Source organism: Aphelocoma coerulescens, chromosome 27, assembly GCF_041296385.1.
Source record: "Aphelocoma coerulescens isolate FSJ_1873_10779 chromosome 27, UR_Acoe_1.0, whole genome shotgun sequence".
Classification (NCBI taxonomy): Eukaryota; Metazoa; Chordata; class Aves; order Passeriformes; family Corvidae; genus Aphelocoma; species Aphelocoma coerulescens.
This window is the reverse complement of record NC_091040.1, coordinates 1,200,879-1,744,717: the sequence shown is the minus strand read 5'-3', so window position 1 is coordinate 1,744,717 and position 543,839 is coordinate 1,200,879. Positions and strand designations below refer to the sequence as shown.

Below are 543,839 nucleotides of genomic sequence, written 5' to 3'. Positions count from 1 at the left end.
GTGCCTCAGTTTCCCCTCTGCATCGCGGATCTGCTGCACAGGACATCACACTTGGGGAGTGGGCTTCAGGTCCTGCTCGTGCCCACCCCCAGCCCGCACCCACCACCCCCAGCCCCACAGGGGCACCCCGCGTGGATGCCACCCCCCCCATTCCCACCCCATGGCCCAGGGGGGGCTGGGCACTGCGGGATTGGGGGACGCCGCGGGCGCGCTGTTCCCCCCGGCCGCCGAGGGGCCGCGGGGAGGGGGATACGGGCAGGAAAATTCCCGTTCCCGTTGCCATGGCTTCCCATCAGGATGCGCTTGCATCACGGCCAGCCCGAGGGGCCGGGGCGCGGGGGTCCCCTCGGGGCTCGGTGCGGGATCCCCTCGGCGCTCAGGCCGGGGGGCTCCGGGCAGCGCTGCCGCCCGAGCGGGAGCGCGGGGGCGGGCGGGGGGGCTCCGGGCAGCGCCAGCCGCTGAACACCGTTTGGAGCCGGTGACGTCTGCTCCGGCATCGCCGAGGGAGGAGAACGGGCGGCAGAGCGCGGGGCCGGCTCCGGGCAGCTCGGGGTCCCTGCCCGCCATGAGCCCCCCGGGCCGGTCGGGGGGGCCGCCGGGGGCCGGGGGGCTCCGCTGAGCCCCAGCCATGGGGCCGTGCCGGTGGCCGCTGCTCTGGGGCTTCCACGCGGTGCTGGCGCACGTCGCCGTGCTCACGGCGGGGCAGCGCCCGCAGGAGAGACCCCCGCGGCCGGCGGGATGGTCCCCGGCCCCCTCATCCTCCTGGGCGCCCACCCTGGAGCCGGGAGCGCCGGGGGACGGCGAGGGCTCGGCGGCAGCGCTGGCGTTCCTGCGCACGGGCGATGCTCAGCGCCTGGCCCGGGCCAACTGCAGCGGGGCTGTCGCGGCGGCGGCCCCCGGGCCCGGGCCCCCCCCGCCGCTGCGGGCAGCCCTGCGAGCCGCCCCCGAGGCGCTGGCCCACGCCGCCAACTTCCTCAACATGCTCTTCCAGACCAACGATATCCGCGAGGCCAGCGTGGCCGAGGACGTGGAGTGGTACCAGGCGCTGGTCCGCAGCCTGGCCGAGGGGCACCCGTGGGTGCGCAGGGCGGTGCTGGCCCTCGACGCCCACCCGCTGGCCCCCAAGCCCCGGCTGATGCTGCAGGCCACCAAGGGGGACGGCCAGATCCTGCTGCAGGACGTCTCCAACGCCGCTCCCAGCCTGGGCAACCTCAGCTGGGATAACGAGTGGTTCAACGCCCTCAAGTCGCAGCGGGTCCCGGCGCTCCGCAAGCGGGTGCTCAGCAATGACCTGCGCAGCCTGGAGACCCCCAAGTGGCAGCGGGGGGACAGCTACGTGGGGGACCCGGGCCACGTGCGATGGTCGCCGCCGTTCCTGGAGTGCCGGGAGGGCCGGTTCCTGCCCTCCTGGGCGGTCACTCTCTCCTCCGCCTTCTACGGGCTCAAGCCGGACCTCAGCCCCGAGTTCAAGTAAGTGGAGCCCGGAGGGGGTTTGGGGTTGGGGAGGGGGTGTCAAGAGGGCTGGGGGGTGTCTGGTGTGTGCTGGGGGTGCAGCTGGAGGTGTCACCCACGCCGGGGTGTGACAGCGCCCTGCCCGTGTCCGTGTGCGTGCACGTGTGTGGGCACGGGGGTGACCCCCTGTCCCCCCTCGGTGTTCCTTGTGCTGCCCACCCTGCACTGCCACCCCCCTGTCACGGCTGCGTCGGGGGTGGGTGAGCCGGGCTGGGACCCCTCCTGGGAGCTGGGGGTGACCCCGGGTTTGGGGGGGGGAGGGTCCCTGCTGCACCCCACTGTGCCAGGAGACACAGAGGGAGGCGGTGGGGAGGGAAGGGGTCAGCTGGGATCCGTCCCAGAGCGGGGACACGGCCCCATTTCCAAGGGGAAAGCCGAGTCCCCCTCGGAGAACCCAGGGAAGAGCGCTGGTCCCGCGGGGCACGCGGGGGCCACCCCAGCCACCCCTATTTCCCCATCGGTCGCATTAAAACCCCTCTGGAGGGGCAGAACTCACACCCAGGAGCTGTTGCCCCTGCCCCAGCTCCAGCCTCCCCAGACACGGCTCCGACACACCTCTGTCCGGGGGTCTGGGGACACCGCTGACCGCTGCCACTGCCCCCCCGATCCACGCACCAGCCCCACCGCTACTGCCCCAGAGGCAGCGCTGGGGCTCGGCCACTCTGGGTGGGGGGCACGGGGTGGGCACGGGGATGCCCCACGCCACCCCCTGGGCTGACCCTTTCCCTGGGCGCAGAGGGGTCGTGCGGGTGGACGTGGAGCTGCGGGACGTGGCCATCGACCAGTGCTCCAGCGGGCCGGGCTGGTTCTCGGACACGCATCGCTGTGACCTCAACAGCACCCAGGTACCGCCCCCCGCGCCCCATCCCCTCCTCCGGCAGCACCGGGGTACCCCGCACCCAACCACCCGCGTACCCCCGGCCCGGCTGCCCGTGCCCCGCGTCCCTCCCTCCGGGCTGAGCTTTATCCTCTCTCCCGGCCGATCCATCTGCTTCGCTCAGCTGCTCTCGCACCGCGGCGAGGGGTTTATTGTGCAAATCTTCCCTCCCACCGCCAGCCCGGCGTGTGACCCCGCTGCTCCCTGCCCGGGCACCGCAGAGACGGCCATGGCCACCCAGCAGCTCGCCAAGCCCCTCCAGCAGTGCCCACCCAGGCGGGACAGCGGTGCCCGAGCGTTTCAGGGCTTCAGCAGCACCCCCAGCCAGGGCAAGCCCCGCAGCCCCCCAGCCTTGGGGCAGTCCCCAAGCGGGAAAGGCGTCGCCAGCTCCTGTTTCCTACCAGCGATGCCTTCCAGAGGGCCGGGCTCTGCGCTGGGCACCTCTCCAGAAAACAACAATGCCCAGCAGAGCCGCCGGCGCGGCCTGTTCGGAGCAGGATGAGGCCAGGGGGGATTAGGGAGCAGTGCCCAGCCCGAGGCTGCCGTCACGGCTGGGCAGGATTAGGGCGCTCGGCTGCATTAGGTGTCCATTTAGGTTTTAGGGAGGGATTTGGGGCCAAGCTTTGGCTTTTAATTCTGAAATGTTTAACCACTGATTCCTCTGATTCCACGGATGGAGTGGGGTCAGGTACCGTGAGCTGGGGGGCCGCTGGAGCTCCTGGGGCAGGGGGATTTGGGGACTGGGGGGGACACAGGGACGTGTCTCAGGCTGTGTCCTTCAGTGTGTCCCCCAGGAGAGCCGCGGCTTCGTCCTCGGGAGGTACCTGTGCAGGTGCAAGCCGGGCTTTTACGGGGCCAGCGGAGTGGCCAGCGGTGCCTGGGCAGGTGGGTGCCGTGCCCGGCCCCGGGGTCCCTGTCCTCCCCTGTGGCACACGGGTGCAGCAGTGGGGGCCGGGGGGCTTTGGGGACACAGAACACGTGCCCTGGCGTGGGAGGTGTCACCAGCCCCTGGGATGCGGTGATCCCACGTGGGTGCCGTGATCCCACCCGGCTGTCACTCTGTCCCCAGGTGTGGCGGGGACGGACGGGGGGTCCCGGCTGGGGTGCCGGCCGTGCCGCCCGGGCTGTGCCACCTGCGAGGACGACACGCCCTGCCTGATCCAGGAGGACCCGGTGCTGCGGGCAGCGGTGCTGTCGTGCCAGGCCTGCTGCATGCTGGCCATCTTCCTCAGCATGCTCGTGTCCTACCACTTCCGACGGAGCAAGGCAAGGTGTCCCCGTGTCCCCCCCCTGCCCTGGGGGGATCCCCCTGCCCCGGCCCCTCTGAGGCTGCACCCTCACACTGCTGTCCCCACAGAGGATCCGGACATCAGGGATCATCCTGCTGGAGACCATCCTCTTCGGATCCCTCCTCCTCTACTTCCCCGTGAGTATCCAGCTGTCCCCAGGGCTGGAAAGCTCTGGGATGGGGTTTCCAGGATGGAGCTGCCCCAAGCAGGGCACGGCTCCACCTAATTGTTAATTTTGCTGGCACAGTCCCTGGGGGCTGCCCTATGAAACTTCTCAGAAAACCAAATCCCTTTTCTCCCGCTGGCTGTGGGAATTAATCCCTGCCCAAATCCCCTCTCCCATCCCGCACGAGCTGCAGCGGGTGCTGTAGGGTCAAGGGGGAGGGTGGCACAGGGCTGGCCTGGAAAGCAGATGGTTCCCGAGGCTCTGGCAGGTGGGATCCAGGTGGTTCCTGAGCTCCGGCGGGTGGGATCCAGGTGGTTCCTGAGCTCCGGCAGGTGGGATCCAGGTGGTTCCCGAGTCTCTGGCAGGTGGGATCCAGGTGGTTCCTGAGCTCCAGCGGGTGGGATCCAGGTGGTTCCTGAGCTCCAGAGGGTGGGATCCAGGTGGTTCCTGAGCTCCGGCAGGTGGGATCCAGGTGGTTCCTGAGTACTGGCAGGTGGGATCCAGGTGGTTCCCGAGGCTCCGGTGGGTGGGATCCAGGTGGTTCCTGAGTACTGGCAGGTGGGATCCAGGTGGTTCCTGAGCTCCAGCAGGTGGGATCCAGGTGGTTCCCGAGGCTCTGGCAGGTGGGATCCAGGTGGTTCCTGAGCTCCAGCGGGTGGGATCCAGGTGGGTCCTGAGCTCCAGAGGGTGGGATCCAGGTGGTTCCCGAGGCTCCGGCAGGTGGGATCCAGGTGGTTCCCGAGTCTCTGGCAGGTGGGATCCAGGTGGTTCCTGAGCTCCAGAGGGTGGGATCCAGGTGGTTCCTGAGCTCTGGTGGGTGGGATCCAGGTGGTTCCTAAGCTCCGGCAGGTGGGATCCAGGTGGTTCCCGAGGCTCTGGTGGGTGGGATCCAGGTGGTTCCTGAGCTCCAGAGGGTGGGATCCAGGTGGGTCCCGAGGCTCCGGCAGGTGGGATCCAGGTGGTTCCTGAGTACTGGCAGGTGGGATCCAGGTGGTTCCTGAGCTCCAGAGGGTGGGATCCAGGTGGTTCCTGAGTACTGGCAGGTGGGATCCAGGTGGTTCCTGAGCTCCAGCGGGTGGGATCCAGGTGGTTCCCGAGGCTCCAGCGGGTGGGATCCAGGTGGTTCCTGAGCTCCAGCGGGTGGGATCCAGGTGGTTCCCGAGGCTCCAGCGGGTGGGATCCAGGTGGTTCCCGAGGCTCCGGCAGGTGGGATCCAGGTGGTTCCTGAGTACTGGCAGGTGGGATCCAGGTGGTTCCTGAGCTCCAGAGGGTGGGATCCAGGTGGTTCCTGAGCTCCGGCGGGTGGGATCCAGCCCGCAATCCCCCTCTCCTGCCGCTCCAGGTGTTCATCCTGTACTTCAAGCCAAGCATCTTCCGCTGCATCGTCCTGCGCTGGGTGCGGATGCTCGGCTTCGCCATCGTCTACGGCACCATCACCCTCAAGCTCTACAGGTGGCTGGGACGGGGGGCTGGGGGCTCGGGACCCCCTCAGTGGGAAGCGTTTGAGTGTCAAGACCCCCAGAGTGGGAAGCAGCTGGGAGGGGGGGGTTTGGACACCCGTGGTGGGGAGGGTTGTGGGTTTGGGGAGGGCTGGGGGTTCAGGACCCCTGCACTGGGATGGGCTTGGGACTCAGGACCCCCAAAGTGGGAAAGGTTTGGGTGCTCTGGACCCCCAAAGTGAGGGCTGCTGGGGGTCCCTGTGGGGGGGAGGGGCGGGGCTCTGGACTCCTGCTGTGGGATGGGATGGGATGGGGTGGGATGGGATGGGATGGGATGGGATGGGATGGGATGGGATGGGATGGGATGGGGATTTGGGACCCCCACAGTGGGGAGGGCTGGGGGCTCTGGAACCCCGCACTGGGATGGGCTGGGGGCTCTGGAACCCCACACTGGGACGGGCTGGGGTCCCAGTGGGACAGGCCGGGGTCTCACCCCTCTGTGCCCCGCAGGGTGCTGAAGGTGTTCCTGTCCCGCACGGCCCAGCGCGCGCCCTACGTGTCGAGCGGGCGGGTGCTGAAGATGCTGGCGCCCATCCTGCTCCTGGTGCTGTGGTTCCTGGCAGCCTGGACCATCGGGATGCTGGAGAACACCCACAAGAACATCCCACTGGTCATCCGTGCCCAGACCGCCCGCGGCCTCCACTTCTCCATCTGCGGCCACGACTGCTGGGATTACATGATGGTCATCGGTGAGACCGGCCCCTGATGTGTCCTCGGGGTCCTCACGGTTCCAGGACCCCATCCCATAATTGTGGGGCTTTCATTCCCTTGTCTGTTTAATCCTCCTGGAAGCTGCAAGGACCTGGGATCCCCACAGCCCCGGGACCCCATCCCATAAATGTGGCGCTCTCATTCCCTTGTCCTTTTAATCCTGCCGGAGGTCTCAAGGAAGGTTGGGCCGCCCCAGCTGCCTCCCACCCTCCCCTCTGAGCATCCCCTGGCACGGGCATTGATTCTTTGGGAAGGCTGTGCTGGGGAATGCTCCAGACCCGCCTCCGACACCGCACATCCCCACAGCATCCGGGGTGACTGCGGTGGGCAGCAGCTGAACCCCCCAAAAGTTGCCGGGTGCCGGCTGTGGGTGCTCAGGGTCTCTCCCCGCTCTCCCCCGCAGCCGAGATGCTGTTCCTGCTGTGGGGCAGCTTCCTGTGCTACGCCACGCGCGCCGTGCCCTCGGCCTTCCACGAGCCCCGCTACATGGGCATCGCCCTCCACAACGAGCTCGTGATCTCCGCCGCCTTCCACGTGGTCAGGTAGGGCCAGGAGTCAAGGCTCCCACCCCTGGGGATGCTCAGGAACCGCCCCAAGGTGGGAAGGAGTCGGTTGCTCTGGATCTCCAGAGGAAAGGGGGTTTGGGTGGTCAGGACCCCCGCAGTGGGGAGGGTTTGGGTGCCCGGGCAGGGGGGAGGCTGTGGGGTGTGGAGGTGGGGAGGGGGCTGTGGTGGGAGCTGGCGCTGCCCTCCTGGTCCCTTCCAGGTTCTTGATTGTCCCCTCGCTGCATCCGGACTGGACTCTGCTGCTCTTCTTCGCTCACACCCACGGCACCGTCACCATGACCCTGGCCCTGCTCTTCATTCCCAAGGTGCCGTGTCCAGGGAATGGAGCTGGGAAGGGGCTGGAGAATTCCTGAGGGAGCTGGGAAAGGGGCTCAGCCTGGAGCAAAGGAGGCTCAGGGGGGACCTTGTGGCTCTGCACAAGTCCCTGACAGGAGGGGGCAGCCGGGGGGGTCGGGCTCTGCTCACAGGGAACAGGGACAGGAGGAGAGGGAACGGCCTCAGGCTGGGCCAGGGGAGGCTCAGGGTTGGATAATCGGGGAAATTTCTCATGGGAAGGGTGATCAGGCATCGGAACAAGGGGAGTCCCCATCCCTGGAGGTGTTTGGGAGCACGTGGATGCAGCACTTGGGGTCGCGGGTTGGCGGTGGCTTTGTCAGCGCTGCGGGAACAGCTGGACTCGCTGACCTCGGAGAGCTTTTCCAGCTTGAACAATTCCATGATTCCATCACTAACACTCATCCCGGGGACTTGGGGAGCTGGGACAGCGACCCCTGAGTGACTCCCCGCCTCTCCCTGCCCAGTTCCTGCACACGGGCTCGCCGCTGCGGGAGGAGATCACGGCCGAGGTGTACGAGGACGAGCTGGACATGAGGCGCTCGGGCTCCTGCATGAACAGCAGCATCGCGTCCGCCTGGAGCGAGCACAGTCTCGACCCCGATGACATTCGGGTGGGTGGCACACTCAGGACCTTCTTTTGACGCTAGCTGTGCAGAGTAAGAGGTGCCTTTCGCAATCTTTTCCTGATGCAAAGCAGAGGGAGGGGACGAGGGGCTGGCAGGGTGACCCCACCCGGGTGGGCAAACCCGCTGCGTCCTCCGGGCAGCGCGGGGGGGGGGGATTTTGGGGACAACGCGGGGACAACGCGGGGCTCGGCGGGGAGGTCCCGGCCGCATCCCCCGCTGTACGCGCTCTCCTCTCTCCCTTTTCTCTGCCGCGTCCCCCCCCACCCGCGGCGCAGGAGGAGCTGAAGAAGCTTTACCGGCAGCTGGAGGTGCACAAGACGTGGCGGATGGCGGCCAACAACCCGCACCTGCCCAAGAAGCGCAGCTCCCGCCGCAGCCTCGCCCGCTCCATCCTGCGCCGCAGCGGTGCCGAGCCGGCCGAGAGCGCGTCCCGCCGCAGCAGCGCCGGGGACCGGCCGGGGACCCTGTCCCGCCGCAGCTCCTCGGCCAAGCGGCTCGTGGATGCCGGCGGGACCAGCCTGAGGATGCGGGACGAAAGCTCCCGGCGCCGCTCCTCAGCCCTGCGCAAGTCCCGCAGCTCCGAGGGCCCCCCCCGGGACCCCCGCCGTGGGTCGCCCACCCCCAGCCCGCCCGAGGAGCCTCCGCCGGTGGTGACGGACTTGGAGCAATCCGACAGCGACTCGCTGGATGCCGCCCCGCTCCTGTGCAAATCCGCCAGCGCCCAAAACCTGGCGGGGCCCTGGCAGCGACCCCCGGGCCGCGCCCCGGCCTTGCAGAAGTCCCACAGCGTTGTCGCCGGGCCGCGGGAAGCGGCGCTGCTGGCCGCCCGCACGGCCGCCCGCGACGAGTGGCACGGCGGCCGCCAGCTCTCCGCGCCCGCCCCGGGGGTCTCCAAGGGCACCGCGACGCTCCGGGGACCCGCCGAGAGGGGCTGCCGGGGGGACGCGGCCCCGCTGGGCGATGCCAAGGGGCACAAACACGTCACCTACGCGCCCGTCAAGAGCGTCAGCGTGGACAGCGCTCACCCGCCCAGGAGGGTGCGGGTGACCGTGAAGAAAACGCCCCCTCCGCCCCCCGTCCGCTACCAGAGCCTGCAGCGCTCGGGGACGCTCGGGGACGGCCCGGAGCCACCCCCGGACCCTCCGGCACCGGCGGGAGAGGAGGAGGGGACAGCGGGGGAGGAACCGGAGCGCGCGTTGCCCCCGGTAGGGAAGGGCAGGCTGCTGACCCCGACCGCCCCCCCGGCGCAGATCTGTCCCTGGGAGCTGGTCCAGGACGAGATCCTGAGCAGGAAACAAAAAGCAGCCGAAGCAGCAGGCTCAGGGACCCCCGGTGACACAGCGGCCACCACCCCTGGCACCAAGCCGGCCCCCCAGAAAAGTTTCCGGAGCCTGGGACTCGCCATCAAAGCCCTTAATCGGTCCAGGGGGAAGAGCATCCTGAAAGGGAACAGGGAGAGGGAAGGGAGCCTCTGGAAGAGAGGGAGCAGCAGGAGGGACAAGTCCGGCCTGGCAGAGGCCTCGGCCGGGTCCCTCGGGCTGGTCAGCCCAGACCCCGCTGCCAAAAGCCCCGAGGGGAGCGGGCAGAGCCTCGAGCCCCCCGCCCTCCAGCACAACAACAACGCCGCCACTCCCGGGGAAGCCACGGCCTGGGGGGACAGCGGGACAGGAGGACAATGGGACAGCCTGGCCCCGGGGACAGGCGACGGGGACAAAGCGGCAGAGGAGCCCAGCGCTGCCCGGAGGGGTCTGGAGCCACCCGGCGCTGGCCACCAAGGAGCTGAATGTCCCCCGGAGGTGACACAGGCACAGCCCCAGGAAGGGGACGAGGCTCCTGCCCTGGATCTGGGAGAGGACGTTCCTGCGGTCGCAGCGGAGGAAGGGACACTTGAACGGCTCGAGGGGACCAGCAGGTCCTTCCAGCCCCGGGAGCACCCGGAGGAGGAGCAGCCGCCTGCAAAGCCCTCCCCGAGCAGCCCCCGGCCCTCCCCCGGCAGCGTGCGGGGAGCGGCGGGGCCGAAGCCGCGGGCTGAGCTTTGTCCGCCGGGATCGCTCGGAATCCCGGCAGGAAGGGGAGCCTTGCTGCTGCGCCAGGAGGCGATTGCTCCCCGGGAGGACGGCGGGATCCCAGAGAGCCAGGACAAGGAGCTGGAAAAGGGGAGCAGCCAGCCCGAGCCCGAGGGGGGCCCTGGAAGGAGCTGGAGCGGCGCCGGGAGCGCGGCGGGCGGGCAGGGAGAGCTCCGTCCTGGGGGAACGCGGGGAGATTCCAGCTCCAAACCAGGAATCTACCCTGGCAAGGGCGGCAGTGAGGGGGATTCTCAGCGCTCTCTGGGCATGGAAAAACCACCAGAGCCGCCGAAAGAAGCACCGGAGCAGGCGGAGGGCAGGAGGGCTGAGGTGTGCCCAGGGGAGAGCCGGGAACAGGGAAGGAGTGTCCGAGCAGAAATCTGCCCCTGGGACACGGAGCAGGAGGGGTGGGGATCCCCCAAATCCGGAGAAGGTGTGGAGCAGCCTGGGGTGGGGCTCGCAGGAAAACCCCCAGCTCTGCCCAAACCCTCGGGAACCATGGAGAGCAGAAAGGCCAACATCTGTCCCTGGGAGGTGGGGGATGAGCCGCGCCCAAAACCAGAGATCTGCCCGTGGGAAGAGGCTGCAGCTCCGTCAGGGAAAGAGAAATCCAGTCTGGACACGCGTGGCACTTCTAAAGGGGAAGAAAAAGTGGGATCCAAAGCACTGGAAAAAGGAAAGCAGCCCCTGGCCAAAGCCCCCCCTGGGAGCTCAGCACTGCCCAAAGCAGCTTCAGGGAAATCCCAGAGTGCTGAGAGCCTGAAGGCCGAGATCTGTCCCTGGGAGTCTCAGGATCTCCAATCCAGTGATAAATCCAAGATCTGTCCCTGGGAGTCTCAGGATCTCCAATCCACTGACAAAGCTGAAATCTGTCCTTGGGAAGTGGCTGCACCTCAGATGGAGAAAGGAGCAGCCCCAGGTAAGGAGAGACTCCCACCAAGAGAAGCCTCCAAAGCTGTGGAGAAGGGCAGCAGAGAGCGAGAGTCCATCTGTCCTTGGGAGAGCCTGGACACGGAGCAGCCCCCGGCCAAAGCCCCCACTGGGAGCTCAGCACTGCCCAAAGCAGCTTCAGGGAAATCCCAGAGCTCAGAGAGCCTGAAGGCCGAAATCTGTCCCTGGGAGTCTCAGGATCTCCAATCCAGTGATAAATCCGAGATCTGTCCCTGGGAAGTGGCTGAACCCCAGCTGGAAAAAGGAGCAGCCCCAGGTAAGGAGAGACTCCCAGGAAAAGGAGCCACCAAAGCTGTGGAGAAGGGCAGCAGAGAGCGAGAGTCCATCTGTCCTTGGGAGAGCCTGGACACAGAGCAGCCCCTGGCCAAAGCCCCCCCTGGGAGCTCAGCACTGCCCAAAGCAGCTTCAGGGAAATCCCAGAGCTCAGAGAGCCTGAAGGCCGAGATCTGTCCTTGGGAGTCCCAGGATCTCCAATCCACTGACAAAGCTGAAATCTGTCCCTGGGAAGTGGCTGCACCTCCCTCGGGTAAAGAGAAACCCAACCAGGACAAAGAGGGTCCATCCAGGGTGAGCAAGAGCCCTTCCACAACTCAAGGTCTCCTGAAGGAAGTGAGAGATGGCACCTCTGGGATGAAGGACCGAGAGTCCATCTGTCCTTGGGAGAGCCTGGACACGGAGCAGCCCCTGGCCAAAACCCCCACTGGGAGCTCAGCACTGCCCAAAGCAGCTTCGGGGAAATCCGAGAGCTCAGAGAGCCTGAAGGCCGAGATCTGTCCCTGGGAGTCCCAGGATCTCCAATCCAGTGATAAATCCGAGATCTGTCCCTGGGAAGTGGCTGAACCCCAGCTGGAGAAAGGAGCAGCCCCAGGTAAGGAGAGACTCCCAGGAAAAGGAGCCACCAAAGCTGTGGAGAAGGGCAGCAGAGAGCGAGAGTCCATCTGTCCTTGGGAGAGCCCGGACACGGAGCAGCCCCTGGCCAAAGCCCCCCCTGGGAGCTCAGCACTGCCCAAAGCAGCTTCAGGGAAATCCCAGAGTGCTGAGAGCCTGAAGGCCGAGATCTGTCCCTGGGAAGTGGCTGAGCCTCCCTCCCGGCAGCCAAAGGCCGAGCAGGTCCCTGGTGGGGGCTCCAGGGGCGACAAGCGCATCACGCGCCAGGCAGCGCTGGCCAGCCCGGAGAGACCCCCGGAGAGCAGAGAGCGAGAGTCCATCTGTCCTTGGGAGAGCCTGGACACGGAGCAGCCCCCGGCCAAAGCCTCCACTGGGAGCTCAGCACTGCCCAAAGCAGCTTCAGGGAAATCCCAGAGCTCAGAGAGCCTGAAGGCCGAGATCTGTCCCTGGGAGTCTCAGGATCTCCAATCCAGTGATAAATCCGAGATCTGTCCCTGGGAAGTGGCTGCACCTCAGATGGAAAAAGGAGCAGCCCCAGGTAAGGTGAGACTCCCAGGAAAAGGAGCCTCTGAACTTCTGGACAAGGGCAGCAGAGAGCGAGAGTCCATCTGTCCTTGGGAGAGCCTGGACACAGAGCAGCCCCTGGCCAAAGCCCCCCCTGGGAGCTCAGCACTGCCCAAAGCAGCTTCGGGGAAATCCCAGAGCTCAGAGAGCCTGAAGGCCGAGATCTGTCCCTGGGAGTCTCAGGATCTCCAATCCACTGACAAAGCTGAAATCTGTCCCTGGGAAGTGGCTGCACCTCCCTCGGGTGAAGGGAAACCCAACCAGGACAAAGAGGGTCCATCCAGGGTGAGCAAGAGCCCTTCCACAACCCAAGGTCCTCTGAAGGCAGTGAGAGATGGCACCTCTGAGATGAAGGACCGAGAGTCCATCTGTCCTTGGGAGAGCCCGGACACGGAGCAGCCCCCGGCCAAAGCCCCCACTGGGAGCTCAGCACGGCCCAAAGCAGCTTCAGGGAAATCCCAGAGCTCAGAGAGCCTGAAGGCCGAAATCTGTCCCTGGGAGTCCCAGGATCTCCAATCCAGTGATAAATCCGAGATCTGTCCCTGGGAAGTGGCTGCACCTCCCTCGGGTAAAGAGAAACCCAACCAGGACAAAGAGGGTCCATCCAGGGTGAGCAAGAGCCCTTCCACAACTCAAGGTCCTCTGAAGGCAGTGAGAGATGGCACCTCTGGGATGAAGGACCGAGAGTCCATCTGTCCTTGGGAGAGCCTGGACACGGAGCAGCCCCCGGCCAAAGCCCCCACTGGGAGCTCAGCACTGCCCAAAGCAGCTTCAGGGAAATCCCAGAGCTCAGAGAGCCTGAAGGCCGAAATCTGTCCCTGGGAGTCTCAGGATCTCCAATCCAGTGATAAATCCGAGATCTGTCCCTGGGAAGTGGCTGCACCTCAGCTGGAGAAAGGAGCAGCCCCAGGTAAGGTGAGACTCCCAGGAAAAGGAGCCACCAAAGCTGTGGAGAAGGGCAGCAGAGAGCGAGAGTCCATCTGTCCTTGGGAGAGCCTGGACATGGGGGAGCTCTCCCTGAAAGCTGCAGTGGGGAAGGAGCCGTCCAAGAAATCCGACAGCACGGAGAGCAGGAAATCTGAAATTTGCCCCTGGGAAGCAGCAGAACCCTTGGGGTCGGAGGAGGGGAGCTCCCAGCCAGGAGTGCAGCCACAGGGAGCCCACAGAGCTTCCTCCACAGGGATGGGAAAACCGGGAGCCAGCGCTGTGGCTCCAACGGTTCTGGAAAAATCCAGGGGCAGATCCCACGGGGAAGCCGAGCACAAGCTCCTGTGCCGGCTCCTGCCCGGCACCCGGCACCCAGGGGTGGGCAGCAGCTCCAGCCCTGGCACGAGCCTGGCTGAGGTTGGTCCTTGGGAAGCTGGAGAGGCTCCATCAGCGTCTGCCAAGCCCAGCTGGGACACGAGGAAAAGCTCCGAGGTGTGTCCATGGGAGGAGGAGAGCACAGATCCCACCTGAACCTGCCCTGGGACCAGGGGGAGCCCCCAGGATGGAGGTGGGGTGTGAGGGAGTCCCATCCATCCTTCCAGCCCTCCATCCCTGCCAGGAGGGAAAGGCTGGATCTGGAAGCTGCTCCTGCTCCTCTGGCCCAGCCCCAGTGTCGGATTGGGGGGTCTGGGGGTGTGGGGGTGAAGGTCCCGGGTGTGTAATTTTGTGTAAATACAGGAAATAAATGGAATTATCTACGGAGTGAGCTCGGAGAGGCTCGTTGTGGGGTGGGGAAGAGCTGGGATATCCCCAGGGAAAGGGCTGGAGAGGAAATCCAGCAGTGGAGGGGGGTTTGGTGGCCGAGGTTGGAGGGAAAGGCCATCCTCCCCTAAAATGCCACATTCCACCCCAAAATCCCTTTTTGTTCAGAGCCAGGGCTGGAGAACCTCCCAGAATCCCAGCTTTGGAGGGAAGGGACCTTAAATCCCATCCAGGGATACCTTTCCTTATCCCAGGCTGCTCCAACCTGGCCTGCAACACTTCCAGGGGATCCAGGGGAAACCACAGCTGCTCTGGGAATTCCATCCCAGCCCCTCCTCACCCCTCACAGGGAATTCCTTCCCATTATCCCCCCTATCCCTGCCCTCTGGCAGTGGGAATCCACTCCCCTCGTCCCCTCATTCCTTGTAAAACTCCCTCCGTGCCTCCTGTAGCTCCTTCAGGGACTGGAATCTGCAATGAGGTCACCCCAAAAATCCCCTTTTCCAGCCTGAACAATCCCAATTCTCTCCTCCCTCCGAGTTAAGGAAAAAAAAAGTCAGGGGAAAAAGTTTAAGGAAAAAAGGAAAAGTTAAGGAAAACATTTTAAGGAAAAAAGGAAAAGTTAAGGAAAAAATTTTAAGGAAAAAAGGGGGATCAGATGGAGGCAGGAGAAGGGAATGGGATGAGAAGCCTTGAACTACACTGGAATTCTCCCCTCCTTCTTCTCCAAGATCGATTTTTAATAACACAAGGAGCCAGAGACACTTTTCCAGATCAGGCACAGGTTAAAAATCATCCCCCAAATTATCCCACACCTCCAAATCCCACCCCAAAATGACCTTTAGCCTCCCATTCCAGGCCCTCAGCCTCCCAATCCCAGCTGCCAGGTAAGGAATTCCATCCCCTCCTGCCCTGAGCTCCACCAGACACAACCACAGAGGGATCTGAGCTCCCACACTCGGCCCCAGGCACCTCCTCAGCTCCTGAGCGAGGCACAGGCTCAGTGGAAAGAGGTTTTTTTGTTGGTTTTTCCCCAGGAACAGAGGGATTGTGACACCTCCTGACTTCCCAAAGGACATGGCAGGGATTCCACTGCTGGCTCCTCTCCCAGCACAGCACAAAGAGCAGCTCCTGCCCTCCCCAAAAGCAACGCTGAAAAGCAAAAGGAGCCACAACTCCTTTTTCTTTTTTTTTGCTCTGCAAAATCGCTCTCAAGGAAGAAATCAAAATTCCCTGAACTCTCCCACGCTCTGGAAGCAGCTGAGTTAAAAAGCAGGACAAGAAGGAGAAAAAAAGGGGGTTGGTTGGTTGGTTTTGGGGGTTTTTTTGGGGGTGACCAGGGAGGATTTTGCTCAGAGAGTGAGGGGAATTGATTGAGCAGAGCAGGAATAGAGAAGGAGCCTCACAGGTTTATTCCCAACCATGGAAAAAGCAGTGTTTTCCCAAGGCAGCCATCCTGGAAAAGCAGGGCCAGCTGCAGATGTCCCCGTGTCCACAGGATGGTGCCAGTCCCTCAGTGACAGCACCACCACCACCAAGCCAGCCCTTGAAAAACTGCCTTGAGAAGAGCCAAAAACGGAATTAAATCCAATTATCAGCGGGGCTGCGGCTCCTCTGGGCAACTCTAACAGCAGCACCCCCCTCCCACAGGACTCGGTTTAAAGTTTTTCCTGGTTTCTGTTCAAAAAAGCCAAGAGTTTGGGAATCAGCAGAGAGAGGATGGGAAAAGGTTGTGCCAACACTTGATTGTGCCAAAACTGCCACTGGTGGAAGTTTTAATGACTGACCAGCAGGTCTGGGACACCTCCCGTGGAGGGGACAAACATCCCAACGTCGGGACAGGCTCCCAAGGGCTCTCCCAAGGGAATTCCAGGACAGAGGGTGGCCTGTGGATGCTCCTGAGGCTCCTCATCCTCACGGAAACACAGCGAGGGGGAAGCTGGCAGCACCCAGAGCCTGCTGGGATGGAGCCCAGCTCTTCCCAGAGCTCACCCAGATCCCCCTCCCAAGCCCCTCTGGCTCCTTGAGGGATAAATTTGGAAGGACTGGAGCCCATTCCTGAAGCCACTTTGCTGGCAGGGAAGGCACAGCCACATCCAAGAGATATTCCCAGTCCTCCCTGCTGGCCTGTTTGCTGTCCCTGCCCACCATTCCAGAACTTCCTACTTCACTTCTTCGTGCTCCTGGGAGGGATCCGGGGCTGGGCCAGGAATCAGCACGGTCTGGAAAAGAGAGGGATAAAAATCAGCAGGAGGGAGAGCAGCTGTGGGGATGATCCCTGTCACAGAGCAGGAAAAAGGGGGAGCAGAGGGCTCTGGAAAGGGGAAAAAAGGGGGATCAGATGGAGGCAGGAGAAGGGAATGGGAAGAGAAGCCTTGAACTACACTGGAATTCTCCCCTCCTCCTTCTTCTCCAAGATCGATTTTTAGTAACACAAGGAGCCAGAGACACTTTTCCAGATCAGGCACAGGTTAAAAATCATCCCCCAAATCATCCCACACCTCCAAATCCCACCCCAAAATGATCCTTAGCCTCTCATTCCAGGCCCTCAGCCTCCCAATCCCAGCTCCCAGGTAAGGAATTCCATGGACATTCCAAACAGCTCTGCCCGTGGATGAACCCCCCACCCCCTCCACCTTCCCCTCAGCTTTATCCAGGGATTTTTCCAGCCTTTTCCCACCTTCAGGATGGGATCCTTGGGCGGGGCCCACTCTGGGATGATCTTCCCGTGCATCCTCCACGTCCCGTGGGGGTTCACCAGGTACCTCTCAAACACGACGTATTCCAGAACATCCTTGGGAATCTCCTCCCCGCCGTACATGAGCCGCCCAAAGCGGTCGTAGATGGCCAAAATCTGTCAAAACATCCACAAAAAACCAGGATGGATGGGGTTTGGAGCGACCTGGGATAGTGGGAGGTGTCCAAGGATGGGATTTCAGGTCTTTCCAACCCCAAAAATGTTGGGATTCTCGGTGCTGGGCTGGCAGCAGTTTGGGGTTGGTGGCACCGAGGTGAGGGATGGATTATCCAACAAGGAAAGGCTGGGAAAATTGGGATTGAGCAGCCTGGAGAAGGCTCCAAGGTGACCTAAGTGTGACCTAAAGGAGCAGCCAGGAAACACAAAGAGGAACTATTGGTAAGGACGAGGAGAAATGACTCCAAACTGAAATTTAGATGGGATATTGGGAAGAAATTCCTCCCTGTGAGGGCGGAGAGGGGCTGGGATGGATTTCCCATCCCTGCAAGCATCCCAGGCCAGGCTGGAGCACCCTGGGCTAGTGGGAGGTGTCCCAGGATGGGATTTAAGGTCTTTCCAACCCCAAAAAAAGCTGGGATTCTCCGTGCTGGGCTGGCAGCAGTTTGGGGTTGATGGCACCGAGGTGAGAGATGGATTATCCAATGAGGAAAGGCTGGGAAAATTGGGATTGAGCAGCCTGGAGAAGAGAAGGCTCCAAGGTGACCTAAGTGTGACCTGAAGGAGCAGCCAGGAAACACAAAGAGGAACAACTGGCCAGGACAAGGAGAAATGACTCCAAACTAAAATTTAGATGGGATATGGGGAAGAAATTCCTCCCTGTGAGGGCTGGGGTGGATTTCCCATCCCTGCAAGCATCCCAGGCCAGGCTGGAGCACCCTGGGCTAGTGGGAGGTGCCCAAGGATGGGATTTCAGGTCTTTCCAACCCCAAACATGTTGGGATTCTCTGTGCTGGGCTGGCAGCAGTTTAGGGTTGGTGGCACTGAGGTGAGGGATGGATTATCCAATGAGGAAAGGCTGGGAAAATTGGGATTGAGCAGCCTGGAGAAGGCTCCAAGGTGACCTAAGTGTGACCTGAAGGAGCAGCCAGGAAACACAAAGAGGAACAACTGGCCAGGACAAGGAGAAATGACTCCAAACTAAAATTTAGATGGGATATGGGGAAGAAATTCCTCCCTGTGAGGGCTGGGAGGGGCTGGGATGGATTTCCCATCCCTGCAAGCATCCCAGGCCAGGCTGGAGCACCCTGGGCTAGTGGGAGGTGCCCAAGGATGGGATTTCAGGTCTTTCCAACCCCCAAAAAAAGCTGGGATTCTCCGTGCTGGGCTGGCAGCAGTTTAGGGTTGGTGGCACCGAGGTCAGAGATGGATTATCCAACAAGGAAAGGCTGGGAAAATTGGGATTGACCAGCCTGGAGAAGGCTCCAAGGTGACCTAAGTGTGACCTAAAGGAGCAGCCAGGAAACACAAAGAGGAACTATTGGTAAGGACAAGGAGAAATGACTCCAAACTGAAATTTAGATGGGATATTGGGAAGAAATTCCTCCCTGTGAGGGCTGGGATGGATTTCCCACCCCTGCAAGCATCCCAGGCCAGGCTGGAGCACCCTGGGCTAGTGGGAGGTGCCCAAAGGATGGGATTTCAGGTCTTTCCAACCCCAATAAAGCTGGAATTCTCTGTGCTGGGCTGGCAGCAGTTTGGGGTTGGTGGCACCGAGGTGAGAGATGGATCATCCAGAGGAAAGGCTGGGAAAATTGGGATTGAGCAGCCTGGAGAAGAGAAGGCTCCAAGGTGACCTAAGTGTGACCTGAAGGAGCAGCCAGGAAACACAAAGAGGAACTACTGGCAAGGACAAACAGAAATGACTCCAAACTAAAATTTAGATGGGATATTGGGAAGAAATTCCTCCCTGTGAGGGCTGGGGTGGATTTCCCATCCCTGCAAGCATCCCAGGCCAGGCTGGAGCACCCTGGGCTAGTGGGAGGTGCCCAAGGATGGGATTTCAGGTCTTTCGAACCCCAAACATGTTGGGATTCTCTGTGCTGGGCTGGCAGCAGTTTAGGGTTGGTGGCACCGAGGTGAGGGATGGATTATCCAACAAGGAAAGGCTGGGAAAATTGGGATTGACCAGCCTGGAGAAGAGAAGGCTCCAGGGTGACCTAAGTGTGACCTGAAGGAGCAGCCAGGAAACACAAAGAGGAACAACTGGCCAGGACAAGGAGAAATGACTCCAAACTGAAATTTAGATGGGATATTGGGAAGAAATTCCTCCCTGTGAGGGCTGGGATGGATTTCCCACCCCTGCAAGCATCCCAGGCCAGGCTGGAGCACCCTGGGCTAGTGGGAGGTGTCCCAGGTGGGATCTGAGCTCCCTTGTCCAGAGCCATTCCCTGCCCCCATCCCGGGAAGGGCTCACCTGGCGGCTGTGCATCCTCACGGTCACCTGAGCGTAGAGGTTGCCCCGGTTCATGATGCTGTCACAGCGCACCTGCACCACCCTGGGCGGCTCCAGGGACTCCAGAAACCTCCAGCGGATGGTTTTGTACCTGTTCCCACGGACCATGTCCTGCCAGGAGAAATCAGCTGCTAATTAATCATTGTAATTAATGATTGGCTCGTTCCGGTGAGTAGCAATCAGCTCCGGCTCGGTTTGGGATGCGAACAGGACAGAGAGAACACCATAAATGGTTTGGGTTTGTTGGTTACTTTTGGGGTTTCCCTCCCAGCTCTTTGCTGTAGCCAGAAGGGAAAAAAAAAAAATAAATGAGGCATCTCCAGGTTTAGAGAGCCTTAAAAAAAAAAAAAAAGTGGGGAAAATCCATTAAAAATGAGGCAAATGATCGAATTGAGAGAGTTTTAAACACCATGGAAGTCATCCAGGCACTGATGGGGAGCAGGGACGTGACCCAGGGAACAGCTGGAGCTGTGCCAGGAGAGGGTTAGGTTGGATTTTAGGGAAAAGTTCTTCATCCAGAGGGATTTCGGGCACTGGAGCAGCTCCCCAGGGAACGGCCACCACCCCAAACCTGGGAGGGGTTTGGACAAGGCTCCCAGGGATGCACAGGGTGGGGCTGTTGGGATGGTCCTGGGCAGGGCCAGGGGTTGGAGCTGATGCTCCCAGTGGGGCCCTTCCAGCTGGGGATACCCCAAAATTCCAGGCACTTACGGGGTAGCAGCGCTCGGTCACCAGGGAGTGAAGTTTCTGCTTGTTGAAGCTGCAAAGGGAACAGCCCCGGTCACTGCAGCTCGGGAGAAGAGGTTCCACCCCAAATTCCTGCTTTTCCCCCCAAATTCCTGCTTTTCCACCCCAAATTTCTGCTTTTCCCCCCAAATACCTGCTTTTCCATCTCAAATTCCTGCTTTTCCACCCCAAAATCCTGCTTTTCCCCCCCAAATTTCTCCTTTCCCCCCCCAAATTCCTGCTTTTCCCCCTCAAATTCCTGCTTTTCCACCCCAAAATCCTGCTTTTCCACCCCAAAATCCTGCTTTTCCCCCCCAAATTTCTCCTTTCCCCCCCCAAATTCCTGCTTTTCCCCCTCAAATTCCTGCCTTTCCACCCCAAATTCCTGCTTTTCCACCCCAAATTCCTGCTTTTCCACCCCAAAATCCTGCTTTCCCCCCCAAATTCCTGCTTTTCCACCCCAAATTCCTGCTTTTCCACCCCAAATTCCTGCTTCTCCATCTCAAATTCCTGCTTTCCCCCTCAAATTCCTGCTTTTCCATCTCAAATTCCTGCTTTTCCCCCCCAAATTCCTCCTTCCCCCCCCCCCAAATTCCTCCTTTCCCCCTCCCCAAATTCCTGCTTTCCTCCCCAAATTCCTCCTTTTCCCCCTCAAATTTCTGCTTTTCCCTGCCAAAATTCCTCTTTTCCCCCAAAATTCCTGTTTTCCCTCCCCCAAATTCTTGCTTCCCTCCCCAAATTCCTGCTTTCCCCCATCACCACAGGGGTCAGGGAAGGGCTTTACTTTGCCAGGGAATTGTGAGCTTCAATAAATATCTCCTGGGCTTTCTCTGGGAAGGTTTTGGTGCTGAAATCTGGGTCGTGATCCTTGATCTTCCTCAGGCTGGGAAGGAAAAAACCCAAATAAATGAAGGAGAGAAGGAATTGGAGCTGTCCTGGATGTTTGGGATGATGGCAGCGACCCCACAGGATTCAATCCCAGCTTTCAGCAGCTGAGAACTGGAGATTCCCACCAAAAAACCAAAACCTTCAGGTGGTCAGGAAACAGCCAGACCCAAAGGATCCTAAAAAATCAGTGACACTGAACTGTGCCATAAATCAAATCCCTCCTGATGGGAGAGAATTTGCTGGAAGTCCTGGCAAGGAGTTTCAGAGATAAACCCAGACTTTTCCTGCAGTTTCAATGCTGCCAGAGAGTTGTTTATTAAGTTTTATCAGAGGAACAGAGCCACCAGCGTGACCCAGGTACAGCACAGAGCACAGAAAGCAGGAGTGAGGCCTCTCTATCAAGATTTACCCGGCCTTTTAAAGATAATTTCACCAATAGTTACTAAAAACGCACATTATTTTCACTTTCCTGCCAATTATTCAGTAACACGGGCAGGAACTGGGGAATTCTCTGTCCAATCATTCCAAACTACTTTTATTGCAGAACATGGAGTGGTAGAAGAAGGAGAAGAAGGTTTGGAGGACAACAAGAATTCTTCATTTTGGTATTTTTTTACTCTTACCTATTTACCACAAAGAGAAGCCCAAAACCTCTACATTTTTCACCCTGTGCCAATCTCACCTCGTCGTCCATCACCTCACTCCCACCACTGCATTTTCTTGTTTGATCTTTGGTAATTTTTTCCAAGGTTTGAAGCTAAACCAGGTGTTGTTCAGGGGGGGTAAGAACCCCTAAAAACAGGCAGAGAAATCCTCTCAGCACTCTGGGCTCCTCGGAGTGCCCAGCGTGGCCATTCCCAGCAGGACAGGAGGGAACATTCCCACCCCTGGGACTCCTGGCCAAGGGCAACCACAGCAAAGGGAAAAGCAAGGAGGAAACAACCCCCAAATCCCAAAAAATCTCCCGGAAATCCCACAAGCCCGGGAATATCCGAGAGAGACAGACGCAGGACAGGCCGAGCAGAGCTGCTGCAGCAGCAGGTAATCAAGCTAATTAACTAATGAGGGGTACGTACGCCAGCTGGGAGGCCGCTGTTTGCCTCAGCTTCTGCATCTGCTGCTTCAGCCCATCCCTGGACAGCGAGGTCAGGCGGGCATCGCCCTCGGGAGGGACGTAGGGATCCATGATTTCAGCTGGGAACGATGGAAAAGCAGCTCAGGAGGAGCCTCAGAGCCCCTCGAAGGAAGGGGAGGAGGAGGAGGAGAAATCAGAGCACGCAGAGAATCCCCGGGCTAAGCTTGCTGCTCGCTGCTCTTCCCTCACAGCCCAGGGAAAAGGGGAGAAAAGGCTTGGAAGTGAAGTTTAGATGGGATATTTTGGGAAGGGATTCATCCCTGGGAGGGTGGGGAGGGGCTGGGATGGAATTCCCAGAGCAGCTGGGGTTGGCCCTGGATCCATGGCAGTGCCCAAGGCCGGGCTTGGAGCAGCCTGGGGTTGGGGAAGGTGGCCCTGCCCATGGCACGGGAGGGGCTTTCCCAAGCCGAACCAGGCTGGGATTTCAGGAGTCAAGGCACAAAGGCACCAACAGCCTCGGAGATGAGGCAGGGAAGCCTCTCTGCCCCGGGCAGAAGGAAAAGTGGGGAGTTCAGCCTCACTACGTCTGCTTCTCACATCTCCCGGCCCAAGCTGAGCCCACGTTTTGCCCTACCCGTGCAGGCCAAGTAGAAGGTGCGCTCTATGCGCTCATCGGGGAAGATGGGCGCCGCGGATCTGAGCCTCCTCTCCTTCTCCTCAGGGCTCAGCTCTCGGGCCCATTCGGGCACCCGCGGACACCTCCTCCTGCTCCTCACCGGGACAACCACACAGGCCAGGGCCGCTCCGGGACGGAGCAGGGACTCCGCAGCCTGAGGCGAGGCAAGAACAGAGCCCGGAGTGAGCCCAACACCACCAGCGCCTTCATTTATTTCCCCTCACGCCTCGCACGCGCTACCCGTGCCAGGGCCTTCCGCGCTCTACCCTCCCCCGCCAGCGCCCACACCGCTCATCCCGCGGCCCCACAGCCGCTCCCCGCGCCCTCCCGCAGCTCCTCGGTGCCCCTCATCCCCCTCCTCCCGGCTCCACCTTCCAGCAGAGCCGCGGGGCCTTGCGGCCCAGCCCCGCCGCCATGGCGGCCGCCATCTTTCCCCCTCCGCGGGGGATGGCGGGAAGGCGGGCGGGGCCGAGCGCGCGGGGATGTGGGCGGGGCCGCGCGGGGCGCGCGCGCGCGCGCGCGGGGGGAAGGGGCGTGGCCGGCGGGAGCCCGCGCCGCGCCCGCGAGTGGAAAATTCCATCGGCTGCGGAGCCCGGGGGGGCGGGGCCAGGGCAGGAGGCTCCGCCCACCCCCCACCCCCCCATCCCCCCACCCCTAGAGCGCGGAAGGGGGACCCCCGTACGTGGTGCAGTGCGGGGGGCGGGGAGGGGGGGGGATCCCGAGCACCGGGAAACGGAGGGATGTTCCCCCCTCCTCCCGTCCCCCCCCCCCCCACGGGTCACGTGCGACAGGCGCGGGACCCCCACCCTGCCCCGGGCGGGGGATGCTGTGGGTGCCGGAGCCCCCCAGACCTGCAGAGACCCATCCCAAACCCGCAGGGCCCTCCCAGGCCTTCAGAGCCCCCCCCCCCGGACCTGTAGAGCCCCCCAGAATCCGCAGAGCCCCCTGCAGGCCTGCAGAGACCCCCCCCCACCCCCCACTCCGGACCTCCAGATTTGTCCCCCCAGACCCGCAGGGCCCCTCCGCCTACGCGGAGCACCCGCGGACCTGCAGGGACCCCCCCTCGGACCCGCAGAGCCCTCCCCGGACTTGCAGAGCCCCCCCGGACCTGCACAGCCCCTCTCGGACACGCAGACCCCCCGCCCGCCCCCCGCCAGGTTCCTGCACCCCCCCAGAAGCTCAGAGGGTTTTGTCCGATGCTTTTGGGATTTGGCATCGCAGCAGCCCCTGGCGCTGGTGGTGGACGAGGGGTCGCGGGCAGGGGTCCCTCCGGATGAGCCCAGGACAGGCTGGCACACCGGGATGCTGCGGGCGGGGGGGGGATGGAGGGGTCGCGGGCAGGGATCCCTCCGGATGATCCCAGGACAGGCTGGCACACCGGGATGCTGCGGGCAGGGGGGGGATGGAGGGCAGGGATCCCTCCGGATGATCCCCAGGACAGCCCAGGATGCGGCACCCCCGGGATGCTGCGGGCAGAGCGGGGAGGGGTGGGTGGGGAAGGCTCGGGGGGGGTCCCTCCAAATATCCCGGGGACAATCCGGGATGCAGCACGCCCGCCCTAACACGAAGCATCTCGTCCCAAACCCTCTTCCCTCGAAACCCCATCCCTGGGAGAGCAGCAGGGACACCCTGGGGATGCTCATCACCCGCCCACGCCCGCAGGGCGAGGCCCCGGCCCGGCCCGCGGAGCCAAAGGCGAGCCCAGCCCGGGGGTGCGAAGCCCGGGGGGGAGCGGGGGGCTCGCGGGAGGCTCCGGCCGCGCTCGCTGCGCCTGGCCCCGCTCCCAGTTTGCTTTGGGGACTGTTGATCTTGGCTCCGAGGACGCGTTGCTCCATCGGACAGCTGGTTAATGTGTAGTGACGGCTCCGCTGTGCCCGAGACCGTTGATCCCGGCCCGCGCTCTTATCTGAGCCGGCGGCAGCGGGGACGAGCCGGGAGCGGCCGTGCGGGGCCGTGCCGGGGGGCGCGGGGGGAGCCGGGTCCCCCCTGGGTGGGGGGGGGGATCGGGTCTGCAGCCCCCCAGCACCTCCCAAAATTTGGCGTGATGCTCACTGGGGTGGGGGGGAATAGGAGAGAGTGGGAAAACTGGAGCCCTCTGGAAAACAGGGATGAAGCCCCGGGGCTGTGGAGCCGCTCCTGGAGCAGCCGGGGCTGAGTCACCGCCCCCAGAGCCCCACGGCCCCGGCGCTTTCCCACGGCTCCGGACTCGTGGGGCTGGATTTTCCCAGCCCAGCTGGCTCTCCCGGCTGCCCTGGGATGCCATCCCGGCCGGTTTCACCTCCGTGGGCAGCATGGCAGGGCTCTGGAACCCCTCTGGAGCCACGTCCTTGCCCGTGGGGGGCTCCTGGGGGGCTCGGACCAGGAGCATCCCTGCGGCAGTTTGGGGTGGGGCCGTGGAGATGATGTCCTCATCCCACCTGTGCCCTTCCCCTTGCAAAACCACCACGCGGGGATTTGTCCCGCGGGAGAGCGGGATCAGGGCTGGGATCAGGGCTCAGCACCCGCCCTAAAGTGTCCCCGCCAGCTCCAGGCAGGGGCTTGGCCACATTTGCTTCCATCCTTGTGCAACTTGTCCCAGGTGCCCGGCGGCGAGGCGGGAGGGGACGGGCAGAGCCGCACGCACACACGGAGAGAGGAAAAGCCAGGGAAAAACGCCTCCCAACCCCCCGGGAATGACCCGCGGAGCGAGAGGCCCCAAGAGCTTCGAGCGCTGTTGTCCCCGTGCTCCCGAATACCAGAGATTCCAGCCCTAAGCCGGCGGCCCAGACCTGCGAGGCAGGATTAGCCGGTGCCCTCCGGCTGCTCCCGCTCCCGGCAGGAACGGCGAAAACTCCGGCGAGAGAGAGAGAGAGAAGAAAAGAAAAGAAAAGCCTCCTCGCTTGGGAATTTTCTTTTTTCCTTTCTTCCCCTTTTTCCCCCCCTCCTTGTTTTTTCCTAATTAGAAGGGAGCACTGACAGCGGTTGGTGGCTGCAGAGGCTCTGGGCTAATTACAGCTCCTGGCTTCCACCCCGTCCGTTTGTCCGCGGGCCCTCCCCAGTCTGGCACTGCAGGAGAACCCGGTTTGGTCGGGACACGGCGGAGGAGGCGGCTTCTCCCCGGCTTTCTCCGTGGAGCCTCGCTCTTTCTTTCTTCCTTCTTTTTCTTTTTTTTTTTCCCCCTGGATTCTTGCTGACAGCAGCATCTGTCACCTCACAGCATCTCCCGTGCGGAGCAGCACCCGTGGAAAGCGCCCCAGAGCCCTTTGCAAAGCACAAGCCCCGTGGCCACCGCGGCCACCGAGACCCCTCCCGCCCCCCTCGCGTGGCTGGAGGGCACCCAGTGACCCCGCGGCCATCGGGGATGGGAATTAAAGCTCAGAGGAGACAATCCCCTCCGCTTCCCTCCCGCGGAGCCGAGCAGCTCTGCTCCAGGAATAGTTTTATCCTGCCCCTGACCTTCCCGTGGCTCTGCCAGCGACAGTCACCCGTGGCCACACGCGGTGCCAGCACCGAGGCCAGGCGGGACGAGACGGGATTTTTGCCCTGGCAAAGTCCCCCCGGCACGGCTGTGGCACAGCTGGCCTTCATCTGCTGCCCGGTGGCCTCGGGGTGTCCCCAGCGTGGCACGGCCGGGCTGAGTCCAATTCCATCCATCCCGGCTGCAAATCCCGCAGGGAGCCTCCTCGCCAAACCACGGCGTCCAGCCCTCCCCTGGCTGAAGGGCCAGACGGGACTTTCCGCCCAGCACCCCGCCAGGATTCCCTAAAACCTCGAAACATTCCCTGGGCCGGGTCCTGGCCCCGCTGTCCCCACACCCCGCAGCCTGCCCGGTGTCCATCCCCGTGTCCATCCCCGTGTCCATCCCCGTGTCCCGCGGGGCTCCGCACCCCGCCGAGGCGCCGGGAGCCGGCAGGACGGAGCAGGGCGGCAGCTGCCTGAACCCCCCGCGCGGCTCCAGCTGTTTCCAGCTGTTTCCTTGTCTCCCTTTCCCTCCCCGGGGCTCTGCAGCACAATGCGGCCCCGCGGCAGCCCCGGATGAACCCGGGCTCGGCAGCGCTGGGTTTTTGTAACCATGTGCTGAGAGAGCTGTCTGTACTTTCTCCCTGCCCCAGTTCGTGCCGCCGGCTCCTCCAGCTCTCAGCGAATCCCTGCTCCCTCCCTGAATCCTTCTTCCCTCTCGAATCCTATTCCCCTCCTCAAATCCCATCTCCCTCCCTCAAATCTCTACTCCCCTCCTCAAATCCCATCTCCCTCCCTCAAATCTCTACTCCCCTCCTCAAATCCCATCTCCCTCCCTCAAATCTCTACTCCCCTCCTCAAATCCCATCTCCCTCCCTCAAATCTCTACTCCCCTCCTCAAATCCCATCTCCCTCCCTCAAATCTCTACTCCCCTCCTCAAATCCCCATTCCTGCCCTGAATCCCTGGCTCGGCACTGACTACTCTTTTTGAAACAGCAAAGTTTACCACTTTTACACAAAAACAAATCTCGTTGGGGAAGGAATGGGATAAAACAATAAGGATCAATCCCAGTTTCCAGTGGTGGAAGGCTGATTCCCAGCTTCTGACAGTTGTGCTTCCTCCTTAAAACGAGGGAGGTTGTGGCACCCCCAAGCCCTTCAGAGCACTTTTGTGGGCTGAGATTAATTAAATCCATATTTAACGCCTCATGGAGGCAGCGGATGAGTTCCTGGATCCAAACTCCAGAGCAGGGCTGGGGCTGCCACCCCAGAAGCGACAGGAATTTTTCACCCTTCCTTTTATTTTTTTCCCCATATATAAGCCTTTATTGTGGATTTTTAAGCTTCCTGCTGGTGTTTGTCACACTCCCAACCAGCCATCCCGCAGTATTTCCCTGGAATACTGCTCTCTGCACCGTGTGCATGGCTTTTCCAGCTGTATTCCTCATGGAGCATCTTCCAGGAGACCCTGGAACGTGCTGGGGGAGCCCCGAAGGGCTGCAGGAGACCTTGGGGGTCTTCCTGCGCAAGAAATTCCGATTTTATTGATTTATTATATTTTATTTTATTTTATTTTATTTTATTTGTAGGATGTGAGCCTGGCCACAAAGGGTCTTCCTGGGAGGGTTATCCTGGAAGTCCTGCAATACCCAGGATTCACCTGGATGCTGCACTTCAAGCATGAGGAAGAAGAGGAGGAGGAAGAGAGTGGCTGTTGGTTTAGGGTGGGGAGAAAACCAACCCCACGTTGCTGCCCAGACAAGCCCGGTGGACAGGACACCTCCCTGCTCCACACATCCCATTTTTGTGGCGAAATCCAAGAGGTTTTTATCTGATTTCACCATTTTTCAGCACTGGAGGTTGGCAATAGCTGCACCCTGAGCTCTGCTGCCTTATCTGGGTTTGGGGGGCACAGAAGTGGCTGAATCCCTGGAGAAAGGGACCTGTGTCCTCCACATAAAAGTGACAGGAGCCGAGGAGTTCTCAGAGGGCTGGGCAGGATAATGGGAACCCTGGAGAAATCCCATGCACTGCTGGTTTGGGATCTGCTGGAAAAAGTGATCAATAAAATTAAAACATAGAGGAGAACAAAGGTGGCTCAGTAACGGGGGCACCCTTCCAGCTCTGCCCCCCCATCTGAGTGCACCGGGAGACCCTGGAGCCATCATCCCCCTGAACTGGGAATACTGGGAGGCTCCACTAATGGGGTGCCCCATGTCACTGTCACCCCAAACTGTGTGACCTGGGAGCCTCCTGCTAACGAGGTGCACCGTGCTATTTACCCCACCCAGACCGGGTGCACCAGGATCCCCCATTACCGGGATCCCCCATTACCAGGATCCCCCATTACCAGGATCCCCAATTACCGGGATCCCCCATTACCGGGGTGCGCTCTGCCAGCCCCCCATTACCGGGGCCCACCGGGATCCCCCATTACCGGGATCCCCCATTACCGAGGTGCACTCATTACCGGGGTGCACTCTGCCAGCCCCGCCATGACTGGGGCCCATCAGGATCCCCCATGACCGGGATCCCCAATTACCGGGATCCCCCGTTACCGGGGCCCACCAGGATCCCCCATTACCGGGATCCCCCGTTACCGGGATCCCCATTCCCGGGATCCCCAATTACCGAGATCCCCCATTACCGGGATCCCCTGTTACCGGGATCCCCCATTCCCAGGATCCCCCATTACCGGGATCCCCATTACCGGGATCCCCAATTACCGGGATCCCCCATTCCCGGGATCCCCCATTCCCAGGATCCCCATTCCCAGGATCCCCCATTCCCAGGATCCCCGTTACCGGGATCCCCATTACCGGGATCCCCAATTACCGGGATCCCCATTCCCGGGATCCCCATTCCCAGGATCCCCCATTCCCGGGATCCCCCATTCCCGGGATCCCCAATTACCAGGATCCCCCATTCCCGGGATCCCCCATTCCCGGGATCCCCATTACCGGGATCCCCATTCCCAGGATCCCCCATTCCCAGGATCCCCGTTCCCAGGATCCCCTATTCCCAGGATCCCCCATTCCCAGGATCCCCCATTCTCGGGATCCCCCATTCTCGGGATCCCCCGTTCCCGGGATCCCTGTTCCCAGGATCCCCCATTCCCAGGATCCCCCATTCCCAGGATCCCCCATTCCCGGGATCCCCCATTACCGGGATATCCCCCATTCCCGGGATCCCCCATTCTCGGGACCCCCCATTCCCAGGATCCCCGTTCCCGGGATCCCCCATTCCCAGGATCCCCATTCCCAGGATCCCCCATTCCCAGGATCCCCCATTCCCAGGATCCCCATTCCCAGGATCCCCATTCCCAGGATCCCCCATTCCCAGGATCCCCCATTCCCAGGATCCCCGTTCCCGGGATCCCCCATTCCCAGGATCCCCATTCCCAGGATCCCCCATTCCCAGGATCCCCCGTTCCCAGGATCCCCGTTCCCGGGCTCCCCCATTCCCGCAGCCCCGGGGGAGGGGCGTGGCCAGCCGCCGCGCGCAGGGTGGGCGTGGCCCAGCGAGGGGGGCGCGGCCGCTCGGGGCGTGGCTTCGCGCACGCGCAGTTCCCGCCACCGCTTACGCAACTCCTCCCGTCGCCTTCCCCCCCCCCCCCCCCCCCGCCTCTCCCGCTCCCCGGCCCCCCGCGCGCGCTACGTGCGCGGCCGCGTGGCGCCGCCGCGCGCACGCGCACGCGCCGTCCGCGTGCCTCCCTCCCTCCCTCCCTCCCTCCCTCCCTCACCACCGCCACCACCACCCCCCCCACCCCTCCCTCCCTCTCCGCTCTCCTCTCCCCGCACTCCCCCACCGGGGCCGCCTCGAGTCGGGAGCGCGCGCGCGCGCCCCCGCCCCTCCCTCCTCCTCCTCCTCCTCCTCCTCCTCCTCCTCCTCCTCATCTTCCTCCTCCTCATCCTCCGCTCCCGCCGCTCCTCCCGCCGCTGCTCCCTCTCGGTGTGTCCGTGCGGAGCCGCCGCGTCGCCCTTCCCGCGCCCCCCCCGCCGCCCCCCGCCCCCCCCCGCCGCCGCCGCCGCCCCGCCGGGGGGGGCGCAGCCCCGCACCCCCCGCGCTCCCGCCATGCCGGAGAAGCGGCCGTTCGAGCGGCTGCCCGCCGACGTGTCCCCCCTCAACTATGGGCTCTGCCTCAAGCCGGACCTCATCGACTTCACCTTCGAGGGCAAGCTGGAGGCCGCCGTGCAGGTAGGGCCCCCCCCCCCCCTTCCTCCTCATCCTCCCGCCCCGCCCCCAAGGGGTCCCGCCAGCCCGCGCCCTCTCGAGGGGACCCCTCGGTTCCCCCTCCCCCCCCAGGGGACCCCCCAATCCCCTCCCCGTCCCTCTGGGGGGTCCCCCCCCCCCCGCCCTCAGGGACTCTTTTTCCCCCCCTCAGGGGACCCTTCTCCCCCCCCTTTCCCAGCCGTGCCCTCAGGGACCCCTCAGCTCCGATCCCCCCTTTCCTCTGCGCTCAGCCCCAGGGCCCGGCCGGGCAGGTGCAAGGAGGCCCCTCGGGGCTCCCCCCCGCGTCTTCTCCCTCTCTTTCCATTCAGAATGGATGCACAAACCCTCTCCAAACGCCCCAAAACCCCGCCGCGACCCCCTAAACCCGGCCCGGCTCGGGGGGGGGGCCCCGCCCAGCCCCGCTGCGGCCCCCGCGGGTCCCCCCGGGCGGCTCCTCCCGGGCCAGAGCTGGCCTGGGCCGGGATGTGGGATAAGCCCGGAGCTGTCGGCAGCACCGGGATGTGCTCGGCCGGGATCCCCGGGAACCCCCAGACCCTCGGGGAGCCCCCCCCCGTGCTGCCCTGCCCGGCCTCCAGCGCGCTGCCGGGCGCTCCATGCAGGCGTGGGGATGGATCGGGATTTTGCTGGAAAAGCCAAATAAGCGATGAAAGGAGAAGTGCCCCCCCGGTGTGGCTCGGTAAGGGTAGGCCTCGGTGTCATGGAGAGCTGGGAGGAAGAGAGGCTGGGATAAGCGCCGGGAAAAAGGTTTGCGGACCCAAAACGCCGCGTTTTCTGCAAGGCAGGAAAAATCCTCCTCGCCGTGCTCGTGCTTCAGAGCCAGAACCAGTTTGGTGAAATCCTTCAAGTCTCCCAGTCATTCTCATTGGCTGCTCTGCCAAGATTTCCCGAATTTGCTTTCACGTCTTTTTTTTTTTTTTTTTTTCCCCTTGTGATTTGAGGATAGGTACAGAATTATAAAGGGATAACTGGGTTTTGGTTTGGCTTTTTCCCCCCCCCCCCCCCCTGAAAATTAGCTAGTCGCACAGAGAGAGCTTAAAAATATTTGAGGGAGATTTTAAATCTCGAGATGTGAGCGGATTTAAGCCTTGCTCTGATGAAGGGGGTGGTTAAACCTTGTTTTAAAGCGAGGTAATAAATGCAAGAAAGCAATAAACCTTTGCAGGATGTGAGGCACAGGTAGCGAGGAGGGCGAGTTCTTCCCTGGGGAGTGTCTGTGGGAACTGGGGAGGGCCCAGGGCTGGGGATGATGGGGAATCTTGTGACTTTGGGGACCTGGAGGAACCCAACCAGAGATGAGTAACTTTGTGTCATGTGACAGAAATATCGAAAACCTAAATCTCCTCGCGGATTTGGTCCTGGCTCAGGGGTTTGGTCCCAGCCTCGGGGCTGCTGCTGCCTTTGGGATGTTTCAGTTTGAAAAAGGCCGGCTGGAGAAATTCCCGATCTCTTCCACCTTAATCCCGGCCACCTATTCCTGTCCTCGCACCCAGGGTGCTGCTCCTCGGCTCTGTTCCAGCTGTGGGGCTGTAAATGGGATCACTGAAATCACCCAGGTTAAAAATAACACTCGGGGGGAGGGGAGCAGTGGCTTTTTAAGCCACTGCTGAGGAGAGGAGTGGTGAACAGCAGCTTTGGGACCTTCTCTTGGATGCAGGAATACCCAGAGGTTTCTCCCGGCTGGGGTGGTTGGTTTGCAGGTTGTACCCCTCCTGTTGGAGGGGTTTTGAATGTTGTTTGCTGCGTCCAGGTGAATTCCTGGAGCAGCGGATCCCACCTGGAGGTGTGGAATCCTGCGCTTCCCCACCACCGAGGGCATGGGCTGGGGAAAAGCAGTGACCCCACAGGTTCCAGGCTGGAAAAAAAAAACCAAACCCCCTTGTGTTCACATCCTGGAGAGCTGCTCTGGTGTTCTCACCGGCGAGAGGAGGGGAGAGGGGGGGAAAAGCGAAGCAAATCCGAAGCCAGAGGGCGAGGTTTTCAAAACAGATCTAAGAATGTATCTTTATTTTGGATAACTTTTAACACCGGGAACCAAGGTGGCTCCCTCCCAGCTGCCGGGCAGGGAAGTGGATCAGGGGTGAGTTCACCTGCTTGTGTAGGGTTGGGAACCTGGAGAGGTTTCCTGGGGCGGCCAGTGCACAAAACACAAGGAAATCCCAGGAAATTAGAGGGGAACTGTTCTGCACCTTGATGGGGAGAGGGACAACCAGCTCACTCACAGGATGCTTTTTGTACAAGGCTTGATGAACAAAAAATAACAACTATTGGCTTATTTTTATCAAGCTGGTCTAGAAAAATAAGACATTTGAGTTCTTTTGGGGTCAAATTACTTTAATTGAGGACCTGCTGGCCCTTTCTACCTGTACCTTGTCCTGTGGTGGGATGGAGCTCACCGGGGATTTCTGTTTCCAGCATCACCTGGGAGCTTTGGAATTGCTGTAAACTCATCGAGGCAAGGGTGGGTTTGTGCTGAAACACAACATTTTTGATTTTTGGGTGGGGAAAGTACCAGGTGCTGCCTCCTCTTGAGGATCCAGCTGTTGTTTTTTTAATATCTATCAATAATAATTGCCAGCTCCTCTGCTGCAGCCCGGCTGGATAATGTGATCCACATCAGGTGCTTCCACCGGTGATGCTTTCTGGGGTGAGTTCTGAGGTTTTGACACCAAAAAAAAACCCCAAAAAATACCCCAAAAAGCCAGGAAAAGTTTCCAGAGCCTCCAAAGTGCTTTGTTTGCTTTGTTATTTGGCATCTTTAAGAGCAGAGTGGAATTAGTGCGGGCCGCGATGTTTAGTCAAGGTATTACAAGTAAACACTTGATCATTCTTACTCACTCCAGTAATAGGATTTGCAGCCTTCTGGGGAGAATTTTGGGCTTTCAAGCCCTTAAAAAAAAGTCCCACCCTCGACTTTGGGGCAGGACTCTTGTGTTGGCTTTAAGACCTATAAATAACCTGCAACACTTTGTGCCACCATAAATAAATGTGGCACTCGCATGGCAACTCCAGATAATCTTCAGAGGATAAAACCTCTGGTGATGCAAAAGATAAAGAGTGGCAGCAGGGACCAGGCTGATTCCAACACCTGGGAAAAGGAGTGGGACCTGCTTGGGGTTTGTTGTGGCACTTGCTGTGTTCAGCTCAGGGAATTGTCCCCCCCCTGGATAAAGGAATGATCCTGAAATCTGTCTCCTGCTAAGTTTAATTCCACAGCCCTTTCGGAGCTGTGCTTCTGAAGGCTCTGGTAACCCATATATTCAAATTTTGACCGGTTATTCCAGATTTTTAAATGATATAATTTGTGGCCACACGAATACTTTTGAAGTCCGTGCAGTTGTGTAACAATTACATAAACTGACAGTACATCATTCCCATTTATCACAGCTGAAAACCCCAAAAAATCCTTAAATGAACTATTTCACAAGGAACCCTTGGTCCCAGCTGGGACAAAAGCGTGGCTGTGGGAGAGTCAGAGCTGGAACAGAGTCTCCTGCTCACACTCCTGTGATTGTTCTGCCACTTATGTCATCTTCCAGCATTTAAACTTGATTTGTTGAGGGCGTGGGGATGCCTCTCAATGAGCACAATTAAGATTGTGGGGTGGAAATGGTTCATTTACATGATTCCTCTGTTAGTTTGAGGTTTAATTACCCCAGCCCTGGCTCTCAGGGCCTGGTTATCAGTGCAGGGCACTCGCATTACTCAGCGTCTGGGTCAAACTTTTTATTTGTTTGCTTTTTCCCCCACTCTGCTTTTGGCTCCTGGGAGGGCTGGAACAAAGAGGGGATGGGTGGCCTTGGTGTTGGCCAGCAGGAGTGACCAGCAGCAGAAACAAATGGCTGCCTCCAGCTTTAGGCTTTCAAATCCAACTTCTTAACGCTCCAAGGGATCTCCTGTGTGACACCAACGATGGCCAGCGTTGTCTCCCAGCTTCCTGGTGTTTCCCTGTCCGTAAATTCCCTTCCTTGGAGAGTCTCCTGGCGTGATTCACATCCCTGACTGGAAACTCCACCGAGGTGTTCCTTGGTCACAGAGCAGCTTTATCTGGGAAGAATTTACAACCTGGGCTCCTTCAAATACCTTCTGCAGCGCCTTTAATGGATCTCAGGGGTCCCCTGGTGTATTTAGCAATATTTAACTGGTTGCCTGCTGCTTTTTATGGGGTAATTATGCAATATCTGCTGGCCTAAGGAATGTATAGAGTGACCCTGCTGCACGCTGGTTAAAGGTTCATGGTGACGCTCTGGTGTGTGATCCTGGGGAAATGGAGCTCGCTGGGTGTAGTGTTTGTGCTCCTGGGGAGTGGGGAACTCGTCCAGGATAAATACCTGTGCTATCCACAATTGCAACTTGAGTTTCCAGCACGTGAAAATTAAACCTGGAGTGGGGGGTTGAAGGGTTGAAGGCAACACCTCAGGGCTCTTCTTCTGTCAGCAGCTCAAAAATAGGGTTTTTTTACCCTTCTCCCCGCAAAAAGGGCTCCTTCAGCCCCATAATTCCTAAGGCTGAGGTGCTTGCAGTGATCACAAAAGAGGTTTTTACTCATCCCTGTGAATCCAACACCTCTGGGGCTGGATGTGCTTTGGAACGAGGGGAATTCTTCCAGTGGCGTTGTTAATTTTACTCCTTGGCCGCCAGAATTTGCTGGAGATGCAGGTTAATAAATCTCCTTATTCCTCTCCTCATTGAAGGTTTGAATTCCTACAAAAAGACACACCCTGCAACACAACCGGGAGTAAATTTAGTTGGCTATTTTTAGAGAGCAAATTGCTAAAAACACACATGGTTGTTGTAGTGCTGCTTTTAGAGAAAGGGCTCTGGAGCCATGTGACAAGATTTGAATTATCTGGGCTCTGGAGAATTAGTTTTGACTCCAGGAGATCCCTTTGGATGCACCTCATCCTGTATTTCAGGTAGGCTGGTGTTCAAATCCCTGCTCCTGAGATCTTAAAAAGGTTTTTCCATCAAATCCTTTCCTGCTTTGACCACCGGTGAAAACCAAAAGCTTTACAGCACTTTTGGGTCTTGTTTGGCAGAGCCAAATAATCAACATTTTTAGCTCTTCTTCCATCAAATGGAAAACTTTTTTTGGGGGGAATTTCAGCTGTTTGCTCCTGCTGGATGAGCTTTCCCTTCCCTGCTCGTGGTGCCTGAGTCTGGCTGATCTCAAAGCAGGTGTTTGAATTCTGATTAATTTAGTATTCAATTTAACTCACCAAAAGCCAGAAGTTTCCAATCTCGAAGCATTCCTTCCCTCCAGATACTCCTCTTGGTCCACCCAATTTCTGAGCTGTGCAGAACTGCTCTTCTCTCAATTAACCTTTTCTTGCTGAAAAGGAAACTTATTATATTTATTATATTTATTATATTCATTATATTCCAGAGCAAGGTGAAGCAGGGTGACAGCCCCCACGTGTCCCCCCTTGCTATCTGCTTATACTTCCCGCAGAAATCTGCTTTTTTTTTGGCCTTTAACACATAAAAATCGCTGCTGGAACAGAATCTCTGCCTTCTAGAACGTGGCATTACAGGAAGAAAAAAAGCATTTTGGAGGGATAAAAGCCAGCAATTCGTTTTCAGGCTGTCCCTGGTGACATCAGGGGGTTGTAAGTGAACTAAGCTGGGGCAGGTTCTGGCCCTGCTTTGCTTTTGTTCTCACAGGTGTGTCTGCCCTTCAGTGCCTCTCAGGGAGGAGATCTCCTGCTGGAGCCTGGGTGGCAGCAGGAAAAATTTATTTTCCCCTCTGAACTAAATCCTGAGAGTCTCAGAAGGTGCCAGGTTCTGCAGGCAGAATTCCTGCCTGCACAGTGAGTTTTGTCCCTTTTTTGGGAGATCTAGAGGCAGAGTTCCTGCCTGCACAGTGAGTTTTGTCCCTTTTTGGGAGATCTACAGGCAGAATTCCTGCCTGCACAGTGAGTTTTGTCCCTTTAGAGGCAGAATTCCTGCCTGTACAGGGAATTTTGTCCCTTTTTTTGGGAGGGGAGATCTAGAGGCAGAATTCCTGCCTGCACAGTGAGTTTTGTCCCTTTAGAGGCAGAATCCCTGCCTGCACAGTGAATTTCACCCTTTTTTTGGGGGGGAGATCTAGATACAGAATTCCTGCCTGTACAGTGAATTTTGTCCCTTTTTTGGGAGATCTACAGGCAGAGTTCCTGCCTGCACAGTGAATTTTGGGAGAGCTAGATACAGAATTCCTGCCTGCACAGTGAATTTTGTCCCTTTTTTGGGAGATCTAGATACAGAATTCCTGCCTGCACAGTGAATTTTGTCCCTTTAGAGGCAGAATCCCTGCCTGTACAGGGAATTTCACCCTTTTTTTGGGGGGGAGAGCTAGATACAGAATTCCTGCCTGCACAGTGAATTTTGTCCCTTTAGAGGCAGAATCCCTGCCTGTACAGGGAATTTCACCTGTTTTTTGGGGGGAGATCTAGATACAGAATCCCTGGCTGTACAGTGAATTTCACCCTTTTTTGGGGGGGGAGATCTAGAGGAGGAATTCCTGCCTGCACAGTGAATTTTGTCCCTTTTTTTGGGAGATCTAGAATCAGAATTCCTGCCTGCACAGTGAATTTTGTCCCTTTTTTTGGGAGATCTAGAATCAGAATTCCTGCCTGCACAGTGAATTTTGTCCCTTTAGAGGCAGAATTCCTGCCTGCACAGTGAATTTTGTCCTTTTTTTGGGAGATCTACAGGCAGAATTCCTGCCTGCACAGTGAGTTTTGTCCCTTTTTTGGGAGATCTAGAGGCAGAGTTCCTGCCTGCACAGTGAATTTTGTCCCTTTAGAGGCAGAATCCCTGCCTGTACAGGGAATTTCACCTGTTTTTTGGGGGGAGATCTAGATACAGAATCCCTGGCTGTACAGTGAATTTCACCCTTTTTTTGGGGGGAGATCTAGAGGAGGAATTCCTGCCTGCACAGTGAATTTTGTCCCTTTTTTTGGGAGATCTAGAATCAGAATTCCTGCCTGCACAGTGAATTTTGGGAGAGCTAGATACAGAATCCCTGCTTGTACAGTGACTTTTGTCCCTTTTTTGGTGGGGGAAGAGGTGGAGAAAGAACTTTTTTAGCCTCCTGGCTCATTTATCCCTTTAGATATTTCCTAGTACGCTGCACTCTCCTAAAACTGGCTTGATACAGGTAGGAAGTGAGGAAAAAAAATGATCTAAAAATAGGTAATTGCCTGTTTAAGGAGCCTCTGGATTGTCTCTGCTTAAACCTAAACTTTCTTACTTTGCAGGCTCAGTGCTCCACTGAAAGTTTTGTCCTCGAAGAGGTTTTTTTTTTTAAGATCAAGCCCATTGTTAAGCTCACATTGTCTGCAATTTGGACAGCTCTTAACGCAGCTTCAGCCCCGAATCCAGAGAGATTTGGATTCATAGATTGAATAAAGGTCTCTAGACATTTATAAAAGCTTTTCTCATTCTGATTTTGCTGCGCTTTAGAAAACCTTGAGAAACCCCAAGCTCTGGTATTGTGGTGAAAACACAATTTGCTTTTTGGGTTTGGGGGAGCTTTGCAAGTTTTCAGTTTCATGCACTCAGAATTGAAAGAGAAAAATAAAAAAAGTAGATTTCAGGTTGTAAATCTTTCCTGGAAGCATCAGATCTACCCTGTGTTAGACTGTTAGACTTGCTCTCAGTGCTTTGCAAACATGTTTTTACAGTCAGGTTGGGTTTATTAATTAGAATTAATTTGATTTTAATTCCTATCAAGAGGCAAGGTGGTGAAAACGACGGTGCTGCACCTCTCGGTGTGACACTGCTGCAGGGGAGCAGGGCTTGGGAAGAGGCACCAGCAGTTACTCTGCTCAGAAAGTGTAAACCTTTACATAATATTTATTTAAAAACCCATTCCATAACTGGGAACGAGACAGATTTGTTGGGTTAGAGAGGTCAGGAAGAAACTCCTGGCCGGGTTGGGGGTGTGTGGGTCAGGCTGTGGGGTTGGCTCTCCTTGGATGAGGGGGTGGCTCATGGATGGAGCATTCTTAGGGATGTGGGGACACCTATCAAACCACACATTTAAATTCCTTAATCCTCCCTTATCAATTTTCTCCAATTTTCTGCCCCAGGTGACTGAGGAGCCACTCCTGGCTCTGCACTGATTATTTATTCCCGGCTCCTCCTCTCGCTCACATCCCGGGCCCTGATGGCACAGGGAGACAAGTGGGGGACCTGAACCTTTTATTGTGGCTTTATCAACAAAATAAAACCATAAACCCTGTGTTTCCTGTGCTGCCTGGGAGGTGAGCTGGCCTGAGCACGCACAGGGGCGGAGCAGATCCAGCTCCCGGTGTGCAGAGGCTTGGAATGGTGGAATTTGGGTTGGAAGGGAGCTTAAATCCCATCCATTCCCACCCCAGCCTTGAGCAGGGACTCTTTCCACTGTCCCAGGCTGCTTCAATGGGCACTTCCAGGGATGGGGCAGCCACAGCTTCTCTGGGAAATCCGTTCCAGCCTCTCCCCACCCTCACAGGGAGGAATTCCATCCCAATATCTCATCCAGCCCCACCCTCTGGCAGTTTAAACCCATTCCCCCTTGTCCTGACCCTTGCAATAGTTCTTCATCTTTCTTCCAGGCTCCTGTCAGGTACTGGGAGACCCAAACCTTCTCCAGGCCGAGCCATCCCACTTTTCCCAGCCTTTCCTCACAGCAGAGCTGCTCCATCCCTCTCCATCCACCTCTGTGACCTCCTCTGGACTCTGTGTCCTTCCTGTGCTGAGATCCCAGAGCTGGAGGCAGCTCCAGGGGGTTCCTGGTTCAGACATGGATACCTGGAATGATGTGTCCAGGTGTTAACAGGGCATTTTAAAGGGAAAAAAAAGAAAGGGATAGAGGTCTTTAGACTTCAAGGAACTGACTCTGGGCTAGGAAGCAGTTTCTTCATGCCTGTGTTTAATCTGGTTGGCTGTTACAGAAGTTTTTGCTCCTTTACTGAAAGAACTGGTGGTGTCTCCTGCTAGAAACCAAATCCTGGGCAAGCAGAATTCCCAGCTTGATCCAGTGTGATCATTCTGGTGGTTTCAGCCATAAATTGCTGAATAACTCCCCGTTTAACTCCCAAATATTTTACCCCTTTGTAATTAATTTCTATTTCATTTGAATTCCTCTGTATTCAGGCTCTCGCATTCAAACAGGGAACTGGCACAGCCCCACGGTTTATTCCTACGCTGGGAGCTGGCACTTGGTAAATAAAGCAAAGTGTGTGGAGCCAAGAGCTGGCAGAAGGGAAGCTCCAAGGAAAATGGGAAGGAGAATCTCCTGGCAGATGTTTTGAAGCTGAGGAGTTGTGACAGCGGGGAGCACATACAGGGGTTGTGTTTGCGGTCGTCTCCCAAAGATCCGCGTTTGCGCTCCGACGGTTTTGCTCTGCTCTCCCTTAGGCCGTGCCCAGAGGAGGCTGATGGGCTCAGTGTCCATTTTTATTGGGTTTGGATTTCCCCAGGCCTGCACAAGGGCCCCATTGTGAAGTTTTCAGCCCCGTTTTTTACCCTGTGGTTCGCTCCCTTCAGTGATTCAGTGGAGATGAGTGGCTGAGCACCGTTCACACCCCGGAGCAGCGCTGGAGTGCCTCGTTCTTCTTCACCATCCCAAGCACCCAATTCTCCTTCAAACAGCTGATGCTGGAGGGGCTTTTTAGATGGATGGGAGGTGGGAATTCCCATTTCTTCCTGATGCTGATGGAGTTTCTCTTCCAGGTGAAAAATGCAACCAACCAAATCGTGATGAACTGCGCTGACATCGACATCATCACCGCGTCCTACGCCCCGGAAGGAGATGAAGGTAGGAGCCATGGTTGGTTTCGTTTGTGCCTCTGGGAGCTGCTGCCAACGGCCCAAGAGCTCTGATTACAAAGTGATGTCATGGTTTGATAAGCTCAGCCCCGCCCCCGGAAGCACAGAATTCCTTATCTCGCTTCCATGTTCGCTTTCATCTCTGCCAGTTGTGTTATGGTGAATAAATTCCTTCACCTTCTCCTCCATCGTGCCTGAGGGATGTAGGCAGAGGATGCTGGGCTGGTTTGATTTTTTTTTTTTTAATCTGGATATCATATAAACTTCTAAGAACATCACCTGTACCTGTGGATTTGGGAATATCGACAAAATCCATGCCAGGGCTCAGATGAGGAATGCATCAATAACGGCCTGCAGTAGGAAATACTCACGGGGGAGGGTTTGGAGAGCACAGAAAACACTTAATTGGCCTTTAGCAGGGTGTTCTGAGTGTTGGACAGCGTGGAGAAAGGTGATAGTGTGGAGGAGACCGGGGTGGGGTCTGGCTCCGTGAAGGGCTGGAAGTTGCTGGAGGAATGGAAGTTACTGGAGAAATTCGTAACACTCAGCTGCAGTCGTTGACTTCCCCAATTATATTTGGAGGGGATTAGCAAAGACAAAAAGGGCTTTAGCAGCTGAAGCATGAAATGAAGGAGGTGTGGAAAACAAGCTCCGTGGAGCAGCCGTGGTCTCACAGTGGGCAGAGCCTTCCTGGGGTTCTCAGGGAGCCTCTGCTCTTTCAAGCCCAGCAGTTCTTTGGTCCAACTGCTGCTGAAGCCCTTCAGAGAACAAAAAGCTTCTGCAGGGCTTCCCTTTCCACAAGGGAAATGTCCCTTTCCATGAGGAAAACACCACGGTGATGCCATGAAACGCTTCGTTAAATGCGTGGTCAGGGATTAATGGAATGATTTTGGTGATGGGTGGGAGGAAGGTGTTCTTTGGGTAGCTTTAAACTTTGCTATTTATGCAGCAGCTGGATAAAGGTGGAAGAAAGGGCTGTGTTTGGACACTTGAAGAAGAAAAGAAATGTGGATTTCTGGAGTGGGTTTTGTAGGGATCATTTCGGTTCTGTTGCCAGTGGTGTTATCGTACAGATTCGTGCAGGGAAGTGGCCAGGGCTGGGAGCACCCTGGGATGGTGGGAGGTGTCCCTGCCCATGGCAGGGGTGGCACTGGATGGGCTTTAAGGTCCCTTCCCACCCAAACCATTCCATGATGCCACTTTACAGATCCCTGTAACGTTACTCCACTTTTACAGATGGAGAAATGGACTCGGGAGGGGATTTGGGGGGAAAAGTTCCTCCCTGTGAGGATGGTGAGACCCTGGCACAGAGAAGCTGAGGCTGCCCCTGGATCCCTGGCAGTGTCCAAGGCCAGGCTGGATTGAGGCTTGGAGCAATCCAGGATGGTGGAAAGTGTCCCTGCCCATGGCAGGAGCTGGCAATGGGTGGGATTTAAGGTCCTTTCCACCCCAAAGCTCTCTGGAATTCCATGATTCCAAGCAGAATATCTGCACCGAGTCTTTGCATTTAAACGGGTTTGATTTTTTTTTTTTTTTTAAATTATTTTTAAGCACCCAGAGGATTTTTTTGGGGGGGGGGGGAGTGCAGCTGAGGTGAGGAGCTGTGTCCTGAGGAAGCAGCTTTGGGAAGAGGGCGTGTGTGGAAAAGCAGAGCTCAGCTCAGGAAGTGCCGGCAGGGAAGGGAACGACCAAGGACCCTGGAGTGAGGCCAACCCCGTTTGATAGGGAAAGAATGGAAAACTGTCCCCTGGCACCTCGGGGCTGTCCCCTGGCACCTCGGGGCTGTCCCCTGGCACCTCGGGGCTGTCCCCTGGCTCCTCGGGGCTTGACCCCTGGCTCCTCGGGGCTGTCCCCTGGCTCCTCGGGGCTGTCCCCTGGCACCTCGGGGCTGTCCCCTGGCACCTCGGGGCTGTCCCCTGGCTCCTCGGGGCTGTCCCCTGGCTCCTCGGGGCTGTCCCCTGGCACCTCGGGGCTGTCCCCTGGCACCTCGGGGCTTGACCCCTGGCACCTCAGAGCTGTCCCCTGGCACCTCGGGGCTGTCCCCTGGCTCCTCGGGGCTGTCCCCTGGCACCTCGGGGCTGACCCCTGGCTCCTCGGGGCTGTCCCCTGGCACCTCGGGGCTTGACCCCATGCTCCTCGGGGCTGACCCCTGGCACCTCGGGGCTGTCCCCTGGCACCTCGGGGCTGACCCCTGGCTCCTCGGGGCTGGCCCCTGGCTCCTCGGGGCTGGCCCCTGGCTCCTCGGGGCTGTCCCCTGGCACCTCGGGGCTGTCCCCTGGCACCTCGGGGCTTGACCCCTGGCACCTCAGAGCTGTCCCCTGGCTCCTCGGGGCTGTCCCCTGGCACCTCGGGGCTGTCCCCTGGCACCTCGGGGCTTGACCCCATGCTCTTCGGGGCTGTCCCCTGGCACCTCGGGGCTTGACCCCGTGCTCCTCGGGGCTGACCCCTGGCACCTCGGGGCTGACCCCTGGCACCTCGGGGCTGTCCCCTGGCACCTCGGGGCTGGCCCCTGGCTCCTCGGGGCTGGCCCCTGGCACCTCGGGGCTGTCCCCTGGCACCTCGGGGCTGTCCCCTGGCTCCTCGGGGCTGGCCCCTGGCACCTCGGGGCTGGCCCCTGGCTCCTCGGAGCTGTCCCCTGGCACCTCGGGGCTGTCCCCTGGCACCTCGGGGCTTGACCCCTGGCTCCTCGGGGCTGTCCCCTGGCACCTCGGGGCTTGACCCCATGCTCCTCGGGGCTGTCCCCTGGCACCTCGGGGCTGTCCCCTGGCACCTCGGGGCTGACCCCTGGCACCTCGGGGCTGGCCCCTGGCTCCTCGGGGCTGTCCCCTGGCACCTCGGGGCTGTCCCCTGGCACCTCGGGGCTTGACCCCATGCTCTTCGGGGCTGTCCCCTGGCACCTCGGGGCTTGACCCCATGCTCCTCGGGGCTGACCCCTGGCACCTCGGGGCTGACCCCTGGCACCTCGGGGCTGTCCCCTGGCACCTCGGGGCTGGCCCCTGGCTCCTCGGGGCTGGCCCCTGGCTCCTCGGAGCTGTCCCCTGGCACCTCGGGGCTGTCCCCTGGCACCTCGGGGCTGTCCCCTGGCACCTCGGGGCTGTCCCCTGGCTCCTCGGGGCTTGACCCCTGGCTCCTCGGGGCTTGACCCCTGGCACCTCGGGGCTTGACCCCTGGCACCTCGGGGCTGTCCCCTGGCACCTCGGGGCTGTCCCCTGGCTCCTCGGGGCTGTCCCCTGGCTCCTCGGGGCTGTCCCCTGGCACCTCGGGGCTTGACCCCTGGCACCTCGGGGCTGTCCCCTGGCACCTCGGGGCTGTCCCCGGGCACCTCGGGGCTGACCCCTGGCACCTCGGGGCTTGACCCCTGGCACCTCGGGGCTGTCCCCTGGCACCTCGGGGCTGTCCCCGGGCACCTCGGGGCTGTCCCCTGGCTCCTCGGGGCTTGACCCCTGGCACCTCGGGGCTGTCCCCTGGCTCCTCGGGGCTGTCCCCTGGCACCTCGGGGCTGTCCCCTGGCACCTCGGGGCTGTCCCCTGGCTCCTCGGGGCTGTCCCCTGGCACCTCAGAGCTGTCCCCTGGCACCTCGGGGCTGTCCCCTGGCACCTCGGGGCTGTCCCCTGGCTCCTCGGGGCTGTCCCCTGGCTCCTCAGGGCTGTCCCCTGGCACCTCAGGGCTGACCCCTGGCACCTCGGGGCTGTCCCCTGGCTCCTCGGGGCTGTCCCCTGGCTCCTCGGGGCTGTCCCCTGGCTCCTCGGGGCTGTCCCCTGGCACCTCGGGGCTTGACCCCTGGCACCTCGGGGCTGTCCCCTGGCACCTCGGGGCTTGACCCCTGGCACCTCAGAGCTGTCCCCTGGCACCTCGGGGCTGTCCCCTGGCACCTCGGGGCTTGACCCCTGGCACCTCGGGGCTGTCCCCTGGCACCTCGGGGCTGTCCCCTGGCTCCTCGGGGCTGTCCCCCGGCTCCTCGGGGCTGGCCCCTGGCACCTCGGGGCTGTCCCCTGGCTCCTCGGGGCTGTCCCCTGGCACCTCGGGGCTGACTCCTGGCACCTCGGGGCTGACTCCTGGCACCTCGGGGCTGTCCCCTGGCACCTCGGGGCTGTCCCCTGGCACCGAGTGCCCGCTGCCATCGGGAGCTGGGTGGTTGCTAAGCGCTCCTGGAGTTATTTCTCCTCCTGAGTCATGAGGAGATAAGGAGTGGTGGCAAGAGCAGAGAGCGTCTGTTCCACCCACTGCCCTGCCACGGGCACAGCCTCCCGGGAATCCCACATTTTGTCACGGGAATCCCACATTTTGTCACGGGAATCCCACATTTTGTCACGGGAATCCCACATTTTGTCACGGAGGAAAGGAAAAGAAAGGGAAGAAGCACCTGGGAGTGACGTTTTCTAGCACTCAAATCAAAACTCAGACCCAAAATAAAGAGGGACTGCTGTAGCTGCGAAGTGTTAAGAGTTGAGTTTAGTGGAGATTTAAACCCAAATATACTGAAAATGAGTTTTGTGGCTTAAATTCACACTGATTTTTGGGGTATCCTTGGATGTGGCACTCTGGACACACAGGAATACGAGTGCAGCACTCTGGCACTCACAAACCAGAAATTAAAAAAAATATTTCTTATATTAATTACAACAAAACCCCACCTCGAGTGTTTAGGATACATAAACATGATCATGATACATAAACACCCGAGGTGTAGCTTTGTTGCAATTAATACAAAAATATTTTAAGAATTTAAAATATATATATATTTTTTAAAAAAGTTTAAAAATTTAAAAAAAATATAAAAATAATTCATCACCATAATCACTCCCAGGCTCCACGGGGTTAAAAACCTATCTCGGAGTTTTGGGAATGTGCCAAGGAGCGTAATGGCTTTGGAAGGAAAATGGCATGGAATTGGCAGGGCGTTTGCTGGCACCTGTTGATAGAGATCGAGTCAGGCTCTGGCTAATGCTTCTATTGTGCACAGCTTGGGGATGGTAATTGTATAACTGCTCTCCAAAACTGAGCGTGAAATACAGCCCAGGCAACCCACGGGAACATCGGCCAGGTCGCTGGGATTTCATTCCTGGATGCCTGAAAAAAAGAGGGAGAAGTCAGTGGTGGTTTTGAAGGAATTGTTACCCCTTAGCTCTGTCGGGAAGAATTTGTCTCACCCTCGTCTAAAGATAAAAGATAATTGGTCGTTTATCCCCTTTCAAGCCTGAAAAGCAGCTGTGGAAAGAAATCTTGTTTTAACAGATCCCTGTCCTTTGTTTAAGGAACTGATCTGGTGACTTTTGTGCAGAATAATTGGGTTTTCCACCCCAAAATCCCTGTTAGTCCTGAGTGCTCCCTGTCCTGTGGCTGACCAGCAGATGGAGGCTGGAGCTCCTTGTCCCCCTGCACTCCCCTTTCTCCTGGTGGGTACAGCAGAGGGTAGGACTTGGCCTTTGGAATTTTAATGCAGATTTGCAGGGAAATCAGATTATTGCCCAATATTTGACAGGAAGCTGAGGGAGGATCCCTGTAACTTTAAAGTCAGAGTGAAGAATTTTGCTGTGTAATCCACAGCAGTAAGGAATGAGTAACGAAACCAGCAGAGATTAATTACTGGGGAGCAGAAAATTCCTCAGTTTCCTCACAAAACCAGTGCAGAGATCGTCAGGGAGGGCTGTGGATTCGCTCTGTGTGTGCCAGGAATGCTGTAATGGAACAAAGCTGCTCAAAACACAAGAGTTTTCCGTGGCTGAAGTTAAAACTGGCTCCTCCCACCGATCAGAACAAATCATTGGGATAGGGTTTTTTTTTTTTTTCCCCCTCCTGAGCTAGTTTTTTTTTTTAACATTGACAGTGGAATTTTAGCACTGAGGTGTGCACGTGTCCACAGGGATGCCTTGGCTCAGCCCAAAGGGAAGAGCTGCAAAGACGTTCTCGAGACAAGTTGGTTCCATTTTTTAAGGGATGGAGTTTCATCCTCGGGGAGTGCGAAGGAGTTGGAGCTTCCTGTGAATCTCCCTCTCTCCCAAGCAGCTGTGAAATCGGGATGGAATCAGTGAATTTGGTTCTTCAGCTTGGAATCTCCTCAGATCCTGGGCGGGGGTCTAAAGGAGTTTCTTAAATCCAGGGATTCTTGGAGGGGAACAGTTGGCAGCTTCCCATGGGAAATCCCAGCAGCTGTGGTGATGATTGTGTAGCAGGACGAAGGAACTTTGGGTTGTACTTCCAACACTGAAGAGGATTTTAAGGCCAGAATTCATTATTTGGGTCTTTTCCTTCCCACTGTGGTGGGGCCGTGCCTGGATGTTACACCAGAGCTTCAGCTGGGGTTTAAAATAAGAAACAAACCAAAATAAACCCAAAAAACCGAAAAAACAAAAAACCAAACCAACCAAAAAAACCCCAAAACCCAAACCAAATCAACCAAACAACCCCCCAGAAATATCAATATACTTCTGGAGTATCTGAGCTGTGTTTCCCCAGGCCTGGGAGCACCCCCATGTCACGACAGTGGTGACATTCTGCTCTGTGGGCAGGGACAGCAGTGCCTGTCCCCGCTCTCACCCCTCTCCTGGCATTGCTGCTCGCACTGTTGAGCAGCCAAGTGGATCAGGAAGCTGCCTCTAAAGGGGAAAATTTAAAAAAAAAAAAGGCATTTTTTGAGACAAATCCTCTTCCTGCTCATGGTGGTTCCACAGGAATGCCAGTGGAAGGAAGGGAATGGGAACAGGAATTCCCACCTGGGGCCAGGTGGGAAAAACAACCACTGCCTGTGGAGCTCTGGGGTTGTTTCAGCCCCTTTGTGAACTTTTTCTTAGTTGTGGAAAAGCTCAACTCCATCCTTTTTGAGGACTCAAAGGGACAGAGTTTTAATGCAGGGCTTTAAGGAGGGCTGGGCTGGGTTATTCCCTTATTCCCAGCTGGGAATCTCTGGTAGGTGAGGTACTTCTGATTCCTGTAGGATTTTACAGTGGAACTCATGGAAAGGCTCAGCAACTTCAGCATTCCCAGGAATGGGGTGGGCTGGGTCAGCACAGGGATGGTTTAAGGAATGTGTTTCATTTCCAGAGAAGCCAAGGGGGCACAGCTCCCTTGGGAATGCAGGGTCATTAAGCCACCATGCCTTAATTGCCTGTGACTTCTCCGTGACACAGAATGAGGGTTCCTTGAAAAAATTCCATGGTTTGCTCTCAGCTTTGTCTTGGCTTGGGATCCAGGCACTGCTTAAAGCCCCTGGCTGGGAGCCACCTCTGTGAGGGTGGAACAGAACTTGGGATCATTCATGGATCATTCATGGATGGATCCCTCTGGTCACTGGGCCCTTGCAGGAAATGCCCTGTGCAGGGGCTGTGATTTATTCCAAATGCTGTTGTAGGATTTCAGGTGCTCCCACTTCTCACATCCCTTTTTTTTTTTTTCTTTCTCCCAAACTCATGGGAGCCACCAGCAGCTTTTTCTTTCCTCCTTCGACTCAGCCCAGGCTGTGCACTAATGTGCAAGTGATTAACTTGCAACCTTGCAGTGCCAAACTCTCCAAAGTTTGTAGGCTGCCAAAACCGGGCTGTTCTCTTCAGGAGCTTTTGTATTCCAGCGTTAGGAATTCAGACAGCCTTTTGCTGCAATCACATCTTTGTTAGAAGCAGCTCCCTTCAACTCCAACAAAAAGCATTGTTGATGGTTTTCCATGGTTCTTTTGCTCTGGATTAAATTATTGGCGCTGAGTGAGGAGTTTAAACAAAACAAAAAAAGTAACTTGGAATCTTTGGTTTCTGTCCTGTTGTTTTGGGGTTTGATATGTGAGGAGCTGCTCTGAGCTTTAGAAAACCCTGAAGGTTTCGGGGTTTCATCTTCCAGGCCTGGTGATGTTCACCTCTGAGTTAAAACTTCCAAAAGGAACAGATCCACAAATTCAAACACGTTTAGAGAACCTCACATTTGGGAGAGGAGGAGGGAGAAACTTGATATCCGTTGTCAACCTTTGGCAGAAGCTCCACATAAGGCACATTCCTGTGTATTCCTCGGTTTCAGGAGGCTGGAACTCTGATCCTCAGGTCCTGCCCTGTTGTTTGTCTCCAGGATCAGATCGTTGCCATCAGAAGCTGTAAAAAGATAAAAATGTTTTGTGGCTTTTTTGAAGATCCGTGGGGGGAGCGTTGCTGCATTCCTGGGCTGATCCTTATCGGCCTCTCTCAGGTGTTCAGTTACCCTCTGACCACAGGCTCAGCATGGTTTATTCCTCCTGGATAAATAAATTCCCAACAGGTGTCCAGCCCCTCTCTGACCAGGATCACCCACATTGCTTTGTTGGACTCTGGAAATAGTCGGGGTCAAAATCCATGGGATCTGCTGGAGTCAGCACTCAGCTCCTCCCTGCTGGAAGCCCAGTTCTAGATTGGTGCCTTTCCTTCAGGATTTCTTGTTAAAACCTTCCTCTCCTGTCTCATTTTCTGCCTCAGTATCCCCAGGGTGATAGGAAGAGAAGCCCAACCCTTATTTTTGGCGCTGGTTGCCCGGTGTTTGGTGGCAGCTGCGTGTCCTTGGCATGGATTCTGCTTCACTGCTCTCGCTCATCCCCGCTACAGTTGATTTTTAAAGTCTTGGAACTCCTCAGCACCGATCAGGAGAGCCTAAAATTGATCCTGGAGAGATTTTTTTTTAAAAGAAAATGATTTCTGCATTGTGTTTTTTGCTGTTTCATTCGAGCCTCTCTGCGTTCCGCAGCCCACCACGGTGGTTAACTCAGATTAAACAGCGAGCAGAGCTCTGTGAAACCTGTAGTTAAACCTAATTCATTCCTGCAGCTCTTGCATTGAGCAGAGGTTGGAATTAACTCAGGCTTAAGGCTCAAATCACACCACTCCAGAATAAACAGCACTTGAAATTTCACCACAATAAAATCACATTTGTCACGTGTGGAGCAGCTCAGCCGAGCACCCTGGAGCGTGCTGGGGCTGAAACCGAACACTTGGAATGATACCTGAGCGTGGAAAACGAGTCCTTTTGTGACTAAAATTGTTGTTTCAGACCAGCTTTTGTCATTCGAGGGGTTGGTTGAGTGGCACGTTTTTGTTTCAGGATGAAAAGTGCATCGTTTGTGTCCGGGCTTGCCGAGTTTGGCAGTGGAAGATGGTGATGTCTTGTTTTGGAGCAGATTTCAAGCTCTTAAATGATAGTTTCTTAAAGGTTGCAGCAGTGGTTGAGCGTGGAGGAAGCAGAACTTGCAAAGTGAGGTCTTGTGGGGTTATTCCAGATTTTTTTTTGGCTGAAGGACAAAAAAATCTGCATCCCCTTGGAGGCAGCAAGCAGGATTTGATGGGTTAGGAAGGGAGAAGCAGCACCAGGTGCTCCCTCCTGGCTCTGCCAAAGCTGCAGGACAATTTAATCCCTGTGCAGATTCCCAGCCCTGTCTCTCCAGCCTGGCCTCATAGTTTGGATGTTTGCATCCACAAATAGTTCCTGTGCTATGTAAATACCAAACTGCCTCATTTTCGGGTGGCTTTAGGATCCTCAGGCTGAGCAGGGCAGGAACCCCGAGGTAGGGCCCTGCTTCTGAAGGCATTTCTGAAATAAAATCGACACTGTTGGTTTTATTTTGTGGTTAAATCCAAGTAAACCCCCACCCGTGCTGTGGGGATTAATGAGCTTTTCAAAGCGAGAGCCACAGATCAGGTGAATAAATCCTAAGCATCCTGATTGGGATAATTAACAGGAATCCTGCTGCACCAATGGAAGTGTTCTGTAGTGATGAGGAGAAGTTTGGGGCTGCATTTCACCGTTTGTCAGGAAGTGCAGCAGCTGCTCCCAACATTCCTGGGGCGCAGCTCCCGTTCTTCCTGCAGGATTTCTCAGCTCAGCTTTCATTCCTGGGTGCTGCAGGAGCTTTCCCTGCCCTGGAATTCCCACCACCAGGGTGTTCCTCTGGTTCCTCGTGTTTAATCACTCAGAATTGATTCTGCACGTTGAGTTCAGCTGCTTTGGGGTTCAATTTGAGGAGTTCCCGAGCACAAACCCCTCTCCAGGGATGGTTCTGACCCCGGTGCTGTGTTTCCCATTCCAGAGGTTCACGCCACAGGGTTCAACTATCAAAATGAGGATGAAAAGGTCACTCTGTCCTTTCCCAGCACCCTGCAGAAAGGTAAGAGCCATTCCCCTGCTTCCTGCTGCCTGTGTTTGAGGGGTTTGCACTTGGAAAGGCTGGAGTGGGACAGCAGTTTCTTCCCTGGAATTGCCCACAGTGGATGTGGGAGTCTGTCCACTCCGGGTCACTTTGGGAGCCTCTGGAATTGCAGATGTTGTCTGATTGATGGTGATGTTTGCCTCCAACCCCTGAGCAATGATTTCCCTGCTGGTGGGAGGCAGGAGCTATTCCTGTGACCCCTCTGGGCAGGGGGAGCTCCTGGAATTACCTGGAATTACCTCAGGGTTTTCCTCACCGTCCACCTTCGGATTCTTCCGAAGCTGCTCCAGCTCTGAGGAACCCCCTCGGTCAAAACTCAGCTTTTCACTTTGGATAAAACTTTTATTTCATCTTGGATTTTCTTTTTTTTTTTTTTTTTTAAATTTCATCTGGATAAACACCAGTTAGAGATTGTGGGATGATGATGGAGCTGGAATCCTGTAGGATCTTGGCCGCCAAGCTCAGGTTTCCCTTTTTGCACTGAGACATCGAGGGCAGAATTAATCCTGAGCCTGATTAAGGGCTTTGAGCATGGCCAGAGCTCCATCTTGGCTTTGAGCATTCCATAGGATGCCATTATTCCTTATATCCCATGAATTTTGCAAACTTTGCTCCAAGGTAAGGATTGGAGGATGGAAGTTTTAAGGTGGCTCATTGCTCTGTGTTTAAAAGAACCCTAAAACCCTATGGGGAACCTGCCAACGTCCTGGGATTTGCTGAAATCCACCCCAAATCCAGGATTTTTTTTGCTCACCTACCAATCCCAGGGACCTGTGTGTTTGTGTTGCAGGGACAGGGACACTAAAGATAGACTTTGTAGGGGAGCTGAACGACAAAATGAAAGGATTTTACCGGAGTAAATACACCACCCCCACCGGAGACACGCGCTACGCTGCCGTCACTCAGTTCGAGGTACTCTGCTTTTATTTTCATTTTTAGCTTTATTTCTAAATAAGATTTTATGCTTGCAAGAGGCAAAGACACAGCTTCCTTCCTTTATCTGGACCCTCTGTTTAAATTTTAAAAAATCCACGTGGTTTTTTTCACTCCTTGCCCCGAGTGTGGGGAGCGCTGGAATGTCTGGAGGTGAACGAGCTCAGGGCTGCTCTTGGTGCTGCCCTGGATCTGCCTCTGCTCTACTCACTCACCCAAATCCATGGGTTTGGGGGGTTTTCCCTTGTTTTTTGGGTTTTTTTCCTTGTTTTTGGGGGTTTTTCCTTGATTTTTGGTGTTTATTTCTTTTTTCTGGGGGGCTTTCCCTTGTTTTTTGGTGTTTTTCCTTGGTTTCTGGGGGTTTTTCCTTGGTTTTTGGTTTTTTTTCCTTGTTTTTGGGGGGCTTTTCCTTGTTTCTTGGGTATTTTTCCTTGGTTTTGGGGGGTTTTTCCTTGGTTTTGGGGGGTTTTTCCTTGGTTTTGGGGGGTTTTTCCTTGTTTTTTTCCTTGTTTTTTTGGGTTTTTTTCCTTGGTTTTTTCCTTAGTTTTTTTTGTTTTTTTTCCTTGTTTTTTGGTTTTTTTTCCTTGTTTTTTGGTGTTTATTCCTTGTTTTTGGGGGGGTTTTTTCCTTGTTTTTTGGGTTTCATTCCTCATTTTTTCAGTTTTTCCCCTCATTTCCTTATTGCCCTTCACCTCACAGCTCCAAGCTCAGTAAACCCTTGGATCTGGCAACTTCCTCACGCTGCTGTGGCCTTCATCCTCTTACCTCCAGCAGCTGAAATATCCTAGAACACCTCTTTATTTAACCACCTCTGGAAAACTCCCTTTATAAAGTGCATCCACTGCCCATTTAATGGGGACCCTGAGCCTTTCTCTCAGCCTTTAAGGCCATCCCTGAGCAGGTTTTTGGGGTGCTCTCTGCTGCTGGCTGACAAATCTGGGGTGCTGTGTGCACGCCCTGGGTGCCCCCGGTGCTTCCACGTGGCTGAGCTTTGCTCCTGTCGTGACTCTGCTAAATTTGGGCAATTCCAGCCCGGCACTGAGGCTTTTCCAGCTGCTTTTTTTTCCTTAAATGAGGAGTGAAATAAGAGTAAAAAGCTCTAATGCAGAGGGCAGGAGTGTCAGCGAGGAGGCTGAACCACGACTCACCCATTTCTTGCTGTAAATAAGCTGAATTTCTGTGTTTGCTCGCCACAATCTCCTGTGATTTATTTATTTAATGCTCTTTATTTCAGGCTACTGATGCTCGCAGAGCTTTCCCTTGCTGGGATGAGCCTGCTATTAAAGCAACATTTGATATTTCTTTGGTGGTTCCCAAAGACAGAGTAGCTTTGTCAAATATGGTAAGTCCTTTACGTGCCAATAAATGCTTTAATTAAAGCGTTGATAATTAATGATGTGCCTTGGTGCCAGAGCTGGGAATACAAACTGCAATAAAACCACAAAATTTGATGTCAGGTGCCAGCACAAAACCTGAACAGGTTGGACAAGCCTGGTGGTTTTAAATAAATAAAATAATCATTAATCTTGGCTTATGTGCTGCTTGATTAAGAGGGGAAAAGTCCTTTGTGAGTTTTCCTCTCGGGATTTCTGTCCAGACCTGGGATAAAATGTGGCAGCAGAGGTGCCTCTGTCACAAATAAACCCAAAGGAGCATTTTTAGTTTGCTGCCTGTGGGTGTTTTTAGGTGATGTTGCTGGCAAAGAGTCAGTTTAAAAATAGGCTTTATTTATTTATAAATAAATAAAGTCTGGCCTGGCCCTGACCCACGAGGTTTTTGTGTCAGGGTTTGAGGCGGTGCCTTGCTGGGATGGGATTGATGCTCTTTAGCTCCTGATGGGATATAACTTAAATATCATAAAAATATTCCCATAAAAACACGCCTCCAGCTGGGATGGGGCACTTGAGCCACGAGGGGAACTGCTTGAAAACCCTAAATCCCTTTGATTTTAACCACAAGGAGGGAAGAGTTACTCCAGCTCCTGCTTTGGAGCAGGCACGATCTTCCTGAGGGGTTTTATCCCAAATCCTTCCAGTCCTGGAGCTGAAAAGTTGCTCAGAGCAGTAACTTGTGAGTTATTTTGGGTAAATCAGGAGCAACTGCCTGAATGGTTTGAGATTTAACTCATTTTAGTGGGGATAAAAGCATCTGTGAGGAGTGAAATCCATGAAGAAATTCCATTTAGTGCTAAAAACCTGGATTTTCAGAGCTTCTGGTAACAAATGATTTCAGCTTTCTCTGGGAGTTAGACCTGACCTTGCTTTTCCCAAAGGAAAAAGGTGCTTGAATCCAAATATTCCACAGGCTCTGAAGTTCCTTCTGTTGTAGGAAATCAACTTTTGGGCAGAAAATTCAGGTTTTTGGAGCCCCAGAGCTGCTCTGGCCTGGCTTTTGGGGCTGTTCAGATGTTTCCCTCCCACTTTGGCTAAATGGAAGTTTTGATTTGAAATTGAGATTTGAAGTTCTCCCGGAGTTCTGATCAGAAGTTTGGATGTGGAATTCTGTGAGGCAGCAGGAGTGAAATCCATAAAGAAATCCCTTCTCGTGATAAAAACCTGAATTTTCAGAGCTTCTGCTGGAAACAAACGGCTTCAAGTTTTTCTGGGAATTATAGACCTGAGCTTCCTCTTCCCAAATCCCTGCAAAGAGATGCTTGAATCCAAATACCCCACGGTTTCTGAAGTTCTCTGTGTTGTACAAACCAGCATTTGGGTGAGAAAATTCACGTTTTGGAGCCCCAAAGCTGCGAAATCCAGAAAGAAATTCCATTTAGTGCTAAAAAACCCTGGATTTCCCAAGTTTCTGGGGGGAACAAACGCCTTCACCTTTCTCTGGGAATTACACCTGGATGCTGCTGCTTCAATCCAAGTATTCCTCAGCCTCCAAAGTTCCTTTTGTTGTAAGCAACCAACACTTGGGCAAGAAAAAAAACCCAAACCCCCCTCATCTTTTGGCTCCTCAGAGCTGGCTCGATGTTTCAACCCCTGTGGGAGACAGAGGAGAAGAAACTCCTGCAAATTAAAGGAGGCTTTGATTTCCAACCCTGGAAGAGACTAAGTCTGGCTTAACTGACAAGAGATTTATAGACTTTAAGCAAAAGGATTACAAACTTATAGGAACACAAGTAAAAATTGTACACTGGGTGTTCTGGTGGAGGGTTTTAAAATAGAATAGTGTGGTTTTATATAGTTTTAAGTTAAGGATGTGGATGGTTTAAGAGAGATAGCTGTGTGTACGTGACATGAGAAGTTTTGGTCAAGACATAGCTGAATTGTAGTGAGAAGTGCCACAGGTGATAGGTTATTAATCCAAAATGAAGTGTCATTTTAAATGCCTGTTGGATTAAAAAGTTATAAATTACAAGGTAACCCTAAATCTTGTGACTATCCCCCATTACCCAAAGACCTTGCAAAATCTCACACCTCACCCGCTGCATTCCTTACTTCAACCAACAAATTCCCATCCCCAAAAACATCTCCTCCAACGCATCAAAAGAAACAAACCCCATTTTCCTCCCTCCCCCCCTTTTTACTTTCCCCTCAAATCCCACAGAACGTGGTGGACAGGAAGCCCTACCCGGACGACGAGAGCCTGGTGGAGGTGAAGTTTGCACGGACGCCGGTGATGTCCACGTACCTGGTGGCCTTCGTGGTGGGCGAGTACGACTTCGTGGAGGCGCGGTCGCAGGACGGGGTCCTGGTGCGAGTCTACACCCCCGTGGGCAAGGCCGAGCAAGGGAAGTTTGCCCTGGAGGTAAATCAGCCCCGGCGCCGCTCGCTCGCCCAAAGGGCCACGGGGTGCTGCTGTTAAAGGGGGGGTTGGGGTTTGGGTTTTGGGGGGGGGTTTTGGGGTTTGGGGTGCTGTGACTGGGTTTTGTTCTTTGGGTTTGGGGTTCTGTGACTGGGTTTTGTTCCTTGGGTTTGGGGTTCTGTGACTGGGTTTTGTTCCTTGGTTTTGGGTTTTATTCCTGGGTTTTGTTCCTTGGTTTTTGGGGTTCTGTGACAGGGTTTTGTTCTTTGGGTTTGGGTTTTATTCCTGGGTTTTATTCATTGGTTTTTGGGTTCTGTTCCTGGGTTTTGTTCTTTGGGTTTGGGGTTCTGTGACTGGGTTTTGTTCCTTGGGTTTGGGGTTCTGTTCCTGGGGGAGTTTGTTTTGGGTTTTGGGGGGTTGTTGGTGTTTGGGGTGCTGCTGCTAAAGGGGGGGTTGGGGTTTGGGTTTTGGGGGGGTTGTTGGTGTTTGGGGTGCTGTGACTGGGGGGGTTGGTGTTTGGGTTTTGGGGGGTTGTTTGGTGTTTGGGGTGCTGCTGCTAAAGGGGGGGTTGGTTAGGGTTTTGGGGGATTTTTGGTGTTTGGGTTTGGGGTGCTGTGACTGGGTTTTGTTCCTTGGGTTTGGGGTTCTGTGACTGGGTTTTGTTCCTTGGGTTTGGGGTTCTGTGACTGGGTTTTGTTCCTTGGTTTTGGGTTTTATTCCTGGCTTTTGTTCCTTGGTTTTTGGGGTTCTGTGACTGCGTTTTGTTCCTTGGTTTTGGGTTTTATTCCTGGGTTTTATTCATTGGTTTTTGGGTTCTGTTCCTGGGTTTTGTTCCTTGGGTTTGGGGTTCTGTTCCTGGGGGAGTTTGTTTTGGGTTTTGGGGGGTTGTTGGTGTTTGGGGTGCTGTGACTGGGTTTTGTTCTTTGGGTTTGGGGTTCTGTGACTGGGGGGTTTGGTTTGGGTTTTGGGGGGTTGTTGGTGTTTGGGTTTGGGGTGCTGTGACTGGGAGGGTTTGGTTTGGGTTTTGGGGGGTTGTTGGTGTTTGGGGTGCTGCTGCTAAAGGGGGGGTTGGGGTTTGGGTTTTGGGGGGGGTTTTGGGGTTTTTAGTGTTGTGACTGAGGGGGTTTGGTTTGGGTTTTGGGGGGTTTTTGGTGTTTGGGGTGCTGCTGATAAAGGGGGGGTTGGGGTTTGGGTTTTGGGGGGGTTGTTGGTGTTTGGGGTGCTGTGACTGGGGGGGTTGGTGTTTGGGTTTTGGGGGGTTGTTTGGTGTTTGGGGTGCTGCTGCTAAAGGGGGGGTTGGTTAGGGTTTTGGGGGATTTTTGGTGTTTGGGTTTGGGGTGCTGTGACTGGGTTTTGTTCCTTGGGTTTGGGGTGCTGTGACTGGGTTTTGTTCCTTGGTTTTGGGGTTCTGTGACTGGGTTTTGTTCCTTGGTTTTGGGTTTTATTCCTGGGTTTTGTTCCTTGGTTTTTGGGGTTCTGTGACTGGGTTTTGTTCCTTGGTTTTGGGTTTTATTCCTGGGTTTTATTCATTGGTTTTTGGGGTTCTGTGACTGGGTTTTGTTCCTTGGTTTTGGGTTTTATTCCTGGGTTTTGTTCCTTGGTTTTTGGGGTTCTGTGACTGGGTTTTGTTCCTTGGTTTTGGGTTTTATTCCTGGGTTTTATTCATTGGTTTTTGGGTTCTGTTCCTGGGTTTTGTTCTTTGGGTTTGGGGTTCTGTGACTGGGTTTTGTTCCTTGGGTTTGGGGTTCTGTTCCTGGGGGAGTTTGTTTTGGGTTTTGGGGGGTTGTTGGTGTTTGGGGTGCTGCTGCTAAAGGGGGGGTTGGGGTTTGGGTTTTGGGGGGGGTTTGGTGTTTGGGGTGCTGCTGCTAAAGGGGGGGTTGGGGTTTGGGTTTTGGGGGGGGGTTGGGGTTTGGGGTGCTGCTGCTAAAGGGGGGGTTGGGGTTTGGGTTTTGGGGGGGGTTTGGGGTTTGGGGTGCTGCTGCTAAAGGGGGGGTTGGGGTTTGGGTTTTGGGGGGGGTTTGGGGTGCTGCTGCTAAAGGGGGGGTTGGGGTTTGGGTTTTGGGGGGGGTTTTGGGGTTTGGGGTGCTGTGACTGGGTTTTGTTCTTTGGGTTTGGGGTGCTGTGACTGGGGGGCTTTGTTTTGGGTTTTGGGGGGGGGTTGTTGGTGTTTGGGGTGCTGCTGCTAAAGGGGGGGTTGGTGTTTGGGTTTTGGGGGGGTTGTTGGTGTTTGGGGTGCTGCTGCTAAAGGGGGGGTTGGGGTTTGGGTTTTGGGGGGGGTTTGGGGTTTGGGGTGCTGCTGCTAAAGGGGGGGTTGGGGTTTGGGTTTTGGGGGGGGTTTGGGGTTTGGGGTGCTGCTGCTAAAGGGGGGGTTGGGGTTTGGGTTTTGGGGGGGGGTTGGGGTTTGGGGTGCTGCTGCTAAAGGGGGGGTTGGGGTTTGGGTTTTGGGGGGGGTTTGGGGTGCTGCTGCTAAAGGGGGGGTTGGGGTTTGGGTTTTGGGGGGGGTTTGGGGTTTGGGGTGCTGCTGCTAAAGGGGGGGTTGGGGTTTGGGTTTTGGGGGGGGTTTTGGGGTTTGGGGTGCTGTGACTGGGTTTTGTTCTTTGGGTTTGGGGTGCTGTGACTGGGTTTTGTTCCTTGGTTTTGGGGTTCTGTGACTGCGTTTTGTTCCTTGGTTTTGGGTTTTATTCCTGGCTTTTGTTCCTTGGTTTTTGGGGTTCTGTGACAGGGTTTTGTTCTTTGGGTTTGGGTTTTATTCCTGGGTTTTATTCATTGGTTTTTGGGTTCTGTTCCTGGGTTTTGTTCTTTGGGTTTGGGGTTCTGTGACTGGGTTTTGTTCCTTGGGTTTGGGGTTCTGTGACTGGGGGAGTTTGTTTTGGGTTTTGGGGGGTTGTTGGTGTTTGGGGTGCTGCTGCTAAAGGGGGGGTTGGGGTTTGGGTTTTGGGGGGGGTTTGGTGTTTGGGGTGCTGCTGCTAAAGGGGGGGTTGGGGTTTGGGTTTTGGGGGGGGGTTTGGGGTTTGGGGTGCTGCTGCTAAAGGGGGGGTTGGGGTTTGGGTTTTGGGGGGGGGTTGGGGTTTGGGGTGCTGCTGCTAAAGGGGGGGTTGGGGTTTGGGTTTTGGGGGGGGGTTGGGGTTTGGGGTGCTGCTGCTAAAGGGGGGGTTGGGGTTTGGGTTTTGGGGGGGGTTTGGGGTGCTGCTGCTAAAGGGGGGGTTGGGGTTTGGGTTTTGGGGGGAGGTTGGGGTTTGGGGTGCTGCTGCTAAAGGGGGGGTTGGGGTTTGGGTTTTGGGGGGGGGTTTTGGGGTTTGGGGTGCTGTGACTGGGTTTTGTTCTTTGGGTTTGGGGTGCTGTGACTGGGGGGCTTTGTTTTGGGTTTTGGGGGGGGGTTGTTGGTGTTTGGGGTGCTGCTGCTAAAGGGGGGGTTGGTGTTTGGGTTTTGGGGGGGTTGTTGGTGTTTGGGTTTGGGCTGCTGCTAAAGGGGGGGTTGGTTTGGGTTTTGGGGGGTTGTTGGTGTTTGGGGTGCTGTGAGTGGGAGGGCTTTGTTTTGGGTTTTGGGGGGTTGTTGGTGTTTGGGGTGCTGCTGCTAAAGGGGGGGTTGGTGTTTGGGTTTTGGGGGGGTTGTTGGTGTTTGGGTTTGGGCTGCTGCTAAAGGGGGGGTTGGTTTGGGTTTTGGGGGGTTTTTGGTGTTTGGGGTGCTGTGAGTGGGAGGGTTTGGTTTGGGTTTTGGGGGGTTGTTGGTGTTTGGGGTGCTGCTGTTAAAGGGGGGGTTGGGGTTTGGGTTTTGGGGGGGGGTTTTGGGGTTTGGGGTGCTGTGAGTGGGAGGGTTTGGTTTGGGTTTTGGGGGGTTTTTAGGGTTTGGGGTGCTGTGAGTGGGAGGGTTTGGTTTGGGTTTTGGGGGGTTGTTGGTGTTTGGGGTGCTGCTGATAAAGGGGGGGTTGGGGTTTGGGTTTTGGGGGGGTTGTTGGTGTTTGGGGTGCTGTGACTGGGGGGGTTGGTGTTTGGGTTTTGGGGGGTTGTTTGGTGTTTGGGGTGCTGCTGCTAAAGGGGGGGTTGGTTAGGGTTTTGGGGGATTTTTGGTGTTTGGGTTTGGGGTGCTGTGACTGGGTTTTGTTCCTGGGTTTTGGGGTTCTGTGACTGGGTTTTGTTCCTTGGTTTTGGGGTTCTGTGACTGGGTTTTGTTCCTTGGTTTTGGGGTTCTGTGACTGGATTTTGTTCCTTGGTTTTCGGGTTCTGTTGACTGGATTTTGTTCCTTGGTTTTGGGTTTTATTCCTGGGTTTTGTTCCTTGGTTTTTGGGGTTCTGTGACTGGGTTTTGTTCTTTGGGTTTGGGTTTTATTCCTGGGTTTTATTCATTGGTTTTTGGGTTCTGTTCCTGGGTTTTGTTCTTTGGGTTTGGGGTTCTGTGACTGGGTTTTGTTCCTTGGGTTTGGGGTTCTGTTCCTGGGGGAGTTTGTTTTGGGTTTTGGGGGGTTGTTGGTGTTTGGGGTGCTGCTGATAAAGGGGGGGTTGGGGTTTGGGTTTTGGGGGGGTTGTTGGTGTTTGGGGTGCTGTGACTGGGGGGGGTTGGTGTTTGGGTTTTGGGGGGTTGTTTGGTGTTTGGGGTGCTGCTGCTAAAGGGGGGGTTGGTTAGGGTTTTGGGGGATTTTTGGTGTTTGGGTTTGGGGTGCTGTGACTGGGTTTTGTTCCTTGGGTTTGGGGTTCTGTGACTGGGTTTTGTTCCTTGGTTTTCGGGTTCTGTGACTGGGTTTTGTTCCTTGGATTTGGGGTTCTGTGACTGGGTTTTGTTCCTTGGTTTTGGGGTTCTGTGACAGGGTTTTGTTCCTTGGTTTTGGGTTTTATTCCTGGGTTTTGTTCCTTGGGTTTGGGGTTCTGTTCCTGGGGGAGTTTGTTTTGGGTTTTGGGGGGTTGTTGGTGTTTGGGGTGCTGTGACTGGGTTTTGTTCTTTGGGTTTGGGGTTCTGTGACTGGGGGGTTTGGTTTGGGTTTTGGGGGGTTGTTGGTGTTTGGGTTTGGGGTGCTGTGAGTGGGAGGGTTTGGTTTGGGTTTTGGGGGGTTTTTGGTGTTTGGGGTGCTGCTGATAAAGGGGGGGTTGGGGTTTGGGTTTTGGGGGGGGGTTTTGGGGTTTGGGGTGCTGTGAGTGGGAGGGTTTGGTTTGGGTTTTGGGGGGTTTTTAGGGTTTGGGGTGCTGTGAGTGGGAGGGTTTGGTTTGGGTTTTGGGGGGTTGTTGGTGTTTGGGGTGCTGCTGATAAAGGGGGGGTTGGGGTTTGGGTTTTGGGGGGGTTGTTGGTGTTTGGGGTGCTGTGACTGGGGGGGTTGGTGTTTGGGTTTTGGGGGGTTGTTTGGTGTTTGGGGTGCTGCTGCTAAAGGGGGGGTTGGTTAGGGTTTTGGGGGATTTTTGGTGTTTGGGTTTGGGGTGCTGTGACTGGGTTTTGTTCCTGGGTTTTGGGGTTCTGTGACTGGGTTTTGTTCCTTGGTTTTGGGGTTCTGTGACTGGGTTTTGTTCCTTGGTTTTGGGGTTCTGTTGACTGGATTTTGTTCCTTGGTTTTGGGTTTTATTCCTGGCTTTTGTTCCTTGGTTTTTGGGGTTCTGTGACTGGGTTTTGTTCCTTGGTTTTGGGTTTTATTCCTGGGTTTTATTCATTGGTTTTTGGGTTCTGTTCCTGGGTTTTGTTCTTTGGGTTTGGGGTTCTGTGACTGGGTTTTGTTCCTTGGGTTTGGGGTTCTGTTCCTGGGGGAGTTTGTTTTGGGTTTTGGGGGGTTGTTGGTGTTTGGGGTGCTGCTGCTAAGGGGGGTTTGGTTTGGGTTTTGGGGGGTTGTTGGTGTTTGGGGTGCTGTGACTGGGGGGGTTTGGTTTGGGTTTTGGGGGGTTGTTTGGTGTTTGGGGTGCTGCTGCTAAAGGGGGGGTTGGTTAGGGTTTTGGGGGATTTTTGGTGTTTGGGTTTGGGGTGCTGTGACTGGGTTTTGTTCCTTGGGTTTGGGGTGCTGTGACTGGGTTTTGTTCCTTGGTTTTGGGGTTCTGTGACTGCGTTTTGTTCCTTGGTTTTGGGTTTTATTCCTGGGTTTTGTTCCTTGGTTTTTGGGGTTCTGTGACTGGGTTTTGTTCCTTGGTTTTGGGTTTTATTCCTGGGTTTTATTCATTGGTTTTTGGGTTCTGTTCCTGGGTTTTGTTCCTTGGGTTTGGGGTTCTGTTCCTGGGGGAGTTTGTTTTGGGTTTTGGGGGGTTGTTGGTGTTTGGGGTGCTGTGACTGGGTTTTGTTCTTTGGGTTTGGGGTTCTGTGACTGGGGGGTTTGGTTTGGGTTTTGGGGGGTTGTTGGTGTTTGGGTTTGGGGTGCTGTGACTGGGAGGGTTTGGTTTGGGTTTTGGGGGGTTGTTGGTGTTTGGGGTGCTGTGACTGGGGGGGGTTGTTTTGGGTTTTGGGGGGTTTTTAGTGTTGTGACTGAGGGGGTTTGGTTTGGGTTTTGGGGGGTTGTTGGTGTTTGGGGTGCTGTGACTGGGGGGGTTTGGTTTGGGTTTTGGGGGGTTGTTTGGTGTTTGGGGTGCTGCTGTTAAAGGGGGGGTTGGTTTGGGTTTTGGGGGGTTTTTGGTGTTTGGGGTGCTGCTGCTAAAGGGGGGGTTGGGGTTTGGGGTTTGGGGGGGTTTTGGGGTTTGGGGTGCTGTGACTGGGTTTTGTTCTTTGGGTTTGGGGTGCTGTGACTGGGGGGCTTTGTTCTGGGTTTTGGGGGATTTTTGATGTCTGGGTTTGGGGTGCTGTGACTGGGTTTTGTTCCTTGGGTTTGGGGTTCTGTTCCTGGGGGAGTTTGTTTTGGGTTTTGGGGGGTTGTTGGTTTTTGGGTTTGGGGTGCTGCTGCTAAAGGAGGGGTTGGTTTGGGTTTTGGGGGGTTGTTGGTGTTTGGGGTGCTGTGACTGGGGGGGTTTGGGTTTTGGGGGGTTGTTGGTGTTTGGGTTTGGGGTGCTGTGACTGGGTTTTGTTCCTTGGTTTTGGGTTCTGTGACTGCGTTTTGTTCCTGGGTTTGGGGTTCTGTGACTGCGTTTTGTTCCTTGGTTTTGGGTTTTATTCCTGGGTTTTTTTCCTTGGTTTTGGGGTTCTGTTCCTCAGTTTTATTCATTGGTTTTTGGGTTCTGTGACTGGGTTTTGTTCCTTGGTTTTGGGGTTCTGTGACTGGGTTTTGTTCCTGGGTTTGGGGTTCTGTGACTGGGTTTTGTTCCTTGGTTTTGGGTTTTATTCCTGGGTTTTTTTCCTTGGTTTTGGGGTTCTGTTCCTCAGTTTTATTCATTGGTTTTTGGGTTCTGTGACTGGGTTTTGTTCCTTGGTTTTCGGGTTCTGTGACTGGGTTTTATTCATTGGGTTTTGGGTTCTGTTCCTGGGGGAGTTTGTTTTGGGTTTTGGGGGGTTGTTGGTGTTTGGGTTTGGGGTTCTGTGACTGGGGGGGTTGGTTTGGGTTTTGGGGGGTTTTTGGTGTTTGGGGTGCTGCTGCTAAAGGGGGGGTTGGTTTGGGTTTTGGGGGGTTTGTTGGTGTTTGGGGTGCTGTGACTGGGTTTTGTTCTTTGGGTTTGGGGTTCTGTGACTGGGTTTTGTTCCTTGGTTTTGGGGTTCTGTGACTGGGTTTTGTTCCTTGGTTTTTGGGTGCTGTTCCTGGGAGGGCTTGTTCTGGGTTTTGGGGGGTTTTTGGTCTTTGGGTTTGGGGTGCTGTGACTGCGTTTTGTTCCTTGGGTTTGGGGTTCTGTGACTGGGGGGGTTTGGTTTGGGTTTTGGGGGATTTTTGGTGTTTGGGTTTTGGGGTGCTGTGACTGGGTTTTGTTGTTTGGGTTTGGGGTTCTGTGACTGGGGGGGTTTGGTTTGGGTTTTGGGGGATTTTTGGTGTTTGGGTTTTGGGGTGCTGTGACTGGGTCTTATTCATTGGTTTTTGGGTTCTGTGACTGGGTTTTGTTCCTTGGGTTTGGGGTTCTGTTCCTGGGAGGGCTTGTTCTGGGTTTTGGGGGGTTTTTGGTGTTTGGGTTTGGGGTGCTGTGACTGGGTTTTGTTCCTTGGTTTTGGGTTCTTTTCCTCGGTTTTATTCATTGGTTTTGGGGTTCTGTTCCTGGGTTTTATTCATTGGTTCTTGGGTTCTATTGCTGGTTTTCTGTCCTTCTTTTTGGGTTCTGTTCCTGGGTTTGGGGTTTTTTTGTTTTTCTCCTTGGTTTTGTTTGAGATTTTTTCATTGTTTTTCGGGATTTTTTCCCTTTTTTGGTTTTTTGGTGACATTTTTCTGGGTTTTTTCCCCCCTGTTGTTTGTTTTCCCTTGTTTTGTTTTTCCCTTGTTTTTTGGCTTTTTTTCCTTGTTTTGGAGGTTTTTTCCCCCTTGTTTTTTGGGTTTTTTTCCTTGTCTTGTGGTTTCTTCCTTGTTTTTGTGGTTTCTTCCTTGTTTTTTGGGTTTTTTCCTTTGTTTAGGGCAGGTTTTTTCCTTGGTTTTTGGGTTTTTCCTTTTTGGATTCTTTTCCTGTTTTTTGGGGGGGCTTTTTCCTTGATTTAGTCAGAGAGGCTGAGCTCAATATTAAAAGGGATTTCAGCTGCCATGACCAAAACAATTAACCCTGATTGGAAATGCTGATGTGAAGCTCTCCTGCAGTTCTGATTTGCTCATTCTCTGAAGTTCTCATTTGAGCTTTTTGAGTTGAAGTTCGAGTTTGGATTCGAAGTCCTGAGTTCAACTTCTGATGGGAAGTTCTCATTTCAAGTTTTGATTTGAGAAAATCCAGTCTCGATTCAAAATTCAGAGTTCAGATTTCTGCTGAAATTCCCCTTCAGCTTGAGCCCAACGAGGGGGAGAAGCACTGGGAGCAGGCAGGGATGGGATCCTTCCCAACCATTGTGCTCTGGGAGAAACCTTTCTTCATTTCAGCCATAATTTTCTTCATTTCAGCCATAATTTTCTTCATTTTAGCCATAATTTTCTTCATTTTAGCCATAATTTCTTCATTTCAGTCAAGTTTTGCCCAGTTCTGAGTTAACAGAACGTTTCTCCTCTCGTTTCTTACAGGTTGCTGCTAAAACTCTGCCTTTTTATAAGGACTACTTCAATGTTCCTTACCCTCTTCCTAAAATTGATCTCATAGCTATTGCAGACTTTGCTGCTGGTAAAGTAACTCACTTTATTGATGAAATTGTATTTTATTTGAATTTTTAAAATTAAAAAAAAAGTACCTTTAGGAAGAAGTGTGCATCAATATCAATAAACCTTTGTATTTATTTTATAAAGGTGCCATGGAGAACTGGGGCCTTGTTACTTATAGGTATGCTGTTAAAATCCTGTCTTTCCCCTCTTTGTTCACTAATTCTTGGAATTAATTGGATTCGTTTGAGGCAGCTCTAATTGCTGGGTGTCATCCCAAATCAGACAGAACCAATCCTTGTAATTTTTAGTCTGGTTTGGATGCTTTTGGTGGTGTTGTTACAGCTCAGGAAGGCACAAATCAGCCCCTGGGCCCAGGGTTTGAGGGTTTTAAAGTTGGCAAAACTTCCTTGGCCCCTTTTTTTCCCCCCGCCCCTCCCATAAAATTTCCTGACACAGCTGGGAGAGGTTCTTATTTCACCTCACAGGTGAATTTAGCAGCCCCAGAGTAACGGTGTGGAGATGAGGAAATCAAAAATATTAACTTGCCTTCCTTTTCAGTTTGATTTTTTTTTTTTCCTTCTTCTGAGCAAGCTTTTGCACTTTTGCTTGATGTGAATACATTTTCTGTGCTGGTGGTCAGGAGGATTTCCCTGCCTTTTGAACAACTTGCAAGCTTTGGGCTTTAACTCCTAAAATAATTGGGATTTCTTCTGCTCAGCTTTGAATTTGGCCTTAAAAAATCGAAACAAATTTTTCCCAGGTTTCAAATTTTCCCCTGCTTCTTGCAATTCTGATGAAATCTGACATTTTACTCCTTTTGGGGGAAAAAAAAAATATATATATATTTATCCTGGATGAGGAGGATTTTTGGAATGGAGCTGTGAATTTTTGCCCCTTTTTGCTGAGTTTGCTCTGCCCCTTTAGGGGACAGGAGCTCGTGGCCTGCAGGCACCATCCTTGGGGAGGTTTTTCCCTGGAATTGCAGCATTCCAGAGGTTCCTGGCAGCCCCTCCCTGCCCTGCTCATAGTGGGAGGTGCCACAGGGGAGGAATGGATGTTACCACCTCTTGGAAGAGCCAGGATTCCTTTGGGAATGTGGGATGAGCGCCCATCCCAGAGCTCAGAGGGACTCGAGGTTCCCAGAATTTATGCAGGGGGGAGCATTTTAATAAATAAAAGATCAATTTTCCTCCTCCTGCTTGGGTTTTTTTTTTTTTGTCTTTTTGCACTTCTTGCATGCCAGAAAGGAATTCCTGCTCCAAAGCTTTCCAGCAGCTGTGGAACTCACCCCGGGAATTTCACCAGCACTGAATTTCACACACTTGGGTTGGTTTTTTTGGAGGTTTTTGGGTTGGTTTTTATTTTTTTTTTTTAGTGGGGGTGGTGTTGTTTTTCCTCACTTTTTAGCTTGCTTAGGTAATTCCACCTCCTTTGGGTTGTGGTTTGGATTCCCCTGGGGATGTCCCACCTTGCTGAGTTGTGGCTCTCTCTCTCCAACGCAGGGAGACCGCGTTGCTCATCGACCCCAAAAATTCCTGCTCCTCGTCCCGTCAGTGGGTGGCTCTGGTGGTGGGACACGAACTGGCTCACCAGTGGTTTGGAAACCTCGTCACCATGGTACCCAACCCTTCCAAATCCCATTCTTTTTATTTCCATCTGCTTCACACCCTGCCCGAAATGCAGTGTTTGGGTGCCCCTACGTAGCAGCGCGCTGTGTTAGAATAATTCGTGTTTAAATGGTGTTTCATTAGTAATTTCTTCTTTAGCAGTGCTTTTTCTTCATGAGTATTTTCTATATGAAGTCGTTTGGAGTGGTTTGAGGGAGGTGCTAGCTAGAAATTAGCAATAATTATTAAAAATCCAGTGTGTTCCTGCAAAAGTCCTGGAGCTGAAAAGTTGCTCGGAGCAGTAACTTGTGAGTTATTTTGGGTAAATCAGGAGCAACTGCCTGAATGATTTGAGATTTAACTCATTTTAGTGGGGATAAAAGCATCTGTGAGGCAGCAGGAGTGAAATCCATAAAGAAATTCCACTTAGTGCTAAAAACCTGGATTTTCAGAGCTTCTGGTAACAAATGATTTCAGCTTTCTCTGGGAATTAGACCTGACCTTGCTTTTCCCAAAGGAAAAAGGTGCTTGAATCCAAATGTTCCACAAGCTCTGGAGTTTCTTGTGTTGTAAAAACCAGGACTGGGTGAGAAAATTCAGGTTTTTGGAACCCCAAAACTACCTTGGCCTTGCTTTTGAACTGTTTAAACTGGGAGTGAGCGCAGAAAACCAAAATCAAATACTCATTTTAACCCAAACAATCACATTTATATAATTATACCAAAACAACATTATTCTGATCTGCACCAAACAAAGCTTCAAACTCACCCCTGACTGGAGAAATCCCTCAGAATTTTGTCCTTTATCCCTCTTTTTCCCATCCCTGCAGGAATGGTGGACCCACCTGTGGCTGAACGAGGGCTTCGCCTCGTGGATCGAGTACCTGTGTGTGGATCACTGCTTCCCTGAGTACGACATCTGGACCCAGTTCGTGTCTGCTGACTACACACGAGCCCAGGAGCTCGATGCCTTAGACAACAGCCACCCCATCGAGGTGAATCCTGCTTTTCCACCCTTTTTTCCCCCCCTTTTTCTGGAAGTTTCTCCCTGTGATTTCGCGGTCGCTGCTGACCGAAGCGGAATCCGGAGTCTCTGTGGGTTCTGCTCTCCCTGAGGGGCTGTGTCCCCCCAAAAAACTCCTTTGGATTGCATAGAGATCTAATTCCAATGTTTTAAGGAATGTTTGGTGGAATAATTTTTGGGAAATGACCTTGTCCACCGGGTCATTTAGAGTGATTTACTCCCTGAGCGTGTCTTGCTCGCTGTCCCTGGATTAAACAATTCCTGCTGGGCTTCACTGCTTTTGGGAACCAAAGGATTGAAGGAAGAACCCCAAAGGATTGAAGGAAGAACCCCCAAAGGATTGAAGGAAGAACCCCCAAAGGATTGAAGGAAGAACCCCAAATCTGTTTGATCCAGCACCCAAACATAACTTAAACCATGCTTAACTTCCAAACCAGCCCTGACCCAGCCATATCCGAGGAATTTTCGTTGTCTGGGGGCAGAGATTCCACTCAGGCAATCTCGTGTCTGCTGACTACACATGAGCCCAGGAGCTCGATGCCTTAGACAACAGCCACCCCATCGAGGTGAATCCTGCTTTTCCACCCTTTTTTCCCCCCTTTTTCTGGAAGTTTCTCCCTGTGATTTTGCGGTCGCTGCTGACCGAAGCGGAATCCGGAGTCGCGGTTGAGCTCTGTGGGTTCTGCTCTCCCTGAGGGGCTGTGTCCCCCCAAAAATCTCCTTTGGAATGCATAGAGATCTAATTCCTGGAGATTCCAATGTTTTAAGGAATGTTTGGTGGAATAATTTTTGGGAAATGACCTTGTCCACTTGGTCATTTAGAGTGATTTACTCCCTGAGCGTGTCTTGCTCGCTGTCCCCTGGATTAAACAATTCCTGCTGGGTTTCACTGCTTTTGGGAACCAAAGGATTGAAGGAAGAACCCCCAAAGGATTGAAGAAAGAACCCCAAAGGATTGAAGGAAGAACCCCAAATCTGTTTGATCCAGCACCCAAACATAACTTAAACCATGCTTAACTTCCAAACCAGCCCTGACCCAGCCATATCCGAGGAATTTTCGTTGTCTGGGGGCAGAGATTCCACTCAGGCAATCTCGTGTCTGCTGACTACACACGAGCCCAGGAGCTCGATGCCTTAGACAACAGCCACCCCATCGAGGTGAATCCTGCTTTTCCACCCTTTTTTCCCCCCTTTTTCTGGAAGTTTCTCCCTGTGATTTCGCGGTCGCTGCTGACCGAAGCGGAATCCGGAGTCGCGGTTGAGCTCTGTGGGTTCTGCTCTCCCTGAGTGGCTGTGCCCCCCCAAAAAACTCCCTTGGAATGCATAGAGATCTAATTCCAATGTTTTAAGGAATGTTTGGTGGAATAATTTTTGGGAAATGACCTTGTCCACTTGGTCATTTAGAGTGATTTACTCCCTGAGCGTGTCTTGCTCGCTGTCCCTGGATTAAACAATTCCTGCTGGGCTTCACTGCTTTTGGGAACCAAAGGATTGAAGGAAGAACCCCCAAAGGATTGAAGGAAGAACCCCCAAAGGATTGAAGGAAGAACCCCAAAGGATTGAAGGAAGAACCCCAAATCTATTTGATCCAGCACCCAAACATAACTTAAACCATGCTTAACTTCCAAACCAGCCCTGACTCAGCCATATCCGAGGAATTTTCGTTGTCTGGGGGCAGAGATTCCACTCAGGCAATCTCGTGTCTGCTGACTACACACGAGCCCAGGAGCTCGATGCCTTAGACAACAGCCACCCCATCGAGGTGAATCCTGCTTTTCCACCCTTTTTCCCCCCTTTTTCTGGAAGCTTCTCCCTGTGATTTACAAAGGGAATTTCGTGGTCACTGCTGACCGAAGCGGAATCCGGAGTCGCGGTTGAGCTCTGTGGGTTCTGCTCTCCCTGAGGGGCTGTGTCCCCCCAAAAATCTCCTTTGGATTGCATAGAGATCTAATTCCTGGAGATGCCAATGTTTTAAGGAATGTTTGGTGGAATAATTTTTGGGAAATGACCTTGTCCACTTGGTCATTTAGAGTGATTTACTCCCTGAGCGTGTCTTGCTCGCTGTCCCTGGATTAAACAATTCCTGCTGGGTTTCACTGCTTTTGGGAACCAAAGGATTGAAGGAAGAACCCCAAATCTACTTGATCCAGCACCCAAACATAACTTAAACCATGCTTAACTTCCAAACCAGCCCTGACCCAGCCATATCTGAGGAATTTTCGTTGTCTGGGGGCAGAGATTCCACTCAGGCAATCCAGAGATGGATTCTTAGAGAGAAAGAATCCTTCAGATTTCCAGCTCTAAAATGTTACCATGAGCAAAATCCAATCTTTTGGCAGCCTGAATCCTTCTCACTGGGTTTTTTTTTTGTTTCTCACAGGTCAGTGTGGGCCATCCCTCCGAGGTGGATGAAATATTTGATGCCATTTCCTACAGCAAGGGAGCCTCTGTGATCCGGATGCTGCACGACTACATTGGGGATGAGGTAAAGGGATGGGGCTGGAAAAGCCAGCTGGGGATTTTCAGGGCATTTTTTTATAGCTAAAATTACTTGGATTAAAAAAAAAAAAATGAAGTGGGATTAAAAGAAAAAAAAAGTTTTTTCAGTGTTTTGAAAATGTCTCCACTTTGAGCTCTGAACTTACTTGGGAAAAACAAGATAATGGGAAATACAGATGGAATTACTGATTTTAAAGATTCCTTGCCTGATTCCTGGGGATAAATGCAGAGCAGAGAGAGGATAGGAAAGCCCTCTGACATCTCCACTTGTGTGTTCCCAGGATTTCCGGAAAGGAATGAACCTGTACCTGACCAAGTTCCAGCAGAGGAATGCTGCCACAGGTGACTGGGTCACTGGGATGGGCACAGAAGTCATTTCTGCACTCAGAAGTGTTGGTGTCCCACCTGAGATAGCTGAAATGCCAGGAAATAATTGAAATTCCAGGAAATTTCTGCCTTGTTCCCAGTTTCATGCCCTGCACAGCCAGGATTCAGCATCCTTGGAGGTTTTGTGTCCCGGGAATGTGTGGCTTGAGGGGATCTGGAGGGGCTGAGTTATCACTGACCACATCTATAATTTAGAAATATTTGCTTTGCCAAGAGAGCCTTTTGCAGTATTGATCCTGTGATTAAACAGGTTGAAGTCTGATACTCCACAGCACTTTTTTTTTTTTTTAAACCTTTTTAATTTTTTTTTTGTTGTGTATCAGGCACAAATGTGGGAGTGGGGACATCAAAGCTCAATCAGCCAAATCCAATCCGTGGTGTTTGGTCAGTCTTTTTTGACATAATACATAAAAAAACTAAAGGGGAAAGGTTGTCCTCTTTGAATATTTAATGTTAATTTTTATGGGTTTGTAGCACAATGAGTATTGATTGGGTTTTTTAGTAGTAAAGAAGCTGCTGCTCCCCTCTCTCCTCCCTGAGGAGGTTTAAACTATTTCCATTTTTTTTCCTTTTTTGCCTGTCTGTTAAATTTCAATAAAAACACAAAAGCATTAAAAAGTAGAGGAAGAACCCAACCCTCCCCTATGCTATCCTTAATAAAACCTGGCACATCAAGACTCTGCCAGTCCTGAGTCAGATCCTTTTCTCCCACAGAGGATCTCTGGGAAAGCCTGGAAAAAGCCAGTGGCAAACCCATTGCTGCTGTGATGAACACGTGGACCAAACAAATGGGATTTCCACTCATTTATGTGGAGGCTGAACAGGTAAAAATGGAATTTTGCCTTAACTTCAGGTTAAATTGAACAATATTCCGTGATTTCGAGCATTCCCTTGGATCAGGGGTTGGCTCAGCGTGGGCACAGCTCTGGTTCTGAAGGGGAGGGAGGTGCAAATCCCTGTGGATTCATCCCAGAAACTCCCTGGATTTGCTGACTTTGCTCAGTGTGGGAAATATTTGTGGGGGGAGGGAGGTTCCATTCCAATTTTGCTTGTTCCACAAGATTGCAGGATGAGGGAGGATCAGGGGCGGCAAATCCAGGCCATGAGTGTTCAAACAGGGACAAGGCCTTTGTGCTCTGGGATAATTCCTGAGGCAGGGCCTTTTTCTGAGGGAAAAAATCCAACTTATTCCATGAAACAGAGTGCAGTGACACGCAGAGACTGAAATTAAACGTGCTAATCATCGCCTTTTCTCTTTTTTTTTTTGCTTTCTTTTCTTTATTTTAAATTTTTTTCCCCTCAGCAAGAAGATGACAAAGTGTTGAAGTTGGTCCAGAAGAAATTCTGTGCCAGTGGACCATATACTGGTAAGAGGAGAGCTGGGAGCAGGGATGGGGTGGGCACAGAACCTCAGAATATCCCAGTTTTGAAGGGATATTGGGATATTTTTTTGTTGCTTTTCATGCAAAAGCAGCAATTCTGGGAGCTGAAACATTCCCGGGCCTGTGCTCTGCCTGGATCCAAGTGGGAAAACCTGAGGAAATCCAAGGTTTCCACATCCTGGCGTGGAAAACAGCGTTTCTTGGCTCCAGAATTCCTTCAGAAATGTCCATTTTAGGGCCAGGGCCTTCTGAGGAGCTGGGAAGCAGCTGGTTTGTGGTGAGGCTAAAATAAATGAAATAAAAACACCTCAGGTGGGAGCCACCTCTGATTCCAGCGCTGATTCCACTCACCTTCCGTGTTTATCTAAATTAAAATGTTTGGCTTGGAGAGTGATTTAAAAATTTTGGGGGTTTAAACTCTAAAACTGACAATTTCCCTCAGATTTTTACCTCTAAAACGACAGTTTTCCCTCAGTTTTACCTCTAAAACTGCAGATTTCCCTCAGATTTTTACCTCTAAAACTGCAGATTTCCCTCAGAGTTTCAACTCTAAAACTGACATTTTCCTTCAGATTAAAACTGTCATTTTCCCTCAAATTTTAAGGATGATTTAAAGAATTTTGGAGTTTTACCTCTAGAACTGTCATTTCCCTTCAGATTTTTACCTCTAAAACTGCAGATTTCCTTCAGATTTTTACCTCTAAAACTGCAGATTTCCCTCATATTTTTACCTCTAAAACTGCAGTTTTCCCTCAGAGTTTTACCTCTAAAACTGCAGTTTTCCTTCAGATTAAAACTGTCATTTTCCCTCAGATTCTAAGGATGATTAAAGATTTTTGGGGTTTTAACTCTAAAACTGTCATTTCCCTTCAGATTTTTACTTCTAAAACTGCAGATTTCCTTCAGTTTTACCTCTAAAACTGCAGTTTTCCCTTCAGATTTTTACCTCTAAAACTGACGTTTTCCTTCAGATTAAAACTGTCATTTTCCCTCAGATTTTAAGGATGATTAAAGATTTTTGGGGTTTTAACTCTAAAACTGTCATTTCCTTTCAGATTTTTACCTCTAAAACTGCAGTTTTCCCTTAGATTTTTACTTCTAAAACTGCAGTTTTCCCTCAGAGTTTCAACTCTAAAACTGACGTTTTCCTTCAGATTTTTACCTCTAAAACTGCAGATTTCCCTCAGTTTTACCTCTAAAACTGCAGTTTTCCCTCAGAGTTTTACCTCTAAAACTGCAGTTTTCCTTCAGATTAAAACTGTTATTTTCCCTCATATTTTAAGGATGATTAAAGATTTTTGTGGTTTTAACTCTAAAACTGCAGTTTTCCCTTAGATTTTTACCTCTAAAACTGTGGATTTCCCTCAGAGTTTTACCTCTAAAACTGCAGTTTTCCTTCAGATTTTTACCTCTAAAACTGCAGTTTTCCCTTCAGATTTTTACCTCTAAAACTGCAGATTTCCTTCAGTTTTACCTCTAAAACTGCAGTTTTCCTTCAGATTAAAACTGTCATTTTCCCTCAGATTCTAAGGATGATTAAAGATTTTTGGGGTTTTAACTCTAAAACTGTCATTTCCCTTCAGATTTTTACCTCTAAAACTGATATTTCCCTTCAGAAAATGCCTCTTTTTTTTTCAGTTTTTTCCCCAATTTCATTTGCAACGCCCAACCTCCATTTTGAGCACATCTCTCTCGGTGTTTTCCACACACTTTTTCCTCCTGATTCCTTGTTTTTCCCTCTTTTCCAGGGGAGGATTTCCCCATGTGGATGGTGCCCATCAGTATTTGCACGAGTGAGGACCCCAGCTGTGCCAAAATGCAGATTTTGATGGACAAAGCAGAGCTCACCGTGGTGTTGAAGGACACCAAACCTGAGCAGTGGGTTAAGGTGAGTCCTGAAAATTTCATTTTCCTCTTCCCTTTTTTGTTTCCTTTTCCCCTTGGAATTCTGAGTTTCCTCTGAACGGGTTTTGGCTCCTGCTCTTCCCCCTTCCATCCCGTTTTCCTGCAGTGTCAATCGGAATTTTTTGGGAATTCAAGCCTGGAAAAAATTGAAATTAAAGGCAGGATTTGAGTTGAGATGTGGTGGCTTTTTTAGTCATTGTTATCGTTATTATTGTCATTATTGTTATCATGGTTATTGCTATTATTTTATTTAATATCATTATAATTATTATAATTATTACATACTTCATAATATTATATTATTATTTTATATAATTATAATTATTATCATTGGCACACATTTAATAATATTTCATTATTTTATATCATTATCATTACATATTTTTATAATTATATTATTATTTTATGTATTACATATATATTATCTCATAATATATTTATATTCAAATTCTTGCATATATATTGTTACATGTCAATAGTTAGCTTATTTTTATTTTACCTAAATAAATACTACATATTTATACAAATTTATAATTTATTTAAATTATATTCTTATATGTTGTATATTTATATAAGATATGTTAATATATAATTTAATATATGGTTTTTCTATATATAGTTTTTCTACATATGCTTTCTATATATAAAATACATATAGAGAGATATATTTTAGATAAATAACTAAATACAAATACATATTTTAGATAAAGATGTATAAATATAAAGGTATATTTCAGATAAATACGAGGATGTATTTTAGATAAATATGTATCAATATAAAGATATCTCCTAGATAAATATGTATAAAAACAAAGATAAATTTTAGGTAAATATGCATAAATATAAATATATATTTTAGATAAACATGAAGATGTATTTGATCTAAATATGTATAAAAACAAATCCATATTTTAGATAAATTTGTATAAATACAAAGACATATTTTAGGTACATACATTTTATTTAAATATACACATCATTCACATTTTATTTAAATACACACATAATTCACATTTTATTTAAATACATAACTAATCAAATAAATTCCATTTAAATACACATCAATACAGACCATATTTTAGATAAAAATACATACAAAACCTTCGATTCTTTGCTCCTAACTTAACATTTCCTGCTGGTTTTGGTGCCTGGCAGCTGAACCTGGGCACGGTGGGGTTTTACCGCACCCAGTACAGCCCGGCCATGCTCGAGAGCCTCATCCCGGCCATCAAGGACCTGTCCCTGCCCCCCGTGGACAGGCTGGGGCTGCAGAACGACCTCTTCTCCCTGGTGAGCCCTGCGATTGGGGCAGAATCCTTTGGGATCGGGCCAGGGCACAAACCTACAAACCCCCCCGGGCACCTCTGGGGGCTCTGAGTACCCAGGATTGGGGCAAAACCCTTTGGGATCAGGGTACAAACCTCTGGGCACCTCTGGGGGCTCTGAGCACCTGGGATTGGGGCAAAATCCTTTGGGATCAGGGTACAAACCCCAGGAACCTCTGGGGGCTCTGAGCACCTGGGATTGGGGGAAAATCCTTTGGGATCAGGGTACAAACCCCTGGGCACCTCTAGGGGCTCTGAGTACCCAGGATTGGGGCAAAACCCTTTGGGATCAGGGTACAAACCTCTGGGCACCTCTGGGGGCTCTGAGCACCTGGGATTGGGGCAAAATCCTTTGGGATCAGGGTACAAACCCCAGGAACCTCTGGGGGCTCTGAGCACCTGGGATTGGGGGAAAATCCTTTGGGATCAGGGTACAAACCCCTGGGCACCTCTAGGGGCTCTGAGTACCTGGGATTGGGGCAAAACCCTTTGGGATCAGGGTACAAACCCCAGGAACATCTGGGGGCTCTGAGCACCTGGGATTGGGGGAAAATCCTTTGGGATCGGGGTACAAACCCCGAGCACCTCTGGGGGCTCTGAGCACCCGGGATTGGGGGAAAATCCTTTGGGATCAGGGCACAATCCTTTGGGATCAGGGTACAAACCCCCCCGAGCACCTCTGGGGGCTCTGAGTACCTGGGATCGGGGCACAATCCTTTGGGATCAGGGCACAATCCTTTGGGATCAGGGCACAAACCCCAGGCACCTCTGGGGGCTCTGAGCACCCAGGATTGGGGCACAATCCTTTGGGATCAGGGCACAATCCTTTGGGATCAGGGCACAAACCCCAGGCACCTCTAGGGGCTCTGAGCACCCGGGATTGGGGCAAAATCCTTTGGGATCAGGATACAAACCCCAGGAACCTCTGGGGGCTCTGAGCACCTGGGATTGGGGCAAAATCCTTTGGGATCAGGGTACAAACCCCGAGCACCTCTGGGGGCTCTTGAGTACCTGGGATTGGGGCAAAACCCTTTGGGATCAGGGCACAATCCTTTGGGATCAGGGCACAATCCTTTGGGATCAGGGTACAAACCCCCCCGGGCACCTCTGGGGGCTCTGAGCACCTGGGATTGGGGCAAAATCCTTTGGGATCAGGGTACAAACCCCGAGCACCTCTAGGGGCTCTGAGCACCTGGGATTGGGGGAAAATCCTTTGGGATCAGGGTACAAACCCCCCCGGGCACCTCTGGGGCCTCTGAGTACCTGGGATTGGGGCAAAATCCTTTGGGATCAGGGCACAATCCTTTGGGATCAGGGTACAAACCCCCCGGGCACCTCTGGGGGCTCTGAGCACCTGGGATTGGGGCAAAATCCTTTGGGATCAGGGTACAAACCCCGGGCACCTCTGGGGACTCTCAGCACCAGGGATGGGGGCTGGATTTGGGTTTAGGGACAAAATTGTTTGGGGCCAAAATCCTTCTGCAATTTTGCAAAGAGCCAAAGTGATCTCTCCTAAATCTTTCCAGCTTTTAGGAAAAGTCAGGTTTTTGTGGGTGTAACCTGAGGATAACTCAGGGGGGTTTGCTTTTCCTTGCCAGAATTGCTGCAGTTTTGTGAAGTCACTTAATTTCCTCGTGGGGTCTTTTTTTTCTGGGGTTTTTTTTGGGATGGTTTTTGGTTTTGGGTGGGTGTTTCGTTTTGTTGGGTCTTTTTGGTGGTGGTGTTGTGGGGTTTTTTGGTTGGTTTGTTTGTTGGTTTTGGTTTTTTGAGGGTTTTTTTTTGGGGGGGGGGATGGTTTGTGTGTTTGTGGTTTTTTTTGGAAAATGTTTTGTTTGGGAAATTTTTGTTTGCAAATTGTGGTTTGATCGTTGGGAGCAGAGCTCAAGGCATGAAAACCCCACAGCAGAGAAAACAGAATTTATAGCTCAGGATAAACCAGACAGGGAGGGAATAATCAATAAAATCAATTCAAGAGCTATTAAAAAATGGGATGAATCCTTGCATTTCCCTCTTCCTCAGGCCCGAGCTGGAATCATCAGCACCGTGGAGGTCCTAAAAGTCATGGAAGCTTTTGTGAACGAGCCCAACTACACCGTGTGGAGCGACCTGAGCTGCAACCTGGGCATCCTGTCCACCCTCCTGTCCCACACGGATTTCTACGAGGACATCCAGGTGTTCGTCAGAGACGTCTTCTCCCCCATCGGGGAGAGGCTGGGATGGGACCCCAAACCTGGAGAGGGTAGGAAAGTTCTGCTGGGAAAGCCTGCCAGGGGGGTTGGGAATCTGGGTGTGGCAATAAATCATCAGGGGTTTGGGAAAGTGGGGAGAGAAGGGAGGAAAATGAGGTTGAAAGAGGCATTCAGGAGTATTTTTGTGCTTAAAACTTCCACTGGGAAATCCAGGCGTGGATTTGGGAATGGTGAGTGCTGATAAATCATCAGGGGTTTGGGGGAAAACTTCTGCTGGGAAATTTTGGGTGCCAATGAGCTGCCAAGAATTTGGGAAAGTGGGGAGAGAAGGGAAGAAAATGAGGTTGAAAGAGGCATTCAGGAGTATTTTTGTGCTTAAAACTTCCACTGGGAAATCCAGGCGTGGATTTGGGAATGGTGAGTGTTGATAAATCATCAGGGGTTTGGGGGAAAACTTCTGCTGGGAAACTTTGGGTGCCAATGAGCTGCCAAGAATTCGGGAAAGTGGGGAGAGAAGGGAGGAAAATGAGGCTGAAAAAGGCATTCAGGGGTGGTTTTGTACTTCAAAACAGGCAAACAATCCTCAAAACAGCCAGTTAGGAGTTAAAATAGTAACATTTTTCCCTGCCTTGTCACTGATAAAAATTCCCTGCTGAATTTTCTGTCTGCTGGAGGGCAGGAAAATTCTTGGATTACAAGGCTGGAAATCCATGTTGTGTGTGTGTTTGCCTGTCCTGGTCAGTCCAAATGGTTAAAATTACTGATTCAGCTCAGGTTTCAGCCCTGCCTGTTGTGTTTGAGGCTGGAATCCTCTTGTCCTGACCCTCTTGCTATGAAAAAAATTCAATGTATTCCCTAAAAAAAAGAGGGACAAAAGGCCTGGACTCCTTGGATATCCTCAGGGATTGTCCCACAGCTGAAATAAAGCTTCAGTGCTGAGCTTTGTCTCCCAAATTAATCCCATTTTTCCATTCCTGCTCCCTCCTAGGCCACCTAGATGCCCTCCTGAGGGGTCTGGTCTTGGGAAAACTGGGAAAAGCCGGGCACAAGGCGACGCTGGAAGAGGCCCGGCGCCGGTTCAAGGACCACGTGGAAGGAAAGCACATCCTGTCAGCTGACCTGAGGAGTCCTGTAGGTCCTGGGAGGGCATTTTGGGGTCCCCAGAATCTATCCCCACCCCCTTGGCAGGTGTATTCCAAAGGGTAGGGAATGAGGGTGGGAGATGAGCTGGGTTTGGAAGTGGTGGGAGATGGGACCGGGTGAGGATGGGGATCCCTCTTTTTGTCATCCTGGTGTTTTTCCACTCTTGGAATTGCCAAAATTACCCTGAAATTGAGGAAAACATCAAGGAAGTTGAAGCATCTCTACACTCCAGAGTTAAAACTCCCAGGAGGGAGCAGTGCTGGTGCTTCCAGATGTCAGAATTCCGACCCAATTCCGTACAAATTGGTGCATTTCCAAAAAATGTGGTGGGTTTTTTTTTTTTTTTCTTTCTTTTTTTTTTTTTTGGAAGTCATTCCTTGTTTTCTCCTAGGTCTACGTGACTGTGCTGAAGCACGGGGACAGCTCCACTCTGGACACCATGCTGAAGGTGGGTGCTCACTGCCAGCTCCCCAAAAATCCCACATTTCCCCCTTCAAATCCCTCCAGGCTGGGATTTATCCACCACCCCAGCCCCGATCCCGGCTCGTGGTGGGAAATTGCCACCTAGTGGAGCATCCCAGCTCTCCCTCTGGAATTCCTCCCTCCCACAGGCCCCGTCCTGCTTGACCTTTCTATGAACTGGTGAAAATCACTTTATTAAATCACTTTATTCCTGGTGCCACTCCTTGGGATGAGCCCTCGGTGTGGGGATTAACGGAGTCACCAGCGAGCCCTGATTGCGTTTGATGAGTAATTAGCAGCTGTGGCATTCACAGAGGGCTCATTAGGTGAGGAGCCAGCCTTTATTAATTGATACCTTCCCGTCCTCCCCTCTGCAGCTGCACAAGCAGGCGGACATGCAGGAGGAGAAGAACCGGATCGAGCGCGTCCTCGGAGCCATCTCCCAGCCAGAGCTGATCCAAAAAGTTCTCACCTTTGCACTTTCAGTGAGTTCTGGGGAAAAAAATCCCCTTTTTGGCAGGATATTCCCTCAGGAATAACCCTGTGAGAGAGCTGGGGTTGAGTGGGATGGGCTAAAAGTGGAGGAATTCTCTTTGTGGGTCGCTCTTGGAGTTGTGTCTTCAGGGTTTTTTTTTTTGGGGGGGGGGGAAATTCCAAATTCAGAAAAATCTGAGTGAGGTGGATCCAAATGAAGAAAAATCTTAAAAATGAGCTGGTTCCAAGTTCAGAGAAATCTGAGGGAGCTGGATCCAGATTAACAAAAATCTGAGGGAGCTGGATCCAGATTAACAAAAATCTTAGATGAGTTGGTTCCAGATTGAAATCTGAGAGAATTGGTTCAAAATTCACAAAAATCTGAGAGAATTGGTTCAAAATTCACAAAAATCTGAGAGAATTGGTTCAAAATTCACAAAAATCTGAGAGAATTGGTTCCAAATTCACTGAAATCTGGTTCAGAGTAACAAAAATTTGAGTGATCTGGATCCAAATTGAGAAAAATCTGAGGGAGCTGGATCCAGATTAACAAAAATTTTAGATGAGTTGGTTCCAGATTGAAGTCTGAGAGAATTGGTTCCAAATTCAGAAAAATCTGAGAGAATTGGTTCCAAATTCAGAAAAATCTGAGAGAATTGGTTCCAAATTCAGAAAAATCTGAGAGAATTGGTTCCAAATTCAGAAAAATCTGAGAGAATTGGTTCCAAATTCACTGAAATCTGAGAGAATTGGTTCCAAATTCACTGAAATCTGAGAGAATTGGTTCCAAATTCACTGAAATCTGAGAGAATTGGTTCCAAATTCACTAAAACCTGAGAGAATTGGTTCAAAAGTCACTAAAATCTGAGAGAATTGGTTCAAAAGTCACTAAAATCTGGTTCAAAGTAACAAAAATTTGAGTGATCTGGATCCAAATTGAGAAAAATCTGAGGGAGCTGGATCCAGATTAACAAAAATCTTAGATGAGTTAGTTCCAGATTGAAATCTGAGAGAATTGGTTCCAAATTCAGAAAAATCTGAGAGAATTGGTTCCAAATGAACAAAAATCTGAGAGAGTTGGTTCCAGAGTAACAAAAATTTGAGTGATCTGGATCTAGATGAAGAAAAATCTTAAATGAGTTGGTTCCAAATGAAGAAAAATCCCAGTGAGGTGGTTCCAAATGAAGAATTTGGCCAATGCTTGATCTGGTTGGAGGCACCTGCTGCAGGGATTTTCTGTATTCACAGCAGTTATTTCCTGGTGCTGTGGAAGTTCAGCCCAAGTTTTCCTGGCAGTGCTGTGCTTCCAGCACCCATTCCCAGGAAACCAAAATACACTTCGACCTCTCCATTTTCCAAAGAGCCAAAATGATCTCTCTAAATCTTGCCAGTCTTTAGTAAAATCAGATTTTCATGGGTGTAACCTGAGAATAACTCAGAGGGATTTGCTTTTCCTTCAATTTTTGAGTCATACATTAAATTTTTGGGGCGAAAAAAGCACTTTAATGGACAGATTTGATGCAGAAATGCCTAAAACCTGCAAGCCAAGGTGCTGGAATTGCTGGGAAAATGTGGAATATTGATGCCTTTTCCCTCCCCAGGAAGAGGTACGTCCCCAGGACACGGTGTCAGTGATTGGAGGAGTGGCTGGAGGCAGCAAGCAGGGCAGGAAAGCTGCTTGGAAATTCGTAAGGGACAACTGGGAGGAGCTTTATAATCGATACCAAGGTGGATTCTTAATATCCAGACTAATAAAGGTACGTGGGGGCCCTGGGGGAAGAGCCCTTCCCACACACACCCGGTGGAAATGTTGAATTTCGCCTTTAATTTTGGTTTCTTGTTCCCCTTCAGCTCACAGTGGATGGATTTGCAAATGATAAAATGGCTGCAGAAGTGAAGGTAAGAAGCCTTAATTAACAAATTCTTTAATTTGTCGCTGATAAAACTTGGGCTGCTCTGCCTGGAAGAGCCAAATCCTTGTGGATTTTGTTGTTGGGTCCATTCTGTCCCCAAACTGCCCCGCTTTAGGTTGGGTAAGACATTATTGAAATGCTTTAAATCAGCATTTTTGAAGTAATCTGGAATTTCCAGCGATTTCTGCTTCATTCATTTAAACTTTGGTAAAATCCAGCAGAGTTTTGAGCCTCCCCAAAAAAGAAAACTTCAAAATATTCAGAATTATTCCAGCTTCCATCATTGAGAGAGCTCTGACAGTGGGTGTGGACTTCATTATTTATTCTTTCCCCACATTTTTTCCAAAAACATCTCCTTGGAAGTAGAAACTTTAAATTTTGGGCATTAATTATCATTTTCCTGTTAGGAAAACACTCAGAAGGAATTTTTATTCCAAAGGTCAGCTGAGCCCTGAGCTGCCTGTGTCCTTTTGATCACCCAGTGACTTTTCTCAGAAAAGATTTAAGGGCAGAAATGATTTTACAGAGAAATGTTGCATTAGAACTAAAATTTTGGTTTTGCTTAAAAAACGCTTCTGCAAAACACAGAGCAGGAAAACCACCCCAGATTTAAATCCCAGCTCATTCCCAAGAGAATTCCCAAGCTTTTAGTGGAGAATTCCCCATGTCTGAGCCTCTGGGTCACCCTGTAGAATGGGAGTGGCAGCCAAATCCTGGGAAAAGCTGCTTGGAGGGAGGCAGGGAGAGCTCCTGGCTGTGCCAGCTCCCTGTGCCCTGGAAAATGCCAAGTCACAGCAGCCCCTGGGAAGCTCCTCCAGGAGGAAATGTGAGACTGTCTGGCCAAACTGGGGCCTGGAGGTCACTGTGCAGCCAAACTGGGGCCTGGAGGTCACTGTGCAGCCAAACTGGGGCCTGGAGGTCGCTGTCTGGCCAAACTGGGGCCTGGAGGTCACTGTCCGGCCAAACTGGGGCCTGGTGCAGCCAAACTGGGGCCTGGTGCAGCCAGACTGGGGCCTGGAGGTCGCTGTCTGGCCAAACTGGGGCCTGGAGGTCACTGTCCAGTCAAACTGGGGCCTGGAGGTCACTGTTTGGCCAAACTGGGGCCTGGAGGTCACTGTCCAGTCAAACTGGGACCTGGAGGTCACTGTCTGGCCAAACTGGGGCCTGGTGCAGCCAAACTGGGGCCTGGTGCAGCCAAACTGGGGCCTGGTGCAGCCAAACTGGGGCCTGGAGGTCACTGTGCAGTCAAACTGGGGCCTGGAGGTCACTGTCCGGCCAAACTGGGGCCTGGAGGTCACTGTCCGGCCAAACTGGGGCCTGGTGCAGCCAAACTGGGGCCTGGAGGTCACTGTTTGGCCAAACTGGGGCCTGGAGGTCGCTGTCCAGTCAAACTGGGGCCTGGTGCAGCCAAACTGGGGCCTGGAGGTCACTGTGCAGCCAAACTGGGGCCTGGACGTCACTGTCTGGCCAAACTGGGGCCTGGAGGTCACTGTCTGGCCAAAGTGGGGCCTGGTGCAGCCAAACTGGGGCCTGGAGGTCACTGTCCGGCCAAACTGGGGCCTGGAGGTCACTGTGCAGCCAAACTGGGGCCTGGAGGTCACTGTCCGGCCAAACTGGGGCCTGGAGGTCACTGTCCGGCCAAACTGGGGCCTGGAGGTCACTGTCTGGCCAAACTGGGGCCTGGAGGTCGCTGTCTGGCCAAACTGGGGCCTGGAGGTCACTGTCTGGCCAAACTGGGGCCTGGTGCAGCCAAACTGGGGCCTGGAGGTCACTGTGCAGCCAGACTGGGGCCTGGAGGTCACTGTGCAGCCAAACTGGGGCCTGGAGGTCACTGTTTGGCCAAACTGGGGCCTGGAGGTCACTGTTTGGCCAAACTGGGGCCTGGAGGTCACTGTCCAGCCTGGGAAGAAACCTGGGAGCAGGACCAGGGCCGTGCCAAAGGGCCTGGAGGCTTCCCCGGGATCTTTCTGTTCCAAATATCCTGAAATACCCCCGGGAGCTGCTGCTTGTGGGGCTGGCTCAGCTCCTGGGGCTGTCCCTGGCAGCGAGGACAGGAGGCAGCTCCATGGAAAAGCCCCTGTGGCTCCTCTGGAGCCGGGAAAAGGAGGGATTTTGCCATTCCCACCCATCCTGGAAACTTGGGAACGTCCTGGCAGGGCAGGGAGCTGCTGCTTGGAAAAGCCTCTGTGTCCCAGAGCTCCAGGAGCATTTGGACAACACCCTCAGGGACAGGCTGGGATTTGGGGTGTCCTGAGCAGGGCCAGGGGTGGGGTTGATGATCCCTGTGGGCTCCAGAGCTCCAGGAGCATTCGGACAATGCTCTCAGGGATGCACAGGGTGGGACTGTCGGGATCATCCAGTGCGAGGCCGGGAGCTGGACTGGATACCCCGTCCCTGGAAGCATTTCCCCCATCCCTGGAAGCGTTTTCCCGTGCCTGGAAGCGTTTCCCCCATCCCTGGAAGCGTTTCCCCCATCCCTGGAAGCGTTTCCCCATCCCTGGAAGCGTTTTCCCGTGCCTGGAAGCGTTTCCCCCATCCCTGGAAGCGTTTCCCCGTCCCTGGAAGCGTTTCCCCGTCCCTGGAAGCGTTTCCCCCATCCCTGGAAGCGTTTCCCCCATCCCTGGAAGCGTTTCCCCCATCCCTGGAAGCGTTTCCCCCATCCCTGGAAGCGTTTCCCCATCCCTAGAAGCGTTTCCCCGTCCCTGGAAGCGTTTCCCCATCCCTGGAAGCGTTTCCCCCATCCCTAGAAGCGTTTCCTGGTCCCTGGAAGCGTTTCCCCGTTTCCCGGTCCCTGGAAGCGCCCAGGGCCGGAGCTGCCCGATGGCTCCGACGGAGCTTTGGGTGATCTCTTTTTGTTTCCAGCTCCCTCAGCCCCAAACCCCGCTGCGATTTCAGGTTCCCTTTCCCCCCCCCCCCCTCCCTCTCCGTGGGCGATTCCCCATCTCCAAACTCGCGCGCGTACCCACAGGGGGTGGGGTGGGGGGGCCGGTCCCGTTCCAAACCCTCCTCCCACAGCTCTCTCCCTTTTGTCCCGCCCTCTCCCCTTTCAGGCTTTCTTCGAGAGCCACCCGGCGCCGTCGGCCGAGCGCACGGTGCAGCAGTGCTGCGAGAACATCCTGCTCAACGCGGCGTGGCTGCGGCGCGACGCCGACAGCATCCAGCACTTCCTGCAGCAGCGCCGGGCCCCGCCGGCCCCCGTGTGAGCCCCCAGCGCCAGCACCGGCCCCCAGCGCTAGCCCAGGGGACCAGGGAGGAGCCCCCCCCACCGCTGATCCACATGCCAAGAAGTTGGGAGTCTTTTATTTCCATCCCCTCCTTTATTTGTTTTTGTTTTTGTTTTGTTTATTTCCTCTTTCCTCCTCCTCCTCCTCCTCGAGCCCGTGGGGATTGGACCGTGAATGTAGAGTTTAACCGGTTCCTGCTCACACTCCAAGGATTTGGGAAAATTGTGTTTGGAAAAAAAAAAAAAAAAAAAAAAAAAAAAAAAAAAAAAAAGAAAACAACAGCAGCGACAAAACAAAACAAATTTATCAGCGATTCTGCAGAAAAGAGAGAGAGAGAGAGAGAGAGAAAAGTACAAAAATATTAAAAAAAAAATCAAAAAAAAAGTGAGAGAAAAATCTGTAAATATGATAGTAATAAAATAGAGCATAACAAAACTGTGAAACTTCCTCAAGCCTTGTCAGTGGTTAAAATATTTAACACCCCCCCTCTCCCCTTTCCTGACACTCTTATTGACAGATGTTCTGTTTTTTACACCCTCCCTCCCTTCCCCCTCCAATAAAAAAAGAGGAAACCAGGGGGTTTTAGGTCAGTGGAGAGTCTGGGGCAGGAGTGGGGCCTCAGCCTTGTGTGGAACAGGTCACGGGGCCAGGCAGCTGTGGATTCACAGAGTCTGTGCAAGGTTTTGGGGAGATGTCCCTGCAACCCCCCCACCCCAAGGATAGTAGGGTTCCCCCTTTCCCTTTTTGTGTTACCTCTCAGCAAAAAAAAAAATCCCACAAAAAACCAGAAAAAAACCCCAAAACCCCCCCAAACCCCCCCCGTTCTGTTGCTCTTGGGTTCCCCCCTCCCCCTCTCGGTCCCACTCGCTGATGTCCTTCGTGGAGAGATCGGGATTGTAAAGGAAACGCCTCTCACAGCCACATTAAAGAGAGAAAGGTTCGTGCCGTTTGATTTCTTTCTCATTTCCTCCAGCCCTCCCCCCTCCTCTCCCCGTGTGCGCAGCGAGGGCACCCCGGGGTGCCCTGGCCTCCCTTCCCCCCGGTTCCAGCTGCTCCCAGCTCCTCCTGCCCGGAGCTTCTCCCCTTCCTTCCCCTGCTCTTGGTGGGAAATTTGATTCAGAAGCCTTAAATGAGTGGTGGTGATGATGATGATGATGATGATGATGATGAAGTCCAAGCTGTGCCATCATCCCTCCCCCCAAAGCAGCGTGGCCCTACTAACCAGCCACCCTCTAGCAGACAAAGGTTGGAGTTCCAGCTTTTTTGTTGTTGGTTTTTTGGGGGTTTTTTTTGTTGTTTTTTTTTCCCTTTTCCCCTTTTTCTTATTTCCTTAAACGGGAATTCGTATTTGGTGTGGCTTAACTGTTGATTTTTTTCGGAAGGTCATCAGATTTAACTTGTCAGACTGCTTCCCTGAGACATTTTTGTGCTATTGTTTAAAAAAAAAGAGAAGACTTCAAAAAAAACCAAAAAAAACAAAAAACCCAACAAAAAATTTAAAAAAAACAAAAACCCAACAAAAATACTACAAAGCAACAACAACAAAAAGATTTAAAACAGTTGGCGTTAATAAAAATGTCAATGTGAAATTCACGTCCTCACCTTGTGTTCTGTTTGGAGCCTGAAAGGACCCAAAGCTGGGTTTAGTTGGTGCCTTAAAGGACCCAACGCTGGGTTCATTTGAAAGCTGAAAAGACCCAAAACCCCAATTTATTTGGTGCCTTAAAGGACCCAAAGCTGGGTTTACTTGGAGCCTTAAAGGACCCAAAGCTGGGCTTACTTGGAGCCTGAGAGGACCCAAAGCTGGGTTTATTTAGTGCCTTAAAGGACCCAAAGCTGGGTTTAGTTGGAGCCTTAAAGGACCCAAAGCTGGGTTTAGTTGGAGCCTTAAAGGACCCAAACTTGGGTTTATTTAGTGCCTTAAAGGACCCAAAGCTGGGTTTAGTTGGAGCCTTAAAGGACCCAAATCTGGGTTTATTTGGAGCCTGAAAGGACCCAAACTTGGGTTTATTTAGTGCCTTAAAGGACCCAAAGCTGGGCTTACTTGGAGCCTGAGAGGACCCAAAGCTGGGTTTAGTTGGAGCCTTAAAGGACCCAAAGCTGGGTTTATTTAGTGCCTTAAAGGACCCAAAGCTGGGTTTAGTTGGAGCCTTAAAGGACCCAAAGCTGGGTTTATTTGGAGCCTGAGAGGACCCAAAGCTGTGAGGGGACAGCAGAGGCCAAGGTGTCATTTACAGGACCCCTCCTGTGCCACCAGGGGTAGGGCTTAGCCCAGACCATAAGCAGAGCCTGTGTAATCTCAAACCACCCTCAGGTGCTCCAGAACTGCCCAGGACAGGATTTAACAGAGACAGGAAAGAGAAATAAAAAAAAAAATTAATTGTGACCCCAAAAATTTGTCTTAAACACCTCAAAGTCGAGGCAACAACGTTGTGGAAGCGCTTCCAGGGCAGGGAAACACCCCAAAACCGGGAATTTTGAGGCACAGAGCTCTTGCCCGGCTGCGTCCCCGAGGCTGGAGCTGGGAAAAAGCCTGGCTTTAGGAACTTTGCGTGCCCTGAGCGGGGCTGAGCGGCGTTTCCCTGCTGTCAGCACCCAGCCCTGGCCCCAGACTAAGCCGCTTTCCCTTCTGCTCCCTGCACACCAACAAACAAAAATAACCCCGGAGCGCCCCGGGCTCGGGGGATCCCGCTCGGGCCTCGCACAAAGCCCGGGAGAGGCACAGAAACAACAGCAAAGATGAGCCTGGCTGGGCCTGGCTGGGCCTGGCCTCTTGTGCAGGCCCTGAGAGCAGTTTAATTCCCAGTTAAAGGAATTTGGGGATTTCTCCTTTCCATAGGAGATCTTTAGAGGCAAAGTGATGCCGGGGAAAAGGGCGGGACAAGGACAGAGGAGTTTTTGGGGGTGAGGAAAGGGCTGGGCCCGGCTGCTCGAGCAGGCCCCAAGAGGAGTTTAATTCCCAATGGGGAAGGAGTTTTGGGATTGGCTGTTCCATAGGAAATCTTTCTTTTTATCGCTGGAGGCAAAGTGATGCTGGAGAGAGGGGCAGGACAAGGACAGAGGAGTTTTTGGGGGTGAGGAAAGGGCTGAGATGGGGCTCAGGGGGCGATTGATTAACGAGGGGATTGTGATTAACGAGGGGATTGTGGAGCACCCTGGGACACTGCGACCTGTCCCTGCCTATGGGTGAGCTTTAAGCTCCTTCCCACCCAAACCATTCCACGATTCCGTGATTTTGCCCACAGGATTTGGAAGCGTTCCCTGGGGCTGAGAGTCCCCAGCAGGGACACCTGAGGGATCCAACGAGGGATCCACCGCATCCATCCACGTCTGAAGAGCCCCTGCTCTGTCCCTCCTCCCCTTCCAGGCAGTTTCTGTGTCAAATCTCGGCTAAAAATCCCAAATCCGTGGTTCCAGTGGGGTCCCTCACTCCTGCTCCGGGTTTATTCTGGAAATGGGAGCCATCCCAGCTTTCCCAGCAGCACCGGGAGGGTTCATGTCCCTCCTGTCACTGGGGACCGATGCCAGAATCCCGACTCCTGCTCCCAAAACTGAGCTGAAAATCCCCTTTGGAACAGGATTCAGCTTCCTGCAGGCATTTTTTTGGGAGCATCTCCCTGCCCAGGAGGCAGCAGAGTTGTTCCAAACCAAACTCTGTGTGGTGCTGTCACCTTCCCCTTCCTCCCGTTCCTCACATTTTTCAGATAAACTCACGGAAAAACGGATCAAAGCCACATCCACCACTGGGTTTGGAGCAGAGGATGCTCAGAGATCCATGAGGGATTCTTTTAAGGGTTAATTCATATTTTTTAATCATTTCTGGGGGGGAAAATTCCTTCTGTCAGCAGTCAAAACAATGAAAGTGGCTGAAATCTGATGGGCTGTGACTGGGAGCTGAGACAAAACCAGTTTGACACCGAGCCAGCCTGGAAGGGTTCAGGCACCTGCTCCAAACAAGCTGGAAATTGAAGTGTTTGGACTCTTTTTGGGACCTCTCCATTCCTAAATCCCTGTGTGAGCTCTCCAAAGAAGCTGGGAAAAGGCGAGGTTTGTCAAAAATACATCATAAAAATGCACCTTTCTGTACGAAATCATTGATTTTTGCAAGGCTCTCACACGGGGGGTGGGATATTGTTCAGTCTGCCAGGGGAAAAGCTGCCAGGTGGATGTGGAAGCAGCTGGGAAGAAAAAAGAAGAAGTTTGGGAATTTGGTTTTTGCTTGGAACTGCGTTAATCCCTCCTGCTCCTCATCCAGGAACCTCCAGGAAGAAGCAGGTCCGGATTTGTCCCCATTTTAAAATACGAGGCTCCAGGCACAAAATGAGAATTCTGGGATTGTCCCGCAGGCCCCTGGCAAAGGGTGGGGCTGGAATCTTGGAATTTGGGTCTCCGGAGCCCCAGCGCTCCAGGCTGTCCCTGTAACCTGGATTTTTGGGGGGAATGACAGATATCCCCTGTAACCTAGATTTTTGGGGGAAATTATGGATATCCCCTGAAACCTGGATTTTTTCAGGGAATGACGGATATCCCTTCTAACCTGGATTTTCGGGGGGAATGATGGATATTCCCACGTGGGCGAACCCCTTTCCCCAGCAAGGAGTAAAACCAGCCCTCAGGGCCGGCACGAGCTCTGCTCCACGGGATTTCCCCAGGGAACGGCTGGAGCTCGTGGGGAATCGCTGGTGGTTTGGGATGGGGAGCCCTGCAGGCACCGCGGACCTGTCGGGCTGCTTTGCCTCATTTCCAGCTGCATCGGGGAGGGAACTCTCCTGGATTTGGCCCCACGGGAGGAAACTCTGGAAGCTGCTCCTCCTCTGCGTGCCCTGGGCTTGGGAAGCACCTGGAGCCCGGGAGCTGCCTCGCAGCCCGTGGATAAAGGCAGCTGTTTGCAGCTGGAATGGGAATGTTGGGGTCAGCTGCTGCCAGGGGTTTCTTGCTCAAGGGGTTTTCCCCTGCTGAGGATCAGATCACGGAATCCTGGAATGGTTCGGGTGGGAAGGGACCTCAAATCCCACCCAGTGCCACCCCTGCCATGGGCAGGGACACCTCCCACCGTCCCAGGCTGCTCCAAGCTCATCCAACCCGGCCTTGGACACGGCCGGGGATCCAGGGGCAGCCGCAGCTTCTCCGGGAATTCCATCCCAGCCCCTCCCCACTCTCCCAGGAAGGAATTCCCTCCCCAAATCCCGTCTAACCCTTCCCTCCGGCAGCGGGGCTCCCCCTTCTCCTCCTTCCCCCCCGCCTCCCCCCGCCCGCATTCCATCGGATCCCGTTTCTGGAGCGCATCCCTTTCCCAGGAAACCGGAATCCTTAGGGAGCGAGGGATGATTGAAGCGCGTGCGGGTGCCGGGAAGGGCCGAGCGCGGCGCTCCCCGGCCCCGGGCGGTGCTCGCCTCTCCCAGCGCTCATCCCGGCGCTTCCCGGTGCCTCCACCCGCGGGAGGGGCCGGGGCTGTGTCCCGGTAATTGTGGCTTTGTCCCCGGGATGTGTCACTAATTGCGGCTCCCCGAGGCCACCGCCGGCCCGTTAATTGGTCACCCACACGTTGTGCCGCCGCTCTTCCCGCTCTCCCCTTTTCCCTCTTTCCCTTCCCATTCCCGCCTCCCGCGGATGCGGCTCCGGCCCTCGGCTGTGCCCGGTGGCACCGCGGTTTTGGGACACAGCGGAATGCGGAGGGGCCTCGCTCTCCCGTCCCGAGCCCCCCCCGTGCGGGGGCACTCCGGGGACACCGGAGCCGGAGCAGGGCGGGTTTCGGCGGCGTTGTCTCCTCGGGGAGCGCTTCAATCCCGGTCCCGGTGCCCGCTGCTGCCCGGGCCGGCCCCGCCCGGTTACCGGCACCGCTCAGCGGGACACGGCGCCGCTTCCTGCGGGATGCCCGTCCCGGAGCGGCTCTGCAGGGCCGGGCAGGACACACGGACACACCCGGACACACCCCCAGCCCCGGGAAACCCGCGCCCGCTCCGCTTCCCGGTGCGCGCCGAGCACGTGGCTCTTCCCGCGCCGGTTCCGGTGCCGGTGCCCGGCGCTGCTGCCGCGGCTTCCCGCGCCCGTCGCGGGCGCAGCTGCCCCGGGCGTGGCCGAGAGGCGCCGGCAGTGCCGGTGACCCCGCTCGCCATCCCGGTGGTCCCGGTGCCGCCCCCGCCCGCGGACCCACGTGGTCGCGCCCCCCCATCCCCCCCCCGACGGCAATGGTCCCTTCCCGGCCCCGCCCAATCCCCGCGCGCGCCGCCGGAAGCCCCGCCCCTTCTCTGTCCTCCCCCGCTCCCCCCTCCGGGGCCCCCCCCGCCGCCAATGGCCTCGCGCCGCCAGCCCGACCAATGGGGAGGCGCGCGGGCCGCCCCGGGGGGGCCCCGCTGGCCAATCAGAGCGGCGGGCGCGGGGCGCGCGCGCGGGGCCGCCTGGCGTATCCCTCCGCCGCCCGGTGCGCGCGCGCGCCGCCGCCTCCCCGCTCGCGCGGCCCCTTCTTTTTTTTTTTTTTTTTTTCCCTTTTTTTTTTTTTTTCTTTCCCTTTTTTTTTTTTTTTTTTTTTTTTTTCTTTTTAATCTCCCGCCACCGCCCCGCAGCCGCACCGGGAGTCGCCACCGCCTCCGCCCCGGCCTCCGCCCGCCGCCTCCGCGGGGCAGGCCCCGGCTTTCCGCCCTTCCCCTCCCTCCCCTCCTCCGGCCCGCCCCGCTTCCCCCCCCCCCCTCCCCTTCCCCTCCTCCTCCTCCTCCTCCTCCCGCCGGCGCCGGAGCCGCCACGCCGCCGCCATGGAGCTCATCACCATCCTAGAGAAGACGGTCTCGCCGGGTAGGGCGCGGGCTGAGGGCTGAGGGCGGCGGGGCGGGCAGGCCCGGCGGGGCCGGGCGGGGCGGGGGCCGCGCAACCCGCGGGGCGGCCGAGGCGGCGCCCGCAGCCCCGGGGAGGGCGTGGGCGGCGGGGGAGGCCGCGGGGCGGGCGGGAACCGTGGCGGCGGGGAGGCTCCCGGGCACGGTGAGGAGCGCGCTCGGAGCCTGAGGGCCCGGGCGGTTGGGCCGCGGCTGACGCCGGTTTCCCCTCCGCAGACTGCTCGGAGCTCGAGGCGGCGCAGAAGTTCCTGGAGCAGGCGGCCATCGAGAACCTGGTGAGCGCTCGGGGCTGCCCCGGGGGTGGCGGGGCCGGCGGCGGTGGCGGGGCCGGCTCTGCCCCGAGCGCTCCCCGGCCCCCCCCCCCCCTCCGCCCCGCCCGGCTCGGCCCGGCCCGGCCGCCATGGCCGCTGCCGCCCCTGCCCGCGCCCGGCGGCCGCGCGGGCCAATCACAGCGCGCCCTGCGGGCCCGGCAGCCAATCAGCGCGCGGCGCCGGGCCGGGGGGCGGGGTCGGTGCGGGAGCGGCCGCGGGCCATGTGCGGCCACCGCGGCCATCGCGGCCCCGGGCGCCGCCCGGTCCTAAAGCCCGGCCGCCCGCGGGGACCCCCGGCCGGCCCCACCGGCCGCTTCCGGCGCCTGCGGGACCCCTGTTCGGCCCTAGTGCCCGCCGCAGCCCCGCCCAGTCCTACTGCCCGGTTCTAGTGTCTGGTCCTACTGCCCGTGGGATCCCCGCCCAGTCCTGCTGTCCGGTTCTAGTGCCCTCGGGACCCCTGCCCCGTCCTACTGCCCGGCCCACCGGGACCGCAGCATCCCCTCGAGACCCCCGACCGGGCGGGATCGGAGCTTCGGGAGTCTGGGGAGGAGCTCAGGGGCGTTTGGTGAGGGAGGGAGGCTCGGCTGGGCACCCCCGGTGACCTTAAATTTGAGGAGAAGAAGAAATCTGAAAAAAAGAAAAGAAAGGGGGGAAAAAAAATCCCGAACTGCCGGGTGCAATCGCTGTGCTGGAGCGGGGGATTTGAGGCTGGTGATGCTTGAGAAGGGTTTTTGCTTAGTCAAGGTGTGGGGCTGCAGCTGTGGCCGGTCCTTGCAGGGGATGGGGAGCGCTGGGGGGTGCTGGGTGCCGGTGTCTCGGTGCTGTCCTTGTCGCACGCCCCTGATCACCCCCAAAACTGTCACCTGTCACCCTGCAAGCAGTTCCCTACCCTGGCCTGCTGTAGGCTGGGAAAGCCACAGAGGTTCTGTGTTTCTTGTGCTGTTGGAAGGAGTGTGAGGCCTCCTTGGAATCAGCATTGATGCCGCCTCAGTTTTGAGGGAAAATCCTCTGGATTGGTGCTGGTGGGGTCTCAGGACCCCCCAGTTCAGCCAGGAGCTCCTGGGCTGTGTGATGTGAGGGATTTTCGGGGTGATGGGCAGGAGCTGCTCGTGGTCCTGATTTTCAGGTGTTGGAAAGAGCTGGGGGAGATGTGGATTTTTCCAAGGTTTCCTTTCTACTCTCTGCCTCGTGGGATTACTCCAAGCTTTCGTTTTTGCTTTGCTTTGTGAGAGCCAGGACCGGCTGAGAGCAGAAGACGCTGAGCTTGTGCTGGGACCGAGGATTTGTGTGGGACAGGGGATGTGGAGTGGGCCAGGCTGGGAAGGGGCTGAGTCCTGGAGGAGGATGAGGGTGAGGATGAAGCAGGAGAGGATGAGGATGTGGAATTCAGGCCTGTCCCCACCACAGGACGTGGTTGATAGGTGGGAAGAGCCTTCCCCAGGAGAGGGAAGGGGCAGGAGAGCCCCAGGGGGTTGGGAGCATCCCCCAGTTCCCTGATGGAGCCTCTTGCTCTTCCTCATCCCCCTTCCTCCTCCTTCCCACCCCTAATTTAGCCCCTTTTAGCTAATTTAGGCCCTTCTAATTAATTTTGCTGCTTTTACCTAATCAATCCCCTTTCCTGAGCTCTTCACTGACACCTCTGCAGGTGGGAGCCAGGTCAGGCACATCTGCCTTCACTTTCTCTCTCAAGTCCAGGAGGTTTCATGTGAACCTTCTCGTTTTTAGCTGAAATTAGCCCAAAAACCTCATGAAAAGACGAATTTCCCCCATTTTTTGACCCCAAATTCTGCAGTTTTAATGTTGAAGAGTTTGGGATGGAACAACTAAAATTAATTTTAACTCAAGAGCCAGGCTTGGGCGTTGAAAATGTGAAGTCCAAGACGCTGGAGTTGTTTGTTGAACTTTTGAATGTTGGGTTAGTTTTAAAAACAGATGTTTGGGACCCCAAAATCTTTGTATTTTAGGATTGTTTAAGGGTTTGGGTTTTTTAAGATGTATTTTAAGATTTCTTAAGAGATTTTAGAAATGGGTTTATTGTAAATAAGTTGAAGGTTTTCAGGAAAATCACATTTCTGCTTGGTGTAAAAAGGGTTGGGAAAGCGATGCAGCTGCTCCCACCATTTCCTAGGAAGGGTTTTCGGAGCAGGCAAGAAGCTTCTGAGGAAAAATATTCAGGAAAAATAAAACTTCTCTGCTGAGACCTGACTTCAGAGAAGCCTCTGAAACGTGGAGAAATTAAGAAAAGGTTTCAAATAAGAAAAAGTTTAAAAGGGAAATGTTTTAGCCAAGGAAGTGGCGCCAGTTTTAGGGGGGGTTGTGTGCACTCACGTGGTTTTTAGGGGGGGTTAGGTGTCATTTTGGGGGGTTCATCATCATTTTGATCTGCAGAGAGTTTGGAACGTCACAAATCTCAGAGCAGCACCTGATTCCACATTTTCCCACTCCCAATTCGGGTGTGGAATCAACGAAACAACGAGCAGGGAATTCCTCCTTCCCACGCTGAATTCCCATCCAGAAAATCCCTGGTTTTGACCCATGGATCCATTTATTGAAGGGAATTTCAGGGCAGGCAGGAGCAGGGAAGGTAACTGGGCTCCGGTGTCAGCTCTAAAAAAATCCCATCCCGGCAGAGCCACCGGAGCTTCCGGCGCTTCCCGGCGCTCCTCGTGAGGAGCTTAACGCCCGTAATCTCGGGATAGAGCCGGGCTGGGGGTGGCTTTAGGGGGTTCTGGGAGCTTTGTGGGGCTCCCCAGTGTAGCTGGGGGGCTGACCCCATTGTCTCCCCAGCCGACCTTCCTGGTGGAACTGTCCAAAGTGCTGGCAAACCCCGGGAACAGCCAGGTCGCGCGCGTGGCCGCCGGGCTGCAGATCAAGAACTCGCTGACCTCCAAGGATCCCGACATCAAGGCCCAGTACCAGCAGAGATGGCTCGCCATCGACGCCAACGCCCGCAGGGAGGTCAAGAACTTCGTAAGTCCTCGGGTTTTTCCTCGTTTTCCCGTTGTTTCCATGTTGGGAGGGGTCAGTGAGGAACGTCGTCGACGCTTTTCTGCCTAAAAAGTCTCCCCGTGGCTGCTTCCCCTCACTGGAGCAGCAGCTGCTGCTCGGTTCTGGGAGTTGATTTCACCTGGATGAGTTTTGGGGTGGAATTTGGACAAAGCTCTTCCCCCCCCACAGGGTGGTTGAGCACTGGGATAGCTCCCCGTGGAGTAGTCGTGATCCCGAACTTCTCGGCGCTCCAGGAGTTTTGGGTTGAATTTTGAGTTGGATTTTGGGGTTTTCCCCCCAAAGAATGGTCGGGCACTGGGACAGCTCCCCATGGAATGGTCGTGATCCCAAACGTGCCAGAACTCCAGGAGCGTTTGGACAACACTCCCAGGGGTGCCCAGGGTGGGATTTTGGGATGTCCTGCAGTGTCAGGAGTTGGGCTGGATGATCCTTGTGGGGCCTTTCCAGCTCCGGATGTTCCCTGATTTATGGAATGTTGTGGGAGGATGGTTTTAAACTGGAAAAGGGTTGATTTAGATGAGATAAAAGGAAGAAGTTTTTACACTGAGGCTCTAAAAAGGTTTCCCAGAGCAGCTGTGGCTGCCCCTGGATCCCTGGAAGTGTCCAAGGTCGAGTTGGATGGACTTGGAGCACCCTGGGATGGTGGGAGGTGTCCCTGCCTGTGGCACTGGGTGGGATTTGAGGTCCCTTCCCACCCAAACCCTTCCAGGGTTCCGTGGCTTCCCCTGCAGCTGGGCTGGGGGGTTGATTTTTCTGAAGGAAATGCTTTTTGTGGAAGATTTCTCTTCCTCTGCTGAGGAGGAGCTTCCCCAAGTGTTCTCCAATCCCCATCAACACCTTTAAAACACTCCGAGTCTGAACAACGTTCACATGAGCCCCAGGAAATTTGAAGGTAGAGTAAGGTAAAAAATTGCAATTTTTGGATAGAAAATCAACTCTTAAATGTTGGAACGTTGGGTATTTTCCCGAGGATCCTTTTTGCCCTGTGACAGTCGGAGTTCAGGGCCTGCAGGGACAGAAGTGGTGGCTCAGTGGTTTTTTGTTTTGTTTTGTTTTGTTTTTTTATTTTGGCTGATGGGAGCAAAAAAATGGTGCTGGGATTTGTGCAGTGCTCTGTGATTGATTCAGCTCGGCCGTGAGCTTTATAGATATTTTTTTTTTTGTGTTAATAGAATCTATAATCCCAGAATTATTTGGGTTGGGAGAACCTTAAATCCCATCCATTCCCACCCCTGCCATGGGCAGGGACACCTTCCACTATCCCAGGCTGCTCCAAACTCAATCCAGGCTGGCCTGGGACACTTCCAGGGGCAGCCACATCAGAGGGATAAAAGTGGGTTGGAGATGATGGAGAACCTTTGATCCTTTATTTCCATGGAATTCAGCTGGGATCAGGAGCTGTCCTTGTGCACTGAAATTGAACAATTTATTGCTGTTTTCTGTCAAATAACGTCAAAAATACAACATTGAGGTGGAAACTTGGCAAATGAAGGTGTGTAACTGGAAATGCTGAAAGAATGAGTCCTCAGCTCCAGTTTTTTAAAAGAAGTTTTGTTGGGGTATAACTGAAAACGTTGGGAAAATGCAAATCCCTGCCTCCATTTTTTATAGGAAATATTATTGGTGTATAACTGGAAAAAACCAAAAGGCATCTCCCTCACTCTGTGTTTTAAAGGAAGTTATTGGTGTATAGCTGGGAAAAGCTGAAAAAATGAATCCCCATCTCTCAATTTTTTGAAGGAAATGTTATTGGTGCATGACTAAAAATGATGGAAAAATGTAAATCCCTCCCTCTGTTTTTTAAAGGAAATTAATTGGTGTATAACCGGAAACGCTGAAAACATCCATTCCCCTCCCTCCATTTTTTTAAAGAAAAGTTCCCAAAAACCACCAATAAAAATCCTCAACGCCCAAGAAAATGACCCAGATGATTTTGGCATAAAGAATTTGCCATTTGGGGTGCATTTAACCCTGAATTGTTTGACTTCTCCCATTTCCCTGCGAGGAATCCCAGCTGGAATCTGCACATCCCCACCACCATTTTTCCAGCGGGAAGCAAAACAAACGGAGAGATTTATGGGGAACGATGAAGGGTGTTGGATTCTTTGGGTTGGGTTTAGGGTTGAGTTTTTTGGGTTGGATTCTTTGGGTTGGATTCGTTGAGTTGGGGTTTGTTGGGTTTTGGGTTGAGTTTTTTGGGTTGGGTTTTGGCGTGGATTCTTCGGGTTGGACTTCTTTGCTTGGATTTTGAGTTGGGGTTTTGGGGTTGGAGTTTTTTGGATTTGTTGGATTTATTTTGGGTTTGTTGAGTTGGATTTGTTGGGTTGGGTTTTGAATTGAACTTTGCTTTTTTCCATGCCCTGACCCTCATTCCCTACCCAAATCCCAGGTGCTGCAGACACTGGGCACGGAGACGTACCGGCCCAGCTCGGCGTCGCAGTGTGTGGCCGGCATCGCCTGCGCCGAGATCCCCATGAACCAGTGGCCGGAGCTGATCCCGCAGCTGGTGGCCAACGTCACCAACCAGCACAGCACCGAGCACATGAAGGAGTCCACGCTCGAGGCCATCGGCTACATCTGCCAGGACATCGTGAGTGCCTCGGAGCTTTGGGGCTGGGGCCGTTCGGGAAGGGCTCCCAAGAGGATTTGGCTCTTGCGGCGCGGCCTGGGATGGGTTGGAGGCCGTGCAGGGGAAGGTTGGGTTGGGGTTAAGGTTGGATTCTTTGGGTTGGGTTTAAGGTTGGGGTTTGTTGGGTTGGGGTTTGTTGGGTTGGATTTGTTGGGTTGGGTTTAAGGTTGCATTCATTGGGTTGGGTTTAAGGTTGGATTCGTTGGGTTGGGTTTAAGGTTGCATTCATTGGGTTGGGTTTAAGGTTGGATTCGTTGGGTTGGGGTTTGTTGGGTTGGGGTTTGTTGGGTTGGGTTTAAGGCTGGATTTGTTGGGTTGCATTTAAGGTTGGATTCTTTGGGTTGGGTTTAGGGTTGGATTCGTTGGGCTGGGGTTTGTTGGGTTGGGTTTGAGGTTGGGTTTGTTGGGTTGGATTTGTTGGGTTGGGTTTAAGGTTGGATTCGCTGGGTTGGGTTTAAGGTTGGATTCGCTGGGTTGGGCTTAGTTGGGTTGGGTTTAAGGTTGGATTCGTTGGGTTGGGCTTAGTTGGGTTGGGTTTGAGGTTGGGTTTGTTGGGTTGGGGTTTGTTGGGTTGGGTTTAAGGTTGGATTCTTTGGGTTGCGTTTAAGGTTGGATTCGCTGGGTTGGGCTTAGTTGGGTTGGGTTTAAGGTTGGATTTGCTGGGTTGGGCTTAGTTGGGTTGGGTTTGAGGTTGGATTTGTTGGGTTGGATTTGATGGGTTGGGTTTGTGGTTGGATTCGTTGGGTTGGGGTTTGTTGGGTTGGGTTTAGTATTGGATTCATTGGGTTGGGTTTAGGGTTGGATTCGTTGGGTTGGATTTGTTGGGTTGGGTTTAAGGTTGGACTCTTGGTTGGATTTGTTGGGTTGGGTTTAGGGTTGGATTCGTTGGGTTGAGTTTTTTGGGTTGGGTTTTGGCTTGGATTCTTTGGGTTGGATTCTTTGGGTTGGGTTTAGGGTTGAGTTTTTTGGGTTGGATTCTTTGGGTTGAATTCGTTGGGTTGGGGTTTGTTGGGTTTTGGGTTGAGTTTTTTGGGTTGGGTTTTGGCGTGGATTCTTCGGGTTGGACTTCTTTGCTTGGATTTTGAGTTGGGGTTTTTGGGTTGGAGTTTTTTGGATTTGTTGGATTTATTTTGGGTTTGTTGAGTTGGATTTGTTGGGTTGGGTTTTGAATTGAGTTCTTTGGGTTGGATTTTTTGGGTTGGACTTAATTGGTTGGATTTTGGGTTGGATTTTTGGGGTTGGAGATTTTGGGATTGGATTTTACCTTGGATTCTTTGCATTGGATTTCCTGTGTTGCATTTTGGGGTTGGAGTTTTTTTGGGGTTGGATTTGTTGGCTTGGATTTTGAGGTTGGGTTTTCTGGGTCGGATTTTGGGGTTCCCCCCAGAGGATGGTCAGGCACTGGAGCAGCTCCCCATGGAATGGTCGTGATCCCAAACCTGCCAGAACTTCTGGAGTGTTTGGACAACACTCCCAAGGGCAGGCTGGGATTTTGGGATGTCCTGCAGTGCCAGGAGTTGGGCTGGGTGATCTCTTCCTGCTCAGGACATTCCATGATTCTCCAGCTTGGTGATCCTGGAGGGTTTTCCTGACCTTCAGGATTCCCTGATTTCCAGGAGCTTTTCATGCTCCTGGAGGGCTCTCCTGACCTCAATCCCTGATATCCAGGTTGGATCCCTCCTTGTGATTCCTGGTTTTCCACCCTGCTGGCAGAACCAGCTCCAGGATGGTTCCTGGAAGGCCTGACCTCCTTTCCCACCACAAATCCAGGTCACCATTCCTAAAGGGAAAGGTTGGAGGAAAACCTCAGCTCAGCATCCACATCCTGCCTAAAACAGGGATCACTCTTGGATTCCTTTCTGGTTTGGAAAAACCTGACTTTGCTCTGGCTAGAGGATCCCTTTTGTGGTTGGTTTAGGAATTTTGGATGCAGGAATGTTTTGCTTTTTGAGGGAATATTTTGCTTTTTGATTGAATATTTTGCTTTTTGAGGGAATATTTTGCTTTTTGAGGGAATATTTTGCTTTTTGATTGAATATTTTGCTTTTTGAGGGAATATTTCACTTCTTGAGGGAATATTTTGCTTTTTGAGGGAATATTTCACTTCTTGAGGGAATATTTTGCTTTTTGAGGGAATATTTTGCTTTTTGATTGAATATTTCGCTTCTTGAGGGAATATTTTGCTTCTTGAGGGAATATTTTGCTTCTTGAGGGAATATTTCGTTTTTTGAGGGAATATTTCGTTTTTTGAGGGAATATTTTGCTTTTTGAGGGAATATTTTGCTTCTTGAGGCAATATTTTGCTTCTTGAGGCAATATTTTGCTTTTTGAGGGCATATTTTGCTTTTTGAGGGAATATTTTGCTTCTTGAGGGAATATTTCACTTTTTGAGGCAATATTTTGCTTTTTGAGGCAATATTTTGCTTTTTGAGGGCATATTTTCCTTTTGAGGCAATATTTCGCTTTTTGAGGGACTATTTCGCTTTTTGATGGAATATTTTGCTTTTTGAGGGCATATTTTGCTTTTTGAGGGAATATTTCACTTCTTGAGGGAATATTTCACTTCTTGAGGGAATATTTTGCTTTTTGAGGGAATATTTCACTTCTTGAGGGAATATTATGCTTTTTGATTGAATATTTTGCTTTTTGATTGAATATTTCGCTTCTTGAGGGAATATTTCGCTTCTTGAGGGAATATTTCACTTCTTGAGGGAATATTTTGCTTCTTGAGGGAATATTTTGCTTTTTGAGGGAATATTTCACTTCTTGAGGGAATATTTTGCTTTTTGAGGCAATATTTTGCTTTTTAAAGCAATATTTCGCTTTTTGAGGGAATATTTCACTTTTTGACGGAATATTTTGCTCTCAAGGTAACTTCCATGACATCTCATTGGGTTTATCAGGGATTTGCAGACTTTGGTGTGAATTTTGTTGGAAAACTCTGGCATGCCCCTGGAAAATGGGATTGGGAGCTGCTTTTTTTGGGTGCAGCTGAATATTCCCTGCTGGAATCTCAGTGCAGGGATGCAGGAAGAGAAATTTTGTGTTTGGGGCTTTTATTTGGATTTTATTTTCAAGGGGTTGGTTTCACTGAGGAGAAAAATGAAATAGAAGAGGAAATCTGGTTGTGACAAATCCCTGGAATTCTGGAGGGTTTATTCCATATTTTTTTGGGTGGAATCCACTCACTTCTGAATTTTTTGGCTGCCTTGCGTTTGCTCATTTAAATATTTATGTTAAAAATCCCCTCTCAAAAGTTTTCCAGTTGTGACAGAGTTTGGGAGTCTAAAATCCATCATCTCCATGAATCCTGATGGGAATTCATCCCATTATTTGTGTCTTAAATTTACCAGGAATTAAAAGGAATCTTTAGTCTGTTCATAGCTTTGTTCTTTAAAGCTTGGGGGGCTTCACATTTATTTAATGTTTAAATATTTAATTATTTAACATTTCCTGGCCTTGCTGCAGGTCCAGGCACTGCAATTTTTATTCTTGTGTCTAAAAAAAGTTTGGGAAATTTACCACTAAAAATCTCACCTGAAGCAGAGCTCTGCTCGATCCATAAATTCCTTGGAAATCAGCATTTTAAAAACTTTTGGGGTGAATTAAGTGAAATCCTGGCGCTTGTTTTGGTTCATGTTTGATCCAGTGGGATTTATTTGCCATTTTTCACTTGGATTTCTGGAGGATTTATGCTCACTTCAGGCTTTTCCTTCCCATCCCAAGAGCTGTAAGAATTCCTTGGATTTCCTGTGCTTTCATGGCTTTAATATCCTAAAACTTTTTCTCTTTAGATTCTGATGCTTGAAAACGTGAGGAGAAAAAAAAAATCTGTTTAAATGATGAATAACTTTATCCAATTTTTTTTTTTTTTTGTACTATTATTTTCTCAGGATCCAGAGCAGCTCCAGGACAAATCCAATGAAATCCTGACTGCCATTATCCAGGGAATGAGAAAGGAGGAGCCCAGCAACAATGTGAAGCTTGCAGCTACCAACGCACTCCTGAACTCTTTGGAATTCACCAAAGCAAACTTTGACAAAGAGGTGAGAGAGGAAGGGGGAGAGAAAAAAAAAAAAACCTTGGGATGGGATTCCAGGGGCTGGATCCACGGTCAGTGATGAGGAATCATGCACCACGCTGAGTTTTGATGGATAAATCCTGTGGAAACTGAGGCTTGGATTCAGCTCTTCGGGCTGGGATGTTCCTGGAATTCAGGAGCGTGGGGAATCTTCAGGGGGAGGGGAAGCAGTGACTTGTTTTCTCCTTTTTTTTTTGTTTTTTCCCCTCTTTTTTTCCCCCCCTTTTTCTCCCCCTTTCCCCCCCCCCTTTTCCCCCCCTTTTTCCCCCCCCTTTTTCCCCCCCCTTTTTCCCCCCCTTTTTCCCCCCCTTTTTCCCCCCCTTTTTCCCCCCCTTTTTCCCCCCCTTTTCCCCCCCCTTCCCCCCCCTTTCCCCCCCCTTTTTCCCCCCGTTTTTTCCCCCCCTTTTCCCCCACTTTTTTTCCCATTTCCCCCCACTTTTTTCCCTTTCCCCCCCCCTTTTTCCCATTTCCCCCCCCTTTTGTCCCCTCCTTTCCCTTCTTTTTCCCCCCTTTCCATTTTCTTTCTCCCCCCTTTTTCCCCCTCCTTTCCCCCCCTTGTTTTTTCTCCCTTTTTCCCACCCTTTCCCCTCCTTTTTGCCTTTAAACCCCCCCTGACCCCGGAGCTGATCCCGTGGGATGCTCCTGATCCCACTCCTGTGGCAGGGACACGATCCCAGCTGGGATCAGCACTTCCCTTTCAGCTGCCCTGGCCCTGATCCAGATTCAAACTTTGCCTCTGAAAATCGGTGGGGGAGGAAAAATGTTCCCAGCAAGAGGCCCCTGGATGAGACAACAGCCAAATCCATGGATATTTTATTTTATTTTATTTTAATTTTTTATTTTATTTTATTTTATTATTTATTTATTTTTAAATTTATTTTTAAATTTTATTTAATTTTTTAATTTTATTTTTTAATCTTATTTTATTTTATTTATTTTATTTTTTATTTAATTTTTATTTAATTTTTATTTATTTAATTTTTGTTTTATTTTGGTTTTATTGTAATTTAATTATATTTTAATTTTATTTATTTTTTAAATTTTTTATTTTATTTTTATTTTATTTGTACTTATTTCCTTTTCTTTTCTTTTTTCTTTTCTTTTCTTTTCTTTTCTCTTCTCTCTTTTCTTTTCTTTTCTTTTCTTTTCTTTTCTTTTCTTTTCTTTTCTTTTCTTTTCTTTTCTTTTCTTTTCTTTTCTTTTCTTTTCTTTTCTTTTCTTTTCTTTTCTTTTCTTTTCTTTTCTTTTCTTTTCTTTTCTTTTCTTTTCTTTTCTTTTCTTTTCTTTTCTTTTCTTTTCTTTTCTTTTCTTTTCTTTTCTTTTCTTTTCTTTTCTTTTCTTTTCTTTTCTTTTCTTTTTCTCCTTCTTGGATTAAGTTTATCCATTGGTTCTCTCACAGGGACAGCGTGGAATTAATGTTGAATTTTCACCTTAGGAGGGTTTTTAAATGAAAAACTCTCCCTAAATCCCTGATGGCATCACCTGAGAATCCCAGCACTGGGAATGGGAGCTGCAGGATCCCTGCTGGATTCAGCCCTGTTCCATAAATCCCTGAGAACAAATCCATCCCTTCTTCCCAAAATACAAATACCCAGGTGCTGCCTTAAAAAAAATCCATGTCCTGACTGGAGTTTTCTTAAAGAAAATATTGAAATAATTCAGGGAAAAGCAGATTTTTTTTTATTTCTGGACTTCTGCTGGGTCTTTATTTTGGACAGCCTTGAAATGGAAGCTTGGGATTCCCATTTAGGGGAAGAAAGGATTCCCATTTTGGGGGAAAAAAAGGACTTAAAATAGAGCAGGGAGTGGTGCTTTGTGCCTGTGCTGGTCCAGCCTCAACCCCACCCTCCCTGGGAAGCCTTTTTAAGGCTCAAATTCTTTTTTCAACCTCTTTAAATATTGTTTTAATTCTCTTTTTTTCTTTTTTTTTTCAGTCTGAAAGGCACTTTATTATGCAAGTAGTCTGTGAAGCAACACAGTGTCCAGACACGAGGGTGAGTGAACTCAGAATTTATCCCTGAATTTCTGGGGGGAGCCTCTGACTGCTGAAAAAAAATATAAAAATCTTAAAAAATGAAGGGAATTGTGTGAAAAGATGAATTTTCCTCTGCCCCAGGTACGAGTGGCTGCCTTACAGAACCTGGTGAAGATAATGTCCCTTTATTATCAATATATGGAGACATACATGGGGCCTGCCCTCTTTGCTGTGAGTGTTTTAAATTGTATTTATAATTCTCATATTTATTTCTCTGCTTTTTGCCCCCCTTTGGGATTTATATTTCCCCTATTTTTGGCTGTTTTCCCTCTCTTTGTATTGATATTTATTTTTTCTGATTTCCCTCTATTAATTGATATTTCTCCCATTTATTTCTCTGATTTTCCTGTGGTTGTATCCATAATTCTCCCATTTATTTCTCTGATTTTTCTTTGTTTGTATCCCATATTTCTCATATTTATTTCTCTGATCTCCCTCTCTTTGTATTATTTACTTTCTCTGGTTCCCCTCTATTTGTATCCATAATTCTCATATTTATTTCTCTGCTTTTTGCCCCTTTTGGATTTATATTTCCCCTATTTTTGGCTGTTTTCCCTCTCTTTGTATTGATATTTATTTTTTCTGATTTCCCTCTATTAATTGATATTTCTCCAGTTTATTTCTCTGATTTTCCTGTGGTTGTACCCATGATTCTCACATTTATTTCTCTGATTTTCCTCTGTTTGTATCCATAATTCTCCCATTTATTTCTGATTTTTTCCCCCCATTTGGATTTATATTTCCCCTATTTTTGGCTGTTTTCCCTCTCTTTGTATTGATATTTATTTTTTCTGGTTCCCCTCTATTTGTATTGATATTTCTCAAGTTTATTTCTCTGATTTTCTCCCATTTGTATTTATATTTCCCCTATTTTTGGCTGATTTCCCTCTCTTTGTATTGGTATTTATATTTTTCATATTTATTTCTCTGTTCTCCTTCTATTTGTATTTCTCACATTTATTTCTCTGATTTTCCCCCCATTTGCATTCTTATTTCTCATTTTTTTCTCTGATCTCCCTCTGTTTATATTGATATTTATTTTTCTGATATTCCTCTATTTGTATTAATATTTTTGAGGTTCATGTCTGATTTTCCTTTGTTTGTATCTATATTTCTCACATTTATTTTTCTGATCTCACTCCATTTGTATTGATATTTATTTCTCTGATTTCCCTTCGTTTGTATTTATATTTCTCATATTTATTAGTCTGATCTCCCTCATATTTATATTTATGTTTATGTTTATATTTATATTTATATTTATATTTATATTTACATTTATATTTACATTTATATTTACATTTGTTTTTATTTATACTTACATTTGTTTTTATTTATATTTACATTTATATTTTTATTTATACTTGCATTTATACTTACATTTATACTTACATTTATACTTACATTTATATTTATATTTATATTTACATTTACATTTATATTTATATTTCTCCTATTTATTTCTCTGATCTCCCTTTATTTATATTTCTATTTCTCACATTTATTTCCCTCATCTCCCTCCATCTGTATTTCTATTTTCCATCTTTATTTATCTGATGGCCCCGTCCTCTTTTGTCCCCACCTCTTTAAAAACTTCCCTTCCATTCCTGATTTTCCTTTATTTCCCTGGGAAATCCCAATCCCGACAAAATCCCTAAAAACAACATCAGATTTTCCAGATTTCAGCTTCCAAATGGGACAAAACAATGCAACCCTCCTGAAAAATTAAAATTAATTTTAAGAATTCCGGGTATTACTCCTGCGGCTTTGCAGTGATAAAACAGGCTAAAATCAAATTATTTGAAATTTCCAAGACCAATAACTTGGCTTTCAGACAACCCCCAATCTCCCAACAACCAAAGATGTATTTCAGGAAGGGGGATAAATTACTGAAATATCCTTTTTTTTTTTTGGATTATTTTGAATCCCGCAGATCACAATTGAAGCGATGAAAAGTGACATAGACGAGGTGGCTCTGCAGGGCATCGAGTTCTGGTCCAACGTGTGCGACGAGGAGATGGACCTGGCCATCGAGGCCTCGGAGGTGGGACCCGGGCAAGGGGCTGCAAATCCTGCCATCAACTTTTTTTGGGAATGTTGAATTCCTGCTTTGCACCAACCTGCGAGCTCCTCCTGCTCCTCCCTCTGGGCTGGTCCGAGGGGATGGGATAAATTCCCGGGTTGGTTTTGGAGGCGGCAGCACAAAATAAAAAACTCTCCCGAAAGAGGTTTTGTTGTAGCTCCTCGTTTGGGGGTTTTTAGGTGCTCGTTTGGGGTTTGTAGCTCCTTGTTTGGGGGTTTTCTCCTCATTTGGGGGTTCGTAGCTCCTTGTTTGGGGGTTTTTAGGTCCTTGTTTGGGGGTTTGTAGCTCCTTATTTAGGAATTTTTAGCTCCTCGTTTGGGGCTTTTCTCCTCATTTGGGGGCTTTCTCCTCATTTGGGGGTTTTTAGGTCCTCGTTTGGGGGTTTGTAGGTCCTCATTTGGGGGTTTTCTCCTCATTTGGGGGTTTTCTCCTCATTTGGGGGCTTTTAGGTCCTTGTTTGGGGGTTTTTAGGTCCTTGTTTGGGGGTTTGTAGCTCCTTGTTTGGGGTTTTTAGCTCCTTGTTTGGGGCTTTGTAACTCCTCGTTTGGGGGTTTTCTCCTCATTTGGGGGTTTTTAGCTCCTTGTTTGGGGGTTTGTAGCTCCTCATTTAGGGGTTTTCTCCTCATTTGGGGGCTTTTAGGTCCTCGTTTGGGGGTTTTAGCTCCTTGTTTGGGGGTTTTCTCCTCATTTGGGGGTTCGTAGCTCCTTGTTTGGGGGTTTTTAGGTCCTTGTTTGGGGGTTTGTAGCTCCTTATTTAGGAATTTTTAGCTCCTCGTTTGGGGCTTTTCTCCTCATTTGGGGGTTTTCTCCTCATTTGGGGGCTTTTAGGTCCTTGTTTGGGGGTTTTTAGGTCCTTGTTTGGGGGTTTGTAGCTCCTTATTTAGGAATTTTTAGCTCCTCGTTTGGGGGTTTCTCCTCATTTGGGGGTTTTCTCTTCATTTGGGGGTTTTTAGGTCCTTGTTTGGGGGTTTTAGCTCCTTGTTTGGGGGGTTTCTCCTCATTTAGGGGCTTTTAGCTCCTGTTTAGGAATTTTTAGCTCCTTGTTTGGGGGTTTGTAGGTCCGTTTGGGGATTTTCTCCTCATCTGGGGGTTTTCTCTTCATTTGGGGGTTTTTAGGTCCTCGTTTGGGGGTCTGTAGCTCCTCGTTTAGGGGTTTTTAGGTCCTTGTTTGGGGGTTTTTAGGTCCTTGTTTGGGGGTTTGTAGCTCCTCATTTGGGGGCTTTTAGCTCCTTGTTTAGGAATTTTTAGCTCCTTGTTTGGGGGTTTGTAGGTCCTCGTTTGGGGGTTTTCTCCTCATTTGGGGGTTTTCTCCTCGTTTGGGGGCTTTTAGGTCCTTCTTTGGGGGTTTTTAGGTCCTTGTTTGGGGGTTTGTAGCTCCTTGTTTGGGGGTTTTTAGGTCCTTGTTTGGGGGTTTGTAGCTCCTTATTTAGGAATTTTTAGCTCCTCGTTTGGGGCTTTTCTCCTCATTTGGGGGTTTTCTCCTCATTTGGGGGTTTTTAGCTCCTTGTTTGGGGGTTTGTAGCTCCTCATTTAGGGGTTTTCTCCTCATTTGGGGGCTTTTAGGTCCTCGTTTGGGGGTTTTAGCTCCTTGTTTGGGGGTTTTCTCCTCATTTGGGGGTTCGTAGCTCCTTGTTTGGGGGTTTTTAGGTCCTTGTTTGGGGGTTTGTAGCTCCTTATTTAGGAATTTTTAGCTCCTCGTTTGGGGCTTTTCTCCTCATTTGGGGGTTTTCTCCTCATTTGGGGGCTTTTAGGTCCTTGTTTGGGGGTTTTTAGGTCCTTGTTTGGGGGTTTGTAGCTCCTTATTTAGGAATTTTTAGCTCCTCGTTTGGGGGTTTCTCCTCATTTGGGGGTTTTCTCTTCATTTGGGGGTTTTTAGGTCCTTGTTTGGGGGTTTTAGCTCCTTGTTTGGGGGGTTTCTCCTCATTTAGGGGCTTTTAGCTCCTGTTTAGGAATTTTTAGCTCCTTGTTTGGGGGTTTGTAGGTCCGTTTGGGGATTTTCTCCTCATCTGGGGGTTTTCTCTTCATTTGGGGGTTTTTAGGTCCTCGTTTGGGGGTCTGTAGCTCCTCGTTTAGGGGTTTTTAGGTCCTTGTTTGGGGGTTTTTAGGTCCTTGTTTGGGGGTTTGTAGCTCCTCATTTGGGGGCTTTTAGCTCCTTGTTTAGGAATTTTTAGCTCCTTGTTTGGGGGTTTGTAGGTCCTCGTTTGGGGGTTTTCTCCTCATTTGGGGGTTTTCTCCTCGTTTGGGGGCTTTTAGGTCCTTCTTTGGGGGTTTTTAGGTCCTTGTTTGGGGGTTTGTAGCTCCTTGTTTGGGGGTTTTTAGGTCCTTGTTTGGGGGTTTGTAGCTCCTTATTTAGGAATTTTTAGCTCCTCGTTTGGGGCTTTTCTCCTCATTTGGGGGCTTTCTCCTCATTTGGGGGTTTTTAGGTCCTCATTTGGGGGTTTGTAGCTCCTCATTTGGGGGTTTTCTCCTCATTTGGGGGCTTTTAGGTCCTTGTTTGGGGGCTTGTAGCTCCTTGTTTGGGGGCTTTTAGCTCCTCGTCTGGGGGGTTTCTCCTCATTTGGGGGTTTTCTCTTCATTTGGGGGTTTTTAGGTCCTTGTTTGGGGGTTTTAGCTCCTTGTTTGGGGGGTTTCTCCTCATTTGGGGGCTTTTAGCTCCTGTTTAGGAATTTTTAGCTCCTTGTTTGGGGGTTTGTAGGTCCTCGTTTGGGGGTTTTCTCCTCATTTGGGGGTTTTCTCCTCATTTGGGGGCTTTTAGGTCCTTCTTTGGGGGTTTTTAGGTCCTCGTTTGGGGGTTTGTAGCTCCTTGTTTGGGGGTTTGTAGGTCCTCATTTGGGGGTTTTCTCTTCATTTGGGGGTTTTTAGGTCCTTGTTTGGGGGTTTTAGCTCCTTGTTTGGGGGTTTGTAGCTCCTTGTTTAGGGGTTTTTAGCTCCTCTTTGGGGGTTTTTAGCTCCTCTTTGGGGGTTTTTAGCTCCTTGTTTGGGGGTTTTTAGCTCCTTGTTTTGGGGGTTTTCTCCTCATTTGGGGGTTTTAGTCCCTTGTTTAGGAATTTTTAGCTCCTCTTTGGGAGTTTTTAGCTCCTTGTTTGGGGGTTTTCTCCTAATTTGGGGGCTTTTAGCTCCTCGTTTGGGGGTTTTAGCTCCTTGTTTGGGGGTTTTAGCTCCTTGTTTAGGAATTTTTAGCTCCTCATTTGGTGCTGTCTCAGGTTCTGCTCCCCAAGGTAATTCTGAGGTTTTTTAGCTGAGCCTGTGTTTGGAATTCCTGTTAATCCCCAAATCCTGGAATGATTTGGGCTGGAAGGACCTTAAATCCCATCTGTTCCCAGCCACCTCCCACCTCTCCCACCATCCCAGGTTGCTCCCAGCCCTGTCCAACCTGGTGGTTTTTTGTTAAAATAACCCAATTTTACCATTCTTATTCCCTATTTCCACCTAAATCCAGGTGCAGCTCCTATCACAGGGCTCTCCCATGTTTTTCCTGGGATATAATCCATGGGATTAATGAAATAATGACCAAAGTTGGGCTGTTTTAATACCACCAAAGGTTTTGATCTTGCCTCCACAGCAGGAGAATTTAATTATGGAATCCTGGAATGATTTGGGTTGGAAGGGACCTTAAATCCCATCCAGGGGACACTGCACCCTGGAGTTTTGGGGTCTGTCACAACCATGAGGGACTTTTTGCCAAAAGATGGCTCACATTCCCTAAAATCCATGATTTCTGAGGCAAATCTGGAATTGTGGATGAAATAAAAGTAATTATCCCACATAATTAAGAGCAAATCTTTAATTTCCTGCTGGTTTTGGGATGACTCTGCACCTTTGAGTTTTGGGGTCTGTCACAACCATGAGGGACTTTTTGCCAAAAGATGGCTCACATTCCCTAAATCCCATGAAATTTGAGGCAAATCTGGAATTGTGGATGAAATAAAAGTAATTATCCCACAGAATTAAGAGCAAATCTTTAACTTCCTGCTGGTTTTGGGACAACTCTGCACCCTTGAGTTTTGGGGTCTGTCACAACCATGAGGGACTTTTTGCCAAAAGATGGCTCACATTCCCTAAAATCCATGAAATTTGGGGCAAATCTGGAATTGTGGATGAAATAAAAGTAATTATCCCGTGGTATGGCTGGGCCTGGAGAGGAATTTGGGGGAATTGTTGTGCATGCAGATGCTGTTAGCAGAAATTAGCTGTGGAGATCAATAAGAGCTGAAACTTTGAAGGGCTCTGCATGAATCACATCCATCTTTTTTTAAAAGCAGCTAAATTTATATTTATGGTTGGATTCCCCAAAAATAATTAAAAGAAAAAAATCAAGGATAAAAGGACAGGCAGCAGCAGTGGGGTTGGCTTTATGTGCTCCAAACCTTTTGCTCCTTCACCTCAGGGTCACTTGGTAATTACACCTGACAGCCAAAATGAGGATAATTGTACCCTGTGAGGAGGGATGGGGAATTCAAGTGGATTTTGGAATATTTAACTCAGTGCAAAGTGCCCTTGAGGCAACACAAAATTCCTGTTGGGAAGGAGGGGGAAGAGGAAAAGGGAATTTGTGCCTTCTAGAGTTGATCATTCAGCCTCTTAATACTGAAAAAAATTTAAATTATATAAAAGTATTTATGAAAATCAACTTTTCACCCCTTTTTTTGCCTCTCCAGGCAGCAGAACAAGGAAGGCCCCCAGAGCACACCAGCAAGTTCTATGCCAAGGGGGCACTGCAATATTTGGTCCCTATTCTAACCCAGACCTTAACAAAACAGGTGAGTGCCACGTTCCCTGATGGAATTGCAGCTCAGGGGCTCTTCCTGCCCCCCCTGGCTCCTGTGGGAATTGGGTTTTGGTGTCCTCTGATCCCAAAAACGCCTCAGGAGGTGGCAGTCCCTGGTCTGTGATGAGCTTTCATGCACCACTCTGAGCCAGTGATGCAGCAATTTTCGGGCTGAGACTGGGACTCGCCTCCATTTTCCTGGATCACATCCCTGGATTTGTGGTTTCTGGAGAGGTTTGGTGATTCCCTGTATTCCTGACAGAATATTTGGGGTGTTAAACCTGATATTCCACAGGCCCTGCCTCATGTGAGATCCAATTCCTGGGATTTTTGAGGCCTTTGTTTGTTTAGTCCCTGTTAAACTCTTCCCAGGGATTTACTGGGGCTGTGCTTCCCAGGCTAATCAAAATTAATGGAATCGCTTGCCTAATTATAAAATAAAACTGTTAATTAACGGGACAGAGTTCATTTGGCTGGGAATATGCTCCAAGTGAATCCAGGGAATTGTTTCCCTGGTTTGTCTTTGGTCTTGGATGAGCAGAGTGGAATTGCAGGAGGTTCCCAGGGGATGAAACAGGGGAGGGAATCACAGGAGGGTTGGGAAAGGAGATTTTTAAATGGTGCAGGGACCCTCTGGAAGGGATGAAAGGGATAAAATACCCAACTGGATGAGAGGGAAAAGCACTTGGGGAGGTGGATGAGGCCACTCCAGGTTGGAAAGGTACTGAACATTTAAGAGCCTCCGTTTAGTTGGAAAAGGAGCTTCTTAATGGTGCAGGAGCCACTCTGGGAGGGATGGAAAGGATTAAATGGATAAAATTCCACCTGGATGAGAAGGAAAAGCACTTTGGGAAGTGGATGAGGCCACTCCAGGTTGGAAAGGCACCAAAGGTTTAAGAGCCTGAGCTTGGTTGGGAAAGGAGATTTTAATGGTGCAGGGAGCACTTTGGGTGGGAGAAGAGGGATTGAGTGGACAAAATCCCACCTGTGAGGGAAAAGTGCTTTGGGAGGTGGATGAGGCCACTCTGGGAGGGATTTCATGGATCAAAGGGATAAAATCCCACCTGGATGAGAAGGAAAAGCGCTTTGGGAGGTGGATGAGGCCACTCTGGAAGGGATTTCATGGATCAAAGGGATAAAATCCCACCTGGATGAGAAGGAAAAGCGCTTTGGGAAGTGGATGAAGCCACTCCAGGTTGGAAAGACACCAAAGGTTTAAGAGCCTGAGCTTGGTTGAGAAAGGAGATTTTAATGGTGCAGGGAGCACTTTGGGTGGGAGAAGAGGGATTGAGTGGACAAAATCCCACCTAGGTGAGGGAAAAGTGCTTTGGGAGGTGGATGAGGCCACTCTGGAAGGGATTTCATGGATCAAAGGGATAAAATCCCACCTGGATGAGAAGGAAAAGCACTTTGGGAGGTGGATGAGGCCACTCTGGAAGGGATTTCATGGATCAAAGGGATAAAATCCCACCTGAGTGAGGGAAAAGCGCTTTGGGAGGTGGATGAGGCCACTCTGGGAGGGATTTCATGGATCAAAGGGATAAAATCCCACCTGGATGAGAAGGAAAAGCACTTTGGGAAGTAGATGAAGCCACTCCACGTTGGAAAGGCACCAAAGCTGTGAGCGATTCCTGTTACTTGGAAACAAGACTTGACTTAAAAACCCAGCAAAGCAGGGACAATTCCATGGAATCCCATAGATCCCTGGGATGGTTTTTTGCAGGATGAGAACGACGACGACGACGACTGGAACCCCTGCAAGGCGGCGGGGGTGTGCCTGATGCTGCTGGCCACGTGCTGCGAGGACGACATCGTCCCCCACGTGCTGCCCTTCATCAAGGAGCACATCAAGAATCCCGACTGGAGGTACCGGGATGCGGCCGTCATGGCCTTCGGATGCATCCTGGAAGGGCCCGAGCCCAACCAGCTCAAACCTTTAGTAATACAGGTGGGTTTTTGAGGGGAGTTTGGGAGGGGTTAGAGGTCAAAATCGCTTGGTTCTTTGGAGGAGGGTGTTTGGTTTGTGCAGGGTTTTTATTTAAATTTAAGGGAAATTGGAAGGGTGGCACCTATCGAAAACGCCGGAGTTATTTGAAGGAAGGGGTGTCAGCTTTGGATGTCCTGTTAGTTTAAGGAAAATCAGAAGGGTATCACCTGTTTTGGAGACTTCTGGAACTGAAAATCTCTTGTTTAGAGGCTTTTAGAGCCCAAAATCCCTCCATTATCTGGAGAAGAATACCTGACTTGCATGTGCTCGTAATTTAAGGAAAATCGAAAGGGTTTCACTTGGTTGTGGAGGCTTTTAGAGCCCAATATCCCTGGGTTATTTGGAGCAAGATACCACTTTGCACATCCTCTTAATTTAAGGAAAATTGAAAGGATATCACCTGTTTTGAAAGCTTTTAGAGCTAAAAATCCCTGGGTTAATTGGAGGGGAATGTCTGATTTGCACGTGCTCTTAACTTAAGGAAAATCAGAAGGATATCACCTGTTTTGGAAGCTTCTGGAGCCTGAGTTTTGTGGGGTTTTTAGAGGCTTTTAGAGCCCAAAATCTCTGGGTTAATTGGGAGAGAATGTCAGCTTTGCATGTGCTCTTAAATTAAGGAAAATTGAAAGGCTATTACCTGGTTAGGAGACTTTTGGAGCTGAAAAACCCATGGTTATTTAGAGTAGGGTGTCTGCTTTGCACGTGCTCTTAATTTAAGGAAAATTGAAAGGATATCACTTGTTTTGGAGCTTTTGGAGCTAAAAATCCCTGGGTTAATTGGAGGAGAATGTTTGATTTGCACGTGCTCTAAATTTAAGGAAAATCAGAAGGACATCACCTGGTTTTGGAGGCTTTTAGAACCCAAAATCCCTGGGTTAATTGGAGGAGAACATCTCAAATCCAAATCCTGGATTTGATCCGTAACCCAGCACTCATGTTAAGTTACCTCAGATCTTCTTTTGTGACTCAGGTAGGAAAGAAAATGGGAAGAAAGGCATTTTGAGGAGAAAAAATGATAATATTTACTGAACATAGAAGCTGCCTTCACTTTGGGAACGCTGAGTAAAACCATCCTTGGTGAAGGTGTTTGGAAAAGGGGTCGCATTAGGGAATAGATCCATGAATACAAAATAAAATACATCCTAAATAAACTACAGGACTGGGACAAATGCAGGATGATTTCTTTTTTTTTTCTTTTTTTTTTCCCCCTCACCTGGTTTTTCCTGGCTCTTTCCCAGGCCATGCCAACATTGATAGAGCTGATGAAGGATCCCAGCGTGGTGGTCAGGGACACAACAGCCTGGACCGTGGGCAGGATCTGCGAGATGCTGCCCGAGGCCGCCATCAACGACATCTACCTGGCCCCGCTGCTGCAGTGCCTGATGGAGGGGCTGAGCGCCGAGCCCAGGGTGGCCACCAACGTCTGCTGGGTGAGGAACCCACCAAACCCTGCCAGGGCTGTTCAGATCCACGGGGAAAAGCAGCTCCTGGTGGGATCTGGAATGGTTTTCCCGTCACCGAGTCCGAGCGTTCCGCCAGCGCCACCGCCAAAATTCTGTGCTCGAGTGCCACGTCCATGAATTTGCTGGAGAATTCCAGGCATTGGGAGTCCAGCCTTGCCCCAGGCAGCTTGTTCAGATGCCTGGGACTCTTTCCATGAAGGAATTGTCCTTGATATCCAGCCTGGGCATCCCTTGAAGTTGTTTAGTCTTGCCTGGCTCCCACCTGGCTCCACCCTCCTGTCAGGGGCTTTTATGAATAGAATTCAAATATATTAATGCAAATTAATACATAAAAATAGGCATTTTTATAAATTATATAAAGATATAAATTTATATCTTTGTATGGTTTTATAAATTTATGTGATTTTCTATGTTTGTATGGTTTTATATATTTATATAATTTTTAAAGTGGTTTTATATATTTATCCACACACACTTGAGTGAATTCCAGAATTAATCCATGGCTTGCTTCCCCAGCAAACACTGGTTGACACTTAAATTATCCCAACTCTATTTTGTGGCTCTTGCAGGGAAAAATAAAGGAAAAAAGTGGAATTTTAGGAGAAAAATGCTGATATTCACTGAGTGTAGAAGTTGCTTCCAGTTTGGGAATGCTGTGGGAGCTTGTCCCTGGTGTCGTGGGGTTGGGAAAAGGGATTTTGGGATTAAGCTTTTTCTTGGATTGCCTTGGGGAAGGGTTGCAACACCTCATTTCCCATCACCCAAACCTGCTCCTGCAGCGATCCCAGAAATAATTTGGGAAGTAGGAGTTGGTTGGGTTTTTTTTCCCTGATGCTTTGTCTGGTCTTTGTGTCCTCACTGCCTTCCAGGAGCTGCTCCCTCAGACTGATCTGGGGAGGAGGATTTTCCTGTCAAAACATTCTAGAAATGACAGAATCCCTCCTTTTTTAGAATCCCAGGGGTTTCAAGACTCATCAGCACAGAGGGGTTTTCCCTGCCCTGTTAATCCTGGCAAAAATCCAGGTGGCTTTTGTCTCCTGAAGATGATTCCTGGGTGTTTTTAGAGTAAAATAAAAACCCAGGAAGCTTTCAGCTCCTCTCACCCACCCATCCCAGCACAGTTAAACTCCTCTGGAGTTGCTCATCCTGCACTTTGTTTTTTTTTTTAGTTTAGGTGGGGGATTTTTTTGGTATTTTAGCAGGAAAATGGATGGAATCTGAGTTTTTGGAGCTGTGAGGGTGGAAAACCAATGGATATTTTGTGTTCCAGGCCTTCTCCAGCCTTGCTGAAGCTGCCTATGAAGCTGCAGATGTGGCTGATGATCAGGAAGAACCAGCAACCTACTGCTTATCCTCCTCCTTTGAGCTGATAGTGCAGAAACTGCTGGAGACTGCAGACAGGTAAAACAACCTCTCAAAAAAGCTTTTTTTTTCATTTATTTCCCACTTCAGGCTCTCGGGCTCTTCCTGGCAGCTGAGATCTGGTGTTGGATTAAAAGGTGGCACTTCTTTTGTATAAAAAAAAAAATAAAGGATGCAAATCCCAGGAAAGCAGCTCTACCCATTGAATAATTTTACAGTATTTTGTCCATATGTGCTTTAAGAAGTCCGGGAGTGTCCCTTCCCTATTTTCTTTTGAATCTCTCCTATTTTACTCTGAATTTCTCTTGTTTTTCCCCAAATCTCCCGTTTTCCTTAGAATCTCTGGTATTTCCCTCACATCTCTCCCATTTTCCTCTGAATTTCTCTTGTTTTTCCCCAAATCTCCCCCTTTTCCCCTCAGATCTCCCCCCTTTTCCCCTCCCTTTTCCCCTCCCATCTCCCCCATTTTCCCCTCACATCTCTCCCCTTTTCCCCTCACGTCTCCCCCCTTTTCCCCTCACATCTCCCCCATTTTCCCCTCACATCTCCCCCATTTTCCCCTCCCATCTCTCCCCTTTTCCCCTCCCATCTCTCCCCTTTTCCCCTCCCATCTCTCCCCCATTTTCCCCTCAGATCTCTCCCCCATTTTCCCCTCAGATCTCTCCCCCATTTTCCCCTCACATCTCCCCCATTTTCTTCTCACATCTCTCCCCTTTCCCCCTCACATCTCTCCCCTTTTCCCCTCCCATCTCTCCCCCATTTTCCCCTCAGATCTCTCCCCCATTTTCCCCTCAGATCTCTCCCCCATTTTCCCCTCACATCTCCCCCATTTTCTTCTCACATCTCCCCCGTTTTCCCCTCACATCTCTCCCCTTTTCCCCTCACGTCTCCCCCACTTTCCCCTCACGTCTCCCCCACTTTCCCCTCAGATCTCTCCCCCATTTTCTTCTCACATCTCCCCCCTTTTCCCCTCACATCTCTCCCCTTTTCCCCTCACATCTCTCCCCTTTTCCCCTCACATCTCTCCCCTTTTCCCCTCCCATCTCTCCCCCATTTTCCCCTCAGATCTCTCCCCCATTTTCCCCTCAGATCTCTCCCCCATTTTCCCCTCACATCTCCCCCATTTTCTTCTCACATCTCCCCCGTTTTCCCCTCACATCTCTCCCCTTTTCCCCTCACGTCTCCCCCACTTTCCCCTCACGTCTCCCCCACTTTCCCCTCACATCTCTCCCCCATTTTCCCCTCACATCTCTCCCCTTTTCCCCTCACGTCTCCCCCACTTTCCCCTCACGTCTCCCCCACTTTCCCCTCACGTCTCCCCCACTTTCCCCTCACGTCTCCCCCCCTTTTCCCTCAGATCTCTCCCCCCTTTTCCCCTCAGATCTCTCCCCCCTTTTCCCTTCACCTCTCTCCCCTTTTCCCCTCACGTCTCCCCCACTTTCCCCTCAAGTCTCCCCTCTTTTCCCCTCACATCTTTCCCCTTTTCCCCTCACATCTCCCCCCTTTTCCCTCACATCTCCGAGTTTAACTCCACAGTTTTAAGACTCTGCCCTTCTTGTGCAGTCACAAGGCTCAGCCCCATTGGCTGCAGGGCCACAGGATAATCAGGAATTGCAGCAGGACATAACCAGGGATCTGTGTTTGTTCCTTCTCCTGATTGTTTTTATGTGGATTCCATCCCTTCCCGTCAGCTCCAGGTGCTCCCAGAAGAGCCAGGGACCTACTTAAGCTCCCATTCCCATCCCAGCTGAAACAGAAAATAGATGAGGCAAAACATTTTCCTCTTAGATGCAGGAAAAAAAAAAGGGCTAAAACTCAAATTTTATGGTGACTTGAAGGTTACATAAATCTGACAGCTCCAGGTTCAATCCCTCGATCAGCTCCGTGGACTGATGGTGCCATTTTGCTGCTGATTCTCCTTAAAAACCTTGTCCCAGTTCAAAATTTAAACTCTTTCCCTGTCTTCGTTTCCATCCAGCCAGGAGTGGAGTGTCTGGCTCAAGGCTCTGGAGCCCACCAATCATCTCAGGTGCCTGAATTTCAGATTTCACACCCTCAGAGGTGTCTGGGGCTCTGAAGTGCTGCTCACCTGACACCAACTCTGAGGCTCCTTCTGTCCCTCTCCTTGTTGCCAGAGATTCTGGAAATCACAAATTCCCTTTAATTCAAGGCTTTTCAATTGCTCCTGCTTGTCACAGCACTCAAATGGAGCTGTTGCTGGTTTACTAAAATTTTTTTTTTTAATTTTTAAAAAAATCTGTTTCCAAGCACTTGGAAATCTTCCTCCTTCTGTTGCAGACCTGATGGACACCAGAATAACTTGAGGAGTTCTGCCTATGAATCCCTGATGGAAATAGTGAAAAACAGTGCCAAGGACTGTTATCCTGCTGTCCAAAAAACCACCCTGGTCATCATGGAGAGGCTCCAGCAAGTGCTGCAGATGGAGGTGGGTAAATCTTGATTTAAAGCTGCGGGGGAAATTGTGGCTGCTCCATCCCTGGGAGTGTCCAAATCCAGGTTGAGATGGTGGGAGATGTCCCTGCCCGTGGGAATGGATGGGATTTAAGGTCCCAAACCACTCAGGGATTCTATATTCAGCTTCTTCACAGCCCCTCTGGTCTGAAATCTGAAAAGAACAAATATTTAAAGTACAATCTGGCTCTCCCTGGAGCTGCCAGGATCCCAGGCAGCCTCTTCACACGCAGGGTTTTGTTCTTGTTTCAGTCTCACATCCAGAGCACCTCTGACAGAATCCAGTTCAATGATCTCCAATCCCTTCTCTGTGCTACTCTCCAGGTAAATTCCTCTCTCCTTTGTCTGTGGTTTTGGGAATAAAGTGATTTTTGAGGCATTTTCATACCCCTGAAGCTCCAACCTCAGCTCCTGGTGCTGAGATTTGAATGAAAAAAGTGGATTTTGTGTCCCAGCTGCCACGTGGGAGGTGATGCAAGGTTCGGAAGTCTCTACTAAGTGACAAAATTTAGGGCAATTTGACTAAAAGAGCACTGTTAGGGATTTTATAAAAGATTGTCTGTGCTGTCAGATTGGTTCTTGGGTTGGCTACAGCCTCAACAACCCCACAGACAAAAAAGAAAACAAACTCCATCATGGCTTTGATTCCTTCATCTGCCTCTCGTGCTCGGTGCTCCTGATCCAAGTGGCACCAATTCAAATGTTCTGAGTGTCCTGGGAATTAAACAGCTGCTAATGAGCAGGAGCCACCAGTGCAGTGCTTACTGCTGCAAACTCCACTCAAAACAGGGGTTTTTTTCCCCAAAAAATCAGCTCAGAGCAACCCAGGTGGTCTCCAGGTCGATTTGAGAAATCCTGAATTTCATCCTCAAAAAGCTTTGTGGTTGTTTGCAACTCTCCAGTTTTAGGGTAATTTTTTCAAATAATGGGAAATGGGAATAACCTGCCCTTTAAAAAGGGTTTTAATGGGGAATTTTCACCCTGGAATCTCACAGGGTGGGCACTGATCTCTGCCAGGCAAGTGTAATCCAGGTGGAATTAAATTGCCAGTTTTAATTTCTAAATATGCCTTTTTTTAATCCCAAAACCTGAACCTGAATTTTTTACCCAATTGCAGCAAATACTTAATACTTTTACATAATTTTTTTTGTTCTTTTTGGTGGAAATACAATTATAAACATCCAGCAGAGGAAAAATATTTGGTAATATTTAAAATTAAATTAGAAAATCCCATCTGTGGAAGGAACAACCTGGGATAGTGGAAGGTGCCCCTGCCCATGGAATTTGGGGATTTTTAGGGTCTCTTCCCACCCAAAGCACCCTGTAATTCCATAAATCCAGTCTTAATTATTTAACCAGCCAAAGTGCATCTTTGTGGAGTGTAAAATTAAACTTAAAATAATTATTTTCCTCTGGAGATTAAAGATTTTTTTTTTCTTTTCCTGGGAAATGTTATATTTTAACCACTTTAACCATTCCTTAACTTGAATTCAGAAGCAAAACTCAGGTTCAACGAGCTCAGCTGCGACAGAGAAAAAAAAAAAAAAAAGGATTTTATTATTTTATTTTTTTTTAATAAGCTAAATTTGGGCTGGTCACATTTAATTCCAGCTTACAAATGGCAAAGCCGGGAGAACAGCCTATGCAGCAGGAAAGGTAAATTCAGCTGGAAAATCTCAGTGCAGCCAAATGAATGGGACTTGGCAGCCACAAAAGCAGATTTTTTTTTTTTTTTTTTGGCAGCAGGGTTCAAACAGCAGCTCCCTTTCATCTTTTTCGCAGCTCCCATGGGTGTGGGAACGCTTTTATCTGTGGGATGAGCGGTGATTTTTGCCCGTTTTCCGTGGTTTTTCCCTCAGAACGTGCTGCGGAAGGTGCAGCACCAGGACGCGCTGCAGATCTCGGACGTGGTGATGGCCTCGCTGCTCAGGATGTTCCAGAGCACGGCCGGCTCCGGGGGGGTGCAGGAGGACGCCCTGATGGCCGTCAGCACCCTGGTGGAAGGTCAGGAATGGGCTGGGAACAGCCAGGGATGGGCTTGGATCCGGGAATTTTGGGCCGTGTGGTGAAAAATGTCGTTGGTGACTGGGTGGTGCGGGGAAGGGGTGGGTGCTGCTTGCCTGGGAGTGTCCGAGGCTGGAGCAACCTGGGGTGGTGGAAGGTGTCACTTCACGGTCCCTTTCAACCCAAGAAACCCTGGGATTCTAAAAACCAAAGCACCTCAGAGCGTGGAATTTTGGTTTCTTATCACTTCCAAGGAAGAGCGTGGATAAGGCAGTAAAGGAGAGCTGGGGGTGTTCACATCCTTGGAAGTGTCCAAGGCCAGGTTGGATCGAGGCTTGGAGCAACCTGGGATGGTGGAAGGTGTCCCTGCCCATCCAGTGGGTCCCTTCCCAGCTGAACAATCCCAGGATTCCAAAATCCAAACCACCTTAGAGCATGGAAGAGTGTGGGATAAATCACTCGGCTGTCGAGCAGAGAATTGGTTTTCACTCGGTTTGGGTGGAATTTGGGGGGGTTTTTTGATTTGTTTTTCATGGAAATTCCACAAATTGGGATTTTCCTTCTCACTGGGATATTTTCCCTGCACAGTCCTGGGTGGAGAGTTCCTGAAGTACATGGATGCCTTCAAACCTTTCCTTGGCATTGGGCTGAAGAACTACGCTGAGTACCAGGTATGGATCAGGCTTCTCCCTTTATCCAGGGAAATTGGGGGCTGCCCCATCCCTGGAATTGTCCAGGGCCAGGTTGGATGAGTTTTGGGATAGTGGGAGATATTCCCTGTGGGATTTTAGGTGGATGAGCTTTAAGGTCCCTTCCAACCCAGCCCATTCTTGATTTTAATTCCCTGAACCCATTCGGACTCAGTTCAATCCAGCAAAATCCTTGAGTGCCTTGACATTCCACGATTTCTGGCCTTGATGAGGAAGGAGGTGCTGCTGGCTGGGATTTCCCCTTGGAATATCAGATCCTGGTGCCTTCCATGGGGTGAAACTGTGGGATTTGGAGGTTTTTTTCCATCCCAAATCCTGGCTGGAATTTCCCTTTGGAATATCAGATCCTGGTACCTTCCATGAGGTGAAACTGTGGGATTTGGAGGTTTTTTCCAGCCCAAATCCTGGCTGGGATTTCCCCTTGGAATATCAGATCCTGGTGCCTTCCATGGGGTGAAACTGTGGAATTTGGAGTTGTTTTTCCATCCCAAATCCTGGCTGGAATTTCCCCTTGGAATATCAGATCCTGGTGCCTTCTGTGGGGTGAAACTGGAATTCAGAGTTGTTTTTCCAGCCCAAATCCTGGCTGGGATTTCCCCTTGGAATATCAGATCCTGGTGCCTTCCATGGGGTGAAACTGTGGGATTTGGAGGTTTTTTTCCATCCCAAATCCTGGCTGGAATTTCCCCTTGGAATATCACATCCTGGTACCTTCCATGGGGTGAAACTGTGGAATTCGGAGTTGTTTTTCCAGCCCAAATCCTGGCTGGGATTTCCCCTTGGAATATCAGATCCTGGTGCCTTCCATGGGGTGAAACTGTGGAATTCGGAGTTGTTTTTCCATCCCAAATCCTGGCTGGAATTTCCCCTTGGAATATCACATCCTGGTACCTTCCATGGGGTGAAACTGTGGAATTCGGAGTTGTTTTTCCAGCCCAAATCCTGGCTGGGATTTCCCCTTGGAATATCAGATCCTGGTGCCTTCCATGAGGTGAAACTGTGGAATTCGGAGTTGTTTTTCCATCCCAAATCCTGGCTGGAATTTCCCCTTGGAATATCACATCCTGGTACCTTCCATGGGGTGAAACTGTGGGATTTGGAGTTGTTTTTCCAGCCCAAATCCTGGCTGGGATTTCCCCTTGGAATATCAGATCCTGGTACCTTCCATGGGGTGAAACTGTGGGATTTGGAGGTTTTTTTCCATCCCAAATCCTGGCTGGAATTTCCCCTTGGAATATCACATCCTGGTACCTTCCATGGGGTGAAACTGTGGAATTCAGAGTTGTTTTTCCAGCCCAAATCCTGGCTGGAATTTCCCCTTGGAATATCAGATCCTGGTGCCTTCCATGGGGTGAAACTGTGGAATTCAGAGTTGTTTTTCCAGCCCAAATCCTGGCTGGGATTTCCCCTTGGAATATCAGATCCTGGTGCCTTCCATGAGGTGAAACTGTGGAATTCGGAGTTGTTTTTCCAGCCCAAATCCTGGCTGGAATTTCCCCTTGGAATATCAGATCCTGGTGCCTTCCATGAGGTGAAACTGTGGGATTTGGAGTTGGTTTCCCAAACAAATCTCTGCCGCTCCCGGATGCGCTGCCCTTATTCCTCATCTCTGCGATGTCAGCCAGCTCGTTATTCCCTGGGGTTTAATTACCCTCCCATGACTCCCGAGTGCCGGAATGATCCCAAATCCTTGGATCTGGATCCCAGTGACTCAGGGGTGGGCGTGTGGCTGGGTTTTTTTTGTTTTGCAGGTCTGCCTGTCCGCCGTGGGGCTGGTGGGGGACCTGTGCCGAGCGCTGCAGTCCAACATCCTCCCCTTCTGCGACGAGGTGATGCAGCTGCTCCTGGAGAACCTGGGGGTGAGCGAGTGATTCCCTGCTCCTTAGTAACAGTTGGATGCACACTCTTCCCAGGGGGAGTGGGAGGTGGGAGAAGCACGCCAGAAGTGTGAGGAATTTGCCGGGAATGGCTGGTGTTGGACGGCTCCGTGCGGTTTGAGCGGCGGCCAGGAGTTGTTGGGGGGCAAAGGGATTATCTCCTCGTTTATCAGCTTCCTGGATTCCCTCCTGAATTCCAAATTCTTTCCTGAGTTCCTTCCAAATTCCCTCCTGAATTCCTTCCAAATTCCCTCCTGAATTCTGAATTCCGAATTCCTTCCCGAATTCCTTCCAAATTCCCTTCTGAATTCCCTCCTGAATTCCTTCCCGAATTCCTTCCAAATTCCCTTCTGAATCCCTCCTGAGTTCCTTCCAAATTCCCTCCTGAATTCTGAATTCCTTCCCAAATTCCTTCCAAATTCCCTTCTGAATTCCGAATTCCTTCCCAAATTCCTTCCAAATTCCCTTCTGAATTCCAAATTCCTTCCCGAATTCCTTCCAAATTCCCTCCTGAATTCCTTCCAAATTCCCTCCTGAATTCCAAATTCCTTCCCAAATTCCCTCCTGAATTCTGAATTCCCTCCTGAATTCCTTCCTTCCGAATTCTTCCTAATCCTTCTGAATTCCTTCTGAATTCCCTCCTGAATTCCTTCCAGATTCCCTCCTGGATTCCGAATTCCCTCTTGAATTCTTTAATTCCTGAATTCCTTCCTTCTGAATTCCTTCCTTCTGAATTCTTCCTAATCCTTCTGAGTTCCTTCTGAGTTTCTCCTGAATTCCCTCCTGAATTCCTTCCAAATTCCCTCCTGAATTCCAAATTCCCTCCTGAATTCTTTAATTCCTGAATTCCTTCCTTCCGAATTCCTTTTGAATTCCTTCCGAATTCCTGAATTCCTTCCTGATTTTCTTCCCAAATTCCCTCCTGAATTCTGAATTCCCTCCTGAATTCCATCCTTCTGAATTCCTTCCGAATTCCTTCCAAATTCCCTCCTGAATTCTTTAATTCCTGAATTCCTTCCTTCCGAATTCCTTCCTTCTGAATTCTTCCTAATCCTTCCGAATTCCTTCCAAATTCCTTCCTGATTTCCTTCCCAAATTCCCTCCTGAATTCCAAATTCCCTCCTGAATTCCTTCCCAAATTCCTTCCTTCCTGAATTCCTTCCAAATTCCTCCCACATTTCTGGCACATTCCCAGCCATGCTGACTACCCCGACTCCTTAAACTCCCAATATTTTACACCCCTCCCGGTGCAGAAACATTCCCAAACATCCCATACAAACCTCCCTTGCCGCACCTCCAGGCCTTTTCCTCTTTCCCTCCCTTCCCACACTGACCTGGAGCCCTTTTGGGATTCCTTTTCCAGAACGAGAACGTCCACAGGTCGGTGAAGCCGCAGATCCTGTCGGTGTTCGGGGACATCGCGCTGGCCATCGGAGGGGAGTTCAAGAAGTACCTGGACGTGGTGCTCAACACCCTCCAGCAGGCATCCCAGGCCCAGGTGGACAAGGTGAGCTGTCCCCAATCCCATGGGAGCACCCAGGGGATGTTCCCAGGGGCTCATCCCATCCCTGTGTCCGTCCCCAGTCCGACTACGACATGGTGGATTACCTGAACGAGCTGAGGGAGGGTTGCCTGGAGGCCTACACCGGGATCATCCAGGGATTGAAGGGAGACCAGGAGAACGTGCACCGTGAGTACCCCCAGGGGTCGGGGTCTTTGTTGGGATCAAGCTTGGAAAGCTTGGGAAAAAAATCCTTAAAATCATCTGCTCGGTGTCACCTCCAGACCGTGTGCCCTCAGTGTCACATCCACGCATTTCTGGGATATTTATAACCCTTCCAGTGGAGAGATATTCCCAAATATCCGACACAAACTTCCCTGAGCCTCCTTGTGGGGTTGTCACATCCCTGCTCCGTCCCTTCCCTTAAAATCATCCAGTCACTGTCACCTCCTCCCCAGTGCCACATCCACCCATTTCTGGGACATTGCCAGGCATTTTCCAAGCCCTGGGTGCTTGTTTTCCAATGTTTTACAGCCCTTCCAGTGGAGAGATAGTCCCAAATAATCCGACACAAACTTCCCTGAGCCTCCTTGTGGGGTTGTCACATCCATGAGCTCATCCCTTCTTTTAAAATCATCCAGTCCCTGTCACCTCCAAACCACATCCCCAGTGCCACATCCACACATTTCTGGGATATTTATAACCCTTCCAGTGGAGAGATATTCCCAAATATCCGACACAAACCTCCCTGAGCCTCCTTGTGGGGTTGTCACATCCCTGCGCTGTCCCTTCCCTTAAAATCATCCAGTCACTGTCACCTCCTCCCCAGTGCCACATCCACCCATTTCTGGGACATTGCCAGGCATTTTCCAAGCCCTGGGTGCTTGTTTTCCAATGTTTTACAGCCCTTCCAGTGGAGAGATATTCCCAAATAATCTGACACAAACCTCCCTGAGCCTCCTTGTGGGGTTGTCACATCCATGAGCTCATCCCTGCTCCATCCCTTCCCTTAAAATCATCCAGTCCCTGTCACCTCCAAACCACATCCCCAGTGCCACATGCACCCATTTCTGGGACATTGCCAGGCATTTTCCAAGCCCTGGGTTCTTGTTTTCCAATGTTTTCCAGCCCTTCCAGTGGAGAGATATTCCCAAATAATCTGACACAAACTTCCCTGAGCCTCCTTGTGGGGTTGTCACGTCCCTGCTCCGTCCCTTCCCTTAAAATCATCCAGTCCCTGTCACCTCCAAACCACATCCCCAGTGCCACATCCACACATTTCTGGGATATTTATAACCCTTCCAGTGGAGAGATATTCCCAAATAATCTGACACAAACCTCCCTGAGCCTCCTTGTGGGGTTGTCACATCCCTGCTCCGTCCCTTCCCTTAAAATCATCCAGTCACTGTCACCTCCTCCCCAGTGCCACATCCACCCATTTCTGGGACATTGCCAGGCATTTTCCAAGCCCTGGGTTCTTGTTTTCCAATGTTTTCCAGCCCTTCCAGTGGAGAGATACTCCCAAATAATCTGACACAAACCTCCCTGAGCCTCCTTGTGGGGTTGTCACATCCATGAGCTCATCCCTGCTCCATCCCTTCTTTTAAAATCATCCAGTCCCTGTCACCTCCAAACCACATCCCCAGTGCCACATCCACCCATTTCTGGGACATTGCCAGGCATTTTCCAAGCCCTGGGTGCTTGTTTTCCAATGTTTTAAAGCCCTTCCAGTAGAAAGATATTCCCAAATAATCCAACACAAACCTCCCTGAGCCTCCTTGTGGGGTTGTCACATCCCTGCTCCATCCCTTCCCTTAAAATCATCCAGTCATTGTCACCTCCTCCCCAGTGCCACATCCACCCATTTCTGGGACATTGCCAGGCATTTTCCAAGCCCTGGGTGCTTGTTTTCCAATGTTTTACAGCCCTTCCAGTGGAGAGATATTCCCAAATAATCTGACACAAACCTCCCTGAGCCTCCTTGTGGGGTTGTCACATCCCTGCTCCATCCCTTCCTTTAAAATCATCCAGTCCCTGTCACCTCCAAACCACATCCCCAGTGCCACATCCACCCATTTTTTGGGCATTTCCAGGGATCCAGGAGTTCCCCCTGAGCCTCCTTTTGGAGTTGTCACATCCATGAGCTCATCCTTGCCCTGTCCCTCCCCGTTGGGAGCGAACACTCACAGCAGGCAAACAGCAGAAATCCACAATAATCCAGGAGCATTTCCCTTTCCCTACCAGAAGAGCTGTTCTGGGTGGGGATCCAGATTGGTTTGGGAACACGGAATGTCCATCCCAAAAATCCCAAGAGGCCTTTGACCAAGCCTTTCCCCTCACAGCTGACGTGATGCTGGTGCAGCCCAGGGTGGAATTTATCCTGTCCTACATCGACCACATCGCCGGGGACGAGGATCACACGGACGGGGTGGTGGCCTGCGCTGCTGGACTCATAGGGTAAGGCCCTCCCCATCCTATTTTTCCCTAGGAAAAATCCTGGAATCTACCCTTTTTTTTTTTTTTTTTTTTTTTTTTTTCTGGCTTCTCTGAAGTTTTTAAGGGTCAGTTTTGGGGTTGGATTTCAGTGGTTCGCTCAAGGTGCGAAGCGATGCCGCAGGTGAGCGGCGAGGTGGGAAAATCGTCACAGAAATCCCAGATTTAGGATTTTTCCAGGAGCTTGGAAACAAAAAACAACCCCTCATCCTTAGGGACCAGAGAAAGCCAGGTTGAGGTGTTTAAATTCTTCCTGCTGATTTTAGGGGAGAATTACAGGAAAATCAACATTTTGAGAGTTTGACCAAATTTTTTTTGAGAGTTTGACCCCGAGAGTTTGACCAAATTTTAATCACAATTTTCCCCAAAAATCCATGACCTCGAGCAGCTTTTTGTGGCACTCACAGCCCTTTTTTTTTTTTTTTTTCCCCTCAATCTTTCTCTGCTTCCAGGGATTTGTGTACAGCTTTTGGGAAGGATGTCCTGAAATTAGTAGAAGCCAGACCCATGATCCATGAATTGCTAACGGAAGGGAGGAGATCCAAGACGAACAAAACGAAAACCCTCGCCACCTGGGCCACGAAAGAGCTGAGGAAACTCAAGAATCAAGCTTGGTAAGGCCTCATCCTGCTTTTTTTTCCCACCTGGAAAAATCAGGGAAATTGGCTCAGCAGAGTCACAATCCCAAAGTTCTGTTTTCCTGGAAGTTGTTGCTCTGGGTTTTTTTGGTGGAAAAAAAAAAGCCCCATTTGTTTTGGGTTTTTTTTTTTTTCATTTATTTCTCTTTTGATCCTACAAAGTCAATTTTTTTTTTCCCCACTTTCGTTTTTTTTCTTCTGGGATTTGGGGTGTGGAGGTGTTTTTTTATTGTGGTTTTTTATGTGTTGGAAAAATTTCCCAAGATGGAACCCAACCCAAGTGCCACATTCCAACATTTTTAAACACTTCCAGGGCTTTTAATTCCCTCAATTCCCTTCTTTACCCTGAATTCCCTTTTCCCCTTAATCCCCTGAATTCCTTGTTTTTCCCCTTAATCCCATAAATCCCATTTTTCCCCTTAATTCCCTGAGTTGCCTTTTTTCCCCTGAATTCCCTTTACCCCCTTATTCCCATGAATCCCCCTTTTTTCCCCTTAATCCCCTGAATCCCTTTTTTCCCTTGAATCCCCTTTTGTCCCCTTATTCCCTTGAATTCCCTTTTTTCCCCTTAATCCCATAAATCCCATTTTTTCACCTTAATTCCCTGAATTCCCTTTTTCTCCCTGAATTCCCTTTTTTCCCCTGAATCCCCTGAATTCTTTTTTTCCCCTGAATCTCCTTTTGTCCCCTTAATTCCCTTTTTTCCCCTTAATTCCCTGAATTCCCTTTTTCCCCTTAATTCCCTTTTTTCCCCTGAATCCCCTTTTGTCCCCTTAATTCCTTGAATTCCCTTTTTTACCCCTTAATCCCATAAATCCCATTTTTTCCCCTTAATTCCCTGAACCCCCTTTTGTCCCCTTAATTCCCTTTTCCCCCCTTAATTCCCTGAATCCCCTTTTCCCCCTTAATCCCCCAAATCCCTTTTTTCCTCCCCTTTAATTCCCTTTTTCCCCTTTTTTTTTCCCCCCTTTCCAGATCTGTTACCATTGGGACGACACCTGAGGACCCCCACTGGAAAAAAAACAAAACCACCACCACCACCAACAAAAAAAATCTCCAATCTTCTAAAAAACCCCCCAAAAAAACCCCCCGGGAGTGAGGAAGTGTGCACGGATGCAGAATGTTTGGGAATGAGAGGATGATGAGGATGAGTGAGTGAGGCTTTGGAACAAATCCCACACCACATTTGTGACCCTGGCACCGGGAAGAGGCATCCAGGAGGGAATTCTGTGCCCCAAAATCCAAGGAAAAAAAAAAAAAAAGGGGAAGGGGGGGGGGAAAAAAAACCCACCAGGAGGGGCTTCTCTCCACGGTGGCCAGCTGAGTTTGGAGGAGGAAAACGAGGCAGAAATGAGGCAAAAATAAAGCAGAAACGAGGCAAAAATGTGGCAGAAACGAGGCAGAAATGAGGCAAAACCAAGGCAGAAATGAGGCAAAAATAAAGCAGAAATGTGGCAAAAACAAGGCAGAAATGAGGCAAAAATAAAGCAGAAATGTGGCAAAAATGTGGCAAAAACGAGGCAGAAATGAGGAAAAATGTGGCAAAAACGAGGCAGAAACAAGGCAAAAATGGGGCAAAAATGTGGCAGAAACGAGGCAAAAATGAGGCAAAAATGGCAGAAATGTGGCAAAAATGAGGTGAAAACGAGGCAAAAATGAGGCAAAAATGTGGCAAAAACGAGGCAAAAAGAGGAAAATTGGGATTCACTGTGGTTCTCTGTGAGGCCTTGGCTGCTGGAGAGAGAGAGATCAAGAGGAAAGGTGGAAATTTGGGAAGAATTTGGGATTTTTGCCTCCAAAAGGAAATCATCCCCCCAGGAGAGAGGGGGGGAAGGAGTTTCAGAGGAGTGAGTGTGTGTGAGTGAGGCGATGTCCACGTTGTTGACTTCAAAAAAAAAACAAACCCAGAATTGCAGTTGCTCTCTTTTTTTTTTTTTTTTTTTTTCCCAAAACCACCACCAAAAAAAAAAAATTTAAAAAAAATTCTCCAGGGAAAAACAAAAATTCCAAAAAAAAAAAAAAATTTCAGGGAAAAAAAAATTTCCAAAAAAAAAAAAAAAATTTCAGGGGAAAAAAAATTCCCCCCCAAAAAAATTTCCCCAAAAACCAAAATTTCGGGAAAAAAGAAATGAAAAAAAAATTCAAAATTGCAGGGAAAAAAATTTTTAAAAAATTCAAAATTGCAGGAAAAAAATTTCAAAAAAAAAAAATTTCCGGAAAAAAAGATTTCAGGAAAAAAATAATTCAGAAAAAAAATTCCAAAAAATAATTTCCCCCCCAAAAAAAAAATCCAGTAAAAAAATTTCAGGAAAAAAAAATTCCAGGGAAAAAAAATTTCAAAAAAAAAAATTCCAGGACAAAAAAAAATTAAAAAAAAACCCTTTAAAAAACCCCAAAAAGCCCAAATTCTCTACAAAAAATTAAAAGTTTTGCTGTTGCATTTCATAACTAACCCGAGGTGGTTCAGTCCTACTGCTGCAGTAAGAGATGGGCACCAAAAAAAAAAGCAGAAAAGAGAAAAAAAAAAAGGAAAAAAAATTAAAATTTAAGGAAAGTTGTTGTTTAGGGCTTTTATTTTAGGGAAATGCTGAATGTTTGGAGCTCCTGGCTTGTCCTGCTCAGCAACAAAAGCGCCTTTCTTTCCTTAAATCTTCAACTGTGAATGTAGAAATGGGGGAAAAAAGATCATTTTTAGTTCCAGGGAATTGAAAAATCCACTTGTCCGGTGAGTTTCAGGCTTCAAAAATTGCAAAAAAAAAAAAAAAAAGGAAAAAAAAAAGAAAAAAAAAGTCAATAAGTTGGAAAAAGAAAAAAAAAAAAAGAAAATTCAATTTTTTTGGTTTTGTTTTGTTTGGTTTTTTTTAAAGTGCTTCGAATTGGGAAAAGAGCTCTCCTGACTTGGGCTGTAACAGCCCAGAACACATCAAAAATTGTGCCAAAGAGTTCCAAAAAAGAGCTGAAAACATCAACAAAAAACCACAACAAAAAGCAAAAAAAAAAAGAGAAATACGAGAAATAAAAAAGATGAAAAATATACACACACAGAGGACAAAAAAAATAATAAAAAACCCCAATTCAGGTGATATTTTGAGAGGAAATTCCATGTGAAAACACACCAAAAAATGGGATTAAATGCCCATAAATGGGATTTATTTGGAAACTCGGCCTTTTTTTTTTTTTTTTTGACCTTTTTTTTATAATTTTCTTTTAAATTCATTTTTTTGGGGTTCTCCATTTGGATCAGGTTCCCGTGTGGTTTTTGGTCTCTTGCTGCACTTGGAAAAAAAAAAAAAAAAAAAAAAAAACAACAGGAGGGGAAAAAAAAAATTAAAAAAACCCAAACCAAAAAAAAAAAAAAATTAAAAAAGAGGAAAAAAAAAGAAAAAAAAAAAGGAAAAAACTGAAAAAAGAAATTTATATAAAAGATATAAATATATGAGTTGAGCTGACCCGACAGCACTTGTAAAAGGTTCTATTTTTCCACTGCAGTTGAAGATGAATAAAATGGTGTCAAACATTCCCCAATATTTTCCTTTTTTTTTTTTTTTTTGGTTGTTTTTTTAATTTTTTGGGGGAGGGGGACATTCTTGGTTCTTTCCCAGGAATAACGAGGAATTTTCTGGGGGTTTTTTTTTTGGTTTTTTTGGGGTGTATTTTGGCTTTTTTTGGGGTGTTTTTGGGGTTTTTTTTTTTGGTTCCTGTAGAATGAGGACAACCCACAAGGAATTGCATCTTTGCTGCTTCCCGAAGTTCTGGCCACGGTGAAGGAATGGGATTTTTCCATTTTTCCTCTGGAAAAAAAAAAATAAAAAAATAAAATAAAATAAAGGGGAGGGTGGGGGAGGGGAAGAAAGAAAAAAAAAAAAAACAAAAAAAATGCTTTTTGTTGGTTTTTTTGGGGGGGTTTTTTTAGGAGGTTCAGGGTTTGGAGATTGGGAATTTTCACTTCATTTGCAGCTCTGTGGAGGCCTCGGGAAAGCTCCTGGGAGGGAGAGCAGGAAAACTCCAGCAGGATTTGCTCTTTGGTTCTTGGAACTTGTTGGTTTTGTTTTTTTGAATTTGTCTTCTCTCTTTTTTTTTGGTTTATTTTTCGATTTTTTCCCTTTTTTTTCTGATTTTTCCCCCATTTTTTCTTTAATTTTTTCCCATTTTTTCCCCATTTTTCTTTAATTTTTCCCCATTTTTTCTTTAATTTTTTCCCATTTTTTCCCCATTTTTTCTTTAATTTTTTCCCATTTTTCCCCATTTTTCTTTAATTTTTCCCCATTTTTTCTTTAATTTTTTCCCATTTTTTCCCCATTTTTTCTTTAATTTTTTCCCATTTTTCCCCATTTTTCCTTAATTTTTCCCCATTTTTTCTTTAATTTTTTCCCATTTTTTCCCCATTTTTTCTTTAATTTTTTCCCATTTTTTCCCCATTTTTCCTTAATTTTTCCCCATTTTTTCTTTAATTTTTTCCCATTTTTCCCCCATTTTTCCTTAATTTTTCCCCATTTTTCTTTGAATTTTTCCCCATTTTTTCCTTAATTTTTCCCATTTTTTCTTTAATTTTTCCCCATTTTTTCTTTTTTTCCCTTTAATTCCCCCATTTTTTCTTTTTTTCCCCATTTTTTCTTTCCCCCCTTTTTTCTTCTCCATTTTTCTTTTTTTTCATTTTTTCTTTGAATTTTCTTCCATTTTTTCCTTTAGTCTTTGATTTTCTTGATCTTTTCCCCTGAATTTTTCCTTTCTTTCTTTCTTTTTCCTTCCTCTTTATTTTCCTTTCCCTTTTTATTTATTTTTCCTTTTCCTTTTTTCTTTTCCCTCTTTTTTCTCTATTTCCCCTTTTTTCTTTATTTTCATTTTTTAATTTTTTCTTTATTTTGCCTTTTTTCTGTATTTTTCCCTCTTTATTTATTTTTTCTTTTTACTTCTCTTTATTTTTTCCTTTTCCCTTTATCTTTCCTCCTTTTCTTTCTTTTTTTCCTCTTTTTATTTCTCCCTTTTCCTTTCCAGTCCTTTTTCTCTTTATTCTCTTTATTCTCTTCTTTTTTGCTATTTCCTCCTTTTTTATCCCCTTTTCCTATTTTTTTTCCTTTTTCCAATTTTTTTCATTTTTCTCTTTTTTCCTTTTTTTTCCCTTTTCTTTTTTTCATCTCAATTCCCCCTTTTTTTCCTTTTTTTTCCCTTTTTTTTCCTTTTTTTTTCCGTTTCCTTTTTCTCATTTCTTCCCCATTTTTCCCCTTTCTCTCCATTCCCCCCACACCAAATTTTTCCAATTTTTTTTTTTTCTCTTTTCAACCTTTCCCCCTTTTTTTTTTATCATTTTCCATTTTTTTGGGGTCCTTTTTTTTTCCCTTTTTGTTTCATTTTTGATTTATTTTTTCCTTTTTTTTGTGGTTTTTTTTATTCCCCCCCTTTTTTTTTCATTTCGATTTTTGTTTTTTCATTTTCCATTTTTTGGGGTCTTTTTGTTTTATTTTTCCCTTTTTTTTTCATTTTTTCTTTTTTTTTCATTTTCCTTTTTTTTGGGGATCTTTTTTTTATTTTCCCCCTTTTTTTTCATTTCTGATTTTTTTTTATTTTCTTTTTTTGGGGCTCTTTTGTTTTATTTTTCCCCCTCTTTTTTCTTCTTTTTTTTTTTAATATTCTTTTTTGGGGGGGATCTTTTTTTTTCATTTTCCCCCCTTTTTTTTCTTTTTTTTTTTTTTTTTTCATTTCCATTTGGGGGGGATTTTTTTTTTATTTTTCCCCCTTTTTTTTTTCCTTTTTTCTTTTTCATTTCCATTTTTTTGGGGGATTTTTTTTTTTTATTTTTTTCCCCCCATTTCTTTTTTTTTATTATTATTTTCCTTCTCCCCTTCCCTCCTCATTTCATTTTCTCTCCCTCCCGGAGCTGCCCCCAGCTCGTACAGGGTATCAGACGTGAATGTGCCTTCAGTGCTCTGCCCCAACGTGCAGAACCAACAGAAATAACCGAAAACAGACAAAAAGAAACAAAAAACAAACCACAAAAACCAAGAAAAAAAAAAAACAAAACAAACCAATTAAAATCCCAGGGGTTGGAGTGGAGCCCGGCCCCGTTTCCAGCAATGCCTTTTTTTTTCTTCTTTTTAGTTTGTGGAGGGGTGGAGGGTGGGATTTCCTAAAAGGTGTTTTTTGGGGTGGGTGGTGGGGTGGGGAGGAAATAAGAAGAAGAAAGAAATAAGAGACATTTTAAAAAAGAATTTAAAAAAAAAGAATTAAAAAAAAAATTTAAAAAGAATTTAAAAAAGAAATAAAAAAAATTTTAAAAAGGAATTTAAAAAAATTTAAAAAAGGAATTAAAAAAAGAATTTAAAAAAAGAATTGAAAAAAGAATTTAAAAAAAGAATTAAAAAAAAGAATTAAAAAAAAGAATTTTAAAAAATTAAAAAAGGAATTTAAAAAAGAATTTAAAAAAAGAATTTAAAAAAAAGAATTAAAAAAAATTAAAAAGGATTAAAAAGAAGAAATAAAAAAATTTTAAAAAGAATTTTAAAAAAGAATTTAAAAAAATTTAAAAAGAATTAAAAAAAAGAATTAAAAAATTTTAAAAGAATTAAAAAAAGAATCAAATTTTTAAAAGGAATTAAAAAATCAAAAAATTTTAAAAAAGAATTCAAAAATAGAATTCAGAAAAAGAATTCAAAAAAAGAATTAAAAAAAGAATTAAAAGAATTAAAAAAGAATTTAAAAAAGAATTAAAGAAAGAATTAAAAAAAAATTTTAAAAAAGAATTAAAAAAAGAATTTAAAAAAAATTTAAAAAAAAGAATTAAAAAAAGAATTTAAAAAAAGAATTAAAAAAAGAATTAAAAAAAGAATTTAAAAAAAGAATTAAAAAAAGAATTTTAAAAAATGTAAAAAAATTTTTAAAAATGTAAAAAAAATTAAAAAAATTTTAAAAAGAATTAAAAAAAAATTTTAAAAAAGAATTTAAAAAAAATTTAAAAAAAGAATTAAAAAAAAAAATTATAAAAAATGTAAAAAACCTCAACAACAACAACAACAACAACAACAACAACAAATCAAACCGAACCCGAACCGCGGAGCCATTGGCGGGCGGGGCGCGGGGAGGAGCGGAGCGTCCCTCGGGGCGGGGCTGGGCCGGGTCCTGTAGCGGCCGCGGAATAAACGCTGAGAGCGGCGCGCGCGGCTGCGGCCTCCTCTGTGGGCTGGGGGGGCGGGGGGGGGCGGGATTTTTGGGGCCTTTTTGGGGTTTTTTTTACTTTTTTTTGGGGGCGTTTGGGGGGGGTTTTTAAAATTATTTTTTAGGCGTTTTTGGTTTTTTTTTTTTTTTTTTTGGGCGTTTTTGGGGTTTTTTTAAATTATTTTTTGGGCGGTTTTGGGTTTTTTTTAATTATTTTTTGGGCGTTTTGGGGTTTTTTTTTAATTATTTTTTGGGTGTTTTGGGGGGTTTTTTTTACTTTTTTTTTGGGGCGTTTTGGGGGGTTTTTTTTAATTATTTTTTGGGCGTTTTGGGGTTTTTTTTTAATTATTTTTTGGGTGTTTTGGGGGGTTTTTTTTACTTTTTTTTGGGGCGTTTTTGGGGTTTTTTTTATTATTTTTTGGGCGTTTTGGGTTTTTTTTTAATTATTTTTAGGGTATTTTTGGGGGGTTTTATTACCTTTTTTTGGGCGTTTTGGGGGTTTTTTTACTTTTTTTTGGGCGTTTTTGGGGGGTTTTTTATTATTTTTTGGGCGTTTTGGGGGGTTTTATTACCTTTTTTTGGGCGTTTTGGGGGTTTTTTTTACTTTTTTTTGGGCGGTTTGGGGGCGTTTTTTTTTTTTTTGGGGCGTTTTTGGGGTTTTTTTTATTATTTTTTGGGCGTTTTGGGGTTTTTTTTAATTATTTTTAGGGTATTTTTTGGGGGTTTTATTACCTTTTTTTGGGCGTTTTGGGGGTTTTTTTACTTTTTTTTGGGCGTTTTTGGGGGGTTTTTTATTATTTTTTGGGCGTTTTGGGGGGGATTTATTACCTTTTTTTGGGCGTTTTGGGGGTTTTTTTACTTTTTTTTGGGCGTTTTTGGGGGGTTTTTTATTATTTTTTGGGCGTTTTGGGGGGTTTTATTACCTTTTTTTGGGCGTTTTGGGGGTTTTTTTACTTTTTTTTGGGCGTTTTTGGGGGGTTTTTTATTATTTTTTGGGCGTTTTGGGGGGGATTTATTACCTTTTTTTGGGCGTTTTTGGGGTTTTTTTTATTATTTTTAGCGTATTTTTGGGGGGTTTTATTACCTTTTTTTTGGGTGTTTTGGGTTTTTTTTTTATTTTTAGGGCGTTTTGGGGGTTTTTTTTATTATTTTTTTGGGCGTTTTTTGGGGGATTTATTACCTTTTTGGGGGGCGTTTTTGGGGTTTTTTTTACTTTTTTTGGGGGGCGTTTAGGGGGGTTTTTTATTATTTTTTTGGGCGTTTTTGGGTTTTTTTTTATTATTTTTGGGCGGTTTGGGGGCGTTTTTTATTTTTTTTGGGGCGTTTTTGGGGGGTTTTTTTTACCTTTTTTTGGGCGTTTTTGGTTTTTTTTATTATTTTTGGGTGTTTTGGGGGGTTTTTTTTACTTTTTTTTTGGGGCGTTTTGGGGGGTTTTTTTACTTTTTTTTGGGGCGTTTTTGGGGGGTTTTTTATTATTTTTTTGGGCGTTTTTGGGTTTTTTTATTATTTTTTGGGGGGTTTTTTAATTATTTTTTGGGCGTTTTGGGGGTTTTTTTTATTTTTAGGGCGTTTTGGGGGTTTTTTTTATTATTTTTTTGGGCGTTTTTTGGGGGATTTATTACCTTTTTGGGGGGCGTTTTTGGGGTTTTTTTTACTTTTTTTGGGGGGGCGTTTAGGGGAGTTTTTTATTATTTTTTTGGGCGTTTTTGGTTTTTTTTTTATTATTTTTGGGCGGTTTGGGGGCGTTTTTTATTTTTTTTGGGGCGTTTTTGGGGGTTTTTTTTTACCTTTTTTTGGGCGTTTTTGGTTTTTTTTTTTTATTATTTTTGGGTGTTTTGGGGGGTTTTTTTTACTTTTTTTGGGGGGCGTTTTGGGGGGTTTTTTTACTTTTTTTTGGGGCGTTTTGGGGGGATTTTTTATTATTTTTTTGGGCGTTTTGGGTTTTTTTTTTATTATTTTTTGGGGGGTTTTTTAATTATTTTTTGGGCGTTTTGGGGTTTTTTTTTACCTTTTTTGGGCTTTTTTTGGGGATTTATTACCTTTTTTTGGGCATTTTGGGGGGTTTTTTTACTTTTTTTTGGGGCGTTTTGGGCGGTTTTTTTACTTTTTTTGGGGGGCGTTTTTGTTTTTTTTTTTTTTTTTTGGGGGGCGTTTTTGGGATTTTTTTTTACTTTTTTTTGGGAGTTTTTGGGGCGTTTTTTATTTTTTTGGGGCGTTTTGGGGTTTTTTTATTATTTTTTGGGGGTTTTGGGGTTTTTTTTTATTATTTTTTGGGCGTTTTTGGGGTTTTTTTAATTATTTTTTGGGCGTTTTTGGGGTTTTTTTTACTTTTTTTTTGGGTGTTTTGGGGTTTTTTTTTACTTTTTTGGGGGCGTTTTGGGGGGTTTTTTTATTATTTTTTTGGGCGTTTTTGGGGGGATTTATTACCTTTTTGGGGGGCGTTTTTGGTTTTTTTTTTACTTTTTTTTGGGCATTTTTGGGGTTTTTTAAATTATTTTTGGGTGTTTTGGGGGGTTTTTTTTACTTTTTTTTGGGGCGTTTTGGGGGGTTTTTTAATTATTTTTTTGGGCGGTTTTGGTTTTTTTTTTACTTTTTTTTGGGCGTTTTGGGGGTTTTTTTTATTATTTTTTGGGCGGTTTTGGGGGGATTTATTACCTTTTTTGGGGCGGTTATGGGGTTTTTTTAAATTATTTTTTAGGGCATTTTGGGGGATTTTTTTATTATTTTTAGGGCATTTTGGGGGTTTTTTATTAATTTTAGGGCATGTTGGATTTTTTTTTTTACTTTTTTTAGGGCATTTTTTGGTTTTTTTTTAAATATTTTTTAGGGAATTTTTGGGGTTGTTTTTTACTTTTTTTGGGCATTTTTGGGGTTTTTTTTACATTTTTTAGGGCACTTTTGGGGTTTTTTTTAATACTTTTTAGGGAATTTTTGGGGTTTTTAATATTTTTTAGGGAATTTTTGGGGTTGTTTTTTACTTTTTTTGGGGCATTTTTTGGTTTTTTTTTACTATTTTTCAGGGCATTTTTCGGGTTTTTTTTACTTTTTTTAGGGCTTTTTTGGTTTTTATTATTTTTAGGGCATTTTTTGGTTTTTTTAAAATTATTTTTAGGGCATTTTTGGGGTTTTTTTACCTTTTTTCAGGGCTTTTTTTTCGGTTTTTTTTTACTTTTTTCCAGGCCTTTTTGGGGATTTTTTTACCTTGTTTCGGGCATTTTTTGGGTTTTTTACTTTTTGGGGGGCTTTTTTTTCATTTTTTTACCTTTTTCGGGCCTTTGGGGTTTTTTTTTACTTTTTTTGAGCATTTTTGGGTTTTTTACCTTTTTTCAGGCATTTTTGGGGGTTTTTTGGGGGGCTTTGGGGTCTTTTGGGGGGGTCTTTTGGGGCTGTTTTTTTGCTTCTTGTGGGGGATGTTTGGGGCCTTTTTTGGGTTTCTTCTGGGGGGATTTCTTTTTTTCTTTTTTGGGTCTTTTGGGAGCATTTTTGGGGTCTTTTTTCTTTTTTTTTTTTACTTTCGGAGGGCCTTTTTTGGCCTTTTTGGGGGAATTGGGCTTTTTTTCCCTTTCTGAGGGTTTTTTTGGGGGCTTTGTTTGGGCCCTTTTTAGGCTGGGGGGGGTTTGGGCTTTTTTGGGGGGGAGATTTGGGATCTCTTGGGGTTTTTTTGGGGCTGTACCACAAGGAATTTCTTCCCCAAATCCGCCTCTCCTCTCTCCCGTCGTTGCCTGGGCGTGGATCAAACACAAATTCCCTCTTGCAGCTCCTTTTTTGGGTCTTCTGGGGGTTTTTTTTGGTGTTTGGGGGGGGTTTTTTTTGGCCTTTTGGGGTTGTTGGGGTTTTTTTTGGGGGGGGGCTGTATCCCTAGGGTACAGGGTGGTGCTGGAGATTGCGAGGTGCTGGGAATTCCATATTCCCAGAGATCCCAAACTCGGGGGGATTCCGAGGTGCTGGGAATTCCGTATTCCCAGAGATCCCAAACTCTGCTGGGAATTCCATATTCCCAGAGATCCCAAACTCCTGGAGATCTGGCGCCGCTGGAGAGTCAAAATTTTGGGGGATTTGGTATTGCTGAAGATTCCAAAGGATTCCATATTCCCAGAGATCCCAAACTCGGGGGGATTCCGAGGTGCTGGGAATTCCATATTCCCAGAGATCCCAAACTCGGGGGGATTCCGAGGTGCTGGGAATTCCATATTCCCAGAGATCCCAAACTCCTGGAGATCTGGCGCCGCTGGAGAGTCAAAATTTTGGGGGGGGATTTGGTGGTGCTGGAGATTCCAAAGGATTCCATATTCCCAGAGATCCCAAACTCTGCTGGGAATTCCATATTCCCAGAGATCCCAAACTCCTGGAGATGTGGCACCGCTGGAGAGTCAAAATTTTGGGGGATTTGGTGGTGCTGGAGATTCCAAAGGATTCCGTATTCCCAGAGATCCCAAACTCTGGGGGATTCCGAGGTGCTGGGAATTCCATATTCCCAGAGATCCCAGACTCCTGGAGATCTGGCACTGCTGGGAATTCCATACTTCCCAGAGATCCCAAACTCCTGGAGATCTGGCGCCGCTGGAGAGTCAAAATTTTGGGGGATTTGGTGGTGCTGGAGATTCCAAAGGATTCCATATTCCCAGAGATCCCAAACTCTGCTGGGAATTCCATATTCCCAGAGATCCCAGACTCCTGGAGATGTGGCACCGCTGGAGAGTCAAAATTTTGGGGGATTTGGTGGTGCTGGAGATTCCAAAGGATTCCGTATTCCCAGAGATCCCAGACTCTGGGGGATTCCGAGGTGCTGGGAATTCCATATTCCCAGAGATCCCAAACTCTGGGGGATTCCAAGGTGCTGGGAATTCCATATTCCCAGAGATCCCAGACTCTGCTGGGAATTCCATATTCCCAGAGATCCCAAACTCTGGGGGATTCTGAGGTGCTGGGAATTCCATATTCCCAGAGATCCCAAACTCCTGGAGATCTGGCACTGCTGGGAATTCCATATTCCCAGAGATCCCAGACTCCTGGAGATGTGGCACCGCTGGAGAGTCAAAATTTTGGGGGATTTGGTGGTGCTGGAGATTCCAAAGGATTCCGTATTCCCAGAGATCCCAAACTCTGGGGGATTCCGAGGTGCTGGGAATTCCATATTCCCAGAGATCCCAAACTCCTGGAGATCTGGCACTGCTGGGAATTCCATACTTCCAGAGATCCCAAACTCGGGGGGATTCCGAGGTGCTGGGAATTCCATATTCCCAGAGATCCCGAACTCCTGGAGATCTGGCACCGCTGGAGATCCCAAATTCCCGGAGATTCAGCTCCGTTTGGTGCCGCCACCAGCGCAAAGCTCCTGCCCTGCCCTGATCCTTTTCCCTCGGGATAAATCCGCCCTCACCCCGCGCCAGCACAACCCTGAAACTGCAACTCCACATCAATCAATCAATCAATCAATCAAATTATCAATTAATCAGCGAAGAAACCACCCTTGGACGCTCCTCCAGCTCCAATCCCTGCTTCCCTCTTTCGCTCCATAAAAACCTTGGGAAAACCAGGATCCCTTCATTCACCTCCCAAATCAGACCCCCCCCCCCCCCAAAAAAAAAAAAAAAAAGAAAAATCGCTTTTATTTTTGTTTTCCTCGTTTTTTTTCTTTTCCTGCTGCTTCATTTCCCGGGAGCCTCTGCCAGGCTCTGCCCCCGCTCGGAGACGCCGTGGGAGGGGAGAGCTCCGGGAGTGCCGAGCTCCCGTTTCCTCTCCGGGGGAGCCGGAGGTGCCAGCGCTGTGTCACCCGCTGCCACCTGTGCCACCACCCCGGCCCGGGGACACCGCGATTATTCCCGGCATCAGCAAGCTCCCGACGTGCATTTATCCAGGGGATAATGTGCTGAGCTCTGCCCTAAAAAAAAAAAGAGGGAAAAGCTGATTTTTTTTTTTTTTTTTTTTCCCCTCGGGAAAAGGTGGGGAAAATAAGCCGCGAGTGGATTTTGGAGCCCCGGAGGTGACATCAGATATCTGTGCCACCGCCCCGGCCCGGGGACACCGGAATTGTTCCTGGGATCAGCAGCTCCCGACGAGGATTTATCCAGGAGCATCTTCCCAGTGCCAGGCTGACGGTCTGAGCTCTCCCGGAGAGGGAGAAAACACCGATTTTTCTTGGGGAAAAAGTGGGGAAAACAAGGCACGAGTGGATTTTGGAGCCCTCGGAGGTGCCGCGGTGGTCTCGGGGCCTCTCCCCAGGCGCTGTCTGGCGCTTTCCCACTCGCCCCTTCCCCAGCCGGAGGGGACGGGGCACCCTGGAGCCGGTGCCACCCTCTGGAATACGATTTTCCAGCTGAGGGAATCCTCATTTTGCCGCTCTTCTCCTGGCGGCCGGGGTGGTTTTGCTCCTTTGTGCCATGGAGCGATGGACGAGGGACGCATTCCCGTCCCGGGGATCATCCCAGGCCACCTCGGCATCGCTCCTGTGCCTTTCCCTGCCCGCTGGAATCCCGGGAATGCGGCTGTGGCGCATCCACCCCACTGCTGCCAGCGCCGGGATGTGCCGGGATCGGGATGGAAGGGATCGGGAATGGGCTCAGCCCCGCTGGATTTTGGGCACAGGGTGAAGCATTCCCGCTCCCATTCCCTGGAATCCTCCTCCCCTTGTTGCTCCATGCTCGGAGCTGCCGGTTCGGGCGAGCCTGGATTGGGATGTGCCGGCCCTGGATGCTGGATCCGAGCTCCAGGCTAGGATCCCTGCAGACTTTTCCCGGGATGTGGAGGGTGGGAACCGCGGTGGTGAGATGGGAGCTTGGATATTCCCAGGAAACCCCGGGAATCCTCGCGCAGGAGGGAGACGAGCTCAGAGCTGGGTTTGTGAACACCCGGGGCTGTTCTTCCCAGTCCAGGGATGTTTTCCCAATCCAGGGATGTTCTCCCAGTCCAGGGATGTTCTCCCAGTCCAGAGATGTTTTCCCAGTCCAGGGATATTCTCCCAATCCCGGGATGTGCTTGCAGGCCCAGGTTGTTGCACAGCAGGGCAGGACCCAGTGGAAAACTATCCCAGGTTTTCCATGCTGAGGGATTCTCCATAAAATCCCCTCTGAGCCCTCTGCGGCTGCTGGTGGGGCAGAAATTCGTGTTCCCACCTTGGAAAGCCTTGGATTGAGGAACCCGACGGGCTCCGGCCCGGGATTGAGGAGGGAACAAACGCGGGGTTGTCACCGAGGATGCCGAAGGCGACGTTTGGGAGCTCCGTTGGTGTTTCCAGAGCATTTCAGGCCTTCCAAGGAAGCCGGGCTTGGATTTGGGAGAGAAGAGATCCCAGCTCTCCCTGCTCTTCCCTGCTCTCCGTCATTCCCTGCCACGGCTCCCTGGGAGCGCAGCGAGGAGCCGAGGCCTCGCTCCCGACGTGGATCGGAGATAAATAATTCACTCCGGGAGTTGGGAGCGCGGGAGGAGGCTGGGAATGAACGCAGGGAACAGCCCCGGGCGCAGGGCAGGGCCGGGAGCGCAGGCACCGTCCCTGGCAGGCGGAGCAGGCTCCTGTGGCACTGCGGGGTTGGAAAATGTGGATTTGGGCGGATTTGGGAGCGGCGGAGAAGGAGATGGAGCCCCCGGGCAGAGGAGGGGGCCGGGTGTCCTTTGCTGCGGGTACGGGAATGATGGATAGGGAAGGATGGTGGGGTGAGGGTGTTCATGGCCCATTCCTGCCCGAATCCCTGTCCTCAGCCCTGCCTGGATCCCGGCTTGAATCCCTCCCCTCATCCTTGTCCGAATCCCTGCCCAAATCCCTGCTTGAATCCCTCCCCTCATCCTTGTCTGAATCCCTGCCCTCATCCTTGTCCTCATCCCTGCCTGGATCCCTGCCTGAATCCCTGCCTGGATCCCTGCATGAATCCCTTCCGTCATTCCTTCCCAAAATCCCTGTCCGAATCCCTGCTGCTGGGAAGGGAGGATTTTGCCTGTTTTCCCAACAATTCCCATGGAATCTGGCTGCAGAGGCAGCTCCGGAGCCGTTCCCGTCGCCCGGGGCATCCTTCAACCCCTGCACCCCAAAGGTCGGGGGGTGCTGCGATCCCCCCCTGGGCACCGGGGGATTTTCCCTTTGCCGATCCCCAGCATTCCAGAGGGTGTCCAAGGGATCCCCACCAGCCCCGGGGAACTTCCCCGAGGCTTCCCTTGGCTTAAAACTTCCCAGAAACTGTTGGGAAGAGGGGAAAAAAGGCTTCGGGGGACAGAAGGGGGCTCCCGGTTCTCCCCTTTTCTCCCCGATGTCCTGGGAGGATGGGGCTCCGTGGAAAACTCTGCCTTGGGAAGAGCAGGGAATCCCATGGAACGCCCAGATTGGATCCAGCACTGTCCAGAGAGGCTGTGGGGACCCCAAATCCCAGGGGAACGGCTTAGCTTGGGGGACAATTCCAGCAGCTTGGATCTGACCTCCTGCCTCGCTCTGTTCCTCCTCTCCGCACCCGACCCTGTGACAGCTCCCGGGATGGCTCCAACGTTTGTCCCCAATGCCCAGGGACCCCCTGTGCCCCTCGGGGAGGTCCCCCTGGGCACGGCGCTGCCTCCATCCCGGGCACTCTGGGATGTTTCCTTTTTTTCCAGATTAACTTCCAACCTGACGGAAATCCCTTCATTTGCACTTCAAAGCGCTTTGCCGCAAATCCTCCCGAGCCGACGCTCGGGATTTTTCCTGGGCCCTGTTCGCGGCACATCCCGTCCCTGCGGGTCCCTCCCGCCCTTCCCACCCAAAGGTGACATTCCAGGTGCCGTTTTCCATCCCTAGGCCACGCACCGAGGGCAACGTGAGGTTCCCCGGAGGAAATTCCAAAGGGAACGGCCACGAAGCGTCGGAGCAGCCCCGTGCCCGCCTGGCACCGGGCCCCCGAAATATTCCAGGCCTCGTGGAGCGTGTTTAGCTCCCACGGGAATCTCCTGGAATCTCGGCATCCCATGGGTGGCACCCCCACAATGCCAGGGGTGTGTCCGTGCCCCCGGCTCCGGGTGCTGGATCCCCTCCAGGCTCTCCAGGTTATCCCAGGCTCCATCCGAGCACTGACCAGAACGCCAGGAAAGGGAATCTGGGATGGGAAGGCCGTGGGTGCTCCCAGCTCGAAGCTTTGCTCCCTTTGGGTCTCCTGGTGGGAGCAGGGGCCGGGGGAAGCCGAGATGGACTTTGTAGTGTTTCCTTTTCCCTCATCCCGACACGAGCCAGGGTCAGGATCAGGATTTGCTCCGTGCTGACATCTCCCAGCTCGGCTTTGCTGCCGGATCCCCCTTCAGTGCCCACCCCTGGGGCTGCTCTTCCCCCTCCCCCCCCCCCATTCCTCCAGAGGCCTTGGCAGGGATGTTTGGGATGTTTGGGATATCGGGGTCCCGCGGATCCCCCTGGCCCCCATCCCTGCTTCCCACTCCCGGCTCCTCCACTGGGGTGGGACGAGGCCTTGGCAGGAATCTCGTGCCACCGGGGCCACGCGGAGCCACGGAAGTGTCCGTGCGTGGGTCTGACCCTGCCGTGGGTCCGTCCGTGGCATTCCAGGGTCTGTCCCCGGGCACCAGGCTGGCAGTGCCCCCCCCCCGGGGGCTGCAGGGGTCTGTCCCCCGGAGCCCCCGGCAGCCGCGGTGAAAGCAGAGCAGCTATTAATAACCCTGCGCACGGGGAAAAGATGTAATTCCATCATGGAAGCGGCTCCGGGAACAATTCAGGGAATAAAATGTTCGGGCCGGGGGGAGGGGGGGGGGAATTGGGGGGCGGGGGCAAGGGGGGGAGCCCAGCCCCCCACCGCGCGGGGCTGCGGCTCCGCGATGCTTCCGGGGATGAAGGGAGAAGCCCCCCCCGGCCCCGCGACCACCCCTGGGGGGATCCGGCGGGCACGGGAGGGGGCCGGGGGTCGGTGGTGCCGCTCGCGGGGCGGGGCACGGGAGGGGTGTCAGGTGTCCGGGGGTCCAGCGGGTGTGTCCCCCCCTCCCTTCCCGAGCATCACCGGGACCGGCCGTGCCCCGGAGGGGGGGTCACAGCCTCTGGGGCGGCCCCGGCGCGTGGCGGGGGAGGGGCTGGCGGCCGCCCGGTGCCCACGTGGTTCGTCGGTGTCTCCGGAGCGGAAGAAACGGCGGCGGGGCCGGGGCTGCGGCGGGCACCGGGAACGGGAGCGGCGGCGGGAGCGGGACCCGGCGGGGCGGGGACGGAGCCGCATCCCGGCGGGCGCCGCCGCAGCGCAGCAGCAGCGCCGGTGAGTGCGGGGCCTGGGCCGGGGGGGCAGAGCGGGCTGCCCCCGCCCCACCGGGCCTGCCGCCTCCCGCCACAGCGAGACCCCATCCCCATCTCCCCCCGCCGCCTTCGCCTCGCGGGTCCATCCCCACTTCATCCTCATCCGCGGCTCCATCCCCATCCCCGGCTCCATTCGCATCTTCAGCCCCATCCTCATCCCCATCCCCGGTTCCGTGCCCATCTCCAGCCCTGCTTCCATCCCGCTTCCATCCCCATCTCCTGCTCCATCCTCATCCCCATCCCCGGCTCCATCCTCATCCTCATCCCGTCCCGGCTCCGCCCCGGACCCCTCCTGCGTTTCCGTCGCCGTCCCCCGCCCGGCGACCCCCGGCGCGGTGCGGCCCCGGGCTGGGCGCGGGGGGGGCGGGCGGCACCGGGCCGGGCCGGGGGCGGTCGGGGACGGTTTCCCGGAGGCTCCGGAGCTGCCGCAGGCCGGACCCCCCCCCCCGCTCACCCTATCGCGACCCCCGTCCGCGCTCACCCGCGCACCGGGCCCGGTTCCCCGGGTCGGGGGCGCGCTCGACCCGTCCCCCCTTTCCCCGCCGGTTCCCCGCCGGTTCCACGCCCGCTGCCCTCGCCCGTGGCCACGGCGGTGGCATCGAGGCCACCCCGGGCCCCCCCGCGGCCCCCCCAGCCCCTCAGAACCGGGACAGCGCCCGGGGGGGTCCCAGCAATGAGGAGGGGGCTTGTCCCGGCCGCGGCTACCGAGGGTCGGGGCGGGGGGTGCGTGGCCGGGGGGGCTGCCCTGGGTCGGGTCCTACCGAGTGCATCCTCCCGACCCCACAAGGGCTGTCCGAAGGGGGGGGGGGGCTGGGCAGTGGCGCTGTCCCTGTCCCCAACCCAGCCGGGTGCCAGCAGCCTGGCAGCACCCACAGCCTGGCACATCCCATCCCCAACCCCATCCCCATCCCTGTCCCCAACCCCATCCCCATCCCCATCTCTGTCCCCATCCCCATCCCATCCCATCCTCATCCCCATTCCCACGGGAGCGCTGAGCCGGCCGAGCCCTCCCGCAGTGTCCCAATCCCGGGGAGCTGCAGCCCCATTTCCCGTTTTGGCTTTTTTTTCCCAAGGCATTTGCAGGCCTCGAGGAGGGGCCGGGAGCGCGGCGGGAGCGGCGGTGCCGTGGGGACCCTGCCTGGAACCCAATGAGAGCAGCTCCAGCTCCCGCTGATCCTCTCGTGGCCGATGTCCGGAGCTCCCACACCTGAGACACGCCTGTGCCACCCCTGTGCCACGCCTGTGACACGCCTGTGACACGCCTGTGACACGCCTGTGACACGCCTGTGCCCGCGCCGCAGCCCTGCCCAGCCCGCGCCGCTTCGCCCCGCGCCTGGGGCCCGCTGCAAGGCAGGTGTCCCAGCGGGGTGGGGAAACTGAGGCACGGCAATCTGGGGAGCAGCAGGGACGGCCCGGGGAGCTCCGGGCCAGGCTGGGGACACACAGCTGCCTCCAGGCCCTGTGTGTTGGGGACAAAGAGGGTCCTGTCCCCATGGTGCCTCCGCTGGCAGGGCCTGGGTCTCAATTTGAGGGGCTCACCAGAGCTCGGGGAATCTCATCTTGGCTTTGGGGGTGCCTCAGTTTCTCCAGGGGGGTGATGGCACTGCCCTCCCTGCCCGAGCAGAGGCGTGTCCCCTCTGTCACCACCCCGGGGGACCCTTGGAGGGCTGGCGGTGCTGAGGGCCCGTCCTTGTTTTACTCTCCGTGTCCCAGCGGAGGCTGCCGCAGCCCCCGAGTGCCCACGGGACCCCCGGCCCGGGGGTGCCAGCAGGGCCGAGCTGTCCCCAGGGGCTCCGCCGGTGGCTCGAGGGGGCCGTGCTGTCCCCCCCTCCGTCACCCTGCAGATCCCTCCTCCCTCTCCCAGCTCCGTGCCATGAATTATTTGTGCGGCGGTGGCTCCCAGATGTCTGCCAAGCCGCCCGGGCTGCGCGTGCCCGGCGGCCGCCCCGCTGCCCGAGGGGTCCCCAACTGGGACAGAGGACACTGCCAGAGAGGGCTGGGCTGGCTTGAGACGCTTTTCCCACCGGGAAACATCCCGGGAGCCACCGGAGGCAGCGGCTCCGGGAGCCTCGGCCACCCCGAAGCCTCGTGCGGGGGCCAGCGCTGCGGCAGAGCGGGACGGGCGGGATGGGGTCCCCCGGGAGGGGTTGGGGACGGTGCCGGGAGCCAGGTGGCTCCCGGGGGGTGAGCGGCAGCGCCGGTATTTAGGGCACGGCTGCGCGAGGCGTGGGAGGCCGGGAAGCAGCTCGCGTGCGGCACGGGGCGGGAGGCAGCGGCACCGGACGCTATTTCTGGTGCTCGTTCCCGGGAGGGGACGTGAGGAAAGTCACCGTGTCCCCCCCGGGGGGCTCTGCCGGGGGTGCTCTCTGCTCCCACCCTCATCCTGACGGAGGCTGGGGGGGCTGCCAGGACCTCTGCCCCCCCTTTCCTCGGTGGGGACAGAGGTGATGCCACGGCCGGTGTCCCCTTGTCACCCCAAGGGACAGCGTGGGGTTGGAGCCGCTGCTGGTGGCAGCTCCTGGGGCCGTCCCTCCTCTGTCATCCATCGCCACTGGGACAGGCTGAGCTCGCTCAGAGCCCACTCTGACCCACTTGGGCTCCCCCTGCCCCGGCCTGGATCCCACCCCAGTGTCCCCAGAGCCCGGCCTGCCCCGGTGTCACCGGTGTGCGTCCGGTGTCCCTCCAGGCTGGACATGGACTCCATGTTCGAGGACGACATCAGCATCCTGACGCAGGAGGCGCTGGGGCCGGACGAGGACTGGCTGGACAGCCCCAACACCGACCTCTCGGGCGAGATGTGCTCGGCCTCACACTTCGCCCTCATCACCGCCTACGACGACATCAAGAACCGGCTCACGGGGCTGGAGAGGGAGAACTCCATGCTCAAGCGCCGGCTCAAGATGTACGAGGTCAAGGTGAGGGGTCAGGGGGGCTCGAGGGGGGCGTGTGGGGCCGGGGGGACCCCGCTGACCGCCTGCCCCGCGGCCGCAGTACCCCCTGATCGGCGAGTTCGGAGAGGAGCACATCTTCTCCCTCTACGAGGCCAAGGAGACGTCGCTGCTCAAGAGCGAGAAGGCGTCGCTGCAGCAGCAGCTCAACCAGTTCCAGCACGAGGTGAGCGGGGACGGGGGGTCTGGGGAGCCGTAGGGGGGGGGTCCCCGAGCTGCCCACCCACCCCCACGCCCCCTCCACCTTCCCCCGGCAGCTGCAGAAGAGCAAAGAGCGGGAGGAGCAGCTGGAGGAGATGATCCAGGCGTACGAGAAGCTGTGCGTGGAGAAGGCCGACCTGGAGACCGAGCTGGGAGAGATGGTGGGTGCCGGCAGCTGGGGAGGGACAGCGCGGTGCCCTTCCGGGCCCACGGTGTCCCCATCCTTGGGGGATGGATCCTTTCCGGGGGGGATTGTCGTTTCGGGCACGTTGGGGTTTGTAGGGATGCAGTGGCTCAGGTTTATCCATCTCCCCGGTCCCGCCCGGCCGAGCGATGCTCCCGGCTCCGAGGTCCTGGTGCCAGGGTCAGCCGGGCATTCCCTTGGCTCACCCTTCCCAGCCAGGCAGCCACTCCTGCCTTGCCTCTGTCACCAGATCGATCCCGCTCCAAAAAGAGACCCCAAAATCCGGGTTAGGGGGCAAGATAACCCCCGGGGAGGGGGTGCAGCGCGGCCCGGGCTCAGCCCTGTCCCCTCCCCGTGCAGCGGGCGCTGGTGGAGACGCATCTGAGCCGCATCCGGAGCCTGGAGCAGCAGCTGCGGCAGCGCGACGGCGGCGCCTTCCCCGGGCTGGGCACCCAGGACGTGCCTTTCATCACCCTGCACCCCAACCCCGGCCTGAGCCACGGTGAGCCGCCCCCTCCCCGCCCCGCCGCGGCCCCCGGGACCCCGCGGCGGTGCCGGGGGCTGAGCCGTGCGGTGCCCGCAGTGCTGGAGCGCGCCGGGGGCTGGCAGAGCCGCGGGCTGGAGGCGCCGGCGCGGCTGGAGGCTGAGCTGGAGGCGGCGCGCCAGGAGAACCAGCGCGCCCAGCACCGCGAGGAGCATCTCAAGGCGGAATGCGAGAGGCTGCAGGCGGAGCTGAAGCACCTGCGGGATACCCGGGAGCAGGTACGGGGCAGGGCCGGCCGTGGGGACCACCCCCGGTCCCGGGTGGGTGGGGTTTGGGTGTCTGGGAGGGGGTAATGGGGCAGGGTCTGACCCCACAGGACCCCCGCTACCCTCGGTGGGTGGGGGTCCGGGTGCTCACGGGGTGTCTGCTGTCCCCAGGAGCAGTCGGAGCGGGACATGGCCTGGGTGAAGAAGGTGGGCGACGACCAGTAAGTGCTGGGAGGGGACTGGGGCGAGAGCTGGGGGAGCCCCGCGCTGGCAGGGCGGGGTGGGGACGCACGGGACCGGCTGTGGGACATCGCACACAGGGTGCCCACGCAGTTGGGCGGGGTCCGGGGGGGGGTTCCCCGCATTGAAGTGCTGCAGTGGGGGGATCCCGCACCCCAAAATCACCCGCTGCACCCCCCCGGGGGTTTGGCGCTGAGCGGGGCTGAGGGCGCGAGGTGCCCGGTGCTGGGTGCCGAGTGTTGTCCGGGTGTCCGGTGCCCGGTGCCCGGTGTCCGGTGCCGTGCGCAGTCCCGGTGCCCGGTGCCGGCTCGGCGCTGCCTCCAGAGGGCACTGACGGCTCGCGGCTGCCGAGGGAGCGGCACCGAGCGGCACCGGGGGTCACCGAGCGTCGCCGTCCGGCCCCAGTCCGCGGCACCCCTGTGGCACCAATCCGTGCCAAACGCGTGGCACCGAACCATCCCAACCGCCGGGCACCGATCCGTCCCGACCACATTCCAGCCTGGGCAGTCCCGGGAGCATTTCCAGGCTCCTTGGAGCCGTTTTTCCCCCGTCTCCCTCCCCGTTCCAACCCCTCACCGGAGCGTTTCGTTTTGCCGTGGCTGCAGGGCCAGTGCTGGGGACAGGTCCCTCCTCTGTCCCTCGCTGTCACTTCCCGGTGTCCCCTCTGAGGCAGCCGCGAGCTCTGGAGACTCCTCGGGCACCCCCGGGCATTGTGGGGTGCTGGGACGGACGCTTTGAGCCCACAGATTTGGGGCTTGGAGTCAAAACCCCCCAAATCTGGGGAGAGCTGAGGGCAAATGGGGTCATCCCCGGACCCCTTAAACCCCCAGGGGCTGACGCTGGCACCGAGGCGGTGCCGGTGTCCCCGCTTTAACTCGGTGCTGGCCTCGTTCCCCCGCTGTCCCCGCCCCGGGAAGCGGCAGCGGGGCTCGGTGCCACCCCCCGGGCCGAGCTGTGGACAGATAAAAGGTGACACGCGGGGCCGGGAAGGTGCCGGGGTGTTGTTGTGGGGGGCTGGATCCATCCCCTCCTTTTCCAGAGGTGTTGGATGCTGCTGCCGTTTCCTGTCGTGCTGGTGCAGATCAGAGCGGGGGGATCCAGGCGGGGGCTGGATCCATCCCTGGGGAGCTCCCGTCTCTCTGCCGGAGTGCCCCTTCCCGCCCTTCCCCTCCTTAATTCCCTTTATTTCCATAAAATCCCGTCTCCCGAGATCACCCCCAGGTTGTGCCCCCTCCCTCTCTCCCCGTTCCCACAACATCCAGGGACGTTAAAACTCCCGAATGTCTCCATCGACATTTCCCAATGGCCAAAATCGTTATTTTCAAGCCCAAATTCACCACGCTGGGATGGGGAAACTGAGGCAGGGCTGGCTCCTCACCCCCTCCCCGGGCACAGCTTTTCCCTCCGCGCTCTTTTCTTGTCGATTCAGCTCTTTTTTGTCACCTGCTTCTCTCCGCCACTGTTTTTTTTTGGGGTGTGAAAAGCGCCTTATCGGCATTTTCCATCTCCGGGTGATTTTCTGGTGCTTCTGCAGCGGCGCGCGTGGGGCGGGGGTCCCCCCGCGTCCCGATCTTCCTCTCTTTTTTTTTTTTGGTTTCTTTTCTGAAGTTTAGACTTTTTTTGGGGGGCTTTCTGAGCTCGAGGTCATTCCCTCTTGCTCTCCCTCCCGCGAAAAAACCAGAAGCCAAATCTTGAAAAAAGCCCTGGAGGGAGCAGGGTGGGGGTTTGGGGGCACCAGACCACCTCTCTCACTTCCCCGCCACGCGTTTTTGGGGGGATTTTGTGGGTTTTAGTGACTCTTGCACCCATGGGTGCCAATGCCGGGCACGTCCCCACCCCTGGCTCCTCCAGCTCTGCAGCAAAGAGGGGTCTGGGGGACGCGAAGGTGACATCCTGTGTGTGTCCCCCTGGTTTTTTGGGGGGCCTGGGGGACAGGACACAGTCGGGGATCCCGAGGGTCCCGCCAGAGTTGTGGAGAATTTGGCGCTGCTCTGTTCTCAAGGCTTATCTGAGGGGTTTTTTTTTATCAAAACCCCACAGTTTGCCCCAAACCGGCTCAGTTTTGGGGGTGAGGGGCACCAAGACCGTCCCTCGTGTCCCTCCCGTGTCACCAACCCTGCCCAGAAGGCTCTTGGGGGCACCCGAAGGGGTCCAGGGGCACTCCCACTCCCCAGGGCCGCAGTTTTGGTGCTTCCGCCCTGACCTCGGTAAGAGTTCAGGAGGAATTGGGGGATCCCAGGATTTGGGGGATCCCAGGATTTAAGGAGCCTCCAGAACCCAGTGGTGGGGCTGGAGGAACGGGGAACCCCTCGGATCCCGCGATGGGCCACAGGGGAAACTGAGGCAGGAGAGCTGGGGGCCGGCAGGGTGGCACTGGGGGGGGGGGGGGGTGTTTCTCTGTCTTCTTTTTTCTTCTCTTTTCTTATTTTATTTTTATTTTATTTCCCTCTCTTTTCTTCTTCTTTTCTCTTTATTTTCTTTTTTCTCCGTATCTTCTTCTTTTTTATGTCTGTGTTGGTTTTCTTCTCTTTCCTTCTTTTCCTTCTTTTTATTCTTCTTTTTTTCCATCTTTCACTCCCTCCTTTTCCTCCTTTTCCTCCTTTTCCTTCTTCTCCTTCTTTTCCTCCTTTCCCTTTTCCTACTTTTCCTTTACTTCTTTGCCTCTCTTTTTTTCTCTTTTTTTCTTTTTCTTTTTCTTTTTCTTTTTTTTTTTTTTCTTTTTCTTTTTCTTTTTCTTTTTCTTTTTCTTTTTCTTTTTCTTTTTCTTTTTCTTTTTCTTTTCTTCTTCTTCTCCTCCTTCTCCTTCTCCTTCTCCTTCTCCTTCTCCTTCTCCTTCTCCTTCTCCTTCTCCTTCTCCTTCTCCTTCTCCTTCTCCTTCTCCTTCTCCTCCTCCTCCTCCTCCTCCTCCTCCTCCTCCTCCTCCTTCTCCTTCTCCTTCTCCTTCTCCTTCTCCTTCTCCTTCTCCTTCTCCTTCTCCTTCTCCTTCTCCTTCTCCTTCTCCTTCTCCTTCTCCTTCTCCTTCTCCTTCTTCTCCTCCTTCTTCTTTTTTCTCTCTCTATTTCTTCCCCCCTTTTTCTCTCTACGCTCTTCCCCTCCTTTCCCATTCTTTTCCTCACTTTCCCCTTCTCCTGCTCCTTTCCCACCTCTCCGCCCTCTCGGCCGCGGGGCTCGGCCCGGCTCGGCGCTGTCAGCTGCGGTTACGGGCGGCGGCTCCGGGTCCCCGCGGTGTCACAACAGCTCAGCGGGACCGCGCCGGGACGAGCCGAGCCCCGGCCCCGCGGGGCTTTTCTCCCTTTGCGTCCCCGCCGAGAGTCCCGGCTCGGAAAGCGACACCAACTTGGGGCAGAATTGATGATTTTGGCAGCGCTTCCAAGAGCCGGGAGCGGGGGGAGCAGCACCCGCCCCCCCTCCTGGATGCTCCCGGCTGCTCCCGGTGCTCGATCCGCGGCCACAACTTTCCTCTTTTGAGTTTAAACCCTGAGTTTAGGTGAATTTTGAGTTGGTTCTGGGGGGACGCCGGGGTTGTGTCCCCCTCAGAGGCACCGCGTCCCCTTTGGGAATTGGCCTCTGGATCTGGTGGTGTCGGCCGGGGTGGAAAGAGGGAACTTCAGACACCCCGAGGTGGCTTTTTTTTTTTACCCTGGGCCATTATTTCCTCAGGAATTTCCTGGAGGAATGCTGGAAGCACCATCCAGGCCGTTGCACTGAACCTTTTTTAGTTACATTTATTAAAAAAAAAACCCAACCCACCAAAACAACCAAAATTCCAGCGGGGAGGTCAAGCCCTACTGAAGGATTTCACCCCCACCGAAGGCCTTAATCCCAGCTGAAGGCTTTAATCCCTGCTCAAGGATTTCTCCCCAGCAAATCCCCTCGACCCCGGGTTTCCTTTGCTCCGCAGGGTGAACCTGGCGCTGGCCTACACGGAGCTGACGGAGGAGCTGTGCCGCCTGCGGAACCTCAGCTCCCTGCAGAGCCAGATCCTGCGGGCGCTGCTGCAGGAAAAGAGCCTCAACGGCGGTGAGGGGGCTTCGGGGGGCTGCCGGCCAGGGAGGGGGGGCACAAACACCGGGAAAAGGGGATGGGCGCCCTCGTCCTTATGGATGGGGATGAGCTGCTGGGGGTATCGGTCCCCAAAGGCATCTTGCCCTGGGAGTGTCCCATCCCAAAAGTATGCACACCTGGGAGTATCCGTCCCAAAAGCGTCCGTAGCTGGGAGTATCCAAACCTGGGAGTATCCAAATCTGAGAGCATCCAAACCTGGGAGCATCCCATCCCAAGACAATCCATTATCCCTGGGAGCATTGGCCCCAGGAGCATCCAGGGATGATCCCACCCCAGGAACCTCCATCCAGGGATGATCCCACCCCAGGAACCTCCATCCCTGGGACCATCCATAGCTTGGATCATCCCAAGGGAGCATCCACACCTCGGACCATCCATTCCTGGGAATATCCATCCCAGGAGAATCCATCCCTGGGCCCATCCATCCCCGGCTGCCTCCCCCGCCAGAACCACCCCTCCCTCCGGGGGTCCCCACAGCCGCATCCCCCCATCCCTCTGGGCTGCCCCTGGATGCCGAGGCACATTTTCCACATCTTCCACATTTTTCCACATTTTTCACATTTTCCACATTTTCCACATTTTCCCACATTTTCCACATTTCCCACATTTTCCCACATTTTCCACATTTTCCCACATTTTCCACATTTTCCACATTTTCCCACATTTTCCCACATTGTCCACATTTTCCAAGCCGCCGAGCTAACGTGGATTATTTTCCTCGTGTCCCCCTTCTCCTGTGCCAGGCCAGCGCCACTCCCCGCTGTCCCAGTGCCACTCGCCAGCCCAGCAGCGCCGCTCGCCCGCCCCGCAGTGCCCCTCGCCCGCTCCGCCGGGACGCTCCCAGTGCCAATCTCCCGCCCTCCAACGCCGCTCGCCGGGACCCCCGAGCCAATCTCCGGCCCAGCAGCGCCGCTCGCCAGCCCCCGGCCCTTGCCAGTCCCCTGCCCAGCAGCGCCGCTCCCCGGTGCCCCCCCCCAGCCAGTCGCCCGCCCAGCAGCGCCGCTCGCCAGCGCCGCCGCCGCCGCCGCCCTGCCCGTCGCCAACCTCGGCGTCCCCGCACCGCCTGCCCGGCGAGAGGATGGAGCTGGGCTACGCCAAACCCTCGAGCCGCCACATCAAAGCCGGCTTCCAGGGCCGCCGCAGCTACTCGGAGGTGACCAACGTGGCCCTGTACCAGCAGAGCCGCTCGCTCTGGCTCCAGCCCGAAGCCTCCACGCTCCCCAAGCACCGGCCCTACGGCGAGGTTTATCTGGGGGGCGCGGGGGCCCCGCTGAGCGCCCACGAGCCTTTCGAGGAGCACGTGCGCTTCGAGAAGCAGTCGTCGGACGAGGAGGAGTGGGCGCTGCCCAGCCCGCCCAGCCCCGAGGCCGGGGCCATCCGCTGCGCCTCCTTCTGCGCCGGCTTCCCCGTGCCCGACGCCGACGCCGTGCATCGGACGGCGGCCGCCTACGCCCGGGCCGAGCACGCCCAGTCCTGGCCTTCCATCAACGTAAGAAGGACGCTCCCCAATCCCCCCGCGGGTGGGTTTAGGGGTGGGAAGCATCGAGGGAACCCCCCCCCCCCAGCGCGGTGGCGCGTGGCTCGGTTGCCCCCGTTTGCCACCCGGCTGGCGGGGGCCAGAGGGAGGGGGCTGGGGAGGGGGGGGTGGCAGGGGGGGCAGTGGCCACCGCAGAGGGATCGGAGCACCCCTCCCGCTTCCCCGCCACGCGTTTTTGGGGGAATTTTGTGCGTTTTAATGACTCTTGCACCCACGGGTGCCAATGCCGGGCACGTCCCCGTCCCTGTGCCCCCGCAGCTGCTGCTGGAGACGGTGGACTCGGAGGTGCGGAGCTGCCCGCTGTGCCAGCTGGCCTTCCCCATCGGGTACCCAGATGATGCCCTGGTCAAACACATCGACTCGCACCTGGAGAACAGCAAGATCTGAGCCTTGCCCCCCTTCTTCCCGACCTTTGGATGCTGCATGGAAACACACCGGGAGCGCCCAGCTCCCGAAATACCTCCAAGTCTTCAGTAGCTACGGAAAGACTGAGCGCCTCCCACCCCTCACCCCAGAGCTCCCCGGAGCCCCCAGCCCCCTCTGAGTGGGTTCATCCTCGCCCGCTTCACCCCGTGCCAGGTTTGGATGCTCCAGTAGGGGTACCAGGATCACGCCATGCCAGGTGGTGGCCGGAGGGGACCCGTCGGTGCCCCCTGGGTGTCCTCTGCACCCTCGAGTGTCGCTGCTTGATCTCAGGGAGGATCCGAGGAGCCGGGTCCCGGATCCGGCCCCCAGGAAGAAGGTGAAGGGAAGGGGCCGCCCCTTCCCCGGCCGCTGGGGTCAGAGTTGGGGTCGGGGTTGGGATGGGGGGGGCAGCTGCTTGTTCTCGGTCCCCTTTGCCTTGTCCCGCCAGTTCAAGCATTTTCCCACTCTTTTACATTAAAAGCACCCCCTTCCCCCCCCAAATTCTCCCCCCTCCCCACAACAACGATGCTGCTGAGAAACCAACCCCGAGGCGCAGCACGGGCCCCCCCCAACCCCCCCAACATTGCACTGGGCTCCGCGGCCCTGGGGCTCCCCCTGACCTCCCCCCCCTCCCCGTGCGGCGTGGGGACAGCGCAGCCCCCCAGCAGCCCCCCCCATCCCCAGCCCCCCACCCCCCTCCAGCCGGGGGCTGCAGGCAGCTGCTCACCCTGAGCCCCCCCACCCCGTCACCCCAGTGCCCCCACGTTCGATCTACCTCAAAGCCGCCGGGCGAGGGGGGGTCCACAGCACTGTCCCCCCTCACCGAGCCGCTCCGCGCTGCATGTCCCCCCCGTGTCACAGCGCACACCCCCACGCACCGCCGGGGGCTCGGCCCCACACCGGGACCCCCGGCAGGAGGGACCCCCCCTCGCTGCGACGCCACCGACTCCAATAAAACCTTTCCAGCGCCCAAAATGCCTTGGAGGGGAGGGAGAAGCCGTCTCCTCTCTTGGGAAGGAAAGGGGGGGTCCGGCTGTAGGTGTTCCCTCTCCCCCCGGGGATGGAGTTGGGGTCGGGAACGAGACTGGGGCTCGACAGAGCCAGCTCGTGTCGCCAGGGTGGGGGTGACAGGGTTTGGGGTGTCCTGCAGCCATGTCCCCGTTCCTGGCCCGTTTCGGGTTTACCGGGCAGGTGGGTGACACAAAACGGGACAATCCGGAGCAAAACAAAAAATCACCAGGCTCGTGATGGCACAAGGGACACGGCCAGACCCCGGCGTGGGGGTGCCCTGGCAGGGTCAGGGGGATCCGGGGGGAGGCGATGGATGGCGGGGTGGGATTCTCCCGGTTTTTCTGAGGGAAGCGTCAGCCCTGGGCAGGGAGAGCTCTGTCCCTCCCTCCCTCCCTCCAGCACCACCGGGCCTCCCTTCTCTGCGTTATCGCCGGTCCTACAGCCCCCCCCTCCCGCCCGCCTGCGGGCCGGGGGTCCGGGCCAGCTCTGTGGGACCCCCGGGTGACTTTTAGCCCTGGCAAACCCCGGCTGCACAGCGAGCACCCACGGGCTGAGCTGTGGCCGTTCTCGGGAGGCTGCGGGGAGGGTCCCGTTCCTGCTCGCCGAGCTCAGCCCGGCCCCGAGCGGGGTGCGAAGGCGGCTCCCGGTGCCGCGGGGCGATGGTGTGAAGGAGATAGGCTCGGTGCCGCAGCCTTATCGCCGCCTTATCTCCGCGTCTGCCGGGGCAGGCGGCAGGAAGAGCAGCCCCTGCTCGCCATCCGGCCCCTCGGGTGGGCACCGGCAGCTCCAGGAGCCCGGAGGGAGGGGACAGAGCCGGGGAGGGGGGGTGGGGGGACGCGGTGACCTCCCCCAGGGGAACGCGAGGCTGCAGGGAAGGGTCCCAAAGGCACCCGCGTGGGGACGACGCCTGAGCTGCGCCCAGGGTGTGGCACCCACTGGGACTGGGCTCCTTCCCAGTCCGGGCTGGGAGGGCGCTGGGATGGAGGCGCGGCGGGGCCTGGCCGCGGTCGGGGGGTGCCCGGCCCCCACCCGCTCCCGCCGCCCGCCTTTTCCCCCGGTTTTTTCTCTCTTTTTTTTTGAAATCACGTGATAAATGCCAAACGGCGGCCGCCCTTACTCATCCCGGCACCCTCCCGGCGCCGCTTTCCCCCGGGGGCGGCTGCCGCTGACTCAGGACCTGCCGGGCTTCCCCCGGGGCCGCGGGGATCCTCCCCGGACCCCCCAAAACCACCGTCCCTTCTCCGGCTGCCTCGCCAGGCGGGAAGAGCTCCGGGACGTGTCACCTGGTGCAGCAGTGTCCCCGCGATGCTCGCGTGAGTCTGGGGGTCCCAGCACCCCAAAGCCGCTGCCTGGGGGCTGCCCCTGCTCCTTGGCGCCGTGCTGGGGGGTCCCGGGATGCTCGTGGTGGGCACGGGGCTCGGTGGCCGTCGCTCGGTGCCATGCTGGGCATTTTGTCACCTGTCGCCAGCAGGGTGAGGGCACAGCACCCTCTCTGTCACCCGTGGGGACGCTCTGAGCCCACCCCACTGCGAGTGGCACCGGCTGCCCCCGCGCCTCAGTTTCCCTTTCCCACCCCGCTGCCACTCCACTGCCCACTGCGGAGGGAAGTGGGGGTGCCCGGGGAGGACGGGGGGGTGGCCCCTTTTCCTGTGACCCCCCCCGGAGCTGTGCCCCGCCGGAGGGAGCTGCCAGCCGCAGCGCTGGGCTGTGGCTTTGGTGACAGCGCTGTCCCACGGGGTGCCCTCCCCACCCTGGGGTGACCGACCGCCTCGGTGCCACCCCCCCCACTGTCCCCAAGGCCACCCTGCAGCCCCCCTCAGCTGCGGGGCAGGGGGCAGGGAGGGTTTTGGGGGCTCTTGGTGAGGTCACGAGTCCGGCTGGAGCCACCAAGTCCCCCGTGTGGCCTGGCTGTGCCAGCTGCGGTGACAAGGGACAAGCCAGTCCTGCCTCAGCCGGGAGAGGGGTGAGCTGCGGGGGCTTCTTGCGGTGGCAGGGGTTGGGGACTGTCACCTCCAGCCTGTCCCGAGGGCGGTGGGAGCATCCCTGGGGGAATTGTCCCCAGTGAACTCGGGGGATGTCGCAGCATCGGCACGGGGCACTGTCCCCAGAGCCGCCCGTGGGTGTGCAGCATCCTCCCACCCCGGGCTGTGCCCCCCACACGTGGTGGGACACACCTGGCTCCGCGTCCCCCCTGTGCCCGTTGTCCCCCGTGTCCCCATGACCTCGCCGTTTCCGAGGTGACAACTTCATTCGATTGTTTTTCCCATCAAAACCCCCTCTTATTTTGGGCACCTTTAAGGTTTCTTTTTCCAGCTTTCAGTTGGGTTGGGTTTGGGGTTTTTTTTCCCCTTTTCTCGGTGTTTTTATCGTTTAGGGGGAAAACGAAACAATTCTCGCTGCTCGGGTCTCGCTTTCCCCTGCAGGGGGGAGGGACGCGGGGACCGAGGATGCTCCTGGTCCTGTGCTGGCAGTTTGGAGCCAGCTCCATGCAGGGACGGGACCGTCCAGGTCCCCCTGGCTGCAGGTGTCGCACAGGCGATTCCCTGGTGTCCCGTAAGGTCGTGCTGGAATCTCGCTCCCGAGCGTTCCTTTGTCCTTCCAAATGGGATCACGAATGGATCCCAACGAAGCAGGGAATCCTCACGGATCCAGGAATGCTCCAGGACACCCCCAGCTCCGCTCAGGGGACCCGGTGGCAGCCCGTGCCCGCGTCCCCTCCGTCGGGGTTTATAGGAAACGGCTCTGCGAGGAAGCGCCCGGCTCTCCTGCCCGAGTGAGCGTTTCTTTCCAGCCGTGGGCGCCCCGAAAGGCCCCTCCGTGCCCGGGATCCGGTGTGAGTCAAAGCCGGAGCCCTGGGGTTTAACCACAACCCCCAGAGCTGCCGTGTCACAGAGGAGCCGTGCCAGAGGCGTTTATAAGAAATGGAGGGGCTGCCTTGAGGGGGGAGGGACCCCAGCTGGCACCGGAGCTGCGCCCACCCCTTGGGGGCAACTCCTTGGGCTCCGTGGCTCGGATCTCAACCCGCGTTTTCTGCAAAGGGCCCGGCGCTGCTTCAGCCTCTCAGCTCAGCCCCTTCCAGGGCTGCCAGGATCACCCCAAAGTGCCCAAATCACCCAAAGGTGCCCATATCGCACTGAGGCGACCCCAGGTACCCGCATTCATCACCCCTGGGTGACTGTGTCCCAGCCGGGTGCCACCATCACCTTGGTGCCTACATCACCCCAGGGTCCTCTCGTCACCCCCGGGGCACCTGCATCCAGCAGGGTCCCTGATCCCTGCGTCATCCCTGCATCCAGCTGGGTGTCCGGTCCCTGCATCATCCCTGCATCCCGCTGCGTTCCAGGTGCCAGCATCACCCCTGGGTACCTGTATCCAGCTGTGTTCCAGGTGCCAGCGTCCCTCCAGGGTGCCCACATGACTCCCAGGCGCCCGAATCCAGTCTCTGCCCCACCCTGGGGTACCCACACCCCGAGCGGGGCTGCTCCTTGCATCCCCCCCGGTTCTCCTGCCCCAGGCCTGTCCCCGCTGTCGCCGTCCCACACGTGTGCCAGCAGCTCCTGACCTCTCACAGATGCTCTTCCTGGACAGACACAAGGTTTCCCCACAGCCTGGGGAGGGAGGACCGCGCTGGTGGCACCCGCAGTGCCCGGTGACCTCCCGCCCTTCACACCCGGCACATCCCGGGGTGGGCGAGGATGCGCCGTGTCCCCTCCCAGCCAAGCCACCCCGGCGTCCCCCATTCCCGTGATGGGATCAGCTCTTTGCATCCTTCTGCCGTGACCCCCTCCCCATCCCCATCCCCAGTCATGGGGTGGGGGGGGGGGCCGCGGCCTCAAATGACAGCGGCGGGCGGCGGGGGGGGGGACACACACAAACCCAGCCCCGGCTGCCATGTGCCCAGCGCCATCACGGCTGCTGCGGAGAGACAAGTGCCACCGGGCCCCTCGGGGACCCGCGGGCCGCCCCGGACCCGCCGCCTCGCTGCGGGGAGGTGACGGAGCCAACGCGCCGTGACACGGGGCTCGCGGACCCCCCCTCGCCACGGCCAGCGCCTCGCCAGCGCCCGCCGGGGGGGACTTCTCGGCTGTCACAACCCATCTGCGTCCGGGGCAGCGTCAGCCGGAGCCGTAAGTGGGGTTAAACTCGGGGTCACCCGGATCGAGCATTCAAAGGATGGGGGGGGGGGCTGGTGGAAAGGAACACCCCCCTCCCCAAATCCCTCCGTGCCCTGGCACCCCCTGCCCCCCGGTTGTCACCAGGGTGAGAGGCGAGGGGTGATGCTCTGGGCAGGCGGCGGAGGGAGGGACAGAAAATGCGGCCCCGGGTCCCTGAGTGGCTCTCGGGGACAGCAGCGGTGGTGGCCAGGCGCGGCGGTGGCCCCGTGGCTGACGTGTCCCCCCAGGGAGCTGCTCCTCGGCTCTTGCTGCGGGTCACCGCGGCCATGGGGACACGTGGGGCCGCGACGGACACGACCCGCGGCTGGCCCCGCTCTGGCCGCTGGCCCAAAATCCAGCACCCGCCGGGCGCCCGAGGGCCACGGACAGCGGCAGCCTGAACTCCCGGTGACCCGCCGGGACCGTGGCTGCGGCCACCGCGGGGCCAGCCCGGCACCGCGCTACCGTCACGGGAAAACTGGGGGTGTCCTAAAGCCCTGCAGGGCTGCTACAGCGGCGTTTTGGGGACCATCTGGCCCCGCCTGGTCGCAGGAGCCGGGTGCCAGGCAGGTGGGATTTGGGGCTGGGGTCCCACGGCCCAGGCACAGGCTCATGGTGTGGGTGGCGTATCCCATTCCCATCACCTCCATCGCCCCCCTCCCTCCTTTTCGTCCCCCCCCCGCCACCTCTCGGACTCTCGCGGTGCCTCCGGACCCACGGGCGGCTCTTTTTAACCCGCGGCTGAAATGAAACCGGCTCCGGCTCCTTCCCCCTGACCTATTTTTAACATTTGATTGGAATTTGGTTGGTTTGGTTTTTTGTTTGGTTTTTTTTTTTTTCTCTCTCTCCTCCTTTCCTCCCTCTTCCCGCGCTCCGGCCCCGGGTGCGACCGCGGTGTCAGCCCCGCGTCACATCAATTAACGCGCGCGGGGCGTCATTTGTCACTTTGCATTTCCCCACGGCCCCCTCGTCGTCGCCGAGGCGGTGGCGGGGGGCTCACGCCGGGCTGGGGGTGACCCCCTCCTTCCCTTCCTCCCTCCCACCCCCCCCCTCTGGTGTGGCGGGGACGAGGATGCTCCTCCTGCCCCGTGGTTTTTGGGGGGTCGGGACCCGGCAGCCTCTGCTGCTGCCGCCCACCTGGGTGGGGTCCCGGTGCCGGGTACGGGGGTCGGCGGCGGGGGCCAGGACACCCGAGTCCGGCCCCCCCCGGCCCCGAGCAGCCGGTGCCGACACCTCCACTTCCGTCGGCAGGGCCCCCACGGGTATTTTTAACTCCCGGCTCTGCCGCTTGGCACGCTCTGAGTGTCCGTGCCCGCCGCTGTCCGGCCTCCAGCTGCCTCCCCCGGCCCTCGCCGCCCCCCGGGGCAGGACCGGACCCTCCCGAGCCGCATCGGATGCTCCGGGAGTGCATGGGACAGGATTGGGACTGATGGGGCAGGATTAGACCCTATTGGGGATGATCAGCGCCCACAGAGCAGGGTGGGACCCCGCAGAGCGGGATGGGGCCGTGCACGACAGGATGGGATCCCATGGGGCAGGATGGGATCCTGTGGGGGATATCAGCCGCCAAAGAGCGGGATGAGACCCTTCAGAGGGAGATGGGATCCCACTCCCCAAGGAGTCAGGGTGAGACTCATCCTGGCAGGACAGGACCCTGCAGCACGGGAGGGGAACCTATGGAGCAGGACTGGACCCTATAGGGCAGGATTGTTTCAAACAGGGCGGGATGGGGAGCTGGAGAGCAGGAATAGGTTCCATGGGGCAGGATCAGACTCTGTGGGGGAAGATGGAACCCTGCAGGGTCGGCCCCTACGGATCCTGCAGGATCTGGATGGGAGGCCGTGGGACAGGACGGGATCTGACAGGCAGGATCGTCCCCTGTGGGGCAGGATTGATCCCAGTGGGGCAGGACCGGTACCTGTGGGGCAGCATCCACATCTCCATCCCTTCCGCCGGGCAGGACCATCCTCATCCCCATCCCACAGGGGTCCAGCCCCGCCACGTCCGCACGTCACCCGTGGGACCGCGGGACCCCTCCCCTGCCCTGATCCCCGACGGGGGGGGGGGGGGGGGACTTTGGGGAGGGCGCTGGCAGCGGGGCGAGTGATCCCGCACACGCGCGTGCCCGCGGGGGCCGCGTGTTGTCAGAAGCTGTAGCCCGTGTCTCGCCCGCCGTCCCCCCGCCCGGGCAGCGCACATCACTCCCCGGCCTTCGCCTCCCGCTGACGAAGAGGAAGGGCCGGGGGCGCCAGCCCGGAGCCCCCCGCGCCTCCGTCACGCTAAGCCGGCCGGACAGGGGCTGCAGCCCCCCGGCGCTCCCCAGGGAGCCGCGGCTCTTCGCCGAGGATCCGGCTCCGGCTGAAGCAAATCGCCTCGTACAGGAGCGGGGCGAGGGGCCGGGGATGGCGGCGGGGGGTGAAACGGACTCCCCCCGGCCCGGCGGGTGCGTGCGGGGGGGGCCCCATGCGCGCACACGGGCACGGGCACAGCTGCGTCCTTGCACACGCGCGACGGTCCCTGGCACACCCGGACACCCACCCGGCCCCCTCGCACACGCGGGGACCCCCTTGCACCCCCTGCCACCCTCTCACACCCACGGCCCCTCGCACACCCGAGCCCCTTCAGCCCCCCCCCAGCCCCTCACACACCTTTGCACACCCACGGACACCCCCCAGCACACCCACGCAGCCATTGATCCCCCACGCGCGGGGGGCACCCCGGGCAGGGTGACACCTGAACGCGGTGTCACCGAGCCAGGGACACACGGTGGGAAGCTGCCCGCGCACGCTGCCACCTCCCACGCAGGCTGCCACGGCCAGGGTGAGGAAGAGGAGGAGGGACCGGAGCCGAACCGCGGATCAGTCTCCGGGGGAGAGGGGACAGGATCGTTGCTGCAGGAGGGACCAGTGACCCGCCACCGCTGAGTCCCGGCAGCGGGGACTACCCCGGCGAGGGGTTTTTGGGGGGATCTCCTGGCAGGACCCCCTGGTGCCACCCAACGCCAGCGCTCCCCGGGGGCGCGGTGACAGCGGCGTTGGTGCAGGGGGACAGGGGACACGGGGGGCACGGGGGGCACGGGGGGCACGGGGGACAGCGGTGCTGGCGGAGCGGGGCTCAGCACCAGGAGGGTTTTGGATGGCAGCGGCTGGAACGATGTTAATGACTTTTCTTCCTGTCGCTCTCCTTTTACACCGAGGGCAGCTCCGTAACCAGAGCCGCTTCCTTCCCCGAGATTAAGGAGCCGTCTGCTCGCCCTCCCCGGGCCGCTGACCGCCCCCCCCACCCCCCCGCGGAGCTGCCACCGAATTGTCACCCCCGGCTGGCCCAGGCCTGGCCCTGGTAGCGCTGGGGAAGGGACGCCCACCCCTGTCACCCTTGGGTGCCCCCTTTCCCGCGGGTGCTGAGCATCCTCCCAGCGCTGCTCAGGAGCTGGGCAGGGGGTTCGAGGGTCCCCAACGGGAAACGGGCTCTCCACGACTCCCCCCCCCCCCCGCTCCCCTCCTTCCCCCTGGCCCCCCCTGGGGCTCCCCCAAAGCGGGGCTGCCCGGGGTGGAGCGCAGCACCCGCCCGCCAGCGCGGGGTGGTTTGGGGCAGGAAGGAGGAGGGTGGCAAAGCCGGGGTGCAGGGTGAGGAGCCGCGGCGTGGGGGGACCCTCCACGGGGGGAGCTGAGCCCCCCCCAAACCCACCGCTGGCGCTGCCTGTTGCCCACTCGTCACTCGTGACTCGATTTCCCCTGCCCGCTGTGACTCAGAGGACGCTGTTGGTGGCGGGGGACCTGGCCAGGTTTTGCGGGGGAGGGGACAAAGCGCTCGGAGTGGCCTGACTGTGGGACGGGAGGGGGCTTTGCAAGGTGGGAGCCCGGTGGGGGGCTCTGGGAGGGCTCCCAGCATCGCTCTGCCCCGGGGTGCGGCGCGGGGGGAACCGAGGATGTGGCTCCGTCCCTCGCAGCCGGCGCTGGCTGCAGGTGGGCGGCGGATGCGGCCCCGGGCCGGGGGTCCCCCGGGTGGGTGGCAGGTGGCCGGCCCGGCCCGGGAGCCCTGCGGTTTGCAATTCATGCCTCCATGAACCGCTCGTCACCGCGCTGCCTTCGAGCAGCAGCGAGATGCAAATTCCTCTGGGGTGGGGGCATTATTTTTGGTTTTCCCTGAGACCAAATTTAGCCCCCGCGGGTGCCCGGTGCCCTCGTGCTCATTTTAATAATGAAAACAGGAACAATGCCATTGAGTAAGAAAATTACCCCCAAGTTTCCCCTCGCTGCCCAGAAGCCAAATTCCTGCCGCGTCCTTCCACGGAAGCCGCGGAACCTCCCTGGGGGCTGGGCTGGGGCGAGGTGTGGGGACAGCGGGGTTTGGGGACACTTTGGGGACTTCAGAATTGCACCGCCGGCTGGTGGCAACCCCCTGCCCAGTCCCTCTGCGGGGTTTTGGCTCTGGGATCAGCGGGATGGTGCCCACGAGCGGGGGGATGCAGGATGGTGACATTTCCCGGAGGTGACAGGGGACAAAGGATGTCTGGGATAATCCCTCCACCAAGGGTCCAGCCCCCATCCCGTGCCGGCGCTGGAGACGCCAGGGATGAGGGGGAGAAACTGAGGAACGGGGCGATGCCAGGGTTGGCTCAAGGATGTTTGGGATCCCGGGAATCCTGCCGGGCAGGGGTGCGGGCTTGGCATGGGATGTGGCCCGTGGTGACAAGTGCGTCCCCAGCCCCGGGGCGTATCCTGCAGCGGAGCCACTTCCTCCTGGCCCCTCTGTGCGGGCGTTGGGCGAGTGCCGGAAGCCACACGGGTGGCCAGGAGGGACCGGGCAGGGCGGCCACACGGTGCTGCCCTCGGCCACCACCGGCCCCTCCCTCCCGGGGACGCTCGGGTGTGCGACGTGCGCGTTGCATCAGCCACCCGCGGAGGGGAAACTGAGGCACGGGGCTGGGAAAGGAGGGAATTTTACCCCGAGGAGGTCCCGGCGCTGCTGCCCTCCAGGAAGGGCCCTGCGGGTGAGGATGCCCGGCTGTGGGGAGGCTTGGACCCCAAATCCTGGTGGCCCCTCGTCGTGGAGGGCCGAGCTCAGGCAGCTTGGACCGTCCCATCCCAAGGGACGCTGTGTCCCAGAGGTGACCGGGGTGTCCCAGAGGTGACCGGGGTGTCCCAGAGCATCCCTGTCACCGGCCAGTGGGACAGTCGGAGGCTGTTCAAGGTGACGGTCAGGACACGGCTCCTGTCCCTCCTGTCCCTCCTGGCCCTGCGCGAGTCCTCCCCGCACGGGGACACTTGTGACAACCATCTCCCCAGGAGTCCTGCCGCGTCTTGCAGTGTCCCTGGTGTCACTTTACCGTGACAGGGGGAGACTCAAGGGCGTGACATCCTGAGGACAGGGCCGCACTCCTCGTCCCGCCCCTCCGGACCCCGCTGTTGGCACCATCCGGCACCGGCACCCCCAGGGCCGGGGGGATGCGGGGTGGCGGTGGCAGGTCCCCAGCTGTGGGCACGGTGGGGACACTGGCGAGCCCGACACCCTCTGGGTGGCCACGCCGGCTGATCCCGCAGCGGGGGGGTGTCCCTGTGAATTTATCCTCGGCGGCGATGGTAAAACGGGAATGAATTAGCACGCGGTGACGTCAGGAGCACTTGTGCCGCAGCGCTCGCTCTCCCCCCCCCGTTAATGAGTCGCTCCCCCCCATCCTTAACCCCCCTCCGGCCTTTCTTTTCCCTCCTAGGAAAAACAAAATTCTGGAAATTTCCTTGTTTTCCTTCTTTTTCTCACTTGGGAACTCGGCGGGGGGGTGCTCGGTGGGTTGGGAGGGGGTGGCAACTCCCTGGCAGTCTGGGGGTGTCCCCTGAGGGTGGGCACAGCTGCGCGGAGGGGCTGCTGTCCCCACTGCGAACCTCAGGGAGACGGAAAAGTGTGGGGAGGAGGGTGGTGGGGGTCAGCAGGGAGGGCTTTGCATAGAGATGGAGGGCCGGGACCCCTCTGAGCGACGGCACCGGTGAAAAGCTGGCCCGAATGGCCACTAAGCTGTGTCTGCTGGGCCAATACACAACCCCCGGGAGACCCCCGAGGCCCCGCGCCTGCCCTGGCCCGACTCCCCGTGGGGACCGGGCCGTCCCGTCCTCCCGTCCATCCACCCCCTACCGCCGCCCTGCGCATCCTTAACTCCCCATTTCCTCCTGGCCCAAAGCTGGGCCGCTCCGTGGGGGAAGCAGGGCTGTCCCCATTCCTCATCCTCATCCCTGTCACTGACCCATCCCGGGCCACATCCTCATCCCTGTCCCCATCTGCAATCCTGTCCCCATTCCTGTCACCATCTCCATTCCCATCCCTATCCCCATCCCAATTCCTATCCCCATTCCCAGCCCCGTCCCCTGTCCCCATCCCCGTTCCTGTCCCCAGCCGCTCCCACTGACCCCTGAGGGTCCTCACCCGTGATCCCGGATCCCAGGGGACTCAGGTGTAGGTTTGGCCCACCCGTCCCCCTTTCCCTCCTGCCCCTCCCCACTCCAGAGGGGTCCCACGGGAAGCAGCCCAGCTGCCAGGAGGGGGGACAGTGGCGGTGCCACTCGTCCTTCCGTGCGGTGTGGGAGCGGCGGGCGCGGGGTGCCACCGAGCCACCCCCACCCTCCCGCGGCGCTGCCCCACTGGGAATGGAAAGTATTGACGGGAGCCGAGCTGGGAATCTGCCAAGGGAAGCGGCCACTCCGGAGCCAAATGCCTCGGTGATGGCTCCAGGGGACACCGGGACTTCCCCAGGCGCAGCGGGGTCAAGGACAGGTGCCGGGAAGGCCTGGCCTCGGGGAGGGCACGGGACAGGGCACGGGGGGGTGGCACGGCTTGGCTGAGCTTCCCGGGGGTCTCACACCACCCCAAAACCAGCAGAAGGGGAGGGGGGACCAGAAGGGGCCGAGCCCTCAGTGCCGGTCCCCAGGCGTGTCACCCCTCCGCTGACTGCAGTGACACCAGAGTAGGGGAGGCCCCGAATTATCCCATCCCTGTGTCCCCCTAGAACCCCAAAACACGGGCAGGACCGTGCCCCCCCCCCCCCTTATCACTCCATCCTCTGTCCCCACAGCGTCCTTGTCCCCTGCCGTGTCCCCACCCCTGTCCCACAGTCCCACGGCTCCTCCCGTGTCCCCCATCCCCTCCCCACGTGTCCCCCGTCCCGTCCCGCTCTCCCCGCGCGTGGCGGTCCCCGCGTGGCCCCCTCCCCGCCCCCGGCCCGCCCCGGTTGGGGGCCGCCCCCGCGGGGGTGGGGAGGGGGGCGGAGGGCGGAGCTCCCGGTGCGGAGCCGCTTCTTTGGATAAGAGGCGCGGGGCCACGGGGATGGGCAGGTGGAGCGTGTGAGGGCACCGGCGGCAGCGGGGCAGGGCACCTCCCCCTCGCCCCCGGCGCTTTTTTGGGGTTTTCCGGGTGTTTTAGGGTATTTTTCGCGGCGTTTGTTGTTTCGCCCCCTTCCCTCTTGGCTGTCCTCGGGGCCGCCGCCGCCGCTCGGGGCCCCCCCGGGACTACCGGGCATGGAGGGGGCGGCGGGAGCCCGGCCAGGCGGGCAGCGCTGACCGGCGCCGCGTCCCGGGGCCGCCGCCGGCGGGGACCCCCATGAGCGGCTGAGCGGGGCCGGTGCCCCCCGCCCGTCCATGGGCGCGCTGGAGCCGGGCACCGGAGCCCCCCGGCCCGCCGCCCCCATGCTCAGCGCCGCCGCCAGCTTCGCCAAGGAGCCGCCGGGCCCCCGGGACATCTCCGCCGCTTTCTTCGCTGATGGGGGGGGACCGGAACCGGGAGCCCCCCCGCTCCCTTACGGCGCTCCCGGCGGCTTCGGCGGCCGGTTCCTGGGGCCCTGCCCGCCGTACCGGGCGCCGCCGCCTCCCGCCCCGCCCGTGGAAGGTTACGGGGGTGCCGAGGGTGGTTTCGGCGGCGGGGGTGGCCCGCTGTGCCCCCCGCTCTGTGCCCTGCCCGGGTACCGGGCGGCCGGGAAGGTGCAGGTGATGCTCAACAATTACCCGCTCTGGGCCAAGTTCCACAAGCACCAGACCGAGATGATCATCACCAAGCAGGGCAGGTGAGCCGGGAGGACCGGGGTGGGGGGCTCTGGGAGAGGACCGGAGAGCCGGGGAGCACCGGGCGAAACCGGGGCTGGGAGGCGGAGGGGCTCTGGGAGGGACTGGAGGGGGTTGGGGTGGACCGGAGCGGCACCGGGGATCAGCGGGGCGCCGGCGGGGACCGGGGTGTGCCGGGACGGGGGAATGTCGGAGGGCTCGTGAGGCACCGGAGGGGACCAGCTGGGGGCACCGAGGGGAATCTGAGAGCACCGGGGGAACGGGGCCCGGGGCACCGCGACAGAGTCCGGCAGTGACACCCGGACCCGCGCAGGCACCGGGGGTGGCCGGGGACCCGCTGTGGGCAAGCGGGGGGGGGTGCGGGGGTGGGGACACCGGCAGTGAGAGGGGTGGGACAGGCCAGGGACCCTGGCACGGTGAGGGGCTGAGGGGTCCTGCCTCGTCTCCCCAAAGGGCTGGAAGTGTGGGAGGTGTTTGTGGGGCTGGGGGTGCAGGAGGGGACCCCCATCCCTGTGGGTTTGGAGAAAAGCCTGGGAGGGGGAGGCTAAACATCGCAGATATCCCCTGGTGTTGTTTCCTGGGGGAGTTGAGGCTTGTGGGAAGGAGAAAAGGCTCTGGGGGTTGTCCCCACCTGTGTCAGGGAGGGACAGGGGGGTCAGGAAGGTGGCAGAGGTGGTGTCGCTGCCAGGGGCCCGCAGGCAGCTTTGATCCAGCCCCAACCCACGGGCCGGATCCGGAGCTCGGCCCTGCAACAAGTGGCGAGGAGCTGCTGCCACCCCGCAGCGCCGTGGGCGGGTGGGTGACACCCACTCCCCTCACTCCTCTGGGGTGGAAAGCCCCCGCTGCTCCGCGGGGCAGGCAAAGCCCGGCTGCCCCACATGTGACCAGGGAAGGGGGAGCATTTTGGCCACCTCCCAGCTGCCAAAAATGCCCTTGGTAACGCCACAGCCGGGGACTCGCTGTCCTCTCCGTGCTGCCTCCGGCCTGGGGTGTGCACCCGCTGCAGGTTCCTGGGGCTGGGAGAGGATTGGGGAGTTTTTGGGGGGGCTGGAATTCTCCCCGCCTCTGCTAACACCCCAATTTGGGGAGTCTGGGTGCCATACAGGCCCTGTGGGGCCGTGGAGTCACCACGACTTGGAGCGAGGGGAGCCCAAAACGCTGAGCCCATCCTTGGGCCGCACACTGGTGTGGTGAGGGTGAGGGGAACCAGACCCTGGGCTGCACTTCGGGGGTCTCAGTGGGATCACGCTGGGAATGGGATCACGGCAGGGCCACCACCAGATCATCCCGAGGGGCTCCCAAAAACCCCGTGCCAAGGGGAAACAGGGCAGCACCCCCCATTCTGCGCGCCCGGCAGCTGGCACAGACCCCCCACCCCAGCCCCTCCTGCCGCGCAGCCCCCCCTGCCCAGCCCCATCCCTGCGCCCAGGGGGTCCCTTTCTGCCCAGCGCCGGGGCTGCCTCGCTCGGCCGAGAGACAGATGGTGTCACTTCGATGCTGAGCCCAACCTGCTTAATGTGTTGGAAGTCTAAACACGTTAGGGCCGCTTGGTTTGCCACGGCCGTGCCCGGCCCCGCTCCCCCCGCTGCGCTCGGGGACGCTCCGAGCGAACCAGCGCCGGCACGGATGGGGTGATGCGGCCCCAGTGCCAGCCGCAGGGGTGGCGGGGGTGGCGGGCACCCCAAATGGTTGGTTGTTGCCCGCCACCCTTCAGGCCTCGCCGGGAATGTGTTGAAATTCAGCTTTTTTTTTTCTCCTTTTCTCCTCTCTCTCCCAGCTGGGTGCTGGGGCAGTGCCCTCCCTGCTGTGTCGGGAGCTGCTGCTGAGGGGCTGGAAATTGGGGTGGCCCCACAGATCCCGTCCCCTCTGCCCTGCTGCACCTCTGCTTTCGGCTGCCAGCCTGAAACCAGGCGATTTTGGGATATTTTTCTCCCAGCTCCATCCCCCAGGATGGCTCTGCAGAGGGGCTGGGGGGCTGAGGGTGCAGGGGGGGCTCACGGCAAGCCCAGCCTGTGGAGAACGTCAAAGCCAGAGCCACAGAACATCCGTTTCCCCCGACCCTGAGCTGCTTTTGCAGCGCTCGGTGCGCAGGGCCGGGCTGCAGCGCGCCTGACACACAGGAAAAACCCCAGCGCGGGGCTCGAGGGGGGACGTGAGCCCCAAACGGGGACCCGAGGGGGACCTGAACCCCAAAGCAGGGACCTGCCAGGCTGGGGGGCTCCGGGGCAGGGCAGGGGACACGTTCCCATCCCGCTGTTGGCTCAGCAGCCCCATCCCGCTGGTCCCTCAGCACTGATGGGGTGCAGCCCCCCGCGGACCCCTGGGGAGGAGTTGAGGCTGGTGGGGAGGGGGACGTGGTGGCACTGGGATGAACCTGGCCAGGCACGGGGATTTACCCTGCTGGCACCTTTCCTGCTGTCCTGAGCCACCCCACACCATCCCACCCCAACCGCTCCGGTGCAGACAATTTCCTGCTGGTTCCCCACGCCGGTCCCCGTCCCCGCTCCGTCCCCCCGCGGCTCTCGGGGTTCGGCAGGGCAGGATTTCTGCGGAAACCCCCAAGGACTCGCCGGCACCCCAGCAGCGATGGGCCTGGGGAATTCCTGCCGTTGGGTTCTGCAGTGGAGTCGGGGCTGGCCCTGCCTTTTGGGGTCACACAGGGGGCTGGGCCTGTGTTTTGGGGTCACACAAGGGGCTGGCTTTGCGTTTCGAGGGGACTCAAGGGGCTGTCCCCATCCTTTGGGGACACCTAAGGGCTGTCCTTGCACTCGGGGGTGACTCAGCGCTGCCTTTGCGGGGTGCAGGGACTCTCTTTGCGTTTGGGGACGCAAGCGATGGCTTTGTCTTCGGAGAGGACGCTGGGGGTGGCTTTGGGGACACAAAAGCTGCATTTCCACCTGGCAAACGCGACGGTGGCTTTGATTTGAGGGGTGGCCGTGCAGGAGGGGGGACACCAGAGCTGGCAGCGCCTTTTGGGGGGACTCGGGAGTGGCTCTCGGGGCTGACAGTGGCTGTCCCCGCGCAGGCTGGGCTGGGGACACGCAGTGCCCGGCTGGCAGCTCGGCGGGGTTGGTGCAGCCGTGTCGTGACTTGTCACCGTGTCCTGCTGCGCTGCGACATTTGGCTGTGCCCTGTCCCCCCCACGCCGGGCAGCGCAGCTGTGCCGTGCAGATGTGCCGTGTCACCGTGCCGTGCGTTGCCGTGCCACCGTGCCATGTCACCGTGCCATGTCCAGCAGCCGTGCCATGTCACCGTGCCATGTCCAGCAGCTGTGCCACTGTGCCATGTCACCGTGCCACCATGCCATGTCACCGTGCCATGTCCAGCAGCCGTGCCACTGTGCCATGTCGCCGTGCCACTGTACCATATCACCGTGCCATGCATTGCCGTGCCACTGTGCCATGTCACCGTGCCATGTCGCCGTGCCATGTCCAGCAGCCGTGCCATGTCGCCGTGCCACACACTGGTGTGTCACCATGCCATGTCACCGTGCCACCATGCCATGTCACCGTGCCATGTCCAGCAGCCGTGCCACTGTGCCATGTCACCGTGCCACCATGCCATGTCACCGTGCCATGTCCAGCAGCCGTGCCATGTCGCCGTGCCACACACTGGTGTGCCACCGTGCCATGTCACCGTGCCACCACGCCATGTCCCCCTGCCCTACACCTGTGCCACGCCGCCGTGCCGCGGGGGCTGGGGCACGTCCCACGCGGCCGTGGTGGCTCCTGCGGTCCCTGCGCTGCCATCGGGGGAGGAGGAGGCTCAGGAAGCCGCAGCCCCGCCGTGCTCTGCCGGGGGCGGGGGGCTGGGGAGGCTCCACTGCCTGGGAGGGTTTGATCTCCTGGACCTCCTTTCCTTCCACCTGGGTCCATCCTGGACGCTCTCCCTGTTCCCTGTGTCCCCACAGTGCCCCCCGTGTCCCCCGGTGTTTCCTCTCGGTGTCCCCATCCCTCCGTGGCCCTCGCGGCGCCCCGAACCGAGGGGTTCACGCAGGGACAAACCCCGAGAGCTCCGAAACAAAACCTTCCAAGGGTGAAACCAGCGGTGCCCACCCGACTTGGTGGGGGGAGCCCTCCGGGGGCACCTCCCAAACCGCAGTGACCAAACCCCGAGTCCTGCCCGAGCCGGAGCTCGAGCGCCTGGGGATTTAAAAATAAAGGCGAGGCGAGAGCGGTTTCGGGTCTTGCCCCCACCCTGCCGTGCCCGGCCGGGCCCGTGCGGTTTCTCCGCGGCAGCAGCAGCAGCGTGTGAGCGCCGAGCCGCGCCGGCTGCTCCGCTGGCAGCGCCGGAGAACTCGCTGTGGGAGCAAAGGGCAAAAAAAAAAAAAAAAAAAAACAACACCCAAAAAAAGCTGTTTTCTTCCTCTCTGCTCCTTGCAGCAGCTCGGGCTGGTGCAGCAGCCGCGCTGAGACCTCGCCCCGGGGGCAGCCGGCACCCCGGCTCAGGGCTCCGGCGGCACCGAGGTGGTTTTTAATGTGGTTGCAATTTTTATCGGCGGCTGGAAGCCCCTTTTTCCTCGGAAAAGCCGCGTCGAGCTCGCTCCAGAGGAGATGCGAGCCCGCGGGGACGGCTCCTTTGGGGACACGAAGGGGAAAACGGGGATCTGCGAGGGGTCGGGGGGACCCCCGGGGGGAGCGGGGATGCTCAGGGCCAGCGTCCGTCCTGGACACGGGGAGCAGGTGCGGCTCCTCGCCACGGCCGCTGCTTTCTCTGCTTCTTTCTCTTTTTAGTTCTCTTTTTATCTTTATCTCTTCTTTATCTTTTATCTTTATCTTCTTTTTATTCTTCTTTTTACTGGTTTTATCTTCTTATTCTTCTTTTTAGTCTTCTTCATCTTCTTCTTCCTCTTCTCCTCCTGATTCTTCTTCATTTTTTCCTCTTCTTTTTTCCTACTTCTTTTTCTTTTTTCTCTCCTTTTTGCTTCCTCCTTCTCTTTTTTATTTTCTTTTTTATCTTCTTTTTTCTTATTTTTTCCTCTTTTCTCTTCTTTTTTTCCTTCTTCTTTTTTCCACTTCTTTTTTCTTTTTCTCCTTTTTTCCTTTTCTTCTCCTTTTTCTTCTTTCTCTTTCTATTTCTCCTTTTTTCTTTTTTTCTTTTCTTTTTTTTCTTTTCTTTTCTTCTCTTTCTTTTTCTATTCCCCACTCTCTCGCAAGGGCAATTTTGAGTCAGCCGGCACCCGCTGACTTTTCTTTCCACTGCTCTTTGCACACCGCTCCCCCTGCGCTGCCCGAGCTCCGCTTCCTGCGGGGGCCACGGCCGATCCCCCGCCCGCTCCCGCCCGGCTCCCGGGGCTCCGTGAGCTCCCGGACCTTCCCTTTTCTTCTCTCATCCCCCCAGCCCCTCTCCCCTCAGGAATTCGGGATTAATCCCCCTTCCTTCCCTGCCTATGGGAGATCTCCCATGTGGGTTCGAGGGGGGTCCGGTGGTGGCTCCCTGGTGGGGGTGGCATTAACGGCGTGCCCGGGCAGCGGGGGGGACGCTGGTGTCCAGCTCCGGCCATCACAGCTCCAGAAGCCGCCAAAATTCCACGGCTGGAGAGCCGAGCCCGGCCGGAGGGAGCTGAACCGGTGCCCGCGGCCACGGCTGGAGGCCGCGCCGCCAACCTGAGCTGGCCACTGGGGCCACTGGGGCTACTGGGGCCACTGGGGCGAGTGGTCAGTGATGGACACGGGGGACAGAGCAGGCAGCAGAGATCTGCCAGCCTCGCACGGCGATTTGAGGGGACAGCCGGGGGGGACGCGGGGTGCAGCCCCGGGGGGGGTGGCAGCTGCAGCCCTGTGGTGCCCCCCGGCCGTGCCATCGTGTCCCCTTCCTGCCCTTGGCGCAGGCTGGCGCCCAGCCCGAAATAGCAGCGGTGTTGGTTTCCGATCCGGAAGGTGCTTGGGGAGGGGGAGGAAGATACCGGGAGGGGGGGGATCGGCCCCGAGAGCATCCCCCAGCTGCCGGGGTCACTCAGCTCCTCACGGGCACCCAGCCGGCCGCGGGGGAGGGGTTGGGGAGGAGGGTGGGCACCGCGCTGCCTCAGTTTCCCCATCACCGCCCCTTCAAGCTGCCCTGCGTGCCAAGGGCCGAGCGGGGAGGGCTGACGGTGTCTGTGCCTCTGTTCCCTCCCCAGGCGCATGTTCCCCTTCCTCAGCTTCAACCTGTCGGGGCTCAACCCCGTGGCCCACTACAACGTCTGCGTGGACGTGGTGCTGGTGGACCAACACCACTGGCGCTACCAGGGCGGAAAATGGGTGCAGTGCGGGAAAGCCGAGGGCAACATGCCAGGTACGGGCTCTCCCATCCCCTTCCTCATCCTCCTGGCGGTGCCGGGATGGGGGTGACGCCGTCCCCGCTGTCCCCCAGGGAACCGCCTCTACCTGCACCCCGACTCGCCCAACACGGGCGCGCACTGGATGCGGCAGGAGGTTTCCTTCGGGAAGCTGAAGCTCACCAACAACAAGGGCGCCTCCAACAACGTCGGGCAGGTGAGGGGAGGGTCCCGCCGCCGTGCCAGGCTGGGCCGGCTCCTCTTGGGACCCTCCCTGACCGCCCGCTGTCCGCTTTCCCCCCTGCCCCAGATGATCGTGCTGCAGTCGCTGCACAAGTACCAGCCGCGGCTGCACGTCACGGAGGTGAAGGAGGGCGAGGGGGAGGACGGGTACCCCTCCCCGCACACCCACACCTTCGCCTTCCCCGAGACCCAGTTCATCGCCGTCACCGCCTACCAGAACGCCGACGTGAGTACGAGATCCCCCTCCCCGTCCCGAGCATGGGTGTAGCCCCCCCCCCCCCCAAAAAAAATCCCCCAACAGCACAGAAACTCCAGGAACGCCCTCCCAGCATCCTCCCAGAAACCAGTAATCATCCCAGTGTCATCACAGCAACCCAATAACCCCCGCAGAGCAGCCCCATTAACTCCCCCCCGGCACCCTCTAAGGTGTCCTCAGCGTCGGCAAAACCCCAATGGCCTCCCCCTGTCTGCAGCATCTCTGCGATCCCAGGTACATCCCCTGCATCCCCTCGGCGTTCCAGGACCTCCCCCTGCATCCCTTCAGCATCCCAGACGCCTCCCAACGCCGCCCGTATCCCCTCAGATTTCCAGAGCCTCGCCCCGAATCCCTTCAGCATCCCACTGTCCCCCCCAGGATTGTCCCACACATCCCAGTACCCCCTCCTGAATCCCTTCAGCACCCCCAGGAGCCCCCTCAGCACCCCCTGCACCGGCAAAGGATGGGATTCTGCTGGGTTGGGGGCTGCTCGGGGGCAAAGGGACAGCGGGGGGACATCCCGGAGGAGGGACAAGCTGCCAGCAGCCCCCCCCCCAATTCCCCGCGCCCCCAGATCACCCAGCTGAAGATCGACCACAACCCCTTCGCCAAAGGATTCCGGGACAACTTTGACTCGTGAGTATCACCCCCCTCCCCGCCCCTCCTCCCGCCTGTCCCTCCCCGGTTCTCCCCCGGCCTCACCTGGCAGGAGACCCCCCCCCCCCAAAACCGCACCCTGTGCCTCCCCAGGATGTACACGGCCTCGGAGAGCGACCGCCTCACCCCATCCCCGCCGGAGGCTCCCGGCTGCCAGCAGCTCCTGCCGGCCCCCCGCTTCCAGCCCTTCCTGCCCGAGCAGTACCCGCTGCCCCCAGGGCGCTTCTTCGGGGGGGAGCGGGGGGCTACGCTGCCCCTGCCCCCCAAAGACCCTCCCCACTGGTACTTCCCCCCGCAGCAGCCCCCCGCCCCCGGCGCGCTGGAGTTCGGCGGCTACGACGGGGGGTACGGGGGGGGCAAAATGGTGCCCTACGGGGTGAAACCCTTCGCCCTGCCGCCCGCCCCGCACCCGCCCCTGCCCTACTACCCCGAGGGGCCGGGGGGCTTCGGGGTCCCGGGGGGCTGGAGCCCCGGGCAGTACGGCCCCAAGGGCGGCGCCGCGGCTCTGGGCTGGTACCGGGAGCCCCGCGAGGAGAAGGGCAAGGAGGCGGAGGGCTGGGCCCCCGAGCCCCCCGCCGCTGTCGCCTCGGGGGACTCGTCGGACTCGGGGTTGTACGAGTGCAAGCGGCGGCGGGTGTCCCCCTACCCCTCCAGCACCGAGAGCTCCCCCCCGCCCCGCAACGGGGACCTCTACGACAAGGAGCCGGTGGCCGACGGGGGCTACTACGGCTTCTACGGCAACTGAGCCACGCCGAGGGGAGCGAGGGAGGGGTCAGAGGCTCCCCGGGCGCCCCAAATCTGGGTGCAAAGGGGTTCTGTGTGCCCGCCCCCCACGCCCCCCCCGCCCCCATATTTAACACCCATATCCTGGGACGACTTGAGCAGAGGGGGGGGCTCAGCCAGACAATCAGCCCCCGGTGCCACCCCGGTGGGGCCGCGGGGGCGAGCGGGGAGGGGTCGGGGTGGGGGAGATGGTGGTGAGGGTTTTTTTTTGTTGTTGTCGGTGGTTTTTAGGGGAGGGGGGTTAATGCTGAAGTATTTATTGAGGCCCCCCCCCGCGCCCGGTGTGGGGCGGGGGGCAGCAGCATATCGCAATAAAGGGGGGACACTGTGGGACACGGCTCTGGTCAATTCTGTCCATGTGGGGAGGGAAACTGAGGCACGGGGAGGGGGTTAAGGGACTCGTGCTGATCGGGGAGGGGGGTCCTGAGCCCCCCGGGGGCGCTGATGCGGGGGGAGGGGGGGGACAAGGAAACTCTCTGCACACCCCAACTCTTCACAGCCTTTATTAGAGCAGCCCCTGTGCACAATTTGGGGGGGTGGGGGGCAGTGGGGTTTTCCCGCCCGCGGGCACCCTGCGACCCCCTTAACCCCCCCCTCATTATCCTGTGCCCCCAGGGCAGGGGGGCACTGCCAGCCCCTGCCCCAAAGCGCCTCAGCTGTCCCCAAGGCTCTGCCCCGGGGCGGGGGGGAGGCATTGCCAGTGCCCCCCGTCCCCCTTCCCATTTTTATATCACAGTTTTATTGAAACAGCGGCAAAATGGCTCAGAGGGGGGTGGGGGGGACCAGCCCCGCTGCTGGGCACTGCTGTGAGGAGCTGGGGGGGCTCAGCACCCCCCGGGTTTGGGGGTCGCTACCAGAGCACCGCGCTGTCCAGGTGGGCGAAGCCGGGGTGCAGGCGCAGCTTCCAGTAGGTGTTGTTGGTGACCCACGACTCCTTGCCACTGGCATCCGTCAGACGCCTGGGGATGGGGTGTGGGGGGGGGGAATGTTTGGGACTTCCAGGGGGGTTTTCCCATTCCCCGAGAGCCCCACGCATCTCCGAGCCATGAGGTCTCCAGAGGGCCTCCCCATTCCCGTAAAACCCCCACATCTCCCTCAACCATGGAATGCCCTCCGGACTCCCGGGGGGGGGTTTCTTGATTCCTTAAGAGCCCCACACACCCCTGAGCCATGGGGTGCCCTCAGGACTCCCAGGGGTCTCCCCCTTCCTTTAAACTCCCTACACCCCCTTTGAGCCATGGGGTGCTCTCAGGACTGCCAGAGGGTCTCCCCAAACCACAAGAGCCCCACATCCCCCTGATCCACGGGTCCCCCGGGCGCCCCCCAGACCTGAAGAACCGGGCCTGGTGGGTGATGTTGTTCTCCTCCATGACACGGCGCCGGTCCCTCTGGAGCTGCTCGATCTGGCGCTTCTGCGCCTCGGCCGCGGGCACGTTCCCCTCCTCCAGGTACCTGGGGGACACAGGACACGGCTGTGACGAGCTGGCCGGCCCCAGCCCGCCCCACCCCGCACCCCCGGCATGCTGCTGACCGCTGGTCCGGCCGCAGGCGCGTGTCCGTGGAGGGCAGGACCCTGCGGAGCTCCGGCGTGAGCTCGTTCAGCTCCAGCGCGAACTGGGTGAAGCCGTAATTCCTCTCGTGGTCGCGGGGCATGGGGTCTGTGTGGGGGTGGGGGGACAGTGAGACACCCCCCAGGGTGGGGTAAGCCCCTCAGGGTGATCCCCCCCAGGTCCTTACTGGCTTTCCAGACGCACTGGCCCGGGGCGGGCCCGCGGTGCAGCCCCTCGTGCCACTTGCCGGCCAGGCGCTCCACGGCCGTCCCGCTGCGGCTCAGCACGGCCCCCTGCACCTCGTTGGCCCCCGCGCCCCAGTACCGAGCCTGCGGCCACCGGGACGTGGGCGAGGTGGCCGGGGTGAAGGGTGGGGTGGGGTCAGTGGGAAAGGGTGGGGCCGCTGGGGAAGGGCGGGGCTATTGGGAGAGGGTGGGGCTACTGGGAAAAGGGTGGGGCCACGAGGAGGAATCTCCTGGAAAGGGTGGAGTAATGGGGAAAGGGCGTGGGCGCCGGGAAAGGGTGGGGCCACTGGGAGAGGGCAGGGCTACTGGAAAGGGAGGGGCCAGGAGTGATGGGTGGAGTCGTCTAGAAAGGGTGGAGTCACTGGGAAAGGGTGTGGCCGCTGGGAAAGGGCGGGGCTGTTATGGGGTGGGGTCAGTGGGAAAGGGTGGGGCACGAAGAGGGGCGGGGCCATTGGAAAGGGGTGGGGCCGTAAGTGAGGGGTGGGGCCAGATAAGGGGCGGGGCAATGAGACAATGTTTAATTAACAAGTCGGTGATGGGGCAGGGCCACACCACGGCTGAAGGGGCGGGGCCAGGCCGTGATAATGCAGAGGGGTGGGGTCAGGGACAGTGGGTGGGCGGAGCCTGGGCACTAAAGGGCGTGGCAGGGCGTGGTGGGGCGTGGCAGGGCGTGGCGGGGCGGGCACACCTTGCAGAAGGTGAGCTTGCAGTGGTAGGAGGCGTCGCGGGTGTTGCGGATCAGCACCTCCCCGTAGTGCTCGATCCAGCGGGGCCCGCTCAGCACGTTGTGGATGCACGTGGTCACCTTGTTCCACTCGTAGTGGTCCCCGGTCCTGCGGGCACCGCGCTCGTGGGTGGGCACACACAAGGGGAGCCCACGGGGGAGGCGACGGCGGGGAGCCCACCCGCGGGGCCGGGGTCTCACCTGGGCAACTGGACATTGACGGTGCCCACGGGGACGATCTCCAGGGACTTGCCCCAGAATTTGTTCTTCCACCTCATGTCTGGGGGTGCAGGAGGAGAAGGAGGAGGAGGAGGAGGAGGAGAAGGAGGAGGAGGTGAGACCCTCCCCAGTCCCCCTGCCCTGGGAGGAACCTCCCGGCGCCCAACGCCCTCCCAGGCGCTCACCTTGCCAGAAGACGAAGTTGTCGGACTCGGCGTGGCAGGCGGAGATGGGAGGGTGGTGGGACACCTGCGAGGCCAAGGAGGGACGTGCCAGTGCCCCGCCCGGCTCCGGGGTGTCCCCGCAGGGTCCCCCCGGTGCCCACCTGCTCGCTGATGAAGCGGAAGCCGCGGTCGGGCCGCACGCACTCGTAGGTCTCGCCCAGCACGGGGTTGAAGGGTTTGCTGCCCGCCCGGTAGTAGGTGGAGGCGTAGGCGGACACGGCGAAGGCGGCCACGTACACCTGTCAGCGCAGCCGGCGCGCCGCTGTCACCACGCCCGCGGCACGCACACGCGTGTCCTCCCCCGTTCCCACAGGTCCCAGGAGACCCACGTGTCCTCAAGCGCCCCTGAGCCCACTAAACCCTCAAATTCTCCCTGTCCCCGCACGTCCTCGGGCTCCGCCAGGTCCCCGAGATCCTCAAACTCCCTAAGTACCCTCATGTCCCCCAAACTTCCAGTGCCCCCCGAGCTCCCCCTACTCCCTTGTCCCCTGAGCTTGCCCGTGTCCCTCAAGACCCCTCAAAGCCCCCAAGTGCCCCCGTGTCCCCCTGGGCTCCCTCCATGTCTCCCAAGCCCCCCACAGCCTCCCAACGCCCACCCTGCCCCCAAATCCTTCATGTCCCCAAGCCACGTCCCCTCACTCCCGAGCCCCCTGTAGCCCCCTGAGCTCCTTCTTCACCCCTCGAGCCCCCCACATCCCCCCTGCCCTTGACCTCCCCTTGTCCTCGAAGTCCCTCGTGTCCCCCTGCCCCCGAGCTCCCCTAACCCCCCTCGTGCCCCCAATCCCCCCATGCCCCCCGAGCCTCCCCCGGTGTCCCCGGTCCCCCCGGCTCTCCCCCCCTCACCAGGCGCTGCCGGGGGTCGCGGGCGCGGCTGGCTCTGTCGAGCAGCGCGCTGTACTCCAGCTCCTCGCAGAGCCGCTGCAGGGTGTTCAGCGGCTCGTTCAGCTGCACGGGCAGCGCCACGCGGGACAGATCCTTGCCCACGCTGCTCCGCAGGAGCCCCCACAGGCTCACGTCCCCCGAGGGCGCGGGGGGCGCGGGCAGGCGGCTCCTCCGCCGCGGGTCCGGCCCCGGCAGCTCCAGCGGCGGCTCCAGAGGCGGCGGCTCCAGAGGCGCTCCCGGGCGCTCCGTTCCTGCCGGGCAGCGGGCGGTGGGATGGAGCCGTGCCCCTCCGCGGTGAAACCCTCCCCGTAGCTGTCGGGCAGCGGAGCTGCCCCTTCCCGCCGCGTTCCCCTCGTCCGGTGTTTTCCGTTCCCGTGTCGGGAGGCAGAGCTGCCCCCGCCTCGGTTCCGCCTTCCCGCACCTGTCAGGGGGCGAAGCCGCCACCTCCACCGGTGCCCACTCCCTCCCCGGTGCCCTCGCCGGTGCTCCCCGTACCTGTCGGGGCGCGGCCCGGCCCCCCCGGCTCGGTGGCCTCCTCGCAGACGCTGGTGGTGACCTCGCTGATGCACGACTCGTCCTCCGAGGGCTGAGAAGGCGCAGGGACCGTCGGCGGCTTCGGGGGTCCCGGGGGAATGGGGGGGATATGGGGGGAACCCCACGGAGGGGGCGGGTGGGGCGCTAGCGGGAAGCGCCCCCCCAAAAGGGTGGGATGAGCCCCGGGATCCTGGGATGGGCTGGGGGTGCCGGGATGGGGAGGGGGGGTGGGTGCGGCGGGGGGGGGCCCAGCAGGACCTGGCCCCCGCCACCGGGCTCAGAGGCTGCGGAGACCCCGAGAGCGGGGAGGGAGGGGGCTGCGGGAGGCTGGGGGGGAAACCGGGAGGGATACAGGGGCTGGGGGGGACACGGGAAGCGGCTCGCGGGCCGGCTAATGAGGTGGGACGGGGGAGAGAGAGGGGAGAGATGAACCCAGAGCAGCGAGGGGTGGCAGGGGGTCCACAGGGCCCCCTCACCAGCAGAGACCCCCACCAGCAGAGCTCCCCCAAGCCCCCTCACCTCGTTCTCAGAGGAGCTGGCGGACAGGAAAACCTCGCAGGCATCGAAGAACTCGGTGTGGGAGTCGGCCAGCGAGACGATGCTGCGGTTGGAGAGCTGCTGCTCCCGACCCTTGGCGGGCAGCGCGTCCGGCTGTGGGGACAGCCACCGCCTCAGCCCCCATCCCAGGGGGGGCCACCGTACCCCCAGCCCACCCCATCCCACCCCCCTGACCTCATCCGGATGCAGCGAGGCAAAGGAGTCCAGGGTGGTGTCGGAGGAGACGGAGAGGGAGTGGAAGCGGCGCAGGGCGGGCTGTGGAAAGGGGGACGCTGAGCCGAGCCCCTCCGGACAGTCCCCTCCAGCCAGGACACGGCTGACAGGGACAGGGGGTCACCCAACACCCGGCTGAGACCCCAAGAGCAGCACCCCGAGGTCCCCTGCGCTCCCTCACCCCGGCGGTGCCGGCGCTGCCAGGGCGAGGGGCTGGGCACTGCCGGTCCAGCGCCTGCCGCATCTCCTCCAGACGGGCCCTCTCGGCCACCAGCGCGGCCACCACGCTGCTGAGCGAGCCGTGCACTGCCGGGGACACGGGCGGGAGTCAGGCTGAGGGTCAGCACCCCAAAACCCACCCCGAGAACCCCATCAAGGCTCAGCCCCCCACCCCCATCCCACCTTTTTGGGCCAGGACCCAGAAGCTGCGCTGCAGCTGGCTGTACTCCGGGGGGAGGCTGAAGGGCAGCTGGCTCTGCGATGACTCCAGGTAGCGGGACAGGTTGGGGACAGAGCCGTGCAGGCGGCCCACCTGGGGGGACACGGGGGTCAGCGGGGTCACCCGGGGGGGCTCCGTGCCCAGGCAGCGGCAGAGCTCGGGGTGGGTTCCAGCTCACCCTCACCCTGCCGATGGTGTCGTCCTTGGCAAAGCTCTGCGTGCACCAGATCTTGGTGGTCCTCCGGCCCTTCTTCGGCCTCTCCGTGGCGGCCGAGGGCTGTGAGGGAGAGGAGGGGGCTGCAGCCGGACCCTCCCCAGGAATGGGAGGCGTGGGACCCCCCTCACCCGGCTGTGCCTCTCACCTGGCTGCCGGAGATGAGCGGGGCCGAGGGGATGCGGTGCAGGGCCTCCAGGTGTTGGAGCATTCCTGTCAGCTCCTGCAGCTTGGCCTGGCACTCGGACAGCTCTGCCGGGGGCACAGAGCGAGCCCGATCAGGGAGGGGGCACAGGGCACCCGCCCGGCCCCACACACCCCCTCAGGCCCCCTCTCACCGGCCGAGCAGCGCTCCAGCCCCTCGCTGTCCTTCAGCCAGGCGTTCACCTTGTCCCGGGAGCTGGCCAGTGTGGACAGGGCAGGGGCACTGCCCGAAGGCAGGATCCGTGTCCACTGGCCCTGCAGCAGGGGACAGAGGGCATCGCTGTCAGGAGCCATCTCCCAGAGCCTGCCTGGCGCTGTGACCCCGAGCTGTCACCCACCTGCACGTTGGTCCCCGTGGGAACCCCTGGGGGACACGGCTCCGGCCGCTCGCCGTGGTGGTGGCTGCAGAGGCTGCTCACCCAGCTGGAGAACAGCTCCGGGGACTTGATCTGGGGGACAGGGGTGAGTTGGGGGGGGGGGGGACACGACCTGACGTCCCCAGCCCTGCCCCACCCCAGCTCCAGCCTCCCCAGTGGCACCTTGAGGTGATAAATGTTGTCCTCCGTGTCCAGGTCCACCCTTTGCGCCTTCTTGTTGACGGACATGACGGACTGCCGGACATCGATGGCACCGTGCAGTTTGCCCTTGAGGACCTGGGGGAGCCCAGGGACGCCTGTCAGGGGGAAGACCCCCCCTTTCTCAGGGGGGCCACGGGGGTGTCCCCAGCCCTGAGCCCCCGGGGAGGCTGCGTGGCCACAGCCTGGGCACACACTCACGTCCTGGCGCGTGGTGGCATATTTCAGGATCCCGTTTTCCAGCACGAAGTACCGCTGGGGATGGAGGGGGAAGGGTTTTTTTCGGGGGGGGGAGGAGCAGAGAGCAGCCCCTGCAGCCAGCCCCCTGCTTCCCAAATCGTGCCAGGACCAGCCGGGATCACGGCTCCTGGTGCCAGCTCTGCCTGTTACCTTGTGCCAGCCCTTCAGGGGCCATTTCCTCTTCTTGAGCAGGTACCCCTCGTGCCGCTGCGGCTCCTGCCCGGGGCTGCCCCTGGCCCGGGGCTCCTCCACCACCTCCCAGCTCTCCGAGCCCTGCAGAGACCGGGGTCAGCGTGGGGGTCCCTGAGCACCAGAGGCACCCACATGGGTAGGTACCCACATGGGGCATCATCCTAAAGAAGGGGGAAGCCCCCAAAGCCTCCCTGCCATCCTAAGGTCCTTCTGAGCCCCCCAAATCCAACCTGCTGGACGCTGCTGTGCTTGGAGGACACGGTGCTGTTGGAGCGGGACAGGGCTCTTTTTGGAGAGGACGGGTCCTTCTCGTGGCTGCCCATGGCCGGCGAGCAGAGGGGGCCAGGGGCACTGAGCCGAGCCCCTCCTCCCGTCCGGGCTGCGGGGCCGGGGGTCCGAGCTCGGCCGTCACGGCGGGAGTCGCTGTGGGGAGGGGACGGCAGGTCAGGGAGCTCGGGGACGGCATCTGCAGCCTGGCAGGGACCGGGGGTGGCAGGGATCCCGCTGTCCCCAGCTCCCGGGGGGCCCTGCATGGCACCGCTGCCAGCACCCAGAAACTTCTGCGTGAGCCGGAGCCTTTGACCCTCCCAGCTTTATCTCGGCTGCACCGCCCGGTCCGGGTCCAGAGTCCGGCCCCGCCGCCCCATGGACCGGGTACCACGGCGCAACCGTGGCACAGGCAGGGGGGTGACACCGGTACAAAGACCGGGACCAGCCCCTGGCCCATCTGGCACCCCCGAGCCGGGACACGACCCCTCCGAACCCCGGCGTGACCGCGCGCCCTCCCGGCAGGGCGTTTGTTCCCTTTGCCCTTCACGATTCCAGAGGGGGAAACTGAGGCACGGGGAAGCTTCTCCTGGCCTTGCCATCCCCCCTTGGAGCTGTCCCTGACGGGGCATCCATGTGTGCCGGCCGCTGCTGTAGGATGGATCCTGGGATAACCCCGAGACGGCGGCCAAGCCCCGGCACCCGTGACCACCGTGCCGGTAACGGCGGCACCGATCACCGCCGTACCGACGGCCACGGCGCCGGTAAGCACGGCACCGGCAGATAACCACGCTGCCATAGATAACCCCGGCACCGGTACCGGCGGCTCCGCGCCCCCAGCACCGAGGGGAGGACACCGGGGATCTCCCGGCTCTCTCCCGCAGCTGCTGCCGGGGATCAGCACCGACCCCTCGCACCGGAGCGGGGCTGCCCCGGTAACCCCGGGGGTCTCCATCCCCCGCCCGGGGCAAAGCCCATCCCCGCGGGGGTGTCACCTCCCGGGGCAGCGGGGGCCGGGGGTCGCGGGGCCGGACCCCCGTCCCGTGCCGGTGGCCGGTGCTCACCTGGGCTGGCGGCGGGAGGGCGGCGGGGGCCGGTCGCATCCTGCCCGGCGGCGGCGGCAGGAAGCGGAACACGGAGGGCGGTCCGGAGCCGCTCGGCTCTGCCCCCTGCTCCGTGGAGGACCGGAGCCAACAGCGCCGGGAGCCCGCCGGGAGCCCGCCGGGAGCCGCCGGGAGCCCGAGCGCCCGCACGGTACCGGGGCAGGCCCGGCCGCGCAGCCCCGGAGCCCACCCGAGAGGAGCCCCCGGGGAAAGGGGTGCGGGGAACCCCCGGGAGGGGCAGCACCGCACGGGGGTCCCGGGGTTGGTCATCCCACGGGGGTTTCGGAGATCACCACCCCACGGGGGTTTTGGAGATCACCACCCCACGGGGGTCTCTGGATCACCATCCCATGGGGGTCTCGGGGACCACCGACCCCAAGGGGTGTCAGGGATCGCTCCTCCAAGCTGGTCCCGGGGCATTCCATCCCCCCGCCTCCCCGGGATTTCCCTCTTCCACCCCCAGCTCTGCTCCATCGGACCCTCAGAGCAGCCCTGGCCTCTCTGCCCACCCTCAGGGGGCAGGAACAGCCCCCACCCACCCCCCAAAATCCCAGACGAGGCCTCGGCATCTCCACACAGAGACTTTAATGGACGCGACGGCGATCCCACGGATGGGATCAGTGTTCCAGTGCACCCCCATTCCGAAGGCACGGGGCTTGGAGTGCCCAAAATCCCCCGCCCTGGAAGGTCCATCCCACGCTCCTCCTCCTCCTTTGGCTGATCCCAGAGATCCCTGATCGCAGCTGGAATGCTGCTGGGATGCTCCCAAGGGAGCACAAGGGAAGGGCCAGGGCTCCCTGCTGGGGCTGGGGGGGCCGCAGGACCCTCAGTGTCAAACCTCCAGTCCCTGGCCCCCCCCTCTCTGGAGCTGGGGATGGAGTTGATTCCATGGGAATTGTGTCCATGATCCCCCAGTCCCTTATCCTGGGGGCTCCCCGTGTGCCACAGCCAGGGAATGAGGCTGCTTCCCGGATTCCAGCGTCAGTGATTCCCAGTGCTCTGGCCCGGGGGAGGCTCCGTGGGCCCCCCCGCATCCCGGAGCCGTCGGATGTGCTCATCCAGGAGCGCCGTGAGGTGAGCGGGACCCCGCTGGAGCAGGGAGGAGGTTTGGGAGGACAGCACGGACAGGGCTGCCACTGTCTGTCCCTGGGACACCTCCAGGGCCGGCAGCCGGGCGAAGTTCTCCACTCCCTGCCGGCTCAGGATCGTGTCGTCGATGCAGGCGCCTGGAAAACGGGAGCCCGGCATGGACGTGGAACACCAGAGCCCTTCGGAGAGGGATTGCTCACTCCTGCAGGCTCCCCACCCCTCGTTTTCATGGATGCAGCTCCGCCAGTGGGGCCCCGTTCCCAGCCCCGGGCCCTCATTCCCAGCCCTGGACGAGCCTCCCAACCTCGGGCCTCTCATTCCCAGCCCTGGATGAGCCTCCTGAGCCCTCATTCCCAGCCTGGGGCCTTCATTCCCAGCCCTGGGCCTCTCATTCCCAGCCCTGGGTCTTCATTCCCAGCCCTGGATGAGCCTCCTGAGCCCTGGGCCCACATTCCCAGTCCTGGGCCCTCATTCCCAGCCCCGGGCCCTCATTCCCAGCCCTAGGTTCTCATTCCCAGCCCCGGGCCCTCATTCCCAGCCCCAGGCCCTCATTCCCAGCCCCGGGCTCTCATTCCCAGCCCCAGGCCCTCATTCCCAGCCCTGGGCTCTCATTCCCAGCCCTGGGCCCACATTCCCAGCCCTGGGCCCTCATTCCCAGCCCTGGGCTCTCATTCCCAGCCCCGGGCCATCATTCCCAGCCCTGGACAAGCCCGGCTCAGGGACGTGGGGAGCAGGGAAGGCTCTCACCCAGCAGGTTGACCTGTGGCACTCCCCTGAGCACCCGCAGCATCTCCCTGGCCCGCGTCTCCGGGCTCACCAGCAGGATGTTCCGGCACACGAAGAGCGGCAGGAGATTCCGGTACTTGGAGTGCGCCAGCACCGGCCGGACAACCTTGGGAGAGGGCTCGGGATGAGGCCCGGAACCAGCGGGATAGCCCGGAACCCTTCCCAGGGATCCGCCACCAACCTCGTTGAGGACGAACTGGACGTGGATGCGGTGCTTGCGCAGGTAGTGCCGCAGCGTCACCAGGTCCTCGTCCGGCATGGAGTTGTACTGGCACACGGCCACCATGCGGCTGCCCCGCAGAGCCTCCTCCACGCGGCGCCGCAGCACCCGCGCGTGGCCGTCCTCCTGCGGGGAGGGAGCGCTGGGATACGGGGAAAGAGGGATGGGGGCAGCCCCGCCGGCACGGCGCGGCTGGAGGTGCTGGCAGGAGATGGCCCCGGGGATTGTGGGGTGGTGCCACGGGCTGTGAGGTGGTGCCATGGATCTCGAGGTGATGCCATGGACCACAAGGTGATCTCATGGATCTCAAGGTGATGCCATGGACCACGAGGTGGTCTCATGGATCTCGAGGTGATGCCATGGACCGTGAGGTGATCTAATGGATCTTGAGGTAATCTCATGGACCATGAGGTGATGCCATGGATCTTGAGGTGGTGCCATGGACTGTGAGGTGATGCCATGGATCTCGAGGTGATGCCATGGACTGTGAGGTGGTGCCATGGATCTCGAGGTGATGCCATGGACCGTGAGGTGATCTAATGGATCTCGAGGTAATCTCATGGACCATGAGGTGATGCCATGGATCTCAAGGTGATGCCATGGACCGTGAGGTGGTGCCATGGATCTTGAGGTGGTGCCATGGATCTTGAGGTGATGCCATGGAACATGAGGTTATCTCATGGATCTCGAGGTGATCTCATGGATCTCAAGGTGATGCCATGGACCACGGGGTGATCTCATGGACCGTGAGGTGATGCCATGGACCACAAGGTGATCTCATGGACCAGGAGGTGATGCCATGGACCGTGAGATGGTGCCATGGACCACGAGGTGATCTCATGGATCTCAAGGTGATGCCATGGACCATGGGGTGATCTCATGGATCTCGAGGTTATCTCATGGACCACGAGGTGATCTCATGGATCTCAAGGTGATGCCATGGACCACGAGGTGATCTCATGGACCAGGAGGTGATCTCATGGATCTCGAGGTGATGCCATGGACCACGAGGTGATCTCATGGATCTCAAGGTGATCTCATGGATCTCGAGGTGTTCCCATGGACAATGAGGTGTTCCCATGGACCATGAGCGGATCTCATGGACCATGAGGTGATGCCATGGATCTCAAGGTGTTCCCATGGATCTCAAGATGATCCCATGGATCTCAAGGTGTTCCCATGGACCATGAGGTGATCCCACGGACAATGAGGTGATCTCATGGATCTCGAGGTGTTCCCATGGATCTCAAGGTGCTCCCATGGATCATGAGGTGATGCCATGGATTTCAAGGCCTTCTCATGGATCATGACATTTTCCCATGGATCATGAAGTGTTCTCATGGATCTCGACGTGATCCCATGGATCGTGAGGTGTTCCCATGCACCATGAGGTGCTCCCATGGATCTTGAAATGACTCCATGGATCTCGAGGTGATCCCACGGATCATGAGGTGCTGCCATGAACCTTGAGATGCTCCCATGGATCACGAAATGCTGTTATGGCTCTCAAGGTCCCACCACGGATCTTGAGGTGTTCCCATGGATCTCAAGGTGTTCCCACGGATCTCAAGGTGCCCACAGACCTCAAGATTCCACAGATGGGGACTCACCTGGTTTCCAGCACCAGGCATCTCCCAGCCACCCACCACACCCTAACCCGTGGGATTACACACCCTGGGAAGGTCTCCCACAGGCTCCAGCCAGGCTCTGTCCCACATCCATATCCCACCCCTCCGGTCCCTGCCGAGCCCCGGCCAGGGCCGTGCCTCACCTCGTGTCCCTGGGGCGAGTGGCGGGGCAAGCAGCGCGGGGGCACGGCCGGCCGCGGGGGCACGTACTCGGTCACGGCCAGCAGCTTCTGCCGCTGCAAGTGCATCGCCTTCCAGTGCCGCGTCACCGCCTTGGAGCCGCGCCGGAGGAGCTGCAGGGCGGGCAGCCAGGCTGCGGGGCAGCGCTCAGCACCGGCACCGGGCCCGCCCCAGGCCTGAGAGAGTCCGGCCTCCGGCCCTGCCTCGGGCCCGGTCCCATTCCCGGCCTCTGCCCCACTGCCGTTCCCTGTCCCAGTCCCGCTCCCTGTCTCGTTCCCGTTCCAGGCCCCTGTCCCAGTCCTGTCCCGTTCCCGTTCCTATTCCAGGCCCCTGTCCCAGTCCCGTTCCCGCTCCCGTTCCCATTCCAACCCCCCGACCCACTCCCGTTCCCTGTCTCATTCCCATTCCAAACCCCTGTCCCACTCCCGTTCCCCAGCTCGTTCCCATTCCAGGCCCCTGTCCCAGTCCTGTCCCGTTCCCGTTCATATTCCAGGCCCCTGTCCCAGTCCCGTTCCTATTCCAGGCCCCTGCCCCACTCCCGTTCCCATTCCAAGCCCCTGTCCCACCCCCGTTCCCGCTCCCGTTCCTATTCCAGGCCTCTGCCCCAGTCCCGTTCCCGCTCCCGTTCCCATTCCAAACCCCTGTCCCAATCCCGTCCCATTCCCATTCCAGGCCCCTGTCCCAGTCCCGTTCCCGCTCCCGTTCCTATTCCAGGCCCCTGCCCCAGTCCCGTTCCCTGTCTCGTTCCCATTCCAACCCCCTGTCCCAGTCCCGTCCCGTTCCCATTCCAAGCCCCGTGTCCCAGTCCCGTTCCCTGTCTCGTTCCTATTCCAGGCCCCTGCCCCAGTCCCGTTCCCGCTCCCGTTCCTATTCCAGGCCCCTGCCCCAGTCCCATTCCCCCGCTCGTTCCCGTTCCAAACCCCTGTCCCAGTCCCGTTCCCTGTCTCGTTCCCATTCCAACCCCCTGTCCCAGTCCCGTCCCGTTCCCGTTCCAAGCCCCGTGTCCCACCCCCGTTCCCGCTCCCGTTCCTATTCCAAGCCCCTGCCCCAGTCCCGTTCCCGCTCCCGTTCCTATTCCAGGCCCCTGCCCCAGTCCCATTCCCCCGCTCTCAGCAGTCCCGTTCCCACTTCAGGCCCTTGTCCCAGGCCGTCTCTCGTTCCCACTCAAGGCCCCTGGCCCGTTCCCGCTGCCGTTCCCACTCCCGGTCCCGCTCCCCGTCCCTCACCCCGCCGCCATCGCGTCCCGCCGCCTCCCAGCGCCGCCATCTTGGCCGCGGCCGCGCAGGGGCTTGTGGGAAGGTGGAGGACTCGTCGCTTCCGGCGCGCCCGTCTCCATAGCAACGGCGCGGCGCGGCCTGAGCGCGGCCTGGGCGCTTCTGAGCCCGGGCCGGGGGTCCCTGAGCCCCCCGCAAAGTGAGGGAGTCTGAGCCTCACATCCGGGAAGCTGGTCCCGGTGAGCCCCTCTGGCCTTTCCGGGGGTTTCCGAGCCCCAAACCTGTGGTTCCCCGTCCCGCTGAGCTCCCGGGGTCCATCTCAGGGGTATCTCAGAGCCCCTCCATCCAAGGGGGCCTGGTCCCCCTGATCACCCCAGCCCCATCCCGGGGGTCTCTGAGATCCCCAGAGCCGGGGTCCTGGTCCCGGTGATCCCCGCAGTTCCAGTGCCATAATCCCCCTGGATACAGAGTCCCTCTGCCCCACCTGGGGGTCCCAACACTGACCCCCCCCATCCCAGCAGTCCTGTCCCCACTGACATGCCCCTCTTTCCCCTCAGACCCTTCCCCTTCCCGCATCCCCCTCAAACCCCCACCCGAGGGTCCGAGGAGGGGACGAGGACCCGCAGGCCACCCCCGCCATGGCTGAGCAAGGGGACACCCTTTGTGGAGGTCAGTGGGACATTGTGGGGGCTCCTCCCAGGCGGGGAGGGGACAGGGGGGCTGCACCCCCAGCCTGGACCCTCACTCTGTATTCCCACAGCCCCTGAGGAGAGGTGCCCAGGAGTGACCCTCAGTGACGGCCTCATGGTCACCCGGATCCGGTGAGGATCCCACGGAGCCTTTGCTGGTGGGAAGGGGAGCTCTGGGCACCCCAAAAACCCCGCTGCGTTCCTCTAGACCCACAGGGCTGCTGCCCACCTCCGCCATCCGCTTGGATCGGGAGAACATCTCGTCCATCGGGAAGCTCCGGAGGCTGGCAGAGATCCACAGCCTGTACCTGCAGCAGGTACGGAGCTGTGGGAGCAGCCCTGCTCCTGGGGGGGCCACAGACACCCCCAGTTCTGCTCCTGTTTGCCCTCCCCGAGATCCAGAAGGGAACAGTTTCCCTCCATCCCCGAGGGTCTTGTCCCAGTGACCTCCCCAGTGCCACCCTGGAGGTTTCTGAGCCCCCTGTTCCCTCCCATCCAATGCCAACGCCGCTGGAATTCCGGTGTTTCCAAACACGAGGACCCTCAGGATCCTCCTGAATTTTGGGGTTCTTCCGTGTCACCCTCCCACCCCATTCCCTCTCCGGAATCTCCTGTGGGAGATCTGTTGCCCCTGGGATCGACTGGAGCAATCCCAGAGCGTTCCCAACGGGTGATTTTTCACGCAGTGGGCAAAAATGTTGAGTTTTTCTATTTAATTTTCCAGAACCAAATTGAGAAGATCGAGAATTTGGACTCTTTTCCCAACCTGAGGTACAGCAGCTGCTGCTCCCGAGGATTTCCCTGGATTCCCTTGGCTGGGGAAAGGGGGGGTGTCAAATTCCAGCCCTTGGGACTTGGTGTCCTCAGGGGGCTGGGACATTCCCTGTGCTCTCCAGGTTCCTCTGCCTGGCTGGAAACCGCATCCAGAGGGTGCAAAACCTGCAGGCCCTGCCCCACCTGAGCGCCCTGGACCTGTCCCACAACCAGATCCGAGTGCTGGACACAGGTGGGAAGCGGGAGCGGCTCCAGAGGGCTGCAGGATGTGTGGAATGCTCATTCCCGCCCTCCCTGCCTCAGTTTCCCTGGATGGGTTGGGGGTTGGGGGGGAAATGCTGCTTCGGGAATTGCCTCAGGAGTGAGGGAAGAGCTGTGGGAGTTTGGGGGAGCGGGAATTTTGGCTGGAGGGGCTCCTCAGCACCTCTGTGCTTCCCTTTATCCCGGCAGAGGAGCTGCCCCGCAGCCTCCAGATCCTCGACCTGACAGGGAACGAGTGCACCCGGCAGGATGGATACAGGTGGGTCAGGAGAGGGAGGAGAGGGAGAACAACCCCCCAGAAATCGGGAGAAGCCTCGGGGTGACCTAACTGTGGCCTTTCAGGACCTCTGAGAGAACTGGGAAAGGGGTTTTGGACGCGGGATGGAGTGACAGGACACGGGGGAATGGATTCACATTGCCAGAGGGGATTTGGGGGAAGGAATTCCTCCCTGGGAGGGTGGGGAGGGGATGGGATGGAGTTCCCAGAGCAGCTGGGGCTGCCCCTGGATCCCTGGGAGTGTCCAAGGCCGGGTTGGATGGGGCTCGGAGCTGCCTGGGACAGTGGGAGGTGTCCCCGGATGGGATTTAAGGTCCCTTCCCACCCAAACCGTTCCATGAAATATCAAACACAGCCTATCCCTCCAAACCCCAGGGATGTGAATTCCTGCTCTCCACCCAGGCCAGGCTCTGGTGAGCTGAGGGAGGATGGGACACCCACTCCCAGTCCCGTGGCTGTGGAAAATTTGGCTTTTCCTTCATTTTTTCCCACAGGGATCTGGTGGTGGCAGCTCTGCCTCGCCTCCTGCAGCTGGATTCCCAGCCCATCCATGGAAACACTGCTGAGGAAGAGGCAGGAGGAGGCTCTTCCAGCAGCGAGGAGGAGGAGGAGGAGGAGGAGCTGCTCCCTGAGCTGAGGACTCCCTTCACTGTGGACAGAGGTGCCCGGGGTGGAGTGGGGGGACAGGACACGTGGCACTCCTGGGCTCAGGGCTGGCAGTGCCACGTCTCCTGTCATTCCCTTCCCTCCCTGGCAGATTTCTTTGTGGATCTGCACCGGGAGCTGGCGGGGCGCGCGCGGCGGAGGCAGAGGAAGACCCTGGAGGAGCACCGGGAGCGGCTGCAGGAGCTATTGGAGCACCGGGCTCTGCTGCTGGGCTCTGCTGCTGGGCCCGGAACGGGAGCGGCTGCAGGAGCTGTTGGAGCACCGGGAGCGGCTGCAGGAGCACCGGGAGCGGCTGCAGGAGCTGTCAGAGCACCGGGAGCAGCTGCAGGAGCACCGGGAGCGGCTGCAGGAGCTGTTGGAGCACCGGGAGTGGCTGCAGGAGCACCGGGAGCAGCTGCAGGAGCTGTCGGAGCACCGGGAGTGGCTGCAGGAGCACCGGGAGCGGCTGCAGGAGCACCGGGAGCAGCTGCAGGAGCACCGGGAGCGGCTGCAGGAGCTGTCGGAGCACCGGGAGCAGCTGCAGGAGCACCGGGAGCGGCTGCAGGAGCTGTTGGAGCACCGGGAGCAGCTGCAGGAGCACCGGGAGCAGCTGCAGGAGCTGTCGGAGCACCGGGCTCTGCTGCCGGGCCCGGAGCGGGATGGAGCCACCGGCACCCCCAGGTGAAACCAGGGACACGGCTGTCACCTCTGCCGGCATCCAGAGGGCCCCAGCGAGCTCCTGGTGGCATCCAGCTCCCAGCCAACGCTCTGGAGAAGGAGACTCGTGCCAAAGGAGCAGGGAACGGGCAGCTATCCCAAATATCCCCTAGCAGCAGCGTGGTGCCGCGCAGCTGGGAATAAAGTCTTTGTTCCCACCCCAATCCAGCTGGATTCTCCCACCCTGCAGCCGTCCCCAGGGGCTGGAAACTGGGGGAAAACACACACAGGGCTGCGGGCAGGAGTGCCAATCCCGTTCCACATCCCCGTCCTTCCCCTCACACCTCGTTCCAGGCCGTGGTCACCTCTCAGTGCTTCCTCCAGGGTAAATTGGAGGCTGAGACCCACAGGAGGGGAGTCAGGAAGAGTCAGGGTCAGACTTTGGGAAGGTTTTGTCATTCCCAATCCATGAAAAATGTCGTGGGGGAAGCCGAGCCCACCCACCTGGGGGGGGTTTATGTGTAAAACTTCATCTCCGCCTCCACGCAGTCGAAGAAGAGGTCGGCCAGTTCCTCCGGGCAGGGGGTCACGGTGCCCTCCAGCAGCTCCTTCATCCCCTCCAGGCCCTGCTTCTCCAGCTCCTGCAGCGTCTCCAGGAGCTTCTGGCCCCGCTCCTGGCGGGATCAGGGTGGGATCAGACAATTCGGGCAGTCTGATCCGATCCAGGGTGGGATCAGAGAGCTCAGGGAGTCTGATCCCATCCCAGGGTGGGGTCTGTGGGGTCTGTGATACCTGGTCCTGCTCCATGAGCTCCAGCGCCGCCTGATGCCGGCGGTAGAGCTCGTGCCGCCGATCCACGGAGCTCTGGAATCTCGGGATCTGCTTGGCGGGATCCTGCAGGAAGGTCGGCGATCTCACCTGCGGCACCGGCTTGATGCCGGCCACGAACACGAAGGGCTTGAAGACAGACCTGGAGGGGAAGCTGGGATGAGAGAGCGGAATTCCTGGGAACTCCACTTCCCTGTCCCCACCACCGGCCTCACCTGGAGGGGTCAGGGGTGGCGGTGAAGAAGTGGACGCAGGGCAGGGCCGGGTCGCGGGGCAGCACGGACACCATGCTGCCGGCCGTGCGGAACCCCTCCGTGTCCACGCAGATGCCGCTCTCCTTGTCCCGCAGGATGGACATCAACGTCTCCGCCGTGATGTGCCCTGGAGGGACGGGCAGAGCCACCTCAGCACTGCCAGCTCGGCCGTGGGGAGTGGGGACGCACTGGGGCGAGGCGTGGGTGGCCATCCCTGGCCCAGCCCTGGCCCCAGGAACTGGGGAGGTGCCAGCACAGAAGGAGCCCTTGGTGAGCCGTGGGTGGCCATCCCTGTCCCCATCACTGTCCTTGTCCTATCCCTGTCCCTGTCCTGTCCTGTCTCTATCCCTGTCCTGTTCCCATCTCCATCCCTGTCCCTGTCCTGTTCCCATCTCCATCCCTGTCCCTGTCCTGTCCCCATCCCTGTCCCTATCCCTGTCCTGTCCCCATCCCTGTCCTGTCCGCATTCCTGATCCTGTCCTCTTCCCATTCCCATCCCTCTCCCTGTCCTGTCCCCATCCCTGTCCTGTCCACATTCCTGATCCTGTCCTCTTCCCATTCCCATCCCTGTCCCTGTCCTGTCCCCATCCCTGTCCTGTTCCCATCTCCATCCCTGTCCTGTCCCCATTCCTGTCCCTGTCCTCTTCCCATTCCCATCCCTGTCCTACCCCCATCCCTGTCCCTATCCCTGTCCTGTCCCCATCGCTGTCCTATCCCCATTCCTGTCCCTGTCCTCTTCCCATTCCCATCCCTGTTCCTGTCCTGTCCCTGTTCCTGTCCCTATCCCTGTCCTGTCCCCATCCCTGTCCTGTTCCCATCTCCATCCCTGTCCCTATCCCTGTCCTGTTCCCATCTCTATCCCTGTCCTGTTCCCATCTCCATCCCTGTCCCCATTCCTGTCCCTATCCCTGTGCTGTCCCCATCCCTGTCCCTGTCCTGTCCCCATCCCTGTCCCTATCCCTGTCCTGTTCCCATCTTCATCCCTGTCCCCATCCCTGTCCCCATCCCTGTCCCCATCCCCGTCCCCATCCCTGTCCCCACCTGCATGCTGCCGCAGCAGCTCCTTCCCGGCCTGGAACCGCGCCTTGGCCGCCTCCATGCGCGGGGGCTGCTTCTCCAGGGAGAAAACCTCGGCAAAGACGAACTCTCCGTCCCCGCTCCACCAGCCGCGGCTCCGCGCCCGCTCCCGCAGCCCCGGGTGCTCCGCCGCGATGTCGCTGCCGATGCTCAGCTGGTTGGAGATGTTGCGGCTGCCCTCTGTGCCAGCCGGGGCGGAGGGGTCACTCGGGGCACACCGGGACACGCGGCTCCCCGCGCTCCCGGTCCGCCCCGTTCCCGCTCACCGCGGATCCGCTGGGCTGCCCAGTAGCGCCCGGCCGTCTCCAGGACCCAGGCCTCGGTGCGGTCGGCCAGCAGGAAGGTGTTGTGGTACACGAAGGGCACCGGCTCCTCCTTGCAGCTCCCGCCTTGGCCGTAGCGCTCCAGCAGCGCCGTGATCACCTCCAAGGCCTCCCGGGCTGAGCCGCCCCGCTCCAAACCCAGCCTGCGCCGGCAGCGCCCGTCAGACAGCGCCGAGGGCCGGGCCAGGGGGGACACGGTGCCATCCTCACCATCCTCACCATCCTCACCATCCTCACCTCACCAGGTCCATGCCCAGCAGCGCCTCGGCCTCGCCCAGGGGCTCGCGGGTCCACACGCCCTCGTTGCCCACGCAGACGCCGCAGTCGTTGGCGCCCATCTCGGCACCCCAGAGCCAGGCGGGGCGGCTCAGCACCACCGCGTGCGTCCGCTCCGCCTGCTCGATTTCCAGGTACGTGCACTGCGGGGACACGGCGGGGACACGGAATGCTCAGTGCTCTCTCTGGTGCCCCTCAGCCTCCCTGGCACACCGATGTGCTCTGGGGGGGACACGGCGGGGACACGGCGGGGACACGGAATGCTCAGTGCTCTCTCTGGTGCCCCGCAGCCACCCTGGCACACCGATGTGCTCTGGGGGGGACACGGCGGGGACACGGAATGCTCAGTGCTCTCTCGGTGCCCCGCAGCCACCCTGGCACACCGATGTGCTCTGGGGGGGACACGGCGGGTGACACCCGGCACACTCAGTGAACGGTCCCCCTGCAGCCACCCTGGGCCAGGGTGGGGACGCACGGGTGGCCTGACACCTGATGCACTGACCCCTACAGCCGCTTTGGCCCCAGCAAGGTCTCACCTGGACTTTGTCCCCAGGACGGTGGGTGGCAGCGGGGACATAGACGATCTCCTGGACCTCGTGGCGGGGACGGTCGGCGTTCTTGCCGAAAATGACGGCGGGGGACGCCGTGTGCGGTGGCAGGGCCACGAAGCAGTCGCAGGACGAGGGCACAGGAGCTTGCCCCGCCATCCTAAACTGGGTCAGGGCGGGCACCGAGTGGGATGTCAACCCCCTGTCCCTGCCCTGGATGTGTCCCCAGGGTCCCTCTGGGGCTGGGCATGGAGGGGCTGTGGGATGACGTGGTCCCTGGAACTGGCAGCACGTCAGGGACCCCATGGAGGGGTGAGTTGGGGGGTACCCCCGCCCCGGGACCCCGCAGCTCCGCACCGACCGGAGCCAACCCCCCGCGCAGCCTCGATAACCGGGATACCCCCGCACCGACCGCGGACGGGACCCCCTCCCGCACAGCGCCGGTAACCGGGACCCCGCGGGACCCTCCACGGACCTGCCGCCGCTCCCGCACCGCCGCCGCCGCCCGGGCCCGCCCCGCTCCGCCCTGTCCAGCCCCGGCCCGCCCTGTCCAGCCCCGGCCGCGCGACGGCGGCGCCCGGTGGCCGGAGGCCGCACGGCGGCAGCGGAGGGGAGACCGGGACCGGCACCGACACCGGCACCGACACCGGCACCCGCGTGGGTCGGGGGCCGTTCCCAAAGGAGCCCAGGGACGGGCGTCCCAATTTTCCTCCCATGGGGAGGGGACGGGGGACCCCGCTGTGAGCCGGGGGGGTGTCCCGTGGGTCAGAGCCCTGCGTGGGCGTCAGCCCCCGTGGGCACCCCCGCACCTCCGTGGGCAGCACCGGCGTGGGTGGTACCCCCGTGAGCACCCCCGCATCCCCGTGGGCAGCAGCGGCGTGGGCAGCACCCCGCCCGGCCCTCGGTATGCGGACCGACCTGCCGGGCAGCGCCCTGCCCGCGGGAGGGGTGCAGGATGTGACCCTCGTGGGGACCTCGGCTGGTCCCAGCCCGTGTCACCCCCACACCCAGCAGCCTCCGGTGTCCCCGTCCTGAGAAGCCTTGGAGAGCCGAGGCCAGGGTGGGGGGCGCGGGGCTGGACCCCTGAGACTATTGGTGGGGCTGATTTGGGGTCGGGATGCCGGATCCCTGAGTCTCTTGGAATGAATGATTTGGGGTCGGGATGCCGGACCCCTGAGTCTCTTGGAATGAATGATTTGGGGTCGGGATGCCGGACCCCTGAGACTTTTGGTGGAGATGATTTGGGGTCGGGATGCTGGACCCTTGGGTCCCTTGGCAGGGCTGATTTGGGGTCGGGATTCTGGACCCCTGAGACTCTTGGAATGAATTATTGGGGGTCGGGATTCCAGACCCCTGAGTCTCTTGGCAGGGATGGTTTGGAGGGTCGGGGTGCCTGAGTCTCTTGACAGGGATAATTTGGGGTCGGTCCCCTGCGTCCCTTAGCAGGGATGTTTTGGGGTCGAGATGCCGGACCCCGGTGTCCTTCAGCAGGGATGGAGCCGGAGAGCCGGAGCGTGGAAAACACGCGGCGTTTATTCCAGTACAAAACCCAAACCCCACAGCCCCGCAGCCTCTTCACAGCACAAACTCTCCCCTCGCCGGCCGGGGGGCACCTCCCGGGCCACCCCGCTCCATCCCCCCCGCAACCGCCCCCAGCCCGGGGCCCCGGCCGGGCCGGTCCCTCCCTGCCCCGGGGAGGCGGCCCGGGGGTGGGTGGGGGACGCGGCGGTTCGGGGCGCGGGGCCGGGATCCCCACGCCGCAGCAGGCTGGACTGGTTTCCCGGCCGCCGTCCCTCCCCACCCGGTTTTACCGCCTTCATTGCCCCATCGCGGCAGGCAGGGCCCCGGGGGTGCGGGGGCAGAGCGCACCTGGGGCCCCCCCCTCGCAGCCCCCCGGCTCTGGGGCAGCTCACCGAGGCTGAACCCCGAGTCCCGGCGTGGCCGTGGGGCTCCCTGCGCGGCCGTTCCCTCCCCAGCCCACCCCCCACAATCTGCGGCCGCAGCAGGGGGTCCCCAAAAGGCCGGAGCTCCCCAGATGCTGCTGGAGCCGGGCTAAAATCCCGCTGGTGCGACACTGTGGGACCTTGGGGAGGGTCCTGAGCCCCCCCTGAGGTCCCATCGGGAGGTGAAATCCCCCCGTTTGGGGGACACCGAGGGGGAATTTTGTGCTGGAAAAGGCAAATGCCGGAGTCGGGGACGTCCTTCGAGAGCTGCGGACAGCCCAGGTCACCCGAGTCCTGCCGAGGGACAGCGCTGGCCGTGCTGGGGTTGCGGACACGTCCTCGCAGACCCCCCCAGCGAGACTTCACCTCGTGCTGGGGGGTCCCAGCCCCACGGCTCGTCCCAGCCCCACGGCGCGGGGGGGCTGCTGCCAGCCCGTCCCGCATCCATGGGGACAGGGACAGGGATGGGGACAGGGATGGGACCCTTTGAGGGGTCCTCCCCCTCCCCATCCGCACAGCCCACGGCCGCAGCTTCGGCCTGGGACATCCGCTCTGCCCGAGCGGCAAAGCCTGGCTTCACCTTAATAAAATAATAATAATTAATAATTAATAATAATAATTAATAATTAATAATTAATAATAATAATAATAATAAAACACTCAAAACCGAAGGCCTCGGGGCGCCCTCTGGGCACGGACCCCACTCGACTTCACCTCTACCCCTTCCCCCTGACCTCGGGGTGCTCCGAGCTCGGGCAGCCCCTGACGCGGCCCCCCCAGAGCCCCCAGGATGGGGCCATACCGGGGGGATCAGCGCCCCCCCCCCCCACCCCAAATCTTCCCCCCTCCCCAGATTCCCAACTGGTTTGAACTGGTGTTGGCTGGGGAGCAGCGCCGGGGGGACCCCCGGGTGCCTTGAGCCGCCAGCGAACCCCACCCCACCCGACCCCAGCGCTGCCCCCCCAAACCCCCCTCCCCCTCCCAGGTCCCGGCTTTAGCGTCTCCTTCTGTGTCCAAGGGGTTCTGCCAAAATCGGGGTGTAAGACCCCAAAAGATCTAAAAACCGAGGTTCACGGACCCCCAGCCAGGGGTGCGGGCCAGATACGGGGTGCCCTGGGGACAGGGGGGCGACCCCAGGGGAGAAAAAAAACTACGGGGTCCCTGGTGGGGGAAACCGCGGGGTGTCCCCCGGAGGTGCAGGGACCTGGGAAGGGACAGCGATGGGGTCCCCGGGGGGACGGGCAGCATGCACGGGGGGCCAGGCAGAATTCCCTGGAATGACGGGATCCCGGGGAGGGACGGCTACGGGGCCACGGGGGGACAGGCAGCATGCACGGAGGGGACCGCGGGGGTCCCTGAGGGGACAGGGGGATGGCTGCGGTCCCCAGTGGGGTCCCCAGAAGGGACAAGGGGGCACGGGCAGCTCGCCCGGGGTGGGGGATGCCCCTCAGGGAGGGGCGGTGCCGGGGGGGCGGGCGGGGGTCTCGGGGCGGGGGGCGGGCAGCGCGGCCGTGCCAGGCCGGAGGAATGCGGCCGTCCCGGCTCTCCCGGGCCCGCGGCCGCCCCGGTGCTTCCCGCCCGGGGCCGCGGCGGTGGGTGTGGGAAAGCTGCAGGTGTGCGCTTGGGCAACCGCCCGCCGCCCGCCGCTCGCCCGCCGCGGCCCCCGCAGCCCCCCGAGCTCCCCACGGCTCACATTCACGCAGGACTTCTTTTTTTTTGGTTTTTCCCCTTTCTTCCCGTTTTCCCCGTTTTAGCCACGATTCAGGCCAAAAAAAAAAAAAACGGGCTTCGCATCCTCAAGCCCCCCCGGCCAAAGCGGGGCTCCAAGGGGTGGGGGACCCCCGCCAGCTCAGCATCCCCAGCTGGGGCAGGGGGATGTCGCCAGCCCCCGACCCCCCGCGTGCCGCCCGTGGGGGACTGTGCCAAAACCTCGCGGGTGACGAGAGAACGGGGCTGGCACGGGCGGGGGGCCGAGCCCCGGGTGCCACAGTTTGGAGGGGACCGTGGGGAGGGGGCCGGGGGGCTGCGGCCGCCCTCTCCGAGCGGAGGCTCCCGGGTTTCTCCTCCTCTCTCCCTTTCTCCTTCTCCTTCCTCCCCTTTGGGCTGGACGTGCCCGGGCAGCGCCTGCTCCTTCGGCTCCCATTGATGTTCCTCCCAAACAGCCCCGCCGCCTGCCAGCAGCCTCCCGAAAAAAAAAAAAAAAAAAAAAAAAAAGATTTGGGAAGCCGGGGGAGGATCGGGGAGCGGGGCGGGGGGGGGGGGGAAGAACCGGGGCGGGAGAGCGGGAGCGGGACAAGTGAAACCGCCGCGGGGCAGCTCCGGCTGCGGCGCTCCCCAACGCCGCAGCGGGGGACGGGGCCGTGCCACCAGCCTTGTCCCCGGCCTCGCCACCGCTCCCGGCACAAGGTGCCAGCCCTGCGCCCACCCCCGCCCTAAATCCCTTCGGAGACCGGCCCCGAAGGGTCCCCCCGGCCACCCCCGCCCCACCTCCATCCGTGTCCCCCCCGGGGCTCAGCGGCTCAGTTTGTGGGGGCGGCCGTGCCCCCCTCCGACTCCCTCTTGCCTCCCTTGGCGGCCGACGGGTCCCCGGCGCCTTTGCCCTCGGGCTCGGCCCCGTCCTTGCCGCCGTCGTGCGTCTTCATGTGCTTGCCCAGGTGGTCGCTGCGCATGAAGACGCGGCCGCAGACGGGGCAGGAGAATTTCTTGGCGCCCGTGTGGGTCTGGAGGTGCCGCTGGAGCTCGTCAGAGCGGGTGAAGCGCTTGCCGCAGAAGAGCCAGTTGCAGACGAAGGGCCGGTCGCCGCTGTGCCAGCGCAGGTGGGCTTTCAGGTGGGAGGTCTTGGCGTACGCCTTCCCGCAGCCGGGAATGTGGCAGTTGTGCAGGTGCTTGCGCTTCACCCCCTCGGGGCACGGGCCCCCCCTCTCCGCCTCCTGGCAGTTGGGGCAGCGGCACGCCGCCTGCCCCCCGCCCCTGGGCACGGCCCGCCGGGCCCCCTTCGGCCGCCCCCCGCCCTCCGCCTCCGGCCCCCGCGGCTCCGGGGGCCCCTCCAGCGCCTTCACCCCCTCCGCCGCCAGGAGATGCTGCGCGGGCGGGGGCAGCAGGTGGGCGGGGGGCGCGCAGAGCTGGTGCTCGCCCCCGCCGTACCCGCCCAGGGCCGCGGGCAGCCCGGGGTGCGCGGGCACCTGCAGCCCCCCGCCTTGCCCGGGGGGCAGCTCCATCCAGCTGGCTCCGGCGTGGAGGTCCCACCAGTTGACACCTCCGCCCTCCTCGCCGGGGGCGCCGGGGTGCGGGGGTCGGAACCAGGGCTCGTAGGGATGCGCCATGTCCGGGGCGGCCGGCAGCAGCTTGGCGTAGGCTCCGGAGGCGGCGGGGCCGTCGGGGGGCAGCTCTAACCTCGGGGGGCCATGGGGCTCGTAGGCGCCGGGGGCGGCGAAGGCGGCGGCGGCGGCGGCGGCGTCGTCGGGGCCCGGCAGCGGCAGCTCCGGCGGCGGCAGCGGCGAGGCGAAGTCGGGGGCCCCCGGCGCGGCGGGGCCGTGGGGCTGGAAGGGCTGGAGCGGCTGCAGGTCCAGGTGGGTCGGGGAGGCGCGGGGCGCGTCCGAGGGCTGGGATCCCAGGGAGCCGCAGACCGCCGTCAGCATTGCGGGGCGGCGGCGCGCACAGACCTGCGGGGCCAAGCGGGGCGGGCGGGGAGGGGGAGAAGAGCTGTGAGAAAAGGGGGGGGGGGCACAGCTCCGCACCCCCCGTCCCTGCGCGCACCGGCACCGCGCGCCCGCGTTTTGGGGTCACTGAGCCCCCCACCGAGGGGGTTGCGCTGCTCTGCGACGCCGCTGTGACACCACGATGGTGGCACCAGTTTGGGGGGACACCCCTTAGACCCGTCCCTGTCCCCTACGGACCCCGTGCCAGCCCCTGGTGCCGGTGGGTCCCGCCTGCAGCCCAAAGGGGTCGGTGCCTAATTCCAAAATCCAAGGAAACCTCCAACATCTGCCTTGTCACCCCCCTGACTCTGTTCCCCAGCACGGCCGGGTCCCCGAGGGGACAGCGGTGGCATCCCCAAGCCCATGCCCCACCCACGGGAGGACACGGCACCCACGGAGGGACACGGCACCCACGGAGGGACACGGCACCCACGAGGCCAGCCTGGCTCTCCCGCATCCCAGCCGGGCTGGGAAACCATCACCCCCACCTTCGCTCCCGCCCCAAGCCCAGGGCCCAGCTGGGAGCCCTCAGGCTCGTTTTTGGGGGGGCTGCACCCCCAGGCCGCTTGGCAGCAGGATGAGGCAGCGAAGCCGCGGGCCGAGCCCCTGGCAGCGCTTTGAAGCCCGGCTCGGGGCTGCCTTTGCCCGCGGCCCCGGGGCCCCGGGGGCACCGGCGGCACCCCCAGACCCCCGGGCACCCGCAGGCTCCCAGCAGGGCGGCCGTGACTCAGCGGGAGCTGTGCAAACCCCACTGGGGACGGGCCCCACCCCGGTGTCGAAATCCACCTGCCGCCACCGGCTCCCGCCCCCCACCTTCCCACCGGCGCCGCGGTGAGGGGCGGCCGGGACCCCCCCCTCCCTGGAAACCCCCCCCCATTGCCCCCTCTCGTCACCAGCTCCTTCTCCCCCACACTGCTCCCCCCGGCTCCTCAGCACCCCCAGCCCGCGTGGGACAGGGACAGGCCTTTAGGGACACATTTGTGGGGTGCTGAAAGATTTGGGGTGGGAGATCCCCTGAACAAAGGGGCCGGAGCCCCAGAGCGCCTGGATCCCAGCACTGTGATTCCAGGGCAGGGAGAGGGTCCCCACAATGCTGAAGACCCCCCAAACTGAGTGAGGACACCGTTTTCCCCTGCCAGGTGTCACCCAGGAAGGCAGGGGGACCCCAAAGATCAGGGTGGGTGTTTTGAGGGGGGATTCCAAAATCTCCCCGACGGGACCCACCTGTACCTGTGCTACCGACACTCGTGGGGGCAGGATGAGCCCCCCGGGGTGGCAGCTGAGCAGGTTTTGGGGTCCTGCTCCCCACTGGGGACTGTCCCTGCCTCCTGGGGACACGAGTGGGGTCGGACAGGGCTGGCACTGAGGGGGTCCCTCGCTCCCACTCGCGGTGGTGCTCAGTGGGGTCCTGACCCCTCCTAGACCCCTGCTCCCCATGAGCTCAAAACTGGGGTCAAACCCACAAAACGCCGCGGTGACAGCCCGTCACGGGGCTTTGGGGCGGCAGCTGGCACCCACAGGGTCCCCCCGCTCTGGGGACTGAGGGGACCTGGCAGGGACATCCCACAGCCCCCCTAACCTCCAAAGGAGTGGAAGGGATCCTCCGTGGGGTCCGGGGGTCGGTCCCACCCCATCAGATCCAGCACGGCCCCATCAGGGCTCTCCTGGCTCACCCCACTCCCAACCATCCCCCTCGGCTCGGGGGTCCCAGCGACCCCCGCAGTGCAGCCCCGCCGTGACCAGCGGCACCATCCCCCCCATCCCAGCTCCAAACCCGGGGAAAAAGGGCCACGACCGGGATGGGGGGAGCGCTGGGAGAACCCCCCCATCCACGGGCCTGCCTCAGCCAGCCATGGAGCCTCCCAGGACATTTTTCCATCCGGGAATGATGACAAAAATCCCCAGGGGCCCCCAGCGTCCTCCCTCCCTCCCTGGCGGGGCTCAGCGACGCGTTGGCCATTTCACCGCAGGGAAACTGAGGCAGCGGCGGGTGAAGCGTCCCGTGAGTCACGGCCCGGGCTGGGCAGAGGCGGCCCGGCCCCGTCTCCCAGCCCCGCCGGTGCCTCGCCCCGCGGTGGGGCCGGGCGGGCGCCGCTGCCCCCAGCACCGGCAGCCCCGACGGGGGGGGGGGGGGGGGCGGCGGTGGGAGCCGGGCCCGCGGGCTCGGGGGATGCCGCGGTTTTGGGGGGATGCCGTGAATCCCGGGGGGGTGCCCCGATGTCGGGGGGACGCTGCGGGGTCGGGGGGTGCGGTGGGTTCGGGATCGTCCCCGCCGCACAGCCCACGGCAGCGCTGCCCGGAGCCGCAGCGGAGCTCCCCGGGGAATTTTGGGGAGGGGAACGGGGCCGCACCGGTGGCGGCGGGGGTGGGTGGGGGGGGGGGGGTCCAGCCTGTGCAGCCCCTCGCGGGACTCGGCACCGGCGCGGGGGGTCGGCACCGCGGGAGGGGTCTCAGCCCCACGGGAAGAGTCCCGGTCCCGCGGGGAGGGGGTCGCGCTGGAAATTGGAGCTGGGGGACGCAGCGCGGTGTCGCGGGAGCCCCGGGGCTCGGTGGCCAGCGGATGCGGCGGGGTGGCGAGCAGGGACTTGCCGGGGCCGGAGCGGGCGGTGGGACAGCCGCGGCCGCGTCCCAGCCGCCGGTCAGGGCAGCCGCGTCCCCGGGACCCTCCCGGGGGTCCCGTCGGGGGTCCCCGCGTCCGGCAGCACCGGGGGTACGTACGGGTCTAGCGGCAGCGAGGTCCCGGCGGGTCCGTCCTCATCGGCGTGGCGCGGGCGCTGCTTCCCGAGGGGACCCCGAGGGACCCGCGCGGCTCCCCAGGGACGGGGCACCCACTGGGCCGGGCGAGCAGGAATGGCCGGGTCCCAGCCCGGCGGCCGGCTCTTCCCTCCGCCCCCCCGCCCAGCTCCACCCCCGGCCCCGGTGATTTTAACCCTTGGAGGCAGAGCCGCAGCCCCACCGCTTGACAGGAGCCGGCTCCGGTCCCAGGATCCGGCGGATGAAAGCGGAGGGAGGGGACGGGAAGTTCGCAGCAGACACCGCAAACAGGGGGGTAATTAAAGAAGAAAGCAACAACCGCCTCCCTCCCTCCCGCGTCCGTGGCCGCCTCCTCCTGCCACCCCCCCCGGCGACCCCCGGGCACCCCTTCTGTCCCCTGGCAGGGCAGCTGTCCCCCCATGGCTGTTGGTGACACGCAGGTGGCTGCCCTCCCCTCCTGCCACCCCCTCCCGGAGACCCCCGGGCCCCCCGCTTGTCCCCGCATCGAGGGGTGACACACAGGGGTGGTGGCCGCTGTCCCCCTGCCGCCCCCGCGGGGACCCCCGGTTTGTGTCGCCACCGCGGGGGTGACACACAGAGGTGGCCACCTGTCCCCGTGAGGGGCTCGGTGCCCCCCGTGGCGCCTCGGGCCTGGGCCGTGGGATAAATGGGACAGGGATGGACACCGGGGACAATTTCGGGGTCAGAGCCGGACCCGCGGCAGGAGGGAGTGGGACGCTGGTGGCAGGACCCACCGTGACCCCGATGGATTTGGGGCAGCCCAAAGAAGCCCGGAAGGTCCTGGCTGAGCCTGTCCCCACCCGGGCGGGGGTGTCCAACCCCCCTGTCTCCCGTGTCCCCCCCCCGAGGCTGCCGGCAGGGCCAAACCCCGGCAGCTGCCGGGTGACAACACCACGGCCAGTGGAGCCACTTAATCACCGGCGCGTCCTGTCCCCATTTCAAACCCCTGCGCCCGGCCGGTGGCCGCCAGAGCCCCGTGGGGACCCCGGTGGGCGCGGTGGGAGCCCAGCCGTCCCCACATCGCACGGGAAAAGGCGCTGGTGGCCCCGCAGAGCCGGGACCGGGCTGGCAGCGCCAGGATCCCGGCTGGCGCGTGGGAGCCCGCATCTCCCGGCGAGCCTGCCAAGCGCCCGGCCGGGCGGAGGGTGCAGGGAGCTCCTCCTTCGCCTTGGGGAAAACTCTCCTGGTTTTCATCATCGCAGCAGGGATGGCTCCACCGCCGCCGCCACCGAAACGCGGCTGCCTCGTGGGCTGAGCGCGGCCCCACGGCCCGGCTCGGCCCGGCTCGGCCCGGCTCCGGGAGGGGCGTCCCGGGGTGGGCGTGGAGGGTGGGGACCCTGGGATGGGGACCCTGGAATGGGGATCCTGGGATGGGGACCCTGGGATGGGGGTCTCGGGATGGGGATCTCGGGATGGGGACCCTGGAATGGGGATCCTGGGATGGGGACCCTGGAATGGGGACCTCGGGATGGGGATCCTCGGATGGGGATGCCGGGATGGGGGACCCCGGGATGGGGACCCTGAGATAAGGACCCTGGGATGGGGACCCTGGAATGGGAACCCTGGAATGGGAACCCTGAGATGGGGATCTCGGGATGGGGATCCTGGAATGGGGACCTCGGGATGGGGACCTCGGGATGGGGATCTCGGGATGGAGACCCCGGGATGGGGATCCTGGGATGGGGACCTCGGGATGGGGACCTCGGGATGGGGATCCTGGAAAGGGGACCCTGAAATGGGGACACTGGGATGGGGATCCTGGAATGAGGACCCCAGGATGGGGATCCTGGGATGGGGACCCCGGGATGGGGATATCCTGCCGTGGGGATGCCGGGGTGGGAAGGGGCAGGACGAGCGGCTGGTGAGGGTTGGTTGTGCAGAAATGGGTTGAACACACGCACGGGGCTCTGTAGGGCACATATGGGGGATTTGGGGGGATCCCCAACTGCAGAGGATGCGTTTCCTCTCCTCTGCTTGCCCAGGAGGATCCAGGGCCGTTCCTGTGGCTGCTCCAGCTTGGGGACCCCCGAGTGTTGTTGGTGGCCTCGGGCTCCCTGGCTGACCCCTGTTGGGGGCTGGATCGTGGCCACCAACAGCTCTCTGGGGCAAACTGGGCGTGTGCAGCTCCGGCCATCCGCATCCCAGTCCCCATCCCAGTCCCCATCCCAGTCCCCATCCCAGTCCCCATCCCCGTCCCTGCCGTGCCACCACAGGGAGCAGGGACCGTGTCTCCCGGTCCCCAGCTGCCCCTCAGCCACCCGTGCACCCTGCACACCTGGCCTGTCCCACGTCCCTTCGCTCCGGGGACTTCTCCCAGTTCTCCCAGTTCTCCCAGTGCAGGAGGGTCCCAGCTGCTCCCATCCCCGCCATTCCCAGCGAGGCCCCGCTCCAGGAAGGGGCTGCGGGGTGGGAGGATGTGGGGAACACCGTGGGGACAGGGATGAGGATGTGGGAAGGCCCTGACCGCCTCATCCCGCCAGCACCGGCCCCCAAAACCCCACTGGGACCCTCCAGACCCATCCCAAAACACAGATCTTGGGCAGGGATCCTGCTGGGATGAGGCTGGAAACGGGATGAGGCAGTGGCACAGGACTGGGGGGACCGGGGGGACCAGGATTTGGGGTCTGGGGAGCCCCCTCAAGCAGAGCCTGGGACCACGCATGGGAAGGGAATCCCGGCGCATTCCAGGGGGGATCTCCTCTCGCCACCGAGTGTCTGAAACCCCGAGCCAGTGCCTTGAAATTACAGCTAATTACAGAGCTCATTTGCATAAATTATAAGGCAAGAGGCAAATGCCTCCAATCCCTCCGAGTGATCAGGGAGCTCCGGCGGGGGACCGAGGAGGGACGGGTGGGTTCGCGGTGGGGACAGGAGGGGTCGGTGCTCCCCAAAACTGCAGCGGGACCTCGGGGCGTCCCCCCCACTGGCCAGAGGTGTCCCCAGAGCTGGGCACAGCCTGGCCCGGAGGGGACACGGCCGTCGCTGTGCCCTGGTGGGTGACAGGGAGGGGGACAAGGGCAGGACCGGGCTGGGGAGGCGCAGCCCTACAGCTCTGGGGCTTGGGGACAGCGCTGGCCCCAGGGGAAATCGGGGTGGGGGATGAAGGGACGGAGCAGGACAGAGGGATGGAGAAGGACAGAGGGATGGAGCAGGACAGAGGGATGGAGCAGGACAGTCACCTCCCGGCCCCCTCAGTACCACGCGGATGGAGGAACAGAGGCACAGCGATGTCGCCTCAGGCCCCAGGACGATGCTGGGGGACAAAGGGACATCCCAAGCCTCCTCCCAGCCCTGTGGCCGAGCACTTCAAACGCTCCTGGCTCCGGAAAGGCCGGCGATTTCCTCCTGGGCCGCACAAGAAATCGGAGAGGGGAGTGGGGCAGGAGCGCGTCCCCGTCGCTGTGCGCGCAGCGGGTGTCACCCCGCGTGTCTGAGCTCATCCCTGGCCCCGAGCACATCCCTGTGCGCCCTCCCACGCGGGTGGGTGCTGATCACGCAGTCGGGGTGCCCCGGAGGGGTCCCCGAGGGGCCTCTGCCGCGGGTGCCGCAGGGCTGCGCCGTCTGGGTCGCCCCGTCCCGGGGGGACACCCCGGGGGTGCCCGCGGGGCCTCAGACGGGGACAGACGGAGCTCCCCGGGGGTTTTGGGGGGCCCCACGCCCAGACGGCCCCGAGGGGTGACGTCGAACCCGCTGAGGGTGCTGGTGGGAGCCCGGGGGGGACCCCGAGACTCTTGGAGGTGGCACGGTGGGGACGATGCCAGGTGAGGAAGGGATGGGGGTGGCCCTGGGTGGTCACAGCCCTGTGGGGTGGTCGCAGTCCTGGGGGGGGGGGGGGGGTGTCACGGTCCCCACGCGGTGGTCACAGCCCCACGGGGGGGTCACAATAAATGGTGGGACACGGCCCCCTGCCTGTGCCCAAGCTGGGCCAGCGCGGGGACAACGACCGAGCCCCGTGCCAGCCATCGTGCCCTGGGGGACAGCTGGCAAGGGGCTGCCCACCTGCTCCCCGAGGACAGGGCCACCTGCCAGCCTGGCAGAGATATCTATCGGGATTATCGCGACGGGATTCCCCTGCCCGCAGCGTGCGCCAGGTCACGGCGTGCCCGGAGGCGGCGTTTCCTCAGCGGGAGCAGGAATTACTGTCGGGACTCGACCTCTGCGACGCGGCGACGGAGCTGGCGGCTCGGTGGAGGGTTAAATGCGATTTTTAATTTGAGTTTTAATTAGTCCCGTGCTAATCTCGCTGCCGTATCTGCGCCCAACCGGCCCGGCTGTCAGTCACGGCCTGGGGAAACCTGCCCGGCACGGGGTGGGGAGCGCCCGGCAGCGCCCGCCCGGCACGGGGCACGTGGAGGCAGCGGGAACGGGGACAGGGACGGGACAGGGACGGGGACGGGGACACTGGGCTGAACTGGGCACGTGGGGACACGGCTGCGCTGGGAATGGGACACGCGGATGTGGTGGGAATGGGACACCTGGATGGGAATTGGGACACGCGGGTGCTGTGGGGACAGGGACACTGCCACGGGGCTGCAGCGGGAATGGGGACATGGGTGCAGAGGGAATTGGGACAGGTGGATGCACTGGGGACAGGGACAGGGACACGGGGCTGGAGCAGGGATGGGACACACGGACGGGGAACGGGGACGCGGGGATGCAGCGGGCACGGGGACAGGGACACGCTGGGGACAGCGGCACCGGGAGAAGGGGACATGGGTGCCCCGGGGATGGGACCCGGCTGCACTGGGGACGGGGACACGGGGCTGGGGACGCTGAGGGACGGGGACGGGGGAGGAGCCGCAGTTCCCGTGACCGAGCGTGGGCTTGGGCGCGTCCCGCTGGCACGGGGCGGGCACGGGGGGCTTGGGGACAGCGGGCAGAGGGACTGCAGGCATGGCGTGTCCTCGCTCCGTGTCACCGCTCCGGCTCCTCTGGGTCCTCCGGGACCTCCCGGTGCAGCCTGAGCGTGCTGTGTGTCCCCGTGTCCCCGTGTCCCCGTGTCCCCGTGTCCCCGTGTCCCCATCCCAGCCTTACTGTACCAACCTGGGCGTCCCTGTCCCCCCCTCCCTGCACAGACCCGGGTCCCCGTGTCCCCATCGCAGCCACGCCGTGCCAACCAGCGCATCCCTCCCTGCGCAGCAGTGTCACCTCCAGGACGGTGGCGATGTCCCTTTCCCAGGCACGGTGACACGGATCGCGTCACTCCCGCCCGGGGGAAACTGAGGCAGGGAGCGACAGGCCGGGACTTGTCCCTTCAGGCGGGGCGGGACCGGCCGGAGCGGAGCCTCCCGCGAGCCGCTGCCCACCCGGGGGGGCTCCGGGGGTCCCACCCTGGCCCCTCCCTCCGTGCCAGCCCCGCTCGGGGTCCCCAGCCGGTGTCCCCTCCCTGGAGGGTGGCAGTGCCACCTGCCATGTCCCCCGGCAGCCTGGGCCGCGCTTGTGGGGTCGTCGCCGGGGCTCCGCAGCCCGGGTGGCGATGCCATTTGGGATGCCCCCCGCCAGCCCGGGCTGATGCCGCCGGGTCCCCAGCGCGGGGTGCCGCCCCTGGGAGGTGACGATGCCATTTGGGATGTCCCCCGCCAGCTCCGGGGTCCCGCTGCGGGGCGCAGGGCCAGCATCGGGGTCCGGGCCGGGTGCCACCGAGCCGCGGCCACGTCCCACACGTGGCTGTCCCCGTGTCCCCGGCACAGAGACCCAACGCCCGCGTCCGCGCTGCTCCCGCGGCTTTTACGAGCTTGGCCGGAGCCGCAGTGTCCCTGGGGATGTCCCCGAGTGTCCCCAAGCCCCGGGGAACCCCTCCGGGCCACCCAACCCCACCCCCGCCCCTTCCACCTGCAGCGCCCCAGGGGCGGGATGGAGCCGGGGGGGTGCCGGGGTGGCTGCGGAGGGCTCCGGCAGCCCGGCGGGACCCCCGGGTGGCTTTTGGGGTGTCGGGGCGGGGGTCGGGGCGCCGGTGCCAGGCGGTGATGAGTAAGCGGAGCGCGGGGAGGGCGGTAATTAAAGGGAGGCTCTCGCCACAGCAGGTTCCCACAAATGGAGGCCCCGCGGCCACAGACACGGCACAACAAAGCACCGAGCAATTATTTGGCTCCAGTGGGAGCTGCTGGTCCCGTGGGGGCTGGAGCCAGCTGGGCACCCCCGGGCTGGCACCGCCGAGGGGCCGCGGGGTGGGGGCGGGACCCCCGGCGGCGGCGGCGACCCCCGAGCCCCGCTGGGACCTCCTGCACCCCAGCACCCCGATCTTGGTGAGGGGTTGGGGGTCCCCGTCCGCTTTGGGCACCCCCCGAGCTCTGCAAAGGGGTTGGGGATCGCTGTCACTTCTGGCAGCTGGAGCGCCCCAAAACCAAGGAGCCTGAGCCCCCCCCTCCCCCCCGAACCTCGGCAAGGGGAGCCTGAGTCCCCCCCCCCATCCTCTCAGAGAACCCCGAGCCCCTCGGAGAAGGGGGCTGGGCACCCCCTGAACCCCCGGAACGCCCCGATCTTTGTGAAGCCGAGCCCTCCTGAGCACCCCAAAATCCGCACGGGGACTGGGCACCCCTAATCCCCCCCCGGCACCCTGAGCACTGCCAGGGGAGTGAGCACCCCAAAACCCCTCCAGAACCCACCCGAGCACCCCAACCTCCGAAAGGGGACCGGGAACCCCTCGGAGCACCCCGAACCCTACAAGAGAACCGGGGACCCCAAACCCTCCGAGCACCCCGAGCTCCCCCAGCACCCCAGCTCTGGGGGGAGGGGAGGGGGGGGGGCTGTGGGGACCCCCAGCCCCCCTGAGCACCCCGAGCTCTGCAGGGGGACGGGAACCCCGCTGTGCCCCCCACGCCGGGGGTGTTGGGGTCCTTCGGGAGCCACTGTTGGGTGACGTCACACCCGGACCCCCCCCCAATGCTCCTCACTGACCACGCCGGGGTGCCCCGAGGAGCCTTTGATGGGTGGGGGGGAGAGGGGGATCCCCGGGACTCCCCACCCGCGGGGGGGGAACACGCAGCTGACGTCATCCGGCTTCAACTGCTCCGACCCCCCTCCGCCAATCACAAGCGCAGCTCGTCCTCCTCGCCCATTCCATTGCTTCATCAATCTGTCAATCGAAATCGGCTGACCAATCAACATCCGTGTTTTGGGCGGATCCCGCCCACGAGGAAGTCCGCCCCCCCGGAGGCCTGTCAATCAAACAGCCGATGGACACAAGCTGGGCTCGCGTCTATTGGCTGCTTGCGTTGTCAATCAAAAACCCACCCTGCTATTGGCTCTCGGCCGCCGTCCGTCACCTCGGAGCTCCGCGCCCATTGGCGCAGCGGTCCCTCCATCACGAGCCCCATTGCTCGGAGCAGCTGCCCATAAACCACCGTCCCGCCGCGGATTGGCCGCCGCTCCACCATCTCGCCGCCCATTGGCCAGCACGCCGGCAAGCCGGCCGGCGATTGGTCGAAAACCCCTCGCGGGGCGGGCGCAGCAGGGCGGTGCCCGGCGGAGGAAGATGGCGCCGTGAGCGGGTCGGAGCCGCCGCCGCCCCCGGCCGGTCAGTGCGGGGGGAGCGGGGCCGGGGCGCGGCCACACCGGAGCCACCGGGGGCGGGGAGCGACCTGCGGCCTCCCCGGCCCGCCCTCCCCCAGCGCCCGGCGGGCGGGCGGCGCTTCCGGCGCCGGGGCCCGGTCGGGGGCGGGCCCGGCCTTTCGGACCCGCCTCTCCCGGGACCGCCCGGAGGGGCCGGGGGTGGGGGGGGGGGGGGCGGCCCGGGGTGTGATGTGAGGGGGGGTCCCCGGGGATTCTCGCCTCATCCCGGTCCGGAGGTGGCGGGGTCAGTTCTGGGGGGGCCTCCCGGGGTGCTCGGGGGGGTCCCGGGGCAGCGGGGGCGGGGTGGGCCCGGCACCCCCCACACGTGGGGTGCGGGTCGGGGTCTGCGGGAGCCGCCCCGGTTTTGGGGTTTTTTTTTTTTTTTTTTGGGGGGGTGGCGGGGCTGGGGATGCGCGGAGGGGGGAGTTGGGGATGGGGATTTTGTGGGGTTTGGAGAGGGATTCGGGCTGGTTCCCGTCGGGGGAGCTGTTGCCGCGGTGGGATTTGGGATGGTCCCCGAATTTCCCTGGTGGGATTCGTTTCCCTGGTGGGATTTGGGATGATTCCCGAATTTCCCTGGTGGGATTTGGGATGATTCCCGAATTTCCCTGGTGGGATTCGTTTCCCTGGTGGAATTTGGGATGGTTCCCGAATTTCCCTGGTGGGATTCATTTCCCTGGTGGGATTTGGGATTGTTCCCGAATTTCCCTGGTGGGATTCGTTTCCCTGGTGGGATTTGGGATGGTTCCCGAATTTCCCTGGTGGGATTCATTTCCTTGGTGAGATTTGGGATGGTTCCCAAATTTCCTTGGTGGGATTCATTTCCCTGGTGGGATTTGGTTTGGTTCCCTTGGAAGGGTTCATTGGCCTGGAGGAATTGGGGCTCTGGGAGGGGGGGATTCGTTTCCCTGGTGGGATTTGGGATGGTTCCCAAATTTCCCTGCTGGGATTCGGGGCTGTTTTCCCTTGGTGGGATTCATTTCCCTGGTGGGATTTGGGATGATTCCCGAATTTCCTTGGTGGGATTCATTTCCCTGGTGGGATTTGGGATGGTTCCCGAATTTCCCTGGTGGGATTCATTTCCCTGATGGGATTTGTGATGGTTCCCAAATTTCCTTGGTGGGATTCGTTTCCCTGGTGGAATTTGGGATGGTTCGCTTGGAAGGGTTCATTTCCCTGGAGGATTTGGGGCTCTGGGAGGGGGGGATTCATTTCCCTGATGGGATTTGGGATGGTCCCCGAATTTCCCTGGTGGGATTTGTTTCCCTGGTGGGATTTGGGATGTTTCCCAAATTTCCCTGCTGGGATTCGGGGCTGTTTTCCCTTGGTGGGATTCATTTCCCTGGTGGGATTTGGGATGGTTCGCTTGGAAGGGTTCATTTCCCTGGAGGATTTGGGGCTCTGGGAGTGGGGGATTCATTTCCCTGGTGGGATTTGGGATTGTTCCCGAATTTCCCTGGTGGGATTCATTTCCCTGGTGAGATTTGGGATGGTTCCCAAATTTCCTTGGTGGGATTCATTTCCCTGATGGGATTTGGGATGGTTCCCTTGGAAGGGTTCATTTCCCTGGAGGATTTGGGGCTCTGGGAGGGAGGGATTCGTTTCCCTGGTGGGATTTGGGATGGTTCCCGAATTTCCCTGCTGGGATTCATTTCCCTGATGGGATTTGGGATGGTTCCCTTGGAAGGGTTCATTTCCCTGGAGGAATTGGGGCTCTGGGAGTGGGGGATTTGTTTCCCTGGTGGGATTTGGGATGGTTCCCAAATTTCCCTGCTGGGATTCGGGGCTGTTTTCCCTTGGTGGGATTCATTTCCCTGGTGGGATTTGGGATGGTCCCCGAATTTCCCTGCTGGGATTCGTTTCCCTGGTGAGATTTGGGATGGTCCCCGAATTTCCCTGCTGGGATTCATTTCCCTGGTGGGATTTGGGACGGTCCCCGAATTTCCCTGGTGGAGTTCGGGGCTGTTTTTCCTGGTGGGATTCCTTTCCCTCGGTGGGATTCCTGGGGTTTGGGCAGTGGCAGGACCCACCCCGGGTTTTGGGGTGCACCAAGGGGACAAACACGCGGCGTTCTCCCCGATTCCTGAGCGTGTCCAGCCCCAGCAGGACGCTGTGATGCTACTGGAAGTTTCCCTCCTCGAGGGTTCCCCAAGATCCACTTCGATTCCCACTCTTTCATCCCGGAGGCTGCTCCTTCCCGTGCTCCCAGCTCCCTGGATTTCAGCTGCTTTTCCTCTTTATTCCCCAAAACACCGGGAATTTAAAAAAAAAAAACAACCCAACAAACCCCAAAGTGGGTTCTGGCGAGCCCCGGAGCAGGTTTGAACCCAATCCCTCTGTAAATCCCGGCCGGGATTATCCCGAGGCTTTGCCCGATTTCCTGCTGTTGATATGGAAATCCGCGGGTGCTTGAGCTCCTTTAGGCTTGGAATGTTCGTTTTCCCTGGAAAAACAAATGGAGCTGCTCCTCTTGGGGGAGGTTTTGTTAATCCCGAGGGGTTTGGTTTTTTTTTTTTTTGGGGAGTTTTCCATGGATTTTTGGGCGTTCTGCTCCACTCGAGCTCCCACCACGGGTGGGAAACACACGGAGAGATCACCCCGGGCTTCCCTTGGTCAAATCCCCATTTATTTTCCCGGGATAATGGGATTTTTCCCGGGATCTGCCTCCTCTCTGGCGGGGCTCAGCCCTGCTCCGATTCGCAGCATCCTCGGCTCTAATTCCCATGGAAGCAGCCGCACAAAATCCCGGGAAGAACATTCCCGTTTATCCCGGGCCAGCCCTGGGCAGATCCCAAGGGAATGGGCGCCCTTTCCCAAGGCACCCGCGACTCCCACCTGCCTCTTCCCAAGGATTTGGAGCTGGATCTGTTCCCACTTTGTGACTTTTCCCGGTTTTCCCAGCTCTCAGTGGCTCTGTTTGAGGAAAAACTCCCCATTCCCTGCAAGGACCCGATATCCCGGGATATCCAAGAGGTCTCACCTGGGGTTTTGCAGGAGATTTTGGCTGCTCCTCCATCTGGAGGAATTCTCTCCCGGTTTAAGGGTCCTGGCAGCTTCAAAACAAAGGAAATTCCTCGTTTTCCCCTTTTTTTCCCACATCCTGGCTGCTCCCAGGAAGGGTCTTTCCGAGGTCGGGGCTGTCCCTGTCACCCTCAGCCAGCCCGTGCTTATCCAGGGAAATCTGATGGAGTGGCCAGGGAAACTTGCCAAAGGAAATTTGTCTCCACATCCAGAAGAAAACACGGAGCAAATCGTGAGGATTTAGGAGTCTTTTTATTTTTTTTTTCCCCCCTGGCTTAAACCCTTAAAAAGAAATTGTTCAAAGCCATGAATCTTGCCCTGAATTCCTTTTAATTCCCAAAGTTGGAAAAACAGGCAGCAGGGCTGGGAATGGGAAGGTTTTGGGGCTGGGAATGAGAAGATTTTGGAGCTGGAATGGGAAGATTTTGGGCTGGAAAGATTTCAGGCTGGAATGGGAATGTTTCGGGCTGGAAATGGGAAAGTTTCAGGCTGGAATGGGAAGATTTTGGGCTGGAAACAGGAAGATTTTGGGCTGGGAATGGGAAGGTTTCAGACTGGGAAGATTTTAGGCTGGAATGGGAAGATTTTGGGCTGGAAACAGGAAGGTTTCAGGCTGGAACTGGGATAATTTCAGGCTGGGAATGGGAAGATTTTGGGCTGGGAATGGGAAGGTTTCAGGCTGGGAATGGGGAGGTTTTGGGCTGGAAACAGGAAGGTTTCGGGCTGGAAAGATTTTGGGCTGGAATGGGAAGATTTTGGGCTGGGAATGGGAAGATTTTGGGCTGGGAATGGGAAGGTTTCAGGCTGGAACTGGGATAATTTCAGGCTGGGAATGGGAAGATTTTGGGCTGGAAACAGGAAGGTTTCGGGCTGGGAATGGGAAAGTTTCAGGCTGGGAATGGGAAAGTTTCAGGCTGGAACTGGGATAATTTCAGGCTAGGAATAGGAAGATTTTGGGCTGGAAACAGGAAGGTTTCGGGCTGGAAAGATTTTGGGCTGGAATGGGAAGGTTTCAGGCTGGAATGGGAAGGTTTAGGGCTGCAAACAGGAAGATTTCGGCTCGCCGGGCGCACCTGCTTCGAGGCTGGGGGGGCTCAGTCAGTTTTGGGGGGCTGCTCCTTCAAGCCAGGGCTGTGCTGGGCTGCAGGAAAACGAGGGAGATCCGGGAGCCCTCGCTGGGATTTCCCTCTGGGAAGCAAACGAAGGCCAAAGCCTGGGGAGAAGGTGACGCGCCGGGGGCGGTTCCGTCGCCCCTCTGAAGGTGTGGGTGAGGTGGGATGATTCCGGGAGATCCCAGGGGAATCCCTTTGGGATCAGAGCCTCGAGCTGGGCTCCCTGAGGAGCTGCTGGGCTGATCCCTGCCCGCTCCCTGTCCCCACAGCTCGAGGAACAGCATGGCTGCCACTGCTGCCGTCAGCCCCAGTGAATACCTGCAGCCGGCCGCCTCCGCCGCCCAGGTGAGTCCAGCCCGTCCTCAGGAGTTTTCCTGGGATGCAGGAGGAGCCAGGACAGCAGGACAGGCCCTGGAGCCACTCTGGGGGCTCATTCCCAGTCCTGATCCCGGTGTTTGTTGCTCCTCCCTGTGTTTTCCCTGAGGGTCTCTCGTGTAGCTCGGGGTGGGTTTGGGATCCGAGCTGTCTGTGATGTTCTAGGGGGTGAATCCCAGGAAGTTTCCAGGATATCCACAGCCTCGTGGTGGTTTTAAGGACGCAGGAATGGGATTTAAAGGTTGTCACCGTCCCGATGTCACCACTGCTAAAAGCAGTGGGGTGCTGGACATGGGCAGGGATTTCATCAGAGGAAAATTTAGGAATGGGTTTGTTTGGGATGGGCTGCCCAGGGGGGTGGTGAGGTCACCTGGAGGAGTTTAAGGACAGGCTGGACGTGGCACCCAGTGACAAAGTGTCACCCAGGTTGGACTGGATGATCTCAAAGATCCTTTCCAACCGCAGCGATCCTGGAATTCTGCGATCCCGTAAAGGCACAGGTGGGGCAATTAAGCAGCTCCCTTAATCAGGGGTGTCTCATTAGCACGGGCTGGTTTCTGCGGGTGCTTGGCACTGATTTCCCTGTCTCCCCAGGACTCCCAGCCCTCTCCCCTGGCCCTGCTGGCAGCCACATGTAGCAAGATCGGTCCCCCCGCCGTGGAAGCCGCCGTGACGCCGCCGGCCCCTCCGCAGCCCACCCCTCGCAAACTGGTGCCCATCAAACCCGCCCCGCTGCCCCTGGGCTCGGCCAAGAACAGCATCGGCATCCTGTCCTCCAAAGGGAACCTCTTCCAGATCCAGGGCTCCCAGGTGGGCACCTCCTACCCCGGCGGGCAGCTGGTTTTCGCCATCCAGAACCCGGCCGTGCTCAACAAAGGCTCGCGCTCCTCGTCCTCGTCCTCGTCCTCCTCCAACATCCAGTACCAGGCGGTGCCACAGCTGCAGCCTGGCACGCCTCAGACCATCCAGGTGCAGCCCAACCAGATCCAGATCATCCCAGGCACCAACCAGGCCATCCTCACGCCTTCCTCTTCCTCGCACAAGCCCGTGCCCATCAAACCGGCCCCGGCGCAGAAAGCGGCGGCGGCGGCATCGGGCACGGGCGGCGGCGTGGTCAAACTGCCCGGGGCCAGCAACGTCACCTTGACCTTGCCCGTCAACAACCTGGTGAGCCCCGAGACGGGCGGCCAGACCCAGCTCCTCACGGACAGCCCTTCCAAACCCAGCAAAAAGCCTCGGAAAAAGGCCATGTCCCCCACCCAGCCGGCCGCCGTGGCCGTGGCCGAGCAGGTGGAGACGGTGCTGATCGAGACCACGGCGGAGAACATCATCCAGGCTGGCAACAACCTGCTGATCGTGCAGAGCCCGGGCTCGGGGCAGCCGGCCGTGGTGCAGCAGGTGCAGGTGGTGCAGCCCAAGCAGGAGTCGCAGGTGGTGCAGATCCCGCAGCAGGCGCTGCGCGTGGTGCAGGCCGCCTCGGCCACGCTGCCCACCGTGCCCCAGAAATCCTCGCAGAACTTCCAGATCCAGGCGGCCGAGCCCACTCCCACCCAGGTATGGCCTGTTTGGGGTAGGGAAGAGGGTCTGTCTCTGCTGGTTCCTCTGAGCGTCACTCCCAGGATTTAGGAGCTGGAAGGGTTTGTGAGGCGTTCCCGGCTTCGGGTCTGGTTTAGGTGTTGCTGGGGGGGTTCTCTGGTGGTTGGGAGCATCAGCTGCTGGAGCCGTTCCCTCTGCAGGGGTTTGGGAGCTCTCCCAGCCTGGCCATTCTGCTCTTATAGGGCCTGGAGGGGCTCTGGTGTCCCTGAAACCTGCCCAGTGCTGGGGTTGGGATGAGCCAGCCTGCTGGGGAGTTCCTGGGAAATGAGGGGTGCTGGGAGAGGGGTTGGTGTCTTTGTGTTGCCTTGAGCAAAAGCCAGGCCCTTTCTCCTTCCTCCAGGAGGACCACAAAGGTCCACATTCACTTCCCCGTGAGGGTGGGGAGGGGCTGGGATGGAATTCCCAGAGAACCTGCGGCCACCCCATCCCTGGAAGTGTCCAAGCCCAGGTTGGAGCCACCTGGGACAACAAAAGATGTCCCTGGAAGTTGAAATGAGCCGATCTTTAAGCTCCATCCCGACCCAAACCATCCCCACAATTCCTGGGCTTGTGCGGCCGGATCCCACCCCTCTTCCTCTCCTCCAGGTCTACTTCAAGACCCCCTCAGGCGAGCTGCAGACCGTGCTGCTCCAGGAGGCCTCCTCCATGGCCGTGGCTCCCTCGTCGGGGACGTCCTGCGGCAGCCCCGTGTCCCGCAGCCCCGGCCCCGGCGGCCGCAAACCGGCCCCGCGCAAGGAGCGGCCGCTGCCCAAAATCGCCCCGGCCGGGGGCATCCTGAGCCTGAACGCAGCACAGCTGGCAGCAGCTGCCCAGGCCATGCAGACCATCAACATCAACGGCGTGCAGGTGCAGGGTGTCCCCGTCACCATCACCAACACCGGAGGTGGGTGGCACCGGGCGGGAGGAGTTGGGGGGACGGGGTGGGTGAGCGGCTCCCCGAGGCTCCTGAGGGTGGGATGGGATCCCTCGTGGGCCCTGACGGGGGGGGGGGAGTGTGGTTGTGCAGGAGGTGTCAGCACTTTCTGTGGTGGCTCCAGGAAGCCGGGAGTGTTTCCCAAAGTGTGCTTTGGGTGATTCCAGGCGTATCCTGGCAGGCTGTGGATAGCAGGGACACAGCTGCAGGAAGCATCTGAGGTTTCCCGGGAGCTCAGCCCAGCTCTGTTGCCTTGTCAGCTCTGTTCCCAAATCCCTGAGGTGGTTTTTTTCCCAGAGAATTGGGACCCAGCTGAGCAGAGGGACACAGCTGTCCCTCCTGCAGCCACCCCTGCCATGGATCCCATTCTAGATCCCCCCATCCCGGGGCTGGAACATCTCCCTGCATCCCCTGGGAACGAGGAACTCTCCCGAGTTCCCAAACCCGGCACAGGCACCTTCACACACACAGCTCCGTTCTTCCAGCTCCATGGCCAGGGATCACCATTCCCAGGCAGCGACCCCCTCACTCCAGGGATCTTCTTTAATCCCAAAACCAGCCAGGCACCACCCTGGTGCTCCCGATCCCGGGAAAGTCACGTCCCTGCAGCCGCCCCGGCCCCCATTCCACCGCTGGCCCTTTCCCGAGGAGCCGAGGGGAGGGAGCCGTGTCTGTGGGGAGTTTTATCTCCCTCCTGATCCAGCCAGACCTGCTGCCTGCCGCGGTTTCTGCTCCAGCAGCTGCCTTTGCCAGTGGCAATCTGCTCCTCCTGTCCCGGCTCCGAGCGGCGTCAGCACAAATCCCATCCCGGCGCGGTTTCCCGCTCCGCCGTTCTCCCGGGATCGGCTTTCCCGGGGAGAGAGGGGGGGGGGGGGGGGCGGGATTTAATTGGAGATTCCAGGGGCAGATGTGGAGGGGACCGGTAGGACCTGCTGCCCACGGGTGTGATGAGCTGGGCCAGGGCTCAGCCAGGACGTTCCCACCTCCTCCGGAGCTGCCGCGTCCCTCGGCTCCGCGCTGCCTTCCCGGCGGATCCCTCGCGCTTCGCCTGCGCTCCCTCCCTGCTGCCTTCGCTCCTCCGCTGCCAAATCCCACTTGTTCTTCTCCTCCTCCTCCTCCTTCTCCTCCTCCTTCTCCTCCTCCTCTTCCCCCTCCCTGCTGCCCCAGGAGCAGCGATCCCATCCCGATCCCATTCCCAATCCCCATCCCGCTTGCTGACGCTGACCCCGTCTTCTTCTTTCCAGCCCCCGTCACGGCTGCCAGGGACGCCCGAGCCTGGAGCGGCCCTTAGGCTGCGGGGTAAGTCCCGTTTTTTTGCTCAATATATTGCACGTTTTTTCAAAGTTTCTTTTTTGTTTCCTCTTTGATCCTTTTTTTCCCCGCCCCCCAAAAGGGTCGAAAACCGAAAACTTTGAAAAACCGCACAGTATATTCAGAAAAAAGGGACTTACCAGGAGCAGCACGGGGCAAAGGGGGCTGTGCTGCATGCGGGGCTGGAGGCAGGGACAAATTTGGGGTCCGCTGGGAGGAGCGTGGATGGATCCTGATCCCACTTTTCCCTCCCCAGGCCAGCAGCAGCTGACGGTGCAGAACGTGTCCGGCAACAACGTGACCATCAGCGGGCTGAGCCCCACCCAGATCCAGCTGCAGATGGAGCAGGCGCTGTCCGGGGACATCCAGCCCGGGGAGAAGAGGAGGAGGATGGCCTGCACCTGCCCCAACTGCAAGGACGGCGAGAAGCGGTGAGTTCGGAGCTGGATCCGCCTCTCCCGGGATAACCCCGCCTTCCCAGGCGGAAAGGGGACCTGGGAGTGCTGGTGGACAACCAACATGAGCCAAAAAGGGCAGTGGCTCCTGCTCTGGATCAGGAATGGAGTGGCCAGCAGGGCCAGGGAGGTCATTCTTGCCCTGTACTGGGCACTGCTGAGGCCGCACCTCGAGCGCCGTGTCCAGTTCTGGGCCCCCCAATTCAGGAAGGACATTGAGGGGCTGGAGCGTGTCCAGAGAAGGACAACAAGGCTGGTGAGGGGTCTGGAGCACAAACCCTGTGAGGAGCAGCTGAGGGAGCTGGGGTTGTTCAACCTGGAGAAGAGGAGGCTCCAGAGTGAGCTGTCACTCTACAGCTCCCTGCCAGGAGCGCGCAGCCAGGCGGGGTTTGGTCTGTTCTCCCGGGGAACGGCGACAGGATGAGAGGACACAGCCTTGGGCTGTGCCAGGGGAAGGTTGGGTCAGACATCAGAAAGGAATTCCTCACTGAAGGAGCGACTGGGCGCCTCAATCTGCCCAGGAACGAGCACAGCCACCATCCCTGGAGGGCTTTAACAAAACCTGCACGCGGCAGGCTGGGCTTGCTGAGAACATCTCCACTCACAGGTTGGACTCGATGACCTTAAACCTCTTCATCCCGATTCATCCCGTGCTTCCCCCTCCTCCCCCCTCCTTGTGCAGGCCGGGCGATCCCGGGAAGAAGAAGCACATCTGCCACATCCCGGAGTGCGGCCGGACGTTCCGCAAGACGTCGCTGCTGCGGGCGCACGTGCGGCTGCACACGGGCGAGCGGCCCTTCGTCTGCAACTGGGTGTTCTGCGGCAAGCGCTTCACGCGCTCCGACGAGCTGCAGCGGCACGCGCGCACCCACACAGGTCTGGGCTGCTCCTGGGGGGGCCTTTTCCTGAGGGATTCACCCCAAATCCCGCCCCAGCCCGCCCCCGTCACTCACACAGGTCTTGGTGCCTCCGGGGGGGCCCTTTTGCTGAGGGATTCACCCCAAATCCCGCCCCAGTCACTCACACAGGTCTGGGTGCCTCTGGAGGGTTCCCTTTTCCAAGCAATTCCCCCCAAATCCCACCCCAAATCCTGCCCCAGTCACTCACACAGGTCTGGGTGCTCCTGTGGGGGTCCTTTTCGTGAGGGATTCACCCCAAATCCTGCCCCAGTCACTCACACAGGTCTGGGCTGCTTCTGGGGGGGCCTTTTCCTGAGGGATTCACCCCAAATCCCACCCCAGCCCGCCCCCGTCACACACACAGGTCCGGGCTGCTCCTGGGGGGGGCCTTTTCCTGAGGGATTCACCCCAAATCCCACCCCAGCCCGCCCCCGTCACTCACACAGGTCCGGGCTGCTCCTGGGGGGGTCCCCTTGTTGAGGAATTCACCCCAAATCCTGCCCCAGATCCTGTCCCGGTCACTCACACAGGTCTGGGCTGCTTCTGGGGGGGCCTTTTCGTGAGGGATTCACCCCAAATCCTGCCCCGGGTATTCACACAGGTCTGGGCTGCTCCTGGGGGGGCCCTTTTGCTGAGGGATTCACCCCAAATCCCGCCCCAGTCACTCACACAGGTCTGGGTGCCTCTGGAGGGTTCCCTTTTCCAAGCAATTCCCCCCAAATCCCACCCCAAATCCTGCCCCAGTCACTCACACAGGTCTGAGTGCTCCTAGGGGGGTCCTTTTCATGAGGGATTCACCCCAAATCCTGCCCCAGTCACTCACACAGGTCTGGGCTGCTCCTGGGGGGGTCCCTTTTCTGAGGAATTCACCCCAAATCCTACCCCGGTCACTCACACAGGTCTCGGTGCCTCTGGGGGGGGCCTTTTCGTGAGGGATTCACCCCAAATCCCGCCCCGGGTACTCACACAGGTCTGGGCAGCTCCTGGGGGGGTCCTTTTCGTGAGGGATTCACCCCAAATCCCACCCCAGCCCGCCCCCGTCACTCAGACAGGTCCGGGGTGCTTCTGGGGGGGCCTTTTCCTGAGGGATTCACCCCAAATCCCGCCCCAGTCACTCACACAGGTCTGGGGTGCTTCTGGGGGGGCCCTTTTGATGAGAAATTCACACCAAATCCCACCCCAGCCTGCCCCACTCACTCACACAGGTCTGGGGTTCCTCTAGAGGGGCCCCTTTTCCAAGGAATTCACCCCAAATCCCACCCCAGTCACTCACACAGCTCTGGGGTTCCTCTGGGGGGTCCCCTTTTCCAAAGAATTCACCCCAAATCCTGCCCCGGAGCGCTGGGAGGGTGGGACACCCCAAGTTGTGTTTGTGGTTGGAGTTTTTTGGGGGGGACTGGAAGATTTTGGGGTCTCTGCTGCTTTTGGGTTGTCCCAGTGATGGGGGTGACAGAGGTGTCACAGGAAGGGGACGGGGGCATTAAAGGGGACCTGTCCTGGGGGTGTCACCACCACCCCAAGAGCCCCAGGGCAGCACTGGGACGATCCTGGACCCCAGATTATCTTGGGGTTTGAGATACTGGGAAGGGACTGCAGGAAGATTTTGGGGCTGTTGGAGGATTTTAGGGAATCTCTGCTGCTTTGGGGTTATCCCGGTGACAGAGGTGTCCTGCCAAGGGGTGGCAGGGATTAACAGGGACCTTTCCTGGGGGTGTCACCACCACCCCAAGAGCCACAGCAGAGCTCTGGGCAGGTTCTCCCCGAATTCCCGGGGTGGGGGGATCATTTAGGAAGATTTTGGGGCTGTCGGAGGATTTTAGGGAATCTCTGCTGCTTTGGGGTTATCCCGGTGACAGAGGTGTCCTGCCCAGGGGTGGCAGGGATTAACAGGGACCTTTCCTGGGGGTGTCACCACCACCCCAAGAGCCACAGCAGAGCTCTGTGGGACAATCCTGGGCAAGTTCTCCCCGAATTCCCAGGGTGGGGGGATCATTTAGGAAGATTTTGGGGCTGTTAGAGGATTTTAGGGAATCTCTGCTGCTTTGGGGTTATCCCAGTGACAGAGGTGTCCTGCCCAGGGGTGGCAGGGATTAACAGGGACCTTTCCTGGGGGTGTCACCACCACCCCAAGAGCCACAGCAGAGCTCTGGGCAGGTTCTCCCCGAATTCCCGGGGTGGGGGGGGATCATTTAGGAAGATTTTGGGGCTGTCGGAGGATTTTAGGGAATCTCTGCTGCTTTGGGGTTATCCCAGTGACAGAGGTGTCCTGCCCAGGGGTGGCAGGGATTAACAGGGACCTTTCCTGGGGGTGTCACCACCACCCCAAGAGCCACAGCAGAGCTCTGGGCAGGTTCTCCCCGAATTCCCGGGGTGGGGGGATCATTTAGGAAGATTTTGGGGCTGTCGGAGGATTTTAGGGAATCTCTGCTGCTTTGGGGTTATCCCGGTGACAGAGGTGTCCTGCCCAGGGGTGGCAGGGATTAACAGGGACCTTTCCTGGGGGTGTCACCACCACCCCAAGAGCCACAGCAGAGCTCTGTGGGACAATCCTGGGCAAGTTCTCCCCGAATTCCCAGGGTGGGGGGATCATTTAGGAAGATTTTGGGGCTGTTAGAGGATTTTAGGGAATCTCTGCTGCTTTGGGGTTATCCCAGTGACAGAGGTGTCCTGCCCAGGGGTGGCAGGGATTAACAGGGACCTTTCCTGGGGGTGTCACCACCACCCCAAGAGCCACAGCAGAGCTCTGGGCAGGTTCTCCCCGAATTCCCGGGGTGGGGGGGGATCATTTAGGAAGATTTTGGGGCTGTCGGAGGATTTTAGGGAATCTCTGCTGCTTTGGGGTTATCCCAGTGACAGAGGTGTCCTGCCCAGGGGTGGCAGGGATTAACAGGGACCTTTCCTGGGGGTGTCACCACCACCCCAAGAGCCACAGCAGAGCTCTGGGCAGGTTCTCCCCGAATTCCCGGGGTGGGGGGATCATTTAGGAAGATTTTGGGGCTGTCGGAGGATTTTAGGGAATCTCTGCTGCTTTGGGGTTATCCCAGTGACAGAGGTGTCCTGCCCAGGGGTGGCAGGGATTAACAGGGACCTTTCCTGGGGGTGTCACCACCACCCCAAGAGCCACAGCAGAGCTCTGTGGGACGATCCTGGGCAAGTTCTCCCCGAATTCCCAGGGTGGGGGGGGATCATTTAGGAAGATTTTGGGGCTGTTAGAGGATTTTAGGGAATCTCTGCTTCTTTGGGGTTATCCCAGTGACAGAGGTGTCCTACCCAGGGGTGGCAGGGATTAACAGGGACCTTTCCTGGGGGTGTCATCACCACCCCAAGAGCCACAGCAGAGCTCTGGGCAGGTTCTCCCCGAATTCCCAGGGTGGGGGGGGGGGATCATTTAGGAACATTTTGGGGGCGTTCCTGCTCGGTTTGGGGTTGTCCCAGCGACAGGAATATCCTACAAAAGGATAGGGGGACACACCCTGGCGTGGGGCTCACACTGGCACTTTGGGACAACACAGGCATGGGGGGGGGGTCCCAAACTGCCCCATCCCCCCCCCGAGTGCCACCCCCTGAGCGTCCCCTCTCCCCACAGGTGACAAACGCTTCGAGTGCGCCCAGTGCCAGAAACGCTTCATGCGCTCCGACCACCTCACCAAGCACTACAAAACCCACCTGGTCACCAAGAACTTGTAGGGGGACAGTGGGGGGGGGGGACCACGATGGGCCTGGAGCTGCCCTTCACCCCCCCCCCACCACCTCCCCACCTCCAATCCCAACACCCCGGATCCCGGATCCACGGCACTCCCGAGCGGGGAGCCCTGGGGATGTCCCCGGCATCCCCCCTGAGCACCCCAAAAATAATAATAATAATAATAAAAAAAAAAAAAAAAAAAAAAAGGGGTGTGGGGTTGACCCTCCCTGCGGCCCTACAGGGGTCAGGGGGTGACCCAGAGCTGTTCCCCCCCTCCCCAGAGCGCCCCAGGATGTGGGGCAGGAGCCACGGGCACGGAGGGGACACCCGGGAGAGGCTCCACAGCACATTCCTACTTTATATATTTAAAGTCTATAAATAGCTATAAATATCTATATTCCCTTTGGGAAATCCCTTTTTTTCTATGGAGATCGTTGCCTTACGCTCCCCCTCTCCCACATCCCCACCCTGTGGATCATGAGTGCTTTTTTAAATCTATTTAATCCCCTGGATTTCCTCCTCCTAAAACTCTTTTTCTTTTCTTTTTTTTTCCCCCTCTCTCTTGGCAAATCCATCCCCTCCCCTCTCCCAATTTTTATTTCCCAGCAACGTCGGCGTTTTCCCCCTTTTTTTTCTTTTTTTTTTCTTCTTTTTTTTCTTCTTTTTTTTTCTTTCTTTTTTTTTCTTTCTTTTTTTTTCTTTCTTTTTTATTCTTTCTTTTTTTTTTTCTTTTTTTTTCTTTCTTTTTTTTCTTTCTTTTTTTTTTCTTTCTTTTTTTTCCTTTCTTTTTCCTTTTTTTTTCTTTTTTTTTCCCCTTTTTTCTGGTGGAATTTTGGGCTTTCATCCCCGTTTTGTTGTTGTTTTTTTTTTTCCCCCCATGTGTGGATCCCTCCCCTTCCTCCTCCCCTTTCCCCGTGTACAGTGTACATTGTATCATAGATTATATTGCTTTGGAGCTTTTAAATTAAACAAATCCACTTTATTTTTGAGTTGTGCCCGCCCCCGAGGGCGTTTCCCTGGATTATGTGATGGATCTGTTCCCAGTTTTCTGAGCTGTACCCGGAGGCAGCCGGGAGCTTTTCCTTGCTAAATAAATTTAGTCACCAGAGGCAAATCCGGGCTCCTTTTCCCTCTCTTTTCCCTCAGCCGAGGGTGGAACGCTGGGATTTGTTGGTGGGAATCCCCAAAACCGCTGGGAATGGGGTTATTTGTGGGAAATTTGCTGCTCTGCCACCGCCATCGGCTCTGTTCCTAATGAGCTGCTGGGTCTGGAGCTTGGGATTGTCCCCAAATCCCTGTCCCTTGTCACAATCCCCCCAAACCTAAATATCCCATCCCTGCCTTCCCTGTGCCCAGTGTCCCCAAATCCCAGTGTCCCCAAATCCCTGTGTCCTCAAATCCCTGTGTCCCCAAATCCCTGTGACCCCAAATCCCAATCCCTTGTCACAATCCCCCCAAACCTAAATATCCCATCCCCACCTTCCCTGTGCTCACTCCCCAAATCCCCGTGTCCCCAAATCCCAGTCCCTTGTCACAGAATCCCTCAGGGCCACATATCCCATCCCTGTCTTCCCTGTGCCCCGTGTCCCCAAATCCCCGTGTCCCCAAATCCCCATCCCTTGTCACAATCCCCCCAAACCTAAATATCCCATCCCTGTCTACCCTGTGCTCACTGTCCCCAAATCCTCGTGTCCCCAAATCCCTGTGTCCCCAAATCCCAGTCCCTTGTCACAATGCCCCCAAACCTAAATATCCCATCCCTGTCTTTCCTGTGCCCCGTGTCCCCAAATCCCCGTGTCCCCAAATCCCCGTGACCCCAAATCCCTCTCCCTTGTCACAATCCCCCCAGGCCCAAATATCCCATCCCCACCTTCCCTGTGCTCACTGTCCCCAAATCCCCGTGTCCCCAAATCCCAGTCCCTTGTCACAGCATCCCTCAGGGCCACATATCCCATCCCTGTCTTCCCTGTGCCCCGTGTCCCCAAATCCCCATGTCCCCAAATCCCCATCCCTTGTCACAATCCCCCCAAACCTAAATATCCCATCCCTGTCCTCCCTGTGCTCACTGTCCCCAAATCCCCGTGTCCCCAAATCCCCATCCCTTGTCACAATGCCCCCAAACCTAAATATCCCATCCCTGTCTTCCCTGTGCCCCGTGTCCCCGAATCCCCGTCCCTTGTCACAATCCCCCCAAACCTAAATATCCCATCCCTGTCTACCCTGTGCTCACTGTCCCCAAATCCTTGTGTCCCCAAATCCCCGTGTCCCCAAATCCCAGTCCCTTGTCACAGAATCCCTCAGGGCCACATATCCCATCCCTGTCTTCCCTGTGCCCCGTGTCCCCAAATCCCTGTGTCCCCAAATCCCCATCCCTTGTCACAATGCCCCCAAACCTAAATATCCCATCCCCACCTTCCCTCTGCTCACTGTCCCCAAATCCCTGTGTCCCCAAATCCCTGTGTCCCCAAATCCCCGTCCCTTGTCACAATGCCCCCAAACCTAAATATCCCATCCCCACCTTCCCTGTGCTCACTGTCCCCAAATCCCCGTGTCCCCAAATCCCAGTCCCTTGTCACAGCATCCCTCAGGGCCACATATCCCATCCCTGTCTTCCCTGTGCCCCGTGTCCCCAAATCCCTGTGTCCCCAAATCCCCGGTCCCTTGTCACAATCCCCCCAGGCCCAAAAATCCCATCCCTGTCTTCCCTGTTCCCACTGTCCCCAAATCCCCATGTCCCCAAATCCCTGTGTCCCCAAATCCCCGTGTCCCCATCTCCCAGTCCCTTGTCACAATCCCCCCAGGCCCAAATGTCCCATCCCCACCTTCCCTGTGCCCATTGTCACCAAGTCCGGCTGTCCCTCTGTGTCCCCAGCGTCCCCTTCTTGTCCCCGATGTCCCCAAGTCCCCGTCTCCCCCTCCCCGAGGTCGCTGCCCCTTTAAGAGCCCCCCCCACCTGTTTGTACCCTCATACCACTTCCGGGTTCCTTCGTCCCGCCCCTTCCGCCTCCTCCAATGAGCTGCCAGCTCTCCCGGAGGCGCGCGCGCTCCGCCGCTTCCTATTGGCTGCCGCGGAGGGGGCGTGGCCGCGTTTAGCCACGCCCCCGGCATGGTGGGGGCTCCGCTCGGCCGCGATGGAGCTGGGGGACCTGCGGAAGAGCTACCGGGGGGACACCGAGGTGGGACGGGGGGACCGGGGGGGTCCTGGCACGGGGGGAGCCCCCAGGCTGTCCCCAGGGTCCGGAGAACCCCCCCTGCCCCCCCCCGTTCCCGAGGATGCCCCCCCCCTCCAGCCAGGGTAACCTCCCACGCGGCCGCTTCCCAGCGTGTCCCCAAAACTCGGGGACCCCTCCCCCAGCCAGGGTGACCCCAAGGCTCGGGGAACCCTCCCGTTCCGTGAGGGTACCCCCGCCACGGTGCTGGGAGTGACCGTAGAACCGGGGTGCCCCCACCCTGAGCTGTCCCCAAGGTCTGGCGTGACCCCCCCGTCCCCCCACCCGGTGCTCGTTGTCTCCTCGGAACTGGGGTGTCCCCCCTTCCAAAACCTACAGGATCTCCTTCCATGTGCTGAGAGTGACCTTGGACCCAGGATGGCTTCCCTTTGTGGTGGTGATGGCGTTGAAACTGGGGTGATCCCCGTCCTAAGCTGTCCCCAAGACGTGGGGTGACCCCAAGACCTGGGGTGACCCCAAGACCTGGGATGGCCCCAAGACGTGGGGTAGTCCCAAGACCTGGGGTGATCCCAAGACCTGGGGTGACCCCAAGACCTGGGATGGCCCCAAGACCTGGGATAGCCCCAAGACCTGGGGTGACCCCAAGACCTGGGATGGCCCCCCCAGCCTGTCCCCAACACCTGGGGTTCCCCCCTCCTTCCACTCGCTGCACCCCCAGTGCTGTGCCCACCCCGTCCCCTGTGCTGGCCGCGCCCCTGAGTGCGATGTGACCCCCTCCAAGTGTCCCCAAAGCCCCGGGTCCCCCCCCTTACAGTGTCCCCCGTGTCCCCCAGGCCTTCGAGGAGCAGCACTTGGCCTCCCTTGACCCCATCGAGCAATTCCGAGCCTGGTTCCAGGAGGCCCTGGACTGCCCGGACATCGGCGAGGTCAACGCCATGTGCTTGGCCACCTGCACCAGGTGACACAGAGGGGTCGCAGGGTGGTCACGGGGGTGCCCTGGGTGCCGTCCTCACCCCGCTGTCCCCGCACAGGGACGGGAAGCCCTCGGCCCGGATGGTGCTGCTGAAAGGGTTCGGGCAGGACGGGTTCCGCTTCTTCACCAACTACGAGAGCAGGAAGGGGAAGGAGCTGGTGAGGGCTGGGGAGGGGGGGGTTTGGGGGGGGCGGATCCCGGATTCCTGAAGCTGGGAGCTTCCTGAAGTTGACAGCTCCCTCCTCTGCCCCCCCCAGGATTCCAACCCCTTCGCTTCCCTCGTCTTCTACTGGGAGCCCCTCTGCCGGCAGGTGAGGAGGGGTCCCCCGGGAGCACGGCCGGATCCTGGGAATGGGGTCGGGCAGGGGCTGCTCCCGCTCCGGGTGGGAATTTGGGGCTGGGGGTCACACTGGGATGGGCCCTGGGTTGAGACAGGGTGGGGGGTGGCTGCGGGTTTTGGGTGGAAAAGGCAGGGATTGGGGTGTTCTGTGTTCGGGAACCCCTTTGGAGCTGCAGGGCAGAGCCCAGGGGATGGTGGTTCCCAGCAGGGATGTGATCCCTGAATTTTGGGTGGAAAAGGCAGGGAATGGGGTGGTTCTGTGCTCGGGAACCCCTTTGGCACCACTGGCGAGATCCTCGAGGATGGTGATCCCCACCAGGGATGTGATCCCTGCGTTTTTGGGTGGAAAAGTCAGGGAATAGGGCACTTCCATACTCGGGAGCCCCTTTGGCACCGCTGACCAGAGCCCAGGGGATGGTGATCGCCACCAGCGATGTGATCCCTGAGTTTTGCGTGGAAAAGTCAGGGAATGGGCGCGGTTCCGTGCTCGGGAGCCCCTTCGGAGCTGTGGGTCCCTGGCCCAGGTGCGGATCGAGGGCTCGGTGAAGCGGCTGCCGGAGGAGGAATCCGAGCGCTACTTCCACTCCCGCCCCAAGGGCAACCAGATCGGGGCCCTGGTCAGCCGGCAGAGCTCCGTCATCCCGGACCGCGAGGTGAGCCCGGCCCTTTCCCTCCGGGAGCAGCCCGTGGGTGCCCCGCTCACCCTCCCCTTCCCCCTTCCCGACCCCGCAGTACCTGAGGAAGAAGAACGCCGAGCTGGAGGAGCGGTACCGGGACACGCCGGTGCCCAAGCCGGACTATTGGTGAGCGCGGGGGCCGAACCCCCCTCCCCAGAACCCCGCCGTGAACACCCCCCCCACCTTGAGCCCCGCGTGTCCCTTGCAGGGGCGCGTACATCGTGGAGCCGGAGGTGGTGGAGTTCTGGCAGGGCCAAAGCAACCGGCTGCACGACCGGATCGTGTTCCGGCGGCTGCGGGACCGCGCGGCGCCGCTCGGGGCCATGACCCACCGGGCACACGGCGACTGGGTCTACGAGCGCTTCTCGCCCTGAGCCCGGCGCTGCTCCCGCTCGGGAATGTCGCCCGTGCCGCCCTCGCCGCCCCCGGCCCGGCCCTCGCGGTGCGCTGGGAGATGGGTTCCGAGCTCCGCCTGTGTCCCCAAATCCATCTGCGACCGCTGCCGGCGCTGCCGGTGGGTAATTAATCGTGTTAATGATTGTGCAGGGTCCGCTTGTGACCCCGGTGACCTCTTCCCCCCCCCCCCCACCCCGTCGCTGTCCTGCTGCTGCCGCCTCTCTTTTTCCGTGTTTCATGTGGAGCTGTGGAATGTGCTCAGTGCCCGGTTCGTTATTGCTGTTATTTAATGAACTTCAGTAACGTGTCGCTCCTGTCGTGGGCCGTGACACCCCAGCCCTCACCCTGTCCCCTCCTCCAGCTGCTTGTCCAAGCCTGGAAGAAAAATAAATCGGGATTTATGTGGAGGCGTGACGGGTTTGGGTTAATACCGGGTTAATATTTACCCAGGCGGGGCCGGGCTCTGCCGGGGCAGCTGTAGCTCGGAGCTGCCGGGAATCCCGGCCCTGGGTGAAACCAATCCCTAAAAACCGCGCCGGTTCCGTGTTTGCCGTCCCGGGACAGGGTCGTGCCAAGGGCTGGCTGTCCCACCCTGGGTGGTGGCAGGGTAGCCCTGGCACGGAGGGCCGGTGGCCACGGGGCTGTGCCATCCTCGGTGCCACTGTCGCAGCCCCCTCAGTGGCTCTGGAGCCTCCCAGCTGTGCCCGTCCCTTGGGAAGAGCCGCCAGGGAGGGACGGGAGGGGACAGGGCAATGCCGCAGGAAGGGGCACAGCCGGGGCTCCCACCCGTGCGGGCACCGGGAGCCCAAATTCCAGGGTGAGGGGGGGCTCATGGACCGAGGGCTTCCTGCTGGGACAGGATCCCGGGATCCCAGCGGGACAAGGAACGGACTGGGAGCAAACAGAGCCGAGGGCGGGGACCGGGGGGGAGGGGGGCCCTGGCACCGGCCCCGTGCCGGGAAACCGGGGCTGGGCTCGGGCTCTTGGCACCCTCCGGCTTTTGTCGGAGCCGGGAAGGGGCTGGAGCTGCGGAGTTCAGGAACAGCCGCACCCCGCGGCGCTGGGAGGGCACCTCGGGCTCCGGCCACCCCCGCGTGTCCCCTTTTCCAGGGGGTCAGGGATTCCCCGGGATGCCCAGGCTCCCAGAGAGATCCCAGAGGGATCCAGAGCTTTCCCACCCTGCCAGGAATTCGGAGAGAAATCCCTGGAGCTGCCCCTGCTTCCAGCCCCGCGTGTTCCCCATCCGCAGGGTCAGGAGCTGGGAGGGCACCGCGGGCTCCGGCCACCCCCGCGTGTCCCCTTTTCCAGGGGGTCAGGGATTCCCCGGGATGCCCAGGCTCCCAGAGAGATCCCAGAAGGATCCAGAGCTTTCCCACCCTTCCTGGCCGGGTTTAGGGATCCGCGGAGCTCTCCCGGAGCCGCCTCCGCTTCCTCGTCCTTCACCGGGTCAGGGATTCCCCGCCATGGCACCGCCCGTACCCGCGTCCCGGAGGGATCCGGAGCCCTCCCACCCTTCCAGGCTGGATCCAGGGATCCGCGGAGCTCTCCCGGAGCTGCCTCAGGCTCGGTTTATTAACCACAGTTAATTAGCAGCGGGCGCGAGGGCTTCCAACATCCCGACCCCCGGCGTCGGCTCCCCGCTTCCAGCAGCAGGGAGCGATTCCCTGGGGAACGCGGCTCCTCCCGGGAGCCCTCCGCGGTCCCCGTGGGGGGATTTATCCCGCAGGGTCGTTCCCTGGGGACAGGGAAGAGTCGCTCGGAGGTGACTCGGCAAGGACGCGGCACCGGCGGCTCCGCAGCCCCTCGGGACTGGGACACGAGCGGCGGCTCGGCCCCGAAGAGTGACGGGAGGAGGGGATCGGGAACGGGATTGGGGCAGAGCCGGGCGGGAGGTGCGGGGAGTGTCCTCATCCTCATCCCAGTACGAACCAGTCAGCGCTGGGGAGCGGGAGGGACGGGCAGCGCCCGGGGGTCAGTCCTGCCGGCTCCTGGATTTTCCCTCGGATAAACTCCATCCCGAGTCCTCTCTGCTCCTGCAGCCCCCCGGACCGGCGTCCCCGGGGGGGGTGACATCGAGCCGGGTCACTTCTCCTCGCGCTCGCCGGCCCCGCACAGGTTGGGATGCTCGGCCAGCGTCGCCCTCACTTTCTTCTTCTCCTTGAAGCGCCCGGAGTGCGAGACCTTGACGTGTTTGCCCTTGGTGCTCTTGTCCACGATCTTCTCCAGGCGGGCGGCGAAGCCGGGTGGCCCCTCCGGGCCGGTCCCCTCCGCGCTGTCCCCTCCTCCCGGGGCCGCGTGCCCGTCGGGGCTCTCGTACAGCACCGTGGGCGCTGCCTGGCGCTTCCGCAGGAACGTCAGCTTCCACCAGCCGTGCCCGTCGGCCATCCTGGAACGGGATTCGGGGATCGTATTCCCTCCTGGAGTTCCCTCGGCCCTCCCCGGGGCTGCCATCCCGGAGCTGGCGGCGATGGATGAAGGATGCGGTGCTTCCTTCCCATCGGGGCGCGATCTCCTGGGGAGCGCCCCGCGGGGACCAGGAGGGGATTTTCCAGGGCTCGGGAATTCCGGAGCGCCGGGAAAAGGCTGCTGGCAGCGCCGGGAGCTGCTGCCCTTATCGGCCACGTGCAGCGGGCACGGAGGGAGGGAGGGAGGGAGCCCGGTGAGCAAACAGGAACAGGAACTGGGGCGCAGGTGGGACCGGGGAGGCGCCGGGAGCGCTGCCGGGGGGTCCCCACCTGCCGCACCCCGGGCTCGGGGCTCGCCTGGCCCCGGTGGGGCCGGGAGGGAGCGCTGGAGGAGCCTGGGAAGGTTCCGGGAAGGCTCCGGAGCCGACCGTGGCTCCAGGGCAGGAACCGAGAGCAGGCGGCTTCCGAGCCGAGCGCTTCCCTGGCCGCGGGCACGGAGAGGATTCCCAGCGCCCTGTCCCGTCCCGGTGCCCAGCCCAGCCCCGTGTTCCCGTCCCGGGCTCCAGCCCAGCCCCGTTTCCCCATCCCGGGCTCCAGCCCAGCCCCGTGTCCCCATCCCGGGCTCCAGCCCAGCTCCGTGTCCCCATCCCGATGCCCAGCCCAGCCCCGTGTCCCCATCCCGGGCTCCAGCCCAGCTCCGTGTCCCCATCCCGATGACCAGCCCAGCCCCGTGTCCCCATCCCGGGCTCCAGCCCAGCCCCGTGTCCCCATCCCGGTGTCCCCATCCCGGGCTCCAGCCCAGCCCCGTGTCCCCATCCCGGTATCCCCATCCCGGGCTCCAGCCCAGCCCCGTGTCCCCGTGGCGCTCCGCCACCAGCGACCCCTCCCCAATGTGGCCTCCTGCACCTCTTTGGGGGGGTTAAACCCCCCTTTTCCCTCTGGGACAGGGGGACAAGGGCACAGAGACTGCGGCCACCACCTCGCTGGTAGCCCCTGTGTCCCCCCACGCCCCCTCCCCCCCCGGAGTGCCAGAGCCAGGCGGGACCATCCCCGGCCGTGTCGCCAGAGTGTCCCCGGGGTTGCCACATCCCATCCCCATCCCGGTACCTGCTCCTGCCGCGCCCGGGGGTCCCGGGGGGGATCCCGGGGGTGTCCCGGGGGGGTCCCGCGGGGCAGCGCGGGCAGGTGCCGCTCACCTGCCGCTGTCCCCGTCAAGGTGAACCCGCTCCCAAACCCCTCCCGCCGGAGCAAACAGCGGGGCCGGGCCAGGCACGGCTGAATATTCATGACGGGGAGCGGTGCCAGCCCTGGGCGGGTGGCCCTGGGTGGCCCTGGGTAGCCCTGGGTGGCCACGGGTGGCCCTGGGTGGCCGTCACCGCCGCGGGCCGGCCGTGGCAGCGCTCGGGGCGCGGCGGCTCCGGGGCACGAGGGTCGGGCACCGGGAGCGGAGGGAATTGCGGCTCCCGGTGGGATCCTCCGAAACCCGCGGCTGCCGGACCGGTTCCTGCTCCCGCTGCTCCCCGCGAGGTCACCGGGATGTGCCCGTGCCGCCACGGGATGTGTCCCCGCGGGGGGATTCCCAGCCCCGCAGGGACACGGGGACACCGCGGGACCCCCGGTGACGCTCCCGGGGGCCGGAGCTGCTCCCCCAGTTAATCCAGCGGGATGATCCCGAGGGATCCTGGTTCTGTCGGGGATTGTCGCTGCCTGAGGGATCTGGGAGCTGCTCCAGGACCCATCCCAGGGGTCCCCAAAGGACCTGGGGTCCCTTTTTGGGGCCGCTGCTGAGGGTCCCAGGGGGATTCCGGCTCTGTCCAGTGGTCCCCGAGGGTCCTTGGATCTGTTCTGGGAGCAGCTGGGGGTCCCAGCGGGATCCTGGCTCTGTGCTGGGGTATCCAGTGGTTCCCAAGGGGTCTGGGATCTGCTCTGGGGGAAACGGGGGATCCCCGCAGGGATCGGGATCTGCTCGGGAGCATCCCGGGGACTCCTGCGGGACCCTGAGGGACGGCTTGAGGGCGATCCCGGGGCATCCCGGCTCGGTGCTGGGGCACCTTGGGACCGGGATTGGGGCCGGGATTGAGACCGGGACCGGGATTGAAACCGGGATTGGGATCAGGATTGGGACCCCCAAACTCCACCGCCAGCTCCGATTGGTCCCTGAAGACCCCGCCCCTTTCCCCTCCAGCCAATCGAAATGCCGGCACGTGGCGCTGCCGCGGCGCTGCCGCCTTCTGATTGGTGGGAAGGCCGTGGTCTTTGGGCGGAGCGCGTTGTGATTGGCTGAGGCGCGGGCGCTGAGGCCGGCGATTGGCTGAGGAGGGGAAGGCGGAAGTGGAGAGGCGGCGACGGGAGAGATGCAGGTGAGGAGCGGGAGCGGGAGCGGGAGCGGGAGCGGGACCGGGACCGGGGAAGGGGAAGGGGAAGGGGAAGGGGATGGGGATGGGGAAGGGGCAGGGTCTGGGTCTGGAAGCGGGACCGAGAGCGGGGAAGGGGCTGGAAGCGGGAGCGGGGAAGGCTCTGGAAGCGGGCCCAGGCCCAGGGGAGCGGGCAAAGCCCGGGCCCGGGCGCTGGAGCGGAAGGTCCCGACCCCCGCCCCACTCCCGGTGCCGGTCCCGGTCCGCATCTCCCGTGTCCTCCCCGCAGGTCGCTCCCCAGGAGTACCAGAATGTGCCCATCGACATCCAGACCAGCAAACTGCTGGGTACGGGAGCTCCTCCCCGTCCTTGGCCTCCCCCGGCTCCCCTCTTCCCTCCAAACCGGGGGTGGGCCGGGAATTCATCCCAGGGTTTGGTTGTCCCCTTGCCCCTCTGGATTTGGGGGAAAAGCCGGGAATTCACCCCAATATTTGGCCCCTCCAACCTCCCCCTTTCCCCTCCAGAACTGGGAATTTATCCCAATATTTGGCCCCTCTTTTCCCCTCCGGATTTGGGGGAAAAGCCGGGAATTCATCCCAATGTTTGATTGTTCCCTTTCCCCTCTGGATTTGGGGGGAAAGCCGGGAATTCATCCCAATGTTTGATTGTTCCCTTTCCCCTCTGGATTTGGGGGGAAAGCCGGGAATTCACCCCAATGTTTGATTGTTCCCTTTCCCCTCTGGATTTGGGGGGAAAGCCGGGAATTCACCCCAATATTTGACCCTTCATTTCCCCTCCGAATTTGGGGGAAAAGCCGGGAATTCACCCCAATATTTGACCCTTCATTTCCCCTCCGAATTTGGGGGAAAAGCCGGGAATTCATCCCAGTATTTGACCCTTCATTTCCCCTCCGAATTTCCGGAAAGACCCGGGAATTCATCCCAATATTCGATCCCCTTCATTTCCCCTCCGGATTTGGGGGAAAAGCCGGGAATTCATCCCAATATTTGGCCCCCTCTTTTCCCCTCTGGATTTGGGGGAAAAGCCGCGAATTCACCCCAATATTTGGCCCCTCCAGCTTCCCCCTTTCCCCTCCAGAACTGGAAATTTATCCCAATATTTGGCCCCTCTTTTCCTCTCCGGATTTGGGGGAAAAGCCGGGAATTCATCCCAATGTTTGATTGTTCCCTTTCCCCTCTGGATTTGGGGGAAAAGCCGGGAATTCACCCCAATATTTGGCCCCTCCAACCTCCCCCTTTCCCCTCCAGAACTGGGAATTCATCCCAATATTTGACCCTTCATTTCCCCTCCGGATCTGGGGGAAAAGCCGAGAATTCACCCCAATATTTGGCCCCTCCAACCTCCCCCTTTCCCCTCCAGAACTGGGAATTCATCCCAATATTTGACCCTTCATTTCCCCTCCGAATTTGGGGGAAAAGCCGGGAATTCATCCCAATATTTGGCCCCCTCTTTTCCCCTCTGGATTTGGGGGAAAAGCCGAGAATTCACCCCAATATTTGGCCCCTCCAACTTCACCCTTTCCCCTCCGATCCCAGGGGTTCCTCCCGGTGTTGGGTCCCCGTGTCCTGGGGGGTGTCCCGGGGGTGTCCCCCATGTCCCGGGGGTGTCCTGGGGGGTGTCCCGGGGGTGTCCCCCATGTCCTGGGGGTGTCCTGGGGGGTGTCCCGGGAGTGTCCCCCATGTCCCGGGGGTGTCCCGGGGGGTGTCCCGGGGGTGTCCCCCTCGCCGTGGCCCCCCCGGTGACCCCGCTGTCCCCATGGCCCCAGACTGGCTCGTGGACCGGCGCCACTGCAGCCGGCGCTGGCGGGACCAGCTGCAGCTGGTCCGGGAGCGGCTCCAGGTGGCCATCCAGGACATGCCGGAGAACCCGGAGATCAAAGAGCTGCTGGAGGGCTCCTGTGAGTGGGGATTTGGGATTCGGGGTGGGGTGTGGGGGGGGGGGGGTCACGCCTGTTCCCAAAGGTTCGGTGGTGGTAGCTCAAAAACTCCCCCAAAACCTCCTGGAGATCCCTCAAAGTCTGCCGGGAACCTCCAAAAACCTCCTGGAGATGCCCTAAAACCTCCTGGGGATCCCTCAAAGTCTGCTGGGAACCTCCAAAAACCTCCAGGAGATGCCCTAAAACCTCCTGGGGATCCCTCAAAACCTCCTGGAGATGCCCTAAAACCTCTTGGGGATCCCTTAAAACTTCCCAGGGATCCAAAACTTCCCAGAGATCCCTCAAAACCTCCCAGGGACCCGCCAGAACTTCCCAGGGATCCCCTAAAACCTCCCGGGAACCCCCAAAAACTTCCTGGGGATCCCACAGAACCTCCAGGAGATGCCCTAGAACCTCCTGGGGATCCCTCAGAACCTCCTGGAGATGCCCTAGAACCTCCTGGGGGTCCCTCAGAACCTCCTGGGGATCCCTCAGAACCTGCTGGTGGTCCCTCAGAACCTGCTGGGGGTCCCTCAGAACCTCCTGGGGATCCCTCAGAACCCCTTGGGAGTCCCTCAGAACCTCCTGGGGGCCCCTCAGAACCTCCTGGGGATCCCTCAGAACCCCTTGGGAGTCCCTCAGAACCTCCTGGGGATCCCTCAGAACCTCCTGGAGATGCCCTAGAACCTCCTGGGGACCCCTCAGAACCTCCTGGGGATCCCTCAGAACCTCCTGGGGATCCCTCAGAACCTCCTGGGGATCCCTCAGAGCCCCCCAGGGCCCCCAGCCCGCCGTGACCCCGTCCCTGCTCCGCCCCAGACCTGCACTACTTCCACTGCCTGCGGATCGTGGAGATCCTCAAGGGCACCGAGGCCTCCACCAAGAACCTCTTCGGGCGCTACTCGTCCCAAAGGATGAAGGTGGGAGCGGCCTCCTCTTCCTCCTCTTCCTCCTCTTCCTCCTCTTCCTCCTCTTCCTCCTCTTCCTCCTCTTCCTCCTCTTCCTCCTCTTCCTCCTCTTCCTCCTCTTCCTCCTCTTCCTCCTCTTCCACCTCATCCTCCTCCTCCATCCCTTTCCTCCCCTTCCTCCCCTTCCTCCTCATCCTCATCCTCCTGTTCCTTCTCTTTCTATTCATCCTTCTCTTCCTCTTCATCCTCCTCTTCCTCCTCTTCCTCCTCATCTCCCTCATCTCCCTCATCCTCCTCCTCCTCCATCCCCCTCTTCCTCTTCTTCCCTTCCTCCTCCCTCCTCCTCTTCCACCTCATTCTCTCCCTCCTCATCCTTCTCTTTTTCTTCATCCTCCTCTTCCTCTCCTCCATCCTCCTCCTTCCTCCTCCTTCCTCCTCCTTCCTCCTCCTTCCTCCTCCTTCCTCCTCCTTCCTCCTCCTTCCTCCTCCTTCCTCCTCCTTCCTCCTCTTCCATCTCCATCCTCCTCCATCCTCCTCCTTCCTCCTCCTTCCTCCTCCTTCCTCCTCCTTCCTCCTCCTTCCTCCTCCTTCCTCCTCTTCCTCTCCTCCATCCTCCTCCTTCCTCCTCCTTCCTCCTCCATCCTCCTCCTCCTCCCATCCCTGCTCACGCTCCCGTCCCTCCCCAGGACTGGCAGGAGGTCGTGTCCCTCTACGAGAAGGAGAACACCTACCTGGGTACGGGATGGGGAGTGGGAATGGGAACGACGAATCCCAGCGGGGTGGGAGCCCCAAGGTGTCCCAGAGAACCCCCCGGGCGGGCGGAATTCAGTCCCTGAACTGGGATGGGAAAGGGGAATTCAACCTCCAAACTGGGATGGGATGGGATGGGATGGGATGGGATGGGATGGGATGGGATGGGATGGGATGGGATGGGATGGGATTTAAGGGGCAGGAAGTGTGGGAATGCCAAATCCCAACGGGATGGGAGCCCTGAGACACCCCGAGGACCCCGTGGATGGATGGAATTCAGTCCCTGAACTGGGATGGGAAAGGGGAATTCAACCTCCAAACTGGGATGGGATGAGACGGGATGGGATGGGATGGGATGGGATGGGATGGATGGGATGGGATGGGACGGGACGGGACGGGATGGATGGGATGGGATGGGATGGGATGGGATGGGATGGGATGGATGGGATGGGATGGGACGGGACGGGACGGGATGGATGGGATGGGATGGGATGGGATGGGATGGGATGGGATGGGATGGGATGGGATGGGATGGGATGGGATGGGATGGGATGGGATGGGATGGGATGGGATGGGATGGATGGGATGGGATGGGATCAGTGGGATGGGATGGGATGGGATGGGATGGGATGGGATGGATGGGATGGGATGGGATGGGACGGGACGGGATGGGATGGGATGGGATCCATGGGATGGGGTCCATGGGATGGGGTCCATGGGATGGGGTCCATGGGATGGGGTGAGGATGGGATGGGATCCATGGGATGGGATCCATGGGATGGGATCCATGGGATGGGATCAGTGGGATTTAAGGGGCAGGAAGTGTGGGAATGCCAAATCCCAGCGGGGATGGGAGCCCTGGGACACGCTGAGGACCCCCCTGGGTGGGCTGGAATCCACTCCCTAAACTGGGCTGGAATCCACCCCCTAAACTGGGCTGGGCCGGGACGGGGAATCCAACCCGCGAGCAGCGACGGCGAAGGACGGGCTTTGCGGGAACGCCGAATCCCAGCGGGACGAGACCCCTGGGGTGCGTGGGGTCCCTCGGGGTGACCCCGCTGTCCCCCCCAGCCGAGCTCTCGAGCCTCCTGGGGCGCAGCATCAGCTACGAGGTGCCGTCGCTGCGGCGGCAGCTGGGGCGCTGCCAGCAGGCGCAGCAGGAGCTGGCGCGGCGCCAGGACGAGTGCCAGCTCGGGGCCGGCGAGCTCCGCGAGCGCTTCCTGGCCTCCTGCCGCCAGTACGGCATCGCCGTGAGTGCCGGGGTGGGCCGGCCCCGAAACGGGCCCGAGAGAACCCCAAAGGGACCTGAGAGAACCCCAGAGGGGCCTGAAAGAACCCCAAACGCACCTTAAATAACCCCAAACGGGCCTGAGAGAACCCCAAAGGGATCTGAAAGAACCCCAAACGGGTGTAAAATAACCCCAAAGGGGCCTGAAAGAACCCCAAATGAGTGTAAAATAACCCCAAACGGGTGTAAAATAACCCCAAAGGGGCCTGAAAGAACCCCAAAGGGACCTGAAAGAACCCCAAAGGGGCCTGAAGGAACCCCAAATGGGTGTAAAATAACCCCAAACGGGTGTAAAATAACCCCAAATGGGCCTGAAAGACCCCCAAACGAGCCTGAAAGAACCCCAAAGGGGCATAAAATAACCCCAAATGGGTGTAAAATAACCCCAAACGGGCCTGAGAGGACCCCAAACAGGTGTAAAATAGCCCCAAACGGGTGTAAAATAACCCCAAAGGGACCTGAAAGACCCCCAAACGAGCCTGAAAGAACCCCAAAGGGGTGTAAAATAACCCCAAAGGGGTGTAAAATAACCCCAAAGGGGCCTGAAAGAACCCCAAAGGGACCTGAAAGAACCCCAAATGGGTGTAAAATAACCCCAAAAGGGCCTGAAATAACCCCAGATGGGCCTGAAATAACCCCAAACAGGCCTGAAATAACCCCAAATGGGCATAAAATAACCCCAAATGGGCATAAAATAACCCCAAATGGGCCTGAAAGAACCCCAAAGGGGCGTAAAATAACCCCAAACGGGTGTAAAATAACCCCAAATGGGCCTGAAATAACCCCAAACGAGCCTGAAAGAACCCCAAATGGGTGTAAAATAACCCCAAATGGGCCTGAAAGAACCCCAAACAGGCCTGAAATAACCCCAAAGGGGCATAAAATAACCTCAAATGGGTGTAAAATAACCCCAGATGGGCCTGAAATAACCCCAAATGGGTGTAAAATAACCCCAAATGGGCCTGAAAGAACCCCAAATGGGCCTGAAATAACCCCAAACGGGCCTGAAAGAACCCCATAGCAGACCCTAAAACAGCCCTAAAATAACCCCAAAGGAGACCCCAAAATAAGCCCTGCGCAGACCCTAAAACAGCTTTAAATAACCCCAAAGCAGACCCTAAACCAGGCCTAAAATAACCCCAAACAGACCCCAAATAACCCCAGGAGAGCTCCCCAAAACTGACCCTAAAGCAGCCCCCCCCAGCTGCCCAGAGGGGTCACACTGGGACCGGGGTGTCCCCAGGGTGTCCCAGGATGTCCCCAGGGTGTCCCTGTAGTGTCCCCGATGTCCCCAGGGTGTCCCAGGATGTCCCCAGGGTGTCCCCGATGTCCCCAGGGTGTCCCTGGATGTCCCCGGGGTGTCCCAGGGTGTCCCTGGCTGTCCCCAGGGTGTCCCCAGGGTGTCCCAAGATGTCCCCAGGGTGTCCCCAGGTATCCTCAGGGTCTCCCCGCGTGTCCCCAGGGTATCCCCAGGGTGTCCCATGGTATCCCCCGGCTGTCCCCAGGGTGTCCCCAGGGTGTCCCGGGGTGTCCCAGGGTATCCCCAGGGTGTCCCCGTGTGTCCCACAGTGTCCCAGGGTGTCCCCGGCTGTCCCCAGGGTGTCCCTGCATGTCCCAGGCTGTCCCCAGAGTGTCCCAGGATGTCCCCAGGGTGTCCCAGGGTGTCCCCGGCTGTCCCCAGGGTGTCCCGAGTATCCCCAGGCTGTCCCCAGGGTGTCCCTGTGTGTCCCAGGCTGTCCCCAGGATGTCCCCAGGGTGTCCCGGGGTGTCCCAGGGTATCCCCAGGGTGTCCCTGCAGTGTCCCCAGGGTGTCCCCATGTGTCCCAGGGTGTCCCCGTGTGTCCCTGCATGTCCCAGGCTGTCCCCAGAGTGTCCCAGGATGTCCCCAGGGTGTCCCGAGTATCCCCAGGGTGTCCCCAGGGTGTCCCTGCAGTGTCCCAGGGTGTCCCAGGGTGTCCCAGGCTGTCCCCAGGGTGTCCCCGGGGTGTCCCCGGCTGTCCCCAGGGTATCCCCAGGGTGTCCCAGGATATCCCCAGGGTGTCCCTGTGTGTCCCCGGCTGTCCCCAGGGTGTCCCCAGGGTGTCCCTGTGTGTCCCAGGCTGTCCCCAGGATGTCCCCAGGGTGTCCTGGGGTGTCCCAGGCTGTCCCCAGGGTGTCCCCGGCTGTCCCCAGGATATCCCCAGGGTGTCCCAGGGTGTCCCCAGGGTGTCCCAGGGTGTCCCCAGGGTGTCCCCAGGGTGTCCCTGCAGTGTCCCCAGGGTGCCCCCGGCTGTCCCCAGGGTGCCGACGTGCGCCAGGAGCTGCTGGCGCTGGTGCAGGAGCTGCCGGCGCTGCTGTCCCGCATCGGGGCCGGCGCCAGCGCCCTCGGGGAGGCCATCGAGCTGTACCAGGCCTGTGTGGCCTTCGTGTGTGACAGGTAGGGACAGACCCCGAGCGGCCCTGGCACCCCAAAACACCCCTAAAGCCCCCAAACCAGCCCCTATCCACACAAAACACCCCTAAACCCCCCCAAACCAGCCCCTATCCACACAAAACACCCCTAAACCCCCCCAAAACAGCTCCTATACCCCTAAACCCCCCCAAACCAGCCCCTATCCACACAAAACACCCCTAAACCCCCCCCAAACAGCCCCTATCCACACAAAATTCCCCTAAACCCCCCCAAAACAGCTCCTATACCCCTAAACCCCCCCAAACCAGCCCCTATCCACACAAAACACCCCTAAACCCCCCCCAAACAGCTCCTATACCCCTAAACCCCCCCAAACCAGCCCCTATCCACACAAAACACCCCTAAACCCCCCCAAAACAGCCCCTATCCACACAAAACACCCCTAAACTCCCCAAAACAGCTCCTATACCCCTAAACCCCCCCAAAACAGCTCCTATCCACACAAAACACCCCAAAACACCCCCAAACCAGCTCCTATACCCCAAAACCAGCTCCTATCCACACAAAACACCCCAACCCCCCCAAAACCAGCTCCTATCCACACAAAACACCCCTAAACCCCCCAAAACAGCTCCTATACCCCCAAACAGCTCCTATCCACACAAAATACCCCAAAACCCCCCCAAAACCAGCTCCTATCCACACAAAACACCCCTAAACCCCCCAAAACAGCTCCTATACCCCCAAACCAGCTCCTATCCACACAAAACACCCCAACCCCCCCCCCCCCCACAAACCAGCCCTAATCCCCCCCCCAAACCAACCCCCGCTCCCCCCAAAACGCCGGGACCGGGGCTGCTGGGGTGTCCCCCTCACCGCCGTCCCCTCGGCAGCCCCGGGGCCGAGGTGGTCCCGCTCCTGCGCTTTGTGGGGTGCCATGGGAACACCACGGTGTTCCAGTGGCGGACGGGGCGGCAGCCGCGCCGGGTGGAGCGGCCGGAGCTGCGCCAGACCCCGCAGGAGCCACCCCAGCAGGACACGGTGGGTCCTGGCAGGGAAAGGGAGGGGGGACGGGCAGCGGAGACCCCAAATGGCTCTGCTGGGCGGTTTTGGGGTCGCGGCTCAGGGCGGGTTTTTTGGGGGGGGCTCTTTTTCCTACAGATTGATTGGGGGGATTTCCCGGCGGAGCCGCCTCAGGGTGGGGACGTCGATTGGGGGATCACGGTGGAGCCCAGTCCGCAGGTGGGTGGCATTGCCCGGGGTCAGGGGTGTCCCTGTGTCCCCAAATCCCCCCTGTGTCACCATGTGTCCCCCCCTGTGTCACCCTTTGTCACCCTTTGTTCCTCAGGGGGGCGATGGCATCGATTGGGGTGACGGAGAGAAGGGGACGATCACCAGTCCGCAGGTGGGTGGCATCACTTGGGGTCAGGGGTGTCCCTGTGTCCCCAAATCCCCCCTGTGTCACCCTGTGTCACCCTTTGTCACCCTTTGTTCCTCAGGGGGACGATGGCATCGATTGGGGTGACGGAGAGAAGGGGACGATCACCAGTCCCCAGGTGGGTGGCATCACTTGGGGTCAGGGGTGTCCCTGTGTCCCCAAATCCCCCCTGTGTCCCCAAATCCCCCCTGTGTCACCCTGTGTCCCCCTGTGTCACCCTTTGTCCCCCCCTGTGTCACCCTTTGTCACCCTTTGTTCCTCAGGGGGACGATGGCATCGATTGGGGTGATGGGGAGAAGGGGACGATCACGGTGGAGCCCAGTCCGCAGGTGGGTGGCATTGCCCGGGGTCAGGGGTGTCCCTGTGTCCCCAAATCCCCCCTGTGTCCCCAAATCCCCCCTGTGTCACCCTGTGTCACCCTTTGTTCCTCAGGGGGACGATGGCATCGATTGGGGTGACGGAGAGGGACAGGAGGGGACGATCACGGTGGTGGAGGCTGGAACTGAGGGTGAGCAGGGCTGGGGGGTCCCAAGGGGGGACAGGCAGCTCCCACCCCCCATGTTCCCATTTCCCAGTGCCCCTGGACACCACAGAGGGGTCTGGGGATGGGATTTGGGGTGATGCTGAGGTGGATTTGGGGTCCCATCCCTTCATCCCTCACTGCCCAGTGCCCCTGGACACCACAGAGGGGTCTGGGGATGGGATTTGGGGTGATGCTGAGATGGGTTTGGGGTCCCATCCCTTCACCCCTCACTGCCCAGTGCCCCTGGACACCACAGAGGGATTTGGGATTGGGGCAGAGGGTGGGATTTGGGTGCTGGGCAGGATTGGGGTGCCCTGGGGTGATGCTGAGCTGGGATTTGGGGTCCCATCCTTGCTCCCTTGCACCCCTCATCCCCACACCACAGAGAGATTTGGGAATGGGGCAGAGGGTGGGATTTGGCTGCTGGCCAGGGGGTTTTAGGTACCCTGGAGTGATGCTGAGATGGTTTTGGGGTCCCACCCCCAGCCCCCGAGGGGGTCGCCCGCGGCTCGGACGCGCTGACCCTGCTGGAGAACCCCGAGACGCGGAACCAGTTCATCGACGAGCTGATGGAGGTGGGCCTGAGGGGATGGCCACTGGCCCTGCCCCTGGGGTGGCCCCGGGGCTGAGTGACCCCATGGCTGAGTGACCCCATGGCTGAGTGACCCCGGGGCTGAGTGACCCCCATGGCTGAGTGACTCCATGGCTGAGTGACCCCCATGGGTGAGTGACTCCATGGCTGAGTGACCCCATGGCTGAGTGACCCCCATGGCTGAGTGACCCCATGGCTGAGTGACCCCATAGCTGAGTGACCCCGGGGCTGAGTGACCCCATGGCTGAGTGACCCCCATGGGTGAGTGACCCCATGGCTGAGTGACCCCATGGCTGAGTGACTCCATGGCTGAGTGACCCCATGGCTGAGTGACCCCATAGCTGAGTGACCCCCATAGCTGAGTGACCCCATGGCTGAGTGACCCCCATGGCTGAGTGACCCCATGGCTGAGTGACCCCCATAGCTGAGTGACCCCCATAGCTGAGTGACCCCATAGCTGAGTGACCCCCATGGCTGAGTGACCCCATGGCTGAGTGACCCCATGGCTGAGTGACTCCATGGCTGAGTGACCCCGGGGCTGAGTGACCCCATGGCTGAGTGACTCCATGGCTGAGTGACCCCCATGGCTGAGTGACCCCCATGGCTGAGTGACCCCATGGCTGAGTGACCCCCATGGCTGAGTGACCCCATGGCTGAGTGACTCCATGGCTGAGTGACCCCCATGGCTGAGTGACCCCATGGCTGAGTGACCCCGGGGCTGAGTGACCCCGGGGCTGAGTGGCCCCATGGCTGAGTGACCCCATGGCTGAGTGACCCCATGCCCCGTCCCCACAGCTGGAGCTGTTCCTGGCGCAGCGGCTGATGGAGCTGGAGGACGAGGCCGACGTGGTGGCCATGAGCCAGCTGCAGCTGGCCCCGGCCGTGCTGCAGGGCCAGAGCGGCGACCGCGTGCGGGCCCAGCTGGCCACGGCCCGGGAGCTGCTGGCCCAGCTCTGCTCCCGCAGCGTCCAGCACCTCTGCATGATCCTCGCTTCGCCCAGGTGCCCGAAAGTGCCCCAAAACGGGCCCAAAACAGCCCCCAAACAGACACTAAAATAGTCCTAGAACACTCCCTAAACAGCCCCTAAACAGCCCCAAAATAGGCCCTAAAAAAACCCCAAAACAGCCCCAAAACAGCCCCAGGGGATGGAGAGGGGTCAGCGCCGGGGAGCGGCCGTGGGGACTGGGGGAGAGGGTCTGGAGGGGGAGGTGTCCCTGTGTGGGGATGACCCCTGGCCATACAGGGGTGGCTGAGGGTCCCTGGCTGTCCCCTGGCCGTGTTGGGGTGGCTGAGGTGGCCCTGGCTGTCCCCTGGCCGTGTTGGGGTGGCTGAGGTGGCCCTGGCTGTCCCCTGGCCGTGTCAGGGTGGCTGAGGGGTCCCTGGCTGTCCCTGGCCATGTCGGGGTGGCTGAGGTGGCCCTGGCCATGCAGGAGGGTGGCTGAGGTGGCCCTGGCTGTCCCTTGGCCGTGTCAGGGTGGCTGAGGTGGCCCTGGCTGTCCCTTGGCCGTGTCAGGGTGGCTGAGGTGGCCCTGGCTGTCCCTTGGCCATGTCGGGGGGTGGCTGAGGTGGCCCTGGCCGTCCCTGGCCATGTCAGGGTGGCTGAGGTGGCCCTGGCTGTCCCCTGGCCATGTCGGGGGGTGGTTGAGGTGGCCCTGGCTGTCCCCTGGCCGTGTCAGGGTGGCTGAGGTGGCCCTGGCCGTCCCTGGCCATGTCAGGGTGGCTGAGGTGGCCCTGGCTGTCCCCTGGCCATGTCAGGGTGGCTGAGGTGGCCCTGGCTGTCCCTTGGCCGTGTCGGGGTGGCTGAGGTAGCCCTGGCTGTCCCCTGGCCGTGTCGGGGTGGCTGAGGGTGGCCCTGGCTGTCCCTTGGCCGTGTCAGGGTGGCTGAGGTGGCCCTGGCTGTCCCCTGGCCGTGTTGGGGTGGCTGAGGGGTCCCTGGCTGTCCCCTGGCCATGTCAGGGTGGCTGAGGTGGCCCTGGCTGTCCCCTGGCCGTGTTGGGGTGGCTGAGGTAGCCCTGGCTGTCCCCTGGCCATGTCGGGGTGGCTGCGGTGGCCCTGGCCATGCAGGAGGGTGGCTGAGGTGGCCCTGGCTGTCCCTTGGCCATGTCGGGGTGGCTGAGGTGGCCCTGGCTGTCCCCTGGCCATGTCGGGGGGTGGCTGAGGTGGCCCTGGCTGTCCCTTGGCCATGTCGGGGGGTGGCTGAGGTGGCCCTGGCTGTCCCTTGGCCATGTCAGGGTGGCTGAGGGGTCCCTGGCTGTCCCTGGCCATGTCAGGGTGGCTGAGGTAGCCCTGGCTGTCCCTTGGCCATGTCAGGGTGGCTGAGGTGGCCCTGGCTGTCCCTTGGCCATGTCGGGGTGGCTGAGGTGGCCCTGGCTGTCCCCTGGCCATGTCGGGGGGTGGCTGAGGTGGCCCTGGCTGTCCCTTGGCCATGTCGGGGGGTGGCTGAGGTGGCCCTGGCTGTCCCTTGGCCATGTCAGGGTGGCTGAGGGGTCCCTGGCTGTCCCTGGCCATGTCAGGGTGGCTGAGGTAGCCCTGGCTGTCCCTTGGCCATGTCAGGGTGGCTGAGGTGGCCCTGGCTGTCCCTTGGCCATGTCGGGGTGGCTGAGGTGGCCCTGGCTGTCCCCCCAGGTACGTGGAGCGGGTGACGGCGCTGCTGCGGCAGAAGCTGCACCAGGCCGAGCTGCTGCTGGCCAAGAGGGACGCGCTGGCCCAGAAGCGCCGCGAGGCGCTGGCCGAGCAGGCGGCCCTGGAGCCCAAACTGCAGCGGCTGCAGGAGAAGACCAGGGAGCTCCAGAAACTGGTGAGGGAGGGGTGGAGACCCCACAAGACCCTCCCTGCACCCCGAATTTGCCCCTTCCCACCCCACAAGGCCCCTGAGCCCCTCGCTGTGTGTGTTGCAGATCGAGGCCGACATCTCCAAGCGCTACGGGGGGCGGCCGGTGAACCTGATGGGCATCAACCTGTGAGGCTGAGGGGGGGTCCTGCCCCTGCCCACCCCCTGCCCACCCCCTGCCCACCCCTGGCCGCGGGCTGGCGGTGAATAAACCCACGTTTTCCTCCCAAATCGAGCTGGAGTTGAGGCGGGGCAGAGAAACCCCCTCCCCAAAAAGGTCTGGGGGGGGGGCTCGGGGCCACCAGAAGCCCGCGCCCGGTCCTTGGGGCGGCCGTGCTGGGGGGATCCCGGCGCTGGGAGGGGGCGGTCGGGTTTTAATTTCAGAGCGGGTGACCCACGGCCGGGTGGGGCCGGCGGTGCCGCCGGGTGGGCCGGACCGGGCCGGACTGGGCTGAACTGGGCCGGACTGGGCTGAACTGGGTCGAACCGGGCTGGACTGGACCGGACTGGACCGGACTGGGTCGAACCGGGCCGGACCGGGCCCGACTGGGTCGGACTGGACCGGACTGGGTCGAACTGGGCTGAACTGGGTCGGACTGGACCGGATCAGGCCGAACCGGGCCGAACTGGGCCGGACTGGGTCGGACTGGACCGGACTGGGTCGAACCGGGCTGGACCAAGCCGGACTGGACCGGACTGGGTCGAACCGGGCCGGACCGGGCCCGACTGGGTCGGACTGGACCGGACCGGGCCGAACCGGGCCGAACTGGGTCGGGCTGGATCGGACTGGGCCGAACCGGGCTGAGCTGGGCCGAACCGGGCCGGACCGGGCTGAACTGGGCCGAACCGGGCTGAACCGGGCCGAACCGGGCTGAACTGGGCCGAACCGGGCCGAACTGGGCTGAACTGGGCCGAACCGGGCTGAACTGGGCCGAAACGGGCCGGACCGGGCTGAACTGGGCCGAACCGGGCTGAACTGGGCCGAACCGGGCCGGACCGGGCCGAACCGGGCTGAACTGGGCCGGACTGGGTCGGACTGGACCGGACTGGCTCGAACCGGGCCGGACCGGGCCCGACTGGGTCGGGCTGCATCGGACTGGGCCGAACCGGGCCGAACTGGGCCGAACCGGGCCGGACCGGGCCGAACCGGGCTGAACTGGGCCGGACTGGGTCGGACTGGACCGGACTGGCTCGAACCGGGCCGGACCGGGCCCGACTGGGTCGGGCTGCATCGGACTGGGCCGAACCGGGCCGAACTGGGCCGAACCGGGCTGAACTGGACCAAACCGGGCCGGAGCCCCGGAGCGGCTTTGGGGCGGGGCTGCCGTGCCCGATGACGTAACCCAATGGCCACACCCCCTGTGGGAGGCCATTGGTTGCTGTCGCGCGCTGGCCCCGCCTCCTCTGACGTCGCAGCCGCTCATTGGTCCGGCTCTGCTGTGGGACCGCCCCCCGCAGGGGTCGGGGGGTCCCCGGTGGGGCTGAGGGGTCCCCGGTGGGACAGGGGGGTCCGCAGTGGGGCGGTGGGGCCCCAGGGGGGCTGGAGGGTCCCCAGTGGGGCTGGAGGGTCCACGGTGGGACAGGGGGGACCCCAATGGGGCGGGGGGTGCGGCTCTGGGGGTCCGCCCCCCCAGGGAGTGGGGCACAGAGAGCCCCGTTCCCAGGGATCTGGGGGGTCCTGACCCCACGGGATCCGGTTTTGGGGGATCCTGGCCCCGTGGGATCCAGTTGTGGGGAGCTCCTGATCCCATGGAATCCGCCTTGCAGGATGGGGGGGGGGGGGGGGGGGGGGGGGGGAGACTCGTGCTCCATAGAACTCAGTTGTGGGGCTGTGGGGGGCTCCTGGCCCCATGGAATCCATTTGGGGCGATGTGGGGGCTCCTGATCCCATGGGATCCAGCTGTGGGGCGTCCTGGCCCCATGGGATCCAGCCGGGGGAGGTTCTGGCCCCATGGGATTCAGCTGTGGGGCTCAGGGGGCTTCCACCCCACAGGTTCTGGGGGGGGGGGGTCCCATCCCCTGGGGGCTGCCGGCGCCCGGGCAAGGCGTGGGGCCGTGTGGGATCGCTGCCCTCATGGGGGTGGGGGGCTATGGGGGGGCCCCAGCCCGGCTCCAGCTCTCGCCCCCCGCACTCCTGTCCCCGTCTCTGTCGCCGTCCCCGCTCGATGCCCCGCGGCCGTGCCACCTCCGCCGCGGCGACAGCTCATTAACCCCGCTAACGGTGATTAACGGGCTAATTAACGGCTGTCTGGCACTGTCCCGGAGCCGGGAGCCGCGGAGGATCCCCCGTGAGGATTTGGGTCTGGGGGTCACCGCCCGGGGGTCACCGTCCCCGTCGTCTCCATAGCGAAGGCATGCGGGCGGGGGGCTCGGGCCATAAAGCGCCTTTATCCTCCGGCCTGGCCCCCCCCCGCCGCGGGGCTCGACCCCCCCCTCGGGACCCCTGATTCCCCCCGGGACCCCCCTCGGGACCCCTGACCCCCCCTCGGGACCCCTGATTCCCCCCGGGACCCCCCTCGGGACCCCTGACCCCCCCTCGGGACCCCCGCCCCGCCCCGCGGGTCACGGCGGCCCCGGCGGGGGCAGAGGGCAACGCGGGGGCTTTGATGGGGAAATCAATGGGGCGATAGAGGGGGTGGGGACAGCGGTGACCCCCCCACCCCCGGCCCCGGTGACCCCCCCCGGGCACTTTTGGGGCTCCGTTAGGGCGTTATTAATGTCGCGGATGAAATATCGGCCGGCGGCCGCTGGTGCCATTATCCCCGGCATTCCCGGGGGATCCTGACAGGAAGATGGAGCAGCCCCGGCCCTCCCCGCGGGTGGGGGGCACGGCGGGATGGGGGGCTCGGGGTGGGGGGGGCTCGGTGGGGTTCCAGACCCTCCCCCCCCCCCCCCCCGCTCCTGCCCGTGCCCCGCGTCCGTTGGGATGTGGGGGATGGAGGGGAATTGGGATCGGGGAATGTGGGGGAATTGGGATCAGGGATGTGGGGCTGGAGGGGAATTGGGATCGGGGAATGTGGGGATGGAGGGGAATTGGGATGTGGGGATGGAGGGGAATTGGGATGGGGGATGTGGGGCTGGAGGCGAATTGAGATGAGGGGATGGAGGGATGGAGGGGAATTGGGATGGGAGGATGTGGGGATGGAGGGGAATTGGGATCGGGGATGTGGGGGAATTGGGATCAGGGATGTGGGGATGGAGGGGAATTGGGATCGGGGAATGTGGGGGTGGAGGGGAATTGGGATCGGGGAATGTGGGGATGGAGGGGACATGGAAAGAGAGGACACGGACCAAAGGGACACGTGGATGGACGGGACAAAGAGCGGGGGGATGTGTGCACGGAAGGGACAAGGACAGAAGGGACAGAAGGGACCTCCAGTCCCAACCTCCCCCACCCCAAAATCTGGGCTCCCCCGTGGGTCCCCGGCTGTCACCAGCCTGGGGGGGGGGGGGGGGCTCAGGGCTGGGTTTGCTGCAGACAAAGGGATGGGACGGGGCTGGGGATGGGGACCCCGGCGGTGTCACCTCCCCCCGTTGTCCCCCCCCGGCTGTGCTGGTGCCGGGGAGCGGCTCCGCCTCCCCGCTCCCCCCTCCGCCCCTCCGGGGGGGGCCCGGCTGCTGCTCCTCTCACCTGCCAGGGAGGGATTTAATTACCAATTACGCTCCCTCCATCTGTCCCGGCCCTGTCCCCGCGTCCCCGCTGCCATCGCATCCCTGACAGCCGCGCTCGCTCCATTAACGCCGGCAGCGGGTGCGGGGGCACCCCCCGGCCCCGCCATCTGGGGGGCGGCTCTGTGCCCCCCTCCCGCTGCCCCTGCGCTGTCCCCACATGTCCCCGCGGCCACCCGGCCCTGCCTGTCCTGTGCGCTCCCCATCCATCCATCCATCCCTCCATCCATCCCTCCCATCCCCCCAGAGGGATCGGGGGTCACCGTGTTTGGGGGGCTGTCAGGATTTGGGGTTGGTGCCCCTCAGGTGTCCCTCTCTCCATCCTCGCATCTTTTCCTGCATCTCTGCATCCCTCTGTCCATCTCTCCTTTCCTGCATCCCTCTGTCCATCCCTCTGTCCATCTCTCCTTTCCTGCATCCCTCTGTCCATCCCTCTGTCCATCCCTCTGTCCGTCCCTCCATCTCTGGATCCTTCCTTGCACCCTCCATCCCTCTGTCCCTCCCTCCATCCCTCCCCATCTTTCCCTCCCTCCCCCATCTCTTCCCGCCTCCCTCCTCGCATCCCTGAACCCCCCAAATCCCTCTCCCCTCAGGGTGCTCCGCATCCCCCTCCTCACCCCGCTCCATCCCCTCTCAGCCCAATTTTTAGGAACGAGCAGCCGCTACCGAGGTCTCCAGCGGGGTGGGGACGGCAGAGGGGCACCCCCCGCTCTCCCCCTGAGCCCCCCCAAATCCCCCCCTTTCCCGAGGGCAGACGCTGCAGCTGCTCCACGGCCTCCAAATTTCCTCGTTAAAAACCCCGCGGAACGGGGAGCGACAGCTGCCCCGGCGCGCCCGGGGACCGATGTGTCACCCGGGGCGGCGACAGCTCCGCGCGGGGGGGGAGCGTGGGGCCGGAGCACGGCCCGGCCGGAGCCGCTTGGGGGGTCCCGAATGCTGGCGGGGGTCCCGGGTGTTCGGGGGATGCCGGGTGTTTGGGGGAATCCCGAATCTGGGGGGTCCCGGGTGTTCGGGGGGTCCCGGGTGGATCCCGAATCTGGGGGGCTCCCGGGTGTTGGGTGGATCCCGAATCTGGGGGGGGTCCCGAGGGTTCGGAGGATCCCGAATCTGGGGAGCTCCCGGGTGTTGGGGGGCTCCCTGGTGTTGGGTGGATCCCGAATCTGGGGGGGTCCCGAGTGTTCGGGGAATCCCGAATCTGGGGGGGGTCCCGGGTGTTGGGGGGATCCCGAATCTGGGGGTGTCCCGAGTGTTCGGGGGATCCTGAATCTGGGGGGGTCCCGGGTGTTCGGGGGATCCCGAATCTGGGGGGGTCCCGGGTGTTCGGGGGATCCCGAATCTGGGGGGGTCCCGGGTGTTCGGGGGATCCCGAATCTGGGGGCTCCCGGGTGTTGGGGGGATCCCGGGTGTTGGGGGGGGTCCCGAGCGTTCGGGGAATCCCGAATCTGGGGGACTCGCGGGTGTTGGTGGGTCCCAGGTGGATCCCGAATCTGGGGAGGTCCCGGGTGTTGGGGTCTCCTTGGATGAGGAGAGAATCGAAATTAAGGAACAGCCGAGGCACCGGAAAGGGGAAAATTGTCGGGGGGGTGATTTTTGGGGGGGTTGAACCCCCAAAACCCGTGGGGGTGATGTGCTGGGGAGGCTCAGCCAGGGCGTTTTTTGGGGAGGGACGGGGCTCAGGAAAGGGGTGCAGCCCCCCCGAGGTTCCCGGCCGGGCCATCCATCACCGCGACAGCGGGGACAGCCCGGGGGGGCTCCGCCCTCGGCACCCCAACCCCGGGGTCCCCCCCGAGCCCCCGGGGGCTTTTCCTCTCCTCCTTCCCTTCCTCTTCCCGTCCTCCCCCCGTGCCCGACACGAACCCGGCTGGCGGGAGAGGCCGGGAGCGGTGAATGCCCCAAAACGGGCACCCCAAAACACCCATCCCCGGCACCGGTACTCCGGCACCCCAAAATGTTCATCCCCCGTTCCGTGACACGCCTCCCCGCCCCCCCCCCGCACCCCAAAACACCCCTCCCCTGCACGGACATCCCGAAAAGGGCACCCCAAAACGGGTACCCCAAAACGCTCATCCCTTGTTCGGTGAGCCCCGGCACCCCAAAACACCCATCCCCGGTACTGGGTGACCCCAGCACGGGCACCCCAAAAGAGCCACCCCCGGCCTGGCTGTGTCCTCCCCTCTCCGGTCTCTGCACCCCCAGACTCCCCCATCCTCCTCCCCGCGGATTTGGGGTCGCAGCCGGGGTGGGGATGGAGGAAGGGGTGCCCTGAGGACAGGGGGACGTGGCTTTGGGGGTGACAAATCTTTGGGGGTGACCAGGTTTGGGACGTCACCAGCTTTGGGGGTGTGACGTGGAAATGGGGTCGTCCAGGCTTTGGGGTGACGTAGAATTTGGGGGTCACTCTTTGGGGGGTGCCGCACCCCCGTTCTGGTAGGATTTGGGGTACAGGGTGACACACGCACACTCAGGCCGCCACATTTTTGGGGTGGGAATCTCGGGGCTGCTGTGGCGTCACTGTGGGGTTTGGGGGCGGGGGGGGGGGGAGTGGTTTGAGGTGTTGTGGGGCCGGGGTCCCCCATCCTTGCTGTGCCCCCCACCCCGCGGGTGACGCTCGGCCCCTTTGTCCCCGCAGCGGTGCCTTTGTCCCCGTGTCACTCGGGGGGCACCAGCTGTCACCGCGGGGCCTTCGCTCCTCCTCCTCCTCCTCCTCCTCCTCCTCCTCCTCCACCTCCTCCTCCTCCTCCTCCTCCTCCTCCTCCTCCTCCTCCTCCTCCACCTCCTCCTCCTCCTCCTCCTCCTCCTCCTCCTCCTCCTCCAGCCCCCCAGTGATGGCACAGGCGGGGACTTTGGGGTGCGCTTCGTGTCCTGCCCCATCTGGGGGTGCCGCCGGTTTGGTGGGGGGGACACCTTGGTGTCCCCAGGGTGTGTCCCCTTCCCCCCCCCCCCCGGCACCCCGTGCCCCAGCGAGCCTTGGTCACCCAGTGAGGGGGTGACATCCAGGCCAGGGGACACCCAGGGGACGCGGAGGGGATCTCCCGGGGCAGAGGGGCTTTGGGGCCGGGCGGAGGGTGGGGAGGGCACAGGAAGGTTTTTGGGGGGGGGCATAGGAAGGTTTTTTTTTTTTGGGGTGGGGGTGGTCCCAGCTGCGGGGACATCTGCGGGTCCCCCTGGGGGGGACACGGGAGCTCTGCCAGCTGCGCCCCCCGCCCGGCCCTGAGGGGGTCCCATCCATCAATGTCTGCCCGGGGGCCGCCCCACAAAGCCCCCCAGAGATGAGGGGGGGGGGGGTCCGAGGGGAGGGCAGGGGGGCAGAGTTTGGGGTGTCACTCGCGTTTTGGGGACGCCTTTGGGGTGAGGGTGAGCGCAGGAGGGGCTGGGGGAGGGGGTTTGGGGGGCACTAAGGAGGGGTGTGGGGAAAGGGGTGCAGGGGGGGGTTCACCACAATTTGGGGTGTCCGGGGGGGACACAGCTGACCCCGGGGGGGTCCCATAGCAGGGGGGGTCTCGGGACGGGGTCCCAGAGGGGGGGTCCAGGTTTGGGGGGGTCCCGGTTTGGGGGGTCCCGGTTTGGGGGTCCCAGAGGGTGTTCCGGGGTTGGGGAGGGGCCCGGAGAGGGGTCCGGGGATTTGGGGGGTCCCGGAGGGGGGGTCCCGGTTTGGGGGGGTCCCGGTTTGGGGGGTCCCGGAGGGGGGGTCCCGGTTTGAGGGGTCCCGGTTTGGGGGGTCCCGGTTTGGGGGGGGTCCCGGTTTGAGGGGTCCCGGGTTGGGGGGTCCCGGTTTGAGGGGTCCCGGTTTGGGGGTCCCGGTTTGGGGGGGGGTCCCGGTTTGGGGGGTCCCGGTTTGGGGGGGGGTCCCGGTTTGGGGGGGGTCCCGGTTTGAGGGGTCCCGGGTTGGGGGGTCCCGGTTTGAGGGGTCCCGGTTTGGGGGTCCCGGTTTGGGGGGGGGGTCCCGGTTTGGGGGGGGGTCCCGGTTTGAGGGGTCCCGGTTTGGGGGGGGTCCCGGGTTGGGGGGTCCCGGTTTGGGGGGGGGGGTCCCGGTTTGGGGGTCCCGGTTTGGGGCGCTCCGGGCGGGGCCGCGCGCGCTGCCCCAGAGCCGCCGGCAGGTGGCGCTGCAGGACCGCGAATGCGCGCGCTGGGGCGGGGCGGGAGGGGGCGGGGCTAAACCGGAGTGGGCGTGGTCATTTACCTTATAAGGGAGTGGTGATGCGGCGAGGGGCGGGGCTATGCAAATAAAGGCGCGGTGCCGCAAGGAGCGTCGGGAAAGAGCCGCGCTGGGGCCGCGGCTTTGGGGGGAACGGGGAGGGATTTTGGGGGGTCCCGGGAGGGACTTTGGGGGTCCCGGGGAGGGGTGGAGGGCACTGGACAGGCTGTGCCAGCCTGGGGGGGCTCTGTAGGGTTGGGGTTACCCGGGAAAGGGGCGATCCCGAGGTGGGTGGGGGTTCCCAAAAAGGGGGTGATCCCAAATTGGGGTGGGGGGGGTCCCCGAGCTGCGTTTTGGGGGAGGGGGGGGTCTGTAGGGCTGGGGTTTCCCAGGACGGGGTTGATCCCAATGTGGGGGTGTCCTCAGGCTGAGTTTCCCAAATTTGGGGGCGTCTGTAGGGAACATCCATGGGGGGAACGGGGGATCCTCCACCCCGACCCTGGATTGGGCAGGAAAAAGTTGGATTTGGGTTGGATCCAGCTGGGAATGAGCAGGAAGGATAAACTTCATTAGCGCCTAATTATTCCCTGGATATTATCAAGGCTGGGGGCGGATCCCAGAGCTGGGAAGGGGCTCCTGGATCCATCCCAAATAAATCCCAGCCCCCTGCTGCCATTCCCTGACCTCTCCCAGCCTGGAATTTTCACCCGCTGCACCCAAATCTTGCCTCGTTGGCTTTAATCTTTGGGGCTGGAGCGTTTTCCTGGGGGAGGATAAAAGTGGGGAAGGGGCTCCGCGCCCTCCCCCATCACCGGCACGAGGTGGGCACGGGGACGGGGCCAGGGCCACAAATAGTCCTGGGGGACACTAAAAATAACCTGAGAGAGGGGCAGCCCGGCTCGGATTCCCGGCTGGAAGCTGCCCACGGCCCCGGGGAGGCGAGGGAGGGGTTTGGGGGGCTGCCAGGACACCCCATGGAAAAGGGAACGGGGAACCGGGGCCAGGATAAAGCCCTGAAGGGATTCGGCCCCAGTGGGAAACCTGGGGGGGGGGGGGGGGAACAGCCCCAAATCTCCAACTTTGGGGGGGTTTTGGGGTGGAAAACAGCGCCAAAATCCAGGTTTGGGGGCTTTGGGGTGGAAAACAACTCCAAAATCCAGGTCTGGGGGGCTTTGGGGTGGAAAACAACCCCAAAATCCAGGTCTGGGGGGCTTTGGGGTGGAAAACAACCCCAAAATCCAGGTCTGGGGGGCTGTGGGGTGGAAAACAGCACCAAAATCCAGGTTTGGGGGCTTTGGGGTGGAAAACACCCCCAAAATCCAGGTTTAGGGGCTTTGGGGTGGAAAACACCGCCAAAATCCAGGTTTGGGGGCTTTGGGGTGGAAAACAACCCCAAAATCCAGGTCTGGGGGGCTTTGGGGTGGAAAACACCGCCAAAATCCAGGTTTGGGGGCTTTGGGGTGGAAAACAACCCCAAAATCCAGGTCTGGGGGGCTTTGGGGTGGAAAACACCCCCAAAATCCAGGTCTGGGGGGCTGTGGGGTGGAAAACAACCCCAAAATCCAGGTCTGGGGGGCTGTGGGGTGGAAAACACCCCCAAAATCCAGGTCTGGGGGGCTGTGGGGTGGAAAACACCCCCAAAATCCAGGTTTGGGGGCTTTGGGGTGGAAAACAACCCCAAAATCCAGGTCTGGGGGGCTGTGGGGTGGAAAACACCCCCAAAATCCAGGTTTGGGGGCTTTGGGGTGGAAAACAACCCCAAAATCCAGGTCTGGGGGGCTTTGGGGTGGAAAACACCCCCAAAATCCAGGTCTGGGGGGCTGTGGGGTGGAAAACAGCACCAAAATCCAGGTTTGGGGGCTTTGGGGTGGAAAACAACCCCAAAATCCAGGTCTGGGGGGCTTTGGGGTGGAAAACACCCACAAATCTTCAACCTGGGTGGGCAACACCCCCGAAATCCAACCCAAGGAGATTTTAGGGTAGAAAACACCCCCAAAATCCAACCCAGGGAGGGTTTAGGGTGGGCAACACCCCCAAAATCTGACTCAGGGTGGAAAACACCCCCAAAATCCATCCCAGGGAGGGTTTCAGGTGGAAAACACCCCCAAGATCCAATCCAGGGAAGGTTTAGGGTGGAAAACATCCCCAAAATCCAACCCAAGGAGATTTTAGGGTTTAAAACACCCCCAAAATCCAATCGGGGGGGGGGGTTAGGGTGGAAAACACCCCCAAAATCCAGTCCAGGGAGGGCTTAGGGTGGAAAACAACCCCGAAATCCAATCCAAGGAGGTTTTAGGGTGAAAAACACCCCCAAAATCCAATCCAAGGAGGTTTTAGGGTGGAAAACACCCTCAGAATCCAAGTCTGTGGGGCTTTGGGGTGGAAAACAACCCCAAAATCCAACCCAGGGAGGTTTTAGGGTGGAAAACACCCCCAGAATCCAGGTCTGTGGGGCTTTGGGGTGGAAAACAACACCAAAATCCAATCCAAGGACAGTTTAGGGTGGAAAACACCCCCAAAATCCAACCCAAGGAGATTTTAGGGTTTAAAACACCCCCAAAATCCAACCCAGGGAAGGTTGAGGGTAGAAAACACCCCCAAATATCCCGCTCCAGGTGCTGTGGGCCAAGGGCCAGCCCGGAATTCGGGGGCTCCTCTCCCGGCAGGGCCGTGCCCGTGGAAATTCCCGGCTGTGGCACGGCGTGGGCCGGGCACACCCCGGCTCCAGAGGGTGTTCCATGGGCTCTTTTCCAGGAGGAGATTAGGGAGAGGGAGCAGCCGTGGCAGAGCCAAGGCACGACCCAAAATCTCTGGGATCCGGGCAATTCCAGCCTCCCAAACAGCTCCCCGTGTCCCTGGGTGTATCCCTGCCTCCCTGGACTCATCCCTGCCCTCAACATTGGGGTTCTCCAGGTTTTTGGGGAGGGCACACACAGCCTGGAAAACCCTCGGAAAACCTGGGAGAACCTGGCCAACCTGGCCCCGCCACGATTTTTCCATGTTGTTTGTTGGTTTTTTTTTTTTCCCTTGGATGAACCATTGTCTCTGGCATCCTGTTTGTCCCGGCAGGTTTCTGGGGCAGGGAAGAGGTGTCTGGGATTTCCACCTGCGGGAACAGCAGGGTCTGGGTGGTGCTGCCTGTGCCTCCCAGCCGCTGGCACGGATTTGGGCAGGATTTGGGCAGGATTTGGGCTCAGGGGCGGGCAGGAATCCCACAGGGATCACGGATCGATGTGGGAAAGGGTGAACGACCTCACAGGTGCCGGGTTTGAACCCTGCTCCGTGGTCATTGAAGTAGGTTATGGGGTTATGGGGTTTTGGGGTGGATTAGGGGTCGATGACCCAGGAAGGGGAAGGAAAGGACAGGGCCTGATGCCAACAGCGCTTTTCCACCTCTTTTCCTACAGATCCAGCAGGAGATCCCGGCCTGGAGGAGATTCTTGGGCACCTGAGAGGGTTGAGAAGAGTCACAGCCTGGCCCTCACCTTCTGACCATCCCAAAATCACCGAACATCGGCCCTGGGCGAGGCCGGCGCTGTCCCTGCGTCCCCGCGGGGGCCATCGAGGTGGCAGCGCCCCAAATCTCCTACCCAGGGTGGGCAGCACCCCCCCAAATCTCCCTCCCCGGTGTCTGCAGGTGGCCCAGGGGCCCCGCGGGGACGGGGGACGTTCACCGGCATCACCGTCCCCAGGGCCTGTGGCGGCCCGGGGTGGGCCCCGGGATGTTCCAGAGGGAAACAAGGCTGAGGAGCCACCTCGGAACCACCTCCCCGCCGCTGTGCGGCTCCTCAGAGCCCCGCCGGGGGTCCGGGGTCACCGGGGAGCCGCGGGGCGGTGGCGGCCCCGCCATGGCAGCCTCACCCCGCTGAAGGCCCGGGGCGCCCGTTGCCACGGCAACCGCTGCGGAGCCAAGGGGCGGTGCCGCCGCCCTGCAGCGATTGGTGCGCGCCGCTGCCACTCAACCGCGCGGGTTCCTGCGCGTCGCCTCATTGGTGGGCGCCGCTGTCACTCAGCGGAGGCTTCGCGCGCCATTGGGCGGGCGCGCTGTCCACCTGCCGCAGAGCGGGGCGGGCCGCGCTGCCGCGCTCCTCCTTCCCCATTGGCTCAGCCGCGCCGAGCGCGAGGGCCGCCCGCACCTCCCCGCATGCCCATTGGCCGATCCTCCTGCCAATCAAAGCAGCGCAGGGGGGTGGGAGCAAAGCTCGGCCGCCCGCCTCCCATTGGGCCTCTCCCTGCTCCCGCCTCCCTCCGGCGGGCGGTGATTGGCGGCGGCGCCGCGCGAGGCGGGCGGGGGGGGGGGGCGGCTGGGCCGGGGCGGGGAGCGGGAGCGGCGCCGGCGGCGGCGGCGGCGGGGCCGGAGCGGCGGCGGAGCCCGGCGGGTACCGGCGGGGGCGGAACGGTGGCGGAGGGTCCGGGACGGCGGGCGGAGGGCGCGGGGGTGGCGGCGGCGTGCGCGGGAGGGCGCGGGGCGGGCGGCGCTGAGGGGAGCGGCGAGGCCGCGGGAGCGCGCGCGCGGGTGGGGCGGGGTCACGTGGCCACGGGGGGGGGGGGTGTAGGGTCACGTGGGGCGCGCGGGGTCTTAAAGGGCCCCCGGGAAAGGGGAACGGGGAGCGCACGTGGCCCCCATTGGGGACCCCCAAAAATCGGGGATCCCCCCCCCCCCAAAACCCCCTCGGGGCTCGGGATCCCCCTCCTCTCCCACTCAGGGCCTGGGCGCTTCTCCCCGCACAGCGGGAGCCGCCCCGGCGCGCTGGGGGAGCTCGGAGCGGGGCGGGCCCGGGAGCGTTCCCGGTGTTTTATGGAAAACCCCTGGCCCGGCTGAGGAGGGAAAGGGAGCCGGATTCCTTCAGAGAGCGGGAAGTTGACGCAGCAGCCTAAGAATAGCTCGGGCAGGGGAAGCGTGGACAATGTTGTCGCCGAAGGTAACTCGGCCGAGGCGGGCGTGCGGCAGGAAAATGGGCAATTCCAGCGAAATTCCCTCGTTTTCCCGGGGCCCCGCGCGTGGGGAAGGCGCTGGGCAGCAGCAGGGCCATGTGCAGGGTGGTGCCTCGGCGTTACCGTGTTTGCTCTCTGGTTACATTTCAGCTGCTGATGAAATCGCAGCCGGGAGCGGAGGAGTCTTTGGACCTTCCCATGGTCGGGACCTTTGACTCATAAAAGGCTCCTTCAAAAAAGCGTCGCGAGCAGAAGAGGGAAGGGAAGAGGAGCCGGAGAGGGGAAGGAGGAGCTGTTGGAGGGAGCAGACGCCGTCCCGGAGCGTGGGGAGCTGTGGGGGGAGAGAGGAAGTCGCTGTATGTGGAGTTTTCGGACAGTAAGTCGCGTGGAATTCCGCGTCTCCGCGTGGTCTGTGGGATAAAAACAAAAGGGAAGGCGAGGGTGGAGCTGCTGGGGAGAGTTCGGTGCTTCTCGAGGTTTAAACCTTTGATTTTCTCCATTTCTCCACGCGCCAATTTCCTGATTTTTTTTTTTTTTTCCCGAGGAAAACCCAGCCCTGTTGAACTCAAAGCCTTTTGAGCGTTCTCTAAGCTTTTATCCCGTTGAAACCTTTGATTTCCTCCGCTTTCTCCGGGCACCAATTCCCTGCTTTTTTGCCAGGAAAACCCCAGCCCCGTTGAACTCAAAAGCTTGGGAGCACTCTGTAAAAAACTTCAACCCCGTTTTTTAGCTCTGCCCCGATTCTGTTGGAAGGTGGGGCACAGCCAAGCCAAACCCACCCAACCTGTTGCGTGCAGCCTTCACCCACCACCACCACCACCTCCTTGCTGTCGTCCATTCCCAACCTCCCTTCTCCCTTCTTTTTCCCTCCCTTCCAGAAATGCTCTCTCTGAAGAAATACTTCACCGAAGGCCTCATCCAGTTCACCATCCTGCTCAGCCTCATCGGCGTCCGCGTGGACGTGGACACCTACCTGAACTCCCAGCTCCCTCCTCTGCGGGAGATCATCCTGGGCCAGAGCTCTGCCTACACCCAGACGCAGTTCCACAACCTGAGGAACACCTTGGACGGATATGGCATCCACCCAAAAAGCGTCGAGCTGGACTATTACTTCACCGCCCGCCGCTTGCTCAGCCAGGTGAGGGCTCTGGACAGGTTCCAGGTGCCCAGCACTGAGGTCAGTGCCTGGTTGGTGCACAGAGATCCCGAAGGATCCGTGTCCGGAGGCCAGCCCGGCGCCGGGAGCGGGCTGCAGGATGGCGGCGCGGGCGACGGCGGCGGCGTGAGGGAGAGCGGAGCTGAGCAGGGATTTGGGGAAGAGCTGGAAGATTTGGGAGCTGTGGCAGCGCCTGGGAATGGAGATCTGACTAAGGAGGTAGGAAAAAAAGGGGTTGTTTTGGGGTTTTTTTTTTTTTTTGCTGTTTGAAGGGAGGTTTTGAGCTCCCAGCGAGCAGAAGTTTGGATGTTGTGCGTGTTTGGCTGTTGGGAAAAGCTGTCCCTGCTCGGGAATGTCGCAATCCTGGAGGAGCACGGGGCTGGGTTTCAGCGCTCCGGGGGTAATTCCGGGCTGATTTTCCCTTTTTGTCTGCCTTGAAAGGAGCAGTGAAAGGAGGGGGAGGGGGTTGGGGGCTCCCCACCCTTCCCCCCGACCCCTCGTGACTCGGGATTGGGAAACCGAGATCAATCCAGCTGGGAAATAAACAGGAGCGTTGGGAAAGAGCCCCGGCCCAGGTGTGGAGCTGGTGGTTGGGTTACTGGGCTGGAGCCCTGCCAGGAGCTCGTTCCTCGCTCGCTTTTCCTCCCCAGCCGGCCTGGGAGAGCTGGACTGGCAGCTGGATTTGCTTTTCCTGCTCGAGCCACAACCTTTGGGAAGGCTGGGATGGAATTCCAGGCCCCGGAGCTGCTGCTGTGGTTGTGGCAGGGCTGCCTTTGGCACGGCACATCCGAGGCTCCCGGGGGGTCTTGGGGGGCTGGTCTGTGGCCTTGGGTCCTTCCAGGGTCAAGGAATGGGGGTGGTCAGTGGTGATCCATGTCCTCAGGTCCTTCCAGGATTGTAGAGGGGGTGTCAGTGGTGATTCCCAGCCTTGGGTCCTTCCAGGGTCATGGAATGGGGGTGGTCAGCGGTGATTCCCAACCTCAGGACCTTCCAGGGCTGATCCATGGCCTTGGGTCCTTCCAGGGTCAAGGAATGGGGGTGGTCAGTGGTGATCCATGTCCTCAGGTCCTTCCAGGATTGTAGAGGGGGTGTCAGTGCTGATTCCCAGCCTTGGGTCCTTCCAGGATTATGGAGTGGGGTTGTCAGTGCTGATCCACATCCTTGGGTCCTTTTAGGGTTGTAGAGGGGGTGTCAGTGGTGATCCATGTCCTCGGGTCCTTCCAGGGTAGAGGAATGGAATTGTCAGTGGTGATCCAAGGCCATGGAATGGGGTTATCAGTGCTGATTCCCAGCCTCAGGTCCTTCCAGGGCCATGGAGAGGGGCTGTCAGTGCTGATCCATGTCCTTGGGTCCTTCCAGGGTTGTAGAGGGGGTGTCAGAGCTGATTCCCAGCCTCGGGTCCTTCCAGGGCTATGGAACGGGGGTGTCAGTGCTGATTCCCAGCCTCGGGTCCTTCCAGGGCTATGGAACGGGGGTGTCAGTGCTGATTCCCAGCCTCGGGTCCTTCCAGGGCTATGGAATGGGGGTGTCAGTGCTGATTCCCAGCCTTAGGTCCTTCCAGGGCTATGGAACAGGGGTGTCAGTGCTGATTCCCAGCCTTGGGTCCTTCCAGCATCGCTCTGGCACCTCCCAAATCCCGCCTGGCCCTGGAAAAGCGGGATTTGAGCGGTGCCAGCTGCCCGGAGAGCAGCGGGATGCCGGGAGCCGCTGTCATGTGGTGCAGCAGCAGGCAGGGATCGGGAACGGGGTGTGGGAATGGGTGTGGGAAGCGCTGGGAGCGCCGCAGAGACAAAGCTGGAGGTTGTTCCGGGGCTGGAGGTGATGCAGGAGCAGAGGGATGCTGCCCTGGGAATTCTGTCCCGCTTTTCCCTGCGGGTTTTCCCTGCGGGTTTTCCCTGCCCGCAGGGGTCTCCCGGCTCCGGAGGGCTGCGGGATCCGGGGGGAAAATCCCGCTCTGGGTTGGCAGCCGGCGACCTTGGAGGTGCCAGAGGGACACGGGACACGAGGCCGAGCTTGTGCTGCTTCCCTGGGGATGGAGGGAGGCGATTCCCGGCCTCGGGAATGGCGAAGGCTCGGCTGGAGTGCCTTGTGCAAGGTCACTCCCAGAGCCTCGGCCGCCCTTCCCCACTCTGGCATTCCCGGCTGAGTCTGATCCCAGTGCGGCACAAGGAAGCAGGGATCGGGTTTTGGGGGGGGGATTTGGGAAGGGAGAGGCCGGGAGCTGCCGTTTTCCAGAGGCCTCCATGGGCCTGGATGTGCTGGCAGCCCCGGCTGGGGGAGATCTGCGGCTGCACCTTCCCCGCTCCCGGCGGTTCCCACATCCCTGCTGCTCCCCAGGGCTCAGTTTTCCGTGTTTTCCCCCCAAACCCTGCCTGGACAGGAGGGGGGGGAGGCCGTTGTGGCTCCAGGAAATCCCGTCTGGCTCCCACGTCACTCCCTCACACCATCCCGGCGCCCTCCTCCTCCAGCTCGCTGCTCCCACTCTTCATTTTTTGGTTGTTTTTTTTTTATTTTTTAAATTTTTAATTTTTGGGGTGGCATTTTTCACCCCGACTCCACGGGAAACTCGGAGCAGCCGCAAATCGTCCCAGCGGGAATATCCCGGCAGCTCTGCGGCTCCTCGGGAGCACCTGCAGGGCTCTCCCTCCATCCCGCCGTGTCCGGGCCGGGCGGGGATGGAGCTGCAGATGGGCTCCGGGGCCGGCCTGGAAATTTTTCCATGACTTTTCCTGGCACGTTGCGACTCCCGGTGGGTTGTGCGGGCCAGGCGCGACCTTGCCGGGGGAATACGGGCAATATAAATAATTTTGGGAAGCTGGAACTCGCCCCGGGAATGCTGTGCGGGGTTTTATTTTTTTTAATTTTTTTTCTTTTTTTTTTTTTTTTTGGGGCGTTGCAGCACCCGGCGAGGGGGGGAAGGGGGAAGGTGGGGGGGGGGGGTGGGGGGGTTCAGGCGAATTATGAAATCCACTGATTTTTATCCCACGGATAAAAAAATGCCCATTTTGAGCCGGGGCGGTTGTCGGGCTAAAGACAAAGCTGGGATTAAATCCCAGCGCTTCCCTCTGCAGCATTGGGGGTGGGGAGGGCGGCGGAGGCTCCGTGCCCGGGGCCGTTTCCACAACACGAGGATAAAAATACGTGGAGCATGTGATGAGCTGCGGGGGCTCAGCGCCGTGACCCCCACCCCCACCTCCGGGGGATCTCCTTACACTTGGCCGCGGCTCCCGGGGGCTGTGGTTACCGGGGCCGGGGCGTGCCCGGGGCGAGGCTCAGCTGGGGTAGGAGGACGGGGGGGGGGGGGGCTCAGCGGGGGTCGCGCACTCCGGGCCGGGCTGTCCCGGGGGACGGAGCCAAGGTGACCCCGGGCTGTGTCCGCTCCCCGCCCGGGGGTCCCGGCGTTCCCTTCCCCCCCCTCCCCATTCCCGGTGCGCTGCGGGCGGGGCGGGGAAGGAGGGGGGGAGGGGGGGGGGCGGCCCCGCTGCGCCAGGGCGGGGGCGCGGCCCGGTGGGCGCCGCGCGGGCGCTGATTGGCTGAGCGGGCGGCCCCCGCCGGCGCTGATTGGTCAGGGCGGCGGCCCCCGTTAGCGCTGATTGGCCGCGGCCACCGCCCGGGGCGGGGCGGGGCCGTCGGCGGACGGGGCGGGGCCCGGGAGCGCCGCATCCCGGCGGGGAGGGGGCGGGGCCTGGCGGAGGGGGCGGGGCTTGGCGGCCGCCGCAGCCGGGAACGGCGGGGGGAGGGAGGGGTGGGGTGTGGGGGGGGGGGGGGGCGGCCCCGCCGAGCCCCTCCCGAGCCCCTCCCGAGCCCCGCCGAGCCCCTCCCGGCCCCGCCGCCCGGGGGCCGCCGCAGCCACAGCAGCATCCGCCGCACCGGGGGCGGGGGGCGGCTGCTGCTGCTGCCGCCGCAGCGGGGCCGCGCGGGCACCTGTGGCCGGTGGGGCGGAGCGGAGCGCGGCTCCCCCCGCCACCGCCGCCGCCGCCGCCGCCGCCGCCCCGGCCGGCGATGCGTGCGCGGCGCCGCGCCCCGGCCAGCCCGCCCCGCCGCCGCCTCCTCCTCCTCCTCCTCCTCCTCTTCTTCCTCCCCCGGGGACCATGATCGGCGTGCGCCGCGGCCCGGGCGGCAGCTGGGGACATGAGAAAGGTACCGGGGCCGCCCCGAGCACCGGGGGGGTACTGCGGGGGAGTGCCCGGTAGGGGGGGGGGGGTGGGGGCTGCGGGCAGCCCGGTGGCGGCGGGGAGCGGGCAGGGGGCCCGGCGGCGGCGGCGGCTCAAGTTGCATCAGGTGGGTGGGAATGCGGGGATTTTCCTGCCACCCCACCCCTTATGCAAATGGCCGGGATGGCACCACGGGCTGATGCAAGGCGGGCACGGCGCAGCCACCGCCGCGACGCGGGCCCGGGCGGCCCCTGCCGCCTCCCCCGGCGGCGGGCGGGCGGCCATGGGCGGCGGGCAGGGCAGCGCCGGCCATGCGGAGCCCGCAGAGCCGCTCCCGGCCGGCCCGCGGGGCCCCGGAGCCCCGGCAGCAGCGGCGGCGGCAGCGGCGGCGGAGGGGGGCCCAGCGGGTGGGCTGCGGGCCGGGCACCGGGCGGGGGGTCCCTCGGGAGGGGCCGCTGGGTGGGGACCCCTCCCCACCCCCAGGTCAGGGGCTGAAGGAAATGTGGTCTGTCTTGCAGGACATCGATTTGATTGACATCCTGTGGAGACAGGATATTGATCTCGGCGCTGGGCGAGAGATTTTTGACTACAGCCACCGTCAGAAAGAGAGCGAAGTGGACAAAGAGCTGAGCGATGGGAGGGAGCGCGGGGACAGCTGGAGGAGTGCAGGGAATGAGGTCTTGGATAGAATCCCGCTAGTTGATGGAGAGACCGGGGAGAGTTTCCCAGCGCAGGTAACACCCCTGGGCCGGCCGGGCTGGGGGCTGCGCTCCCGGGGAGCCCCGGGGCCCTCCGGCGCTGCCGGTGCCGGTGCCGGTGCCGGTGCAGGGGCTGTTCCCAGCAGCAGCAGCAGCAGCAGGGTTTGCCCAGGTGGGCAGCAGGATCTGGGCAGGGCCGGCCGCGTCCCCGCACGTCCTCGGGCTTTGGGCAGCCGCAGAGTCACCCTGGCCCGCGCCGAGTCCTTGCGTGGCAGGAGGGAACGGGAGCTGGCCGGGAGCGGCGGCGGCGGCGCTTTCCCGTTGCCCGGAGCGGGAGGATGGAGCCTGCGAAGGAGCACTGGGTGGGGCCTCTGGCTCTTTTTTGGATGCGCTGTGCTAAAGCCCTGCTGGAAGGGGAGCTCGTTCCTCAGCACCACCTCCCAGATCCCAAATCCCAAATGCCGCCGCCGCTCCCATTCCTTGTGTTTCCTTCCCCACCAGGTGCCCGGTGCGGAGGATCAGACAGCCCTGTCCTTGGAGGAGTGCCTTAGGCTGCTGGAGGCCACCTTCCCTTTTGGGGAGAATTCCGAGGTGAGCGCCTGGGGTGGATCCCAAGGTTTTGCCCTCCTGGCTCACCGGGATTTCGGTGCCTCCCGCGCTTCTCCCGCAGCAGCAAATTGGGTTTGGCTGCTCCAGGAGGCTCCAGGCATCCTGCGAAACCACCCGGCGAGGGGGGGGCTGCGATTAATTAAAGCCTCCTGGATTTGCTCCTCATTAGTTCGTGGCAAAGCGGGCAGGAAGGGCGCTGGGCTGGGGGGTGGCTGCATCCCTGAGCATCCCTGGGCATTGCTGACCATCCCTGGGCACCCCTGACCATCCCTGAGGATCCCCAGGCGCCCAGCCCTGACTCCCTCACGTGCTCAGTTCCCAGCTGCGGATGTCTCCGCCCTGAGCGAAGCCGTGCCCGGGCAGAGCCGGGCCCCGGGCAGCCCCCCCAGCCTGCTGTCCCCTCTCCTGGCCGAGACAGAGTCGCCCTTCGACCTGGAGCAGCAGTGGCAGGACCTCATGTCCATCATGGAGATGCAGGTGAGCTCCAGGAGGGGCTTTGTCCCTCCAGCTGCGGCCGCGCTGCTCCGCGAATTCGGGCGGTTCCTGGACGGTCACGGCTTGGGGACGGCCCTGGCGCTGCGGTGACACCGCGGTGACGCCGCAGCTGCACGGGGAGAGCTCCTGCCGTGGGATCTGGAAGCGTCCTTGGCACCGGAGCTCCTCCACCGAGCTGCTCCCGCGTCTCTTGCAGGCCATGGAGGTGAACAGCACGAGCGCCGAGAGCCTCTACGGCGGCACCGGCGGGGACCTCCTGACGTCCAACTACAGCCTGGCCCCCGGCACCCCCATCAACCAGAACGTGAGCCTGCATCAGGCCTCGCTGGGCAGCTGCTCCCAGGACTTCTCCCTCTTCAGCTCCGACATCGAGAGCCCCTCCATGGCGGGCGGCTCGGCCCTGCTGCAGCTGGCGCCGGACAACTCCACCGGCCTCAACAGCACCTTCGGCTCCACCAACCTGAGCGGGATCTTCTTCCCGCCCCAGATGAACAGCACGGGCAACGAGACGGCCGGGCCCGAGCTGCCCGACCCCCTGGGAGGGCTCCTGGACGAGGCCATGTTGGATGAGATCAGCCTGATGGACTTGGCCATCGAGGAGGGCTTCAACCCCGTGCAGGCCTCGCAGCTGGAAGAGGAGTTTGACTCCGACTCAGGTCTTTCCCTGGATTCTGGCCACAGTCCCGCGTCGCTGAGCAGCTCAGAAGCCTCGTCCTCCTCGTCCTCTTCCTCTTCGTCCTCTTCCTCCTCCTCGTTTTCTGAGGAAGGCGCCGTGGGCTACAGCTCGGACTCGGAGAACGTGGACTTTGAGGAAGCGGAAGGGGCGGTTGGATACCAGCCAGAGTACAGCAAGTTCTGCCGCATGAGCTACCAGGACCCGGCGCAGCTCCACTACCTGCCTTACCTGGAGCACGTTGGCCACAACCACACCTACAACATGGCCCCGGGCGCCCTGGACCCCGAGGAGCCCAAAGCGCCCAGCGCCGGCAAGAAGAGCGGCAAGGAGAAACCGTCCGAATTCCTGGACAAGCAGCTGAGCCGCGACGAGCACCGCGCCAGGGCCATGAAGATCCCCTTCACCAACGACAAGATCATCAACCTGCCCGTGGAGGAGTTCAACGAGCTCCTGTCCAAGTACCAGCTGAGCGAGGCCCAGCTCAGCCTCATCCGCGACATCCGCCGGCGCGGCAAGAACAAGATGGCCGCCCAGAACTGCCGCAAGAGGAAACTGGACACCATCCTCAACCTGGAACGCGACGTGGAGGACCTGCAGCGCGACAAGTCCAAACTGCTCAGGGAGAAGGTGGAGTTCCTCAAATCCATCCGGCAGATGAAGCAGAAGGTGCAGAGCCTGTACCAGGAGGTGTTCGGGCGGCTGCGGGACGAGCAGGGGCGGCCCTACTCGCCCAGCCAGTACGCGCTGCAGTACGGCAGCGACGGCAGCGTGCTGCTGATCCCCCGCGCGCCCAACGCCGCCGCCGCCGCCGCCGAGCCCCAAGCGCGGCGCCAGGAGCGCAAGCAGAAGGACAGGAGGAAGTGAAGGCAGCGGCAGCACTGCCAAAGGAACTGGGAGAAGGGCTGAGCCTGGAAGTGCTTGCGGAGGGAACTTTGATGCCTTCTTATCCGATTCTATCTTCTCGAACCACGCGCGGGAGCGGCGGCGGCGGCGGCGAGTGCGGGGGACGCTGCGGGAGCCGCTGCGGGAGCCGCTGCGGGCCCCGGGGGGGGGAGAGGATGGATGGAGCCCCGGCCCGGCTGCCACCACCCCACATCCCCGGGGATCCTGGGAGAGCAGGGACGAGCTTGGCATCGCTGCTGCTGCTGCTGGGGAGGTTGGCAAAGAGGTGGAAAACAAAACAAAACAAAAAAATATACAAAAAAAAAAAACACCCCACAAAAAAAAAAAAAAAACAAAAAACAAACTACTGTTAGGAACTGGCTTTAAATAAGAGGAAAACAAACAAGAAAAAAAAAAAAGATTTAAGTGAACGGACTTCAAAACAAGTTATAGGAGAGACGTTTTTCTGAACTTCCAAAGTTCTGTGATTTCAGGTAGTTGGTTGTTTTTATTTTTATTTTTCCCCCTTTTCCTTTTTTTCTTTGTTTAAGTTTTATTTTTTGGGCTTTCTTTCTTTTCTTTTTTTTTTTTCCCCTCCTTTTCCTTTTTCCCCGTTTTTTGCCATCGGTGTGTGCGTGTGTGTGTGTGTGTGAGATCCGACTCCGATTCCAGATTTATCCACCATCCCTTCCTCGATCCCATCAGCCCAGTGCACACGTGGAGACACAGCAGTGGCGTGACTTCCATTAACCCTTCCCAGCCCGAGGCAGCTCTCAGCTGCCTCTGGGGGCCACAAAACCATCCCCGGGAGCCAAAGAAGGCCAGCGAGGGGGGAGCCACGAGGAGCTTGGGGATGGGGAAGGGAGGGAGGAGCGGGGCTGGAGCGGGGGAAGGAGCAGCAGCAGGAGCCGCGTCCCCGGCGCCCTCGGAGCCCGCACGCCGCCCCCGGCTTCTCCCAGGGAGGATTTTGGGGGGCTCCAGGCCCCTCCTGGGTCGGCCAAGAGCACAAGGGGGGGGCGCTGGGACCCCGATGATGCCGGAGGTTCCGCGTCCCGTAACCGCGCTTGGGTTTTTTTTTTTGGGGGGGGGAGGGGAGGGGGTTCCTGCCCCGATTTTTTTTCCCCCCTCCCTCTCCTCAATCCCTTTTAGGGTCTAGAAGTGCTTGTGTTGAGTAAAACAAAAGCAACCAAACGAAAAAGCTTCAAAAAAAAAAAAACACCCCCAAAAAAACCCCCTTAAAAAATACAAAAAAAAAAAAAAACCACAAAAAAAGAAAAAAAACACACACACAAAAAAAAAAAAGGAGAAGCCCGAACGTTCAAAGCTGCTCAATGTTCTCTTTTTGCCATAAAATTCCGTGTAACCGTGTGATCACATTATAGGATTCTCTTCTGTCCCTATAGGTGTTGGTCTGACTTCCTTTGTTTTCAGGAGGGGGGTGGGGGTAGTGCCTTGATCACTGTCTGGTCTCCAGCTCGGAGACCATCCTAGAGCTGTATTTCCATATAGCACAGCTGGGAGTGTTCTGACTTTACCAGCAACCAGAAAAAAAAAAATTAAAAAAAAAAAAAAGAAAAAAAATAATTAAAAAAAAAAAGAAGAAGAAAAAAAAATTAAAAAAAATAGAAATTCAAAAAAAAAAAAAAAAAAAGGAAAAAAAAAAAATCCAATCAAATCCGGCTTTTTCCGAGCCAGTCCTGTGCACGGGATCCACGGAGGAATTTCCAGGGTGGTCATCCCACAGCTGGAAAGGCAGCAGGGAAAGCCCGCTGGGAGGATGTGTGTGGGGTTTGGGAGCGTTTTCCAGGTTTTTGGGAATGGTTGGAGCGTGGCGGAGGTGGGAGAGACGAAGCACAAGTGGGGATGTGGGGAGGAGCTCGGGAGGGAGGAGAGCCCTGTGCGTGTGTTTTAAATTATTTCTTTTTTTCCTCTTAGAAAACTTTGTTGCTTTGAATGATCTGTGACCTGTCAGGGAGAGAAGAGAGATTGTTGTGAGCACAGGACAAAAATAAAAACGGCTTATTCACTGTCCCAGCGCTGCCTCGTGGGGTTTTCTTTGGGATCGGAGGGGCTTTTAGGGTGGAATTCTGGGAATCCGAGCAGCAGGAGCAGCTCCAGATCCGGCGGGGATGGGAGGGAGTTGTTCCAACCCTGCAGGGCATGGAAAAGGAAAAGGAAAAGGAAAAGGAAAAGGAAAAGGAAAAGGAAAACTCCTCCTCAGTGGGGAACAAGCAGCTTTGGGTTGTTTTTTTTTTTCCTTTTTTCCTTCTCAAATCCAAGGATTTGAGAAGTTCCTGGTTGAGTTCCTGGGTGAATTCCCAGCTGCGTCCCCTCTCCTTGGAATTCTGACTCCCAGGCTCCGGTTTTCCTGCTGGGAATGGCCTGGGAGGCAGGGATGGAATAGCCCAAATCCTGCCCTGGCCCTGAGGGATAAATCCGTCCCCAAACCCTTCAGCTCGGGAGCGTTTCCAGCGCCTCAATCCCGCCCGGATCGCCCTTGGAGAGGCACCACCGAGCCCCTCTGGGGCTGCTGGGGGTCCCCCCCGGGCCTGGATGAACAAAGCAGGGATGGAAAATTCCTCCTGGGAATTGCAGCTGCAGCAGGAGAGGCAGGGATGGAATTCTGGTGGATCTAATCCCTGTTATTCCCACGGATTTTCTCCTTTCACACTCCCTTGGCCAAACCCAAGCAGGAAATCCAACCAAAATCCCACTTCCAGCGCTCAGCCACCTCCCACCGGCGTTCCCAGGGGCCAAAATCCCTTTTCCTTGGGATTGAGCCTCTCCCTGAGGGGTGGGAAGGGTCCGAGTCCCGCTCCCGGTGTCGGATCTGGGACAGGAGCTCAGCTGAGGGGGACGTGGAGCTTCAAATCCACCTCAAATCCACCTTAAATCCACCTCAGATCCACCTTAAATCCACCTCAGATCCACCTCGAATCCAAGGTGCTTCCTGCTCTCTCCTGGGTGGTTATTCCAGGTATTCCTTCAGGATATCAGCGATCCCAGCTGGCACAAAATCCCACAGGGATTCCCTGGAATGGTGCCGGGAGCTCCCGGGGAAGGGATCCACTGCTCTCCCTGGGGAAGGGATCCACTGCTCTGCTCTTCCCGGGATCAGATCCACTGCTCTCCCTGGGCTTGGATCCACTGCTCTTCCTGGGATCAGATCCACTGCTCTCCCCAGGATTAGATCCACTGCTCTCCCCGGGATTGGATCCACTGCTCTTCCCGGGATCGGATCCACTGCTCTTCCCGGGATCGGATCCACTGCTCTCCCCGGGATTGGATCCACTGCTCTTCCTGGGATCAGATCCACTGCTCTCCCCGGGATCGGATCCACTGCTCTCCCCAGGATTGGATCCACTGCTCTTCCCGGGATGGGATCCTCTGCTCTCCCTGGGATCGGATCCACTGCTCTGCCCGGGATCGGATCCACTGCTCTTCCTGGGATCAGATCCACTGCTCTGCCCGGGATCAGATCCACTGCTCTGCCCGGGATCGGATCCACTGCTCTCCCCAGGATCTCTCTCTGCTCTCCCCAGGATTGGATCCACTGCTCTCCCTGGGATGGGATCCTCTGCTCTTCCCGGGATTGGATCCACTGCTCTCCCCGGGATTGGATCCACTGCTCTTCCTGGGATCAGATCCACTGCTCTCCCCAGGATTGGATCCACTGCTCTTCCCGGGATGGGATCCTCTGCTCTCCCTGGGATCGGATCCACTGCTCTGCCCGGGATCAGATCCACTGCTCTTCCTGGGATCAGATCCACTGCTCTGCCCGGGATCGGATCCACTGCTCTTCCTGGGATCGGATCCACTGCTCTGCCCGGGATCGGATCCACTGCTCTTCCTGGGATCGGATCCACTGCTCTGCCCGGGATCGGATCCACTGCTCTCCCCAGGATCTCTCTCTGCTCTCCCCAGGATTGGATCCACTGCTCTCCCTGGGATGGGATCCTCTGCTCTTCCTGGGATTGGATCCACTGCTCTCCCCGGGATCTCTCTCTGCTCTCCCCGGGATTGGATCCACTGCTCTCCCCAGGATTGGATCCACTGCTCTCCCCGGGATTGGATCCACTGCTCTCCCCAGGATCTCTCTCTGCTCCTGTGCCCGAATCCATCGGGAAGCTCCGGGTGATCCGAGGCCCTCTGGAGCCCGAGGAAGCTCCGTCCCTCCGGCTCGGGCCCCTGCCAGCCGGGAATCCGCTGATCATTCCCCCTTTCATTCCCAGCCAGGACGGATTCTGGGGGGACAGCGCCCTTCCCTGCCCCCTTCCCTTCAGGAATCCCAGGAAAACCCCACAATCAGGAAGGTTTTCCCGTGCCTCAGTTTCCCTGCAGGTGCCGGTGCCATGGCAGATCCCCAAATCCAGGGCCTGCAGCTCTGCAGAGCCTCAGCCCCGATCCCGATCCCGATCCTGATCCCAGCAGCTCCCGGAGCTCCCCCAGGACCTGCAGCCTCTGACGCTCTCCAAGTGGCACCGAGGGGTGCTGGGGCCCCAAAACCTCCCTGATCCATCCTGGAGCAGGAAACCTCGGAGCCAGGAGCCTCCACCCTGCTCCAGGGATCACTATGGTCCTCCAGGAGCCTCCAGGGATCACCGCTGTCCTCCAGGGATCACTGCTGTCCTCCAGGAGCCTCCATCCTGCTCCAGGGATCACCACTGTCCTCCAGGAGCCTCCAGGGATCACCACTGTCCTCCAGGGATCACCACTGTCCTCCAGGAGCCTCCACCCTGCTCCAGGGATCACCACTGTCCTCCAGGAGCTTCCACCCTGCTCCCCCAGCCATCTTCCTCCTCCTCCAGGAATCATCATCCTCCTTCTTCTGGAGCCACCACCATCCTTCCCAGGAGCCATCATCCTCCTCCAGGAATCATCATCATCTTCCCCATGAACCATCCTCCTCCTCCAGGAGCCATCATTCTTCCCAGGTAACACCATCCTCCTCCAGAACCATCCTCTTCCTCCAGGAGCCCTCATCCTCATCCTCCTCCAGGGATCATCATCATCCTCCTCCAGAACCATCCTCTTCCTCCAGGGAGCCACCATCATCCTCATCCAGAACCACCTCCAGGAGCCCTCATCCTCCTCCTCCTCCTCCTCCAGGAGCCCTCATCCTCCTCATCTTCCTCCTCCTCCAGGAGCCCTCATCCTCCTCATCTTCCTCCTCCTCCAGGAGCTCTCATCCTCCTCCTCCTCCAGGAGCCCTCATCCTCCTCCTCCTCCTCCTCCAGGAGCCCTCATCCTCCTCCTCCAGGAGCCCTCATCCTCCTCATCTTCCTCCTCCTCCAGGAGCCCTCATCCTCCTCATCTTCCTCCTCCTCCAGGAGCTCTCATCCTCCTCCTCCTCCAGGAGCCCTCATCCTCCTCATCTTCCTCCTCCTCCAGGAGCCCTCATCCTCCTCCTCATCCTCCTCCTCCTCCAGGAACCCTCATCCTCCTCCTCCTCCAGGAGCCCTCATCCTCCTCCTCCTCCAGGAGCTCTCATCCTCCTCATCCTCCTCCTCCAGGAGCCCTCATCCTCCTCCTCATCCTCCTCCTCCAGGAGCCCTCATCCTCCTCATCTTCCTCCTCCTCATCCTCCTCCTCCAGGAGCCCTCATCCTCCTCATCTTCCTCCTCCAGGAGCCCTCATCCTCCTCCTCCTCATGCTCCTCATCCCCCTCCTCCTCCAGAACCCTCCTGCCTCTCCCCGCCCGGGCCCGGCGCTGACCCCGCTCCTCCTGCCCAGCAGCTCCCTCCACTCCAGGCCCACCAGGAGCCACCTGGGACCCCCCCAAACCTCTGCCAGAGCCTCCGAACGCCTCCGAACGCCACCCAACCCCCAGCGAGCGGGGCCGAGAAGGCAACGAAAGGTCACTTACCCACCCGAGGTGCTGGGAACTCATCCCACGGTCCCAAAGGCACGGCTCAGGGCTCTGGCTGAGCCTCTCTTCTGCAGCTGGAGGCCAAAATCAAACCAGAACCTGCTCCAGAACCTGCTCCAGAACCTGCTGCAGAACCTGCTGCAAAGCTCTAACCTGGCTCAGCGCTCACCTTCCCTCCGTGTCCTGCTCTACCTGGTCACTCATCACACAAAGAGCTGGAGGAAAGGGAGCAAGGGAAAGATTAAAAAAAAAGAAAACCAAAACAACCCCACCCCATCCCATCCCTCCCCCCCCCCCCGCCCCACTCCAGAGGAAAAAAATCTGTAAAAAAGGTCAAAAACTGGTTTAAAAAAAAAAATCAGGATTAGAAATCTAAAGTTTTATTGAGACCGGAAAAAAAAAAAAAAAAAAAAGCCGAAAAACAACGAACCAAAAAGGAAAACGACGACACCAAAAACAACAACAACAACAAAAAAACCACCCCGAAACGAACCCAAAAGAAAAAGCAGACAGAGCTCGGGACGAAGGGAAAATCCAAACACCAACTTTACATTTCCACAAGGGTTGTTTTTTTTTTTTTTCACAGGAACCTAAACACATGCTCATAAAAAAGGTTTGTACAATGCCAGTCGAGATCCCACCCCTGGACCATCCAAAGAATTCCGGATTTGGGGGAATAAATCTGATTGCAAAAATGAATGAATTGAAAAAAAAAAAAAAACCACCCCCAAAACCCAATAATAAAATTCCTCCTCCTCCCCCTCCCCTCTCTGGAGGTTCAGGATTTCAGCCTTGGCCTCTTCCCAACCTCGTTTTGGGGAGGAATGGGGATGGATTGGATTTTTCCTTGTGCTGCTCTTGGGTTCCTGTCCCTCCCACATTCCCTCCCTGCTGGCTGGGCAGGCAAATCCAGGGCAGAAAACTGGTCAGAAATGCAGAAATCTCTTTTTTTTTTTTTTTTTTTTTTTTTTTGGGATTTTTCTCCCTCCCCCCCCAAAATTTGGAGAAATAGCACCTTAGAACATCCAAAAAAAAACCCCAAAAAACCAAACCCCTCCCCCCCTCCCAAAAAAAAATCCACCCCCCCCCAGGATAAAAAAGGCTCAAAAAGGGTTAAAATCCATCCCACCCCGTACAATGCACGTGTCAGAAGTGGCAGTTCTGCTGCAGGACGATACAGAATCACAATTTGCATTTTCACAAAGTCTCCCCATTTTTCCCACCCCTCCCACCCCAAAATTCCCTTCCCCACCCTCCCCCACCCCCCCCCCCCCGTCCCCTAAAAATCGCTCGCGGGGTTTTTCGAGGATCAGTTCCGGGGTCTCTGTGCCCCCAGGTGTGGCACAATCCTGGGATCTTCTCCTCTTCCCCCACCTCTCTCCCTTCATTTTTTAATGTTTTTTAAAATCTTGTTGGAATTTCTTTGCTGAATTCAGGTTTTGTTTAAAAAAAAAACCAAAAAAAAATAAAATTCCCCCCCCCCCTCAAAAAAAATCTGGAAATGATCTGGGAATGTCATGGCTCGACCTCATTTCCTTCCTTAATTAAAAGAGATGAAATTGCCTCAAATCCCTCCCCTCCCATCCCAAATGGTACCACCAGGAAATAGTAAAAGGAAAGGATAAAAAAAGCCCCAAAAAAGGCAGGAAAAAAACTAAAAAAGGAAGAAAAAAAACGAAAAAGAAAGGAAAAAAACGAAAAAGAAAGGAAAAGAAAACAAAAAAGAAAGGGAGAAAAACAAAAGAGAAAGGAAAAAAAAAGAGAATGGAAAAAAAACAAAAAAGAAAGGAAAAAGAACAAAAAAGGAAAAAAACAAAAAAGAAAGGAAAAGAAACAAAAAAGAAAGGAAAAAAACAAAAAAGAAAGGAAAAAAACAAAAAAGAAAAAAAACCCAAAAAATAAAGGAAAAAAAAGAAAGGGAAAAAAAAGAAAGAAAAAAAACAAAAAAAGAAAGAAAAAACTGAAAAAAAGGAAAAAAAAAAAAAAAACTAAAAAAGAAAGGAAAAAACTCTAAAAAGGCAGAAAAAAAACCAAAAAAGAAAGAAAAAAAAACCCAAAAAAGAAAGAAAAAAAAAAACCCCAAACAGACCCCAAAAAAACCCCCCAAAAAAAAGGAAAATAAAAATGAAAATCCAGGACCTACAGACAGGCTACGCCTTAAAAACACGGGGTGAACACTCTTGGCACCGGGGCTGGCGGCTGCCGGGATGGGGCTGAAGGGGAAGCAGGATCCATCTGCATTCCCGATCCCAATCCCGATCCCAATCCCGATCCCGATCCCGAACCCGGCCATCCCAGCGAGTCCTTCATGGAAGGGGTTTTACTTCTGCTCCCGTTGCTTTGAGACCCCTCCCCAGCCCCCCCAAAAACCCCCCACCCTCCCCGTCCCAAACTTTCTGTATCCCCCGATTGTCCCTCCCCACCCCGAGTGGGCTGGAATCTGGGATTCCATGGGGATCTGCTGGAATCTGGACACGGCCCAGGGAGCAGAGGAGTGGCCACAGGGCACCGACACCGGCTCGGGGGCTCTTCCGAGGCCACCTCTGGGTGCCCCCCATGCCCAGCGGAGCCGCCTCCAAACCCTTCCTTTGCTCAAACCCCACAAAAGTTCGGATCGGCTTCCCACAAAAAAAAAAAACCTGAAAAAAACCAAAAAAAACCAAAAAAAAAAAAAAAAACAACCAAAACCACCCCGAAGGCTTCCCGGAGAGGAGGCAGCAGGAATTAGTTCTTGTCCTCTTTCTTGTCATCGTCCTCTGAGGGGTAGGAGTGCCATGTCAACCGCTCCTCGTAGAACGAGATCACCACCTGCGGGCACTTGATGTTGGCTTCCTTGGCGGGCACCAGGTCGGCCTCGTCCGAGTTCTTCCTGAGGTGTGGGAGAGGAACGGGAGTGAGGGAGGAGCTGGGAAAAGGGGGATGGGGAAGGAGAAGGGATCAGGGTGTCCCAAAGAACCTGGGTATTGACCCTAAAGCCTGACCCTAAAGCCTGATCCTAACCCTGACCCTGAATTGAACCCTGACCCTGACCCTTCCCTGGTGGGCACCAGGTCGGCCTCGTCCGAGTTCTTCCTGAGGTGTGGGAGAGGAACGGGAGTGAGGGAGGAGCTGGGAAAGGGGGATGGGGGAGTGGAAGAAGAAGGGATCAGGGTGTCCCAAAGACCCCAAACCATAACCCTAAACCCTGACCTGAACCCTGATCCTGATCCTGACCCAAACCCTGACCCTGATCCAGACCCTGATCCCAAACCCAGACCCTGATCCTGAAGCCTGACCCTGATCCTAACCCTGAACCCAAACCCTGACCCTGATCCTAACCCTAAACCCTGACACCAAACCCTAACCCAAACCCTGACCCAGATCCTGACCCTTCCCTGGTGGGCACCAGGTCGGCCTCGTCCGAGTTCTTCCTGAGGTGGGAGAGGAACAGGAGTGAGGGAGGAGCTGGGAAAAGGGGGATGGGGGAGTGGCAGGAGAATGGATCAGGGTGTCCCGAAGATCCCTGGTATTGACCCTAAACCCTGATCCTAAACCATGACCAGAACCCTAAAGCCTGATCCCAAACCCTGATCCTGACCCTAACCCTGATCCTGACCCCGATCCAAACCCTGAACCAGACCCTGACTCTGACCCTAAACCCTGACGCCAAACCTTGATCCTGACCCAAACCCTAACCCTAAACCCTGACCCCAAACCCTGACCCTGATCCTAACCCTGACCCCAAACACTGACCCTGACTGTTCCTAGGTGGGCACCAGGTCGGCCTCATCCGAGTTCTTCCTGAGGTGGGAGAGGAACGGGAGTGAGGGAGGAGGTGGGAAAGGGGGATTGGGGGAGTAGAAGGAGAATGGAATTCCTGAGGGGATCAGGGTGTCCCAAAGATCCTGGGTATTGATCCCAAAACCTGATCCTGACCCTAACCCAGATCCTGACCCTGGATCCTGGCCCTAACCCTGATCCTGATCCTAACCCTGATCCTGACCCTGAACTGAATCCCAACCCAGACCCTGACCCAGACCAGGGCCCTGACCCTGATCCTAACCCAGACCCTGATCCTGACTCTGACCCTGATCCTGACCCAGATCCTGGTCCTAACCCTGATCCCGACCCTGACCCTAACCCAGACCCAGACCCAGACCCTGATCCTGATCTTGACCCTGGTCCTAAGCCTGATCCTAACCCAGACCATGATCCTGGTCTTGGCCCTGGTCCTAACCCTGATCCTGACCCAAACCCAGACCCTGACCCTGACCCGAACCTCAATCCTGGTCCTAACCCTGACCCTGACCCTGGTCCTAACCCTGATCCTGGCCTAGACCCTGATCCTGATCCTAACCCTGACCCTGACCCAGCCCCTCCCGAGCCCCCTGGCGCGGGGCAGCAGCCGGAACCGGGATCCCCGCGGCGCCGGGGCGGCCCTGGGGCGGAACCGGCCATGGGCAGAGAGAGCATCCCGGCTCCTGCTCTGGCACAATTCCTGATCCAGCGGTGCCACCGGGCATCTGTGGGGCCAGGGAAGGGGCACAGGGAAGGGGCAGAGGGAAAGGGGCAGAGGGAAAGGGGCAGAGGGAAGGGGGAGAGGGAAGGGGGAGAGGGAAGGGGGAGAGGGAAGGGGGAGAGGGAAAGGGGCACAGGGAAAGGGCACAGGGAAAGGGGCACAGGGAAAGGGGCACAGGGAAGGGGCACAGGGAAGGGGCACAGGGAAAGGGGCACAGGGAAAGGGGCACAGGGAATGGGCACAGGGAAAGGGGCACAGGGAAGGGGCAGAAGGAAGGGGGAGAGGGAAGGGGGAGAGGGAAGGGGGAGAGGGAAGGGGGTACAGGGAAAGGGGCACAGGGAAAGGGGCACAGGGAAAGGCACAGGGAAGGGCACAGGGAAGGGGCACAGGGAAGGGGCACAGGGAAAGGGGCACAAGGAATGGGCACAGGGAAGGGGCACAGGGAAGGGGCACAGGGAAGCGGCACAGGGAAGGGGCACAGGGAAAGGGGCACAGGGAAGGGCACAAGGAATGGGCACAGGGAAGGGCACAGGGAATGGGCACAGGGAAAGGGGCACAGGGAAAGGGGCACAGGGAAGGGCACAGGGAATGGGCAGAGGGAAGGGGCACAGGGAATGGGCACAGGGAAGGGGCACAGGGAATGGGCACAGGGAATGGGGCACAGGGAATGGGGCACAGGGAAGGGGCACAGGGAATGGGCACAGGGAAGGGGCACAGGGAATGGGCAGAGGGAAGGGGCACAGGGAATGGGCACAGGGAATGGGCACAGGGAAGGGGCACAGGGAAGGGGCACAGGGAAGGGGCACAGGGAAGGGGCACAGGGAAGGGGCACAGGGAAGGGGCACAGGGAATGGGGCACAGGGAAGGGGCACAGGGAATGGGCACAGGGAAGGGGCACAGGGAAGGGGCACAGGGAATGGGCACAGGGAAGGGCACAGGGAATGGGCACAGGGAATGGGCACAGGGAAGGGGCACAGGGAATGGGCACAGGGAAGGGGCACAGGGAATGGGCACAGGGAATGGGCACAGGGAAGGGGCACAGGGAAGGGGCACAGGGAATGGGCACAGGGAAGGGGCACAGGGAAGGGGCACAGGGAATGGGCACAGGGAATGGGCACAGGGAAGGGGCACAGGGAATGGGGCACAGGGAATGGGGCACAGGGAAGGGCACAGGGAAGGGCACAGGGAATGGGCACAGGGAAGGGGCACAGGGAAGGGGCACAGGGAATGGGCACAGGGAATGGGCACAGGGAAGGGGCACAGGGAATGGGCACAGGGAATGGGCACAGGGAAAGGGCACAGGGAAAGGGCACAGGGAAGGGGCACAGGGAATGGGCAGAGGGAATGGGCACAGGGAATGGGCACAGGGAATGGGCACAGCCTCCCTCACCACTTCATGAGGAACATCAGCTCCCCGCTGGAGTCCGTGGCGCCGATGATTCGCTCCGGCTCGAAGCCTCGGGCGAAGCCTCGCGGTTTCTCCGACTGCGGGAAGGGGGAAAAGCAAAGGAAATTCCAGTGGTGAATTCCCAGGGGGAAATCCCAGCTCTGGGATGGGCAGGGAGGGTCGGAATTCCAGGGAGGGGGGGGATGCTCCGAGGGCTCGGGAATGTTCAGCTGGAGAGGGAAGGGGAGAAGGGAACGGCCTTAAAGTGGGATGGGGCAGGGGTGGGTGGGATACTGGGAAGGGATTCCTGGCTGGGAGGGTGGGGAGGGAAGCAGACTGGGAGCAGACTGGGAGCTGGACTGGGAATGGGACTGGGAATGGACTGGGAATGGACTGGGAGCTGGACTGGGAGTGGGACTGGGAGTGGGACTGGGAGTGGGAATGGGAGCGGGAATGGGAACGGGACTGGGAGCGGACTGGGAACGGACTGGGAACGGACCGGGAGCAGACTGGGAGCAGACTGGGAATGAACTGGGAGCGGGACTGGGAATGGACTGGGAGCCGACTGGGAGCGGGACTGGGAACGGGACTGGGAGCGGGACTGGGAGCGGGACTGGAGTGGGACTGGGAACTGGACTGGGAGCAGACTGGGAGCGGGACTGGGAGCAGACTGGGAGCCAACTGGGAATGGACTGGGAGCTGACTGAGAGCGGACTGGGAGCGGGACTGGGAATGGGACTGGGAGCGGACTGGGAGCCAGCCTGCCGACCCTCTCCATGCCCCCTTCCCAAGGAGCCTCCCAAGCTGCCCATTCCCATCTCCTGGAGGGTTGGGAAGGGCTTTTCCTTGGGCAAACACCTGGAGGGCTGGGAAGGGCTTTTCCTTGGGAAAACATCTGGAGGGCTGGGAAGGGCTTTTCCTTGGGAAAACATCTGGGGGGTTGGGCAGGGCTTTTCCTTGGGAAAACATCTGGAGGACCGGGAAGGGCTTTTCCTTGGGAAAACATCTGGAGGGCCGGGAAGGGCTTTTCCTTGGGAAAATACCTGGAGGGTTGGAAAGGGCTTTTCCTTGGGAAAACATCTGGATGGTCGGGAAGGGCTTTTCCTTGGGAAAACATCTGGAGGGGCTGGGAAGGGCTTTCCTTGGGAAAACATCTGGATGGTCGGGAAGGGCTTTTCCTTGGGAAAACATCTGGATGGTCGGGAAGGGCTTTCCTTGGGAAAACATCTGGAGGGCTGGGAAGGGCTTTCCTTGGGAAAACATCTGGAGCGTTGGGAAGGGCTTTTCCTTAGGAAAACATCTGGAGAGCTGGGAAGGGCTTTTCCTTGGGAAAACACCTGGGGGGTTGGGAAGGGCTTTTCCCGGGATCAGGCAGCTCCGGGATCCCAGATCCCATCCCGACCTCACCTCTTCCTTCTTTTTCTTTGGTTTGCTCTCCTCCCCCTTCTCCTCCGTGTCCGACTCCGCCTTGCGCTTGCTGCCCTCGGATTTCTCGCTCTCGTGGGCGGTTTTCTGGGATTGCAGGAATTCCGCGATCAGATCCGGGCAGTCCAGGTTCTCCTCGGGCTCCCAGGTGTTGTCTTCGCTGCGAGGCAAAGGGAAAAAGTTCCTCGCTCACTTCTCCAGCTTTTCCAGCCGGGAAAATCCCGGATTAGGGGCGCGTCGGGATGGTGGGAAGCGCGGTTTGGGGTTGCGGGAGGGAGGGAGCCGATTCCCTTCTCAGCAGAGAATTCCTTGGATTCCCCCACTGGAGTTGAGGGGGGAACCCCTCTGGGGTTTCTTTCCAGGCCACACTGGGATATTCCCACCCTGGGGTTTTGGGAACAGTGGGATTGTGGGAACACCAGGAACTTCCCACCCTGGCACAATGGGATTTTGGGAACAGTGGGATTTTGGGAACACTGGGATATTCCCACCCTGGCACAGTGGGATTTTGGGAACAGTGGGATTTTGGGAACACTGGGATATTCCCACCCTGGCACAGTGGGATTTTGGGCACAGTAGCATTTTGGGAACACCGAGATATTCCCACCCTGGCACAGTGGGATTTTGGGAACACCGGTGGGATTTTGGGAATTCTGGGATATTCCCACCCTGGCACAGTGGGGTTTTGGGAACAGTGGTGGGATTTTGGGAATTCTGGGATATTCCCACCCTGGCCCAGTGGGAATTTGGGAACAGTGGGATTTTGGGAACACCGGTGGGATTTTGGGAACAGTGGGATTTTCCCACCCTGGCACAGTGGGAATTTGGGAACAGTGGGATTTTGGGAACAGTGGTGGGATTTTGGGAATTCTGGGATATTCCCACCCTGGCACAGTGGGAATTTGGGAACAGCGGGATTTTGGGAACAGTGGGATTTTGGGAACACTGGTGGGATTTTGGGAACAGTGGGATTTTCCCACCCTGGCACAGTGGGAATTTGGGAACAGTGGGATTTTGGGAACACCGATGGGATTTTGGGAACAGTGGCATTTGGAAACACTGGAACATTCCCACTGTGACACAGTGGGATTTTGGGAACACTGGGACATTCCCACCCTGGCACAGTGGGATCTTGGGAACAGTGGGATTTTGGGAACAGTGGTGGGATTGTGGGAACACCAGGACATTCCCACCCTGGCACAGTGGGATTTTGGGAACAGTGGGATTTTGGGAACACTGGGACATTCCCACCCTGGCACAGTGGCATTTTGGGAACAGTGGGAATTTGGGAACAGTGGGATTTTGGGAACAGTGGGACATTCCCACACTGGCACAGTGGGATTTCGGGCACAGTGGGATTTCGGGCACAGTGGGAATTTGGGCACACTGGGACATTCCCACCCTGGCACAGTGGCATTTTGGGAACACTGGAACATTCCCACTGTGACACAGTGGGATTTTAGGCACACTGGGACATTTCCACCCTGGCACAGGGGGATCTTGGGAACAGTGGGATTTTGGGAACAGTGGGAATTTGGGAACAGTGGGATTTTGGGCACACTGGGACATTTCCACCCTGGCACAGGGGGATTTTGGGCACACTGGGACATTTCCACCCTGGCACAGTGGGATTTTGGGAACAGTGGGAATTTGGGAACAGTGGGATTTTAGGCACACTGGGACATTTCCACCCTGGCACAGTGGGATTTCGGGCACAGTGGGAATTTGGGCACACTGGGACATTCCCACCCTGGCACAGTGGGATTTCGGGCACAGTGGGAATTTGGGCACACTGGGACATTCCCACCCTGGCACAGTGGGATTTCGGGCACAGTGGGATTTTGGGCACACTGGGACATTCCCACCCTGCCACAGTGGGAATTTGGGCACAGTGGGAATTTGGGCACACTGGGACATTCCCACCCTGGCACAGTGGGATTTCGGGCACAGTGGGAATTTGGGCACACTGGGACATTCCCCAGCCTGCCACAGTGGGATTTCGGGCACACTGGGAATTTGGGCACAATGCTGACATTTTACCCACACCTCTGCCATCCCCCTCCATCCAGCACTTCCTCTCCCCGCCCTACCCAGGACGGGAAAACCCTCAGGATCCCCGGGAACGCCACCACAGCCGCCCTCTCTCCAGGGGAAAAAACAACAACAACAACAAAACCAAACCCCCCCCTTTGGACCCCAAAGGAGCTTCCCAGAGGCTCCGGGAGCGCGGCCGGCGGCGCTTACTCGGAGAATCCCTTCCACTTGAGCAGATATTCCACCTTGCCCTTGACCACCCGCCGGTCCAGCACTTTTTCCACCACGTATTCCTCCTCCTCCTCCTCCAGCACCTCTTCCACTTTCTTCTTGTTCTGCTTTTTTCCCATTGTGCTGGCCAGCTTCTCTGCGTCCGGGCGACGCTGCTGCAGCAGGAAGGAAAAAAAAAAAAACCCCGGATCACCGGCGGGAATCCACGCCGGGAATTCGGGATTCCCAAAGAATTTCCGGGTAGGGGCTCGCAAAGATTTTTTTTGGATTTTTGTCTTCCCCACTCCTCAGTTTTTCACTGATTTCATGCTTTGGATTTGTTTTGGTTTTTTTTCTCTCTCCTCTAAAAAAAGCTGCTCCAGGTTTTTTCCTGAAGTGTTCCATGCTGCTCCTGAGCTCCCAATCCAGGGGTTTCTATCAACTCCTGCTCTGGGAATTGTTAATCCCGGTTAAATCCGAGGCACATTCCCTGATCCCAACCCCTCTCTGTGGTTGTTTCCTTGCTGGATCAGGGATTGAGGCTCTGGGATTTTATCCAGCTCCTCATCCCAGAGTTTTCTGCAGCTTGCAGAGGCCTTTAGGGAAGGAAGAATTCCTGAAAATCCAGCCAGGGCTTGGTGGGAAGAGGCAGGAGAGGTGGAGAGCTGGGAAAAGTCTGGATTCAGAGCTGGGAAAAGACTGGATTCAGAGCTCAGAAATCCCTGGATTCAGAGCTGGGAAAAGTCTGGATTCAGAGCTGGGAAATCCCTGGATCCAGAGCTGGGATATCCCTGGATCCAGAGCTGGGAAAAGTCTGGATCCAGAGCTGGGAAAAGTCTGGATCCAGACCTGGGAAATCCCTGGATCCAGAGCCAGGAAATCCCTGGATTCAGAGCTGGGAAAAGTCTGGATTCAGAGCTCAGAAATCCCTGGATTCAGAGCTGGGAAAAGTCTGGATCCAGAGCTCAGAAATCCCTGGATTCAGAGCTGGGAAATCCCTGGATCCAGAGCTCAGAAATCCCTGGATCCAGAGCTGGGAAATCCCTGGATCCAGAGCTCAGAAATCCCTGGATCCAGAGCTGGGAAATCCCTGGATCCAGAGCTCAGAAATCCCTGGATCCAGAGCTGGGAAATCCCTGGATCCAGAGCTGGGAAATCCCTGGATCCAGAGCCAGGATCCATTTTGGGGCTTTTTTTTGGGGGGGGTAATTTTGGGAACTTTTGGGTTCGTTTTGGGTCATTTTTCAGTTCATTTTTGGGGTTTTTGTGGCATTTTTTGGGTTCATTTGGGGAATTTTTGGGTTCATTTTTGGGTATTTTGGGGCATGTTTGGTTCATTTTTGGGGTTGATTTTTGTGGCTTTTTTTGGGTTCCTTTTGGGGCATTTTTGGGTCCATTTGGGTTCATTTTGGGCTCATTTTTACAGCATTATTGGGTTCATTTTTTGGCATTTTTAGGTTCATTTTGGGGCAGCTTTGGGTTAATTTTGGGGTTCGTTTCTGGGTTCATTTTTGGGTTCTTTTTGGGGCATTTTTGGGTTCAATTTTAGAGGATTTTTGGGTCCATTTTGAGGCATTTTAGGGTTCATTTTTGGGTCCATTTTTGGGGCATTTCGGGGTTCATTTTTGGGTCCATTTTTGAGTTCATTTTGAGGCATTTTTGGGTCCATTTTGGGGCATCTTGGGGTTAATTTTGGAGCATTTTGGGGTTCATTTCTGGGTTCATTTTAGGGCACTTTTGGGTTCATTTTTGGGTTTGTTTTGGGGCATTTTTGGGTTCATTTTGGGGCATTTTGGGGTTCATTTCTGGGGTCATTTTGGGCATTTTTGGGTTCATTTTTGGGTTCATTTTAGGGCATTTTTGGGTTCATTTTGGGGCATTTTTGGGTTCAATTTTAGGGGATTTTTGGGTCCATTTTGAGGCATTTTAGGGTTCATTTCCAGGCTCATTTTAGGTTCAATTTTGAGGCATTTCCATCTCTGGACACTCCCTAAAATTCAGCTTCAATTTTCTAACATTTAAGCCGTGACAAAAGGTCAGTTTATCCCAAAAAAAACCCCACGAATCCAAAACAAATCTTGGCTGAACCAACTCCGAATCTTTTCCGTTTCCAGTGGCTGCTCCTCCCCCAGGGATCCAGGCAAAGCCAAAATCCTTGGATTTCAGTGGAGGAGAGGGAGGGAAAGAACAAATTCCTGGAGGGAAAAAACCCATCCAGGACACCCCAAAGCCCTGGGAATGAAGGAAAACTCGGGAAAAGGCTGGGAAGGAGCCTCAGGCTCAGCCTCATTCCCAGCTGGAAACCCTGGAATTCCAGGGGAATTTCACTCCAGAGTGGAAAACTCCTGGAATCACAGCAGGGATTGGGGATGTTCCACTTCCCTGAGGATTCCCACAAAGCATTCCTGAGGGATGGAGGGGCCGCATTCCCAGGATTTTTGGGCATTTCCCCGGGGTTGGAGCATTCCCATGGATTCCAGGATGCCCAGCCCCACCTCCCCCTCTCGATTTTCAGAGGGATTTGGGGATTTATCCCTATTTTTTGGGGGGTTTTCCCCACATTTCCAGGCTCTTCCACAGCAAAACCTGGAATTATTCCCCCAAAATCCCAGGTTTTTTCCCCTTGGATGCCTCAGTTTTACGAGAACACACAGAGAGCTGCTTCCAAACCCATTCCTGGGATCCCCCCACCGGCCCCATCCACATTCCAGAGCTTTTCCCACCCAAAATTCACCTCCCGGGACACACATGGAAGCAGAGCACATTCCCAGGATAACCCCAAGCCATTCCCTGCTCCCAGGACAGCTCCAAATCCACTTTTTTTTCCCCTCCCTGGGAAAAGCTTTGCCCGACCACCCAAATCCCGCAGCTCCTGCTCCTCTCCCAGCTCTCATTCCCAAAGTTTCAACTCCTCCAGCTCCCCGGAATTCCAGCAAAATCCCACAGGGACTCCCCCAGAGCTGCTCCTGCTGCAGCTCCTCTCCTTTTCCCAGCCCATCCCCGATCCCAACCCCAATTCCCGAGGGCAGCTCCCCCCCAAACCCCACGGATCCCCCCCCGTCGGTGTCTCCAGGGCCGGATTCCCGGGATCTGCCGCCACCCCGTTCCCGTTTCCCGCTCATTCTCCCCGCCAAAAGCTGACATTTGTCCCTCCCCGCTCCCAGCTGGAGCCTGGAGCCCGATCCCGCTCCTTCCCCTCCTTCCCCAGCTTCCCACTTTTCCCTGCACTTCCTCCTCACTTCATTCCAGGGGGTTTGTAAAGCTCCATCCCCCTCAAATCTCACTTTTTCCTCCCAAATTCCCACTTTCTCTATCCCAAATCCCACTTTTCCCCTCACAAAATCTCACTTTTTCCTCCCAAAATCCCACTTTTCTCCCTCCCAAAATCCCACTTTCTCTCCTCCTCAATCCCGCTTTTGTTCTCCCTGACACAATCCCACTTTTCCCCTCACAAAATCTCACTTTTTCCTCCCAAATTCCCACTTTTCTCCCTCCCAAATTCCCGCTTTTTCCTCCCAAAATCCCACTTTTCTCCCTCCCAAAATCCCACTTTCTGTCCCCCTCAATCCCGCTTTTGCTCTCCCTGCCACAATCCCACTTTTCCCCTCCCAAATTCCCACTTTTTCCTCCCAAATTCCCATTTTTCTCCCTCCCAAATTCCCACTTTTCTCCCTCCCAAAATCCCACTTTCTCTACCCCAAATCCCACTTTTTCCCCATCATAAATCCCACTTTTTCTCCCCCTCAATCCCACTTTTGCTCTCCCTGACACAATCCCACTTTTCCCCTCACAAAATCTCACTTTTCCCTCCCAAATTCCCACTTTTCTCCCTCCCCAAATCCCACTTTTCTCCCTCCCAAATTCCCACTTTTTCCTCCCAAATTCCCACTTTTCCCCTCACAAAATCTCACTTTTCTTCCTCCCAAATTCCCACTTTTCTCCCTCCCAAATTCCCACTTTTTCCTCCCAAATTCCCACTTTTCTCCCTCCCAAATTCCCATTTTTCTCCCGCCCAAAATCCCACTTTTCTCCCTCCCAAATTCCCACTTTCTCTACCCCAAATCCCACTTTTCCCCATCATAAATCCCACTTTTCTCCCTCCCAAATTCCCACTTTTTTCCTCCCAAATTCCCACCTTTTCCTCCCAAATTCCCACTTTTCTCCCTCCCAAAATCCCATTTCTTTTTCCCCCAAAATCCCACTTTTCCCTTCACAAATCCTCCTCTTTCTCCCCCCAAAATTCCCTTTTTCTCTCTCCCAAAATCCCACTTTTTCCCATCATAAATCCCACTTTCTCTCCTCCTCAATCCTGCTTTTGCTCTCCCTGCCACAATCCCACTTTTCCCCCTCCCAAAATCTCACTTTTTCCTCCCAAATTCCCACTTTTCTCCCTCCCAAATTCCCCCTTTCTCTCCCCTGAAAACTCTACTTTCTCACCCCTCCTAAATCCCACTTTTTCCTCCCAAAATCCCACTTTTTCCCTCACAAATCCCCCTCTTTCTGCCCCCAAATTCCCCTTTTTCTCCCTCCCAAAATCCCACTTTTTCCCCCAAAATCCCCCTCTTTCTGCCTCTAAACTCCCCTTATTTCCCCGCCCAAAATCCCACTTTCTCCCCCAAAATCCCACTTCCCCCCCCCAAAATCCCACTCCCCCCTGCAGTTTCCCCTTTTCCACCTTCCCAACCCCTCTCTCCGTGCCGTCTCCCCCACCCCAAAAACTCCCGGACCCCACAACTCCCTGTTTCCCCCTCTGCTCCCACTCTCCCAGCACCCCAAAACCCCACAAATTCCCCTCTCTCAGCACCCCAAGCCCCCCAAAGCTTCCCCCAACCCTTTTCCCCTAAACCCCAGCCCCAAATCCCCCCCAGCTCTTCTCTCACCCCTTTCCCCTCCCCCCCAAAACCTCAAACCCCTCCCTCGCTGCTCCGCTCCCCTCACTGACCCCAAATCCATCCCTGCACTGACCCCAACCCCAAATCCATCCCTGCACTGACCCCGGCCCCAAATCCATCCCTGACCCCAGCCCCAAATCCCTCACTGACCCCAACCCCAAATCCATCCCTGACCCCTGCCCCAAATTCCTGCACTGACCCCAGCCCCAAATCCATCCCTGACCCCAGCCCCAAATCCATCCCTGCACTGACCCCAACCCCAAATCCATCCCTGCACTGACCCCAGCCCCAAATCCATCCCTCACTGACCCCGGCCCCAAATCCATCCCTCACTGACCCCGGCCCTAAATTCATCCCTCACTGACCCCAGCCCCAAATCCATCCCTGCACTGACCCCAACCCCAAATCCATCACTGACCCCAGCCCCAAATCCATCACTGACCCCAGCCCCAAATCCATCCCTGCACTGACCCCAGCCCCAAATCCATCACTGACCCCAGCCCCAAATCCATCCCTGCACTGACCCCAGCCCCAAATCCCTCACTGACCCCAGCCCCAAATCCATCCCTCACTGACCCCAGCCCCAAATCCCTGCACTGACCCCAGCCCCAAATCCATCCCTGCACTGACCCCAGCCCCAAATCCATCCCTGCACTGACCCCAGCCCCAAATCCTTCCCTGCAGTGACCCCAGCCCCAAATCCCTCACTGACCCCAACCCCAAACCCTCCCCTCACTGACCCCACCCCCCCCCGACCCCTCCAGCCTCCCCAAACCCCCCCTAAATCTCCTCCCCCCCCTTCCCCTGACCCCTCCCAGCCCCCCCCTTCCCCGCCCCCTCCCCCCTCAGCCCCCCAGGCCTCTCCCCTCCCCCATCCCCCCCTCACAGCCCCTCACAGCACCTCCCCTCCCCCCACGGCCGCCCCGCCCCCCTTCTCCCCCCTCAGCACCGAGCCCCCCCCCCCACGCCCCCAATCGCTCCCGCTCCCGCTCCGCGCCCGGTGCGCGGTCCCCGCTGACCTTGCACAGCCCCGCCGCCGGTGTCCGAGGGAAGGGGCGCGGGGGCCGCGCTCGGGGGTCGGGGGGGGCCCGGGCCTGGCCGCGCTCCGTCCGCCGCCCTGAACAAAAGAGCCCGGCCAGCGCCGCTGCCCGCCGCGCGCACCGCGCCTGCGCGGCGCCCGCCCGCGGCACGCCGGGAGGTGTAGTCCGCGCCGCCGCCGAGCCGCAGTGCGTTCGGGCGCGGGCGCGCGGGGGGCGATGGGAGGTGTAGTCCGCGGAGCGCGGCGGCGCCGCGTGCGCGCGGGGTGCGGTGGGAGGTGTAGTGCGCCGCGCTCGCGGGGCATGATGGGAGGTGTAGTCCGGGTTGGGTCCGGTGGCTGTGTTCTGTCTGTTGGTAATTAGATGATGGGAGTCATTAACGGCGGGAAAGACCTCGAGGGTCTTGGAGTCCAAGCTGTGGCCGAAAACAACCTTGTCCAGTTCGGAGCCCCGAATGCCACATCCGGTGGGATGTGCCCGGCCTGTGCCCGCGCTCAGAGCATCTCGGTGGGATTTTTTTCACGGAATCTTGGAATCGTTCGGGTTGGAAAAGCCCTCTGAGATCGCCAGGTCCAACCAATACCCCCAAGCACTGCCATGCCACCCCTAACCCGTGTTCCCAAGTGCCACATCCGCGTGTTTTTGAGCGCCTGCAGGGATGGGGACTCCACTTCTGCCCTTCCCCAGCTCCGTTCCCTTCCCTGGCCGCATTCCAGCCCCTCCATGTCCCTCCTTGTCCCGGGCCGGGGAAGGTGGGATGGGCGCTCCGAGCCACAGCAGCGGCCGGACTACAACTCCCAGCATGCCCCACACCGGAAGCGCCCGCCCCTCCCGCGCTATAAAAGCGCGCGCCTCTGCCGCCGCTTAAAGGGGCCGCGGCCTGTGCGAGGTGAGGGGGCCCTGAGGGGAGGGGGGTGCTGGGGGAAGGTTTGGGGCGGGCAGGGGGGTCCTGGCTGGGTCCCCTCGGGGTCTCTCGGGGTGTCCCCATGTCCCCACGGCCGCCGGGGAGGAGGAGGCGGCTCTGGGCTGGGCTGGGCTGGGCCTCACCCCCGGCCTCTCCCGGCGGGGCCGGGCCGGGCTCGCCCTCAGCCCCCGGAGCTGGGGCTGGTCCCGCCCTCCGTGTCCGATCCCTGTCCCGAGGAGCCTTTTCCTTCCCAGGAAGGCAAAAGAGCCTCAGGAATTTTCCCCCCTCTTCCCCCGGTGTTTTCCAGGCGGCCGTGCCCGAGTACGACGGGGAAAATCGGGAATCAATGGGATTCCTTCCCGTTTTTCCGGCTCTGGAGGAGCCACATCCCAGCGCTGCGCGGGTGCAGAATCCACTGAAGGATTTCTCGTCCTAAATCCCTGTTCTTCTCTTTCCCAGATGTTTCCCGCTGGGCTCTGCCTCTAGGATGTTGGAGAACCGAGAGGAAGTGAGGCCATTCCCGGTTTATTCCCAGCTGGAATTCGGGCGGGTTGGATGCAGGGAAGGGTCGGCGGGGGCTGAGCTGCCGGTGGGATTGGGAATGCCTGGAGGGCTCTGTGCCCTTCCTGGGGAGCTGCAGAAGCCGGGAATGGGGCTGGATCCGCGTTTTTGGTGTCCCGCAGGAGCTGACCACGGTGCGAGTGCAGGATCCCCGCGTGCAGAACGAGGGCTCCTGGAATTCCTACGTGGATTACAAGATCTTCCTGCACGTGAGCCGGGGCTGGGGCATGGAAAAGGAGCGGCAGGGCTGGGATGGGCGCTGGGAGAGGCTCTGGAGTGGGATTATCCCGAGCCGTGGAGGGGGGAATCCTCGGGATCCCGTCGTGGTTTGGGTCTGAGAGCCGGCGGCGAGGGGATCCTGCAGGGACTGAGATCCAGCCCCTCAATCCCACGGAGAATTCCCATGGAGAATTCCCATGTATAATTCCCATCCTGGATCCTGCAGGGACTGAGATCCAGCCCCTCAATCCCACGGAGAATTCCCATGGAGAATTCCCATGTATAATTCCCATCCTGGATCCTGCAGGGACTGAGATCCTGCCCCTCAATCCCACGGAGAATTCCCATGGATAGTTCCCATCCAGCATCCTGTGGGAACTGAGATCCTGCCCCTCAATCCCACGGAGAATTCCCATCCTGGGTCCTCAATCCAGGCAGATCTAGCCCCTCAATCCCATGGAGAACTCTCATGGATAATTCCCGTTAATGATTCCTGTTCTGGATCCTGCAGGGACTGAGATCCTGCCCCTCAATCCCACGGAGAATTCCCATGTATAATTCCCATCCTGGATCCTGCAGGGACTGAGATCCAGCCCCTCAATCCCACAGAGAATTCCCATGTATAATTCCCATTCTGGATCCTGCGGGGACTGAGATCCTGCCCCTCAATCCCACAGAGAATTCCCAGGGAGAATTCCTGTTCTGGATCCTGCAGGGACTGAGATCCTGCCCCTCAATCCCACAGAGAATTCCCATGGATAATTCCTGTTCTGGATCCTGCAGGGACTGAGATCCTGCCCCTCAATCCCACAGAGAATTCCCATCCTGGATCCTCAATCCAGGCAGATCCAGCCCCTCAATCCCACAGAGAATTCCCATGGATAATTCCCATGGATAATTCCCATGGATAACCCCCGTGCTGGGTGATTTTCCCAGACCAACAGCAAGGCCTTCACTGCCAAGACCTCGTGTGTGCGGCGCCGGTACCGGGAATTCGTGTGGCTGAGGAGGCAGCTCCAGAAAAACGCTGGATTGGTGTAAGCATTCCCCCCCAAAATCCCACTTTTTTTTCCCCCCCCAAATCCTACTTTCCCCTCCCCCAAAATCCCACTTTTCCCCTCACAAATCCCCCTCTTTCTCCCCCCCAAATTCCCCTTTTTTTTTCCCCCCAAATCCCACTTTCCCCCCTAAAATCCCACTCTGTCCCCTTTCCCAAAATCCCACTTTTCCCCCCCAAAATCCCACTCCCCCCTGCAGTTTCCCCTTTTCCACCTTCCCAACCCCTCTCTCTGTGCCATCTCCCCCACCCCAAAAACTCCCGGACCCCACAACTCCCCGTTTCCCCCTCTGCTCCCACTCTCCCAGCACCCCAAATCACCCCCACCCGGAATCCCTCCTTCCCGGGATCCAACCCCCAGCTGGGATTTGGGATCCTGGCAGTGCCAATCCCGAGTTTTCCCCGTGCCCTCAGGCCCGTGCCGGAGCTGCCTGGGAAATCCGCAGCGTTCTTCGTGGGCAGCACGGATGAGTTCATCGAGAAGCGGAGGCAGGGGCTGCAGCAGTTCCTGGAGAAGTGAGAGCGGGATTTGGGGATTTGGGGTTTGGGGTTTGGGAAGGGCTGGGAGGAGGGGACGGCACCCAGGGGTGGGCGGGAGGTGACAGCAGAGGGCTGGGTGTCCCTGGTGGTTGTCCCTTCCTCGTGTCCCCCTCGTGTCCCCTCCTGTCCCTTGTGTCCCTCCCATCCCTCTCCTGTCCCTCCTGTCCCTCCCATCCCCCTCCCATCCCCCTCGTGTCCCCCTCCTGTCCCCTCCTGTCCCCTCCTGTCCCCTCCTGTCCCTTGTGTCCCTCCCATCCCTCTCCTGTCCCTCCTGTCCCTCCCATCCCCCTCCTGTCCCCCTCCTGTCCCCCTCCTGTCCCTTGTGTCCCTCCCATCCCTCTCCTGTCCCTCGTGTCCCCCTCCTGTCCCTCCCATCCCCCTCGTGTCCCCCTTGTCCCTCTCCTCTCTCTCCTGTCCCTCCTCTCTCCGTGCCCAGGGTGGGAGGTGACAGCAGAGGGCTGGGTGGCCCTCCTGTCCCCCTCCTGTTCCTCGTGTCCCCCTCCTGTCCCACTTGTTTCCCCCTCCTGTCCCCCTCCTGTTTCTCCCATCCCCCTCCTGTCCCCCTCCTGTCCCCTTGTCCCTCCTCTCTCCGTGCCCAGGGTCGGAGGTGACAGCAGAGGCCTGGGTGACTCTCCTGTCCCCCTTTGTGTCCCCCTCCCATTCCCCTCCTGTCCCCCTCATCTCTCTCCTGTCCCTCCTCTCTCCATGCCCACGGTGGGAGGTGACAGCAGAGGGCTGGGTGGCCCTCCTGTCCTCCTTTGTGTCCCCCTTCATGTCCCCCTCCCATCCCCTCCTGTCCCTGCCATCCGCCTCCTGTCCCCTTCATGTCCCTCTCCTGTCCCTCCTCTCTCCATGCCCAGGGTGGGAGGTGACAGCAGAGGGCTGGGTGACCCTTGTGTCCCTGTTCATGTCCTCTCCTGTCCCCCTCCTGTCCCCCTCCTGTCCCCTCTTGTCCCTCCTGTCCCCCTCCTGTCCCTCCTCTCTCCGTGCCCAGGGTGGGAGGTGACAGCAGAGGGCTGGGTGACTCTCCTGTCCCCCTTTGTGTCCCCCTCCTGTCCTTTCCATCCCCCTCCCGTCCCCCTCCTGTTCCTCATGTCCCTCATGTCCCCCTCCTGTCCCTCCTCTCTCCATACCCAGGGTGGGGGGTGACAGGGTGCCAGCAGGGGTGACCTGTCCCTGTGCCCATCACTGTCCCCTCAGGGAGGTGACACGGTGCCAGCAGAAGTGACCCTGGCCCTGTGAGGGAGGTGACCCGGTGCCCTCAGGGGTGACCTGTCCCTGTGCCCATCACTGTCTCCACAGGGGTGACCTGTCTCCGTGCCCGTGTCACGGTGCCCTCAGGGGTGACCTGTCCCCGTGCCCATCACTGTCCCCGCAGGGAGGTGCCCTCAGGGGTGACCTGTCCCTGTGCCCGTGTCACGGTGCCAGCAGGGGTGACCTGTCCCCGTGCCCATCCCTGTCCCCGCAGGGAGGTGCCAGCAGGGGTGACCTGTCCCCGTGCCCATCCCTGTCCTGGCAGGGAGGTGCCAGCAGGGGTGACCTGTCCCCGTGCCCATGTCACAGTGCCAGCAGGGGTGACCTGTCCCCGTGCCCATCCCTGTCCCCGCAGGGAGGTGCCCTCAGGGGTGACCTGTCCCCGTGCCCATCCCTGTCCCCGCAGGGAGGTGCCAGCAGGGGTGACCTGTCCCCGTGCCCATCCCTGTCCCCGCAGGGAGGTGCCAGCAGGGGTGACCTGTCCCTGTGCCCATCACTGTCCCCTCAGGGAGGTGCCAGCAGGGGTGACCTGTCCCCGTGCCCGTGTCACGGTGCCCTCAGGGGTGACCTGTCCCCGTGCCCATCCCTGTCCCCGCAGGGAGGTGCCCTCAGGGGTGACCTGTCCCCGTGCCCGTGTCACGGTGCCCGCAGGGGTGACCTGTCCCCGTGCCCATCCCTGTCCCTGTGCCCGTGTCACGGTGCCAGCAGGGCTGACCTGTCCCCGTGCCCATGCCTGTCCCCGCAGGGTGCTGCAGAGCGTGGTGCTGCTCTCCGACAGCCGCCTGCACCTGTTCCTGCAGAGCCAGCTGCCCGTGCCCGCCATCGAGGCCTGCGTGCAGGGCCGGGGCCCGCACGGCGTCACCGAGGCCATCCTGCGCTACGCCATGGCCCCCTGCGCCTGGGCACACCGCGGGCACGGCCCCGCGCCGGCCCCGGCACCGCCCGGCCACACCGGGGACGCGTAAGGGACACGGGAGACGGGGATATAGCAGAGGGGACGGGGGGCACGGGACAGGGGATATGGGACATGGGATATGGGACACGGGACAGGGGACAGGGGACAGGGGATACAGGACGTGGGACGGGGGGCATGGGACACGGGACGGGACAGGGGGCACAGCAGAGGGGACACAGGACATGGGACTGGGGATATGGCACACAGGACATGGGACAGGGGACATGGGACAGGGGACACGGGATATGGGACAGCAGACAGGACAGGGGACACAGGACAGGGGACACGGGACAGGGGACACGGGATATGGGACAGCAGACAGGACAGGGGACAGGGGACACAGGACATGGGACAGGGGACACGGGATATGGGACAGGGGATATGGCACACAGGACACAGGACATGGGACATGAAACATGGGACAGGGGACATGGCACACAGGACATGGGACATGAGACAGGGGACATGGGACAGCAGACGGGACACGGGACACAGGACAGGGGACATGGGACAGGGGACACAGGACATGGGACAGGGGATACGGGATATGGGACAGCAGACAGGACATGGGACACAGGACAGGGGACACAGGGCATGGGACAGGGGATATGGCACACAGGACATGGGACATGAAACATGGGACAGGGGACATGGCACACAGGACATGGGACAGGGGACATGGGACAGGGGACACGGGATATGGGACAGCAGACAGGACAGGGGACACAGGACAGGGGACACAGGACAGGGGACACGGGACACGGGATATGGGACAGCAGACAGGACAGGGGACACAGGACAGGGGACACAGGGCATGGGACAGGGGACATGGGATATGGGATATGGGACAGGGGACATGGGACACAGGACAGGGGACACGGGACGGGGACAGGGGACATGGGACACAGGACAGGGGACATGGGATATGGGACAGGGGACATGGGATGTGGGACATGGGATGTGAGACATGGGACAGGGGACACAGCACACAGGACAGGGGACACAGGACATGGGATACGGGACACAGGACACTGGGTGGGAGTGACTCCAGGCCGGGCATCCCGGGGTGGGATCATGCAGCTGGGAACGGGCAGGGAAGGGAAGGAGCATCCCGGGGCTCTCCCAGGTCCTCTCCGAGCATCCCGGCATGGGATTTTTGTGGCAGGGAATGGCCTGAGGAAAGGAGGAGCAGCCTGGCACAGTCTCGGGTCCTGGCTGTGGATCCCGGGATGGGATTGTGCTGCAGGAAACATCCAGGAGCGAGGAGGAGCATCCCGGGATGGGATTTTGTGGCAGGGAACAGGCAGGGAAGGGGAGGAGCATCCCAGGGCTGTCCCAGGTCCTGGCTGTGGATCCCAGGATGGGATTTTGCGGCAGGAAACATCCAGGAGCGAGGAGGAGCATCCCGGGACAATCCCAGCTCCTCGCTGTGGATCCCTGGATGGGATTTTGCGGCAGGAAAGGGGTCTGGGGAGAGGATCCAACTGCGCTGCTGCAAATCTCTGGAAAAGCTGGACAAGCCCAGACTGCCCTGGCTGGTCTGGGGGTCTCAGAGATGCTCCAAACCCCTTAAAAATTAGGGAAATCCAACCAAAATGGGGCTTCCTGCCCTGCCCCGTGCCTGCTTTTCCTGGAAAATAAGAGGTGTCTGGATTCCAGCAGGAGTTTTTAAGGAGTCTCATGGTTGGAGGAAGAGGTTCGAGGGGCAGGAGCCAGGGCCTGGAATGTCCCTGGGATGGGAATATCCCCCTTTTCCAGTGCCGAGGAAATTCCGTGGATCCCTTCTCCAGCCTGACCCGCTGTGTTTTCCCAGCTGTGCCGGCCTGGGAAGCGCCCAAGGCTGCCTGGAGAGCTTCCCGTACTGGGGCGACTTGGGCATGGACGAGGCACGGCCGGAGAGCCCGGCCGGACACGGAGTGACCCCACTGGAGAGCCTGGAGAGCCCGGCCGGACACGGAGTGACCCCTCTGGAGAGCCCGGCCGGACACGGAGTGACCCCTCTGGAGAGCCCGGAGAGCCCGGCCGGACACGGAGTGACCCCTCCGGAGGAGCCCCCCCGGGATGTCCGGCTGGACACGGAGTGACCCCTCTGGAGACCCTGGCCGGACACCAAGTGACCCCTCCGGAGGAGCCCCCCCAGGATGTCCAGCCGGACACGGAGTGACCCCCCTGGAGAGCCCAGAGAGCCCGGCTGGACATGGAGTGACCCCTCTGGAGACCCTGGCCGGACATGGAGTGACCCCTCCGGAGGAGCCCCCCCGGGATGTCCGGCCGGACACGGAGTGACCCCTCCGGAGCCCTGGCTCGGAGAGGGATCCGTGCGGAGGCACCGGGATGGGCGGACTGGGCAGCACTGGGAGCGCGGCCGTGTCCGAGCTCTTTCCCAGCGCATTCCCGCTATTCCCCGCTATTCCCCGGCCGCGTTTCCTCGCTCTGCTCCCGGAGGAGGGATCTGGGAGCTCGGGAATGCCGTGGTTGTGGTTCCCACGGTGGCCGTGGCTCCCTGGCCGGAGCGGGAGCGGGGCTCGGGGGGTGGCAGTGCCTCCATGTCCTCGGCACTTCCCGCCGGGAAAAGGGAGGGATGGCGCTGGAATTTGGGTCCTCTTCCCGCTGCTGGGGCCGTTCCAGGCTGGAATTTCTGGGAAAGCAGGAGCGGCTCGGGTGGTTTTGGTGTCCCCTCCCTCTGAGCACTTGGTGTGGGCAGGGCTGGCGAGCCCTGGCTGGACGTGAAAATGAAATAAAAATAAATAAAAATGAAAATAAAAAGGAAACCGAAGTCGAGGAGAAGTTGCCGGGAGCTGCCGAGCTCGGGGCCGGGAGGAGCGTGGGGAATTCGGGGATTTAGGGAAAACGGACGCACAAATCCCTTCCCGCAGCTCCTGCTCCTCTCCCAGCTCTCATTCCCAGAGTTTCGGCTCCTCCAGCTCCCCGGAATTCCAGCAAAATCCCACAGGGACTCCCCCAGAGCTGCTCCTGCTGCAGCTCCTCTCCCTTTCCCAGCCCATCCCCGATCCCAACCCCAATTCCCGAGGGCAGCTCCCCCCCAAACCCCACGGATCCCCCCCCGTCGGTGTCTCCGGGGCCGGGCGGGGCTCGGGGCGGATTTTGGGGCTCCGTTCCCGGCGGATTTTGGGGCTCCATTCCCGGTGGATTTTGGGGCCCTGTTCCCGGCGAGGCCGCAGCCAGCAGGGCCCTACCCCCATCTAGCGGTGCTGGAGCCAGGAGCGGGAAAAGCGGGAAAAGTGGGAAAAGCGGGAAAAGCGGGAAAAGCGGGAACAGGAGCAGGAGGAGGCGCTGGATTCACTTGCACGGCCTGGAGCGGAGTGGGGGCACTCGGAGCGGGGGGGGTCAGGAAGAGTGGCCATTCCTGGTCATTCCCGGTCATTCCCAACCATTCCCAACCATTCCCAACCATTCCCGGTCATTCCCAACCATTCCCAACCATTCCTGGCCATTCCCGGCCATTCCTGGTCATTCCCGGCCATTCCCAACCATTCCTGGCCATTCCCGGCCATTCCTGGCCATTCCCGGTCATTCCTGGTCATTCCCAACCATTCCCAACCATTCCCAACCATTCCCGGTCATTCCCGGTCATTCCCAACCATTCCCAACCATTCCCAACCATTCCTGGCCATTCCCGGCCATTCCTGGTCATTCCCAACCATTCCCAACCATTCCTGGCCATTCCCGGCCATTCCTGGCCATTCCCGGCCATTCCTGTTTATTCCCGGCCATTCCCAACCATTCCTGGCCATTCCTGGGCATTCCCGGTAATTCCCAAGCATTCCAAACGATTCCTGGCCATTCCCCATCATTTCTGGCCATTCCCGGCCATTCCCGGCCATTCCCAGCCATTTTCCCAGCCATTCCTGGTCATTTTCCCAACCATTCCCGACCATTCCCGGTTATTCCCGGCCATTCCTGGTCATTCCAAACCATTCCCGGTCATTTTCCCGGCCATTCCTGGGTATTCCCAACCATTCCCAATGATTCCCGGCCATTCCTGAGCATTCCTGGTCATTCCTGGTCATTCCAAACCATTCCCGGCCATTCCCGAGCATTCCTGGTCATTCCTGAGCATTCCCAACCATTCCTGGCCATTCCCAAACATTCTTGGCCATTCCCGGCCATTCCCGGCCATTCCCAGCCATTCCCAACCATTCCCAACCATTCCTGGGCATTCCTGGGCATTTCCCCGGCCATTCCTGGCCATTCCCAACCATTCCCAGTCATTTTCCCGATTAATCCAGGCCATTCCCAACCATTCCCAACCATTCTCAACCATTCCCGGCCATTCCCAACCATTCCCAACCATTCCTGGCCATTCCCTGCGCCCCTTCCCAGCTCCAGCCCCACCACAAAGTCTGGAGCAGCCAAACTCGGAGAGGGAAAAGGGATTTATTGAGGAGAAACGCCGGGATCTGGGCTGGGCTAAAACCTGGATTTGGGATGGGGGAACACCTGGAGACCTCCAGGGGATTTGGGATCGACCCGGGAAAAGCGGGATAACGAGGGTGGGAGACCTGCAGGGAATTTGGGATTGAGCCCTCCCCGTTCCCAGCCCCGCCCCGTGCCTCAGTTTCCCCATGGAATGCTTCCCTGAGGGATTTTTGGGATAAAACCGCTCGGTCCCACGGAGGTGGCTCTGCCGCGTGAATCCCATGGGATTTGTGGGATTTGGAATCCAGGGAATGACCCACGCCGGGCTGGCGCTGCCCCCGCGCTGCCCCCGCCGCTCCCGGTCCCGCCTGATCCAGGGAAAACCGGGAGATGGAGCCGTAGGCACCGCGGAGACCCCGGGATGGATCCGCGTCCCCCGAACCTGACCCCAAACCCCAACCCCAAAACTGAGCCCAAAACCCCAAACCCCGCACCCCAAATCCCGCAGCCCAAACCCCAAACCTGACCCCAAACCCCAACCCCAAAACTGACCCCAAACCCCACACCCCAAACCTCAAACCCCAAACAAAACCCCAAAACCCACACCCCGAATCTGACCCCAACCCCAAAACCCTGCACCCCAAACCCCAAACCTGACCCCAAACAAAACCCCCAACCCCGCACCCCAAACCCGACCCCAAACCCGATTCCAAACCCCGAACCCCAAAACCCGAACCCGACCCCGCACCCCAAACTGCAAACCTGATCCCAAACGGCGCACCCCAAATCTCGCACTCCGAACCCCAAACCTGACCCCAAACCCCGCACCCCAAACCCGACCCCAAACCCGACCACAAATCTCGCACCCCGAACGCCAAACCCCGAACCCGCCCCCAAACCTGACCCCCAACCCCAAACCCCGAACCCAAAGCCCGAACCCGACCCCAAACCCCAAACCGCAAAGCTCGAACCTGACCCCGCACCCCAAACCCAACCCCAAACCCGACCCCGACCCCGCACCCCAAACTGCAAACCTGATCCTAAACCGCGCACCCCAAATCTCTCACCCTGAACCCCAAACCTGACCCCGCACCCCAAACCCCAAACCCGACCCCAAACCCGACCGCAAATCTCGCACCCCGAACGCTAAACCCCAAACCCGACCCCAAACCTGACCCCGAACCCCAAACCCCAAACTCCGAACCCCAAACTCCGAACCCCAAACCCGACCCCAAACCCGACCCCAAACCTGTCACTCCTCCAGCTCGAAGGCGGGCTCCAGGAATTCCCTCGGGACGATCCCGATCTCGTCCCGGAGCTCCCCGACCCACCAGCCGTGCCCGGGGTACTCCTGTGGGGTCACGGGGATTGCGCTTGGGGTCAGACCCTTCCTTTGGGTCTCTGACCGCCAGAACCCCACAAAAAATACCCCGAACCCATAAAAAATACCTCGAACCCACAAAAAATACCCCGAACCCATAAAAAATATCCCGGACCCTACAAAAAATACCCCGAACCCCACAAAAAAATACCCCGAACCCACAAAAAATACCCCGAAACCATAAAAAATATCCCGGCTCCTACAAAAAATACCCCAAATCCCACAAAGAATACCCCGGACCCCACAAAAAACACCCCGGACCTGACCCCAAACCCCATGAAGGGCGGAATGAGGGACGGGGGGTTTGGAAGGACACGGAAGGATTTTTTTGGTTCGGGGTTTAAGGTTTGGGGTTTGGGGTTCGGGGTTTGGGGTTTGGACTTTTGGGGTTTGGGGTTAGGTTTGGGGTTTGGGATTTGCAGTTTTGGGTTCGGGGTTTGCAGTTTTGGGTTTGGGGTTCGGGGTTTGCAGTTTTGGGGTTGGGGGTCAGGTTTGGGGTTTGGGGTCAGTTTTGGGGTTCGGGGTTTGGGATTTTGGGTCTGGGGTCAGGTTTGGGGTTTTGGGGTTTGGAATTTGCAGTTTTGGAGTTTTGGGGTTTGGGGTCAGGTTTGGGGTTTGGGGTCAGGTTCGGGGTTTGGGGTCAGGTTCGGAGTTTGCAGTTTTGGGTTCTGGGTTCGGGGTTCGGAGTTTTGGGTTTTGGGGTCAGGTTTGGCGTTTGGGATTTGCAGTTTGGGGTTCGGGGTTTGCAGTTTTGGGGTTTGGGGTCAGGTTTGGGGTTCGGGGTTTGGGGTTTGGGGTCAGGTTTGGGGTTCGGGGTTTGGGGTTTGCAGTTTTGGGTTTGGGGTTCGGGGTTCGGGATTTGGGGTTTGCAATTTTGGGTTCGGGGTTTGGAGTTTTGGGGTTTGGGGTTCGGGGTGTAGGGTCACGTTCGGGGTTCGGGGTTTGGGGTCACGTTTGGGGTCTGGGGTCACGTTCGGGGTTCGAGGTTTCGGGATTCGAGCTTTGAGCTTTGCTCGGAATCTCAACGTTCAATTCACACCCCGATTCTTTGGGCTTGGACCCCAAATTCCAGCCCGGATCCCGCAGCTCCCGACCCCTCTCCAGCCGGATCCCGCCGGGAAGCGCCGCCCTTTTCCCGCATTTCCTTGGGGTTTTCTCCTCCCCCCCGAAGCAGAAACAACAACGGGGGGACCTTTCCTCCCTCCGCCTCCCGGGAATCCCGGGAATCCCGAGCAGCCCCGGGATGCGCCTGGAGAGGCGGGGACGGAGCGATCCCGACCCCCACGGGGGGGAAAAGAATTCCAAACTTAAGGAAAAAAAAAACAAATTTAAGGGGAAAATCCAAATTTAGCCCTAAAACCCCGCGGGCTGCGCCCTCCCCCCACCTCTGAGCGATCCCCGTTTCCAGCTAATCCCGGCCCTGATCCCAAATCCCGGGATCATCCAAGGAGCCGGGAGCTCCTCATCAGCCGGGAGGGGAAGGGGGGAAAGTCCAAATTTCGAGCAAAAATCCCGATTGAGTCCGAAAAATCACAATTGATTCCTAAAAATCCGAATTAACTCCTGAAAATCCGAATTAACGCCTAAAAATCCGAATCGATTCCTGAAAATCCGAATCGATTCCTGAAAATCCGAATTAACTCCTAAAAATCCGAATTGATTCCTGAAAATCCGAACTGATTCCGAAAAGTCCGAATTAACTCCTAAAAATCCCGATTGATTCCGAAAATCCGAATTAATCCCTAAAAACCCCAATTTTATCCCTAAAAACTCCAACTAATCCCTAAACCCCCCAATTTTATCCCTAAAACCCCCAATTTTATCCCTAAAAATCCCAATTAATCCCTAAAAATCCCAATTTTATCACCTAAAAACCCCAATTAATCCCTACAAACCGCCGCATCCCCGCCTCTCCCCGAGCGCTCCCGCTCCCGGTCCCGCCCCGAGGTCGCTCCCGGTCCCGCCCCGCTCCCGCTCCCGGTCCCGTTCCCGGTCCCGCTCCGGGTCCCTCCCCGGTCCCGCTCCCGCCCCGGGGTCGCTCCCGCCCCGTTCCCGTTCCCAGTCCCGCTCCCGCCCCATTCCCGGTCCCGCTCCCGCCCCGTTCCCCTTCCCGGTCCCGCTCCCGCCCCATTCCCGGTCCCGCTCCCGCCCCGTTCCCCTTCCCGGTCCCGCTCCTGCCCCGTTCCCGTTCCCGGCCCCGCTCCCGCTCCCGCCCCATTCCCGGTCCCGCTCCCGGTCCCGTCCCGTTCCCGTTCCCGTTCCCAGTCCCGCTCCCGCCCCGTTCCCGTTCCCAGTCCCGTTCCCAGTCCCGCTCCCGCCCCGTTCCCGTTCCCAGTCCCGCTCCCGCCCCGGGGTCGCTCCCACCCCATTCCCGGCACCGCTCCCGCTCCCGCCCCGTTCCCGGTCCCGCTCCCGCCCCGGGGTCGCTCCCGCCCCATTCCCGGTCCCGCTCCCGCCCCATTCCCAGTCCCGCTCCCGCCCCGTTCCCGGTCCCGCTCTCTCCCCGTTCCCGTTCCCAGTCCCGCTCCCGCCCCGTTCCCGGCCCCGCTCCCGCTCCCGCCCCGGGATTTCCGCCGCTCGCTGCCAGCCGGAATTCGAGGCGCATTAAAGCCGCGGCGGCGGCGTTCGAGCCCTCGGCTCGCGGTGCCAAATTGCCCCGCGCTGGCTCGCGCAGATGTTCGTTAATTATGCTAATTTTTATTAAGCGATCCAAGCCAGCGCGGAGCCCCCGCCGGGGGCTGAACTCTGCTCCGCTCCTCTCCGACCCGCTGGAATTCCAGCCCCGCGCCGGCTTTTGGGAAGCGGGAGAGGGAAGGGGAGGAGGAGGGAGGCCGAGGATGGGGTTTTGGTGGGCTCGGACTAATTAGGCGTTAATGAGGGCTCAGCGCGCGGCGGCTGCGAGGGGAGGGAGGGGGTTTAGGAGAGGGTTCGTGGAAAAGCGGGGCTGGAAAAGCGCTCCGGGAGGATGGAGGGGAGCGGGAGGGGAAGGGGATGGGATGCGGGAGGCGCCGGGGGGGGGGGGTCCCTGGGAGAACTGGGAAGCAGCCGGGAAGCAGAGCACCCTCCACATTCCCAGGAGTCGGGAAATTGGGAATCTGGCGCCTTTTCGAGGTTGCGGATTGGATTTGGGGTGGCCCCAACACCATCTCCCCATTCCCAGGAATCAGCAGGAATCCCCAAACTGGGAATCTCTCACAGGAATCAGCAGGAATCCCCAAACTGGGAATCTGGCCCCTTTCCAGAAGTGGGGATTGGATTTGGGGTCACCCCAACCCCATCCTCCCCATTCCCAGGAATCAGCTGGAATCCCCAAACTGGGAATCTCTCACCTTTTCAAGGCTGGGAATCGGATTTGGGGTCACCCCAACCCCGCCCTCTCCCCCAGGACGCTCTCCGTGCCCTCCTGGAACGCTGGGATTTGTCCCAGGGGGAAGGAACCCTCCTAAAGCCCTTCCCACATCCCATTCCCGAGATTCCCAGAGCCGCTGGCCGGGATAATCCCCCCCCCCCCCCGCCCCCAATCCGGGATTTTCCGGCACACGGGACCAGCAAAAGCTCCCAGCTGCTTTTGCAAGTGGGAACTGGAATTCCTGCCTGACCCGGCCATGGATTCCCCCCCTCCCCATCGGGGGGGACATCCCGGTGTCACCGAGCTGGGGGCGGGAACGGCCCCAGCTGGAGGAACCCCCGAAAGCGCAGCCAGGACGGAATCCCGGGAATGATTTGGGTTGGGAAGGGACCTGAAATCCCATCCAGGGACACCTCCCACCATCCCAGGGTGCTCCAAGCCCCGTCCGACCTGGCCACGCTCCTTGTGTCCCATCCCATCGGGATCTGCCCCATCCCATCAGGATCTGCCCCATCCCACCGGGATCCATCTGTCCCACCCCACCGGGATCTGTCCCATCCCACCGGGATCTGCCCCATCCCACTGGAATCCATCTGTCCCACCCCACCGGGATCTGTCCCATCCCACCGGGATCTGCCCCATCCCACTGGAATCCATCTGTCCCATCCCATCAGGATCTGCCCCATCCCACCAGGATCTGCCCCATCCCACTGGGATCTGCCCCATCCCACCGGGATCTGCCCCATCCCATGAGGTCCATCCATCCCATCCCACCAGAGTCCACACATCCCATCCCACCGGGATCCACCTGTCCCACCCCACCGGGATCCGTCCCACCCCATCAGCATCCATCTGCCCCATCCCACCGGATCTGCCCCATCCCACCGGGATCTGTCCCACCCCACCGGGATCCATCTGCCCCATCCCACCGGGATCTGTCCCACCCCATCAGGATCCATCTGCCCCACCCCATCAGGATCTGTCTCATCCCATCAGGATCCATCTGTCCCATCCCACCGGATCTGCCCCACCCCACCGGCATCCATCTGCCCCATCCCATCAGGATCTGTCCCACCCCATCAGGATCTGTCCCACCCCACCGGGCCCTCCCCACCCCATCCCAGCGGGAAGAACCCGGCACACAGGGGGGGCTCGGAGCCCTCGGGGTGAGGGACGGGGACGAAGCCGAGGGTCCCTGGGGGAGGACAAAGCTGATGGTCCCCGGGGGGAGTGCCCAGCCCGGAGTGCCCAGCCCAGAGTGACCAGCCCAGAGTGACCAGCCCGGAGTGCCCAGCCCGGAGTGCTCAGCCCAGAGTGACCAGCCCAGAGTGACCAGCCCGGAGTGCCCAGCCTGGAGTGCCCAGCCCGGAGTGACCAGCCTGGAGTGCCCAGCCCGGAGTGCCCAGCCCGGAGTGCCCAGCCTGGAGTGACCAGCCTGGAGTGCCCAGCCCGGAGTGACCAGCCCGGAGTGACCAGCCTGGAGTGCCCAGCCCGGAGTGCCCAGCCCGGAGTGCCCACAAGGACAGCTCTGGCAGCAGCTGGACAAGTGCCCGGCTCCTCCTCAGCCTTTCCAAGTGGGCCCAGCCTGAGCAGAGGGATCCAGGATTTATCCAAGGAACCGTTTCCCATAAAAAACCTCCAACCAGAGCCCCAAATCTGACTGAGGGACAACGGGGGGACACTCGGGGGACACTCGGGGGACAGATTTAGAACTATTTCCCATAGAAACCTCCAACCAGAGCCGCAAATCTGACTGAGGGACAACGGGGGGACACTCGGGGGACACTCGGGGGACACTCGGGGGACACTCGAGAGCCGGATTTGGAACTATTTCCCATAAAAACCTCCAACCAGAGCCCCAAATCTGACTGAGGGACAATGGGGGGACACTCGGGGGACACTCGGGGAACACTCGGGGGACACTCGGGGAACACTCGGGGGACACTCGGGGGACACTGGGGGGCAGATTTAGAACTATTTCCCATAAAAACCTCTAACCAGAGCCCCAAATCTGACTGAGGGACAACGGGGGGACACTCGGGGGACACTCGGGGGACACTCAGAGGACACTCGGGGGACACTCGAGAGCCGGATTTGGAACTATTTCCCATAGAAACCTCCAACCAGAGCCCCAAATCTGGCCGAGGCACGCTCGGGGGACACTCGGGGGACACTCGGGGAGCAGATTTGGAACCTCTTCCCATAGAAACCTCCAACCAGAGCCCCAAATCTGACTGAGGGACAACAAGGGGCACTCAGGGGACACTCGGGGGACACTCGGGGGACACTCGGGGGACACTCGAGAGCCGGATTTGGAACCATTTCCCACAAAAACCTCCAAGCAGAGCCCCAACACCACCCAACCCTGACCGAGGCGCACGCGGGGGACACTCGAGAGCCGGATTTGGAACCTCTTCCCACAAAAACCTCCAAGCAGAGCCCCAACCCTGACCGAGGCACACGCGGGGGATGCTCGGGGGACACTCAGGGGACACTCGGGGGACACTCGGGAGCCGGATTTGGAACTATTTCCCATAAAAACCTCCAACCAGAGCCCCAAATCTGACCCAGGGGCACACGCGGGGGACACTCGGGGAACACTCGAGAGCCGGATTTGGAACTATTTCCCATAAAAACCTCCAACCAGAGCCCCAAATCTAACTGAGGGACAACAAGGGGCACTCGGGGGACACTCGGGGGACACTCGGGGAGCAGATTTGGAACCTCTTCCCATAGAAACCTCCAACCAGAGCCCCAAATCTGACTGAGGGACACTCGGGGGACACTCGGGGGACACTCGAGAGCCGGATTTGGAACTATTTCCCATAAAAACCTCCAACCAGAGCCCCAAATCTGACTGAGGGACAACAAGGGGCACTCGGGGGACACTCGGGGGACACTCGAGAGCCGGATTTGGAACCTCTTCCCACAAAAACCTCCAAGCAGAGCCCCAACCCTGACCGAGCCCCGCTCGGGGGACACTCGGGGTGAGGCGCACGGGGCCAGCCACCGGCGCTGGGGGCCACCAAAGCCCCGCCGAGGCCCGGGAAGAGGCGGGTTCATCTTTATTCCGTGCCGAGCGCGCTGCCAAGCCCGAGGCGCCGCGCGGCTGGAGCCGATGTGACGGAAATGTTTAATCTGCCGAGCCCATCTGCGCCGCTCTGCCCGCGCCAGGAGCTCCGCAGCGCCTTTAATATTCCCCTAAATCACCTCCGAGGGCCGCGGCCGCGCTCGCTCCGGTTCATCTGGAGTGCACGGAGGAACGGGGGGCGCGCAGAGGGCAGGGGGAGGCCACGGCCGTGGGTTTGGGGAGGGGTTCCCGAGGATTTGGGGGTTTGAGGTGCTTGGATTTGGAGGGGGGGGGTTGGGGGAGAGGAAGGGGAAATTAAAATTAAAAATAAAGAGGTTTTTTGGTTTTTTTTATTTGATGGGGAGTGGGGAAAAATCTGTGGGAAGTTGCGGTGGTGGGGCTGGGAAGAAAAAAAAAACGGGAATTGTTTTTGGGAGGAATTATTCCCAGAAATCGGCCTTCTCCGTCTCCTTCCTCCCTCCCATCCTGCTGCAAACAAAACGGGTGTGGAGGCTCAGGAGAGAGGGGGGAAAAAAAACCCCCAATTTCCCGGGTCGGGATCCCGAGGAACCGGGATGCTCCAGCTCCCTGATCCCTGCCTCAGTTTCCCCCAGGCTGATCCCTCCCTGTGGCTCAAAGAGGGATTGGAAGGAAGAGGGAATTTTGATTTGGGGTCCTGAGCGCCTTGGATTTGAGGGGGGGAGAGGAGGCAAAAAAAAAATAAAACAAAATAAAGAGTTGTTTTTTTTTTTTTTTTTTTTTTTTTACCGGGGTTGGTAAAAACCTGCGGGAAGTTGTGCTGGCAGAAAACGGGAGGGGATGGAGGAAAAATTATTCCCAGAAATCACTTTTCTCCATCTCCTTCCTCTCTTCCATCCTGCTCCAAACAGAACGGGTGTGGAGGTCCAGGAGAGAGGGGGGAAAACCCCAAAAAACCCCAAAACCCCCCCAAAAAAACCCCAAAAACCCGGCACAGCTCCTGGAGCCGGGATGCTCCAGCTCAGGTGTATCCCTGCCTCAGTTTCCCTCAGGCCGATCCCTCCCTGTGGCTTAACGAGGGGTTGGAAGGAAGAGGAGGGAATTCTGAGCAGGACCTGAAGTGACAGGACACAGGGAATGGTTTTGGGGTGGGAAAAGGGGATATTCAGACCGGACACGAGGAATGAATCCATCCCTGGGAGGCTGGGATGGAATTCCCAGAGAAGCTGGGGCTGCCCCTGGATCCCTGGCAGTGCCCAAGGCCGGGCGGGACGGGGCCGGGAGCAGCCCGGGATTGGGGAATTGTCCCTGCCCGCGGGACTGGATGGGATTTAGGGTCCCTTCCAACCCAAACGTGACCCTGGGATCGATTCTGGGATCGATTCTGGCTCCAAGACCGGCTGGGCCAGGGATGCGCCGGGTCCGGGGGTGCAGGGGGATGGGCGGGATCCAGAGGATTTGGAGGTTCAGGGATGCGGGAAGTGGGGAGGGGAAAACCGGGATTCGGGAATGTTTGGGGTGCAGGGGCTTCACCAGCTCCAGGATGATCCAGGGGTACAAGGGGAGCTCGGGGGTCCACGGGCGAGCGGGGAGCAGGGAGGATGAGCGGGATCTGGGGGTTCAGGGATGCGGGAATTGGGGGGATGCTCGGGATCCGGGAATGTTTGGGGTCCAGGACGATCCGGGGTTCAGGGATGAGCGGGGAGGATGAGCGGGATCCGGGGGATTTGGGGATTCAGGGATGCAGGGATGGGGGGGGGGGAATGTGCAGGATCCAGAGGATTCGCGGGCCCGGGACGATCCGGGGGTGCAGGGGATGAACTCGGGGGGCTCCAGCGCTGCGCGGGGACCCGCGGGGGCTGCGCGGGGCTGAGCGGGGCTGAGCGGGGTCTGAGGGATTCGGATGCAGGAATTCGGGGGATGCGCGGGGTGCAGGAGGAACGGGGGGTCCAGGACGATCCGGGGGGGTGCAGGGGATGAACTCGGGGGGCTCCAGCGCTGCGCGGGGACCCGCGGGGGCTGCGCGGGGCTGAGCGGGGCTGAGCGGGGTCTGAGGGATTCGGATGCAGGAATTCGGGGGATGCGCGGGGTGCAGGAGGAACGGGGGGTCCAGGACGATCCGGGGGGGTGCAGGGGATGAACTCGGGGGGCTCCAGCGCTGCGCGGGGACCCGCGGGAGAGGCGCGGGCGCTGCCGCATCCCCCGCGTTGCCATGGCAGCCGCTGCCGGCTCCGCTCGGCGCATCCCCGGGGGCCGCTCCGGCGGATCCACCTGCTCCTCCCGACCCTCGGCGGGGTCATCGCCAGGTCGGCAGAATAAATGAACGCGAGCGCTAATGAGGTGTTGGCGGCTGTTTATGCTCTCCGTGTGTCGGGGGCACTCACATTTCGAGAGCTCATTATGGGCTGCAATTAGGCTGCACCATCGGCAGATATTTAACTCCTTTTTCTTCCGGAATTAGCATTTTAATAACGCCGCGCCGAGCTGGGAGGGAGCGGGGAGCGGGGGGGGGGGGGGGGGGCAGGGAGAAAAACAAAACAAAACCAAAAGAAGCAACAAAAAAAGCGCCCATTTTTCACGGGCAAAACTTGCCGAGCTCGAGGTGCAACTTTAATGGGAGAGTTGAAAAAAAAGAAAGCCTTTCGCACCTATCCCAGCGGGGAAAAAAAAACCGGGGAGGGAATAAAATAAAATAGAATAAAATAGAATGAAATAGGATAAAATAGAATAAAATAGAATAAAATAGAATGAAATAAAATAGAATAGAAAAGAATAGAATAGAATAGAATAGAATAGAATAGAATAGAATAGAATAGAATAGAATACCAATAAAATAAAATAAAATAAAATAATACAAATAAAATAAAATAAAATAATACAAATAAAACAAAATAAAATAAAATAATACCAATAAAATAAAATAAAATAAAATAAAAATAAAAATAAAAATAAAAATAAAAATAAAAATAAAAATAAAAATATAAATATAAATATAAATATAAATATAAATATAAATATAAATATAAATATAAATATAAATATAAATATAAATATAAATATAAATATAAATATAAATATAAATAAAGTACCGGGAGCGATTTTTATTCGCGTTATCGCACACTCCGTGCCCGAAATTTGAGCTGCGGCCAATTATTTTAAAGTCCCGCCTGATGGAGAGGAGCGGAGTTCGGCTCTGAAAATTCCATCCATCCCTGAATCCCGAATCCCGAATCCCGGGAAAAGGGAGCGGGGCGCGGATTTGGGAGCAGCCAGTGCCCGCTCCGGGATGGATCCCATCCAAAATCGCTTCCCCCCCCCAAAGGCGGCGGCGATCGTTGCCTGTGATTCCCAGGATTTTGGGGAGGGAAAGGGGTGCGGGGACAACCCAGGGATGGGGATTGGGAAAGGGGACATGGCAACACCACAACTTTCTCGGGAATTGGCGGAGCCGGCCCCGTTTTCTTCCCGGATTTTCGGCCGAATCCCAATCCCAGCCCCAAAGCGCCGCTCCTTTCCCCAGCGGGATTCCAGATCCCAAACCCCCGGCGTTGGGAGTTTTGGGGTTTTTCCCTCGGGATGGCTCTGGGGGATGTGGGGAGAGGGGTGCGGGCCTGGGAGAGGGGCCTGGACTGGGATGGGGGCACTGGGAGAACTGGGACTGGGGGGAACTGGGAGAACTGGGAGGAACTGGGAGGAACTGGGATGGGTTCCCCTTTCTGCTCCCGAACTGGGGGTCACTGGGATTGGGATTGGGATTGGGTTCCCATCCCTGCTCCCAGAACTGGAGTTACTGGGAGCGGGTTCCGCTCTGTTCTGGGACTGGGGGTCACTGGGAGTAGCTCCCCCCTTTTCCCTGGGATTGGGGTCACTGGGAGCAGCTCCCCCCTTTTCCCTGGGATTGGGGTCACTGGGAGCAGCTCCCCCCTCTTTCCTTGGACAGGGAATCCCAAGGATCCCATTCCCAGCCCCTTTCCTAATCCCAATCACCCACCGGCCCCTCCCGCATCCCAGAATCCCAAATCCATGGGGGAGCACGGCGGGAAGAGCAGGAAAAGAGGGAGGGAAGCTCATCCTTGGGGTCAGCGCTGCTCCAGGCGCCCCTTCCCTCATCCCGGCGCTGCCCCTGATCCACAAATTCCCTCATCCCGGGACTCCTCGGGATGCAATTCCCGGGGTTTTAATTAAACCCCGCACTTGTGGCCAGGGGACAAATCCAGGGATGAATCGGGAATTCAGGTCTTATTTAGGGATTCCAAATTCCCCTTTTCCCCTTCCCTTCCCCCGCCACAAAATCGGGATCTTCCTTCATTTCCAGCTGGAGCAGTTTGGGAAAGGGATGGAAAAAACAAAACAAAACCGGGGAAAAAGGACGGGAAGACGGAGCCGCGGGATGAGCGGGATGCGCCATCTCGAGAATTCCCATTTTCCCCCCATCCCGGATTTCCCGCTGCTCGGTTGTTTTTGGGGGGATGCTTTTAAACTCGGGATTTGTTGGGATCTGCGGGAAGGGCGGGGAGGGGGAATTGCGGGTTTGATTCCCGATTCCGTGGATTAATGGGGACGCGGAGCCCGGCACCGCTGGAATTGCGTTCCCGGCGCTTCCTAATTAACTCATCAACAAAGATTCCCGCCGGGATTTGGGATCAGCACCGGGAAAAAGGAGTCGAGAGCTCCGCAGGCTCAGCCCGGGAGGGATTTCTGGGATTGAAACCTTTCCTGGGATGTTTTGGATAAACGGGATTGGGTTTTTTGGGGTTTTTTCCCCCTTCCTTTCCCTGTTTTTCCCGTTGTTTTCCATGAAAAAAATTCCCAAATCTGCCTGCAGGGGTGGGTGCGGCTGGAGGGAAGCGGGGTGGAATATTGGAAAAGGGCTGTGAGATGGAAAAAGGGAAGTGTGAAATAGAAAACGCGGAGTGAAAAAAAGGGAAGTGGAAAGGAGGAAATAGGGGGGGAAATCGAATGGAAAATGGAAAAATGGGAATGATGGGAAATGGGGATGATGGGAAAATGGAGATGGAAAATGGAAATGGGAAAATGGAAATAAGGGAAAAATGGAGATGATGGAAAAATGGGAATGATGGAAAAATGGGAATAATGGAAAGATGGGAATAATGGGAAAATGGGAAAATGGGAAAAGGAAATGGGAAAATGGAAATAATGGAAAAATGGACGTGATGGGAAAATGGGAATGATGGAAAAATGGGAAGGGAAAATGGAAAAAATGGAGAAATGGGAATAATGGAAAAATGGGAAAATGGGAAAAGGAAATGGAAGAATGGAAATAATGGGAAAATGGAAATAATGGGGAAATGGAGATGATGGGAAAATGGAAATGGGAAAATGGGAATAATGGAAATAATGGAAAAATGGGAATAATGGGAAAATGGGAAAAGGCAATGGAAAAATGGAAATAATGGGAAAATGGGAATAATGAGGAAATGGGAAAAGGAAATGGAAAAATGGAAATAATGGGGAAATGGAAATGGAAATGGAAAATAGAAAAGTTAAAACAGAAAAGTTAAAATACAAAACATAAAAAAAAGGGAAAAAAATTAAAACCCAGAAAGAAAAAGCAAAATGAAAAATATAAACCCACAAACACCCAAAAAACCCCCCAAAATATAAAAGTCAAAACCCAAAGAGAAACCTCAGAATGAAAAGATAAAGAGAGGAAAAAAGATCAAATTAAAGGAAAAGACCGAAGATAATGATTTAATTGCCGTTCCATACAACAGGTAGAGAATAATTAATGTCATTAACAGGACACAATAAACCCATGGAATATCCAGCCCTGGAAGAGACCCAGAAGCCTCATCCACCCCTCCATCCATGATTTATCCTCCTCCTCCTCCTCCTCCTCAATCCCACAGAAAACATTCCCGCTTTTCCAGAAAAATCCCCCCGGAAAAATTCCAGCCGGGAATGAGGACGCCGCTCCCGTTATCCCGGAATAAATGAAATTTCCACTTCCCTGCGCAAAGCAACCCGGGAATGGGGCAGGAATTCGCCTCTGGGGAGGGGGGGGAAGCGATTAATTAATTAATTAATTAATTGATCGATTGATTAATTGATGCCTTTATTTAATCACGGAACCCTCAGCTGTTGATTTCTCCACCTGGAGATTTATTTGTCAATTTATTTCCAGATTTATCAATTTATTTCCAGCTTTATCAATTTATTTCCAGCTTTGTTAATTTATTTCCCGTTTTAATTTATTTCCAGTCTTAATTTATTTCCAGTTTTATTAATTTATTTCCAGTTTTAACTTATTTCCAGTTTTTAAAATTTATTTCCATTTTTATCAATTTATTTCCAGTTTTATCAATTTATTTCCAGTTTTATCAATTTATTTCCGGTTTTATTAATTTCTTCCTCTCCACATTTATTAATTTACCTCCATTTTTATTCCTTTTTTAACCTCCGTGTTTATTTATTTGCCCCAAATTTTATCCCCCTGAATGTATTTTATTTGCCTATTATTTATTAATTAATGAACGTTAATTTCCCCGTCTGTTTACCTGTTTATTCATTAATTTATAATTAATTATTTAGCCTCTATTTACCTGTTTATTTATTAATTTATAATATATTTATTTACCCGTTTGTTTATTTATTAATGAATAATAATGACTTTACCTTTCCATGTACCTGTTCATTTATTAATTAATAATCCATTTATTTACCTGCTTATTTATTAATTAACACTAATTCACCTGTTTGTTTACCGGCTTATTTATTAATTTATAATTGACTAATTTACCTGTTTATTTATTAATATTAATTTACCTGTTTATTCACTAATTTATAATAAATTTATTAATTCATTCATTAATTAGCCTGACTCTCCCTGTTCATTAATTTATCATGAATTTCCCCTCCCTGATTTTTATTAATCATTAACCCATCTCTTAATTTATCAATTCCTAATTGACTTCTTTCCCTATTTATTTCCTAATTAATGATTTTCTCCCGTCGATTCATGAATTTCATTTCTCCAATCCATTCATTTTTCCACCCAAGGCCCATCCCAGGAAATTCCAAAGGCGCTCATCCCAAAATCCCGAGCCCGGAGCAGCTCCCGCTTATCCCGGAGCCTTTGGAATTGTCGCCCTCAGCGCCACCGATGTTCCCACTAATGAATTCCAAAGGAAACCTGGGAACATCCCATAAATCCTCGGGAATTCAGCGCCGCGGCGTTCCCGGGATTTCTGGGATGAGGAATCACGGACGGAGCTCATCCCGGCAACTCTGGGAAGGGGGGGAAGGAATTCCAGCTTTTCCTGGGAATTCATCGGCCTTTTTATGGCGCATTCCAGGAATTAAAAAAAAAAAAAAAAAGGGATTCCCGGAGTTATTCCCGACACCCCAAATTCCCCGGGAGGAGCTCATGGAATGTGGAGGGGGAGGGGGATGGGGGAGGGGGGGATCAGCGGTTTCCCGGGATTCCAGGGATGGATTTGGGGCTCCCAGGAGCTACAGGGATCGGGATCAGCCAGGGCCGGGGCTGGGAATGGAGGATGAGGGGGGGAATTTGGGATGCAGCACCAAAATTTGGGATGCAGCACCAGGAATGGGCAGGTGAGGCCCTGTGGATGGGGGAAAATTTGGGATGCAGCACCAAAATTTGGGATGCAGCACCAGGGACAAGGGGGTGAATTTGGGATTCGGGATCAGGGATGGACAGGTGAATCCCTGGGAATTGGGCGGAATTTGGGATCAGGGATGTGCAGGTGAATCCCTGGGAACTGGGTGGAATTTGGGATCAGGGATGTGCAGGTGAATCCCTGGGAATTGGGCGGAATTTGGGATCAGGGATGTGCAGGTGAATCCCTGGGAACTGGGTGGAATTTGGGATCAGGGATGTGTGGATGAGTCCCTGTAGATGAGGAAAATTTGGGATTCGGGATCAGGGATGCGCAGGTGAATCCCTGTGGATTGGGCACGATTTGGGATCAGCCTCGTCCCCATCCCTGTCCTGTCCCCATCCCATAATTTATAACATTCCCGGCTGGAATGAGCTGCCAGGAACGGTTCTGCCCTTGGGGTGCCCGGGGGTGCCCGGGGGGTGACCGGGGGGTGACCAAGGAGTGACCAAGGAGTGACCAAGGGGTGACCGGGGGGTGACTGGGGGTGACCAAGGAGTGACCAAGGGGTGACCAGGAGGTGACCGGGGGTGACCAGGGGGTGACCGGGAGTGACCAAGGGGTGACTGGGAGTGACCAGAGGGTGACCAAGGGTGACCAATGGGTGCCCGGGAGTGCCCGGGGGGTGACCAGAGGGTGACCAAGGGGTGACCAGGGGTGCCCAAGGGTGACCAATGGGTTGCCCGGGAGTGCCCGGGGGGTGACCAAGAGGTGACCAAGGGGTGACCAGGGGTGACCGGGGGTGACCGGGGGTGACCGGGGAGTGACTGGGGGTGACCAGAGGGTTACCACGGGTGACCCAGGGGGTGACGGGGGGTGACCGGGGGGTGACCAAGAGGTGACCGGGGCTGACCAAGGGGTGACCGGGGGGTGACCGGGAGTGACCAGGGGGTGACCAAGGGGTTACCAGAGGGTGACCAGGGGTGATCAAGGGGTTACCAGAGGGTGACCGGGGGGTGACCGGGGGGTGACCGCTGCCTTCCAGCTGACCCCACTGCCCATCCCGAGGCTCGACATTCCCAGCGGGATCATCCCTGGGATGCGGGCGCAGCTGAGCCCCGACCCAACTCATCACACGCCGCCTCCGGGGAAGGGGAGGATGGGGGGTGGGGAGGGGCCAGGGCTTCTTCCCGGCCCCAAAATCCATGGAAAATGCCACTAGATGTCACCAGCGCCTTTGGCTCGGGGTTGGGATGCGGGAATTCTCTGCCGCCCCTTCCGTCCCGCGGCTTTCATGGGAAGCGATGGAGGGAACGAACGGATCCCGGATTTACGGGCCCCACGTTCCCATCATTATCCCGGAGGAGGAATCGCTCAGCCGGGAAAAAGGGAGCGGGGAAGGGGTTTTGTTGGAATTCCGGAATTCCGGGATGGGTGGGGTGTGAAGGAGCTCAAATCCCAGCCGGTGCCACCCCTGGCACTATCCCAGCTCGCCCCAATCCCCGTCCAACCCAGCCGTGGGCACTTCCAGGGATGGGAATTAGGGATGGGAATTAGGGATGGGAATTAGGGATGGGAATTACTCTTCCCTCTTCCTGAATGAATTCCTGGTGTTTTATCCCGCTGGGTTTTGGGGATGAGCCGCTGCCACCCCTGGAGCTGCTACCAGTGTCCCCATTAACCCCGCGGCACTGGTGGCACTGGGGAGCGACCTCCGTGATCCGGGGTGGGGCAAAACCCCTTGGGAGCAGAATTCCTGGGATAAAACAGAGCCCGAATTCCCTGGAAGTGCCCAAGGAACACCCGGGCGGGGTCGGTTGCCAAGGCTGGGATCACGCCGAGCTTGGCAGCGTTTTCCAGTGCCAGAAATTCCACGATTTCCCCCGACCCCACTCCCTCCACCCGATGTCCACCTTTCCCGGGAACGGCAGGAGCGCCGGGAAGGCGCCAGATGGGATTTTATAGGAGCCGCTATTCCGTGCTCAGACCCAGCGGCCGCCGCGAGATTAATTCCGCGAAATTAATTGGGACAAGATTGAAAAGGAAATTAAGGCGCAGCTGAGTGAACATTCCCAACCTTTCCCTCCTCCTCCTCCTCCTCCTCCTTTTCCCGTCGCTGCCTCTCCCTCCTTTTCCCTCCTCCCGGAGCCGCCTCCGCTCCCCGCATCCCGAATTTACGGGGGGAAAAGCCGCAGGATCCATCGGTTCCGAGTGAGGGATTCCCCACGGCAGCTGGAAGCGGCGGAATTCCCACCGGGATTCCGGGATGTGGCCCCGAGGGGGATGAGGGCGACTCCAGGATGCTCCTGGAATCATCCCCTGGAAAAACCCGGCCCAGGCCGGGGAATGCGGCCCGAAATTCCCGAAAGGAGCCCCAAAAACGGGGAATTCGCAGCTTTCCAGAGCGGGAGGGAGAACCGGGAGCGGGAGCTGCTCCTGCGGCCCCAAAGAGGCCCCAGAGCTCCGAGTTTTCCATGGGAGGCTCCTGGAAAATTCCGGGATGTGGAGGAGCCTGAGACGGACGCCAGAGTCCCATCCCGGTTTTCCCATGGAAAACACGCTCCGGACAAGGCTGGGAGGTGTTTTTCCCTCTGGAATTCCAGCCTCACCCGCTCCGGGGTGGCTGCGACCTTTCCTGGGTGAGGGCTGGCTGAGGGTGAATGTAAAACCAGTAAAAACCAGTAAAAACCCAGTAAAACCCAGTAAAAACCCAGTAAAAATCCAGTAAAAACCCAGTAAAAACCAGTAAAAACCAGTAAAACCCAGTAAAACTCAGAAAAGACCATTAAAAACCAGTAAACTCAGTAAAAACCAGCAAAACCCAGAAAAACCAAGAAAAGACCATTAAAAACCAGCAAAAACCAGTAAAACCCAGTAAAGACCATTAAAAGCCAGTAAAAGCCAGTAAAAACCAGTAAAAACCAGTAAAACCCAGTAAAAACCCATTAAAAACCATAAAAACCAGTAAAACTCAGTAAAGACCATTAAAAACCAGTAAAACTCAGTAAAGACCGTTAAAAACCAGTAAAACCCAGTAAAAACCAGTAAAGACCATTACAAACCAGTAAATACCAGCAAAACCCAGTAAAACCCAGGAAAGACCATTAAAAACCAGTAAAACCATTAAAACCCAGTAAAACCAGTAAAACCAGTATAACCCAGTAAAACCCAGTAAAACCCAGTAAAATCCATCAAAACCAGTAAAACCCAGTAAAACTCAGTAAAACCCAGTAAAATCATCAAAACCCATTAAAACCAGTAAAACCATTAAAACCCATTAAAACCCATTAAAACCAGTAAAACCCAGTAAAAACCACTAAAACCATTAAAACTCAGTAAAACCAGTAAAACCCAGTAAAACCCATCAAAACCCATTAAAACCAGTATAATGCATTAAAACCCATTAAGACCCATTAAAACCAGTATAACCCATTAAACTCATTAAAACCCACTAAAACCCATTAAAACCCACTAAAACCCATTAAACCCAGTATAACCCAGTATAACCCATTAAACCCAGTATAAACCATTAAAACCATTAAAACCAGTAAAACCCATTAAACCCATTAAAACCCATTAAAACCATTAAAACCCATTAATACCCATTAAAACCCATTAAAACCGGTATAACCCATTAAAACCCATTAAAACCCATTAAACCCATTATAACCCATTAAACCCAGTATAAACCATTAAAACCAGTAAAACCCATTAAAACCACTAAAACCCATTAAAACCCATTAAAACCCACTAAAACCCATTAAACCCAGTATAACCCAGTATAACCCAGTATAACCCAGTAAACCCAGTATAAACCATTAAAACCATTAAAACCCATTAAAACCCATTAAAACCCACTAAAACCCATTAAACCCAGTATAACCCAGTATAACCCATTAAACCCAGTATAAACCATTAAAACCATTAAAACCGTTAAAACCATTAAAACCCATTAAACCCAGTATAACCCAGTATAACCCAGTAAAACCCATTATACCTAGTATAAACCATTAAAACCATTAAAACCATTAAAACCATTAAAACCCATTAAAACCCACTAAAACCCATTAAACCCATTAAAACCCATTAAACCCAGTATAACCCAGTATAACCCAGTATAACCCAGTATAACCCAGTAAACCCAGTATAAACCATTAAAACCAGTAAAACCCATTAAAACCCACTAAAACCCATTAAACCCAGTATAACCCAGTATAACCCAGTAAAAGCCCCTCCCCCTCCGGGGGCGTTGGGGCGCGGCTCCCACCTTGCTGAGCACGCGGACGAGGTCGCCGCGGCGGAAGGAGAGCTCGTCCGGGTGCTCCCCGCGGCAGTCCCAGAGCCCCTGGTAAAAACTGGAGCAATCCCAGCGGGAATTTCCTGGGAAAAGGCAAACCAAGGGCTCAGGGATTTGTCGGGAACGGCCGCACTCGTCGTGAATTCCCGGGAAAGGCCGAAGTTTGGGATTTTCCGGCCTGGAGGCTGCGCTCGCCACGGAGCCGGGAGTTTGAATGCTGAGCCTGCAGTGGGGATGGGAGCCGGCAACTCGGTTTTCCCGAATTTTTTGGGGAGAGGGGAATTTCTGCTGGGTTTGGGATGGGGGGGATGAGGGAATTGCGCTGGGATAAATTCGGGATCTCTGGGAAACGTCGCAGCAGCGCTTCCGGAAAGAAACATTCCCAGCTTTGCCGTCTCCAGATGGAATTTCCCATCCCAAAGGAATGGAGTTCCCGTCCCAAAGGAACAGAATTCCCACCCCAAAGGAATGGAATTCTCATCCCTAAGGAATGGAGTTCCCACCCCAAAGGAATGGAGTTCCCATCCCAAAGGAACGGAATTCCCACCCCTAAGGAATGGAGTTCCCACCCCAAAGGAATGGAGTTCCCACCCCAAAGGAATGGAGTTCCCATCCCAAAGGAACGGAATTCCCACCCCTAAGGAATGGAGTTCCCACCCCAAAGGAATGGAATTCTCATCCCAAAGGAATGGAGTTCCCATCCCAAAGGAATGGAATTCTCATCCCAAAGGAATGGAATTCCCACCCAAAGGAATGGAATTCTCATCCCAAAGGAATGGAATTCCCACCCAAAGGAATGGAATTCCCACCCAAAGGAATGGAGTTCCCACCCCAAAGGAATGGAGTTCCCATCCCAAAGGAACGGAATTCCCACCCCTAAGGAATGGAATTCCCATCCCAAAAACTGCCCCGGAGTTCAGGGAAGGGGTGGGGTGGGAAAAAATCCCAGCCTGGGATTTTATGGAGCTCCAGGACTGGAAGAGTGACTTAGCCCAAAAATCCATCCCGAAACACCCCAAAAATCCCGAGATTCCCAGAATTCCAGCCCAAATCCCAATGGGGAGCAGCTCCCGATGTCCCCAGTTCCATGAGGAGACCCCTCTGGATAATCCAATCCAGAAAAACCCAGGATTTTTGGGATCATGGGGGCTCTTCGGGGGGGTTGGGCCACTCGGATCCGGGAAAAATCAGCGGGAAATCTGGAGCAGGAGCCGGAGGAATTGTGGATAATGGGATTCCAGGACACGGAGCGGGGAGGGAGCAGCTGGATTGGATTCCCGAAATATCAGCGAGGACATTCCGGAGCTCGGGAATGGCACAGCCGGGAGCCTCCGGAATGACTCGGGGACTTCCAGAGAAAAGTTGGGAAAGGGGGGAAAAAAAAGCTGGGATGGATCCTTTGGAAAGGATTAAAGGCGAGGAAAAAACTGGGATGGGAAGAGGAGAAGGAAAAAATCGGGAATGAGGCCAGGGCGGCTTTGGGAAGTGCTGGAAAATTCCGGGATTAACAAGAAAGGGTCAAATCCCACTTGGGATCGGCAGCGAGCTGGGAAAGGGGGATGGGAAAGGCTCCAAATCCACCAGGAATGTGGGAATATTGAGGCTGGAATTCCATGGGACACCATCAGGGCCAAGGGATTGAAAGGAAATCATGGAAAACAAATCTTTGGAATTCCGTGGGATTCCGTCACGGACTCGCTGGCCAAGGGATTGGAGCTCCTCATTTTTCCCAGTTTTCCCTCCTTTCCCAGGAATTCTCCTCATCCCACGGCTGCTTTCCTGCTTCCCAGAGGGACGGGAGGGCCTTGGAGGCATCCCGGGAATTTCCAGTGGGATCCATGGGGGTCGGATGCATCCCAAAATTCCTGCGGGACCCCGCGCCGGCCTCTTCGGGGTTCAAATCCCATTGAAAAATCCCAAGCACCTCCCTTATCCCAGGAATTCTGGGGGACGCCTCCTTATCCCACAGCTGCTTTTCCCAGCTGGAATTCCACCACTGGGAAGAGCCTCACCCCTCGGATCCTGGGAATTCCCTCGTTCTCCACAGCCCAGGATGCTCCAAAGTGGCCAAAATCCCCCAAAATTCCCCTTATCCATGCGCTGGAATCCTTTGGATCGGGATCTTACCCTTCTCGCTCCCGAAATCCTCCTCGTCCTCCGGGAATGGTGGCTCCAGCTCCTCATCTGGGCAAGGAAAACAAAGGTTGGAAAAATCAGGGAAAAACCGGGAATGTCGTGGCTCCGGCAGGCCCAGGGCTCCGAGGGAATGCCAGGAATGCCGAATTCCCACATGGATTGCAGAGAGAGGAAATGTGGGAGAAGGTTTTAATGGAAAACGGGAATTGCTGTGGGCACCAGGAAGAAGGAATCCGTCAGTTCCAGGTGCTCCCGTGGCAAGAGAGGGATCGGGAAAAGGAGATTCCAGAGGGGGAATGTGAGGAATTCCAGGCTGGGAATGGGAGGAAGGAGGGGGGTGGGAGGAGGAATTTGGGAGAAGGAGGATTCGGGAAGAGGAGGAGGAAGGGACGGAAGAAATGATCCCAGGAAAGAGGAGAATTCCAGAGGGGCTGGGAAGGCTTGGAAAAACGGCTGGAGCGTCGCCAGGGAAGGGAACGGGGCTGGGAAGGGTCCCTGGAGGGAGAATCCCAACCTCATCCATGGAAAATCCCCTTCCATCCATGGAAAACCCATTTCTATCCATGGAAAATCCCTTCCCATCCATGGAAAATCCCTTCCTATCCATGGAAAACCCATTTCTATCCATGGAAAATCCCTTCCTATCCATGGAAAATCCCCTCCCATCCATGGAAAATCCCTTCCTATCCATGGAAAATCCCCTCCTATCCATGGAAAATCCCTTCCCATCCATGGAAAACCCATTTCTATCCATGGAAAATCCCCTCCCATCCATGGAAAACCCATTTCCATCCATGGAAAACCCATTTCTATCCATGGAAAACCCATTTCCAATCCATGGAAAATCCATTTCTATCCATGGAAAATCCCTTCCCATCCATGGAAAACTCATCTCCAATCCATGGAAAATCCATTCCCATCCATGGAAACCCATTTCCAATTCAAGGAAAACCCATTCCCATCCATGGAAACCCCATTTCTATCCATGGAAAATCCCTTCCCATCCATGGAAATCCCCTTCCCGTCCCCCCGGCCGTCCCTGCCCGCTCCTCATCCTCCCCTCGCTGCTCCCGGGCACATTCCCGGGGAATTTTGGGCTGGGAAATCCAGGAATGGTGGTGGGATGAGCCCCTCCCGGCCAGCCAGGGGCTCTCCTGGAGTTAAAACTGATGGATCCAGGGGTTTTCCTGGAATTAAATCCGATGCATCCAGGGGCTCTCCTGGAATTAAATCCAATGGATCCAGGGGTTTTCTTGGAATTAAAATACATGGATCCAGGGGTTTGCATTGAATTAAATCAAATGGATCCAGGGGCTCTCCTGGAATTAAATCCAATGGATCCAGGGGCTTTCCTGGAATTAAATCCAATGGATCCAGGGGTTTTCATGGAATTAAATCCAACGGATCCAGGGCTTTTCCTGGAGTCAGGCCTGGAAGTGAAGCTCTGCCTTCCCAATCCCATCCCATACTTGGATTGTCCACTGACGAATCAGAGGAAAAAGCTGGAAAATCCAGGAAAACCAAACTCCGCTGCTTCCCCCTCCCTCCCCACCCTCGGGAAAAGCCCTTCCCAAATTCCGCATCCCAATCCCCGTGGCTCCGGCACCGCCGGCACATCCCGGGACGCTCCGGAATCTCGGCGGAGCCGCCTTTTTAATGGAGCAATTTGATTCAATTTTCCAGGCGATAAAATTCCCCGGCAGCGCTCGGCGCTTCCGAGCGGACACCTTCACTCCTGATTTAACATTCCCATCGAATCCTTCCCGGGAAATTGGAAAAATTTATCACCTGTGAAATTTTATTTGGCCTCGGCCGCGTCTGTTTTTGTAAAACTTCATTAACGCCGAGGAAATGATCTCTCCAGAGCTTTTCCCGGGATTTTTTCCGGGGTTTTTTCGTGCCAGGTGGGAAGGAGGGAGAAGGAGCCTTGGATTGGGATTTTCTTCTTTTTTTGTTGTTTTCTTTTCCTGGGTTTTTGGGGGGTTTTGGGATGGAGGAGGATCCGGAGGTGGGATGGGGTGGGAAGGTCTGATCTGTGGGAAGGTGGGGAAATCCATGGGAACACAGGGAAACCCCTGGAAATCCATGGGAACACAGGGACAGCCATGGAAACAAATGAAAATCCGTGGAAATCTACGGAAAGCCATGGAAATCTACAAAAATCCATGAAAATCCGTGAAAAGACATGAAAAGACATGAAAATCCATGGAAAGCCATGGAAATCCATGGAAACACAGGGAAACCCATGGAAAGCCATGGAAACTCATGGAAATCCAAGAAAATCCTTGAAAATCCTTGAAAATCCTTGAAAATCTATGGAAACAATTGAAAATCCATGGAAAGCCATGGGAATCCATGGAAACCCAAGGAAACTCATGGACATCCACAGAAATCCATGGAAATCCAAGAAAATCCTTGAAAATCCATGGAAATCCATGGAAACTCACAGAAAACCATGGAAATTCATGGAAATTCATGGAAATCCATGGAAATCCACGGAAATGCACGAAAATCCTTGAAAATCCATGGAAAGCCATGGAAAGCCATGAAAATCCATGGGAACACAGGGAAATCCATGGAAACTCATGGAAATCCATGGAAATCCACAGAAAGCCATGGAAATCCATGAAAATCCATGGAAACCCAAGGAAATCCATGAGAATCCTTTCTTTCCAGTTCAAGCTCCTCATTCCCCATTTCCCACCTTCACTTCCAAGGTTTTCCCCTTCATTCCCAGTTTTCTCCCTTCATTCCTCACTTTCCCACTTATTTTCCCAATTTTCCTCCTTCACTTCCCAGTTTTCCGCTTCATTTCCCTCTTTCCCAACTTCCCGGCGCCGATTTTTGGATCCAAACCCCACAACAGAGAGAGAGAAATCCTGGGATAAACAAGAAAAAACCGGGATCTGCTTCCCACCCTTGAACTGGGACACGGAGACGCTCTCCAGGATGGGAATTCCAGCCTCGGGAAGAGGCGGAAAACCACCTGGAATTGCGGAGGTGGCTCTGGGTTGTGTCTCCAGGGAGATATTCCAAGAGCTCGGCTCTAATTCCATTATTTTATTCCCATAATCCAATTCCAGCCCTGCCCGCGGCTCCGGGAGGGAGCGTTTCCCTCATCCAGAGGCGGATTTTTCCCGGGAACACATCCCAGAGGTTCCTCTCTTCCCAAATTTCACGCAGACAGAGCTGAATTCCGGGATGGGAAATTCCCCAGGAAAATTGGTTCGGATTTGGGGGCTCCATCAAAAACTTGGAGCGAAGAAATGGGATAAAACCTTGGAATTTTGGGTTGGTTAAACTGGGAAATGCGGGAATGGCTCTGGTGTGGGAATGGCTGAGGTGTCCTCACGTTTTTCCAGGGAAAAGTTGGGAATTTGGGAGCTCACCTGGCAGCACCTCGTAGATGTCGTCGCCTTCCAGCTCCAGGCTCGGCTCCTCCGGGATCAGGGTGGAATTGTGGGAATTGTTCATGGAATCGGAGCCGTCCAGGTCCTTGGAGAGCTCCTCCTCCTCCTCTTCCTCCTCCTCCTCCTCCTCATCCTCATCCTCATCGCAGGGAATGGTCAGGGAGCTCAGGTCTGCCGGGAAACCGGGAAAAGGGGATGGAAACCCGGGAATTCTCCCCATTCCAGAGGTGTGGGATCGAGACCCAAACCCCGCACCTGAGATCCAGCAAAAAACCAAGGAAAAACCCGAGGAAAGGCGGAAAATCCCAGGGAATGACCCCAAATTCAGGGATGAATCCCAAAAGGATGGAGCCTGGGGTTCCAGAGGTTCTGGAATTTTCCAGAGGGTTTCTGGAATTTTCTCCGTCCCCAGCTGAAGGAACTCCTCACAAATCCCAGCGTGGATGGAGGGAAAGGCCGGATCCAGGTGGGAAAACGCTTCCCAAAGATCCCAAAGAACTGGAAGCGGTTCCAGACTCACCCTTGAGGAGGAATTGGATCTGCTCCACCCAATCCGCGGCCTCGGCCGGGCTCGGAGCTGTGAACTGCGGGAGAATCCGTTATCCCGCGGGATTTGGGATGCAGGGACAGCGATCCGCCGTTCCCACCCCTGGGCCACACCCCAAAAATTCCCATTCTCTCCCCAAAATTCCCATTTTTCCCCCCAAAATTCCCATTTCCCCCAAAATTCCCTTTTTCTGCCAGAATTCCTGGTTTTCCCCCCAAATCCCTCAAAATTCCCATTTCCCCCCCGAAATTCCCATTTCCCCCTCAAAATTCCCATTCCCCCCCCCAAATTCCCATTTTCCCCCCAAAATTCCCTTTTTCCCCTCAAAATTCCCATCTCCCCCCCAAAATTCCCAATTTTTTCCCCTGAAATTCCCATTCCCCCCCAAAATTCCCATTTCCCCTGCACAATTCCCTTTTTTTCCCTCAAAATACCCATTTTCCCCCAAAATTCCCCTTTTCCCCCCCAAAATTCCTATTTTTTTCCCCAAAATTCCCATTTCCCCCCCAAATTCCCATTTCCCACTGGTTCCCACCTCGTAGGAGCGTTTTCCGGGACACAGCAGCTCGAAGCAGCATTTTTTCCGGGAATCTTTCCGGAGCTGGGCAGCCAAGCGGGCCTGGTAGCGCTCGATGGGAAAGGAGCCTTTGGGCTGCTTGCCTGGGAAAAGGGAATTGCCGGAAATTCGGGATTTTCCACCTTTTTCCCAGCCCTGGACACAGAAGGAAACTGAGGCACGGAGCAGGAAAATTCTGGGAATGGGAAACAGCCAGGAAATGGCGGGGAAGGAAAAAAGTCCAGGAAATTTTGGGAAAGGCGGAATGGCCGGGGAAATTCTGGGAATGGGAAAATGACCAGGAAAAATCTGGGAATGGGAAAATGACCGGGGAAATTCCCTTTGCTCCAAGGGAAGGAAATCCCAAGGGAATGCCATAAAATTTCCCATTCCAAGGAATTGTCCCTTTTCATCCTCAGGAGATGGGAACAGCAGAAAATCGGGAAAACCTGATACCAATGCTTATTCCTGCTGGGAATGCATCCATGGAATGCTGGGGGGGGGGGAGGGGAATACTTTGGGGAAGATCTTTGGGAATTGTGGATGTCCGATGGTGGAATTCCCCATTCCTGGCAGGGCTTTTTTTCCCTCCTGGATCAGTTTTTTTTCCATGGGAATTTCCTCCAGGATTTGTGGGAGCAGATTCCAGGCAGCTGCACTCAAAAATCCCAACCAAAATTCCAGAGGGATGCCAGGAGGATCCCATCCCATGGAATTCCCATGGAATTTCCTTCCCTCCGTTGCCTTCTGGACACCCTTTGGAAAAGGCTGAATTCCTGTTTTTCCCCAAAATTCCCAAATCCCCAATTTTGGAGTTGGGAATCTTTTCTGGGATCAGAAAGGGCTGGAAATCCCTGGATAAAGGGCCTGGAAAAGGGACAAAGCCTCATCTCCATCCCATGGGAGTTTATTCCCATCCCCGCTGGGTGCAATCCATGGATTTGGGTGGTTTATTCCCGGTTTTCCTGCTGGTTTTGGGCGGGAAGGAGGAAATCCATCAATTCCCCGGCGCCAAACTCCGCTGGAATCCCGATTCCCATGGATCCGATGGAGCACGATTGGAAAATTTCCCATCCAGGCCCTCCTGGGGCTGAATCCCAACCCAGGGATCAGGAAAACCTTGGAATTCTTTCATTTCCATCCCTTTCCCCTCATTCCTTATCCATCCAGTCGGAATTCGGGTGGGAAATCAACCCAAGCCAGCCGGGATTTACCCTTCCAGGAGCCGGGAGTTGGGGTTTTCCAGGGTGGGATTTGATCCCATCCCTCTTTTCCGTGCCCCGAGCCTCCCGAAAGTTGGGAATTCTTTTCCCACTCACTTTTCTCGTTGGCGTAGTAGAAGAAATTCCTTTGGGTGAGGACGCACCAGCGCTTGTGCCACACGGAGCCGAAAAAGCTGGGCTCTGGAACAGGGAAAAAAAAACTGGGAAAAGCGGGAAAAATCAGGAATAGAGGGAGAAAATCGGGAAAAGAGGGAGAAAATCGGGAAAAAAGCTGGAGAAATCCTCCTTTCCATTCCTTTGGGATGCGTTTCTCATGGCAGGCAACGCGCTCGGGGTTAAATCTCCGTCAAACGTCTTTAAGCCCGAGCTCAGCGGGAGTTAAGCCAGGCCCAGCTCTGAGCTCAGCTCAGGGAATAACCGGGAGCTGTTTCTGCCTCTTCCCATAAATAATTCCCGACGAAATCGGATTAGGGAAGGGAATAATTTGTGGCTTTCACAGGAAAAGCGAGATAAGGCCGAGGCTGATTCCGAGCCCTGCTCTTATCTCCGCATTAACCCTGGGATGCTCCCGAATCCCCGGAGCTTCTCCCGCTTTTTTCTCCTCATTAGTTTTGCCCTCCAGGCCTGGGCCCAGCTTAATTTAATTCCAAGCTTTAATTTGGATGCATTTGGATGCTCTGGAAAAGGGAATGGATCCAGCAGGGCCTTGGAAAAACCTGGAAGCTGCGGCCTGGGGAAATCCATGGATTTCCTGGGGTTTCCTGCTGGTTTTTAGGCTGGAAATTTGGGATTTTCCCGAATTCTGAGGTGACAATTCTGGAACTTGTCGGCTAATTCCAGGTTTTACCTCGGGATCTCTTCTCCAGGTATCCTTGCTTCAAAATATTCCCGGAATCCTGGACGGGCCTTGGGATCTCTTCCAGGCCTACAGGGAGCAGAGCAAAGGGAAATCTTGGAATTTCCCACTGCCACATTCCAAGGTTTCCAGCCCCTTTCCTTAGGGACGCAGAGCTGGGATATTGGTGGTGAAATCCCGGGATTTGGGTAGGAATGAACCTCAAAGCTCAGCCATCCCATAATTCCCACTAAGCCAGGGCGCTCCAAGGCTCCATCCTGGCTCAGATCCTGGGATTTGAGTGGGAATGAACCTCAAAGCTCAGCCATCCCATAATTCCCACTAAACCAGGGCGCTCCAAGGCTCCATCCTGGCTTAAATCCTGGGATTTGAGTGGGAATGAACCTCAAAGCTCAGCCATCCCATAATTCCCACTAAACCAGGGCGCTCCAAGGCTCCATCCTGGCTCAAATCCTGGGATTTGGGTGGGAATGAACCATTACACCTCAGCCACTCCGCGTTTCCCACTAAACCAGGCTTTTCCAGGCCCCATCCCAGCTGGAATCCTGAAATTTGGGTAGGAACAAACCTGAAACATTCCCACCCCACAATTCCCACCAAGGGTTTTCCAAGCCCCCCATCCCAGCTTGACTCCCGGCATTTGCCGGAGCTTGGATCCTCTCCAGCTCCAGCAGGAGCTCCGATCATTCCCACTTTTCCGTGCCTCGGTTTCCCAGCTGGAAAATCGGAATAAGGGAGACTCCTTAAATAAATGGATGGGATTAGGGAGGAGCCGATCGGATCGGAAAAGGCTCAGGAAAATTGGGAAAACAGAACCGTGACAAATAAAGGGATAAAAACACAAATCCGGGAATCCAGAACTCCGAAATCCCTGGAATTCCTTCCCTGTTCCCTCTCTCCCTCATCCCAACATTCCGACCCCGGCTCTGATCCACAGCGAGCCGGAAAATCCTGAATCATTCCCTAATGGAGCGTCCGTCCCATCCATCAGCGGGCGGGAATTTATCCCCATTAATTCCCTAATCCATGATAAATTTCCCGTCCTTTCCTGTCGGCGCGGGGACTCCGTAAATCCCGACTTTTCCTCCGGCTCCACCGGAGCGTTCAGGTGTGCTCCGACCATTCCTCGTTAGCCCGACGGCCTCATTTTCCCGGGAATGGCCTGGGAGGCTTCAATTTCCCGGGAATGGGGAGGACTTGGAGGTCTGGTTTTTCTGGGAATGGCTTTGGATCCTTCATTTTCCTGGGAATGGCTTTGGATCCTTCAATTCCCAGGAATGGCTTTGGATCCTTCATTTTCCCGGGAATGGCTTTGGATCCTTCATTTTCCTGGGAATAGAGAGGCCTTGGAGGCCTCATTTTCCTGGGAATGGCGAGGCCCCATTTTCCGGGAATGGCTTTGGATCCTTCATTTTCCCAGGAATAGAGGCCTTGGAGGCCTCGTTTTTCTGGGAATGACTTGGGATCCTTCATTTTCCTGGGAATGGCTTTGGATCCTTCATTTTCCCAGGAATAGAGAGGCCTTGGAGGCCTCATTTTCCTGGGAATGGTAAGGCCCCATTTTCTGGGAATGGCGAGGCCCCATTTTCCGGGAATGGCTTTGGAGGTCCCATTTCCTGGGAATGGTCTGGGAAGCCTCATCCATCTCCTGCCACGCCCAGATGGGACAGGAACATTCCCGGGATTGCAGCTCCAGGTGTTTATTCCGAGCTGGAATCTCGGCTCGGACACAATCCAAGCCTGGACGTTGTCACTCAAGGATCCGATGGATCCCCTTCCCTCCTGGAATCCCACACCGCATTTTTCCCGATATTCCCACGATTTCCCCTTCTCCATCTGCCTTTTTGTTCTTCCCAAGGTCTGGAATCCCGAAATCTGGGAAATCTGGGGTCTGGGAATCCTCCCAGGTGGGAATTGGGAACAGGGAGCATCCCTGGAGCTCCGGAGGTGGAAGAGGAGGATCCCGGAGCCTCCGGTGTTGGCTGATCCGGGGGCAATGGGATGAAACCTTTTCCATTAGGGAAGAGTGGGAGTTTCCCAGAGTCAAAACAATCCCAGGGATTAATGAGGTGCCAGGAGCTGCTTCGAAAAAAGCAAACGAAAAAAAACCAGGAAAAATGAGCTGGCTGCTTCCTCTTGGAAAAGCTCCCAAGTGCCCGAAAATTCCAGGGGTTCCATGCGGATCCAGGTCTCCGAAATCTACTGAATACAAAATTAGGGATGGGAAAAAATAAAGGGAAGATGAGGAGGGATAAAATCAGGATTGGATTTTAGGGAAAGGCAGGGAATGACAAAATCGGGATCAGATTTTAGGGAAAGGCAGGGAATGATAAGATCGGGATCGGATTTTAGGGAATTCTGATGGGAGCAGGGATGAATCCCAAGAGGGAAGGGCAGCAGGATCAGTGCTGCGGGAATGGGGATGGAGCAGCTCCTCAGAGCCTTCATCCCAACTTCCTGCTGGAAACCACGGGGATGGGATTGTCCCATGGGAAATCCAGTCTGGAATTTAGGCGGGACTTTGGTCAGATGGGTCCAGCTCAGCCATGGGAAGTCCGTCCTAAATCCTTCATCCTCATCCTCATCCTCATCCTGATCCCGATCCTGATCCTTATCCTCATCCTCATCCTGATCCTGATCTTCATCCTCTTCCTTCGTCCTCATCCTGATTCCAGTCCTGATCCTGATCCTCATCCTGATCCTGATCCCAATCCTGATCCTTCATCCTCATCCTCTTCCTTCATCCTCATCCTCATCCTCATCCCAGCCCCCAACCCCATCCCAGCAATCCCAAACCACCTCCCAGGCCTTGAATCCCGCAGGAATCCCACTGGAATATCCCACCCGAGAGCCAGAGCCGGGCTCAACCTTGGGATTCCCCCCTTTGGGATCACCCAGGGATCCCCCAAGGGAATCCCGGCAATTCCAGAGGCGGCTCACTCGGGAATTCCAGAGGCAACAAATCTGGGAATTCTGGAGGTGGCAAACTCAGGAATTCCAGAGGCGACAAACTTAGGATAACTCCCCCAGCAGAGCAAATCCAGGGGGGAACCCAGCATTTCTTGGGATTCCATCCATGGCAAACAGCTTCCATAAATCCCAGCGCATCCCTGGAATCCGCGGAGCGCCGGGATCACCCCTCTGCCCCCGCATCCGGCCGGGAAGCGCGGCTGGAGCGCGGCCACGGCTCCTCCATGTTCCCGATAAGGAGCTCATCCATCACGGCCGGGGGAAGGGGAAAGGGCGGGAGCGGGGCCGGGATTTATCGGGAATGTGTCATTCCATGCGCACGCCCCGCGGGACAAATGGATCCTCCATCATTCCCGGCCGCTCCGCACCTGCGGCCGCACGCGCGCCAGGAGAGGGCGGCCGGAGCCACGGATTTGATGGATTTTCCCGACTTTAATGGATGTAAACAAACAAAGGAGAGAGGGAAACATCAAATAATTCCCGTGACAGCTCCCGAAAGGAGCCGGGAGAGCGGGAAGCGCTTCCCAAAGGGAGCCGCGTTTGATGTGGGATCGGGATTTGTAAACAGCGGCAGCTCCGGATCGCGCCTTATCCAAATATTTCCCTTTCCCAGCGCCGGCTGAAAGTCGGGAATGACGGCTTTGGACTCTTCAACTTTCAGCTTTCACCCCGCGGCTCCGGAGGGGAGGGAGAGGGGGACCCCCCCACACACCCCATTCCTGCCAGGATTTGATCCTTAATTCCCCTTTGGAAAAGCTGCTGTGGGGCACCTGGAGATCAAACTCCCAGCGCTGCATTCCCGGTTTTCCAGAGGGTCCTGAGCTCCTCCAGAGACCCCTCGGCCCCCAAAGGAGGGTGTGGAGGAGGGAGGGTGGGAAGGGGGGGTCATTCCCATAATTTCCATCATTCCCATCATTCCCATTCCCGCTGGGATTTGATCCCAATCCCCCTTTGGAAAAGCTGCTATGGGGCACCTGGAGATCAAACTCCCAGCGCTGCATTCCCGGTTTTCCAGAGGGTCCAGAGCCCCTCCAGGGGTCATTCCCATAATTTCCATCATTCTCATTCCCGCCAGGATTTGCTCCCTAATTCCCCTTTGGAAAAGCTGGAGATCAAACCCCAGGGCTGCTCTTCCCACTCATTCCCAGTTTTCCAGAGGGTCTGGAGCCCCTCCGGGGACCCCTCTGGTCACAGCCCTCATCCATCCCATCCCATCCCATCCCATCCCATCCCATCCCATCCCATCCCATCCCATCCCATCCCATCCCATCCCATCCCATCCCATCCCATCCCATCCCATCCCATCCCTTTTTTCCCTCTGGGAAGGGCTCCAGGGTCAGGAGCCGCCCATGAACCAATCCCAGAGGGATGAAGCTCCCCTGGCCATGGATAACCAGGATTTGGGATGGGAGAAGCTCAGGATTTGCTGAGCCGGGGGTGCCAATCCCAAATCCCAGTGGGATCATCCCTATCCCTTCTCCTCACTCCCAACAGCGAAAAGGAGACACGGGGTAGCGATCCCAGGGAAAATCCCAAACTTTGGGGAGCTGAGGCTGGCACAGAGCGGGAATTCCACGTTTAATCCGGCGCTAAAATTCGGGAATAAAAGGAAGGGAATTAAAGAACCTCTCGGCCATAAATATCCCGGGAATTCCCACCCGGACTCCGGGGTCACATCCCGGCTCTTTAAAAACTCATCCCAGGAAAATCAAGTGCTCCCATCGCCTTCCCGGGAATATTTACGGCCTCCGGGAAGGGCTCGCGGGCAGAATTCCCACTTGGAATACCAGAGGTCAGCGCAGGGACGGACGCGGCTGAGGGATTTCCCTCCCGAGGCTCCAAGGCCGCAGATCCCAACCCTGGAGCTGCTCCCAAGGGACGCTCCCGGGGTTTGGGGTTGTGTCCCGGGGCAGGAATCGGGGAAGGGCCGTGTCATTCCAGGATTTTGCCACAAGGAAGCAGCAGAAGCTCAGGATTGGAGTCGGGAGCGGGAGCGGCCCCGGCGGGAGCGGCGGCGGGGGCTGGGATCGCAAATCCCAAATTTCCGCCCCAGAAACGGGCTGGGAACCCCGGCTGCGCTCCCAATTCCCAAAATCCCACCCCAAAAAAGGACTGGGAACGCTTTTCGGGATCCCAATTCCCAAATTTCCCATCTCAAAAGGGGCCGGAAACCCCGGTCGGGATCCCAATTCCCAATTTTCCACCCAAAAGGGGCTGTGCTGATTCCTTGGACCCCCCTTCCCAAATTTCCACCCCAAAAATTCCCCCCCCCCCCCCCAAACGGACACCCCAAACCTCTGCCCCAAGCCGGGTTGGAATCTGTGGGAAATTGAATTTTCTGGGATCTCACTCCCAATCCTGGAGCTTTTTATCCTAAAAATCCCAGAGAGGAGGGGACCAGAGAGGGGAAAAAAATCCTAAAACCAGAACTGGGGGAAATTGGAATTTCCCAGCTCCCGGTTTGGTGTTAAACTGGTCAAGTCTGGCTTCTCCTGATCCCATTTTCCTTAAATCCATGCTCAGCTCAGCCCAGGGGACATTGGAGGGTCTTGGACCCATCCCTGTCCCTATCCTTATCCCTGTTCCCATTCCTGTCCCTGTTCCCATCCCTATCCCTGTTCCCATCCCTGTTCCGACCCTTGTTCCCATTCCCATCCCTGTTCCCATTCCCACCCCTCTTCCTATTCCTGTCCCTGTTCCCATTCCCATCCCTGTTCCCATCCCTGTTCCCATCCCTGTTCCCATTCCTATCCCTCCAAAACCCCTTTTCCCCCAGTTTTAGGATGGCAGCACCTCCATGCTCCCATTCCCACTGGGAATTCCAAGGGAAGCGTAGGAGGGGTTGCCAGGTCCCCATCTCTGTTCCTGTCCCCATCCCTGTTCCCATCCCTGTGCCCATCTCCATCCCTGTTCTCATCCCTGTCCCCATCCCTGTCCCTGTCCCCATCCCCATCCCTGTTCCCATCCCCATCCCTGTCTCCCCATCCCTGTTCCCATCTCCATCCCTGTCCCTGTTCCCATCCCTGTCCCCGTTCCCATTCCCACTCCCATCCCTGTCCCCATTCCCATCCCTGTTCCCATCCCTGTTCCCATCCCTGTTCCCATCCCTGTCCCCATTCCCATTCCCACTCCCATCCCTGTCCTTGTTCCCATCCCTGTTCCCATCCCTGTTCCTATCCCTGTCCCCATTCCCATCCCCATCCCTCCACACCCCTTTATCCCCAATGTGAGGCTGGCCCCATTCCCTCTGGGAATGCCGATGGAAGCGCCGGCTCCGCTCCCGCTTTTCCCTCTCCTGACCTCATCGTTTTTCCCCTCTCCGAAAGTGCTGAGCGCGGCTTTCCCGGGAATTATTTATCCGCGGGAGAAATGATTAAAAAAATTATTGGGAAAAAAAGGGAGATAAAACAAAACATCGATCGCTGCGGCCGCATCCGCCTCTGGAAATGTGGGAAGTGACAGCGGATAAAGGATGGCGGGGCCGGAAAAAAACAGGAGCTGCTTTTTATGGCAGCTCAGATTCCCACCAAGTCATAAATCCGGGATGGTACGGATCGGGAAAAGCTCCAAATGTGGTGGGGTTTGGGGATTTTTGGATAGAAATCCAGGTGGGATCAGGGCTCAAGGACCCCAAATCCAGGTGGGATCTGGGCTCCAGATCCCAAAATCCCAGTTGGATCAGGGCTTTGAGACCCCAAATCCAGGTGGGATCACGGCTCTGGATCCAGGGGGGACATTGGGACCTCATCCCAAAATCCAGGTGGGATCAGGGCTCTGGATCCAGGGGGGACATTGAGACCCCAAATCCAGGTTGGATCAGGGATCCAGGACTCAGAGGGGACAACGGGACTTTATCCCAAAATTCAGGCTGGATCAGAGCTCCAGGACCCCAAAATCCCAGTTGGATCAGGGCTTTGGGACCCCAAACCCAGGTGGGATCTGGGCTCCAGATCCGGAGGGGACATTGGGACCTTATCCCAAAATCCAGGTGGGATCAGAGCTCTGGATCCAGGTGGGACATTGGGACCTTATCCTAAAACCCAAGGATGGGGATTTGGGATTAAACAGAACCCCAGCAGGTTTCTCCCATGGGAACGCAGCCTCTTCCCAGCCCGGATCCGAGCCGGGATGATCCCAAACTTTCCCCTCATTCCCTCATTCCCCCATTCCCTGGGAAGGGAGGGACGGGGACATCTCCGGGAATTTGTCACCCTGCTGACATTTATGGGGCCCCGAAATTGGAAAAGGGAGGATTTTATTGCTCTCTCCGTCAAAAACCGCGGCTCCATCCGAGGCCCGGGAACCGTCGGATCGATATCCCGGCCTTTCATATCATCCCGGGAAACAAAAAAAAATCATTATCCCGTTACTTTTATTATGGAATTATGGCTGAAAAATGGGAGCTGCCGGCGCTTTCCATCTCCTCGGCCGTTTTTAAGGTGTTTTTCCCTCCCCTGGTGCCTCCGGATCGAATCCCACTGGGATGGGGAATGGGATTTGGGTGGGGGTGGGAAGGGCCTGTGGATTTGGGATGGGGATTTTGGGAGTCCCAAAGCTCTGGGATGGGGATTTTGGGAATCCCAGAGATCCCTGCAGCTCCAGGATGGGGATTTTGGGAGCCCCACAGGTCCGGGATGGGGACTTTGGGAGCCCCCCCAGGTCCAGGATGGGATTTTGGGAGCCCCACAGGTCCAGGATGGGATTTTGGGAGTCCCAAAGCTCTGGGATGGGGATTTTGGGAGCCCCAGAGGTCCGGGATGGGGATTTTGGGAGCCCCACAGGTCCAGGATGGGATTTTGGGAGTCCCAAAGCTCTGGATGGGGATTTTGGGAACCCCAGAAATCCAAGATGGGGATTTTGGGAATCCCAGAGATCCCTGCAGCTCCAGGATGGGATTTTGGGAGCCCCCCAGGTCCAGGATGGGATTTTGGGAGCCCCCCAGGTCCAGGATGGGATTTTGGGAGCCCCATAGGTCCAGGATGGGATTTTGGGAGAGACCATCTCAGAGCCCACCCCAGAACCTTCTGAGCCTTCCAGGAACACCCTTGAGACCCTCACAGAACCTCAGGAACCATCACAAGAGCTCGGATCCCACCACAAAACCTCTGAGCCTTCCAAACCCCCCCCCTGAGCCCAGGAGAGACCTTCTGAGATCATCCCATCCCCCCTGAGACCATCCCGGCTTCTCAGAGCCTTCCAGAACCACCCCTGAGCCCACCAGGGAACCCCTGAGCCCACCAGAGAACCCCTGAGCCCACCAGAGAACCTCCGAGCCCACCAGAGAACCCCTGAGCCCACCAGAGAACCCCTGAGCCCATCACAAAACCCTTGAGCCTTCCAAAACCACCTCTGAGCCCACCAAGGAACCTCTGAGCCCACCAGGGAACCTCTGAGCCCACCAGAGAACCTCCGAGCCCATCACAAAACCCCTGAGCTTTCCAAAACCACCCCTGAGCCCACCAGAGAACTCCTGAGCCCACCAGAGAACCTCCAAGCCCATCACAAAACCTTCTGAGCCTTCCAGAACCACCCCTGAGCCCACCAGAAAACCCCCGAGCCCACCAGAGAACCTCCGAGCCCACCAGGGAACCTCCGAGCCCATCATGACGCCCCTGGGGCCACCACAGAGCTCCCAAGCCTTCCAAACCCAGCCCTGAGCCCACCAGGGACCCTCAGAACACCTCACAGACGCTCTGAGCCCCCCGCAGAACCTTCTGAGCCCCCCAAACACCCCAGAGCCCAGCAGAGAAGCTCGGAAAGCACCGGAGAACCTCCGAACCTTCCAGAAGCACCTCGGAGCTCCCGCCTCCGTCACCTCCCGGATCCACGGAGCGGCAGAGCCGCGACGGCTCCGTTGCCCCAGGCCCGGCTCAGAGCTCCCTCCCCCCGAAATCCCCCCCGGCTGGCCAGACCCTTCACGGGATTGGCAGATGACGAGCGGGGGATTCGGGATATCCGGGGAGGAAAACCAGGATCGATGCCAACGATCCATCCCGGCCTGGAGCTGTCCGGCGGTGACGGATGGACGATGGCAGCCCCGGGGAGCTCAGCGAGGCGCGGGCAGGGACGTGGGGACGGCGGGACACGGCCCATCCATCACTGGCCACCCCAAAGGCCGACCCCAGCAGGCCCTGGATGTTCCCAAGGCGGGATTCCCAGCTGGAATGGGACGTGGGATGGGCCAGGCACTGCTGGAGGGGTCACAGCCAGCGAGGCCAGCTTGGGAGCCTTGGGAATATCCATAAATCCCTGTCAGGGCTGCAGGGTTTGGGATGGGAATTCCCGTCTGTCGGCAGAGGGAAAATCCGGCGGGAATGGCGGCGCGTTCCTGTTGGAGACGGGAATTTTTTCCCCCAAGTTTTGGAGGACTTTGTCCCCCGAATCCATGAGGGAAATGTCGCTTTTCCTGCCTTTGCCTCCTCCCTCTCCTTTCTGATCCATCGCAGAGGGAAAACGCTCCTCTGGAAGCCTCCCAGCGCTCCTGAGCCTCGGGAAGACAAACTCATCCCCACAAAATCCGGGATTCATGGAATGGGGGAACACGGAGCCAACCCGGACCCCACCTCGGAATGGGAACGAGAGGGAGCCGGGATGGTTCCTTGGGATCCATCCCATTATCCCAGCTCCCGTTCCAGCTCTCAGGGATAAATCCAGCGGCCTCCTTCCCAATCCCAGAGACGGCCTGGCACCCGCGGATTCCCAGGATTCATGGAATGGGAGATGCAGGGAGAGCCAACCCGGACCCCACTTTGGAATGGGAACAAGATGGAGCCGGGCTGGTTCTTTGGGATCCATCCCATTATCCCAGCTCCCATTGCAGCTGCTGGGAGGCTGGGATTGGGCCAGGAAATCCCAGCCTGGAGCACTCCAGTCCATCCAGCCTGGAATGTGTGGATTCCCGGGATTCATGGAATGGGGGAACACAGAGCCAACCTGGACCCCACTTTGGAATGGGAACGAGATGGAGCCGGGATAGTTCCTTGGGATCCATCCCATTATCCCAACTCCCATTCCAGCTCTCAGGGATAGATCCAGCGGCCTCCTTCCCAATCCCAGGGACGGCCTGGCACCCGCGGATTCCCGGGATTCACAGAATGGGGGAACACGGAGCCAACACCTCAACCCCAGTTAAAAACCAGGGATGAGACGGATCAGAGCTGGTTCTTTGGGATCCATCCCATTATCCCACCTTTATCCAGCCTCCACGGGGGTCACTCCGGCGCCCGGAACGCCGGGATCGGGGCGGTAAATCCCAGCCTGGAGCTCCATCCTGACAGTCCCCGGGAATCCTCTCCGTGCCCTCTTCATTATCCCATTCCCAGCGGGAAGTTATGAGCTCCTTCCCGGCTCCTGCTATAAAAAAGTGATGGATGGCCGGGAAACCTCGGGGAGTTCATCCATTCTCCCATTAAATTTTCCTTTAATTGGTCTCGGAGTCAATCAGGAACTCGCCGGAGAGTGAATTAAGGAAAAGAAAAAGAGGGAAAAATCCACGGAGCGGGGGGAGCTGGGGAGGGGTCTTTGTGCTGCTCGTGGATAAAACCACGGGATTTGCTTCCAGAGGGGCTGGAATGAGAGTCCTGCGGGATTGAGGGATCTCCAGGAGGGGGGAATCAGCCAAGTGATGCCAAATAACCAAAAAATCCTTGGAAAACACAAGGAAATCCAGGCGGGAGTGACAGCAAAGCGACGGGAGAGGGAGGATGGGAAGGGATAATGAATCCATGATATTTCCTGGGGCTGGGACAGCATTCCCAGGGCATGGAAAGCTCTGGGAATACCCAGCAGGAATTCTTGGATCGGTGGCCGGCTGGGAATGAACCAAGGCAAAGGCAAGAGCAGCACTTGGAGACTCATCCCAGGTTTTCCAGGAATACCGAAGGCCCCATTTACCACAGAGAATTCCTAAACATCCGTTGGAAACCCGGAGAGGGAAAAGCCGGGATGGCCACAGGGATGGGGGGACATTCCAGGATCTCTGCTCTGGCCTGGACCATTCCCATGGGAATGCAACTCCTTCACCCCTTCCCCGAGGGGTCCAAAGTTTGAGATTAATGCATCCCAACCCCATCCCGAGCCAGGGCAGGATCTGCCCTCCCGGAATGTTCTTCTCTTCCCACTTTCCCCACTTCTTCTGGAATTTCATGGAGCAGAACTAAATTGTGTTTTCTCTTCCCCATTTCCCCTGGTTTTTATGGAATTTCAAGGACGAGACTGGGCAGAATTAACTTCCCTACCTTCCCTGTTTCTTATGAAATTCCAAGTGTTCTTCTCCTCTCCACTTTCCCCGTTTTTTATGGAATTCCAAGGAGCGCGATCAAACCTCTCCCTGCTCTCCACCCACCTCCCACCCCGGGGGCTCAGCTCCATCCCTCAGGAACACCGGGAATGGCTCCATTCCCCCTTCCAGGAACGGCTCCATTCCCCCTTCCAGGAACACCGGGAACAGCTCCATCCCTCAGGAACACCGGGAATGACTCCATCCCTTGGGAATACTGGGAATGGCTCCATTCCCCCTTCCAGAAACACTGGGAATGGCTCCATCCCTCAGGAACACCGGGAATGGCTCCATTCCCCCTTCCACAACACCGGGAACGGCTCCATCCCTCAGCAACACCAGGAGCAGCTCCATTCCCCCTTCCAGGAATACCAGGAGCAGCTCCATCCCTCAGGGACACCGGGAGTGGCTCCATCCCTCAGGAACATCAGGAGCAGCTCAATCCCTCAGCAACACCAGGAATGTCTCCCTCCCTCAGGAACACCAGGAACGGCTCCATTCCCCCTTCCAGGAACACCAGGAGCAGCTCCATCCCTCAGGAACACCGGGAGCAGCTCCATCCCTCAGCAACACCGGGAGCAGCTCCATTCCCCCTTCCAGGAGCAGCTCCATCCCTCAGCAACACCAGGAGCAGCTCCATCCCTCAGGAACACCAGGAGCAGCTCCATTCCCCCTTCCAGGAGCAGCTCCATCCCTCAGGAACACTGGGAGCAGCTCCATCCCTCAGCAACACCGGGAGCGGCTCCATTCCCCCTTCCAGGAGCAGCTCCATCCCTCAGCAACACCGGGAGCGGCTCCATTCCCCCTTCCAGGAGCAGCTCCATCCCTCAGCAACACCGGGAGCGGCTCCATTCCCCCTTCCAGGAGCAGCTCCATCCCTCAGGAACACCGGGAGCAGCTCCATCCCTCAGGAACACCGGGAACAGCTCCATTCCCCCTTCCAGGAGCAGCTCCATCCCTCAGGAACACCGGGAGCAGCTCCATCCCTCAGCAACACCGGGAGCGGCTCCATTCCCCCTTCCAGGAGCGCGCCGGGAAGGAAGCGGAGCCCTAAATCTCCGGGCGGGAGATTTACGGCCGCCATTGCCGTCCTTTAGTGCAAATCCAATCGGGCAGTAATGGTGGAACACGGCAGCGCCGTCACCCGGGGCTGATGGCTCCCATAAAAGCGATGTCATTCCAAACGGATGAGTTTATAAACGGGAACAAACCCTCGGCGCTGACAGCAACATGAAACCCATTCGCCATTTAAACACTTCCCATTTTTTATTCCCGCACCTCGGAGTCGTTCCACCGCGGCCGAGGTTTCCCGGAGCAGGGAAGCGCTGCCGGGGAACGACGAGGGTTGGGCAGGTGGAGAGGATGGGGTTTAGGCCTAAAACTGGGCTTAAAACAAGCTGGATCTGCTTGGTACACAGCTGGATTCATCCGTTTCCTGCTTTGGAAAAGATCCCAGGAACCCCAAGATCCCCAAAATTCTAAAAGCATCCCAAAAAGCACCCCTAAAACCGGCCCTAAAACCAGCCCTAAAACCAGCCTGGATCTGCTGAGCATCCAGCAGGATTTATCCCTTTCCCACTTTGTAAAAGTTCCCAGTGACCCCAAGATTCCCCAAATCCTAAAACCAGCCCTAAAAACATCCCTAAAACCAGCCCTAAAACACCACTAGATCTCAGGATCCAGCAGGATTTATCCATTTCCTGCCTTGGAAAAGATCCCAGGAACACCAAGGGTCCCCAAATCCTAAAACCAGCCCTAAAACCGACCCTAAAACTGGCCCTAAAAGCATCCCTAAAACTGGCCCTAAACCCAGCCCTAACCCCCCCACACCTGCCCAGCATCCAGCAGGATTTATCCCTTTCCCACCTTGGAAAAGCTCCCAGTGACCCCAAGATTCCCAAAACCTAAAACCAGCCCTAAAACCAGCCCTAAAACCAGCCCTAAACCTCAGGATGTGCCCAGCATCCAGCAGGATTTATCCCATTCCCGCTTTGGAAAGGCTCCCAGCCATCCCAAATCACCCCGAGATTATCGCCATGGCGACAGGCGGGGCTGAATCCCCATTCCAGGTGCGCTTGGATTGCTCCTCCCGGAGATTTTCCGGCTCTTTCGGCACCTCCTCGTTTCCCCGAGCAAATATTTGTGGAATATTGTCCTGGAGCCGAGCGGGGGAAAGGCGGGAGAGCTCCAGCTGCTCCCAGAAATCCGCGGAGTTTTTCTGCGGGAGGTTTTGCTGGAAAAACTGGGAAAACCCCAAACAGGGAATCATGGAATGGTTTGGGTTGGAAGGATCCTTAAATCCCGTCCCGTTCCATGGGCAGGGACACTTCCCGTTATCCCAGGGATAATTCCAGGGATCCAGGGGCAGCCACAGCTCCTCTGGGAATTCCTTCCCCAAATCCCACCTGGATTTCCCCTCTTCCACTTGGGAATTCCATGCATTCCCTGTGTCCTGGCTTTCCAGATCCTGATGGAAAAATTCGGGATGCCGCTCCGAAGGATAGGGAATGTCCCTGCCTGGTGCTGGATCCCAGGGAAAACATGGAAAATCCCATTTCCCCTCTCCAATGGTGGATTTTCTCCCACTGGAAAACCGGGATAACACTGGTGAACCTTTCCCGGGAAGTGCCGGATGATCCTCAGTGCCAGCGGGAAAACAACGGGAATTTTTCCCTGGTTTTAAGGGAATTAAGATGGGGCTGATCCTCCAGCAGCCGGATCCGACTCCTTTCCTTGGGAAAAAGGAGCGGGAACATCTTTGGCTCCTCCAGGTCCACAGGAGGATTCCGTAGAAATCCTTGATCCCTGAGGATCCGCAGCCACGGAGCCACGGGATGGGGTTGGGATGGGAGCAACCCCAAATCCCCAAGATTTTGGGAAGCTTGGGGGCACTGGGAGCCACTCCAGAATTCCAGGAATTGCAAATCCTCAGGGATCCAAGCCTGTCCCACCAGACCAGGCTCAGATCACTGATCCACGGATAAAACCAGGGAAAACTGGGAAAAGGAGAGGGACAAAGATTCCTGCACAATTATCCCGGAGCCGACTTTTCCAGACCTCCATATCCCGGATCCGGGGGTGTTCCCGGTGCCCACGGATCCCACTGGGATCCCCTCCCTCCCTCCCTCCCTTCCTTCCTTCCTGCCCTGGCACCACTGGGAACAGCCTGGAATCCCATCCCGGAGGGAAGGAAGCGGCTCCGGAGGCTCCGGCCATAAATCCGGGCCCATCCCATGGAAATTCCGGAGCCGGGAATGTTTCCTCCTTCCCTGAGCAGCTCCATCCTTATCTTTGTGGGGAATGGGAGCAGCCCCTTCCCTAAACGCCGCATTCCCACCCCAAACGGAGCAGGAAAAGCTGGAGCAGCCCTGGATCCATCCCAGGAAAACCCCTGGAATACTTGGAGCAGGGATCCCAAAAATCCCGGGCTAAAGGAATTAATTACCCCTAATTAACAGCAATTAATCAATGAGAGCCTGGCCTTAATTAGGACAAGGGGCCTCTGCTTCCAACAGATTTCCAAAGGTTTTTCCCATCCTGGAATGTTTTGTTGCACCGACATCGGATTTTAGGCTGGGATTTGGAGGGATCCCGGGTAAAAACGGGGAATTTGGAGGAGGGAATGAGCTGAAATCTGGGATTTGGGATGCTCCAGCTCCTTCCCAAACCACAGGAACAGGGGAGGAGAAGTTTCCATGGATCCTGGCTTTATCCTTAGGGATAAAAGGAGCTTTAGGGATTGGTGGCGTCTCCCCAAGGAATTTGAAGGAATTTCGGGATCCCTTTTTCTGGAATGAGGATTTCCCACTGCCACCTCCTCCCAGAAATCCCAAACTTCCCCCTCAGTCCGACACCTCCCGGATTTTATCCCCACATTCCCAGCACGGCTCCCTCCAGCATCGAGTTTCCTTCGGGAATGACGGAATTTTTCCACATCCACCCGTTTCTCCCGGTATTTTATGGAAAGAGGCAAATTCCAGGGACATTCCTTCCTCTTACCCCCCTGCCTGGGGCCAATTACACCCCAAAAAACTTGGGAATCATCCCTAAATCCCATTTTTTATGGGATTGGCACAAGCCAGGAAGACCAAAAAACTTGAGAATCATCCATAAATCCCTTTTTTAACACGATCGAGGCGCAATTTTTCCCACCGCAAGCTGGGAATACCCCAAAAAACTCGGGAATTTTTCCCAATCAGCCCCTGGAATATTCACCGAAGCCATTTCTGAAGGAAAAGCGCCAATCCCGAGGGATGGATTTTTATCTTTTTCCACGTGGGAGCCGCTCGGCGCCAATGTTTTCCAGGATGAACGGCTCATCCCGGAGCTCTCCGTTTTCCCAAGCCTCCCAATTCCACTAAACCTCGGCAGAATCCCTGGAAGAACTCCGCAGAATCCCATAAAAGATGATTTATCCGCCTGCGTGAGCCGCACGCAACCGCAATTTCCAGGATAAATGCCGGGTGTAAATTGTTGTTTATGTCGGATTCCGACTGTCTTTACGAGTTTTCCCGAGAAAACGGGATCTTCCCGGCTTTATTTCTTCCCTCGGAGCCTCTCCTGCCAGCGGAGAAATGCCGGCGGAGCTCCGGATCGGGGGAAATGCCGGGAATCGCCTTTTTCCCGCTTTTTTCCCAGCCGGATCCTGGGAATTGGGGGAGCTCTGGGATTTGGGATCGGTTTAAAATCAGGACAATGAAAGGGAAGTGGTGCCACTTGCAAGGGTTTAATTCCAGGATCAGTCGGGATTCCTTGGAAAATTCCGGTTGGGATAAAAGCTCATTCCCACCCAAAGTTTGGGCACAGCAAGAGGAGAATCCCTTGAGAATCTGGATGGGAAAAACCCCTCATTCTCACCCAGAATCCGACCCTAGCGGTGGCAGAATCCCTCAGGAATTCCCCTGGATAAAACCCCTCATTCCCACCCAAATTCCAGCCCCAAAGAGTGGAAAATTCCTTGGGAATCTGGATGGGAAAAACCCCTCATTCCCACCTCATTCCCACCCAAAATCCGGCCCCAAAGAGTGGAGAGTCCCTCAGGAATTCCCCTGGATAAAACCTCTCATTCCCACCCAAATTCCAGCCCCAAAGAGTGGAAAATTCCTTGGGAATCTTCCTGGATAAAACCCCTCATTCCCACCCAAATTCCGGCCCCAAAAAGTGGAAAATCCCTCAGGAATCTCCTTGGGTAAAAACTTGGGAATGACATTCAGGGGTGGGTGGCGAAATGGGATAAGCGCCAAGAACTCCTGGGAAAAGCAAATCCCAACATCTCCCACACCTCGGGAATGACATCCAGGGGTGGAAGACTCGGGAATGCCGGGATTCAGGGATGGGCAGCGAAATGGGATAAGCGCCAAGAACTTCTGGGAAAAGCAAATCCCAACATCTCCCACATTTCGGGAATCACCCAAAACATGGAAAATCCTCTCCATGGGGACACGGATCCATCTTTTCCCTGCTTCCGGAGGGAAGGGCCACACCCCATTCCTCGGATTGTCCCGGAACAACCCCACCGCCAGCACAACCCCCAAAGCCGAGGAAACTTTTCCCTCCAGCGGAAAAGCGGGAAAAGGTCAAGGAGCGGGAAAACCAATGAGCTTTTCCTTCGGAGCAAAATCTGATGAGTTCTCCCGGTTTTTTTATGGAAGGAGACTCTGGCAGCTCTCCGGGAAAAAAAAAAGGAAGAGAAAGGAGGATGAAAATGAGCTGATGCTCCTTCGGGGGCCCATTTGGAAGTTTTACTGTACGGAGCTGACAGGAAAGCTCGGGAATTAATATCCCAGAGCCGCTTCCGAGCTGCAATAGCAATTATTGGACTCGGTGTCCCTGGATAAATAATGGGACCATTCCGCTAATTAGCTGCGCCGATCCCGGCTCCCTGGAAATCCTCCCCCGCCCCTGGAAAAACAGCGGCGAATTTTCGGGAATGGCCATTTCTTCCAGGTTTAAAAAGCAACCAAAAAAAAAAGGTGGAAAAATGCAGGAGCTCTTGGAAGGTTTGGGTTTAAAAGAGGGAGGGAAAACTCGGGAATGTTCAGAGGGAATGAAATCGCTGCTTGGTCCTAATAAAATTATCCCGGTGATTCCCGCTCCTGTGCGACTCCATTAATTCCGGAGGTGTTAATTGGGAGCAGAGCGGAGTCGGCGGATCGTAATTAATTAATTCATCAATCAACGTTCCGGGATGGTTTTTCCCGCTTCAAATCCCGGGTTTTTTTGTTGTTGTTGTTGTTGTTTATTCCCTAATTATTTTCCAGCCTCAGGATCGCCTCGTGCAACAGCGGCTGCTTTATTCCAAGGAAAAACGGGATCTCGATCTCCAGCCCATCCTCAGCCCTCAAATTCCCAGGATCTGACGCTCCCAGGGATTGCAGCCTCATCCCAAAATGGAACTACTGAAATCTCTGATTTTTCCCGATGTTAAATCCCTTTTTCCCACTTTTTTCCCAGCCATCCCGGATTTTCCACAGGGTTAATCCTCCCCCACAGATCAGATCCCCTCCAAATGCTCCTTGGGATTACTGGGATCATATTCCAAACTCCCTGAATTCCCAATAATCCCTGGGATTATCCCAAATCCACCTTTTCCAGAGGGTTTGGAGCAGGGAAGTGAAACTTTGTCCCGGAAACTGCTTTTTTTAAAGCCCTGATGATCCAAGAAATTCCAGGTGGTGACAAACTCCTGGCTCATTCCAGGCTTGGAATTCGAGCACTTCCTTATTTCCTTCCCAGCCCATCCAGATCTCCCAAAAAACAGGGAATGCCGAGGATAATTCCAGGGGTTTTTAAGGTGAAACATGGGAAAAGCTTGGAATTCTTCACTGGGACGAAGGTGGGAATTCCCCCTGCATCCTACGGTTGTTGTCTTTTCCCAAAGATTTCCATGGATAAAACGGGATGAAAACATCGGGATTTGGAGGGAATTTGCTTTCCCACCTGGAGATTCACGGAGCAAAGCAAAGGCACCGAGGATTTCCAGGCAAAAAAAACCAGGATAAGGCAGCATCCCAAGGGAGCCAAAGGAGGGATTGGGAATGATGACGGATGAGCCCAAAAAAAGGAGATTTTTCTCCCCCAAAAAAAGCCGGGAATGACAGCAGGAATGCTCAGACCGTGCGGATCCGGCCTCCCCTCTCCTCGGATGATTTCTAATTCCCGGTTTTCCCAGGGAAGGGTTTCAACAGAGTGAACGTTCCGTGAGCGCGGCATTCCCGTTATCCTGCGTTCCCTAAGAACTCCTGCAGAGCTCGGGATAAATCCATCAGGGGAAAGCATCGGGAATAAAACATTCCCTGGAAATCATCAGCGGTCCGGAAAAGGGACGCCGGGATTTATGGAAAACCTCGCTGGTTTCCTTCGGGATCGAGGCGTTTTTGGGGTCGTTGTTTTCCCCCCTTTTGCGTCCCCAATGTCCCCTTTTTTCCATGGAAAATCCGCCCGTTCCGGCTGCTTAAATAAACAGGATGAAAGGAACGTTTTTCCTGCCTCTCTCGCAGGATTGTTCGGGATTAAATGCAGGGATAACAGGACTGAAAATAGGAATAAATGATTCATCAAAAAGTGGGAATAGATCCAGGAATAAAAGGAATTTTTCCCCCCTTATTTAAAACATTTTCTATCAGGGAATTTTGGAGTGAGATCTCCCGGAGCTTTTCCGGAAGCTGGAATATTCCCAGCTTTTCGGTTTTCAGGGAAGAAGGAGCAGGGATGGATTTCAATGGATTTTTTTATATTTAATACCTGAATTGGAGCCGGAATTGCCTGTTTTTTTCCCCTTTAAATGCTTCCATAATATCCAGCTGGATTTCCGGGAATCAGGGAATTCTGAGGTCACAGAGGGAAGCAGCTCCCACTTCCCTGCCTGAAAATTCCTCATTATCTGTTAGGAATCAGAGCTGAAAATCCAAGAATCCTCCTGGAGCAAGGGGGATGTGGAGGGTGGGATCCCGATCCCGGATCCCGGCAGGATGTGGGGATGATCCCGGCTTGGAATCGTGCCTGAGGCACAGCTGGGAACGGCCTGGGTGCCGAGGGGATTTGTGGGAATTCGGGAAAAACCCGAAGCCACCGTTTGCAGGCCCACATCCGGAATTCCACATCCCTCATCCCAAATCCAGAGTCACACGTCCCACGTTCTGCATCCCAAACTTCCTATCCTCCATCCAGGATCTCCCGTCCCACAGCCGGCATCCCAAAGCCTGTATTCCGCATCCCGCATCCCACGTCCAGGATCTCACATCCCACGTCCTTCATCCAACATCGCACATCCAACATCCCGCATCCTGCATCCCAAATCCCTCATCCTTCATCCCGCATCCCAAATCCCAAATCCCTCATCCTTCATCCCAAATCCCAAATCCCAAATCTCACATCCTAAATCCAACATCCCACATCCCAAATCCCAAATCCCACTCCCCACATCCAGGGACTCACATTCCATATCCTGCATCCCAAATCCCAAATCCCACATCCCACATCCCAAATCCCAAATCCCAAACCCCTCATCCCAAATCCCACATCCCAAATCCTTCATCCCAAACCCTTCATCCCAAACCCCTCATCACACATCCCAAACCCTTCATCCCCAAACCCCTCATCCCAAACCCTTCATCCCAAATCCCATATGCCAAACCCCTCATCCCGCATCCCAAACCCTTCATCCCAAACCCTTCATCCCAAACCCTTCATCCCCAAACCCCTCATCCCAAACCCCTCATCCCAAACCCCTCATCTCGCATCGTGTCCCTCCCGGCTCCGCAGGCAGGTGGCAGTGGCGCCATTTCCCGGTGAACATTCCCAGCTGGAAATCTCCAAAGTGGGAAGAGGAGGGGGGAACGGAACCGGGAACGAACCCCCCAATAAACACCGGGAATTCTCTCCCTCCATGGATCCTCAGCTCCCAAAAAACCCCCTCAGCGGGGCTGGGATGGAGCCAATCCCTGAGAAAGTCCGGGAATGGGAATTGGATGTGCTGCGGTTTTATCGCATTCCCAGAAAGTGACGGAGCCGGGATTGGGCCCCAAAAATTCCAAGTGAAGCCTCCAATTCCCTCCCATTCCCAGCGACGTTTCCAAAGGCCCCATTGGAAAACCCCACAAATCCAAGGATCCCTGGTGTGAAATCCCTTTGGAAAAGCCGTCCCAGCTTCGATATTCCAAGGAAATTACCATCAGTTGGAATAACGAGAGGGAGATCAACATCCCGCCATTCCCGCTCTCCTTCCATGGAAAACGGAACCTTTTCCGTGTTTTCTGGCAGCTGCCAGCCAAAAATCCCGGGAAATTTGCCCACCAAGGTCAGCGGGAGCGGGAGAGGAGCAGGGATGAATTCCCGGTTTCCCGGTCAAGGAGGGAGAGGGGTCAGGGAATTCTTCTCATGGAATGGAGCCAGGAATGCCGGGCTGGGATCCGGCACCGGGAAAAGCGCTGGGAGAGGGGAAGAGGCGCCACAGATCCCAAAAGCACCATGGGAGCCGGGAATGCCATTCCTGGGAATTCCAGTTCGGGTGGGATAACGGAGCTGTGTCCGCCTTGGGAAAGAAAATTCCCGTTTTTTTTAATTAGCGGCACCTGCGGATGAGGAGGGAGCGGGAATGGGAGCCTGGCCGGGAGCACATTCCGTGTCCTCTTCCCGAAAAAGGACGGGAAGATGGGATGGTTTTAAGTGGATCCAATTGAGTTTCTTGGGAATGGGATAAGGAGCCTCCATGGGAACTCATTCCGTGGCCTCATCCTGAAAAAGCGTGGGAAGAGGGGAGGTTTTAAAGCAAATCCGGTTGTGCTTCCAGGTGTTCCTCTGTTTTCCAGGAATGGGACAACTTCCCGGATTTCCCAGCATCACCAGGAGCTCATTCCAAGGCCTCATCCCAAAAAAGGATGGGAAAAGGGGAGGTTTTAACCCAAGCCCGTTGTGTTTCTCCCTTTCTTTGGAGTGGGAAAACTTCCTGGATTCCCCAAATGGGCTGGGAATGAGAGGCCGATGTTTGGGAGAGAAATGGATTCCAGCAAATCCATGGGAGCACCCCAGGGATTCCACAGGGTTTGCTCCGGTCTTTGGATGAGGCTCCATGGGTTAATCCTACCCCCGAGGCAGGGAAAACCGGGAAAAACTGGGGAAAACCGGGAAAGACTGGGAAAAACAGGGAAAACCAGGAAAAGCCATTCTCAAGACCGATTGCTCCAATGGTTATTCCCAATCCCAATCCAAAGGGACGAGCAGGGAGGAGCACCCAGAGCTCGGGGTTCTGTTTGCATTTCCCATCAGAATTCCATGGATTTGAAGGATTTGCCCTTAAAACTCCCTCCAACCTCCCCAAACTCCCCGTGGTCCTGCAGGATCGAGATCCATCCCTCTGGAAGTTTCATCTTCCTGCTTTTCCAGGGAAAACCGGGCAGTTCCAAGGAAAAACCCCGGTGATCCCAATTCCTCCTCAAATTCCCAATAAAAGCCGAGGCCGTGAACTCCAGGAAATCCCCACTCCAGCCCTTCCCAGAAGACAAAATCCCAGATTTTTCCCACCCCAAATCCACCTCCATTCCCAAATCCGGAATGGGATTTCTCCGTGTGTTCACCCAGGGCAAAGCTTCCCTTTCCCATAAAAACCCTTTCCCTTGAAACTTCTGGAAAAGGAGAGGAAAAGCCGGATTGTTCCCATTTTTTCCTGGCCTTGGCCTCTGGATTTATTTCTTGGTTCTTTTTAGTGGGAATGAATCATTCCCACGGGATAAGGGCTGGAAAATCCCTTTCCCTGCCCCTCTCCCAGCACATTTTGTTGTTTCGCTCTCATTTCCCATCAGAATTCCACGGATTTGAAGGATTTGCTCTTAAAACTCCCTCCAGCCTCCCCAAACTCCCCGTGGCCCTGCAGGATCGGGATCCATCCCTCCGGAAGTTTCTTTCTCCTGCTTTTCCAGGGCAAACCGGGCAGCTCCGGCTCCGTGCAGTTGCCAAGGGAAAAACCCCGGTGCTCCCATTCGCTCCCAGAATTCCCAATAAAAGCCGAGGCCGTGAACTCCAGGCTGGAATGGTTGGATTTGACCGCGGAATGACCTCGGCCTTCCAGGCCCGATGGACACCAGGACCATCCGGCCTTTTTACAACATTCCTGGGGTTTTTTATCCCCCTTGGAAAGCGAATCCCGGGAGGAGCCGGAGCAGCCCCTAAACCATCCCTGACCCTGCCCCGGGAATTCATCCCGGGAAAAAGGGACGGCTCCCATTTCACAAAGCCCCCGGATCCCGGGAGAATCCTGACCAAAAAAAAAATGGGAGAAGAGGGAGGGAATCTCTCCTCTCCTTGTGCTTCCCACTGCCGGGATTTGGGATTTTCCCAAATAAATGCTGAAAATCCCGATTTGAATATCCTTGAATATTCCTAAATATCCTGATTTAAATATCCCTGATTATTCCTTAATATCCCAATTTAAATATTCCTAAATATCCTGATTTAAATATTCCTAAATATCCCTTAAATGTCCCTAAACTTTCCTAAATATCCCTATCTAAATATTCCCAAATATCCCAAAACATCCCCTAACTATCCCGAAATTTCCCTATTTAAGTATCCCGAAATAACCCTACTCAAATATCCCTAAATATCCCAAAATATCCCGACTGAAATATCCCAAATATCCCGACTGAAATATTCCTAAAAATCCCTAATAAAATATCCTGAAATATCCCCATTCAAATATCCCAAAATATTCCCAAATCTCCCAACTAAAACATCCCTAAACATTTCTAAAAATCCCAATTTAAATATCCCGAAATTTCCCTCCCCATTCCATCGGCTGCTCCGTGGTTTTTTTTAATCCGGGAATGAAATCCCGGCTCCTTTTATTCCCCCTCCCTCCCTCCCTCCCTCCCTCTTTTCCGCCCGGGCATAATTTTGGATCTTATTATTCCAAGGAAAATGAGGCGGGAGCGCGCGAGCCCCGGCGTTAATGGAGCCGAACGATCCATTAATCCCGAGGAAAATTACGGAGCACAAAGGTTAGGAAAACCGGGAACTTCCCACTTTTCCACCTCAGCACCAAGGCTTGAGCCCAAAAGCGGCGTTTTCCTCCTTTTTTATGGAATTTCCATCAGGAGATTCCGGTGCAATCCGAAGTCTGGAGTTATCCAGAGGTGTTTTTCTCCAGGAAAAGCAGAATTTTGGGAATATCCTCATTTTCCTGGCATTTCAGTGGCCGCTGCTGCCTCAGTTTCCCCGGCTGAAAAATGGGAATAAGGATTCCCATTCCCTCTTCTCCCAAAGAACATCCCTGGAGCTCTCCAGGATTCCCAAAGGGAAGAGAATTCCCACAAACTCCTCCGAATACTCCGGCATTATCCACATTTACTCTGCCTGGATCCGCGGCTTAAAACCCACGGAATTCCGATGGAAAATGAAAACCAAACAACAAAATGAGGGAGAAACAACAAATAGAGGGAAAGGGATTTTTCCCCAAAAAATTCCAGGTGCCAACGCCATGGAAAAATGGGAAGAATCCGGGTTTTCCTCTGCTTTTCCAGAGGCTACAGCAGGCAGAGCCCGGCCCATCCCAATCCTGCTTTAATTCCCTTCGGGATGAAGGAAAAGCTCAAGGAGCTCCAAAGGGTTCCCCAATTTCTCCAATCCCAGAGGGATTCGGCTCCAAAGGGTTCCCAAATTTCCCCACATTCCCAGAGGGATTCGGCTCCAAAGGGTTCCCAAATTTCCCCCCTTTGGAAAGCCCAGGAATTCTGGGAGCCTTTGAATTCCTGGGGATGGGAGGAGAAACTTGGGATCCTTCCCTGCTCCGCATCCAGGAAAACTTTACTCTGGATTTTGTGGCGGGGAAGGGAATCACCGGGAAAAGCATTCCCTGTTTTCCTCCAGGCGGGTTTTCCACATTCCCAATCCCTGACCGGCTGCTGCCGCTGACACCTCAGGGACACCAGGGCAGAAATTCCCAGGAAAACCCAGCCAGGAGGGATTTGAGGAAAATCATCCCTCTGGGAAAGCGGGAATTCCTGGGAATGGCTCCACCGGCATTCATCTCACGGCTCTCTCCATGGTTTTTCCATGGTTTTTCCGTGGTTTTTCCATGGTTTTTCCATTCCCGCCTGGAGCCGCCGGAGCACTTTGGAGCCGTTGACGTCCCCCAGGGCCCTGGGAATGATGTCTCCATCCGGCTCGGCTCCACTTCCCAAAAAACTCTTGGAATATTCAATGGGAAGGACGGACTCTGGGCGGGGCTTCCTCAGATCCCTCCTCTTCCTCGGGAATGGGAGAAGAGAAGGAATTCAAGGAATGGGACAAGGGGGGAGTTAATTCCAACCGGGTTCGGAAGCTGAGGAGGCACCAAACTGTGCCAAAGTTTTCCATGGAAAAGGCTCCAATCCCATCCTCCGGGATCTCCGGGGGGGGGAGAACGGAGGAGTATCAGGATCTTCCTAAAAAAGCTCCTCAGGAAATGCTGGAATGCTTTGGGATGGAGGGACCATAAAGCCCATCCCATTCCCACCCTCTCCCATTATCCCAGGGTTCTCCAACCCGGCCTCGGACACTTCCAAGGATGTGGAAGTGGGAAATCCCAGAATTTCCATGGGAAATCCATTCCAGCCCCTCCCCACTCTCCCAGGTTGGAATTTCTCCTGAATTCCCAACTTAAATCCCTCTTTTCCAACCTCAAACCTCTTCCCTCCCATCCCAAATTTTTCCTTGAGCTCCATCCCTGGGCTTTGCTCCAAGGGATCCGAGCAGCTGGGAATCTGCTCGCGGGCTGGGATGTGGGAGGTCGGGAACGCTCGGCTCCTCTGGAATGAGGAACACACAGAATCCCTGAGGAAAAGGAGAAAAATGAGGGAATGCCCAGGGAATGCCAAAGGTCCCCACCCGGGAAGGAGAAAATGGGCAATAAAATCCTTGGATTCGGCCGGAGAAGCAATTCCGGAGTTAATGGAGCCCGGCTCCCTGACACCAGAGGTCCCAAAAAAGCGACTTTTCCCATTGATCCGGGAGCGGCTCCGAGCGCCGGATATTCCACATGAAGGAATTCCCAGCTCCTGCACTGTGACCTGGCGGGAAATGAAACATCCGCCCCTTTGCCTCTGCGCCTTTTCATTCCAAGATTAATCCACGCCGGGAACTCTTGGCCAGGAAAATCCATTTTCCTGGTTTTATTTGGGTTTTAAAGGAGAAAAAAAAAAAACAAATCCAGAGCAGCGAATTTTCCGGGAAAGGGGGGAAAAAGAGGCGATTTTTTTTATATTTGGGAAGTTTGATTGGAATGGAAAATCCTGGGATTGAAAAGAAATCCATAAAGAAATCAAAATTCCTCCAACCAGCCCTGATCAAAGTTTAAAAGGCCTGGGATCATCCCAACAATTCCTCGGGAAAAGGTTTTTTTGGTTGAGTTTTGAAAGGAAAACCTGGATATTTTTGCTGGAGAGAGGATTTTTCTGGGAAAAAATATCCATAGAGGTTTTCCCAGGAGCTGGAGCAGACCCAAATCCCGAATGTTTGGGAGGAAAAGGACGTTTGTCCTGGTGGGATTGGATATCCATGGATGGATCCCCATCCAAAGCCATCCCAGGGCTGGGACATTTGAGATCCTCCAGGATCCCTGTGCCGATCCAAGGGATTGATTCCTTCCCTTTCCTCTTGGAATTGCACAGAAATCCCAGGAGATTCCATCCTGGCCGACAAATTCCGTGGAATTTGTCCCAAACCGGCCGAGAGGTGGAAAAACCAAGCAACAAAACCCTCAGAAAATCGGGATAAAACCCAAAATGAAGGAAGTCCGGGCAGGAATCCAACATTTCTCCTGCTTGGATGCCCACAGGGAGAAATAAATTCCAGCGGAGCAAGGAGCACGGAAAAGTCGGGATGGAGACCCAGGAATGACCCCTGGAGAGGGCCAGGAATGTCACCACAGCCTGGCGCTCCCGGTTCCACCTGGGCTAAATCCACGGAAATTCCGGATCTAAGGAATGCCGGCGGGTTAATCCTTAACCAGACCCCCCGGGAAGCCCCGGAACATTCCCAGGAGAGGCTCCCAGTTTTTTTTGGGAGTCGGCTGGCCCCGGGAACCCACTCGGCCGCTGGGAAGGAAAGGATCCGTTGGGAATCTGGGGCTGGAATTCAGGAAGCTCCAGCTGGAATTTGCAGCCCTGGAGACACCCGAGGGCACCGGGAGTCACGGGGGGCACGGAAACCGGGAAAATGAAGGGGTGGAATTGAAGGAGAGGGGCTTGGAAGGTCCCTGGGAATGTGCGGAATGGCGGGAAAAAGAGGCCTCAGCTCTGCCTCAGCAGCACCTCTGGAATTCCTGAATCCCTGGAATTCCTGAATCCCTGGGATCTGCAGGCTCCCAAAACACCTTTGGGGAAAACAGGGAAGGAGCAGGCTCCTGTTTTAGGCAAGAGCCACCCCTGCTCTCCCTTCCCAAGGTTTTCCTGTCCCACAACTCCAGGCCCTCGGAATTCCCCAGGTTTTCATTCCCACTGCTGGGATTGCACGGACCTGGAAAACCGGGATTTTTCCCTGGTTTTACAAATTTAAGCCCCACAAAATTTAGGCCTCGCGGTTTCCCCCTCAAAGCCAGGCTTGGGTTTCCTCCCTAGGCTGAAACACAAAATATTCCAAAGGAAATCTGGGATCTGGGATTCGTTCCTAACTGGATGAGAAGGGGGGGAGGGGGGAAAATATTCCAGAATCTTATTCCTAGGATAAACACATCCCCCCGGGCCAGCTCTGGGATAATCCTGGAGCCTCCCCGGGCTCGGGCGCTGATTCCCAGCTGTTATCCCAAGGATTTCCTTCCAGCCAAAGCCTGTCCCGTTTTTCCAGCCCGAAAGGAAAATCATCCGGCTGCTCCTTCCCAACAATTCCCACATTAACAGAACATTTCCAATCTGTTTATCCAGAGGGATCCGACCTTTTACGGAGCCAGAGCTCCACAGCGTCACCTCCAGAGCCTAAAAACCCTTGGAAAAGCCCGGAATTTTCCTTTTTCCCATTCCCACTTTAACCGAAGGAAAAGCAGCGATTCCTTTTCCCAAGACACTGCTGGGAATTCCTCCGAATTCTCCTTTTTCCCCCCGATTAAGGGATTTTGGAGGGGGAATTTTCCCAAAGAAGTGAAAAGAGCCCCAAGGAAAGCTCGGAACGCCAATGATTAACCGAGCTCCAGGCAGGGGGGAGCAGACGGAATTCCCAGGGATAATTAAACTCTGGGATCTGATCCCAAACCGCTCCAAACCCGCCCAGATCTGCCCCCGGCAGAGCTTGGGATGGGTTTTTTTTAGGAGCACCCAACCAAGACGGAGCTTCCGGCTGATCCCAGAGCGCCCGGGGGCTTCGGGATGTAAAAACTGGGCTCAAACTCCGGCTCTGGGGTTGGTGCAGGGCTGTGGGTGGGAAATGAGGCTTTTCAGTGGGAAAAACAGGGAATTGATCCCGTTTTCCCCTCCAGGAGCGTCCCTTGGGAGGAAAAGCTCAGCCTGGGGGGCTCTGAGCTGAGAACGGAGCGGCCAGGGGACAGAAAATGGAATTTTGGGTGTCAGAGAAAGGATTTGGGATCTCCAGAACCCCCCCAATCCCTGAAAAACCTCCCCCAAAGAAATCTAAATCTAGGTCTAAACCTAAATCTAAACTTAAATCTAAACCTAAATCTAGATCTAAATCTTAATCTTAATCTAAATCTAAATCTAAATCTAAATCTAAATCTAAATCTAAATCTGTAATAACCGAAATCGAAATTGAAATCAATATCTAGATCTAAATCTAGAGCTAAACCTTAATCTAAACCTAGATCTAAATCTAAATCTAAATCATCTACATCTAAATAAATATAAAATATATTTCTATAATAAATAAATAATAATATAATATATAATAAATAAATAATATAATATATTTATAAAATAAGTAAAAAGAATAAATCTAAAATTATCAATAATACATAAATAAGAAATAGATGTAATGTATAATAAATAATAGAAAAGATATAGAAATAAATAAAAAAAATAAAGACAGAAATAAAATTAAAATTAAAATTAAAAATTAAAAAATAAAATTTAAAAAATTAAAATAAATTATAAATAAATTATTAATAAAAAGAAATAAAAATATAAATGAAATAAAAATAAAAATAAAAATAAAATAAAATAAAATAAAATAAAATAAAATAAAATAAAATAAAATAAAATAAAAATAAAGATGAAGATAAAGATAAAGATAAGATAGAGATAAAATCCCAGTGTGGTCCCTGCAGGGATTTCATGGACACGCTGGAAAATCCGGGATTCAGGGGGGATTTAACTGAACCAGCAGAAAATGAGCTCCGTTTGCAGCTGGGGACAGAGCAGGGAGAGAATTTCCGTGCTCGGATCCTTTCCCTCCCTGCATCCCTGCTGCCGAATTCCTTCGGAAAATCATCCCCCAAGCTCAGTTCTGGGGGCAATCCCGCTCTCCCTGCAGCTCTGTTTGCTCCAGCCTGGCTAAACCCGGCTTAACTCAACCCCCGGGGGGCACCTCCAGAAGTAATCGGGGCTGAGGAAAGCGTGGCAGCTTTTTGGAACCGCGCCTAAAGCACGAAATCCGATCCAACCCAATCGGATCCAACCCAACCAAATCCAACCAAATCCAACCAAATCCAACCAAACCAAATCCAATCCAATCCAATCCAATCCAATCCAATCCAATCCAATCCAACCCAATCCGATCCAATCCAACCCAATCGGATCCAACCCAACCAAATCCAATCCAACCCAATCCAATCCAACCAAATCCAACCCAACCCAACCCAATCCAATCCAATCCAATCCAACCCAATCCAACCAAATCTAACCAAATCCAACCAAACCCAACCCAATCCAACCAAATCCAACCCAACCAAATCCAATCCAATCCAGCCCAATCTAACCAAATCCAACCAAACCCAACCAAATCCAACCAAATCCAACCCAACCAAATCCAATCCAAACAAATCCAACCAAATCCAACCCAATCCAACCAAATCCAACCCAATCCAATCCAACCAAATCCCACCAAATCTGATCCAACCCAACCCAACCCAATCCAACCAAATCCCACCAAATCCAACCCAATCCAACCCAACCCAGTCCAACCCAATCCAATCCAATCCAATCCAATCCAACCCAACCCAACCCAACCCAACCCAACCCAATCCAATCCAATCCAATCCAAATCCAACCCAATCCAACCCAAAAAGGGATAAATTTGGGATGGGAACACAGAGCCCAGGGACGCCGGGATTTCCTGGGAGCTGCAGGCAACAGGAGAAAAAGGGGAAGTGAAGCTGAACCGCAATTCCCGGATCCCGGAGATTGTGATTTCTCATCCGAGGGAACCCCTGGGGCGTCCTGGGAAAATGATGGGCAAACAGCGGCGGCAGCTGATTCCAGAGGAATGGGAATAACGGGAATGGGAATGAGCGGGAATTTCCTCCCTTGGAGCAGGCAGGGAGAGGGGAAGGAGAAAGGGAGGGAAGAGGGTGGGGAGTGGGAAAAATCCACTTGTGAGAGGCTGAAATTCCCAAAAAACGGTGGGATTTGGGATTGAAAAAAAAAGGGGGAGAGGGAAGAGGGGAAAATCCACTTGGGAGAGGCTGAAATTCCCAAAAAATGTGGGATTTGGGATTTCAGAAAGGAGGGAGAGGCGTTGGAATTGTTGGGTTCTGTTTTTGGGAGGTTTAAAAAGGAACTGCTCCTTCTTTAATGTTTTCCCTGGATTTTCCAGGGGGCTGCCGGAGCCGCTCCTTTTCCCTGGATTTGGAACCAGCAATTCCAAGGATTTCACACAATTTCATCCCTTCCTGGCAAAAACTTGGGAGCAGAAAATGCTTTTTAACCCCCCTCAGATTGATCCGAGTGGGATTTCAACCCTCATGTTAATCCAGGGCCCTAAACTGAGTTTAGTTAGGCCAGAACGGAGCTGGTTTGTGTGGGAATGATGGGATTTATTCCCTCTGGGAATGCTCTGATCCCAGTTCCTCCCAGCCAATTCCTCAGCAGAGCCCTTGAATCACCATTTTTAAGGAGAAAATTCCCCATTCCCAAAGGATTTCCACACTGGATCATTTGGGAAGTTAAAACTGGGTTTAAGTGGAGGTTTAAACATTCAAGCGCTGCTTGAGGCCATCCAGGTTGGGGTTGAGGAGGAACTGAATCCAACCAGGCCTGGCTGCTCCTGCCTGGCTTTATTCCCACCCCAAAAACCTTGGGAATCACAATCCCACTGTCTCCCTGCGGCCTGAAAATGGCTTCGGGATTTGGGATCAATCCCGAGCTTTGGGATAAATCTTGGGATTTGGGATCAATCCTGGTTTTTAAAGACGTGGGGGAAGAGACAAAACCTCCTCAGAGATCACAGAACAAAAGGGAAAATCTGGGAAATTCCAAGGGAAGAGGGAAAGCCTTGGCCAGGTCCTGGAATGGATGAGGAATCCAAGGGAACCCAGCATCCAGGACATTCGGAATGTCAGGAATTGTGGCTTCTCCCTCTCTGGAGCTGCTGGAAAGTGCCCGAATTCCCTGATGGAATTATGGGAATTTCACCCAGCTGAGGATCAGCTCCTCTAATGAAGAGAAATTCCAGGAGCAGGGAATGAATTCCTTTCAGGAATTCTCTGCCGAACACCACCACGGGCCCTGAGGGATCCCTAAGAACCTCTCCCTTCCCTAAAAAAGGGGGGGGAAGGGAGGAAAAATCCCTCCCTGAGCAATGGGGATTTCCTGGTCCCCTTTGGCGGGATTGGGATTCAGTCAAATGGGATGCAAAAAAATGGGATTCGGTAAAATGGGATTCAAAAAAACTGGGATTCAATCAAAGCTCCGAGGAAATTTAGCAACGATGGAAACGGGATGAAAAAGGGACTGAAAGGATTCCAAAAAGAACTTTTCTCCCGGTTTTTTCCCCTGTTTTTTCCTGTTTCCCTCGGACAGGAAAAGCAGCCCCGCTGCCCATATTTCACCGCTGACATTCCCAACAATCCCGGGAACAATCCCGGGAACAATCCCGGGAACAAAGGCTCTGCCCAGGGTCAGCCCCGTGCCGGCGCTTTCCCGGCTCGCCACAAAAATCCGCCTCCATCCTGAGCCCCTTCCTGCCTTTCTCCGGCTCCAAACCCCTCGGAATATCCATGAAATCCAGGGAAAAAGGGATGGGAACAAAGAGCTCCCACCCGGAGTCAGTCGGGCAGCAACATCGGGATCCTCCACGGATCCAACTCTCCGGGAAGCCTTGGAATTCCGCTTCCATAAAAATCCAATATTCCACTCGCGGCCTTGCCACATTCCCGGCCACAGGTGTCCCACTTGGAATGAGGAGAAGTTTTCCAGCTGTCCCAGGAGCAGAATTCCCTCCCTTGGAGCAGAACTGGATTGAAATGAATTATTCCTGGAGCAGGGAATGGGTAAAGGGATCCCGGGATGGGAATTGTTCCGGACATCCAAGACTGGGGGGGTAAAAGCAGGGAATTCATTGCAGGCTCCAAGAAAATATTCTGGGGAGTGGAAAGAAAGCTGGGAAGAGCAAAGGATAAAGAGAAATGAAATAAAGGAAAAGGAATTAGAATGAAGGAAAATAAAATAAAATAAAATAAAATAAAATAGAATAAAATAAAATAGAATAAAATAAAATAAAATAAAATAAAATAAAATAAAATAAAATAAAATATAAAATAAAGTAAATATATATATAATATAAAATATAAAATATAAAATATAAAATATAAAATATAACATATAACATATAACATATAACATATAACATATAACATATAACATATAACATATAACATATAAAATATAAAATATAAAATATAATATAAAAATAAATATAAAATAAAATTAAATAAAATTAAATAAAAGCAAAATAAATTATAAAATAAAATTAAATAAAACCAAACAAAAATAAAATAAAATAAAATAATAAACTAAACTAAACTAAACTAAATTAAATAAAATAAATAAAAGAAATCCTTCCCAATTCCTTCTGTAAATCCCAGAGGGTTTTAAAAGCACCCCAGAACATTAAAATACATCCAAATCCTGGTTTAAATCCAGCCTCCCTGATTTTCCTGGGCATTTGATTGGATTTTTTAGAATCCCAGGTTTTAACTTTCGACCTCCTGCATTTTTGTCCAGGCAAAGAAAAAAAACAGAAAAACCCCAAAGCTCTGAAAGGACTGAAAGGACTTTTTTGGGAACATCTGTCACCGCACAAGTGAATTCCCTCTTCCCTCCCTGCTCCGCCGCGGCCGAGGTGAAATCCCCGCTCGGTAACTTTTGCTCGGAAACGTTTCCCAGCCCGGATTGATTTGGGGGTTTTATCACTCAAAAATCATTTCCATTCAAACAGCACCAAAGCACGAAAAAAACCCCACCGAAAAGCGGGGAGCGAGTTAAAAACGGGGGGGAAAAGCTGGAGATAAGCGGGAAAAATCAATTTATTGGGAGAAGGGAGGAATTTTTCCATGGATGAGGGGAGGGAAGGGGCCGAAGCTGTCGATGGCTGTTTACACCAGGAGCCATCTGGCAGCAGAGATATAATAACAATTATTCCATGGAGATTCCACGGAGGAATCGCATCCCCGTAAATCAAACGAACGCCTCGCGCTCCCCCCCAGCCCGCGCCGCCATTCCCGCTCTTCCCGTTGCTGCCCTGCTCCCGTTTAACCCCGGCAACGCTCCCGAACGAGGCGCCCTCGTCGTTAAGAATTGATTTTTTATTTATGGCCGCGGTGCCGGCCCGCGATATCCCGCCGCAATTCCGCCTTTATGGAGCGCCTTTGGAAATCCGATGTTTACGCCGAGATTTGTGTCCCGCCGTCGCTTCCCCACGTCCGATGGTTTTTTTCTCCCCCGGCGTGGACAGTCCGATATCCTTCATTAGCTCGATTACATCGGAGAAGGGGTTTATTCCTTTAAATTATTTAACCTTGGGAGAACCCGCTGGGACCCCATAAATTCCAGCCCCGCTAATGAAAATCATCCGTTAGGGCCGTTCCCGAGGACAACGGGAAAAGGGATTAAAATATCTTGGAAAATCAACTCCCTTCTCTCCGTCCTCGGAATCCGACAGATTCCGGAATTCGCCACAAATCTCCTTTTTCCTTCCCGCCTCGGCGCTGATCCCAAAACCTCTGAGGCAGCTAAGGAATATTTTTTGTAGGATATCCAATTCTTCCCTGATTTTTGGTGTCCTTGGAAAAGTCTCTTCTGGAGGAGAACGGGTCATGAAGTCCCTTTTTTAGCTGAACTTAGCAGATTTTAGTCCCTAATTCCCGCAATAAACATCGAGCACTTTGTGTGTCTTTCCCTAAAGCTGGAATTCTGATCCAGGTGTGGAAAACGATGGGATCCAGGCACAGAAAAGGGATCCAGGCACGGAAGAGGGATCCAGGCACGGAAATGGGAAAGGATGGAGCCCAACCCCAAAAGTTGGACTAAAAACCCAACCCAGAGTCTGCCCAGGGCACAAAAAATGGGGGAAAAAGCGAAAATTCAGGAGTTTTGCTTCAAGTTTTGATCGATTTTATTAATTAAAAAACCAAATTAATTTCATTTAAGCCCCGTCCCCCTCACAGGGACATTTTTGGGAACCCTTTCCATCATCCAGGTCCCATAAATTCAATTATTTGGGGTTTTTTTTTGGTAGAAGGGGGTTTGTAACTCATTTTTTGGGTGTGGGCTTGGTGGAGCTCCACACACGACGAGCACTGAGAAATTTTGGGAAGGTTTGAGGAGAAACAATGGGATTTGGGGTGGATTCTCTGGGAAAAAGGTCACAGAAGTATCACCTCCCCTTTTTATCTCATTGGGGGTTTTTGTTTGGTTTGGGGATTTTGGAGGGGGAGTTTAAAGCCATTGAGAAGAGTCAAGAAACCCCCAAATCCACCAAACTGCGCCTAAAGATGAGTCGGGAATTTGGGCATGGAATAAATCCTGAATTATCCGGAATCCTCCAGTTTCCTCGGAGGACATTCCAAGAGGGCCGGGATTCACCGGGATCAGCCAAAGATCTTGGGAGAAGCCACCAGAGCCAGGAGAACACGGATCCCAACCACCCCCTCCCCCTCGCGATGCAGCCAAGCCCCGAAAATCAGAAAAAATTCAGGATTTGGAGATGGGAATATCCCGGTTTTGTAGTGCCTTGGAAGTGGAGCCGGGAGTTGTTGGATTTCCAGAGCTCCAGAAGTTCCGTGGAGGCACCAGGAAAGACCAGGCCACTCTTGGGCCACTGCTGGCCACCAGACTGGGCAGCCCTGGCCAAACCAGGCCCCTCAGAGGTCTCCAAAAAAATCCATGGATTTATTTTAAAGGGATCAGAGCTGGAGCTGCTGGGCTGGGATTTGCCCAAACCCGGAGCAACTTCACCAGGATCGAACCAGAGCCAAGGGAAGAACTCAGGGTCGATTCCAGGAGGAATCCAAGGCTCCAGATCCTCATTTTCCTTTGGATCGTACTCCCAAGGTGTGCAGGAACAGGAGCACCCTGACCCCATAAAACCCCACGTTTAAAGGGGGATTTAAGGACGGCTCCTCCATTTCCCAGCCCCAAGAGATTCCAGCTCCAAGAGATTCCGGCTCCAACCCTCCTGCTCCAACCCGGGATAAAAGCAGAGCCAAAGGAACATCCAGAGGGGAATCCGAGGCTCTGGATCCCCATCTTTCCCTGGATCCCATTCCCGCTGTGACCACGAGCACCCTGACCCCAATAAAACCCCACATTTAAAGGGAGATTTAAGGACGGCTCCTCCATTTCCCAGCTCCGACAGATTCCTGCTCCAAGCCAGAGCCAAGGGAAGAGTTCAGGATCAATTCCAGGAGGAAATCAAAGGCTCGGGACCCTCACCTTTCCCTGGACCCCCCTCCCAGTGTTTGTAGGAACACGAGCACCCTGACCCCAATAAAACCCCACGTTTAAAGGATGATTTAAGGACGGCTCCTCCATTTCCCAGCTCCGACAGATTCCCAACACTCCCGGAAACCAACCCCATTTCCCTGCTAAACCACGGCTCCTCTCTTTGTCTCAAAGCCCTTTTTTTGCCTTTCTCTCTCTTTCTTCTCCTTTCATTTCTTTTCTTTTCTCTCCTTTTTTTTATTGTGCTAAACCTGTAAAAGGCGCCGGGCTCGGAGTTCATTTGGACGTGGAGCTGATAAGCCATGAAAAACACGGAGCCGGCGCTGGAAGCGCTGACAGCGCCGGCGGAGCCGCGGCTCTGCCGTCGGGGCCAGCTGCAATTTGCCTTCCAGGGCTGTCTCCGAAAACAAAACCGCTCCACACGCCGCATGCAAAGAAGTTCCGAGTGCGTCGGGGGGCTCGGAGAGAGAGAGGAGAAAGAGCGGGGGGGGGGGAAAAAAAAACCACATGGAAGACGAGAAGGGCGCTGGGAGTGGGGAGAGCTGCAGATCAATCATTTATAATTAACAAAAATCCGATTGGGGCTTTAAATAGAGATCAATGCGCGGCGGGGCTGAGTGGATTGCGAGGATGTATTCACCTTCTCGTAACTCTCCTCGCGAGCTGTCACACCTCCCGAAGCCCCATTTGTTTTGTTAACAAAGCTTCAGGGGGCGCCGGGCTCTCATTGAAATTTCATTAATCTAATGGAGTAAAGTCCTGGAGAAAAAAAAAAAAATCAAATTCTCGTCGGGCGAGATGGTACCTGGGAAAGATAACCTCTGGTTGAACTCCCCGCCTCGGCGGGCTCTGCCATCCGTCTGGGAGCAGACAGCAGCGGGATGATTGCAGCCACCGGCCGCAGATCCTTCTTCTTCTGCTGCTGCCGCTGCCGCTGCCGCTTCTGCCCCCCAGCGCCCGCCGCCCCCCGGGCCTCGCCAGCGCCGGTGCCACTGGGACGGCAGCGGGGCCACGGGTGGGACTGGGATGGGGGGTCGGGTCTAAAATCACCATAGGTTTGGTTTTGGAAGCGCCATGGGTTTGGCTCTGGAAGTGCAGCAGGGGGTTGGTTCTGGGAGTGCAGCAGGGGGTCGGGTCTAAAATCACCACAGGCGGGGTTCTAAAATCACCACTGGCGTGGTTCTAAAATCACCACAGGCGGGGTTCTAAAATCACCACAGGCGGGGTTCTAAAATCACCCCAGGCGCGGTTCTAAAATCACCCCAGGCGCGGTTCTAAAATCACCACAGTCATGGTTCTGGAGCAGTCACAGGTTTGGTTCTGGAACAGCCACAGGTTTGGTTCTGGAACTGAATCACAGGCTCAGTTCTTAAACTGCACCAGGGGTTTGGTTCTAAAACCACCCTGGGCTCGGGTCTGGAGCACCGGGCTCAGCTCTAGAACCACACCAGGGCTTTTGTTCTGGAACCACCATGAGTTCAGCTCTGGAACAGGCACAGGCTTGGTTCTAGAACCACCACAAGGTCGGGTCTGGAACCACCACAGTCTCAGCTTTGGAACCACCATGGGCTCGGTTCTGGAACCACCATGGGCTCAGTTCTGGAACCACCATGGGCTCGGTTCTGGAACCACCATGGGCTCGGTTCTGGAATCATCATGGTCTCAGTTCTGGAACCGGAGCCCGGCTCAGCTCTGGAACCACCATGGGCTCGGTTCTGGAACCACCATGGGCTCGGTTCTGGAACCACCATGGGCTCGGTTCTGGAACCGGAGCACGGCTCAGCTCTGAAACCACGGCCGGCTCAGCTCAGCAGTGGACGTGTCCCTCCCAGAGATCCCTTCATGGAGTCCCAGAGTGGTTTAGGTTGGAAAAGCCCTCCAAGATCAAGTCCAAACTTTAACCCAGCGCTGCCACGGAATCATGGAATGGTTTGGGTGGGAAGAGGCCCTAAATCCCATCCGGGGACACCTCCCACTGTCCCAGGCTGCTCCAAACCCCGTCCAGCCTGGCCTGGGACACTTCCAGGGATCCAGGGGCAGCCCCAGCTGCTCTGGGAACTCCATCCCAGCCCCTGCCACGTCCCCGAGTGCCACATCCAGGCATCCTTCAAACCCCTCCAGCGGCTCCACCACTGCCCTGGACAGGACCCAGGGGATCTTTATTTGGGATATCCCCACTCCTCCCTTAATTTGCAACCCCAAACTTCCTTCTCTTCCCCACCCTCTCCAATCCTCGACTTCTCACTCTTCCCTCACAGATTTTGTGGAGGTCTCCAAGGGAGAAACTCCATGTTCCTCCCGCTGCTGGATGCGGCACCTCCCCAGGCAGCTCCCGCTACTTTTTAGGGGATGTTGTATTCCGAATATTCCAGGAATCCCAACAACCGGAGGAACACAACCGCGGGAGACTCTCAGCTTTCAGTTCCCACTCCCGGCAAATTCCTCGTCCTCCTGGCTGTGGGAACGGGCAGGAAACTTGAATCCGAGGGAGGAAGGACCATTAAAAAAGGGGAAACCTCACGGGACCGCAGGCAAGGGCAGGAATTTTTGGAAAACTCCGGGAATTCGAGTGAATGGCGATAAAGCTGAGCACAGACATCTGCACGGCCCAATTCCGCTCCAGCAGTGGCAGCGATCCCACAGATCCTTCTCAATTTATTGGGAAAATGAAATCGGCCGTCCCCCCCCCCCCCCACCCGAAATCCAGGTGGCGGATAAAATCCAGCTGCGGTTTTCATTCGGGATAATCCCAGGCAGCGCTGCTGCCGCCAGCTGCGGCGTGCAGAGCCCAGTGCTTGGCCGGGAATCAGCACGAAGGGAATCAATCCCAAATCCTGATTTTATTCCCAATGAAAGGAGCCCCGGAATCCACAGGAATCAGGGGAATCCAATCCATTGGAAAATCCCAATGAAACCCCAAATCTGTTGAAGTGCCCCAGTGGGAGCCTGGGGATGGGTCCTGGTCCCTGCACCAGTCCCACTGCGGTGGCACAGAGGGGACATGGAAGATCCAGATCCCCCTCGGGACATTCCCGGGTCATCCCTTGGCTTTTTCCCTCCCACCCTTCCTGTTCTCCAAGGTCTTTCCTCCTCCAATCCAGAGAATTCCAAGCTCTCCCCATCTCCAGCTGTGCCTGTGGTGGGTGGGTGCAGAGGGACAGATCCTCCTTGTCCTGGGAAAAATGGCACCGGTGATTCCATGGAAAACCCCATCTCCTCCCACTCCCCAGGCACCTGGATCTGTGCGCTCGGATGAGCCGCACCTCGAGACGGGAATTCCCTCTGGAATGGGATTCCCAGGGAATCTGTGGCTGCCCCATCCCTGGAAGTGTCCCAGGCCAGGCTGGAGCACCCTGGGATCGTGGGGAGCGTCCCCGGATGGCACCGGATGAGATTTAAGGTCCCTCCCACCCCGAACCATTCCAGGATTCCGTGACTCCACAGCCCAGCTCCCTCCTTCCAGCTCCAGCTTTCCCAGGGCACGATCCTGCCTCAGCACGAGGGATCCGATGGGAGAAAAAGCAGGAAAACATCAAAGTGAGGGAAGGAGGAGGAGGGGGAGGGCAGCGGGGCGGCCGTGCCAGCCCGGACAGAGTGACCCTGCCAGACAAAGGGACACAGCCAGGCCACCATCCCAGCCTGGAAGTGCCCAGGGAGGATGGAGAGAGCCAGGAATGAGCATCAGGAGCCTGGTGGAGGCAGGGATTCAAGGAGAGGGCAACATTGAGCCGGGAAAAGAGGGAATTCCGGAGTTATCCCACAGATATCCCACATTGCCAACCCCTCTGCTTTCCTTGGAGATCCCCTCTTGGCCCCTCCACGGATCCACCTGCGGAATCCGCTCCCAGCCCTTCCCGTTTATCCCTTTCCAGCCTTTCCCTTCCCGAGCCGACGGGGGTAAAGGCCGAGCAGGGAGAGGGAGGAAAAGCTCCTCCACGGAATATTCCAGGCGGGATTCAAAGAAATGAAAGAAACCTTTTTTTGTTGGTTGTTTTTTTTCTTTAAAAGCACAGCACCTTTTTGGGAATCTGTGCGGGAGCAGGGAAGCGAGGAAATCTGGGAACGAGGGAGACGCACACGGCCCCGATTCCAACCACACACACGGATGAGCCTTGGGGGAATTGGGTGAACTTTTGAACCAGAGCTGCGGAGAGACAGAGCCGAGAGCCTGTTCCCACTTTAATAAACAATTCCTTTTTTTTTTTTTTTTTTTTCCCTTTCCTTCAATTAATTAAGGTTTGGGAAAGAGGGGAAAAAAAAATGGCAGGAGAGGAATAATGGAGCAGGCGGCGCATTCCTTACAGATGGATCCTACCTTTGGCTGCTTATTAAATCTCTGCATGATTGCGCTGCAGAAAATTAATCGCATTGTTTTCCCTCTTTCCGAGGGCTCCGCAAACAGCTCGGGAAGCGCGGCCCAGCTCCCGCTCCCGAGCGCCATTCCCGCCAGGAAAACAAGGATGGAAACCACGGAGCCGCTGGCGGCGTTCGTTTGGGGCCGTGGGTTAAACGAGGAGGGGTTTGGGGGGAGTTCTGGGTTTGTAGATTTGGGGATTGGGGATTGGGGAATAGGGAAAGGGTTGGGAGAAGTGTCCGGGGGATGGGAGGGATCTGGATCCCAGCAGGGTTAATAGGAGGCTGTGGGGTGCTGGAGATGGAGGCAGGTCCGGTCTCCTCTTCCTCCTTCTCCTCCTCCTCCTGATCCTCAGCCTGATCCTCATCCTCCTCTTCCTCCGTCTCCTCATGATCCTGATCCTGATCCTGATCCTGATCCTGATCCTGATCCTCCTCTTCCTCCTTCTCCTCCTGAACCTCATCCTCATCCTCCTCTTCCTCCTTATCCTCCTCCTCCTGATCCTGATCCTCATCTTCCTCTTCCTTCTCCTCCTCCTCCTGATCCTCAGCCTGAACCTGATCCTGATCCTCATCCTCCTCTTCCTCCTTCTCCTCCTCCTCATGATCCTCGTCCTCATCCTCATCCTCATCCTCATCCTCATCCTCATCCTCATCCTCATCCTCATCCTCATCCTCATCCTCATCTTCCTTCTTATCCTCCTCCTAATTCTGGTCCTGATACTCCTCCTCCCCCTCTTCCTCCTTCTCCCTCTCCTCCTCCTCCTGGTCCTGATCCTCATTGTCCTCCTCCCTCTCCTTCTCCTCTTCCTCCTTCTCTTCCTCCTCCTCTTCATCCTCACCCTCATCCTCCTCCTCCTCTTCCAGGCTGTCCCAAAATCAGTCTCAGCCTCCGCTCACCAGCTCCAGGCTCTTCCCAAAAACCCCAGAACCACCCCTGGATTTTCCTCAAATTCCACGAGGATCCTTCTCCACCAAACCCTGCCCAAGCCGGCTCCGCTGGCTCCGATTTTTGCAGGAATAGCAGTGGAAAAGCCACCGACTTCCATGAAAAACCCCGGGATTCCTTTGAACCTCAGTAGGACAAAAAGTCCCTTTTTTTCCCCTCGTTGTTTCCCATCCTTCTCATCCCCCATCCCAGGGATGCACAGGGATGGAGGCAGGAATCCAGGAATTCCTCCACGTTTCGCTGTTAAATCCCTTTCACCTTGGAAAAGCCACTTTCCCCTCTTTTTTCCTGGAGCAGAAGCAGAAATTGAGCTCCTGCACCAGAGGAAAAGGGGGAAGAGAGGGGAGCATTCCCTCAATTCCTGCCCATTCCCAGCCATTCCCAGCCCCAGGAATATTTCAGCCACAGGTCCAGCTGGGACCAAAGCAGGAGAGGCTTTTTTTAGGTAAGAATTCCCTAAAAACGGAATTTTCACAAAGCCCGGCCCTGCTGTTTTCCAAGCCACAACCCCGGGTGCTTTTCCACGGCTTCCTGGCAATTCCCATTCCCTGGGAACAGCTGGGAATGAATCCCTGACTCCAAAGGCACCACCACAAACCCAGAGATCCCAGTTTGCGGCTCAAACTGGGATTGGGCTGAGGCTCAGCCCATCCTGAGGCCTTTGGCCCAGTCCGGATTTGCATTCCCATTGTTCGGAGCGAGCTGAGCACTTCCACAGCTGCTCCGAGGCCTCTGGAATTCCCATCCGGGCCCTTCAGCCACCAAAAGTTGGGAAAACAATGAAACAGGTGTGGGATGAGGACAATGAGGGACAGGGCGCGGCATCGTTCCCAAAAGAACTCCAGCAGCAAGCCCTGGAATGTCCCAAGTTCAAAACCAGGGATCCAGGCCAGTTCTGGGATACTGGGAGAGCTGGGATTCACCAGGAAGGGAAAGGGAAACACTCCAAGGTGTCCCCATTCCCTCTTTTCCTTCCCATTCCCTCTTTTCCTTCCCATTCCCTCTTTTTCTTCTCCATCCCTCCTTTCCTTTCCCATTCCCTTGTCTCCTCTCCATCCCTCTTTTCCCATTCCCTCTTTTCCTTCTCATTCCCTCTTTTCCTTCCCCATTCCCTCCTTTCCCATCCTTCTTTTCCTTCCTCATCCCTCCTTTCCCATCCCTCTTTTCCTTCCTCATCCCTCCTTTCCCATCCCTCTTTTCCTTCCTCATCCCTCCTTTCCCATCCCTCTTTTCCTTCCTCATCCCTCCTTTCCCATCCTTCTTTTCCTTCCTCATCCCTCCTTTCCCATCCCTCTTTTCCTTCCCCATCCCTCCTTTCCCATTCCCTCTTTCCCCACCCCTCCTTTTCCCTTGGAACAACCACCACAATGCCAAAACTTCCTTCGGAACCATCACCAACACAAGAAACCTTCCCAGCGCCGAGCCCGGAAGGAAAAAACAAAAAACCCCCAAACTTCAGGAGCCGAAAGGCTCCAAACCCGCGCGGGTCGGGATCTCTGGGATGAGGAGAAGCGGGAAGCGGAGGCCGGGCCGATGCAGCCGATGCGCGGGCGTTGCCATGGCTGCGAGGTGACCCCTCGGAGCCGCGGCCGCACCAGCCGGGGGCAGCGGGGTCAGCGCGCGGCCGCTCCGAGCCCCGGGGTGAAAAGTTCAGGCAGCCCAGGAAAAACCAATACGGCCCCGCCGGAGCCGCTTCCCGATTTATTTCCATTCCCAGCAAGCCATGCATGGAAAATCCCGATAAATCCCATTCAGCTCCGCCGGGATCCGAGCCCCGATGGATGCAAACAGATGTCCGGAGGGACGGGGGGGAGTGTGGGCTAGGCGGAATATTTATTAATAATTTCTATTAATTTTGGGATTTCCAGAATTCCTTTTGTTCTTTTGGGGCCAGGGCTTCAACCTTGCCCCGTTTGGAATTCCTGCCCTCCCTCTGGAAGATTTTTTTTCCCGGCTCTCCCAATCCGGTGTCGTTTAGGGGAGGATAATGAGTATTTACGGCCGCCGTCAGCGCCCCCATTGATATCCCGGGAGCGGCTTTTCCCTGGATTCCGGCTGACGGATGGCTCCGCTGGATATCCCAACGTGGATCTGCCCCCTTCCCTTCCCTTCCCTTCCCTTCCCTTCCCTTCCCTTCCCTTCCCTTCCCTTCCCTTCCCTTCCCTTCCCTTCCCTTCCCTTCCCTTCCCTTCCCTTCCCTTCCCTTCCCTTCCCTTCCCTTCCCTTCCCTTCCCTTCCCTTCCCTTCCCTTCCCTTCCCTTCCCTTCCCTTCCCTTCCCTTCCCTTCCCTTCCCTTCCCTTCCCTTCCCTTCCCTTCCCTCGCCTCTCCTTGAGGAGGTCCCAGCTCTGGAGAAGCTGCCACGAGGTGGCCACGAGGTGGCTCCTGGAGCCCTTTTCCAAAGCTCCGGAATATTCCAAAGGGATAACGGGAATCATGCCACGGAGGATGGGATGAGGCAGCCCAGCACAATCGGGAATTTACACTGAAAATTCCTCATTTTGGTTTTTTTTTTTTCTGGTGGGATGATGGGAGGGAAAAGCGGAAAATCCGGGACCCAAAATTCCCGGGGAAAAAGAGGCTTTGTGGTTGCTTTCAAAGGGGACGGTGGGAGGGAAAAGCAGAAAATCTGGGATCGTGTTTCAAAAAAGAAAAACCAGCACGGTGCCCAAAATTCCCTGGAAAACCAAAGAAATCCCGAGAATCAAGTTTTGCCTGATTATTCCTGAGTGGGGAAAACTGGGAAGAGGGAAAAGAGGGAGAACGGGAGAGGCAGAGGGGGTTCAAGGGATTCCGTTTCCCTGGAGGGGCTGGGTCAGATCCCAAATGGGCCAAGTTGGGAATCTGCTGCTGGAAAAGGAACCTGCTGAGCCTTTCCAGCCAGGAGGAGCCTAAACCCATCCGATTTCTGGGAAGACCCTGCAGTTTTTAGGGAAAATTCTCCAGCTTGTTCCTAAAATTCCTGTAACGAGACCCAGCGCCCTCGAAATTCCAAGATTTTCTATTTTTCCAAATAAAAAAGCTCCTTTGGCAGGAAAACCAACCAGCAATGGATGGAATCGGAATTCATTGGATTTTTTCCTTATTTTTGGCTCTTTCGGAGCCGCTTTCCGTGGTCGGAATTCCAAGAATTGCCCGATAATTTTCCAGTTGGGGAAAAAGTGGGAAAAAATTAAAAAACCCTTCCTGAATTCCGTCATTAAGGCCCTAAATTGGAGCAATTCCCACTGGAGGGAGCCGGATGGAATTCCGTGGATCAGGATGGAAATCCAACCGCAGGTTTTCCTCGGAGAGCAATTCCAAGGTCACCAAGAAGGAGCCGAATCCTCGGGATTCCATCTGGTTTTATCCCAGGATTCTTCCAAGGGTTTTTGCCCCGCCCATCGCAGGGAATGTGGAAACAATTTCATAAAAACCGGGAAGGCGAAAGGAAAAATCTTGGATTAAAAGCCAGTTCTTGACCCCGAGCACGAAGGGTTTGGATGTTCCCGGTGTTCCGAGGGATCCAGGACTGGGAATTAATGAGGTTCCTGCTCCTCAAGGGGTCAAAAACGAGGGAATAAAACCATTCCAGGAGTTCCATTTGCCCCAGTGCCTCATTCCCGTCATTCCTGTCCCAATTCCCAGCTCCAATCCCGCCCATTCCTTGATTTCAGCCGAGCCTCAGCTGCCTAAAATCCAAAATTCTGAATTTCCATTTTGGGGCTGGGTTTTTATTTCCCCAAATTTTTTTCAATTCTTTTTTCCACAAAAGGAACGATAAATCCTAAAAAAAAAACCCCAGGATAGGGAGATTCCCAGATGCTCCCAGCTCCCGCTTTTCAGGCTCTGCTTGGATAAACCGGGACCTTCCCAGAATTCCAGAAATGAAATCATGAAGGAAATAAAATAAAATTCGCCCACTTCACTTCCCCTTCCTCTGCCAAGATCCACAAGAAATGGGATTTCCGGAATTGTTTTGGACTGGATTTGGGCTTTTCCAGCCATTCCCGGTATCCCAGGAAGAACGGAAATCCTGGGGCCGTGGAATTCCTGATCCCAACCAGAATTCGGGGAGTCAGCTCCAGGAGAAATCCCGGGAATCCTCAGAAACCCGGGAATTACAAATGGCGCTAATTAGTGGGGTGGGGAGAGGGGGAAAACCATAGGAAAGAGGGATAAAATTCCATGAAATGCCATAAAATTCCATGAAATTCCATAAAATTATATGAAATTCCACGAAATTCCATAAAATTCCATGAAATTCCAGGCTGCCAGCTGCCCCTCAGGGCCGGGAGACTTTTCCCTGGTGGGAATGTGCGATTCCAGCTGCTCGGATCTCGCCCCTAACGAGGGGTCGTGCACGGAAATCCCGGGATTTGTCGCGGATCCCGCGCCTCCGGAGCCGCTGGATTATTCCGGCAGCAATTCCCAGGTTTTTTTCCCTGGTTTTTCCAGCCTCAAAAAAAAGCCGCCTTTGGCAGGAGGAAAAGAGCAGCAAAGTCCCGAATTTGGGATGTGGGGTGGAAGAAATCCTGGGGCGGTTCCTGGTGGGAAAACGCTCGCTGATGGATTTTCCCGGGATTTTTGGGTTCAGAAATAGGGATGGAAGCGCAAGGGAAAGAGGGACGGGGAAGGAAAAGAGGGATGGGGAAGGAAAAGAAGGATGGGGAAGGAAAGGACGGATGCTAAACTTGACCTGGGGCTGATCCCATCCCAAGGATTTTTTCCCGGCCTTGGCCGTCCTTTCTTGGGATCAGGGCTGGGATTGGGGCCAGGATTGGGGCCAGGATCAGGGTCAGGGCCAGGACTGGGGCTGGGATCAAGCCCAGGATTGGGGCTGGGATCAGGGTCAGGGCCAGGACTGGGCCTGGGATCAAGGCCAGGATTGGGGCGAGGATCAAGGCCAGGATTGGGGCCAGGATCAGGGTCAGGGCTGGGACTGGGGCTGGGATCAAGGCCGGGATCAAGGCTGGGATCAGGGTCAGGGCCAGGATCAAGGCTGGGACCAAGGCCAGGATTGGGGCCAGGATCAAGGCCAGCATTGGGGCCAGGATCAGGGCTGGGATCAAGGCCAGGATTGGGGTCAGGGCTGGGATCAGGCTCAGGGCCGGGGACAGGAGCACATCCTTCTTTTCCCAAACACATTCCCAGCGTGCCAAAACCCCATTAAATCCCCCAAAATCTCCCTTCTCCCTTCTCCCTTCTCCCTTCTCCCTTCTCCCTTCTCCCTTCTCCCTTCTCCCTTCTCCCTTCTCCCTTCTCCCTTCTCCCTCACAAAGTTCCTGGGGAAAAGACAAAAAAAAAAACGGGAATTTGCAGCTCCCAAGATCCCTGATTCCCACCCAAGGCGGCAGCTCCCAAAGGGAAGAACCAAACGGGAAACCCCAAAACCAAAACCCCCATCCCAGGAGGTTTTCCCCTTCTTCCAGCACAAAAATCCAACCCCATGAAGGAGCCGCCAGCGCCTCCATTCCCATTTTTCCTGCAGGGATCCATTCCCGGCTCCAAAGGGAGCTGATGGAATTATGGGCTGGGGCTTTTTTCTTTTGTTGTTGTAAGGAGTGAACAGGAACTGAACCTTGAACTTCATTTCCCCTTTGAACTCGTTACCTTCGGAGCACAATTCCCTCCCTCCCTCCCCCCCATTCCCGGCTTTTCCCTCTCCAAACAAATTTCATCCCAATTACCGTCCCTTCCCCTCGGCTCCGAGATGGATAATCATGGATTTGACCTAATTACCTGGAGCAGGCCTTTCTCTCCAAGGTGCAACGGGATTGGCGTGAACAGGAGCTGACCCCGGCCGTTCCCCGGATCCCAATTTTATCCTAATTATCCCAGACGAGCTTTTCCATCTTCCTCCAGCCTCCTGCGCCCTCCTCCCCCTCCCCTTCCCGGCTGCTGGGATGGAGACGAGGCTGGAAAATCCAGCCCGGGGGGAAGAAAAAAATTCCCCCCCCAGGGATTTGGGGCTTTGTTTTCCATTTGGGGTTTTGCTCCCGTTGGGAATGAGGAGATTGGGCTCCGTAAAGGGAATTGTCTCCTGTGGGACTTTAGGATCCCCATTTTCCCTCTCCAGGGAAGGGTTTTTGGGAATTAAAAGCTGCCAGGGAATGGGAATTCCGAGCTGGGAATCGGAGCTGGTTTTTCCGGTGATTCCTGAGTGAGGGCACAAAGATTTGGGGTCTGGGTGGCCCCAAATCCTCCAAATCCAAGGAAAAATCTCCTCCTTCAGGGATCTCCCAAATCCTGGATGTCGCCTGGGCTGGATCTGTGCATTAAAATCTGCCGGGGAATGGGAATTCCGAGCCGTTCCCCACAATTCCTGAGCGAGGGCACAAAGATTTGGGGTCTGGCTGGATTTCGGGATCTGGGGATGGCTGGGATGGGGACAAGGCTGGATTTCCCTCCCTTCCCCTCGGCGTTCCCATCAAACCCGGAATTCCGGGATCAGCGGGGAGGCGCCGCGGCCACCCCAAAACCTCCATGGAAAACCCACGGGGTCAGGCTCGGGAATGGGGCTGGGATTGGCTCCCGGAAGCTCCAGGGGATCTTCATCCCCACAGATCCGGGAGCGGGGATTTGTAGGGAACGGGAGCAGGGAAGCGAGGCCGCCCAAATCCCGGGATCTGCCCTGAGCAGGGAAAAAATCCCAACTGAATTCCCCCCCTCAGAGGAGCCGCAAAGCGGCCCCGGACAAAAGGGCGAGGGTGATAAATGGGGTTTTGTCACCACTCTGGGGTTAGGCCGGGGTTTAGGCCCGGTTTTATCTAAGCCGGGTAAACAGCCCATTAATCCCGGGAGTGGGGAGAGACTAAATTAGGTGGGAATGCAAATATCCCGAGGAAATCATGGCAGGGGACACCGGGAGGTTAAAAAAAAAGGGTGGAAAGGGGGGGGAAATGGGATTTGTTTTATCCAGGAAGGGAAAAAAAGTGGGATTTGTTTTATCTGGGAAGGAGAAAAAAACTGGGATTTGTTTTATCTGGGAAGGAGAAAAATAGGGATTTATTTTATCCAGGAAGGGAAAAAAAAGTGGGATTTGTTTTATCTGGGAAGGGAAGAAAAACTGGGATTTGTTCTATCCAGGAAGGGAAAAAAACTGGGATTTGTTTTATCCAGGAAGGAGAAAGTAAAGTCAGGGAGAAACTCAGGATTTGGAATTTCGGGATCTCCGAATGAATGGGCTGCAGGGAGAGGAGGGAGCTGGGATTTTTCCAGCCGGGATTGAGGTTGGGAATAACAAATGAGCCACCCCAAAAGTTGGATCCGGCCCCAAATCCCGGCAGCTCCTCATTGTGGAGCATCCCAAGGGCAGGAATGGGGTGGGAAGAGATTCCCTGGGGGGTCGGGGGAGCTCCGGGCTCATTCCCGGCTCCCTGGGGGATGCGGATGAGGCGGAAGGAGCGGGAATTTGGGGGGATTTGGGGTTTTGAGAGGCCCCAAACTTTTCCTTTTGGTGGATTTTGGGGATTTAAAGTAGGAAAAGCAAAGATTCAACTTTTAGGGATGGGGAGAGACACCCTACGGGGATTGGGAAGGGTTTGGAAGGGTTTTAAGGGATTTTAGAGGGTTTCTAAGGAATTTTGGAGGGGTTTTAAGGGATTTTAAAGGGTTTTTAAGGGATTTTAAAAGGTTTTTAGGAATTGTAGAGGGTTTTAAAGGAATTTTAGAGAGGTTTTAGGGGATTTTAGAGGGTTTTAAGGAATTTTAAAAGGTTTTAAGGTATTTTAAGGGTTTTTAAGGGATTTAAAAGGATTTTTAAGGGATTTTAAAGGGTTTTAAGGACTTTTGGAGGGTTTCTTAGGAATTTTGGAGGGTTTTTAAAGGATTTTAAGGGGTTTTAAAGGACTTTTGGAGTGTTTTTAAGGGATTTTAAAGGGTTTTAAGGAATTTTAGAGTGTTTTTAAGGGATTTTAAAGGGTTTTAAGGGGTTTTAAGGACTTTTGGAGGGTTTTTAAGAGATTTGAAGGGGTTTAAAAGGGTTTTTAAGGAGGACACCGCCCCCATGCCTTCCCTGATCCCATCCTTCCCGCACACCTCCTGCATCAGGTGTTTATCGGGAATTTCGGAGCTCTTCCCGCTTTTTGGAAGGAGTTCAGAGAACACCGGGAGCTTTCCTGCCCTAAATTTGGTCCTCCCTGGCTTCCGGTGCCTCCCGCGCCCTCCGAGGCCTCTCCCGAGCCTCAAATCGGGGCTGGAAAAATCCCAAAACCCATCAGTTCCCAGTTAAAATAAACTTCCCATTTCCCCCCCAAATTCCAGGGGTTTTTTTGGCTTTGATCCCCTCCGAAGGGAGAAATCCGTTAATAAATCCCAAATGTGCTGCGCCGGGGGCGTGGGGGGGATTTGGGATGCTCCAGGGATTTGGGATGGTTTGGGATGGAGCTATCCCACGGAATGGGGCTGGAATTGGGGGATTTTTAGGGGTTTTCCCAACCCGAACCATTCCAGGGGTCCTGAGTTCAAGCAGCATTCAAGGGATAAATGGGATCCGAAGGGGGAATATTCCTTAAATCCAGGTCAGTCCTTCCCTCCTGCCCCTCTTGGGTCTGCCTAAAGCTTTTGGGATTAGCCAGGGCTGGAAAAGGAGGAAAAATCCCACCCCAAAAAACTGCCCAGTGGTTTCCTGGCTGGGAAAATGCCAGAGTGAGGGCAAAAACCCGGCCCCAAATCAATCCCAACCCCAAATCAATCTCAAATCCAAATCAGTCCTGAATCCAAACCAATCCCGAACCCAAATCAATCCCAAATCCAAACCAATCCCAACCCCAAACCAATCCCAAACCGAAACCAATCCCAACCCCAAACCAATCCCAACCCCAAACCAATCCCAACCCCAAACCAATCATGACCCCAAATCAATCCCGATGGATGGGATGTGTCCGTGGGATGGGATTGGTTTCTTTGGGATGTGTCTGGGTGAGGATTTGGGGGTTCCAGGATAGGATTTGGGGGTTCTGTGATAGGATTTGGGGCTGGCTTTGGGTTGTTTGATGGGGTTTTTGGATGAAATGAGAGGAAGAAGCGGCGCCCGCGCGCGTTCCCGGCTGGGTGCGATCCCGAGGCTCATTCCCAATGCGCGCTCCCGAGGCGCGTTCCCGACGCTCATTCCCGAGGCGCGTTCCCGACGCGCGTTCCCAGCTGGCCCCACACGGGGGCGCTGCAGAATTCCGGAGCCACCGCCGCACCCGCAGAGACCGCGGGACCCCCAAAGAACCCCACAGAGACCCTAAAAACCCCAAATACACCAAAATAACCCCAGAACAACCCCGAATACACCCAAATAACCCCACACAGACCCTAAAAACCCCAAATACACCAAAATAACCCCAGAACAACCCCGAATACACCAAAATACCCCCACAGAGACCCTAAAAACCCCAAATACACCAAAATAACCCCAGAATAACCCCGAATACACCAAAATAACCCCACAGAGACCCTAAAAACACCAAATACACCAAAATAACCCCCACACAACCCCCAAAAAACCCCAATACACCAAAATAACCCCAAAGAGACCCCCCCCAAACCCCCACGGACACCTCAGGACACCCCAAAAATCCACTGCCAGCCCCAAATGTCCCCAAAGCACACGGACACCCCCCGATATCCAGCGGCACCTCCGGGCAGAGGGGGAGGGAGAGGCACATCCCAAGGGATGGAGCGGGATCCAAAGGGAAAAGGGGAATATCCCAAGGGATAAATCAATATCCAAAGGGATAAATCAATGTCCAAAGGGAATAAAGGAATATCCAAAGAGATAAATCAATATCCCAAGGGATAAATCAATATCCCAAGGGATGGAGCAGGATCCAAAGGGAACAGAGCAATGTCCAAAGGGAATAAAGGAATAAAGGGAATAAAGGAATATCCAGAGGGATGGAGCGATATCCCAAGGGATCGAGTGATATCCAAAGGGATGGAGCAGAATCCAGAAGGATAAATCAATATCCCAAGGGATAAATCAATGTCCAAAGGGATGGACCCATATCCCAAGGGATGGAGCAGGATCCAAAGGGATAAATCAATATCCAAAGGGGTAAAGTGACATCCCAAGGGATAGACCCATATCCAAAGGGATAAATCAATATCCCAAGGGATGGAGCGATATCCCAAGGGATGGAGCAGAATACAGAAGGATAAAGCAGAATCCAAAGGGATAAATCAATATCCCAATGGATAAATCAATATCCAAAGGGATAAATCAATATCCAAAGGGATAAAGCGACATCCCAAGGGATAGACCCATATCCCAAAGGGATAAATCAATATCCCAAGGGATAAATCAATATCCCAAGGGATGGAGCAGGATCCAAAGGGAACAGAGCAATGTCCAAAGGGAATAGAGCCATATCCCAAGGGAATAAAGGAATATCCAGAGGGTTGGAGCGATATCCCAAGGGATGGAGCCATATCCCAAGGGATGGACCCATACCCCGAGGGATAAATCAATATCCCAAGGGATGGAGCGATATGCCAAGGGATGGAGCCATATCCAATGGGATAAATCAATATCCCAAGGGATGGAGCCATATCCCAAGGGATGGACCCATACCCCGAGGGATAAATCAATATCCCAAGGGATGGAGCGATATCCCAAGGGATGGAGCCATATCCAATGGGATAAATCAATATCCCAAGGGATCAAGCAATGCCCGCAGCTGCCAAATCCATAAACGCCCAAGTGAGAAAATCCTGGAATGCTCAGGGTTGGGAAGGGCCCTTGGATCCCATCCCATTCCCGTTATCCCAGGCTGCTCCAGCCCAGCCTTGGGCACTGCCAGGGATCCAGGGGCAGCCCCAGCTGCTCCGGGAATTCCATCCCAGCCCCTCCCCAGCCTCCCAGGGAGCAATTCCTTCCCAAAATCCCACCTAAATCCTCCTTTTCCAGCTCCAAACCTTTCACTCCTTCCATAAAAATGAACGACCAAACCCCAAAATTCAGGAATCTCCCCCATTTTTTCAGCCCGAACCAGTCTGGAGAGGCCTCCCAGAGCCCAGGACACCCGGGAAGTGTCTCCCAAGGAATCCTGAACATTCCAGGATCCCTCAGGACTTCCCGGCACTTCCCAGGTTCCGGCTCTGTGCAAACATTTGCTCCGGAATTTCTCCGTAGGGAAAATCCTCTGGAATGGGGCCATGGCTCATTGAGTAAAGTCATTCCCAACCCTCTCCGTCCCTCCTGCTCCCTCCAGGGATAACTGGGAATGTTCCCGGATTCCCAGGAGGAATCAGAGCGAGGATAAAACCTGTCCGAAATTAAAACTGATGGATTTTCCCGAATCCAAACTCCTCCGCCTCCAAACTTCCCGGGGTTTGGGGAGCTCCATCCCAAATCCAATCTGCTCCTGTTAAAACCCGGATTTAGTAAAGCTGGGAATTTCAGGAAGGTGGGAAAGGCGCTGGAAGGAAATTCCCAAATCCAGGTATTTTGTTGGAGTTGGGAAATGCGAAATGTTTCCGCTTTTCCCACAGGAATGTGGGAATTCTGGGATCTGGGATGTGGGAATTCTGGGATCTGGGATGTGGGAATTCTGGGATCCAGGATGTGGGAATTCCAGGATCCGGGATGTGGGAATTCCAGGATCCAGGATACGGGAATTCCGGGATCCAGGATGTGGGAATTCCAGGATCCAGGATGTGGGAATTCCAGGATCCGGGATGTGGGAATTCTGGGATTGGGGATGTGGGAATTCCGGGATCCAGGATGTGGGAATTCCAGGATCCAGGATGTGGGAATTCCAGGATCCGGGATGTGGGAATTCTGGGATTGGGGATGTGGGAATTCCGGGATCCAGGATGTGGGAATTCCAGGATCCGGGATGTGGGAATTCTGGGATCTGGGATGTGGGAATTCTGGGATCCAGGATGTGGGAATTCCAGGATCCAGGATATGGGAATTCCGGGATCCGGGGTGTGGGAATTCCAGGATCCGGGATGTGGGAATTCTGGGATCTGGGAATTCCGGGATCTGGGATGTGGGAATTCCGGGATCCAGACTTTCCTTAATCTGAAGGGATGCTTTGAATCCAAAATCGCCGGGGGAATTTTGGGAAATGTTGGCTCAAATCCGGCATTTTCCCAGCACAATCGATCCCAAAGAAACCAACCAAGTCCAGCACCAAGATGAGCAAGAACTGCACGGAATTTCAGGAATATTATCCAGGATTGTCGCATTTAGCGGGAATGGACAAAGCAAGTCACTGAAAACACCCCCAAATCACCTCTGGAGTTATGGGATGGACGGAAATCCAAGGATTCCAAGCTTATCTTTTATCTTCCCCGCTCCAGAATTCCAAGAAACATCAGTGACTCACCCTCCTCCCGGAATTCTGCTGGGAACGAGGCCTCGGAAATCCGGGAAGGGCCCAAATTCCAGCTGGGATTTTCATCAGAGCCATCCTGGCCGTCGGGCTCATCCTCTCCTGGATGGGAAAGATGAGGAGAGGCTGATTTTTGGGAATAGCATTTAGGAATTCCTAACCCCAAATATCCCAGCTCACTTCGTGATCCCGTTTCCTTCTGGTTCCTTACAGAATCCAAACTCGTTTTTTGTGGGATTTCAGGGGTTTTCGGGCAAATCCATCACTCAGGGTCAAGGCAGAGAATTCCTGCTGCGAGAACACCAGGAAAAACCCGGGAATGCCAATCCTGAGGGCCAAAATTCCGGAGGCAAATCCAACTCCTTGTCCGTGCCCTCAATCCATGCCCTTGCCATAAATGCCAGTGGGAATTAAGAATTTCACCCCCTGCCTCACTAAAACAGAGAATTTCCCTGGATTTTTGGGAGGAAAAGCTTGGAAATCCCTCAGGAAAGAGAGATCAGGATCAAAAGATGGATTTGCCCCACAATTTAAGAGGGATAGGGATCAAAAGATGGATTTTCCCCACAAATTAACAGGGATAGGGATCAAAATATGGATTTCCCCCCACAAATTAACAGGGATAGGGATCAAAATACGGATTTTCCCCCACAAATGAACAGGGATAGGGATCAAAATACGGATTTTCCCCCACAAACGAACAGGGATAGGGATCCAAAGATGGATTCTCCCCACACCAATCACCAAAGCCGGGCTGCCAAAAGGAGCTTTCCCCTCCTTACATTTGCTATTCTGTTGAATTTTCCAGGATTTTAGGGGAAAAGGGCTTGGAAATCCCTCAGGAAAGAGAGATGGGGATCAAAAGATGGATTTGCCCCACAATTTAAGAGGGATAGGGATAAAAAGATGGATTTTCCCCACAAATGAACAGGGATAGGGATCAAAAACATGGATTCTCCCCACACAAATCACCAAAGCCAGGCTGCAGAAAGGAGCTTTCCCCTCCTCAAATTTTCCAGGATTTTAGGGAAAAAAAGCTTGAAAATCCCTCAGGAAAAAGAGATCGGGATCCAAAGATGGATTTTCCCCACAAATTAAGAGGGATAGGGATCAAAATATGGATTTTCCCTACAAATTAAGAGGGATAGGGATCAAAATACAGATTTTCCCCACAAATTAACAGGGATAGGGATAAAACCATGGATTTTCCCCACAAATTAACAGGGATAGGGATAAAAACATGGATTTTCCCCCACAAATTAACAGGGATAGGGATCCAAAGTTGGATTTTCCCCACAAATTAACAGGGACAGGGATCCAAAGCTGGATTCTCCCCACACCAATCGCCAAAGCCGGGCTGCCGAAAGGAGCTTTCGCCTCCTCAAATGAACACGCCGTTGAATTTTCCAGGGAACTTTCCTGCCCTTATTGGATTTTCTGGAGAGGCCACTCAGTGCCAGGTGCTGAGATGAACTTTTCCCCGAAATGAGGCGCCGATAAAAGATTTTTTCCCGGAATATTTGTTTTAAAGCGAGCGAGCGGGGCCTGCTCGAGGCCTGCGCTGATAAGGGAGCAGAGGCAGCTGCTCCTCACTCAGCGCCCTCCAAACAGCTCCAACAAGGAACTTCCAGCTGCTCCTTCCTCATTTCCCAGCCCTAATTCCCACTTTTCTCCTGGCAAACAGCGGGAGAGAGTTGGGCAAACACCAGGAGAGCCCAGCTGTTCATGGAGGCCTCAGGGCAAGGCCTCGGGCCTAGCGGGGAAGGTCCCAACTTTTCCCTTCATCCCAAAAAAATCAGGAGATGTCGGGAAGATCCAGCTGGAATTTCTGATGGGATCTTTGGGATTGCTTTTTAGCGTTTCCCACATCCCCAGGGCACGTTTTTCCGGGAAATTTCCAATTCCTCCTCCAAAGGAATCGTCTGGAATAAAATGAGGAATAAAATCCGCGATTTTATTCGATCCCGTTTCCTTCTGGTTCCCTACAGAATCCAAACTCGTTTTTTGTGGGATTTCAGGGGTTTTAGGGCAAATCCATTACTCAGGGTCAAGGCAGAGAATTCCTGCTGCGAGAACACCAGGAAAAACCCGGGAATGCCAATCCTGAGGGCAAAAATTCCGGAGGCAAATCCAACTCCTTGTCCGTGCCCTCAATCCATGCCCTTGCCATAAATGCCAGTGGGAATTAAGAATTTCACCCCCTGCCTCACTAAAACAGAGAATTTCCCTGGATTTTTGGGAGGAAAAGCTTGGAAATCCCTCAGGAAAGAGGGATAGGGATCCAAAGATGGATTTTCCCCACAAATTAAGAGGGATAGGGATAAAAAGATAGATTTCCCCCCACAAATTAACAGGGATAGGGATCAAAATACAGATTTTCCCCACAAAATAACAGGGATAGGGATAAAAACATGGATTTTCCCCACAAATTAACAGGGATAGGGAAGCGTTTCCTCGCCATTAATTGGTTTTCTTCTGGAAGAGAAACTGGGAATTCCCAAGATCCCATCATCCGCCTCAGCAGAGCCCAGCTATTAAATGATCCAATACCAAGAATTCCCGTTTTTAGGGATCATTCCAAGCGCAGGGAATCCATGGAAATGGAGCTGCTTCCTTTTCCTGGGCTGAGAATTCCCAGGGAAGCCGCGGCTGCCCCTGGATCCCAGTTTGGAGCAGCCAGGGATGGCGGGAGGTGTCCCTGGATGGGATTCAAGCTCCCTACATCCCAAATATTCCGGAATTCCAAGGTGGAATTGCTGCTGCTCCTCCAGCTGCTCCGACCTTTCCCCTCCTCTTGGCTTTGGGGAGCCAAAGCCAAACTCTGCTCCCTGCTCTGCCTGAATTCCAGGGACAAATCCCTGGAAAACCTCGCTCCTGCTTTTCCTGGGCAGTGCCAGGAGCTGCCCCCATGGGAAAAGCAGGAGAGGGAAAATTCCCCCTTTCCCAACTAAAACCTCTCCTGAAATCCTCAAAAATCCCCCAAAAGGGAAATTATTTTAGTTTGTACGGAATTTTTTTTCTTTCTTGCAGCTGCAGCTGCTTCCTGTGGGAGGGGAAAAAAAGGGAATTAATGAATCCTAGAAAAGCCAGGGAAGAAAAACCCCATTTCCATGGGCGACAGGGAAAAAACAACCCCTCATTTCCAGCAGCTTTTTATGGGAATTGCAATTAAATTTCCTTGGCTTTATCAGGTACCCAGAGCTTCATTAAACATCCTTTAAATCCCGAGGAAAATCAATACCGGGCGAGCTCCGGTCGGGATTTTACGAGGAGCGGAAGTGAAATCCCCAATTCCCCTTCAAATCCCAGGGAAAAAAAAAAAAGCAGCAGCAACCCAAAATTCCCCCTTCCCAAATCCCAGCTCCGAATCCCGGCCGGCTCCGTTCCCATCCCGGGGTTTTCAGGGATGCGTTTGCCCAAGGCAGAGCTGGGAAAGGATCCTCAGCAATATCCCCACGCTCCCATAACTGCCCAGAATGGTGGAAAAATCCCCAAAAATCCCACGGAAACGGCGCTGCAGCCCCACAAAAAGCGGGAATGGGTGAGACTGGAGCTCCTGGGATGCGGTTAAAGCTCGGCTTTGAAATTTGGGATGTTTTTAAAGCACAAGGATGGGCTGGGAAGTGGAGGAGGTTCCCGTTTTTCCAGAGGTTCAAGGCTCCAGAGTTGGGATTTTCCCCGGGATGAAGCCGGGAAGAGCTGAGGGTTTGGTGGGTGCGGCTTTTCCACGAGGATTTTCCACTTCCTGGCAGTGCCAAGGCCTGGATGATGCTGAATTTGCCTTGAAAATCCCATTTTTCTATTATCGACTTCCTAGGAGCGCCAGGGCCTTCCAATTTGCCCTTAAAACCCCAAGTTTTCTATTTATCGACTTCCTGGGAGTGCCAGGGCCTGGATAATTCCGTATGGCCTTAAAATGCCAAGTTTTCTCTTTACTGACTTCCTCGGAGTGCCAATAACTTCAAAACTTCCCTTAAAATCCCAAGTTTTCTATTTTTGACTTCCTAGGAGTGCCAGGGCCTTAAAAATTTCCCTTTCAAATCCCATTTTTCCTTTCAAATCCTATTTTTCCTTTAAAATCCCATTTTTGGCTTCCTAGGAGTGCCAGGGCCTTAAAAATTTCCCTTTCAAATCCTATTTTTCCTTTCAAATTCTATTTTTTCCTTTCAAATCCCATTTTCCCTTTCAAATCCCATTTTTCTATTCCATACCACTGTTATCCCTCCATCCCTCCCTCCATCCCAGGTGATCCCAACACAATTATCCCCCCCCCCAAAAAAACTCCTTTACAGACATCCCAAATCTCTCCACCACCATTTTTTTCGGGATGCGATCCCACCAACAAATCCCCAAAAATTCCTCCCCCACACCCACGAGGAGCCGATTCCTCTCCTCTTCCCAACCATCCCCCCCGAGCCATTCCCGGCTGCCGGACAAGGAATCCGCTCCAAGCTTCATTTTCTTCCCTCATTCCCGGTTTGGTTTGGGGTTTTTTTAGTTGTTAATTAGGGGTAATAAAGCAAATTAACGGCGCGCTAAAAACGCCGAGAGGTGGGAAAAGAGAGGGAAAAATCCTTGGGATTGAGGCTCGGATGGAGCTGGAGCTTGCAGTGATTCGCAGCGCCCAGCAGGTCGGGCTGCAAGGCAGCGGCAGCAGAAGCAGCCGGGAATGCGCCGCTGGAATTTCGCAGCCGTCCCCTCCCCCGGGCCATGGAAAAGGCAGGGAATTTCCTGGGATTATCCAAAGCCAGCCAGGAATTCCGGCAGCAAAGGATGGGGAGGGTAAAAGGGAGGATTTTGGAGGGGGGGAAATGCTCGGGGAGGGGGGAAATGGTGAAAGAATGATTAAAAGAAAGATTAAAGTAATTTAAATAATGAAAGAATTCATTATGAATATTCCAATATTCCCAATCCTTCAGCGGGTCCGAGTTGAGGGTGGAATAAACAGGAAAAGGTGAAATGTGGGGATTTTGAGGATAAAAGCCAAAGGAAATGCAGAAAGTTGGAGCAGGCTCAGGGATTTCATCATTCCCTGTCCCAGGCAGAGAAACCTCCGGGATACAATTCCCAGGGAATAAATAACCTGGGAATTATTGATCCCAGATCTTTCCCCTGAGGCGCAGATATCCCAACATTTCCTCCCAGCTGATTGTGGGATTGCTTTTAACAAGGGAAAAAGGGAAAATCCCCGACGGGGGAAACCCCAAACCCTGCTCCGAGCTCACAAACGACACCCCGGGAGCTTCCGGCTCGGAATTCTCAGCTTGGAATTCTCAGCCTGGAATTCTCAACTTGGAATTCTCAACCTGGAATTCTCAACTCGGAATTCTCAGCTTGGAATTCTCAGCCTGGAATTCTCAGCTTGGAATCATCAACTTGGAATTCTCAGCCTGGAATTCTCAACTCAGAATTCTCAACTCAGAATTTTCAACTCAGAATTTTCAACTCAGAATTTTCAGCTTGGAATTCTCAACTTGGAATTCTCAACTTGGAATTCTCAACTTGGAATTCTCAGCCTGGAATTCTCAACTCGGAATTCTCAACTCGGAATTCTCAGCCTGGAATTCCCATCCTGGAACCACACAGAGCCTTTAGCAGGGCTGCTCTGAGCTCCTCCTCCTGCATCCCAATCTCTCAGGGATTCCCCAAATCCCCCAAATCCCCCAAATCCCCCAAATCCATGAAAACCAGCAGCTCCCGCCTTCCCTCGGGATTTTCCAACCCCCTCAGGTCACCCCTGACCACTTTCTCCTCCTTTTTCTCGCTCTCTCCTCCCTCTCCTCACAACCCTTGGCCCTTTTTCAGCCCAGATTTGGCCTCTGGAAAAGCCGAGCCGAGCTTGGGATGAGCCTGAAACCCAGCCCGGCCCAAGATTCCCACGGGATGTAAACAAGTAAACAAGATTTATCCTTTCTTTTTTTGCCTTTTTTATCCTTTTTTTGGTGTGTGTGAAACACAAAAGCGGCCCCGGGGCTGTGCCAGGGGGGTTCATAAATTATCGCTGCTCCAAGAGGAGGTGGCACCGCAAGGGCGGCGAGGCCGGGGCTGAGCACGATCCCAAACTCCGGCCTCGGTCCGGCTTTGAGGCACCGATTCTCCTAAAAAACAGCAGAACTGGCGGTAATGATTAATTAATAATTGTGCAGGATTCCAGGTGAGGCTGGGTAATGATTAATTAATAATAGTGCAGGATTCCAGGTGAAGCCGGGCACTAATCAATTAATAATTGTGCAGAATTCCAGGTGAAGCCGGGAAATAATTAATTAATAATTTTACAGAATTCCAGGTGAAGCTGGGCAATAATTAATCAATAATTCTGCAGAATTCCAGGTGAAGCCGGGCAATAATTAATCAATAATTTTACAGAATTCCAGGTGAAGCCGGGCCATAATTAATCAATAATTCTGCAGAATTCCAGGTGAAGCTGGGCAATAATTAATCAATAATTCTGCAGAATTCCAGGTGAAGCTGGGCAATAATTAATCGATAATTCTGCAGAATTCCAGGTGAAGCCGGGTAATAATTAATCAATAATTCTGCAGAATTCCACGTGAAGCCGGGCAGTGATTAATTAATGATTCTAGAGAACTCCAAATGAAGCTGGGCAATAATTAATCAATAATTCTGCAGAATTCCAAGTGAAGCTGGGCAATAATTAATCAATAATTCTGCAGAATCCCAGGTGAAGCCGGGCCATAATTAATCAATAATTCTACAGAATCCCAGGTGAAGCAAGATCACAATTAATTAATAATTGTGCGGAACTCCAGGTGAAGCCGGGCAATAATTAATCAATAATTTTACAGAACTCCAAGTGAAGCCGGGCACTAATTAATCAATAATTGTGCAGAATTCCAAGTGAAGCCGGGCACTAATTAATCAACAATTCTACAGAACCCCAATTGACGCCGGGCACTAATTAATCAATAATTCCGCCAATAAAGGCGGATTCAATCCCACAACATCCCGAGCGCTCCCTGGAGCTCCGGCGGGGCTGAGCCGCTTCCCGAGGAGCGAGGGCGGAGCAGGAGGAGCCGCTGGAGCGAGCGCATTCCAAGGCCGGGACACACGGAGGCAACCCCGGGAATTCCGGGAATTCCGGGAATACCGGGAGGAGCTCAGGTGAGGGAATCCATGGATATTCTCCTGCTCCACCCCCAAAGGGGTTTTTGGGGCACTTTCCTGGATTTTGGGAGGCAGGAGGGGCCGTTCCCCCAGCTGAGCGAATCCATGGATATTCTCCTGCTCCAGCCCAAAGGGGGGAATTTTGGGGAATTTTCCTGGATTTTGGGAAGCAGGAGGGGCCATTCCCCCAGCTGAGCGAATCCATGGATATTCTCCTGCTCCAGCCCAAAGGGGGGAATTTTGGGGAATTTTCCTGGTTTTTGGGAAGCAGGAGGGGACATTCCCCCTGCAAGGAGCTCAGGTGAGCGAATCCATGGATATTCTCCTGCTCCAGCCCCAAAGGGGGAATTTTTGGGGCACTTTCCTGGTTTTTGGGAAGCAGGAGGGGCCGTTCCCCCTGGGAAGGAGCTCAGGTGAGGGAATCCATGGATGTTCTCCTGCTCCAGCCCCCAAAGGGGGAATTTTGGGGCACTTCCCAACAACTCCCGAGGTTTTTCCCTTACCAAAACCCTGCTTCCCCATTCCACACCCAGGAGAACACAAAGGGTCCATTCCAGCCTCTCCCTCCTCAGGCAATTAAGCCAATCTAATAATTAAAACCTTTAATTAACTGCCCCCAGCCGGAGCACGAGAAGCTGTTAATATTTAACCCCCTCCCCCCCCCCCCCCCCCCCGAGCTGCAGATTCCAACCTCTTTCCCGAGGGGTTTTTTCCCCCCCTCCTCCTTCCCGGCGGGCTGGAATTCCGCAGGGTTTGCTGAGCTCTGACCTCCCCCGGGGAGGGGGGCACGGGAAGGTGCCAAATGTGGCCAAAAAGGGCAAAACTGATCCCAGGAGTTACGGTCGGGATGGGTTTCACACGCCCAGGGGCGCTGGGAAACGTTGATTAATGACACCCAGATCTCCCAGGAAGCCAAGCCAGGGATTTCCCTTCCAGTTTGGAAGTTTGGAATCAAGGGGATGGGTTGAAATCAAGGTGCCAAAAGCCTCCTCATTCCCCTGATTCTTCTCCAGAAAGGAAGTTTGGGTGTGGAGTGCAGGATAATCCAGCTGAACTGGGAGTTGCTGCTGCCTGGGCTTTCAACCCCATTAAAAATCCCGGTGGTTCTGCCTCGAAGGGAAGATCGAGGAGGGTGAGGAGGATTTTGATTTTAAATCCAGCCCCAGGGTTATTCCCAGAGGCCTTTTCCTTCTCCTCCTCTCGGTTTGTGCAGGGAACACCCCCCCCCAAAAAGAAGAAAAAGATCCCTCGTATTTCCCAGAAATCCACAAAAGGCTTTTGGGGGTCGCCCTGATCCGGCAACAGGAATTTCCACGGAAGATAATTCCCTGAATTCTTGGTGCTCCCAAGCAGCTCAACCACTAAAACCACATTTAAGGGCTCCGGAGACTCGGCCCAGTGCCAAACTGGGCCAGGCCGGATGGCAGCACACCCCAATGCTCCACTTTTCCGGCCTTAATTCCCATTTTTTCCCAAGGATTTCAAAGGTTCCTGCTCAGCAGGGCCTTGCGTTTGGGTTTGGACACTCGTAGCAACCCCTCAGTACAGATTTTCCTTGGTTTTTCTCTGTATACACAGAAATAAAAATGCAGAATTATCCCAATCCGGCCCTTCCCAGACAATTCCCTCCCACCCAGGACGTTTTCCCAAGCCAAAAGCCTTCTGTCCTCTCCTGGAATCATTCCTTCCCGCCCTCACTTCCACACAAAATCCAGGAATAATTGAGAACCCCCCAGAAAAGCAAAGCTCTGCAGCTGCTCTGATTTTACACAACTCCCAAACCGGGAGGGATTTCCATGCAAAAATAAAACCTCCCGAGGAGTTTGCCCAGGATTTCATCCACCCACAGGGGCCAAATCCACCCTCTTGGAGCAGCAGGAAGCAAAACCTTGGTGCTGATAAAGGGTCTTGTCAGCGGTGTTGATGTTAAAAGTTGCCTTTTCCCAGCTCTGGGCCCACGGGATTTGTGGAGATCGGATTGTTCATGAATTAACCCCGCTCCTCCCAGCACCCAAACACCGCCGGGGCCTTCCCGAGGCCTCCTAACAAAAGTTGTTTTGTTTTCTTTTCGTCTTCCCCGTGTTTTGACATCTCCAGGGCCGGAGCTTTGGTGTTTATACACGAGGGGAATTCCATGCATGGCGACGGGCCGGAGATTTGAACAATGTGGTCCAAATCTTGTCAATCCCAAGCTTTTTTCCTGCTGCTTCCAAACACATCATAAATCCAGGCCGGCTTTGTGGGCCTGAACCCGGCTCAGCAAAGCCGGAGCCTCCTGGCATGAGCCAAAGAGGGCTTTTTATAAATAAAACTTCCTAAAATCACCGAGCACTCCATTAATTCCAGGACACTCTGGCTCGGCTTCAAAGGGAATCTTTGCAGCAAAAAGGGGGGTTTTTTTTGCTGCTTTAATGATTTGCTACTTGTCCTTGTCATAACTACACGGAGCAAAAATGCGGGAGCGGGGAGAGGGTTGGGGAAACGCGAGGTTCCGGCTCCCATCCAGCTCCAGCTCCACGGATATGGGGCTTTAAAGGGAAAAAAGGGCTCCATAAATGTGGTTTTGAAGGGTTTTTGGGATGCTGTTCCTGAGGGGAGAGGACAGGGATGGGCGTCCCCCGCCCGCCATGGGCTCTGCGCCACTCCCGTGGGATCCCGGGAAGGACCCGGAGTTTGACTGGGAGCCACAATAAAAAAAAGGGATCTGAGAAATGGAGAAAAGGGAGATAAAAATAATACCCAAGAAAAGGATTAAAAATAGTTTTTACCAAAAAATGAGGCCAAAAAAATGAGAAAAACATCACCTGAATGAGGTGAGGCCTACTAAGGCCTAAGGGCCTTCCAAGGCCTGAGGGCCTACTCCGACTCCCCACAGTTATTTAGTCCTTTTAATTAACAAGGCTCCCCATTTTTAAATCATAATTCATCCCTCCCTTCTGCACATTTACATTGATTGCTCCTGACTCCAGGAGGTTGGAATTTTCCAGGGTTAAGGCCCAGAGCTGGGACAAGCAGCAGTTCTGGATACAACCCCTGGGGATGCATTTTTATTTTTGAGCCTCAATTTTCCCAAATTTCATAAAAGGGAAGAGCCATCCTCTCTCTCCCGAATGTTTTGACTCCTTATGAATATTTTAAGGAATTCTGCTGTTCAGCAGTTCAGGGAAAACCATTTGGGATGAATTTGGGATGGAAAAATAAAAGCGTTGTCATCAGCTCCACGGAAATAAATCTGGGTTTATTCATCTACTTGGGGTTGTTTTCTGCAAAATAAAGGGGAAACTCATCGCCTCCCACTGCATCCACTGGGGATTTTATTGGGAATGAACCCTCAGAGCTCTCTGGGCACAGCTGTGCTCAGGGAACACCCACCCAGGTATCCCACGGGAAGATTGGGAGGGATAATTCCATGTCAAACCCAGCCTGGAGACCTGGGCTGGGAGGGCAGAGCCACATTTTCCATCTCTGAGGGTCTTCAAGAAGAGATTAGAGAGTCACCGGAGCTCCTGAGCATCAAAAAAATCAGGGAATCATGGAAGGGTTTGGGTTGGAAGGAGCTTAAAGCCCATCCAGTCCCACTCCAGAGTGCTGCAAGCCCCAAACCTGGCCTGGGACACTTCAAAAACCCTGCAGAGACACCAAGAAACTCCAACCAGCCCCAAACACATCGATGGTTTCAGCTGAATTCTGCCACAGTGGGGTTTTGTACACCTGCACCTCTTTGGGATTGGGGCTGGGATTGATGGGACACATCACTGGCATTTAAAGCAAATTCCCACTCCAGCAATTCTTGTTCCTGTCACAAATTCCCAATCCAGGAACGCCTGTTCCTGTCACAAATTCCCACTCCAGCAATTCCTGTTCCTGTCACAAATTCCCACTCCAGCAATTCCAAACTTCCAGCCCTGACCCACAGCTCCCATTTATCCCTTCCTTTTCCTGCTCCCTGTCCCTCATCCCAAACTCCCATCCCTCTCCCAGTTTCCCCCACAAATTCCCACTCCAGCAATTCCTGTTCCTGTCACAAATTCCCATTCCAGCAATTCCTGTTTCTGTCACAAATTCCCACTCCAGCAATCCCAGACTTCCAGCCCTGACCCACAGCTCCCGTCTATCCCACACAGACCTTTTCCTGCTCCCTATCCCTCATCCTCATCCTAAACTCCCATCCCTCTCCCAGTTTCCCCCACAAATTCCCACTCCAGCAATTCCTGTTCCTGTCACGAATTCCCATTCCAGCAATGCCTGTTCCCATCACAAATTCCCATTCCAGCAATCCCAAACTTCCAGCCCTGACCCACAGCTCCCGTTTATCCCACACAGACCTTTTCCCTCTTTATCCCTTCCCTTTTCCTGCTCCCTGTCCCTCATCCCAAACTCCCATCCCTCTCTCCCGCTGTCCCTCTCCTCCTCCTCGCTGCAGTTCCCCAGTCCGGCCTCTCGCTGCTCCCTCTGACCATCCCTTCCTTCCCTTCCTCCCAAATCCCAGCTGCTGCTGAACGTTTTCCCTGGAAGCAGCGCCCAGGAGCTCGGGGGGAGGTTCCAGCTCCCCTTTTGCATTCCCAAATCCCCGTCTCTTTCCAAGGAGAGCATTCCGAATTCGATACATGGAATTCTTCACCCCGGCAATTCCAGACGGAATTGCTGGGGCTCTGCTCCAAGGGCACCCATGGAATAAGGGAAAAATAAACGGGAGCTGCTCAGCTCCAGCCTTTGGGGATTTGGGAACGGCAATTCCTGCTCCGGCTCCTTAAATCCTGCTCTCAAAATCCCAAATTCCCTCCTGAACTCCCGATTCGGATCAATCCCAAGATGGATTCGGCTCCTTGCAGCCAATCCTGGGAAAGCCCAGGTTGGAATAGCTGGAATCCCTGGGATTTTGCTCTCCAGAGGGATTCCCAGAGCTCTGCCTTGGTCAGATCTGGCACCAGCCATGCTTAAGTCCTCTGGAAAATATTCCCTAAATATTCCAAGGAAAGTCTTGGAAGGAACCTCTTCCTTCGCCACACCAACGTGTTCCTTAAACCCAGCCAAGCAGCTCCTTTATCCCTGGAATTCTTATCCAGACATTCAGGCCCAGATTTCATTTTATCCCTAAAAATCAACCCCAGCTTCGCAATTCCCTGGCTCTTTTCCATCCAGGACACCCAAATTCCCATTCCCACCTCTCCTTTCTCCATGCTGAGCCTCTTGGGACATCAAATCCACGTTTCCTCCCTCCAACTGTCCTGTTTCCTTGGAATGTTTTGTCCCAACAAAATTCCTTCCTAAGGGACACACTTAGAGAACACCCAGGAATTCCCAGCAGGAACCCAAAGCCAGGAATTCCCAGCGGGAATCCAAAGCGAGCTGGGCACTCCTTCACAAATCCCTGCAAATCCAGTTCCACATCCCGATTTTCCAACTTTCACTTCAGCTTCCGACTCCATAAAAAAAAGTATTCCAAGGAACAAAAGCCGCCCTCCTCCTCCTCCTCCTCCTCCTCCCTTGAAATTCCATGAACTTTCCCGGCTGAAAAGCCTCATTTGGAGCCTTTTATGTGCTCAGATCCTCTCTCCTTCCCATTTTTTGTTTTTCATTTTCCACCCAGCTGTCCGTTGGACTTTTCCAAATGGTGCCAGATGCTGGATTCATCGGGAAAACAATGCTGGGGAAGCAATTAAAGCTCCGAGGCTCCGATTAAAATGGGATAACGCTGCTCCCAGTGGGAATTGCAGGGCTGCTGCATTCCTGGCATTTCCAGGATGGGCTGGAAGCGGGCCCTGAGCGAGGAGGGAACCCGCTGGAATTTGTTCCTGGAGGAAAGGAAGGGTTGGAGGGGTTGGAATGGCAGGAAGGGATTTATTCCTGGGATAAAGGAAGGATTGGAGGGGTTGGAATGCTGGGATTTATTCCTGGAATTAAGGAAGGATTGGAGGGATTGGAATGGCAGGAAGGGATTTATTCCTGGGATAAAGGAAGGATTGGAGGGGTTGGAATGCTGGGATTTATTCCTGGGATAAAGGAAGGATTGGAGGGGTTGGAATGCTGGGATTTATTCCTGGAATAAAGGAAGGATTGGAGGGGTTGGAATGCCGGGAAGGGATTTTATTCCAGCAGCTCCCAGAACTCTGGGAGATCCCCACGGATCCCAACCATTTCTTAAGGAAAAAGGACGAATCCACCAATCCCTGCGCTGTTCCCGACGTTCCAAGTTGGGAATTCCATCCATTGATCCAACAGAGCCAAAGGAGCTCCAGCCCCGCTCCGAACAACCCCACATCCATCAGTCATCCCAGAAATCCGGAATTCCCTCCCTGGGACCCTCAGGCATCCCGGGAAGTTCAAATCCTCCCTCCCATTATGGGGGAAATGAACAGTGCAGTCCAAGTTTCCCGAATTTTTAACAAGGAATGGTCATTCCCGGAAAATTCCCGGCTGGATCCTGGACTCTGCTCCCACTCCAAGCTCAGGAAAAGCGAGGCTCACCCCGGAATCTCTGCTCCCAATCAATCCCCCATGGGAATACGCCGCCCTTTCCAAACTTCCCCAGCTTTCCCACATTTCTGGAGGCAGAAGTTTTCCAGGGAAAACTTCCCAGACCAGGAATCGATGCCAGAGGCACAGAAATTCTGGGATTTGCTCTCCGGGATGAGATTCCTGCTGCGGAATTTCCCCACCCCAAAAGCTGCCCCACGCTTCCACAAATTCCCTCCAAACTCTTCTCCCTGTGGATTCGGCACCGGGAACGTCTCCCAATCCAACCCTTCCCAGCCCTTTTCCCAGGCGGACTCACCTCGGGATGGGAATTCCAGGTGGAACCTGAAAAACCAAATGGGAAAAGAGACAAAATTCAGGATTCTCCTCCGGGATTATTCCAGCCTGAGGAATCAGGGATGGATGGGAAAATCCCGGAACTCAGGGAATGGGAAACGCGTCTGGGGCAAGGAATTCCAGGAGGAATTGGGATGTGCCAGGCCTGGAACAAGCCGGGATAGGGGGAAGGGCTGGGAGTGGATGGGATTTAAGGTCCTTCCCAACCACAATTCCATGGATTTCCAGCCATTGGAACAGATCCTTCTCCAAACACAAAGATTCCTGCTCCTCTTTTTTTCCCTCAAATCCTTTTAAAGCCGCTTCCAAGCCCAAAATATTCCATGGTTTTTGCTGAGCTCATTCCCAGCAGGTGCAGGGGGAGCCACGTTCTGCCCCTTCCCCAAAAAAACACGGATTTAACATTAAAAAAAAAAAAAAAATCGGGATTCTTTTCCTCTCTCTCCCACTTTGGGCAAATCTTGGGAGTCATTTTAATCCTGGAAATTTGGGAATCCGACCCAGGATTGGGAATCGAGCACGAAGGGCCCATTCCGAGACGGGCTCTGGTGGAACCCAGCGTGGAAAAATCCAATCAATTGGGATCCTCATTAAAAGCTTCCATGGAGGAAATGATTCCCCGGGAACATCCGAGCCCCCGGAATTCTGAGGAAGGGCCTGGATCAAAAAAAAACCCAGGAAAAACTCCAAACATCCACAGGGAGGAGAAACTTTCCCGGGATGTTGGGTTGGGAAGAGCCTTTTGGAGGGAAAAATCGGGAATTTCTCGGGATGCTCTTGGGAACAGATCCCGAATTCCACAAGGAATTTTTTCTCCCTCCCCTGGCTGCTGCATTTTATCCCTAAATCCCAAAAATCCGACCACACCCGGCCCAGGTGAGGGCAAAGCAGCTCGAGCTTTTTTTCCCTCCATTCTTTTCATCCTTAAATCCCAACATTTCCATGGAAAACTCCAATCATTCAACACTGAAGCGGAGAAACATCAGCTCTAAGACACCCCCGTGTTCCCCCAATCCCAAAAAAATCCAGCATCCCCAAAAACCGGGATATTTTTACCTCCTGAACAAACAAGAGCAGCAACAATCCCGTTTTTTTTCCGGGAATTTTTGCCTCGGGAGCCTTCCCTGGCCACGTTTTAGTGCCAACATTCCCTGAATGATTTTCTGTCACTCGCAATTCCCGCTCCATGAAAGCGCCGGGGCTTTGTTCCCGACCTCTGTCATTTCTAATCCCGGGAAATGGCCTAAAAAAACGGGAAAATTGAGTTCCATTCCCACCCGGAGCAGCTCCGGGAAGGCAGAGGGAAAAGGCCAAAAAATGCTTGGATTTTCCTGCTTTTTTTCCCCTTTTTCAGCACCGAGAAACAGCAAAAATTCCAATTTTAGCTCAAGGGTTTGGCTTTAATTCCAAGCTTGGATGATTTTCACGCTGGGAAGGAAAAGCTGGGATAAAATCCAATCGGGAATGGGGGGAAGAGAATTTTTTTTGAGCTCATCCCGGCCTCTGCTGATGGAAATCTTGGATAAATCCCATAAATGCCGGATCCTGGGGGAGTTCACCCCTGGAATTTCGCTCTTTTCCCAATATTTTCCCTAAACCCGGCGTTTCCCCCATCCCTTCCTGCAGAAAACTTCAGCCACAGCTCATCCCAAATTCTTTTTTTCCCAATTTTCCAGGATATTCTGGGATTTTTTGGCCTCGCAACACCCAAGAAATGCAACAATCGGGGGAAAATTGGGTTTAAGTGGATTTGAGCAGCTGGAAAATCCCCAAAATCCAAACCCCGCTTCCCTCTGAGCCGGATCCATAAAATCCAGGCAGCTCCCAAAGAAATTCCTGGCGTTTTCCCAGTTAAGGAAGAGCTGGTATTCCCAAGGGTTGGGCTGGAATGGGAGCTTTGGAGCCGGGATTTGAATGTCTGGGTAAATAAATATTTAAAAAATCATTAATTTTTGGTTTTTTTTAAAAAAAAATCGATGCCGGATGAGATTTCCAGGATGGGAAAAAAACCCCAGGAGACGGGAAAATGGGATTGGGAATTCCTCATTAGGGAAGAAAGCGGCTGAAATTGGTTTCTGAGCTCAGCACGGCACCGCCGAGGCTCTCGGCTTTCAGGTTAATGATGGATCCAGGAGGAAATGGATGGGAAAAGTGGGATAATTCCATCAGGCGGGCTGGGAAAGGCTGGAAAATTCCGGAAAGGAACAAGGCAGGAGGCTCCAAAGGGAATTAGCGGTGGGAGTGAGCTCGGGGATAAATGGAGGTGAAGATGGGGTTGATTGAATTGGGATTAATGGGGGGATTCTTTCCTTCCAAAAAAAAAAAAGGGGGGGGGAAATTCCCATCCAGAATAAATCGGGAATGTCTGAGAATTCCTTCCTTAAATATAAAAAAGGGGGGGAAAATCCCATCCTGAAATTAGGGAATAAATCAGGAATATCCAGGAATTCCTTCCTTAAAAGGAGGAAAAAATTCCCCATGCTGAATTTACGGAATAAATCAGGAATGTCCGAGAATTCCTCCCTTAAAAATAAAAAAGGGAGGAAAATCCCAACCTGAAATCATGGACTAAATCAGGAATATCCAGGACTTCCTTCCTCAGAAGGAGGGAAAAAATCCCATCCTGAAATTAAGGAATAAATCAGGAATATCCAGGACTTCCTCCCTCAAAAGGAGGAAACAAATCCCAACCTGAAATCATGGAATAAACCGGGAATATCCCGGAATTCCCTCCTCACAACCAACACCGGGGCCAGAACGCTCCCCACGGGAACCGGGGCAAACCCAACCGAAACTCCGCCGACTTTTCCGGAGCTCTCCCTTTTTCTCCGGCCTCGAACATCCACGGGATTCCCAACGGCGGCACAATTCCGGCAGCACGAGGAATTCCCAGAAATGTGACAGAATTCCGGAGATTTGGGGTTAGGAAGCGATGGAGAAAAGCCCACCTGGCTCGGATCCTCCGGAAGGCGCCCAGAAGCGCGTCCCGCTGCTGGCGGGCGCCGGCGCTCAGGGGCTCGTCCCAAAGGCCCTCGGCCAGGTAATGGTGAACCTCTGGAAAACAGGGAATGCTGGAAATCAGGGATACGCACTGGGGTGGGAAAGGGGGAGTGGGAAAGGGGGATGGGAAAGGGGGATTGGGAAAGGGGCAGGAAAGGGGGAGCGGGAAAGGGGGAGTGGGAACGGGGGACTGGGAAAGGGGCAGGAAAGGGGGACTGGGAAAGGGGGATTGGGAAAGGGGGAGCGGGAAAGGGGGACTGGGAAAGGGGGACTGGGAAAGGGGCGGGAAAGATGGGAAGGGTTGGGAAATCTGGGAATGGGAAAGGGGTTTAGGAAACCTGGGAAAGGGTTTAAGGAAATCTGGGCCTGGGAAAGGGTTTAAGGGAAACCTGGGAAAGGGTTTAGGGAACCTGGGAATGGGAAAGGGATTTAGGGAACCTGGGAAAGGGTTTTGGGAAACCTGGGCCTAGGGTTTAGGAAAACCTGGGGAAGGGTTTTAGGAAAACCTTTTTTTCCCTGGGCCCTGGGAAAGGGTTTAGGGAAACCTGAGAATTGGGAAAGGGTTTTAGGGAAACCTGGGAAAGGGTTTAGGGAAACCTGGGCCTGGGAAAGGGTTTAAGGAGACCTGGGAAAGGGTTTAGGGAAACCTGGGCTAGCGGGAAGTGTTCCTGGATGGGACTGAAGGTCCCTTCATCCCGGCCCATTTGAGGATTCCCAGGAATCCCCGGATTCCCCAACCCTCCCCCACTCCCAGCAGCACCTGGGGAAGCTCCAGGAGCAAAAATCCCCAAATTCCCCTTCAGTCCAAGTTCACGGCCAGGAATTGAAAAATTCCTGCCAGGCTTTGTAAATCCCAGGCCCGATCCTGAAATCCCGGGCCTAAATTCCCTTTTCCCCTTGCACAGCCAAGCTCCAGTTTAGGACGGGTCTAACAAAGCCGAGCTTACACCACCACCAAAAAATGCAGAGATCCAAGGCTAAACCAAGCCCTAGAGAGGGAACAAATCCCGCTTTTCCACAGGCAAGGAGCAGGCGGGGAAAAGAAACCGCTCCCAGCCCTCCCCGGCAATGCCAGGGTCATTTTTAAGCGCGGATTAAGTCGCTGAGCAGCCGATTAGCGCTAAAGCGGCGTTTACTGCCGGGGATGTCAGGCCGGCTCAGCGCCGGGTGAGTTATGGACGAGCAGCGGCTTTTCCAGAGGCTTTGGAGAGGCGGGAAAGGGAAAGGAAAAGTCGGCCATAAAGTCAGGAAGAGCAGCTCGGGAATAAATCAGCCTAATGCCGGGTTTAGTGCTTGTCGGGATCATTGTGCTGCCTAATGCCGGGTTTAGTGCTTGTCGGGATCTTTGTTTATGGATGGCCCGGCCTGCTCCGCGCAGGGAGTTCGAGGGAGATTCCCTCCTCCTTTCCTGTGGGGGGAAGGGGGGGAAAAGGGGGAAAAATGGGGGAGAAAAGGAGGGGAAAGGGGGGGAAAAAGGAGGGGAAAAAAGGGGGGAAAGGAGGGGAAAATAGGGGGGGGGAATAGGGGGGAGAAAAAGGAGGGAAAAAGGGGGGGGAAGGAGGGAAGGGGGGAAAAAAGAGGAAAAGGGGGAAAAAGGAGGGGGAAAGGGGGGAAAAGGGGGAAAAGGGGGAAAAAGGGGGAAAAGGAGGGGAAAACGGGGAAAAGGGGGAAGTGGAAAAAAGGGGGGGAAGGAGGGGAAATAAGGGGGGAAATAGGGGGGAAAATAGGGGAGGAAAAAAGGAGGGAAAAGGGGGGGAAAGGAGGGAAGGGGGGAAAGGAGGAAAAGGGGGGGAAAAAGGAGGGAAAAGGGGGGAAAATCACACATTTAAGGTCCTTCCTTCCCAGGCTGGGAAGAGCCGGGAGCCTCCAGAACCCCTGGAAGGCCTCAGGATTGTCAAAACCCGGCAAAGTTGGATCCCAAATCCCTCTCCGTGATTTTTTGCCGGCTCCTTCAGGAACCGAAGGCCACAACCACGAGCTCACCCCGAAACCTTCTCCAGGCTCAGAACCCACAACATAAAATATAAAAACCACGTTTCAGTTCCTTCCTTCCCAGCCTGGGAAGAGCCGGGAGCCTCCACAAGGCCTGGAAATCTCCTCAGGCCCTGGAAGGCCTCAGGATTGTCAAGAGGCGGCAAAGTTTGATCCCGAGCTTTGTGACACGCAATTAATCTCCATTCCCGGCCTGCTCCACCTGTCAGCCAACAAAGGCCGGGCTCGGCGAGGAGATCTGAAGCCTTCAATTAAAAGCAGGCAGCTAACGAGGAAAACGACCCCGCGGAAAGCGGGAACGAGGCGCTCCCGGAGGCGGCAGCTCGGAACAATCGAGGGCCGCGCATCCAAAATGTCACCGCGGGGCTGAGCTGGGCCTGAGCTGGGCCTGAGCTGGGCCTGAGCCGAGGGGGAATTCCCACCTTCAGCAGGAGGTTGGGAAGGAGACGGCCGGGATGGAGGAGGTGGAAAGGGTGGGTTGGGAGCGGCTCATCCGGAGGGACAGGGATCCCGTGGGACAGGGATCCAGTGGGACAGGGATCCCAAGGGGACAGGGATCCCAAGGGACAAGGCACTGATGGGACAGGGCTCCCAAAGGACAGGGATCCCAAAGGGACAGGGATCCCAAGGGACAGGGATCCCAAGGGACAGGGATCCAGTGTGACAGGGCACTGATGGGACAGGGCTCCCAAGGGACAGGGATCCCAAAGGGACAGGGCTCCCAAGGGACAGGGATCCCAAGGGACAGGGCTCCCAAGGGACAGGGATCCCAAGGGACAGGGATCCAGTGGGACAGGGATTCCAAGGGACAGGGATCCCAAAGGACAAGGATCCCAAGGGACAGGGCTCTGATGGGACAGGGATCCCAAGGGACAGGATCCAGTGGGACAGGGATCCCAAGGGACAGGGATCCAGTGGGACAGGGCTCTGATGGGACAGGGATCCCAAAGGGACAGGGATCCCAAGGGACAGGGATCCAGTGGGACAGGGCTCCCAAGGGACAGGGCTGCAGATCCCAAGGGCTCTGGCGCTGCAGAGGGGGAGGGATGAGCTCGGCGCTGCTGCAGCAGGAAATGAGAGCTCCCAACCCCAAAACCACCGAAAGGGCTCCCAGCTGCTTCCCCAGCACCCCCCCGGTGTGGGGGTTCCACGGGCACAGGGTGCAGGGTGGATTCAATCCCTGCTCCAGCCTAAAACTGCTGCTGGGGATGGATTTATGGGCAGCTGGGCCCCGCGGAACTTCTCACAGCGCACCGGAAAAAGCCCACAAAGTTCAGGTTTTTGAAGCTGAAAACCTCAAAAACAAGCGGCTCTGAGCAGTGAGAGGTGCAAACACCCTCGAAATGTGGGGGTACCACAGGCAGGGGGGTCAGGGATGGGTGGAATCCCTGCTCCAGCTGCTGCTGGGGTTGGATTTATGGGTTTATGGATTGATGGGCAGCTGGGCACCGCAGAACTTCTCTCCCCACGCTCCAGGCTACAAAAATCCCACAAAATGCCGGTTTTTGAGGCAGCTTTGACCAGAGCTGAGCAGGGTTTGTGCTTGGCCGAGCCCCCACAGTTGGAATTTGGGAGGAAAGCCAGGAAAAGCAGCTTCGGGAGGGACCTGGCATTGCCAGGATCAGCAGGGCTGGAAGGGGAAGCGATCCAGCCCGAGCCCACACCAGGGCTGGGGACACAGGGACGCACCCAGGAGGGTTTGGGATGGCTCCAGAGGGAAATCCCAGCAGCCCTCGGCTCCTTCCCGCGGGAAGTCTCATCCCAGTCTCATCCCTGAGGCCGGCACGGCTCTCCCACCTTTTCGCACAGTTTTGGGATTAAAGCTTCCCTGAGGATGCAGCTCCACCAAACAGCCCCGGAGAGCCCCAAACCCAGCGGATCCCAAAATCCCAGCCCCAAACACCCCCAGAGACCCCAAACCGAGCCCCAAACACCCCCAGAGACCCCCAAACCCAGCGGACCCCAAAATCCCAGCCCCAACCACCCCCAGAGACCCGAAATACCCTCGGAGACCCCAAACCCAGCAGACCCTAAATCCAGCCCCAAACATCCCTGGAGACCCCAAACCCAGCAGACCCCAAAATCCAAGCCCCAAACAGACCCAGAGACCCAAACCCAGCCCCAAACACCCCCAGAGACCCCAAACCCAGCCCCAAACACCCCCAGAGACCCCAAACCCAACAGACCCCACAAACCCATCCCCAAACACACCCAGAGACCCCAAACACCCCCAGAGACCCCAAACCCAGCAGACCCCAAAATCCCAGCCCCAAACACACCCAGAGACCCCAAACCCAGCCCCAAACACGCCCAGAGACCCCAAACATGCCCAGAGACCCCAAACCCAGCCCCAAACACCCCCAGAGACCTCAAACCCAACAGACCCTAAACCCAGCCCCAAACACGCCCAGAGACCCCAAACCCAGCAGACCCCACAAACCCATCCCCAAACACACCCAGAGACCCCAAACACCCCCAGAGACCCCAAACCCAGCAGACCCCAAAATCCCAGCCCCAAACACACCCAGAGACCCCAAACCCAGCCCCAAACACGCCCAGAGACCCCAAACATGCCCAGAGACCCCAAACCCAGCCCCAAACACCCCCAGAGACCCCAAACCCAACAGACCCTAAACCCAGCCCCAAACACGCCCAGAGACCCCAAACCCAGCAGACCCCACAAACCCATCCCCAAACACACCCAGAGACCCCAAACACCCCCAGAGACCCCAAACCCAGCCCCGGAGACCCCAAACCCAGCAGACCCCAAACCCAGCCCCAAACGCCCCCAGAGACCCCAAACCCAGCAGACCCCACAAGCGCAGCCCCGCAGAGGCTGAGGGGGCTCAGCCCCGAATCTTCTCCTGCCCTCGGCTGCGACGGCGCCGTTTGGGCCCCATTTGGACCCCACCACAAATCCCTCCATATCCCAGCCTTCAGCACCACCGGGAAGTTTGCCCGGCCCTAAAAGCTCCAGGACACGCAGCCACAGCCCCTAAAGCCCCCTTGGGGTCAGGGACAGGGGGGGTCCCACAACCCTCGAGGACCCCAAAGCATCACAGCAAAATCCACCCCGAATCCTCCCCAGCTCCAGCCCGGGGCAGATTTTCCGTACGGGGCAGAAAAAGGGGGAGGGTGAGGAGGGATTTGTCACCTTCCAGGAGCCTCTGGATCTCCTCCGGGATCCTGGGATCCATGGGAATCCTTCCCACAGGAGCCAACCCTGCTGCGACCGGGCCGGGGCAGTGACAGAGCGAGGAGGAAGCGGAGAGGGCGGGGACACCCCAAAAAGAGGAGGAGGAACCTTTAGGGCGCCCCAGGGGAGCATTCCCAGCTGTCCTGGGTGCTCCCAAAAATTCCAGGTGGGAAAAGCTGAGCTCCGGGCAAGGAGTCGCGCCTGGGCCCGGATGAGCCTTCCCAGCGGGAATCTCCTCCAGGAGCTCGGCTCGGCTCACCTGGAGCCTCCCGGGGCTGTTCCTGAGCCTGGTTGGAGCCGGGATTGGGATTTTTCCCGGTTTTCCCCCCAAATCCGCAGGGGAAGGAGGTGGTGCTTGGATGGCCTGGAATGGAAGTTCCCCTTTTCCCGTTTCCTGCGCGGAAAAGGGCTTGGAATGTAAAAATGAAGGCGCCGCTTGTCCCACGCCTGCGATGGCTGCGGAAAAGAGGAAAAAACTCCTGGGAATGCGGGGATTTCCACATGGAAATGTGGGAAATACTCCTGGAAATATGGAGAGTTCCATATGGAAATGTGGGAAATCCTCCTGGAAAAATGGAGATTTCCATATGGAAATGTGGTAAATACTCCTGGAAAAATGGAGATTTCCTTATGGAAATGTGGAAATATTCCCAGAAATGTGGTGATTTCTATACGGAAATACTCCTGGAAATACAGAGATGCTCCTCCACTTAGAAATATGGAAACACTCCTGGAAACATGGAGAGTTCCACATGGAAATGTGGGAAATACTCCTGGAAATAGAGATTTCCACATGGAAATACTCCTGGAAATACGGAGATGCTCCTCCACTTAGAAATATGGAATTACTCCTGGAAAAACGGAGATTTCCTTATGGAAATGTGGAAATATTCCCAGAAATGTGGTGATTTCCATACGGGAATGTGGGAAATACTCCTGGAAATTGAGATTTCCACGTGGAAGTTCTCCTGGGAACCCGGAGCTGCTCCCAGGTGCTTTGGGAGGACGAAACAAAGGGAAAAATTCCGTTTCTCTCTCAGTTCTCAGCCCAAACCCGACCAGGAGCAGGTGCCAGGAGGATCCCGACCGCTCGGGGTCGGGATTTGGGGTCATGGAGCTAAAGGAGAAACCCCAAAGCAGCTCCGGGGTTTTCCTGGGGCCTTTTTGGGGTCGGGATTTGCAGGGCCGGCGCCTCGGCCGGTTCCCCGCTCTTCAAGGGGGTGATTTTATGGAGAAGGGACCATAAAGGGGGGATTTCCAGGGAAATCCCCTGCAGGATTCGGGGATTTTGGGGTTTCTGCGAGGCCATTTGGGGTTTGGGGACAGAGGAAGGAGTTGGGATTCATCCAGATCCAGATCTGGAACCTCGGAGCTGCCATTTCCAAACGGGCCTTTCCCACCCTATTTTATCGGCTTCTTTCTCAGATTAAGCTCAGCTTTTCCCCCCCCCTCCCCCTCGAGCCTATTTAGGCTCAGCCCTGCTGCAGCTCAGGCTCGGTTTTAGGGTGGAAAGTGCCCGGAATGGAGCATTTGGGGCGGATGCTGAGGCCTCAAAGCACAGGAAACGCTGCAGCTCAGGGGCCCCGCGGGGGAGAGGGGAAAGAAAAATGTCACAGGAGCTGCTCCCCAAATCTCCCGGCCAGGGAGGGCCTCGAGAGCCGGGATTTAGGGAATTCTGAGCCTTTTTTGGGGGGAAAAATGGGGATTTCTCTCTGTCAGTGCCTGCTCCTTGCATCCCCCAGCCAGGTGGGGTCTCTTGGGTCAGGGAATTTGGGAATTAAAGTCAGAAAATGAAACTATCACAGCACAGGTGGGGCCTTGTGAGCTGGGATTTAGGGAATTCTGAGCCTCTTTTGGGGGAAAATTTGGATTTTTTGCTGCCAATCCCTCCCCTTAAATCCCTCAGCCAGGATTTAGGGAATTCTGAGCCTCTTTTGGGGCAAAAAGTGGATTTTCCTCTGTCGGTACCTGCTCCTTGCATCCCCCAGCCAGGTGGGAGTCTTGGGTCAGGATTTAGGGAATTCAGACTCTCTTTTGGGGGAAAAATGAGGATTTCTCCATGTCTGGACCCATCTGAGCAGCGCTGGGCGTATAAAAAGCCCGGGATGCGCAGGGGGCCGATGGATCCGTGTCTGTGGCCTCCCCTGGAGCCGGTCTGGGATAAACATTTACCCCGGGCTGGGAAAATCCCTCCTCATTCCGGAGGAAACGGAAGCGGAGCAGGGCCTCCAGAGGGAGGAGAATTCCTCGGGATGTGCCTCAGGATCGGCAGGAGCAGCTCGAGGCAGAGCTCGGAGCTGGGGATGCTCCTGAGGAACCTCAGACGCTCCTTGGAGATCCCGCAGGGGTGGGAAAAGGGAACCAGGAGATGCTGCTCTGTGGGATTTTCCCGGGAATTGAAGCGATTTCTCCCATTTAGGGCCTGGGAAGGATTTTTTCCGTCAGGCCAAGGCAGCTGGGGTTTGTTTTCCAGGGATTTGGTGTCGTCCTTTGGTGCCCTGGGTGCCACCAGCGCTGGAAAGGGGTTTCACCCTAAAATTTCCTGCTCTTCCAGAGTTTCCGGCATCACCAAATCCCTGGATCTTTCCTGCTCTTCCTTCCTGGCTCTTCCCTTCGATTTCAGGGTGATTTGGGGGTTGTTTTGGTTTTGGTTTTGCTCCAGAAATCCAAGTTATCCTAAAGACTTGGGAGTGGCATCACGGCTCGAGGCCGGGGCTGTGGCGCTCTTGGCTCTGGCGTCCATCCCATGGTGCTGGGAATGGGATCAGGGATGGGAACAGCGCCCAAAACATGGAATATCCCCCTCAAACTTTGTATTTTTAAGGTCCTGTGTGGTTATTAAATCCATTTTCCTGAGGAATTCCGAGGCGTTGGGCCTCAGCTGCCACAGGGACGTCGGAGCTCTCACCCCAAATCTGCTCCCTCAAGGATTTTCCCGATTTCCAGGGAAATTTTTTTTTTTTTGCTTTCCCTTCCCTTTTCTCCTCACCCTTCAATGTTTGGATGTGTGGAAGGGTCACAAATTCAGATTTGGGATCAGCTGGGAGGGAAATGCGGGAGTCCAGCACCTTCCAGGGCCCATCCTTGTCCTGCAGCATCCCAAATTTGTGGATCCTGGATTTAAAGCCGCCTCCCCAGCGGAGAAAATTCCCACCTGGATCCTGCCAGGTCCCGCCCAGCAGCCGGGCTGTGCCCTGGTGACATCCTCGGGAAATCCAATTTCCCAGGAAACGGACGCTGGGTTGGGGGTAACCATGGAAACGGAGCCGGGCGGCCTTGGAAGAGCTGGGGGAAAATGGGAAAGGCAGAACCCTTTTCCTATTGGGAATATCCCAGGATTTGGGAGGGAAACAGGAGGGGCAGAACCCTTTTCCTATTGGGAATATCCCAGGATTTGGGGGGAAATGGGAAAGGCAGAGCCCTTTTCCTACTGGGAATATCCCAGGATTTGGGGGAAAACAGGAGGGGCAGAGCCCTTTTCCTGCCGGGAATATCCCAGGATTTGGGAGGGAAACAGGAGGGGCAGAGCCCTTTTCCTATTGGGAATATCCCAGGATTTTGGGGGAAAATGGGAAAGGCAGAGCCCTTTTCCTATTGGGAATATCCCAGGATTTGGGGGATTCCAGGGCCGTGTCCCTGATCGGTGACATGGGGCTGAGCTGCCCCCCGGCCCCGGGCGGGGATGGAATCCCAAATCTAGCGGCTCCAGCCCTTCCCAAATCCAGTGGCTCCAGCCTTTCCCAGCCTTTCCCAGCCTTTCCCAGCCTATCCCAGTCTATCCCAGTCTATCCCAGTCTATCCCAGCCTTTCCCAGCCACCGGGAAAGGTGAAGGACAATAAAAGAGGTGCAGAGGTGAAAGCGCGGCGCTCTCAGGCGGAATCAATGCGAGAGGGGCCGGAAGGGGATGAGATAAAACGAGATAAGATAAAAGATAAAAGATAAGGAGCGCGCGCTGAGCCCGGGCCAGAATTCCAGGGAGGAGGAGGAGGATCCCAGGCTCCATTTACCGGGACCAGGAGATTTGGGCACCGTTCCCAGCCCCTGGGATCGCGCTGGAGATCCCTGGAAAACCCCCTGGCCCCCTGTGTCCTCTCTGTTCCCAATCCCAGCTCCTGCCGGGCTCTAATTCCAGTTTTTCTCCATCCATTCCCAATCCCAGCTCCTGCCGGGCTCTAATTCCGGTTTTTCTCCATCCATTCCCCAAACTCAGCTCCTGCCAGGCTCTAATTCTGGCTTTTCCCATTCCCAGCTCCTGCCAGGCTCTAATTCCAGCTTTTCTCCAATCCTAACTCCTGCCAGGCTCTAATTCCGGCTTTTCCCCATCCATCCCCAATCCCAGCTCCTGCAATTCCAGGCCAGGCTCTGATTCAAATATTCCCATTTTTGCTCCAACTATTCCCATTCAAGAAACTCAAAATTCCCATTCCTGCTCCGGAGCTCCAGGCATCCCTGTGGTCCGGTGACATTCCCGTTGTCAGGAAATCCGGGAATGCTGGAGGATCTCCCAAGGAATGAGGCTGCAGCTGGGAAATGGAAAGTGGCGCTCCCAATTATTCCTTAGGAAATTCGGGGATAAAACTTGGGAGATGTGGGAAAATTCGCCTTGGAAAACATCCCAGATATTTTGGGGATGTTTTTGTGTCGCCCTCTTCTTCCAGGGATGGATCCAAACATTCCGGAGCCGCTCCCAAGGCGGAATCCTGGAAAGGAGTTGGAGCTCTTGGCTCTCCATCTCTCCCAGATTTTGGGACATTCCAAGTGCAAAATTCCCCATTCCATGAAAGAGGAAGACGAGGCCAAAGGGGAGGAATTGCTTTGAACACCTGGAGCCACTGGAAAAATGAGGAGCAGGCCTCAAATCCAGGGAGTTTCAGCTCTTCCTGTCACTTCAATGAACTCCAAAGTTTAATCCCGGAGTCCCTTTCCGGGCACTGGGAATCCTCCGAGGATTCTGTGGAGTGCTGGGTGCTCTGGACTCTTTCCAGGGAAGCACTTAAAGTCTGGGATGAGCTCTGGGTTTGTCCCATCGGAAAGAGCGGAAATGGTGCTTTGGGAAGAAAATAATCCCAGGAAAATTGGTGCTTCCGACCTAGGGAAAAGGCAGGGAGCAAAAGGATCCAGATCAGGAGCGGGGTCACTCCGGGCTCTGTCCACTTGGAGCTCTTCCCGTGCTCCGCCCGAATTCCAAACTCTCCTCCCGAGCTGCTCCTTCCTTCCCTGGGCTGGAGAGGCCGCCCGGAAAATCGTGGAATTGTGGAATGCTTTGGGTTGGAAGGAGCTTAAATCCCATCCAGCTCCATCCAGGGCACCTCAGGGTGCTCCCGCCCGGCCTTGGACACTTCCAGGGATCCAGGGGCAGCCACAGCTTCCCTGGGAATTCCATCCCAGCCCGGAATTCCTCCCCAGTGTCCCCTCCAGCCCTGCCCTATCCCAGTTTGAAGCCATTCCCTGGGTCCTGTCCCTCCAGGCCTTGGAGATGCTCGGCTGGATCCAGGCTGCTTTCCAGGCGAGGAGCCCGTTCCAAACCTTCCCACAGCTCAGGATACACCAGATTTTCGGGAGGGGCGTCCCTGGTGCTGCCGTGCTGCCCCATTCCCTCTCTCCCTGCATTTCCACGGATTTGGGGGATGTTTGCACACGAGAAAGGCTCCGGAGGTGTCACCCAGTGGGATTACAAGGGTTAAAATTCCAGGATTATTTACAATTCCAGGATTATTTGCATTCCCGGGATTACAAGGGCTTAAAATTCCAGGATTATTTACAATTCCAGGATTATTTACAATTCCAGGATTACAAGGGTTTAAAATTCCAGGATTATTTACAATTCCAGGATTACAAAGGTTTAAAATTCCAGGATTATTTACAATTCCAGGATTATTTACACTCCCAGGATTACAGGGGGTTTAAAATTCCAGGATTATTTACACTCCCGGGATTACAAGGGTTTAAAATTCCAGGATCATTTACAATTCCAGGATTACAAGGGTTTAAAATTCCAGGATTATTTACACTCCCCGGATTACAGGGGGTTACAATCCCAAACCAAAGCACTCCAAAGGTCCCAGATCCGAGCCCAGGCAGGCTGATCCGGAATTCCAGCTTTTTCCTCCGGAACCAGCGGATCCCTGCATCCTCTGGCTGCAGCATTCCCGGGAATGCCCTGAACTATGGATCCCTGAGCCTGAGCCGGGCTCCAGGAGTGCTGCAATTCCTTTGTGGAGCCTTTTCCCAGGGCTGGGAGAGGCGAGCTGGGCCTAAGAGGGGTTTGAAGAGCCGGGCCTTAGAGGGGTGTGCAGAGCCAGGCCTAAGAGGGGTGTGCAGAGCCGGGCCTAGGAGGGGTGTACAGAGCCAGGCCTAAGAGGGGTGTGCAGAGCCAGGCCTAGGAGGGGTGTGCAGAGCCGGGCCTTAGAGGGGTGTGCAGAGCCAGGCCTAAGAGGGGTGTGCAGAGCCAGGCCTAAGAGGGGTGTGCAGAGCTGGGCCTAAGAGGGGTGTGCAGAGCCGGGCCTAAGAGGGGTGTACAGAGCCAGGCCTAAGGGGGCTGTGCAGAGCTGGGCCTAACAGGGGTATGCAGAGCTGGGCCTAACGAGTGTGCAGAGCCGGGCCTAAGAGGGGTGTGCAGAGCCGGGCCTTAGAGGGGTGTGCAGAGCCAGGCCTAAGAGGGGTGTGCAGAGCCAGGCCTAAGAGGGGTGTGCAGAGCCAGGCCTAGGAGGGGTGTGCAGAGCCGGGCCTAAGAGGGGTGTGCAGAGCCAGGCCTAGGAGGGGTGTGCAGAGCCGGGCCTTAGAGGGGTGTGCAGTGCCAGGCCTAACAGGGGTCTGCAGAGTCGGGCCTAACAGGGGTGTGCAGAGCCGGGTCTGACAGGGGTGTGCAGAGCTGGGCCTAAGAGGGGTGTGCAGAGCCGGGCCTAAGAGGGGTGTGTAGAGCCAGGCCTAAGAGGGGTGTGCAGAGCCGGGCCTAAAAGGGGTGTGCAGAGCTGGGCCTAGGAGGGGTGTGCAGAGCCAGGCCTAAGAGGGGTGTGTAGAGCCAGGCCTAAGAGGGGTGTGCAGAGCTGGGCCTAAGAGGGGTGTGCAGAGCCGGGCCTAAGAGGGGTGTGCAGAGCCCGGCCTAAGAGGGGTGTGCAGTCCGTGCTTAGGGCAGGGGACAGGACAGGGACCAAGGGGCGGCACTTCCTGGCACGCGGGGATGGAGAATCCCGCTGGATGCTCCGGTCCCCATCGGCAGCAGCCCTCGATCCCCGCACCCAGAGGAACTTTCTGCCCCTGGTTCCCACCTGGTGCGGCCAATCCGGGACATTCCCGTGTTGCCTCCGTCAGGGATCGGGATCGGGATTGGGATCAGGGCAGGAATCTCCAGGCCCTGCTCCTCTCTGTCTGTGGCAGGAATTGGTGCCCAGAGAGCGGCAGCTCCTTTAAATTGATCCAAGACCACACAAAAAACCATGGAATGACCTGGAACTGCACCAATCTCCCCTCTGATCCCAAGAAAAGCTCCAGCTCCGAACTCCCCATTGAGACCACGCCAAGAATCGTGGAAGAACCTGGAATTGCACCTCCCATCCCAAGAAAAGCTCCAGCTCCAGACTCCGCTTCCCAACCCCTTCCCTTGGCCCCACCAGCGCCTTTCTCCTGCTGTTTATTCCCTTGGAAAATCCAATTCCCAGCTCCCAGCTCTGCTCCAGCTCCTTCCAGCCGGGAATCGCGGCCGCGGGAAGAGCTGGGGCGGAAGGAGGGATGCAGGGAAGGAGGAAGGTGTCACTTTTATTTACCTTCAGCGCCCTGCCTGCCGCGCCGGAGCGGAATATCGGGAGCGGGGAAAATTGGAAGTTAAGTGGTTCCCTGTCAGGTGGCGGCTGTCACCCGCCTGAGGAGCTGACGGCTCCGCCAGCAGAGAATTCCCGGCTCCGGAGTCCTGCCGGAGCTCTCCCTGCACCGGGATTTGTGCCACTTGTTCCCGGGTATCTCGTAGAGGTGGAATTGATGGGGTGCAAACCCCGGTGTTGGAGGAGATCTCGTTTCTCACTCAGGAGTTGGGGATTTCTCCATCCCCACATCTGCGATTTCAGGGGATGAATTCCAGCTGAATTCCAGCGCTGGGGATGGATACCTGGGAGAGGGAGATGTGGGGGAAAATGGGAGATCTCCTTTTGCATCAAGGCAGAGCGGGAGTGAGGATCTGGCTGGGGCGGCAGGGACAAGGGCGGGAGACAAATCCCGCTTGGGAAGGAGGGGAAGATGGATTTTGATGGATGCCGACAAGCGCTGAGCTCCACACCGGGCTTAACACACAAATTCCCTCCCCTGCGGAGGAGAATTCCCTGGTAAAATGAGCAAATCCTCCTCCTCCTTCTTCCCCCTCCTCCTCCTCCTCCTCCTTGCTCCTTTCCCTGCCACCTCCTCAGCAAATCCTGGAATTTTGGTGGAGATCAGGAGGTGTCCGAGGCAGGGAAATGAATTTTCCCACTCGGCTGCTCCTGAACTCTGGATTTTCCAGCGCCGCCGCCTCCACCTTTAAATCTCAGCATCCCCAGGAACAACCTGGCAGCGGGAAGCGTTTCCATGGCGACGGGATGCGGGTCACAACCCCTGGAAATGGAATCGCAGCTTGGATTTGTCCCAGAGTGGGAGCGCAGGGACGCGGGGACGGCCAACCTGTCACCCTGGGCTGGCACCTGCCGGCATTCCTGCCGCTCCCGGTGCCACTGGGGCATGGATAGGGTGGCTCCTGCCGGGATCCGGCCTGGGAAGGGCAACCCCTTGGGATCCTTGGCTGAGGGAATTCTGTGAGATCATTCCCGGTTTCCAAGGTGTGACCAGGAGTTCCTAAGCCCTGGCTTGTGCTTGCCTTGCCCCGGAGCAGATTCCAGCCAATCTCCGGCCTTTCCCCTTCGCTATCCCGGGTTTTTCCAAGCGCTACAGAGGGAATTTGCTGTGGGAATTTCACTCGAGAGCTCTCAGAGAGCACAAATCGATGGGATCAGGAGCAGAAATCTCCGTCCCCGCCATCTCTGTTTTCCCTTCCTTCATTCCCCACCCCGTGCACGGACAGAGCCTGGAAACTCTGCCAGGAATCCGCTGCATCCCGGGAAATCCTGTCCCCTGCAATCCCAGGATTTGGGCAGGGAGGAGCTGCCAGCGTGGCCTGTGGAACGTTCTGGGCACACCTGGAGATGGGAATCCACATTTGGGATAAATTTAACCCCCTAAGGGGGGGTGAAACCCATGGAAGGAGCAGAGTTCTCCGTCCCTGCCTCGCCAAATCCTTGGGAAAGCGAGGAGGGAGGGATGGGCTGGGTTAGGCGAGGCTTTTCCCCCTTTGATCCGCGCTCTGCTGAGCGGAACACAAAGCACGGGCGGCTCCGAGCGGAGGCAGCGAGCGAGACGGACAGAGTGACACGGGCAGAATGAGCTGTCACCTCCCATTTGTCACCGCGCGGGGACACGAATCGCGCCTTGGAGACGCTTCCCGATGGAGCCCCGCGGCTTCCAAACCCCTGGAATGTTGGAATTCCTTCCAGGCTGGCGGATCCCAAGTTTATCAATCCTGGAGGCGCGGGAAATTCGCCCCCTCGGAGCTGATTTTCCCTTCTCCTCCCCTCCCTCCTCCCGCCGCTTGCCGCGGTTTGTACCTGGAAAGGGCAGGGAATGGATCCCCCGACGGATCCGGCGGGATCTGGGGAGCCTGGAGAGGGATTGGCAGAGGGGCTGTCCCCAAATGGGGCCGGCTCCAAGGGGCAGCAGTTCCTGGCCCCAAATTTGTCCCCATCCAAAGCACCCCAAACCAGCCGGTTCAGCCCCATTCCCTACCAGGGAATTTGGAAGCTTCCCGGGATTTCCTGGGAAGTCTGGAAGCTGCCCAGGATCCAGGGAATCCTGTCGTGGCAGCTCCTAGGACAGCAGTTCCTGTCCCAAGTTTATCCTAAACCTGCCCACTTCAGCCTCATTCCGTGGGCTCGGCAGGATACAGGGAGCCCAGCCGTGCTGGGAATCAGGATGGATTGGGATTGGGATTGGGATTGGGATGGACTGGGAGAAGCTGGAGGGGTTGGGGTCAGAGGCGGATCCTGACTCCGGGATTCTGTGGGATGGGAGATGTCGGGAGCCAGAGCTCTTCCCACAGCTCCGTGTCCCACCTGTTTGATCCAAACAGCATTCCCAGCCCATTCCCAGCCCATTCCCAGCCCATTCTCAGCCCATCCCATGCCCATTCCATGCCCATTCCCGGCCCATTCCCAGCCCATTCCCAGCCCATTCCCTGCCCATTCCATGCCCCTTCCCATGCCCATTCCCAGCCCATTCCCAGCCCATTCCCTGCCCATTCCCAGCCCATTCCCAGCCCATTCCCTGCCCATTCCCAGCCCATTCTCAGCCCATCCCATGCCCATTCCATGCCCATTCCCAGCCCCTTCCCTGCCCATTCCCAGCCCATTCCCAGCCCATTCTCAGCCCATTCCATGCCCATTCCCAGCCCATTCCCGGCCCATTCCCAGCCCATTCCCTGCCCCTTCCCTGCCCATTCCCAGCCCATTCCCTGCCCATTCCATCCCCAGCTGTTTTTCTGCCCCTTCATTCCCTCAAAAATCTCTTCCTTGGCTTTTCAAACTCTGGTGGGGACTCTTTTTTTCCCGGGATTCGGGAAATCCTGACATCCTGAATCCTGGAATGGCGGTGCCAGGGGGATGGGGATGTCAGCGATCCCGCTGGCAGATGACACCGAGGGACGGGATTGATCCCTGGGCTGGCTGAAAAACGTGGATAAAAACGCCGGGAAAAGCGGAATTTCATCAATGCCTCCCTCATCCCGCATCCAGCCGGGATTAAATTAAGTTTTTAACCCTCCAGGCTCTCCTGTCGGGTGTTGTTAGGGAATTAATGGGAAGGCTGGGATGCAGATGGGCCGCCTGTCAATTCCAGGGCGGGATTTTCCTGATCCTCGCTGACGTTTCCAGCATTTTTCATTAAACGCTCGTGTTCCAATTTGTCACCGGCGCCGGGCAGGGGGAGGAAAACTCCCGGTGAACTGGGCTCGGGGATTGGGATTGAATCCAGCAGCAGAAATCCTAAAGGACAGCCCTGCTGAGGTGGGGAGGGGGATTTTGGGATGCTCTGGAGCTCGTTGGGATCGGCGTTAAAAGGGATTTAGCAACAGGAATGGGAGCAGCCTCCAGATCTGTCGGGATTCCAGAGAGTGACCACAAAAATCAAATGATGTTTTCAAGCAGAAATAAAGAAAAATGTCACGGAAAAGGATTTAATTCCCATTTTATGGCTTTAATTTTGGGGGAAATCGAGGTTTTCAAGGGGTGTTCAAGGCTGAGGGGGAAGAATCTTTGGAATTGGCCCTAAACCAACCCAAATGTCAAGGTTTGGAGGAGGGAATTGCCAGTCCCTGTGGAAAAGTGGGATCAGGGAGAACGGGAAGAGCCCTGGAGGTTCATTTGGAGGGCCCTGGGTCTGCGACATCCAGAGCTCCCTAAAAAAGGCACCTGGAGACAGGAAAGAGCCAAAATCGGGATTTCTGCGAGCACAGGAACAGCCTCGGGCGGAGGCTCTGCCTCGTGCTGCTCCCAGGAAAAGCTGGCGGAGCAGAGCCCGGCAGAGGAGCATTCCCAGAGGAGGAAAATCCTTGGAAAAGCAGGAAAACGGGTCCAGGAAGAGATGCCCGGGCCCTTTCCCACCGCTCTTCCAAGCCCTGGGGCTTGGTGGGGGAGCAGCAGCTCCCACCCTCGGCAGAAGGTGGAGTTCGACTTCCCAGGACTCATCCAGAGGGAATTCTTCCTTCGCATTCCCGAGTTTCTTCTAATTTTACATCCCGGCAAGGTAAAACTGACCCACGCTGGAATAAAGTCGGGGTTTGGACCAGGAATTGGGGGGTTTTTGACCCGTGTCAAGGTGTTTTTAAAGAGTTTTCAACGGAACTGTTTTAATCTGGAAGCGCCGGGATCGGGGGGAGTTTTTCCATGGATTCCCACAGGCAGGGATCAGGCTGAGCGGCGCTGAGAGGAACCAATGGGATCAACCAAAAACTCCAAGGAAAACCGAGGGGAAAATTCCCTCAGAGATGAAGAGGGCTGGCTCCAGGCGCGGTGGGAGCTCCTCCCTTCCCAAGGGATGGATCCAAAGGCAGGAAAACTCATCCCGATGGTTCAGACGGACTTGGGAATGACCTGTGGGAAACCGGGAGGGCTTTGTGTGCCCCAAATTCCCACTAAGGGCTGTTTATCCTCATCAGCTCTTCCCTGGGAGGGGCCGGGATGGAATTCCCAGGGAATCTGGGGCTGCCCCTGGATCCCTGGAACGTCCCAGGCCAGGCTGGAGCAGCCTGGGACAGCGGGAAGTGCCCCTGGATGGGATTTAAGCTCCATCCCACCCAAACCATTCCATGGCTCTGGAATTCCGCGATTCCTGGCACTGGGAACAGGAAAAGCCAAACCGAACCTTCCCGGTGGGAACATTCCCAGGCTGGAGAGGAACCCTCTGGAGCAGGGTGAGTTCATGAGGAGCTCGTTAGGGAGCCAGGAGCCGCAGCCTGGGGCTGTCCCAGCCAGAATGATGGCCCTGGAGCAGGGAGCGGGCAGGAATTCCGGCAGCGATTATTGGGAATTGTCATCACTCCGGCCAGAATGGGCTCCAGATGTTGGCTGGGAAATTGGGAAGGTGAAGGGTGGAGATTTTGGGGTGGAGGAGCCGTTCCTGGTGATTTATTGGGGTTTAAAATCCGCAGGATTTGGGAATGGGGGGGTGGGGAATTTATTTTATTTTATTTTATTTTATTTTATTTTATTTTATTTTATTTTATTTTATTTTATTCTATTCTATTCTATTCTATTCTATTCTATTCTATTTTTTATTTTATTTTGTTAATTAAATTAAATTAAATGTATTTATTTATTCTTAAATTTATTTTATTGTATTTCTTTTCTTTTATTGTATTTTTAATTTTATTTTTTATTTTATTTTGTTAAATAAATTAAATTAAATTTATTTACTTATTCTTAAATTTAATTTATTTTGTTGTAATTTATTTTATTTTATTTTTGGTTTATTTTATTTTATTTTATTTGGTTTATTTTATTTATTTTATTTTTATTTTATTTTATTTTATTTTGGTTTATTTTATTTATTTCTTTTTTTTTTTTTTTTGGTTTATTTTATTTATTTTAATTTTTTTTTAATTTTTTATTTCTTTTTATTTTCCCAGGAAAGCGTGGGGATGAAAGGAACAGGAGATTCCAGCTCCATCATTCCCTCCTCCAGCCCTTCTCCCCCTGCCTCTCTGCTCAGCAGGTGCTGCGCTCTCCCCGTGCCAGATGTGCCCTCCAGTCCAGATGTTGCCAAACCAGCCTCAATCCAGAGGCGAATCCAGGGAATTTTCAGCTCAAACAACACCACCCTGGAAGGAGAAATCTTTATTACAACAGAACTTCTGCTCTGTCCCTTCTGGCAGGAAAAATCCCTGCCAGGAGAAGTTTCCAACGTGGATTTTTGGGAAGGCAGAGCTGGGATTTTGCAGATCCTTGGGGGTCTGTTCCAGCTCAGGATATTCCGCGTTTCCGTGACCATTTTTTTGCCGTGATAAAACCAGAGCCTGGTTCCACTTTCTGGGCCTGAGTCATCAAAATTCAGCTCGCACGCATCAAAACGCCTTCAAAAACCGCAATTTTGGAGCTGCACCAGGAATGAAATCAGCCGGGCAGGAGTCGGGAGCCCAAAACCGGGGATTTGGGGATGCTCAGGATTGCACCCCATCCCTCAGAGCGCAGGCCCAGCTTGTGGAAAAGCGGGATCCTGGCTGGAGCAGCCGCAGGTGAGAACCTGTGCAGGATGCACACGAGTCCCCCTGCATTCCATAAAATCCCAAATTCCCGGTGCCGGAGCCGCATTCCCGGCCAGGGAAGCAGCTGCCAGGCCCTGGTGGAGCTGGCTGAGCCCAGCAGATGAAAAGACATCCCTGGAGCCCAGCGAATTCCACCAGAGCAGGAACAGCTGCTCGGAAGCTTCTGAAAGCAAAAAAAAAAATAAGGAAAAAAGAAAAAAAAAATCCTCATGAATAAATATTAGGAAAGGGAGGGAGGGAAAAAAATAATTTAAAAAAAAAATTAAAAAAAAAAGAAGAGGCTTCCCGAGAACAAAAGAGGAGGAAGTTCAGGAGAAATGCCGGGAGCTTTCATCTCGGGGAGGGGGAAGAAAATGTAATGAACGCAACATCTCCCGCAGCAAGGGCGGGGTGGAGCCGGGATCAGAGATAAGGGTTCCTTTGGAGAGCAGGGAAAGCCATCAAGAGCGATCCCGCCGCCTGTCAGCGAGGGACGGCTCGGGAGCAGGGAGCCCGCCAAGTTCCGGCCTCGGCTTCCCGGGAATGCTCGGCCGGCTTTGATCTGCGGGGGAGCTGCCGGGGAGCGGGGCAGCTTCGGGAATGCTTGGAATCCCCGGCGGGAAAAGGGGAACGGTCTGAGGGGGAAGCAGCCGGGTTTGAGGGCAAAGAGACCGAGTTTGAGGGGAAAAGGGGCCGTTTTTGAGGGGGAAAGGGCGCGGGTTTGAGGGGAAAAGAGTGATTTTTGAGGGGAAAGTGCCCATTTTTGAGGGAAAAGTGCCCACGTTTGAGGGGGAAATGGCCATTTTTTAAGGGAAAAGTGCCCATGTTTGAGGGAAAAGTGCCCATGTTTGAGGGCGAAAGAGCCATTTTTGAGGGGAATGTGCCCATCTTTGAGGGGGAAAAGTGCCATTTTTTGAGGCGAAAAGTGCCCATTTTTGCGGGAAAGAGAGCCCGAGCTTGAGGGGGGAAAGACCCATCTTTTGAGGGGAAAAGGGCACGGTTTTGAGGGGAAAAGATGATTTTTGAGGGGAAAGTGCCCATGTTTGAGGGAAAAGTGCCCATGTTTGAGGGGGAAATAGCCATTTTTTGAGGGAAAAGTGCCCATTTTTGAGGGAGAAAGAGCCATTTTTGGAGGGGAAAGGTGCCCATTTTTTGAGGGAAAAGTTGCCCATGTTTGAGGGAAAAGTGCCCATGTGTGAGGGGAAAGAGGCATTTTTGAGGGGAAAGAGACCATTTTTCAGGGAAAAGTGCCCATTTTCTAGGGGAAAAGTGCCATTTTTTGAGGCGAAAAGTGCCCATTTTTGCGGGAAAGAGAGCCCGAGCTTGAGGGGGGAAAGACCCATCTTTTGAGGGGAAAAGGACACGGTTTTGAGGGGGAAAGGGCGTGGTTTTGAGGGGAAAAGATGATTTTTGAGGGGAAAGTGCCCATTTTTGAGGGAAAAGTGCCCATGTTTGAGGGGGAAATAGCCATTTTTTGAGGGAAAAGTGCCCATTTTTGAGGGAGAAAGAGCCATTTTTGGAGGGGAAAGGTGCCCATTTTTGAGGGAAAAGTTGCCCATGTTTGAGGGAAAAGTGCCCATGTGTGAGGGGAAAGAGGCATTTTTGAGGGGAAAGAGACCATTTTTCAGGGAAAAGTGCCCATTTTCTAGGGGAAAAGTGCCATTTTTTGAGGCGAAAAGTGCCCATTTTTGCGGGAAAGAGAGCCCGAGCTTGAGGGGGAAAGGGCACGGTTTTGAGGGGAAAAGGGCACGGTTTTGAGGGGAAAAGGGCGTGGTTTTGAGGGGAAAAGAGCCCATTTTTTGAGGGGAAAAGAGCCATTTTTGAGGGGAAAAGAGCCCGAGGGGTCCCTGGCGGGGATGCGGGATCCGATCCCTCCGTGCTCCATGAATCCTGCTGGGCTCTGGCTTCCCCCTTCCCAGGAGATTTAAAGTCCAGGCACAAGCAGGACCTTGAGGATTTAAACCCGGCCTAAGAGACACAGCCAGCCTTAGGAAAGGCCTGGAACAGGCCCAGTAGAAGCCGCAATTTACCCTCAGTTAAAAGCTGGGGGAGATTTTCCCCAATTATTTCCCCATCCATGCTAATTCCTACATTCCCACCGGTGCCACCTCCTTGTCCTGCTCGTGCCGCCAGCCAAGGAACGGGACCGGGTGAGGACGCCGAGGAGGATCCGATCCCATTTCCCTGCGGAGCCAGGAGGGGATGGCAGGAGGAGCATGGCAAACCTTCCACGGGCAGATGTTTCTCCTCTCACACCCTCCCTGTCCACACATTCCCTGGAGTCTCCCGGCTCTGGACCTGCCTCCAAACAAATCCCTTTTCCTGCCCCTCCCCGCAGCTCAAATGGCTCCCAGGAGCTGAGCTGGCACTGCCCCATTCCCACAGGAATTGTTCCCGTGGCTCCGAGGGCTGGCCCAGCTTCCTCCTTTCCCGCTGCATCCGTAGGAACCACTCCTGGCTGGCGACCCTGGGCAATGTTTCCCTCCACCAGCCCTCGGAGCCATCAGTTTATTCCAGATTAACACAAAAACTCCGGGATCAGTGCAGATGGCTCCCAGCTGGAGGGGGAACCAGCACCAAGCGCTGCTGGCTGCGCCTCCAATCCAGCCCAGGAGAATTCCCTCCTCCTGTTCCTGCTGGGAGAAGGGGTGCAGCTCTTCCCTTCCCAGAAGCAGGAACAGGGAGGCTGGATTCGTGCAAAAACGGGAGCAGAATGAAGCAAGCACAAAAGTCTCCTTTCCTTTTACTTTCCCTTTCCTTTTTCCTTTTTTCCCTTTTTTATCCTTTCTTTTTTTTCCTTCATTTTTCTTTATCCCTTCCCTTCCCTTCCCTTCCCTTTCCCCTTTCCCCTTTCCCCTTTCCCCTTTCCCCTTTCCCCTTTCCCCTTTCCCCTTTCCCCTTTCCCATTTTCCCCTTTCCCCTTTCCCCTTTCCCCTGTCCCATTTTCCCCCCAAACTGAGCAGGTTCAATCCATCCCACACAGAAATCCATGGATATTCTGAAGGAAGTTTTGCCACAAATCCCTCCCGGAACAGTGACAGCCTCAATTCATCCTCTCTCCATGAAATTCCTCCCACTCCTCATTCCCATCTCTGTCTCCCTTCTCCCTTTCCCTTGATTTTTCCCATCGGGGATGCAGTCCTGGCTCCTGGTCACACCCAGTCTGATCCAGGATTCCGTGTTTACAAAAAACCAACAATTAACAAATCCCAAAACTCCAGTATCTCCCAGCACACAAGGATCCAGATTTCCTGCCTGTGGAATTCCCCGGCTTTATCTCCCCCGTGCTCTCCTGGTGCATCTGGACTCGCTCCCTTATCTCTTAGATAGGAGGAAATCTCTGATTTACAGATTCTGCAGGAGCCAGAAACGGATCAAAGGTTGGGATTGGGGTTGGGAATGCTGAGAGATCCAAGGGGAGAGCGGGGATCAGGGCAGGGCGTCGGTGTAGGGAAAGATTTGGGGGAGAACAGGCTGTTCCTGCTCTCACTGAGAGCAGATCCTTCCGAGTTTCATCCAGCAGGGTGAGGTTTTTCCAGAATCTGCAACTCCTCCGCAGGACTGGGATGGTTCTGCTCCTTTGGATTTGGTTTTCCCGGAATTCTTGATGTGATTTCCCTCGCAGGAGGTGAAGCAGAGCAGGGCCAGGACCTGGGAAGGGCTGGATGCTCCACTAGGGAGCACCTGTGGGCCGGGATATCGGGGGCGCGCTGGATGTCCGGAGGGGCTTTTCCAGTGCCAGCTCCTGGCCTTTGGAATGGTTTCCACTGGAACTATCATTAGGGGAAGGGCGGCTCTTTGTTTATTTAGGCTGAGAGCTCCGAGATAAATGACAGCTCCGAAGATGCTTTTCAGCACTTCATAAATCACCTGCCAGCTGGGCAGCTTCACCTCGGAAACGTCTCCTGGTTTTTTTTTTTTCCTCCCTCCCAGCTTTGCAAATCCAAGCTTTGGCCCATCCAAAATAAAAAGGAGAGAAATATTCCAGGGGAAGGACTCTGCTGAGGAATATTGTGCATTTTTGGGGGGGGGGATGACTTCATCCTTGGAAAGCTCGAGGTGGTGGAGATCCTTGGATGCTGCCTCGTTGCAGTTCTTGGATTCGGAGCTGTTGGAAGGCTGGGAATTTCCAGGGACGCCGCTCAGCCTGACTGACACCTCCTCCGGCGTTTTTCTGCCTTCATTTCGTGCCTCTTTCCGCTGCCTCGCTCAGCGCTCCCAGGCATTTCCTGGAGTCCCTTTTCCTTGGCCGAGCCTCTCGGATTCCCATGCAGCTCCCGGGAATGTTTGTGCCCCTTTCCCTGGAGGGAACCGAGATTCCTGCCGGGAGCTTGTTGACAGCCTGGAAGTCCCTCTGGGCAGATTGGAACTCCAAGAGGCTCAGGAAGGCTCTGGGTCCTTCTCCGAGCTCTTGCCAGGCCTGGAATTGAGTTTTGGCTCCAGGGATTTTGTCTCTGGACGAGGGAGATGGGGCAAAGTGTTGCTGAGGCCTTTGGGTTCTCAGGGAATAGGGCGGGAATGGAATGGGATGGGATGGGATGGGATGGGATGGGATGGGATGGGATGGGATGGGATGGGATGGGATGGATGGGATGGGATGGGATGGGATGGGATGGGATGGGATGGGATGGGATGGGATGGGATGGGATGGGATGGGATGGAATGGATGGGATGGGATGGGATCAGTGGGATGGGATGGGATGGGATGGGATGGGATGGGATGGGATGGGATGGGATGGGATGGGATGGGTTAAACTGGAAGGGACCTCAAAGCTCATCCAGCCCTGTCCATTCTTATCCAGACACTTCCCACTATCCCAGGTGGCTCCAGCCTGGCCTTGGACAATCCCAGGGATCCAGGGGCCGCCCCAGCTTCTCCGGGAATCCCATCCCAGCCCCTCCCCACCCTCCCAGGGAAGATTTCCTTCCCAACATCCCATCTAAATTCCCGCTCTTGCGGTCTGAACCCGTTACTCCTTGTCCCGTAACTCCGGCTCCTGAGGAAGAAAACACTGACAAAATCCGTGCTGCTGGAATTTTGGGATCCCAGGCTGTGGATTCCTCCCCATCTCCAAACACTCCCTGGGGCAGAACATCAGGGAATGGTGGCAAAGGACTTGGATTGGGCTGGTGGGCCCTGGGATGGAGGCAGGGAAAGGGAATGAGTGAAAGATCCTGCTCAGACAGGCTCTGGATCCTAACTAGGCCAAACCAGGCTCTGGGTCCTCCCCAGGATAAAACCAGCTCTGGATTTGTTCCTGGGTGGATAAACCTGCTGTGAATATGGGGCAAAATGTGGGGGTTTTGGGGCATCTGAATTTCCCCATGGATGGAGCAGCTCTGGAGCAGCAGGAAGGCGGCAGAGACAAAAGGAAGGAGCAGAACGGGGAGGAAACGGGATAAAGAGGAGACAAAGGCCTAAACAAAGTGCAGCTTTTAGATCCTCAGGGGCTGGAAAATTGGGAATCTCGGGTGTGAGTCCCAACAGTCCCGAGAAAACTGCCCCGAAATCGGCCCAGACCTCGTGTAAAACACGGAGGGGAAAATTCCTGTTCAAAGCAGGAGCAGCAGGGGCGAAATGTTCAACAAAAGGGCCTGGAACAGCTCCAAGGCCCCACCTGGGAGCTTTTTTCCGACATTTTTCCAACTCCAGCCCCTCTTTAATCCCGGCTCCAGTTCCCAATTCCCTGGGCTGGTGTCCAAAGGATCGCACGGAGCTGAGCAGGACCTTGATGTGGCTTTTAAAAAAGCCCAGGCCCCCGAACTGCTGAGGCTCAGGGATTTTTTTGGCTCCTCAGCAGATGTTCAAGGGGTTCTGGGGCTTGGCAGACGTCTGCAGGCGTGGAAAACGCTCCTGCATGGAAAATGTTCCTGCATGGAAAACGCTCCTGCATGGAAAATGCTCCTGCTGAGGGGCTGAGCCTCGCTCGGGGGAGGCTGCAGAGCTCTGTTTTGGGAAAAAAAAACCTTCAAATCATGTGAGAAAGCAATTTGTGGAAGAGGGCTGAAAATCAGGCTGCCAGGCCAGGCAGATGGGGATCGGGAATGCAGGAATTCTCTAGGAATGGGGAAATGTAGGAACTGAGAAGTGGAGAAATGGAGAAACGGAGAAGTGTAGGAATTGAGAAGTGGAGAAGTGGAGAAATGGAGAAATGGAGAAATGGAGAAATGGAGAAATGGAGAAATAAATGGAGAAATGGAGAAATAAATGGAGCACTGGAGAAATGGAGAAATGGAGAACTGGAGAAATGGAGAAATAAATGGAGAAATGGAGAAATACATTTGATGTTCGAGATTCCCACAGGGAATCAGAAACTCCATGCTGGACCTCGGAACCACCCCAGACCCCCAACATCAGGATAATTCACACCTCTGTGCATCCTGATCCTTCCAGGGTGGGTTAAGCAGAAGCGACCTCACCTCTGCTTAGCCCAAAGAATTATTTCCGTGGTTTTTAACTTCGGGAAGAGGAGGGAAAGAGGGGAATGTGTTTTCCCAAGCTTTGAGGCGTTTCCTCCTGGGCTGGGCACGGCACGAGTGGTGACAGATTATCTGGAGCTGCTGTCATTTATCTGCCTCGTGTCTGCAGAATCGGGTGTCCAAAAACCAAACCCTGGGCGTTGTCAGCGAGCTGCGGTGTCGGGGTGGCCGGGGGGAGGTTCACAGGAACTCACCCCAACCCTGAAGTTGTTTAGAGGGAGATGCTGTTCCCACAAAAAGCTTTGGGAAACCATGAGAACTCTGGGGGGGGAAAAAATAAATCTCCTTTTCCACCCAAACCATCAGAAATATGATAAAAAAATAAATCCCCTTTTCCACCCAAACCATCAGAAATATGATAAAAAAATAAATCCCCTTTTCCACCCAAACTTTTAGAGGCTCTCATTCAACCCCTAAAGCTGGTTCTGGGAGATGCTGCTCCTGCAAAAACCTTTGGTGGTGGAAGGGAAAACATCAGAATTCAGGGATAAAAAAAATCTCCTTTTCCACCCAAAACTGCACCAGGAAAGGATCAGAAAATGTTTAAAGCCTTAGAGCAACTTTTAGAACACAAATTTAGGCAGAGCGGTGCATCCAAACAGGGAGCAAAATGAACACTGCCACAGGTGAGGTCTCTGAGCTGGGGTTTTATGGATTTTTTTATAATAAGTCGAGGGGAAAAATGCACTTTTGAGGATCAGCTGAGCCCTCCTGAGCCAAAGTTCAGCTCAGCCGTGCTCTAACAGGAGCCTGAGCGGCTGGACTGGATAAAAACCTCATTTAAAGCTTCTAAAGTTAGCAGAGATGAGTCCCCCAGGTGAAATCTGCTGCTCCATTTGCTCTGGCTGCTTGTTCTTAGGTAAAAAGCTCCCCCTTATTCCGGGGACAGGCAGCGTTTTAAATCCTCACCCAAAGTCCTGCTGCTTTCCCCTCTTTAATTGCGCTTGGCAAGAGGCGGCCGCTAAAAATAGAGCAGCAGGTGGATGAAACAGCCCCAGGGCCGAACGAGCTCCTTTCAGTCTTTCCAATCGTGTTGTTTACTCGGAGAAACGAGCTCAGGGTATAAATAGGAGGGAGATTTAACCTCCACAAAACAAAAATAAAAAAAGGTGTTGGGTTCCTCAGCCGCTCGAGGACCCCGCGCTCTGCTGCTCCCGTGGCTCCCAGGTTTTCCGTGCGGAAATCCCGCGATTCCCGGCGCTCCCAGCCCCACACGTGGCCGTGGCAGTGGCTTTTCCTGCAGGATTCCCCACAGCCAAGTCCACCGGCCCTTCCCCACGGCAGGAATTCTGCCCCCATCCCTCCTTTCTCCTCCGCGGCTCCGAACCCTGCCCTGCCTCTTCACCAGCTGCTCCAACCTTTGGGCAGTGACCCAGCAGCTGCTCAAACCTACAAAATCCATCTTTTTAAACGCGATGAGGCTGCATTTTTGGGGTGGAAATGCCCCTTTTTGTCACTCTCCTGACACAGCTGCTTTTTTTCTCGACGTAAACAAACGGGCCGGGCCTGCTCTGTGGATTTGCCATTTTTCTCCCTGGGAAATGCCACGAAGTGACAAAATAATGAGTTACTCGGAGCTTTCAGAGCTCCTCCAGCAGCCAAGAGCACTTGTGAGGAAAGGGGAAATCAATAGGATGAGAGAAGCAACGTGGGATTGAAAATAAAACATTTTAAGGGCACCCGGCCCAGGCCTCTGGGGCCTTGTCCTTTCTGTGGGATCTGTTTTGACCGAGGGGAATGAGAATTTCCTGGGTAAAGATGCTGTCAGAGAGGGAAAAGACAGCAGAGGGCTGAGTCCTAAAGGTCTTTGTGGATGCTTTTTATTGCTGGAAAAATATCCCAGCCTCTCCAGAATATTCCGTGTGCTGGTTTGGGATCATTGTCCCTTGTCCGTCACCTTGTCCGGGTGCTGCTGCGCCTGTCCCAGAGCAGTGAACTCCAAATAATTTAAAATAAATGTATCTGGGCCAGCCTGGCTGCAAATGCAGCAAAATCCTGGGAAATATCCTGCAGAACAGCCCTTAAATGGAGCTTTTCCAGCACCATCCCTGGAAGATCTTACGACAGAGCCCAGAAAAGAGCAAAGAAGAGCATTTGCAGCATCATAAAACTGGAACTGCATCAAATCCCTGTTTCTCCTGCTCTGAGACTCTCGCCAGGAGAGGCAGCAGCAGCTGCTGGGCTGGAAGGTGCAAGAAACCTCTGCAAATCCAATTATCGGGTCATTTACCCCACCAAGAAACTCCTTCCCTGACCCCCATTAGTTAAAGGTGAGTTTAAACCCTTCAGCCTGAGGGTTTATAAACTTCCCAAACCTCCGGGTGCGGCTGTTTCCTTTGCCTCTCCCTCCTTCCCTGGGTTATCAGATGTGGATGGCGATTTTTTTATTCCGTTTCTTTCCCCTAACAGCAATCGCTTTAAAATTCCATATTAAAAGGTGAGCCAGGTTAAAATTCCATATTAAAAGTTGAGCCGGGTTTGCCCAGCTTCGGAAAGCCTGGAATAAGCAAAGGGAGTTTAAGAATAAATCGGGGCTGAGACACAATTTGTCTCCATTCTCTCCAATGTTTTTCCTACGACGGGTGGGGGGAAAAAAGAAAGAAAAAAAGAAAGAAAAAAGAATAAAAGAAAGAAAAAAAGAAGAAAAGGAGGGGAAAAAAAGGAAGAAGGGGGGAAAAAGAGGAAAAAAGAGGAAAAAAGAGGGAAAAAAGAGGAAAAAAGAGGGAAAAAAGAGGAGAAAAGAGGGGAAAAGAGGGAAAAAAGGAAAAAATGAGGGGAAAAAGAGGAAAAAAGAGGAAAAAAGAGGAAAAAAGAGGGGAAAAGAGAAAAAAAGAGGAAAAAAGAGGAAAAAAGAGGAAAAAAGAGGGGAAAAAGAGGGGGGAAAGAGGAAAAAAGGAAAAAAAGGAGGGAAAAAGAGGAAAAAAGAGGAAAAAAGGAGGGAAAAAAGAGGGGACAAGAGGAAAAAAGAGGGGGAAAAGAGGAAAAAAGGGGGAAAAAGAGGAAAAAGAGGAAAAAAGGAGGAAAAAAAGAGGGGGAAAAGAGGGGAAAAAGAGGAATAAAAGGGAAAAATAGAGCAAATCCCCCCCTATTTGCTATCTCTCGCTCCCTTGAACACAAGAACCACTTGACCCTGTGGCACAAACTGCTGGTAGCCCCTGCCAGCTGCATCCCGTGTCCCGCCTGCCCCCAGCGCGGGGGGGATGAGGAAAAGCCGGGATCACGCGAGCTCTTATCAGGAGCTGCCCCTGCCGACAGCAGCGGGGCAGCGACAGCAGGACCTGCCCGCGGAACGAGGCCAGCGAAGATGATGGATCGCCCTCATCCCAACGGCGTGGCCCAGACACAAACCAGGTGGAGCGAGGGGAGGGAGGCGGCAGCTCCTGTAAACAATCCCGGCTTTAGCTGGAGCAGCTCCAGCCTGGGATGTTGGCTCGGGAAAAGCCATTCCGACTTAAAGGGCAGCGGTGGCCAAAGGTGGCCGGGGGGACGTGGCCATTACTCAGCGGTGCTCCGGCGAGCTGGCAGGGGAACATGTGATATCTAAACAGCCCCGCTCGTCCCGGAGCACTCAGGAACGGCCTACATTAAATATTTGATGGCCTCGCTCGATAATGTTTATTTGGTTTTCTCCCCACCTGTGCCAGGGGAAGGCGCTGGGAGCGGGGAGGACACGGGGCAGCGAATACCAGAGATAAAGCGCTCGCGGGGGAACCTCTGGGGACGGGGATTTATGGCACCGGCCGTGGGGCTGAGTGGGCCAAAAGAGGAGAGGATTTGTTCTGGGGAGAGGTTCTGCACTGGTTCAGCGCCAGCAGGGAACCCCCCGGTTTGTGCTCCCTAAGAAACTCTGTGCAAATCACGGCACACTCACTCGAGTCCGGGTTTAATGGCCGGGTTTTGATCGGCCTCGTCTGGGGATCAGCTCCTCCACTTCGGCCTGCATGGGAGGGGAGGGGGAGGAAGGTGGATTGAAGGCAGCCTCACTCGCCTGGATCTGAGTCAGTTCCATTCCCACTCCCTGCTCCTCCCTAAGTCAAACCAGTTGTGGAGCACTCCTTGTGTCTGGGTGGTCTGAACTCTCTGCTCCCTCCTGGGATGAGTTTATAGGAATTGGTGGTCCAGAAACCCTTTACAGCCAGCAGGGCTCTGCTCAGTGAAATCCAGAGGGCCATTCCTCAGACCAGACAGAGCTGGATGTGCCCTGGGCTCTGCTCAGTGAAACCCAGGGGGTCATTCCTCCATCCAGACCTTCTCCAGACAGAGCTGGGTGTGCCCTGGGCCCTGCTCAGTAAAATCCAGGGGGTCATTCCTCAGACCAGACAGAGCTGGATGTGCCCTGAGCTCTGCTCAGTGAAACCCAGGGGGTCATTCCTCCATCCAGACCTTCTCCAGACAGAGCTGGATGTGCCCTGGGCCCTGCTCAGTGAAATTCAGAGGGCCATTCCACTGTCCAGACCTTCTCCAGACAGAGCTGGGTGTGCCCTGGGCTCTGCTTGGTGAAGCCCAGGGGGTCATTCCTCCATCCAGACCTTCTCCAGACAGAGCTGGGTGTGCCCTGGGCCCTGCTCAGTGAAATCCAGGGGGTCATTCCTCCATCCAGACCTTCTCCAGACAGAGCTGGGTGTGCCCTGGGCCCTGCTCCCTCTCCACACCACAATTCCAGGAACTGGGAAGGGAAACCAGCCAGGACCGAGGGGATGCTGTCCCAAAAACTCACCTTTGACGCAACAAGTCCTGCCCAGGGGACAACAATTCAAGGAGTGGGATTGCCCCCGGGTTTGTAAATTAATTCAATTTTAACCCAAAAGGCCTTCATGGACCAATTCGGGGAGGTTCTGTGACCCTGCCAGCCCCAAAACCAGTTGGAACAACAACTCCTGCAGCCCCCCGAGCTCTCCAGGACCCTCCACGGCCCACCCAACACTTAAATAAGAAGCAAAACTTTCCCTTCTGTGTCCCTTCCCAAAGCCAGCCCCTCCCCTCCAGGTTTCCTACCAAGGCCTTCACCCCACGCGAGGAGAAAACCTCGTGGGAGCCGCCTTCTCCCTCTGCCTGGTTCGGAACCATTTGGGGGCTTTTTTAGCTGTCGTTCACCTGTTTTGCAGGGGAAATCTCGGCCTCGGGGCTGAGGCGTTTCCTTTGCAGGCAGCGATTCTTCTGAGGGTTGTCACTGTTTGATATTTACTTCTAAAAACCACAAACCCTCGGTTTTCCTTCTCATTTTGCCCCCGTGCTAAAATATTCATGGGTTTTACCCCAACTTCCTGGCTGGAAAACCCCAAGCACTGCCCCAGTGGTTTCCCATCCCCAAATTCATGTTTGAAACCTCTTTTTATTAAAATAAAATAAAATAAAATAAAATAAAATAAAATAAAATAAAATAAAATAAAATAAAATAAAATAAAATAAAATAAAATAAAATAAAATAAAATAAAATAAAATAAAGTAAAATAAAATAAAATAAAATAAAATAATTAAAAAAAAAAAGACTTATCACTCCTTAACAAAAACAAAAAAAAAAAAAAAAAAAAAAAAAAAAGAGCAAACACCAGAGGTGTTCCCGGCGCTCTTGATCCGAGATAAAGCCGGGCTTATCTGCCCGGCGATTAGGAGCGCACCTTGGCTTGTGAAAGCCCAGGTGAAACGGGGATAAAAGCTGGGAAGGAGCGGGGCCAGGAGCGTGTGTCAGGCGTTATCTGCTCTTTCTCAAAAGAGCTCAGGTATTTACACTGCGATAACCCCCGGGTCCCAAAAGAGAGGAGCCGTCGGTGCCTCGTATTTCAAAAACCTGATAAGGGACTGAAAGATGTGGAGCCTCCAAGAAATGTTATGGAAAACAACCCCACGCTGCTTTTCTTCTTCTCTTCCCCCCCCCCCCCCCAAAAAAAAAAAGAAGAAAAAATTATTGTTCAACAGGGAAATTCTGGAAATTATTTATGGAGGGAAATTCTTTCGGCCCCGGAGAAGGAGATGGAGCTTTGAGGGTGGAGAAGAGGAGAAGAAATGCTTTTTGTTATCCCAAAATTCGGGCGTTTTTTGCTGCCTTTGATCTGCCACTCCGGCGGATTCCTCCCTATCAGCAGATCAAGGAGAATTTTTATCTTGCTGGGAGCCCTGGCGTGGCCGCTGCTCTTTTTTATTAAAATCCCCTTTGCGGTGATACCGGGAGAAGTTTCGCAACCCCCTCTTGTCTGCCTGGAGGAACAGACCAGAAAAATTCCGGGTTGGATTTTTGGGGTTTTTTTTTGATGTTCTGGATGTGCTGGCGAGGAAATGTCCCCGGAATGTTCCCCCCTCCCGCCCCCCGCCGCCCCTCTGAAGTGGCCACATCATAGAAGAGGATTTACAAAAAGCAGAAATTCAGGAATGCTGCGCTTATCTGGCAGCAGGAAAGCAGAAAAAAAAAAAAAAACAAAAAACCCTGATTTTGCTGCTTGACTTTTCCCCAGCTGGCGGAAATCGGGAGGGAACTTTCTCTGATCTTATGCAAAGGGAGCTCGGCGGATCTGAGGGGCAGCAGGAGCCAAAAAAGAAACAAATAAATGCACAAAACCCCACCGCAAGTGGGTCTGGCCCAGGCTGGGATCAGGGAATTGCTGGGTTCCCGTTCCTGGAAGGGAAAAAACTTCCCAGGGCATTCCCCCACCTTGGGAATAAACACGGGGACTCCTCCTTCCTTTGCCCCTCCCTGAACCTTCCGCAAAATCTTCATTTAGGGCGCGAGAATGAGAAAATGTGAGGGTTAAACCCAGCTCTGAATCTAAACCTCGAGGGCTAAACACAGCTCTGGATTTAAAAGTGGAGTTAGACTCAGCTCTGAGTTTAAAATCTGAGGGTTGGACGCAGGCCTGGATTTTAAATTTGAGGGTTAGACCCGGCTCTGAATTAAAAACTTGAGGGCTGGATAAAGAAAAGAAGGAAGGGAAGGTAAAATATGAAATAAAAAGAAAAGAAAAAGAAAAGAAAAATAACAGAACGTAAAATAGAATAAAATTTAAAAAGAAAAGAAGGGAAAAGAAGGGAAAAGGAGAGAAAAGGAGAGAAAAGAAAGAAGAGAAGAGAAGAGAAGAGAAGAGAAGAGAAGAGAAGAGAAGAGAAGAGAAGAGAAGAGAAGAAGAGAAGAGAAGAGAAGAGAAGAGAAGAGAAGAGAAGAGAAGAGAAGAGAAGAGAAGAGAAGAGAAAAGAAAAGGAGAGAAAAGAAAAGAAAAGAAAAGAAAAGAAAAGAAAAGAAAAGAAAAGAAAAGAAAAGAAAAGAAAAGAAAAGAAAAGAAAAGAAAAGAAAAGAAAAGAAAAGAAAAGAAAAGAAAAGAAAAGAAACATAACATAAAATATAATAAAATTGGAAAAGAAAAGAAGAGAAAAGAAGAGAAAAGAAGAGAAAAGAAGAGAAAAGAAGAGAAAAGAGAAGAGAAGAGAAGAGAAGAGAAGAGAAGAGAAGAGAAGAGAAGAGAAGAGAAGAGAAGAGAAAACAACGTAACATAAAATAGAATAAAATTAAATAAAAATAAATAATAAAATAAAATACAAAATAAAATAATAAAGTAAATAATTTAAATCCTCCCCTAGAAGCCTTTTTATAACTTTATGGGCAGCCAACCTCCACAATGGAGTCTCACAACGCGGCTCGCGACTCCATAAATTCCCAATCCATCATAAAAAGGGGCAGATTAAAATAATTTGTATCAGTAGGGGCTGATTTAGAGCCCGGCTCCTCATCCATCAAGGAGATGCTTCCACTCGCCAGCGGATTTCTCCCAACTCCGCCAAATCCATCAATAACGAGGAGAAGGAGCCTTTCCGGAGCCGATGGACAAAGGGAAAAGCGGGAATTCGGCCTCGAAAACGTCTTTTCCTGCAAAAAATAAAACCCTCCGAAAAAATAATGACGGGAGGGAGATTTGGTTGGGGAATAATTTAGGATGAATTTCAAGGGAAAAGCCGGAATTCGGCCTCGAAAACGTCTTTTCCTGCAAAAAAAAAAAAAAAAAAGCCCTCAAAAAAAATGATGACGGGAGGGAGATTTGGTTGGGGAATAATTTAGGATGAATTTTAATGCAGGGAAATATCATTTTTATTGGGGTGTTTTTTGCTTTTCCAGTGGGATCGGAGGGGATAAAACCTTAAAGGAGGGAGGGGTTGGGGGGCGGAAAGAAGTGGGAGGGGGGGGAAAGCCGAAGTTCTCCACCAGGGAATGATTTATCCCTTGGAAAACTGCTAGAGCTGGTGATGCTGAGGGGGAAATTCCAATTTTTCCCCACTTTTCCCAGTTTTTCGGACCGGGAGGTGCCCGGGATCTGCAGGAAGGGGGAGCCGGGGGTGTCTCAGCTCCATCAGCATCGCCCCAAATCCATTCTGGGAGCGTTTCATCCCCCCAAAATCCGCGTTTCCCTGGAAGTAGGAGAATTTTCAAACCTCCCCGGCTGCTGGGAGCAGCTTTTATTTTCTCCGCTCTGCCGGGCGGGGTTTAAATGTGAATTATCTGCGATCCTTCCGCAGGAAACACAATTAAAAAGCCATTAAAAAAGCGTTTTTCTCCCATCCTCGCCCGCAATAAACGAGTTTCCGCGGTAAATCCGTGGATATTTGACACCCTAATGGCAGCAAAAAGGGTGGAAATCGGGAGCTGGGCTCCAAATCCCGCCGCTTCTCCTGCCGGCAATTCCAAGGTTTTCAGGTGTGGCGCGTTCAGGGGGACTCAGACAGAGAAATAGCAGCTAAAAATTAAAATCATTCTTTTTCTTTTTTTTTTTCCCCAGCCAGGTAAAATAAACCCGAGGTTAAAAGCCAATTATTTTTAATTTTTGGAGGATTTTTTCCCCCTCTGGAATACGGGAATTCCTTAGGAAAGGCGGGGTTTTAGGTGGTTTTGCTCTTTGGGCTTGGCAGGAGCTGGGAATTCCGAGCTCTTAATAAAAGTGGCGAGGGCAGGGAGAGATTTTTGCAGCCTCTTTTTGGTGCCAACCTCTAGATTTGAAATAAAACCTCGGGGTTTCCCTCTGGAAAAGCCGCTCCTCGCTGTCCTCCCGCTTTTCTTGCTTTTTCCAACAACAACAACAACAAAAACCCTTGGAAAAATCTGGACTAAAAACCCACGGGGGGCTCCAAGAAGCCGCTGGGAAACCAAAAAAATTGGCGTGGAATTGGTGGAAAAGGGGAGAAAATAAATAAAGGCAGAGTGAGGTGAGGTTTTCCCAAGGTAAGAATTCCTCGGGTTAACTCCAGAGGAAAAACCAGGAAAATCCCGTGAGATTCCCCCAAAACTTGGGAGTTTTACCTCAAATCTCAGCGGTTTTGCGTTGTGGGCTCTTCAAGGGAGCTGGCGCCTGATTTTAAAAGGATCCCTGGCAGGGATTTTTGGGAATTCTCTGGGAAAGGGCCGCAAATTCCCAGCACAAACCTCCCTCGGAGCTGCTCCCAAAGGTGGGAATGCCCTGCAAAGGCTCCCAAGTTTTTGGGGGACAAACCCTGCTCTTCCTGAGACCCCCCAGCTCTCAGGGAGGAGCTGCCGATCCCAAAAACCTCTGGAATTTTTTTGGCCAGCCAGGCAGCGGCGCTCCAGGAGAATCTCCTCACCTTTACCTGGACAGGGACAAATTCAGCTCCTGCCGCATCCCCGGCACCGTCCCCAGGTGACCCCGGTGCCCTCCAGAGCCTCACGGGGGAAGATTTCCAGTTATCAACCCAATTTTTCCCTCATCCCGACCAATTTGGGGGGTTTTCCTCGTGGTCCCGCTTTCTTTTTTTTTTCTTTTTTTTTTTTTTTTAATGAATTCTGCAGCGACCCCGCTGCAATATTTCCAATTTCCATCCCACTCAGGTTCTCTCCTCTGATAAAAACCTCTCAGAAACGCCTTTTGCTGCCGTTGCCGAGGCAGATTTCGGCTCCCTTCCCTCGTCCCGGCAGGAACCCACAATTTCCTTCACTTTGGCTTTGAATCCCCCGTCCTCAGCTCATTTTTTTACCGAGAAATCCCCGATTTCTCTCATTCACAGCCAGCCACGGAGACGCGCGCGTTTTACGCTTCAGATAAATATCAGACACAGATAAAAACACATCTTTTTTTTTCCCCCTCCTCCTGCTGCGGCTTTTATGACCTCGGGGTTGTCCCACGGGCACAGCGAACGCCCGTGAACTCTCCCCCTCTCCCTGCGCGTCCTCCGCGGCCCCATTATTCCTTTTTTAACCCCAAATAATTTTTCAAAGCGGCTCCGCGGCCGAGCGGCGGCCCCGGGCGTGACCCTCGGGCCCGGCTTTGGGTGAATTCATCTCGGGCTGAACTTTGCGTGAACCGGGGGCCGAGGGGAAGGGAAGGGGACCCGGCAGAGCGAGGCAAGTCCTGAGCAAACCCATCAGGCTGAGTAAATATTGAGCGAATCCATGGGATGGAGCTGTCGGAGCCGCGGGAAGGGTGGGAGAGGCCTCCGGAGAGGCAGGAAATGTTTTGTCCGCGATTGTTCCTCCCATCCTTCGCCCCCCAGAGCGCGTTTCACCTGCCCGGGAGGTTAAAATGAGGCTGCTCGGCGCTGAAATTTCGGTGTCGGGGGTGAGGGGCAGCGGGGTGAGCGAAGGGACAGCGCCGTGGGGTGACCCAGGAGCTTTTCATGGGGTCAGCAGCTCCGAGGTCTCAAATCCCAGCGCTTTAAACTCGGGGATTTCGGTCCAGGTGACCCCCGCGGCATCAATCCTGCAGGATGAATATTCTCAATATTTGGAGCAAACGCTGCTAAATACACAAAATCCAGCTAAATCCATGCCCGGCTCCCGGCATCCCAGGATTTCGGGATGCCAGGATCCCGCCCGGCGGGGATGGGGGGCAGGGAACATCCCTGGATGTGCCAGGCGGGATCTGAGGGAGCTGCCCTCACCCCTGCCTGGCTCTCCAGGGATTTCGGTGACACCTAAAACCACGCTCGTGTCAAATTTTCCAGAAAATTGCCCCTGGATTACCTGATTTGGGGTGTCCCGGCTCCCTGGCAGGTGCCTGGGCACCTCCCTTCCCTGCTGCCTCTGGATGGACCAAAACTCCCGTCCCAGCTCCAAACCCCTCGCTGGGAATGTCTCCCCCTCATCCCGCTCTGGAAAAAGGGTGGCCCCTGACCCATTTTTGGGGTGTGACACGGCTTTGGAGGAACCCAAAAGCCTCCTTTGCCCTCTTCTCCTCCTCCTCAGGGCTTCAAAGGCTTTTAGGGCCGGGGCCAGCCCAGCCGAGCCACGGCCGAGTCCCTGAAGGGGACGTTTTGTCCCCAAACAGGGACCCGCAGGATCTTCACACCTTCACACCAAGGAGGAGTTAAAAGCAGCCCCCAAAGTGGAGTTGAAAGCGAGGAGCGCTCTGCCGGCTATTATTATTATTATTATTATCATTATTTTTATTTCTTTTTTACCAGAATGTCCTCTCGCAGGATCAAAAGGGCCTCGCGTGGTGAGAGCAAACGCTCCGGCGAGAAGAGAAACATTTCACACCCAGGGGCGAGGAACAGATGGCCCCGGAGCTCCTCGGGTCCGCTCTGGGGACGGAGCCGCGGCAGAGGGACCCTCGATGTCCCCTCGCCTGGCCGGGGACCGCAGCCCGGGCTGCCGTAAATCATTCACACCGCGCCCTTCCCTCAACCGGGAATTTCCCCTTCCTTTGGGATATTAAAGGGATAAATCTCCATTAGGACGTGGCTTCGTGTGTGAGGGTGCGCGGGGTGGGGGGACTTGGGCTCGTTTTCCTGCTCATGAAGAACGCTGGGAGCGTCCGGGAGGACACCTGGAGACAGGGAATACGTGGAATACTTGGAATATAAAGTGTCGTGTATCATTTGCGTAAAACAAAGAGATGTGTGTAAATGAAATATCTGTGATGAACCCAACCAGGACAACGAGGCCGAGTCTCGACTGAAGCTCCTGCCCGATCTTCCCACCCGTTCCCGTCCCACATGGATGCACCTGCGCGCGTCCCGAAATCCCGGATCCCGCTCTCCATCGGCTCGGATGTCCCTCAGCCCTTCCCTAGGAGCAGCTGCCCCCAGCCCCGGCATCTCCAGCCGCGGCTGTCCCGGCGTGGCCTTTCCGGGCGGCTCCCGCTGCTTCCCGGGCTGCGTTTGGGGCTCCTGGCACAAAAGGGAGCGTGAGAAACTCGGGGAGGGGGGGAAAGGGATGAACTGGGAGCGCTGCTGGCTGTGAGAGCGAGGAACACGGCCCGGCAGCCCGGGGGGGGGTCCGGGATCGGGCTGGGGGGCCCCGGGGGGTTCCGTGGGGAAGGAAGGACGCGCTGGCGGCGGCTCCGGGGGATCTTCCGGAGGATCCCTTTGAGTTTCAAATGGGAGCTGGGAGCCTTTGTAGTGCCCGACGCAGCGGTGCCCTGCTTTTCATCGCTCCCTTGCCGCTCTCCTCACCTGGGACCGGGCCTAATCCCGGGCCTAGCCCGGTCGCCATCCCGGTTGCTGCCCCGTAGGAGCAGCGCAGGGCACAGGGATGCTGGGGCGCGGGGTTTTTTTTTTTTTGGTTTGTTTTGGTGTTTTCCCCCCTGACCTTTTGCAAACTGCGACTCTAAGAAAACCCCCTTTTCACCTTTTCCCCTCCGTTTTTTTCCTCCCCCTCTTATCTCTGGGCTAATTGGGCGCTCTAAAACCTTTTCTTCGGGGCCAGAGGAGTGTATTAGAGCGGGGCAGATTTTATCTGCGGGGGCAGAGCGATGCCCAGGGCCCTGCAGAAGCGCCGGGGCCGGGCTGCAGCCGCAGCAGGTACTTCCCTCATCCCTCACCCCTCGTCCCCCTGCCTCCCCCGCCGAGGAGATTTGCAAATTTGCCCAGGCCCGAACAATGGCTCCTCCTGGCAGCCCCTCTGTTTACTTGTTTAGAAATCCCAGAGGCGTTTCGAGGTAAAAAGGTCAGAGCTGGACCGGGCCCGCTGTTGCTCCCTCCCCGCCGGCCCCGCTCCGTCCCTCCCTGGAGGTAAAACCTGGAGGTTTTATTTATTCTCTGGAAAATCCCCTTTTAGGGCTCGCCTTGGGGGAGCTGAAGGGAATAAACCACGTTTGACGCTTCGTTTCGGGGTTGGAGGCACGTAAATTGTCCGGAAAAGTCGGAAACTCCTCCCGTCCCCACCCCGAGCCCGTCCCGGGTTCTGTGGCAGCTCCAGGGATGCAGAATTCCCGGGGTTTCCACACCGAGGATGATTTTCTGCCCTCATCAGGCCTCGCTGCGCTGGGAAATGAGCGGAGAGCTCCAAGCCGGGAGGGTTTTTATCCCTCCTGGCTTTGGGAAGCCAGGCCCGATCCCGCAGATGCCAGGGCGGGGCTCGGGGTGCGCCCGCAGGAAAAGGGATCGGCCCCTTTGTTTGGGAGCTTTGGAAGCAGCCGGAGACTCCTTCCCTCCTCCCTTTCTTCCTCCTTCCTTCCTCCTTCCTTCCTCCTTCCTTCCTCCTCCCTCCCAGCTCGGGCTGCCCCCGCCCCGCGCCCCGCAATTCCCAGAGATTCCCATCGGGTTGAAGAGCCGGGAGTTGTGGAAAAAGTAAACTTTATTGGGCTGAGGTAGTTCCATGTCGGGGGAGGGAGCGGGAGGGGGAACGGGAGGTTCCGCTGGAGGAACCGCTCGGGTTTGGCCGATAATTCAAACCGTTTTTCAAACTCGCCCTGGTTTTCCCTTCTCGAACTCCTCGCGAGGGAGGCACGGAGGGCGTTTGGGTTGAAGCGCGGCTTTATCTGGCTCTGATAAGCCTGAGAGGGTGCGGGGTGCGAGGAACGCGCTCCGAGCTTTGAGGCTGTCGGGAGCGCAAATAAATCGCGGCCCCCCCCGCAGCCTTGTCCCCGTCCACCCTCCCGCGACAGCCCCCAAAGCCCCCCGAGCTCAGCCGGGGCTCCTTTTCTCTGATAACACAAATCACACTTTCCCCCCCCCCCCGCCCCGCTCCTTCCTCCTCCGCCGGCAGCAGCAAAAATCGCGTGGACAACAGCAACAAAAAAAAAAACCCTGTAAAGCAGAAATAGTGCAAAATGGGAGCAGAACTTTCCTTTTTTTCTTTTTTTTTTTTTCTCTTTTTCCCCGGGGTTTGGGTCTTTGCAGAGGCCTCGAGCGTCTTGGGCGCCTCAGGTCTCGTTCCAAGATAAACAAACAGGAAGTAAAAGGGAAAGGAAGGGGGGAAAAATGCCCAAAACTTTCTTTTCCCCCCCCTTTTTTTTTTTTTTTTACAATCTCATAAGGAGGAAAAACGCATCGAGCGAGGGATCCGGGCAGGGGAGGGGGGGAAAAAAGTCGTTGTGCGCGTTTTTCAAAAGGCGGGGAGAGAACTAAATTCGCTTCAAAGTTTGTCTGAAGTTGAAAGTGCAGTTCCTAGAGGGGAGGGAAGAGGAGAAACGTCCCTGAGACACGGAAATTGCTACGGACACAGGACACGGCCGCTCCTTGGGAGTCCAGCGCTTTCCAGAGGGGCTATAAATTAAGAGAGAGAGATGCGAGCGGGACCATCGGTGTCCCACGCGTGGGGACAGCCGGGGATGCTCGGAGGGACGCGTGGCTCCCCTCCCACGGGGTCGGGGCTGCGCGTGGGGGGCTCGTGTTCCTGCGGGGGGGCTCCGCAGCCCCTCGGGGACAGCCCCGGGCCGAGGTTTCAGGAGGAGCCGGAGCTGGGGGAGGCCTCCGGGGAGGTGCAGTTGGACTGATCCGAGGCTTCGGCCGCTTCCTTCGCCGCCCTGCAGGCAGCGGCCGGGGCGAGCCCTTCCTTTTCCCTCTTCTTCTGCTTCATCCGCCTGTTCTGGAACCAGATCTTGACCTGGGTTTCGTTGAGCTCCAGGGTGGCGGCGATCTCCACCCTGCGCGCCCGGGTCAGGTACTTGTTGAAGTGGAACTCCTTCTCCAGCTCCGTCAGCTGCTTGGTGCTGAAGTTGGTGCGGATGGCGTTGGGCTGCCCCAGGAGCCCGAACTCGGACGTTTTGCCTGCGAAGGACCCCAAAACACCAGGGCAGGAGCGGCCCGAGGAGCCCTCTCCCTGTGGAGCCTCCCCCGCGCCCCTTCTCCCTCCTCCTCCCCCCGCGCCCGCGGCTCCGCGCTCCCTCCCGGCCCCTCGCAGCCACCCCCGGCTCCCATCCCGGCCCAGGCTCCGCTTTTCCCCTTGGAACCATCCCCTGCATCCTCCCGGAACCCGCGGGAGCGCTGGACGTGCCCGGGAAGGGGTGGAAGGGGAGGGAGAGGGTGATGATGGCGGGGGGAGGAGGAGGGAAGGCCGTGATTTAAGGAAGATCGTGGGGAAGGAAGTTGAACAATAGAGGAGGGGATGGAAGCCACGGCTGCGGAAGGAGCAGGAAGCGCCGAGCGTTTCCTACTCCGAGCTGAGCTTAAATCAGCCCTGGGCCTGCGGGAAACCGAGCTTAGGGACGCTCCATCGGATGTGGCTGGCAAATCTCTGCGTGGGGTTTTAAAAGAAAGACCCCAAACCCCAAACAAACGCAACCCAAACCCGCTGAGTCCAGATCCCAGGGAAGGCGGCATTTCCCGGTCCCCCCACCACCCCGGGGTGGGACCCCTGTCCCCAAACTCACCTGTTTTGGGGGGGTTCCTCTTCACCCTCATCCAGTCGAAGGTCTGCGCCGCGCCGGCGTTGGGGCACGGCTCGGGGGGGCCCGGCGGCTCCTGCTCCTCGTGCAGGGAGGGCGAGAGGCCGCCGTAAAGGCCGGGCAGGTAGCCGGGCTGCTCCTGCCCGAAGAGCGGCTGCTGCTGGAACTGCCCCGCGGCCCCGCAGTAGCTCTCGGCCAGGCCGGATCCCAATCCCGTGCCCGAGGGATACCCGGCCGCTTGGAAGTACGGCCCGTCCGCGTCCTGCTGGCCGAGGTAGAGCTGCTGGTGGCCGTAGCCGGGGCCGCCGGCCTGGGCTGGGTAGCCCGGGGTAGTCCCAGCGAAGGGGCCCGAGCGGCCGCAGGAGGGAGGGTGGAAGCTCTGCTGGGGGAGATGCGCGACAGCGGCCGCGGTGCCCGGCAGGCCGAAGCTCAAAGTGTCACTGCCGGGGCTACCTGAGCACGGGGGGAAGGAAGGGGAGCCCGGCTCTAAGTGGTGGTAGGCGCCCGTCCCGCGGTTACAAATTGCGTACTCTAAGAAGGAGTTCATCCTGGTATTGTCCATCTGCCACTGATGGAGGAGGGTCAGCCTGTTTTGGGGGGGATCCCGCCTGCCCTACAACCTTTGGGTAGTATGTCAAAGCTGTAAAACTTCCTTCCAGGCATCGCCGGCCCGCGAACCCCGCAGCCCTCGGCGGGGCCGGGGGGGACCCGCGGGCGGGGCGGGCACGGAGCGGGCCCAGCCCAATGAGCGCGGGGCTCCCGAAGTTTGTCCCAGCTCCGGGCTCATCCATCAAGGGCCTGACATTTGCATGACAAAGGGGCTTCAATCAAACCCTGCCCATCAATCTGATAACAACACGGACGCGTCAAAATCTTTCCTCAAAGACTTTAGAAGAGAGCAGCGAGGTGGGGTGCGGGGAGGTGCAGAGGGGCTGGGGGAAGGATTGGAATGACCCGCGAGTGTTTTAAGTGCTAAAAAGGCCCCCGAGTTATGCGAGGAGCCGATTTCAGGCAGAACTTCCCCTCGGCCCGACTTAAAAAGGTTTTCGCCCGATGCCGGCTCCGTGTGAGAAAGAGAAAAGAGGAAGAGGGGATGGGGAGGTGTGACCGCCCTGCGCCCAGAAACACAAAGGGATGCTCTTTTATTCACTTGGAAACTCTTCCCGACAAAGTGCCTTGGGTCGCGCTTGGCCTTTTCCGGGATGAGGAGTCCGCTAAAAGCTCCTAAGAAAAATCCGCTCCATTTTCGCTTTAATTTCGCCACACGGGCTTTGTGTCCGGGGTAAAAGCACCGTAATTAGATCAGTATTCTAATGAGGCGGCGAAATAAAGTTACGGGGAGACAGAATGGCTTTTGTTGGAGCGATGCCATGGCCCGGCCTGGCAATTACGGGAACGGAACTGAAACCGATCCCCGTGTCCGCCTCGGGATCTGCCCGTCCATCCACGCACCCGCACACTTCCTACCAACACCAATTTTTAGGGGTTTTAAGCAGTTCTGGGGCCCTAAGCTCGGCTTTGCTGGTTTGATCTCGGCTCGGATGCGCGGCCAGGCCGGAGCAGGGTCCGGCTGAGGAGGAGGTGGGCAGAGCCGGCCTCCAGCCCGGCCACTCGGGCGCTCAGAGAATGGGAACATAGGTAGGCAACATTTATTTACTTGTTGGCGGAAGGGAGACAAGAGCACCCAACAATCCGACGCCCACAGTCATTTGTTACTTGTCAGGATATTTACTGCTCGGCCACACTCCCAGAAGGACCAGCAGGGCTCTGCTCCCGCTCTCTCCCCTCTCTCTCTCTTTTACCCCAGGCCAAAAGTTCACTTTGAAAGGCAAACCCGCGTCCTTTCGCTGCGAGCTTCGGCTGATGCAACACGTTGGGGGAACGTTTGCTGAGAAATTTCAGCCCAGGCAGCCCCGGCATCAACATTTTCCCTTCCTTCCAATCCCTCCCCCGAAGGAAAACTCGACTTTTAGCCAATTGCAGCTCGATAAAAAAATAATAATGAAATTTTCCGGAGCTGCGCGCCCATTTGTTCATTTATTCCGCCGACTTGGCTGATGCTGAGAGGCTCGGGAATTAAACATTTTGGGTTGCAAACGTTCTCCAAAACTCTCTGCGCCCTTCTTTGCACAAAGTGAGTGTAAAGATTCAGAGCAACTCTCTCGTCGTTCCCCTCGCAAGAGAAATCGATTTCTAATTTGATTCCTTTTATATTTCGTTGCGTCCGCGTTTAAATGGATGTATCGGCGATGATTCATGGCTGTAAAATGAAAAAAAGAAAAGGGTGGATGTTTATTTCAGCCTCGAATCAATCGTTTCGTGCCGTCTGATGGTTTTCCGCCCTGATCTCACTCCGCTGGTGCATCAGGGGGATGTTTGATGTCATTAAAATCGAGAAAAATCCCTGATCCCGAGCTGTGGAGGGGAAACTTTTCCTGCGCGTCCTCTCAGCGAAGCCTAAATTAGAGCTGAGGCGGCCCTGGGGTGCAAACACCGAATTTCTCTGCTGCGTGGAGAGATCGGATGGGAGCGGGGTCAGAATTTGAGCCACGATTGCTCGAACTCTGCAAAATTCTGCAAAGCTCCCGAGCCGGGGACGAGCCGCGGTGCCGGGGCTGCGGGGCTGGGGACGGCGAGGTGGGGACGTGGAATTTTGGGGGGCGGATTCCCTGGAATCACTCTGGGAAAGGCTTTTTTTTGGTCCCTCCGTGGAGGTGACGGTCGGATGAGGGCTGAGGTGGGGTGGAGGTGGCGACGGAGCCGAGGAGGGGATGCGGGGCTGGAGTCGCTTTGGGAAAGTCGCTTTTTTTGGGTCTCTCTCTGCGTGTAACCCCGGGTGAGGGAAAAAGGGGCCGATTTCTCCCCCCAGAAATGGTCGCCACCTTGTCCCCGCTGCTCGCCCCAGGCCGCTCGCCGGCTGCTCCTCCCCGCAGCCCCTCGGGCCGTACCTGCCGGGGACAGGGAACACCGGGACAAGCTGGGATGGAAGACGGGGCCGCGTTCCCAACCCTCTCCCGGGGCCTGGGGATCCCTTCCCGGGGCTCCCAGGATGCTCCGTTCCCCCCCGCGCTCCTCTCCGGCCCTGGCTTCCCCAAAGTCACAAATTCTGCCCCAAAACGGTGGCTTGTGGGGACTTCTTGGGGAGGCCGCAGCACCCAAATGGGTGCAGAGATTCTGGGAATCACTTGGGAACTGAAATTTCCTTTGTGTCCTCTTGCCCTACGCCAAATTTTTGCTGCTGTTGCTGTTATTATTATTATTAATTAGTTTTAATTGCCCTTGTGGAAGTGTGGAACTTCAGTTCAGACCTTCGTAACCCGCTGGACAAAGAAATATCAGCTTATTTTTAACAACCGAGCCCCGACTGAGCCTCTTTCTGTCCTTGGCACTTTTATTTATTCCTTTCGAACCTCCTTTATGGGGAGCTGAGAGAGGGAAGGCGGTCAAGGAAAAAAGTGTGGCTGGAGATCCCCAGCTGCCCAGAGCTCGGTCCTACCCTCGCTCGGCCTCTCATTTATCCATTCTTTGATTTTCACCGCAGCACCGAGGGCGACAGGGATTTGTTCCTCCTCTCGGGCACAGTTTGGGGCTTAAAACGAAATATCCGGGCGTGGATGAGGATGAGGGCGGGGTGAATTCCCAGCTCTGGTTCCCGGGAGGAGAAGCTGCGCTGTCCCGTGGGAGGCAGAGGGGGAAAATTCCCTGCTCCAGATCCCACGGAGCCGCTTCCCCGCGGCTGAGGAGGGCCCGGAGCGCTCCAGGAGCTGCCGCCCCAAACCTCGGGCTGGGAGCCGAGAGCGGACAGGGGATGAGGAGGGCACGGGGGGCACGGCAGCGTTTTGGGGCAAAGGCACCCCCTGTCCTTGTCCCCTCCGTCCAGCCCGGGGCACTCGCTGTGACAAAAATCTTGGCTGTCCCCGAGTGGAAACGCGGCCCCGTCTCTCCTGAATCAGCCTGAGGGGTTTCGGCCCTGCGGGAGAACCCCCCGCTTTTGTTTCAACCCCATGGAAGCATCTGGGGTTTAAATCTGGATTCTAAGTCTGGGGTTTAAATCTGGATTCTAAATCTGGGGTTTAATTCTGGATTCTAAGTCTTGATTTTTAAATCTGAATTTTAAATCTTGATTTTCTAAATCTTGATTTCAAATCTTGATTTTCTAAATCTTGATTTTAAATCTCGATTTTAGATCTCGATTTTAAGTCTTGATTTATAAATCTTGGGTTTTATATCTTGATTTTAAATCTTGATTTCAAATCTTGATCTTAAATCTCGATTTTAAGTCTTGATTTTTAAGTCTTGGTTTTTAAATCTTGATTTTAAACATTTTAATCAAGCTTTTCTTGAGAGCAGCTTCTCCCCCTGAGGGGCACAAAGCGACTCCCCGGACCCCGAGGCTGCAGCATCCCGGGGGGAAGAGGGAGGGAAGATCCCCCCCTGCCCTAAAAGGGATCTTAATTTGCTTTTAAACCACTCTCCTGGCGCGGGGAAGAACCGCATTCCTCCAAAGGAAATCTGTGGGAGCACCTCCTGTAAGAAATCTTTTCCCGAGCCAAACCAGGGAGGTTTTTTTGTGCAGGCGGCAGAGGAGGAACGAGGCATTTCCAAAGGCTCCGGAGCGCTCGGAGAGTGTTCAGATGCTTCTTTTTTTGGAGTTAAAAATAACCCTCGGCGGAGAAAGTTGGTGTCGTGCGTAAGAAATGTCACTCGTGGCTCCTGGCGGGGTGATTTATAAGGAGCGGGGCTGCGAGTTTGGCTGAGGACTCGGTGATCCCCAAAAGGACTTGACAGCGGAATTGATGGCCCCGGCATGGGGCTGGGCGAGCTCCCGGCCCGCTCGGCTGCTCCTGGGGGGGAAAAACTGGAGAGGGGGAATAAAAGGAGCGCATCGGGGAAAGGCTGCGGGGTTCGGGAGTCCAAAGAGGCGCAGGAGGGACTTAATGAGTTACAAGCACCGGGTTATCCGCAGGAAAAGCCCAGGTAATTAGGAGAAAGTGGAATAATTGTTCTCTGCCCGAGCCAGCGGGTCGGGGTGGGGACAGGGGGAGGGTCCCGAGGTCCCCGCACAGGGACGCTCCGCAGGTGCTCAGCATCCCCCGGGAGGGGTGGGACACTTGGGACACTTGGGCCACTTGGGACACTTGGGACACTTGGGACACTTGGGACACTCGGGCCAAGTCCGCGCCTGGAGCTCTGCGTTTCCCCAGCACCGCTTGGAGTGGCAGATTGTGTGAAAATCTCCCGATTTTCCCATTTTTCCTCTTTTCAGGGTGGCCCAGACCCCTCAAACCCCGCCTCCTTCAGCGCCAAGGGATCAAATTCCTCCTCCGCTGGCTCGGGGGGGAATCCTGTCCTGCTTCCCTGGAAATCCCCTCGGCCTTTTCCATGGGCTGCAGTGAGGCTGGAGCCCGGCTCGTCCCATTAATGAGGTTCATTTGCGTGTTTTTTACTGGGCGAGGGTGGAGAGGAGGGGTCTGGGACTGCTGCCCCCGGGTCCCAAATCCCTCGGGATTCATCCAGATCCCGAGCGCAGGCCCTGCCACGCTCGCTCCTCACCCCGCCCTCCAACAAGTGCATGAATTAATTAACATCTTCATCAATCGCTGGTATCAGCAGCTCGGCTTTATCGATATCAAACAGCGCTGGGGTAACGGGGACCCCGCTGGGGTGGAGAACCAGATCCAACGGGACGAGCTGGGGCGAATCTTTGGTTTCTTCCCATTTTTTCCCCTCTATTTTCACCTTCCAGAGAGGAAAAAAAAAAAAATCACCGGGATGGATGCGGGAGCTTCCGGGACACGAGCAGGGCAAGGTTTGCTCTCCCAGCTCCTCCTTTTATTGGTGGAGGAGCTTTGGGAGAGTCGAGGGCTGGGATGCGATGAAAAACCGGCGCACGATGCTACAGCTCAGCCGGGGAGAGGAACATTCCCGGAAAGCAGCAGAATTCCCAGGAGACGCCAACCCTTCCCGCCTCCCAGGCCCCATCCCCGATTGGCCTTTTCCTCCACGGAAGATCTTCCCGCGTTCTTCCAGCACCTCCAGGGCTTCGAGGAGCTCTTCAGCAAACACATCCCCCGCCCGGAGCAGCACAAAATAAATATTACCTCAGCAGCCCCGCCAACACGTGCGGGCGCCGCTCATTTGCATATTCCCGGCTTAATAATCGCCAGGCAATTGCGGTGTTTTGACAACAATCAAGGGCTGAATATGCTTAATATGCTTAATACGCTTAATATATGCCCTCCAGTTGCGCGGAACAGAAGGGCAGCGTTGCAAATATTCGCTCCCCATTTGTTTGACATTTCGAAGAAGGTAAAGAATGGCTGAACTAATGGCGGAATCTTACAGCCATTCAATAATTTAGATTTTATTGAATATTCCCCTTCTCCTCTCCGACATTTCAGTCTTGCTAATTAGGACAAATAAGAAGGGGCCTGCTGTTAGCAGGGATAATAACTGGCGAGCTTCCATTTATTAAGTCACTTTCCGTGGGTGTAGAATTGATCTGTGGCTGTGACTGGCATCCCTTCCCCAGACCTGCAGCCACTTCGGGAAGTCATTACAGGGCCCTCGTTAGGGATTTGTATCGATGAGGGCTCGGGGTTTAATTTGGGGGGTGGGGGGGTCCTGGGACCCCTTTCCCCGCCCCCCATCCCTGTCCCTTTGCCGGGGGGGGGGGGGTCCCGTGCAGGGGGATCCCTCCTGTCCCCTCCCTCAGCCTCGCCCTTCCCCTCCTCCCTTCCCCACGGCGGGAAGGGCGTGTGCGTGTGGAAATCCGCCGCTTTCCGATATTTCCCCTCATTTTTTAGGCTGGATAAGGAGGCGCCGTTCCCCGGGGAGGCCGAAGGGATGCGCAGACCCCCAGAGCCAGCCCAGGGCAGGGCCGAGCTGCCCCCGAGCCTCCCATTCCCTGCTCGCGGAGCTCCCAGCACGCCTGGAATGGGGCTGGCGAGGGGGGAGGAGGAGGCGAGAGGGGAAATCTGGGAAGCGCTGGAACAAATGGCGCTTTGATAGACAACGTCTGGCAGTGCCAACGCCGCCGCCGAGCGCGTTCCAGAAGCCGGAGATATTAAATAAACTTAGAGATAATGAATAGCCTTCTGTGGCGCTCCTCGGGCTGCGCCCGGGCTCTCCTGCCCCCCGCAACTCGAGACTCGGGGACTCTCGGAGCGGAGAGGAGGCGGTGAGAGAGGGCAGGGGGGTGCTGATGGCTCCCAGGCGGGGATGCGAGGGAAAACTCGGCTCCAGCAGCGCCAGCCGCGCACCAGGCGCTGCCTTTTATTGATGGGAAGGTGTTAAGCGACGTTGGCGTGAATATTTAATCGCCATCCGCGCCGGTGCTGCGGGTAAAGCTCGCTCCTTTCCCGGGAATCGCCGGCTCCTTCCGTGGGAAAAGCGCCTGGCGAGATTATTGGGAATAAAAAGGTGGCCGTAAAAGCGACCCCCCTCCTCTTTGTTCGAGCGGAAGGAGAGAATCCGCAGCTTCCAACAGCAATTTCCAAAACATCTGTCGAGCCTTTGCTTTCCTTATTTCACTTTTATTTCTTTTTACGGCCCGGAGTGGAAATCCAGCCCGGCTCTGCTGCTTTTAACCCCAAATAAAAGATCGGGCGGCCACGCCGAAGTTTCCCGGGCTCCAAGCGTTCCCTGGAGAGGGGGGATGACCCCACCCGGGCACCGAAAACACCAAATCCAGCCCAAAAATCAGTGGGGGGACCCCCCAAAGGCAGCAGAAGGCGAACTGGGGGCCTGGGCTTTGCTTAACCCGACAAAAAGGTGCTGGGGGCAGCTTCTCGGCTACTCCGCGCATTTTAAGGGTCCCCCCTCAGTCCCTCGGCCCGCATTCCCCATCCCCCGGGTTCTCCTTTCCGCGCTCCTTTGGCACAAACCCCTCCTGGACCCCTCCCAAAATTCGGGCCGCGCCCGAGGAAACGCCGGTGACCGGGCAGAGACGCGCCGGGATTGATTTGGGGTGGCAGCGCCGCTGAGCCCTTCTCATCCAGGAGCCTACCCCGAACCCCCCCCATTTCCCTCCCCCTCCGGCAGATAAATTTGGGGTTTAAAGTCACGCGTCGGGAGAAAGATTTTGAAGGGATCCGCGAGCCGCGGGAGCGGCAGAAATCCCGGAAGGATCCCGGGGGTTTGGGGTTGGTGCGGCCGGAGAAGAGCAGAGGAAAAAAGAAAGGCCCCTCTCAGGCCCATCTCTTACCCCTCCTCCTCCTCTAACGTTCATTTGCTGACCCAAACGCCCTCCCCGCGTGGATTTTTGAGCTTTCACTCAAAATCCTCGTTTTTCCCTCGGTTTTTGTTTGGTTTGTTTTTTTTTTTTTTTAGCCCGGGACGTTTCGAGCCGCAGCAACCGCGGCGTGGCCCGGCCGGATTCTGTGCTGCGAGAGAAAGGAGGAGGAGGAGGAGGAGGAGGAGGAGGAGGAGGAGGAGGAGGGTTGGGATGAAGGGAGGGATGTGGGAGGCAGGGAATGGCCCCGGAATTCGCGTGGGCTCCGCGCAGCCCCCGCGCCTCTCCCGGCGCTGCCTTTGTGTTGTTTTTCCATCCCTTTATCCCTGGGGTTTTTTGTTTGTTTTTTTTTTTTTTTTCCTTAAGGGAGGGGATTATTCCCGCCGGGGAAATAGAACCGCAAACGTGAAAATTAGAAAGAAACGGCCCCGCTCGGATTTCATAAAATAAATAAATGAATCAACACCAAGCTCAAGGAGAATTAAAACAGAACCAATGCTGGAAATATTTCCCGGAGCCTCTGGAACTGTTGGTTGGGAGAGATTCCTTTTGTCTCCTCTCAGGGCACACGAGGAGATTATTAAAGCTCATTACAAAGCGGGAAAAGAGGAAGGCGAATGATTTATGGAGAAAAACAAAAACAGCGCACTTTGGAATGAAATACGGAGCATCGCTGGTTTTATAAAGACATTTATTTACTCTATGAAAATAATATACAATAAATAATTTGCCCTTTGCTATGAAAGGATTTGAATAAATAGGCTACATCTAAAACGTAAAAAGAGGAAGGAAATTTCCCCTGATTTCTTTTTTTCTTTTTTTTTCTTTTTTTTTTTTAATTTAATTTTATTACGAAATCTAAAATCTCGTTCTGATTCCTGAGAAAGTCGCTGGGAGGATTTACAAATTTTTTTTTTCTTTCTCTCTCTCTCTCGAGGGCTGACATCTCCGCTGTGCGTGAGAACTACCGGCTGCTTCCTTTGAAATAAATAAGGGGACAAAAATAAATAAAACTACCATCGAATACCTGCATTTTAGCAAAACTCGGGCCGCTAAATGAGTGTTGGGAAGGCGATTTGGGTCTCACGGAGCTTTAGAAGGGAAGTGGGAGGAGGCGACTGAATGAGAAATGGCTTGAGGTTGATTTAGGGCGGATTTTGGGGCGCTGGCAGCGGCCGGGCTGGGGCTGGTGGCCCCAAACGCCCGGGCGGGATGGGAGGGACAGGAGGCCGCTATTGGCAATTGAAATGCTGCAGGTCTATGGTACAAAGTGCGCTCGTAAAAAAGTCCAGCTCCTCCTCGGAGAAGCGCAGGGGGCTCTCCAGGGAGCCGTGGGCAGCGGGGGAAAACCCCTGGGAAAGCTGCAGGCACGGCTCGGCCGGGAACAGGCTCAGCTCCGGCAGCACGGGAGACTCGCAACCAGCGCTGCCCTCGCCCGCGGCCACCCCGGGCGGCTCCGCGCTCGCCCCCGCGCTCCCTCCGCGCTCCGGGGCTGTCCCCAAGCCGGGGCTGCCCTCGGGCTCCTCGGCGGGGTCACTGCCCTCGTCCAGGCCGGGGAAGGGGAGCTCCCCGTCCGGGGCTTCTTTGTGCTGGGTTTGCCTCTTGTGCTTCATGCGGCGGTTCTGGAACCACACCTTGACCTGGCGCTCGGTGAGGTCGAGCAGCGCCGCGATCTCCACGCGCCGGGGCCTGCAGAGGTATTTGTTGAAGTGGAATTCCTTCTCCAGCTCCAGCAGCTGCGTGTTGGTGTAGGCGGTGCGGAGCCTCCTGGAGCCGCTGCTGTCCGCCAGCCCCGGCGTGTCTGGAACACACGGGGGGGGAAAAATTTGTCACCGGCGGGGTCGAGCCCAGGGGCTGGAGCCGTCCCCTCGCTCGCTGCCGCCGGCTCGAGCCGGTGCGGGGGAGCCGCTCCGTGATCAGGAGGATTGGGAATCGCCCCCCGCTCCCCTCGCCTCGAGGAGGAGGAGAAGGGATTTTGCTCCCTGGCCTCTCCCTTCAGAGCCCTTCCCTCTCTGCCACCCTGGCGGATAAAGGGAATTTCAAACCGTTCCTTCTTTCCCCCTTTTTTTTTTTTTTTTTTTGCCCTTTCCCGGTGCTCCGGGCCGGGCGCTTTGATTTCATCATTCCGGTTTTTTTCCGCGGCCAATGAGCTCCGGTGTCCGCCCTGCTCCTGCCCGAGCGCTCACCTGAGCCGCGCCACGGAAATCCTGGAACGGCCAGTTGTTCCTCCAACACTTTATCCCGAGGGAAAGAGGCTCCCCGGCCGCTGCAGCGCCTCGCCGAGAGGCTGCTCCTTTTTGGGGGGGCTCGGGGAGGGTTTGGGGGTGTAATAATTCCGTTCTGCGCGATGCTGAGAGCCCAGCCCTCGCTCTTTCACCTCCCCACCCTGCTGGCAGCAGCCCCCGCGTTCCCCACCCATTTTCTCCCCCCCCCCTCCGCACTTCTTTGGGGTTTTGTTGTCTTCGCTTTCTCCTCTTTTTTCTTTTTCTTTTTTTTTTTTTTTTTTATCCCCCCGTAGGCTGTAAAAAAATGCAGGGCTGGCAGAGAAAACCAAACAAACGGAGCTGCAAAGCTCCCCCCCCGCCGCATCCCCCCGGCTCCCCCGGCCCCTTCTCCCTCCCGGCTTTGGCAGAAGTCGCAGCAATTTGTTCTTTTTATTCGCGGGGGGAGGGAGGAGGCAGCAGAGCCCCCCCGGGCCGGGGACATCGCTCCGTGTATTTCACGCGTGACACTTTCGGGGGAGTCTCTCTGGGCTGGGGGGGCTGGGGTAGGGCTCTTTTGGGGCGGGGGGAGGAGGATTTTTTTATTTCTCGGATCCTCTCCGAGTCCAGCGAACACCCCCTGACCCCCCTGGCGATACGAACCTGCGGGAGATCCTGCGGCAGGCACCGGCACCGAGGAAGATGATGGGGGGGACGAAGAGGACGGAGCCTGGGTGGTTTTCTTGGACGATTTCTTCTCCTTCATCCAAGGGAATTCCGCTGCCAAGGGGCCGGGCTGTGCCGGCGCCGGGGGCTGGGGCTGGAGCAGGCCATGGGATGCTCTTTTTTGGCTCCTCGGTCGTGCCTGGCTGCCAGAACAAGGATTCAGGCTTTGGAGGACGGTTTGCTCAAAAGGAGGAGGAATTAATGTCGAGTCCTTGATTGATGAAGTTTGAAATGTCTCCAGGACAGCGGGAAGAGACGTCAGGCACTCTGCGAGCGAAGGCTGGCTATTTATAAACCCGATCTCCCTCTCAAATTCAAAATTCATGGCTTTTCCAGGGCCCAGGGTTTAAAAAGAGGGAGGGGGGGGGGGAAGGAGGAGGAGGAGGAGGAGGAGGAGGAGGAGGGGGAGAGAAATCTGAGGGCCTCGGTTTTTGATGGCGGGGATGATGACGGTCCTCGGGCTTTTTATAATTGTTATATTGCTGATAATACAGGCGGAGGGGGACCTTGCTCTGCTAAACTCGAGGCTGGGGCGAAATTGCAGCCAATTCCTCGTCACGTGGGCGGCCCTGGCCAATGGCGGGCGGGGCCTGGTGGCAAACAGAAAGCATTATTTTCTTTAATTGATTTAAAAAAAAAAAAAAAAAAAAAAGAGAGAGAGAGAGGGAGAGGAGCCCCAGAAAGGCCGACAGCACCCAGCACCACCCCGGTGCCTCCATCCCTTCCCGGCTGGGGGGTGTGGGCAGGGATGTGGCATTCCCTGCCTGTCCTTCCTGATGCTCCCTGTCCTGCCTGTGCTTCTTTCCTGGCTTTCCTTGTCCTTCCTGATGCTCCCTGTCCTGCCTGTGCTTCTTTCCTGGCTTTCCTTGTCCTTCCTGATGCTCCCTGTCCTGCCTGTGCTTCTTTCTTGGCTTTCCTTGTCCTTCCTGGTGCTCCCTGTCCTGCCTGTGCTTCTTTCCTGGCTTTCCTTGTCCTTCCTGATGCTCCCTGTCCTGCCTGTGCTTCTTTCTTGGCTTTCCTTGTCCTTCCTGATGCTCCCTGTGCTTCTTCCTGTCCTGCCGGATGCTCCCTGTGTTTCTGCCAGGCCTGATGCTCCGTGCCCTGCCTGTCTTCCCGATGCTTCCCGTCCTTCCTGTCCTTCCCGATGTTCCCGATGTTCCCTATCCTTCCTATCCTGCCTGATGCTCCTCGTCCTGCCTGCCCTTCCTGCCCTTCCCGATGCTCCCTGTCCTTCCTGAAGGCCCTGGGCCTTCCTGATGTTCCCTTCCTTCCTCTGCCTCCTTTCCTGCCTGTCCTTCCTGATGTTCCCTGTCCTGCCATTCCTGTCTTCCCTGCTTTCCCTGCCTGCCCTGCCTGTCCTTCCTGACTCTGCCTGTCCTTCCCGATGCTCCCTGTCCTGCCTGCTCTCCCTGTCTTGCCCGTGTTTCTTCCCCTGCCTCTCCTGCCTTCCCTGCCTGTGCTTCCTGCCCTGTCCTTCGTGATCCTCCCCATCCCTCCTGATCCTCCCTGTCCCTCCTGATCCTCCCTGTCCCTCCTGATCCTCCCTGTCCTTCCTGATCTTCCCTGTCCTTCCTGATCTTCCCTGTCCTTCCTGATCCTCCCCATCCCTCCTGATCCTCCCTGTCCTTCCTGATGCTCCCTGTCCTACCTTCCCAGCCTCTCCTGCCTTCCCTGCCTGTGCTTCCTGCCCTGTCTGTCTTCCTGGTATTCCCTGTCCTGCCTCTCCTGCCTGGTATTCCCTGTCCTGCCTCTGTTTCTTGCCCTTCCTGATGCTCCCTGTCCTCCCCTCGCTGCCCTCCCTGGTGCTCCCCATCCTGCCTGTCCTTCCCAATGCTCCCTGTCCTTCCCGATGCTCCCCGTCCTTCCCAATGCTCCCTGTCCTTCCCGATGCTCCCCGTCCTCCCCAATGCTCCCCATCCTCCCCAATGCTCCCCGTCCTTCCCAATGCTCCCTGTCCTTCCCAATGCTCCCCGTCCTTCCCGATGCTCCCCGTCCTTCCCGATGCTCCCTCTCCTGCTTTCCCTGCCCATCCTGCCCGCGCCCCGTGCCCCGTGCCCTGCCCGTTCCACCCCAGTGCCGCGCCAGGTGCCTCCAGCTGCGCTTCCCAGACTTTCCATCCCCAGGGTGAGAACCAACTGTGGGAAAAAGGGATTTTTTTTTTTCCCTCCTCCCTCCCTCCCTCCCGGACATTCACAGCTGGATCCCAGCTCCTGTTTCCACCTCACCCATTTCTTGCAGCTCGGGAAGTCCGAGCCGCTGTGAGGGTTTGTCCCGGAGTTTGTGTTTGAGCCTGGATGTGAACGCTTAGGAAATCAAGCGAGCTTTTAAGTCAAGTGTAGTTAAACCGGCCCGATTTACCGGTTTAAATTACCGTTAAAGAGCAGCCTAATCCTTCTTCCCAAGCCAGGCTTAATGGACCCTTTGCACTTTCCTTAAAGGCCAAACACGTTTTAAGGTCACGGATATCTCTGAAATCACATTTCTTCCTTCCCATCTCTTTTTTTACCCCGTCTCCAATAAGCAGCGCCACTTCCAGAGTTTACAAAATAAATAAATAAAATGAAAAAGTCATTTCCCAAGATCTTTTTTTTTTTTTTCCCCTTTCTTTCCCTCTTTAAAGTGCCCCGGGTCCACACAACCCGCAAAGAAGAGAGAAACCATCAATCTTTTCCTCCAAAGACTTTTGACAGCTCGGCCTGACTCACTCAGCAAAGAAATTTGGCTTTTGCCACGGAGTTCCCCAGCCCAGGGGAGATTTATAAACTTTAATCCGCGGGTCTCAAGCGAAGAAAGTCAAAATTTCGGGGAGGGGAGAGAAATAAAATTTAATCTGCCTGGCGGGGGGGGGGATGGGAAAGGAGATTTTTGGGGCTTGTTCGAGCTCCAGTTCTCCCATTTTGCAGCCGGGAGGGACTGGGAGGCTCCATTCCCGCAGGGAGAAGCCTGGAAACTTTTGTCAGTTCAAGCATCTGCGTGGGTGGGGAGGGTTTGGGAGGGCCACGGAATAAATCTAAAGCTCATTTAGCAAAGGGGTGAAGACAATAATAACAACAATAATTGGAAAAATACTGATTTCCCTGAGTATTTTGTGAATTCGCTTCTCGAAACCACCACAAATCTGCTCGACCTCGTCAGACCAGCCATTAAAAAGAAAATAATCGGGTTTCTGCTCGTTGCTGGCTGGTTTAAATTTGTGTTTGGGCTTCTCGGGCTTTGTCTGGGGTGGCCAATTCCTCCTTTTTGAGGGATGGAGGAGCTGGGACGAAGCAAAAGAATTTGGGATGCAAAACTCTTCCCAGGCGTTCCCAAGAGTTGTCTCTGCTTTTTGTTCGCACTTGGAGTTGCGAGGGGGGAAGAAAAATAAAAAGGGGGGGGGGAGAATGGAAAGGAGGGAAAAAGCAAAGAGGGAAAAACGAAAAGAGGGGGAAAAAACGAAAAGGAGGGGAAAAAAACGAAAAGGGGGGAAAAACGGAAAGAGGGGGAAAAAATAAAAAGGGGGAGGGTAAAAAAAAGGGAAAAACCTCATCTAGAAATAGGGATTTTATTTTTTTTTTTTCCCACGCAGCACACGGAGGCACAAGGGGGGGAAAAAACCCTCCCAACTCCAGGGAAAGGCATCACATCCCCGGGATAAATTCCCAGGGCTCCCGAACGACGCAGAGAGGCAAAAATATTTGTGAGACAAGCGCGGCCTTGCTGCTTTAAAGCCCGGCTCAAATGAGCCGGGATGGGAGGAAACGGAGCCCACGGAGGCCGCGTCACGGCCGGCGCCCCGGAATTGGCCTTTTTTTCCCCCTTTTCCCCTGATTTTAACCATTTCCTGGGAATCCCTGGCACAACATGGCGGCCGGGAAAAATGTGGGGGTGGGAGGGGGGAAGAGAGAAAGCCCGGCCCTTGTTCTGCGAGCTGATCCCGGCCGCGCCGATTTGTGCTTTTAAATGATAAATATTTCACATGGACGGGAAATTGTTCCTCGCATGGGCGGCCAGGGGCCAGGACAGGAAAAGCGGCCCCGATTCTCCGTGATCCCGATATTTATTGGTGCTCCGAGGTTGTAATTATTAACCTGGAAATTGGTTTAGGAAGAGGGATCAGAGCTCTGCGTCGTTTCTCATGCGAGGATTTCTCCACCAGAGCTTTTTTATCCCTCCGGGGATTTATTCGGGTTGGTCCTGGCTGTGGCCACAGGTGGATAAAATAGGAAATATTAAAAAATAAAAACTGAGATCTATAAAACAGAAAAAAAGAGAACGCCTAAAATATAACATAATAAGATAGAAAATAGAATGTGTAAGATATAAAATGTAACATGTAAGCTATAGAATGTAATATATAAGACTTAAAATAGAGGATATAAAAGATAGAACAGAAAACGTAGAATATAAAATATAATAACATTAATATCTATAAAATATAAAATCGAAAATCCGCCCTCTGCCTCTACAGCACCCACCCCATTTCCCCCCCCCCCCCCCCTTTTTTTTTTTGGGATACCTTTTCCAGCTTTCCCACCCTTTTCTCGCGGCCTCAATGAAAATCCAAAATCCCCTTCTCCTTCCCTCTGGACGAGCCCTTCCCCTCCTCCTCCTCAGCCCCAGCGTTTCGAGCCTGACAAGCCCCTTCCCAGCGCCATAAAACTTTTATTGCCCCTTGCTGCTTTAATAGAAGTTTTCTTAGGGCTTTAGAGCATAAAAGGCAAATTATTCACGGAATTCTCCCATCTGCTTTCGCTGCCGGCCGAGGGCTGTTGCCCCTTTTCGCTCGCACTGACGAGGAGACGTTTGCCGGCGGCTTTTTTTGCCCCTTTTCCCAGAAATTTGGGATGCCAGGGAAGGTGCGGGTGGGTGTTTGGGTGTGCACGCCCATTATTCAATTATTTTAGCGCTAATTACATAAAACAGAAATTGTTGATTCGATTCCTCTTCACTTCCCGAGGCCCCGGATGGAAATTTTTGGGCCATTTTTAAATTTTCTTCTTCTCTCTCTCTCTCTTTTTTTTTCTCTCTCCTTGTTTGTATTTTTTTTTTTCCCGTGATTAATCCTTTTTCCTTTGTTTTCATTCCCTCTCCAATGGCAGCCCTGCCCTGGCGCCACGTGATCCCTCTTTGTGGGCGCCCGAATTCCCAGGATTTCACCCCAAACGGGGCCGCCGCTCTCCATCCCTCTCCCTGCGCCCTCCATCCCCATCTCCCCCTTCCCTCTCCTTCCGCGGACTCTTTTTGTTCTCTCCCCCACCCCCCCTCCTCAAATCCTCCAGTTTTCACCTCCAAATCCGACGGATAGGACGAGATAAAATTGATAACAGAAAGTTTATTCAGGAATTGTTCACCAGACAACCCTTGAAGCGAGGAAAGAAAAGAACTACTGTAAGAACAAAGAAAGAGCTCCGAAGAGGAGGGGCGGGAGGGGAGGGATTCGCTATTAATTCTTCTAATTCAGGACTAAACAATTACAGTCTGGTTCTGCTCTCATGCCTCCAGTAGAACTAATTACATTATTCATAAGTACCAAGGTAACATAAAACTACTGGTTCTCCCTAAATTACAATAACTAAAATAAGCTCGTGGTACAATGACAAGGGGAACACAAGGTCCTTTTGTTGTTGTTGTTGTTGTTGTTGTTGTTTTTCTCTCTTTTTTTTTTTTATCTTTTTGGAACGAGGAAATACTAAAAAAAGCACCCTTTGACTCTTGGTTGGTTGGTTGGTTGGTTGTTTTCTTGCTTTTTTTTTTTTCCCCTCATATAAATACATCGGGTCGGGGATAAATAATTAAAAAAAAAAAAAACAAAAAAAAAAGGAAAGAAAGAAAGGAAAATATTTTCAACTGGCTATAACCAATAAATATATATGAATGTTCACCAGAACACACACCTAACTGAAGGGCGCCTCGACGGAGCTGAGAGCCCTTCAAAGTTGTTTTTGTCTTTTATGTTTTGTTTTGTTTTTTTTTTTTTGTTCGTTTTTTTCATTTTTTTAATACCCCTTATATGTAAACTCTAAGTGCAACAAAGATGTCCAGGCAGGAAAGCATCAGCAAATCCCAGGGATCCATTCGCTTCTGCTTCCGTGGGAGGACATTCCCTCTGTTCAAATATACCCTGTTTTCACGTAAGCTCAAGAGGAGAGGAGGAAAGAAGCCTTGGACTTCTCAGATTGCTTTTTTCTGGTCGTGAACCCTAAGAAAAACACCCCCCAAAAAAAACCCCCACACCCCCCTCTGAATGGAGACTTCACCCCAGCAGAGGCGGAGGAAGGGAAATGTTCAGACCTGGCAGCTCTTTCTTCCTCTCTTTGGAATTCTGGGGGGGGAAAGGGGAATTTAGGCGTTCCCCAAACTGATTTCCCCAACCTTTTGTGGTTCTTAGACCTCTTTTGTCCCGATTTGTTCCATTTTTTAGTGGTGTTATTTGGGAGAGGGGGAGCAGGGCCTGGAGGGACGAGCGTGGCTCCGGGGCGTTGGCAGGTGGGGATATTTGCAGTTCTTGGCAGGGCCCGGTGGGAAGTTACCCGGTGGGAAAGTGGATTTATCCTTTTTCCGGTGGATTTATCCTTTCTCCGGTGGAAAAGGACCTGGAAAAGCCTCTGAAGGCTGGGAGGGAAAGCACAGGTGGGTCTGGAGAAGGAGTCGGAGGAGTCGGAGGAGGGGGGAGATTCCTGGTGGGTCTCTTTGGGGTTTCGTGGATGCAGAGACCCCAAAACTTGGCTGCAGACTCTTCTCCTTCTCAGCATCCAGGGATTATCAGTGACCATCCGGACGTGGCTCGGAAATGATGGATTCGGCCTCTTAAACCCTGCTGGATCCCCACAAAACCACCCCAAGCCCCTTTCAGAAGCATTTGTGTCGAAACCCAGGAGGTTTCTCCCTTCCGAAAACGCCGAAAACTCTTGGATTTTGTGCTTAACAACCCCCAAAACCCCGAGCACAACAACCCCACCAAACCTCCCCCCACCGGCGAGGACGGAAAGACACCAGCTCAACACAAAGGTCCCCGAAAGCCACCCTGCCCCTTCTCCCCATCCCAACAGCTCCCCCTCTCACAGGTGGGTGAGCTTGGGCGCCTCTTGGATTCTGCCCTGAGAAGTCGCGTGGTGCGACGAGAGCTCCGTGTACGTGGGGTGGCTCTCGCACGGTCCGTGGGGCTGGCCCGGGGCCACCCCGCCGTAGTCCATGCCGCCGGCCTGGTGGTGTGGCAGGTGGTTGAGGCCGTAGAGGGACGGGCCAGAGGCGGCCATAGAATCCACAAAGTTCCCTCCGACGTACGCGGGGCTGCCCTGCATGCTGGGCGTCCCGTAGGCCACCCCGTTGCCCTGCAGGACGTGCGGCTCGTACTCGGCCGGGCCGGTGGCCGCGGCGGCGGCGGCGGCGGCGGCGTATTTCTGCTGGCCGGGGCAGCCCTTCAGGGCCGGCTGGTAGCTCGTGGTGGCCACGGCGTAGGCGTTTTGGTGGGGTTTGCTGAAGGAAGGCGGCGACGGCGCCTCGTAGCCGCCGCTCATGGGGTGCAAGGCGTTGAGGAAGCCGGCCGAGGCCTGCATGGGCTGCGGGGGGCTGCCCGTGGGGGAAGGCCCTCCGGAGGAAGAGCCCATGCCTTTGGATTTCTGATCTTTTTTGTACTTCATCCTCCTGTTCTGGAACCAGATCTTGATCTGCCTCTCGCTGAGGTTCAGCAGGTTGGCCATCTCCACGCGCCGTGGCCGGCACAGGTAGCGGTTGAAGTGGAATTCCTTCTCCAGCTCCACCAGCTGAGCGCTGGTGTAGGCGGTGCGGGCCCTCTTGGAGGCCGAGGAGCCCGGGGGGCTTTTCTCGCCGCTGCTGCAGGTTTCTGCCGGCCCCGGAATGAAATAAAAGAGAATTACTTACATGCAGAAATTGAATGCATCGGTTCTTAATAAATCCTTGCAGCAGGCACCCGAGTCGGAGCCCCCCCCCTCCCCTCGCCCCTCCGCATTAGCCTGCACTCCATAATCGTGTCATTTATTAAGAGTTCTGTTCTCCAAAGCTGCCCCGGCTTTATGAAAATTTGATCATGTCATGTAGGAAAGGATTCCAGGGCCATTTATTGAGGAGTCGATTATTTCCAACAGATAATTTTAGAGAAAATAATGTTTGGCACGGGGGGGGCGGCGGCCGCTGCAGGGCCAATTAACGCGGGGGTCGGGAGGGGTTTGGTTTGCACACAGGTGCAACACCAATATTTACCTCTGTACCCACCTTTTGGAGAGATAAACACCATAAGTGGTATTAATGAGGGATGAAGCATGCACCACGAAGTTTACGTGAATGAATTTGTCGAAACTGTGATAAGTCCCGACTGGTTTTTTTGGGTTTGATCTGGTCAGACTGATGGGGTGTGTGGAGAAGGCGGATGTGGTTGTGCCTCTGCCTTCTCTGTGCACGCAGACAGAGAGGTGGGAAGGGACCAAACAGAATTTTAGCAGTGCATGGGGCAGCTGGGAGCACATTTTCCCATATTTGTGTCCCCCCAGCCGGACCTCGGCCGGCCCCAACGGCCTGGCTGCATTTCCCTGTGCTTGTGTTGAAAATAAACTGAGTGTGCCCAGCCAGGGCTGCGGGATGGGCAGTGCCCGGTGCCAGGATCCTCTCTGGAGTCCTGCAGGATCCTCTCCTTATCCCTTTACCCCCAAACAAAACCCCTCTGCCCAGGGACTCCACCACTTCTGAGGCTTCACATCAGCAGAGGTGAAGGAAGGGAAATATTCAGACCTGGAAACTCTTCCTTCCTCTCTTTGGAATTCTGGGGGGGGGGAAGGGGAATTTGGGCATTCCCCAACTGATTTCCCCACCCCTTTGTGGCTCTTAGACCTCTTTTATCCCGATTCATTTCGAATTTTCCTGGCGTTACTCTGGAGAGGGGGAGCAGGGCCTGGAGGGCGTCGCCAAGGCCGGCCGAGATACCTGCGCTGGGCGAGCTGTTCTTCTGCTTGGAATTCTGCCTCGACTCCTTCATCCAGGGGAAGATCTGCTTGGAGAGGCTGGCGCTGGCGCTGAGGTTGGCTTTGCCGGGGGCACTTTTGCCACCCCCAGCCTGGCTATTGCTGCTGCCCCCGGCGCTGGTGGCCGCGGCGTTGGCGTTGGGCGAGCCCGGCGGCTCCGGGGGCAAACTGGGCCGCATGCAGCTCCCGTTGAGCTCTTTATTTTTCCCGTGCGGGGCTGTGTTGCCAAGAGACTGCAGGGAGCAGGCAGACCTCTGGAAGTCGTTCTCCATGTGGGAAGCGGCCTGGAAAGGCTGCTGGGGACCCTCGTAGCCGAAGCCATTGGCGCTGCCGTAGGAGTAACCCCCGAAGAGCGTGGAGCTGTCGTAGTACGTGGTCTTCTGCATCTCTGGGGCGCCCCACAAGGATTTTTTCGGCTACCAGGGTCTTGACACCCCTATGGCAGAACATTGGCACCCCAAGGCCACGTGACAGCCCCTCTCCAGCTGTCTGGTGGGAGCTGACCTGAAAGGTTAGGAGAAAACACACAATAATAGTACCCGGCCTAGGAATCCATCTTGGGGCCTGAAAGGCCCATGACATGAATAGGGTCCCGCAGAACAGGGGCAACAGATGCTGCCAGCAGATTTTACCCTGTGGAGGCTCCACGAATGGGGCAGGGTGAAAGAGTGGAGCTGATTTTGAGGAATTTTGGGGCGGCTGCGCCCTTTTCCCCCCCCAGCCCCCTCGCTTTGCTCTGTCAGCGCACGTGGGGTCATCTGTGTACATCTGTTTATTCTGTATTTATCCCTACGCACGTGAAAACACACCAACCCCCAAGAAATGCCCCTGTGGGTGCGTGTCATTCGCACATTTACACACCCAGGCCCGGATAAAACCCCGAATGATCACAAATATCGCAGTGCAGGACGGAGAATTGCTGGCCACAAACATAAAAGGAACGGAAGCCTCGCTATTTCTACTTAAATCAGCCACTCACATGCGGAGCAGCCCCCAAAAACCTTCCACCAGCAGAAATTCAAAGTTTCTTGTCAGGCCTGCGCCTGGTTCGTTTGGTTTCCAGCTGCAAACAGCGAATATCCGTGTTTTTTCTCCAGGTAACGCTCTCCTGGCACACTTGGCTTCCTTTGCTGTTTACACAGGAACTCTCAGCGCCTCTGGAATTCAGGGCAAAGATTTCCAGCAGATTGGAGCAGGGGCACCAATTCAAGAATGTGCTTCCCTCGGCCTGCTCTGGGTCTCTCCCTGTCCCTCTCTGGCAGCACAGGTTGAATTTAGCGAACAAATCCCTTTTTTCCTGCACGGCTTTGTATTCCTCCTCCCGAACCCGGAGCTGCCACTGGGAAGACGCTGATTCCAAACCCGGCGGATTTTAATTGCTGTTGTTATTTTTTTTTTCCCCCCTCTCAGAAAACAAACAGTTCACGAGGCCATTTGCTCCTCACTTTCCACCCCGAGGATTTTCCAGCGTTCCTCCCTCCCTCAATCCAAGCTCAGAAAGTCTAAAAAAAGCCCAGTCCAAAGCTTAAAACCACAAAATGAAACCTTCCCCTTTTTTCCTTTCTCTCTCCCTGACCTTTTTCTTATTTTTCTTCATCTCTTTCTTTTGTCTTTTGCTTTCCTCCAAGCAGAAACTTTCCCCTCCATAAAGACAGAGCAGAAATGCCCTGAAAAAAAGGTAAAAACTACCCTCGGCAATGATCAGCGCACGGATTTTTAAAAGGCAGAGACTCCTCTCTGCAGCCCGGACTTCGCAAGGAGCCACCGAGCATTTTGTTTGGGGATGGATATCCATTGTATAATTCATTGTATCTCTTGTATATTCCATTTTATCTGGGCTCTTTCATTCTGCAAAACAAAACAAAACAAACCCCGCCGAGATAAAGCCCGACGCGATATTTTTTAAGTGCCGGGGTTTAACAGAAGCCACAGCTCGGCAATAAATAACATTTTCTTCCTCCTTCCCTGGCTGCTGCTCTTATGTCACGTCACATGAAAGCTCCGTTTACTTTACCCCAGCCTCGGAGTGCCCACTTGGCACTCCGCTTGGCTTCTTTTTTTTTTTTTTTTAAACCCTGATTAAATCCTTCCTGCATTCCCAAATCCGCATCGGATCTTCCTCGGAGATGCGTTATTGTCTGCGCAGAGGATGAGATCCTCGCCGGGAGTTATTCTCCTCTGCCTCCCTGGCCATGATAAATATGTCTTATTAAAAAGTAGCCTCCACTCCCCGAGCCGTGAATTAATTAATTAACAAACAGCAGCGCCTTTATTATGAATAGGTTTGCTGGAAATATCTGCGAGGGGCAGAGGTGGGAATTTCTCCAAGGCCTTCCTGTCTGGCAGAGATTTCTTTATAAAAAAAAAAAACCAACCCCCAAACCAAAACAACAAAACAAACCCAAAGCAGAACCTTGTGAGGCTCGGCCAAAGCAGCTAAAAATAACAGCGAGGATTTTTTTTTTTTGGTTGTTGTTGCTGTTTTTAAACGTCCATAAAATAAATTTACAACCCCCTTCGCCCAAGAGCTGCCTCGCTCGTGGCTTCCACAGCTTCACTTTGTACCTCATCTCTCAGCGCCTCACAAATGCCGCTCATTTATCTTCGCCCAGGACGGCCGCAATCCTAATTATTTACTCCAAGGAATTGCATAGGGGAAAAAAAAAAAAAAAAAAAAAATCCCGGGCAGAATAATAAATATTCGATGATCTCCTGTTCCAATTAAAGCCGGGCGGGAGCCGCGCCGGCTGCTCCAGCCCGCTCCAAGTTTCACTTTGCGAGCGGCACCGATTCCCCACAAACTCTTTGCCTGCAACTTTGGAGGGCGAGGATTTGGGGCCATTTAAATGGAAAAAAATAAAATAATAATAATAATAAAAAATAGGAATCGGGGAAAGGTGCCAGAGGGAAAAGGCTGTGGAGAGGATGAGGATGCGCCGGGAAAAAAACAGAAATCAGGCGGTCGGGGGAAGGAGATAAAAGGAAGCTGAGGCAGAGGGATTCTGCTGGAAAGGCGTCCCCTCCATGTTGGAAATCCGAAATTCCCAACCTGAGTGTGTTTCTGGGGAAGAGCAGCGCCTTTCCCCTCCCCCGCCCCCTCGCCAGGTCCATTTCCCCGAGCCGCAGAAGCCAGGCAGAGCCCCGCGTTTAATTCCGATTATTATTAATACTCAATATTCCAAACATGCCCTTTAACAATAGGTCGGCCGCTCAGAACGAGCTCAAACCCCCAACGCCTTCCCCGGCCGTGGATCCGCCTGGAAAAAGAACGAGCCATTCCCCAAATTTCCCTTCCTCCCTCCCCCCACCCCAAGCAAGAACTCCCCCAGTTGGAAAAACGCGGGGATGGGGAAGGGGGGGATGGGGGGGGGGGGGGGTTGGAAAAAGAGGGTGGGGGAATTAAAAAAAAAAAAAAAGGGCTCTGGGTGAGGGCTGCAAAAGAGGCTCTGCGTGGAAGGAAGCTTAAAGCTTGTGAACTCTTCTTGAACCGAGATTGGAGTCATATGGTCATAAATCATTGGGACATATACTCCGCCATTCACAAAGTGATAGCCTATTTGAGTCCGGCTTACCTTAGTCTCTGACGAGCCAAGCACAGGCAGACATAATATATTTTCACATCCAGCATCCACGCAATCAATAAGCAAGGAATGACCCCCCCCCTCCCACCCCTCCCCTCCCGTTACTCCCCGCTTTTTTTTTTTTTTTTTTTTTTTTTTCTCTCTCTCCTTTCAAAACGTTACGGGAATAAAACGCGCGGGTGAGGCGGGGAAAAAAAACAAATAATAAATAAATAAATCCGGCATAGGGGATGGGTGTAATTATTTAAAAAAAAAAAAAAAAAAAAAAAAAAGAAGAAGAAGATGGAGAAAAAAAAAAAAAAAAAAAAAAAGCCAAAACAGAGGGGGAGGGGGCTCAGCCAGTCGGTTACGGCGGCACAAATTGTCTCGCTCGGTCTCCGTTTGGGGGAAAGGAAGGAGGGGGAAAAAAAAAAAAAATTTAAAAAAAAAAGAAAAAATCAAGATGCTTCCCAGCTTTCCCGAGCCGTGCGGGAAAAGCCGAGGGGCTTTGAATGGCCAAACGCTGAGGTTCTACTTGGCCTCTGGACTGGTACGCGCTGCTCACTGATAACAATGGCCTCTGCTTTAGCACGGCAAAGGGGAAGAAGGGAAAGGAGAAGGGAAAAAAAAAAAAAAAAAAAAAAAGGAAAGAAAGAAAAGCTGAACACAACAAACCCCCCCCACCCACCCACCCACCCACCCCACACCCACCCCGCACCCACCCAGCACCGCCACACGCACCCCCCCCCCCCACCCGAACCGCGCGATGCTCGGCTGGGATTAAAATAAGAACCGCGAGGATCCCGGCCACTACGGGGGGATTTGGGGGGGTGGGAGGGTGGTGGAGGCGGGGGGGCTGGGGGGGGATGAAGCCGAGGGGATATTTCAGCATCAAGATTTGGTTCGGATCGCCGGGCGAAGGCTCCCGAACAGCGTCACTAGTGAAAAATTATGCTAATTGCAGGCGCGGTGGACAGAGGCCTAGGCAGAGAGACGGCAAAGCCGGCCTTTGATTCACGTGTTTAACAATTAGGTGTCAATTTATGCTAATGAAGCCTCTCCCCATCGCCGTGTCCCCCCCCCTCCCCTCCCCTCCCCTCCTCTCCTCTCCCCTCCGCGCCGGCCACAACCGCGGCTCTTCCAAGAGGATGCTGAGGATGCTCCCCCCACCCCCTTCCCCGGCCGCCTTTGGCTCCTCGCAGCCCCCCCCCCAGACCGAATCCCCTTTTTTAGGGCCTGAACCGGGGCTTGGAGCAGCGCGGAGGGGCCGCGGAGGGGCCGCGGCTGCGCGGGGCTGCTGCAGCCCGGAGGAACTTGGGCGGAACTTTCAGCGTCCCGGGGCAGCCCCGCGGCCTCGGCAGTGGGTGCGGGGCTTGGGGGGGCTGAAGGGCTCTCCGGGGAGGCCGAGGCGGCGAGGTGTGGGGCAATAAAGATGATTATTATTGCGGTTATTAATAACCCGGGATTGCCGGGCCGCTGTCGCCACGGGAGATTTACGCCTCTCCCCTCTGCCGCCAGCAAAAACTGGCCAAGAAGCGTTTTTAGGGTGGAAAAAAAAAAAAAAAAACCGTGACGAGGAGGGGCTGGCGAGTGGGAGGAAGGCTGGGCGAGGAATTTAGGTGTCTGCACTTTTTTTTTCCCCTTTTTTTTTTTTTTTTTTCTCCCCCTCTCCCAAGTGCTACTTTTGTTTCCCATCCCAATTTTCGGCCCTCCTTTAATTCTGGGCGCTCCCTCCTTGGCCTGAAGTGCTGACGAGGGGGGAATTTGAGTGGAGCAAAAGGCAAAGAGGCACCACCAAGGCTCTTTGGACTTTGCTGGGAAGGTAGGACCCTTCGAGGGGTTCCATCGCCTTTTATTGTTATTGTTTTTATTATTGTTATTCTTATTAGTATTATTTATTTGTTTGCTCTGTGTGTGCTGCACCTTCAGGCTGACAACCCTGGAAAGAGGAAAAGAAAATAAAAACGACAATAAAAAGGATGCCCAAGGAAATATTTGGACTTTGGAGGACTCACTCGGGGTTGCACAGCCAAGGTTTTCCAGGTGATGGATAAAGTCTGATCTCAGGGATTCCGGGGTTTCCAGCTATTGTTCTGCCTGCAGCCCCCAGATGGGACCAGAGAACACCATTATTGCCATTTTATTATTATTTTTTTCCCCCCACCACCCCTCTCATCTGCCTTTTTATGAACTGCTCCGACATAAATCTTCTGCGCCGAGACAGTTCCCATTTAGGAAGCCCGGCGTGGAATTCCCAGGGAAAGGGGAAGAGGAGAAAACAGTCGTGGGCTGTTTAAAGACTTCTCTGCAGACGAACTTCTCTACAGATTTCTGACCATGGACCTCCACTGACTTATTTGGAGCTCTTGGCCAACCAGAAGTGCCTCGGATCCTGCAAGTAACTCCTCTGAAGTGCAAAAATTCTTGTTTTAACCTCAACCAGCTGGAAAAAATCCCTGTTAAGGCGGTGGTTGCCCGTTTAGGAGTTGAGCTGCTGTAAGTAGTTATTTCAGGCACTGCCATTTTTGCTTTGCTTGCAGCTTATTTTTCTTTCAAATGCGGCTCCCTCGCCCTCGTCACGAAATCAGCAGCAAATGTTGCGATCTGAGTGGCTCTCCCTTCAAAGGGAGCGCAGGAAATATCTCCCATCTCAAACACTCCCTCCAAGTCACGGCCATAAATCACCAAGTTTCCAGACAAGCCGGTAGCAAAAGGAAAAGAACTCGGCTGAAACCCGCAGCAGCCTTTGCTTGTTTTGGGGTGGGGTGGAGGGGAGGGATTTAAATTTAAGAAAAAAATAATAAAATAAATGGAACAAGTCACGTTTGGGGGAGTTTTAGAGGAGGAATGGCTTCTGCGAGGCTGGTGGTGAGCAGGGACAGACGGACACGACACACACAGAGGCCAGGTAGGAGCTGCAGCAAAACTCACCGATCCTCCGAGGGCCGCTCCGGCAAATTCGAGGCCGCGGTGGATTTTGAGAGAGGAGAAGGACTGAGGAGAGGGGGAAATAAAAAACAAAAAAAACACAACAAAACACAGCGTGAAAGTTGGGTCAGAGCAGCGTGGACAAGGGGATTCACCGTCAGGCAGAGGAGGGAATTGGTGGGAATGGGGAGAAGGTGAACAAAAGCCCCTCTGGGGGTTTCTCCCAGCCCAGGAATCCCCCGCACTTGCAGGGATCACCCAGCAGCCCCATCAAAATTCGGATTTACTCCTGAAGATTTGGTGCAATCCCCTCTCTCTCCCCGGTGTTTCCTTCCACCTTCCCTCCCTGCAAACCCCCCCAGGCCGGGGAAACTCCTCCTGGTTTTGGGGTTCCCATTCGGGACGGACCCGTGAACCGTGGGCTGGGGGTGAACTCTGAGCGCAGCTTGCAAAATTTGGGCATGGGGAAGGATTTTGGCTCAGTCCTGGCGGTGATTTCGGTGTTAAACGCTTTTAGGAGATTAAATACCCGCAGTTCATTAGTTTGGAGCCAACAACAATAAAACAGGAGGGGAAACACGAGGCCGTTTCCCCGGGAAAGGCAGAAAAGCCTTGAGGATTCAGAAAAAGAATTTTTTTTTTGGAAATTTCCCGATTCCAAAATGTGCTCGGAGGAGGAGGACGGAGCTGCTTTACGGAGCACGAGGACACGACCCCCGCAGCAGCGATCCGGTCCCAGAATTAACGCGTTCGAGCCGCGAACGTTCCGAAAGCCACGCCGAGATTTATCACCGCAACTTTGGCACGCAGAGCTCCCGGCGCGGGGAGGAGAGAAAGGGAAGGGGAGGAAAAAGAGAGCAAAAAAAAAAAAAAAAAAAAAAAAAACCAACCAAAAAAAAGCAATCTCATTTAAAAATATTTTCGTTTTGGGAAACATTCGGTCGCTTTAATAATCCCGTTTCCGTTCTGTATGTTGATGTTATTAATCTCAAATAAAAATGTTCCCCTCGCACCCTCACTCTGCTTGTGACAACATCCCCGAGTCCATAAATCACCCGCGGATGCTTCGTGACCTTCTCGAGTCGGCGGCCTGTGGCTGGGTTTTTTATTAGGATTATTATTACACGCGCTTTAATGCGCAGCCCTGGCCGTGCTCCACTTACATCACCGCCCTCCCCGCTCAGCTGGGGCCGCTCGGGTCCCTCGGAGGTTTGGAAAGAGAAAAAAAAAAATTAAAAAATCAAAAGAAAAGGGAAAAAAATATTAAAAAAAAAAAAAAAATCCCTTTCAGCGCTGTGAGCTCAGCAAACGCTGACTCTTCCCAAGTTCCTCCCACGCCGGGAGCGGGGAAGGAGAGAAGTGGGGGGGGGGGGGAAAGAGCGAGGAGGTGGAGAAAAGAGGGAAAATCGCGTTTATTTGGAGCGGAGGGAGGGAGGGGGGGAAAAAAGAGGAACAAACAACCAAACAACCAAACAACCAGCAGAAGAAGCCGGAATTAAAAGCGGCTCCAGCAACGGGGGCGGTTGTTTTGCTCTGCTTCTCGTTTATTCCTCGCAGCTGAGGGATGCAGCGAGGCTTCCCCCACCCCCTCCCCGTGTTCTTTGTTTTGATTTGGGGTTGGTTTGGGGTTTCTCTCTTTTTTTTTTCTCTCTATTAATTTTTCTCTCGGGGGCGGGGCCGCTCCCGCCCGGCCTCGCTCCTCCCGCAGCCCCCCCAGGGCCGCTCACCCCATCCCGGCTCTTTTTCTTTTTTGGTCTAAAAAAGAAGGTTTTGGAGTTTTGCCAACCCCGCAAACTGCGAGAACGAGGTGGGGAGAGCTCCGAGGAGGAGGAGGGGAGAGTTATGGAGGGTCCAGGACCTCGCGAAACCCCAAACAGAAGCCGGGCAGGATAAGAAATCAAAACGAAACTGAGCGAGCGGTGGGTTTGCCTTGACAGATTGGACCTTTCTCTCCCCCTGACCTTTGCTTAGAGGAGCAATAACTCACCAGGTTAATGATCAATCAGCGCAAGAGCTCTGGAATCGGCTCCAAAAAACCCCCCCCAAAATCGAAATAGAAGCACACAAACACCCCCCCCCCCCCCCGGGCTGGGTCCCACCGGCCCCCCAGCACCCCCTCCCCCATGGGGCACCCAAAAAACCTCTCCTGGGTGAGCGAAGATTTGGGAGGGGGTGGGTGGGGGTTGGGGGGAGGCAGGCTGGGGGACCAGGCGCTATTTTGGGAGAAAGGGGTGGGAATCCCCACTTTCCTTCTCCTCCTCCTCCCCCCCATTCCCAACCCGCCTTTCCTCCCAAACGCCGAAATAATCGCTTGAATTATGCGCCCACGTGACTGAGCCACGTCAAGCTTTTTTGGCCATTTTCTGGAGAATTGGGAAACGAGCGGCTCTCCCCTGCCAGTGCCACGAATTCCCCCATCAGCAAATTCCCAAAACTTCCCGGGAAGCGGGGCCGGCTTTTCCCCTCGCCCCATCCCGCCGCATTCCCGGCCTTTGGGGCGCTCCGGGGTTGTTTTTTCCTTCCCTTTCATTCATTTTTCCTTCTAATTTTCTTTTTTTTGATCTCTGAACCTGGAGGAGAACAAACAGCAACGGGGAGAGAGACCGCGGCAACCACCGCTCCCAAAGCCGAGACGGCGGAAATCCAGGGAAAAAATAACGGGATTGGGGATCAGGGAAAAAGGATTGAGGGGGTTTTTTTCTGCCTCCCAGGTCCTGGGGATGGGCTCCTGGTTGGCCCCGGCACGGAGGAGGCGGTTCCCGATTTCTTCCCGTTTTTTAACCCCCACCCTCCTCATCCTCCAAAAGATAAAAAATTAGGGAGAAGCAAAAAAAAAAAAAGAAAAAGAGAGGGAAAAAAAAAAAGAAGTTTCAAAGCTTTTCTCCCACCGCAGTTCCGGGAGCACCCACGCGGGCGCCGGGGCCGTTTCTGTGAGGAAAGGGAGGAATTCGGTGAATTTTTTCTTGTTGCAAGGATCCCCGCCCGCATCCTGGAGAGCGAGCTGGGAATGAGGGAGAAGGGAGCTGGGACAGGAGCGGAGTTCCCGTTTCACCTTCTGGTACCTCAGAAAGACCAAAAAACCCAGAGGAAGAATGGCGGGAGAGGGAAAAGTGGTGCCAAGGAATTCGATTTCTCCGCCCTGGGATGGTTTCACACCGAATTTCTCCATCTGAGCGCCGCATCCTCCCCGCTCGGGGCACCCCTGCGAACACCCCCCAAAAACACCCGCGCGAGCCTTTTTTTGGGGGGGTGGTGGGGCAGGGGAGGGGTGTAAAATCCTCTTTTCCTGTCCTGGAATTCGCCCGGGCATCCTCATCACCACATCAAAGGGCTCGCGGCCATCCCGAGCTCCGGGTTAATTTTTAATCGGGGGAAAGATTTGGGATGCTGGAGGCAGCAGAGGACACGGAGGGGGTTAAATCCTATTCCTATTTTTAACAGGGGTGCGCGGCCGTGTCGGGACACAATTCCCTGTGGGTTTGACCAAAATATCCCTTCCCTACACCCACAGAATCCCTGGAATAACCCACAGAGGGGAATAACCAGAATAAATTCATTTTTCGGTGCTCAACCTCCCCTGGGAGAAAAAAAAAAAAATCTTATCAAGGATCTGAGCTCCCAGGGAGCCGAGTGCCCAGGCTGGGAATAAAATCCGGGTTTTTTTAAAGGCAGGGTGGAAGAAACTCCAGCTTGGAAAGGTGGAGAAATAAATTCACGTTATTCCCCTAAAATCCTCCTGTCCCAAAAGAGCAGGAGCGGGAGCAGCAGCCCCACAAAGATCCATCCGGTTAAAGATCAGAAAGTGTCCATTAATATCAATTTACTTCAACGAAAACTTTGGTTCTTCATGAAGTTGGTGATTTATGATAAAATCAATTAAATTACGGCCACTTAGGGCCTGCGGTTTCTCCTCGGATTTCATTCGCCAACAGATCGAGCTCTCGCTTAAAGAAAATAAAAAAGAAAAAAAAAGAAAATTCAAGTTTCGCTGGAGGCGAATGGAGATAATTCCGAAGCTGGAGAAATGGGATGCGAAGCAATTTTCAGGAAATAAAATAATAATAATAATGATAATAAATAAAAAGGAAAGAAAAGCAGAGCAGACGCTGGTGGAGCCGAGCTCCTGCCGATGCAACCTCGGGAAATATCCGACACCGAGTCCAAAACTTTCCCAGTTTCCCAATGGATGAGGACATTTGCAGAACTGGCAGCTTGTCCTGAGTTATTATCTCGCTCCAGAGGAGAACAGGGAGCACAAATATATTCAAATTTAGAGCAAAACTTCGCTGCTTTCATTCCATTTCTCGGAGTTTTTTTCCCCCCTCCGTATAAAGGATTTTCCCGTCTTGCCTTTAAAACTCACATCGGGCCTTCATGGGGGAGGAGGGAGAGGGGATTTTGGTTTTGCCCTGAGACAGAGATTTTCACCACAAACCCACAGAATATAAAATACCCGCTCTTCCCAGCCCTCCCTTTCAAACCCTGCCACGGTTTTGAGCGAAACGAGCCATTTTCATCATCCCTCCCTCCCCCCCAAAAGCTCCAAACCAAACATTTTTCAAAGCCTGGTATTTTTAAGCCGGGATTCCCCCAAAGAGCCGCCGATTTGGGGATGAATTTTGAGGCGCCTCCGCTGAAACGCACGCGAAGGAAAAGCAGCTCGAGCATCCAGATGTTTTTGAGGCACATCTGGCCGCTCCAGCCCGACCTGGGGAGGCAAAACACGCTCGGGACAGACGCAGAGCTTGGGAAACCTCTCCCTCTTTTTTTTTTTTTTTTTTTTTTTGGTGTAATTAGGGTTTGCTCCGAGTAAACAAAAAACTTGGTGGGGCCATAAATCACCGTCCCCAACATTCGGCGCTTTAAAAGCCGCTTTTCCAACGGGTTTTTTTAGGTTTTTTTGTTTTTCGGTCGTTTCTTTTTCAAACGGCACAGAAGGTGTGAAACCTTTAGCAAATGTGTCCCGGGCAAACTTTGGCGGGGGGAGGAAAAAACGAGTTTGGGAAGAAGCTGGTGCCGGTTATGGATAATTTTTGCTCCTCTTCTGCTTCCCCGAGGCATCAGTCTTAATTTGTTCGCGGGGGAAGAGGCAGCTCCGGCTCCTGGTGAAGCCTTGTCAAAGCTTTCGGAGCAATTAATTACAGCTCGCGGCCCCGGAGCTGCGGCGTTCGTTGGTTTATTTATTTATTTCTGTATTTATTTATTTATTTTTGAACTTCTTACCTGCGAGACTCCGAGCCAGGACTCCAAGGAGAAGGAGAAAAGCCGGATCGGGGCGGTGCGGGTTCGCCACTGGAGCAGGCAAATTAAGGAGAAGAAACTACTTTATTTCACCCCCGCTGGATCTCGCCGACGGCTCGCTCGGATTGGAATTTTTTTTTCCCCCCCTCAAAGATGTTTTGAATATTTTTTTTGATTTTTTTTTTTTTTTTGGACTTGCTCTGTTCAAACGGAACGGGCTGGAGGTGGAGAAAAATTAGAAATTCGTCCAAAAGAGCTCAAAGTATGGCAAGGATGAGAATCCCTTCGCGGAAAGACAGCGAGCCCAGAAGGGATGAGGTGGGGGAGAGGGGGGCGATCGAAAGCTCCCCTCTTGGAAAAAAAAAAAAAAAAATCCAGAAAAAAGAGGATAAAAAGTCCCAAAAAAACCTCCCCCACTCCCGAATCCCTGGTATCTGTCTGGAAAGCTGTTTCTCTTTATAAAGACTTAAAATGTTGCAAGAGGGTTATAATACTGAGTGACAAGGGGTGCTGGAGAGAAGGGAACCAAATGGATTCTGCTTTTTAGAGCCAGTAGGAATTGGCCAGCCTTCAGTGTCAGGATTGGAAATTGATTCCATATGTCTCGTCCGGGGAAAGGGGAAAAAACCGAAGGGAAGGAAGAAGGACGGCAAGAAAGAGAGAGAGAAGGGGAGGGAGGGGAATAAAAGTTCTCCAGAGCCCACCCGGGTTTTTACTTTCTTTGGGTCCCCCCCCCCGCCCTTCGCAGTAAATCCCGTCGTTAAATCTCGCCCTTTTCCAGGGAATATTTGGGACTCCTGGAGCACGAGAGAGGGGGAGAGGTACCGGTAGCAACAAACCAGATCCCGGAGGTTATTTTTAGCCTCGGCTTTGCTTGGAGCTGACCTCAGCGCGGGGAGAGGGAATACGGGAGATGCTGGAGGGGCCGTGGTGCGGATCCTGCTCCCCAAAACCCTAAAAGCGGGGGGGGGAACCCTTCCCATCCTAAAGAAAACCACCCCAAACCCACCCCGGGAGCCGGAGCAGGTGATGGGGCGGCAGTTCCAGGCGGGCAGCGGTGGCAGAGGGGCTGGCGGGGGGTGGCCGCTCCCTGTGCCCCCATCCCGGAGGCTGCGGGTTCCCATTCCCAGCTGATTCCAGCGGGAAAAGCCTCGGGGAGAATTCGACCCGAAGTTTTTCAGGCTTCTCCCCCCTGACCTCCAATAGCGCTGCCAATGAAGCCCTGATGTATTTCACATCAAAAGGAGACGGGAGAGCAACGAGTGGGGATTTCTCCTTAACCCCTCCCCTCATATCTGCGCTAAAAAACAAAGAAGGAAAAGAGGGGGTGGGGGGGGGGGTGGAAAAAGGAGTCGAATCGCCACCACGGCCTCTGATTTATAGCCTCCCTTTTCATCTGGGGATGGCTGCGCGCAGGGAAGTGTCGAAACGGCGTTGTTGCCTTTTATTCCCTTCGTGTCCCCCTCCTTTCCCTCCTCCCCGCGCAGCAGCAAAAAAAAAAAAAAAAAGAAAAAAAAAGAGAGAAAACTTCAAAGAAAACCCTCCCCGCTTCCAAACTTTTCCCTGTTTGGCTGCGAAGCCACCGAACTCTTCCCTTTTGTCCCGGCTGCCTGCGACTCGTGCTCGCCTCTGGTTTTAAAGATGAAAATGAAGCGGCAGCGGCCGCCCCGGGCCCTCCCCGGCGGCTCCTCGGCCCTGCCGAGGGTGGGACCGGGGTGATCGCGGCTCTGTGAGCCCGGGGGTGACGCTGAGGGGGCCAAACCCTGCCTCAAACCCCGTCCCAAGGGAAAACACGGATAAAAAAGGGGGAAAAACAGCTTCTGCCCCGCGCCCGAGCCCCAGATTGCCGCGTTTTATCCTCCTTTTTTTGCTCCTCTCTCCGCTCCTCGCCGCTCTCGCCCTCCGCGAGGCTTTGATGTGAAATAACTCTCCCCTGCCGCCCGCAATAAATTATGAATTAAGGTGCTGTTGACTCATATTTACGGCGTTAATCGCTTCCTCTCTGGGAAAAGATCGGGCCAGGAGGGGAAAGGGGGGGGGGAGGTTTCTTTTGGGGGCGCGCTGTGATGAGCGCGGACTCGCGGCGCTGATGGACCAGGACCTTCGGAGGAGATGACAGGCGAGGAGAAAGGCTGATTGCCCAGAAATCAATGAAATACCGCTCGCTCGAGCCACTTGAAATAGCCAATTATCCCCCACCCCGCCGCCCCCCGAGCGTTTTATCTGCTGTGTGTGGCTGCGAGGCACAATGGCTGCGGCTGGGGGAAAAACTCGTTTTCAGGCAGTTAATAAAGAAGCGGGGCTTTAAAAAATAGTGAGGGAGGGGGTTTTAGAGGATCTGGGGAAGAAGAGAAGCTGCTGAGAGGGGAGAGGCTGCGCGGGGCAGGAGCTGCCGGTCCGGACTTCCCTTGGCAGCTCCGGCCCAAACCGAGTCCCGTCCCTCGCGTCACCCGTGGGGAAAATCTGGGATTTTGCAGAGGATGGAGCTGATGGGAAGGAGGGAGGCAGAGCCCTGAGGGTCTGAGGCAAAATCCGGGGGAGAGAGGCTCTCCCAAAAAAAACCTTCTGGAGAGGTTTTGTGTCACCCCAGCCCTTCCCTGCTCTGGACCCGTCCTGGAGCCACCGGCCAGGATGGAGCAGGACGGGCGGCTCTGCCTTCCACAGCCCCAGAGCCCACCCTGGTTGGTTTTGGGGTCCCCTCCCTCCTCTGGCTCCCGTTCTGGGTCTGTCTCCCCCTCCCAGCTCTGGGTCCTCTCGTGCTCTGGGGTCTTTCCAAGGCTGCAGACTTTTCCCTGGAGTTTTGGGGTCTTAACTCTGTTCTGGGGTGTCCTCCTGGCTCTGAGTCTCCTGATGGAAGTGTGGAGTTGTTATCCAGGATCTGAGCTCCTGTTCTGGCTCTGAGTGTCTTAATCAGGAGCTGAGAGTCGTGTCGGGGTCATTTTGGGGCCCGGAGCCCCACCCCGTGTCCGGGCTCCCCTCGGGGCAGTGTCCGCAGCGCCAGGGCTCGGCCACAGCCACCTTGTAGCCCTCGGCCACCCCATCTCCGGGTGACATCCCATCGCTGAAGGGCGACACTCGCACAAAGGCGCCTGGACCGGGGGTAAAAAGAGCCCCGGGACCGATTTAAAGGGCGCTGACTCCCAGGGCAGGGGGGCTCCGGGGTGGATCCCCCTCCGAGGGCCGATTTCTCACGCTCAGGGTCCCAAACCGAGCCGGGGGGGGGGGGGAAATAAATAATTTTTTAAAAAAAAGGCAACAAAACGCAATAAAACACTACAGAATAAAATAAAGAAGGGGGGGGGGGGAAGTGGGGAGGGGTCTGCATCCAAGTCGACAACTTAAATTAATACAGGGCTTGACAGAGAGCGATGCCGTATTTCTGGCTCAGTCACCGTCCCCGGATCTCCCTGAATATTTAATGAAAGTCGCTGAGCTCCTCTAATTCTGCTACATAAAGGTTTACTCTGGCAGACAGAGTTAAATATCCCCGGCCGGGCTGCGCGAGGCTTGGCTGGCGAGCAGAGGGGAGGGAAGGGAGGGGGGGGGGGGAAAAGCGGTGAATTCTCACCCGAGAATCCGGTGCGAACATTTAATCTTTGCTCCTGTTGTCAGTTTTATTGACTCCTCGCATGTCGGAGCTTGTAAAATATTTAAAAACGCGAGCTCCCACTTCCTCCTCTCCCTTTCAACACTCAGGACCGATTTGGGCCGGTTCGGGGCCGGGAGGGGAGGGCAGCGCTGCCTCCTGAGCCCCCGTTCCCCGCCGAGGATGCGCTCCCCTGGCCGACAGCCGCGCAGGTAGCGCTGTTCCCCCGTTCGGGACATAAATCTCGTCCCCCAAAGCCTCAGCCTTCCCTACCCCGCCTCAGTGGCTCGACTGAGATTTCCCCGCGGCAGCCCGGCGATATTTTACATAAGGTAACAGCTGCCGGCCAGGTTTTGCTGGTTTTAAGCCCATTTTCGGCGCTGTTTCTCCTCGGAGCTCTGTTTTTCCCGAGGTGAAGCCCAGGCCGGGGCTCCCGAAGAGAAAGGCGATCCTTCAGGGCACTTTCTCCAACTTTCATCCTGCACATCCTCAACCTCTCCCAGTCCATCTCCATCCCATCCTCAGCGGGAGCCTAAAAATGGGCGCAAAATCCGGCAGGAAAAGCTCAAGGAATGAGCCACAATGGGTTTATTCCCCTCGCTGTCGTTGCCAGGGGTTATGGGGACAACCCGCCCCTGTTGGGGTCACTCGGCAGCGCCCCAGCTCCCCATTGTTCTGGGGCTGAGGGGCAAACCCCTCTTCCTGCCCGCGCCCGGAGCCTGCGCTGAGGCAGAGCTCCCTCGCAGCCCTCCTGCTGCAGCCCCTTCTTTTATTTTTCATTTTGTTTTCAGTTTGTTTTCAGTTTGTTTCCATTTTTTTTTGAAGTCCGGATTCTGGTTTAAAAACAGCAAAGCAACCTGTGCCTGTGCTGCAGCCAGGGCTGGGGAGAAAATGAGCTCTCGTTGATAAAGGGACGCAGCAAACGCTGTAATTTTTATATTAAGGTCGTGCTCTTTTCCCGAGGTTTACACGCCAATGAGGCGTTCCCGGTTTCCCAAATTTATACAAATCTCTGCTTAATTGGTAATCACAGATGCCGTAATTTAAGACCCCCAGCTACAGAGCTTTCATATTAGCCGCTGATCTATTACTGTAAATCGCCTGAAATAATCAACTCCAGGGAGCGGGGTAGGGGAGAGATCCTCGCTCTAAAATATCATCGCTTGCACATCATTTTCACTCGAGCAATGATTTATCTTGGACACCGCCATAAACAACACAACTCTCTCCCAAACACACACACAATGGCAGCCGCGCTGCTGCTGACATGTTTATTGTAATAAATCAAGAAAGGGGGAAGAAGGGAAAAAAAAAAAAAAAAAAAAAAAAAAAAAGGTTGCGAGGAGAGAGGGAGAGGGAGAGGAATATTCCTAAAAATATCAATGAAATGCCTCGATGGGTATAAACACACATAGCCCCCATGTGAAGAGAAATGGGAGGAAATGAAGACGGCGATTTGTCACATTTTACGACAATAACATTAATAACAAACAATAAATTTACATGGACATATAGACACGCTAGGAATTGGGAAGCCCCTGCTACTTACAATAATCCAGCCCTCGGCGTGGCTTCGTGGTTCCTGAGAATTGTTTTATTGCAGACTCCTCTCCCTCTCTCCTCCTCTCTCCCCCTCTTTCTCTCTCTCCCTCTCGCTCTTTTCTCTCCTTTTTTTTTTTTTTTTTTTTTTTTTTCCTCCTTCCCTCTCGGCTCTCGGCTTGTTTTTTAAAGGACAGTTGAATTTCACGTCAGACACAAGGAGACCATGTCTGCGATTTTCCTGACGAATACATATCTATTCTGCAACCTCTGCATTAATTATTTAATGAATCACGTGATGGGGAAGGGGGAAGGGGGTCTCTCAGTTTCAGACTCAAAGGACCACTGTGACCTTCCACCGGAACAGGATTTTTTTGAAGAAGTTTCCAACTGAACGCGGCTTTGCTCGGTGGGCACGGACCCCTCTCCCCGGGCTGGGTCGCAGGGTGCCAGGCTGTGAAGGGCGAGGGGCACCCAATTCTCTGTTAAACAGCACGATTTGGGGTTTATTTCCCCACCCTGGCCGGAGCTGAGAGCGCTCAAACCCTTCCCTGAGCCTTTCCTGGAAGTTGGCTTTGTTGGACCCTGGCTCAGCCAAGGCACTTCCCCATTTCCTTTATTTTAGATTTTTTTTTTTCTCTGCCCACGCTGAGATTTTTTTTAATCACAAGTCTCTCCCTGAATGGCACAACTGTTCCAGAGCCCAAACCAGCTGAGAATATTTATATTCCTATTTTAAAGCGCTCGGCTTCCCCTGACTTCCAGGCCTTCTCTCCCCGCTGCTGTTATTGTTTGGCCAGACTTTATTGCATTAGAGAGGGAGGGGAAAAAAAAGGAATAAAAAAATCAAATTTTGAGTCTGGGGAGAGCTGCCAAGTACAGGGATCTCGGGAAAAAAGAAGAGAGGGAGGGAGAGAGAGAGAGAGAGAGAGAGAGAGACAGACAGCAACAAAGGAAACCGCTGGGAAAGGCCGCGGAGCAGCCGCGGAGCAGGAGCCGGGCGCGCTGCCCGGGCACGGCGCTGCCTCCCCACGCCCACGGGGGGAAAGGATCCCCCCAAAACTGGCACCGAGCAGAGCCTGGAAGCCTCAGGGTCACGACCCAGAGCCCCCGAGTCCCCCAGAGCCGGGGGGCCACCGCGGCACCCCGGGACAGAGCATCCCCCCACCCCCTCCACGCACCCCGGCGCAGAACTCCAATTCCTCCCTCCCTCCCGGGATAAAACCCGGAGGGAGCTGGCATTAAACCCAAAAATGAATTAAAAGCCTTAAAAAGAGGGGTTTTGAGTCCCTGGAAGCCGAACCGCTCGGGCTGGCCCGGGGGGGCCGGGCTGGGCTCCCCCCGGCCGGGAAGGAGCGAGCGGGGAAGCGCTCGGGTTTCAAAAGCCCTCGATTATTTCGGCATCGATTTTATCGAGTGCCAGGGGCTGGCGGGAGAAAGACGCTCGGGAAAAGGTGTGGGAGGGATAAAAAAATCAGATGAAAAGGGGTTCCCGCGGCTGGGGGGCTCCACGAGGGAGGAAACTTCGCGGGGGTGGCGGGAGGAGGGAATTTTAGGACAACTTCAGGTCAATTCGGAAGCCGCTACTTTCACTTCACAACCACTTCTTTTTTCTCTCTCTCTCTCTCCTTCTTTCTCTTTTTTCCCTCTTTTTTCTCTCATAAAACTCGTGTCCCCGTGAATGGGTAAACACATTTTAAAAGAGAGGGGGGGAAAAGAAGGAACAACACCAAAAAAACCCGAACAGAGCCATCCCAGGCAGCAAACGGAGCAGAGACGCTCCCCCCGCCCTTCACCTCCGCGCGCATTTTTGGGTTTGTTTCATGCAAAAGAAGCCCCATTTTGGGTTTGGCGATTTTTTTTTTTTTTTTTTTGGTTTTGTTTTAAAACTCCCCGGTTCAAAGGGTCGGAAACGCGGCCATAAACAGCGGCTTCACCCTCCGAGGTGCCGTGATCAAAGGCGTCCTCTTTGTGAAGATAAAATGAACGTTTATATAGTGCGAAAGCGAGATTGATTTACAGATTTAAACACGCCGTTCTTATTGCGGATCATAAATCTGTCACCGGCGCTGAGAAACTCCCAAGCCGCTCCCAGAGCAGCCTTTAAAGGGACTCGGAGCCACTCTGGGCCACCGCCGGCCCCCCTCCGCCTGTCCCCAGGTCCCCTGCACCAGCCAGACCCCCCCTCATACCCATATATCCATATATAAATATATAGACGCAAATAAATTTAATTTTCCTTCCTTTTCACTGCGTCCCTCCAGTCCCTGCGGCCCGCTGGGGTTGGGCTCCGCGTTTTCCTCACACAACCCCCGTTTTTTGTCCGATTTTGGGATCTTTTGGAGGGGATTTTTTGTCCAATTTCGGGATTTTCGGGGGGATTTTTTTTTTTTTTGTCCAATTTTGGGGGATCTTCGGGGGATTTTTTTGGTCCTGGATTTGGGTAGAGATAACAAAGCAGATCGGGTTTGCGGGGGGTCTGGGAGGATCGCTCCGGTTCGGGAGTCCCCGGGGGAGACTTCCCGAGGATCCCAGGTCCCGGGGGGATCCCCCGCGCCGCTCCGCGCCGCTCCGCGCTGCTCCGCGCAGGCAGCTGAGCACAGAGGAGCTTTTGAGAGCGCCGTGGGCAGCGGCGGAGTGGGAGGAGGTGCGGGGGGGAGAAAAGGAGGGAGGGGGGAAGCAGAGGGGCTCTGGGAAACAAAGGAATTTCTGAAAATAAGCGGAGAGATGAGACCAGGGACGCGGCGAGGCCGCGGCTTCGCTCCTCCGCTTGGGCTTTGGGGTTGGTTTTTCATCCCCCCAAAATTATTTTTGTAGGGCCAAGAGCTGCCCGGAGCCAAACCGCCGCGGTTGCCCGCGCCCGCCGCCCTCTCCCCTGCCCAATTTCCCTCTCCCAAAGCAAAGCAAGGCGCAAAAACCCACGATTTTTTGCAGAGAAACGAGAAGAGAAAGGCTCTGGCAGGCCCGGCCTCGGGGCCAGAACGATTAAACCGTGAGAAAGCACAAATAAACCAACTTTTAAGGGTTTTTTTTTTTCTCCCCTCCCGGTGCTGATTCCCCCTTTTCCAGGGCCGGGCACCGGCGGGACACGCGGAGTTCTGCTGGGCTGGGGGCTGAGCTGTCGGCCAGCACAATGTCCAGCCTCGGGGAGGTCAAGGGGTTTGCGAGGTCACTCCCCGGCTATAATACCCAGCTAATCGCCTAGAAAACGTGTCCTCTGCGTGAACTCTATCCCCCGAGCGGGGCTCGCCACAGCTCGGTTTTGTCTCCCCAATTTTCCCCGTTTTTCCCAGCGTAATTCCCGCATGGCTGGCGGGACGGGGGAGTCACCCCCGGGAGCGCCAGCAGCTCCAGGACAGCGACAATCCCGGCATAACGACACCCCCGGCACGGCCTGAAACCGGGAATATTCACATTTCCCGGGACAGCCTCAAACCGGGACACGCAGCGGACGCTCGGCCCAACCCTCCCCAAACCGTCCCGCGAGAGATTTAGCTCGGGAAAAAAAAAAAAAAGAGGAAATAAACCCCGACTTTTAAACATGAACAGCCCCCCAAAATCTCTCCCCGGAACCAGCCCCGGGGTCCCGCAGCAAAACCCCAAACACGCCCAGCCCCAAAGCGAGGAGGAATAAACAAAACCCCCCAACCCCTCCCGCCACCGACGCGCCTCAAACTTTCTCCTCCCGCTCCCCTCGCTCCAAAGAAACGGAGGAAAAGAAGGAAAACCCCACGCGAGGACCCGCGGGGTGTTTCTCTTTCCTCTATTTTTTTTTTTTAAACTCCTTTTTGCCTCTCGATTTCGCGCAGGTTTCTGGCGAAAGGAGGCCGCAGACCGATCCCAAACGCATGCCAAGAGAGCAGCTCCGTTACCTGGTTCGCTCCCACATCCTTTTTCCAACGCCCTCATGCTTGGGGTGGTTTCTTCCAAAGTGAGAGAGCTCTGGGGGAGGGGGGTGGCTCGGGGGGTGGGGGGTGCTGTTGGATTTTTGGCTTTTCTCCCCCCAAAAGAAAAGCTTTCCCCTTTAGGGTGCAGATTTTATTAGGAATATTATTATTATTATTATTATTATTGTTATTGCCCCTGAAGGTTTCTTGGAGGACTCCGGGTGCTTTTTTCCCGACAGACGGTCTGCGGAGATTTGCTGTTGAATAACAATGGGAAAAGGGATAAGTATTTAAAGAAAAGAAGTGATTAATGATTTTCTGTATAATTCTCGCATTTTTCTTGGCTTCTGTCTGCTTATAATGGCTGTGAACTTTTAGGTCCTATAGAAATCTTCTTTTCTCCCCCTTCTATCCCATTCATACCTCCCAGCTTTGATTTGCCTCTATAGACCCCGCATTCCTGGAAGCATATGCCTCTCCTTTTTTTTGTTGTTGTTGTTTTTTTGGGGGTTGAAACACCCATTTTTTGCCATTCTTAGGAGCCCCCTCTCGAAAATAACACCCTCTTTACAAGCGCAGCAGATCAAAGAGAGAAACAGCGGAATAAAATGCAACAACAACAAAACAAAACCTCCCCCCCGCCCTCCCAAACCTTCAGGCATTAGAATAAAATACAACCCTTGCCAAAAAGAAAAGTGAATAAAAAAGAAACTTTCAAGTTTTGCAGTCGCTACCTCTAAAAACGCCAGAATTGAACAAAAATCCAGCCATAAAATCCGTTTGTGGGTTTTTTTTTTTTTACATCACACCGTGCAGCCCGCACCATGTGACCGCATGAATATTATTTTTAAGTATTAAAAGGGGAAGAAAAAAACCCATCCAGCAGCGCTTTGTTGGAACCGGGGGAGGGGGCGGCGGGGATTTTTGGGGGGGACACTTGGATGTGCGCAAGGTGCGGTGGCGGCTCCCCCCAGGCAGGGCAGCGACGCCGCTTTCGGGGGGTTCCAGCCCTGCCTTTGTCTCTGGATAAGGCGAGGGCGGCGGGAGGGGGGGGGAAATTTCGGTGCTGTTCGGGGCTCTCGGAGAATTCCGTGAGGGTGGAACAAATAAGCAAAGCCCGTTTGTTGCTATTGTTATTATTATTATCGTTATTGTTATTTATTATTATTATTACTGTTATTATTATTGTTGTTGTTATTATTATTGTTGTTATTATTGTTGTTATTATTATTACAATTATTATTACTATTATTATTGCTATTATTATTACTATTACTACTATTACTATTATTATTACTATTACTACTATTACTATTATTATTACTATTATTATTATTACTATTATTGTCATTACTACCATTATTACTATTATTATTATTTTTGAGGCCAATCCAAGAAAATGATCACTTCCTTCAGCCGCCGCACACGTTCCACCCCCCCCTCGAGGACAATCACCTTTTCTTTCTCTCCATTCCCAAATCAGAACCTCGCCGTTATTTCGTCCTGAGCGCGGCTTTTTTTTTTTTTTTTCCCCCCTTTTTTTTTTTTTTCGATACTTTTCTATGAGAAAGAAAATGAAAATTAATACAAGAGCTGCGGCTCACAAAAGGAGCCATTTGTCTTCTTGATTATCTATTTGCTTGTCAGGCTATGAGCTATCGCAGGAGCCAGCTCCTTTGTAATATCAAAATACACAGAAAACCTGCAAACACCGAGAAACATCTGTGCAAAAATTAGACTCATTAATGCATTAACTACCTTGGAGAAGGAGGGTTTAGGGGTTGGTTTTTTTTTTTTTTTTAAATTAAAAAAGAAAAATCCAGAAGGCTCTCTGGAGAAATCCAAGGCTCCCTCCATCCCTCGCAGCCCAGCAAAGCGCTAATGAGCGCCCCTGTTTTGTCTGGCTTTGGGAAGAGCGTATTAATATGTGCTTTGAACAAATAAATCATCATATGTGAGGCTTAGCAGTACTTAAAGCTGATCTAGCCCTGCTCAAACATCTTTTGTTTTCATTAGGGGGGCTGGAGGCTGTGCCACTGACAACAGAAACCCCTGGAAAAAAAAAAGGAAAAAAAAAGAAAAATAAAAAAAAAAAGAAAAAGAAAAAAAGAAAGAAAAGGGAAAAAGAAAGAAAAAGAAAAAAAGAAAGAAAAAGAAAAAAAGAAAGAAAGAAAAAGAAAAAAGAAAGGAAGAAACTGTTTAATTCATGGCTTGAAATAAATACCTTTATTTTTTTTTTCCCCCTCCTCTCCAACAAAACAACCCACATCCAGCCCAAGAAACAGCCAAAAAAAGCCACACAGGGGCAGATTCCGAATGAAAAATTTATTTCCAAGTTGTTGCTGTTGCTGTTGGGTTTTTTTTTTTTTTCTCTGCTATTTACAGGTAAATCCTGGACATCCCGAAGGACAAAGGGAGGGATGGACGCGGCCGGGGGGGGGTCGGGGGAAGCCTCGCTCACCCCAGGAGGGGCAAACCCCTCCTCCCCCTCCCCCCTCGGCCCGTAATTCACATTTTCAGCCCCAAACCAGGGCAGGACGGTGGCGGAGGAGCTTTTCCCCCTGCGGGGGCCACTCCAGGTGCCCCAGTTCACCCCAGTTCCTACCCTAAACCCCCCCGCTCCCCTCTCCCTCCCCACCCCCCTTTTCCCAAACTCACGACGAACCTGCAGGACTCAAAAAAACCCCACAAAATAAAGGAAGCGGGGTCTACATCACTCTCCATCCTCTTCCTTTCTTTGTCCACCACCTACTTTACCCAATTTTCCTCTTTTTTTTTTTTTTTTTTGTCCCCCTCCCCCCCATGTCCGAGAGCTCCCCAGTGCCCGGAGGGGATTTTGGTTGTGTTTGTTGAGTTTTGGTCGGGTTGTTTTTTATTTTCCCCTCTCTCCAGCTCCGTCTCTTTGGGTTGGCGGGCCAGAAACTTTCCGTTTGTGGCTGGGAGGCGAGAAAAGAAAGAGAGGAGAGGAGAGGAGAGGAAGGGGAGGGGAAGGAAAATTAAAAATAAAATTTAGGAAAAAAAAAAAAAAAAAGAAAAAGGGGGTGGTGTAGAAAATCCAGTTCGTCTTGAAGAAACGGAGCCTCATTTATTAAAGTGAGCGCTGGTTGTCGAGGTAATAGCAGACATAAGGTCCATCCTTTGTACGGGAGAGTAAACATGACAAATGGGGCAGAGCTTGGCGTGATTAAAGATGAAACAAGGATCCATCTTAGCCAAATCTGAAAACCACCATCTCCAGCCTCCTTTTAATGGGAGAGAGGCACCGCGGCGCAGCTCTGCTTTGTGTGGCAGCTGAGCCTCTCCCTCTGTTCCCTCTATAAATAAAGAGCACCCCCGCCTTCCCCTCGCTCAAATAATAATAATAATAATAATAATAAAAATAATAAGAATAAAAGATAAAATCCTCGCGTGTTCCCTCGGCACTCGCACAAGCTCCCAGCCCAAAACCCGCACAGCCATCCTCGCATCCATCCAGGGACGGCTATAGGCTGGCGGCCGGTCCGTGGGATCGCGTTTGGGATGCTCCTTGTGGCATCTGCAGGCTGCCGGAGGAGCTGGAGGAGTTAGACCTGATCTTGGTGTTGGGTAACTTGTGGTCTTTTTTCCATTTCATCCTCCGGTTCTGGAACCAGATTTTGATCTGGCGCTCGGAGAGGCAGAGGGAGTGCGCGATCTCGACCCTGCGCCTCCGCGTGAGATAGCGGTTGTAGTGGAATTCCTTCTCCAGCTCCAGGACTTGCTGCCTGGTGTAGGCTGTGCGAGAGCGTTTCGGTTCCCCTCCTGAGTAATTGGGGTTTACTGAGCAAACACAAAAGGAGGGAAAGGAAAAAAAAAAAAAGAAAAAAAAAAAGAGGGGAAACAACAAAAAAAAGGAGGGTAAAAAAAAAAAAAAAAAGCCAGAATTACCGAGCTGTTCCTTTAATGGGTTCTTTCCCCCCTCCAAAAAAAAAAAAAAAAAAAGAGAAAAAAAAGAAAAAAAGCGTCACACATTCTTTAGAAGGGGGGATTTGCTTTTAAAAAAAAAAAAAATAGAAGGCAAAACCTTCTAAAAATATCCCCAGAACCGATCTGCAAATCTCCACCTCCATCCTCATGGCTTGACGTGTATTCCTGTCTAAAGGTTTTGCTAAGGTCCCCCAGACACGTTTCCCGTGCCCTCTGCGTGTGGAAATTCACATTTATGCACACACAGCTCTGCGAGAGCATCGCGGAATTATCCCCTAAAGTTCCCCCTACACGCTCGGAAGCAGGCGGACACGGGCGCTCTCATTTATTAAATATCTCCCTAAAAAAAAAAAAAAAAAAAAGAGGAAAAAAAAAAAAGAGAGGGCAGGGGAGGGGAAAATAGTAAAAGTTTACTCAACCCGCCACTTAAATACAAATTACGAAAACATAAAACTTAACTTATGAAGATTCGACAGCCATAAAAAAAAAAAAAAAGGAAAAAAAAAAAAAAAAAAGAGAAGTAGCCTGCAAGAAATTGGAGGAGGATGGTAACAGAGACTTCAAAGGCACATGGCCAAGCAGAGCAATAAAAATTTATGGAGGATGTAATTATACCGCTCTGCAAACAGGCGCTCGTAAATCTCCGCGAATGGTTATTTTACAACTGGTGCAATAAGATTTCTACAAGACTTTGAGGTGCTACTTACTATAAAGCAAAGCCACTTTAGTTCACTTACCCGTGCTTACATGGACTTTTTTCATCCAGGGGTAAACTACCGGCTCTTTGCACGAGGAGCCGGGAGGGCTTTGGTTCACAGAGTTTTGGCTGCACGAGGGTGGCGGGCTGGGGGTGCCCGGCTCGCGGGGCTGGCTCGGCTCCGAGAGGTGGCTCTGCAGTCCGGCCGGAGGATGGACATGACCCCGGGGGGATAACACCGCAGCCGGGTGGCCGGAGCTCTGACAGGACGAGTAGAGCTGCTCCTTGCAGGCGGACCGCGGCTCGTACATCGCTTCATGTTGGAAAGTGCTCTCTCGCCTCTGGCTGCCGTAATATTCCGGCGAGTGATTGGGAAGGTAATCGCTGTGGGAATACTCTTCACAGGGTGGGAACTTGGGGTCCACATAGTTGGAGTTGATCAAAAACGAGCTCATGGCCATTAATTTCTTAGAATTGCACACACGAAAAAAAATATATGTATATATCTCTCTCTCTCTCTCTTTCTCTCCTAAAATTTATTCCTGTCCCCCCCCCCCCCCCCTTTCCTCGTTTTCCTGTTTCGTGGAACCCTCCTACTTACTGTCAAGTGAACAAAGTTGAGTCCATGTGACAGCGCGGGCCAATGGCGAGGGGCACGGCGAGCCCCGGATAAGGAAACCTGCCCAGCCCGGGCTCTCCCGGGGCCCCCCAGCATCCCCGGGGAGGCGGCCGGGGGCGTCCGCTCCCCTCCGGCCGCCTCCGGCCCCACCGGCCCCGGGCTCCGCAGCGCCCCGCGGGCGAGCAGCGACACCCCCGCCTCGGCCCACACCCCTCGGGGGTGTGTCCTGGCTCGGGGACACGCCGGGAAGGGCGGTGGGAACAGCGGATCTCCCCCCCCACCCCACCACCACCACCCTTAAAAGCCAACAAAAAGAGAATAATTAGAATATGAGGTAAAAATGATTTTTCAGGGGGTTCGCGGCCGCTGCCGCTCGCTGCCCCCAGCAGCTGAGCCGTGGCCGTCCCCCCCCCGCCCCGAGCGGGGGCTGCATCTCATTCCCGGCTAAGGTGATCCGGGAGGGGACACTGCGCCCCGAGCCTGGCAGAGATGGATAGGGCTTGTTTGGGATCGATAAGAAATTCATCAGCTAATTCGGGGTACCCGGGCTCCTAAATCACATTTAGCCCGGCTCGGAGATTGAGTGTTTTCCCACGCACCGGTGGGAAAAAGGAGCCCGTCCTCCGAGCAAGGAATCAAGGACTTGATGAACAATTACAAAAGCGAATTAGCCCGAGTCCTAATGCATCTTCGCCTCGCCCTTCTCGCAATAAAGACGCTTTAAAAGCCACAGCGACCCGGCAGCCTTTGAAAAGCCACCCCCAATTCCTCAAGCCAGACCCCAAACGCGCCGCGAGCCGCTGGCGAGCGGCAGGGAGGAAAGCAATCATATCAATAATATTTATTTTTTTAGCCATGTCAGCGCTGAGACCACACAAATTAAAGCGGCGGCGGGACCCCCGCTCTGCAATCGCAGCAATAACGCCCTCGCCCCCCTCGCCCCCCTCCCCAAATCCCCCTTTCGCAGCTCAGATTTTATCTCGGAGTGATGATAAAGTTTTATCGCAGCAGCGCCGGAGTTGAGCTGAGGTCAAATCCAAAGGATTTCTTTTGAGCCCTGAAGCGGTTTTCTGGTTAAACCCTCGTTTCCACTCTTTTATTTTATGGGGTTTTGGGGTGCGGGTGAGGTTTTTTTTTTTGGGGGGGGGGAGTTTAATGGCTTCTGGGTTTGTAGTGTTTGTGTCAACTACATATTCCCCTAGATACGAATTTGTGACCCAACTTCCTTTACACAAATTCGGATCTACAGGGTACATATAGAAGACAGATGCGTCCTCCTCGGTCAGAGATCTTCTCCTACCGCCACAATTCTCTTCTGGGGCAAAGTTTTGGGGGTTTGAGGAATCAGGGATTCACCTCTGGGTAAAGCGGGTTGAAATATTCACTCGTCAGGGGGAAGGCGATTAATTAAGGCAGCGGGTCAGGGTCTGAAGAGCTCATAGGAGAGGAAAATCAGGACTTTTCCACCCTCCTCTCCACACCTTGGGCATTAATTTGGGCTTTAAAAAATCAGCTCCTAGGCTGAATGTGGACGTGTAGGCACGCAACGAGACGCGAACCCCAAAAATCCGCCTTTTAAAAGCGAAATCCCCCGAGCTCCGTCCCCACCCCGCCCTGAAAGTCTCGTCATTATTTTCTGATCGGCAGCGCAAAGATTTCATCCATTTTTCGTTCTTGGAGGTCACCCAAGGTTTGGGTTTAGCCGTGCGTGTGCGGGTAAATGATAAAAAAAAAAAAAAAGGAAAAAAAAAAAAAAGAGAAAGAAACAGATGAAAAGAAATACAGAATGTAAAGGCAGATGGGACGACAGGTTTTTTTTTTAATGACAGGCAATTCTTTTTACAACCCGAGAAAAAGATCAAAGGCGTTTCATTTCCGAAAAAGGGATATAAAGCAATAAAATATTCATACTGTCTAGGTAATGAACCTTCATTCGGAACTAATGAGGGTAGCATCATGTTGAGATTTCGTTTAAAATTACAGTTGCCCAAGAGATTAAAAGTAGAGCAGCCCCCCCCTCCCCCTTCGCCCCCCTTTTTTTTTTTCCTTTTTTTTTTGTATTTCAAAAGGCAGAACATTTTTAGGTCAAGTATCTCCCGAATTAATTGCATTTAAATGCCGCAGCAGAGAGGGCATCAGGGAAAACCTGCGTTTCCCCTGCATTAAAATCCCTCTAAGTACATCCAGCAGATTCTACAAACTCCCGCATTTTCCCTAAAAAAAAAAAAAAAAAAAATAGTTCTGGCCGAGAACAAAATCCCCGAATTGTCCCCCTTCTCGACGCCACGGAGTTTTTCAGGTACTTTGAGGTGAATAATCGCTTTTCCTGCTAAAAATTCCCAGATAAACCCGGGATAACCAAGCAGCGCTGTCAGAAACAAACCCAAACGCATCTGAGACAGCCCCAAAATCATTTTAGACGCATTTTTTAAAACCCCCCAAATTTCCAGCAGAAGCAGCGAGACCTTTCCGCTCCGAGCAGAATTTCCCACCTCCCACAGCAGCACCTCCGGCTGCGGAGCCGCCAGCAGCCCTCAAAATTTACCTTTCCCTCCAAAACCTGCCATAAAAAGCGAGGAGCCAAATCTAATCTGCTTGTGGATGCCATAAAATAACGCTACAGAACCGATCCCGTTAGAGCTCCTGTCAGTTTTATTTTTTTCCTTCCCCCCTCTCTCTCTGTCTCCCTCTCTGTCCCAGATTTTATTCCTCCTTCCCGAACTCCCCTCGCTGATTTATTTTATTGGATTTTCTCACAGCCGCCGCTCCCGTCGCTATCTCCCACGCGAGGACGGGAGCCCGACTAGAAATATCCAGGCCTTATTCTCGATTTTTAACCCCCTCCCACATCCCTTTAAAAAAAAAAAAATCGGGTTTAATTTCGCTTCCCGGTGACAACACAGGGCCGGTGTTTGCCAACCAGCACCCCTAGCGTCTACCAGAATTTTTTCCCCCCCTCCACACCTCCAAGAAATCTCCTCTCGGCCACCCCTGATCCCAAATTAAACCCCCCCCCCCCATACACACACACCTTCGGAATCCGCCCCGCGCCGCCCAAGTTTCTCACAGCGCATTTTGGGGGCTTGCTTTTTTTCCCCATTTCAAAGCCACCTCAAGCAGGGTGGGGTGACCCGGGGGAAGCCCCCGGCCTGTTCTCCCTTTCCAGGGGAGTCCCAAACCCTTCCCAAAAGCTCCTCACGGCACCTGCCAGCGCAGGGGGGGTCTCGCAGCGCTGTCCCTGCCCCAAAAACAGGGGGGGGGCACCGAGCGGGCAGTGCCCGGGCCCCCCCAGCCCGCCCAGGTGTAGCGCCCACAGCGGTTCCTACCTTGGCAAAACGCGGCTCCTTTTCCTCGGAGTAATTCCCGAGGGGGTTTTAGGCGCTCCCTCAAAACTTGGGGAGGTTTTGCAGGCGGAATCCTACAGAAACCCCACCACCCCCACCCCACAGCCGCCCCCTCCCCACTGCAGCCCGCCTTATCGTGCTCTCTGCTTCCGTGTTGCTTTTTCAGTGCCATTAATTCTGCCCAAGAACACTCATTTCTCTCTCTCTCTCTCTCTTTCCTTCTTCTTCTTCTCCTAGTTTTTATTTTTTGGGGTTTTTTGGTGGCTTTTTTTTGGTGGGGTCTGGCTGCTCCCCCTCCCCCGCTCCCCCACCAGACCCCACTATTGTCCTTCAAGGCGAGCGGAACTGCTCCTGGCAGCGCCAGGAGGCCCTCTGAGCATTTTGGGGTGGGAAACCCGCAAGTTTTGGTATTAATCTCATAGTTTGTCAGTCTTTGTTAAACAGCGAGGCGTGTCCGCAGCGCGGCGGCCGCCGAGAGCCGCGCTGACCCGCGGTTCACCCCGCGCCGCGCAATTTTTAGGGCTTTTTTTCTCCTTTTCCATCCCCCCCGGGGTGTTTTCCCCACTCCAATCTGGCAGCGGTGAAGACGGAGATTTATTTTTTTAATTTAATTTTTTCTCTCTCTCTCCCTCTCCACCTCCTCCCCCGCTTTGCAGAAGCGCAAAACCTTTCGGGTTTTGGGAATTCGGAGGGGGATTTCTCCCACGGAGGGAAAAGGGGAGCGCTGGAGGTCTGAGGGGTTTCTTCAGGGCAGAACTTTTAATAAATAAAAAGGCGAACGGCGCCTCTGAGATGGAGAAACGCAGGAAAGGGGAGGTGGGAATCAGCCCACACCTGCTTTGCAACGGGGAAAACTCAGCCTTAAGCCCCGGCGTGGTTCCCCAGTCAGCTTCGGGCAGGCTTTAAATTCATAATAATGATCCAAAATGGAATATTTTGGTGTCAGGCCGGCAAGCAGCACGCGAGGAGCCCCGGCAGGGTCGGGGTCCGCAGCCCTGCGGGAATTCCCCATTCACCCCCGCGTTTACACCACCAGCTCCAACACCGCCTTTCTCCCGGCCATAAAGGGGCGATTTGGGAAGTAAATCGCGATTAAAAAGCGTATTCAATTGATTGTCCGGCGGAAAAAAAAAAACAAAAACAAACGAATAATAGGGGGAAAAAACCCCAGCCTGAAACGTGTTCGCAGCGCCTGAGCCCGGCTCAGAGAGGCTCAGCCTCGGGCCGAGCCCAGCCCGTCCCGGCAAGGGAGATAAATTAGAAATATCCTTGAAAATGATACCTTTAATTTCCTCCGCCTGCCCTCCCCTCCCCTCCCTCGCTGCCTCCAAATGAGCTCCCACCGCAGCCTCGCGCCCCTAAATTGAAACTTAAACGCTGTGATGGGGGAGTGAACATGAGAGGGAAAACTTGGGAGGTGGGTGTTGTATTTACACACACATATATATATATATATACGATTTTATTTTTTATTTTTATTGCCGCCAAATGATACCTGCTTGTTTTAATATCCCGAAAACAAATGGCCTTTATTATCCATTACCTGTTCCATAAACCTGGAGTAGAAATGACTGCTCGGGAGAGATAAGTGTAGTAATTACAAGGGCGAGGAGATGGATCACCCGAGTTGCGACTAAACGGTAGCCCTTATACAGCGATATTTTATAAATACCAAGCAAATTCACGGCAATTAATTAAAGCCGAGCCTTATCACGCGAAACAAAACGCTCCGCGTTCTCCTGGATTTCACCTACCCCATGAATACACCCCGCGTCGGGAAAGCAAATGGATTTTCCAGAATGCCTTTCCCAGGGCTCTAATATTCGCCCTCTTTCTCTCCCAAGAAAAATGAGCCTTGTTAGGAATATTTAGTCCCTGAAAATATTTAAAAGCCGGGAAGGAGGGGGGGTGGGGAGGAAAGGAGAGGGGGGAGCAAATTCGCAGGGATTTTCTTTTTTTTAATTCCCTTTTTTTCCAGGAGAGTTCGCCTTGCTCCGACTGTTTGCTTAAGGAGCCATTGAAAAGATCTTCCCCCGGTCCCAGCGCAAATAATATTTAAGAGTTTGGAGGGTTTGGAAGTCTGGCAGCGCAGAAATAACTTTGGGACGCCAAGGGAAATATTTATTATATCAGTTCATTAAACTGTTGCAGCGACCGGAGCGGAGTCGCGTTTCAAGCCAGGAATATAAAGCATTTCAGCCCAATTCCGACTGCAAAATAAAAGGATAAAATCGGCTCCTTTAAACGGCCCGAGCGAAGCGGGCACTTAAAAACGCCTTTAAATACATATATTGCATTTTTTAAAGTCCTCAGCCCCTTGATTTCGCCCGTATATCACCATTCCGGGTTTCCCACGATTTAGGTGGGAACGCGAATAAATCGCGGGCGTTACCCCGCGTAATTCTTTTGTTTTTGGGGTTGGGGTTTGCATTTTAAAATCCATTCGGTGCCGGGGCTCCGGCACCTCTCCAAAGGCTTTGGAAGTGCTTCCAAGCCAAGATGTTCGAACAGATTTTCACCAACCATGTCAGCTTTTTTTTTCCTGCTGGATAATTTAAACCCTCTCCAAACAAAATTGACGCTGGAATGAAAATTATTTTTTAACTGCTCGCGTTAATATCCTAGAGGGACCTCGGCGTAATTGGATTTAATAAATGCATTTCCCTGAGATTCTGCTAATTCCAGCCCAAACAGCGTTTCGGGGGTTATCTTAAAAAAATATTCAGCGTTTCCTCGCGGGAGACGCGAATCAATCCGCTTTATTTTCCACCCAAATTTCGCATCCCTGTTTTTTTTTTTTTAATTTTCCTCTCCAGCCTCTCCTGCGGCTGAAGGTCGTTCCCACCTCTCCCTCGCCTTCTCCCCTCTGTGCCCAGACTTTTCCTCGCCCCCCTCGCCGCTTTCTTTTTCTCTCTCCCCCTCTCTCCCTTTTTTTTTTTCCCACTGCCATCGCTCTATCAGGGTTATACACAAGACTGACTCACGCACAGCGTAAACTTTTGACCCTCAACTTTTTGACCCCTCGAGCTATAATGCTGTACTAACAAGCCCCCCAAGACCGCAGTTGCCGTCTGCAGCTCCAGAAGCCAGCGCCGCGCTGCCTCTCCCTGCTTTAATTCTTTTTTTTTTTTTTTCCCCAAAGAAGGGCAAAAAAAATAAAAAAGGTTTTGGGGGGGGGAAATGGACATTTCTTCCCGAATTTTTTTCTCCCCTGGTGGGGAGCCACAAAAATCAGAGCTTTATCTCCACATCGCCAGCGCTGTCTAAGATCTCTGCTTTTTTTTTCCCCCCCTCCGCTTTTACCTTTTATCCGAAATATCGGGAAGGAAAAAAAAGAATTCCCTGAGCATTTAACGGCGTTGTTTCTCCTTTACCGGCGGTTTCGCCGCCCGAATTCGCCCGCCCTGCCATTCTCACGGGGTTTTTTAGGGGATAAAGAGGTTCGGAGCTGGGTTTTGAGGGCTCGGCACCAACAACGCCGCTGCCACCGGGGGGTCCCGGGGGTCCCCCAGGCTCCTCCCGGGGCTTGCGGGGTTGCGGGGCCGCCGGTCCCGCTCCAGCCCCAGCCCGGCCCGGCTCGGCCCGTCCCTGCTGGCAGTGAACTTGGTCTGAAGCGAGCTCTGCTGGCTGCTCGGGGACGTTACAGGCGCTGCAGCGAACTCACCGCACCCCCGTGCCCGGGGCTCGCCCGGTTTCCCCCGCTCCTCTCCATCCCTCCCTCCCCCCCCCCCCCCAAAAAAAAAATCCTTCCCCTCTCCTTGAGGGTTCGCGAAATCTCCCTCCATAAACAACCCCAAACAAAACGTCCCGGCCGCAAAATCCCAGCGCTGTGATTTGTTTTGACTTGAAGGGTGTATAAAAATATATCTGTATATACATACATATATATATATATATGTGTGTGTGTGTGTGTGTATATATCCGCCGACATCCCTCCACATGTTAAAAAGAGATAAATCAAAGGGCAGAAAAACCCTCGCGCCGCTCCGCTTCTTTCAACGCTCGCTGTCAAAATAGTTTCTTTTTGAAAGCTATTTAGGGTAACAGAACACGGAAAAACCACGCCGGGTTGGACACCTCTCGAGTTAAGTTATCAAGCTCCTTCCAAATATCATTTATTTAATGTTAGCGCGGGGGGGGGGGGGGGGGGGAGAATGGGAAAAATCAGCGCAGACAGCGAAATAGCGGCGCTCTGAAAGAAAATGTCACTCCTAAATCCATCCCAGGGTTGGAAAGAGACCCCAGAGGAGGAGCCAAACCCCATAAAAGTCCTTTTCGGGGTCCCTAATTGAGAGACCTTTATCAAGAGGATTTTAAATAATCCCGTCAGTTTGTTCGCTTATTTAAAAAAAAAAAAGGGGGGGGGGGAAAGGAAGAGGTTGGGGCTGGGGGAAAGAAAGAGCAATTTCTCAGCCTGAAATTCATCTGTGGGGGAGGGAAAGGGGCTGCAGGGAAGGGTTTCTTTGGGAAAAGCGTTCCCTTCTCGCCGAGGTCACGGCGGGGGTGTGCAGGCTGGACTGGTTCAGGGGGAGCATCGCAAATAAATCGCTGAATAATCGGGGTCTTCCCCGGGATAGAATGAGATACAAAAATTACAGCCCGGGCAGGGCGAGCTCTGCTCCCAGCCCCTCCCAGGCTGATCAGGACCCGCAGCCTCCTGACCTTCATTTCTGTGGTCAGGCAATTAAAAAAAAAAAAAAAAAATAGGGGGGGGAAAAAAAGAGGGAAGGGAGGGTGGGGGGGAATGAAAAAAATGGAGATCCCTGAGATCCCTTTGGCTCCTGCAAAGAATAATCAGCACATTGTTGGTGGATCGGAGCAATATGAAGCACACCCAGCCCTCCCCCTCCCTCTGCCAACACTCGCGGGCAGCAGGACTTGGTTCATTTGGGGGGAAAAAAAAAAAAAAAAAAGAAAAAAAAGAATGAAAGAATGAAAGAAAGAAAAAAAAAAAAAAATCCCCGGAGCTGATGTTTTCCTTAAAAAGGTGACCCGGCAGCCCCGGGGTCCGTGTCGTGTTGTGATACTGCGGCTCAGCCTCTCCTCGGAGCGAGCAGCCGGGGCTGTCCAAGTCTGCTGACCTCGGGATGATCCCTCTTGCCTATGAATTATTGATGAGATATGAGCTCTGATTTCGCTGTTCAGTATGCAAACCCCATTATACTGTTAAAATGGCGATTTAATCGTTTAGAATAGCTGCGCTTTTTTTTTTTTTTTTCTTTTCCTCTCCTCTCTTTCTCGCCCGACTCATTTGTGCCCCTTCCTTTTCATTTAATTCTCTTAATTAAATCCTTTAACAGATTTTAATCACTTTTCGGTGAATAAAATAAGACATCAGGCGCGTCTGTAACTGCGTTACCTTGGCGGAGTTTGGTTTTGGTGGGGTTTCTTAGGGGTTTTTTTTTTGGGATGGGGGGGGGTTGTGTGAGCTGAGGCTTCCTCGGCGGAATTTTTGGGTGGGGAGGAAATTTTAATTTCATGTCGCACCTCACCCAGCGAGCGGGGAAAGGCCTAAACCCCACGAATGCTCAAAAAAAAAAAAAAAAAAAAGAGAATAAAACCTTAAAAAAAATAATACAAGAAATAAATGCCATTCAAGATGGCCTCACCACGGCACTACGACCTCGAGCTGCTTTTGGCAGGGAAGCTCCCCCAAACCTCTCAGTGCCTCTCACAAATTCTCCCCTCCATCCACCTCCCCCCCTCCTCATTTCTTGCTGAACGAGCCCCTGAACTGAATTTTATGGGCGAAATTTCATCCTTTTTTCACCTTTCAGCAGCAGCTTGGGCATGGAGGGGCCCTTCCTCCCCAGCCTCCCCCCCCTTCCCCCCAAATGATGAGGGTTGTAATTAATCCAGATGCTCATCTGGGCTCTGGCAGGCTGGGGAACCTGAGCTTGGCTTTTGGGTGAGAAAGAGATGGTTTAGGGCTTTTTTCTCCCCTTCGAATCCCTGTTTGTTCCAGGAAACCTTCAGGAGCAGCACACAGGACAAGGGGGCCAAAAAAAAGGCGGAAATTGGCTTTAATTGCACCTCTTTTTTAGGGACGCATTCTGTGAGCCAGGTGAGCTCACGGGGAGGGTCCTCACTTGGCATTTTTTGGGGCAAAAGAAAAAACAACAACCCCCCACCTACACCACTCAGCTTTGGAGAATCCTAAAACCCGAGGTTCCCTCGCCTCGAGGCTGAAACCTCTGCCCAGGCACAGGTTTTAAACCCAGAGATTTCCCTCTCCTAGAGCTTCTCCCTGGCCGGGGACTCGATATTAAAGCACTTTGTATTTATTCTGTCCTCTGCAGCTGCGGAAGGAGCGATTGTCCCGTGCCTGACGTGTGCCATGGAAGTGGGAGAAGCGATGAAAAATGCCCAGGAAAATCCCCGCCTACCTGCACGGTCAGAGCTGCGCTTTCCTGTTTACTCTCCTTACGCTTCCTTTGCACCAGAAACGGGGAGATTTGGGGGTTTTTTTTTTGGTTAAATTTTCCTTTAAAGGACAGCGAGGGGAAGCCTGTGCTGAGCCCGTGCTCAGCCCGTGACCCTTTCCAGGCTGTAAAATGGGAGACAATGACACCTCACAGGAAGCGGGAGGTTTGGCCAGGCAGGAGAAACAACAACACACACAAAAAAAAACCAAAAAACCCACCCCAAACCCAAATAACACTTCCAAAAGCCAGCTTGCTGAAAGGAAAACCTCCACGAACACCCCAAAAAATGCTGCAGGTAGAAATCAGAGCTCCTGGGCAGGGAGACTCCCTGGGATCGATTGGAAGGAGGAGGAGGAGGTTAAAATCCAGTCCCTGTGCCCGGGATGCTCCAGCCAAGGGGACAGCCCAGGGTTGGTACCTGTTGTCACCCCAACAAGGATCTCATCCCATAGCTAAAAACTCCATCGAAAAATTGGAAAATCTGCTTTTTTTTTGCCCCCTTGAAATCACAGATTGTCGGCAGCAGCGAATTAGAGATGATGGTGTTTAGAGGGGAAAAAAAACCCACCCCAATTTGTAGCTCCTGTGATCTGAGCGGGTTTGGAGGGAAAGTTTGGCAGGGAATATCTACAAAAATGAATCCCTGGGAGTGCAGACGTGGGGATGGGACAGGGATGCAGGGGATGGATGGGGAAGAGGTGGATGGATGGATGGATGGATGGATGGATGGATGGATGGATGGATGGATGGATAACCCATGGATAGAGGGGCGCAGGAATTTTGGGAACACGAAGTTCGCGGCACGCTCCGAACGTGTGGTTACAGCCCAAACAGACACCGAAGCGAGGGCACTTTTCCTGCCCAAATAGCTCGGATTTGGGATCAGGAGAAATCATTTCTGGCCCCCAGAACGGACGAGGAGGGTGAAGAACGAGCAGGCCACTGCTCAATCCCACCCCAACACCGCCACATCCCTCTCCTCCAAGTCTTCCCCAATTTGAGGACAAAACATCTGTTTTGCGGCCAAATTCCCCTTCAAACACCAACTCCTCCAGCATCCCACCGAATATCTTTATTATCCACTGAAAACAGGGATTCGGGAGAGGCTGCTGGAGGTGGGGAAGGCTCCCCACGGCCTGGATTTCCAGGTTTGCCGAGCAGAGGGGGCTCAGGACCAGCCCGGCCAAGCCCGGACTGCTCGGGGAGCAGCCACAGAGTTCAGCTGATGATAGCAAAGATACTCGGAGCCACATGGAGCAGGACAGGAAAAACAGCCCGAGGAAGGAAAAGCAATCTCCAAAGTGTGCTAAAGGGGGGACATTCTGCTCTGCGTGAAAAAAAAAAAAAAAATAGAGAGAAAGAGAAAGAAAAAGAGACGGACATGTGTCCACCAAATGTGGCCGGAGGGTGAAAAAAGGGAGCAAGAAAGGGGGGGGGGGGGGAAGAAAAAAAGGCAAAAAAAAGCAAAGCTCGTGGCCGCTCTGAGTTCTAGAAACTGCCCCATTCTCAGCCAGCACTTTCCCTTAGAGATATTCTTTTAAATTTTGTTTCATTTTTTAAGGAGGGGGAAGGATGGGACGCGTCCGTTCAGGTGTGGACGAGGCGTCCCCCCCGCCTCCTCTGCAGATGTGACAACAGAGCTTCCCCCCCAAAAAAACCCCAAAAACCTACAGCAGCCTCTCCCGGCTTGGGATTTGGGGGTTTTCTCCCTTTATCTGCCCAATTCTGCTGTTTCTGCTGCACCTCGAGCCCGGGGCCGGGGCCACCTGCCCGTCCCAGCCCCCGCCCCAGCCCCTCGCCCCCTTCCCGGGCCGCCTCTGCTCTCCTGCCCTTCCCCGCTCGCTTGTTTATTTTCCCAGAGAAGCGGGCTGGTGCCTGCCTTTCCCAGGAAAGTTGCCACCCTTTGGAGGCAGAGGGGGAAATGTGGGAGATGCCGGTGGGCGCGGGGAGGTTTGGAGGGTCCAGATGCAAACAGCAGCTCCTCTGATTATTTTTCTGTAGCACTTCAAGCCAGGCTGGAGACACAACAGTGGTCATTCAGTGTCTCCAGATGGCAGGGACGGAGCACGGAAATATGAGGACACTCGATCCTATTAAATGTGGGGAGGGGGGAGGAAACCCAAGAGGAAAAAAAAACGAGAAAAAAAAAAAAAAGAGAGAGAGAAAAAAGGGAAAAAAAAAAAAAAGCCCTGAGGCAAAACCCCCCCTCCCCCCCCCCAACAACCAAACCACCAAACCTCGGTCTCTACCCAGGCCCAGAGAAAGACAAAAAAGTGCCGAGATTTCTTTGGCGAGCAGGTGAAAAGGGCCGAAACGCAAAGGTGAGCGCGCAGACAGAGCAGAGGGGATGGAAACGCAAAGGCTCGGGCCGGGTCCGCGCTGGCCGCGAGCAGCACAAACCCCCCCGAGCCGCCTCCCTGAGCCAGCCAGAGCCTTTCCGCGGGGCCAAGGACAGCCCCAAAGTTTGGCTGCAGCCCCCTCGTCCCCCTGCAAAGCCAGGATGGAGTCGGCTTTGCCGTGGGAAGGAATTTTCACAGATTTTCCCCCGTATTCCCCCCGCTTCCACACGAAGTTCCCCTGGCGGGCCTGGAAGCTGAGATGGAAACAAGGCGAGCCCAGCTCTGGGGAGGCTGAGACCTTCCAAAAGCCAGAAATAAAGCTCTGCGAGAGAGCCAGCCCCTCTTTGCTCCCCATCAACCCTCTCAAACCGGTTTCTTTTGTTGGTTTTTTTGGTTTGTTTTTTTTTTTTAAGCAGAGAATATTTCAGGACTTACTTTGAGCACTGCAGTCCATTGGCCCTCTGGACTGAAAACGGGACCCGCAAAACATTGTTCCCCTGCAATTGCAACGTTTATCTCTCATCTGGAAAAGTGCTCACCCATTGCTGCCCCTTACAAGCCAAACCAAGCAGTTAAAGTGTCACTTAACATTCTCGAGAATGTGAAATATATTGTACATTGTCAACTCCCCAAAACCATAAAACTAACTTTATGGACCTCACGTGACTTTTGAGAGCCAGTGAGGGGTATCTGTCTGAGGTCTGGGCGATTTTTACGATCTAACTTCGAGATAAAACCCTATCCATTTGACATCTAAATGTCATACCCACTTTTGGTATAGTTTGCTATTGGGGGAAAAAAAAAAAAAAAGGGAAAAAAAAGGAAAAAAAAAGGAAAGGAAAAAAAAATTACCAAGGGGAAGGCGAGCAAATGGTTTGGGATCTGACAATCCACTTCACAGCCCTCTCAAAATCACTTAAGAAGTACCTAAACAGTGGGAGATTAAGTTTGGTAAGTTTGAAGCTCCAACTTTACTTGCTACGAGCAGAAAGCCTGAGCGGTGTTGTCGAGATGTCAGAGGCGTCGCGCCCAACTTTAGACCGAGCTTTTCTCGCGCCTTGCCGGATTCCCTGGGCAACATTTGCCATCCCTGATGATGTTAAATTGTCTGCGGCCGGAGTGGCTCGGTGTGGTGTCAGGAGCTGTGATTTCCATGTTAAGCCAGGGACTAAGAGGTAAAAGCACCACAAAGCGAGCAGGAGAAGCCGCGCAGAGCTCAGCTTAGCACAGAAATGTGTGATTTATATTCCTGTTCTCCGTCTCTGAGAAAACCTCGGCGAACACCCGGCTCTGGGGTGCTCCAGAGCGCAGCTTTGCGTGGGCAGGGACGTGGCTTTGGTACCTCTCGCGTTTCAAAGGCGCTTTTCTGTCCGAGCATCCCCGAAACGCTCGGGAATGGGCCGGGAAAAAGCGTTGGGAGCGGGGTTGCTGCAACTTGGAGGACTTGAAACCACTTTGGCTGAGGGTGTTTTTGGGGAGGGGGGGGGTGCTCTGTGCGGTTTTGGGGGTGACGGAGCGCGGGGCGGTTGTGCTTTGATGCCGGGTATTTATTGGAAGGGGATTTTTGGCGTTGCTGAGCTCGCAGGGGTGCCCAGGAGAGCGCTGAGGAGCTCCCAGCTCCATGCCAGGCACCTCGCGGCGCTTTCCCAGGGGCTGCGGATCTCGGAGGGTTGGGGATAAAGTGCGACTGGGAGCCTTTGTGAGTTGGGGAAACGTTTATTTGACTTCGAGTAAAGCTACAAACAAATACAAAAAGCTTCTTGGCAAAGTACTAACAGGCAGCTAGACATGACAGATGCCATTTTTACACAGAACACTGCATTCACTCTGCCCACTACGACCCGGCTATTACTCACGGCAGAAATATTTCTAGTATTTACAAACATCAGAGCACTCCAGCGTTGGTCCGGTTTTATACATTCTTCTTCTTATTTTTTTTTTTTTTAATTATTAATTATTATTATTATTATTATTATTTTTAATAGCGAAGTTCACCCACGTCTAAGAGTACGCCTCGGAATTAGGCTGGGATTAGAAATCCTGGCCTGAAGTTTGGACTAAAACACAGACTGGACAATTTTAAGACAGAAAGATACAAGAGCTGTTTCTTTTTTTCTTTTTTTTTTTCCTTTTTTTTTTCTTTTTTCTATTTTTTTTTTACATTTTTGTTTGGGTTTTTTTTAAGACTTTTTTTTCCTTTTTTTTTTTCCTGCGACTGTAGCGCAGGAACCCCCGATTTTCACTTAGGCAGAGAAGAACTCACCCAAGAGCAGTAAACTCAAAAAAAAAAGGGGAGGGGGGATAAAAGAAAAGAAAATCCCAACAAATAAACAAACAACCGTATCTGTTCTCAATTTATAAATAAGTTATAACATTTAAAGGGCTCACGGAACACATGCTAGCTTTCCAGAAAGCATCAAAAGAGCACGGACACAGACATTTAGAAGAACAACGAGAGCAGGAGGAGCATCTGGAAATAAAATTTAATTAATTTTTTTCCTTTTTTTTTTTTTTTTTTTTGGAAAACAAACAAAAAAACCTCCAAAAGAGAACACGACATGAACTCAGTCCTGGGATAACGGTACCAACAGGAGCAGTTTTAGGATAATCAACCACATGCCGAAAAGAAGGTGCCTCACTGTACAGTACTCCGAAACTAAAGATCTGCGGCCATTCGTTTATTTATTTATTTATTCACGCGTTGGGGGCTTTCTTTTTGTTGGTTTTTTTTTGGGTTTTTTTGCTTTTTTTTTTTCCCTCTCCCCCATCTCCTCCTCTTCTTCTTGTTCTTCTTCTTCATCTTCTTCTTCTTCTTCTTCTTCTTCCCCCCCCTCGCTTATCCCTCCTGCAGCGGTTTATGGCTGGAAGGCGCTGCCCGCCGAGGCCAAGCTCATGCTTTTCAGTTTGTTATCCTTCTTCCACTTCATCCGCCGGTTCTGGAACCAGATTTTGATCTGGCGCTCGGAGAGGCAGAGAGCGTGAGCGATCTCTATTCTCCTCCTGCGGGTGAGATATCTATTGAAGTGGAATTCCTTTTCCAACTCCAGGGTCTGGTAGCGAGTGTACGCTGTCCTCGCCCTCTTCCCGTCTGGTCCAGTCATGTCTGGATAACACGGACAACAGCGGGGTTTGGGTTTGGTCTTTCTGCTTGGATTTTTTTTTTATATATATATCTATTTTTTTTTTTTTTTTTAATTTTTAAGGCTATTTTTCGCTTTTTAAAAACCCGAGGTTAAATATTCGCCCGCTTGGAAAGCTGCGAATCCCCCCAAATAACAGCACCCCCCCTCCTCTTTCTCCCACCCCCCCCAGGCACGTGTAAACCCCCCACCCTTGGCCCCTCCAGACCCGACATTCCCGACTCGATATCCATAATTTAACTGGGGGAGCGAGGTCTGCAAATCTCTCCCCTTTTTTCGCTCCTGCCTGGGTGTTCCTGGAGCTCTTGGCAGGTTTAGTGCTGCTTTCTTTTCTCCAGGAGAAAACCGGGAAGGGAGCGGACGGAGGGGGGGGGGGGGGTGGCTCTTCCCCGAGTATCTCCTGGCAATTTTGGGGTTTGTCAAGGGCAGATTGTCAGGAACAAGCCCGGAAAATAAGAGTAGGAAAGGGCTGCGAGCCCCATCTGTGCCTACAATGCCATTTTAATGGACAATTCTTTCCTTTCTCCCCCCCCCCACCACCACCCCAAGGAACACCCCCTCGCCTCAATTTTTAAATTACCTTCTCCCACCATCCACACCGTGCTAAGAGCTTAAAATAAGCGCCCGCTTCGCGGCGAGAAGAGCGAAACTAAAATAAAATCGCTCCCCACAAACACACACACGCAGAGACACCCCCCACACCCCCCAGGCGCCAGAGGCAGCTTTAGAGCAGCGATCAGAGCAAGAAATACAAAAGCAATAAATAGCTGAGATTCTGATCAAAGCGCCTCCACCGAATAAAAGGAAGGAGAGAGAGGAAAAAAAAAGGGAGTGGGGTCGAGGGGGGGGGGGGTGGGGAGGGAAAAAAAAAAGGGGGGAAAGGGGGGAAAAAAAAGAAAGAGAGAAACAGGAGAGGGAAAGAGAAGGGGGTGTGCGAAAAATAAACAACAACAACGACAACGACGGAAAAAGAAGTAGCTGTACCATGGCTAATGTGAAGTTTCCTCATCCAAGGGAATATCTGAGGTGCCTGCCCTTCTGTTGCTGCCGTGGAGGTCGCGATGGGCTCTGCCTGCGCTCGGGGGATGCTGCTGCTTATTGGAGTGCCCTCGTCGGCTCCCGAGGACGCGCTGGTCTCGTCTAGTTCTGTGAAATTTGTGTTGGTGGTGCTGGCAGAAGTAGCTTGGTCGGAGGGGGACGGGGCGGGTTTGCCTCCATGGCTCTCGCTGTTGGAGCAGGGAAGGGAGTCGGGAGAAGATAAGGAGCAGCTGGACGCCTGTCTAAACCTGCTCTCCTGAGCTGGAGAAGGGAAACCGCGGGAGCTCTCGCCCACAGCCCCAAAGTGACTAGAGGAGGCTGAGCGGTTGATGCTAAGGTCCATCCCATTGTAGTTGTAGCCATAAGAGCTGGAATGCATGGTGCTTGAATCTCTGTAAGAACCGTTCATGGAACTGCTGGTCCCATAATTTAGTAACTGATAGTCGGGGCCATTTGGGTAGCGCCCTGAGAACGAGTTTACAAAGTAAGAGCTCATTTGGGTTATTTTGGAGGGCTTGATTTGTGGCTCGTGGTCGTTATAACCCTGTGCTTGACGATTTATGATGTATTAATGAATTATAGCAATGCACTGTACTTCGTTTTTGCTATGTATGCGGCCAAATATGGGGGGAGGGTGGGGGGTGCGTTTGGGCATCACGTGCTTTTGTTGACCAGTCGTAAATTCTCACTGATGACCTCAAGAGGTAATTCATGCTCTATGGTTACAAATAATGACGAGCGCGGAGCCGTTTAGGCCCAAAGTCGGTGCGCGGCGCCCCAAATCCGCCGCCGCCATCGCCCCCCGCCTGGGCGGAGCGCGCCACCTGCCGGCCTCGCCGGGACACTGCACCCCCACCCCCGGGCGGGGACCCCCCAAAAAAAATCCGCGTCCCCCCCCTCCTCCTCCTCCTCCTCCCTCCCCCCACCACCACTTTGCTTGCTTTCCACTTCCCTAAAAAAAAAAAAAAAAAAAAAAAAGCCAAAAAAAAAAGCCAAAAAAAAAAAGGAAAAATCGTTGCGGGAGGTGCGGGGGTGCGGCGTGTCCTGCGGCTCCGCGCGGGTCTCGGTGTTTGTTCGTGGGAAGTCTTGGATTCCTTGCGTTGGAAAAGCGGTGGAGAAGTTTGGGAGGCGGCGAGGGATGAGGTTTCGGGTGGCTGGGAGGCCTCTGTGGGTGTCTGGAGTTGTTTGGGGGGGGGGGTGGGTGACGAGGAGCTGCGGATATTTGGGTGATTTCTCCGCGGTTATTTCGCCAGGGAAGTCGAGGTTCCTTGCTCGCTTCTCTTGGAGCCAGCCAGGCGCTCGCACCTTAATTCTGGAGGGGGGGGAAAAGAAACCGTGGGGGGAACAGGGGTGGGAGAAAGGAAAAAGAGGCGAAGTCCGGCCGGTGGGGCTGGTGGACAACGTTGCTTTTTAGGATGTTCCCGTTCCTGAGCATTCCACGTCCCCTTGGAGCCTTGTGCTGCGTGGTTTTTCCTTCCCATTTGTTTACCTGCAAGGAATAGTGGGGAGCAAAAGGGCTCTGAAATTGGGCAAAACGTTGGGAAAGAGCCGGGCTTTTTTTAGGCTTTACTTTCTCTTTTTTCCCTCCTTCTTCTCCTTTTCTCCGTCTCTCTCCTTCTTTTATTTTTTTCTTTTTTTTTTTCCTTTTTTTCCTTTTTTTCTCTTTTTTTTCTTTTTTTCCTTTTTTTTTTTTTTCTTTTTTTCCTTTTTTTCCCCCCCTTCCGAGGCAGTTTAGGAATTTCATGTGCTTGTCTGCAACTCATTGGGAATTATGCGCCATATTGAAAGTGACATATAATTATAATAATTACGGGCAATGAAAAGCGTGGCAATAATAGTAAATGTCCTACAGCTGTGAAGCTTCTGCATGAATTGATTTTAAAAGTGACTGACATTAAAACCGGCTCGTGGCGCGGGGGAACGCGTTCCCACCGAGGTATTTCTGCTGGGGATGGGAGGCAGGAGATGCCCTTTCCTCGCCTTTTCCCCCCGTGCAGGATCCGAAATCGGCCGGGCTGGTGCCGCTGGTTTCCAGTCCTAAATCCCCCGGCAGAAAAAAAAAAAAAAAAAGCGCGTTTCCTTTCGTCTCATTCCCCCAAAACGCAGGGAAAAGTTGGATGTTTCGCAAGACATTCCTTGGTGAGGAGCAGAAACCTTCCCCGTCCCATCCCCGGCCAAGCCAAGGAGCCACTGGCAGCGCTTTCAAGAGAAAAATGGAAATCTGCCCTTTCCAAAGAGCTTAATTTAGAATTCTTCCACTTTTTTTCTCCCCCAGCTTAAATGGACGCTCATATTCCTGGCGCTGAGAATTTTTCCAGGGCAAATTCCCTGGAAATCTGGACTCTTTTTTTTAAACTTTTTTTTTTTTTTCCCCCCCTTTTGCGCCACACTTCTCTTTGATTTGGGGGCATGGAGTAAAGGAGCAGATGTTTGAAAGATGCTGGGCAAATGTTAGGTACCTTGGGTAGATAAATGAGAGCGTATTTTTGCCCGTTTCCTTGATTTATTATGGATATGGGATGGCGTTTCGTCATAACTCTTTGTACTGTAACAATAAAAAAAAAAAAAAAGAGAGAGAGGCAGAGAGCGGTGCTAAAGGCAGAAATGTCAGCGAGGAAATACTATTGGTGAAAGGTCTTCCATTTCAGATTAGAGCGAGGAAAAAAAGAGGAAAAAAAAAAAAAAAGAAAAGGGGGGAAAATCAGATTTATCTCTCCACTGTAACTTCCGTGCTCTCGGAGTTGCTCGTCCTCGCAGATTGGGAGACTTTGTCACCCCGAGGGAAGCAAAGCTCTCCTCACAACCCTCTGCTCCTTAAGAATTCCCCTGGAAAAGGGAAAGATCATCATAAAACCAGCGATAATAATGACAGGGAAGGGGGTGCGCGGGTGAGATCGAAGACTTGGCTTTTATTAGAGAATTCCATGTTCATACCTAAGACAAACTCCAAACACAACACGTACAAAAATTAATAAAATAGAACTTTCTGTTGTTGTTCCTTTTTTTTTTCTTTTTTTTTCTCTCTTTTTTTTTTTTTGCAGCTCTGTAGGTAGTACTCGTTCTTTCAGTAGATTTCTCCTTTTTAAAATAAAATATAAAAAAAAAATTAAAAAAAAAAAAAAACACCCCAAAACTAATTACAAAGAACCCCAGGGCTTGATTAATTTACCGAAGGAGAAAAAAAAATTAAAAAAAAAAAGGGAAATTAAAAAAAAAAAAACCAACTTATGTCAACCGTGCATGAAACATTTTTACAAAATTAAGACAATAAACACCCCAAATGACATATATTGCAGCACTTCCATTAAATACAAGAGTTAGCAGATTACTAACAGTGACACCAAGGGTAGAAACACGGCTAGGAGTCCTTTTTTTTTTCTTTTTTTTCTTTTTTTTTTTTCTTTTTTCTCTTTCCCTTTCTTTCCCTCCTTCTCTCTCTCTCTCTCTCCATCTCTTCACTTTTTAATTATTATTATTATTCTTCCATTTCGTGTGTGAGGGGGGGGTGGGTGGAGCAGGAGGGAAAGGGAGGTGTAGGAAGGGAAAAAAGAATTCAAAACGCGACTAGAAACCTGATTTTTGGTGGTGTTTTTTTGTTTGTTTCTGGACAAAATCACTGGGAATTCGAGTCCAGGCCACTGGTGGCCCAAACTTTGTGGCTGTGGCCGCTCTGCAGAGGGCTTGTCCCACCAGCGTGCGGGTTTCCCCTGCAGCCAGCCCACACCCCCCTCATCCTCTCGCCTCTCACGCTCCCTCCCTCCCTAAATTTTTGTTGCTTTCTCGTCGCTTTTTGCGCGCGTTTTTAAATAATACTTTCTCTCTTTTTGTTTTTTTTGTTGGTTTTTTTTTTTTGTTTGTTGTTTGTTTCTGTTCACTCCGCTGCTTTCTCCTCCTCCTCCTCCGCGCTGAGCTGCGAGGAGTTGAGCAGTTTGTTCTCTTTTTTCCACTTCATGCGGCGGTTCTGGAACCAGATTTTGATCTGCCGCTCCGTCAGGCACAGGGAATGGGCGATCTCGATCCGCCGGCGCCGGGTCAGGTAGCGGTTGAAGTGGAATTCCTTCTCCAGCTCCAGGGTCTGGTAGCGGGTGTAGGTCTGGCGGCCTCGACGGCCGCTGGGCCCGAAGGAAGAACCTGCGACACCCGCAAAAAAAACCACAGAAAAAAATAGGAAACAAATAGGGGAAAAAATAGGGGAATGGGGGGAGGGGAAAGAGGGGAAAGAGGGGAGAGCCCCGGGGTTGGTTTTCGGGGTGGTGCCGAGGGGCTGTACCCGCTCCGCTGCCTTCCCAAAGCTTTGGCCAACTCCAGGAGAAGCCTGAAGCCCTCGGAGCGTCCCCGCGCAGGCTCCGCGGCCGCGCAGCCGGGCCGAGGGGTTAATGCCGGGCTGGCAGGGCTGCGGGGAGAGAGCCAGGGCGAGATCTATCTTATTCCGGGATGAGGAATCGCAAGGTGTTCTCACCCCCCCCGCGGCCGCCCTGGCTGCTTTCCACCCTACCGGCAACTGGAATAGATCGGGGCATTTAAGCAATAATGAAGTGAATCGATCTGCCCAAACTCTGCATTAAAGAGGACACAACACTTTATGTCCCCGCGCTAATGGACATCAGTTTGGAACCTAAAAGGCAACAAATGCATCTAAACATGGGAAGGAGAGTAGGGAGCCTTTTATTATTTTTCTTTCCCCCTCCCCCTTTACTTTTTCTTCTTTTTTTTTTTTTTTATTATTATTATAATTCAGATTGAGGAAACAGCACTTAAAGAAGTCATATATCACCGGGGGGGGGGAGTTGAAAAAAAATAATCCTCTCCAGGCAGACTTTTCATTACGTGCGAGTTGCATTAAAAATGTAACCGTCTCCCTTCAAATATTTAAACACTTTTCTATCATTTAACTGCGGGTCGGAGGGAGAGGCAGCTGCGTGGGGGTGTGGGTCGGGCTGTGTGTGTAAAGTCATCCAGATCTGATTTAGAAAAGATATCTCCCTGTGCGTGTGGGGCAGAGACAGAGACAAATCGCTGTAGCTGAGTGACACGCGAACTGGAATGTGGCAAAGGGAAAAAAAAAAAAAAAAAAGAAAAAAAAAAGGGGAAAAAAGGGAGGGAGGGGGGAGGAAATACAGTATTGGGGTTTAAAAGTTGTTAGCTTGGGGCGGGGTGGGGGGAGAAAAGGCTGGAGCGGTGGGAAGTTTTGGTGCGTGTCACGAGCAACTTGGAGCCTCTCACGTCGCCCAAGTTCCCCCGCTGGAAGTTTGGGCTCTAAAGTGAACCTTCCTCCTGCTTCCCTCGCTCGCTCGCTCTCTCTCTCTCTCCCTGGCGGTAACAAATAAGAAAGGGGGGGAGGAGATTGATGTATTTATTTCTGTAAAAGAGTAAACTCACTATTGCAAGAGTTCATCCGCTGCATCCAGGGGTAAACCGGCGCGGAACACTTTTGCTCCTCGCTCTCTCCGAACACAGTTTTGCTCTGCGCGCAGTCCGACTTGCGCGGCTCGGGGGCGAAGGGCACCTCGTCCAGGCTGGGAGGGGCGCACGCAGGGTCCTTCTCCCTGAAAAACCCGCCGGCCCCATAGTCACAGGCGGAGCCGCGGCCGTAGGCTCCGTTGCTCTGCTGGTAGTAAGGAGAGGAGGTGTAGCCCTTCTCCTGGACGCCCGTGGCTCCATAGGTGCTGGGGTAGTGCCTCAAAGGATCCGCATAGCCCGAGGGATACAGCGGGATCTGTCCCAGGAAGGGCTCCTGCCCCGCCGCCAGGCTCACCGGGAAGGTCGAGTTGACAAAATAAGAACTCATTGGAAGGAGCCTTTGCCGTCCTTGCCCGGCTTTATGATTTGTTGTGTTTTATAGTCCAAGTGGTTTAGCTATTAGTAGTATATCGGAGATTGGGTTTTAGCTGAAGGGAGATGGCGTGGTGCCAGCGAGGGACACAAGGAAATACAACCATCTGATCATGGGCTGACCAATAGCAGGCGCCTGAGGTTGCAAAATAGCACCCATGAGGAGCTGAGATTGCACCAGGGACCCCAAGAACAAACCATCCACCCCCTTTTTCCCTCCCTTTTAAACAACAGAAAGGCACCCCCTTAACCAAATATATAATATCTGCCGAAAGAAACATTCCCGGCGCGCTGCGAGCTTCATAAATAAATAAACGTGTGGTCCCCCCCCCCTCCTCCTCTCCCTCCCCTCTTCCTCCCTCCCCCGGAGCTCGGCGCGGGGGTGTGGAGCGCCCGTCCGCGGTGTGAGCGCCTGTATCTTTATATTTACACCCATAAAACGCGTCCAGATACCCGCTGGAAGTGTGTGGGGTGGGGGGGAGGAAAGAAAAAAGTTAATTACTCGCATTCGCAAAACTTTAACCCCTCGCGTTTGCGAACCGTCCGGAAACGTCCGGCGGCTCCGCCGGAGTTCAATAAAACAGGGTGGGGGAAAAGGAAGGGGGGGAAAAAATGAAATTAAAAGTTTTTTGCGTGAAGTTCGCAAGGAGGAGACCCCGCGGCGGTGTCTGAGTTGGGTTTGCTCTGTGAGGAGAAATAGGTTTTGACAACTTCTCTCGCTCCGCGCTTGGCTAATTACCACAGATTAGCGCTCCCCGCTCAGCAAAGCTGCGCCCGCTTGAACCCAACCTTCGCTCTGCCTCTACCGCATCTCTCCACTTTTCTTGTTGCTGCAAAAGCTCCGCGCTCGGGAGATAAATGGAAAATCGAAGTATTTCCTTTCTCCTTTGGCTAAATCCCGCTCTCCTCCGGTGGCCGGCACCGCATTGTGCCCTCTTGCGTTTTTTTGTTAATACCAGATCCAAGCCCGACCTTTTATGGCTAAAAAAGAGCCTTGGGTTAGGGTGAAAAGCGGAGTTTATTGATTGTTACCGATCGGGAGCTCGCGGGGGGGTTTAAGGAGAGCAGAGCTGGCGCTGTGACGGTGCCTGGAGGTGCGCAGGGTCCGCGTCCCCCCCCTTCGAGCCCGTCCCCACCCCAAAACACCGATTTTTGGCCAAGTTGAGCCCCTGCAAAGGGTGACACCGAAAGTCCCCGTCGCCCTGGAAGCTCCACTTTGCTCTGGTTTTTCCTTTTCTTTGCCTCTCCCGGTTCGCCCGGATTTCCTCGCTTGGCTCTACCTGCGCATCCCCCCCTGAGCTCCTCGCTGGCTCAAGGTGGGGTTGGAGCTCTGCCCGTGGCTTTTTTTTTTTTTTTTTGCTTTTCAAGGAGGAAAATCAAAGTCACAGCAGCAGAAAGACACGGCCAAAAGGGGAAAAAAAAAAAAAAAGGAAAAAAAAAGGAAAAAGAAAAAGAAAAAAAAAAGAAAATCCACCTAAATTAACCCCAGCAGCGTCCCCCCGATCGGTGGCGTTTTATCAAGGGTTTGTTTCCTGTCCGAATTTGTAACCATCTGTCTGTCGGGGCTGAAATACCTCGAATCTGTGAATGTGTGCGCCACAAATCTAGAATTACATGTCTTACACGGCGGCCGCGGAGCTGCCAGCGCGGCTGCCTCTGACAGAGCTTGAAGTGCCTCGGAAAAGCGGGATCTTTTTACGAGCTAATTTATTTTAAACATCGTGTTTACAGCAGCAAAGCCAAGATTGTTTCATGCCACGGCTGCGATGAACATCTCGGCCGCGACGTAATCCTTATAATTCAAGGAAATACCACGCAGAGGAAGTCGTTTTCCATCCTCCACCCCCCTCCTTGACTGATATCTCTTATATTTGTTCTTGCAGAGTTTCCCTTTGTGTGTGGAATGGACCCAAACTTGCGTAGATCGGCTTTATTGGGACGCGAGGGGGAAAAAAAACACCGGGGGGAAAAGGAAAAAAAAAAATGAGAGGTTGAGAGGGGACGATGAGTAGAGAAGAAGGGGGGAGGAAAAAAAAGAGGGGGAAAAAGGGGGGGAAAAAAAGGAAAAAAGCTGGGCTGAGAGGCTGAAGGGAACTGCTTTGCAGGAGCCGAGCAGCTCGTCCTTTTGATGAGTTACGCAATATTTGTGGCTCTGCAAAACGCGGCGATTATCAGGCGCGAGCAGCCCCGCATGCAAATTTTGGGCAGAGAAATGGGATGTCCTGATAGCCCAGCGCGTGAGTACAATCTGCCGGAAAAATGTTTGCCCTCCTGTTTTTCCGCCACTCCCCGCGATTGCTCTGCAAATAAATCCCTCGAAATAGTTCGGGAAAGCACAAAGAAAAAGGGGAAAAAAAATAAATTTAAAGCCCCAGATCTCGACGCTGCTCGTTATAATAATTTGTGGTTGAAAGAGGCTCTGTGCGTGGCTGGACGAGCCAGGTTTTGAAAGAAAATAAAAACGCACTAATTGAAGCTGGCCGCTCGCTAATTGCGTATTGCTGACATCTCTGGAGATAAAAAAAAAATCTTTCCTCTCCCAAGGCCGACCCTACAGATGGTTATTTGGGGCAGGAAAAGAGGAAAACTTGACTCCCAAGGTGGAAAAAACCCCCCAAAACCCAAAGCCTGTCATAGTTTTCATCTTCCCGAGGGTCAGGCCCGCGGTGTAATTGATTTGCCACCTATGATACATTTAAATACGAGCAGGGGTCTTAAAGCGCACTAAATCTCCCAGAATTGAGTGTTTGGCGCAGGGGTGGTTTCCATCCCCGGTCCGAGGGCTTTAAAGACGGAATTTAAAATTTAAACCGCCGGGTCGTTGGCGGAGCTGTTTCACAGACGCCCTCCCGCCTGAAGTCCCGAGTAAATCTGAGGCGGATTTGGCGAATATATTTATTTTGGACGCCTCTGCCGCCCCAGCTCAGGCGGGAGGGAGCAATAAAGGCTGGAGCCGGCTCAGACAGTAGCCCTGAAGTTAAACTGGGCTTTGAGGGCACCGATGGGAGCGTCTTTAATCAGATTTTGGCCTCATCTCCTCGAAACAAAAACCCCAAAACCCCAGGCGCAAGGTCTGCTAAGAAGGAGCAATAAAGCGGGGAACTTGCGGGAGGCACCAGAAGGTGCAATAACAGATTTAACTGCGGCTTTCCCCTCCTGACAGGCATCACTCAAGGGTCAGGGCGGAAATAAAGATAAAGAGAAGTATTTCGGGTATGGACAAGCCCGGTTCTCTGCCCGGGAAGGTCCCGCTTTTTTGCCCCTTGGCTTTGCTGGCCAGCAGCGCCTCAATCCCAGCCGAGCAGAGAGATGAGGGGATTAAAACAACACCCAAATATTTCGCCAGGCCAACAGAACAGAGCGTGGCTTGTGTGAAAGCTGAAGCCGCTCACAACTTGGTGGTGGAAAGTTCAGTGCAGTTGGTTCCAATAAAAAATGAAACTCTCCTTTTTTTTTTTTTTTTCCTTTTTTTTTTTTTTCCTGGGGAGCTGGAATTCCCGACCCTTCTGAAGTGAGAACACAGCGGGGGTTTCCCCACCGAGGGACTTATTGCGGCCATAAAGTCAAGCCAACAGCACGAAAACAGTTGAAAAAACCCCTTGTTCTTGGAACTCAGACATAGAAAGCCATTGGCAGCAGTGGAGCCTGCCCTGTAATGCTCCTGCACACCCAAAAATCACTTCGGAAAATAAACCCGGCGCGGCCACGAGCTTCAGGCTTGGAGTATTTAAAACAATGACCCCCGAAGGTGTAAAAAAAAAAAACAACAAACCCCTCTCTCCCTGCGCAAAACCGCCTGAAACTTAATTTCCAGCAATTTAAGTTTAATTTACCTGACTTCCCGTGCAGTGCATAATAACCTTGTTAATGGGAGCTTTGGAAAGAAGCAATAATAATCTACCATTGTTCCATTAAGGAGTGCGGCTAATTATTAACAAGAAAATAAAAAAAGGGGGGGGGGGGAAGGGAGGGGGAAGCAGAGGGGAGAAGGGGACATTGAGGGAGCCCAAATGCGTCCAGACCCGAATATTTCCGCGAAGGCAACTCCCGGGGAGGGGAGAGGGGGGGAATCAAATGATGCGGGGAGAGCAGGGAGAAGGGGAGGGAAAGGCGAGAGGGGTCTCGTGTAATGCGGGAAGCGAGTGCTGGGGGTGTTGGGAATTACAGCATGGAACAAGTTAATCACGGCTCTTGCTGGTCAAGGGAGAGAAACTTTTATTCCTCTCCTCTTTCATTTTGTTTTGCTTTTGATTTCTTTCCCCCACCACCCCAGAGGCTCTGGGCACGTCACTTTCTTGGGGGAAAACGTCCCTTATTCCAGACGTAAACAGTTGCCAGGAAACTGCGTGGCAGAAGGAGAAAACGAGAAGGGAGAAAGCGAGCGGGAGGGAGGGGGGGGAGAGAGGAACCTTTTAAAATAACAGGCACTCATTGTCCCTCCGAGCCTACAGTAACTTAAAAGTGACCCCTCGTCTGCCCCTGTCCCCAGCAACCACCTCAGCCCCTCGTGCACGCCTGGACACATCTCTGCCAGAGCCCGAAGTGGCCACTGCGAGCCACAAAGGCATAAAAGCGCCTCTGCCTTTTTTTTTTTTTTTTTTAATCTTTTTTTTATGACGAGCTGCCAAACCACCGCCGGCCCCCCCAGCTCGCCTGGCCTCGAGCGCCACGATTCCACCGCGTTTGACAGCATCCCCCGCCCGCGTCCGCGCTCGGCCAGCGCGCAGCCGCCGCGGGATGGGCGCGCACCGAGGGATGCCGGGCCGAGGGATTTGGGAGCGCTCGGCGCAGGTTTGGGGATGCTTAGATGCAAAAACGCCTGGGGATGGTCCAAACCTCCACTGAGGGCGCCAGAATCTGTATTTCCACCCGGTTTGAGGCTCAGCACCCCGATACCATCCACAGGGACCCGCACGGAGGCAAAAGCACCGCTCCCGGCTCACAGCGGGCGCGCAGGGCGCAGCGCGGCCGCGCTCCCTCGGGGGGCTGCGGGTCGAGGCGAGGGGAGGCCAGGCCGGGTGAGGACCCCCTGGGAGGGGGCTCGGGGCTGCGGGGAGCCCCCCGGGAGCCGCCGGCCGCCGCCGCCGACGGTAGATGGCAGCAGACGGCGGGGAATGGGCGAGTCCCGCGGCGGCGGCGGCACCCGCAGGGACGCGCGGCGGGGGGTGGCCGCCCCGGAGGAGGTTTTATTCCCTTTTTCCCTGAATCAGCGAGCGGGATGGCAACAGGGGAGAGCGGCCAGCGGCGGGGGACACCCCCCGACTCACACCCCCCGCGCGAGGTTCCTCTCTCGCCCCGCGCCGCCGTGAAATGGTTGAAAAACCCTTCCCCGCAGGGAGGTGCGTGGGTTCCACAAGTGGTTGTCCACGGAAGAATCGGCACAAAAGCATTCCGGAGCGAGGTTTTTCAATTAAATTATTTGTTTCTAATTTTTTTTTTTTTTCATCCCCCCCACACGAGTAGGAAAAAAAAAAAACCAACCCCAAAACCACCGCGAAAAGACTGGGGGGGGGAAAGGGAGACCAGGAGGCTGAACCCGCATTCATTTCTTTCCTCGCCTCCTCGTGATTGATGAAAAATGTAACAGGTTCGGGAAAGAAATAGCTTTTAAAAATGCCTCTCTGTTTATTACTTCCACGGCTCGCGATCATTTACTCCCGTGCACCCAATATTCGGGCTCAGTCAGTTTAGATGAGATAAATCGTCACGTCATAAAATGGTTTATGCTTAAGTAATGAATCTCCTCTTACTCCATCTCGGCAAGGCTCTTTCATTATCTTATTTAAGAATCACCTCGTAACAGTAGCAATTAACACAATATTTCAAAACCCACCCTTGAAATATTGAGGGGAAAAAAAAAAAAATTAAAAGAGATTTAAACCGACCGGCACCTCCGGACAAATATTTCCTTTAAAGACAAGCGAGGCTTGGGGCATGGGATATGCAAGGAGAGAGCGATTTGCGCAGAACCTGGCGTGGGGCTGAAACCCAAGCCGGGAAAGCCGTAAAGCCACGTTACCCCTGCAGAACGCAATTAAAATCCAAGGAGCTTTATTGCTTCCCAACGTCAGCTTCATTTGGGAGTTGAGGGGGAAAAAAAAAATTACAATGAGAGCGCTGCGCTCTGGGTTGGCTTCATTCTTCTTATGATTTTTTTTTTCTCTCTCCTTTTTTTTTTTTTTTTCCCCTCCTTTATTTTTGTTGGTTTGGTTTGGTTGTTTTTTTTTTTTTTTTAAACACTAATTTTCAGAACCTGATTTCCGCGAGCTGCCCTCTCTGCGAAGAAACCACCCACATAATAATGACCCTGGAGAGCAACGCAAAACCCAACTGGCTTCCACAGAAACTTCGCCAAATTACTGGGCTCGCCTGAAGACGAGAAAACTGGCACGAGATTCTGCGAGGGGGAGGAAAAAAAAAAAAAAAACCAAAATAAAAGGCGACAACTGCCCACAAAGGGCTTGGTGTTTTTTAAAGGCAGTGTCTAAAAGTCTCCGTCAGCGAGCTGCTGCAAAATCCTTCATTCCAAGTCTGCTATCTCCAGGTGACCTTACAAGGCTTCATTTTTATCCCTCTCAGTCCGTTATTTCATTTTCCTCCCTATTTCCTCTTTCTTTTCTTAATTTTTCCCTCCCTTTTTTCTTTCCTCCTTCTCTTTTTTTCCCTTTTTCTTTCATTATTTCTTCCTTTCCCCCTCTCGATTTCTTTCTTTCCCCTTTCTTCCACCCTTTCTTTCTCTCGCCCTTTTCTCTTTTCCTCACCTCTAAGCTCCAGGTTGGTTTTTTTCGGGTGAAATTGTCGCTTACACAGATTCCCACCACCTTGAATTTCTTCCAATGCCTCCCTTCTGCATCACCCCACCCTTTTTTCTTCCCCCCCACCACCTCCTCCCCGGGCAGAAGGAGATGGGGATGAAATAGAGGGGGAAAAAAAAAAGGCAGCTTGACAAATACATTTCCTCATTGCAAAAAAAGAAATGATAACAATAATAATAATAATAATAGTAATAATAATAATAATAATAATAATAACAAATGAAGAGAAACGTATTATTCCCTTACCTTTTGACGTCCATTTCTGTGGCATGAGTGCAACGTTTGGGGAAGGAGAGATAAGCGTTTGCTTATCTGTTGGCTGACAAATATTGTCCCAACCTGAGAGCCGTCGATCGCCTCTCTGACTCGTGAGAGCTTCTTGCATTTCTGGCACTTGCCCGGAAAACGGAGCAACTTCCCCCTCTGAAAAACCGAGAGCCTCCACTCCTCGTGCGGAATCTCCTCTGCCCTTCCATTATTACTGAGATCCCAAAGCGGCGGGCAAAATTGGGAGTGGGATTTTTTTTTTTTTTTTTTTTTTTGGGGGGGGGGGAGAGAAAAAAAAATTGAAAAAAAAAAATCGAAAAAATTATTATGATAATTCAAAATAAAAAATTAAAAATGGATATAACTCTGCTGCTACGCGCGCGGGAGCGGAGGTGGGTGCCTATGGGTGCGTGTGGGTGCGCGTTCAGGCGGCCCCCCCCTCCCCTCTGCCCTGTTTTAGCCCTGCCGAGCTTATACACAAAAGTAAAAAAATGTAAAGAGGCGAGAGCCCTATAGAGGACACTGATCCGACCCAAGGTGCAGCGGACAGAAGAATGGTGCAATATAACCACATGGGAAATAATAAAAAGTTCATGTTCACGGTTAGCAGTCCACATGACCGGCTCTGGCCAATCCCAGAACCCAGCCACTCATAAAGTTCTATCACAAAGTTGTAAATTTTCATAAAACAACAAGGAATTTATTGCATTTCTTCATGACCGGTTTAACAGCAGTCTTTTTCTTAGCCGCCATCTTTTTTTTTTTTTTTTTAATTTTTTTAACAAAAATAAAAGAATATGAAAAAGGGGTTCGGGGATTTTTTTTTTTTTCCGCCCCCCACCCCACCCCTGGGTTGGATATGGGGGGGGTCGTTGGGGAGAAAAAAATGGAATAACGCCTCATATTGGGAACAATGAAACCCCCCCAGAATAAAGAGCTGGAGGTTTGGGTTGGCGTTTAAATGGGGGAAAGGCACAGTAAAACAGTGGGGTTCGCAGGGATTTTGGACGCCTTTCCCTCTTTTCGGGCGCAATTGGGATCCTTTCGGCTGCAAGGGGCGATCAGGAGGTTTCGGGGGGGGGGGGGGAGTGGAAGAGGGGAATAAAGGCAATAAAAGCGTGGCCGGGGGTGCCCATGCTCCGGGCAGAGCGGAGCCGGCGGGGTCGGTGCCTGGGGGGCTCCCGGTGGCCAAACCCCCCCCCCCGGGAGCCCCCAGGATCCAACCCGGGTCCCCTCCGTGCCCCCGCTGTCGCCCGGGGCGGGGTTTGGGGGTGCTCCGGCCGGGTGGGTCACCCCAGCGGTCACCCCCTGCCTGATTCCAGCCTCGCTCCGGCTCTCTTTGCCTTTTTTTCCCTGGAATTCGCCTCAATTCCCGCTTGCCCCCCAAGCGCAGAGGTCCGGCCCGGGCGAGGGGGGGGCTGCTCCAGCCGAGCCACTGCAGTCCAGGAGCAGGAGAGGGGTGGGAAATTTCTGGAATCGCTGCTATTTTTTATTTATTCCCCCCCCCCCCCACCGCGCTCCTGCGAAGGGGCTGCACCAAGGGGGCTCACCAAGGAAAAAAAAGGGAATTTTCCCTCGATTTTCCCCTTGAAATGGGAATTTGGGCGTGCAAAAGCCAGGATAGCCGATCCCTTTAATAACGGGCTTTCCACAATTAGGGCAGGAGGCGGCAGCGGCGAATGTGGGGGCGCGCAGATCCTTGACGTGGCGCCTTATTTTGGGGGAAAAAACGCTGCTCGAGGGTGCGCCGCGCCTTTATCGGGGCACGAAACCGTCCGGGGGTGGTGGGAGGTGGGAAAGGAGCGAGGCAGCGAGGGGAGGAAGGGGGAAGGTGCAGAGCTGCCACCGCCAAGTCCTTCCCGAGCCCCCCGAGTTGCTGTTTTGCCTTTTTTTTCCCCTCTTTTTAAATTATTATTCCCTTCCCTCTGCATCTTGCGCCGTTCGTGGGGTGAATTCCGTGGAGCCTCCGCGGGAGGAATCCGCGCCTTTATGCGCAGTGGAAATAAATAAATAAACGAACAAATAAATAAATAAATAAACAAACAGGGCGGGGAGAGGGCGGCGGAGGCGCAAGTGCTTAAATTTACTCGCCTTTTGTTTTGCATTGTTGATTTTTTAGATTTTTTCTCTCTCTCTCTCCCTCTTCCCTGCGTTTAATTGCTTTAATTTATTTTATGCGCGCTTTGATGCTCAACATTATTTGGTGCTAATGAAAGAGTTCCAGTGCGCAGTAAAGTAATTGAAGGGCGGAGGGAGAACCTTAAAAAGAAAATAATAAATAAATAAAATCGCTAAAGGCATGGCGAAATGGAGCGGGTTGGTGCAAATTAGTTACGAGAAGAAAAGAATTAAAACCAGGAGTGGAAAGATTATTTGGGGTGATTCTGGGTTCTTTCCATCCCTCTTTTCTCTCTTTTATCCCCCCCAGAAATAACCCCCGCGCAATCGCAGAGGGAGAGAGGGAAGAGAGCCCAGCCCGCCTTTCCAGAGCCCCGAATATCAATTATTTCTCAGAATATTAGCCAAATCTACTGAAAAAGCCCCAGTATTTTGAATGATTGGCTGTCCCAAAGAAAAGGAGAGAAATTTAGGTGATAAATTGGGGTAAGAAAAGGATATTTCATCACATTTATTTCACCCGGGAAAAGGCCATTCCAAAAGCTGCGCTGTTTTTAATAAGCCGAAGAGGAAGGCACCCAACACGCTGTAGATTATTGGAGATCTCCTTTTTATTTCGAAGAATAATAATCACAGACGAAGGAAAATAATAATAATAATAATAATAATAATAAAAAAGCAACGGCCCGCCATTAAATAATCTGCTACTTTGATATACAACATTTGACGTAGCACAATATTAATTTCTCTTGGTTTTTTCTCTCTCTTTTTTTTTTTTTTCCTTTTTCTCTTTTTTTTTTTTTTTTTTTTTTTTCTTTTTTCTTCCCTGTAGAGGCTCGAACAACGAAGGGAACCCAGGTAAAAATACCCACAGACAAAAGAGCATCGCGAGGAGAAAAGAACCACAGAGGTTACAGGGAGAAGGAGGAATAATAATTCGGATTATGTACAGGACTACACGCGCTAAATGTAATTTGCATTCAGGCTTTCGGGTCACATTTTCTAAATTAAAGGTGCTAAACACGACCACGTTACTTCATACCCCCAAAAAAGTACACAGCGAAGTACAAACGGAGCTTTACAAATTACTGGTGCTAGAGGAAGGCTCACAGAGGAAAGAAATGTGTCTATCCTGACTCTAAAGCCACATTTAATAGGTAGATATTCTATTGTACAAAAAGAAAAACCAAAAAAAAAACCAAAAAAAAAAAGAGACTTTAATATAGGTAGTATTTTTTCTCAGTGTCATCAAACACAACGTATCACTCCTAGGGTTTTAATTATTTATGCGCTTATCATTTATTTTTATACATAGTCTTTTTTTTGTATTTCTTTTATTTTATTTTTAATGTGTGTGTGTGTCTCCCCCCCTTTTCTTCTCTCGTTTCCTGCATCCTGCATCTCTCCCCTTCTCACTCCTCCTCGTCCTCCTCGGCGTCTGGCTTTTCCTGCCCGCTGGAGCCGGGGCAGGCGCTTTTATTTTCCTTTTTCCACTTCATGCGGCGGTTCTGGAACCAGATTTTGATCTGTCTCTCGGTGAGACACAGCGCGTGGGCGATCTCGATGCGTCTCCTCCTCGTCAGGTAGCGGTTGTAGTGGAACTCCTTCTCCAGCTCCAGGGTCTGGTACCTGGTGTAGGTCTGGCGGCCGCGTTTTCTGTCCGTTCCTGCGGGAAAAAAAACGCAGATTGGGGTCAGCTGAGGGGTTCTGGGAGGTGGTTTTGGGGTTTTAAGTCGGTTTTTTGTCTCGGTTTTGCCTCTGGGCGCAGCCCAGCAAGAACCGCTCCCGCTGCAGTCCCACCAGGGGCAAAATCCTGCGCAACCTGGGCCAAAGTCTCCTTTAATTTTGAGGATTTTCCTTCTGCTCGAGGCTGTCCCCACCTCACCCTCGCTGTTCTCAGCCCCCCAAACCACCCCAGCTTTCATTTCCCTTCCTCTCGGTGCCTTTTTCTCGTGGTGCCCCCGAGCGAACAACAAAGTTCAGAAAGTTTCCTGCCCTCCCAGCCCCGGCCAGACTCCGAGTTCCTGCCTTCATTTTCATCCAGACACCAGAAATTTGGGATGTTTTGGGGGAAATAAGTGCGGAAACACAGGCGAGCGGAGCGAGAGAGACATCTGCTACCTCCACAAATCCAACTATTTGTCCTCTCCTAAAGCTGTCATCGGGATGCCTGCGTGGAAGGTGTGGGATGCTCTCAATCATTCCAGGGGATGTTTTGGGCACTTTAGGGACTTCTGGGCCTTGCAGAGGAGCTTCCCCCCCTCCAGGCTGCTCCTTTTGGGGGTGTGCAGATGGGAAGAGCCTCAGCTCTCACCTCAGGCTCGCCACCACCCTCCAGCTGCCTGCGAGCAGGGTTTGGAAAGGGCCCAGCTCCTGATTCTCCCTTCCACCCGACATTTCCTGGAGCCTGGTGGGGAATTATTCTACAACATGGTGTTTGTGATCGCGGGGCCGCGGTCCGTGTAAACGCTGCGTAGATCTGGAGTGGGACACGTTCTTCCCCGGAGCACCAGCCCTCGGCCTCTCCTCCACACATTCCACCGGACTCCTCTTCTCCTTCCTCACCCCTTCCCCCCCTCCACCAACCCCAGCCTTCTTTCTTCCTTTCTTTTCTTTTTCTTTCTTTCTTTCTTTCTTTTTTTTTTTTTTTTTAAAGAAGAAAAGATGCAGCCATTAAAAGGAGAGAGTGGGGGGGAAAAAAAAAAAAAAAAGGGCAAAATAGCCCGGGCTAAGCTGTAAAGTAAAAATGTGCAGGTCGTGGAATGCGGGTTGTAAAATCCGCTGAGGGGAGAGCCATAAACCGCTGCTGAATGGGGATGACAACTCTATCTCTGCTCGCCGATGAAATTCCACAAGCGGGATCGCGCACTGGGCACGAGGAACGGGAAGGGAAGGGGGGGCGGCAAGGCGGGGACCCCCCCTTTTTACGCCCCAGGTCGAGTTTTTCTGGTTTTAGGCTCAGCAAATCCCAGGGCATCCAGGTTTTGGGGTTGTTTTGGTTTTTTTTTTTTTGAGGTTTGCTCTCTTTCCAAAGCCTCTCCAGTGTTGATCCTCGCAGCGTCACCGGCTAAAAGAGGAGTGAGTGGGGGGGCTTCTTAAATCTAAAGTCGGATAAAAGCAGAGATGAAGTGTTTACGACCAGAAATATTTGGTCTTTGATAAATCAACTGTAAAAGCGGATGAGTTATGGAGCAGGTAATGGAAAGAACTGACCACCAAATAAGTGCCAGGGTAACTCCTGCCTTCATAAACCGCTCTGCATTGGCTGCTCCGCTGTTTTTCTTTTTTCCTCTGCTTCCCAGGGAGGCTGGGCCGCACTCCGCTCGCCCCCGAGCTCTCCTAACAAGCCCTCTCCTGGATTTTTCCGCCGGTGGAGAGCGGGGATGATGCTCTCAAGTTGCAATCCGGCGGCTGGAAAAGGAGCTCACGCCTGGTCCCCCCCGCTCCCAGGCGGGACAGCATCGCCTTTCTCCCTCTTTTCGGCATCCCAAGGGTGTGAGCAGCACCACGCGTGACCACGGACACGGCAAGGGCAGCTCCGGGAGGGGGGAGCCCGGTGTGGAGCGCCCAGCCCGGCCCCGGTGCGCTCCGGGCAGCCCGGGGGGAGCCGGGCCGCGCCGGGACCGCTCCCGCGCGGGAGAAAGGGATGTTTATTAATTGCTAATTGACATTAATACCCTGAGACGGAGCGCGTCGGGCACTGAAGGCAGCCCGGAGGTTTGGGACCTGTGCGGGGGCGGCGTGACCCGGAGTGGGGCCGCTCCTGGAGCCCTCCCAGCCCCCACAGGGCCACGCTGAGCACCCCAAAAGTGCCTCCCCCGAGGGTTTCGGGACATGACGTGCCCCCAGCTTTATCCATCCATCCCTCCATCCATCCCTCCCTCCATCCCGATCCCGGCCGGGCTGTCACCGCTTGGGGAGCGGGGTTTTCGTGGAGCAGGGAATGATGTGCTGCTGTTTCTGACATCGCAGCGCTCGGGACACCGCGAGGGGCTGCCAAATGAAGCTTTGGCCGTCTCAAAGAAAACAACCCGAGCCCGCAAAGCACCTCCCATCAATAGTTTGCCCCCGAACCCATCTCTCTATCCGCAGGGGGGTAGCGCAGCCTGTAAATACAGGAGGAGAAGAAGGGGCTGGCCATGATTTCTGCAGCTCCGTCTGTCCCCTCCGAGACAAACTGCCTTCTGCACGGCACAGACACAGCCCCGGCAGCACCGATAAATATTTAAAGCTAAAAGGATGGCTTTATGGCAAGGGGGGGGAGGGCTGGGGCGGGGGGGGGGGGGGTTGTGGCGGTGTGTGGCTCTTCCCCCTCTCTCTTTTGAAGACGCATTTTCAGTGAAACGTCATGAAAAGAGTTGGGGACAATTCCCCCCTCCCCCTCCGCCACCCCCCGCGCACGCCAGCAAATAATTTACACTCCCCCCACCCCCCAAGCCCCCCTCCCCTCCTCCTCCTCCTCCCCAAGCCCGAGCTCCTTTCTTCGGCGAGGCCGGGGCTTACCTGTGCTCCTCATCCAGGGGTAGATACGGAAGTTGCTGTCGCTTTGCAAATCTGAGTCCCTCTGGTCGGTTTTGCTGCAGTTCTGCTTGGAGGCATCACCCGGGCACATCATGGAGAGGTTTTGCTCGAAAGGGGAACAGTGCATGTTGAAGGAGCCGGGCTCCAGGCCGTAGCCCGAGGAATACATGCTGGGGGGCTGGGGGTGCACGGCGCTGCCGCTGGAGTAGAGCCCGGGCATGGAGGCGGCGAAGGGAGGCGTGGATCCGGCCCCATACCCCGCTCGCTGGGTGTTGGAGGCGAAAGCGCAAGAAGTTTGCTCGGGAAAGACTCCGGATGGGAAAACCGAACTTGCGGCTTGATATTTAGAAAATAAAGCATTCGCATAATACAATGAACTCATAATTTGGCCGGGTGATTTGTAGGTCGGGACGTTTTAGTGTCGGTTTTACGAGGTACCGTGATATATTACGGAATTAGAGTCCAGATTTACACCAAAAAGGAGCCTTTTTCCTCCCGGCCCCGGTGACGCGCGGGCACGTGGCTGCGCCGGCGCCAATCGCTGCCCGCCCCCTCCTCGGGGGCACGGGACTGTGCGGCTGGATTTATAAAATATGATAAATAATTGATGCGATATAAAACCCTCCACGATCTCTGCTGGAAGGGGTGAAATTGTGCTGGAGTCGATAAGCAACCTGTAATCAGTTTTCAGCTTAGAGCGAGGGAGAAAAGGGGGGGGGGGATTAAAAAAAAAAAAAAGAAGGAAAAAGGGGAGGGGGGTACCAGCACGTTGCTGATAAACCAGAGAGTCTCTCTCGGTCTCTCTCTGCTGGAGGAAAGGGAAGGGAGCTCTATTTATCCCTTTATTGATCCCGTCTAAAATTCCCTCCTTCGCACCATTTCCTCGGCTCCGAGCTACTTTTTTCACCAGACTGTCCATAATTCCCTCCCCTCCCCCCTTGACCCTCGCCCCCTCCTCACTTCCCTCCCCCCCAAAAAAAAAAAAAAAAAAAGACAAATGTCTCATTGATACCTAATAGTTTCAGGCTTCTTCCCCCCCCCCCGCCCCAAATGCCATTCAGCTCTATATCTAATTTATTCCAGTGCCACAGGCTTTGAGCCGCGTATTGAGCTGGCATTTGCTTTTCTTGTTGCGAAAAATAAAGAGTGTTCAGATCCCTTGTTTCGCGTGTCAGCGCTTCTGCGGGGCTCAATTACAGTCAGAAGTAAAACCTGACCAGCTGGCTGATTTGCTTTCTGCAGGAGAAGCACAGAAACCATCCAAAACGCGATCTGCCTCGAGTTTTTTCTTTCTTTTTTTTTTTTTTTTTTACGGGAACGTGGCGGCCCCGGCTGAGGGGGGGTGGGTGGGAGGGGGGGGGGTGTAGAGAGAAAGAAAAGTCTTGGAGGCAGGAAAAGCAGACAATGGTGGATGTGCGTGCGGGGTTTGTGCTGATTCTCCTTCCCCAAGGTTATGAGCATCCCCGCGCTCCTCCCCGGCCGTGGCAGGGCAGCTCGGGAGGGGAAGGAGCAGCTCAGCTGCGCGCCTGACAATGTGATTTTCACAGCCACAGCAAAGCCAGGAGCGCCCCGAGCTGCTGCTGCTGGGAGGGCGAGGAAGAGCCGGGGGTGGGGGGGGGGGGGAAAGAAGGAACAAAAAGGAGAGGGGAGGGGAAAAAAAAAAAAAAAAGAAGCAAAACCCAAGGCACGTTACCTTCAGCAAGGATTTCCACCCAGCATCCCAAGCTGTCGGCAGCCAGGAGCTGTGAGAAACAACAGCGAGAAGAGCAGGAGCCATCGCAGCTGCCCCGGCCCCCTCCCCTCGGCCGCGGCTCGCAGGCAGCGGCTCCCCGGCCCCAGCCCTGCCCCGGCCCCGGCCGCAGCTCCGCGGCCACGGAGGGGTTTGCTGGCCACGGAGGGGTTTGCCGGCCACGGAGGGGTTTGCCGGCCACGCAGGGGTTTGCCGGCCACGCAGGGGTTTGCCGGCCACGGCTGCGGCTCGCACACAATTGACTTTTATTTCCTTTCTATCCAAGTGGTCCTGGAGGAAGCGGAGCAGGGCGAAAAGAATGATGTCACGGAATTCTCGCTTGTAAACTTTATTGTAACTTTCTTCCGCCGCTTCCAGGTTTAGACAATAGAACAAAGTGATGAAAGAACAACAAAATATAGCATTAGTTCCCCCAATAAAGTAATTCACGTATACAGTATACATTCTTTTTCACAGTTAACCTAAAGATCACTTTACAACTTGCTTCACTGTGCGCATGCTAACTAAAGGAGAGAAAAACGCTTTTTTTTTCATGTATTTTTTTTTTACTTTTTTCCCTTTTTTTTTTTTTTTTTGGAAGAGACATTGAAAAATTGGCAAAAAAAAAAAAAAAAGGAAAAAAAACCCTAACCAAGGAAAAGAACAGGAGGGAAAGTGAAGAGAGAGAAAGAGAGAGATAACTATAGCATAAATAGGCAGTTTCATGTTGTTGGGATGCTTGTCTCAATAGCTACCTCCAGTACATACAGATAAACCACAACAAAAAAAGGGTGGGAAACAACAAACTAAAATTAAAAAAAAAAAAAAAATTAAAAAGTGCACAAATGTAATATCACGTAACTCCTATAGCGCTGAAAGCTATGTTAACCAACCCACCCCCCACCCCCGGAAAGAAGAGAGAGACAGAGAGAAAGACAGAGAGAGAGAGAGAGAGAATTTCACAGTCATGTTTTACATAAGCTATTGCGTTACACTACCACTAGTTAATAACTGGCAAAAGGCAGGAGAGAGCTCCCGACCACTTCTGCATTCTGCTCATTGTATCAAAGGATAATCAGGAAAGTGGTGCTTACAGCTATATTGTTTTACAGCAATAAAAGGGGGGGTTTTTGTTTTTTTTTTTTCCTTTCTCTTTTCTATGCACTGTTTTTTGTTTGGCCCCCCACCCCTCCCTTACATTAACTGCCATTAACGTGGGGCTCGGGGGCTCCTCCACCCCAGCAGCGCTTGCCTTTCAGTCCTCAAAAATCCTTTTATTTCTTGTCCGCCTTCTGTGCTTCCCCTTCCTCGTCCACCTCCTGGGCTCTTTCCATTTTCTGTTTTTCCAGTTCTTCCTGCTCGCATTTGCTGCTGGGAAACTTGTCTTTGTTGTTCTCCTTTTTCCATTTCATCCTCCTGTTCTGGAACCAGATTTTGACCTGCCTCTCTGTCAATCCCAGGGCATGCGAGACCTCGATCCTCCGTTTGCGGGTCAGGTAGGGATTAAATAGAAATTCCTTCTCCAGTTCCAGCGTCTGGTAGCGGCTGTAGGTTTGCCTCCCCCTCCTGCGTCCAGCGGCTGCTGGGGGATTGCAAAGGTTGGGGTGGGAGAGGGGGAAGGAGAGAAGGAGGTTGAGAGATACATAAACCAGGCTCGGGGAGAGGCACACACAGCTCCCACCCGCTCCCACCCGCTCCCAAACGCAGCCGCGGGCGGGGGGAGCGAGGAAAAGGCTCGCAGGAGCCAGAGCAGGAAGCGGGGAGGGCGAGGGAAAGGCTCCTGTAGGATATTCTAAAAGGGAAGATGGTTATAAAGGAAAGGGGTGCTGGTGGCAGGGGAAGGGAAGGGAAAAGGGGAGGCGGGGGGGGTCCCCCACCAGCCCACCCCGAGCAGCCCAGCTGAAGCTGCACTTGCACGCTGATTATCACCCCCAGCACAACAACAGAGCCCGGCTCTACGGGACCACGCGAGGGGAAAGAAAAGCCCCCAAAAATTAAAATAAAGAAAAGGCTGCAGCCCGGGGAGAGGCGGCAGCACGGCCGAGATCCCAAATCAAACGCCGAACAAAAATGAAGGGGCTTTTTAAGGCTATAAAAGTGCCATAAACTTTAAGGACTCTTCCTTCCACAGAAAGCCCGGCTCGCTCAGCCCCCAGAAGAAAAGGTCTCCTTCAGGGTAATTAAACTATAAAGCAATTTACAAGTGCAAAAGTTTACCCCCATAAAGCAGTAAAATACAGTCACCGGGGAAAGAAAAAGGCAGCGAAAGAAAGAAAGCGAGCAAAGAGGGGGCAGAAAGAAAAGCAAAAAAAAGGGGTGGTGGTGGTGGAGGGGGGGGGGTGGGGGCTACTTTATGGGGCTCAGGAAATGCCTCCTCGGCGTCCTTTCCATTTCGCCTCACCTTGCGGTCGCATCCAGGGGAAAAGCTGGGTCGGAGAAGGGCTCTGCTCCGAGCTCTCCGCCTCCTCTCCGAGGCCGCTGGCAGCGAGCTTGCAGTCCGTGTACTGCACCAAGTCCGACTCCTGCGCGCTGAAGAGGCTCTGCCTTTGCAAGGGGTCGTAGCCGTAGAAGTTGCCGGGGTCCCCATGGCACGCCACGGCGCAGGGATTCTGTTGGTAAGGGGAGCTGGAGAGTGAGGATGCTCCGTGGTAGAACTCCTGGATTTGGGGCGGGTGCTGGAAGGTGCCCCCCGTGCTGGGTCCGTACACCACGGTGGGTCTGCCCCCGAGATCCTGAGCGAACCCACAGTCATAGTAGTTGGGGCGCAGGGAGTCCCCGGTTTTGTATTTGGAGAAGAGTGAGTTGACAAAATAGGAGCTCATTTTAATTTCAATAAGAGTTTGCAGGAGGAAGGCGGCAAAAAAAAAAAAAAAAAATTTCCAAAAAAAATTATTAAAAAAAAAAAATACCCCACAACAAACCAGACCACGGGAATCTATTAGCACAAAAAAGAAAGCGCTAAGATGCTAAGCAACGACAGTTTGTGATTTCCAGGAATATAAAAGGAGGATATAATCAAAACTCTAAGCCTGCATGATATTGAATTCTTTCCTCCCCCCCCACCCCTTAAAAAAAAAAAAAAAAATCGCCACTTAAAGAGTTCTCGCTTTACATTTCCAAGAAGAGATGCCAGTTCATAAACAGTTTTCAGTGATTTACTTCAGCGCAAATGAGTTGTTTCATATTTTGCAGTGTCTTTTCATGATCATTTGCATCTATTACCAAAACCTCATCCTATTGGCTTCTCCTTACTCCACACGGACTCTGCACCGCATGATTGTGAAAGGAAGAGTGTGAGAGAATAAAGAAGGAAAAGCAAGCGAGGGGGAGCGAGAGAGGGAGACGGAGCGGGAGGGAGAGAGAGAGAGAGAGAGAGGGAGGGAGGGAGAGGGAGCGAGAGGGGAAGGGAGAAGGAGGTGGGGTGAATATACGGATTAAATATGTTTAACTACCTACATTAATGAGATATCGCTCGCCTCACAACAAATCACGTACCTAGACCACCCAAAAGATTGATTTTTGGGGAGTGTTGGAAAATTAAAGAGAAGCGCTCGCAGTCGTTAATTTCAAAATTTTAACGAGGCAGTTTTAGCCTTTTTAAATGTCAGGGTCGCTTTGGAAAACTGTAAAAGAACACGATTTAATTGCTACCAGTTTTAAAAGGTCCTATAAATGTAATTGGTATTTTAATACAAGTTATCAAATCATACAGCTTCTTACCCTAAACATATTTTAAAACAAACGAGGTAGTCATATTTAACATTTTAATGATCAATTTCCTTATTATTGATAAAGGTTTAACTATCGCATGAAGGGAATTGCATTTGTAATAGCCCCAAAAAAGGCTGTAAACTGTTTAACAAACTATAAAACGCCATAAAGCCGGGGATGTTGTTGTTGTTTATACCGCACTCCATAAAAGCCGTTAGGATTTTACGAGTCCGCTCCTCCACCGCTATAAACCAGAGGTTTCGATTGGACCCGTCCGCGTTCGCAGCGAGATGTGGAGGTGTCAATATTGAATTAAAATGATTATAGTTTTTCATATATAACATTGACTTCTTGCGGCTCGCCCCGCAGCCCCCTCGCTCCCTCCTCCTCCTCCTCCTCCTCCTCCTCCCGCACCGAGGACTTGCTCGAGATGCGGTCGGGGATGATTGGGAAGACGAAAAGTATCGAGGCTCTTTTCACCTCCAGAGCAGAAAACCTCCGTGCTCACAGCCCGCCTGGCCCCCCAGAACTTCCCGTTTATTTATTTATTTGCTTATTTATTTATTTATTGGTTGATTTCCCCCAGGAAAAACTGGGGGGAAGCGGGGGATGGGGGGGGGAGAGAGAGGAGAGAGAGAGGCGCTTTCTCTTTTATTGGCATTTGGTAACAACGGAGCCAAACTTGCCCCTCAGATGCCAGCGCTGCAATTTTCCACCGCCTAAACACACAGGGGGTAGATTTTGAAATTCATTTATCGCAGTCAGCAAATATCACCGAGACGTTTCTCAGTTAATAACGACTCCGAACCCTCCCAGCCCAGCCGCTGCCCCAGCCTGCCCGAGCCCCACGACGCCCCTCCAAAGCCCCTCTGCAATTCCAGCTGTATTTTTCCAGCTTTTCTTCCTTCAAGTCGCTCTTTCCAACCTCAATTTTCGATCTTTCCCCCCTTTGCCCAGCGTAGCTTTCTGCTGTTTCCCCATCACCTCCTCCTGAGCGGGGCTGGGCACGAGAAAGGTGAATTTAGGAGGGTTCCACTCGTGCCCGCCTCCGGCTGAGGGGCAATTTTCAACCTCCACAGCACGAAAAAGAGGAAAAAAAGTTGAAATGTTTGGGTTTGTCTGACTTGGTTAAAAAAAAAAAAAGAGAAAAAAGAAAAAAAAAGGCACTAAAATGATCAGTGGGGATAGGCAGGGAATGAAGAAAGGGAGAGAGGAAGAGAAAGAAAGAAAACAAAGATAGCAACGGAATACAACTTTAAACCCATCCTTAGAGAAATAATTTAAGTAAATACGCTTCCTTTATTTTGTGGAGGGATAATTTCAGCCGAGTCTAAGAGCCTTTTCAAGTAATTATTGCTGTTGGAGTACTTGCAGCGGTATAATTAAGGCTTTTCCCCCCTCTCTAAAAGACAAGTTAACATTTTATTTTTTCTCCACACTTTTATTGTCGATTGAGCAGATTTGGGTTTCATCTCGGAACATAAAAGCCCCGAAAATGGTGCACAGAAGTAAATAGAGCTTTGCAGCCTGGCGTGTGGATGCTGGAATATTCAAGGGAAAAAAAAAAAAAAAAAAAAAAAAAGGGAATCGAGTAAAGTGATTTTCGAAAAGAAGTTTCTTCTCCTGTGTGTATTTACAGCCGCGCCCTCCTCTCCTGAAGTTTGGGAAGGGAAAAAGAGCAGGAATTCCCGTTCCTGCGCCGACCCCGGGAAGTTGTTGGTGGAAGTTAACATTTTTATCAAGTGCAGTAGAATTTTATGGTCGTGATGCGCTGGTAACTCACCAATGCCCCAGAAATCAATGGCTGATCCTAAATCATCGCCCGTACTGTACTCGGCTTCCCGATGAAAGGAAAACGTTTCCATCCCAAGGAAAACCGAGCGGGGCCGGGTGTGAGTGCGTGGGGTGGGTGTCTGAGAGAGGTAATTTATAAATACCCAGCGGAGGAAAGATTTATTAGGAATTCATAAAGAAAAGGAAAAATGAAGGAACCTCAAATCCTTTCCTAGGTAAACCTCGAGTTTGCTCTGCTCTGCCTCTCGCCGAATGCACAGGGGCGAGATTTTTCTTCATTTCCCCCATTTATTTCTGTTTGCGCTCGTATTTCATCTGATGGCGTTGGAGCAGAAGTCTCGAGATGCTGAAACTTTGCCTCTTAAAATAATATTTCCCACCCTGTTCGGGGCGTGCGGGTTTGAATTGTCCCACCCTCACCCAAAACGCTGATTTTGGAGCGACGGGAGCGGTTTCTGATGGAACTTCAGAGAAATATTCACTCAGAAAAACAACCCCAGTTTATACCAATCTGAAAGAAAACCCATCTTGAAATTATTGCCGCCATTTGTAGCTGAAGAATGACAACATCTGAATAATTTTTTGCCTCGCAATTCCGAGGAACCAAAGGCCAAGATAGAAGGGAACTCGTGGAGTTAAAAGTTGACGATATTGCTGCCGCATTAGTGGTGTATTTACATGTACCCCAAACCGCGGTGGCTTAAGAGCATTTTGGGTAAATTTGCTCGTTTGTGGCATTTAAAAATATTTCTAAAGCTGTTAAGTGAAGAATTTAAGCAAAGAGCACCAGCCATGCCAAAAGATGGAGCAGCCATACCAGAAATGAGGGATTTAACTTCTACAAAAAACAAATGCTCTTGTTTTGTTGCATGGTTGGTTGTTTTGGGTTTTTTGCTTTTTTTTTTCTTTCTCCTCGGTGGCTGGGATTATAAAACACATAAAATATCGAGCCGGGGAAGCGCAGATCATCCTAACGGCCGAGGGAAAGAGCCGGGGAAAAAAAAAATATTGTCCCGGTTCTGCGCTTCCCTTTCTCCCCGAAATCTTCGAGCCACTCTTTTTCCAGCCCTGCAAACGTAAATCTGCGGGATCGGGATAATTTAAGCTGTGCTCCCACCTCCACCCCGACCAGCAGAAGACAAAACCCGGCGCTTTTTTATTCCCCTTTAAACGAACATTTAGCAGAGATGCTCGCCCCACCTCTCACCGCATCTCTGCCGCTGCGTCGTTGCGTTATTTTTCCCCTTCGCAGCCTCGCATAATTTACCCTCGATAAAAAAAAAAAAAAAAAAAAAATAGATGTAAGCTATAAAACCGGCAAAATAGCCGTAATTAACCCTATATTTTATGCGCGGGGGGTGCCGGTAATGAAATCAAGGTGTTTGCGCGGAGCCCCGCGGGCGGGCGCGGAGGGGGCGCCTCTAACGTGGAGCAACGGCTCCACCTCGCGGCCGCGCGCGGAACTGCAGGCGGAGATTTCTTCTGGGGGGGGAAAAAAAGGGGAAAAAACATCAAAATAAGAAGTCCCGCTCCTCGCTGGGAGGACAAAAAGGATCTAAAAAAACCCAAAGAGAGGCGGAGGAGAAGAAGAGGGAGAAAATGCGAATTAATTTTTTTTTTTGTCCCCTCTTTGCCCGGCCGCGCGGGAGTTTTCTCCTTTTCTCCAACTGCACCATCGAGCGCGGCAATAAAAAAGAGGCGAAGTGGGTTTGCTTTTGAAACCCGCTATTGTTTCAAATTCCGAGACTAAACAATTGGTCATTCTGCTGCCGAGGAGGGGAGGGGGGGAAAGGCCGGGGCTGTAAAGTCATAAAGAGCTTCCCCAGCCCAGACGTCTCGCCAGAACTTTGAGTGTGTGAGCCTTCTGTGCGCGGTGGTGGTGGTGGTGGTGTGTGCAGGGCTGGGCGTTCGGGCAGCCTGGAATTGCTTTAAAGGAAAGAGAAAGAAATAAAAATGAAAAAAAAAAAAAGGGGGGGAAAAGTAAAGAGAAGGAAACAAACAAACAACAAAAAAAAGAACAAAGGGAATCATCCAGAGCGCTGGATTTTCACGGCATCTGCAAGAGAAGAATAAATTAGCAAAAGTCCCTCCCCACCTTTTCTCTTCCCCCCCCCACCCTTCTTATTTTTTCTCAACTGTCCCCTCCCTTAGGGAAAAGGAAGAAAAAGAAGAAAAAGAAAAGAAAAAGAGGGGAACTTTGTGGCTGAGGCAGAAACCAGAGCATTTACGCGTCGGGCTTCCCCACATTCCCAAGTCGTTGGAGTAATTTAGGAGTTCCTGAAAGTTTTCTTGCACTGTTTCCTTTACAGCCGTTTAGTTCCTTAACCTTCAGAAATTTATACCCTATAAAGTTTTATAGCGGTCATATTCTTTTATTGCAGCACACTGCACTGAATTTTCCTTTTTTTATGACAAGTTACTTCCCTTTCTCTCTCTTCCCTCAGTAAGCTCCAAAAATCTTCCTTCTTTTGTTTTCTTTTCAGAGCTGCCCCAAAGAAAGGATTTTTTTTTCTTTTCTTTTCTTTTTTTTCTTTTTTTTTTTCTTTTCCCTAAAGAAGTGAAATATTGCCCTTTGGAGTGGCCCTTTATGTTAAAAATTAGTGGGAAAGAGCCTCTCGGTTCTGTTTCTCACTACCTGCTTCCTGCGGGGCTGAGCAGGTCTCGGGGTTTGTTTGGATTTTTTTTGGTTTTAGGGTTTTGTATTTTTTGGTTTTTGTTTTGTTTTGTTTTTTTTTAAATATAGAGATAAAACCACTTTCCAGGCACTGGTGTTTCTTCATGAGCAATAAAACGTCAAACGAATTTCGAGAGGGAATCACAGGAATGGCTCCTTGAGCCCTCGGAAAAAGGAACCGCGTGTCAAATCCGAGGTGATGCCAAGCGGGGAGAGCGGGGTGGGGTTTCCCCGCTGTTTGTTTTGGGTGGGTTTTTTTTGGTTTTTTCTCTGGCCAAGTTTCCCTTGGGCCAGAGGGGAATAAAGCGAGGAAAGGCAAAGAAAGCAAAACCACGCAGAGCGTTTTCCCTCAGGCTGAGGGGGGAACAGAGGGCTCAAACCTCCAAAAGTAAGAAATAAAGACGCAAGCAGGAGAGAAACGCAGCCAGAGATCCACAACCTCGGATTTCAGAATTAAAAATAATATTAATTACGAAAGATCAGACGCGCAGCAAGTTTGGGTGGGACCCAGCAAACACTTGCTGCTCCAGAGTGGAATTATTTCCACTTCTCCATCACTGATTTTTGTCAACCGAACCCCAAAATGATGCCCAGAACGAGCGGCTCAAAAAAAGCAGGAAAGCACAGGGAGGATATTTCTGGAATTTCGGGTGAAGCAGTAGAACACAACGACATCGCTGCTGGTTGTTCTAAAATCGGTTTTTATTCTGGAGCATTAAAACATCTCTGGAAAATACATCCGGGCTGATGCTACAGAAAACAATCTTTCCCAACATTTTTTTTTTTTTTTCATTTTTTAAGTAAGCGTATTTCCTAATAAAATCAGCTAACATCTTAAATTCTATTTTAAAAGAACCTTATATCGTCATCTTAAAAATATCTGCTCTTTACCACAACTCTAAGGAAAGTGAGAAAACCGTTTCTAAATCCTGGTGGCCGCTGGGTTGCAAACATCAAGGAACGCGCGGAAAACGCTCCTAGGAATTAAAATAACGAGGATTTTGGCAAACCCGTGCTGGGTTCGAGACGTGAGGATTATCCCAGCTCGGAGCAGGTTTGGAATTCGCCCATCCTCCAGGAGAATCAAACCAACCTGGGACAATTTCGCCCAGCTCAAGCGTCACTTTCCACCTCCTTCCTTTGATTTAATCACACTTTTAAAAGAAATCAGCGTTTCGAGGCACGATCCTGCTGCCACCGACCCCGCAGCTCGAAACGCCTCCAAAACAGCTCTTTTTTTGGTTTGTTTTTTTTTTTTTTCCATTCAGTTTTTAAACCCAGAGCGAAGTTCGGTGGCGCTGAACTCCCTCCGGCAGCAGAACAGTTAAATTTGGAAGCCCCCAAGGAGCTGCTTCAAGGGTGGAAAGTTTTACGCGGGAAAGTCTGAGCGTTAAAAAAAAAAACCCAACCGAGAAACAAAACAACTTTCTGAGGAATGGTCTCAAACACGTCAGCTCTGGCTTCTTGGCGAGGGGGGAGATAAATTTTTGTTTTAAGAGGATTTGGAGTGGGGGAAAATTTCAGTGCAGCTCCTCGGGTCTTATCTCCGGATCGCGGAGGGAGGGGGAAGGAAAAAAAAAAAGAAAAAAAAAAAAAAAGAAAAAGAAAAAAGCAGGAACACTTTCCAAAAAGGCAAATCTGCGAATCTGCCTATCGCTGCTTCCCAGAGCAGCCTCTGCTCCGCAGATAAAAAGTGGCCTCGCCAAACCTGGCGCGGAGGACACACGAGTCACTCCTGGAAACAGATTTGCGCTGGTTCCTTCAGATAAACAGCAGGAAAAAAAGGTTTTTCTCTGTTTTTCCCCCCCCTCCCTATTCAAACAATCCGCCTTCCCCTCGCCTGGTTCCTCGAAAGCCTCCTGCCAGCTAAATACACAAATTCCGCACACGAAGCAAACGAGAGAGGTTTATTTCGATTTTTTTTTTTTCCAGCCACTACTAACTGCAGAACTCTTCCCAAAAAAAAAAAAAAAAAAAAAGCCACAGCAGAGACAGAAAACGAGCTCCAACACTGACAGAAACACGAGCACGAAACACGGTTTACAACACCCACCACAGAACCGACTGGAACTAAACCCCCCCGAGCCCCCCCTCCCGCCCTCCTTCCCTCCCTCCTCCCTCCCCAAACCAAAGTTAATCCTTACAGAGATAAAGGGAACCCAAATCCCGCCCGGGCGGGATGGAGGAGCCTCCAGCGGAGCTGTCAGAGCAGGAATCCTGCGGGACACGAGCCCGGCGAGCTCCAGATTTGGGACTTTCCGGGATGAGGATGAGGATGGAGAAGCGCGGGGGGAGCGTCCCCCGGTGCCACTCGCGGGTTCCTCCCCGGGCTGGCACCGGGAAAACGCTCCCGGAGCTCGCTGGAGGAGGGAAAAAAAAAAACCCCAAGGCCACCCCGAGCCAAAGCCCGGCGAGATTCAAGTATTAAAAAGCGTCTCGGCCAACGGGAGGGGGAAGGAATAAAAAGCCGGGCTGGGGTTGGCACTTCATCTCTGCAGCAGCTCCAGGAAAAGTCAATCCACAATAAATTATAAATACCTAGCGCTAAGAACACACCCGGCCCCTCCCTGATCGCTCCACTAAGGTAGTTTGTTTTTGTTGTTGTTGTTGTTGTTTTTGTGGTGGTTTTTGTTTTTGTTTTTTTTCTTCTTCTTCTTCTTCTTTTTTTTTTTTTCTTTTTTTCTTAAACTACAAAATCCCATTCTTCCTCTTCTCTAAAAAGTTAGGAATAAGTTGGCGGGGGTTCTTCCGCCCCCTTTTTTCTCCTAAATAATTTACAATGCGGCTCGGGGAGTGCCCCACGCACTCCCCCCCCCTCTCTCTCTCTCTCTCCCTCTCTCGTCTTTTCTCTCCCTCCCAGTGCCTCAGTATAAAACTACCAAAACCAGGAGGTTCTGCCCCAAAAGATCCCACGAAACTTTTTCAGGCCGAAGTCCCAATTTCCGCCACTCGAATCAAAACCCCGCATTATAAACCGAGCTAAAAATGTGAAATAACGGGAAGGGGAAGGGGGGGAAGGGGGCGGGCGGAGGAGAAGGGGGGGAACCCCCATTTGGGGCTGTCATGGAGCGGCTACCCCGGCATGGAGTTGGCGAATTGCAAATGATTTGTTGGGTGCAATTAAAGGCGAGCCTTACGAATGTGTCTGTCTTGCAGGAGTTTAATTAAATCGTCTGGTTCCTCCTCGGCCACCTCGGCGGGCGAGTGCGAGCGTCTGGGGGGTTGTGGGGTGGGGGAAAAAAATCTTTGTCCTTGCTTGGAGAAAAGAAAAGACAGCGAGGTTTGGTGGTGGCCAGTTTGGTGGCGGCCGTCTTTGCTTTTCCACGGAAAAAAAAAAGGGGGGGAAGCTGCTCCAACAGGAGCCTGTGCTCTGTCACACCGCTGGGAGGAAAAAAAGAGGGGGAAAAAAGACAAAAAAGGAAACAAGAAAAGAGAAACAACCCCCAGCGCGTGTCCCCAAAAAGAAGCCGCACTTGGGGCTAAGTTGCCTCCAGCGTGGCAAGGCTAAGGAAAGAGATTTAGAAAAGGACCATTAACAACATCTCGCATGCAAAAGTGGAGATGGGACTCGGGGAAGGGTCTCCCCCTGTTTTTTGGGGGGGGTTTGGCAGCACCAAGGGGGGGGACAGGGGGTCTGAGGAGGGGGTGCTGCCGCTTCTCCGCTCGTTCATTCCTTGCCCTGCTCCTTGTTCATTTTCTTCATTTTCATCCGCCGGTTCTGGAACCAGATTTTGACTTGTCTCTCGCTCAGGTTGAGCAGCCTGGCCACCTCGTGCCTACGGTCCCTCGTCAGGTACATATTGAACAAAAACTCCTTCTCCAGTTCCAGGGTCTGGTATTTGGTGTAGGGGCATCGCTTTTTCCTGGAGGAGCGGGCGTGCAGCCAGCTGGCAGCGGGGTTGGCTGGAAGAAAAAGCAGCGAGATCAATACGAGGCGAGCCCTGAGTGTTTCTCAGAAGGTTTGAATCACCCCATCAAATATTAAGATTATTCCTGCGCAGATGCACCCCCCCGGCTTGGGGAAAAAACAAAACCAAACCCCAAACCAGGAGCTGCGAGGCCGCAGGAAAATCATTGGGGGCCTGCGCAGATGGTGGGGGTCCCACCCCCGAATTCCAGAAGCATCCAAACCCTCTGGATTGGAGGGGGGGGGGGCGGGGATTGGGGGGCAGGAGGGGTTGTGGTGGGTGTTGTCCCTGCGCACCCCCTGTTTTGGGTGAATTTCTGCGGGTTTTGGATGCATTCCTGAGGGGGTTGGGTGCACCCCCGAGGTTTTGGCGTCCCCACGTGCCCTCCCCCTGCTCCATCCCTGCCAGGTGAACACCCACATCCCCTCCCAGCTTCCCACATCTCCCCATCCGCACGCTAGATACAAAGAAACATCCCCACCCCCCACAAAAACAAAAATAAAAATCACATTTCTCCCCATTTTTCCCAGGCGCGTTTATGGATTTGCTCCTCCAGACCCATCACGCAGAGAGGGGAGGTCTGGAGGAGCTTTTCCTAAATAAATCCTGACTATTTTTCTTTTCCTTTTCCTTTTTTTTTTTTTTTTTGGGTGTGCTATGTGGCAAAAACCGCTCTGGCTGCGATAAACATCCTCTGGGAGCTGCCCGGGCTCTGCTGCCGGAGGTCTGGACAGCGTCACCCCGAGCCAGGGACCTTTGCAGGGCTGGAAATGCAGCCAAAAAATAAATAAAAGCCTGCCCGTCACTCTCGCGGGTGGGAGAAGTTGCGTGGGAATCGTGGAAAAAGGGTATTTCAGGAATTCTTCGCGGGGAGGGGGGGGGAAGGAGGGAGGCACAAGATTTTGGGAGCAAAACCCACCCCCCTGGCAGAGCCCGGAGTGGTGAAAATCGCACCCAAAAGCGAAGTGGGTTTAGGGTAAATAATGGGATGTTCACTAATCACATGCAAATATTGGGTAACGGGGAGGCGGGCGGGAGGAAAATGAAGGGTTATGGACACACCACGAATTCCTGTTTTATTTCCTTTGCCTCCCCTGGAATTATGGCTGGAGCCATAAACCTTTACACCAATTAAATGGGCCATTATAAATATACACGCGCGCGCACGCACATCGGGACGGCTCCTCCACGCAAAAAAAAAAAAAAGATAAATATATTGAATATTTAAAACTTAAAACCAAAATAAAATAAAATAATAATCCGGTTAATCTTCCTCTGTAAGTACGGCCCCTTACAAATTTGCACGGCTATTTCCTTAATGTAATTGACTTGATCTAATATGCAGAATTAAATATTAAAGAGGAGGAAAGCTGTTAATAATTGATATTGTTAATCCTGTTACCCATCCTTTAATGGCGATGGAGGGCTGTGCTTCATAACGGGTTTGGGGGGGTTTTTTTCGGTCATATTTTGGGTCGTTAAAATATATTTGAGATGCCGATGTTGTTTTATCTCTCCACTGCACACAAATCCCAGAGCACGAAAGCGAACGGGGAGAGGTCCTGGCACCTCTTTTTCTCTAAAATCCAGCAGATAATTTAACAGCACGCGCGGGGCAGGGATTCATTAGGAAGAAACACTCGCAAAAAATTGAAAGGGTCGGGGAAATCGGAGGCAGAACTCGCTGCAAACCAGCCCTGGCAGCCTCTCAACGCCAGCCCCAAATTAAACTATTCTTTTAAACAAAGTATGCGCTGCGACCACACGGCAACCACAGCGCGTCCACCCTCGAGCCTTTAAAATCGTTCTTTTCTCGGACAGGATTTTCCCAATATTCAATTTCAGAGCAGGGAGCTCGGGGGTTTGGTTCTCCGCAGGCATCCACCGCCCGGTTGCAGTTTGTTCTGGATCCCTGCCCACTACAATAGAACGGGACTTTTCTTTTTGTGTGTGAGCGTCTGCGGGCGAGTTAAGGGATAGGAAAAAGAGAAAGAACAAAAAAAAAAAAAAGAAAAGAAAAGAAAAAAAAAGCCACCAGAATATCCTGCAAGAGCAGGGGGGGAAATCGCCAGGGGGGAAAGAATATTCGGTGTTTTTCATGGCTAAAGGAGTTCATTCAACGGGGGAAAAAATGCGCGGGGAGGGACCCCCTGGCCGGGCGCTGCTGCTCTGCCAGGTTGGAAAAGTTCGGCTTTCCTTGGGAAAATATTTCCCGGGAAGGTGAAGCCGAGGCTGTCCCGGTGCCTCCCGCTCCGGGGTCACCTTTCAGCTGCACACCAGGTGCCAGCCGGCTCGGCACGAGGTGCGGACGCTGCTTCTCCCTCCCTCAAACGCTATAATTATTATTATTATTATTATTAATAATAATAATATTAATAGCATTGTTGAGAGCATTCAATATTTTCCGGGCAATACAATATTATTTTTTAGCACGTATTTCAAGCGGAAAAAGGCGACGCAGCCCGCGGAAAAAGCCCACGCTGGAGTTTATCTGTCTCCCCAGTCTGGCTACGTTAGGAATAAAAGCTGATATAAAAGCTAATTAACTTCCAAGCACCCCCCTCCCTCCTTCTTCTTCTTCTTTTTTTTTTTTTCTTCTTTTAACTAGGGAAGGAGCGTGACTTTGAAATATTCATACCCGCCGTGGTTGCGTTTAATAAACAAACAATTAACAGCACAAATAAACACGCGAACGCCAGGAGGAAGCGCCAGGAAAGCCCGACAGGAGCCGCGGAAGGAGCGCGGAGCCTCCGCGCTTTCCCCGGGGCGCGGGCACGGCGGAGCCCCCGCCGCTCCTCTCTTCCCCCCACGTGAACTTTTCCCCCTCGATTCCTCCTCTTTTCCCCCCTTTTTCCCTCTTCTCCCTCGCCCTCCAGCCCCGCTCCCTTCCCCGCGACGTTTCCGCGCTGTCCCCGGCCCCTCCCGGCCCCTCCGCCCGCAGCCGCGCAGTTTTACTCCCCTTCCCAGCGCGTCCGTGCTGCCGGAGCCGGCGCTCTGCAGGAACGAGCGGGGCTCGCTCCAGCTTTTGTCCGCTCCGGACTCTGTTTAGGGCCGGGGACGAGGCCGATTTTGATTTTTAGTTCTGTTTCCCGGCAGAGACAATGCCAGCGCTCTCCCCTCCCCACCTCTCCCCTTAGGTTGGCATCAGCCAGCTGAGACTTTTTTTTTTTCCCTCAAGCCCTGATTTTCAACTTTCCGCAGCATTGTCCCCCCTTTTTATTGCACCTCCTCCAGCTTTTATGCTGTTTACTTCCTCACTTTTATAACTTACTTTGATCTGTCCTGTCTTTGTCTTCGCTTCCTTCACAAACTTTATTGTCCTCGAAGCTGGGCCTTTGATTGGAAACGATCCCTTCCCTTGCAGCAGAAGTTTCTAAATTGTACTCCTGTGTTCCCTGTTTATGGACATCCCCGGGACGGCCCAGCAGCGGCTCTGCCTTAACAGATCCCTGCCCGGGGAGCGTCTCTGCCCTGGGCACGGGCTCCAGCCAGCTCCGGAGGTACCTGCTCTCAGCTGGGACGCTTTGATGTTGAATATAAGGATGGTAGACGGCAGGAAGGGTGCCAGAAGAATGTGGATTCAAAGGAGTCCAGGAGGCGCTGAAAACTGGAGGTTTTGGCTGGAAACTACAGGAGGGGAATTCTAGATGCTCACTGTGGCCAGCTTGCCTGGAACCCGAGTATTGCCCAGACGAAAATTTAGCTGAAGGCGAATCTTCGCTCTCATGACTTATGATAGAGTCGACATAATAATTGCTGAGAGCGCCAGAAATGGACATTCTCAGACATCATACAAAGCACGGTTCAGTGAAGGGAAAAAAAAAAAAAAAGAAAAAAAAAAAAGAAAAAAAAGAATATATATATATATAGAGGGAGAGAGAGAGGACAGCTCTAGATTTGTACTCTACCCCCTTCCCCAACTTCCCAGCCAACAAAGTACAGTTGGGCTGCTGTGTTGTGAGCTCCCGGCGAAATGATTGGTCAAACTTTTTTCGTGTGCCTGATAAAGCGTCAGGCTCGGCGTAAATCAATCGCAGCCGAGGGGGCTGCGCTGCGCTGTCATCCGCCCTTGCATTCCATATCAAGGATGGATTGTTTTATGTTTATGCGATGTTGCAAAACGTCAGGAGTGGCGGAAAAAAAAATAAAAAAATAAAAAGCAAAGCCACAGAGCTGGGGAGGATATTCCGATGTTCCCCTTTCCCCCCAGCAAGGTTTGCTGCTGGAATATCGCGGGGAGGGGTCCGAAAGGAGGGATGGGGGGGTGGGATTTTTTTTTTTTTTCTTTTTTTGTCTCTGTCGAAGGAAGATGCTGATGTGTTGGCTTTAATAACGATCATGGGGGAATAGAGATAAAAGCCATTCTTTGCCACTCGGGCTCCAGAGAACGATAGGGGAAAGCAGGGAATAAGTACAAACCGCCCCCACCCTCCTCCTGGCCGTGATTCCATAGACGTGAGCGTTCCTTTTGGTCATACATCGACATAAAACCACGCCAAAATCCACGTTTTTGGGAAGGAAAACAGCGGCCCTGGGTAGCCGGGTTGCTGGGGAGGGCGCTAGAAATAATTAACCATTCGGGATGGGGAGAGGGGAATAAAATCAGGCTAAAATAACGCGGGCAAATATGACATTCTAAATGCCACTGGCGTGGAGGTGTCACCGCAACTTCGACCAGCCAAAAGCTGCCCCTGGCTGCATCCAGCGCCTGCCTCGGGCTTGGTGCTGGTGGGTATTTCTAGAAGTATTATTAAAAAATTAAAAATATCCCCCGGCGGATGGACAAATGCCCGCGTGTCCCGGGGCTCCGGCGGAGCTGAAATAATTCCCCCCACACCGCTGAAATCAGAAGCCTTCCCCGAACTTTACAAGGCCAGTAAAACCCAGTGCGCCACTGATCCGGCTTTGTTACGGAATGCCTTAAACTTGTGATGCTTAAAGAGTTTAATAAAACTTACATTGGCTTTCTTTGATTTTTATAGCCTCGGATTTATTGCCCGGGGAAGAGAAAAGGGGGCAAAGAAGGGACCCCTGGCCCTCGCAGCCACCGCGTGCCCCCCTCGCACGTCCGTGCCCACGCTGCGTGTGCACCGCCACCCCCGCTTTACTCGTCTTTTCCCGTGTTTTTCCCCCAAACCCGGAGATTCCGGGATATTTTTTTATTCCCCGGGATCGGAGCTCGGTGCGAGCGGCGCGGGGGGAACGGGCTCGGTGCTCCCGAGTTCTGGGGATAAATCCGTTTATTGCCAGAGGCTCCGGCGGCCTCGTAAATGTTGGGTGAAGGGAAAGGTGCTCTCCACGATCCCGGCAAAAAGTGATTCCCTGGATTTCGGCTGTAACAGTCGGGCTCAATTTGCCTCTTTTAATCTATTGCCCCTCCGCCCTGCTCCGTCTCACCCCAACACCCGAGGATGTTTAAAGTGAAGGGCAAAGAGATTTCTAGGAATGATAAATCATCGCGGATCCCTTCCTGGAGTGGATGGGGATGGAAGTCTTTATTAACAGGCTGATAATAACAGGGGAGAGGCGCTAATAGCCGCCTGAAATGAGGGAAAAATCTATTTTCGCCTTCCTCCGGCCCCTCTGAGCGTCCGCGCCACACAAAACAGAGGTGGGAAATTGCTACCAGAGGTGTTTCACTAATAAAGGGAGATGATGAAGGCGATTAAAAACCTCCATCCCAAAGCCTGAGATTTCCCCTCATCCCCATCAGCGCTGCTTTTCCACGAGCATCAGCCCCGTGCAGGGACGCGATTTCCCCTGCCCAGAGCTCCTCTAAATGAGGCGCTTTCAGGACGCATTTTCATTAAAAAAAAAAAAAAATTAAAAATCCAGAGGGTCGGGGTGATGGGCGAGGAGAGCCGGGGCGGAATGGCGGAGATTTGATTTGATTCTCGTTTTTGCCACCATCGGGGTGGCCAGAGCCCCCCAGGCAGCTCCACATCCTTGTGCTGGAGGAGCAGCTCCGGTTCCCAGGCTCCAGCCAAGGTGAGCTTTGGGGAGAGGTTGGAGACCCCTCAGCAGCCCCTGGGCTCGGATCTGGCCCAGCCGGGGTGGGCAATGTCACCAGGTGAGTGACCCGCGAGGTCCCCTCTCCTTTCCAGGGGTTACTCCAAAGGAAATCCTAAAATCAGCGGAGGGAGAGGAATCCCTACCACGGAGCAGCGCGGGGCAGGAGCTCTGCTCGCTCCCCTCCATCTCACCCCACCAGGGGTTGTGGGAAACCAAGGGAGAATTCCTGATTTTCCCAACTTTTCGCATTTCTATCTCCTTTTTATTTTTTGGATTTTTTTCCTCTTTTTTGTTCTTTTTGTTTGTTTGTTTGTTTGTTTGTTTGTTGTTTGTTGCTGTTGTTTGTTGGTTTGTTTTTTCCCCCCCTTCTTCTTTAAACTTCCTGAAGAGTTGCTGAGGTTTGGAAAGGAAAAGCCCGCGTGTCACCAGGCATGAAATACGAGCGGGTGGCTCACGTTGTCATATTTCTCTGCTTTATTGCCTCTCAGAAATGATTTTTTTTTTTTTTAAATAAAAATCAGACAGTTCCACAAAGAGATTCGGGGCGACTCCGCAAACGCTGCGAGAGCTCGGGAGAGGCGAGGGCTGATTTAAGCGTCTTGTGGAGATTGAAACTCGCTCGGCGCCTGGGAATGTGTTTATCCAGCTGATGGATAAACAGCCGTGCTGGTAGCGGGGTGTTGAATAAGGCGAGGTGGAATTATTGAACGTTAATTGAGGCAAAACACCTGTTCTGTGCTCGCCAGATAGATCGGCCGTGTCTTACCTGTAATAAATATATTCCTGAAGAAAAAAAAATAATAATAAAAAAAAAATGCTGGCGCGCCTCCTATAAATAATGATGAACTGTGGCGGCGCGAGTATATAATTTTCTGTAGTATATAAATTTCTGCCAAAAGGGATCCTCGGGAGCGTGGCTGTGAGGCAGAAACCGAGGGGGTTTCGGATCCCTGGTGGATGGGAACCTCACAAGAAGATCTGCAAAAGCCATTTGCTCTCGCTCCTCTGGAGGTTTCCGTGCGTTCAGGAGTTTATTTTTTATGCATCTCGCCGTGGTTCATCTCCTTGTAGCCTTTTCTGAGAGGGGATTAAGGCAAGCGATGGCTCGGAGAGCTGGGTGGTGCTGCCTGCGCCGGTTTGGATTTGAAATCCTTCGTTAAAACCCATCAGAAATTAAAATAGAAGCGCTTCTGCTCGTAAAACAACAACAACAAAAACTTGGAGAAGGGAAACGCAAGGAGCAGCGTGGAAAAGTCTGAGTTTCTGGGAGGGAGGAGGCAGGAAGCCCGAGTTTGGCTGGGTTTGAAATGGGATTCAGTGCGGAGATGTGGTTGTGATGTGTAAAAGGGAAGTGGAAACTGTTATTTAAAAAAAAAAGAAAAAAAAAATCGAAGTGGAAACTTTTCCCGTGCTCTGCAGAGTCAGCGCCAAGTGAATTTGGCCGTGAGGAAAAATTCGGGATATTATCAGCCCGCCGTGGCGAACCAGAGGCTTCCGAGCTCGGGTTCTGTTTACGAATTATCTTTATTGTCTGTGGAGAGAAGGAATATTTTGCTTAGCAATACACAACTGCCAAAGTCCCTCTTTGCAGGCGCGCTCCTGGGCTTGGCATTTCCCAGCTGTGAACAACCAAATCTAAAATATTTTTGAAATATGCGGATTTTAGGTCGGTGCAGCGGCCGCCTTTCACTGATTTGTAAGTTTTGGTCTAAGAAAGGGAAAAGTCTGGCTGGTTCTTTTCTTCCCAGAAATGTATTTAAACCCCTTTTTAAAGACTTTTTGTTATCATTTATTAAAACTGGCAACTTCCTCTGGCCGATTTTGCCTCCTTAGCTCTGATGTGAGGAAGGTGGAGGAGATCTGGGGGTGCGGAGCTTTCCCCCCATCCCGACGCCCAGACAGGGCAGGATTTTGGGGGAGATTCACCAGGATTTTTACTCCGAGAGGCCGTCCCGGTGCAAGCTGAGTGATTTTAGGGATTTTTCCTGGGCCGGTTTAGGTTTGGAAGCTGATAAGCAAAGGGAGGATAAAAGCTGAGAGTGAACTTCACGGCTATGGAAGAGTCTGGAGCCCAGATTCTGATAACTCAGCCTTCAAAGGGCTGAGCATTTATTTTAAATGATACCAAACATTCCAATATTATAATTGTAATTATAATAATAATGATAATCACAACAAGCAGCAAATTCCTTTTTTTTTGTTTTGTTTTGTTTTGTTTTGTTTTCCTTTAAGAGTCAGGAAACAGGACGAAAAGCCCAGCGTAAAGCAAACATAAATTATGAGTGATACAGTGAGGCAGCTCTAAGAGGTTATGAAAGAAACTTCAGTCACGGGCCCCCTCCCAAACACGAGGGAGCGCAACAAAAATTCCCTCCTGAAGGGTAAAATCTTTGGGGGGGGGAGGAAAAAAAAAGTGAAATAAGTTTCTGTAGCCTAAAAGGCGAAGGATCTACCTTGGCCATTTCCTGTGCTCGCAGTTTGAATGCTGCCGTCTGTTAAAAATCCGTAAGTGCTGCGAGAGGGAGGGAGGGAGGGAAGGAGGGAGAAGGAGGCGGGGGAGGAATTCCTTGTCTGAGGAGAAGCAAAAACAAGTTACACATGTGGGCAATTTTCCAAGGACCGAAAGTGTACCCTGGCTTTAAAAAAAAAAAAAAAAAAAAAAAAAAAAAAGCAAAAACCAGAAGAAACCCGGTTCCAAATGAGGTTTGTAATCTCAGCAGTTCATAAAGCGTTTGGGATCCGTGCCCCTGTAAAGTAGAAGCGTATGTGCATTTGAAAAGGGAAGCTGGAGGGGGAGAAAGTTAAAATAAAGTTGGATTGTTGTTCGGGACCCCATATTCTGGCTACTGGACTGATTCCCCTCCCTCCCCTCGCCTCCCTGCTTGGAATAATATTCGGCTTCCATGGGATCGCTGCTGCGGATTTTACACCCCGGGAGCTGCTGGGGCCGGTTCCGCTGGCTCTGCTTTGGGGTGCCCGCGGGGTAACGGGGATACCCCTCCAAAAAAAACCCCAAACCCCCCAAAACCATGATCCGAATGGCGTTTAGTCTGGGAGGAAGGGAGGTAATAACCCGTGCTGGTGAGGAATCTGTCGCTTCCAGTCCAGGCAGGGGGAAGAGGGTGGGAGAGCACAGGCGCAGGTACAGGAGAGAAGCTGCGCTGGAGTTGTTTCCATAAAAGCAACAGAGAAATAAAAGGGCGAGTTTCTTTCGGCCGGGATCTCCTCACAACACTTTTCGCCCCCCCAGTGAAACTCGTCCCGGGTGGGGGGAATATCAGCCAGGCTGAACTTTGGCAGGAGAGCCATTTGGGGCGGGGGGGGATGTGTTGCGTTAAACCCGGAGATGCTCCTCG

The 543,839-nt window shown here is 55.2% G+C and overlaps 30 protein-coding genes and 2 long non-coding RNA genes across 54 annotated transcripts; 13 read left to right on the top strand and 19 right to left on the bottom strand.

Annotated features, from left to right (window-relative positions):
- The first annotated feature begins 628 nt into the window (after positions 1-628).
- On the top strand, positions 629-13,740 carry GPR179 (G protein-coupled receptor 179). Its single transcript, XM_068996274.1, is given in 14 exon segments — positions 629-1,470; positions 2,249-2,357; positions 3,172-3,274; positions 3,459-3,655; positions 3,747-3,815; positions 5,187-5,296; positions 5,794-6,032; positions 6,458-6,596; positions 6,820-6,925; positions 7,421-7,567; positions 7,858-10,530; positions 10,771-11,243; positions 11,523-12,097; positions 12,413-13,740. Coding segments are annotated over 14 exon segments (6,927 nt in total). The 3' UTR covers positions 13,558-13,740.
- A 1,389-nt stretch (positions 13,741-15,129) lies between these two features.
- On the bottom strand, positions 15,130-22,789 carry MRPL45 (mitochondrial ribosomal protein L45). The gene is made up of 8 exons (XM_068996276.1): positions 22,687-22,789; positions 22,274-22,469; positions 21,641-21,758; positions 20,461-20,559; positions 19,662-19,710; positions 18,912-19,061; positions 16,421-16,594; positions 15,130-15,962 (listed from the first exon to the last, which is right to left on the bottom strand). The coding sequence occupies exons 1-8, from the start codon at positions 22,741-22,743 to the stop codon at positions 15,903-15,905; spliced, it is 903 nt and encodes a 300-aa protein (XP_068852377.1). The 5' UTR covers positions 22,744-22,789; the 3' UTR covers positions 15,130-15,902.
- Positions 22,790-29,787: 6,998 nt separating this feature from the next.
- NPEPPS (aminopeptidase puromycin sensitive) lies at positions 29,788-83,510 on the top strand. The gene is made up of 23 exons (XM_068996242.1): positions 29,788-29,951; positions 39,687-39,771; positions 49,813-49,890; positions 50,723-50,844; positions 52,100-52,207; positions 54,418-54,618; positions 63,624-63,720; positions 63,843-63,876; positions 65,201-65,315; positions 66,135-66,299; positions 68,709-68,813; positions 69,109-69,169; positions 69,929-70,038; positions 70,518-70,581; positions 72,345-72,484; positions 73,657-73,791; positions 75,846-76,065; positions 77,004-77,146; positions 77,550-77,606; positions 77,998-78,105; positions 79,696-79,851; positions 79,946-79,993; positions 83,058-83,510. Exons 1-23 carry the CDS (start codon positions 29,829-29,831, stop codon positions 83,208-83,210), a joined length of 2,628 nt encoding a protein of 875 aa, XP_068852343.1. The 5' UTR covers positions 29,788-29,828; the 3' UTR covers positions 83,211-83,510.
- Positions 80,019-82,737, top strand: LOC138099159 (uncharacterized transmembrane protein DDB_G0289901-like). Its single transcript, XM_068996241.1, is given in 2 exon segments — positions 80,019-81,997; positions 81,999-82,737. Coding segments are annotated over 2 exon segments (1,611 nt in total). The 5' UTR covers positions 80,019-80,671; the 3' UTR covers positions 82,284-82,737.
- Positions 83,511-89,929: 6,419 nt separating the features above from the next.
- Positions 89,930-127,396, top strand: KPNB1 (karyopherin subunit beta 1). 3 transcript variants are annotated; one of them, XR_011146686.1, is made up of 23 exons: positions 89,930-90,020; positions 90,275-90,333; positions 93,157-93,339; positions 95,768-95,968; positions 99,901-100,053; positions 102,023-102,082; positions 102,205-102,294; positions 104,057-104,167; positions 108,865-108,966; positions 110,698-110,922; positions 112,200-112,391; positions 113,695-113,825; positions 116,085-116,232; positions 116,511-116,582; positions 118,118-118,262; positions 118,851-118,933; positions 120,724-120,831; positions 122,213-122,356; positions 122,434-122,539; positions 124,693-124,807; positions 125,296-125,457; positions 126,457-127,119; positions 127,174-127,396. XR_011146686.1 is itself a non-coding variant. In XM_068996321.1 (22 exons), coding segments are annotated over exons 1-22 (2,631 nt in total). In that variant the 5' UTR covers positions 89,930-89,980; the 3' UTR covers positions 126,458-127,396. The 3 variants fall into 3 exon arrangements, 2 of the variants coding, with proteins under 2 accessions (XP_068852422.1, XP_068852421.1); XM_068996321.1 differs by having other exon boundaries at positions 126,457-127,396; XM_068996320.1 differs by lacking the exons at positions 126,457-127,119; positions 127,174-127,396 and having other exon boundaries at positions 125,296-125,461.
- An 18,164-nt stretch (positions 127,397-145,560) lies between these two features.
- TBKBP1 (TBK1 binding protein 1) lies at positions 145,561-153,179 on the top strand. Its single transcript, XM_068996618.1, has 9 exons — positions 145,561-145,782; positions 145,859-145,981; positions 146,073-146,177; positions 146,561-146,702; positions 146,784-146,962; positions 147,122-147,171; positions 151,092-151,210; positions 151,999-152,744; positions 153,051-153,179. The coding sequence occupies exons 1-9, from the start codon at positions 145,561-145,563 to the stop codon at positions 153,177-153,179; spliced, it is 1,815 nt and encodes a 604-aa protein (XP_068852719.1).
- Positions 153,180-165,963: 12,784 nt separating this feature from the next.
- On the top strand, positions 165,964-174,603 carry TBX21 (T-box transcription factor 21). The gene is made up of 6 exons (XM_068996544.1): positions 165,964-166,409; positions 172,526-172,680; positions 172,759-172,880; positions 172,974-173,132; positions 173,737-173,798; positions 173,913-174,603. The coding sequence occupies exons 1-6, from the start codon at positions 165,988-165,990 to the stop codon at positions 174,562-174,564; spliced, it is 1,572 nt and encodes a 523-aa protein (XP_068852645.1). The 5' UTR covers positions 165,964-165,987; the 3' UTR covers positions 174,565-174,603.
- Positions 174,604-175,089: 486 nt separating this feature from the next.
- Positions 175,090-182,998, bottom strand: OSBPL7 (oxysterol binding protein like 7). 3 transcript variants are annotated; one of them, XM_068996572.1, is made up of 23 exons: positions 182,947-182,998; positions 181,846-182,038; positions 181,574-181,696; positions 181,385-181,438; positions 181,148-181,261; positions 180,947-181,057; positions 180,743-180,863; positions 180,553-180,656; positions 180,369-180,467; positions 180,154-180,283; positions 179,933-180,057; positions 179,713-179,793; positions 179,500-179,631; positions 178,942-179,032; positions 178,408-178,697; positions 177,666-177,803; positions 177,526-177,589; positions 177,323-177,401; positions 177,086-177,230; positions 176,340-176,481; positions 176,134-176,260; positions 175,932-176,054; positions 175,090-175,561 (listed from the first exon to the last, which is right to left on the bottom strand). In XM_068996572.1, exons 2-23 carry the CDS (start codon positions 181,936-181,938, stop codon positions 175,453-175,455), a joined length of 2,595 nt encoding a protein of 864 aa, XP_068852673.1. In that variant the 5' UTR covers positions 181,939-182,038; positions 182,947-182,998; the 3' UTR covers positions 175,090-175,452. The 3 variants fall into 3 exon arrangements, with proteins under 3 accessions (XP_068852673.1, XP_068852671.1, XP_068852672.1); XM_068996570.1 differs by lacking the exon at positions 182,947-182,998 and having other exon boundaries at positions 181,846-182,184; XM_068996571.1 differs by lacking the exon at positions 182,947-182,998 and having other exon boundaries at positions 180,375-180,467; positions 181,846-182,184.
- A 531-nt stretch (positions 182,999-183,529) lies between these two features.
- On the bottom strand, positions 183,530-188,224 carry MRPL10 (mitochondrial ribosomal protein L10). Its single transcript, XM_068996609.1, is given in 6 exon segments — positions 183,530-184,211; positions 184,822-184,966; positions 185,042-185,206; positions 186,852-187,021; positions 188,115-188,196; positions 188,198-188,224. Coding segments are annotated over 6 exon segments (834 nt in total). The 3' UTR covers positions 183,530-183,966.
- Positions 188,225-188,649: 425 nt separating this feature from the next.
- Positions 188,650-191,691, top strand: LRRC46 (leucine rich repeat containing 46). The gene is made up of 7 exons (XM_068996534.1): positions 188,650-188,771; positions 188,863-188,923; positions 189,000-189,108; positions 189,516-189,562; positions 189,688-189,797; positions 190,016-190,085; positions 190,598-191,691. Exons 1-7 carry the CDS (start codon positions 188,741-188,743, stop codon positions 191,607-191,609), a joined length of 1,440 nt encoding a protein of 479 aa, XP_068852635.1. The 5' UTR covers positions 188,650-188,740; the 3' UTR covers positions 191,610-191,691.
- On the bottom strand, positions 191,300-195,225 carry SCRN2 (secernin 2). Of its 6 annotated transcripts, none has more exons than XM_068996530.1 (8): positions 194,700-194,895; positions 194,125-194,306; positions 193,831-194,030; positions 193,529-193,744; positions 192,449-192,614; positions 192,198-192,375; positions 191,910-192,079; positions 191,300-191,316 (listed from the first exon to the last, which is right to left on the bottom strand). In XM_068996530.1, the coding sequence occupies exons 1-7, from the start codon at positions 194,868-194,870 to the stop codon at positions 191,921-191,923; spliced, it is 1,272 nt and encodes a 423-aa protein (XP_068852631.1). In that variant the 5' UTR covers positions 194,871-194,895; the 3' UTR covers positions 191,300-191,316; positions 191,910-191,920. The 6 variants fall into 6 exon arrangements, with proteins under 6 accessions (XP_068852631.1, XP_068852629.1, XP_068852632.1 ...); XM_068996528.1 differs by lacking the exon at positions 191,300-191,316 and adding an exon at positions 191,443-191,516; XM_068996531.1 differs by lacking the exon at positions 191,300-191,316 and adding an exon at positions 195,187-195,225 and having other exon boundaries at positions 191,722-192,079; positions 194,700-194,876.
- A 3,948-nt stretch (positions 195,226-199,173) lies between these two features.
- Positions 199,174-203,126, bottom strand: SP6 (Sp6 transcription factor). Its single transcript, XM_068996634.1, has 2 exons — positions 203,071-203,126; positions 199,174-200,316 (listed from the first exon to the last, which is right to left on the bottom strand). Exon 2 carries the CDS (start codon positions 200,290-200,292, stop codon positions 199,174-199,176), a length of 1,119 nt encoding a protein of 372 aa, XP_068852735.1. The 5' UTR covers positions 200,293-200,316; positions 203,071-203,126.
- A 7,466-nt stretch (positions 203,127-210,592) lies between these two features.
- On the top strand, positions 210,593-224,663 carry SP2 (Sp2 transcription factor). The gene is made up of 7 exons (XM_068996349.1): positions 210,593-210,643; positions 215,081-215,156; positions 215,781-216,740; positions 217,368-217,665; positions 219,263-219,437; positions 220,144-220,337; positions 223,947-224,663. Exons 2-7 carry the CDS (start codon positions 215,094-215,096, stop codon positions 224,045-224,047), a joined length of 1,791 nt encoding a protein of 596 aa, XP_068852450.1. The 5' UTR covers positions 210,593-210,643; positions 215,081-215,093; the 3' UTR covers positions 224,048-224,663.
- Positions 224,664-225,002: 339 nt separating this feature from the next.
- Positions 225,003-227,098, bottom strand: LOC138099228 (uncharacterized). Its single transcript, XR_011146690.1, has 2 exons — positions 227,017-227,098; positions 225,003-225,237 (listed from the first exon to the last, which is right to left on the bottom strand). It is a non-coding gene; the product is annotated as an uncharacterized lncRNA (long non-coding RNA).
- A 17-nt stretch (positions 227,099-227,115) lies between these two features.
- PNPO (pyridoxamine 5'-phosphate oxidase) lies at positions 227,116-230,008 on the top strand. The gene is made up of 7 exons (XM_068996350.1): positions 227,116-227,221; positions 228,049-228,173; positions 228,247-228,346; positions 228,446-228,499; positions 229,053-229,181; positions 229,261-229,331; positions 229,414-230,008. The coding sequence occupies exons 1-7, from the start codon at positions 227,177-227,179 to the stop codon at positions 229,577-229,579; spliced, it is 690 nt and encodes a 229-aa protein (XP_068852451.1). The 5' UTR covers positions 227,116-227,176; the 3' UTR covers positions 229,580-230,008.
- PRR15L (proline rich 15 like) lies at positions 229,871-233,240 on the bottom strand. 2 transcript variants are annotated; one of them, XR_011146689.1, is made up of 3 exons: positions 233,114-233,240; positions 231,531-231,987; positions 229,871-229,976 (listed from the first exon to the last, which is right to left on the bottom strand). XR_011146689.1 is itself a non-coding variant. In XM_068996351.1 (2 exons), the coding sequence occupies exon 2, from the start codon at positions 231,984-231,986 to the stop codon at positions 231,684-231,686; it is 303 nt and encodes a 100-aa protein (XP_068852452.1). In that variant the 5' UTR covers position 231,987; positions 233,114-233,240; the 3' UTR covers positions 231,147-231,683. The 2 variants fall into 2 exon arrangements, 1 of the variants encoding a protein (XP_068852452.1); XM_068996351.1 differs by lacking the exon at positions 229,871-229,976 and having other exon boundaries at positions 231,147-231,987.
- A 1,055-nt stretch (positions 233,241-234,295) lies between these two features.
- On the top strand, positions 234,296-247,183 carry CDK5RAP3 (CDK5 regulatory subunit associated protein 3). 4 transcript variants are annotated; one of them, XM_068996593.1, is made up of 17 exons: positions 234,296-234,366; positions 234,650-234,707; positions 236,147-236,278; positions 237,116-237,216; positions 237,891-237,939; positions 239,026-239,204; positions 241,522-241,658; positions 242,528-242,675; positions 242,796-242,876; positions 242,983-243,039; positions 243,134-243,190; positions 243,336-243,401; positions 243,505-243,580; positions 244,082-244,170; positions 244,983-245,188; positions 246,814-246,985; positions 247,086-247,183. In XM_068996593.1, the coding sequence occupies exons 1-17, from the start codon at positions 234,361-234,363 to the stop codon at positions 247,149-247,151; spliced, it is 1,680 nt and encodes a 559-aa protein (XP_068852694.1). In that variant the 5' UTR covers positions 234,296-234,360; the 3' UTR covers positions 247,152-247,183. The 4 variants fall into 4 exon arrangements, with proteins under 4 accessions (XP_068852694.1, XP_068852695.1, XP_068852696.1 ...); XM_068996594.1 differs by lacking the exon at positions 242,983-243,039; XM_068996595.1 differs by lacking the exon at positions 243,336-243,401.
- Positions 247,184-251,477: 4,294 nt separating this feature from the next.
- Positions 251,478-253,680, bottom strand: LOC138099073 (basic salivary proline-rich protein 4-like). The gene is made up of 3 exons (XM_068996134.1): positions 253,644-253,680; positions 253,361-253,558; positions 251,478-252,202 (listed from the first exon to the last, which is right to left on the bottom strand). The coding sequence occupies exons 1-3, from the start codon at positions 253,678-253,680 to the stop codon at positions 251,478-251,480; spliced, it is 960 nt and encodes a 319-aa protein (XP_068852235.1).
- A 6,369-nt stretch (positions 253,681-260,049) lies between these two features.
- On the top strand, positions 260,050-270,461 carry NFE2L1 (NFE2 like bZIP transcription factor 1). 2 transcript variants are annotated; one of them, XM_068996238.1, is made up of 6 exons: positions 260,050-260,133; positions 260,636-261,132; positions 265,586-265,801; positions 266,267-266,356; positions 266,690-266,851; positions 267,066-270,461. In XM_068996238.1, the coding sequence occupies exons 2-6, from the start codon at positions 260,638-260,640 to the stop codon at positions 268,407-268,409; spliced, it is 2,307 nt and encodes a 768-aa protein (XP_068852339.1). In that variant the 5' UTR covers positions 260,050-260,133; positions 260,636-260,637; the 3' UTR covers positions 268,410-270,461. The 2 variants fall into 2 exon arrangements, with proteins under 2 accessions (XP_068852339.1, XP_068852340.1); XM_068996239.1 differs by lacking the exon at positions 265,586-265,801.
- Positions 270,462-276,732: 6,271 nt separating this feature from the next.
- Positions 276,733-289,866, bottom strand: CBX1 (chromobox 1). Its single transcript, XM_068996549.1, has 5 exons — positions 289,762-289,866; positions 283,851-284,026; positions 281,589-281,766; positions 280,185-280,279; positions 276,733-277,165 (listed from the first exon to the last, which is right to left on the bottom strand). The coding sequence occupies exons 2-5, from the start codon at positions 283,988-283,990 to the stop codon at positions 277,021-277,023; spliced, it is 558 nt and encodes a 185-aa protein (XP_068852650.1). The 5' UTR covers positions 283,991-284,026; positions 289,762-289,866; the 3' UTR covers positions 276,733-277,020.
- Positions 289,867-290,628: 762 nt separating this feature from the next.
- SNX11 (sorting nexin 11) lies at positions 290,629-298,040 on the top strand. Of its 2 annotated transcripts, none has more exons than XM_068996547.1 (7): positions 290,629-290,668; positions 291,143-291,191; positions 291,367-291,453; positions 292,400-292,500; positions 292,935-293,036; positions 295,060-295,275; positions 297,083-298,040. In XM_068996547.1, exons 2-7 carry the CDS (start codon positions 291,171-291,173, stop codon positions 297,351-297,353), a joined length of 798 nt encoding a protein of 265 aa, XP_068852648.1. In that variant the 5' UTR covers positions 290,629-290,668; positions 291,143-291,170; the 3' UTR covers positions 297,354-298,040. The 2 variants fall into 2 exon arrangements, with proteins under 2 accessions (XP_068852648.1, XP_068852649.1); XM_068996548.1 differs by lacking the exon at positions 290,629-290,668 and adding an exon at positions 290,943-291,004.
- Positions 298,041-299,701: 1,661 nt separating this feature from the next.
- Positions 299,702-402,886, bottom strand: SKAP1 (src kinase associated phosphoprotein 1). The gene is made up of 13 exons (XM_068996524.1): positions 402,832-402,886; positions 397,634-397,739; positions 394,648-394,673; positions 380,742-380,849; positions 328,028-328,105; positions 327,277-327,360; positions 325,937-326,061; positions 325,375-325,438; positions 324,834-325,025; positions 321,436-321,492; positions 319,279-319,391; positions 300,899-301,000; positions 299,702-300,017 (listed from the first exon to the last, which is right to left on the bottom strand). The coding sequence occupies exons 1-12, from the start codon at positions 402,872-402,874 to the stop codon at positions 300,902-300,904; spliced, it is 1,095 nt and encodes a 364-aa protein (XP_068852625.1). The 5' UTR covers positions 402,875-402,886; the 3' UTR covers positions 299,702-300,017; positions 300,899-300,901.
- A 34,190-nt stretch (positions 402,887-437,076) lies between these two features.
- HOXB1 (homeobox B1) lies at positions 437,077-439,262 on the bottom strand. Its single transcript, XM_068996453.1, has 2 exons — positions 438,686-439,262; positions 437,077-438,083 (listed from the first exon to the last, which is right to left on the bottom strand). The coding sequence occupies exons 1-2, from the start codon at positions 439,260-439,262 to the stop codon at positions 437,758-437,760; spliced, it is 903 nt and encodes a 300-aa protein (XP_068852554.1). The 3' UTR covers positions 437,077-437,757.
- An 8,048-nt stretch (positions 439,263-447,310) lies between these two features.
- Positions 447,311-450,200, bottom strand: HOXB2 (homeobox B2). The gene is made up of 2 exons (XM_068996368.1): positions 449,798-450,200; positions 447,311-448,734 (listed from the first exon to the last, which is right to left on the bottom strand). Exons 1-2 carry the CDS (start codon positions 450,183-450,185, stop codon positions 448,166-448,168), a joined length of 957 nt encoding a protein of 318 aa, XP_068852469.1. The 5' UTR covers positions 450,186-450,200; the 3' UTR covers positions 447,311-448,165.
- A 6,640-nt stretch (positions 450,201-456,840) lies between these two features.
- On the bottom strand, positions 456,841-514,059 carry HOXB3 (homeobox B3). 3 transcript variants are annotated; one of them, XM_068996771.1, is made up of 6 exons: positions 474,112-474,273; positions 471,553-472,476; positions 470,526-470,594; positions 465,306-465,368; positions 458,777-459,318; positions 456,841-457,682 (listed from the first exon to the last, which is right to left on the bottom strand). In XM_068996771.1, exons 5-6 carry the CDS (start codon positions 459,198-459,200, stop codon positions 456,898-456,900), a joined length of 1,209 nt encoding a protein of 402 aa, XP_068852872.1. In that variant the 5' UTR covers positions 459,201-459,318; positions 465,306-465,368; positions 470,526-470,594; positions 471,553-472,476; positions 474,112-474,273; the 3' UTR covers positions 456,841-456,897. The 3 variants fall into 3 exon arrangements, with proteins under 3 accessions (XP_068852872.1, XP_068852873.1, XP_068852874.1); XM_068996772.1 differs by lacking the exons at positions 471,553-472,476; positions 474,112-474,273 and adding an exon at positions 497,360-497,423; XM_068996773.1 differs by lacking the exons at positions 470,526-470,594; positions 471,553-472,476; positions 474,112-474,273 and adding an exon at positions 513,996-514,059.
- Positions 482,400-514,075, bottom strand: HOXB4 (homeobox B4). 3 transcript variants are annotated; one of them, XM_068996777.1, is made up of 3 exons: positions 513,996-514,075; positions 484,238-484,664; positions 482,400-483,353 (listed from the first exon to the last, which is right to left on the bottom strand). In XM_068996777.1, the coding sequence occupies exons 2-3, from the start codon at positions 484,656-484,658 to the stop codon at positions 483,037-483,039; spliced, it is 738 nt and encodes a 245-aa protein (XP_068852878.1). In that variant the 5' UTR covers positions 484,659-484,664; positions 513,996-514,075; the 3' UTR covers positions 482,400-483,036. The 3 variants fall into 3 exon arrangements, with proteins under 3 accessions (XP_068852878.1, XP_068852877.1, XP_068852876.1); XM_068996776.1 differs by lacking the exon at positions 513,996-514,075 and adding an exon at positions 497,360-497,432; XM_068996775.1 differs by lacking the exon at positions 513,996-514,075 and adding an exon at positions 484,799-484,991.
- On the top strand, positions 484,492-513,367 carry LOC138099501 (uncharacterized). Of its 2 annotated transcripts, XR_011146728.1 has the most exons (3): positions 484,492-484,574; positions 494,460-494,553; positions 513,185-513,367. It is a non-coding gene; the product is annotated as an uncharacterized lncRNA (long non-coding RNA). The 2 variants fall into 2 exon arrangements; XR_011146727.1 differs by lacking the exons at positions 484,492-484,574; positions 494,460-494,553 and adding an exon at positions 510,896-512,335.
- On the bottom strand, positions 499,744-501,826 carry HOXB5 (homeobox B5). Its single transcript, XM_068996778.1, has 2 exons — positions 501,049-501,826; positions 499,744-500,027 (listed from the first exon to the last, which is right to left on the bottom strand). The coding sequence occupies exons 1-2, from the start codon at positions 501,596-501,598 to the stop codon at positions 499,780-499,782; spliced, it is 798 nt and encodes a 265-aa protein (XP_068852879.1). The 5' UTR covers positions 501,599-501,826; the 3' UTR covers positions 499,744-499,779.
- Positions 504,900-507,207, bottom strand: HOXB6 (homeobox B6). Its single transcript, XM_068996781.1, has 2 exons — positions 506,482-507,207; positions 504,900-505,233 (listed from the first exon to the last, which is right to left on the bottom strand). Exons 1-2 carry the CDS (start codon positions 506,888-506,890, stop codon positions 504,974-504,976), a joined length of 669 nt encoding a protein of 222 aa, XP_068852882.1. The 5' UTR covers positions 506,891-507,207; the 3' UTR covers positions 504,900-504,973.
- Positions 514,076-516,725: 2,650 nt separating the features above from the next.
- HOXB7 (homeobox B7) lies at positions 516,726-522,454 on the bottom strand. 2 transcript variants are annotated; one of them, XM_068996784.1, is made up of 3 exons: positions 522,349-522,454; positions 520,638-520,920; positions 516,726-517,800 (listed from the first exon to the last, which is right to left on the bottom strand). In XM_068996784.1, the coding sequence occupies exons 1-3, from the start codon at positions 522,430-522,432 to the stop codon at positions 517,547-517,549; spliced, it is 621 nt and encodes a 206-aa protein (XP_068852885.1). In that variant the 5' UTR covers positions 522,433-522,454; the 3' UTR covers positions 516,726-517,546. The 2 variants fall into 2 exon arrangements, with proteins under 2 accessions (XP_068852885.1, XP_068852884.1); XM_068996783.1 differs by lacking the exon at positions 522,349-522,454 and having other exon boundaries at positions 520,638-521,515.
- A 263-nt stretch (positions 522,455-522,717) lies between these two features.
- Positions 522,718-525,734, bottom strand: HOXB8 (homeobox B8). 2 transcript variants are annotated; one of them, XM_068996779.1, is made up of 2 exons: positions 524,786-525,734; positions 522,718-523,966 (listed from the first exon to the last, which is right to left on the bottom strand). In XM_068996779.1, exons 1-2 carry the CDS (start codon positions 525,204-525,206, stop codon positions 523,659-523,661), a joined length of 729 nt encoding a protein of 242 aa, XP_068852880.1. In that variant the 5' UTR covers positions 525,207-525,734; the 3' UTR covers positions 522,718-523,658. The 2 variants fall into 2 exon arrangements, with proteins under 2 accessions (XP_068852880.1, XP_068852881.1); XM_068996780.1 differs by having other exon boundaries at positions 522,718-523,963.
- A 6,975-nt stretch (positions 525,735-532,709) lies between these two features.
- HOXB9 (homeobox B9) lies at positions 532,710-538,699 on the bottom strand. The gene is made up of 2 exons (XM_068996278.1): positions 537,743-538,699; positions 532,710-534,466 (listed from the first exon to the last, which is right to left on the bottom strand). The coding sequence occupies exons 1-2, from the start codon at positions 538,248-538,250 to the stop codon at positions 534,231-534,233; spliced, it is 744 nt and encodes a 247-aa protein (XP_068852379.1). The 5' UTR covers positions 538,251-538,699; the 3' UTR covers positions 532,710-534,230.
- Between the last annotated feature and the right edge of the window lie 5,140 nt (positions 538,700-543,839).

What these genes read in the sequence shown, in the direction of transcription:
- OSBPL7 (XM_068996570.1), bottom strand. Translation starts at nt 182,148, where the DNA reads ATGCAGGGCCCCCCGGGAGCTGGGGACAGCGGGATCCCTGCCACCCCC. An exon ending in CCACGGGGACCAACGTGCAG is followed by an intron (nt 180,864 to 180,946) that starts GTGGGTGACAGC and finishes CCCCTGCTGCAG; the next exon opens with GGCCAGTGGACACGGATCCT. An exon ending in CACCAGGCCCGGTTCTTCAG is followed by an intron (nt 175,562 to 175,931) that starts GTCTGGGGGGCG and finishes CCCCATCCCCAG; the next exon opens with GCGTCTGACGGATGCCAGTG.
- SP6 (XM_068996634.1), bottom strand. Translation starts at nt 200,292, where the DNA reads ATGCTGACGGCGGTCTGCGGCTCCCTGGGATCCCAGCCCTCGGACGCG.
- HOXB2 (XM_068996368.1), bottom strand. Translation starts at nt 450,185, where the DNA reads ATGAATTTTGAATTTGAGAGGGAGATCGGGTTTATAAATAGCCAGCCT. An exon ending in TGCCGCAGGATCTCCCGCAG is followed by an intron (nt 448,735 to 449,797) that starts GTTCGTATCGCC and finishes CGTGTGTTCCAG; the next exon opens with ACACGCCGGGGCTGGCGGAC.
- HOXB9 (XM_068996278.1), bottom strand. Translation starts at nt 538,250, where the DNA reads ATGTCCATTTCTGGCGCTCTCAGCAATTATTATGTCGACTCTATCATA. An exon ending in CAAAGACAGGACAGATCAAA is followed by an intron (nt 534,467 to 537,742) that starts GTAAGTTATAAA and finishes TTTTTCTTCCAG; the next exon opens with CCAACCCCGCTGCCAGCTGG.
- HOXB8 (XM_068996779.1), bottom strand. Translation starts at nt 525,206, where the DNA reads ATGAGCTCCTATTTTGTCAACTCACTCTTCTCCAAATACAAAACCGGG. An exon ending in CCCCTGGATGCGACCGCAAG is followed by an intron (nt 523,967 to 524,785) that starts GTGAGGCGAAAT and finishes GCAATCCCCCAG; the next exon opens with CAGCCGCTGGACGCAGGAGG.
- LOC138099073 (XM_068996134.1), bottom strand. Translation starts at nt 253,680, where the DNA reads ATGTCACCCCCTCACTGGGTGACCAAGGCTCGCTGGG. An exon ending in GGTGACCAAGGCTCGCTGGG is followed by an intron (nt 253,559 to 253,643) that starts GCACGGGGTGCC and finishes CGGCACCCCCAG; the next exon opens with ATGGGGCAGGACACGAAGCG. An exon ending in GGAGGAGCGAAGGCCCCGCG is followed by an intron (nt 252,203 to 253,360) that starts GTGACAGCTGGT and finishes TCCTCATCCAAG; the next exon opens with GAGACCCCAACACCCGGGAC.
- CBX1 (XM_068996549.1), bottom strand. Translation starts at nt 283,990, where the DNA reads ATGGGAAAAAAGCAGAACAAGAAGAAAGTGGAAGAGGTGCTGGAGGAG. An exon ending in AAGTGGAAGGGATTCTCCGA is followed by an intron (nt 281,767 to 283,850) that starts GTAAGCGCCGCC and finishes TTTGCCTCGCAG; the next exon opens with CGAAGACAACACCTGGGAGC. An exon ending in CAAAGAAAAAGAAGGAAGAG is followed by an intron (nt 280,280 to 281,588) that starts GTGAGGTCGGGA and finishes CCCTTCCCGCAG; the next exon opens with TCGGAGAAACCGCGAGGCTT.
- MRPL45 (XM_068996276.1), bottom strand. Translation starts at nt 22,743, where the DNA reads ATGGCGGCCGCCATGGCGGCGGGGCTGGGCCGCAAGGCCCCGCGGCTC. An exon ending in TGACCGAGCGCTGCTACCCC is followed by an intron (nt 19,062 to 19,661) that starts GTAAGTGCCTGG and finishes TTCTCCTGGCAG; the next exon opens with GACATGGTCCGTGGGAACAG. An exon ending in CCAAGGATCCCATCCTGAAG is followed by an intron (nt 15,963 to 16,420) that starts GTGGGAAAAGGC and finishes TCTCTTTTCCAG; the next exon opens with ACCGTGCTGATTCCTGGCCC.
- KPNB1 (XM_068996320.1), top strand. Translation starts at nt 89,981, where the DNA reads ATGGAGCTCATCACCATCCTAGAGAAGACGGTCTCGCCGG. An exon ending in TGGCCACCAACGTCTGCTGG is followed by an intron (nt 112,392 to 113,694) that starts GTGAGGAACCCA and finishes TTTGTGTTCCAG; the next exon opens with GCCTTCTCCAGCCTTGCTGA. An exon ending in CGTCAGCACCCTGGTGGAAG is followed by an intron (nt 118,263 to 118,850) that starts GTCAGGAATGGG and finishes TTCCCTGCACAG; the next exon opens with TCCTGGGTGGAGAGTTCCTG.
- SKAP1 (XM_068996524.1), bottom strand. Translation starts at nt 402,874, where the DNA reads ATGGATCCCAGGATCCCGGAGGAGATCCAGAGGCTCCTGGAAG. An exon ending in TTCCGGAGGATCCGAGCCAG is followed by an intron (nt 394,674 to 397,633) that starts GTGGGCTTTTCT and finishes TTGGTTTTTCAG; the next exon opens with GTTCCACCTGGAATTCCCAT. An exon ending in GATCCAATTCCTCCTCAAGG is followed by an intron (nt 325,026 to 325,374) that starts GTGAGTCTGGAA and finishes GTTTCCCGGCAG; the next exon opens with ACCTGAGCTCCCTGACCATT.
- HOXB5 (XM_068996778.1), bottom strand. Translation starts at nt 501,598, where the DNA reads ATGAGCTCTTACTTTGTAAACTCGTTCTCAGGGCGCTACCCAAATGGC. An exon ending in GAAACTTCACATTAGCCATG is followed by an intron (nt 500,028 to 501,048) that starts GTACAGCTACTT and finishes CGTGTTATCCAG; the next exon opens with ACATGACTGGACCAGACGGG.
- HOXB6 (XM_068996781.1), bottom strand. Translation starts at nt 506,890, where the DNA reads ATGAGTTCTTATTTTGTCAACTCGACCTTCCCGGTGAGCCTGGCGGCG. An exon ending in GCGGATGAACTCTTGCAATA is followed by an intron (nt 505,234 to 506,481) that starts GTGAGTTTACTC and finishes CGGGTGTCGCAG; the next exon opens with GTTCTTCCTTCGGGCCCAGC.
- PRR15L (XM_068996351.1), bottom strand. Translation starts at nt 231,986, where the DNA reads ATGGCCGACGGGCACGGCTGGTGGAAGCTGACGTTCCTGCGGAAGCGC.
- TBKBP1 (XM_068996618.1), top strand. Translation starts at nt 145,561, where the DNA reads ATGGACTCCATGTTCGAGGACGACATCAGCATCCTGACGCAGGAGGCG. An exon ending in TCAACCAGTTCCAGCACGAG is followed by an intron (nt 145,982 to 146,072) that starts GTGAGCGGGGAC and finishes TTCCCCCGGCAG; the next exon opens with CTGCAGAAGAGCAAAGAGCG. An exon ending in CAACCCCGGCCTGAGCCACG is followed by an intron (nt 146,703 to 146,783) that starts GTGAGCCGCCCC and finishes CGGTGCCCGCAG; the next exon opens with TGCTGGAGCGCGCCGGGGGC.
- NPEPPS (XM_068996242.1), top strand. Translation starts at nt 29,829, where the DNA reads ATGCCGGAGAAGCGGCCGTTCGAGCGGCTGCCCGCCGACGTGTCCCCC. An exon ending in TATTGCAGACTTTGCTGCTG is followed by an intron (nt 63,721 to 63,842) that starts GTAAAGTAACTC and finishes TATTTTATAAAG; the next exon opens with GTGCCATGGAGAACTGGGGC. An exon ending in ACAACAGCCACCCCATCGAG is followed by an intron (nt 66,300 to 68,708) that starts GTGAATCCTGCT and finishes TGTTTCTCACAG; the next exon opens with GTCAGTGTGGGCCATCCCTC.
- LRRC46 (XM_068996534.1), top strand. Translation starts at nt 188,741, where the DNA reads ATGGCTGAGCAAGGGGACACCCTTTGTGGAG. An exon ending in AGGGGACACCCTTTGTGGAG is followed by an intron (nt 188,772 to 188,862) that starts GTCAGTGGGACA and finishes GTATTCCCACAG; the next exon opens with CCCCTGAGGAGAGGTGCCCA. An exon ending in GATCCGAGTGCTGGACACAG is followed by an intron (nt 189,798 to 190,015) that starts GTGGGAAGCGGG and finishes TTATCCCGGCAG; the next exon opens with AGGAGCTGCCCCGCAGCCTC.
- HOXB1 (XM_068996453.1), bottom strand. Translation starts at nt 439,262, where the DNA reads ATGGACAATACCAGGATGAACTCCTTCTTAGAGTACGCAATTTGTAAC. An exon ending in GAGGAACCCCCCCAAAACAG is followed by an intron (nt 438,084 to 438,685) that starts GTGAGTTTGGGG and finishes GGTCCTTCGCAG; the next exon opens with GCAAAACGTCCGAGTTCGGG.
- SP2 (XM_068996349.1), top strand. Translation starts at nt 215,094, where the DNA reads ATGGCTGCCACTGCTGCCGTCAGCCCCAGTGAATACCTGCAGCCGGCC. An exon ending in CCGAGCCCACTCCCACCCAG is followed by an intron (nt 216,741 to 217,367) that starts GTATGGCCTGTT and finishes CCTCTCCTCCAG; the next exon opens with GTCTACTTCAAGACCCCCTC. An exon ending in TGCAAGGACGGCGAGAAGCG is followed by an intron (nt 219,438 to 220,143) that starts GTGAGTTCGGAG and finishes CTCCTTGTGCAG; the next exon opens with GCCGGGCGATCCCGGGAAGA.
- SNX11 (XM_068996547.1), top strand. Translation starts at nt 291,171, where the DNA reads ATGTTGGAGAACCGAGAGGAA. An exon ending in TGTTGGAGAACCGAGAGGAA is followed by an intron (nt 291,192 to 291,366) that starts GTGAGGCCATTC and finishes GGTGTCCCGCAG; the next exon opens with GAGCTGACCACGGTGCGAGT. An exon ending in CAGAAAAACGCTGGATTGGT is followed by an intron (nt 292,501 to 292,934) that starts GTAAGCATTCCC and finishes CCGTGCCCTCAG; the next exon opens with GCCCGTGCCGGAGCTGCCTG.
- SCRN2 (XM_068996531.1), bottom strand. Translation starts at nt 194,870, where the DNA reads ATGGCGGGGCAAGCTCCTGTGCCCTCGTCCTGCGACTGCTTCGTGGCC. An exon ending in GGCAGCCCAGCGGATCCGCG is followed by an intron (nt 193,745 to 193,830) that starts GTGAGCGGGAAC and finishes CGGCTGGCACAG; the next exon opens with AGGGCAGCCGCAACATCTCC. An exon ending in GCTGCTGCGGCAGCATGCAG is followed by an intron (nt 192,615 to 193,528) that starts GTGGGGACAGGG and finishes CCGTCCCTCCAG; the next exon opens with GGCACATCACGGCGGAGACG.
- TBX21 (XM_068996544.1), top strand. Translation starts at nt 165,988, where the DNA reads ATGGGCGCGCTGGAGCCGGGCACCGGAGCCCCCCGGCCCGCCGCCCCC. An exon ending in CCGCCTACCAGAACGCCGAC is followed by an intron (nt 173,133 to 173,736) that starts GTGAGTACGAGA and finishes CCGCGCCCCCAG; the next exon opens with ATCACCCAGCTGAAGATCGA. An exon ending in TTCCGGGACAACTTTGACTC is followed by an intron (nt 173,799 to 173,912) that starts GTGAGTATCACC and finishes GTGCCTCCCCAG; the next exon opens with GATGTACACGGCCTCGGAGA.
- HOXB7 (XM_068996783.1), bottom strand. Translation starts at nt 521,037, where the DNA reads ATGAGTTCATTGTATTATGCGAATGCTTTATTTTCTAAATATCAAGCC. An exon ending in CCCCTGGATGAGGAGCACAG is followed by an intron (nt 517,801 to 520,637) that starts GTAAGCCCCGGC and finishes TTTTTCCCGCAG; the next exon opens with GAACGGACAGAAAACGCGGC.
- PNPO (XM_068996350.1), top strand. Translation starts at nt 227,177, where the DNA reads ATGGAGCTGGGGGACCTGCGGAAGAGCTACCGGGGGGACACCGAG. An exon ending in TGCTTGGCCACCTGCACCAG is followed by an intron (nt 228,174 to 228,246) that starts GTGACACAGAGG and finishes GTCCCCGCACAG; the next exon opens with GGACGGGAAGCCCTCGGCCC. An exon ending in CCGTCATCCCGGACCGCGAG is followed by an intron (nt 229,182 to 229,260) that starts GTGAGCCCGGCC and finishes CCGACCCCGCAG; the next exon opens with TACCTGAGGAAGAAGAACGC.
- HOXB3 (XM_068996773.1), bottom strand. Translation starts at nt 459,200, where the DNA reads ATGCAGAAGACCACGTACTACGACAGCTCCACGCTCTTCGGGGGTTAC. An exon ending in GAACAGCTCGCCCAGCGCAG is followed by an intron (nt 457,683 to 458,776) that starts GTATCTCGGCCG and finishes CGGGGCCGGCAG; the next exon opens with AAACCTGCAGCAGCGGCGAG.
- NFE2L1 (XM_068996238.1), top strand. Translation starts at nt 260,638, where the DNA reads ATGCTCTCTCTGAAGAAATACTTCACCGAAGGCCTCATCCAGTTCACC. An exon ending in ATGGAGATCTGACTAAGGAG is followed by an intron (nt 261,133 to 265,585) that starts GTAGGAAAAAAA and finishes TCTGTCTTGCAG; the next exon opens with GACATCGATTTGATTGACAT. An exon ending in GGGAGAGTTTCCCAGCGCAG is followed by an intron (nt 265,802 to 266,266) that starts GTAACACCCCTG and finishes CTTCCCCACCAG; the next exon opens with GTGCCCGGTGCGGAGGATCA.
- HOXB4 (XM_068996775.1), bottom strand. Translation starts at nt 484,912, where the DNA reads ATGCTGGGGGGCCCCGGGAGAGCCCGGGCTGGGCAGGTTTCCTTATCC. An exon ending in TCAACTTTGTTCACTTGACA is followed by an intron (nt 484,665 to 484,798) that starts GTAAGTAGGAGG and finishes TGCAATTCTAAG; the next exon opens with AAATTAATGGCCATGAGCTC. An exon ending in AAAAGTCCATGTAAGCACGG is followed by an intron (nt 483,354 to 484,237) that starts GTAAGTGAACTA and finishes GTGTTTGCTCAG; the next exon opens with TAAACCCCAATTACTCAGGA.
- CDK5RAP3 (XM_068996593.1), top strand. An exon ending in ACTCGTCCCAAAGGATGAAG is followed by an intron (nt 237,217 to 237,890) that starts GTGGGAGCGGCC and finishes GTCCCTCCCCAG; the next exon opens with GACTGGCAGGAGGTCGTGTC. An exon ending in GAAGGAGAACACCTACCTGG is followed by an intron (nt 237,940 to 239,025) that starts GTACGGGATGGG and finishes TGTCCCCCCCAG; the next exon opens with CCGAGCTCTCGAGCCTCCTG.